This window comes from Somniosus microcephalus, chromosome 15 (assembly GCF_052327205.1).
Source record: "Somniosus microcephalus isolate GS21.2 chromosome 15, FLI_Smic_1.0, whole genome shotgun sequence".
Lineage (NCBI taxonomy): Eukaryota > Metazoa > Chordata > Chondrichthyes > Squaliformes > Somniosidae > Somniosus > Somniosus microcephalus.
In genome coordinates, this window is record NC_141001.1 from 33,463,031 (window position 1) to 34,009,248 (window position 546,218).

The window sequence follows — 546,218 nt, forward strand, 5'->3', positions numbered from 1 at the left end:
CCCAGTTCATGGATAAACTCTCCATTCAAACCTCCCCCACCCCAGTTCATGGATAAACTCTCCATTCAAACCTCCCCCACCCCAGTTCATGGATAAACTCTCCATTCAAACCTCCCCCACCCCAGTTCATGGATACACTCTCCATTCAAACCTCCCCCACCCCAGTTCATGGATAAACTCTCCATTCAAACCTCCCCCACCCCAGTTCATGGATACACTCTCCTTTCAAACCTCCCCCACCCCAGTTCATGGATACACTCTCCTTTCCATCTCCCCTCCCAGTTCATGGATACACTCTCCTTTCCATCTCCCCTCCCAGTTCATGGATAGACTCTCCTTTCCATCTCCCCTCCCAGTTCATGGATACATTCTCCTTTCCATCTCCCACCCCAGTTCATGGATACACTCTCCTTTCCATCTCCCTCCCAGTTCATGGATACACTCTCCTTTCCATCTCCCCTCCCAGTTCATGGATACACTCTCCTTTCCATCTCCCCTCCCAGTTCATGGATACACTCTCCTTTCCATCTCCCTCCCAGTTCATGGATAGACTCTCCTTTCCATCTCCCCTCCCAGTTCATGGATAGACTCTCCTTTCCATCTCCCCTCCCAGTTCATGGATACACTCTCCTTTCCATCTCCCCTCCCAGTTCATGGATACACTCTCCTTTCCATCTCCCTCCCAGTTCATGGATACACTCTCCTTTCCATCTCCCCTCCCAGTTCATGGATACACTCTCCTTTCCATCTCTCCTCCCAGTTCATGGATACACTCTCCTTTCCATCTCCCCTCCCAGTTCATGGATACACTCTCCTTTCCATCTCCCCTCCCAGTTCATGGATACACTCTCCTTTCCATCTCCCCTCCCAGTTCATGGATACACTCTCCTTTCCATCTCCCCTCCCAGTTCATGGATACACTCTCCTTTCCATCTCCCTCCCAGTTCATGGATACACTTTCCTTTCCATCTCCCTCCCAGTTCATGGATACACTCTCCTTTCCATCTCCCCTCCCAGTTCATGGATACACTCTCCTTTCCATCTCCCCTCCCAGTTCATGGATACACTCTCCTTTCCATCTCCCTCCCAGTTCATGGATAGACTCTCCTTTCCATCTCCCCTCCCAGTTCATGGATACACTCTCCTTTCCATCTCCCTCCCAGTTCATGGATACACTCTCCTTTCCATCTCCCTCCCAGTTCATGGATACACTCTCCTTTCCATCTCTCCTCCCAGTTCACGGATACACTCTCCTTTCCATCTCCCTCCCAGTTCATGGATAGACTCTCCTTTCCATCTCTCCTCCCAGTTCATGGATACACTCTCCTTTCCATCTCCCTCCCAGTTCATGGATAGACTCTCCTTTCCATCTCCCCTCCCAGTTCATGGATACATTCTCCTTTCCATCTCCCCTCCCAGTTCATGGATACACTCTCCTTTCCATCTCCCACCCCAGTTCATGGATACACTCTCCTTTCCATCTCTCCTCCCAGTTCATGGATACACTCTCCTTTCCATCTCTCCTCCCAGTTCATGGATACACTCTCCTTTCCATCTCCCTCCCAGTTCATGGATAGACTCTCCTTTCCATCTCCCCTCCCAGTTCATGGATACATTCTCCTTTCCATCTCTCCTCCCAGTTCATGGATACACTCTCCTTTCCATCTCCCCTCCCAGTTCATGGATACACTCTTCTTTCCATCTCTCCTCCCAGTTCATGGAGACACTCTCCTTTCCATCTCCCCTCCCAGTTCATGGAGACACTCTCCTTTCCATCTCCCCTCCCAGTTCATGGATACACTCTCCTTTCCATCTCCCCGCCCAGTTCATGGAGACACTCTCCTTTCCATCTCCCCTCCCAGTTCATGGATACACTCTCCTTTCCATCTCCCACCCCAGTTCATGGATACACTCTCCTTTCCACCTCTCCTCCCAGTTCATGGATACACTCTCCTTTCCATCTCTCCTCCCAGTTCATGGATACACTCTCCTTTCCATCTCCCTCCCAGTTCATGGATAGACTCTCCTTTCCATCTCTCCTCCCAGTTCATGGATAGACTCTCCTTTCCATCTCCCCTCCCAGTTCATGGATACATTCTCCTTTCCATCTCCCCTCCCAGTTCATGGATAGACTCTCCTTTCCATCTCTCCTCCCAGTTCATGGATACACTCTCCTTTCCATCTCCCCTCCCAGTTCATGGATAGACTCTCCTTTCCATCTCTCCTCCCAGTTCATGGAGACACTCTCCTTTCCATCTCCCCTCCCAGTTCATGGAGACACTCTCCTTTCCATCTCCCCTCCCAGTTCATGGATAGACTCTCCTTTCCATCTCTCCTCCCAGTTCATGGAGACACTCTCCTTTCCATCTCCCCTCCCAGTTCATGGAGACACTCTCCTTTCCATCTCCCCTCCCAGTTCATGGATACACTCTCCTTTCCATCTCCCCTCCCAGTTCATGGATAGACTCTCCTTTCCATCTCTCCTCCCAGTTCATGGAGACACTCTCCTTTCCATCTCTCCTCCCAGTTCATGGATACACTCTCCTTTCCATCTCCCACCCCAGTTCATGGATAGACTCTCCTTTCCATCTCTCCTCCCAGTTCATGGATACACTCTCCTTTCCATCTCCCCTCCCAGTTCATCGATAGACTCTCCTTTCCATCTCCCCTCCCAGTTCATGGAGACACTTTTCTCCACCCTGTCAGTTCATCCTTCGGCCCCCCAATTTGTCACTCACCACTACTTCTGACTGTAGCTGATGCTTTTTTTACTTTTATTTGTTCTGAGGATCTGGCAAAGCCAGATTTATTGCCCATCCCTAGTCACCCCAAGAAGGTGGTAGTGGGCCCTCTCCTTTAACGGCTGCAGACTTGGAGCTGATGTTGCTTCCACGAGAATCTTAGGTAGGGAATTCCAAGATTTTGACCCTATGATGATGAATGAAAAAGGAGGATGGTGTGTGGCTTGGCAGGAAATCTGGAGCTCAAGGCGGTCCTTTGGTCTTGCTGCGCTTGTCCTTTTCGGTGGTAGAGATCAGAGAGCTGTTGAAGTAGGCTCGCTACTGCTTTGCTTGTGGATCTAGCTCTGCTGCACACTGTAGGCAGGGAATCCTAATCACGCAAAAACTTTCTCAAGATCAGCATTTCCTGCCTACATCCTTCCCCCTCTCTCATCAGCATCAGGGCTCAACAACGTTTGTTTAACATTTAGTACAGGCAGATAGGCCAGTTTTGTTTGACCTCGCTCACAGTCGCCATCTTTGGTTCCTATGAAGCTATCGTATAACATCCGGTACGGAGAGGAGACGAAGGAGCAGTCTGTGCGCCCTTCCCAATTCCACACCGCGATCTCCCACCACGGTGCACTAGTTGATTACTTGGCTTCTACTAGCACCATCAGTGAACTTCCTTTCACTGCCATGATTACAATGCCAAAACATGGGACACCACACCCTGCACCATCCAGGTAACACCACTGCCCATACACATCTGGGCAGCATTTAAGCTGCCGCTGGAACGGCTTTAAGTCGTGCAGCAACTCGAATTTAACGTGCGAAGAAAATGGCAAAAAACACGAGGACGTTCAGTATCACCTACAAGCGAGGAAAACCGGTCTATTTTTAGTTGATTTGGCTGGACTGTTCAGTTACAGTTGGGATGTCGCTGCGAAGCAACCAGTGGACAAACATTTTTTCATTTATTCATTCACGGGACGTGGGTGTGGGTAAAGTAACACAGTGGTTATGTTAAGTAACATCAGTTATGACATCATCTATTTTGGTGTGAAAGTGGAAGAAATGGGAAAAACCATCCGTTTGATTCATCAGGCCTCCGCTTTACAATAACCCAATACATTTAATCTCATCAATTTATCTTTTGACCTTGAAAACATAGATATCGGCCATGCATTTCTTAGCTGCTTGACACAGCGTTAAAAGTTTTGGTGCAAGTTGCCAAACAGTTTATCTGGGAGGTGGGGGAGGGAGGAAGGGAAGAGGAAAGAAGTATAGCTTTATGGACAGGATGCAGCGATCATTAATAAACATGGCACATTCTTGTCAACCCACAAATGGCTACATATCCCAAGACAGATTACAAAATAATTAACTGCACGAGTTATAAATGCAGCGATACAGAAAAAGCTATCCTGCTGATATGAACATTCCCTCCCCTTTGGAATTCCTTTCAGCTCTCTGCTGCAGGCATAAGTCAGTGTCAGTGTATATGGCAAAGCTCGTTTCATAATCGGGCATTCGGAGTTGATTTGATAAAGCCTTCTGGACCCCTTCACAATCTACGCTCTACCTCGAACCCTGCTGACTGGCATATAAATTCTAAAAAGGACATCGGTAAAAATCTAAGAACAGGCCTGGGATATCCTACCATTTGTCACCAAGGTGCCAACTTTGCACTTGACTCACTGTTCTGTAATTATACAATAGCCTGCGTAAACTGATAGCAAGTTGAAACAATAGCTAAGAGTATGAATTGTTCCACTCATTCAGCAGCTGGTGACAAAACAGAAAACTGTTTACGGGCACATGGAAGACTAACAAACACTGCCTCCCTTCTCAATAAAGGGACTGCAAATGCTATACAGGACCTTTCTTTCCCTTCCAAGAGACAGGGTTGCCCTTTAAACGTCTGAAATGATACCGTTGGAAAACCTTTGAACCCAAATTGCAATCCAAGGCTTAACCAGAGAGGTTGGTGGATATTAAATGTTGCTTTATTGTAAAGGAATTTACTTGTGGTATGAAAAAGGTTGAGATATTAAACCAAGGCCCTGTCTGCCCTTTCAGGTGGACGTAAGAGCAGGAGAGTTGTCCCTGGTGTACGGGCCAATATTCATCTCCCACCCAACATCACTAAAACAGATTATCTGGTCATTATCTCATTGCTGTTTGTGAGGCCTTGCTGTTCGTAAATTGGCTGCTATATTTCCTACATTACAACAGTGGCTACACTTCAACAAGTACTTCATTGGCTGCACAGCATTTAGGGATGTCCTGAGGTCGTGAAAGGTGCTATATAAATGCAAGTCTTTCTTTCAATGAAAGTTCAATCATTACCTTGAGCAGTCAGCCCTTTATCAAAAATTCTATGCATCAACTCAACAGGTCTCTTTCAACCTTTACTGGGCTGAAAAACAAAGCCTCACTGGCTTGCCTGCAGTCCCATGTGTCTCTCCCTCCGTAGTTCATCAATCCACCCTTCGACGTTTCTTCCTCAACTTTCCAATCCAGTCCGAGATGATGCACGTCTTCAGATCTCACTCCCTGCCCAACTCCCAGCCAGTATATAAAAAAAGTTGCTGAAGAAAAGTTTATTTATTCCCCTTTAGTGTTCCTTGAAATTCAATCAAATTAATACAGTCAGAAAAAATCTACATTAAAAACAAACGCACAGAGAGTGGCTTTTTAGAAGCGGTTTGAGACACCAATACATGATGCCACAGTATGTATGTGGGGGGGTGGGCAACATGCTTGATTGCATAGAACTACATAGAATGTACAGCAAAGAAACAGGCCTTTCGGCCCAACTGGTCTATGCCGGTGTTTATGCTCCACACAAGCTTCCTCCCACCCCTCTTCATCTAACCCAATCAGCATAATCTTCTATTCCTTTCTCCCTCATGCACTTATCTAGCTTCCCTTTAAATTAGTGGTGGGCAAAATATGGCCCGTGGGCCGTATCTGGCCCGCCAAGTCATTCCATCCAGCCACTGGACGGGTCGGAAATGGAACATGAACAGGAGCTTGAGCTGCACATTAGTCTATCCACTTTAACTTCTCGTGGGCTAGAGATGGACCAGAACTGCAGTCAGGGAATACACATTAATGCTTAATTTAATTTATCAATTCGCAAAAGTGATTCTCCCCGGCTCGACCTTAAAAGGATCCGTTCCACGATTCTGGGCCCCAGTGGCGGATGGCCATACCCAGAATGCACTGCGTACTTGAATATACCCTGACCATTTTAGAGTCGAGTCATGGCTGCTCATCTCGATGACTCTTTTACCGAAGGCTGCATCCTTCCTCTCCCAGTACCTAGAGTATGATGGCGGGGGCGGGGGGGGGGTTCTCATCGCCATCTTAGACACGGGAGTGGATTCCGGAGCACAAGAACTCCAGGTAATGGCACGCGATTGTAGTTCAGGCCTTGCGAAGCCTCGGACTCCCGTAATTCGCACACTAACAGAGAACACCTCTCGCGTCGGAGGCCCCACAGACTCGAGCCGCTCTGCCAAACACCTACGTAGGCTTTCAGTACAACATATAATTGATCGATCAATCACTTCATTCATTTAGTAACCAAAGATTTTACTATTTTACACTACATTTTGTGTATTTAAGATAATATGTGACTATTATCTAAATTTATAAATTATTGGGAGGGTGGAAATGGGATTGATGATCAAGACAACGAGTTGGCCTGTTTCAAATTTACCAATTTAACACTTTGCTCTCACCACTGACTGTTAGTGGGGTTATTCAATCTTGCGCAATTATTCACTCGTTTTAATATTATCCCACTTAATTAGCATAGTGGAGGCATAACTAAATGGACCTGGGTATGTTGGAGATTGCACTCACTGTTTTTAATTTAAGCCCTTTTTCCCCATACCATGAACAATTTAAGTTTATTATCATGATTGGAAGAGGGTTGTAGAGATTTATGTCGTTGGTCAGTCCCAGTAATAAATAGCACTCGGGAAGAAATGTGTATTATAATGGTGCATTACCTGTGCCCATTCTCCAGTGAAAGACCGCAACCTCTATCAGCGCCTTGGCTTTTCTCAGGAGTGATAGCACATTGACACTGAACAGGCCAATTTGATGGCTGATCTGGGGTGCAATTTGTGTATAAATCATTTTCTGAGTCACCTAATTATTTCTTAGCGAGGTTTCAAAAGCATCAAAGTAGCCCTTACATGTGCAATTTTTAAAGGTTGTATAAATGATTTTATTTTTGATTGTGCCTTATACCTTGGGGGAAAAATTCAGTATCGCCCCGTTTGGGGCGCCATTATCGGCCCGGTGCAAAGTTTAGCGCCTGGCGCTAATTATTGCCTCCGACGGCAAACTTGGCTTTTATCACCCCTGGAGGTGATTGGAGCGCTAAATCAGGCGCTTCACACCTGTCTTAAGGCACTAACGCCGAGGAGCGAGGCGCTACCTCAGAGCGCTGGCGAAGCTCATGTGATGTCAGTCAGCAATGGAACACAGACACAATGGCGCCGGCCAGTTCTTAAAGGGGAGGGTCGATCTTGCTCTCCATCCACATCCTGCTCATTGCAGCCTTGAATCTCGGCCTGGAGAGACCTGTACATCAAATCTGCTGGAAAGAACAATGGAGAGGCCCAGGGAAAGAGCTCAGAATGCAGCCCCCACAGTCTCTTCTAAATCTATACATGGAAGGGCAAATCAAAATGAACCTGCAAAGTGCTGCTCAGTACTCAAAACTCCTTCGCACAACGTTGAATCTCCCCAGAAGTCTCTCTCTCTCTCTCTCAGAATTTGTGGTGCAAAAATGTCACCAGCAAAAAATGGCAGGAAGTAGTCGCCTTTAAATAGCGCTCCCCCAGGCCCTTCCTGACTGCAAAATGCTCCCCTCAACCTGTCGTTGCTAGCGGCAGGCGGTAAGACAGGGGGTGCCACTCAATATCCGGTCCAGGGCACTACCGGGGTGTTGCGCACTCGACTGACGTCACGATCTGCCGGCGCAGGAGATCGTGGCGGTAGTGTTTAGCGCTGCAGCAAAATGTCTAGTTCATTTCGTGAGCGGCGCAAACATCGCCGCACCCAGGCGCTAGTTGCTTTGCGCCCCATTAGCGCCCTCTTAAGACGCTAATGGGAGGCGCAAGCCAACTGAATATATCCCCCCTTATTTATAATTGCCAGTGGAAGCAGTCGATCTCTCATTTTCCACTATAAGAATGAATTTAGACCATTTGGAATAAACAGACAGTGCACTTTTCAATGTGACTCGTAAACCTGTATCATGTTCGTTAGCATGTTAATAAGTATTGTTATTTTTATTAAGTGTGAAAACGACATGAAGGGTTCTTTATACAATAAATGCCATAACAAATTTTAATGGTAACTGTTGTTAATACAATTCATTTTATGTGTGCGGCAATGTTCCCTCTAATTTTTTTTCGTGCGCGGTCCCTTTAAATATGTGCGCGGCCGTGCATGTGCGCACCTTAGGGAGAACAGCTCACCAAAACTTGTTACGTGGCCCTCCAGCCCAAATAATTGCCCACCCCTGCCTTAAATGCATCTAGGCTAGTCGCCTCAACTATTCCTTGTGGTAGCAAGTTCCAAATTCTAACCACTCTCTGAGTAAAGAAGTTTCTCCTGAATTCCCTATTGGATTTATTAGTGATTATCTTATATTTATGGCTACTAGCTTTTGTCTCCCCCACGAGTAGAAACATCTTCTCCACGTCTCTCCTATTAAACCCTTTCATAATCTTAAAGACCTCTATCAGGTCTTCTCTTTTCCAGAGAATAGAGCCCCAGCCTGTTCAATCTTTCCTGATACGTGTGATCTCTCAGTTCTGGTATCAACCTTGTAAATATTTTTTGCACCTTCTCCAGTGCCTCAATATCTTTTTTATAATATGGAGACCAGAACTGTTCACAGTAATCCAAGTGTGGCCCAACCAAGGTTCGATACAAGTTTAACATAACGTTGCTTTCCAATTCTATTCCTCTAGAAGTGAACCCCAGTACTGTGTTTGTTTTTTTATGGCCTTATTAGCCGTGCTGTTGAACTCCTGTCTACAGCCGAGGTGCTGTGACTGAGATGGCGGTCGGGGGTCTTCTCCTCAAGTCAGGGGAGGGTGGGGGGAACAATTATCCAGTGCCATCCTCTTCACCAGGCGGAATAGTCTACAGACGGAGTTAAATTTGCTCTTTTGTCCAAAAGGTGATGGTTTTGAACTTGCTGGGGAGAGACATATTTCCAAAGCAACAGATATCCAATATTAGAATTGTAATTAGTTACAAAATTTCAGCCACAGAAAGGTAAGAATCTGTTATTTTAGTGCAGGACTGCGCCCACATTAGACTTTTTTCATTAACAGGCTGGTCTTAGTTACTTACCAATCAATTTCTAATTTTCAGTTTAATGATTGCATCATTAATATATTCATCTGATGAAAATGAATCTGAGGTGTGCAGACATAAAATTCAGCATGAAGGAATTTCTGTTGATATGATTTTAATGCATTGAAAGTTAACCATTTCATTGGCTTCTAAAATACTTGGTTTGCACCACACTGAATTTAATACTATCTCTAATCAGCCAATAAATGTGGCCAAGTACCTATATTTTTGGAAGAGCATAGTAGAAAAGCAGTTCCAAGCATCTCAGTTGCATTCCTGTAGTCAGTTGCTTATCTAAAGCATTGGTTGCTTTTTTAGAAAGAAAGACTTACATTTATATAGCGCCTTTCAGGATCGCCGGACATCTCAAAGCGCTTTACAACCAATGAAGTACGTTTTGAAGTGGAGTCACTGTTGTAATGTGAGAAACACAGCAGCCAATTTGCGCACAGCAAGCTCCCACAAACAGCAATGTGATAATGACCAGATAATCTGTTTTTGTTATGTTGATTGAGGGATAAATATTGGACAGGACACTGGGGATAACTCCCCTACTCTTCTTCGAAATAGTGCCATGGGATCTTTTACGTCCACCTGCGAAAGCAGACGGGGCCTTGGTTTAACGTCTCATCCAAAAGACGGCACCTCCGACAGTGCGGCACTCCCTCAGCACTGCACTGGAGTGTCGGCCTAGATTTATGTGCTCACACCTTCTGGCTCAGAGGCAAGTGTGCTACCCACTGAGCCACAGCTGACACATGATTTTATAACAATGATTCTGTGCATTCAGTAGGGCCCAAACAAAGAACAGCTAGATTACTGCGTAAATTTCTCTCCTGGGTGTTTGTGCTTTGTAAACCACATGCTAATAACTAGCCTAGACTTTCCTCTGGGGTGGGGGGAGGGGGTCAGTGTTAGGAGTCTCGGCAATCTGTTCTGGGACAAGAGAATGGAAAGCTATCCAAGGGCGCTTTCTTAACATAGCATGGAAAAGGGCATGGCAAAGAAATGAGACAGAATGAAAAAATGATTAAATAAAGAGCTTGCATTTATAAAGCGGATTATCTCAAAGTGCTTCAGATTACAATTAATTACTTTGAAGTGTAGTGACTTGTTACATAGGCAAATATGACAGCCATTTTGTGCACAGCAAAAGCATGAAGATGAATGACCACTTAATCTGTTTCTGATGGTGTTGGTTGAGGAACAAATGTTTGGCATGGGCATCTGGAGAACTCTGTTGTGCTTTAAATAGTGCTATGGGATCTTTAATGTCCAGCTAAACCACTGAAGCAGGCAAATATTTTGATTTAAAAACAAAAACTGCTGGAGATACTCAGCAGGTCAGGCAGCATCTGTGAAGAGAGAAACAGAGTTAACGTTTCAGGCCGATGACCTTTCGTCAGAACTGGAAAAAAGCAGGAAATGGAACAGATTTTTAAGCAAGTGTAGGGGCTGGGAAGAGGGGAGGGGATGAAAGAACAAAAGGGAAGGTCTGTGATAGGATAGAAGGCAGGAGAGGTTAAGAGACATTGAGAGACATTCAAGGCAAAAGGAGATGGTAATGGGGCAGGTTAAGAAACAAAGGATGGCTCTAGATGAAGTGTAAATTGCGCTGGCAGAATGAAAGACAGCTGCCAGGTGGGAGAGAAGAAAAAAGAAGTGTGGGAAAAAATCTATATATGATAGGGCCAGAGGTTATGGTCTGAAATTGTTGAACTCGATGTTGAGTCCAGAAGGCTGTAAAGTGCCTAATCGAAAGATGAGGTGCTGTTCCTCGAGCTTACGTTGAGCTTCATGGAACAGTGCAAGAAGCCGAGGACGGTGAGGTCTGAGTGGGAGTGGAGCGGTGAATTAAAGTGACAGGCCACCGGAAGCTCGGGGTCACCCTTACGGACTGAACGGAGGTGTTCCGCAAAGCGCTCAACCAATCTGCGTTTGGTCAATTTTGAAAGTAGCAAAATCAAAATATTTTGATTTAATGTTTCATCCAAACAACAGCACCTCTAACAATACAGCACTCCCTCAGTACTGTGGCAAAATGTCAATTAAGGTTAGGTGCTCAAGTCCTGGAGTGGAGCTTGAACCTACAACTGACTCAGACACAAGAGCGCTACCAGTAAACCAAGATGAGAATTCTACTTAAAGTGCAAATTTCCTGCTAATTAACTTTTTTTCCTCCACCTAGTTATTCAAAGTTGATTCAATCTCACATTTTGAACCTACTGCAAAAGTTTGATAAAGGAAGAAAGACTTGCGTTTACATAGTGCCTTTCATGAGCTCAGGGCATCCAAAAACTCGTTACAGCCAATTAAGTACTTTCCAAGTGTAGTCACTGTTGTAATGGAGGAAACACACAGAAACCAATTTACACACAGCAAGGTCCCAACAATCAGCAGAGATAATGACCAGATCATCTGTTTTGGTGATGTTGGTTGAAGGGTAAATATTGGACAGGACACCAGGGAGAATTCCCTGCTCTTCTTCGAAATAGTGCCATGGGATCTTTTATATCCACCTGAGAGGGCAGACGGGGCCTTGGTTTAATGTCACATTTGAAAGCTGGCACCTCCAACAGTGCAGCACTCCTTCAGTACTGCACTGGAATGTCCAGCCTAGATTATGTGCTCAGGTCCTGGAGTGGGACTTGAACCGACGACCTTTTGACTCAGGGGTGAGAGTGCTACCAGCTGACACCTTTGTATCGGGCTCTGCTACTTCCAAAATTGAAACTGATTTGGTTATTGATCCATTGTTCAGGAAATAAATCACAACCATATTTGTTATACTTCTACCGAAGGAGGTCGACAGCAAGTTGTCTGCAGCCACACACTCTAATAAAAGGGAATAAAACACACAAAACAATCCAGCAATAAATGTCTGGCTGGCAGTGGTTCAAAATTGTGACTACGTAAATATTCCAAATCAACTTAAGCATCAGTCTCATGATTTGTGAAATCAGAAGCACGTAGCTAAATAACTGCCTTATAACTCAGTGTTCACTGTTACACTCAGTTTAAACAGCAACGTTCACTTATGTAACCCTCCTCACACCCAACATTTCAGAGTGCTCAACAAGGAAGTGGAAAAAGAACACCAAGCATGGAAAGAAGAAGAATTTGGAACTGGGAAGACCAATGGCACAGTCGAAGAGAAAAGGGGTGAATTTCCACTTGGGTTCTCCTGAACTCCTGCTGTAACTTCAGTGGAAGATCAGTGGAACACACCACCCTCCCTGGAGAAATGGCGTAAGCAGCCATTTATGTTGCCTCCCTGGGAGTACCACCGAGCTCTCACCCAAGATATGGCAAGAGATCAAGAGAACCCCAGGAAAAATTCCAGGTGGAGGTGCTAAGGAGGATGTTTTGGTTGATTAAGTTTCTGTGAAATGCCATGGGATCTTTTTTTATATTGAAGGTGCTATGCAACAGCAAATTGTTGTTTTGAAAGCAGGGTGGGAGGGTGCAAGGCTGGGTATTCTGGTTGATTCACCTCCTGGCTCCCCAAAGACTTTCCACCACCTAAAAGGCACAAGTCAGGAGTCTGATGGAATACTTTCCACTTGCCTGGATGAGTGCAGCTCCAACAACACTCAAGAAGCTCGACACCATCCAAGACAAAGCAGTCCACTTGATTGGCACCCCATCCACCACCTTAAACATTCACTCCCTCCACCACCGACATACCGTGGCTGCAGTGTGTACCATCTACAAGATGCACTGCAGCCACTCGCCAAGGCTTCTTCGCTAACACCTCCCAAACCTGTGGCCTCTTCCACCTAGAAGGACAAGGGCAGCAGGTGCATGGGAACACCACCACCTCCAAGTTCCCCTCCAAGTCACACACCATCCTGACTTGGAAATATATCGCTATTCCTTCATCTTCGCTGGGTCAAAATCCTGGAACTCCCTCCCTAACAGCACTGTGGGAGTGCCTTCACCACACGGACTGCAGCGGTTCAAGAAGGCGGCTCACCACCACCTTCTCAAGGGCAATTAGGGATGGGCAATAAAAGTTGGCCTTGCCAGCGACGCCCACATCCCATGAATGAATAAAAGAAAACATTTTGTTTGTGTTGCAAATTATTGTCCACAAATCAATACAGTCACCACTAACAGTGTATTAAGCACGCCTGCTATTTAGGGGAGTTACAGGTGTTCAGTGAGCAATTCGCATCTCGTTAGAGCGCAATTACCTGTTAAACTTAATCCCATCTAAATGTTGTCGGCTGCAAATTAGGATCTTCACCATGTTCTCTTTATATATTGGTTAGTGAATTAGGAGTTACCAGATACATAACACACCAGCACTTCCACAAATCTTTTCCTGACCATGGAATCAGTTCAGGATTTTGAGTTTAAATACATCGCAGCAGAGCATTAGCCATGAATGTATCTGATTTGATTAATTTCAATAAATTGGTCTGAACATTTCAACACTAATCAAAATACATTTGTTTCTAATTCATTATGGCTTTAAAAAGTGCAAGTTTGTAGGATGCCAGTAAGATTCATGTAAACCATCCAACACATATAGCGGGCAAATCACGTGAGCACCCGCACACCCGCTATAAGCAGTGGGGAATGCACTTTAATCTAAAGAAATGTCCTCGCAGGACAAATGGTTATGGCTCTTTTTGCAGGCATCGTTACCTTCCCCCCATAAGTTTGTTATCAAATTTGAAAAATCCAACAGACCTAGCCCTTTAAGTTGCTGCAAGGACTTTAAATCCTGCAGCAGCAAACAAATTCCTGCCCACCAGTGGGCAATCTCCCAATCACACTCACTGTAGCCACCAGACCGAGTTGGGCGCAAGCATGTGCATATAAAAGCACAACATATTTACATCTCTGCATCAATGCAAAGTGCGGTAAAATCTGAGTGTGAAATAAGCCAAAGGGTTTGCGCAAGCGATGCAACAGCAGTCTCCCACCATTCTGGATTTGCAACTGTTATAGATGTAATAGTATAGAGTTTCTTGATTGGGTGTTAAGCCTGACCAGAAGTGGTGTGGGGTGCGAATCGTACCGACTCGAGCCATAATGCACTGATCCACTGGAGTCAGCCTAATTTTAATGTCATGGGCCAATTCCAGGCAGGGAAACCGTGGACTCCCAGATTGTGCGGCAGGTAATGGAAACAGTGCTACATCAGAGGAAGTGACGGAAATAGCGTGCGCAGCCTTGTGATGTCATTTTGACCGTATTTATATAGATTCACACACAAACTGACGGCTGCTTCTGTTAGCCATTATAATTTCCATTGCAGAATCAAATGCAATAAAAAACACGGATCTCCAGCCAATTATCCGACTGGCAGTGCCCACTTTACACCTGAAAATCGGCTACTACCGATCGGAAAATTTGCCCTACTACAACTGGTGTGAAGCAAACATTAAATAGTTCCAGGCAGTCAGTACTTAACCCTTCAAATGTCCATGCAAGCTCATTTTTCCTGCCTAGAGAGCACTGCGGAGCCAGCACTATAACTCAAGATTACAAGTCACATGTCGCTGTAAGGTCTCAAACTGCTACCTGTAGTATAAAGTTCTTTCCAGTTACTTTCTCACTGCTGATCTGGTACTGATTTTACACACGCCGCCACAACATTTGCTGAGACCAGATCCTGAATCCCATTAGAACTACTAAACATGGCAAATATATTAAAGGGCTTTGGAGAAGAGCAGGAGCAAAGGATTATAGTAGATAGTTCCACAGTGGCGTTAACATGAGCACGGTATGATGGGCCAAATGGCCTTCTTCTGTGCTGAAATGGCAATGATTCTGTATAATCTCTCCTGCATGCAGCATCAACAGCAATTAGGAACTATTCATAAGCACTCCAATTTACCATATATGGGACACGGTAAACAAAATCAGTTACATCATTTAAGAAATTGCCAGTAAACTATCCATGCAGCAATAAAATGGTTACAATAGAAATACATATCCTTTAACTTGACAAAGGTGTACCAAAGAAAGCTACTGTTTATGCAGTAAGAAGTTGTGGGCCGCAATTTCCCCTACCTCGGCGGGTCTATGGGAGACGACGTCGGTGGCGGGTCATGACCCTGCTCCCGGCTCCAGCCCACTCTGTAGAATGATTTTACGTTGATTGGGCTTGTTAAGCCTGCCAAGCGCATTTTCCAGCCAATTGAAGGAAGCGGGTCTGATGACATCATTTGATGATGTGTCATCAGCCGGTTTCCTTAAAGGGACCATGCGCAAATTGATTTTGACAGTTGGGCTGTCCGTGTTCAACAGCATTGAAGTGCTGCTAACAGTGACATGCACTGCACAAAGGCACAGGGCTGCGCCCAGGCTCTCCCATGACTCCTTCCATCTGCTTATGGGGGGAGTCACAGCACCCAGGGAGGTTCTCTTACCTTCAAATGGGTGGAAGAGACCTCCCAAGGAGATCAACACAGCCTGGTTGTACATTGCACAGGAGGACACAAGCAGAGATGTCATCAGGAGGACCAGGCTGCAGTGGCGCAAACCTTTCAATGATCTCAGTAGATCACGAAACGTTAGTACAAAGCCACATTAAGCCTCTTCTTGCTGTGCCACTCATCACATCCCCATCACTCTGCCTTCCCTACCCTACTCCTGCACATCCTTACTCACACCAACTTAGCTTGCACCTCCACCCATCCCTCTCTAACTACATTATCACTTCCCCATCTCACTAGCCACCCCTCACACTCACCCTCGTCCTGGTCCAATCACACCAACTAACAACACACAAGGGTAAGCACTTGGGTGGTTTATGCAATGTTCATGTAAAGTTTCTGTTAATGTGCTGTCAAATATTGAAACCTTTATTTTCAACACTTTGCATTCTTGGACAGATTTGTGTGCCCCTTTGGAAGTGGCTCAGTGAGTTGCAATGAATGGGGAGACATAACGGTACCACCCCCCTCTGCAATGGTCATAAGTGTGAAAAGAATGGTTTGGGAATTATAGGGATGCTTTATGATGTTGGTGTGGGGCGGTGCCAACCTGACGCATTGTATGGCAGCCAGGGTGTACAGCGTCAAGTGAAGGTTGCTGTTGCTGTTGGTGCTGTTGATGTGCCTGGTGCTGCTGGTGTTGGGGCTGATCGTGATGGGATTCTGAGGACCAATGTAAGATAGTTTCAAGGGCACCGATGCTGATGTAACAGATGGCAGGTGAACTTGTGATGACAGAAGCAATCTGTCAATGGTGAGAGAGGTTGTGACAATGAGATGACACTGGATAGAGAATTTGCTCCAAACACTTTGCAACCTGCATAAAGCTCAATCTCTTTTCCAAATGCAGTAAGCAACAGCTTCTGAGCTTGGAAAGTGAAGAGCTGTGTGATGGGAGCTTTTATAGCACATTTGCAGCTGTCAAGTAATGAGATGATCCCATGGTCATACAACTCCAGATATCCTTACCTGACGTGGTCCCCGAGCAGTGTGGACCCCGTGAGCGACCTCCTAAAATGGTACGGTGAGCTCAAATTACAGGAAACATTTTTTTATCTGGCATGGACGGGACCGACGTGGTGCCGGTTCATCAAAAATTCCGGATAACTGAACGCTATAGTAAAAGATACGGAGCTGAGAGCTCTGTATAAAGCAACAAACCCTGTGCTTCAGAACAATGGGCACAAGTTGCAAGCGTCTCTGTAGCTTAGCAACAGCTGCAGCCACACCCTTGCACAGTAACAAATGGAGTAAAAAAAGTAATAAAAGTTACCTGAACCTACTCCTGAATTTTGCCGGTTAACCGAGATTTCCAGTTATTTAGGTGCCGGTAAATCGAAAGTTTCCTGTACTGTTTAATGGACTGTTAACAAGTTCATAATGACCTAAATTTCCTCCCCCTGCTGCTGCGTGTCAGGTCTGTTCAGCCCTAACAGACCCGATATCTGGGAAAGTCGTGTGGTGGCAAGTTGACAGCGGGTTTCCAACCTGCTGTCAAATTTTTTTTTCCCCACCTGACCTGCCACTTAACGCGCCCGCTGACCACCCAAAAAATTCCCCCCAATGTGTGTAAACAGTGTATAAAAATACCAACATGTTGTAACTGCTACATCGCACCAGTGGTTTTAAACTTCTGTATGAGGCACCCCAGCAGATATTAACATAATCCCAGGGGCTCTCCCCTACCAGATATTAGCATAATCCTAGTGACATGTCCTGCAGATAGTAACACAATTCCAGGGACCACTGCACCCCTGCCCCCCACCAGATTATAGCATAATCCCAGTAACTGCCCCAACAAATAGTAACACAAACCCCAGCAAATATTGACACACTTCTGAATGGCAGTGTCAGTTACCCAAAGGAAAGCAGTGCTACTTTATGTTCAATAGTTTACAGCAATATAAATAACATGCCATTAACTCAGCAAGTAAAGAAACCCGATGGCCCAGAACTTGCGGCCAAAATAATGACGAATTTAATGCACACGCTGTTATAAATGTATAAATCGTCCAGCAACTTGAGGAGATGCCTCATGAATTGTGAATCGCCACAAGTTGCGGGATAATTTGTGGCATTTGCCTTGCAAAAATGACAGCTCACCCTTAACCTCCCCATGAGTTTCATGAAGTTGTACATCAATTGTCCATTAAACTCACCAGAGAAAGTTAAGTCTAGAATTAATAGCGCAAGTACACTTTTAATGACATGATAATAGTTAATGATTGCCAATCAACCTCTCTGGCCCAGAAATGTGAACAATTTTATCTCTTATTCCTTCAGGTAGTGAATTGTTGTTGGAGATTTTGAAAATGTCAAATATTTATTTTTTTTCCTTTCTGTCTCTTTCTTCTCTCTCTTAATCTGATCTTTCTTTCCCTCTCTTTATTTCTCTTTCTGTACCCAATTTGGCATTGAGTTCACCCACTCTAATTCACCCTCCTTCTCAGTCTTTCCTCTGTTTATTTCTCAATCCTTAAATCTCAATGGCTAAGGAGATGCACTGTTGGTCCCGTTGTTCACTAAGGTCCCAGATGAGCTGTTACCCTTGCCACATCATTATCAGTTTGTATGTCCAGCAACTTAAAGTGCAAAACATTTTTGAGCTGGAGGGTGCAGGGAAAAGTCTAGCTAACCAGGCACGCCATGCAATGCCCTGCTCCAGCAAGTTCCAGCCCCATGAGAAATGAGACAGAAAGCTGATGACCTGTTAGACCCTCTCTATTCTCTTGCAGACTCCCTAGGGGCAAAGGACCAGGTTTTGACAGTCTATACATTATAGTGCCAGCAAAGTGTGCAAGGGTTTCCACCACAATAAAAGGGGTAAAAATCTATAATAAGATAAATGTTTTAACGGTACATCATCTATCATTTATACTTGTATTCATGTGGTGACTTACCGCATTAGTATAATGATGCAAAGCACTTCAAACACAATCAAGTGCTTTTGAAGCTCCACAACTTTTATTATGTAGACAATGCAGCAATACACCAATAACATCCCACAAACAGCAATGAGAAGAATCATAAGTTAGTCTGGGGTATTGGTTGAGAGAGGAATGTTAGCCAGGCGACTGAAAGAACTTTGTGCTATTTTCATTTGTTTGATTTTATTTACAGAAATGATTTATTAAATAAAGAACCTGCATTTCTATAGTGCCTTTCACAAGCCTCAGAACATCCCAAAGTGCTTCACAGCCAATGAAGTACTTTTGAAGTATAATCGTTGTTGTAAAGTAGGGAAACATGGCAGCCAATTTGTGCACAGCAAAGTCCCACAAATGCAATGGTATCACCAGGTAATCTGTTTTAGTGGCATTGGGTGAGAAATACATTTTGGCCAGGACAACTCCCTGTTTTTCTTTGAATAGTGCCATGGGAGGGCAGAGTGGGCCTTTGTTTAACACCTTACCTGAAAGAACACCTCTGGCAGCAAATTATTAACTCAAGACTCAGGAGTGGGACTTGAACCCACAGCCTTCTGACTCAGAGGCACAAGTGCTACCACTGGGCCAAAGCTGGCACCCATTAATTAGTACAATCTTTTTATTTTAGTTGGTGAGATATTAAGGTTGATTTTCAATTTAAAAAATACATTTACAACAGTATTTCATTATATATATTGCAAAAGTTATTTTTAAAATTATAAAATTGCTGAGAATCACAGGTAATTTTATCCCTAAAACAACAATTAAGAAATCACCACTCCTTTGAAAACCCATCACGTAATAAGTTAGAGTTTGTTTCCAGTATGGGATAAATTATCTGTGTGAGGAAAGTGATATTAGTGAGTGAAATATGTTGGCTCCCTGTCTGCTATTTTAAAATAATGGACAGAAGAATGTTAAAAAATTTTGACAGAGGCATGTCATACAAATACTTTAAATGATTGCTCATTACCAAGAGTCTTTTCTGTTCCATTGAGGCCAGCTACAAGAAGCATTAGGTAAATAAGCAATATAGGAACCAGAAATTGGGATTGTGGCTTTACTCCAATGTATACTTGAATGGTTTAGATGTTGCAAACATAAATCTCATCACTTGACCTTCTTTCCGATCTGAAAAAAAGGATTATTTTGAGGCTTTAGAGAAGTTTTTTTAAAGGTTGAATGAGGTGGAGAGGCAAAAGGATTTAATGAAGGAGTTCCAGAGATGTGGGCTGAGGCAGCTGAAGGCTCAGTCACCAATGGAGGATCAAAGGGAGGGGGGTGGGGGGGGGGGGATGCATAGAAGGCTTCAGAAGACCAGGATGTCTGGGTGGAGGCATAGGGCTGATAGAGATTATAAGGATGAGAATTTTTTAAATGATGCATTGGGGAATAGTGTAGACCAATGAGCAGGACAAGATGGGAGAGGGGTGAAATAGTTGAGTCTGGAGGTGGTAAAGTCATGTGTAAGGGTTTCAGCAGAGATGGAGTTACAGTAGGGACAGAGGCAGAGGTGGAAATAAGTGTCATTGTGATGGATAGGTTGTGGGCTTTGAAGCACATTTCAGGATCGAACAGAACAATAAGTTGCTCATGGTCTGATTCAGCCTGAGTGACTGTTTGGCAAGTGGGATAGAGTCGATGGAAAGGATACGCAGTTTGTGGCAGGGTCCGCAGACTTTGGTCTTCCCTACATTGAGCTGGGGGAAGTTGCAACTCATTCCATGATTGGATGTCAGACAAACAGTCTGAGAGCACTGAGGCAGTTAAGGATGTCCAGGGAAAGAGTGGCAAGGTGGAGCTAGGTATCATCAATGTACACGTGGAAGCTGACCCCTGTGCCTGTAGACGATATCACCAAAGGTCAAAATGTATATAAGAGGAGGGACCCAAGAATAGGTCCTCGAGGGACTTGAAGTGGCAGTGCAGGAGTGGAAAATAAGCCATATTGGATAGGTAGGAATGGAACCATGTAAAGACAGTCCCAATGAGCTGGACGATGGAGGGGGTTGGAGCTCCACTTATGTGGTATCAATACAGCACATTTTCTTGACTTTTCTCTTAAGAAAATGCACTTTGCAGCAATCCATACTATGCAAACATACCTTAGAAGTAAAAAGAACTTCCATTTATATAATAGCAAAATACTGCGGATGTTGGAAATCCGAAATAACAACAGAAAATGCTGGAAAAACTCAGCAGGTCAGGCAACATCCGTGGACAGAAATTTGAGTTGACGTTTCGGGTCGAACCCTTCTTCAAAATGGGTTTTGAAGAAGGGTTCGACCCGAAACGTCAACTCAAATTTCTGTCCACGGATGTGGCCTGACCTGCTGAGTTTTTCCAGCATTTTCTGTTGTAATTTCCATTTATATAACACCTCACATACAATGAATAACTTTAATGTGACTGATACTATAGAACAAACTCCCACACAACAACAGTAACTGCACTACAAAAGTATTTACTGCCTATAAATCACTTTGGAATGTTCTGAGGACATGGTTACATGCTTGGTGAATATAAGTTCTTTCTTATGCAAGAAAACACAGTAAGAGCCCACAAACAACCAATTAATCTTTTATTGGTAGCATTGGTTGAGAGTGGAGTGTTGGCCATGAGGCCTCCCTGCTCTTTTACAAATATTGCTAATGGAACAGAAAAATAGATCTTCAGTTTAACATTTCATCTGAAGTTTAGCATGTCCAATATTGCAGCACACTATCAGTACTGCACTAGAGTATCAACCTAAATTGTGTGCTCAAGTCCTGAATTTGTCAGTGATGGCTCAAGTGGATTCAAGTCCCACTCCAGAGACTTGAGCACATAATCTAGGTTGGCACGTCAGTGCAGTACTGAGGGAGTGCTGCACTGTCAAAGGTGCCATCTTTCAGATGAGACATTAAACCAAGGCCCCATCTGCCCTCTAGGACAAACGTAAAAAAGATCCCATGGCACTATTTTGAAAAAGAGCAGTGGAATTCTCCCTAGTGTTCTGGCCAATATTTATCCTTCAACCAAAATCACTAAAACAGATTATCTGGGCAATATCTCATTGATGCTTGTGGGACCTTGCTGTGCCCTAATTAGCTTCAGCATTTCCTAAATTACAACAGTGATTACACTTCAAAAGTACTTCATTGGATGCAAATTGCTTTGATACATCCTGAGGTTATGAAAGGCGCGATATAAATGCAAGTCTTTCTTTTCTTTTTTGGATGTTATTAGCAGAGCCAAACTGATAACGAGGAGAACCTCCCTTATTCAGGCTTGTTCAGTGACAGTCACAATTAATAATCAAAGCACGGGGTAGTTTATTTAAAATGGATTGGCAAAAACATATATAACTGCTTCAGTTTACATCATCTTAAACTCTAAAAATAAAGTTAACAAACTTTGCTTGTAGCAAATGGCTCAATATATCTTCTGGCTTCATGTGTATGCCAGAAGTCCATAAATTATTCAAACTGTAAAAGATTGATGCCTTCTTGGCTCAGGGCTACTAAATAGTTCCCATTTCCGATTGAAGTCTAGTGACTCCCTCCTGGAATGTGTACACGTGGGACATCAAGCAAGGATAGGATAGGGCACACTACAGTGCTCTCAGTGGTCAAATAGCCTACTGAGCTGACACGTGCCATCTTGGCCCAAAGATAAGGAATGGCTACTTGGGTAAGGTATACTTCTACTTTTATAATATCGCCAGTCTCTACCCTTGCCTCAGCCCATCTGCTGCTGAAACCCTCAGCCATGCTTTTATTACCTCCAGTCCCGAATATTCCAATGCTGTCCTGGCTGGTTTCCCATCTCCCACCGTCCATAAACTTCAGCTCATCCAAAACTCTGCTGCCCGTATCCTGACTCACACCAAGTCCTGTTCACCCATCAGCCCTGTGCTCGCTGGCCTACATTGGGTATGCTTAGAGTGGACAATCGCCTGATCCAGATGGCTTGCATCACAGATTGCTAAAGGAATTGGGGGAGGAAATAGCGGAAGGGCTTGCCATAATTTTCCAATCTTCCCTAGATGAGGGGGAGGTGCCTGAGGATTGAAAGTGGCAAATGTGACACCATTGTTCAAGAAAGGGTGTAAGGACAATCCTAGTAACTACATGCCGGTCAGTTTAACATCAGTGGTGGGTAAAGTTTTAGAAACAATAATCAAGGAAAAAATTAACGGGCACTTGGAGAGGTTTAAGCTAATTAAGGAGAGCCAACACGGATTTGTAAAAGGCAGATTGTGTTTGACTAATCTAATTAGGTTGGAGAAGCTGGATTTGTTTTCATTAGAGCAAAGGAGGTTTAGGGGTGATTTGATAGAGGTGTACAAGATTATGACGGGTTTGGATAGGCTAGACAGGGAAAGGCTGTTCCCACGAGTTGATGGTACAAGGACTAGGGGACATAGATTTAAGGTTTTGGGCAAGGGATACAGGGGGGACGTAAGGAAAAGCTTTTTAACGCAGTGAGTGGTGAGGACCTGGAATTCGCTGCCGACGGAAGTGGTGGAAGTGGAGACACTCAATGTTTTCAAGGGGAGACTGGATAGGCACTTGAGGGAAATAAACTTGCAGGGCTACGGGGACAGAGCGGGGGAATGGGACTGACTGGATTGCTCTACAGAGAGCCAGCTTGGACTCGATGGGTCGAATGGCCTTCTTCTGTGCCGTATGACTCTATGGCCTAGAAATTCAGTGTAGTCCCAAACGGGGCGCCAAGCTCGCCTGGGCGCCGGAATTACCGCTGCGATCGGAGCCGTTGTGCCCGCCGGAAATTCAGCTTGAGCGCCCCAAAAGGGACGCGGGGCGCTGCTTGAGGAGCCCCGCGTCCCTCTTGGGGCGCTGAAACTGAATATCGCAGTGCAACGTGCCGCAGTGCCACATGCTGCGGCACGGTGCACTGCGGTACTGCAGGCCTTCCTCCCCTTCTTAAGGGGGAGGGGCCTGCACGAGCGCGATGACCGATCGCGAGTGCCAGCAAAAGAGCCCGGCACCGAGGAGAAATGCCGGGCTCTCGGGACACAGCCGGCACTGCTGGGGGGGTGATCAGGAGGCCGGGGACGGAGGTGCTGGCAGGCGGCCACCGAAAAAAATGGCCGCCCCGCACCTCCACATTAATTTGCGCCACTACCGCCACAGGTAGGCCCCGTGAAACGGCGCAATTTGTGAGCGGCATTACAGAGGTGGGCACTACCAAATATCGCGTTTGGGGCGGTAGCGGGGCGCTGCGCACACCGATGATGTCATCGGTGGCGGCGCAGCGCTACAGGCTAACGCCGCCATTAGCGCCCCGCTAAATATCGCGGGAGGCGTGGCCAGTGGCGCTAAAGCCACTGAGTGCCCTCTTTAGGTGCTAACTGGTGGCACAGCCCACCGAATTTCTAGGCCTTTGGCTCTATGGCTCTCAGTACAGCAATGCCTCTAATTTAATATTCTTATCCTTGTGCTCAAATACCTCCATGGCCTTGCCCTTCCATATTTCTGTAACCTCCTACAGTCCTTCAAGGTATTCAGAGGGTTTTGGGGTGTCCTTGTAATCGAATCGCAGGTACAGCAAGCAATTTTGGAAGGCAAATGGTATGTTAGCCTTTATTGCAAGGGGGTTGGAGTATAAGAGTAAGGAAGACTTGCTGCAATTATATAGGGCTTTGGTGATACCATACCTGGAATATTGTGTACAGTTTTGTTCTCCTTACCTAAGAAAGGATACATTTTCCTTAGAGGGGGTTCAACGACGGTTCACTAGCTTGATTCCTGGGATGAGAGAGCTGTCTTATGAGGAGAGATTGAGTAGAATGGGCCTATATTCTCTGGAGTTTAGAAGAATGAGAGGTAATCTCATAAGAACATAAGAAATAGGAGCAGGAGTACGCCATTCGGCCCTTCGAGCCTGCTCTGCCATTCAATATGATCATGGCTGATCTTCTACATCAGCTCCACCTTCCTGCATATCCCCATATCCTTTGATTCCCTTAGTATCCAAAACTCTATCGACCTCTGCCTTGAATATATGCAATGAATATATTTCATTGAAACGTTTAAAATTCTTAGAGGGCTTGACAGATTAGATACTGAGAGGCTGTTTCCCCTGGTTGGAGAGTCTACAATTAGGGGTCATAGTCACAGGATAAGGGGTCAGCCATTTAGGACTGAGATGAGCAGACATTGCTTCACTTAGAGGGTTGTGAATCTTTGAAATTCTCTACCTGAGAGAGCTATGGATGCTCAGTCGCTGAATATATTCAAGAATGAGATCAATAGATTTTTGGCCAAAAATAAAGACTTGCATTTATATAGCGCCTTTCATGACCACCGGACGTCCAAAGCACTTCACAGCCAATGAAATACTTTTGAAGCGTAGTCACTGTTGGAATGTGGGAAACGCTGCAGCCAATTTGCGCACAGCAAGCTCCCACAAACAGCAATGTGATAATGATCAGATAATCTGTTTTAGTGATGTTGATTGAGGAATAAATATTGGCCAGGTCACTGGGGAGAACTCCCCTGCTCTTCTTCGAAATGGTGCCTTGGGATCTTTTATGTCCACCTGCGAGAGCAGATGGGGCCTTGGTTTAACGTCACATCTGAAAGACAGCACCTCCGACAGTGCAGCACTCCCTCAGCATTGCACTGGGAGTGTCTGCCTAGATTCATGTGTTCCAAGTCCCTGGAGTGGGACTTGAACCCATAACCTTCTGACTCAGAGGCGAGAGTGCTACTGACTGAGCCACAAAGGGCACTAATGAAGTCAAAGCATATGGGGATAGGTGGGAAAGTGGAGTTGATGTAAAGGTTCAGCCATGATCTTATTGAATGGTGGAGCAGACTCAAGGGGCCATATGGCCTACTCATGCTCCTATTTTTTATGTTCTTAACCCTCCGAAAACTCTGCGTTCCTCCAACTCTGGCCTCTTGTACATCCCCAATATTTTTTTGCCCCACCATTGGCAGCTGTGCCATCAGCTCTCTAGGCCCTAAGCTCTGGAATCTAGAATTCCCTCCCCAAACCTCTTCTCCTCTCCACCCCTCTCTCCTCCTTTAATACCCTCCTTAAAACCTACCTCTTTGACCAAGCATTTGGTTACCTCTCCTAATATCTCCTTCTTTGGCTCGGTGTCAATCGCTTTATCTGATTACATTCCTGTGAAGTACCTTGTGACATTTTACTACATGAAAAGGCACTATATAAATGCAAATTGTCGTTGTTGTAAGGCAACAGAGAACTTCAGACAAAGAGGAGAACATAGAATTTACAGCACAGAAACACACCATTCGGCTCAACTAGCCTATGCTCCACACGAGCCTCCTCCAACCCTATTTTATCTAACCCTATCGGTGTAACCTTCTATTCCTTTCTCCCTCACGTACTTAACTAGTTTACCCTTAAATGCTATTCACCTCAATTATTCCATGTGGTAGCGAGTTCCACATTCTCACCACTCTCTGGGTAAAGAAGTTTCTCTTGAATTTTTTATTGGATTTATTAGTGCCTATCTTGTATTTATGACAAATTAGTGGCAAAAGTGATTTTGTACTTGCCACTTATAGAAAAAAAATTACAGAAGTGTAAAAAATTACTGCCTGTGTATGCGCTGGTATGTTCAGTTTACCACGCACAGACAGCTGTTAGTCTATGATTTTATTGCAAGACTGGGCAAGAGTTCCACTTCTGCAGTTCTTGCCACGTGCATTGTTCTGTGTGTTACATGGGGTAACAAGGAAGGCCCTCAGTGCCTAGTCTCTGCAAATTGATCATTTGAGTCAAGGAGCCCCCAAGTAAGTGTTGCGCACCTGTTAATTTTGATTATTTTCTTAACTTCTGCCCACTTGGCAACAGCTTTGCCAATTGGGTCTGTTTTACCATGGTCTTTCCCGAATCCCACTTGCCTTTTTCTCCATGACCTCACCGTTCATCAAGCTCAGCAATTTTATTTTATTTTTTGCCACTTTTGGCAATCTTTCCAGGTTTTTTCCTAGTCTCTCCAGCTTTTTTGTATTCTAAACCGATCTGCACCCGCTCTGGAAATAGTGTGTTCAGTGCCAGCTCTATCTAATTTGAGGCTTAGTTCGTCAGAGACACATCTGGTTTTATTCTCCTATCTACCAGTGAAGGATTTGTTTTTATATTTTTCTTTAATCAACTGCATTGAGTTTTTTTAAATTTAGTTTACATAGATGTATTTTTTCCAAACAAACTTAAAAACTTTCAAACTCTTCTCCACATTCCTTCCACAATAGCTAAGCAGGCTCCTGAACTGGGTGGGCGAGGGGAGACAGAGAAGTTGCCTGTCAACTGGTTGAATGCTCACTCTGGGTAGCTGTGTAGAACTGTAGAACTACAATCAACACATTCAACACTCGTTCTCTTGCTCTACGACGTCTCTGCAATCTTTCTATTCCTCTCTTTCTCTTTACCTATCTAACTCTTTCTCTCTCATATCTAACTCGTTCTCCATTCTTTTGCGCCCATGTGCTGCTTGGCTGTAAGTTACTGGTGAGGTTAATAAATTGGTGTTTTCTACCTGTTCAAAAAGTTCATTTCCACAGCAATCTTGTGTTCTTTTTATATTGCTGGTGCTTGAAGTCAGTGTGAATATATCCGCTTATGGATCGATCCATTGCAGCTTGCGGAACTTGTATCTTTTTCGTTGACTTTTATTCATTATGGCTATTTCTTCCAAAATGATCTTTATTTATTCATTTAACAACCCATGCTAATAAAAGCACTTTGAACATAGTGGAACATCCCAAGGCACTCCCCAGGGGATGTGAAAATCAGATAGCGAGCAGGAATTGGGAGATGATTTAGGGTAGGTGACCAAAGGAATAGGTTTTGAGGAATCTTTAGAAGATGGCGAAAAATTAAGCCATTAGGAGCTTGAGAAGAGATTTCAAGTGAGCAAGTCACAATAGCTTAAGACTGGCAGTGAAGCATAGGAGATGGGGCTATTTAGTAGTCAGGCTCAGAAGAGTTTGAGCAGTGATGTAGAGCTGGGTGAGGTTTCAGAGGTAGGATGGAATGAGGCCACAGAGGGAAATGTAAACAAGGATGAGAATTTTGAAGCCAATGTTTAGAGGTTGGAGAGCCAGTGAGGACAGGGATGAGAAGTCAGCAGAACATAGAACAGGATGGAATACAGACAATGAAATTATGAATGAGTTGGGAGTTTATGTAGGGTAAAACCTGCTAGGTGGGCAAAAATGGAATTGTAGAAATCAGGCCTGGATATGACAAAGACATGAAAGTTCCCGTTCCACTGAGTGGGTGAAGTAGGGGTGGAGGTGGAATAGGCAATCTTCATGATGGACTGAATGCAGGTTTTCAAGTTCGGCTAAGGGTCAAACAGGGCAACCAATTCAAATTAGGGAAAAGTTACAGGGCGGGACCAAAGGTTAATGCAGCAGGGTCAGATGTTATGGGGGCAGGGTCAAAGATTATGCATGGTAGGTGTTGAATAACCAGCGGATTGAACAATTCTAGATCTTATCCACTGCTCCCATTTTTAGGACATCAGGTGGCAATAATGGCACCAGAGCCAGTGGGAATGGAGGAGGTGTGGGCTGGTGCTTGGGGTGGGGATCCTCCATCGGTACACGGCCGGCAGGGTGGTCCACATCCCTGGGGTCTACTTGCCATTTTTGCACCACATTCCCGGGCCACGGTGGCCTTCTGCTCTTTGCTACAGTTCCGTGCTTTCCTCCCCCTCTGTTATTCTGCTGTAACCATTTACACCTCTTTTGGAACCAGCTTTTGTTTCTGTACTTAACTGTATCACCTCCTTTTGCCTTGCACCATCATCACTTTCGCCATTTAATCACTCTTGTCACCCACCCCATTAGACATGTTCCTTTAGTTCTTTCCCTGGCTCTGTCCTTGCTTAAAAGCTGTTCATAAGAACATAAAAAACAGGAGCAGGCCAATCGGCCCCTCCAGCTGATCCAATCTTGGCCTCAGCACTCTCCCACTCTCTCCCCATACCCCTTGACTCTCTTGTAGTTCAAATGTCTGTCAATCTCCGCCTTGAATATATTCAATGACTCCGCCTCCACAGCTCTGGGGTAGAGAATTCCAAAGATTCCCGACCCTCTGAGAGAAGAAATTCCTCCTCATCTCCGTCTTAAATGGGCGGCCCCTTATTCTGAATCTACGCCCCTAGTTCTAGATACCCCCACTAGAGGATTCATCTCTAAATAATATTTTAGTTCTGATGAAAAGATTATTGGCCTAAACCGTTAACTTTGTTTTCTCTCTCTCCACAGATGCTGTCTGGTCTGCTGAGTGTTTTCAGCATTTTCTGCTTTTATTTCACTTCGACGGTTACAAAAACATCCCCATTCCTAACCGAGCAAACCTACCACCAAACAAAGCAGTGCCAATCCCATCACAAATTAAAATCTTTAAACAATGTCTCTCTGAAATACAATATGCATCAAGAATAATAATAAAAAAAGAGGCTTCCTCTATTTTAAGAGATCTTGTTCCCTTTCCGGATCTCCTATGCTAACCCCACCCGTAAGCAAAAGCTCAGCTGGTGAACCTGTTCCCGGGTCTCTCGCAGTGCTGCTCTGTGACTGCTGGTTAGGAGGTGTTGCTTTCAACCTGTGTTGAAGAGGCGAGATCAGCTCTTGGGGCGGGTGCACCCGCTCTCTGTGCAAACAGCAAGGCACCTGATGTCAGCTCAGCTCTTTCCAGAGGCTGACAGACAAGCTCCTTATTTTCAGTATTTTCTGATGTTTCAAATTTTCAGCTGTTTCAGTTGCAATTATTTCTCTTGTTTAATACATCGGTTGCTTTGGATGCATGGCTGTTATTCTCAGCAATGCTCTTTAATGTGTTGATGTCCAATTCATAGCAGGTAGACATATATCACCCACCTACTCCATGACATGGCGCCTTGATGCTGGAAGTGCTTCGTCCGGGACAGCGGGAATCAACATAGAATCATAGAATGGTTACAGCACAGAAGGAGGCCATTCGGCCCGTGGAGCCCCTGCCGGCTCTCTGGAACAGCACTTTAGCTCGTCCCACTCCCCCGCCCTTTCCGCGTAGCCCTGCATTTTTTTCCCTTCAGATACCTATCCAACTCCTTTTTGAAAGCTACGATTAACGTCAAATAGGGCAATATAGGGGGTGCTACAACCGCCTTCTTGCCCTTAAATTAGGGAGAGAGAAACATTAGCAAGGGGTTCTCCTCCTAGTCGCTGTCTAGTGGCTCCGAGTGGAGCCTTTGAGACCTGTCTATTGCTGAAAACTACACATGCTGGGTGAGAATCGGATTTGCATCGACTGTGATGGTTCTCACAGTCAAAGAGCAAGTCGAAACTCGCTGACAAGCCTCACGTGGGAATTATAAGCACTTTGGGCCGATGACCAAGGGGGCAAGGAGTCAATACCTTCGGTCCCGCTCAGTGGCAGGGAAATCCCCTGTGCTCCTACATATTCCTGACTTGACCTGGAATAAAATGGTTATTCTCAGCCAGTTCCTCAAATACTTTTCCGATCAAAGTCATAATATACATCAAAAGCATCACTTAGAACACGCTCACGTTCATATTAGTTATGTGGACAGTTTTCTTGTTTGAAAAAAGACGTTTTGTTTTTAAAAAGTGTCAGGACATTCACCGTGTTTATGGTTGTATTGGAACCCCAAAGGGGACAGATTTCCTTCGCACACTTTGTCTAACAAGATAATAAATCAGTTTATAAAGAACGGGTATGTGGTGTCGTGCGCGGAGATGTTACTGTAATAGGCTCGAGTGTGTTATAACACGTGTCAGGGTTAAGAGCTCTCATAGACTCCCACCTTGCCTTACAACACTCTGCGGTTTATGGGGGTCTCTTGTATAACACATGCACACAGGTAGATCAATATCGTTCCTATTTCTGGCAAGTTTCCTCTTGCCCCGCGACAGGTGTCGAGGCGGACAGAGCTAGCTCTCGCAATTTCAACTGAAATGGGATTATAGCGCCAGTTAATATTGGGTTTCAGTTCACCATGTTATGGGGGAGAGGCATATATTGTATCACATTCCTAAGTTTGTGTGCATGCATTACATATTTATATATAACTATCATAAAAGCTTTGTAGTTTTAAAAATCGAGGCTATTGCAAAGTAGACTGGTTAAAGAGTTCGTGGGTGCGTTGGGCGTAGCAGCAAGGGATCAAACTGACTGCACTGTATGGTAATATTACATAGAATCCACAGCACCGGAACTGGCCATTCGGCCCAACTGGTCTATGCCGGTGTTTATGCTTCACAAGAGCCTCCTGCCACCCTACTTCATCTCACCCTATCAGCATAGCCTTCCATTCCTTTCTCCCTCGTGTACCTATCGAGCTTCCCCTGAAATGCTGTTCGCCTCAACTATTCCATGTGGTAGCAAGTTTCATATTCTAAACACTTTCTGTTTCTCTTGAATTCTTTATTGGATTTGTTGCTAACTATCTTATATTTATGACCCCTAGTTTTGGATTCCCCCACAAGTAGAAACATTTTCTCCATGTCTATCCTTCATAATTTTAAAGACATTTATTAGGTCAGTCCTCAGCCTTTTCTTTTTCTAGAGAAAAGACCCCAGCCTGTTCAGTCTTTCTTGATAGTATCTTTCTAAAAAGGCAAGAGACTCGTCCCAGGTAACACAAGTAATACAACTTCAAACATATACTAAATATCTCGTTAGTCATTCTGCTACACCTGCCTTGATAGTGTTTTACATACACTGAGTGGCAACTGCTGCCTTTATATGTACAAGAAACGATGCTACCCGATTGATGAGGTGCAGTGTGATACTAAATGTCCCATTACATTATCTGCTGCATGTACCGCACCGATACCTTGGAACAATAGCTTGCACGGTCGGTACTTGTGTGCAATTCATCACCGTTATTATCGCCAATGAGCATTTGTGAAGGAATGCCCCCTCCCCACATTAATTTATCAATTTTAAAAATACATCTGCAATTTGATCAAACTTTTTATTCAAGTTTTCGCTTCCTCATCTAGCCGATCTCCCGCCCCCAATTCAGCCCTGCGCGCAGAGGTGAAACCATCTAGAACAGCAAAATAACCAAGATTAAAATGAATCAGAAACAGAAATGGGAAGAACCAAGGTTTCTCACTATAACAACCTGAAAGGACTGCCTGAAAGGGTGGTGGAAGCAGATTTAATAGTAACTGTCAAAAGGGAAATGGATAAATACTTGAAGGGGAAAACATTACAGGGGTACGGGGGAAGAGCGGGAGAGTGGATCTCATTGGATAGCTCGTTCAAAGAGGGCCGAATGTCCTCCTGTGTTGTATGATTCTGTGAACTTAAAGGAATGGGGCTAAATTCAATAAAAACAGATGCTTCAAGTTTTTATTCGCTTCCCCCCTTCATTATTAAAGTTCAGAGTAAAGCATATTTTTAAGATGCATCGCGCCACTTACATATATTACTCATAAAAATAATAAAGTGTAGATAGGAAACCTTTGAGAACACAGATGGACGCACTGGGAAGGATGAGGGACAGCAAGTCTTGCTCACACTTTTTCCAGCAGAACTGGGACCCCCTGTTTGTCAAATCATTTCTAAATCTCATTTAATAAACGCCATGGTCCTGTTTACATCATTCAGGGCAATTGCCAGGTCAAACATAAATAAAATAGACCCTTTATAGTCCAAATAAAGTCAATTAACGACGCCGCAAACTACTTTCAACCACACGTGTGCGTTCTCCGTTCACAGAACAAGTCAGACTCCAATTGTTCAGTGTCTCCCACATTTCTCATCCTTTTCTAACATGTCGCCCTGCGCTGGGACCAGCTTTAACGCCTGTGTAAATGTATGGGAAGTTCACAGAAGGAGAATGAAATATTTAAATATTGGTATCTTAACATGGTGCAGTAAGTCGAAGAGCTGAGGTCTTTAGGGAAAAGGGGAAGGGGAGTGGTGACCGATTCTGGGAGAAGTCCCATCGAAACACGGTGCTGGACTGCAGGAACTGTCAAACAATATTTAAACAACCCTCTCCCTCTCCCGTCTTCTTTAAACTTATACACAATAAAACTTCAAAACATATCTTAAATATTGAATTTGCCATTCAAAGAACGACGAGGAAATAGGTGAGAGCGTAAAATGATCGGAAAGTCACATTCTATCGCTGAGCTGATAGGTTTCCAGAGCTTTTCATTGTACTGTACTTTGCTAAGACAACGGTAGATTGTACTTACACTGTGAAGTGGTAGATAAAACATTTCCAGCCGGTGGGCCGTTCTAAGAAGTTGTAAGTTCTCCCTTGGATATTGACCTTGGAGAAGGGTTTCCGGCCGCTGTACAGCGACGCACGGGGTGACAGGGCAATAGCTTTAGGAGGGATGTCGGGGTTGATGATCACCTCAGCCCGGCTGTCGGTGGCTCGGCTCTCCGGGTTCTTGTCCGTGGTGCTGTCGGGGCTGTTGCTCCTCTGGAGGGGCAGCGGGACGGGCTCGTAGTGCCGACTGGCCGCGTTCTCAGACATCTCCAACATGGTCGGTTTGCAGGCCGTGCCGCTCTTCTGGGAACCGGAGCCACTCCATCGCGACTTGACTTCCGAGGACATCGGTGTGGGAGGGAGACGCAAGCAGGCGTGTTGGAGCTTCTGGTCTTCAGACCGAGCGCAACTGAGAGAGGGAAAGAGAAGGGGAGAAGGACAATGAGGAGAGTGGCGACATGGGCACGGGGAGGTTCAAGGTATGGACATGAACAGTCAGGACCTCGAGAGACTCAGATCGAGTCCAGAGAGGGAGGAGGGACCGCGTAAAGTTAGGACATCAGCTTTGAGATCTCTGATCGAGACAGGTGTGTGCCTGTGAGGGGCGTGGAGGGCACAACGAAGAGTCAGTGCCAGGAGAGATTTAAGATATGGACATGAATAGTCAGGACCTTGAGAGACTTCAGATCAATTACAACAGAGAGACAGGAAGGGCAACGAGGAGTTGGGGCATCAGCACAGAGATCTGTGATCGAGACAGGTGTGCGCCTGTGAGGGGAGTGGCGGGCACAACGAAGAGTCAGTGCCAGGAGAGATTTAAGATATGGATATTGAGGGCATCTGAGAGACCTCGGATCGAGTTCAGAGAGCGAGGGAAAGCGCGTGCAGACGTGTAAAATATAAATAACAGGCAGTCCTGCGATGAAGCGCACCGCCGACACAAGCAGACCGGGCAGGAAGAGTCTGAAAGAAGCATCGCAACATCGAACCACTCTTTCCTTAAACACCTGGTCCAACATTACAGTCCCTTTAGCAATGGAATTATACATACCCATTTAGGAGCCAAGTTGATTTAAACTAAAGTAAAACCGAAACTTAAAACCAATATTGTACGGTTAGACCATTCCTGGTTTTCTGGATTGTATGGGGAGGGAGATTTGAATTTACTGATTTTTTTTGTTGGAATATTTGGAATGATTAGGCACTTGCTGGCGAATTAAGCAACCTTGACAATAGATACACACGAGGGTCTAACTCCCAGATCGAAAGAGCAGCTGTACGAGCCTAAAGCTGGTTTGCCCAGCTCTCGGTTTGTCTAACAGTCGCAGGCTGACTGACTGCACCAAGGCGAGTGACAGGTCCGAGGTTGTGGGCACACACTTGATGCCGCGTCGGTGGCAGTGCCAGGGTCAAGAGAAGTCTCTGGCCTTTTTTTGTTGTTGTTGTTGGTTTATGTAAGAGGTTTTTTTTTTAGAAGAGTTTGAGCGGAGCTCTGCTGCTCTCCCAGAGTCTGTCTCCCTCTCACACACACACACTCCTGCCCTGAGCGCACCACCAGCTGCACTGAGAACGCGTCTCTCAAGGACAGGCACCGTTCGGCGGCTTCACCTCCCCAGCGGCAGGGGAGGAAGAGCATCAAGAACTTACAAACCACAAGTAACACTCACCAAAAGCAAAGCGGCCGGTGACTGGGTGCTGGTGGCGGGGTTGGGTCTCTTTTCCCCCCACTCCCACCCCCCCGCCCCCCAAACAAATCTCCACTTGTCTTAAAGCGACAACAGCCACGAACGACCCGGCCGCACTTCGTGGCCTTTCTTCATGTCTCCGATGGGGAAAAAAATAAATAAAAGTGCCAGGGAGAGAGAGAGAGAGAGAGAGAGAAGTGGGCACTGGAACTGGGCCGAAGCAGATAGCGATTAGCTGCTGGGATTCACTGATGCCAATAGCCGGGGGTTCCGCACTCGCAGAGCCGCAGTAATCCGAACGCACTCAGGGTGAAGAGCGTCTCTTTAAATGGGACTTGCGAAAGTCTCAGGGCGTGATCGCTAACACTTCACGCTCCGAGTTTGCGCCTTGCCCCCTTCTGCTCACCTGAAACAAAAGCTAAAAGGGAGGCGACTTGCGAAATTCTTTACAATGTTATCGGGACATCTTGAGCGCGAGGAATTCAAAACATTGTTTGAGGCAACAGCAACAGAAGTCCATTTGAAATTGCGATATTTAAATGAGACCGCCGCCACAGCCGCAGCTAAATTGTCTTGTTGCGGTGCATTTATTTACACAGATAACGTTTAGAATGCATTTCGCCAGTGATTCGGTAAGACCCATGTCCTCATCTCCTCCCTCCGCACAGCTCTACATCTCTCCCTTTGTATCTTTACTCCTTTGACTTTGACCTTTTTCCCCACTGGTACTAAAAATAGTCTTAAGGTGACACTTCTAAAGGGCAACATTCCTCTTTCAAGGAAAGATTGGAGAATGTCTGCGTTTTCCCTGTAATTAAGTGACATGAGTGGGATTCCGTGCCTCTGAAAGGTCCAATTGCTGAGAATCTGGTTTCCTTGGCGGCTCATTAATTACACAGAATAAGAGGAGCTCTCCTTTTTTTTAAAAAAGAGGAATTTCGGTCTGGTACCTGGCCAATAGTTATATCTCCAGAGAGACTAAAGTCACGGAGTCAGAGAATAAAACGGTAGTCTGCCATTTTAAATTGATCTCATTGAAAGGAGCAGTACCCTTAAAGTTTAACCTACCTCCTGCAGATATTTATTTTAATCTTATATTTTTAACATTTCTATGTGTATGTTCCGTGAGGTATTCTCAGTGTTGGGGCGTGAAATACTTTGCTGTTTGGATTAGCCAGTTTCCACATCAAGCTCTCCCAGGTCAGGTTCAACATGGTTCGGCCCTTGATATCTCATTCATTTTACAAACTTGCGTTCAATGGCACGAATAGAAAGAAAGACTTGCATTTATATAGCACCTTTCATAACTTCAGGATGTCCCAAAGCGCTTTACAGGCATTGAAGTGCTTTTGAAGTGTAGTTACTGCTGTAATGTAGAAAACACAGCACAGCAAGGTCCCACAAACAGCAATATGGTAATGACCAGAAATCATTTTATTTTATTAGTTTATGGGATGTGGGCATCGCTGGCAAGGCCAGCATTTATTGCCCATCCCCAATTACAATTACAATTACAATTACAGTTCAATTTTATTTGTCATATATGCAGCAGACGTGTGTACTACACAATGAAATGTTGATTTTTACGAGTCCTCCCAACATTGGAATAAATATGGCATAACAATGATAAAAAGACTAATAGAAATACAGTAATAATAAATAAAACAACAGTAATAAATTATAAATTATACGTTCATGAGTCTTATGGCCTGGGGGTAGAAGCTGTTTCGAAACCTGCTGGTACAAGACCGTATGCTTCGGTGTCTCTTACTGGACGGGAGCAGGGCGAAGAGGTTGTGGCTGGGGTGGCTCGTGTCTTTAATGATTCTCAGGGCCTTCCCCCGGCACCTCTCAGTGTAGATATCCTGGACAGCAGGTAGTTTAATTCCTATAGTATGTTGTGCAGCTTTCACCACCATCTGTAGAGCCTTGCGGTCTGTGGCGGTGCAGTTGCCATACCAGGTAGTGATGCAGCCGGACAGGATACTCTCGATGGTGCACCGGTAGAAGTTGGTGAGAATCTGGGGGGCCATTCCAAATTTCTTCAGTCTCCTGAGGAAGAACAGGCGTTGGCATGCCTTCTTCATTATGACGTCGATGTGATGTGACCACATTAAGTCCTCCGTAATGAATACACCCAGGAATTTGAAGCTGCTGACCCTCTCCACCTCAGCCCCTTCGATGTAGATTGGGGTGTGTCCCTCCCCCTGCCGCTTCCTGTAGTCCACGATCATCTCCTTTGTTTTGCTGATGTTGAGGGAGAGGTTGTTGTACTTGCACCATTCTGCTAGAGCTCTTACCTCCCTGTAGCCTGTCTCGTCGCCATCTGTGATCAGGCCTACAACGGTAGTGTCATCAGCAAACTTGATGATGGAGTTGGAGTTGTGCATGGCCACGCAATCATGAGTAGACAGGGAGTACAGAAGGGGGCTGAGCACACAACCCTGGGGAGCTCCCGTGTTCAGGATCAGTGTTGAGGAGGTGTTACTGCCTATTTTCACCACCTGGGGTCTGCCCGTCAGGAAGTCCAGGATCCAGTTGCATAGGGAGGTGTTAAGTCCTAGCTCACTGAGCTTGTTGACAAGCTTGGAGGGGATAATGGTATTGAATGCTGAACTATAATCAATATAGTTGCCCTTGAGAAGGTGGTGGTGAACCACTGCAGTCCGTGTGACGAAGGTACTCCCACAGTGTTGTTAGGGAGGGAGTTCCAGGATTTTGACCCAGTGACTATGAAGAAACGGCATTGTATAGCCAAGTCAGGATGGTGTGGGACTTGGAGGGGAACTTGGAGGTGATGGTGTTCCCATGCGCCTGCTGCCCTTGTCCTTCTAGGTGGTAGAGGTTGCAGGTTTGGGAGGTGCCTTCGAAGAAGCCTTGGCGAGTTGCTGCAGTGCATCTTGTACGTCGGTGGTGGAGGGAGTCAATATTTAAGGTGGTGGATGAGGTGCCAATCAAGCGGGCTGCTTTATCCTGGATGGTGTCAGGCGTCTTCATTGTTGTTGGAGCTGCACTCATCCAGGCAAATGGAAAGTATACCATCACACTCCTGACTTGTGCCTTGTAGATGGTGAGGAGGTGAGCCACTCGCTGCAGAATACCCAGCCTCTGACCTGCTCTTGTACCACAGTATTTATGTGGCTGGTCCAGTTAAGTTTCTGGTCAATGGTAACCACCCCCGCAGGATGTTGATAGTGGAGGATTCGACGATGGTAATGCCACTGAATGTCAAGGGGAGGTGGCTAGACTCTCCCTTGTTGGAGATGGTCATTGCCTGGCACTGTGTGGCACGAATAGTACTTGCCACTTATCAGCCCATGTCTAAATGTCATCCAGGTCTTGCTGCAGGTGGGCATGGACTGCTTCATTATCTGAGGAGTTGCGAATGGAACTGAACACTGTGCAATCATCAGCGAACATCCCTACTTCTGACCCTCTGATGGAGGGAAGGTCATTGATGATGCAGCTGAAGATGGTTGGACCTAGGACACTGCCCTGAGGAACTCCTGCAACGATGTCCTGGGCTGTGATGATTGGCCTCCAACAACCACAACATCTTCCTTTGTGCTAAGTATGACTCCAGCCAATGGCTCCTTGATGTCACACTCGGTCAAATGCAGCCTTGATGTCAAGGGCAGTCGTTCTCACCTCACCTGTGGAATTCAGCTCTTTTGTCCATGTTTGGACCAAGGCTGTAATGAGGTCTGGAGCTGAGTGGTGTCAGTGGAACTCAAATTGGGCATTGGCGAACAAGCTATAGATGAGTAAGTGCCGCTTGATAGCAATGTCGACAACACCTTCCATCACTTTGTTGATGATTGAGAGTAGACTGATGGGGCAATAATTGGCCGGATTGGATTTATCCTGCTTTTTGTGGACAAGACATACCTGAGCAATTTTCCACATTATTGGGTAGATGCCAGTGTTGTAGCTGTACTAGAACAGCTTGGCTAGAGGCGTGGCTAGTTCTGGAGCACAAATCTTCAGCACGACAGTCGGGATGTTATTGGAGCCTATAGTTTTTGCTGTATTCAGTGTGCTCAGCCATTTCTTGATATCACATGCAGTGAATTGAAATGGCTGAAGACTGGCTTCTGTGATGGTGGGGACCTCAGGAGGAGGCCGAGATGGATCATCCACTCTGCACTTCTGGCTGATGATGGTTGCAAACGCTTCAGCCTTGTGTTTTGCACTCACATGCTGGACTCCGCCATCATTGACGATGGGGATGTTCATGGATCCTTTTCCTCCCAATAGTTGTTTAATTCTCCACCACCATTCCTGACTGGATGTGGCAGGACTGCAGAGCTTTGATCTGATCCGTTGATTGTGGAATCGTTTAGCTCTGTCTATAGCATGCTGTTCCTGCTGTTTAGCATGTATGTAGTCCTGTGTTGTGGCTGCACCAGGTTGGCACTTCATTTTTGGTACACCTGGTGCTGCTCCTCATTGAACCAAGGTTGGTCCCCTGCCTTGATGGTAATGGTAGAGTGAGGGATATGCCTGGCCATGATTTTGCAGATTGTGGTGGAATACAATTCTGCTGCTGCTGATGGCCCTCAGTGCCTCATGGATGCCCATTTTGAACTGCTAGATCTGTTCCGAATCTATCCCATTTAGCATGGTGGTAGTGCCACACAACATGATGGAGGGTGTCCTCAGTGTGAAGATGGGACTTTGTCTCCACAAGGACTGTGCCGTGGTCAGTCCTACCAATACTGTCATGGACAGATGCATCTGCAATATGTAGAACATAAGATCAAAAGAAATAGGAGCAGGCTATTTGGCCCTTCGAGCCTGCTCCGCCACTCAATGAGACCATGGCTGATCTTCTGTCTCAAGTCCATTCACCGGCCTTATCAACATATCCCTTGATGACCTTACTAGTCAGAAATCTATCGACTTCTGTTTTGAATATACCCAATGACTGAGCCTCCACAGCCCTCTGGGGTAGAGAATTCCAAAGATTCACCACCCTCTGTGTGAAGAAATTTCTTCTCATCTCAGTCCTGAATGGCCTACCCTTTATCCTGAGGCTGTGGCCCCTGGTTCTAGACTCCCCAGCCAAGGGAAACATTCTCCCAGCATCCACCCTATCAAGCCCTGTAATAATTTTGTATGCTTCAATGAGATCCCCTCTCATTCTTCTGAATTCAAGAGAATACAGGCCTAGTTTACTCAATTTCTTCTCATACGATAGTCCCGCCATCCCAGGAATCAATCTCGTGAACCTTTGTTGCACTCCCTCTATGGCAAATATATCCTTCCTTAGGTAAGGAGACCAAAATTGTACACAGTACTCCAGGTGTGGTCTCACCAAGGCCCTATATAATTGGTGTAAGACTTCTTTACTCCTGTACTCAAATCCTCTTGTAATGAAGGCCAGCATACCATTTGCCTTCCTAATGGCTTGCTGCACCTGTACACTCACTTTCAGTGACTCATGTACAAGGACACCCAGGTCCCTTTGAGCATCTGAATTCTCCAATCTTTCACCATTTAAGAAATACTCTGTCTTTCTGTTTCTTCTACCAAAGTGGATAACTTCACATTTATCCACATTATAATCCATCTGCCATGTTCTCGCCCGCTCACTGAGCCTGTCGAGATCCCCTTGAAGCCTCTTCGCATCCTCTTCACAACTGCCACTGCCACCTAGTTTTGTGTCATCAGCAAATTTGGAAATGTTACATTTAGTCCCCTCATCCAAATCATTGATATAGATTGTGAATAGCTGGGGCCCAAGCACCAATCCTTGCGGTACCCCACTAGTCACAGCCTGCCATCCTGAAAAAGACCCGTTTATCCCTACTCTTTGTTTTCTGTCTGTTAACCAATTCTCAATCCATGCTAGTATATTACCCCCAATTCCATGTGCCCTAATTTTGCTCACCAACCTCTTGTGTGGAACCTTATCGAAGGCCTTCTGAAAATCCAGATACACCACGTCTACCGGTTCCCCTTTGTCTACTTCACTAGTTACATCCTCAAAGAACTCCAATAGGTTTGTCAAACAGGATTTCCCTTTCATAAATCCATGTTGACTCTGCCCAATCTTACTATTAGTTTCTAAGTGCCCAGTTATTGCATCCTTTATAATAGATTCCAGCATTTTCCCAACTACTGATGTGAGGCTAACAGGTCTGTAGTTCCCTATTTTCTCTCTTCCTCCTTTCTTAAATAGCGGGGTTACATTTGCTATCCTCCAATCTGCAGGAACCGTTCCAGAATCTAGAATTTTGGAAGATGACGACCAACGCATCCACTATCCCAATGGCCACCTCTTTCAAAACCCTAGGATGTGGGTCATCCAGTCCTTGAGATTTATCAACTTTTGGTCCCATTAATTTTGCTAGTACTGCTTTTTTACTATTAATAATTTCTTTAAGTTCCTCATTCTCACCACACCCTTAGTTTTCTCATATTTCTGGGAGGTTTTTTGTGTCTTCCTCGTGAAGACAGAAACAAAGTATTTATTTAATTTTTCGGTCATTTCCTCATTCCCCATTATAAATTCTTGGTGAGAACAAGGTCAAGTAGATTTTTCCCTCATTTTGGTTCTCTCACCACCTGCCACAAGCCCAATCCGGCAGGTATATCCTTCAGGACTCGGCCAGCAGTGGTGCTGCTAAGCCACTCCTGGTGATTGACATTGAAGTCCCCCAGCCAGCGTAAAGTCTGTGCCATTGCGTCTTCTAATTGGTGTTCAATATGGAGGAGTACTGATTCATAGCTGAGGGAGGGCGGTAGGTGGTAATCAGCAGGAGGTTTCATTGCCTATGTTTGACCTGATGCCATGAGACTTGAGTCAATGTTGAGGACTTCCAGGGCCTCTCCCTCCTGTACACCACTGTGCTGCCACCCCGGGTGATGGAGGAGTCTAGGATGTTGGCTGATCATATGATTCTCTGAATGTGACTATGTCTGTCTGTTGCTTGACTAGTCTGTGGGTCGGCTCTCCCAATTTTGGCACAAGCCCCCAGATGTTAGTGAGGAGGCCTTTGCAAGGTCGACTGGGCTGGGTGTCATGTCCAGTATCTAGGTCAATGCCGGGTGGTCCGTCTGGTTTTATTTTTGTATACTTCTTTGTAACGGTTTGGTACAGCTACGTATCAGAGGACGGTTAAGAATCAACCACATTGCAGTGGGTCTGGAGTCACATATAGGCCAGGCCAGGTAAGGACAGCAGATTTCCTTCCCTAAAGGACATTAGTGAACCAGGGCTTTTACAACAATCACATAGTTTCATGGTCACCATTACTTATACTAGCTTTTTATTCTAGATTTATTTAATTAACTGAATTTAAATTTGGCAGCTCCCGTAGTGGGATTTGAACTCATGTTTGCTGGATCATTAGGTCAGGCCTGAGGGATTACTAGTCCAGTAACATAACCACTGGGCTACCGTAATCATGTGTTAGTGATGATGCTTGAAAGATAAATACTGACCAGGACACAGGGGCGAACTGCCTTGTTCTTCAAAATAGTGTCATGGGGTCTTTTACGTCCACCTGAGAGAGCTGACAGGCCTCGGATTAATGTCTCAACTGAAAAACAGCACCTCCGACAGTGCAGCACTCCATCAATACTACACAGGTGTGTCAGCATAGCTTTTGTGTTCATGTCTTTGAAGTGGGACTTGAGCCCACAATCTTCTGATGCAGAGGTAAGTGCGCTGCCAACTGAGTCACAGCTGACACAAACAGCAACCCGCATGCTGTCAGAGGTACCAAGACATCCCTTCAGGAGGGGGTGTCACTTAAAAAAAAAATTGTTCTCAGGATGTGGGCAAGGCAACAAGGCTGTATTTTTTGTCTATCCCTAGAAGATGATGGTGACCCTTTTCCTTGAATCGCTGTAGTCCTTGCTACAATGGTGCTCCCACAATGATGTTAGGTAGGGAATTCCGGGATATTGACCCAATTGCTATAAAGAAATGGAGATTCTTGTCTATGTCAGAATGGTGTGTGACTTGTAAGAGAACTTGGAGATGATGGTGGTTCCACAACATTGCTGCTCTTGCCCTTAGTGTTAGAAGTCACAGGGTAGGGAGGTTCTGTCAAACTAATCTTGCTGAATTACTGCTGTGCATCCTATTGATCATACATACTGTAGCCATGGTATGCCAATGATAGAAGGGGAAGATACTGAGCCTGGTGACAGGGCATCTATCAAGCAAATTGCTCTGTCCTAATGTTAGGTAGGAAGTTCCAGGATATTGAACCAATAGCTATGAAGAAATGAAAATTCATGTCTATGTTTGGATGGTGTTGAGCTCTTCAATGTTATTGCAGCTGCACCCACCCAGACAAGTAGTGAGTATTCTGTCATATTCCTGATCTTAGATGGTGGAGAGACTTTGAATGATCAGGGGTGAGCCACTTGTTGCAGATTACCCAGCCTCGCCCTGCTCTTGTAGGCACCCTGTTGATATGGCTGGACCAGTTAAGCTGCTGGTCAGTGGTGTCTCCACCCCGCACCCCCCCCCCCCCACCCCACAAGATGTGATATTGATGGTGTGGCACTCAGCAATGGTGGTGCTGTTGAGGGTCAAAGTGAGATGACTGGGCTTGTGCGAGACGGTTATTACCTGGAACTTATGTGGTGCAAATGTTACCTGCCATTTGTCAACTCAAGCCTGGATGTTGTCCAGGTCCTGCTGTAGGCTGGCATGGGCTTCGTCGTTATCAAAGAAGTTGTGAACGGAGCAAAACACTGTGGAATAATCAGTGAACAGCCTCACTCCTAATCTTATGGTAGAAGGAAGGTCTTTGATGAAATGGCTAGCGAAGGTTGTGCTGAGGATGCATCCCTGAGGAACTCCTGGAGTGATGTCCTGGCGCTGCAATGACTGGCCACAGACAACAACCATCTTCTTTTGGGTCAGGTATGACTCCAGCCACTGGAGAGTTTTCCCTTTGGCCCCATACATGACCAAATGCTGTCTTGGTGAGGCAGGAGCCGAGTGATTCTGGCAGTAAGTATAAACATTGGCTGTCGGCAACAGTTAAGTTGCATCTGCCATTTCTGGTTTGGCCAGTGGTTCATAATAGGCAGTAATGTGATTTTGGAGTCAATATTGGAGGAGGCTCTTGCTCCCAAGCTTGAGTTAGGTCCTGGCCAGATTGTCAAAGTTGAGAATGTGACTTTTTACTAACTGCAGTTCCATTAAAATCATATTTGCTACACGAAGAACAGTTGAGGTATCAGAGAGTGACTAATGGTTGTGGAACTATATCCAGCAGTTGACAAAATAAGGCGATAACTGGGTAGATTTTTCCGCCTTTAATTAACTCAGGAATTGTTTTTTGAATTGTAAAACATACTGGGGATGATTTACAGAAAATCGTTGAATACAATATGCAATTTCTCCCCTGACATTTCCAAAACTGGGGTTGATTATTATACGCAGACATTAAAATGTAACTAAAATATTCAAACTTTTCCTAACATGTAGGGTGTATTATACTCTTGGGCGAATTATACTCACGGAGTTACAGTACTGTGTGTGTTGTGTGTCGCAAAATCTTAATTGCATTTATAAAAAGCAAACGTACAATTTTGCCACACTTAGTTCACAGAGGAGATCTTCCCACACTGTTTCTTCTAAATATACTTTACATAAAATATGTACAAAAGCACCACTACGCAATTCGTGACAGGCAATAGATCAGGTGTGCTATTAATACGAATGTGTCGGAAAATCATGTTCTGGCGCATTTTTGGATGGTGCCCAGGTGGAATGCAAGTTTATTTGAAAGAGCATCTCTGGAAAGCAGCAATAGTTGAATGGTGTAAGTGGCATCATCAGTTAGGACTCTGCAAGAACAGTGAAGGCCGAGCTTATGATGTTAGGCGAGTGAGATTGACAGCGGAACAAATGACCTGAAATCCTTACAAATCAAAGTCACAAGTTCCAGCAGTTCAAATATTATTGCTGTCATTGCAATTTTGTTTTCAGAGGAAGGGCTTTTATCTTGGGACCTTCGATCCTTAGCAGAGAAGGAGACGACAGACAATTGTGAATTTTAGAAACAACGTTTCCAGCTTTCGTTTGAGTACTTTTTGCAACTCGATGGTTCTGTCTAACTAAATTTTCACTTTATTCTTATGCAAGCTTGATTGAGCAATGAGATGGTTATCACCGACTGCTCTGTTTTGGGAAATGGAAACGCCTAAGAGGAGATGGAGGTGGGAGGGGATTCTCCTTTTTGTCATTACCTCAGTTTTCTCCCCTCCACCTAAACTAGGTAAACACCCATGGGCATTGGCAACCCACTGATAGAAACATAGAAGATAGGAGCAGGAGTAGGCCATTCGGCCCTTCGAGCCTGCTCCGCCATTCAATATGATCATGGCTGATCATCCAAACCCTAGCACCCGGTCCCTACACCGACAGCCATCCCACACAAGCCCTATCCCCGTAACACCACGTATTTAATCCCCCCTAACACTAAGGGCCAATTTTTATCATGGCCAATCAACCTAACCCGCACATCTTTGGACTGTGGGAGGAAACCGGAGCACCCGGAGAAAACCCACGCAAACATGGGGAGAATGTGCAAACTCCACACAGACAGTCACCCGAGGCCGGATTTGAACCCGGGTCCCTGGCGCTGTGAGGCAACAGTGCTAACCACTATGCCACCGTGCGCCCAGTCTTCACCTTTGGGCTTATAAAGGAAGTGTCAGCAGGCCATTCTGCAGTTGGGGGTATTATAATTATGCCACATATTGTCCTCACCCAAAGTCCACACACATTCCTGCCAGCAAGATTCATGGGAGAATCTTCTCAATCCCAAAGATAGCGATGCCAAAGGTAGTGCCTCTACTGCCACCCAGACTAAGGTCAGCAGAAACAAGAATTCAAACTGGGGACATCCCTAATGTATAAGGCTCAATTGGCACACCATATAATTGTAGAATCATACAGCACAGAAGAAGGCCATTTGGTCCATTCATGCCTATGCCTGCCCTTTGAAAGAGCTATCCAATTAGTCCCACTTTGCCACTCTTTCCCCATAGCCCTGCAAATTTTTCCTTTTCAAGTATTTATCCTTTTGAAAGTTACCATTGAATCTGCTTCCACCACCCTTTCAGGCAGTGCTTTCCAGATCATAACAATTCGCTGCGTAAAAATAATTTCTCCTGGTTCTTTTGCCAATTATCACCAAACTTATATTTATCCATGAAGCCCTCATGAGAACCTTGCTTACTTGTTTTATGTCTTGTTTAATATGCCAAAGGTATTGGGGCTCCCAGAGGCTGAAGTTAGTTCCTCAGAATTCAACTTTGGAGGCAGTGAACTGTGTGGATTGAAATAAAATGAAGGTATGATGTCTACATTGAAGTAATGGGTGAGGGATGATGTGTTTGTGCAGGATGGCAGAAAAAATGGAAAAGGAATTCTGTTGTTGTAGGATAGTGATGTTTATTTGAAAAAAGAAACAATATAGAGAATAGTTTCATAACTCATCACATTAATTGTGAAGGTTGGTAAATTGGAGAGGTTGTTGAAATAAAGAGTTTCTCGCTAATTTGTGAAATAGGAAACTAAAAGGACTATGGTGGGTAAATGTTTTGAATTTTGAAATATTTACTAAATAAAAAGGGGGAAATAAACTTAAAAGGGGGATATATCTCATGAAAGAATGAACTATTTCATGTTTTAGCCCCATGATTCCCAATTAAGAGACTGAACTCTTTTGGTGTATCTGGTGAACCATTGAAATGGATATGCAACTTCCTCCAAAGCATGTTTGCCATCTAATTGCACGTTCCATGCACAGGTTCCCCAGGGCCTTGATTCCTTCTTTATCAACAAGTTGATGAAGGAGGTGTTTTTGTTGACACCACCACCCTCTACAGAATGGCTGACTCTTGATATGAAGAATAAGCAGCAACAATATCATTATAAGCAGACCACAGAATTGGACAGCGGGGTAACAAGTGACTCATTATTTACTGGGCTGGACCAATGAAGACCATAACTCTGTTAAAAAGCCCTGACCATGTTATTGAGGATAGACACCAAGACAGACTGGTCGGGCCGAATGGCCTGCTTCTGTGTTGTAGTTTCTATCTAACTCGCCACCCAATCAAATTGACTTCAGTTGCAAATATTCAGTTTGGGATTAGTAACCCCACTGATGATAACAGATGGAAAAGATGGCTGGAAAAGCTGGTTGAAGAGCAGGTGCTGTCTAGAAAACTTGAGCACACTTGTTACAATTGGCTGTGCCAACATTAAAGGTGCCTATACCTGTCTAGTGATTGAATATTGTAAACCTCAGTGAAAGACAATGGAGTAAGTCCATCTCTTTTTCCTGATGCCTGTACAGTCCACAGCCAATAAGATCAATGGACTGGATGAAACTGGCCTACTACATATTGGAGTTCGTCTTCTGTAACATTAATGAACTATAGCTGGACTAGTAGTCCTTCGCAAGACTGTGACTGCAGCTGCACCACAAATGTTGTTGGTGTTTAAGTTTGCCTTCTCATTTATTGAGTGTCAGCTTCGCTCATTTGGTTGCCCTCTTGCCTCTAAGTCAGAAGGTTGTAGGTCTTCATTATGGACTTGAGTCATAATCTAGGTTGGTATTTCAGTGCAGTACTAAGGGAATGCTGTATTAGTGGAGGGATGGTAAGCCGAGGACTCAGTTACCCTCTTAGGTGGATGTAAAAGATCCCATGGCACTATCTGAAGAAGAGCAGGCAGTTCTCTCACTCTCCTCAACAGCAGCACCAAAAATAGATGATCTGGTCATTTATTCATTTGCTGTTTGGGGGGCCTTTCTGTGTGCAATTGGCTGCCATATTTGCTTACATTGCAACAGTGACTGCACTTCAAAAGCCTGAAAAGGGATATTAAAGCAAGAACTTGGGGGAACACTGTGACCTCACTTTCCTTTACTGTCTCCATGCTCATGTATACAAGGATGTCCAGGGTGGCCTCCTGCAAGAGGCTTGTGATTTCAGTGCCTTTCTCTAGTTCGAATCTATTTCCATGTACTGTATTACGCAGAGTGACAAGTATTCTTGAGATGTTGTAGGTTAAAAAGTACCTGCACGTTAATAGACATCTATCAGCCTGCAGCCCATCTTGCGTATCAGTAAGTGATAATACATCACATAGCTAGATTATGTTACAATGATTTGGTATGTGAAGCCTTTGGAAAATGTCAGTGTAACATAGGTCTCAATTGTAAGTTTCTGCTTAAATGTATGTCCCGCTGAGATATAGATCTGTATGAGATGTAATCAAAAAGCTGTAGTGATGCGTGAGGGCTTGGCTTGGTGAGCAGTAAGCATTTAACAGTTTGACAGGGAACATGTTACAGCATGTAATCGTGGGCTAGCTATATGGTACATGGTACTGATGGGTAGTCTTACCTTGCCTAGTTTCTTAAAGTACGCACATTTCCTCATATCTGTTCCCAGATACCACACACAGCATCGAACATGGCTGTCAACTTCTGCCAAGCATGGTGCATTACTGCCTTCTGAAGAGGGTGCTAGAGTGTCAAGTCGAGGAACCTTCCTCACACCCACCTCATTCAGTATCATGCCCATAAATCAGAGATGAAACAGATGGTCAGATGTTGGCTTGCTCTGAAACTTGCCGATCACAGATTCCATTTCATGGTTCTGCATTGAATTTGCCTGTTACTTGCCTTTGGAAAGACTGACAAATATTTAAAAACTAAAGACCGATAGAAATCCCTACCCCATCCACCCACCCCCTCTCCACCTCTCCCCCCACCCACCCCCCCCAATCCCACCACCCCGTGTCCACCCACCACCCATCTCCCCGCTGCATGTGGCCACTTACATTTCAGGCCAGCTGGGTCACACTGGATATCCCATCCATGCATCAATTCTGTGCTTGGGCCAATGTGCACATCATGTGCCTTCAAATGCGCTGATGAGCATACCTGAACAGACTAGTTTGTTTTGCTCAGTGTACAGGGTGAGCACGATTCAGCATGTCATTACTAGGAACAACAGGTCCTGTAGAGTAGTCTATCTTGCAGATAGAAACTTTTCTTTATTCATCCTGGGGATGTGGGTGTCACTAGCAAGGTTGGCATTTATTACCCATCCCTAGTTGCCCTGGATACAACTGAGTGGGTAAAGACCTATAGTATAACAACACATTACAACAGTGATTACACTCAAAAGTACTTCATTGGCTGTAAAGCGCTTTGAGACGTCAGGTGGTTGTGAAAGGCGCTATATAAATGCATGTCTTTCTTTTCTTTTTCTTTTCATTAAAGCAAATTACATTGATGAAGAACAGTACAGAAACACCTTACAGGGCAGCACCTGAATATATGATCGTTGAAGATAGTAAATAGTAAATAGTAAATAGAATATTCTAACAATCTGTCGTGTGAGCTGCAAATCAAGAAATCAGCATGCATGTAAAACATATCATAAACAGCTCGTTCACAATCATCGGCTATCAAATCAGGAGTTCATAGAATCATAGAAATTTACAGCACAGAAGGAGGCTGTTCAGCCCATCATGTCTGTGCCGGCCGAAAAAGAGCTATCCAGCGTAATCCCTCTTTCGAGCTCTTGGTCCGTAGGTGGCGGGGGTGGGGGGGGGGGTGGGTGGGGGTGCGGCGGCGGAGGTGGGGAGGGATTTCTATCAGCCTTTAATTTTTAAATATTTGTCAGTCTTTCCAAAGGCAAGCAACAGGCAAATTCAAAGCAGAATCATGAAATGGAATTTGTGGTTGGCAAGTGGCAGAGCAAGCCAACATTTGACCATCTGTTTCAAGTACATATCCAAGTACTTTTAAAATGTGATGAGGGTTTCTGCCTCTACCACCCTTTCAGACAGTGCGTTCCAGACCCCCACCATCCTTTGGGTGAAAAAATTTCTCCTCAACTCCCCTCTAATCCTTCTACCAATTACTTTAAATCTGTGTCCCCTGGTTATTGTCCTCTCTGCTGAGGGAAATAGGTCCTTCCTATCCACTCTATCTCAGCCCCTCATAATTTTATACACCTCAATTAAATCTCCCCTCAATCTCCACTGTTCAAGGAAAACAAACACAGCCTAGCCAATCTTTCCTCATAATTAAAATGATCCTGTCCTGGCAACATCCTCGTAAATCTCCTCTGTACCCTCTCTCGTGCAGTCACAACTTTCCTATAATGTGGTGACCAGAAATGTATGCAATACTCCAGCTGTGGCCTAACGAGTGTTTCATACAGTTCTAGCAGAACCTCCCTGCTCTTATATTCTATAACTGGGCTAATAAAGGAAAGTATCCTGTACGTCTTCTTAACCACAGAGTTAACTCTGAGGCACCCAAGATCACAAAAGGCTCAATGTAGTTTCTTAGAAAAGCTGTTTTGTATTGTGAAAACAAATCTTTGAACTCAGCAAATGCATTTTAAAGACATTTATATGGTGCGACAAAACTATATTGGGTGGGGTTATCAATGGTCTCCCGACAATAAGCAGATCACATATTGTCCCGGGCAATTAGTGTCCCTCAAACTTTACATAACAATAAGCGGCTTGGTATCTGAAGGAGAAGTGCACATACAGTACATCCTTTTCAGGAATAGAAGCCAGCTACTCAAATTTCTCTCAGGAGTACAAATGTGGACTATATTTGAGGCAGCAGGTTCAAGATGAATAAACACAATTGTCATAAAATTCTATAGATATTCAAATGGAGACCAAGGTCCCTAGGGCTAGACTGGTACTTCACCAGATCGCAAGCTCAGTCATTTACAGCCCTAACGTTATAGTGCCTTTCACTCACACACATTATATTTTGAATGATTTTGGAAGTTTCCACTTGTGAGGAAGAGCAAAACTAGAGACCATCAATATAAGATAGTCACCAAGAAATTAAATCGGGAATTCAGAAGAAACTTCTTTACCCAGAGAGTGGTGAGAATGTGGAACTCGCTACCACAGGGTACAGGGTTGAGGCAAAGAGTATAGATGCATTTAACGGGAAACTAGATAAGCATATGAGGGAGAAGGGAATAGAAGGTTATGCTGATAGTTAGATGAGGAAGGATGGGAGGAGGCTCGAGTGGAGCGCTGGCATGGCCTGGTTGGGCCGAATGGCCTGTTTCAGTTCTGTATATTCTATGTGAAGATTAGTGGTAAATGAGGCCATTTACCAAAATTCGTATTTCAAGGGCACTCCTGATGTTTGAGTTGACAAAGGCGATGAATGACAAAGCCATACAGACAAGAAAGTCCCAGGTTCAATTCCCATATTATGCTGGGTTAGCTGATCTCAGCTTGGGAGACAGTAGAGGTGCAAAAATTGGCCTCAGTGCACCTAGGTTAGGTGGGAGGAAACTCGGCCAGGGTTTGCTATTTGGTGAATATTGCTGGAAAGTGAGCATATGTGGGAACCAGATTGGACTCAGCTGTGATGCCCCGTATAGTAGAATTGTCTTCAGCACTAAAGCTGGGAATGTTTTTGTTGGAGCTGCTCCTGCTCCGCCACCGGAGATGCGGCAGAACCCCTGTTTACACGAGATTTCCGGCAAAGTTATGGCGGTGGTGCAGGAGCAGCTCCGAAGAAATTCCTAGCCTAGACTCACATATGTTAAAAATGGTAAATTGGGTGATGTACTGGAGTGTGACTGCAGCCATAGAACCATGCCCCATGGTGGGACTCAACCCTCCAGAGGATGAGCACGGGAGAAAACTGTCACAAACAAAATTGTATTTCAAATATTTAAAAATATTGTATGAATGATTAAACTCATTAACCATTTAGTTGATTTAAATATGACACTAGCTTCCATTCTGTGGTTCCAGTTTCCAGCTCTGTGATCCAGTCATACCCAGAGTCAGTTTAGCAGTAATTGTAAATAAAACACAGGACTGAGACGTTCCAGCTCATCTATAACACTTTTGAATTTACGATTGATTGAATGAGAAACAGAAAGTTTGCCGGTATTTGAAGCTAGGGAATAACCTTACATTACAGCACAGCTTTACGTTATTCACCATGTTTGAAAGCTACCAATATCAGACACGGGTGGATCGGGTGGATGCGGTGAGGATGTTTCCACTGATGGGTGAGACTAGAACTAGGGGGCATAATCTTAGAATAAGGGGCTGCCCTTTCAAAACTGAGATGAGGAGAAACTTCTTCACTCAGAGGGTAGTAAATCTATGGAATTTGCTACCTCAGAGAGCTGTGGAAGCTGCAACATTAAATAAATTTAAAACGGAGATAGACAGTTTCCTAGTTGATAAGGGAATTAGGGGTTACGGGGAGCGGGCAGGGAAGTGGACATGAGTCTAGGTTCGGATCAGCCATGATCCTATTGAATGGCGGAGCAGGCCCGAGGGGCCATATGGCCTGCTCCTGCTCCTACTTCTTATGTTCTTATGTTCTTATGTAGACACGTGAACTCACACTCAAATTTTAAAAAATTATTTCTCAGGTTGGGGGCATCGCTGGCAAGGCTGGAATTTATTGCTCGTCCCTAGTTGTCCTGAGAAAGCCGTGGTGGGCCTTCTTCTGGAACCACTGTCCAGTTTTATTCTTGTCATTCTTTATAGCGGATTGATACAACTGAGCGGGTCACTAGGCCACTTCAAAGGGCAGTTAAGAGTCAACCACATTGGTGAGGGACTGGAGTCACATTTAGGCCAGACCGAGTAAGGACGACAGGTTTCCTTCCCTAGAAACATAGAAACATAGAAGATAGGAGCAGGAGTAGGCCATTCGGCCCCTCGAGCCTGCTCCGCCATTCAATGAGATCATGGCTGATCATCCAAATTCAGTACCCTGTCCCTGCCTTCTCCCCATATCCCTTGATCCCTTTAGCCTTAAGAAATATATCCAACTCTTTCTTGAATATATTTAATGAACTGGTCTCCACCGCCCTCTGTGGCAGAGAATTCCACAGGTTCACCGCTCTCTGGGTGAAGAAATTCCTCCTCATTTCAGTCCTAAATGTCCTACCCCTTATCCTTAGACTATGACCCCTGGTTCTGGACTCCCCGACCATCGGGAACATCCTTCCAGCATCTAGTCTGTCCAGGCCTGACAGAATTTTATAGGTTTCGATGAGATCCCCTCTCAATCTTCTAAACTCCAGTGAATATAAGCCCAATCGACACAATCTCTCCTCATATGTCATTCCTGCCATCCCAGGTATCAGTCTGGTGAATCTTCGCTGCACTCCTTCCATGGCAAGAACGTCCTTCCTCAGATAAGGTAGGCATTCAAATAACCCAAAGGTTTAGGATGGACAGTTTTAAAACTAATTCCGGTAGCTGTGCACCCGCGGAAGTGCGCTTTACTCCAGTTTTTAAAGGCGCACTGTGCTGGCCTCCTGCCAGTGGGTGGCATGTTGGAATTCTCAAATGAATACATTAATGAAGCTTGTGCCGCAGAGCAGTGCAGGCCTCCTACACCCCCAGCGCAGTCCCATTGGAAATCTTGGGGCCAGTGTTAGCCGTGGCTCAACTTTGAGTCAGTAGGTCGTGGTTTCAAGTTCCACCCCAGAGACTTGAGTGCAAATTCTAGGCTGACACCCCAATGCAGTCCTGAGGCCATTCTGCACTGTCAGACTTGCGGATGAGACGTTAAACCAACTGCCCACTCAGGTGAACCTATAAGATCCCATAGCACTATTTTGAAGAAGAGCAGGGGTGTTCTCTCCAGTGTACCGGCCAATATTAACCAACATCACTAAAACAGGTTATCTGGTCCTTATCACATTGCTGTTTGTGGGACCATGCTTGTGCAAATTGGCTGCTGCATTTCCTACATTATAACAGTGACTACATTACAAAAGTACTTCATTGGTTGTAAAGTGCTTTGGGACGTCCCGAGGTCATGAAAGGCGCTATATAAATGCAAGTTCTTTCTTTCCTTTCTTTTTTTCTCTCACAAGTTGACACAAAATGAGTGATAAGGCCAAAGATCCCGGAGTTCTACGTCCAGCATGTGCCTATGCCACCGGCACACGGGTGGAATTCCAGCTCCAAAGTAAATGGAGGAGTTCTTGCCCCACAATGTCAAAGGGAGTTGACTTCATCCTAATCAGTGCTTCTGCACTTTTGTCAGATTAAATTTTTTTCCATAGGAAAAAAGTCCATAGATGTTTCTCTAAGCACGCAACCTGATTAAATAACATGAGAGGGAAGAGTGCAAGGTCTCTATCTGGAGTGACAACACCTCTCATTCGCGGCTGATGTTTCTTCACTGTCAACATACCAGTATCGAGCTCATTCCTTCTTTTAGGACTGATGGACATTTGTGCTATCAGCAACTATCCCACAGTAAAAAGAGTGACAACAGGATCTTATTTTGGAGACGTGTTATCAGTGATTTTATTTTTCCCCGATTAATTTAATTCTGGAGGTTTAACACTGGGCTGGTACAACAGTGTGCTGATCAGGTTTGTACAGATAAACTTTCGTATGACGTGCCAATTAACATTTGGTTACAGTAAAACTCAAAATGAGCTTGTTTAACTAAAATTAAAGGGCTCGGTTTGGCCAGCATTGCTCAGTGGCCTGGGGGTAAGTGGTCAAAGGCTTGAAATGTTGCTGCAACTGTCGAACTACAAGAAGTTCCTGTGCTGTCAAATTATTTATTGTTGGCTACGAATATTGTATTCTGAATCTAGTAACACCTGTAGTCACATCCAGGAGTAAGTCGATGGGTTTGCTTAGTGATTTAGGAAAGAGGTTACAAGTTTCATTGCTTCCATTGTAGTGACATGGCTACCATAGGAACAGGAATAGACCATTCAACCCCCCCAGCCTGCTCTGCCATTCAATTAGATTATGGCTGATCGGCACCGGAGCTTCATTTACCCGCCTTTGCTCCATATCCCTTGATACGCTTACCTAATAAAAATCTATCAATCGCAATCTTCAAAGCTCCAAATCTCTCAGCAGCCACAGCCTTTTGGGAAAGAGAGCTCCAGATTTTTATTACCCTATGTGTGAAAAAATGGAGTACCCATTTTTTGAGATTGGCCACTGTCCTCCATATTATGAGGCCTTTCCTGTGTGTCGTACATCTTTGCCCCCATCCTCATGAAGGCAAACAGACTGAGAAAAAAGTCTGGGAATACTCAAACTGTTTCTGTACTCTTGTGCATAGAGGATTTTTTAAATCCCAAATTATATTTTTGTACTTTTTTTTCGTTGTGTCACTTCTCAGCCTCTCTGCTTCGCCTCTTTCTCCTTGCTGCTGTTTCCCTTTGCTTTATCTCCTCCTTTGCTTCCTTGCTTTCATTCAAAAGAATCAAAATACAAAGATTAAATCAGCCTTAACATCATACTTAACTTTGCCTTTTTAAGCACATATATCGAAGCCTTATCTGAAGACTTTGTTATTTTTTCTTCTGACTCTCCAGGTAACCCTGATAGGCTCACTAATGTAATTATTTGGCATGGGAGGTGAAACTGACCTGTTGGATTTTGATAGAAACTGATATTGCCAGGAATGTGACTGGTGGATATGGAACAGGGCCTTTAGGGTTGAATTACACCCACTTTAAACCGATACAACTGGAGGAGATGTGGAAGTTCCATTTAAGAAAGAAGATCTTGCATTTGCATAGCACCTTTCATGACCACAGTCAATGTAGTACATTTGAAGTATAGTCACTGTTGTTATGCAAGGAAAGCAGACAATTGGTGCACAGCAAGATCCCACAAACAGAAATGAGATAAATGATCTATTTTGGTGGTATTGATTGCGGGATAAAAGTTGGCCAGGACACTGGGTGAAGTTCCCTTCTTTTCTTCGAATAATGCCATGGAATCTTTTACATCCAGCTGAACAGGCAGGCAGTTTAAAATCTCAACCAAAGAATAGTACCTCCGGCAATTCAGCACTCCCTCAGTACTGCTCTTAATTATCCAGAACTAGATTATACACTCGAGCCTCTTGAAGCTTCTGATTTAGAGGTGAGATTGCTGCCACTGAGTCAGGAGGATACATAAGGGCAGAAGAGATAATGAGACCAGGAATTTTGATAGATAACAAAGGACTGAAGATGGAACCATCAAAGTTAAGACACAATAGATATTGCAAGAGACATGAAGAAACTGCATGCTTGAAGAACTTAAAAAAAAATCATTTTCAGGATGTGGTTGTTGCTGAGAAGGCTGCCATTTATTGCCCATCCTTAGTTGCCCTTAGAAGGTGTCGCTACAACTGAGGGCAGAGTCAAACACATTAGTGCGAGACTGGAGTCACCTATAGGCCAGACCAGGTAAGGACAGCAGGTTTCCTTCCCTAAAGGGCGTTAGTGATCTATGTGGGCTTTTACAACAATCCGAAAGCTGTATGGGTACTTTTACTTTATTTCCAGATTTTTTAAAAAGCCGCCATGGTGGGATTTGATCTCACATTATCTAGCTTATTAGTTCAGGTTCTTTGGATTACACTGTCTCGAAACATAACCACTAGGCTATCGTACCTGCTGAACTGAAAGCAACAGGATTTTCATTGTCTCATTGAAGGCCTGGAGGAAATCTAGCTGTAATGACCCACCCACTGCAACCAACAGTTGTGAGCACTGAGAGAATACACTCTAAAGAAAGTTGATGAATATAGAGGGGAATCACCAGGGAAAGAATAGCTAGGGTTGTTGAGACCTCATTGGTGTGACCACCACGTGTCCGTCACCCTTACCCATTACAGTGCCAACTGTGCCCAATACCTTTATAAAATACAATTACATGTAATGGCATTACTTATGGCCCTAGTGGTCGTAAAATCTTGTTCAATCTTCCCTTTGCCCCCCTCCTCACTGCACCATAAGTTGTCAGCCTTGACTCAGTGGTAGCACTCTCGCCTGAGGTTGTGAAAGATGCTACATAAACGCAAGTTCTTTCTTTCCATGATGCTGTCGTGGTCATCCTCTGCTATGTCAACAAGGACACCATGTGACGTTACCTCAAGAAATTGAGAAATAGACTTTCTCATCCTAAAATCTAAGTATTCAAATTTCAATTATAAAATACGAAAGGCGCACTCTATTGCTATCCTTGTAATAGTGTGAGCTCCATTGCATTCCTCTATGCTTGGATGTCAGAATCTGGCAATCAAACCACAGTTGCATAACTACTATCATCTGAGAAGAAGAAGAATATCAGTAAAATGCAGGAGATGAGTGTCGGCACTCACAGAGGCATTAACATAATGGGCCCTCACTTGGAAACCAGTCATCATTAAGCGCTCTTTCTAAAACAAAACTCTCCTTAACAAGGATGAGGTAATTGTGACTGGAATTATCATACATAACAATGGTGATATTTTTGGTGTCCATGGTGGTATTCTTGGTGTCCATGGTGATATTCTTGGTGTCCATGGTGATATTCTTGGTGTCCATGATGGTATTCTTGGTGTCCATGGTGGTGTTCTTGGTGTCCATGGTGATATTCTTGGTGTCCATGGTGATATTCTTGGTGTCCATGGTGATATTCTTGGTGTCCATGATGGTATTCTTGGTGTCCATGGTGATATTCTTGGTGTCCATGATGGTATTCTTGGTGTCCATGGTGGTATTCTTGGTGTCCATGATGGTATTCTTGGTGTTAGATATCACCTATCTATGAACAAAACCATTTCAAATTAAGAAAATTACATATTTTTGAAACCATATATGGATTGGAGCATGAATTCAATGGATAGGATCTGGAATATTGGGAAAGACAGATGCAGCAAAGAATGCTTCATTGGTTCTCTGTTGCTGTAGTTGGCACATTGGGAATCTGATACAGTTTCCTCCTGAGCAAAATAACTTCAATTTCAGAAAAAAGCCTGGACACTGCTGAACTACTTGAATTGTTGCTGAACTGTTTGTGAGGCGCAGGCTGAATAGGGCCTTCTTAGCGGGGTCTTTGAGTGCTCCAGCGTTAATTTTCCTGCGACATTGTTTCTGTTGCTGCCGCTGTTTTGGAGCTACATTGATGGCGATGACAGAGCAGATTAGGCGGTGGTCTGTCCAGCAGTCATCAGCTCCTGTCATGGCGTGGGTGATGCGGACGTCCTTGTGGTCCCTTGCTCGGATGATGACGTAGTCCAGCAGATGCCAGTGCTTGGAGTGAGGGTGCTGCCATGAAGCCTTGTACTTGTCTCTCTGACGGAACAAGGTGTTGGTTATTACAAGGCCATGTTCTAAGCATTTCGACAGGAGGAGGGTACCATTGGAGTTGGCTTTCCCTACCCCCTCTCTGCCGATCACACCTCCCCAGAAGTCTGTGTCTTTTCCAACTCTGGTGTTAAAGTCACCAATGAGGATCAGCTTGTCACCCATTGGGGCTCGGGACAGGGATTGTTCGAGGCTGGAGTAGAATTCCTCTTTGGTCTCGTCTGTGGCTTGCAGTGTTGGGGCGTACGCACTGATGACCATAGCGCACTGGTTCTGGGCTAGGGTGAGCCGAAGAGTCATGAGGCGCTCGTTTATACTGCTAGGAGAGTCTCTGAGATGCCCAACCAGTTCACTTTTTATGGCGAAGCCTACCCCATGGAGGCGGCGTTCTTCTTCAGTTTTGCCTTTCCAGAAGAAGGCGTAGCCACCACCTTGCTCCTTGAGCTGGCCTTCCCCTGCCCGCCAGGTCTCACTTAGGGTGGCGATGTCAATGTCGAAACGTCTGAGCTCGCGGGCAACGATAGCAGTACGGCATTCCGGTCTGTCACTGTTGGGGTTGTCCACGAGGGTCCTGATGTTCCAGGTCCCAAACTTCATTTTAAAGGGCAGAAGATGCCTGTGCGTGAACTCTTTTAACGTGGGGTGGCCGTTGCACACCAGCTACCACATGGGCTTGACAGAGCAAGGTCTTGGTCCAATGGCAAGGGGATCCAAGACGATTGGAGACCAGGCTCTGCTACCTCGGCCTAGCACACACACGCACATACTCCTACTGTCCTCCTCCCTCCTTCTTGCAGGTCCTCTTTGCCTGGGTTTCATAGGATGCATTGTGGTCCTCCCGACCTCGCTGTTGGCCCGTGCCGCACCTTCCCTGGGCCCCGACCCCACTGCTGGTCCACGCTGCGCCACTCCTGGGCTTTGACCTCGCTGCTGGGCTCGTCCTTGCTCCTGGGTCCCGGCCTCAGACATGAATGATGTTGTCTCTCACAGGATCAAATTAGCACTGATATTCTCGCGATCCCTGGCCACGAGCTCCACTCCCGATCCACTAGTCACTAGATCACTTGTCCAGTGGAGAAGCGTAGTCTTGAAGGCAGAGAGGTCTGGGAATTTGGGAGCCAAGTTTAAGTGAAGAGCCAGTGCTCACTGAGGAGTGCCTGAGGAGTGCCTGGTCTGCACTCAAGGCCTCCATAATCAGCACCTGTGAAGAGACGCTTGGTCACTCGACCAGGAAACACCAAGACTGGTTCGAGAACAACCAGGAGATCCAGGAGCTAATAAGCCACATGCGCAAGGCATTCCTGATCTGGAAACAGCAACAGAACTCGAGAGCAAGAAAGCAGCTCTACAGACGCCTGAAGGCCGAGGTCCAACAAAAATCTCGCGACCTAAAGAACAGATGGTGGGTGGAGAAATCGCAGGAGATCCTGCAGCTAGCCGACAACCACGGCGTGCGTGGATTCTTTAGCGCAGTCAAGACCATCTACGGCCCAAGCACCCAAGGTCCTACCTCACTGCGGGCAAAGAACGGAGAGGTACTCATTAAGGACAGAGAGGCAGTCAGTGCCTGCTGGAAGGAGCACTTCAAAGATCTCCTTAACCGAGACTCTGTCTTCGGCGTGAGTGTCTTCAACTCCATCCCGCAGCATGCTACCCGCCATCATCTCAGCACAACCACAGCCCGGCATGAGGTTGAAAAGGCCATCCAACAACTGAAGAACAACAAGTCCTCAGGAGCAGATGGAATCCCCGCCGAGGCACTAAAGCATAGCGGAGAAGCACTACTGGTGCGAATTCATGAACTCACTTCTCTTATCTGGAAGGAGGAGAGCATGCCAGGGGATCTCAGAGATGCCATAATTGTGACCATCTTCAAGAAAGGTGACAAGTCCGATTGCGGTAATTACAGAGGAGTTTCCCTGCTGTCTGCCACAGGGAAAGTCATCGCAAGAATCCTCCTCAATCGCCTTCTCCCAGTGGCCGAAGAGCTCCTCCCAGAGTTACAATGCTGATTCTGCCCACTAAGGGGCACAATGGACATAATCTTCACTGCACGTCAATTACAAGAGAAATGCAGGGAACAGCACCAACCGCTGTACATGACCTTCTTTGATCTCACAAAGGCCTTCGACACTGTCAACCGTGAGGGATTATGGAGTGTCCTCCTCAAATTCGGCTGCACTCAAAAGTTTGTCACCATCCTCCGCCTGCTTCACGACGACATGCAAGCCGTGATCCTGACCAACGGTTCCACCACAGACCCAATTCATGTACGAACCGGGGTCAAGCAAGGCTGTGTCATCGCACCAACGCTCTTCTCGATCTTCCTTGCTGCAGTGCTCTATCTCACTTTCGGTAAGCTCCCCACTGGAGTGGAGCTAATTTACAGAACAAACAGGAAACTGTTCAACCTCCGTTTCCTCCAGTCCAGATCCAAGGTCGTCCCATCCTCTGTCGCCGAATTACAGTATGCAGACAACGCTTGCGTCTGTGCTCACTCGGAGGTCGAACTCCAAACCATCATCAACACCGTCACCGAAATATACGAGAGCATGGGCCTTACACTAAACATCCATAAGACAAAGGTCCTCTACCAACCTGCCCCCGCCACACTGTACTGCCCCCCGATTATCAAAATCCACGACAAGGCCTTGGACAACGTGGACCACTTTCCATACCTCAGGAGCCTACAGTCAACAAGGGCAGACATCGATGACGAAGTCCAACACCACCTTCAGTGTGCCAGTGCAGCCTTCGGTTGCCTGAGGAAGAGAGTGTTTGAAGACCAGAACCTCAAACCCGGCACTAAGCTCATGGTCTACAGAGCAGCAGTGATACCTGCCCTGCTGTATGCCTCAGAGACATGGACCATTTGCAGCAGGCACCTCAAAGCACTGGAGAGGTACCACCAATGCTGCCTCCGCAAGATCCTGCAAATCCATTGGCAGGATAAGTGCACCAACGTCAGTGTTCTTGCTCAGGCCAACATCCCCAGCATCGAAGCTTTGACCATGCTCTATCAGCTCCGATGGACGGGTCACATTGTCCGCATGCCCGATACGAGACTCCCGAAACAAACGCTCTACACGGAGCTCTGGCACGGCAAGAGAGCCCCAGGTTGGCAGAGGAAACACTTCAAGGACACCCTCAAAGCCTCCTTGAAAAAGTGTTACATCCTCACTGACACCTGGGAATCCCTGGCCCAAGACCACACAAAGTGGAGGAGAAGCATCTGGGAAGGCACCGAACACCTCGAGTCTCTTTGCCGGGAGCAAGGGAAGCCAAGCGCAGGCAGCGCAAGGAGCGCACGTCAACCCAAGCACCCCACCCACCCGCCCCTTCAACCACTGTCTGCCCCACCTGTGACAGAAACTGTAGGTCCCGCATTGGACTCATCAGTCACCTGCGAACTCATTTTTAATGTGGAAGCAAGTCATCCTCAGTTCTGAGGGACTGCCTAAGAGAGAGAGACTTGATACTAACAATTGCTCCAGCAGGAATCCAGCAAGGCTGTGTCATCGCACCAAGGCTCTTCTCGATCTTCCTTGCTGCAATGCTCAATTGCATCTGAGGGACTGCCTAAGAGGGAGAGACTTGATACTAACAATTGCTCCAGCAGGAATCCAGCAAGGCTATCTGTGCCTGTAGCATTGAGAACAAATGCTATAACCACAATAACGGTACCAGTAGTGGGGTGATTGGGAGCATTACACCCCAAATCCCTCTTTAAATGCAGGTCATGGATTATTTACTTCTGGAACCTAAATCTCAGTAAACAGTGCGTGCCAGACCTGTCTAGGGACACCTATAAACCCTGAGGGACAGCATTGTTCCACGGCATCAAGACAATGGTACCACTGGTATATGTATATATATATATGTATAATAATAATAATTCTGCTCTTTGTTTTTTTTTTGTCTGAATTGCCATCCATTAATACCAAGCACTATTTTACACTATTACAAATAATACGCACAGTACTGTAGAATAGTGAGAAGTTGCACCTCACAATTTCCCAATACGATTGCAATATCATCTGTTCTGCCCGCTGATGCGTTTGCACTTTAATGTAATGCATGGTTACACAACATCCAGGCTGCTCCACAGCACGTCTCTAAGGGGCAATTTCAACTTAACCCACCCACTGGGTGACTGACGGGATCGGGTGCATCGTCGCTTTTACACCCGCCCGATTTTACTCGCCATTGAAGTCGATACAGAATAATATTGGGTGTGGTGTAAAACCGACGTTCCACCCGATCCCGTGGCTTTCCCGTCCAGTGAGTTAGGTTAAAACTATCCCCATGGAATTTGGGACATTGCAAAAAAATACTGAGCGCTGCAGTGATCGCTGAGATAGCCACAGAGAGCAAATAGCAACAGAGCATAAGGAAAGAGAATGTATTCCCTGCACTACTTTCTTCAATGCTTGAATCAGCTCTCTCTTCCTGTTGTGCAGTGATGCTTTGAAAGACAAAGGGCAAGCAATTCGGCATCTGTAGCGCCTGATTTTTCAGTGCTACAGGTACCGTTCTGTGCCGAAAATGGCATCCGCGCGCGCACATTTCTGGTGTGTGGCGCGCTGGACGCCATCTTGGTGAGAGCGGTAGGTCGGACATTAGGAGCGTGCGCCAGAAGTATATTGAGTGGGCAGATCGTGATGTCAGTCAGCATGCAATGCTGATTTGATGCCAGCACTGCCATTTTCGTCCTCAATGCTGGAACTAACGGCGTGTCTTAACCTTGCACAGCTGAACATGTGTTCAGCAGCAGCAAGGACCCACCACCAGCGATATTTAAAGGGATCAGCAACCAATCTAAGGTCAGTTGCTGATTCATTTCTGTTGGCTTTGTGTAAGTTTGTGGAAGTGTTTGGAGCTTTTATAGAGTTGTTTAAAGTTGGTGAGGTGACAGGGAGTGGTGCTGTAAGTGGAGAAGGCCTTAGTGCTGACTTCAAGGGTGCTGTAGTGGTTCATGTAGATCGCCACTAAATAAGAGAGTTTGACTTCGACGAACTATAAATAAGTTGTTTATTTACAGGAACAGGCTAATTACAGCAGGTAAGATAGCAGGTAAGATGGCTGACTGTAGGAGCACCGTGGTGTAGGTCTTGTCCCAGCGGGGACTCCACAAGGACTGAGTTTGCAGTCCTGTGGGGAGCGTGATGACGTCATCGCGTTTGTGTTGTGACGTCATCACGTTGTTCGCGTTTTCCACGCTTAGGGCGTTACGTGATGCGCGTCGTTGCGTCGCTGGCCGGGCTGTGCCGGTGCTTGCCGCGGGAGCGGAAGATCGCGTCGCTCCCGTCGGCTGGCCGTTGAGGCCGAAGACGCTAGGCCGGGCTGTGCCGGCGCACGCACATCACGTCGTACGTGACGTGACGTCAGCGCGCTAGGGCGCGTCTTAAAGGGGCAATGGCCCCAACAGGTAAGTTAAAAGGGCAACGGCCCCAAAAGGTAAGTTAAAAGGAATTATGTGTCTTTATGTAAGGTACAACCGGTGGTACCGCCACAGTGCTCTAGTTGTCATGCCCCTTGGCCAGCAGCATGACAGGGAGATGAAGCAGAGGCAGCAAAGAAGAGGACAAGCTGCACGCAGAGGGAGGAGGAGGGGGAAGGAGGTCTCTCAGCAGGAGGCCTTACCCACCTAGGATCTTCCGAGAGCAATTCTCCTACCTCAGCCTGAGCCAGGAGCAGTGTGTGAGGTGTCTGCGCTTTACAAAGGAGGTGCTCACAGAACTCTGCCACCTCTTGCAACCAGACCTGCAACTTCACACCAGGGCAATAACAGTGCTGCCAGTGGCTGTGAAGGTGACTGTGGCCCTGAATTTCTTTGCGTCGGGATCCTTCCAGGCTGGAGCAGAAGACATCTGTAACATCTCCCTGTTCGCCATCCACTGCTGCAAAGAGAGGTGACAAATGCTCTTTATGCCAGGAGAGGGGAGTTCATCGTCTTCTCTCTGACCAGAGAGAAGCAGGCAGAGCATGCATGGGGCATTGCCAGGATAGCCAACAACAGTCCCACATCTTACCTTCCCTCTGTTACTGACCATCACAGCATCCTCTTGGCCAAAATGCTGAAATAAAAGTCACCACAAAGGAAACATTTCATCCAACTTTTTACATCAATCCATCCAATTTTACATAACAATGCCAACTAATCACCCTTGTGGATTCCCTTAGTGCCTATCTTCAGTGTGACATTGACTGTTCTACTGCTCCTACAAAGTGCTACCCCAGTGGCTGCAGCATGGCTAGTGGGAAAAGAAAAGAAAGACTTCCATTTATATAGCACCTTTCATGACCACCGGACGTCCCAAAGCACTTTACAGTCAATGAAGTACTTTTTGAAGTGTAGTCACTGTTGTAATGTAGGAAAGCTGCTGACTTTCAATGGGAGAGTCTGTAGATGGCTTTGCAGGACGACCTCAAGCAGCCCTGGGACTGGAAGGCCCAGCTGTGGACTGCACCACCTCGGCATTGGCAGAAGCAGTCTGAGCAGGCTGGTTGACAGGCAACAGCAAGGGCACTGGCAGAGGACAAATGCTGTCATCCTGAGAGAGGACAGCAGATTCTCTGCTCCATGGAGTCACTGCCACTCCCCCATGGTGGTGCCTCAGTAATCCTAGTAATCTGTTGGAAGATAGATTGCTGGACTGCTGTGACACCCTGCAAGCCCATTTCCACACTGGTAAACCCAGCCATGATGGCAGCAGTCTGAGCTTGCATGGCAGCATTCCTTTGAACGGGCGCAGGGTGATCACGCATCGCAATCCCTGCGCTCGTTTTCAGGGGCAAACAAATTTCTAGGCCATATAGTTGATGGCTGTAGTAGAAGACAAATCCCTACAGAAAAGCCTGGTGCTGGCATTAGCCTCAGCAGCAATTCAAAATGGAGGAAGACAGCCAGCGGAAGCCTGAACTTTATTGTACAAATGACAATCCCCTGTTTGGTAGGTTAATGATATTAACCCAGCTAAAATAAATGGGTTCATGAAAATAGTGTATGGAAGAATATCATAAGACCAAATGAGGAGTTGTCCACTGAGAAAGAATACACTTGCATTTTGATACCCCCTTTCAATACCTCAGGACGTCCCAAAATGCTTCACAGCCAGTAACTAAGGCCGCAATTTTGCCAGCGGGTTTGGAGGCGGGTCATAGGTTAAAATTGTTTTGCTTGACGACGGGTTCCGATCCCGCCATTGACCCACCTCCAAACAGCTTTCCCAAGTGTCGGGTCCCGGATTTGCGAATGGACCCGAGACCTAGCGGTGGGAAGCCTATTAACAGGTACTTGCCAGTAGTTGTCAGCCTATTTTTGAATTTTGCCGCTTCTGGCTCGGGTTTCCCGACGTCCGGACACTATGCTAGATAAGTGTGGCGTGTTCCTGTAATGTTTCTGGATTGATGACAGCTGCAGAAGTGGTGTGAAGGATCCAATGTTGCACATAGTCTCAGAGGAAAGAAAATGTTGGGTACTGCATTTTTAATACATTTTCAGGCTTCTTTAGCTTACAATTTTTTTAATCCATGTCCAGTGCCACCTCATTGGGAGAACCTCTCTCACCAGTGACAGATCGCTTCTGTCACCTCACCTGCAGCTGCCATCTATTCCAGCCTATGGAGGGAGTCATTGGAGAGCCTGGGTGCAAGAGGTCACCTTTGTGCAGTGATTATCAGTGTTTTCAGCACCTCAATGCTGTCAAACACTGAGAAATCAACAGTGAAAATAAAATTGTGCGTGGTCCCTTTAAGAAAACTGGCAGATGACGTATCATCAAATGACGTCATCTGACCCGCTTCCTGTTAATTGGCCGGCAAGCCCGCAGGGACAGTCAAGGCAAAATCACGTCCGTGGAGCGGATGCAGCTGGGGCGGGACTGAAAGCCGGAAACCACCTGAGCTGCGCCCAACCCGCCTCCATTAATAAAATTGCGGCATTAGTGTGGGCACTGTTGTTTTGTAGGTAAATACGTCAGCCCATTTGTGCGCAGTAAGGTCCCACAGACAGCTATGCTGATGATTGAGAGAATGATTGTTGACCAGAACACCAGGAGAACTCCCTCCCCCTCTTTACAAGATCACATGAGAACAAGCAACACGGCCTCGGTGTAATGTGTAATCCAAAAGACGGCATCTCCGACAGTGCAGCACTTGCTCAGTACTGCACTGCCTAGACAGTGACTACACTTCAAAAGTACTTCATTGGCTGTAAAGCACTTTGAGACGTCCAGTGGTCGTGAAAGGCGCTATATAAATCCAAGTCTTTCTTTTAGACTATGTGCGCAGGTCCTGAAGTGAGGCTTGAACCCATGACCTTCTGACACAGGTATGAATTGAGTGTCATTAGTGTCACAAACATTAATTTCTAAACTTAAAATAAGTAGCCCAGTCCTGGTGTGTTGCTTAAAACTAATTTTGGTTAGACATCTGAATTCTTTTGGCCTGTCCTGGCCTTTCATAGAATGGATATTATAGTGTAGTGGTTATGTTGCTGGGCTAGTAATCCAGTAAGCCTTGACTAATAATCTAGAGACTGTGAGTTCAAATCCCATCCATGGCTGTTTGAGAATGAATTAAGTTTAAAAAAAATCTGGAAATATTAAAAAAAATCTGGAAATATTAAGCTGTTACCATGAAACTGTCAGATTGTTGTATAAAACTCAACTGGTTCACAAATGCTCTTTAGGGGAGGAAACCTGCTGTCCTTACCTGGGCTGGCCTATATGTGACCTGTGGTTGACTCCTAATTGCTCTCTGAAGTTGCCTGGAAAGCCGTTCAGTTGTACTAGGGATGGGCAATAAATGCTGGTTTTGTCAGTAACGCCCACATCCCTGAGAATGAATAATTAAAAAAAAAAGAAAAACAGGGAGTCATAGATGACTAGGAGCGCATTACTGGTTTGGGGACCAGGTCTTCTGATAGCTGTATAAATTACCTCAGCTTAGCCCTTTACTGTTGTAAGATCAGAAAGCCTTGATTGTGTTACAGCTCTGTAACATGTTCCCAGGCATCTGCTATTTCAATATTAAGATCTCCAGCGCAAAGACACAAGCCACAAATTACAGAGTGCTGCACTCATTAAAAAAAGCACCTGTTCTTCTGCTGCGGGTTTCAACTGTAATGAGTGAAGTGCTAATCAGATGCAAAAGCTCCTCTAACTTTCAAAGAGAACGTGTTCAGCACCCAATCTGTGCAGAAATCTTAGAAACTAACGCAATACATCTGCAGGACAGTGTGTGTAAAAACAGACAATATTGGACGATATTGCTGCCCATTATGTACCTGCCCGACATCACCCGTTTTACACCATCGCCAACATGTCAAATGACCCCCGTACTGTTTGCTATCAGTGATTAATTCATCACAAATGTTCTGTAGTCCCCCAAACAGAAATAACTGGTCATTTTGCTTTTCATTTTGTTTTCACAGCCAATTTGTAGACTCCTTGCTGTAGGGGTCAGCTGCCTGTCAGTACCTTTAGTACCCACTGAGCTGAGATTCTGAGAGTTGGCAGATTATTTTGCCGTAGGGTGCCTGACAGCCGAGCTCGACCCACGTAGTCCCCTGAAGTCCATGCGTACACTTCCCAGCAGTGCTCGGGAGTGGAAACACGGGCCAATGTTATTCTCACTGCTCCAGGGCGCTGAGGCTAATTTTTGGCACGCTTACTGTCGCCCTGGCTGCGCTCAACTAAGTCTGCACAGACTTGGAATTGAAACTGGTTTGGATGGCTCACGGCTCCTCCAGGCGGTACCTTTACCTACTCACAAGGCTAGTTCGACCAGAGGTCCACTCACCAAACAATATTAGTGACACTAGAGTCTGAAGCCCCCAAACAAATTCAATGGCGCGGTGGGGGGAGGGCTGCTCTGGGTAATATTAGCAACAATGCATTGACCTGTATGATCGCATAGATGCATTTAAGGGGAATCTAGATAAGACCATGAGGGAGAAAGGAATAGAAGGATATGTTGATGGGGTGCGATGAAGAGGGGTGGAGGAGGCTCGTGTGGAGCATAAGCACTAGCATAGACCTGTTGGGCCGAATGGCCTGTTCTGTAAATACTTTGTTTGCTATTAACACCCTGCCCACACTATAAATCCAAAAGTCTGCTATTAAGGTAACTAAATTCTGCTTAGTCATTTCAACAATGTCAGATTTTAGAATGATATTAGCTTAGAGTTTCTGTGAGCCTGTTCAGGATGGCAGCAATGCACTGAAGTGGGACTTATGGTAGCTGCTTTGCCCACAGTGTGACCCCATCGCAATCATAGGGAAAGGGTCATTTGAATAATTGGCCGCCCACGTCTGTAGAGGCAGAACAGAGGGCACCCACCTTGGTGCGTTGTCAGGAAGGAGCCTGAGGCCCTGATCAGGCTGTAAGTTCAGGTAACATTTATTCTTGTGGGGCCAGGAGGAGCGGAAGTTGCTCCACGAGGCCTCACAAAGAAAGTTTGGGCTGCTGCTCTCTCTTGGTGCCCTCCTGAACCCCTCCTCTGTCGACTTACCTGACCCACAGCCGTGTGGCCTCCTGGCTGCCCAATATTGCGCCAGCTGAAACCCAGCAAATTACCGCTGGACAGTTGTTTTGGGTCAGCAGCTCATCAGCTGCGTCCTTGCAAACTATCGCCCCATCTTCAACCTCCTTTTCCTCTCCAAAGTTCTTGAACATGTTGTCGTCTCCCAAATCCGTGCCCATCTTTCCCAGAACTCCTTGTTTGAATCTCTCCAATCAGGCTTCCGCCCCTGCCACAGTACTGAAACTGCTCTTACCAAAGTCACAAATGACATTCTAATTGACTGTGACAAAAGTAATCTATCCCTTCTCATCCTTCTGGACCTGATTGCAGCCTTTGACACAGTTGACCACAAAATTCTGCTCCAACGCCTCTCCAATATCGTCCAGCTGGATGGGACTGCACTCCCCTGGTTTCATTCTGATCTTTCCAGCCGTAACCATAGGATCACCTGCAATGGCTTTTCTTCCCAATTACTGTCACCTTTGGTGTCCCCCAAGGATCTATCCTTGGCCCCCTCCTATTTCTCATCTACATGCTGCCCCTCGGTGACATCATCCGGCAACACAACGTGAGTTTTCACATGTACTCTGACGATACCCAGCTCTACCTCTCCCCCACCTCTCTCGAACCCTCCACTGTCTCTATACTCTCAGACTGCTTGTCTGACATCCAGCACTGAAGGAGTAGAAATTTCCTCCAATTAAATATCGGGAAGACCGAAGCCACTGTCTTCAGTTCACACCACAAGCTCCATTCCCTTTCCACTGATTCGATCTCTCTCCCCAGCAAATGTCTAAGATTGACCAAGTCTGTTCACGAATTGATCACGGATTGAGCTTCCAACCTCATATCCATTCTATCACTAAGACTGCCCATTTCCACCATCGTAATATTGTCAGTCTCCACCCGTACCTCAACTTATCTGCTGCTGAAACCCTCATCCATCCCTTTATCACCTCTAGACTTGACTATTCCAATGCACTCTTGGCCAGCCTCCCTAGTTCTACCCTCCATAAGCTTGAGGTCATCCAAAACTCTGCCGCCTGTGTGCTAACTCGCACCAAGTCCCGTTCACCCATCTCCCCTGTGCTTGCTGACCTACATTGGCTCCCAGTTAAGCAACACCTTGATTTTAAAATTCTCATCCTTGTTTTCAAATCCCTCCATGGCCTCGCCCCTCCTTATCTGTGTAATCTCCTCCAGCCCTATAATCCCCCTAGACCTCTGCGCTCCACCTATTATGGCCTTTCGAACATCCCCAATTTTAAATGCTCCACTATTGGCAGTCGTGCCTTCAGCTGCCTAGGTCCTAAGCGTTGGAATTCCCTCCCGAAATCTCTCCACCTCTCCACTTCTGTTTCCTCTTTTAAGATGCTCCTTAAAACCTACCTCTTCGACCAACCTTTTGGTCATCTGCCCTAACATCTCCTTATATGGCTCAGTGTCAATTTTTTAATATATTTAACGCTCATGTGAAGCGCCTTGGGAGGTTTTATTATGTTAAAGGCGCTATATTAATATATGTTGTTGTTGCATTTAAATGAGGCCCGGCTGTTAAAATAGACTGGATTTCCTGCGACACAACCCAGATCGTCTGCCCACGTGTTTCCCCCCTTAAGATTTCAAACTTAAATGTTTCCCTCGGGCGCACCTTTATCCTCATCCTTCACGCTCATGTTTCTTCTTAAGGCAGTGGGGTGGGACACTTCAGCCTTGTGGACATCTGTGGCTGCCTTCAATGGTGCTGCCTTCACAGACGTATCAATCACATACGACACTGTCTGGCATGAAGGACTGCTACTGGAGCTTTCAATAATCATCCAATGCCGCAAGATTCTCAGGCTTATCAATACCCTAATTAGCAACAATAAGATACGCTTCTATCTTGGTGACAAGACCAGCTGAACATGGACACTCAACAACAGTCTGCCATAGGGGTTGGTGCTCACGCCGGCCTTTTTTAACATCTACATGGCGGACATGCCCTGCACCAAATCCTGGAAGTTTGCCTATGCCGATTGATGTAAGAAACCTACTAGGCACTTGGTCTAAGCATTAAACAAAGCTTTAATCAACTGTTTTACAACATGGAGGTCTAGTTGTGTCCTTCACTAGTTCCTGTTAAGAATGTCCTGCGCAAGCTGGGCCCGTGCCCGAGTATTTATACTCTCCCTGGACAGCGCCACCCATAGGCCACACAGTATTATTTCATAAGTCTTTCTTTCATGAATGACTGATTCATGTCACCGATGACATAGCACTGCTGACGCAGGCATCAACACTAGAGGCAGCAAGTAGGATGCTCACAAGTGACCTGGACCGATTGAAATGCTACTTTAGGACCTGGCGCCTCCGCCCCAATCCAGCGAAGACAGTTGTGTTAGCGCACCATCAGAACAACAATGGCGCCTGGAAAGAACTCAATGTTTCCTTCTGTGGAAGGCGACTTACCCATGAACCGCACCTAAAATACCTGGACGTCACCCTGGACAGGACTCTCACCTATTGGCCTCATCTCACCAACACCGGCCAAAAAGTAAAAACCAGGGTGAACCTGGTCCGAAAAATCACTGGAATGTCATGGAAGAAGCACAGCCAGAACACTTTGCCCCATAACAGTGGCCCGAGTCTACTCTGCTGCAGAATACTGCTCTGCCTCATGGCCCTGCAGCCGCCACGCAAAGATCGTGGATGTGCAGCTAAACGCCACCATGAGGATGGTGTCAGGGACGCTTAAGGCCACTCCAACAGAGTGGCTCCCGGTGCTGTCCCACATTGGCTTGCCTGCCATTCACCGTGACACCACCGTGCTCTGTGAGATGGAAAAAGCATTGAGCAACAATGACTTTTCCATTCACCAAGACTTGAAAATCCCACTGCAAAAACGCTTAAAATTGCGCAGTCAGTCAATATTCACGCAGCTGGTATCCAGATGGACGGAATCGTGGGATGCATGCAACATAAAGATCCAACACCTCATCACTGACACAACAGCAGAGGCCCCTGGCTTCGACCTCCCTCGAAGACGGTGGACAGGCTCAACCCAATCCACACAAGGCACGGATGATGCGGTCACCTGCTCCACAAGTAGAAGATGAGGGCTGACCAGAAGTGCGACTGTGGTCACGAGTCCCAGACCATGGCACACATCACATCAACCTGCCCACTAAGATCTGTTATGGGAAGCACCTCATTTCTCCACGTGGCATCTCAGGAGGCCATCGAATGGATAGCCAAACTAGACATCCCATTATAAGCTTTTCCCGTCATACAAAAGTAGCAGTAGTATGGTGCTCTAAGAAGCACGGAGAGGCCACATTTCCTGCAAGGGGACAAGGCAACAAATCTAAAATGGTTCAAATTGGTTCTTGGTTACATTTTCTACAAATGCACAGTCTGAGCAGACCCCCACCCCCACATCCTCTTGAAAACCACTGAAACAGAACATCAGTGAATGGTGCACATTATTAGCTCTTCTGAGTATCATAACTTGGGAAGACAGTTGGACACATTTATTATTTCTGAAGTATTATCCTTGTTCCTTCCAAAATGGTTCAGCTGAACAATTTCTGATTACTGTACAGCATTTTATTTGGGCCTAGAAAAGGCACATTTTTGCTTGCAGTTGATTTCGCCCAGTGTTTTGACTCAAATTTAGGAGAGAGTAAAACCTCAAGATCAGAACGACTTATATTTATACCGCACCCCAGGCAATAGCTGAGAATCTCCTAATCACTTATTCCTGAAGTCAGCATTGAAATTCCTTTATATCTGTAATGTATATACCTTTAAGGGGGGAACTACTTTTTACAGCTCATGTATACTGTAGTACCGGCAGTGACCACACCTGTATATAGCACTGAGTAGTAATCTGTACAGTTCAGTTCCAGAGTGAGCCACGTTGAGTAAACACCTGTTGTACCGTTCTCCTGCAGTCTGTGTCTTACTACTGACGGACACAACATTGGCGACGAGGCAAATTCGATCCTACCTGCAACTCTGCATCACCTCCCAGGGATTCATTCCTGGAGACCAGTAGATTGGAGGTCAAGGCCAGAGACACGGGCGTCGACCACGGGCAACCGCCCAGTCATCCAGCAGAGACTCGAGAATTGTGGGGGAGGCTGTTGAGAGCCAGGCTTGGCTTTCCAGTCACGGTGGTCCAGCAAAACGGGCTGGCAACAGGTAGTGCGCAGACCCTTCCCAGACAGCGGCGGGCTAGAGCCCGACCGAGCGGCACAGCAAAGGGCCGAGCAGCGTCGACAGGAGAGAGAGAGAGAGAGAGAGGGCAGAGTGCATAGGGCACAGCCGGTGTTCAGGGGCCGAGCAGCGTCGAGGAGAGGGAGAGAGACGCGCAGAAACCCGCGAGGCGCCACCATTGCCACGAGGACTGCCGAGAGCGGCGTTGGCAGCAGCGCAGGAGAAGCGCGCGAAACCTACAGGGCGCCGCCATTGCCACGAGGACCGCCGAGAGCGGCGTTGGCAGCAGCGGGGGAGGAAGGAAAGCGCGGGAGACGCCATTTTAAGCCATTTTAAACCACACCCAAAATGCCGAAGAGTGGCAGTATCACCGCATTTGACAATGAAGTCGAAGATTGGACTACATATGTCGAACGAATAGAGGTATACTGCAAGGCAAATGAGGTGTCAGATGACAAGAAAGTGCCGGTATTGTTTAATGGGTGCAAAGACGTATGGTTTATTACGAAATCTAGTAACCCCAGCGAAGCCAGTGGAAAAGAGTTTTAGAGACATAGTGACGATACTACAGGAACATTTAAACCCCACACCGCTGCTGATAGCAGAAAGATTCAAGCTTCACAAACGGAACCAGCATAAGGATGAAAGCAATGCTGAATATTTAACAGAACTGCGCAAACTATCAAAACACTGCCAGTTTGGAATGGGACTGGCAGATACCTTAAGGGACAAATTTGTGTGTGGGCTTCAAAGTGAAGGAACCCAGAAACGGCTTTTATCTGAAAAGGACCTTACGCTGGTCAAGGCTTTCAGCATTGCAGTATCATATGAAGCAGCAGCACGGGGCGCTGCAGAGATACAACAGAGACCGCAAGAATATGGCACAAACGAAATGTCATACAGAACAGAGAAGTGCTATCGCTGCGGCAGAACAACACATGACCACAATGATTGCTGGTTCAAAGACAAAGTGTGCAGACAGTGTGGAAAAGTAGGACACATAGCATGAGTCTGCAGGTCGGGAAAGAAAACCAGCAATAAGAAATCTCCAAAAGAAAAGTACAAGAAGGTACATAAGGTGACGGAGAATAGTTCAGACGAACAAAAGAGTGATACTGACTCCGAAAACATGGAGCTGAGTTGTCTGAAACTACATAATGTGATCAAAATGGAGGATCACCGAACCATTTGGGTCACTCTCAAGATAGCAGGAGTCCAGGTAAAAATGGAATTGGACACAGGATCAGCCCTAACAGTCATAAACCGACGGGACTATGAGCGGCTATTCTCACACATACCCTTGAGAGACACAAAAATTATTTTGAAGACGTACACGGGGCAAAAAGTCTACCCCAAAGGAAAAATAAGGGTGACCGTTATATATAACGGTAAGGAAACACCAAAACTAGACCTGTATGTATTGCAAGATGGAGGACCACCATTACTGGGATGTGAATGGATCCGGAAAATACAGCTGGATTGGCATTCCATACAAGCACTGACTGTGGCTGCCAAAAAGGATGACGACGTCACACCTGGGCGACTGTCAAAGGTCCTAACCGATGCGCAAGAAGTGTTCCAGCAAGGACTCGGAACACTGAAAGGCATGACAGCAACAATTAAAATCGAAGAAAACGCAAGCCCAAAATTTTTTAAGGCCAGACCGGTACCTTATGCGATCCGCCCAGCTGTCGAAGCAGAGCTGGAGAGTTTGGAACGTTCAGGAGTACTGTCCAAGGTAGACTGGAGTGAGTGGGCTACACCCATCGTCCCTGTGATGAAAAAGTCGTTGAGCAGCACGCCTGGGGAACCAAGGAAGGTTCGCATCTGTGGGGACTTTAAGGTAACAGTGAACCCAGTCCTTCACACCGTGCAATATCCACTTCCACGGATTGAAGATATTTTCGCCTCGCTATCTGGAGGGAAATGCTTCACTAAGATTGATCTGGCCCAGGCGTATCTGCAAATGGAGGTAGAAGAAGCATCAAAAAAGTACCTCTACCAATACAACCGGCTGGTATTCGGGGTAGCATCAGCTCCGGCTATTTGGCAAAGGGCAATGGAACAAGTCCTGCAAGGGATCCCAGGGACCCAGTGTTATTTGGACGACATCCTGGTCACGGGCGAAAATGACAGTGATCACCTCGCCAACCTGGAGCAGGTGCTCACTAGATTGAAGGAATATGGGCTCCGAGCTAACCGTCCCAAATGCGAGTTTTTAAAAAAAACAGATCTCGTATTGTGGCCACGTTATTGATAAAGAGGGGTTACATAAGTCCCCAGCAAAGATTGAGGCAGTAGTCAAGGCTCCAGCACCGGAAAACTTGTCACAACTGAGGTCGTTCCTCAGGCTGGTAAACTACTACCATAAGTTCTTGCCAAATTTGTCTACAATACTACATAGACTGAACACCCTACTGCAAACTGGAGTGCCATGGAAGTGGAGTGACGAATGTAAGCGAGCTTTCCAGAAGAGCAAAACACTAATCACATCGAAAGAGGTATTGCCCATTTCAACCCAGCACTACCAATTCGGTTGGCGTGTGATGCGTCACCCTACGGCATTGGAGCGGCGCTGTCGCACAAATTCTCGGACGGCTCAGAGAGGCCAATAGCCTTTGCGTCACGATCACTAACCTCAGCCGAACGTAACTACGCCCAAATTGACAGGGAGGCCCTCAGCCTAGTGTGGGGAGTGAAAAAGTTCAATCACTATCTGCACGGGCAGAAATTCACCTTGCTGACTGACCACCAGCCTCTTGTCTCCATTTTTAATCCGAAGAAGGGCGTTCCGGTGATGACTGCGCAATGACTACAAAGATGGTCACTCTTTCTAGGGGCGCACCACTATGAGATTGAATATAAGGGCACGAAACAGCATGGAAATGCTGATGGGCTATCACGCCTGCCACTGCCTACTGCGGAGGAAGCACCAGCAGTGGATCCTGTCGAAATATTTCATTCGACTATAGTTGAATACCTACCAGTAACTAACGCTCGTATAGAAAAGGAGACCCGAAATGACCCGACACTGTCTCGGGTATATGATTTGACGGTGAAGGGATGGCCAGCACATGGCGACTCACTGTTGCCAGCATTCTCGACAAGAAGAGAACAGCTGTCAGTGTGCCGGGGGACCTTGATGTGTGAATCCCGAGTGGTAATTCCACCCAAGTTAAGGGATAGAGTGCTCAATGAGCTTCATGAGGGTCATCTGGGAGGGGTAAAAATGAAAAGCCTTGCCAGGGCTTATGTGTGGTGGCCGGGAATCGATAAAGAAATCGAGGACCTGACCAAGAGCTGCTCAGGATGCCAGAAAGTCCAAAATGCACCACCACATGCCCCTCTACACCCATGGGAGTGGCCCTCATCTCCATGGCAACGGGTACATATTGATTTTGCTGGTCCATTCACGGACTCAATGTTTTTAGTAGCCGTGGATGCGCACTCGAAATGGCCTGAGGCCATCAAAATGTCCTCCACCACCACGGAGAAAACTATTGCAGTCCTATGGACCATTTTTGCCAGGAACGGCTTGCCAGAACAGATTTGCTCCGATAACGGACCACAGTTTGTGTCCGAAGAGTTCCGGAGGTTTATGCAGAAGAATGGGGTAAGGCATTACACATCCGCCCCGTATCATCCAGCCACAAATGGATTGGCTAAGAGGTTCGTACAAACCTTTAAGAAGGCAATAAAGGCTATGTACAATGACAACATTCCGCTGCAGCATAAGGTGGACAATTTCCTGTTCGCCTACCGGAATGCGACACATGCAGTCACCAACCAGGCCCCGGCCATGATGTTCTTTAACCGAAGGTTAAGATCTCGCCTGGATTTGCTCAGACCAAATGTACGAAGAGATGTTGAGAGTAAGCAATTCTAGCACATCCATGAGAAGCCAACAAGGAGCTTCAATGTAGGGCAACCAGTCTTGGCCCGCGACTACCGAACAGAAAAATGGCAGCCAGGAACGATATGCACACGGCAGGGCCCACTAATGTACACAGTGGACGTTGGGGAGAACATCGTGAGACACCATGCTGACCAGATCCTAGAGTCACAGGAACAAGTCAACCCCATGCCTCGCCCATACGTACCTGGTGAGGAACCCGACGTACAGGTCGCATCTACCCCAGAAACAGTAGCATCGGAAGCTGATGACCCAAACGACGACAGGGTGCCAGAATCGCCTCCGCACCAAGAGCGAGACACTCGGGAAAGGCGCTATCCAGAAAGGATCAGAAAGCCTCCCCAAAGACTGAATATATAAAGGGACTATTTTCAGCTAACGTTGTATGTTAAAAGTGTTAATTGTAATTAGTTTGATATTTAATTGTTAAATGAGTGTTATGGTACTGTTAATCTAAAAGGGGAGGAATTGTAATGTATATACCTTTAAGGGGGGAACTACTTTTTACAGCTCATGTATACTGTAGCACCAGCAGTGACCACACCTGTATATAGCACTGAGTAGTAATCTGTACAGTTCAGTTCCAGAGTGAGCCACGTTGAGTAAACACCTGTTGTACCGTTCTCCTGCAGTCTGTGTCTTACTACTGACGGACACAACAATATCTATATCAATATCTCGCGGGAATTAACCACAGCAGCCCCTCACAGACTCACCACCAATTACAGCTTTCAATTTTAAAATAAACAACATTTATTTTCATAATCTCTTGGCAGTGCTTTATGCACACAAATATTTCATGGTGAATCTGCTCGGCTGTAACGAAATGTTTAGGGCACTAAGAAACGTTTTCTTTTTAACTGGATGAATTGAACGTTTATTAAGATAAAAGATGTCAGCTCTCAGGAATTAAATACATTTCTGCTTTTGGCATCCTACATCAGCATCAAGTTCTCACAGGTTAGAGTAAAGGTCCCTTTGCTGTGCCTCATGATGTGCCTTAACCTCAATCTCATGGGCCTGCTACTTGCCAGTATGCAGGCTAAACTGAGATATCTGCTATTGATCAGTGTACAGGTTCACCGTGGAGCTGTTTGTTATGTTTTTTTTTCTTGGGTTCAATGTTTCTGACCACTCCCATAGACAAGCCTGCATTCCCCATCACCTTTATCTCAATGATTTGTAATGAGTCAGAGATTGAAAAGAAAATCCTGATTAGTCTATTTCAACTTACTGATTATATATTTTAAATCAGAAATGGGTAGAATAAACACTTCAATAGACTGTGGCATAGACTATAAACTGTTAAACAGAGTTAATAAACAGTAAATGGATAAGTGAACAGAAGCAATGACATGCAGAGGGCCTAGACTTGCAACAGGATTAACTAACCCTTGAAGGAAGATAGATAATATCAAGCAGTTACATCTGCTACACTAAGCTGCAAAGTGTACTGGACCTGACACAAGGGGCTGGACTTTGTCAGTGTGGGCGGGCTGGGGCGTGTCAGGTGGTTTCCCTGTCAGGACCCCGACTCCGATGTGATGTAGAAAAGAAGTGTGATTTTCCCCTAATTGGGCACTTGAGTTCCAGCGTCTGGGAACCCCTGGCCCAATTAGTCTTTCCATCCAGAAAGTTGCCTCCGATGACGTCATCGGTGCTGCTGCTTTTAAGGCCTGCAAGCAGCCTTGCTTCTTCTGGAGACTGCAATCTTTATGCTGATTGTACTGAGGAATTTATTGTACGAATATGTCCACCAGCAGGCAAAAATGCATTTCATGATTTGATGAGCCCTCCCTCCAAGCTCTGGTGCAGGGAGCAAGATCTAATAAGGAGGTGCTCTTCCCTTCCTCAGGGAGAAAAAAGCCACCATAACAAACTAAAGCTGTGTGGCTGCAAGTGGCCCGGGAGGTCAATGCCATCTCTATGTTCCGCAGAACCTGGCTGCAGTGCAGGAAGAGGTTTCATGACCTCTGCACTGGAAAAGTGAGTATGACTTTCTCATCACCCTCAATCTCATCCCCATCGCCTCTCCTCACCAGCACTCTGCTTTGCCAACCTCTTCCTCCACATCCCACTTGACACTGACATCCCTGCACCCTTACCCATTCCCTCTCTCTCTATGGTCACATTCACTTAACTATTTGACCATGCAGCCCTCACACTCTCTATCACTGTGATACAATGACAACAACTTACAACACACAGGGAGGGCCCTTGGTATCCTTCTAAGCATCTATACTATGGATTCTCTTCACTCACTCCTTCATTCTCACTCAAACTCCACTTCTGTCCCTCATTGCAGGAAAAGAGAGCCCGCAATAAGAGGGAAAGAGCGAGGACAGGAGGAGGGCCACCCTCAGTTTCCCAGCTCACCATTTCGGAGGAGGCGGCCCTGGAAATTGCCGGAATCGAGGAGGATTCCCAAGTGGGGGATGGACAGGTGGGCGCATCACAGCAAGCTGGTGACAGAATAGTTTGGCATCTCTCTCATTGACATTGCATGAGTCACTGATAATGAATCTAATGCTCTAACACATTGACTTATGATCATCTGCACTATTCAATGTGCATGTAACCTTGACCTCACAGCTCTAACTCTGTCCCTTACTCCTCCACAGGACCATTGAGAGCCCCCATCCCCACTATCCATGAGGAAGAGTCTGAGCTTCCAGACTCCTCAGAGGAAGCTGCAACCTTTGAGGGCACTCCGTCACCAGAATTAAGAGCACACATCACCAGCGCAGACACTCACACCTCGGTGGGACCTTCGGGACATAGAGTAGTGTCACCTGGTGTATCACAGCTCACAAGTGAGCATCAGCAGATGGTGGAGACAAGGACAGCAGTGGAGAGTCCTCGTCGGAGGGCGCAGAACTCTGCCAGCTTGGCTCAGCTGCATGTCGACCCTATGCCTCCGGGTCCATCCAGAAGGAGAGCAGTGCTGGAACCCCAGGACCAGGTGCAGGAGTCTCTGTCAGGTTTTGTCTCCAGGGTTGCTGCGAGTGTCAAGCGAATGGAGGAGTCCAGCGCGAACATGAGCAGAGCCTTATTGGAGGCATTGGCGCATGAACGCATCACCACGGAAAGGATGGCAGCCTCCGTGGAAAGGGTGGCTATAGTAGAGGAGAGGATGACTACAGCCATGGAGGAGCTAAGTCGCCAGAGTGTAGAAAACATGGTCATTGTTCAGAATAGACTGGCATCTCTTGAGGAGCGATGGTCAGCTATTGAGCATAGAAACCAGACCTTCATGGAAGTCCTCTGGAATTGGACTTCCAGTGCAGAAACGGATCCTCATGGCCCCCCTGCTGTGCAGCAAGGTGCTGTCCAGCCACTTGCTAGCTCTGAAGTGGGGCTGACCCATGAGAGGGATGTTGGTGGCAGACAACAAGGAAGTGGGGGCTCCTCTCCAAGCGCTCACACGACCATGCCACTGCAGAGCCCTCGGTCAGAGCCCCACCAGAGTCCCCACCCAACTGAGATCGGCGTCTCAACCCCTGCACAGCCGCAGGAGCAGCCGACTGTTGCCGAGCCCGGAGGACGCCCACCAAAGGTGTCGAAGCAGGAGCAGCAAGAGAGTGAGCAAGGGGCCTCCACATCTGCTGATGCCAGAGGAGAAGCACCACGTAGGAGCACGCATAAGAGGAAGATAATGCACAAGTAGTCACAAGGGTAGTCACTTGGGTGTAATGTGTTTAATTTTGAAAAGGCATCAGGTGCTTATTGTCATAAAAAATTCTGATGGCAAACTGTTGCATTTGTGGCGTGTGTCATTTCGCTAATGGGACTTCCACATTGAGGGCTTAGGGTGACTTGCAATTGTCAGTATGGTTGTCAGAGTGATAGGAAACTGCAGTTTCATGGCCATTGTCGATGCTCTGGTAAGAGGCTGCAAGGCAAAAGTGTTTGATTGGCTAGGCTAAACAAATCTGGCCAAGATGAGTGCGTCCCTTGCATCCCAGTGATGCGCTATCAATTACTCAAAAGACTGAGGTTAAGCGAGTAACTAACAGGCTTTTATTAACAAGAGAATGAAGGTGTGCCTCGAGTGGTCGACCAGTCCAGAATACAGAGGGACTGTGGAGCAGTCACCTTTATACCTGGACTCGTGGGAGGAGTCAGCCGAGGCATGTACAGACATGTACACATGGAATACAAACACTCATACAGGCAGGTATAACAGTGGTTTACCACATTCACCCCTTGTTTAAAAGTGAGTCCGGCGGGGTGAAGTGTATTAAAAGTTTGTGTATTGGAGTCTCTCCGGAGGTCTTGTCTGCCGCTGTGATCGACGTGGCGACGGCAGGGGTAGTGAAGCTTCCGGTGTCGAGTCCCGCGTAGGCTGGGGCACTGGTGTGTAGTCCTCGTGGGTGTCGAGCGGGTCGCGGGGCCCAGGCGTGCCGTCTGCTGGGGTTGGATATTGGATCGTGGGGGGTGGTGGTAGTGGGTAGTGGGTTACTGGGGCCCCCGAGGGTGCGAGGTCTCGTATGGAGACTGTGTCCTCCCGCCCGTCCGGGTACGCAATGTAAGCGTACTGGGGGTTGGCGTGGAGGAGGTCGACCCTCTCGACCAGGGGGTCCATTTTATGGGTCCTCACGTGTCTTCTCAGTAGGACCGGCCCTGGGGACGTCAGCCATGGCGGTAGCGATGTCCCCGATGTGGACTTCTTTGGGAAGACAAACATTTTCTCATGAGGGGTGGCGTTAGTGGCAGTGCAGAGCAGTGACCGAATAGAGTGGAGCGCATCGGGGAGCACATCCTGCCAGCGGGAGGTCGGAAGGCCCCTGGACTTTAAGGCTAGCAGGGCGGCCTTCCAAACTGTCGCATTCTCTCTTTCCACCTGCCCGTTCCCCCGGGGGTTGTAACTGGTGGTCCTGCTTGTGGCAATACCCCTAGCGAGCAGGTACTGGCGGAGTTCGTCGCTCATAAACGATGAACCCCGGTCGCTATGGATATAGCTGGGGAAACCGAACAGGGTGAAGAGGTCGTTTAGACATTTAATGACCGTGGCACTGGTCATGTCCGGGCAGGGGATGGCGAACGGGAAACGGGAGTACTCATCAATAATGTTGAGGAAGTACACATTACGGTCGGAGGAGGGGAGAGGCCCTTTAAAATCAACGCTCAGGCGCTCAAAGGAGCGAGTGGCTTTTATCAGGTGAGCCCTGTCTGGTCTATAAAAGTGCAGTTTGCACTCAGCGCAGACTTGGCAGTTCCTGGTCATGGTCCTGACCTCCTCAATGGAGTAAGGCAGGTTGCGGGCCTTGATGAAGTGGAAGAACCTGGTGACCCCCGGGTGGCAGAGGTCATTGTGGAGGGCCCGCAGTCTATCGATCTGCACACTGGCGCAGGTGCCACGCGATAGAGCATCCGGGGGTTCATTGAGCTTCCCGGGCCGGTACAAGATCTCGTAATTGTAGGTGGAAAGTTCGATTCTCCACCTCAAGATCTTGTCGTTTTTGATTTTGCCCCTCTGCTTGTTGTTAAACATAAAAGCAACTGAACGCTGGTCAGTGAGCAGGGTAAATCGTTTTCCGGCCAGGTAGTGCCTCCAATGACGCACAGCCTCCACAATAGCCTGGGCCTCCTTCTCAACAGCGGAGTGTCTGGTCTCCGGGCCCTGGAGGGTTCGTGAAAAGAAGGCCACGGGTCTCCCCGCCTGATTAAGGGTAGCGGCCAGGGCAAAGTCGGACGCGTCGCTTTCCACCTGGAAGGGGATGGATTCGTCCACTGCGTGCATGGTGGCTTTGGCAATGTCTTACGGTGGAAGGCTAAGCGGGCCTCTGCCGTCAAGGGAAAAGAGGTGGACTTGATCAGCGGACGGGCCTTGTCCGCATAGTAGGGGACCCACTGGGCGTAATAGGAGAAAAACCCTAGGCACCACTTCAGGGCCTTGAGGCAGTGGGGCAGTGGGAGTTCCATAAGGGGACGCATCCGGTCGGGGTCGGGACCGATGACTCCGTGTTCCACAACACAGCCAAGGATGGTGAGGCGGGTTGTGCGGAATATGCACTTCTCCTTGTTATACGTCAGGTTCAGGAGTTGGGCGGTGCAGAGGAATTTTTCGAGGTTTGCGTCATGGTCCTGCAAGTCATGGCCGCAGATGGTCACATTGTCCAGATATGGGAAAGTGGCCTGCAACGCATTTTGATCGACCATCCGGTCCATCTCCCTTTGGAAGACGGAGACCCCGTTGGTGACGCCAAAGGGAACCCTAAGGAAGTGATAGAGGCGGCCGTTTGCCTCAAAGGCAGTATACTGGCGGTCCTCAGGGCGGATAGGGAGCTGGTGGTACGCTGATTTCAGGTCAATGGTCGAGAAGACACGGTACTGCGCGATCTGGTTGACCATATCAGCTATGCGGGGGAGTGGGTAAGCGTCCAGCAGGGTGTAGCGATTTATTGTCTGGCTGTAGTCGATGACCAGGCGCTGCTTCTCGCCGGTCTTAACGACCACAACCTGGGCTCGCCAGGGGCTGGTGCTGCCCTCAATAATCCCCTCCTTCAGGAGCCGCTCCACTTCGGTTTTAATGAACACCCTGTCCCCGGCACTGTATCGCCTGCTCTTTGTGGCGATGGGCTTACAGTCGGGGGTGAGGTTAGCAAACAGTGGGGGGGGGGTGACTCTGAGTGTGGAGAGGTTGCACCTGGTGCGCGGCGGGCAATTTGGAAGCTGCTGGCTGCGGACTGTGAGTGGGGGGAGGGGTCCACCGTACGCCATCGCAACACTTTTAAGGTGGCCCTGGAAATCTAACCCCAGTAGGACGGCAGTGCAGAGGTGGGGCAGGACCAGAAGTTTAAAATTATCGTACACAGTCCCGTCTACTAAGAGTGTCACCACGCAGTAGCCGCCAATGTCCGCCGACTGGGACTCGGAGGCCATAGAAATCCGCTGGTGCGCAGGCAGGACTGGGAGAGAGCAACGCCGCACCGTGTCAGGGTGGATGAAGCTCTCCGTGCTCCCAGAGTCAAAAAGGCAGATTGTTTCGTGACCATTAATGTCCATTGTGGACCGGGCCAGTTGGTGCGGTCTCGCTTGGTCCAGCGTAACGGAGGCCAGCGTAGGGGTCAGTGTGTCGTTGCGGGTATCAGATGAGGCGGTGTTGGGGGCCAAGATGGCGGCTGGCGTCCAAGATGGCGGCGTCCATGATCCCCATGTGGCTGGAGGCGTCCAAAATGGCTGCTGTTCCGGTGGTTCGCACATGGCTGGGGAGGCCCAAGATGGCGGCCCGCACGGCCCAAACGCGGTGCTGCTGGGGTTCGGAGTGGCTTTGGCCCTGCAGACGCTGGCGTAGTGTCCCTTCTTCCCGCAGCCCGAGCAGATCGCATTTTTCGCCGGGCAGCGCGCTCTGGGGTGTTTGGCCTGGCCACAGAAGTAGCATTTCTGGCCTTGGGACACTGCTGCGGTAGTTGGGCCGTTGCTGGGATGTGGCTGGGGTGGCACGGCGCTATGAGACGGTCCTACCGTGTCCCAGGCTGTCATTCCCCGCGGCATCCACGGTGCAGAGGAGTAGGCATCCATGCCCCGGTAGGCTGCGTCCAATGATAGTGCGAGTTCAGAGGCCTTGTTGAGGTCGAGGTCACTCTGCTCCAACAGTCGCTGTCGGGTGTAATTGGACCTGTGGCCCGCCACAAAAGCGTCCCGGATAAGTTCCTCTGTGTACACGGCGGCCTTTACATCCTTACAACCACAGGCCCGGCCAAGCACAGACAGTGCCTGAAGGTATTCCTCGGTCGATTCCCCAGGTTGTTGTTTACGACTCCCCAGGAGGTGCCTGGCGTACACCTCTTTCACTGGGCACGTGTACTGGTCCTTGAGGAGCTTGAGAGCAGCCGTGTACGAGGTCGCGTCCTGGATGACCGAGTACGCTCGGTGGTTCACTTTGGAGATCAGGACATCCAGTTTGTCCTCATCCGATTTGACCGTTGCAGCGGAGGCGATCAGGAATTTTTCAAAGCACTTAAGCCAGTGAGCAAACTTGATGGATGCATCCGCCTCCCGCTGGCCTAAGTCCAGGCATGCTGGTGTGAGGATCTTCTCCATTATAAAAAATCTTGTTAATAAAATTGATGCGCTATCAATTACTCAAAAGACTGAGGTTAAGCGAGTAACTAACAGGCTTTTATTAACAAGAGAATGAAGGTGTGCCTCGAGTGGTCGACCAGTCCAGAATACAGAGGGACTGTGGAGCAGTCACCTTTATACCTGGACTCGTGGGAGGAGTCAGCCGAGGCATGTACAGACATGTACACATGGAATACAAACACTCATACAGGCAGGTATAACAGTGGTTTACCACACCCAGCCAGCAATGTGCTCGCATGCTGCTCATGCTGGTTGATGCACCTCTGCAAGCTGTTCATTGTCGCTCTCCTCCTCCTCCTCATCTGAGGAGGCTATGTGATGCGCCACTTGTTCCTCAGGCATCTGCAGGCCACGATGCTGTGCTATGTTGTGAAGTGCACAGCAAACCATGACCAATCTGGAGACCCTGGCTGCTGAGTACTGCAGGGCTCCACCTGATCTATCAAGACATCTGAAGCGCATCTTCAGCAAGCCGATGGTTTGTTCGATTATGGATCTGGTGGAAATGTGGCTGGAGTTGTAGCGCTCCTCAGCTTCGTTGGATGGGCTCCTCAACGGCGTCATTAGCCACGTCTTCAGGGGATAGCCCTTGACTCCAAGTAGCCATCCGAAAAGTTGGTCTGGTGGACTGAAGAGCGGAGGCACACTAGACTGGCGCAGGATGAAGGAGTCATGGCAACTGCCAGGGTACTTGGCGCAAACATGCAAAATTTCCTTCTTGTGGTCACACAGCAGCTGTACGTTGAGGGAGTGGGAGCCCTTGCAGTTTACAAAAATACCTGGATTGTGATGGGGTGTCTTAAGGGCCACATGTGTGCAGTCAACGATGCCCTGCACCCTTGGAAAGCCTGCCAGATTGTCAAACCCAACCGCACGCGCAGTTACACTGGCTTGACCTTGGAGAAATTGATGTAACTGTGAGAGATGGCAAAGAGGGCATCGGTTACCTGCGTGATGCAAGTGTGTGCGGCCGCCTGGGAGATGCCGCTGATGTCTGCTGCTGATCCCTGGAATGAGCTTGAAGCAAAAAAGTTGAGTGTGGTGGTGACTTTGACGGCCATTGGTAAGGGGTTGTAAGAGCCGCAAAATTAATATTGTACTATAAGAGTCCTTTGGCAGAAGAGGCCTTGATTTAAAAAAAGACTGTTTTAAAAGAAGCCCAGAAAAAGGGGCATATAAAATGGCCACCAGAACCCGTGACCGACTTATTGGGACATTTTAAAATGGTTCCTGCAGTCCCCAGACAGCCTTTGTGGATTCAACCCACGGTAAGTTCTGGAAGCCGTTTCTGAGAAAATGAAACCAGACATTAACACATACATAAAGATTGGATGCAGATCCAGTCAGATCGGCCTGTAGATAAAGGCCATCTAAATGTTTACCCAGACAAAGGGAAACAGTTTCTTATTCATAAGGGGAGCATCAAAGACCCATTAAAGACATTAAGAAGGCATTCGAAACAATGTAGGGTCATTCCAGACCAGAGATGGCCATCACCGGCCATCCCGAAAGCAGTTTAAATATAATAACTACCCCGCTGTGCAACAAGCCCGCCAAAAGTTAAACAAAGACTAACCTTGATTTGGCGGGAGATAAAGGCTTCTCCTGAGAAGTATAATTGGAGACACCCGGGATAGCCATCGAAAACCAGGGGGAGCCATCGTAGCCATCAGAGCCATCACAGGGCGATTAGCCATCAGAGAGAGATCAGCGATTAACCGTGGAAGAAGATGAAGCAGCCATCAAGAAGGCAATTCGAGCCTGCATCCCGCCCCGGGGTAACTATCGGGAGATCATCGGCAAACCCCGTGCCGTTGACGAGACAAGAGGGCAGCAGCTTCTACAGAGAAAACCTATGTGAAAATGGTAACTGGCTAGAAGAGACCTCTTGAAAATGGTCAAACAGTCGACCTTCCCTCATATCGACGTCCAGGCCTGCTGAGGTCCAGCCTGTCCGTGACCTTCACCTCGAGGAAGAGAAGGTGTGTCGCAGCCCGCAGCGTTGACCACGAGGAGACAGGACGCCTGAAAGGATCAAAACACAGACCTGTTTCAAAACCTTACAATTCCTAGCTGGATTGGTGAGCATGTTTCTGGCCCTTCATAATCGGATCTAGATAGGTTGAAGGGGGTGGGCATTTTGGGTATAATTAACATGAGTTGTTGTCCCTCGATGTTCCGTGTGTTTCCCCATTTCATGATGACTTTTGTAAAGTATGGTATACCTGTATCTATTTTAGCTAGTACTGTATTGTTATGATTTGTTTTTCCCTCCCATGTACCCTCTTTGCTTGCATTTGATTTGTTTTTCCTTATGCAATAACATTTCATTTTGTTTCATTAAACTTGGTCTATAAGAGTATTCTCTGCATTGTAGTTCCTGCACCTAAGGCCAGTGTCTAGAACCTAAGGGGTGAGTGGGTCGAACCACTCAAGGTTTTACTGTGCAAAAGAGAGAGAAAGGCCTCTGGCGAGAGAAACCTCTGCGACCTCGGAGAGAGAAAACCCCTTACAGGGTGTCCACCTGCTCCTCTGGGCTCAAGGTCTTGCTGCAGCATTGCGCAGATGTCACCCACTACCTCGCGTGAAAGTCGGAGCCTCCTTTGGCACTGCTGCTTAGTCATGTTGAGGTAGCTCATCCTCTGTCTGTAGACCCTGTTTTGGGGGTATCTTCTGCACTGTCGTGCTTCCATGCGCTGGCGCCTTCTAGCCTGTACAGCTTCAGGTGGGTGAGCAGCAGCTTGGAGCTCTTGCTGTTGCTCCTGCAGTTGGTGCTGCTGTTGGTCATGGTTCTGCTGCTGCTGCGGCTGGTCTTCATCCGAATCTGATGTCCAGGAGGAAAGGAAATAAATGGTTCCCATGCTTCTGGTATACACCTCAGTTGAGGAAGGGCTCATTCAAGGTGGGGAGAGGGGTTTCCCAGGAGGTCACACTAGAGATGGGTGTCAGGCTCCAAACTTCCAGAACAATGAGTAGGCCTGCTAAAAGTTTCCCCAGACCTGAGACAACAAAGTTCTGCCACCTGCAAATGATGATTGCTGAAATCTACTTTTTAATGGTGGAGCTGCAGCTGTTAGTAAGCAATCCACCTGTGATGCCGCCAGGATTCACTGGCATGTTCCAGAGGAGACATGCAGCACATGGGAAAAGTGTTAAAATCAGAAAGGCCTCTCAAAATGGAATAATAGAGGCAATTAAGTGGTTGTTAAGAGCCTTAAGGTCCTATCCCGCCTCTTGGAGGTGGGATGGAAATGGGGTCAGAAAACACGCATGTGGGAAAATTGCTCGGAGGTGGGATGGAGGCGGGACCAGGCCCGCTCGCCATTTTTGGTGATTTTAACAACTCACACGCCTCCAATCCCGCCTCCTCGGGCCTGGCAAAATCGAGCCCAGTGTCTCTTAATATTAATCTGTACATGATGGCTATTGCTGACCATCAGAACCCTTATCTTTCTTTCTATGATGGTTTCAGACAAACTGTTGAATTTCAACAAGACAGGCTGAGAAATATTTTTCAAATACAAATGACCAGGACAAATAAAAATTAAATATGTCTCTTATACTCAAAAATGAGTTGCCAATCAAACAAAACCCAGAAGTTGATTGTATTTGAATTAAATGGTTTGACTCCTTCCTTGAATACTTGGAACAGATATAACGACTATATTTCTGGGATAATGTATGTCAAAACAAACTGAGCCATTTTCTGTGAGTGAACTTGATTTTTAACCACATACTTAGTATGACAGAATGAAAAAAGAAAATGCCATGATACATCAGACAAAAATGCATCATTTTTGTCACACTGCTATTCATTAGTATACAGATTAACCACGGGACTGTTAGTGCACATGCTAAGCATGGGACTGCTGTTTGTTAAGTAACACGTATTTCTTTAAGTACACACTTCCTGTGGCAGCTAGATACGTCTTTTGCTTTACATTTTCTGTCAGGTATTTCAATAATTTAATTAAAAAAATATAGTGCTTCTATTGTAAAACAGAAGCAACTGGCTGTCAGCTATTGATTTTGTATACGATCTTCCATAAGAAATAGTTCATTCTAGTGTTAAGCAATCCATAAGCATCATCTGGTTAAAACCTTGCATTAGAAGAGACTCAGCCCTTCCTAATAGTTTCATGTAGCTCTCTGTTTCTCAGCCACTTCTGTTTTTCATGGTACAGGTATGTGAAAGGCACTCTACAGTTCAAGAAACTGGCAGATACAACGCACTGGGCAAAAGGTAACAGTTCTGTATCTGTCACAGTGCTAGTCAGAATGGGCATTCAAAGTCTGCTCTGCAGTATTAGAAACAATGAGATATTGAGCTTCTTACTGTGTGGATTAGTTAATATGTAAGCAAAGCTGTTACATCTCACTACACGCGTAAGCAAGTTGCACCACTTAGAATCAATATCCAAATTGGACTAATGAAACACTAAAATATAGACTCAGGTAAGTGTTACTATATACATCTTTAATCTAGCTTTGCCCTCTTCAAATGTCGATAAACATGCATTTTCTGTTTTTATTTCAAATTTCCAGCATTTGCAAGTTTTTCAAATTTGCGAATGCTGGGAATATTCAAATTTCCAGGATATTTAAATAAAGACATGTGCAAGCAGTATATAATGCCTGCTGATAATTTTACATATTATTGGGCGGTTTTATTCATTTTGGACTTAATTTTTATGTTGTTCCCTCAACAAACAGCACTAAAACAGATTATCTGGTGATTTATCTCATTTTTTAAAATATCCGTTTATGGGATGTGGGCGCCGCTGGCAAGGCCAGCATTTATTGCCCATCCCTAATTGCCCTTGAGAAGGTGGTGGTGAGCCGCCTTCTTGAACTGCTGCGTGTGGTGAAGGTACTCCCACAGTGCTGTTAGGGAGGGAGTTCCAGGATTTTGACCCAGCGACGATGAAGGATCGGCAATATTGCTGTTTATAGGACCTTGCTGTGCACAAATTGGCTGCCGCATTTCCTACATTATAAGAGAAAATTGCTTCCTCAATTCCTTTCCTAGAATCTGGTTATAAACAAGATGGCATTCATTCTTTCTGTTACCCCCCATTCAGCTGCATTACTGTTTAGAGGGAGAGGAGGTCCCACCACTCCAAGAAGGATCACTCTACTCAATGACACTTCCTACAGCAGGACATCCAATGCTGCTTCCAGAGAAGGGGGCAGGGTACCAGTCGTCAACCTAGTCATGGTGCAGCCATTTCTACTCTTCACCAGCAGTACAGCTTTAAGGCGACCAGTAGCTTGGTGCACAGTGTGCCAGGAATGCTGTGATAATATGCAAAGCAGATGGCCTTGCTTTATAGTGCAAAGTCAGCTCATAGCACTAGGGGAGAAACGTTAACAATTGGCGATAGTGTAAAAGGTGCGCTATCGGATCGGCCGCTATTATACACCTCTCCTGATTTTCGTTTCCATTAATTCAATGCCACAGTGGTAGGACCACATTATCAGCCCCCACATGCATTGCCTTCTATTAGGTTATGGAACCTGCGATGTTGTCCAATATTTATTAATTGCTGACACATCAAAAAAGCAAGTTGAGCATTCCAGTGATTCAAACAGTGGGGGTGATTTTCGTGTCCACAACAATAGGGCGGTAACGGGACCAAAGTAGCATACGATCGGGCGAAGTGCCGACTCACCGCTTCACTGCCACCCGCTCCCACAGCTCCCTGATGTAGGCACCGGGAGCCTAGTGAATAGATGTTAATCAGAGTCAGATGACGTAATTAAGACTTTTGGCGCCATTTCTGTTGGATTGCTGCCTTTGCCTGCTCCCGTCCACCAAGCATGGATGGTAGAAGTTAGGGGGCAGCCATTTTGGGTAGCCATTGATGGGATCCTCAGCTACAGTCAGGTAAAGCTGGAAGTAGATTTGGCACACTTTCATATCCTTGTGAATTCTGAAGCTTCAAGGATTCCACATTTAATGTTCTTGAGTTGTAAGTGCTGCAGAACATTATGCCTGCTGCTTAAAACTCATGCTTCCTTTCACTCCCGATGTTCTACCCCTCTCCTTTAATGTGCTGCTGCAGGCCCTTCAAAATGGTCCTCCCTCCAGATTTCCTGACCCACATTAGCAAGTACCTACAGGGAATTTGTTTCGCGTTGGCAGCTCACAGAATGAATGTAAATGAGGCCTGGGCACAAAAAAGGCATGGGCCCCATGCCCACTCCTTCGGGCAAGTGCAGTACACGCCCTGTTCATCAGCTACCCAATATACTCTCAAACCAAATATCGCCTCCAGTGAGTCTGGAGATGGCATGGAATCAACCAAGTATTAAACTCGAGATGTAAAATACTGTAGCCATCTCCGCCCTGTTCTACTGTTGTGAAATACGAATTTTTAGAAAGAAAGACTTGCATTTATATAGCACCTTTTACGACCACCGGACGTCTCAAAGCGCTTTACAGCCAAAGAATTATTTTTTTTGAAGTGGAGTCACTGTTGTAATGTGGGAAATGCAGCAGTCAATTTGTGCACAGCAAGGTCCCACAAACAGCAATGCGATAATGACCAGATAATCTGTTTTTGTTATGTTGGTTGAGGGATAAATATTGGCCAGGACACTGGGGATAACTATTAATGACACCACATCCGAGAACTGGAAGCGCTTCATCTGTGGCACCTTCTTTCCATTGTGAAGACAAGATGACAGGATAAAATCTCAGACACCAAGGCATTCGCTTGAGTATGAGTTCATGGTATTGTGATCAAGGCAAAAATTAGATGGACTGGCCATTTGGTCAGGATGGGTGAAGATAGACTAACAAAACAAGCTCTCTGTGAAGTGTAGCTTTTGAACTAAGGGTGAAGACATTTGAGCAATGGCACATTTAGAAATTAGAAGTAAACATCAACAATCCAGCAAGAGAATTTCACATGTGACATATGCAGAAGTAACTGCCTACAGCCTATTGGTCTTTGGAGTCGTATATCAAAACATCTCCAACAACCAAGAAGGAGAACTCTTGTATTCCCAGTCAACTTTGAAAAAAGGACGACCGACATGTTTTCTCCTAAAACTGACAGAGTCCTAAGGTAGATTAGTCTAAATGTTCATGTTGCCTATAAAGTGAATAGGATGCTACTTAGCAGGCAGACAGGAAGTATATATATGGTATATACGAGATATATACACGAGATGAATGATAAAGATAGCGCACAGTTTGGGGAGCTGTGCTGAAGACAAAGTCAGCTTTCAAGTGCCATTGGTTCTACGTATGGGAGCCTGATAACTGTCCACCACAGCTGGGGCTCAGCATTAAAAAGGTTAATGCCATAGGTAACCGAGTGCTTTGGGTTTCTCCCCAAATAATATTCTTCTTCTCGCTACGTGTAAAATGGAGGGCAGACTTTTAGCCATTAGGTTTAAAATTCTATTTTGGTAAGAACTGGCCTACAAACACAAACCAATGAAAATATTAATAATGAACCTCCCTGACCTCAATGACATTGTGAGTTGACCTCTCTAATAATGTCATGAAGTGGGATATACAAAAAGCTGCAGGCAACAGTCCCAATTCACAAAATGTCTGTTCTCAGGTTGTCACCAACAGTTTTAAGCCATAAAGCACGGAAACAAGGGAGGAGAGTGAGCATTAAATGTACCAGGATATCGCTTCATAACATTCATCCACTCCCTCCACCACCGGCACATTGTGACTGCAGTGTGGATCATCTAAAGGGTGCACTGCAGTAACTCGCCAAGGCTTTTTCGACAGCACCTCCCAATCCCATGACCTTTACCACCTAAAGCACAAGGGCAGCTGGCATATGGGAACACCATCACCACCAGGTTCCCCTCCAAGTCACACACTACCCTGATTTGGACATATATCAACGTTCATTCATTTTCGCTGGGTCAAAACCCTGGAGCTCCTTACCGAGCAGCACTGCAGGAGTGCTTTCACCACACAGACTGCAGTGGTTAAAGAAGGCTGCTAACCACCACCTTCTATGGGGCAACTAGGGAGGAGCAATAAATTCTGACTTGCTAGCAACATCCGCATACCAAGAATGAAGACATTTTTTTAATGTAGGATTAGGTGGCAAATCCACGGATTATTATTCTCCTTTAAGAAACCTACTCATAACAAAATCAGCATTGCTGTTATGAAGAGCTCCCCTTTCCACCATTGGCTCAAAATAAGACCTGATTTAACTCCGTGATTTTGTTAAAAGTAACTTTTAAATGTGTGCACTAACCTCAGGCAAAAACTAAACAAGTACTATCAAGTAGGCAACAGATGAACTCCGTCTCGACTGTGTTGTTCCATTTTAAAATGTTCCAGGTTCCAGCTGCTTTACAGTTGTAAAATCTACTTTATGTGCACTCATTAGTTCATGAGCCCCACTGCACAAAAATCTAGTTTAACAATTAATCTTTATTTATTAACCAATGAGGCAGATTAATTTAAGTAAAGCAGAACATGGTGGCCTGTAATATCCGATAGGAGGCTTCCTGCGTGCGGAGGCCTCCTATCGGGAAAAAAACTATGCCCTTACCTGAGGGCAACCGAGGTCCGGCCATTTCTGATCCTGGGCCTCTCCACGACGAAATACGCAGGGCCCACGTATCCCAGGGGCGCATGCGGTTCGCAAGCGTCCCTGGGATTACGTGGGCCATGGGGAGCCAATGGGAGAAGAGAATCTCCCTTAATACTTTTGACAGATAGACCCATCAAAAGTATAAATGGAGATCACTGAAAAAAGACACTAAAACATTAAATAAATTTTTAAAAAACCATCATGTTTTTAAATGAGTTAAAATTACATTAAATTAAATATTTTAAACAAAAATTAAATGTTTTGAAAAAAGTAATTAAAGTTTTTTACAGGGCTAAAAATAAACTTACCTTTTTTTAAAGTATTTTTTTTAAATTATAAATGAGTGAAAAAAAAATATTTTTTTCACTTTTTTAAACTCTTGTGCTGGTAAAAGCAGGCATAAGATTTTTAAATGATTTCACGGGCAGAGGTTCTGCAGAAAGCGGAACTCTCCACCTGCAGAGACCCTTCTCCAGGGCAGGCGCTCGATCTGTCAAGAGGACTCTTGACAGATTGGAAATGCCAGTTTTCAGCGCATGCGCTTTGCATGCCTGAAACCAGCATTTGCGAGGCTGTGTACCCACCCGTAGGGATCGGAAAATACAGGCCATTGAAATGCGTAGCAAGTCAATCATGTATCTGAAACGGGCTATGAATGATAAAGTGTCTCACCCAAAACAACAGACGAGATTTATCTTTCAGATGCTAACTGACCTGCTGTGTCTTTCAATTGCTATTTCAGATTTTTAGCATTTCCGGTTTTCGTTTTGATCATGAATCAGAACAAAAGATGCCTTCAGCCATCTCGGCCCTAAACTCTAGAATTCCTTCCCTAAACGTCTCCAACTCCTTTGAGATGCTCCTTAAAACTTACTGCTGTCACCCTTCCTGTCTCCTTCTTTGGCTCAGTATCTTTTGTCTGCTCACACTCCTGTGAAGTGCTTTGGGGCATTTTACTGTGTCAAAGGCGCTATATGTGTGCAAGTTGTGGTAGGGTGAGATTTTTGAATCCCTTTGCCACTGCTGGTACCTTGCGCATTGCAGGCGGATTATCGGATCATTCCGGGAGCACACCGCATGTGATTTGCCATCTATTGAATTCGATGGGTGGAAAGCAGACAGCACACGTGTGATTTCTCAACAAGGCATGTGCTACGCGCGAGGCCCTACTGATCATAGAATTGAACAGCACAGAAGGAGGCCTTTCGGCCCATCATGCCTGTGCTGGGTCTTTGAACGAGCTATCCAATTAGTCCCACTCTCTCGCTCTTTCCATATAGCCCTGCAATTTTTTTCATTTCCAAGTATATATCCAACTCCCTTTTGAAAGTTACTATCGAATCTGCTTCCACCACCTTTCAGGCAGCACATTCACTATGGAGAATGGATTTAACAGTGTAAACCCTGGCTAATGAACGCTGCCTCCACTCCCCCTTCCCTTTCCCTTTCCCCTTCTCCTTTCCCACCCCTTCCGCTCCTCCTTCCCTTCCCCCTTTCCTTTGGCTTCTCCCCCCCCATCTCCTTCTATCTCTCAGTCCCCCTTCTCCTCTCTTCTCCTCTGCCCCTCCTTCCCTCCCTCCCCTCCTCGCTTGAAGGCACATGTTAGGGTCTGGTTCTACAAGCTCCAGCAGCCATCCTGTATTGCACCTGTGGTGTATGTGCCTTTAAGAGCAATTATGGTGTATGTGCCTTTAAGAGCCCTAGGTGTGCGTAATGCCGGTAATTGCCACTTGGGCTATATAAGCCTGTGTATTGTGTATATCCTTTAGAAACCCCCCCCCCAGACTTGCTTAGTAAATACCTATGAACCAACTCCTGTCTTCAGTGTCTTTATCTACACACGGACACTACAGTGGCAACGAAGTGGAAACGGACTTACCTGCAATTCGGCAGCACCTCAAGGACATCGATTCCTCCAGCGTCCAGAAGACTCAAGGAAGTAAGAGAAACTGTGGTTTCACCAGCTGGCCAAGCTGGTGACAGGTACTGCGCTAATCCTTCCTGGGCGTCAGGCTGGAGCTCCAGCGGCGGGCTCTACAGCTGAGACAGGCAGCGAAATCGGAGGCAAGCAATAACGGACTGGGAGGGTGCACTCGAGAGACGGCCGGCGCGGCAAGCAGGTCAGCGTTTAGACCTCCGTCGGGAACGAGTCTCCAACAGTGAATAAACGGAAACCACAGTAAAACAGCGTTGTTATCGGTAGCAGCGGCGGGAAAGCGCGGGAAGCGCCATATCGTTGCTACAGAGAGAGAAAAAAAAAGGAAGAAAAAAAAGCGCGGGAAGCGCCATATCTTTTCTGAAATGCCTAAATCTGGTAATATTGAGGCTTTTGATGGCGAAATAGAAGATTGGACCACATACGTGGAAAGAGTAGAGGTTTATTGCACTGCAAATGGAATAACAGATGAAAAAAAAGCTTCAGTACTTCTGAACTTAATGGGCGCGAAGACATACGGGCTGTTACGAAATTTAATCACTCCAGCCAAACCAAAGGACAAGACTTTTAAAGAAATTGTTGATACCCTGCAGGAGCATTTAAACCCAACACCGCTGCTGATAGCGGAACGATTCAAGTTCTTCAAGAGAAATCAACACAAGAATGAAAGTAACGCTGATTACCTAACCGAATTAAGAAAGCTATCAAAGTACTGCCAATTCAGAGCAGGACTATCGGATTATCTTCGAGACAAATTTGTTTGCGGTCTCTTAAGTGAAGGAACACAAGAAAAACTGCTTTCTGAAAAAGATTTAACATTGGACAAAGCTTTTAGTATGGCTGTATCATACGAAGCAGCAGCAAAAGGAGCTGCAGAGATACAACAAGAGACACAGGACTTTGGCACCCATAAAATGACACAGGAGTTCGGAAGATGTTATCGCTGTGGCAGATCCACCCATAACCAGAGGGACTGCTGGTTCAAGGGCAAAGCATGCAGGCAATGTGGTAAGATTGGACACATTGCACGGGTATGCCAATCTGGACAAAATAAATCCACTGACAGAAAACAAAAAAATCAATAATGAAAAGTACAGGAAGGTACAAATGATGACGGACAATAGCTCCGAAGACCAGAATAGCGATAGCGACTCCGGAAACAAGAGACTAAGCTGTCTCAAATTACATAATGTACTTGCCAAAGAGGATTACCAAACCATTTGGGTTACCCTCACAATAGCAGGGTCCCCAGTTAAAATGGAGCTAGATACAGGATCAGCTCTAACCGTAATAAATCGACGAGATTACGAGAGGCTATTTTCGCATATACCTCTAAAAGACACATCCATTATCTTAAAAACATATACGGGGCAGAAAGTCTACCCCAAAGGAAAAATAAGGGTGCCTGTGGTATACAACGGCAAAGAAATACAAAAGTTGTATTTATACATTCTACAAGATGGTGGTCCACCGTTGTTGGGACGTGAATGGATAAGGAAGATACGTTTAGACTGGCACTCCATTCAGGCACTGACGGTGATCAGTAAGGAAAAAAACAATGATGACATCATACCTGAACGATTAAAAGACATCTTGGCCAACGCCAAAGAAGTGTTTCAAGAGAAACTAGGAACCTTGAAAGGCATCACCGCCTCAATAAAAGTGGAAGATACAGCAATTCCAAAATTTTTTAAGGCAAGACCGGTGCCATACGCAATACGTCCGGCAGTCGAGGCAGAGCTGAAGAATTTGGAAAAGGCAGCCGTATTATCCAAAATAGATTGGAGCGAATGGGCAACGCCCATCGTTCCAGTCATGAAAAAAACATTGAAAAATAACTCTGAGGAACAGAAAAAAAATTTGCATCTGTGGGGACTTTAAGGTGACTGTAAACCCGGTCTTTCACACGGTACAGTATCCTCTTCCGAGGATAGAAGATATTTTCGCCTCACTATCCGGAGGGAAACGTTTCACAAAAATTGACTTGGCACAGGCATATCTACAGATGGAGGTTGAGGAGACCGCTAAAAAGTATCTCACAATAAACACACACAAAGGCCTGTACCGGTACAATTGACTGGTTTTTGGAATAGCATCAGCTCCAGCTATCTGGCAAAGAGCTATGGAGCAAGTCCTGCAAGGGATTCCGGGGACTCAATGCTACCTAGACGACATCCTTATAACAGGAGAAAATGACAACGAGCACCTTGCCAATTTGGAGCAGGTGCTCACTAGGCTGAAAGAACGAGGCCTACGAGCAAATCGCCCCAAGTGCGAATTTTTCCAAAATCAGATATCATATTGTGGCCACATAATTAATAAGGAAGGGTTGCATAAGTCACCTGAAAAAATTGAAGCAGTTATAAAAGCCCCAGCACCTGAAAATGTTTCACAATTAAGGTCATTCCTGGGATTAATAAATTACTATCATAAATTTTTACCGAACTTATCAACTATTCTACACCCTCTTAATGATCTTCTACAGACAGGAGTGATTTGGAAATGGAACGAAGACTGTAAACGTGCCTTCCATAAATGTAAAGACTTAATCACATCCGAGAAAATTTTGGCTCATTACAACCCATCACTACCAATCAGACTGGTGTGCGATGCATCCCCTTACGGCATAGGAGCGGTATTGTCCCATAGATTCCCTGATGGCTCGGAACGGCCGATAGCTTTTGCGTCACGCTCATTGAACTCAGCTGAGCGTAACTATGCCCAGATAGACAGGGAAGCACTCAGCCTGGTATGGGGAGTAAAGAAATTCAACCATTACCTACACGGACAAAAATTTACCTTGCTGACTGACCATCAACCCCTCATCTCCATATTCAACCCTAAAAAAGGTGTCCCCATTATGACGGCACAAAGACTACAGAGGTGGTCCCTTTTTCTAGGGGCACACCAATACAACATTGAATACAAAGGGTCAAAACAGCATGGGAATGCTGACGGTTTATCACGCCTACCGTTGCCAACGATAGAAGAGGCACCTACAGTAGACCCAGTAGAGATATTCCACTCTACCATAGTGGAATGTCTACCGGTGACAAATTCTGCCATTGAAAGGGAGACAAGAAATGACCCTACTCTCTCACGGGTCTACGATTTAACAGTGAAGGGATGGCCAGCACATGGCGAACCACTGTTGCCAGCATTCTCGCAAAGAAGAGAACAGCTGTCAGTGTGCCGAGGAACCTTGATGTGTGCATCCAGAGTGGTGATTCCACCTAAACTCCAGGATAAAGTGCTAAAGGAGCTTCACGAGGGGCATCTGGGTGGAGTGAAAATGAAGAACCTAGCTAGGGCGTTTGTATGGTGGCCAGGTATCGATGGAGACATCGAAGACATGACCAAGAGCTGCCTAGGATGCCAGAAGGTCCAAAATGCTCCGCCACAGGCCCCTCTACATCCATGGGAGTGGCCCTCATCTCCCTGGCAAAGGGTGCACATCGACTTTGCTGGTCCATTTATCGACTCAATGTTCTTAATCGCAGTTGATGCACACTCCAAGTGGCCGGAGGTAATAAAGATGTCCTCCACCACCACGGAAAAAACCATCACAGTATTAAGGACCATATTTGCCAGGAATGGGCTGCCGGAGCAGGTATGTTCTGATAATGGACCGCAATTTGTGTCCGAAGAATTCAGAAAGTTCTTAAAGAACAATGGGGTAAAGCACTACACGTCCGCCCCATACCATCCCGCCACCAATGGATTGGCTGAAAGGTTTGTCCAGACCTTCAAGAAGGCCATCAAGGCCATGGGTAATGAAGACATAAAACTTCAGCACAAGGTGGATAACTTCTTATTTGCATATAGGAATGCAACGCATATGGTTACTAACCAAACTCCCGCCATGATGTTCTACAATAGAAACCTAAGATGCCGGCTGGATTTGGTCAAGCCCAACATCCGAAGGGACGTGGAGAACCGGCAGTTTCAGGGCATGAATGAAAGGCCAACTAGGGCCTTCCAGATAGGCCAACCGGTTTTGGCCCGGGACTACCGTACCGAGAAATGGCAGCCTGGAACTATCTGCACACGATTAGGACCACTGATGTATACCGTGGACATCGGAGACAGCATAATAAGACGCCATGCTGACCAAATCATCAAGTCATCCGAAAAGGGACAACCTACACCACCACTCTATACATCTAACGATGAAGTAGAGATACCCATATCTACCTCCGATCCGGTGATACTGGAGCCCGATGAACCCGACACTGGCCTTCAAGCCGAATCAGCCTTGCCAGAAGAACCTACTACACCACCAGAAACTACTACACCCCCGAGGCGTTATCCGGACCGAGTCAGGAAGCCTCCTGAGAGACTAACTTATAATTAATTAATACAGCAATGTATATTTTGCATATAACATGCAATTAATAATTACTTAAAATATGATGTACTAGTTAGCTAGAAGGGGAGGAATTGTGGTGTATGTGCCTTTAAGAGCAATTATGGTGTATGTGCCTTTAAGAGCCCCAGGTGTGCGTAATGCCGGTAATTGCCACTTGGGCTATATAAGCCTGTGTATTGTGTATATCCTTTAGAAACCCCCCCCCCCAGACTTGTTTAGTAAATACCTATGAACCAACTCCTGTCTTCAGTGTCTTTATCTACACACGGACACTACAGCACCTAATTATTGATCCTCTGCATGTGAGCCTAAATGGTGAGTGCCAGCTTGTTGTTTGACCATGGAAGGCATTGCAGCCAAGCTTATTCCTCTTCTCAACATAAAATCCACACATGCATGCCTACCAGCTGGGACCACTTGATAGACATCAGGACCAGGAACCCTGGCTGATTTTTACCTTCCTTAACCTGATGGCACCAAGCCCAATTGCAGCGCCCATATCACTGCCTTGAATGAGGTCAGGTAACTCGATGAGAAACAAAATACTGCAGATGCAGGAAATCTGAAAATAAGAACAGAAAAAGCTGGCAATACTCCAGGTCAGGCAGCATTCCTGGATGAACAGAAATCAATGTTTCAGCTCCAGATCCTCCCTTGGGACTGGCCTGAGGAAGTTGCTCAGCCTGAAACGCTGACTTCTGTTTTTCAGGTAACACAACACAGATCAGAAAGGGAGCCTGCCTTGTACGAGCCAGGAGACGCTGCAAGTGTATCTAGGTGCTGAGACATAAGCCACTTCTTTGACAGCTGAACCAAAAATAAGTAGAAAAGTGCAAAGCTGAAATGATAAAAACAGCTGAACAAGCAGAATTCAACAAAGTTTACATTGAAAAGGAAACATTTATACCAGGTAGATGCACCTTACACTGATTTTAAACCGATATTTAACTAGGGGCCTGTGGAGCAAGTATTCATGCCAGATTTAGACTGTTTCATACACACACACGCGGATACGCATGGGTACACACACACACACACATGCGGATACGCATGGGTACACACACGGATACGCATGGGTACACACATGTGGATACGCATGGGTACACACACACACAGATACGCATGGTTACGCACACACACGCGGATACGCATGGGTACACACATACACGCACGTGGATACGCATGGGTACACACGTGGATACGCATAGAAACACACGTGGATACGCATGGGTACCCACACACACACACACGCGGATACGCATGAGTACACACACACATGTGGATACGCATGGGTACACACGCGGATACGCATGGGTACACACACACACGTGGATACGCATGGGTACACACACGCGGATACGCATGGGTACACACATACACGTGGATACGCATGGGTACACACACGTGGATACGCATGGGTATGCACACGCGCGGATACGCATAGGTACACACACACACGTGGATAGACATGGGTACACACACAAATACACGTGGATACGCATGGGTACACACACGTGGTTACGCATGGGTACACACACGAATACGCATAGGTACACATGCGTGGATACGCATAGGTACACACACACGGATACACATGGGTACACACACACACAGACACGCATGGGTACACACACGCACGGATATGCATGGGTACACACGCGCGGATACGCATGGGTACACACGCGGATACGCATGGGTACACACATGCGGATACACATGGGTACGCACACACGCGGATACGCATGGGTACACACATGCGGATACACATGGGTACGCAAACACACGCAGATACGCATGGGTACACACGCGGATACGCATGGGTACACACGCGGATACGCATGGGTACACACACGTGGATACGCATAGGTACACAAACACACACACGTGGATACACATGGGTACACACACACACACGTGGATACGCATAGGTACACACACATACGTGGATACGCATAGGTAGGTACACACACAGACGTGGATACGCATGGGTACACACGCGCGGATACACATGAGTACACACACGCGGATACACATGGGTACACACGCACACATGCGGATACGCATGGGTACACACACATGCACACACACGCGGATACGCATGGGTACACACGCACACGCGGAAATGCATGGGTACACACACGGATACGCATGGGTACACACGCACACACGCGGATACGCATGGGTACACACACATGCGGATATGCATGGGTACACACACATGCAGATGCGCATGGGTACACACACACACACGTGGATATGCATGGGTACACACACACACGTGGATACGCATGGGTACACACACACATACGCATGGGTACACACACGTGGATACGCATGGGTACACACACACAAACACGCAGATACGCATGGGTACACACGCGGATACGCATGGGTACACACACAAACACACGGACACGCATGGGCACACACACACATGTGCACGCAGATACGCATGGGCATACACACACACAAACACATGGATACGCATGGGCACACACACACACATGCATGCAGATACGCATGGGTACACACGCGGATATGCATGGGTACACACATACACGCAGATACGCATGAGCACACACACACGCGGATACGCATGGGTACACACGCGCGGATACGCATAGGTACACACACACATAGGCTCTCATATATATCTTAGAGTTGTTAAGCGATTAAACCTTTTAATCTCAGTTAATCTTGTTTTTAATTGCATATTTAATTGAAACCGTTGTATTTACAGGTCAGTTTTGCGATTAATGTTTCTGGTTGCCCTGTTGGTTATATTGGTGTCTGTTTTAGAGTCATAGAGTTATACAGCACAGAAAGAGGCCCTTTGGCCCATCGCGTCCACGCCGGCCATCAAGCCCTGTCTAATCTAATCCCATTTTCCAGCATTTGGTCCATAGCCTTGTATGCTATGGCATTTCAAGTGCTCGTCTAAATGCTTCTTGGATGTTGTGAGGGTTCCTGCCTCTACCACCCTTTCAGGCAGTGAGTTCCAGATTCCAACCACCCTCTGGGTGAAAAAGTTTTTCCTCAAATCCCCTCTAAACCTCCTGCCCCTTACCTTGAATCTATGCCCCCTTGTTATTAACCCCTCTACTAAGGGGAAAAGTTCCTTTCTATCCACCCTTTCTATGTCCCTCATAATTTTGTACACCTCAATCAGGTCCCCCCTCAGCCTTCTCTGCTCCAAGTAAAACAACCCCAGCCTGTCCAGTCCCTCTTCATAGCTGAAGCGCTCCAGCCCAGGTAACATCCTGGTAAATCTCCTCTGCACCCTCTCCAAAGCAATCACATCCTTCCTATAGTGTGGTGACCAGAACTGCACACAGTACTCCAGCTGTGGCCTTACCAGCATTTTGTACAGCTCCATCATAACCTCCCTGCTCTTATATTCTATGCCTCGGCTAATGAAGGCAAGTATCCCATATGCCTTTTAACCACCTTATCCACCTGTTCTGCTGCCTTCAGGGATCTATGTACATGCACACCAAGGTCCCTCTGATCCTCTGTCTTTCCTAGGGTCTTACCATTCATTGTGTATTCCCTTGCCTTGTTAGCCCGTCCAAAATGCATCACCTCACACTTTTCAGGGTTAAATTCCATTTGCCACTGTTCCGCCCATCTGACCAACCCATCTATATTGTCCTGTAGCCTGAGGCTTCCCGCCTCGCTATTTACCACCCCACCAATTTTCGTGTCATCTGCGAACTTACTGACCATACCTTTTACATTCACATCTAAATCATTAATATTGGCCTGTGTGCCAATATATCAGCCTTGTCTTCACTGTTAGCGGGGGGGGGGGGGGGCGGTGATTTGTCTGCCAGGACCATGGTGGATTGTAAACAGGATAAATTAGCACAAGGAGCATTGGTGGTTATACATGTTAGAATTAACAACATAATACAGAGACAGTCAGAGTTACTCAAAAATCACTTACCTGAAAACTAATGGAAAAGTAATGGAAAGTTACTTTTCAAGTCATTCCCAGTCTTTGAGAAAGGTAAGGAGTTGCTGAGTAGAATGTTTGGTATAACTGAGTGGATGACAGCCTGTTTGACCCTGAACATTGCTGCCAAATAGCTCAGGCTTTCCTGCTCCCACCCTCGCCCTGCTGCCTCCTTTCTCAAGCTTTGCCTCTCCATATCTCATTTGCCTTTATATTTACATTTTACAACCGATTGCCTTATCCCAGTGGCATTTTTGTGAGTTATGATTCGGCTGTCAAGATAATGGAGTTAGTGTAGCCATATGGTAGCAGGGAGCTGGTGCACGGATATCACTGCAGAACTACAGAAGTGCCAAATATAACGGTGCCGTTACGTGGGGACCTTGGTGCCCGTGGGTCACATATAGGATCTAATGATTAACCTGCATACATCTTGAGCAGTCACTATGAATGGATCTTGATTTTCTCCTGTAGGATTTAGCCACTAAGCAGGAAACAGTGCCAAGTGAGAGAAGCACAATTACCAACTGAGCAGCTGGTGCTTCATGGGATACAGTTCCTGGTCTCCTGGGCTGCACTAGATAGAGCGAGGGCACGTGGGCAGCACAGGATACAGAGCGAGGGCACGTGGGCAGCACAGGATACAGAGCGAGGGCATGTGGGCTGCACTAGATACAGAGCGAGGGCACGTGGGCAGCACAGGATACAGAGCGAGGGCACGTGGGCAGCACAGGATACAGAGCGAGGGCTCGTGGGCAGCACAGGATACAGAGCGAGGGCACGTGGGCAGCACAGGATACAGAGCGAGGGCTCGTGGGCAGCACAGGATACAGAGCGAGGGCACGTGGGCAGCACAGGATACAGAGCGAGGGCTTGTGGGCAGCACAGGATACAGAGCGAGGGCTTGTGGGCAGCACAGGATACAGAACGAGGGCACGTGGGCAGCACAGGACACAGAGCGAGGGCTCGTGGGCTGCACTAGATACAGAGCGAGGGCTTGTGGGCAGCACAGGATACAGAGCGAGGGCTCGTGGGCTGCACAGGATACAGAGCGAGGGCTTGTGGGCTGCAAAGGATACAGAGCGAGGGCTCGTGGGCTGCACAGGATACAGAGCGAGGGCTCGTGGGCTGCACAGGATACAGAGCGAGGGCTCGTGGGCAGCACAGGATACAGAGCGAGGGCTCGTGGGCAGCACAGGATACAGAGTGAGGGCTCGTGGGCAGCACAGGATACAGAACGAGGGCACGTGGGCAGCACAGGATACAGAACGAGGGCACGTGGGCTGTACAGGATACAGAGCGAGGGCACGTGGGCTGTACAGGATACAGAGCGAGGGCCCGTGTGCTGCACAGGATACAGAGCGAGGGCTCGTGGGCAGCACAGGATACAGAGCGAGGGCACGTGGGCAGCACAAGATACAGAGCGAGGGCTCGTGGGCAGCACAGGATACAGAGCGAGGGCTTGTGGGCAGCACAGGATACAGAACGAGGGCACGTGGGCAGCACAGGACACAGAGCGAGGGCTCGTGGGCTGCACTAGATACAGAGCGAGGGCTCGTGGGCAGCACAGGATACAGAGCGAGGGCTCGTGGGCTGCACAGGATACAGAGCGAGGGCTTGTGGGCTGCAAAGGATACAGAGCGAGGGCTCGTGGGCTGCACAGGATACAGAGCGAGGGCTCGTGGGCTGCACAGGATACAGAGCGAGGGCTCGTGGGCAGCACAGGATACAGAGCGAGGGCTCGTGGGCAGCACAGGATACAGAGCGAGGGCTCGTGGGCAGCACAGGATACAGAACGAGGGCACGTGGGCAGCACAGGATACAGAACGAGGGCACGTGGGCAGCACAGGATACAGAGCGAGGGCACGTGGGCTGTACAGGATACAGAGCGAGGGCCCGTGGGCTGCACAGGATACAGAGCGAGGGCTCGTGGGCAGCACAGGATACAGAGCGAGGGCACGTGGGCAGCACAGGATACAGAGCGAGGGCTCGTGGGCAGCACAGGATACAGAGCGAGGGCTTGTGGGCAGCACAGGATACAGAACGAGGGCACGTGGGCAGCACAGGACACAGAGCGAGGGCTCGTGGGCAGCACAGGACACAGAGCGAGGGCTCGTGGGCTGCACTAGATACAGAGCGAGGGCTCGTGGGCAGCACAGGATACAGAGCGAGGGCTCGTGGGCTGCACAGGATACAGAGCGAGGGCTTGTGGGCTGCAAAGGATACAGAGCGAGGGCTCGTGGGCTGCACAGGATACAGAGCGAGGGCTCGTGGGCTGCACAGGATACAGAGCGAGGGCTCGTGGGCAGCACAGGATACAGAGCGAGGGCTCGTGGGCAGCACAGGATACAGAGCGAGGGCTCGTGGGCAGCACAGGATACAGAACGAGGGCACGTGGGCAGCACAGGATACAGAACGAGGGCACGTGGGCAGCACAGGATACAGAGCGAGGGCACGTGGGCTGTACAGGATACAGAGCGAGGGCCCGTGGGCTGCACAGGATACAGAGCGAGGGCTCGTGGGCAGCACAGGATACAGAGCGAGGGCACGTGGGCAGCACAGGATACAGAGCGAGGGCTCGTGGGCAGCACAGGATACAGAGCGAGGGCTTGTGGGCAGCACAGGATACAGAACGAGGGCACGTGGGCAGCACAGGACACAGAGCGAGGGCTCGTGGGCAGCACAGGACACAGAGCGAGGGCTCGTGGGCTGCACTAGATACAGAGCGAGGGCCCGTGGGCAGCACAGGATACAGAGCGAGGGCTCGTGGGCAGCACAGGATACAGAGCGAGGGCCCGTGGGCAGCACAGGATACAGAGCGAGGGCTCGTGGGCTGCACAGGATACAGAGCGAGGGCTCGTGGGCTGCACAGGATACAGAGCGAGGGCCCGTGGGCAGCACAGGATACAGAGCGAGGGCTCGTGGGCAGCACAGGATACAGAGCGAGGGCTCATGGGCTGCACAGGATACAGAGTGAGGGCCCGTGGGCAGCACAGGATACAGAGCGAGGGCCCGTGGGCAGCACAGGATACAGAGCGAGGGCCCGTGGGCTGCACAGGATACAGAGCGAGGGCCCGTGGGCTACACAGGATACATCGCGAGGGCCCATGTGCTGCACAGGATACAGAGCGAGGGCCCGTGGGCAGCACAGGATACAGAGCGAGGGCCCGTGGGCTGCACAGGATACAGAGCGAGGGCTCGTGTGCTGCACAGGATACAGAGCGAGGGCCCGTGGGCAGCACAGGATACAGAGCGAGGGCCCGTGGGCTACACAGGATACAGAGCAAGGGCCCGTGGGCAGCACAGGATACAGAGCGAGGGCCCGTGGGCTGCACAGGATACAGAGCGAGGGCCCGTGGGCTACACAGGATACAGAGCGAGGGCCCGTGGGCAGCACAGGATACAGAGCGAGGGCCCGTGGGCAGCACAGGATACAGAGCAAGGGCTCGTGTGCTGCACAGGATACAGAGCGAGGGCCCGTGGGCAGCACAGGATACAGAGCGAGGGCCCGTGGGCTACACAGGATACAGAGCGAGGGCCCGTGGGCAGCACAGGATACAGAGCGAGGGCCCGTGGGCTGCACAGGATACAGAGCGAGGGCTCGTGGGCTGCACAGGACACAGAGCGAGGTGCAATTGAAGTGAGATATTTCAGCGGCTTATTCCCACCTTGTTGAGATACTTTGCTTTTCTCCTGGGATCGGTGGTCATTAGTGTGTGATTAAAGGGGCAGACAGCAGGTCAAAGGCTACCTTATGCACTTTAAAAAAAAACTGTTTTGAAAGGGAAAACAAAAGCTTGCTGTCACCAGCAACTCAGTCCTATATAAAATGAATGAAAAAGGCCACACACGGAACATTCTATTACTCTTGCGTCTGAAGTGCATTCGACTTACTGGAATCAATGCTGATAAATGCTGAAATACTCGCCTCCCTACAGTCTTGCCTACAGTAGTAGGAACAGCTCTATCATCTCTTATCAGGCATGACCATATGGAAAATGTCACTGAAGTCAGGCTAATTACAATCACGGTGCTTATTAAAAGGATGATTCAGTGATGAGTAGAGCTAGTTCTTGTGATGTTTATTTGTGGTACTCTTAAAGGGTGCAAAGTATTTTAGGAATTTCTCATGCAGAAGCACCGTTAGACATGTTGATATTCACGACATGAACTTGGCACCAGCTCGCGTTGAGTGAGTGACCTTTAAAGAGAACAGCCAGATGGATTTATCTTTTTGGCTTTTTCCTTTTTACTGCTATCAAGCATCTACGACAGACTTCTTACAAAGTTCTACAAAGTATTTCAGGCCACTCAATGGTAATACACGGGTGAGTCGCTCAATTGTCAGGAGAGACCAACCCCCTCCTCTCACAAACTGCGTCGGGACGACTCTCGATCCAGTGCTCCCAGCAGTGCGCCCGGCCTAGGATTTTGTGCCCGTTGATATGAACGGACAGGAATTCACAGGCTATAAAGACAAAAGAAAGAAAGAACCTGCATTTATATAAGCGCATTTCATGACCTCAGGATTTCCTAAAGCACTTTACAGTACTTTTGAAGTCACTGTTGTAATGTAGGAAATGTAATATACAGCTAGGATTTCCCAAGTTGCACCATCTGCAGGGTGCTTGCAAAATCACCCGTTAAATTGCAATTCAAATGTATGAATCCAGAACTCAGCTCGGCAGAAAGGGCGCTACAACTGGTCTCAGTGTCCCTCAGGTAGGAAGGGGAGGAGTGGGGAGGGTGGAAACAGATTGTGGAGGGGTTCCTACTCCTGGTCGCTATCCAGTGATTCCTACTGGAAAGTGGTCGCGTGTGAACGCCGGGTGAGCATCACGATTGGGTCGGCTGTGGCGTCCCCACGGTCGAATAGCCTTCTGGCAGTCAACGCAAAGAATGGCCCTTTGAGTGAGGTCGCGGAGGACTGCTGACACCAGTGGAACTGCATGCAGCCCCTCAGCATTCAACACCTTTAGGAGAGCAGAAGAAAAAAAAAGAAAGAAAAGTAGTTTAAAGGTTAAAAAACTCATTGCCTTTGCTTGTTATTAGATAATGTCAATGTACCCATATCAAATTCCTCTCTCTGCTATTTTAATGGAAGCGTTAATCCTGTTAAAATAAAAGAAGCTAGTGCCTCTGTTAAAATAGTGGAGAGAGGAATTTGATACGAGGGCATTCAGTATTCGTACAGTAACACCCCTCACAGTTATTTTTGGGACTGTAGTTTTAACCCCACAGATGCATGTGAAACTGGATTTTATTGCACTGATAACCCAGTGTCGGGCAACCTTTCCCGTCAAATAGGGAAGACAAATATTCCAGCCATACTAATGTATATAAACTGGTCCGGCTGTGAATATACAGGACTCCTTGGGTTTACAACTAGACTGGGTGCTGAGGAGTGGCCTGACTGCATTGTTATTGACATAGTATTCAGTACCTGGCCTGAATTTATTGGATTAGTGTTGATATATAGCTAGAAAACCACACATAGAGAAAATAGAGGGAATCTTACCCTCCAATTAATTGATTTAGATCAAAATGGAAAGTTGCAATACCTCAGAAAGTAAACAGAATTTCAGTCATAAAATCAGCAGAAGTTCCTCACTCTTAACGTGACTTTATTTATCAATGTAACAGTATTCAGTCTAGAATGTGCCATGTGTCTGTAGCATCTTAAATTATCTGTTGCACTTTGATACTTGGCTCAGGGAGGGGAGGAACTTGTATTAATATAACGCCTTTCACAACCTCAGGGTGTCCCAAAGCGTTTCACAGCCAATGAAGTACTTTTGAAGTTTAGCCACTGTTGCAATATAGGAAATAACTTTTTTTAAAGTAACCTCTATCCGTTTAATTAACTATGCTTATTTGCTGAAATATCTGATTACCACGCTGGCGGCGATTTTCCCATTGGAGGCGGGTTGGGATCGGATTTGGGGCTGGGCGGGTGCCGAACCCGCCTCCACCGTCAGGTGGGAAAAGGTTGGGATTTTCCCCTAAGTGCCCAATTAACTCCGGGCGTGTGGATTCCCCTGGGCCAATTACTCTTTTTGGACTGAAACTCGCCTCTGCTGACGCTATTTATGCAGCTTCATTTGAGAGCTGCTTGCTTCCTGGGCTCATTTCACTGCTGTTTTGTGGATGCTGCACACTTTGCTGAGAAGAGATGGCCAACTCGAGAGCCAAGGCCTCCCCGAGGTTCTCAGACGAGTCTCTGAGTATTTTGGTTGAGGGGGTGAGAGCTAGCAAGGAGGTGCTCTTCCCCTCATCTGGGAGGAAGAAGCCTCCCACACAAACCAAGGCTGTGTGGGTGCAGCTGGCACGGGATGTAACCTCCAGGTCTGTGTGCCACAAGAGGTTCAATGACCTTGTAAGGTCAGCCAAAGTGAGCATACATCAGCTTGACCCTCATTCTGCTCCCCTTCTCCTCTCATCACCAGCACTCTGCATTGTCAACCTCCTCCTACACATCCCACTTTACCCTTACAACTCTTGCACCCTTCACCATCCCTCTCACTCTATGAACACAATCACTTCACTATTCGACTATGTTGCCCTCACACTCCCTGCCAATGTTATGCAATGACAACAACTAACAACACACAGGGAGGGCCCTTGGAAATGGAACCTCACTCCATCTTTGTCTCCTAAGCATCTATGCTCTGGACTCTCTACACTCACTCCATCATTCTGACTCAAAATCCACTTGTTTTCCTCATTGCAGGAAAAGAGAGCCCACAATAAAAGGGAAAGGGCGAGGACTGGAGGAGGGCCACCTTCCCTCGCCCATTTGACCAATGCTGAAGAGGCGGCCCTGGAAATCATTGGTGCTGAGGTGGAGGTGGAGGTGGGGGACAGACAGACGGGTGCAGCAGAGCAAGCTGATGACAGAATAGTTTTGCATCTCTCTCTTTGACATTGCAGGAGTCACTAAAATGGCCGCGAATGTACATTTATAGAATGGCAATTGATCATCTGCACTATTGCATGTGCATACCACACTACCGTAACATCTCTAACTCATTCCTTTACTCCCCACAGGACCAACGATAGCCCCCCTCCCTACTGTCTAGTAGGAAGAGCCTGAGGTGGAACACTCCTCAGAGGAACCTGCTACCTCTGAGGGTGCAGCGTCAGCAGATGTAAGCGCACCCAGCACCAGCGCAGATACGCACACCTCGGTGGGACCTTCGGGACATAGAGCAGTGTTGTCACCTGGTGTATCACAGTTCACAAGTGAGCATCAGCAGATGGTGGAGACAGGGACAGCAGTGGAGAGTCCTCGTCGGAGGTCGCAGGACTCTCCTAGCTCTGCTCAGCTGCATGTGGACCCTGTGCCTCCGGGTCCATCCAGAAGGAGAGCGGTGCTGGAACTCCAGGAACAGGTGCAAGAGTCTCTGGCAGGTTTTGTCTGCAGTGTGGAGAGGATTGAAGAGTCCAACTCGAATATGAGCAGAGAATTTGTGGTGTCATTGGCGCATGAGCGCATCTCCTCGGAAAGGTTGGCTGCCTCCGTGGAAGCGATGTCGACCACCGTGGTATCGACGGCTGCATCTCTGCAGACGTTGGCCAAGGCCATGGAGGAGATAAGTCGCCAGAGTGTTGAAAACATGGTCAGTGTTCAGAATAGACTGACATCTCTGGAGGAGCGATGGCCAGCTATTGATCAGAGAGACCATAGCTTCATGGAAGTCCTCAGGTACTTAAGGACGTGGCCCTAGAAATAATAGATGCATTGCTGGTCATCTTCCAAATTTCTATGGACTCTGGAACAGTTCCCATGGATTTGAGGGTAGCTAATGTAACCCCACTATTCAAAAAAGGTGGTAGAGAGAAAACGGGGAATTATAGACCGGTAAGCCTGACATCGGTAGTGGGGAAAATGCTAGAGTCTATTATAAAAGATGTAATAGCAGAGCACTTGGAAAACAGTGACAGGATCGGACAAAGTCAACATGGATTTACAAAAGGTAAATCGTGCTTGACTAATCGACTGGAATTTTTTGAGGATGTAACTGGTAGAATAGATAAGGGAGAACCAGTGGATGTGGTGTATTTGGACTTTCAGAAGGCTTTCGATATGGTCCCGCATAAGAGATTAGCGTGTAAAGTTAAAGCACAAGGGATTGGGGGTAAGGTACTGACTTGGATAGAGAACTGGTTGGCAGACAGGAAGCAAAGAGTTGGAATAAACGGATCTTTTTCTGAGTGGCCAGCAGTGATTAGTGGGGTACCGCAGGGATCGGTGCTAGGACCCCAGCTATTCACAATATATATTAATGATCTAGACGAGAGAACTAGATGTAATATCTCCAAGTTTGCAGATGACATAAAGCTGGGTGGGCGTGTGTGCTGTGAGGAGGATGCCGAGAAACTCCAGTATGATTTGGACAGGTTGGGTGATTGGGCAGATGCATGGCAGATGCAGTATAATGTGGATAAATGCGAGGTTATCCACTTTGGTGGCAAAAACAGGAAGGCAGATTATTATCTGAACGGCAATAGATTGGGAAAAAGGGAAATGCAACGAGACCTGGGTGTCCTTGTGCACCAGTTGCTGAAGGTAAACATGCAGGTGCAGCAGGCGGTTAAGAAGGTAAATGGTATGTTGGCCTTCATAGCGAGAAGATTCGAGTACAGGAGCAAAAATGTCTTGCTGCAGTTGTACAGGGCCTTGGTGAGACCACACCTTGAGTATTGTGTGCAGTTTTGGTCGCCTTATTTGTGGAAGGATGTTCTTGCCATGGAGGGAGTGCAGTGAAGATTCACCAGGTTGATACCTGGGATGGCAGGAATGACGTATGAAGAGAGATTGGGTCGATTGGGCTTGTATTCGCTAGAGTTTAGAAGAATGAAAGGGGATCTCATTGAAACTTATAAAATTCTAACATGACTAGAGAGACTAGATGCAGGAAGGATGTTCCCGATGGCGGGGGAGTCCAGAACCAGGGGTCACAGTCTAAGGATAAGGGGTAAGCCATTTAGGACTGAGATGAGGAGGAATTTCTTCACCCAGAGAGTGGTGAACCTGTGGAATTCTCTACCACAGAAGGCAGTTGAGGCCAATTCATTAAATATATTCAAGAAGGAGTTAGATATATTTCTTATTTCTTAAGGCTAAAGGGATCAAGGGATATGGGGAGAAAGCAGGGACAGGGTACTGAATTTGGATGATCAGTCATGATCTCATTAAATGGTGGAACAGGCTCGAGGGGCCGAATGGCCTACTCCTGCTCCTATCTTCTATGTTTCAGCAGTACAGAGCAGAGACGGGTCCTCATGGCCCCCCCCCTAATGTGCAGCAAGGTGCTCTCAAGCGCTGAGGTGGGGCTGAGAGGGATCTTGGTGGCAGAGAACAAGGAAGTGGGGTCTTCTCTCCAAGTGCTTGCACTCCCATGCCACTGCGTTGCCCTCGGTCAGAGCCCCACAAGATTCCTCACCCAACTCAGATGGGCATCTCAGCCCCTGCACACCCGCAGGAGGAGCAGACTTTTGGCAAGCCCTCACAGGCTCGCACACCCAGAGGATGCCCGCCAAAGGTGTTGAAGCAGGAGCAGCATGAAAGTGAGCAAGGGACCTCCACTTCTGCTGAAGCCACAGGGGAAGCACCATGTAGGAGCACGCATAAGAGAAAGATAAAGCACAATTAGTCACACGGGCAGTCACTTGGGTGTTTTTTGTCTTTAATGATTAAATGCCATCCCTTTGTCAATGTATTAAACTCTGGTGATGGCAAACTGTTGACGTTATGGTCTCTGTGATTTCAGTTTTGGAAGTTCCACATTGTGGCCTCAGCGAGACTTCCTTGCTCAGGTTGGTGGTCAGAGTGAGAGGAAGCCAGAGAGTCATGCCCATTGTCTATCTTCAACTAAGAAGGAGCCAAGTACATGTGCTAGAATGGGCAACCTAAGCAAATCTGGCCAAGATGAGTGCATCCCTTGCATTCTGGGCAGCAATGTGCTCGCGTGCTGCTGCTGCTGCTGCTGCTGGTTGATGCGCCTTCACTTGGTCATCATTCTCCTCCTCCTCCTCCTCCTCCTCTTCATCTGAGGAGGCTATGTACTGAGCCGTTTGCTCCTCAGGAAGCTGCAAGCCATGATGCAGCGCACAGCAGACCACGATCATTCTGGAGACCCTGGCTGCTGAGTACTGCAGGGCTCCACCTGATCAGTCAAGGCATCTGAATCGCATCTTCAGCAAGCCGATGGTTTGTTCAATGATGGACCTGGTTGAAATGTGGCTCGCATTGTAGCGCTCTTCAGCTTCGTTCGCTGGCCTCCTGAACGGCGTCATTAGCCACGTCTTCGGGGGTAACCCTTGCCTCCAAGTAGCCATCTGCAAATTTGGTTTGGTGGATGAACGAGTCATGGCAATTGCCACAGTACTTGGCTCAAACATGCATAATCTTCTTTTAGTTACACACCAGCTTTATGTTGAGGGAGTGGAAGCCCTTGCGGTTGACAAAAATAGCTGGGTTGTGATGGGGTGCCCTAAGGGCCACAGGTGTGCAGTCTATGAGGCCCTGCACCATTGGCAAGCCTGCCATATTTGCGAATCCAATTGCACGCACGGTTATACTTGCTTCATTAGTTGAAAAGTTGATGTAATTTTGCGCCTTTGTGAAGAGGGCATCGGTAAACTGCGTGATGCAACTGTGGGCGGCTGACTGGGAGATGACGCTGATGTCTGCTGATGATCCCTGGAAGGAGCCTGAAGCAAAAAAGTTGAGTGCGGTTGTGACTTTGACAGCCACTGGTAAGGGGTGTCGACCGGATCCTCTGGGCTCCAGATGTTGGTGCAGCAGATGTCTCCGACAACCTCTCGCGAAAGTCTCAGCCTCTTTTGGAACTGCTGCTCACTCATGTTGAGGAAGCTCATCCTCTGTCTGTAAACCCTGAGATGAGGGTCTCTCCTGTGGCGACGTGCTGCCATGCGCAGGCGCCTTCTGTCCTGTGCAGCATCAGGTGGGTGAGCAGGAGGTTGGCGCTCCTGCTGCTGTTGCTGCTGTTCTGCCTGGTTCTGCTGCTGCCGTGGCTGCTCCTCGTTCGAATCTGAGGTCCAGGATGAAAGGAAATAAATATTTCCCATGCTGCTGGTAGATACCTCCGTTGGGGAAGCGCTCAGTCCAAGTGGGGAGAGGGTTTTCCCAGGAGGTCCCAAAGTAGATAGATCTCAGCTGCACCACCTCCGACTTCAGTAGGCCTGGAAAAAGTGCTCAAAGATGTGTGCAACAAAAGTTCTGCCACCTCCAACTGATCCCTGTTGAAAGCTCCGTTTTTATGGTGGAGCTGCAGCTGTGAGGAGGCCAGCCACTTGTCAACCCGCCAGGATTAGCTGGCGTGGTTTAGGAGCGGCGTGCAACACGCTGTAAATGTGGCAAAATAACAAAGGCCTGACAAAATAGGATTACAGAGGCCCTTAAGCGCTTGTTAAACAAAAAAGGCAGCTGTCCTTGGAAAATATCTTTCACCTTTGACCCCAAACACTCGGGATGCTCTGCAATCCATTATCCATGAGTCTTCTGGGAAATCCTGTTGTCGCAGATGACTGCGTCCCCTTTGGGATGTGCGCCCATCCATAACTCAACGTAGGGTTTCTCTTGTTCAATGACTACCGAGTGATCATCACTTGAAATGAGCTTTGCCTACTGAAGCCCGCCTCCAGCAAAGTTGCGCGGAGGCGGGTTGGAGGCGGGTTCCGAACCCGCACTCACTTTTTGCAATTTTACCAACAGTCCCGCCTCCAAATCCGCCTCCTCAGGGCTGGGAAAATCGCCCCCAAAATTAACCTCTCAGATGCTTCAAGTGCCTTTTTTGGTATGGAAATGGTTTCCTTCCACTGTAAGGGGTAGATCTTGACTTTGTGCAATAGTGTGAAACAGGTGATGGTGAATTGGCAGCCTGTTTTACATCTCTCTCCATTTTTAGTTCCATTAATGTCAGTGGAAATAAAAGAATGATGTAAAACGGGCTGCCGATTCGCTATCACCTGTTTTACACTATTGCATAAAGTCAAAATCTACCCCTTAGTCTATTCATTTTAAAGAAAGATCATGAAAACCCTTTTAAAAATCAAATATTCTGAAGAATAATAGACCTCCTTTCGTTCTGTTCATTGCAGTTGATGTCTTGAATACTTTGGCTTAAACAGATAGTGCTGATGATGCGATTGGATCTTGGAAGGGTTACTGAGCCTGACACTCAGTGAGTGCTCAGTTATTTCTAGTGTTATGCCCATATCTGTAGTAATTTTCATTTTCACCTCATTTCACAATCAGGCTCAACAGCTTGTTTAAGATGGTTTAAAAACAGAAAAATAAAGAAAGACTTGCATTTATATAGCGCCTTTCACGACCACTGAACGTCTTAAAGCGCTTTACAGCCAATGAAGTACTTTTGGAGTGTAGTCACTGTTGTAATGTGGGAAAAAGGACAGAAAAGGGTCGGAATAAAATAAAATGGTTGTCAACAGACATCATAATTCTCCATAACAGGTTGGGAGGGTCTTGATGGCAAGAGGGGTTTTAAACTTTCTTTGACAGCACCTCCCAAACCTGCAACCTCTACCACCTAGATGGACAAGAGCAGCAGGCACATGGAAATGCCACCATCTCCAGGTTTCCCTCCAAGTCACACACCATCCTGAGCTGGACATATATTGCCGTTCCTTCATCGTCGGTGGATCAAAATCCTGGAACTCCCTACCTAACAGCACTGGGGGAGTACCTTCACCACACCGACTGCAGCGGTTCAAGAAGGCGGCCCACAACCACCTTCTCAAGGGCATTAAATGCTGGCCTTGCTAGTGACGCTCAGATCCCGAGAACGAGTTTAAAAAAAGACTTTCTATTTCAAGAAATTCTTTTCTGCAAAGTCAATGTGCTGAAGGTCAAGCAGACATTTGATTTTCTTTTATTAATCTTGTTTGCTTCACTTACTGGAAGCAAAATGGCAGACCTTCCCAACTGTTCTCAATCTGATCCAATCAAGGTTCAAGAGGTGATGGGATGCTACAATGTGGGACCCAGTATATTACTGGATGATTTCAAAATGCAGTGTCCATTACAGTGCTATGGTCATAATACTGCTCATATTTAGGAATCACTTCATTAAGTAAAAGTTAACAGCTGATTCCATGTTACTACTCATTGATTAATAAACAGATAGGACTACTGCACTGTGCCTTTGAGGCTAAGGGCATATTAATGCCTAGAAAGTGTGAAAGGTGGTGCTGTTGGGGGTGCTGTTCTGAGCTTGATGCTGAGGCACGTTGGAGGGCATTCTCGGTTTACTAATTTTAGCACAATTGTGGACTCAGGTATAAAATCATTGCTTTATACTTGGTGATTGATGTAAAAAGACTACTGAGCACTTGGTTTGAGTGTAAAACAAGGCTTTAATCAACTGTTTCAAAACCATGAGATTTCTCGTTACATCACTAGTTCCTGGTTACAGAAACAGCCTGAGCAAGCTGGGCCCATGCCCGAGTATTTATACTCCTTGGGCGGTGCCACCAGCTGGCCTCCCAGTGTTACTTCATGAGTCATGATAAGATTCATGACAGTGATATTTTCACTAAAATTAGCAAGTGGAGGAAAAGAATAGCTCATTATTGGGCTCTACACTTTATCTAAATTGTGTCTGACACTGGCAGTCGAGGATTTGAAAGGCCGAAAGTTCTAGGCATGACATTCCCCACAATGTAATGTCCGACATATCAGTAATGGTGCTTTAAGAATTCTCTGGGATCGTTATATCATGTGTATGGGTACATAATTAATCTACCGGCTTAACTGAAATATATAATCAGTATGAACAAGATAAAACCAGTGGCGGAGGGAATGCCGAACAGGATGGAGTAAAAACATTCAGTTTCCATAATTTTCAGCTTTTCTTATTTACTAATACATCTCTGAAAAAAATACATGTCTATAGAGAAACTACACTGACCAAAGAAATTCACCAAGAAGTTAAAGAGTTTGTCAGCCTTGGCTCAATTATTAGCACTCTCGCTTCTGAGCCAGAGGTTGTAAGTTCCAGCCACAGACCAGAGACTTCAGCACCTAACCTAGGCTGACACTGCAGTACAGTACTGAGGGAGTGCTGCACTGTTGGAGGAGCCACCTTGTGGATGAGATGTTAAAAGGAGGCCTCGTCTGCCCTCTCAGGTGAAAGTAACAGATCCCACAGCACTATTTGAAGAAGAGTAGTGGAGTTCTCCCATTGTCCGTGTCAACATTTATCCCTCAACCAATACCTAAAAAAATATAGATGATCTGGTCACATATCTCATTGCTGTGTGCAAAGGGCTGCTGTGTTTACTACAACAGTGATTACATTGCACAAGTATTTCAGTGGCTGTGAAGAATTTTGGGATGTCCTGAGAACGTGAAAGGCACTATATAAATGCAAATTCTTTCTTTCTATCTTCTTAACAGACCATGCGTTTACTAATTCACGCAGCCTGGGTCATTGGTTAATCTTCTTGCTTTCTCTCACTTGCCATTGTTTGTCTATAAGAGCACATGGGCAAACACATTATAATACAGATAATGTAACAGTTTTACACATAGCTTATCAGCAATGTGACTTCACCTTCCCTTGTTTGTGTTAACAACGTCTGTGTTCATTGTTCAAGGTGCCTTGTTCAAACTTTTGGATCCTATACGGCTGTGACAATCTCTAAGTGGAACAGTCTGCACAATTAAGAGTTTAACTCTCAAACCCAAGAGCTACTTGTACTCCCTGCTCTGACTCTCTGTAATACAAAATTAATAACGGAATCCCAAAACCACTCTGCTACGAGATGCCTTGAGCACACTTTGTAAATGCAGTATTATTCTATGTAAGTGATGCAATAGAGAAAGTGTGGTACAATCCCAAGGGGTAATAGATCACATGATCAATGACCCACTCTGCTGAGCCTCTGACCTCAGCTGTGGCAATGTGGAGGCTTGGGGCCTACTTACTTACCTGGCTTCTCAACCACCAAAGGCGTATGAACCAGGAGGGGGAGAAGATGGAGAAAATGTACTTTTTAAAAAGTAGATTGATCTTTGATTGATAAAAAGAAACTACAAACTATTAAAACAGTGAGTAGATCCCATGGTACTGAATAAACTGGAGCTCCATGCTAGTTCAGAATAAGTAATCCTTACCCTGCTGAACAAACAGAGACTTTGTATGCACACAGTGAATGCTTAGAGCGTCCCACTGGAGCTATGATTTGCTGTGCTGATGAATGGTATGGCAGAGATTTATGTCCCCCTCTGATTCCCCTCACAGTGAGTTCCTGATCTCAGCCATGCTGTGGTACGAAGGGCAGGATGGCAGAAAGTATTCCTGCACACCTTGTAACAGTTAGAGAGTAGAAGTGATAGACATCTGGCAGCAGGTCCCAATCCCATTCATTGAATGGCAGAAAATGCACAGCGCAGGGCTGGGTCTATAAAGAAAAAAGGGAAGGCTAAAAAAACAAATGTAGTAGTGACTTAAGAAGTGTTTTAGCATATGTAAAGCAGGAGGAAATAGATGCTATGCCAAGCATGTTAAACATACAGCTTCAGGCTCTGTTGTTGAGAACCCATGTGTTAAAATAATATATTGTATAATACTGAATAGATTATTGAGTCTTGTGACATACATAATAGGCTCCTCAGATTACAGGAACTAATTTAAATTACACTCTGCCACTTCTGTAACCCTTAAGGAAAATTCCTAGCATAATTACTGGGCGAATGAGATAGTTCAGTCTCGAAGGTCATATGGCAAAACAGGTGTAACTGGTAAAATACCATCTTGTACTTTTACGTCTTAAACATATTTTAAATGTTTTATTATGATAATTCCAATATCCAGTCCTAACACTTCAATTTGCATGAACAGACCTGAAATACAATTCCACCCATGCAACTCATTGTTTCTTCAATCTTACAAAAGCAATGACAGCCCTACCACACTTCACCAAAACGGCCAGCCTTCATGGTGAACCTCGTCAGTGAATGTCAACGCTCAACCTTTGGGACTTCGTAGTCAGGCCTGATCCTGTTCTCATCCATGAACCACACATAGTGTGGTATCTTGAGGTGGCCATAGATGGAGACAGACACAGGTTAACTCCTTAACATGGTTTAATCAACACTTGCACATAAAAGCTTCTGCCATGAGGCAGCAAAAACAAAGAGTACAACCAGTACAGATCAGACTTAACTCAGGAGAGCAATTGCCACAGCACCACCTGGTGGATCAGGTTACTCATAACCTCCCAGATTACTACACTCCTCCCCCCTTAAGATTGCCGTATGCAATTCTTAAACAATAACCCTTACTAGGTACTATGTTTTAATTAACCAGTATGCTCTAACTATGGTTAACCCCTGACTAATTTAACAGGTTTGTATAAGTCTTTCTGGTTGCTTGCGAATCCTTTGTGAACGTCTTAATTCCACTTGTGGTGGATTCTCAGATTCATTCGCACTTGAGATTGGAGTAGTCTCTGATGTTGGTTTTACTCTGTCCCGCTGTGGCCTGGCAGTACCAGTGTCCACTGGCACCTTATAAGCCGTGCTGGGTCCTGGAACAGCCTCCTCTACTGCCCTTTGTTCCATCTGAGGCAGTTCCCCCTGCTGCCGGCTGAAAAGCTGATCCACATGCCGACAAACCCCTCGACCATCCCCTAGTAACATGGAGTACGACACAGGTCCTGTAATGTCCTGGATTAGTCCTGGTATCCATTTCGGTCCATAACCGAAGTTCCGGGTGTACACAGAGTCCCCTATGGCGAAATGGCGAGCTTTAGTATGTTTGTCATGGTATGCTTTTTGGTTTGTTTGTTTTGTCTCAACCTTGCTTTTGAGATCTGGGTGTATCAGGTCTAACGTGCACCGCAACTTTCTCCCCATCATCAACTCAGCTGGAGAAAGCCCCGTGGTAGCTTGGGGTGTTATACGATAACTAAACAAGGCTCTATTGAGCTTGGTCTCCAGGGTGTCACCTGAGCTCTTCCTCATGAGCTCCTTAAAAGCCTGCATAGCTCGCTCAGCTAACCCATTTGAGGCTGGGTGATATGGAGCCGAGGTGACATGTGTGATTCCATTCCTTACCATGAATTCTTTGTTCCCTTCACTAACAAAACACTGTGCATTGTCGGATACAATCATTTCTGGAATACCATGCGTGCTGAAGCTGTTCCTGAGACAATTCAGTGTGGCATCAGTCGTTGCAGAGCTCACTGGATAAACGTCGATCCACTTTGAGTGAACGTCAACCAGCACCAAAAACATTTTGCCCATAAAAGGTCCCGCATAGTCTATGTGAATTCTCCTCCAGGGTTTGCTGGGCCACTCCCAGGGATGGAGTGGTGCCCCGGCAGGTGCTTTCCTCTGTTCCTGACATATAGTGCATGACTTTACCTTTGACTCAATTTCAGCATCCAAGTTAGGCCACCACAGGTAGCTCCTAGCCAGTCCTTTCATTCAAGTCATTCCTGGGTGCGATTGATGCAACTGTTCCATCAAAGTAGAGCGTCCCCGCTCTGGGACTATCATGCGTGCTCCCCATAGCACACATCCATCTTGGACACTGAGCTCGTGCTGTCTCTGTCTGTACGGCGCGAACTCCGGTCCCTCACGGTGATCTGGCCAGCCTTTCAACACATACTCACGGACCCTTGACAGAACGGGGTCCTTGGCTGTCCAGCCCTGGATTTGCGCTGAAGTCATCAGGGGACTGATCTCCTGATCCAGCATCAGGACGTGCTCCTCAGGGGAAGTACTGCGAGGAGATTTTGAGAGGGGCAGGCGGCTGAGAGCATCCGCGTTCCCGTTTTCCTTGCCGGCTCTGTACGTGATCACATATTCATAGGCTCTTAGTATTACTGCCCATCTCATTATTCTCTGTGATGCCATTTGAGGCACCGCTTTCATCTCATTCAGTAAGCTAATAAGAGGCTTGTGGTCAGTACTGATTACAAGCTTCCTCCCATATATGTACTTATGGAATTTCTTTACTCCAAATATAATGGCCAACCCCTCATTATCAAGCTGTGAATAGTTCTTTTCCGTAGCTGTGAGCGTGCGTGAAACAAACCCGATGGGCCTTTCCGCTCCATCTGGTATGCGGTGGGCCAACACTGCCCCCACTCCATAGGGTGATGCGTCGCAGGACATTATCAGCTCCTTCTTCTCATCGTAATGCACTAACACCCTGCTGGACTGAAGTAGCTCCTTTGACTGCTGAAACGCTTTCGCTTGCTCTGGCCCCCAACGCCATGGCTCCTCCTTTCTCAGCAGTTTGTGCAGGGGTGCCAGCAGCATCGATAAGTTTGGAAGAAACCGGTTAAAGTAATTCAGGAGCCCTAGATAGGCTTTCAGTTCAGTCACTGAGGTGGGTGCCGGTGCATCCTGCACTGCCCGCACTTTCCCTGGTAATGGATGGAGGCCTGTGGCATCCACCCGATGTCCCAGGAATGTAACTTCCTTCTCCATGAAACTACACTTACTCCGTTTCAGGCGTAGCCCCACCTCTTCCAGCCGCTGTAGCACTTTGTCCAGTGTTTTTAAGTGATCCTGATCGTCACTTCCTGTTAGCAGAATATCATCTAAGTACACGGCCACCTTTGGAATGCCCTGCAGAATGCCCTCCATAGTCCGTTGGAATATTGCTGGGCTAGAACTGACACCAAATGGTAACCTGGCATACGTGAACAGCCCCTTGTGCGTGTTCACCGTGACAAACTTTTTTGATTCTTCATCTAGCAATATCTGCTGATACGCATGACTCATGTCCAGTTTGCTGAATCTTTCTCCCCCAGCGAGTGATGTTAACATGTCCTCCATTCTCGGAATGGGGTACTGTTCCAGTGATGATACTCTGTTCACTGTTAACTTATAGTCACCACACACGCTTACGTTACCGTCGGGCTTCAATACCGGGACTATTGGTGCTGCCCAGTCTGAAAATTTCACTGGTTCTATTACTTTGTCCTTTAGCAGGCGATCTAGTTCCGCCTCAACCTTGGTTTTCATTGCAAAAGGTACCGACCTTGGTTTAAAGAAACAAGGCGTGGCATCACTGGCTACATGAATCTTGGCTGTGGCTCCCCTTAAGGTGCCCAGTTCGTCCTTGAACACTAACTCATGCTTCATCAGCACTTCTTGCAGTGCCTCTGTACTGTCCTCCATTTTATTCATTGCCTGCCAGTCCACACTCAACTCACTGATCCACCCTCGCCCTAACAGGTTTGGCCCTGACCCTGCTACCACTACCACCGTAAGCTCTTTGGTGACTCCTTTGTGTTCCACTTGTACTTCGGCCACCCCCAAAATGTCCACCTTCTGTCCTGTGTAGGCTTTGAGACTAATGGGGCATGTACCTAGCTCTGGTACTTTTGCTTCCCCCCATAGCTTGGCGTACTCAGTCTGCAACATTATGGTTACACTACATCCGGTGTCAATCTCAAACTTTACTTGACCTCCGTTCACTATCAAATACTGAGTGAGAGGGGGTACGTTGGGCCTTGAAGTGTCTATACTGTATATAGTGAAAACCTCCTCACTAGACTCACTAGACTCTTCCTCCTCTTGTATGTAATTTGCCCGCTTTGTGTACTTCTCCCTCCCCCCTTTAGCATGCTTTGCCCCTTTAGCACTGCTTCTCTCACTCACTGCCCTTTTACATTCTTTCTTTTAGTGCCCTATTTTTCCACAATTGTGGCACTTTGTCTTTGCAAACCTGCAGTCCTTTGCATAATGGCTCGTCCCGCCACATCGGTAGCAATCCCCAACCCTGACTGGTGGACTTTTCGTGCCAGCTTCCATCTTGAAAACAGCTCCTCCCACTGGTTTACTCCATTTCTCCTTGCTCATACTGTTTAAGTCCTTAATGTCCTTGTTAGCCGTCTCCATGGCTTGTGCTTTTTTAAGTGCCGTCTCAAACGTTAATCCTTCTTCTGACAGCAACATTTGCTGTATACTGTCGTCGTTAACTCCGCATACTAGTCTGTCCCTTAACATGACTGTGAGCGCATTTCCAAAATTACAGTCCTGTGCGAGCTTCCGAAGCTCCTCCACATACTCAGTAACGCTTTCTTCCGGCCTCCTAATCCTCGAATTGAATTTCCATCTCTGTACTATTTCACTAGGTTTCGGATTGAAATGATTCTTTAGTAGACTCACCAACTCGTCAAAAGATTTTTCTCCTGGCCGCTCCGGGCTCAGCAGATTCCTCATCCGTGTATAGGTTTGCGCTCCCACACAACTCAGTAAAATGGCCCTTTTCTTTTCAGCACTGTCCACCTTGTTTGCCATAAAGAAATGGCCCAGTATTTCACAATACTCCTCCCAAGACTGCGACTTGCTGTCAAAAGGTGCCACGGAGCCTACCGTTCCTGCCATCCTTGGAGTCCGGTCACTTCAGCCAAAAAATCAAACTCCGTTTCGACTCCCGCAGCCTAGCCTCGTGCTTTTCCGACTAGTTTGCTAACCAACCCGAGCACCTCTTCCGAATACTCCAAAACTCTTCCGTCCTTTATTCTCGTCGCCATATGTGGTATCTTGAGGTGGCCATAGATGGAGTCAGACACAGGTTAACTCCTTAACATGGTTTAATCAACACTTGCACATAAAAGCTTCTGCCATGAGGCAGCAAAAACAAAGAGTACAACCAGTACAGATCAGACTTAACTCAGGAGAGCAATTGCCACAGCACCACCTGGTGGATCAGGTTACTCATAACCTCCCAGGTTATTACACATAGGAACAGGAATAGGCCATTCAGCCCCTTGGGCCTGTTCCACCATTTACTTAGATCATGGTTGATCTGTACCTCAACCCCATTTACCCGCCTTTGCTCCATATCCCTTGATATCCTTACCTGACAAAAATCTGTTGACCTCAGTCTTGATCCATGTCCATATGCATATATGAGCTGGAGTCACTGAATAACAAACGGGAGTGGGGACCAAGATGATTTTTTTTTCTCCATTATTTCAAGGATGCTGAGGCCAACTAAAGCTCCACTTACTGTTGCCCCAGCTGAGATCAGCTAACTCAGTGTATGAACATAACCAATGTTCCCTTTAAGCTGCGCACCCACGCAGCCACGCAGCCGGACAATGCTCCAGGGTTCTGCGCAGCCAGTGAGCGGCTTTTAAATGGGAAAGAACCAAGCCTGCGTGGACTTCTGAATGGGCCGCGTGGCACATTAAAGGGGCCGTGCAGCCCAAAAAAAAATTATGGGAAACATTGAACATAACATGGAATTCTTTATCAGTGTACACAAGCGAGATGTCTGTGTGCTGGCAGGGCAGGGCATGGTGGTGTTGGTGGTTTGTGGTTCATACATTTTTATTGTATCAGAGGCAGGTGTCAATAGTGGAATGCACCCATGATTAAATATTGTGCTTCAAACTGAGGTGATAGTGTATTTTATTTTACTGCATATTACAAGGAAATTGATATTCTATATGCAAACTTCAAATTAGATTTGGTCCAGTGTCATTCCCAGTGAGAATTTGCATCTTTATCAGATTAACCAGCTCATTAAAATTTTATTTGGAATAGCAAAACAAAACAGTGTCAGTCCAACCTGTTGACTGATATCAACTAGATCCCAAGACCTATTTCCTGGTTCATCAGTTGAAATCTCTGTGGGGGCTGCATCTTCAGGGTAACATCTGAACAAAGAAATAACAAAAATAATCTAAAGTTAGGTTTTATAAAATGGACCAAACATTTGAAATAAAAGGGAACACTCCACAGCAACATGGAAATATAAAGGACTGGAAAGGACTATTTCAGTTCAGCTGGTCAATCACAGGGTTACAAGATAATTGCAAATGAATGAGTTCATTTGGCCCATCATTTTCTTTATTTGTGTCTCTGGGCTGGATTTTGTGAATGGAGGCGAGTTGGAGGCAGGACAGCTGTTTGTCATGCTGTGATGAAATAACTCTGTGTTCTGGCATTTGTATTGTTGTTGTTGTTGTTGTACTTGTTAATGTCTGGAATGTTCCACCGGTGTAACCACTAATGCTCCTCCCTAGCCCCGCCCCTCTTCTGGAATGTTCTACCAAGGGCTGGGTCGGTGATGAATGATGGCTGTCCTGTGTTAACTTGATGCCATGTTCTTACTTAATAAAACCCTTTAGTTTTAAGCTTTAACCTCATGGATTCAGGCAGTTATTTGGCACATCAATTTTATTAAGTAACAACTTTAGGAAGATGGATTGATTTTTGAAACCAGAGCGTCTGGATATCGATCCCCATTCGGCAGACGTGTCAAAGAAATTTACGCATTGGCTTTGATGTTTTGAACACTTCATCGCATCGGTCGATTCGACGGTTAACAAGTTGGGTCTTCTAACCAACTTGGTAAGTCATCAAACTTACTCGATAATTGAAGATATTACTACATATGAAGAGGCCCTCACAGCCCTTAAGGCCCAGTACCTTAAGTCAGTTAACGAAGTATACGCCAGGTATCTTTTGTCTACTCGCAGGCAATTACCCGAGGAAGCTCTGGACGATTTCCTGCAGGACCTTAAGGCTTTGGCTAAGGATTGCAACTACAAGGCTGTCTCTGCCATAGTGTATCAGGAAGAAGCCATCTGCGATTCTTTCATATCTGGCCTCCGATCTAATTATATTAGACAGAGACTCCTCGAGAACGACTCGTTAGTTTTAAAAACGGTCGTCGCTACTGCTCGATCGTTAGATGTAGCCCAGAAGAATTTAGAAGTGTATGCATCAGCCCATACGTCTCTCTCAGCCTCGTGTGTTCTGAGTATGGAGGCATCCATAACACCAATGGAACCTCCACTTAATCCTATTGTTGCGGCTGTACCCCATGTGTCTAAGTGTTATTTTTGTGGCCAGTCTAAACACCCCAGGCAAAGATGCCCAGCCAGAGAGGCTACCTGTTTTAAATGTAAGAAACGGGGACATTTTAGTAAAGTGTGTAAGGGTAATCCTGTACCCGATGTCTTCTTTGCTGCCGCCTATCGTTTTACTCTAGCCTCGGCTACGGTTGACCAGACCATACCGTGTTCCTTGTCGAAATCTATGATGGACATCAAGATTAATGGTCATCCTACTGGGTGTTTGATAGACTGTGGCAGTACTGAAAGTTTTATACACCCCAACCTTGTTAACTCCTGTTCATTGAAGGTGTATCCTACTCGAAGTGAAATTGTGATGGCGTCCAAGTCCCTTACTTCGGAGGTAACTGGATATTGTAAAGTCACATTGACCGTTAAGGATACGGAGTATAAGGACTTTAAACTCCTCATATTACCTCAGTTGTGTGTGAACTTAATTTTAGGCTTGGACTTCCAGTGTCAGCATGAGAGCGTTACCCTTAAATATGGCGGATCTCAGCCTCCACTCACAGTCTGCGGCCTTTCTACTTTAAAAGTAAGTCCGCCTTCTTTGTTCGCGAACCTTGCTCCTAATTGTAGACCTATAGCGACTAAGAGTCGAAGGTATAGTTCAGAAGATAAAACATTTAAAGAAGAGGAAGTGGAAAGGCTTCAACGGGAGGGAATCATCGAACACAGTAATAGCCCGTGGCGTGCCCAGGTGGTGGTGGTTAAAACTAATGAAAAGAAAAGACTTGTGGTCGATTATAGCCAGACTATAAACTTGTATACCCAATTAGACGCCAATCCTTTGCCTCGTATTTCTGAGATGGTGAACCAGATAGCTCAGTACCGCGTGTTCTCCACCATTGATTTAAAGTCTGCCTACCATCAACTCCCCATTAAAATAGAAGACCGACCTTATACGGCCTTTGAAGCTAATGGGCGCCTGTACCAATTCCTTAGGGTGCCCTTTGGAGTGACGAATGGGGTATCCGTCTTCCAACGGGAGATGGATCGTATGGTGGATGAATACGCGTTGGAAGCAACATTCCTGTACCTGGACAATGTTACTATCTGTGGGAGCGAGCATGATCAAAATCTCGCGAAGTTCCTAGAGACTGCAAAGAGGTTAAACCTCACCTACAACGAAAACAAGTGTACCTTCAATACTACACGTTTGTGTATTCTTGGTTGCGTTGTGGAGAATGGGGTAATCGGGCCAGATCCTGAAAGATTACGCCCACTTAAGGAATTACCTTTACCTCACACTGTAAAAGCTTTAAGGTGTCTGGGATTCTTCTCGTACTATGCCCAGTGGGTGGCTAACTACTCAGATAAAGTCCGACCTCTTATTAAGTCGACGTCTTTTCTGCTATCGGCGGAAGCTCAGGAGGCTTTCCTTAATATCAAACGGGACATTGAGAAGGCAATGGTATGTGCCGTGGATGAGAAGATCCCTTTTCAAGTGGAAAGTGATGCATCTGATTTTGCGTTGGCAGCAACTCTTAACCAAGCTAGTAGACCAGTAGCTTTCTTCTCTCGTACATTGCAAGGACCAGAAGTTTGACATTCTTCAGTGGAAAAGGAGGCACAGGCGATTATCGAAGCAGTCAGGTATTGGAGACATTATCTCGCTGGCCAACGTTTTACGCTCATTACTGACCAGCGATCCATGGCCTTTATGTTCAACACTAAGCAGAGAGGCAAGATCAAAAATGATAAGATTTTAAGATGGCAAATAGAACTGTCAACATATGACTATGATATTCAGTACAGGCCTGGAGTATTTAATGAGCCATCGGATGCTTTGTCACGAGGAGTATGTGCTAGTCTAGGTATAGATAAGCTTCAAAGTCTCCACGATGCACTCTGCCACCCTGGGGTTACCAGAATGAACCACTTCATTAAGTCCCACAATCTACCCTACTCTATTGAGGAGGTCTGGACAATGACCAGAACCTGTCGTGTTTGTGCTGAATGCAAACCCCGCTTCTATAAGCCATCCAAGCCAGCTCATCTTATTAAAGCAACTCGACCATTTGAGCATTTGAGTCTCGATTTTAAAGGTCCCCTTCCATCGAGCGACCATAATGTCTATTTTCTTAATATTGTAGACGAGTACTCGCGGTTCCCTTTTGTTATCCCATGTCCGGATGTGACTAGTGCTGTGGTAATTAAATGCCTCTGCCAACTGTTTTCTTTGTTTGGCATGCCTAACTATATACATAGTGATAGGGGTTCTTCCTTTATGAGCGAAGAATTGCGACAGTTTTTGCTATCGAAAGGGATTGCAACGAGTACAACTACCAGCTATAACCCTCGTGGTAATGGGCAGGTCGAGAAAGAAAATGCGACAGTGTGGAAGGCTATCGTACTGTCTCTGTAGTTGCGAGGCCTGCCGACCTCTCGCTGGCAGGATGTCCTGCCAGACGTGCTGCATTCCATAAGGTCTCTTTTGTGTACAGCGACGAATGCCACCCCTCATGAAAGGATGTTTAGTTTTCCAAGAAAAGCTACTAATGGAGTAATGTTACCCACATGGTTGATGACCACGGGCCCTGTGTTGTTGCGCAGACATGTGAGAGGCCACAAGACTGATCCACTGGTGGAGGAAGTACAACTCTTCCATGCTAATCCCCAGTATGCGTATATTCAATATCCGGATGGGCGAGAGGATACAGTCTCTATTAAAGATCTTGCACCTGCTGGAGCTTGAAAAGAGTTTGACTCTGAGAGTAGAGTTTTCAATTGTGGCATTGGACCTGCAGAGACACAAACCCTCAGTGTGGAAAATACTGATGATTCTGGGAATTCGAATGAACCAGAGTTAGTACTCCGGGAGGAGCCTCACCAAGAGTTACGTCGTTCCCAGAGGATTATCAGACCTCCTGACAGACTGAATCTATAGCAGGGGGTGAATGTGATGAAATAACTCTGTGTTCTGGCATTTGTATTGTTGTTGTTGTACTTGTTAATGTCTGGAATGTTCCACCAGTGTAACCACTAATGCTCCTCCCTAGCCCCGCCCCTCTTCTGGAATGTTCTACCAAGGGCTGGGTCGGTGATGAATGATGGTTGCCCTGTGTTAACTTGATGCCATGTTCTTACTTAATAAAAGCCTTTAGTTTTAAGCTTTAACCTCATGGATTCAGGCAGTTATTTGGCACATCACATGCCTCCCGCCTCCATCCTCGCCTGACCAACCAAAGGGATTTTACCCTGATTGAGCTTGTTAAGCCCGCCCTGCGGGCTCAGCAGGCCAATTAGGGAGGAAGTCACTGACAGAGCACGTCAACGTCAGACGTGCTATCTGTCAAGACTTCTTGAAAGAAGAAATGTCAGCGTTTGACAGCTCTGTGAAGCTGTCAAACACTGACATTCTCTTTAGTTTGATGAGTCCTTGTGTTCAGGACTCATCAAACATTTCAAATTTGTAAATTTCGCATGGTTGTTGGTACGGAGGTTCCAACAGCCAATCTGTGAAATTGACAAGGAGGATGTCGGCTCTCCCGATCCACCACGGCTGAAGGCTGAAGAAAGAAAACAAGGTAAGTGAACACTTTTTAAAACTTATCACTCACCTTGCATACTTACCACTCCACACTTGCACCCATCACTCACCTCTACACCAGGTGCCTCCGACCGCCGCAGACCTCCTCCAAGTCTCCTCTTTGCCATCCGCCCCCACTTTCTCCAAATTTACCAGCTGTCCCGCCTCCATGCCTGCCTCCTCGGGGCTTGGAATGTCCAGCCCTCTAAAACCGAAGGTTGTGGGTTTAAATTCCACTTCAGAGTCTTGAGCACAAAATCCAGGCTGACACTCCAGTGCAGTACTAAGGGAGTGCGGCACTGTCGAAGGTGCCGTTTATCAGATGAGACGTTAAACCGAGGCGTCATCTGCCCTCTCAGGTGGATGTAAAAGATCCCACACCACTATTCGAAGATGAGCAGGGGAGTTCTCCCCGGTGTCCTGGCCAACATTTATCCCTTAACCAACATCACTAAAAAACAGATTATCTGGTCATTATCACATTGCCATTTGTGGGACCTTGCAAGTGCGCAAATTGGCTGCCGCATTCCCTACATTACAACAGTGACTACACTTCAAAAGCGCTTAATTGGCTGTAAAGCACTTTGGGATGTCCTGAGGTTGTGAAGGGTACTATATAAATGCAAGTCTTCCCTTTTTTTCTGTATGTGGGTAATGCTAGCAAGGCTGTGTTTATTGCCCATCCCTAGTTGTGCTGAGATGATAGTCATGGAACCTCTCCTTGAACTGCTGATGGTGCTTCCCACAATGGCGTTAGGGAGGGAGTTGCAGTAGAGGACAAATGGAACACTTTTAAAGGAATAAAACACGCAGGATAAATATATACCTATAATCCATGAACTTAGACTAAACAAATGTGCCCAAAGATGGATTAAAAGTGAAATAAAAAGGAAAAATAAGAGGAACAGGGAAGGGGGGTCACTGAGATGAGGTCATACAGAAAAGTTAAAATGGTGATCAGAGGGCCAAAGAAAAACCTAGGATAAACAAAGTTCCAGAGGTAAAACATAAAAATTGTTGTTCAGTTCTATTATAGTAGAAGGCCAGTCAGAAAAGAGGTAAGAATCATAAAAGATGAAAGTGGGCTTGAAACTGAGGATGAGCACAAAACAGTTAAAAATATGATAACTCCTTCCTCCAAGTTTTCATGAGGGGAGATGTGTGCAACATGACCCCTTCAAACAAAGGTAACCAAGGCAAAATCAATAAGCGATAGAAGTAAGATAGAAGTTAGACAGGTTTAAAGGGCTCAAAACAAGTATGGATTGGTAGTATTACATGTCAGAATTCTCAGCGAGACTAGAGAGAAGAGTTGTGAGGTACTGGCAATCATTGAGGGAGTCAATGGACACTGGGTAACACTAGATTGGAAACAGGCTAATCTCGTGGCAATATTCAAAAAAGGGGACTAATCAGACATAAGTAACTGCAGACCCATTAATCTTATTTCCATTCCATGTAAGTAATGGACTGAATTATCAGAAGTAAACTGTACGACAATGACCTAGTAAATAGTAGTTAATACGGATTTAGAAGAGGCAACGATGCCTGGCCAAGCTCCTCAATTTCTTTGGATAAAGTAACAACCCAAGAGGACTGTGGAAAACCATGTGACATGATGTATTTAGAGTTCCAAAAGACACTTGATCCAGTTCCAGACAAAAGAGATGAATTAAGCTCAAAAAAAGTGGAGATTCAGGATAAAACTTGGGAATGAATAAGGAATTGACTGGCAGATAGAAAGCAATGAGTACTCATTGGAGGAGTCATTTTGGAGTGGGGAGGGAAGTACTAAGTGGTGTACCCAGGGTTCAGTGATGGGACCACCACTGTTTCTAATTTACATTAATGTCTTGGATTCAGGAACTCAATGCAAATTGGCCTAATTTAGAGAGGCTACCAAACTAGGAGGGGCAGTGAAATTGATTGAGTCGGACAAAATGTGTAAGGGGCCAGAACAATAGCGGACGAAAATGAAGGCAGACAAGTGCAAAGTACTCCATATCAGAAGGAAAAATGAGCACCATACATACTCCTTGAATGGCACTGAAATAGCCAAGAATGAGGTTGAAAAAGACATAGGCCCTGAAATTGGGCTACTTACCGCCACGTGTTACCGCTGCAATCCTGGAAAAATAGGCAGCCGCCACTCTAACGCCCTTCTCTGGCGCGGGACTCAGTGGCCGCCATTTTGGTGAGGGCCTTACAGCATCTGCTCACAGAGGGAAGAGGAAGACGCAGAAGAGGAAGACGCAGAAGAGGGAGATGCAGAAGAGGAGGAAGCAGAAGGAAGGATACAACCAAGACAGCCCCTTTCTGGCTAGGATTTCCGGGATGGAATCATCTGCCTCCACCCCAATTCCCCTTTCAACATTAGTCCCACACCTTACCTTCCCTCTGTTACTGACCATCACTGCGCCCTCTTGGCCACAATGCTGAAATTAAAGCCACCACAAAGCAAACTTTCCAACCCAACTTTATACATTCAATATGACATCAAGAAATCAACTAATCAAACTTATGAATTCCCTTAGTGAATGTCTTGTCTGTGATTTGCCTATCCTACTGATGTTGTGCAGTGCTACTCCAGTGACTTTCAGTGGGGGACACTGCAAATGGCCTTGTTGGTTGACCATGAGGAGCTGGTGGCTGGGAGTGCCAAATCAAGTGACACAATGGGCTCGATTTTGCCATTGGGGTCCTGCTGGGGTGTGTCAGGTGGTTTTCGTGTCAGGACCCCGACTCCAATGTGAAGTGGGAAAAAAGTGCGATTTTCCCCTAATTGGAAACTTGATTTCCAGCGTGTGGGAACCCCTGGCCCAATTAGTCTATCCATCCTGAAAGTCGCCTCCGATGACATCATCAATGCTGCTGGATTCAAGGCCTGCAATCAGCCTTGCTTCTTCTGGAGACTAGAAATGCTTTGGACATTGTATGAAGGACTTCATTTACCGACCATGTCCACCAGCAAGCAAAAGTGTGCACCTCGCTTTGATGAGCCCTCCTGCCTAGCTCTGGTGCAGGAAGCAAGATCTAATAAGGAGGTGCTCTTCCCTTCCTCAGGGAGGAAAAAGCCACCACAACAGACTAAAGCTATGTGGCTGCAAGTGGCCCAGGAGGTCAATGCCATCTCTATGTGCCACAGAACCTGGCTGCAGTGCAGGAAGAGGTTTCATGACCTTCTCTGTACAAGAAAAGTGAATATGACTTTCTCATCACCCTCAATCTCATCCCCATCGCCTCTGCTTTGCCAACCTCTTCTTCCACATTCCACTTGACACTGACATCCCTGCACCCTTACCCATTGCCTCTCTCTCTCTATGGTCACATTCACTTAACTATTCGACCATGCAACCCTCACATTCCCTATCACTGTGATGCAATGACAACAACTTACAACACACAGGGAGGGCCCTTTGTCTTCTTCTAAGTGTAACATTTGCATATTGATTTATCATTGGCCCGCAGACATCTGTAAGGAATACCTATTATATTCACATGTGATCACATGCTGAGTTGTCATTGGCCTGCAGGCATCTGTAAGGACTGCTATTGTTTAGAGGACCCAGGGTCCGGTCTCCATCTTGTCCACACGGTACTGTACTGCTGTGAGAAAGCTTACAGACCTGATGCTTCATTAAAAGAGTTTAAACTGTAATACTCCGTTGTCCTGCAATTTATTATTTTTGTACAAAGTGTGCAAAACAAGACATGGTGTCAGAACAGGGATTTGAAATGGACATCGTTGGAACTCCCTTATCTCGAATGAATTGGGAATCTTTGAACTTACATAGAGAATGGTGCAAGTTCAAGCAACACGTGGAGTTAATGTTCTCGGGTCCGTTGAAAAGAAAAGGAGAGGAAGAAAAATGCAGCTATCTACTCCTGTGGATCGAAGAAAAAGGGAGAGACATTTTTAACACATGGTCTCTCACCGCGGATGAAGCAAAGGTACTGAAAAGTTATTTTGACCGTTTTGAAGCATATGTGATGCCCAAGACAAATACAATATTCACTAGGTACAAGTTTCAGGAGAAAGTACAAGGAGCTAGTGAGTCGTTTGAACAGTTCGTGACTGAGTTAAAACTGCTGGTAAAAGACTGTGTATATGCAGATAACGATGAGATGGTCAGAGACCGCATCGTGTTTGGAATACATTCAGCTAAAGTGAGAGAGAAACTTTTGAATGTTGGGTCCGGGCTAACGCTGGACAAAGCTATAGACATAGCTAGATCGCACGAGATAGCCCAAGCACAGTTGAAAACCATAACCGACGCCACGAGCAGCTCGAGTGAACAGACAGTGCACGCAGTTAATAGATACACACCAAAGAACACTGCCCAGAGAGCGTGTTTCAGAACAGAAAAAACAGCGAGAGTTCTAAAAATGAGCGACACAGACATAAAACGCTTCAAAAACTGTGGATATTGTGGAAACAACTGGCATGGAGAAAAGGAGTACTGCCCTGCCAAAGGAAGGCAATGTACTAAATGTGGTAAATGGAACCACTTTGCTAAAGTTTGCAAGACTGTTTTTGGAAAAGCAGTACACACAGTGAGTGACAGCCAAATGCCAGATAGAGAGCCAAATGCAGAGGAACTGTTTATTGATTCTGTGTCACAGAAAAAACAGATTTCAGAGACTGAGCAAGCCTTTGCAGATATTGAGATAGGAAAACAGGGCACAGAGCTTAAGTTTAAACTAGATACTGGATCTCAGGTTAATGTAATTCCTCTGAGTGAGTATCACAGCTTGAAGGATGAGTGTGAGCTACAGCCCACCTCATGCAGACTGACCGGCTATGGGGGTGAGCAGCTCATTGTAAAAGGCACATGCGTGATGAAATGCAAGTACAAAGAAAGCGACATGATGCTGGACTTTTACATTATTGACACTCAAGCACCTCCAGTGCTAGGTCTAAAGGCATGTTTAGACATGGACCTCGTCAAGCTAGTACTATTGTTGACAGCACCAGTTGATAAGCAGACAGTCATGGAGGAGTTTGCTGACGTTTTCAAAGGAATCGGACTATTCCCAGGTGAATGCACTATTCACCTTGACCCAGCAGCAACCCCTGTGGTTTGCCCACTGAGAAGGATACCCCTTGCTCTACGTAGTCGCCTGAAGGAGGAGCTGCAGAGCATGGAGAATACAGAAATCATCGTCCGGGAAACAGAACCGACAGAGTGGGTCAAAGCGTTAGTAGTGGTTAAGAAACCACGTACAGGCAAGCTCAGAGTCTGTCTCGACCCCAGAGATTTGAACAAGGCTATCAAGCGCCCTCACTACCCTCTACCAACGCTAGATGACATCACACCCAAGCTAGTGGGAGCACGTTACTTCAGTGTAATGGACGCACGATCAGGATACTGGACTATCAAGCTCACGGAAGAGTCATCTAAGCTAACAACATTCAACACACCATTTGGACGCTACCGATTTCTGCGTTTACCATTTGGTCTTATCTCAGCTCAGGATGAATTCCAGCGGAAGATTGACGAAACCTATGAAGGCCTCGATGGAGTAGTCGCAATCGTAGACGACATCCTCATCTATGGCAGGAATAGAGAGGAACATGACAGGAACCTCCGTGCGATGCTACAAAGATCACGGGAGAAAGGTATCCAGCTCAACCCCGAGAAAAGCATAATCAGATCCACCGAGATCAGTTATTTCGGGCATTGCCTCTCAACTGATGGCATTAAGCTGGATCCAGAGAAAATCTCCGCCATCAAGAAGATGGAGCCGCCGAAGAACCGCGCAGAGCTGGAGACAGTACTAGGCATGGTTAACTACTTAGCCAAGTTTGCCCCGAGCCTCTCCGAAATCAACGCACCCATGCGTCAGTTGCTCAAACAATCCAATGAGTTCCTGTGGGACAAACAACACGACACAGCATTTCAGAAAATGAAAGACCTAATCACCAGAGAACCAGGACCAGTTCTTGCCTACTTCGACCCCAACAAAGAGCTCAGACTACAAGTGGACGCATCAAAGTACGGACTAGGTGCAGTATTACTGCAAGAAGGAAAGCCCATCGGCTACGCTTCCAGATCTCTCTCAGACAGTGAAATCAACTATGCTCAAATCGAGAAAGAGCTATATGCAATTCTGTTCGGATGTAAGCATTTCCACCAGTATGTCTATGGCTGACAAGTCATTGTGGAATCTGACCACAATCCCCTCGAGTCAATCATGAGGAAACCACTAGCCGCAGCCCCACCAAGGCTACAGAGAATGATCCTTCAGCTACAGAAGTACGACTTCACAATCATTCACCGTCCAGGCAAAGACATTCCTGTCGCAGACACGCTCTCCAGAAAGTCTCTTAGCTACCAGGACAGCAGCCTCAGTGAAGGCATGGATGTGCAGGTGCACATGGTGTACAACAGCTTACCTGTGAGTGACTCAAAACTGAAGGAGATCCGAGCAGGGACAGAGAAAGATGCACAACTCACACTGCTGAGAAAATTCATACATGAAGGATGGCCTGAGGAAAGGAGGAAATGCCCTCAGAGCATATCTGAATTCTGGAACCACAGAGACGAACTGTCACAAATCAACGGAATCGTCTTCAAAGGGGAGAAAATCATCATTCCTACCAGTCTCAGAGAAGAGATGTTGACAAAAATTCATGCTGGACATATGGGCATGGAAAAGTGCAAACAAAGAGCACGTGACATTATGTTTTGGCCCGGAATGTGCAAACACATTGAGGACATTGTCGGAAAATGTTCCATTTGTCTAGAACGCCGCCCATCAAATGTCAAAGAGCCCATGATACCTCACCGTATCCCAGACAGGCCCTGGCAGGTCGTCAGCCGCAAGCAAGTGCATGCAAAACGTGTACAGAGACAGCAACACCAAAAGAGATACTATGACATGTCAGCTAGACTACTGCCGCTGCTGCACAATGGAGAATCCATCAGAATCCAGGAGCATGACTACTGGAAGCCAGCAGTCGTCATCCAGCCAGCTGACACTGAGCGATCGTATCACGTCCGCACCCCAGAAGGACAGGTGTACCACCGCAATCGCAGGCACCTCCTGAACACCAAGGAACAACACCATCATTCCGACGAGAGGTCAAGCCTAGAGTTATCCTTAACTTGTGAACTGTCAAAGGGTGTAGGCGGATCACTGCCCTAAAAAAAAACTGTACATCGTTATTGAAACGTTGAGATGTTTTCATTGCTAGTTAAATGTTGAGTTTACTTATATGTTGATGCTACTGAGAACATTATGTAGAAGAAAGGTTCAAAAGTAATGCATAACATTTTTCTTTTAAAAGAAAGGGGATTAACATTTGCATATTGATTTATCATTGGCCCGCAGGCATCAGTAAGGAATACCTATTATATTCACATGCGATCACATGCTGAGTTGTCATTGGCCTGCAGGCATCTGTAAGGACTGCTATTGTTTAGAGGACCCAAGGTCCAGACTCCATCTTGTCCACACGGTGCTGTACTGCTGTGAGAAAGCTTACAGACCTGATGCTTCATTAAAAGAGTTTAAACTGTAATACTCCATTGTCCTGCAATTTATTATTTTTGTACAAAGTGTGCAAAACAAGACACTAAGGCCTAGAAATTCAGTATAGCCACTTTTGGGGCGCTAAAGTCGGGCGGCCGCTAAAGTTTGCGCTTGGCGCAAAGTCGCGCCCCCTTCGCCGATACTCAGTCGCATCGCCCCAAGAGGTTGCTGCTGCGCTAAAACAGGCGATGCACAACTATCTTTAGGCGCTAAGCCGGCGGTGCTGAGCGATAGCCCCGAGGCCGGGCGCAGCGCCGGTGCGGCGAGTTCTTGATTGACGGCAGACACTCTGGCGCTGGTCAGCTCTTAAAGGGGGAGGGTCGATTTGTTTGCCTGCCACGCCCTGCACACTGCAGCCCTCAACCTAGGCCTGACCACTTCAGCTTCACCTGCACAATGCCCAGGGCTATGGAGAAGGCCAGGGAGAGAGCGCAGCGCTTCAGCGACGGTGACCTGAGGTTGCTGGTTGGCGGAGTGGAGCGCAGGCGCCATGTTCTGTTTCCAGAAGGTGGCAAGAGGCCGCTGCCCAGTGCCTACCGGAAAGCCTGGAGGGAGGTCTCCAACAGGGTGTCTTCCAACAGCGTGGTTGCCAGGACTCCTGTGCAATGCCTCCTCATCCTTGCATGTGCACCTCACTTTATGGGCAAAGGGACCTGAAAGCCCTAATGGCCAGCCCTCATCCAGCAGCTATGGGACTGGCATGAAAATCACTTGCACATTCAGCACTTTACACACTGTACAAGCTCTTCGACCATGGGAGGCATTGCAGACAAGATCAGGGCTACACACTGTACAAGCTATTCGACCATGGGAGGCAGTGCAGACAAGATCAGGGCTACACACTGTACAAGCTATTCGACCATGGAAGGCAGTGCAGACAAGATCAGGGCTTCACACTGTACTTAGAGGCCGTCCTTTCTCTTGCAGGCCAAGGTGGCGCACAACCGGCGCAACCAAACTGAGACCGGGGGAGGCCGTCCTGACCTCAAAGAGCTCTCTGACCTCGACCAGCGTGTGGAGCGCATTATGGCAGGCCGGCTGATTGGCCCCGCCAGTGGAGATGCCGACCCTGTTCTGGGCACCAATGGTAAGGGCATCACCTTTTGGACCTCTCTCGTTCCACTTGCGCATGAGATCACCATCCTTTGCCACTGTCCGACCAATGCGGTGAATGGCAGCAATCATGCCTCCCTCGCTGCCGCCCTGTCCTCACTCTAAAGCTACTCTTGTGCCTTCCTGCTTTCAGATGGTGAATCGCCAGGTGAGGAGGCGGGCCCCCAAGCTGCCACTGTCAGCCCTTCGGAAGACGAGGAGGAGGAAGAGGAAGCCGGCCCATCAGTGCCACCCTCAGCCGCGCCAGCCCATGGCGATGTAGGGGACACGTCTTCCCTGGAGGGGAGCCGGGGGGAAGGGTCGGAGGAGAGTGAAGCTCCGGGGCCCAGCGGCCTGCAGCAACATGGGAGGGGTGGGGAAGCTCGGCGGACTTCTCCCCAGAGGGTGAGTGCGGCCTCCAGTCCTGCGACGGTCAGCGCAGAGGAGGTGCGCCTCCTAGAGGAAATGGCCGTCCAGGCTGAGCGCAGGCACACTGAGCTCATGGCTGCAGTGGCAAGGATGCCTGACTCCATAGAATCTCTGTCAAGGAGTGTGCAGCAATTCGGAGCAGCACAGTCCAGGAGTCTGCAACAATTCAGTGCAGCACAGGCCAGGAGTCTGGAACAATTCAGTGCAGCACAGGCCAGGAGTCTGCAGGACTTCGCAGCAGCACAGTCGGCTTCTAGCCAAGTGCTCAGTCGTGCCGTCCATTCACTGGCTGGTGTCATGCGGACACAGACCAGGGCCACACGGGCACTAACTGCTGCCACCCTCGCTGGATCAGCCAGGCATCGCCATGGCACCCGCCGCACAGCAGCAGCCCAGCAGTCTGTCCTTCAGCTGTTTGCTGCGCATGCTGCAGTGCTGGCCCGTGCGAGTGCCACTGTATCAGGCGACCAGCGAGCACCTGCGATCTGCCAGGTTGGCACCATTCCTGCAGCCGACACTGCCACTCCGCCATTGCAGCTGCCACGAGCCGCTGGACAGACTGCTGCCGCCCAGCCAGAGTTGGAGCAGTCAGCAGCCGGCCACTCCAAGGCCAGAGCTGGTGCAGGCCGACCCCCAAGGGCATCTGCCGTCACGCCATCTGCCCCTCAGCAGCCTTCCCCCAGCCTTGCTGCAGCCACTGGGCTCCCATTGAGGAGCTGCAGGGCGGGCAGGGGCCAGGCAAGGATGCGAAAGACATCGCCCTTGCAGGGCAAAAAGTAGAAGGTATGCTCAAATGCCTGTTGTGTTTTTGTAAGGCCGAGACTGGTGTCTTTCTTTCTTTTTGTAAGGCCGAGACTGGTGCAGTTGTGTTTTTGTAAGGCCGAGACTGGTGTCTTTCTTTCTTTTTGTAAGGCCGAGACTGGTAGTTTTGTGTTTTTGGAGGGGGCTTCTCCACATGAGCATGTAATGTGGGAAGGGCAGAGGTTTTCAATAAATTATTGTTGTTAAATTGCACTATGCATGGTTTTTTGGTTAAGTCCTGGTTGCCCTGCTCGGCTGAGGGCTTGTGGAGCGGCTACATTCATCTGCTGACATTGGCACAAGCCATTGCCTGAGAGGGGGCCTAGAACCGACGTTCAATAAGCCGGCGACGGGCGGCCCTTGCACTTTCTGCCTCCCTCCTGTGCTGGTCCTCCTCCTCCTCCTCCTCCTCCTGAGGTGGTCCACCAATCTCTGGTGGCAGTGGCTGAGTCCTGCGGATAGCCAGGTTGTGCAGCATGCAGCAAACGACCACGAAATGGGAGACTCGCTCCGGCGAATATTGTAGGGCTCCACCGGAACGATCCAGACAGCGGAACCATTGCTTCAGGACGCCGATTGTTTGTTCGATGATGTTCCTGGTCGCTTGATGGCTCTCGTTGTATCCCTCTTCAGCAGGTGTGCTGGGCGCACGGAGCGGGGTCATCAGCCAGGTACACAAAGGATAGCCTTTGTCCCCGATAAGCCATCCTCGTGGGTGAGGCTGTGCCTGGAACATGTCTGCCACAGAAGTCTGTCGCAGGATGAAGGCATCGTGGCTGCTGCCTGGAAAGCGGGCATTGACAGCTAGGATGAGCTGCCTGTGGTCACACACCAGCTGGACGTTCAGCGAATGGTAGCCCTTCCGGTTGCGGTAATCCTCGGCATTCTCCAGAGGTGCCCGCAAAGCCACATGCATGCAGTCAATGGCGCCCTGCACCATGGGGAAGCCCGCGAATGCTGCAAAGCCCATTGCACACTGTTGCTGCTTGGCAAGGGCCATGGAGAAGGAGATGAACTGACGTCTCCTTTTGAAAAGGGCATTGGCCACCTGGTGGATGCAGCAATGCACGGTGAACTGGGAGATGTTGGCAATGTCCCCAGTAGCGGATTGGAAGGAGCCGGTGGCATAGAAGTTGAGAGCCACCGTCACCTTCACTGCCACCGACAGAGACGTCCTGCACCTCAGCTGTGGCTGCAGATCACCGCCAAGCAGCTGGCAGATCTCTGTGACCACGTCCCTTCTGAATCGCAGCCTCCGAACACACTGCTCCTCAGACATGTTGAGATAGGAGAACTGCTGGCGGTATACCCTGGGTGGGTAAGGCCTCCTTTGCCGACGCCTGTTGCCCCCTCTCCGTCTAGCCAGGGCTGCCACTCTCTCACGGCGTCTGTGAGCCCTTTGGATGTAATTGAGAAAGCCAGCGTTGACACCCATTGCAGCCCCCATAATATGCTGGCAAACAATGAGATGTCAATGAAGGCAAAGACTAGTGGAAAGCTGTGGCCTGAAGCCAGAAGTACCTGTCCGAGTGTTGGGCCAAAGCAGAAAGCTATCTACCTTGGTCTCTCTCCAAAGATCCGTTTCTCAAGAAGGAGTGCTGCGAAATGGCAGCCTTTTATAGTGCAGGAGGAGTGCCCTTTAATTTGCGCCCCCCGCGCCCCGCATCGGCTGAGCACCGTTCCACTCTAACAGTCGCTAGGGGCGCCAGGCGCACAATGGGGCATTGCCACTGAAGTTCCGGTTCGGGGTGCACAAAGGGCGTTGCACGAGGAAATGACGTCATGATCTGCGCGCGCAGCTGAGCGCGCGCAAAGACTTTGCGCCGCCGCTAAATCTCTAGTGAAGTTGGGGCGAGGCGCAGATCGCGCTGCGCCCGGGCTCTAGCCACCTAGCGCCCGACATCTACTCCTCCTAAGGCGCTAACGGCTGGCGCAACCAACTGAATTTCTAGGCCTAAGCATCTATGCTATGGATTCTCTGCACTCACTCCTTCATTCTCACTCAAATTCCACTTGTGTCCCTCATTGCAGGAAAAGAGAGCCCACAATAAGAGGGAAAGAGTGAGGACAGGAGGAGGACCACCCTCAGTAGGCCAGCTCACCACCTCGGAGGAGGCGGCCCTGGAAATTGCCAGGATCGAGGAGGATTCCCAAGTGGGGGACGGACAGGCGGGCGCACCACAGCAAGCTGGTGACAGAATAGTTTGGCATCTCTCGCATTGACATTGCATGAGTGACTGATAATGATTCTGATGCTCTAACAGATTGACTTATGATCATCTGCACAATTCAATGTGCATGCAACCTTTACCTCACATCTCTAACTCTTTCCTTTACTCCCCCACAGTGTTATGTTCATAAATAAATAAATGTTTTCATTATGAACAGCTAGCTTGAGCTAGTCACTTTATTCATGCCATGTGGACTTGTACAGCATCCATCTTGACTACTGCCTTCTGGGTAGCCTAGTGCATCGTGGGTAGTCCACTCTTATATATACAGCTAAACATACAGCAACATACAGCTCCACCTAGTGTACCATTCTAGAATGACATGTTACTGATCATTACACACAGGACCACCGAGAGCCCACATCCCCACTGTCCAGGAGGAAGAGCCTGAGCTTCCAGACTCCTCCGTCAGCAGAATTAAGCGCACCCTGCACCAGCGCAGACACTCACACCTCTGTGGGACCTTCGGGACATAGAGTAGAGTTGTCACCTGGTGTATCACAGCTCACAAGTGAGTATCAGCAGATGGTGGAGACAGGGACATAAGTGGAGAGTCCTCGTCGCAGTGGAGAGGATGCTCCCAGCTCGGCTTTGCTGCATGTCGACCCTGTGCCTCCGGGTCCATCCAGAAGGAGAGCGGTACTGGAACTCCAGGAACAGGTGCAGGAGTCTCTGGCTGGTTTTGTCTCCAGGGTCACTGCGAGTGTGTAGCAAATGGAGGAGTCCATCGCTAACATGAGCAGAGCCTTTGTGGAGGCGTTGGCGCATGAACGCATCACCACAGAAAGGATGGCAACCTCCTTGGAAAGGATGGCTACCTCCATGGCAAGGCTGGCTACCTCCATGGTAAGGCTGTCTACTGTAGTCACTTGGGTTTAATGTGTTTAATTTTGAAAAGCCATCAGTTGCTTATTGTCACAAAAAATTCTGATAGCAAACTGTTGAAGTTGTGGCATGTGTCATTTCGCTAATGGGACTTCCACATTGAGGGCTCAGGGCAACTTGCAATTGTCAGTATGGTGGTCAGAGTGATAGGAATCCGCAGGTTCTTGGCCATTGTCGATGGTCTGATAAGAAGGTGCGGGTTTGGAGGCGTGTGAGGTGTTAAAATCGCAAAAAATGGCAGACAGATCCGATCCCGCCTCTGAGCAATTTTCCCAAAATCGGGGTTTCAGACCCTGTTTCCATCCTGCCTCCAAGAGGCGGGATAGGCCCTTAAGGCCCTTAACAACCAGTTAAGTGCCTCTATAATCCCATTTTGAGAGGCCTTTCTGAATTTAGCACATTTCCCCTGTGCTGCACGTCTCCTCTGGAACACACCAGTTAATCTTGGCGGGCTCACAAGTGGATGGCTTACTAACAGCTGCAGCTCCACCATTAAAAAGGACTTTTCAGCAATGGTCATTTGCAAGTGGCAGAACTTTGTTGTCTCAGGTCTGGGAGAACTTTTAGCAGGCCTACTCATTATTGTGGAAGTTTGAAGCCTGAAACCCATCTCCAGTCTGACCTCCTGGGAAACCCCTCTCCCCACCTTGACTGAGCGCTTCCTCAACTGAGGTATATACCAGAAGCATGGGAACCATTTATTTCCTTTCCTCCTGGACATCAGATTCAGACGAAGACCAGCCGCGGCAGCAGCAGCACCTGGAGCAACAGAAGCACCAACAGCAGGAGCAACAACAGGAGTAACAACAGGAGCATCAAGCTCACCCACCTGAAGCTGCACAGGCCAGAAGGCGCCAGTGCATAGAAGCACGTCGCCACAGGAGATACCCCCAAAACAGGGTTTACAGACAGAGGATGAGCTACCTCAACATGACTGAGCAGCAGTGCCAAAGGAGGTTCAGACTTTCGCAAGAGGTAGTGGATGACATCTGCGCAATGCTGCAGCAAGATCTGGAGCCCAGAGGAACGGGTGGACACCCCTTACCAGTGGCCGTCAAAGTCACCAACGCATTAAAATTTTTTGCTTCAGGCTCATTCCAGGGATCAACAGCAGACATCAGCGGCGTCTCCCTGGCGGCTGCACACATTTGTATCATGCAGGTAACCGATGCCCTCTTTGCCATCGCGCACAATTACATCAACTTCTCCAAGGATCAAGCAAGTGTAACTGCGCATGCGGTTAGATTTGCTAATCTGGCAGACTTTCCAAGGATGCAGGACATCATTGACTGCACACATGTGGCCCTTAAGGCACCCCATCGCAATCCAGGTATTTTTCTCAACTGCAAGGGCTTCCACCCCCTCAACGTGCAACTGGTGTGTAACCACAAGAAGGAAATTTTATATGTTTGCACCAAGTTCCCTGGCAGTTGCCATGACTCCTTCATCCTGTGGCAGTCTAGTGTGCCTCCGCTATTCAGTCCGCCAGACCAACTTAATGGATGGCTACTTGGAGACAAGGGCTATCCCCTGAAGACGTGGCTAATGACGCCATTGAGGAGCCCATCCAACGAAGCTGAGTAGTGCTACAACTCCAGCCACATTTTCACCAGGTCCATAATCGAGCAAACCATCGGCTTGTCTTGATAGATCAGGTGGAGCCCTGCAGTACTCAGCAGCCAGGGTCTCCAGAAACATCGTGGCCTGCTGTGCACTTCACAACATGGCACAGCATCGTAGCTTGCAGCTGCCTGAGGTACAAGTGGCTCATCACATAGCCTCCTCAGATGAGGAGGAGGAGGAGAGTGGCAACGACCAGCTTGCAGAGGCGCATCAACCAACTGCAGTAGCACGTGAGCACATTGCTGCCCGGGATGCAAGGGACGCACTCATAAGAACATAAGAAGTAGGAGCAGGAGTAGGCCATACGGCCCCTCGGGCCTGCTCCGCCATTCAATAGGATCATGGCTGATCCGAACCTAGACTCACGTCCACTTCCCTGCCCACTCCCCGTAACCCCTAATTCCCTTATCTGCTAGGAAAATGTCTATCTCCATTTTAAATTTATTTAATGTTACAGCTTCCACAGCTCTCTGGGGTAGCAAATTCCATAGATTTACTACCCTCTGAGTGAAGAAGTTTCTCCTCATCTCAGTTTTGAAAGAGCAGCCCCTTATTCTAAGATTATGCCCCCTAGTTCTAGTCTCACCCATCAGTGGAAACATCCTCACCGCATCCACCCGATCAAGCCCCCTCACAATCTTATATGTTTCGATAAGATCGCCTCTCATTCTTCTGAACTCCAATGAGTAGAGTCCCAACCTACTCAACCTTTTCTCATACGTCAACCCCCTCATCTCTGGAATCAACCGAGTGAACCTTCTCTGAACCGTCTCGAGAGCAAGTATATCTTTTCTTAAATATGGAAACCAAAACTGCATGCAGTATTCCAGGTGTGGCCTCACCAATACCCTGTATAACTGCAGCAAGACTTCCCTGTTTTTATACTCCATTCCCCTTGCAATAAAAGCCAAGATTCCATTGGCCTTCCTGATCACCTGCTGCACCTGCATACTAACTTTTTGTGTTTCATGCACCAGGACCCCCAGATCCATTTGTACTGTAGCACTTTGCAGTTTCTCTCCATTTAGATAATAACTTGATCTTTGATTTTTTCTGCCAAAGTGCATAACCTCACACTTTCCAACATTATATTGCATCTGCCAAATCTCTGCCCACTCACTTAGCCTGTCTATGTCCTTTTGCAGGTTTTTTATGTCCTCCTCACTCACTGCTTTCCCTCCCATCTTTGTATCATCGGCAAACTTGGATATGTTGCACTTGGTCCCTTCCTCCAAATCGTTAATATAGATTGTAAAGAGTTGGGGTCCCAGCACTGACCCCTGCGGCACACCACTAGTTACTGATTGCCAGCCCGAGAACAAACCATTTATCCCAACTCTTTGTTTTCTGTTAGATAGCCAATCTTCCACCCATGCCAGTATATTACCCCCAATCCCGTGATTTTTTATCTTGATCAGTAATCTTTTGTGTGGAACCTTGTCAAATGCCTTTTGGAAGTCCAAATACACTACATCCACTGGTTCCCCTTTATCCACCCTGTATGTTACATCCTCAAAGAATTCGAGCAAATTTGTCAAACATGACTTCCCCTTCGTAAAACCATGCTGACTCTGTCCTATTAAATTATGTTTATCCAAATGCTCTGTTACTGTTTCCTTAATAATGGACTCCAACATTTTGCCAACCACAGATGTTAGGCTAACTGGTCTATAGTTTCCAGCTTTTTGTCTACTTCCCTTCTTAAATAAGGGTGTTACATTAGCAGTTTTCCAATCTGCCGGGACCTTTCCTGAGTCCAGGGAGTTCTGGAAAATGATCACCAATGCATCCACAATCCCTACTGTTGTGTATGTAACCGTTTACCTTTAAGGGAACTATAGAATGTAACCGTTCGCCTTTAAGAGCACTACTTTAGGGTGGCACTATCTATTGGCTCATGTATACTGTAATACCGATAGTGACCACACCAGTATATAAGGGTTGTGATACGTTAACTAGGGCAGAAATCGCCCAGACCTCTGAATAGTAAAGACCTGTTTTGTTTGTACTTCTAAAGTCTCTGAAGTTATTTACTGCACAACCTACAGACTTTACAGTGGCGACGAGTCCGATCGTACCCTGCGGCAAGACTAACCAGTAGCAGAGAGCTTCAAAAAGAAAACACGAGGCTCCGTCTACTAAAAGTATAGTACTTACTGGAAGCTGGAAGATTAACAGCAAAGCTGCAGCAGCAACAGGCACAGATTACCCTGCTACCACATCTTGAGCAAGCCAATCAGCCTAAAACAAGGCGGCCGAAGAGACTGTGAGTAGTTAAAACAAATAATTTTTTTTTAAAAACGGGGTAGAAGTATTTGGAGGAGAAGGGCAAAGCATTCGGGTCCAACGGCGTCGGGTGACAGCCGGACCGCGGGCAATGTGAGAAGCCGTGCAGCAACCGCTGCCACGAAGCGCTGAGCCTGCGAGTAGGCGCGGGAGTGTCAGAGCCGAGAGCCGCACGAGCGGGGGAGCCAGAGCCGAGCGGGAGGCGTTGCAAGCCAGCGATCGCATCTCCAGATAAGGGCCGAGAGCCGCGAGAGCGATCGGATCTACAGATAAGGGCCGGCAGCCGCTTCGCGATCCAGCGATCGCATTATAGATAAGGGCCGCACTCGGGCTGACAGACGGCGTCGGGGGACCGGGTGAAGACCGCCAAGCGCGGGAAAACCGCCATTGAAGTGGGCGGGGAGAGCGAGAAGCGCGGGAAAGCCGCCATTTTTCGGGGAAAACCGCTGAAGAAGAAGGAAGAAGCGGGAAACCGCCATCTTGGAAATTATTAAGAATTTCAGAAAAGTAATAAGATTTTTCAGAAAGGCTGGTGTGTTCTCAAGAAGAGAGAAGAAAATTAATAATAAGTAAAGTAATACTTGTACTGTTCTCAAAAAGAGAAGAAGATGCCTAAGCGAGGAAATATTAATGACTTTAATGCAGAAATAGAAGACTGGGCCACGTATGTGGAACGCATAGAAATATATTGCGTAGCCAACGAAATTGAGGATGACAACAAGGCAATAACTTTGTTAAATTCGATGGGAGCAAAAACATACGGGCTTTTGAAACATCTAATAGCACCAGTTAAACCAGTGGACCAGACCTTCGAAGAGATCGTAACAGTGTTGAAGGATCACTTGAACCCCACACCGTTGATGCTGGCTGAACGATTTAAATTTTACGCCAGAACCCAGAGGCAAGATGAAAGCAATGCGGAATACTTAGTCGAACTGCGTAAGCTAGCGAAATACTGCCAGTTTGGAGGGAATTTGACAGAGGCGCTGCGGGACAAGTTCGTATGCGGCTTGGCCAAAGAAGGAACGCAGAAGCGACTTCTGGAGGAAAACGACCTCACACTGGACAGGGCTGTCCTCATAGCTTCATCGCACGAAGCCGCAGTGAAAGGAACGGCGGAAATGCAGCTAAAGGCGGCGGCACTCGGGGTGGACCAAATGACTGCAAGCATTTCCAAATGCTACCGTTGTGGAAAGACAACGCACGACCAGAATCAGTGCTGGTTTAAGAATCAAGAGTGCAAGAAATGTGGCAAACTGGGTCACATCGCGAAGGTATGCAGGTCCAGAAAGAAGACCAACAAACAAAGGAAGCCACCACCACAAGAAAAGTACAACAAGGTGCATCAGGTGGCTGAAAAGAGTTCAGACGAACAAAATTCAGACTCAGACCCAAACAGCCAGGAGTTGGATAGTCTGAGAATCCACAATGTGGGTAAAGTAACTGATCTACAGACGATCTGGGTCACACTAAAAATAGCTGGAGTCCAAGTACGAATGGAGCTGGACACGGGATCAGCTGTATCAGTCATCAACCAAAAGGACTACCACCGACTATTCTCTCACATACCCTTAAGAAATACCAAGTTCGTATTACAGACATACACGGGGCATCGCGTATACCCCATGGGGAAAATAAGAGTCAAGGTGAGAGATAGAGGTAAAGTACACCCAAGAATGAATTTGTACGTACTACCTGAGGGAGGACCACCACTTCTAGGACGGGAGTGGATCAAGAAAATAGACATGGAATGGCACTACCGACAAGCAATGACGAGTGAGGACTCGGTGCAGACAAGCAGCTCAGACTCTGAGCCGGAAGATGATAAGTCCAGCTTATGTATGAAAAACAAGGTTAACATTAACTCACAGACTAAGGTTGGAAAATCGATGGCGTGCATAAAGACAGAGAATTCTGAGTCTGTTCAAGCTACAGACATATGCATTACGGAGGAACACCGGGCTCGAACTCAACGCTATTTCAAAGTACAACAACAATTAGAACAATTAAGTTACCGCCTCGTACAAGAGATGAAAACAATGAAAAAGTTCTATGACACCGAATGGGAGAGTCTGGAAAGACAACAGAACCTACTGGCTCAAGCAGAGAGCGACCATAGAGCCATCGTGACCAATTACCGATCACATCTCCCTGATGATGTTCAGGGGTTAGAATATTTGCATGATCTAGAGATACAGCAGAAGGGCAAATCACGCTGCACTGAGGATTTTGTTCTGCAATTAGAGACGGAGCTAGTGCAGGCAAAGTTAAGAGAAGTTGAATCACAGGGTGCTCTTAAGGAGATGCAGAAACAAATCTTGGACATGGAAAAGAGAAACGCTTCTTTACCTGATGAGAATAATGTGGCCATGTTGCAAGAGGAGCTTATAGGGGCGAAACTGAAAGAAGCTAAGCAAAGGATGTTGGAACTTGAAACGCAGAACCAAATCAGCGGTAATCAGCTATGTCAAGCAGAGAAGGAGTGCAAGGGTCTACATGAGAAGGTGCAATATCTCTCAGCCCAAAATAAGGGACTACTCACTCAGTTAAATGAAAGTAAACGGGAAATGGCTGAGATGGACTGCAAGAATAAAGAAGAGTTGATGGCAGTGAGACTTCGAGAGGCAGATAGCATAGCAGCCTTGGCTGAACTCCAACAGGAAATTGCGAAAGAAACAAATGAAGAGGAATCTTCAGGAAGCCAGGATTTTATTCCAGTTCTTCTCTACGACTCCTTACAAGCAGAGTGCGAGAAGTTGAAAAAACAGTATGAACAGGCCCAGACTACAATTCTGGAGGGGGTTAACTCAGCAACCTCCGAAAAGCTAGTTTCGTTGGAAGTATATGAGCAACTAAAGGTTGAACATGAGCAAGAAGTCCAAAGGCTGCAGGAAATTCTTGAGGAGCTCAGGGCCAAGACAGACTCATCGGTAGAAGTTCCATACATAGATGAGGATGTAGAGGTGAAAGACATGGCAGAACTCATAAAAATATGGAAGGAAGCCCAAGACAAATATGAGGCGGCAATTACCGAGGTTGACCGACTTGAAGAACAGTTTCAACTGGGAATGGGCCCTGAACATGAGCTAGAGAGCATCGAGGCGCAACTTCTCCAAGCACTGGAAGCCAAAGTACAAGAGGAAGAGAAGATGAAAGCATTGGAGAAAATGATGGATGAAATGGAGGAGTACGCTGAATTACGTCCAGGGGAACAGGAGAATGGGGAAACAGCTACTTCAGTAGAAGGATTAAATAGCCTGATAACGAAATCCCTGAAGGAAGGGAAAGGATTGAACGCACAAATGAGGCCAGGAGGGAAGGAAGGGCAGACATCCGAGGAAGAGCAGGATGAATATGATTGCTTGAAGAAGGGTTTTGACCTGTTGAGTGACACCGAATGTTATGAGGATGTGGTCTGCCCAAATTGTGATGGGAACTCCCAAAGTGCTGAAATCCTGAGGAAGCACTTAAGGTCTAAGGAACATAGAGAGTTGGTGGCGCTACAGATGGCAGCCGGGAAAAGAGCTCAGAGAGTTTCAAAAAGGCAGAAAAGAAAAAGAAGAAGCAGAAAATAATAACTGTTTAAAATATTATTACTTCTACTACCTCCGTCCGAACACTACGAAAGGTGCTAAATTTGTAAAAAAAATCCAGGGACATTATCAAGACAGCCAGTGGGTTGTATAAGTCCGCACTGCTGGTTCAACAGGACGAAAGTACAAGCTGTTAAAAACAAAGGCTATGGAGGATGCTGTCTGGAACGAATTAATACCAGAGACTGAATTTATGAACTGTTCCCACAGAGACTGAACCTGTAAACTGATTCCACTGAGAGTATGTTTGTAAACTGTTATATGACGTTGACTCCATTGAGAGTATATCTGTAAATTGTTATATGACGTTGACTCCATCGAGAGTATATCTGCAAACTGTTTATATAAAGTTGAAGATTGTATGTTTAACGGGATTCTGTAAGTAATAAGCTAGGAAGGGAGGAGTGTTGTGTATGTAACCGTTTACCTTTAAGGGAACTATAGAATGTAACCGTTCGCCTTTAAGAGCACTACTTTAGGGTGGCACTATCTATTGGCTCATGTATACTGTAATACCGATAGTGACCACACCAGTATATAAGGGTTGTGATACGTTAACTAGGGCAGAAATCGCCCAGACCTCTGAATAGTAAAGACCTGTTTTGTTTGTACTTCTAAAGTCTCTGAAGTTATTTACTGCACAACCTACAGACTTTACACCTACCGCCACTTCTCTCAAGACCCTAGGATGTAGGCCATCAGGTCCGGGGGATTTATCCGCCTTAAGTCCCATTATTTTACTGAGTACCATCTCCTTAGTGATTTTAATCGTGTTTAGCTCCTCCCCCCCATTGCCCCCTGTTTGTCCAGTGTTGGGATATTTTTAGTGTCCTCTACTGTAAAGACTGATACAAAATATTTGTTCAGCGTCTTTGCCATCTCCATGTTCCCCACCACTAGTTTCCCGGTCCCATCCTCTAAGGGACCAATGTTCACTTTAGCCACCCTTTTTCTTTTTATATAGCTGTAGAAACTCTTGCTATCTGTTTTTATATTTTTTGCTAGTTTACTTTCATAATCTATCTTCCCTTTCTTAATTAATCTTTTAGTTATTGTTTGCTGGCTTTTAAATGCTTCCCAATCTTCTATCCTCCCACTAGATTTGGCTACTTTATATGCCCTTGTTTTCAGTCGGATACTATCCTTTATTACTTTACTAAGCCACGGATGGCTGTCTTTTCTTTTACTCCCCTTTTTCCTCAGTGGAATATATTTATCTTGAAAGATGTGAAATATCTCCTTGAATGTAGACCACTGCTCTTGTACCGTCTTACACTTTAATCTGTTTTCCCAGGCCACTTTAGTGAATTCTACTCTCATACCTTCATAGTCTCCTTTATTTAAGCTTAGTATGCTGGTTTGAGATCCAACTCTCTCACCCTCAAACTGAATTTGGAATTCAACCATATTATGGTCACTCATTCTAAGGGGATCCTTTATTAGGACATTTTTTATTAATCCTGTCTCATTACACAGGACCAGATCTAAGATTGCCTGTCCCCTGGTTAGTTCAGTTACATACTGCTCAAGGAACCCGTCCCTAATACACTCTATGAACTCTTCCTCAATGCTGCCATACCCAATTTGATTAGTCCAGTCAATATGAAAGTTAAAATCCCCCATGATTATAGCTGTTCCCTTATTACAAGCCCCAACTATTTCCTGATTTATACTCCGACCAACAGAGTTGCAACTGTTAGGAGGCCTATAGGCTACGCCCACTAGTGACTTTTTCCCCTTATTATTCCTTATCTCCACCCAAACTGTTTCACTATCCTGATCCTTTGACCCAATATCATTTCTGACTATTGCAGTGATTCCATCCTTGATTAACATAGCAACCCCACCTCCCTTTCCTTCCTGTATGTCCTTCCTAATTGTCAAATACCCTTGTATGTTTAGTTCCCAGTCATGATTATCTTGCAGCCATGTTTCCGTAATGGCCACCAGATCATACCCATGTGTAGTTATTTGCACCATCAACTCATCAATTTTGTTACGAATGCTGCGTGCATTCAGATAAAGAACTTTCAAATATGTTTTCTGACAATTTATTCCTGCTTTTACCCCTTTTACTACTTTACCTTTATCATTATACATTCTGTCCCTTCCTGACACACTCTGGTTTTTAATTCCCCCAGATTTGCTTAGCCTGCCCAATCAAACACTTTTGCCTCGCACCATCTTACCAGAGCATCGACAATGGCCAAGAGCCTGCGGATTTCTATCACTCTGACCACCATACTGACAATTGCAAGTCGCCCTAAGCCCTCAATGTGGAAGTCCCATTTGCAAAATGACACAGGCCACAACTTCAACAGTTTGCCATCAAGTTTTTTTATCACATCAATTCACGGATGGCTTTTCAAAAATAAACACAACAGAACACCCAAATGACTACCCTTGTGACTACTTGTGCATTATCTTCCTCTTATGCGGGCTCCTATGTGGTGCTTCCCCTGTGGCTTCAGCAGACGTGGAGGACCCTTGCTCACTTTTTTGCTGCTCCTGCCTCGACACCTTTGGCAGGCGTTCTCTGGGGTTGTGAGCCTGTGAAGGCTCGGCAAAAGTCTGCTGCTGTGCAGGGGCTGAGACGCCCATCTCAGTTGGGTGAGGACTCTGGTGGGGCTCTGACCGAGGGTTCTGCAGTGGCATGGTTGTGTGAGCGCTTGGAGAGGAGCCCCCACTTCCTTGTTGTCTGCCACCAACATCCCTCTCATGGGTCAGCCCCACTTCAGAGCTAGCAAGTGGCTTGACAGCACCTTGCTGCACTTCAGGGGGGCCATGAGGACCTGTTTCTGCACTGGAAGTCCTACTCCAGAGGATTTCCATGAAGGCCTGGTTTCTCTGCTCAATAGCTGACCATCGCTCCTCAAGAGATGTCAGTCTATTCTGAACAATGACCATGTTTTAAGACCCTGGCGACTAAGTTCCTCCATGTCCGTAGCCATCCTCTCCTCTACCATAGCCATCCTCTCCTCTACGGTAGCCAGCCTTACCACGGAGGTAGCCATCCTTTCCGCGGAGGTTGCCATCCTTTCCGTGGTGATGTGTTCATGCGCCAACGCCTCCATAAAGGCCCTGCTCATGTTAGCGATGGACTCCTCCATTCGCTCCACACTCGCAGCAACCCTGGAGACAAAACCTGCCAGAGACTCCTGCACCTGTTCCTGGAGTTCCAGCACCACTCTCCTGGATGGACCCGGAGGCACAGGGTCGACATGCTGCTGAGCCGAGCTGGCAGTGTCCTGCGCCCTCTGACGAGGACTCTCCACTGCTGTCCCTGTCTCCACCATCTGCTGATGCTCACTTGTGAGCTGTGATACACCAGGTGACAACTCTACTCTATCTCTCGAAGGTCCCAACGAGGTGTGGGTGTCTGCGCTGGTGCTGGGTGAGCTTAATTCTGCTGACATTGCACCCTCAGAGGTTGCAGCTTTCTCTGAGTAGTCTGGGGGCTCAGGCTGTTTCTCCTGGACAGTGGGGAGGGGGGCTGTCAATGGTCCTGTGGGGGAGTAAAGGAAAGAGTTAGAAATGTGAGATAAACTTTGCATGCACATTGAATTGTGCAGATTATCATAAGTCAAACTGTTAGAACATCAGAATCAATATCAGTCACTCATGCTATGTCAATGAGAGAGATGAAAATCTATTCTGTCACCAGCTTGCTCTGATGCGCCTGTCTGTCCGTACCCCACTTGCGCATCCTCCTCCACTCCCACGATCTCCAGGGCCGCCTCCTCTGCAGTGGCGAGCTGGGCTATTGAGGGTGGTCCTCCTCCTGTCCTCGCCCTCTCCCTCTTATTGTTCGCTTTTGGTCTCTCCCTCTTATTGTGGGCTCTCTTTTCCTGCAATGAGGGACACAAGTGGAGTTTGAGTGAGAATGAAAGAGTGAGTGTAGCGAATCCATAGCATAGATGCTTAGAAGAACACAAAGATGGAGTGAGGTGCCAAAACCAAGGGCCCTCCCTGTGTGTTGTAAGTTGTTGTCATTGCATCACAGTGATAGGGTGTGTGAGGGCTGCATAGTCGAATAGTTAAGTGAATGTGAACATACAGAGAGAGGGAATGGTTAAGGGTGTAGGGATGTAAGAGTCAAATGGGATGTGGAGTAGGAGGTTGACAAAGCAGAGTGCTGGTGATGAGATGCGATGGAGATCAGATTGAGGGTCATGGGGATGGAATACTCACTTTTCCTGTGCGGAGAAGGTCATGAAACCTCTTTCTGCACTGCAGCCAGGTTCTGCTGCACATTGAAATGGCATTCACTTCCTGTGCCACTTGCAGCCACACAGCTTCGGTCTGTTGTCGAGGCTTTTTCCTCCCTGAAGAAGGAAACAGCACTTCCTTATTTGCTCTTGCTCCCTCCACCAGAGCTTGGAGGGAGTTCTCATCGAAGCGGGGTGCACACTTTGGTCTGGTGCCTGACATGGTTTCTGCACGAATCCCTCAGAAGTAAATAGCAAACGTTGTAAGGCAGAAAAAGATCCAAGGCTGCCTGCAGGCCTTAAATGCAGCTGCATAGATGACGTCATCAAAGGCGAGTTTCAGGACCAAAAGACTCATTGACCCAGCGGTTCCCACACGCTGAAAATCAAGTGCCCAATTAGGGCAAAATGGCTCAATTGTCCCGCCTCACATCAGAGGTGGGATCCGGACCCACCGACCACCTGACCAGCTCCCAACCCGCCTCCACTGACAAAATCCAGCCCATAGAGTCATAACGGCACAGAAGGAGGTCATTCAGCCCATCCAGTCCGTGCTGGCTCTCTGTAGAGCAATCCAGTCAGTCCCATTCTCCCGCTCTATCCCCGTAGCCCTGCAAGTTTATTTCCCTCAAGTGCCTATCCAGTCTCCCCTTGAAAACATTGAGTGTCTTCGCTTCCACCACTTCCGTCGGCAGCGAATTCCAGGTCCTCACCAATCACTGCGTAAAAAAGCTTTTCCTCACATCCCCCCTGTATCGCTTGCCCAAATCCTTAAATCTGTGTCCCCTAGTCCTTGTACCACCAACTAGCCTTTCCCCGCCTAGCCTATCCAAACCCATCGTAATCTTGTGAGTTGAGCACTGGGCTAAATTTAATTAGCAACCAGCACGAGTATCCCAGTCCTGCCAGCGCCATCAATTTCAACAGTCGTTAACTCCGGCCTGCAGCCACACCAGCAGGTATTTAGCGATCTCGAATTTCTAGGCCCGAGAGTCTTAGTAGACTCAATGCTCAACATATCCAACCAACGAAGCAGCAATGAATAATGCCAACAGAATGTTGAACTGCTTAGCTCAAACAGTAGATTATGGGTCAGAGGAGGTTATAACCAAACTGCACAGTGCTCTGGTCAGATCTCAACTCAAGTAGTATGTCCATTTCTGGTCCCCGAGGGGCAAAGGTGATATTCAAGCACTGGAGTCAATTCAGAGAACAGCCATAATGCTGATCCTCGTGTCAAAGTTCTGAGCTCTATAAAAAAAAGTCTGGAGAAACTTGGACATTTCAGCCTGGAAAGGAGGCATCAGAGAAGTGGCATTATATAGATATGTAAGATAGTTAAGAGAATGAAAATGTAAATCCAGAATATTCCTTTAAATTATACTGTCAATGTAGGTCAAAAGGTGACATGCTCAAACTACTAAAATTTAAGACTGATAGCAGGTAGTTCCTTTTCACAGAAGAGTGATTGACACTCATGGAACGGACTCCCTGATAGAGAAGTGGAGACAAGGATCCTGAAATCATTTAAGAAATAATTAGATGCTGCTGAGGGGGCAGGCTGTAGGGCCTTTCTGGATGAATGAATTAGGATGGGCCGAATGGCCTTCCATCATCTATAACTACCATGTGACCTTGCACTACTTTGAACATGAAATGCTGCATTTGGTGTGCTTTAGTAAAACAACATCCATTATTGTAATTTGACTTGCCAACCAGCACGAGAGCTTGTAGCTTTCAGTTAGGTGTTTTGTCACTCTCTGCAATACAGTGAAATTTTGTATTGTGACAGAACCTTTTCAAGTGCCCTCTTTTTAAACACATTTCAATTTTAAGTTCTGCTGAATGCTTCAATTACAGTCAGATTTAGAATGATTTTGCAGACAATAACTCAATTTTGTTTCTACCTAAATGGGGAAAGTGTTGGGAAATAAGATTAGAGTGGTTAGCTCCAGTTAAAGAGCTAGCACCAGGACATGCATAATCTGTGGAGAGAGAAACAGAGTTAATGTTTCAGGTCAATGACCCTTTGTCAGAACTCTGTTTCTCTCTCCACAGATGCTGCCTGATCTGCTGAGTATTTCCAGCATTTTCTGTTTTTATTTCAGATTTCCAGCATCCGCAGTATTTTGCTTTTGTACCAGGACATGCATGATGGGCTGAATGGCCTCCTTCTGTGGTGTAAGTTCCATAATTCTATGATAGATATTCCTCACATGTTCTGATATTCAGATTTTAAAAAAGCCAGCATCAAATAGAAAAAGTAAAATTAAAAGTACATACAGAAATGTCTCCCTCTTTATAAGAACTCCATTGTGTATGGAGCTTCCCTTTTTACCCAATGCAGATAGGTGAGCATAGTATGCAGTGCGCTCCTAAATGGAGGGGAGATCATGGCTAAGGGACATACATTATAATATTATTAAAATGAAGATCTTGCACAGAATATGTATGAGCACTCTAGGCCAGCGTAAAATATTGTGCACTGAAGTAATTGGACAATGATCAGTGAAAGGAATGAATCCCTGTCTGATTTCGCAGATAGAAATTAATAGGTTTGATCTAATAGCCATAACGGAGACATGGTTGCAAAGTGACCAAGGTTGGGAACTAAATATTCCAGGATATTTAACTTTTAGAAGAGATAGGCAAAATGGAAAAGGAGGAGGGGTAGCGCTGGTAATAAAGGATGGGATAAAGACCGTAGAGAGAAAGGATCTTAGCTCTGAAAATCAAGAAGTAGTTTGGGTGGAGCTATGAAACAGCAAGGGGCACAAAACATTGGTGGGAGTTGTTTATAGGCCCCCAAACAGTAGCTGTAATGTAAGGCAGAGTATAAATCAGGAAATTAGAGGCGCATGTAACAAGGGTAATATAGCAATCATGGGGGACTTTAATCTACATATAGACTGGGCAAACCAAATTTGCAGTAATAGTGTGGAGGACGAATTCATGCAATGTATACAAGATAGTTTTCTATATCAGTATGATGAGCAACCAACTAGAGAACAGGCAATTTTAGATCTAGTATTGTGCAATGCGAAAGGGTTAATTAATAACCTTGTAGTAAAGGGGCCTTTAGGGAAGAGTGACCATTATTTTATATTAAGTTTGAAAGTGATTTAGTTAAATCCGAAACTGGGGTCTTAAATCTAAACAAAGCAAACTACATAGGTATGAGGGGTGAGTTGGCTAAGGTAGATTGGGAAACTACCTTAAAAGGTATGACGGTAGACAAATAATGGTTAGCATTTAAAGAATTAATACATAATTTACAACAAATATACATTCCTTTAAGGCACAAAAACCCTAGAGGAAAAGTGGTCCAACCGTGGCTAACAAGAGAAGTTAAAGATAGTATTAGATCAAAGGAAGATGCTTATAATGTTGTCAAAAAGAGCAGTAAGCCTGAGGATTGGGAGGATTTTGGAATTCAGCAAAGGTGGACCAAGAAATTGATAAAGAAAGGGAAAATAGAATATGAGAGTAAACTAGCAAGAGACATAAATACAGACTGTAAAAGCTTCTATAGGTAGGTAAAAAGGAAAAGATTAGCAAAAGTAAATGTGGGTCCCTTACAGGCTGAGACAGGAGAAATTATAATGGGGAATAAGGAAATGGCAGAGAAATTTAAAAAATACTTTGGGCTGGATTTTCCCAGTGGAGGTGGGTTTGCAGCAGGAGAGCTAGTTGGTGGGTTCCAGTCTCGCTCTTGGCTTCAGCCGCTCTCTGTAAACAATTTTGCGCTGATTGGGCTTGTTAAGCCCGCCGTGCGTGAGACCCAGCCCAATTACAGGGTGCGGGTCTGTTGAGGTTCTCTGATGACGCATTCGTTGTCAGACTACTTAAGGGGGTCATGTCCTCATTTGCTCTCGATTCTGATTTGATGCTCCTGAGTGCTGCTTCTTTGAGAAATGACTGCAGAGACCAAAGGTTGTTCCACACTTCAACGATGACTCCCTCCATGTTCTTGTGGAGGAAGTCAGAGGATGTAGACAGGGTCTATTCCCTGGGGATGGAAGGAGGAAACGTCTTCAGCAGACAAAGGCAGTCTGGCTGCAAATAGCTGAGGAGGTGAATGCAAGGTGTATGTTTACTTGCACCTGGGTCCAATGTAGGAAGAAGTTCAATGATCTCCTGCATTCAGGAAAAGTATAAAAGCACATTTACCTTCATTCTACTGTGCCTGTCATCACATCCCCATCAATCTGCATTGCCAACCCTACTCCTGCACATCTTAACTCACCCCAATATCCCTTGCACCATCACCCATCCCTCACTCCCTATATACAGATCACATCCCCATCTTACTATGCACCCCTCACACTCACCCTCAATGTTATGCAATGACAACAACTAAGAACTCAAAAGGAGGCAACTTGGTATTGACACCCCACTCCATCATAGTCTCCCTCTAAACATCTATCCTATCCATTCTTTACACTTATTCCATCACTCTCACTAAAACTGCACTTCTTTCTCTCATTGCAGGAAAAGAGAGCCCACAATAAGAGGGAGAGGAAGAGAACAGGAGGAGGACCACCATTGTTGGCTCAGCTCACCCACGCTGAGGAGGCAGCTCTGGACATTGTTGGAGCTGTTGACCAGCTTGAAGTGGGGATGGAGAGAGGGGCGCAGTAGAACAACCTGGTGACAGAATTATTTTAAATTCCATCTTATTTGGCATTCATGAGTGACTCATGTGGAATCTGATGCCAATAGAATTTGAATGCTCATCATGTGCATAATGGGAAGTGTCTGCAATCTACATATCACATGTCTAACTCATGTCTTTACACCCCCACAGGACCATCAAGAGCCCCCCTCCCTACTGTCGAGGAGCGAGAGCAGGAGGACTCCTCAGAGGATCCTCCAGCCTTTGAGGGAGCAGCGTCAGCAGAAATGAGCGCACCCAGCATCAGTGCAGAGACGCACACTTCAGTGGGTCCTATGCGAGGTAGAGTAATGTTGTCAACTGGTGTATCACAAGTCACAAGTGAGCAAGAACAGATGGTGGAGACAGGGACAGCAGTGGAGAGTCTTCGTTGGAGGCTGCAGGATGCTCCTAGCTCTGCTCAGCTGCATGTAGACACTGAGCCTCGTGGGCCATCCAGGAAGAGGGCTGTCCTAGAGCTTCAGAAACAATTGCAGGAGGCTCTGACTGGGTTAGCAACCACGGTGACTGCAAGTGTGCAGAGAATGGAGGAGTCCATCTCAAATATGAGCAAAGCCATGGCGCATGCACTGACAATTGTAGGTACTGCCATGGAAAGGATGGCAACCTCCATGGAGGACATAAATCGCCAGACTCAGGACAACTTGGCAACACTTCTAAATAGATGGCCAGCTATGGAGGATAGATGGGCATCTATCGAGGAGAGAAACTAAAGGTTCATGGACGTCCTTGTTATGAGGAATGTCAGTGCAGACATGGGTCCTCATGGCCCCACTGATGTGCAGCAAGGTGCTCTCCAGCTACTTGCTAGCAGGTAAGTGCGGGTGGCCCATGAGAGGGATGATGGTTGGAGGGGACATGGAAGTGGGGGCTCCTCTCCAAGTGCTCAAACTACCACCCCCTTGCCAACCCCTCGGTCAGAGCCCCAGAAACCCCCCCGGACAGCGATGGCTGAGTCTGCCCCTGCACAGACGTAGGAAGAGCAGACTTTGGTGGGGCCCTCACAGGTTCCAAAACCCAGAGGACAACCGCCAAAGGCATCTAAGCAGGTGCAGTAGGGAAGTGAGCAGGCCGTCTCTACATCTGCTGAAGCCACAGGGGTAGCACCACGTAGAAGCATGCGTAAAAGAAAGCTCCCACATAAATAGTCACAAGGGTAGTCACTTAGGTGTTTTGCTCTAAATGAATGTTAAGTTTCTGTTCTTTTATTTTGTTGTAATAAAGTAACCTTTTGTGAATGTTTGAATTCGTTGCTCGCAATTTGAAGTGGCTCAGTGAAGGGTAAGGGTACCTTTTAACATAAGAAATAGGAGCAGGAGTCGGCCATTTGGCCCTTCCAGTCTGCTCTGTCATTCAATAAGATCATGGCTGATCTTCTATCTCAACTCTACTTTCCTGCACTATCCCCATATCCCTTGATACCCTTAATATTCAAAAATCTATCGATCTCTGTCTTGAATATACTCAATGACTGAGCCTCCACAGCCCTCTGGGGTAGAGAATTCCAAAGATTCACCACACTCTGAGTGAAGAAATTTCTCCTCACCTCAGTCCTAAATGGCTGACCCCTTATTCTGAGACTCTGACCCGTGGTTCTAGACTTCCCAGTCAGGGGAAACATCCTCCTTGCATCTACCCTGTCAAGTCCTATAAGAATTTTGTATGTTCAATGAGATCACCTCTCTTTCTTCTAAACTCTGGAGGATGTAGGCCTAGTCAACTCAATCTCTCCTCATAGGACAATCCCCCCATCCCATGAATCAGTCTGGTGAACCTTTGTTGCACTCCCTCCTTTTATGTCCAGCAATGGTGGTGACAGTGCAAGGAATGCACAGTTAATTGTAGAGATGCTCTATGGTGTTGAAGTGGGATCATGCCAACCTTCATGTGCATGTGGTAGCCACATGTCTGTGCTGCATAAAGTTAGGTGAATCTGGCATTGATTAGGCCATCCCTGGCAGCAGTGTGCTCGCATGCTGGTCACACTGGGTCAGCCGCCTCCTCCAGGTCTTCCTCATCTGGAACCTCATTCTGCTTCTCCTCCTCCCCCTCCTCCTCCTCAGAAGAGGTTGTGCGCTTTGCGCCTTGTTCCACATCCAGCGATAGTCCTCGCTGCAGTGCGATGTTGCGCAGGGCACAGCAGACAACAACGATTCTCAAGACCATGTCTGGTGCATACTGAAGGGCTCCACCAGATCTGTCCAGGTATCTGAAGCGCATTTTGAGCAACCCTATTGTTTGCTCTATGACACTTCTGTTGGAAATATGTGTGGTGTATGTGCCTTTAAGAGCCCCTGTGTACTGTAATGCCGGTAATGGCCACTCGGGCTATATAAGCCTGTATAGTGTCTTGTATCTGTTAGTTCACCTCCAGACTTTGTCCAGTAAACACCTGTAAACCAACTCCTGCATTCCGTGTCTTCATTAACACATGGATACAACAGTGGCGACGAATTGGAAACGGACTTACCTACAATTTGGCAGCACCTCAAGGAGATCGATTCCTCAGACGAAGGAAGAAGAAAAAAAGAAAAAAAACTGTGGTTTCACCAGCTAGCCGGGCTGGTGGCAGATACTGCAATAATCCTTCCTGGGCGGCGGGCTGGGGCTCGATCGGCTGGCTCTACAGCGGGGCCAAACAGTGAAGGCGCAGGCAAACAAAGACGAGGGGTGGAACACTCGGGAGACGGCCAGCTCTGCAAAGCAGGTCGGCGTTCGGACCACGCAGAGGGTGGGGAATGTCCCAGAGAGTCCGGCGGGAACAAGTCTCCGACTATTAAAAATATTTGTATAAATAAAAACCGCGGAGAACAGCGTTGTCAGCAGCAACAGCGGCGGGAAAGCGCGGGAGGCGCCATTTTTTTTTCAGCAAGGAAGAAAGGAAAGCGCAGGAGGCGCCATTTTTTTTCAGGATGCCTAAGACTGGCAATATTACTGTTTTCGATAATGATGTAGAGGATTGGACCACATATGTGGAAAGAGTGGAGGTATATTGCACAGCAAATGAAATAGAGGATGATAAAAAGGCATCGATACTCCTAAATCTAATGGGCGCAAAGACATACAGGCTGTTACGAAACTTAATCACTCCAGCCAAACTGATGGACAAGAATTTTAAGGAAATTGTTGATACCCTACAGGAGCACTTAAACCCAACACCGCTGCTGATAGCGGAACGGTTAAAATTCTTCAGGAGGAATCAGCACAAGAATGAAAGTAACGCTGATTACCTCACCGAATTAAGGAAGCTATCAAAGCACTGCCAATTCGGAGCAGGACTGGCAGATTCTCTTCGAGACAAATTCTTCTGCGGTCTCCTAAGTGAAGGAACACAGAAAAGGCTACTTTCTGAGAAAGATTTAACACTGGACAAGGCTTTCAGTATGGCTGTATCATACGAAGCAGCAGCGAGAGGAGCTGCAGAGATACAGCAAAAGCCACAGGATTTCGGCACCCATGAAATGACACAGGGTTTCGAGAGATGTTATTGCTGCGGCAGATCCACCCATGACCAAAGGGACTGCTGGTTCAAGGACAAAGCATGCAGGCAATGCGGAAAGATGGGACACATTGCACGTGTATGCCGATCTGGAAACAAAAAATCCACTGACAAAAAAAAAATCAATAAAGAAAAGTACAAAAAGGTACAAATGATGAAGGACAGTAGCTCCGAAGACCAGAAGAGCGATAGCGACTCCGGAAACAAGAGACTAAGCTGTCTCAAATTACATAATGTAATTGCCAAAGAAGATTACCAGACCATTTGGGTTACCCTCACGATAGCAGGGTCCCCAGTTAAAATGGAGCTAGATACAGGATCAGCTCTGACCGTCATAAGTCGACGGGATTACGAGCGGCTGTTTCCGCATATACCCTTGAAAGACACATCCATTATCTTAAAAACATATACGGGGCAGAAAGTATACCCCAGAGGGAAAATAAGGGTGCCTGTTGTATACAACGGCAAGGAAATACAGAAGTTGTATTTATACGTTCTGCAAAATGGTGGTCCACCGCTGTTGGGACGTGAATGGATCAGAAAGATACGTTTAGACTGGCACACCATTCAGGCACTGACGGTGACCAGTAAGAAAAAAAGTGATGATGACCTCATACCTGAACGATTGAAAGACATCTTGGCCAACGCCAAAGAAGTGTTCCAACAGGAACTAGGGACCTTGAAAGGCGTCACCGCCTCAATAAAGGTGGAAGATGCGGCAATTCCCAAGTTTTTTAAGGCAAGGCCAGTGCCATACGCAATTCGTCCAGCAGTCGAGGCAGAGCTGGAGAATTTGGAAAAGACAGGCGTGTTATCCAAGAGAGATTGGAGCGAGTGGGCAACACCCATCATCCCAGTCATGAAGAAAACTTTGAATAATGATAAATCTGAAGAGCAGAGAAAAATTCGCATCTGTGGGGACTTCAAGGTGACTGTAAACCCGGTCCTTCACACAGTGCAGTATCCTCTTCCGAGGATAGAAGATATTTTCGCCTCACTATCCGGAGGGAAACGTTTCACAAAAATTGACTTAGCACAGGCATATCTACAGATGGAGGTTGAGGAGACCTCTAAAAAGTATCTCACAATAAACACACACAAAGGCCTGTACCAGTACAATCGACTGGTTTTCAGAGTAGCATCAGCTCCAGCTATCTGGCAAAGAGCTATGGAACAAGTCCTGCAAGGGATTCCTAGGACTCAATGCTATCTAGACGACATCCTTGTAACAGGAGAAACGACAACGAGCATCTTGCCAATTTGGAGCAGGTGCTCACTAGGCTGAGAGAACGGGGCCTACGAGCAAACCGCCCCAAGTGTGAATTTTTCCAGAAACAAATATCATATTGTGGCCACATAATTAACGAAGAAGGGTTGCATAAGTCCCCTGAAAAAATTGAAGCAGTCATAAAAGCCCCAGCACCTGAAAATGTCTCACAATTAAGGTCGTTCCTGGGATTGATAAACTACTATCATAAATTTTTACCGAACTTGTCAACTGTTCTGCACCCTCTTAACGAACTGCTACAAATGGGAGTAATTTGGGAATGCTGCGAGGACTGTAAACGTGCCTTCCATAAATGTAAAGGCTTGATCATGTCCAAGGAAGTTTTGGCTCATTACAACCCATCACTGCCAATCACACTGGCGTGCGATGCATCCCCTTACGGCATAGGAGCGGTATTATCGCATAGATTTCCTGATGGCTCGGAGCGGCCGATAGCTTTTGCTTCACGCTCATTGAACTCAGCTGAGCGTAACTATGCCCAGATCGACAGGGAAGCACTCAGCCTGGTATGGGGAGTGAAGAAATTCAACCATTACCTACACGGACAAAAATTTACCTTGTTGACTGACCATCAACCCCTCGTCTCCATATTGAACCCTAAAAAGGGCGTTCCCATTATGACAGCACAAAGGCTACAGAGGTGGTCCCTTTTCCTAGGGGCACACCGATATGACATAGAGTACAAAGGATCAAAACAGCATGGAAATGCTGACCGTTTATCGCGCCTACCGTTGCCAATGGTAGAAGAGGCACCTACAGTGGACCCAGTGGAGATGTTCCACTCAACCATAGTGGAATGTCTACCAGTAACAAATTCTACCATTGAAAAGGAAACGAGAAATGACCCGACTCTCTCTCTCTCGAGTCTACGATTTAACGGTGAAGGGATGGCCAGCACATGGCGAACCACTGTTGCCAGCATTCTCGCAAAGAAGAGAACAGCTGTCAGTGTGCCGAGGAACCTTGATGTGTGGATCCAGAGTGGTGATTCCACCCAAACTCCAGGATAAAGTGCTAAAGGAGCTTCACGAGGGGCATCTGGGTGGAGTGAAAATGAAGAACCTAGCCAGAGCGTTTGTGTGGTGGCCAGGTATCGATGGAGACATCGAAGAAATGACCAAGAGCTGTCTAGGATGCCAGAAGGTCCAAAACGCCCCACCACAAGCCCCTCTACATCCATGGGAGTGGCCCTCATCTCCATGGCAAAGGGTACACATCGACTTTGCTGGTTCATTTATGGACTCAATGTTCTTAATCGCGGTTGATGCACACTCCAAGTGGCCGGAGGTAATAAAGATGTCCTCCACCACCACGGAAAAAACCATCACAGTATTAAGGACCATATTTGCCAGGAATGGGCTGCCTGAACAGATCTGTTCTGATAATGGACCGCAATTTGTGTCCGAAGAATTCAGAAAGTTCTTAAAAAACAATGGGGTTAAGCACTACACATCCGCCCCATACCATCCCGCCACCAATGGATTGGCTGAAAGGTTTGTCCAGACCTTCAAGAAGGCCATAAAGGCTATGGGTAATGAAGGCATTAATCTACAGCATAAGGTAGATAACTTCTTGTTTGCCTATCGGAATGCAACACATATGGTTACAAACCAAACTCCCGCCATGATGTTTTTCAATAGAAGACTAAGATGCCGGCTGGACGTAGAAGGGACGTAGAGAACCGGCAATTTCAAGGCATGAATGAAAGGCCAACTAGAACCTTCCAGATAGGTCAACAAGTTTTGGCCCGGGACTACCGTACCGAGAAATGGCAGCCTGGAACTATTTGCACACGACTAGGACCACTGATGTATACCGTGGACATTGGAGAAAGCATAATAAGGCGCCATGCTGACCAGATCATAGAGTCATCCGAAAAGGGACAACCTACACCACCACTCTATATGCCTAATGATGAAGTAGAGATACCCATCGTATCTACCTCCGATCCGGTGATACTGGAACCAGATGAACCCGACACTGGCATTCAAGCCGAATCGACCTTGCCAAAAGAACCTACTACACCACCGAAAACGACTACACCACCGAAAACTACTACACCACCGAGGCGTTATCCGGACCGAGTCAGGAAGCCTCCAGAGAGACTGACTTATAATTGATTAACTGCAGCAAATGTTTAGATTATTGTTCTTGTACACATGTTAATAACAATTACTTAAAATGTTATGTACTGGTTATCTAAAAGGGGAGGAATTGTGGTGTATGTGCCTTTAAGAGCCCCTGTGTACTGTAATGCCGGTTGATATACCTATCAATTCGTCCAATGAAAAGCGACGAGTTAAGAAAGTAACTATAGGTTTTTATTGACTAAATAACAGAGCCCACCCTCGTGGGTGATCGGATCCAAGAAGGAGGAATACCAGCCAGTCGACCACCTTTATACCCGGGCAGGTAGGTGGAGCCATGGGCGGAGTCGGCAGTGGTCAGCCCAGGTATAGCAGCATGACAAGAGGCGACCTCGTACAGTGATACAACAATGTGAACAGTGATAACTATAGGGAAACGATCTAACAGTGATAACTATAGTGTAACGATAGTAAACGGTAAAAGTGGTTTACCACACCGGTAATGGCCACTCGGGCTATATAAGCCTGTATAGTGTCTTGTATCTGTTAGTTCACCTCCAGAATTTGTCCAGGAAACACCTGTAAACCAACTCCTGCATACCATGTCTTCATTAACACATGGATACAACAATATGGTTTTGATTGTAGTGCTCCTCAGACACGTTTGATGACCTCCTCAACAGTGTCATTAGCCACGTATTCAGGGGATAGCCCTTGTCCCCAAGGAGCCAGCCGGAAAGTTAGTTTGGCGGTACGAAGAGCTGAGGGACAGTGGACTGGCGCAGGATGTAAGAGTCATGGCAGCTGCCAGGGAACTTGGCGCACACATGCCTGATGCTCTTCCTATGGTTTCACACCAGCTGCACATTAACGGAGTGGAAGCCATTACGGTTGATAAATACTGCTGGGATCTAATGGGGTGCCCTGATGGCCACATGTGTAAGATTCGCAAAATTCCCACATTCCCACAAGGTTATTAATGAAAGGGACCCTGCATGGACATTTAAAAAAAAGGGTACCTAAAAGATGGCGTCCGCACCTCGTGACCAAAAGCCTGCAAGATTTTTAAAGCTTGGACTCTATGACAGCACAAGCAGTTTTGGGAAATCGAAACCTAAAATGCAGTTTCTGTGAAAAAGGACTTTGTATTTTGGAAAGCAGACACAGAACTTTGAATATGCATTACGCCAGATCGTAGACAGATCAAAACCAGTTAGGCCCATACTTGAGGCCATCAAGCTGGCTGCATAAATAATCAGAAACAGCTTAAGGAAGCCATCGAGGCTGGACAGGCCGATTAAGATGTATTAATAACAATACAGCTCGGGCATCAGGCCATGAGGTACGATAAACAGCCATCTAAAAACAGTTAGTTTAGATTGCTACAATTATTTAAACTAGCCCGCCAAAATTGGAACAATGAACTAACCTGATTTGGCACGCAGATAAGGAGGAAAACAACGGGTATAACTGTAGGCCCTGGATAGCAATCTCCCTCTTGCTCGGCTCCCTTGCGCTTGGCCCTCGCTCTTGGTCCTTGGCTCACTCGTGCCCTGGCCTCGTGGCGGGTCTCTCCTCGCTCCCCGCGGTGAGATTTTCAGCAGCAAAAGACACCATACCAACTACCAGGGAGGGGAACGAGACCCGAGTCCCTAGTCATCCGGGACACCCAGGCCGCAAAAAGGGGCGAGACGAAATTGAGCAGATAGCCCAGGACTTGTATAGTAGTCCGACGTGACGAGACGAATCGAGACGAAGAGTAAGGTAGTCCCAACGAAGAGCAGAGAAGGGCAGCAGAAGACGTATTAATTAAAACCGAGCGCCGAGTTATAAGCTGATGCTCGGGGAAGAAAGTCCTTGAGGACAGTGAAGATGAACATCTTGTTGAACACTGCGATAACGCAGGTGTCTACGCCATAATGAATATATTGGCGTTTGACGCATGGGTAGCAAAATCTGTTAACTGATAAAAATAACGTTACCGCCGACGACCGCCCGAGGGAGAAGAAGAGGAGAACCCATCGAGACGAGACGACGACGGTAGCTGAAGAGAAGAAGGTGTGTTGCAGTAGCAGCTCCAGCACCGCGCCCTGAGACCACGTGGCAACGGGGTACCTAGAAGGACCAAAGACCAAACCTCAAAACCTGCATTCGTCAAACAGTTGGCTTTGCTTTGTATTGGGGAGCATGAATTCTGGCCCCTCATAGCTTAATCTAGTTAGGTATAGGGGGTGGGATAAGGATAAGGGGATTGTTAATATAGTTTGTTTTCCCTCGATGTGCCGTGTGTTCCCCATTCCCTGTATAAGTATAGTTATTTTGTTCATGCCTGTAATTGTTTACCAGTGAACTTCTCATAAGACTGTTTTATTTTCTGTTTTAATAAAATCTTGGTTTTCTTACATCCAAACCGCCTGCCTACTCGAGTTTTCTGTATCGCCGCCTGTACCTAAGTCCGGTGTCTAGAACCCAGGGGCGTGGGAACGATTCGAACCGCTCACCAACAGTCAGGGGCATAACTGACTGGGTGCACGCGCTACACCCGCCACCCCCTACACATGTGTGCAGTCGATGACGCCCTGCACCCGTGGGAAGCCAACCAGATTGACAAAGCCCAGTGCCCGTCAGTAACACTTGCTTCAGCAGTGGAAAAGTGGATGTAATTGGCGAACTTGGCAAAGAGGGCATCGGTAAGCTGCATGATGCATCTGTGGGCGGCCGACTGGGAGATGCCGCTGATATCTGCTACTGATCCCTGGAAGGACCCTGATGCAAAGAAGTTGAGAGTGGTGGTGTCTTTGACAGTCACTGGTAAGGCGAGTCTACCCACTCCTCTGGGCTGCAGGTCTTGGCCGAGCATTGTGCAAATGTCTGCAACTACCTCTCGCAAAAGTCTCACCCTCCTTTGGCACTGCTGCTCAGTCATGTTGAGGAAGTCCATCCTCTGCCTGTAAACCCTGTATTGGGGTATCTCCTGCGGCGCGGTGCAGCCCTGCGCTGATGGCCTCTGCCCTGTGCAGCATCAGGTGGTTGAGGAGAAGGTTGGCGCTCTTGTTGTTGGTGCTGCTGCTGTGCCTGTTTCTGCTGCGGATGATCATCTTTTGATTCTCAGGACCAGGGTGAGAGAGTATAAATCATTCCCATTCTGCTGTTATATATAGTTGTGGAAATAGAGGTAAACAAGTATGATTTGATTGGGATTACAGAAACGTGGCTGCAGGGTGGGCAAGGCTGGGAACTTAACATCCAGGGATATACAATATTTAGGAAGGATCGGCAAAAAGGTAGGGGAGGTGGGGTAGCATTGCTGGTAAAGGAGGGGATTAATGCAATGGAAAGGAAGGATATTAACTCGGATGAAACGGAATCTGTATGGGTAGAAATGAGAAATAGCAAGGGGAGGAAAACGTTAGTGGGTGTGATATATAGGCCTCCAAATAGTAATATGGAGGTGAGGGAAGGCATAAAAAGGGAAATTAGAGAAGCGTGCGATAAGAGCACAGCTGTCATCATGGGTGACTTTAATTTACATATTGATTGGACTACCCAAATTAGTAAAAATTCTGAGGAGGAGGAATTCCTGGAATGTTTTCGGGACGGTTATCTGGACCAATATGTCGAGGAGCCGACTCGAGATCAGGCCATTTTAGACTGGGTATTGTGCAATGAGAAGGGACTTATCAGCAATCTTCTTGTATGAGGCCCCTTGGGTCAGAGCGATCATAATATGATCGAGCTCTCAGTCGAGATGGAGAGTGAGGAAATTGAATCAGAGACTAAGGTCCAGAACTTAAATAAAGGGAATTACGAGGGTATGAGACGGGAATTGGGTAAGATTGATTGGGTGGTGTTTCTGGGGGGATTGACAGTGGATAGACAATGGCAAGCATTCAAAGATAGAATGGAAGAATTCCAGAACATGTTTATACCGGTTTGGCATAAAAATAAACCTAAAAAGGTGACTCAACCGTGGATAACGAGGGAAATTAGGGACAGCATAAAATCAAAAAAAAGGGCATATCAACTGGCAAAAAAAAGCACCAGACCGGAAGATTGGGGGCAGTACAGGATACAGCAAAAGAGGACAAAGGGATTAATCAGGAAGGGGAAAATAGAATACGAAAGTAAACTTGCAGCAAACATAAAGACAGACTGCAAAAGCTTTTATCGGTATATCAGGAGGAAAAGACTGGTAAAATCCCAAGTCGGTCCCTTGCAGTCCGATTCGGGAGAATATATAATGGAGAATAAGGAAATGGCAGACCAATTAAACTCATACTTTGGTTCTGTATTCACAAAGGAGGACACAAATAACCTCCCAGGAATATCGGCAAACATAGGGACTAATGAGAGGGAGGAGCTGACAGAAATTAGTATCTCTAGGGATATGGTGTTGGGTAAGTTGAGGGGACTGAAGGCCGACAAATCCCCGGGGCCTGATAAACTACATCCTAGGGTACTTAAGGAGGTGGCCCTGGAGATAGCAGATGCTCTAAGGATCATCTTCCGGAACTCCATTGACTCGGGAACAGTACCCGTGGATTGGAGGGTAGCTAATGTTACCCCAATATTTAAAAAGGGGGGTAGAGAGAAAGCAGGGAATTATAGACCAGTAAGCCTTACATCGGTTGTGGGCAAAATGCTAGAGTCCATTATTAAGGATAAAATAGCGGAGCACTTGACAAATGGGGAAAGGATCGGACAGAGTCAACATGGATTTACAAAGGGTAAATCGTGTTTGACTAATCTGCTGGAATTTTTTGAGGAAGTAACTGGTAAAATAGATGGGGGAGAGCCAGTGGATGTGGTGTACCTTGACTTCCAGAAAGCCTTCGATAAGGTTCCACACAAAAGATTATCATGCAAAATTAAGGCTCATGGGATTGGGGGCAAAGTATTAACGTGGATAGAGAACTGGCTGGCGGATAGAAAACAGAGAGTTGGAATAAACGGCTCGTTTTCGGAGTGGCAGGCAGTGACCAGTGGGGTGCCGCAAGGATCTGTCCTGGGACCCCAGCTGTTCACAATATATATAAATGATCTGGATCAGGGAATTGGATGCAATATTTCCAAATTCGCTGACGACACTAAACTAGGAGGAGGGGTGGGCTCTGATGAGGATGTCAGGAGGCTACAGTGCGATTTGGACAGGTTGGGGGAATGGGCGGATACGTGGCAGATGCACTATAATGTGGATAAATGCGAGGTTATCCACTTTGGGGGTAAAAACAGGAGGGTAGATTATTATCTAAATGGCAATAGATTGGGAGATGGGGAAGTGCAGAGGGACCTGGGTGTTCTTGTGCACCAGTCACTGAAGGAGAGCATGCAGGTGCAACAGGCGATTAAGAAGGCAAATGGTATGTTGGCCTTCATATCAAGGGGGTTCGAGTATAGGAATAGGGATACCTTACTACAGCTGTACAAGGTGCTGGTGAGACCGCATCTGGAGTATTGTGTACAGTTTTGGTCGCCCCATCTGCGGAAGGATGTTCTTGCCATGGAAAGAGTGCAACGGCGATTCACCAGGCTGATACCTGGAATGGCGGGAATGACCTACGAAGAGAGATTAAATAGTTTGGGCTTGTACTCACTGGAGTTTAGAAGATTGAGAGGGGATCTCATCGAAACATATAAAATTATGGCAGGCCTGGACAGGCTGAATTCAGAGAGAATGTTTCCAATGGCCGGGGAGCACAGAACCAGGGGCCACAGTCTAAAAATAGCGGGCAAATCATTTAAAACAGAGATGAGGAAGAATTTCTTCACTCAAAGAGTGGTGAGCCTGTGGAATTCCCTGCCACAGAGGGCTGTGAAGGCTAATTCAATAAATATTTTCAAGAGAGAATTGGATATATTTCTGAAGGCTAAGGGGATTAAGGGTTACGGAGAAAAGGCGGGGACGGGGTACTGAACTGGTAAGATCAGCTATGATCTCAGACGAAGATCAGCCATGATCTCATTGAATGGCGGAGCAGGCTCGAAGGGCCGAATGGCCTACTCCTGTTCCTATCTCTATGTTTCTATGTTTCTATGTCAGTTCGGGATGAAATGTTAGAAGCAGTCAGTCAATGGGGAGAGAGGTTATTCCAAGAAGGTAACAGTGCATATAGAGTTTACAACACACACTTACAGCCTCAATACAGATCAAATGTGTCTTCTAAATCCTGACATCAGCAACAATTGACATTTGAAAGTGAACAGATGTGCGAGGTTAGCTTTTATACTGCAGTTGCAGCTGTGAACTATTCAGCTCGTTGGTACTCCCGCCATACTTACCTGACCTGATCTCCGAATGACGGGAAACCCGTTGAACATGTGGGAAAATAGATAAAGGCTGGCAAAATAGTAGTTAACAAGCATTTAACAAGCAGTTAACTATCTGAAATCCCTCAGCCGCCGCTTGGTGTCGGGTCTGTTGTGAAATCGCAGACCCGATACTTTGGAAACTTACATGGAGGCGGGTTTGCAGCGGGCTCCTAACCTGCCATCAATCATTTCAAATTTAACAGCTGACCTGCCTCCGAGCCCGCCCTCTGAGCACCGGCAAAATCGTAGCCTTTGTGTCTGTCTTCACAGAAGAAGATGCAAAAAACCTGAAAGAAATTAGTATTTGTAAAAAATAGTACTGGAGAAGTTAATGGGATTGAAAGCCAATAAATCCGCTGGACCTGATGGCCTACATCCTAGGGTTTTGAAAGAGGTGGCTATAGAGATAGTGGATGCATTGGTTGTCATTTTCCAAAATTCCATAGATTCTAGAATGGTTCCCGTGGATTGGAAGGTAGCAAATGTAACCCCACTATTTAAGAAAGGAGGGAGAGAGAAAATGGGGAAAGACAGACCAGTTAGCCTGACATCAGTAGTAGGGAAAATGCTAGAATCTATTATTAAGGATGTGGTAACAGGGCACTTAGAAAATAATAATAGGATTGGGCAGAGTCAACACAGATTTATGAAAGGGAAATCGTGTTTGACAAATCTGTTAGAGTTTTTTGAGGTTGTAACTAGCAGAATAGATAAGGGGGAACCAGTGGATGTGGTGTTTTGGATTTTCAGAAGGCATTCGATAAGGTGCCACACAAGAGGTTATTAAACAAAATTAGGGCTCATGGGATTGGGGGTAATATACTAGCATGGATTGAGGATTGTTAACGGACAGAAAACAGAGAGTAGGATTAATAGGTTATTTTCGGGTTGTCAGGCTGTAACTAGTGGGGTACTGCAAGGATCAGTGCTTAGGCCTCAGCTATTCACCATCTATATCAATGATTTGGATGAGGGGGCCAAATGTAATATATCCAAGTTTGCTGATGATCCAAAGTTAGGTGGGAATGTGAGTTGTGAGGAGGATGAAAAGAGGCTTCAAGGGGATATAGACAAGCTAAGTGAGTGGGCAAGAACATGGCAAATGGAATATAATGTGGAGAAATGTGAAGTTATCCACTTTGGTAGGAAAAATAGAAAAGCAGAGTATTTTTTAAATGGTGAGAGATTGGGAAATGTTGGTGTTCAGAGGGACCTGGGTGTCCTTGTACATGAATCACTGAAAGTTAACATGCAGGTACAGTAAGCAATTAGGAAAGCAAATGGTATGTTGGCCTTTATTACAAGAGGATTTGAGTATAAGAGTAAAGGGCCTAGAAATTCATTAAGGTGCTGCCAGCTTTGCGGCCAGTTACCGCCTAAAGAGGGCTTCTGCGCCAAAAAGGAGTTTGCGCTGATATTCAGCGCAGCGGTATTGGCGGCGGTAGCCGTTAGCGCTGCGCCGGCACCGATGACATCATCGGTGTGCGCAGTGCCCCGGTTCCGCCCCGAAACCGGCCCGATCCCCATATTTAGTTGCGGCCGCCTCCTCCGCAGCGGCCGCAAACAGCGACCAGAAAACGGGGCCGTACTGTAGCCTTAGTGGGGCGCTTTAAGGTGGAGGTGCGGCCGGCCGCTTTTTCGGCGGCCGCCTGCCCGCACCTCCTTCCCCGGCCTCCTCCACCTCCCCCCCCCCGCGGCATTGCCAGCTGCTTTCCGCGAACCCGGCACTTCTCCGTGGTGCCGGGCTCATTTGCCAGCACTATCCAGCGGCGATCTCCCCATTGCAGGCAGCTCCCCCTTAAGAGAAGGAGGAGGCCTGCAGTACCGCAGCCTGCCGCTCCGCAGCGGCTGGCGCAGCGGCGCCAAGAGCGCTGAAATTCAGTGTCAGCGCCCCAAGCGGAGGCGGGCACACCCTGGAATAGCGCCCGGTTCCGAATTGGGGCGCAAAAACTGAATATCTGACGATGGCTAATGGCTCCCCGCCCAGCGCTAACTTTTGGGTGCTAGCCAGCTGGCGGGGCCATAGTGAATTTCTAGGCCAAGATGTCTTACTGCAATTGTATAGGGCCCTGGTGAGACCACACCTGGAGTATTGTGTACAGTTTTGATCTCCTTACCTAAGGAAAAATATACTTGCCAAAGAGGGAGTGCAACAAAGGTTCACCAGACTGATTCCTGGGATGCGGGATTGTCCTATGAGGAGAGATTGAGTAGACTAGGCCTATATTCTCTAGAGTTTAGAAGAATGAGAGGTGATCTCATTGAAACATACAAAATTGTTGCAGGGCTTGACAGGGTAGATGCAGGGAGGATGTTTCCCCTGGCTGGGAAGTCTAGAACCAGGTGTCACAGTCTCAGAATAAGGGGTCAGCCATTTAGGACTGAAATGAGGAGAAATTTCTTCACTCAGAGGGTGGTGAATCTTTGGAATTCTCTACCCCAGAGGGCTGTGGAGGCTCAGTCGTTGAGTATATTCAAGACAGAGATCGATAGATTATTGGATATTAAGGGAATCAAGGGATATGGGGATATTGCAAGAAAGTGGAGTTGAGGTAGAAGTTCAGCCATGATCTTATTGAATGGCGGAGCAGGCTCGAGGGGCCGAATGGTCCGCTGCTGCTCCTATTTCTTATGTTCTTATGTTCCTGGCTTTTGCAAGAATATTTCATGTTGGTGGGAGCAATCCCACTGACCCATTGAAAACCTAGGGCTAGATTTTCAGTTGCTTGCGCCAGCAGTTAGCGCCTTAAGAGAAGTGATTTCCGGGCGCTATGCGTGTAGCGCCCGGGCGCAGCGCAGTTTGCGCCCCGCCCCAAATTAAGTTGCCCGTTAGTGCCGGCGCAAAGTTTAGCGCCCGCCCGGATGCGCGCGCAGAAAATGACGTCACATCCTCGTGCAACGCCCTTTGGCCGCCCCGATTGCAAACTTCAGTCGGACCGCCCCATTGTGCGGCGGGCGGCCGGAGCGTTTGGAAAAAGGAACGCAACACAACCAGCGCGGGCCCCGGGGGGCGCTAATTAAAGGGAACGTCCTCTCCAGTATAAAGGCCATCCATTATTTCAGAAAACAGTCTTGTGCAACGCATTTCTGGAGACACAACAAGGAGGATAGCTAACTGGTTTCAAGCAGCAAGAGCCAGGTATTTTTGGACTCAGGCAACAGCGCTGCAAGTGGCCATTTGGAAATTAGAGTGTTTGCCAGGATTTGATGGGGGTTGCATGGGGTGCCAACGCGGAGCTGCAGCTCCATGTCCGTAGGGCTCGCAGACGCATTGTGAGAGGGGCAGCCCTGGCTAGAGGCAGAGGGGGCTACAGGCGTCGGCCACGTAGGCCTTACCCAGTCAGGCTATACCGCCAGCAGCGCTCCTACCTAAACATGAGTGCCGCGCGATGTGTTAAAAGGCTCCGATTCCGGAAGGGGGTGATTGCAGAGATCTGCCACCTGCTTCGCCGAGATCTGCGGCCAAAGCTCAGGTGCAGGACGTCTCTGTCGGTGGAAGTGAAGGTGACAGTGGCATTGAACTTCTATGCCACCGGCTCCTTCCAATACGCTGCTGGGGACATAGCAAACATCTCCCAGTACGGCGCGCATCGCTGCATCCGCCAGGTGACCGAAGCACTGTTCAGAAGGAGAAGCCAATTCATCTCCTTCCCCATGGCCCTGGAGAGCCAGCATCAGCGCGCATTGGGATTTTCCAGACTCGGGGAATTCCCCTTGGTGCAGGGCGCCATTGACTGTACGCATGTGGCTTTGCGGGCCCCTCTGGAGCATGGCGAGCAGTATCGCAACAGGAAGGGCTACCATTCTCTGAATGTGCAGCTGGTCTGTGACCACAAGCAGCGCATCATGGCAGTCAATGCCAGCTTCCCAGGCAGCAGCCACGATGCCTTTATCCTGCGGCAGAGTACTGTGCATGACATGTTCCAGGCACAGCCTCCCCCAAGAGGATGGCTACTCGGGGACAAAGGCTATCCTTTGTGCACCTGGCTCATGACCCCGCTCCGCGCGCCCAGGACCGCTGCTGAAGAGGCCTACAACGAGAGCCATCAAACCACCCGCAACATCATCGAGCTAACTATTGGGGTCCTCAAGCAGCGGTTCCGCTGCCTTGATCGCTCCGGAGGAGCTCTCCAGTATTCGCCGGACCGGGTCTCCCAATTTGTGGTGGTTTGCTGCATGCTACACAACCTGGCTATCCGCAGGACTCAGGCACTGCCACCTGACGTTGGACCAGCACCTCAGGAGGAGGAGCAGGAGGAGCATGAGGAGGAGGAGGAGGAGGAGGAGGAGGAGCAGGAGTACGTTCCCAGGAGGGAGCGACCAGGGCCAAGGGCCGCACGACGCCACCTTATTACATGGTACTTCTAAGCCCCCTGTCAGGGAATGGCCAGGGGCCATGAGGGAAGATGAATGCAGCCGCTCCGCAAGCCCTCAGCCGGCGAAGCCAACAAACACTAAGAAGAACAACCATGGAGACTGCATGAATAAAGATAATTTTTTATTAAACAAAAATGAAAAGCCCTTCCCACATGAATCCCCAAAAACAATAAACGGGCCCCACAAAAAGCCCAACAAACGACTCACTCCCACAAACTGGGGAGGAGCCACTCCACCTTTATTGAAACCGGGCCTCAACGTCGGCCTAACGCAAAAAAAAAGCCCTCCAAAAGCACAACCATGGGCAAAATAAAGATGGCCACCGCCATATTAAAGGAAAGCTGGCCACACCCTCTACTGAGTGGCCCGCGAGGGCGAGACCTTGGCCAGCATTTTGCCTCCCCTGCCCTGCCTGCTGCTCCTTCGCAAGCTCTGCCCAGTGGCTGCTGCGAGGCTGGGGGAAGGCGCCTGAGGCTCAGATGCCCTTCCGCCAGATGCCGCTGGGGGGCGGCCTACACGGCGTTTGGGCCTCGAGGGGCCGTCTCCTGAGTGGCGCACCTGAGCCTGGCCACCATCAGCTGCAGCCGCTTGCCCTTGACGGCCCAGAGGGGGAATGGCGGCGACGGATGGCGCAATGTGGGCCAGCAGGCGTCTGGGATGCGCTGGCTGGTGCTGTGGCGCGGTGGCACTCGGCCGGGCCCGCACTGCAGGATCCGCAGCAATCAGCCGACGGCCGGCTTGCTGGGATGGTCCAGCGCGGCGCCTGCCCTGGCGATGCCTGCCTGAGACAGCGCGTGTGGCAGCAGTGAGTGGCCCTGTGGTCCTGGTGTGCGCGCGCATCACATCCGCCAGGGTCTTGACGGCATCAGTTAGCATGCGGCCAGTCGCGGCAGTTGCTGCCCCGAACTCGCGCACACTGGTCGCCAGCGACTCGATGGCCTCAGGCATGCGCCCCACCACGCTCATGAGCTCCGTGTGGCGCCGGTCCGAGTCGTCGGCCATCTGATCGAGCTTCCGCACCTCCTCCGAAGTGAAGGTGTCCGGACTGGAGTCGCGACTCTCCCGCTGGGGAGGAGGGGGCCGAACTAGGGGACCCTTGCCGCGTTGGTGACGGCGAGTGTGCCGAGCAGCAGCACTCCCCTCTGATCCTTCCCCCCTTTGGGGGGAAGGCCGCGGGCCACGCGCACGGCTGCTGGGTGGCTGGACGCCACTGGTCCCAGAAGCTGCATTGCCCTGCGACAGTTCCTCCAGGCACTCGTCCAGTGAGGAGGTGTCGAGCATTTCCTCCTCTCCTGCGGGACGTGACTGTTCCCCCGAAGGTCCGGCTTGCTCCTCCTCCTCCTCCTGGTTGGAGGTGCTGTCACTGGCAGCCTCAGGGTCCTGGTCGTCACCAGCTGAAAGCAGGAATGCACAAGAGTAGCTTCAGAGTGAGGAGACGGCGTCAGCGAGGGAGTTAGGACTGGTGGGATTCAGCGCATTGGTGGGACAGTGGCAAAGGAGGTAGCTCGGATGGGCCAGTGCGACGCGAGAGGGCCAAAAGGCGAGGTCCTTACCATTGCCGGGCAGTGGAGGGTCGGATACACCGCACGCTGTGGGGACAATCACACGTGCTCCCATGAGCACACACACGCGCTCCTCCAGCCGAGTGAGCTTCTGCAGCTTGGCGCGGCCACCCCTGGCACGGGCCTGGCGATTAAACGCTACTTTAGCCTGCAAGAGAAAGGACGGGCTGTAAGTGCGCAGTGAAGCCCTGATGTAGTGTGCACTGCCTCCCATGGTGGAATAGCTTGGACAGAGTGAAGCCCTGATGTAGTGAGCACTGCCTCCCATGGTGGAATAGCTTGGACAGAGTGAAGCCCTGATGTAGTGTGCACTGCCTCCCATGGTGGAATAGCTTGGACAGAGTGAAGCCCTGATGTAGTGTGCACTGCCTCCCATGGTGGAATAGCTTGGCCAAAGTGTAGAGTGCCGAATGGCCATTTGATGCTCATGACTGTCCCAATGCTGCTGGCTGAGGGCTGGCCAAAAGGACTTTCAGGTCCCTTTGCCCATCATGTCAGGTGTACATGCAAGAATGAGGAGGAGACTGGAAAGGCTACTCACCCTCACAATCCTGGTCAGATCGTTGTACTTCTTACGGCATTGTGTGTGGGTCCTGGGGGCCTCGCCGGTGAACGTCACCCTCTGGGCGATCTGCTTCCAGGCTTTGGTGTAGTCGTGGTGGGTTGGATTCCTCCCACTGTCTGGAAACAAGATCTTGCGCCTCACCTCCAGAGCTGTGAGCATGATGTCCAGATCACCCTCTGAGAAGCGCAGGGCACGCTGACGGGCCTTCTCTGGCGTTGCCATGACTCCCTGGGGCTGAGCAGTAGTGTTGAGGCCTCTTTGCAAGGCTGCAGTGTGCAGGGCGTGGCAGCAGACCAATTCGTCCCTTCCCCCTTTAAGAGCTGGTCGGCACCACGGGGTCTGCTGTCAGTGCAAAAATGACCGCACCCGTGCTGCGCCCCGCCTGGGCGCTATCCCTCTGGACCGCCGGCTTAGCGCCTAAAGAGAGTAGTGGAACGCCTCTTTTAGCGCTCCACCAACCTCTTAGGGCGAAGCCACTGAATTCCCGGCAACGGGGCGCTACTTTGGGGCGGGCGCTAACTTCGGGCGGGCGCTAAGGTTAGCGCCCCAAAACTGCCTATACTGAAAATCTAGCCCCTACTCTTTAATCCTTCATTACCCATCACCCCTGTGCTCACTGTGTTACATTGGCTCCCATTCTCTTCTCCTTCAAGACATTCCTTAGAACCTACCCCTTTAACCAAGCTTTTGCTCACCTGTCCTAATATCTCCTTATGTGACTCGGTGTCACGCTTTGTCTGGTAACACTCCTGTGAGGCGCCTTGGGACATTTTACTACGTAAAAGCGCTAGATAAATGCAAGTTGCTGTTCATTATTATTATGAGAAAAATAATATGAACGTTGTGGAAGTGCTGCTTCGAACTAATTCACAGCACAAGATGGTGGCAGTATTTACCCACGATCCTTAGTGTAGGTGAATCAAGAGGGTTGATTTTCAGTTGTATGCCTTAGTTATAACTTTTGATATTGGGCTTGGGACTGAGCGTTCTGAATTTTATGGGGTAAAAATTGGGGGTGCTACTTTCACCGGGGCGCTAATTTTAGCACCCCGAAAATGTTTGCGCCCCCATGGCCGATATTCCCAGGTAGCACCCCGAGAGGGAAGAGGGGTGCTACTTGAAGCGCCCCACGTCCCTCTTGGGGCGCTGCGAGCCAATATCGTGGCGCTATGTGACACTGCGGCACGTCGCGCTGCGGTACAGCAGGCCTTCCTCCCCTTATTATTAGCACCGTCTCTAACCTCCCGCTGAATTTCACGGGAGGCGTTAGCGGCACCACGCCCAGGCGCTAGTTGATTTGTGCCCCGTTAGCGGCCTAACCCTAACCCTAATCCTCTTAGGGCGCTAATGGGAGGCGCAAATAAACCGAATTTAGCCCCCTATATCTTTGGAGCTCAACGCAAATCCCAAGTGGAAAGAAAACTATTATCAGCACTGATGTACATATATCCTATCACATGACTTAGGAAAGTTGACGCAGTTCTGCCAGTCAATCAGAAGCTTCTCTCCATGATGAGCCTTCTGTCACTTCTGGCGGGGTTAGCACTTTATGAAACCAAACTCAGAGGTAAGACTCCACCATTAACACAAGGCAATGTATTGATGGTTCTCTTGTGCCCCTCTCAGGAGTCAAGTGGGGTTGCAATCAGTTGCAATTAAATTCACCCAAGAGATCAAAACAAAATGTACTCAATATATTTTCTCATTCTATTGAGAATTATAGTATTAAAAAAGATCTGAACAAGTTCTTGGCCTAGAACAAGCACACACACATGTATAAAGAGAGGACAAATGTCAAGAAGTCACAAGTCAGACAGTAACAAAGCCTTTTTAAATCCTGACATTTTTTGTTTCATATTGTAGTGATGCAAAACTTTCCAAGATAAAGAATTAACTGCTCCTATCCAGTAAACAGTTTTGTTTCATAACTAAAGAGTTCATATGACCCACTATAAATAGCACTGCTGATGTCGATTCTAATCCTCACAGCTACTGAAAATTCCCCTATGTATGGGTGCGAGTGTGTGAGGGAATCCTTTCCATGCAGGGAACTCTCCATGTTTTCACCAAAGCTCTAGGCTACCCGTATCCCTGCTGATTCCTGTAATTCCCTCATGCCTGCCTCATCATCATCAGAGGTTCAAATAATTTACATAATCAGGAAAAAGCAATTTAAGAAGTATGGTCACAAAATACTTAATAATAATTCCACAAGTAGGCATTTAGACCCTAGATAGTGGATATGAATGTGTAATTAGTGCAAGTCAAATTTAAGCTAGTAAATAGCTAAAACATCCATCTAGATGATCCTTAATTTTATCTTGAACTGATATATTTGATGTTCAGCAAATCACTACTATGTAGAGCCTGTAGCTGCCAGCCTTGGCTCAGTAGTTACTACTCTTACCTCTGAACTAGAAGGTCATGGATTCAAGTCCACTCCTGAGATTTGAGCACATAGTCTAAGGTGATACTTCAATGAAGTACTGAGGGAATGTTGCACTGTCAGAGGTGGCATTTTTTGAATGAGGCATTAAACCATCTGTCTTTTCAGATGGACATAAAAGATCCTGGGGCACTATTTGTAGAAGAGCTGGGGAGTTCTCCCAATATCTTGGTCAATATTTGACACTCAACCAACACCCACCAAAAAGAGATTATCTGGTCATTCATCTCATTGCTGTTTGTGGGACCTTGCTGTGCGCAAATTGGCTACTGCTTTTTTCTACATTACAACAGTGACTACACTTCAAAAAGTACTTCATTGGCTGTAAAGTACTTTGGGACATCCTGAGGACATGAAAAATTTTATAGAAATACAAATTCTTTCAATTGCTGCCATCAGCTTACGGGCACTGTTGTTCTTGGTGATAGATCATTTTCAACGTTGTTTAGTTCCCTTTGAAAATGGATCCTTAGGGAATATTTAACAATTTGTCGCCTGTCACTAATTAAACTAATAGAAAATGCTTCATAAAATTAACTGAACTCAAATTGTTTTACAATCACTTTCTGATCAAATATAACTGATACACAAGAAACCCTGTTCAACTAACTAGAGTCAGTCGATTTCATGTTCTATTAGGTCTGATGCAAGAGGGTTAGATGTCGATACAAAGACCCGAGGTTCAAATATCAGACTTGATTATCATTGATCCATTGACAGAGCACCACATACCCATATAGAAGCTTGAGTTCCAATCCCAGGCACAGCTCCAGGGTTAGATGTATGGACTCCCACTCAAGAAGGATGGAATTCTATTCCTACGTCTGAACATAAGAACATAGGACACCCCAGCCAGGGGAAACATCCTCCCTGCATCTACCCTGTCAAGTCCTGTAAGAATTTTGTATGTTCAATGAGATCACCTCTCTTTCTTCTAAACTCTAGAGAATGTAGGCCTAGTCAACTCAATCTCTCCTCATAGGACAATCACCCCATCCCAGGAACCAGTCTGGTGAACCTTCGTTGCACTCCCTCTATGGCAAGTATAACCTTCCTTAGGTAAGGAGACCAAAACTGTACATAAAACTCCAGGTGTGATCTCACCAGGGCCCTATATAATTGCAGTAAGACATCTTTACACTTATACTCAAATCCTCTTGTAATAAAGGCCAACATACCATTTACTTTCCTAATTGCTTGCTGTACCTGCATGTTAACTTTCAGTGATTCGTATACAAGGGCACCCAGGTCCCTCTGAACACCAACATTTCCCAATCTCTCACCATTTAAAAAACATTCTGCTTTTCTATTTTTCCTACCAAAGTGGATAACTTCACATTTCTCCACATTATATTCCATTTGCCATGTTCTTGCCCACTCACTTAGCCTGTTTAGATCCCCTTGAAGCCTGCTTGCATCCTCCTCACAACTTACATTCCCACCCAGCTTTGCATCATCAGCAAACTTGGATATATTACATTTGGTCCCCTCATCCAAATCATTGATATAGATTGTGAATAGCTAAGGCCCAAGCACTGAACCTTGCGGTACCCCAGTACTTACAACCTGCCAACCCAAAAATGACCCGTTTATTCCTACTCTCTGTTTTCTGTCCGTTAACCAATCCTGAATTCATGCTAGTACATTACCCCCAATCCCATGAGCCCTAATTTGGTTTAATAACTTCTTGTGTGGCACCTTATCGAATGCCTTCTGAAAATCCAAATACACCACATCCACTGGTTCCCCCTTATCTATTCTGCTGGTTACCACCTTAAAAAACTCTAACAGATTTGTCAAACACGATTTCCCTTTCATAAATCCGTGTTGACTCTGCCCAATCCTATTATTATTTTCTAAGTGCTCTACTATATGGAGAGATTTGACTTTATTGCATCCAGCCTCATCGAAATGTGCTGCCCAGGATTCATGCTAGGGTATTATAGTAATAAGTTATTCTAGTTTCTAGACCTGTATGGATAGGGTAACATTTGGATGGGGCAGCATTTGGAAGGAATGTTTGGTACCAATGATGCTAATTCCCAGTTTGTGCTGCAACTTCTGATCTACAGCAGCGCATTTGGCCTCAGATTCCCACCCACCCAGGGCTAGGAAAGGGAAAATGAATCAGGATTCATGCTCCTATACTGACCTCTGCTAGAAAATGTTCATGTGCAGATGTCATATGAGGACAAGATCCAGCTCACCAGCAACTTCACCTACGCTTGGTGTTCACTAAGTTCATGTACAAAGAAAGACCATTTGGTGAAGTACCAGAGGGTGCCTGGTGCGTGGGGATCCGCCCACCATCCCACCTCCCCCGCACCCGCCGCCCCACTCTGCCCCCGTCCCCCGCCCCCCGACCCCAGTAAGGAGTCAACTTCAGAGAGCAGAGGAGGGAGAAATCAGTGAGAGAATAAAAATCAAATCTTGATAACAACTGCTTTAAAGTATATTACAGAATATGCCTTCACCACAATAGCAAATCAGAAACATCTTTTACAAATGCTAGACCTCTTCAATCTGTACTGGGTAGTTATTAGTAACAATTTCCAATAAGAACATGTATCTTACTGTTGTGTACTGAATTATCTATAAGCAGTTTCTTATAAAAAGCAATTATTACACTCCCACTTAAAATGGGCCTGAATATCCCCTTTTTGACTTGTGGAATGGAACGCATTTGAAGCCATATTGTGCCTTAGTTATTGGATTAATTGGTTGTCATCTAGTTGGAGATATTTAGTATTGATACCTATTATCTTCCATTTCTCAAAATGAAATGCCATTTGCCTCTCATCTCCCTACTACATAATGGTCTGAATAATTCTTTGAATGATACTCTCCTCTGAACATTTTGCTTCATCAAACAACATGGTGTAATCTACAATCTCAGTCAAACGTGGCGCTTGCACTACCCCGATTGGGATTAATAACAGCGAGCATCGATCCACTGATCACATCTGTGCAACTGGAACTGCCTGCTGTTAAAACAATTACCTTCCATTTCCTGTTGCCAACTCAAATTTAAATCACATCTTCATCAGGATTCCATGAACTTTCAGTGTGTCCACGAGATCCTGTGAGGAAACTCGATTTTTTTCTCAAAGTCAAGACATATAACATGTACTCCTCGAAGAATGGCAATAAAATTGTTAGCTATAATTTGACCATCATGAACCGTGCTGTCTTGAGTTTATTGTAACCTTTCCCACACAGTAAATGCCCTTGAAATGTTTCCTTTATAAAAAGCTCCAGTATTTTTGCCACTATAGATGGCATGTTAACAGGTCTAGAATTCCCGTGATAATAATTCTGAATGTTTTTTAAAGATTGGAACCATATCTTCCAGTCTTTTATTATCAACCCACGCCCAACAACCTTTGGAAAATGTTTGTCACTGCACCACCTACTTCTACCCTTGTTCCTTTCAGTGATTGTTGATGTGTTCAACCTCTGGCCCTGGTGTTTTTATGAAACGTAAAGTCGTTCAGTTTCTTTTTGACAAAGGTTTTCCCCATAATTTTCTATGTATCTCTCACCACTTCGGTTAACAATATCTCCCAATAAATATGAGTTTTTCTTCTTCGTTTTCATAATGTGACTGTTGACTTCCAATTTTTTTAAAATTCATTTTATGGGATGTGGGCGTCACTGGCGCGGTCAGCATTTATTGCCCAACCTTAATTGCCCTTGAGAAGGTGGTGGTGAGCCACCTTCTTGAATCACTGCAGTCCATGTAGTGAAGTCTCTCCCACAGTGCTGTTAGGTAGGGAGTTCAAGGATTTTGACCTAGCAACGATGAAAGATCAGCGATATACTTCTAAGTAAGGATGGTGTGTGACTTGGAGGAGAACGTGGAGGTGGTGGTGTTCACATGCGCCTGCTGCCCTTGTCCTTCTAGGTGGAAGAGGTTGTGGGTTTGGGAGGTGCTGCCGAAGAAGCCTTGGTGAGTTGCTACAGTGCAACTTGTAATTGGGACAAACTGCAGCCACGGTACGCCGGTGGGGGAGGGAGTGAATGTTTATGGTGGTGGATGGGGTACCAATCAAGCGGGCTGCTTTGTCCTGGATGGTATCGAGCTTCTTGAGTGTTGCTGGAGCTGCACTCTTCCAGGCAAGTGGAGAGTATTCCATCACACTTTTTACTTGTGCGTTGTAGATAGTGGAAAGGCTTTGGGGAGTCAGGAGGTGAAACATAGAAACATAGACATAGAAGATAGGAGCAGGAGTAGGCCTTTCGGCCCCTCGAGCCTGCTCCGCCATTCAATAAGATCATGGCTAATCACCCAAACTCAGTACCCTGTCCCTGTCTTCTCTCCATATCCCTTGATCCCTTTAGCCTTAAGAAATATATCTAACTCCTTCTTGAATATATTTAATGAAATGGCCTCAACAACCTTCTGTGGTAGAGAATTCCACAGGTTCACCACTCTCTGGGTGAAGAAATTCTTCCTCATCTCTGTCCTAAATGGCTTACCCCTTATTTTTAGACTGTGACCCCTGGTTCTGGACTCCCCTGCCATCGGGAACATCCTTCCTGCATCTAGTCTGTCCAGTCCTGTTAGAATTTTATAAGTTTCAATGAGATCTCCTCTCATTCTTCTAAACTCCAGTGAGTACAAGCCCAATCGACCCAATCTCTCCTCATAAGTCATTCCTGCCATCCCAGGTATCAGTCTGGTGAATCTTCGCTCCACTCCCACCATGGCAAGAACATCGTTCTTCAGATAAGGCGACCAAAGCTGCACACAATACTCAAGGTGTGGTTTCAACAAGGCCCTGTACAACTGCAGCAAGACATCCTTGTTCCTGTACTCAAATCCTCTCGCTACGAAGGCCAACATACCATTTGCCTTCTTACCTGCCTGCTGCACCTGCCTGCTTACCTTCAGCGAATGGTGCACAAGGACACCCAGGTCTCGTTGCACTTCCCCTTCTCCCAATCTATTGCCATTCAGATAATAACCTGCCTTCCTGTTTTTGCCACCAAAGTGGATAACCTCGCATTTATCCACATTATACTGCATCTGCCATGCATCTGCCCAATCACCCAACCTGTCCAAATCATACTGGAGTTTCTCGGCATCCTCCTCACAGTACACACGCCCACCCAGCTTTGTGTCATCTGCAAACTTGGAGATATTACATTTGTTCCCTCGTCTAGATCATTAATATATATTGTGAATAGCTGGGGTCCTAGCACCGATCCCTGCGGTACCCCACAAGTCATTGCCTGCCACTCGGAAAAAGACCCGTTTATTCCAACTCTTTGCTTCCTGTCTGCCAACCAGTTCTCTATCCAAGTCAGTACCTTACCCCCAATCCCTTGTGCTTTAACTTTACATGCTAATCTCTTATGCGGGACCTTATCGAAAGTCTTCTGAAAGTCCAAATATACCACATCCACTGGTTCTCCCTTATCCTACTAGTTACATCCTCAAAAAATTCCAGTAGATTAGGCAAGCACGATTTACCTTTTGTAAATCCATGTTGACTTTGTCCGATCCTGTCACTGTTTTCCAAGTGCTCTGCTATTACATCTTTTATATTGGACTCTAGCATTTTCCCCACTACCGATGGCAGGCTTACCAGTCTATAATTCCCCGTTTTCTCTCTACCACCTTTTTTGAATAGTGGGGTAACATTAGCTACACTTCAATCCATGGGAACTGTTCCAGAGTCTATAGAATTATGGAAGATGACCAGCAATGCATCTATTATTTCTAGGGCCACTTCCTTAAGTACCCTAGGATGTAGATTATCAGGCCCTGGGGATTTATCCACCTTCAATCCCGTCAATTTCCCTAACACCATTTCCCTACAAATACTGATTTCTTTCAGTTCCTCCCTCTCATTAGACCCTATGTTCCCTGACATCTCTGGGAGGTTATTTGAGTCCTCCTTTGTGAAGACAGAACCAAAGTATGTATTAATTGGTCTGCCATTTCTTTGTTCCCCATTATAAATTCCACTGATTCTGATTGCAAGGGACCTACGCTTGACTTCACCAATCTTTTTCTCTTCACTATAGAAGCTTTTACAGTCAGTGTTTTATGTTCCCTGCAAGCTTACTCTGATACTCTATTTTCCCCCTCTAAATTAATCCCTTTGTCCTCCTTTGCTGAATCCTAAACTGCTCCCAATCCTCAGGTTTGCTGCTTTTTCTGGCCAATTTATATGTCCTCTCCTTGGATCTTATGCTATCCCTAATTTCCCTTGTTAGCCACGGTTGAGTCACCTTTTTTGTTTTATTTTTATGCCAAACAGGGATGAACAAATTCTGTAGTTCATCCATGCGATCTTTAAATGTTTGCCATTGCCTATCCACCGTCAACCCTTTAAGTAACATTCCCCAATCCATCCTACCCAACTCGCGCCTCATACCATTGTAGTTTCCTTTATTTAAATTCAGGACCCTAGTCTCTGTGTCAAATATTTCACTCTCCATCTTAATGAAGAATTCTATCATATTATGATTGCTCCGCCCCAAGGGGCCCCACACAACAAGATTGCTAATTAATCCTTTCTCATTACATAATACCCAGTCTAAGATGGCCTGATCTCCAGTTGATTCCTCGACATATTGGTCCACGAATCCATCCCGTATACACTCCAGGAATTCCTCCTCCACAGTATTATTACTAATTTTGTTAGCCGCATCTATATGTAGATTAAAGTCACCCATGATAACTGCTGTGCCCTTATTGCACGCGTCTCTAATTTCCTGTTTAATGCCATCCCCAGCCTTAGCATTACTGTTTGGGGGTCTGAATACAACTCCCACTAATGTTTTCTGCCCCTTGGTATTTCTCAGCTCTACCCATACAGATTCCACATCATCAGAGCTAATATCCTTCCTTACTATTGTGTTAATCTCCTCTTTAACCAGCAATGCTACCCCACCTCCTTTTCCCTTTTGCCTGTCTTTCCTGGATGTTGAGTTCCCAGCCTTGGTCACCCTAGAGCCATGTTTCCATAATCCCAAGCATATCATATCTGTTTACCTCTATTTGCGCAGCTAATTCATCCACCTTATTATGAATGCTCCTCGCATTAAGACACAAAGCCTTCAGGCTTGTTTTTTTAACACTCTTAGACCTTTTAGAATTATTATTTACTGTGGCCATGTTTAATTTAAACCCTTGATTTCTCTGACTGCTTTTCTCCTTCCTGTCTTTTGCTTCTATCCTTGTTTCTCTTTCCTCTGTCTTCCTGCACAGGTTCCCAACACCCTGCCATTTTAGTTTAAACCCTCCCCAACAGCATTAGCAAACACTCCCCCAATGACATTGGTCCCGGTCCTGCCCAGGTGCAGACCGTCCAGTTTGTACTGGTCCCACCTCCCCCAGAACCGGTTCCAATTTCCCAGGAATTTGAATCCTTCCCCCTTGCACCATTCCTCTAGCCACGTATTCAGCTGAAATATCCTTCTATTTCTACTCTGACTAGCACGTGGCACTGATAGCAATCCTGAGATTACTACCTTTGAGGTCCTATTTTTTAATTTACCTCCTAGCTCCCTATATTCAGCTTTTAGGACTTCATCCCGGTTTTTACCTATATGCACCATGACAACTGGCTGTTCACCCTCCCTCCCCCCCCAGAATGCCCTGCAGCCTCTCCGAGACATCCTTGACCCTTGCATCAGGGAGGCAACATACCATCCTGGAGTCTCATTTGCGGCCGCGGAAATGCCTATCTATTCCCCTTACAATAGAATCCCCTATTACTATAGCTCTCCCACTCTTTTTCCTCCCGTCCTGTGCAGCAGAACCACCCATGGTGCCAGGAAGTTGGCTGCTGCTGCCTACCCCCGATGAACCATCTCCCTCAACAATATCTAAAGTAGTATATCTGTTTGAGAGGGGGGTGGCCACAGGGGACCCCTGCACTACCTGCCTGTGCCCACTACTCTGCTTGGCGGTCACCCATTCCCTTCCTGCCTGTGCAGCCTTTACCTGCGGTGTGACCAACTGATTAAACGTGATATCCATGACATCCTCAGCATCGTGAACGCTCCTGTATGTATCCATTCGCAGCTCCAGCACTGCAATGCGGTCTGTCAGTAGCTGCAGCTGGACACACTTCCTGCACACATGGTCGTCAGGGACATAGGAACTGTCCCTGATTTCCCACATAGTGCAGGAGGAGCATGCCATGGGGCCAAGCTGTCCTGCCATGACTTACCCTTTAATTAATTCAAATTAAATTAAATCAAATCAATACCACTAATTACAATACAATTAAATGATATACTCAAGGGCCCTTGTTTCCTAGCACTCCCCGCTACACAACAGAGACCTTAGCAACTATAAACCACAAAATTAAGACCTTTTAAACTTTATAAACTATTAACCTTAACTGTGATACTATAGAGTAGCATAAATACTCACCTGGCCATATTCACCTAATCAGCTGCTTCCCCTGCGCCAGCATCACTTTCTGTACTGTGACGTCACTCTCGAATTCTGCCGCCGCTCCCGCTGCCGCTGCTCGACTGGGCCTGAAAATCACCAACCTTTATTTTCACCCACAGCCACTGCTCCCTCGCAGGTCCGCTGCTGCCGCTGCTCGACTGGGCCTGAAAATCACCGACCTTTATTTTCACCCACAGCCGCTGCTCCCTCGCAGGTCTGCCGCTCCCACTGCTGCCGCTGCTCAGAGACACTCGCCACAGAATACCTAGCCTCGGACCTACTCTTGGTGCCACAGTGTTTATGTGGCTGTTCCAGTTAAGTTTCTGGTCGATGGTGACCCCCAGGATGTTGATGGCGGGGGATTCGGCGATGGTAATGCTGTTGAATGTCAAGGGGAGGTGGTTAGACTCTCACTTGTTGGAGATGGTCATTGCCTGGCGCTTCTGTGGTGCAAATGTTACCTGCCACTTATCAGCCCAAGCCTGAACGTCATCCAGGTCTTGTTGCATGGACTGCTTTATTATCTGAGGAGTTGTGAATGGCACTGAAAACTGTGCAGTCATCAGCGAACATCCCCATTTCTGACCTTATGTTGGAGGGAAGGTCATTGATGAAGCAACTGAAGATGGTTGGGCCTAGGACACTGCCCTGAGGAATTCCTGCAGTGATGTCCTGGGGCTGTGGTGATTGACCAATAACTGATACTTGTTATTTATTCCAGATTTTTTTAATTAACTGAATTTGAATTCCCCAGCTGCCGTGATGGGATTTGAACTCATGTCTCTGGATCATTGGAGTGGGTCAGGAATCCGCCATCATCCCGCCCCACATGCCTTTCCCTCAGGCGCGTTTGCCTGTGCGGCAGCGACCCGAACAGCAGAGGCGGGCGAGCTAATTCAAATCATTATAAGGGTTGTCAGACGCTTAAACACCTTTTTTAGCCTCCTTTCAAATTTTCCCTGGCTGCCCACGGGATTCACACAGATCGGGAAACATGTCTGTCAACCTGAGACGGGAGTTGAGTGGCCATTGCTCCAGCTGATTAGTTGACAGCATAAAATGTAGTATAAAAGCGCCCACCTCACAGCTGATCATTTTCCTCAGGCAGAAGCTGTTGCTGACTGCATTCCCAGCACAGATTTAGCTTTCTACAGGCTGCAAGAGTTTGCAGCAAAGTCGCCATCCAGTCTCACCTCATTGGTAGAACCTATCACACCATTGAACGATTGCTTCTCTCATCTCTACTTGACCTGCCATCTATTCCTTCAGAATGGGTGTAATTTATACTGCCTCACCTCGGTCCTCAGAATCGGACCACGATGAGCCCCAACACCAGCAGCACCAGGCACACCATCAGCACCTGCAACAACACTACCAACATTATCCTCAACTACCTGCTGCTGCACAGGACAGAGGGCATCAGTGCAGGGCTGCTCTGTGCTGGAGGCGATACCCCCAACACAGGGTATACAGGCAGAGGATGAGCTTCCTCAACATGACAGAGCAGCAGTGCCAAAGAAGGCTCAGGCTATCGCGCCAGGTCATCGCAGACATTTGCACATTGCTCGAGCAAGACCGATAAGTCCAGTAAAAGGGGTGAACATGCCTTACCAGTGGCTGTCAAAGTTACCAGCGCCCTCAACTTCTTCGCCTCAGGCTCCTTCCAGGGGTCTGCAGCAAACATTTGCGGCATCTCGCAGTCAGCCGCTCACAGATGCATCACACAGGTCACCAATTCCCTGTTTGACAAGTCAGCCAATTATATTAACTTTGCCACTGATGAAGCCAGTGTTACTGAGCGGGCGCTCGGCTTTGCCACTCTGGCTGGCTTCCCACGGGTGCAGGGCATCAGCGACTGCACACATGTGGCCATCAGGGCACCCCATCATCACCCAGTCAACTGCAAGGGCTTCCACTCCCTCAATGTGTAGCTGGTCTGCAAACATAGGAAGATCATCATGCATGTGTGTGCCAAATTCTCTGGTAGTTGCCATGAATCTTTCATCCTGCACCAGTCCAGCCTCCCTCAGCTCTTCACTCCTCCAAACAGACTTTCCGTCTGGCTGCTTGGAGACAAGGGCTATCCACTGAAGACGTGGCTCATGACACCCTTGAGGAAACCAAGTACTGAGGCCCAGGAAAGATATAATGAAAGCCACATTTCCACCAGATGTGTCATAGAGCAGACAATAGGCATGCTCAAAATGCACCTCAGATGCCTTGACAGATCTGGAGGAGCCCTTCAGTCAGCACCAGCCAGGGTCTCCAGAATCATCATGGTCTGCTGCGCCCTGCACAAGATAGTGCAACAGCGAAGATTAGCACTGCATGAGGAGCAAGGCACTGAGCGCACAGCCTTTCCAGAGGAGGAGGAGCAGGAGGAGGAGCAGGAGCATCAGCTGGAAGATGAGTAGGAGGAGGAGCTGGAGGAACCTGCGGCCCAGATCCCACCAGCACCCGAGCACATTGCTTCCCAGGAGGCCAGGGATGGCCTCATCATGGCCAGATTTGCTTAACTTTACGCAGTACACCCATATGGCTGCCATATACAGTGCCAGGTTGGCACCACCTCACAGCAACACCATAAAGCATCCCTACAATGACCAAGCCATTCCTTTCACACTGACCACCATTGCTGGATGTACCGTTATGTCTCACCATTCACTGCAACTCACTAACGCCACTTCCAAAGGTGCACACAAATTTGTCTAAGACCGGAAAGTGGCGAAAATAAAGATTTTTATGTTTGACATCATATTAACGGAAACTTGACATTAACATTGACTAAAACACCCAAGTGACTACCCTTGTGAATCTACTTGTGTGTCATCTTTCTCTTACGTGTGCTTCTATGAGTTGCTACCCCTGTGGCTTCAGCAGATGTAGAGGCAGCCTGCTCACTTCCCTGCTGCAACTGCTTAGACACTCTTGGCGGACGTCCTCTGGGTTTTGGAGCCTGTGATGGCCCTGCCAAAGTCTGCTCCTCCTGCAACTGTGCAGGGGCAGACGGCCATCGCTGTCCGAGGAGATATCTGGGGCTCTGACTGAGGGGGTGGCAACAGGGAAGACGTGAGCTTTTTGATAGGAGCCCACACTTCCATGTCCCCTCTTACTATCATCCCTCTCATGGGCCACCCGCTGCACATCAGTGGGGCCACAAGGACCCACGTCTACGCTGGCATTCCTCCTAGACAGGAGGTCTATGAGCATCTGCCATCTATTCTCCATAGATAGCCATCTATTCTCCATGGAGACCATGGGCTCCTGTGAGTGGCGTATTAGCTGCTCCATGCAGGTGGCCATCCTATCCATGGAAGAGTCTACAGTCGCCATCGCCTGCAACACGGTGCTGCTCATGTTGGAGATGGAATACTCCATTCTCTGAGCATTTGCAGACATCGCGGTCGCAAATCCTGTCAGAGCCTCCTGCACTTCTTGCTGCACCTCCAGGATCGCCCTCTTTCTGAATGGCCCCTGAGGCTCAGCATCTGCATGCAGCTGAGCAGAGCTGTGCCCTCCGGCGATGAGGCTCCACTGCTGTCCCTGTCTCCACCATCTCCTCTTGCTCACTTGTGACTTATGACAGACCAGGTGACAACACTACTCTATCTCGCATGGGACCCACCCAGAGGTGTGCGTATCTGCGCTGGTGCTGGGTGCGCTCATGTCTGGTGGTGCTGCGCCCTCAGAGGCTGGAGGCTCCTCTGAGGAGTTGTCTTCCTCTTCCTCCTCGACAGTGGTTGGGGGGGGGTGGTGGTGGGAGGCTCTTTATGGACCTGTGGGAGGGTAAAGAGATGAGTTAGATATGTCATATGAAGAATGGGTACTGATACCATTCTGCACATGATGACCATTCACTGGCTGCTGACATCAGTCCCCATATGAGTGACTGCTGTATGCCATGTGATTGTATGATATGTAATTCTGTCACCAGTTTGCAGAGATGTCCCCCTCTCTCCGTCTCCCACCTCCAGCTGCTCGGCCACTCCTGATACTTCTAACACAGCCTCCTCTGCTATTGTGAGGTTGGGAAATGATGGAGGCCCACCTCCAGTTCTCCCCCTCTTCCTCTTATTGTGGGCTTTCTTTTCCTGCAAGGAGGGAAAGAAGAGAAGGTTGAATGAGAATGATGGAATGAGTGTAAGGAATGGATGGGTTACATCTTTAGAGGGAGACTATGATGGATTGGGATGGCAATACCCAGTGGCCTCCTTGCGTGTTGTTAGTTGGTATGATTGCATTCGGATGAGGGTGAGTGTGAGGGGTGGCTAGTAAGATGGGGATGTGATAATGTAGATAGAGAGGGATGGGTGGGCGTGCAAGGTATGTTGGTGTGAGTAAAGATGTGCAGGAGTAGGTTTGGGAAGGCAGAGTTATGGGGATGTGATGAGAGGCACAGCAGGATGAAGTTGAGTGTGGCTTTGTACTCACCTTTCCTGATCTAATGAGATCATCAAAACATTTCCAGTACTGCCCCCAGGTCCTCCTGAACACATCCCTGCTGTTCACCTCCTTTGCAATTTGGAGCCAGGCTCTTTTGGTCTGCTGGGGAGGTCCCTCCCGCCCCATTCGAAGGGAAGAGGACCTCCCTGCGTGCTCTGACTCCCTCCACAAGCATATGGAGGGAGTCATCGGAGAACCTGGGTGCAGCCCTCTGCCTCTATGCAGTCATGTCTCCAAGTTTTTGGAGAAATCGACACCTCCAGTGCAGTGATGGCATACTCCCAGCTGAACCTTCAAATGCAATGTGGCCATGGCTCCTTTAAATGGCTGAAAACACATCATAGAGAATGTAACCTTTGTTGGTTTTTTTCATCGTGTCTCTCTACAAATTATGATGGAAAGCTTAAAAGATCGTTATAGGGCTCTAGTCACACACAGCCATCCCTTAAAAGGAGTTGTTTTTTTCAATTCCCTAACTGATCTGTTGATTATTGTCTGGTTTTTTTGTGATATAGTCTGCCCTCTTATCTGGGAGACCACTGCCCCACTGATCCTTTATTCAGCATTCCTTGCTAACAAAAGACCTCTCCTTGCTGACAAAGCTTTTTTCTTGCTAAATGTCATCCATGTCCTGAAGAATTCTGGGAATAAGTAACTTGGCCATTTTATTATTTCTAGCTACACTGCAAGTCTACAAGCTATTTATAAGTGAAAAGAAAGCAAAAACCTAATCATATGAGGTTAAAACAAATCCTAATCCTCCGTATATATGTATATAAGAATTGGGTATCTTACACTCCCTCCTCCTAATGTTTGAATTTGTGGACAGCCATCCCTCAATTAAGCAATTGAAAAGTTTGAGTATGTTTTATTTCTTGTTAATATACGAGTAACGATCACTTGGAAGATGACTGATGTTTGTCAACAGCTTTAGGGGGAAAGGGAGAGGAGAAAATTGGAGTAAAAATATAAAAAGGCTTTTTTTCTTATTCCCTTAAAGAATGGTCACCACAAACTGCTTAAGGGAAGAGCTACTAAAATGTTTTCAACATACTTGGCATCCACTAAAGCATTTGTGTTTTCTGCCTCCCTCAGTGTCTGGTTTATATTGCAAGGTCTGCAGGGGAGTCACATCTGGGCACCATTTCTGGATTAATCAAGGATCCAGTCTCAACGGGAATATTTTGAAAGTGCCAACATGGTGACACTAGGGTTTGCCCAGTGCCTACCATGAAAAATACATTCTACAAGTGCCCAGGAGGAGGGCACCGCTAATATGATTGCTCAAACAAGTTAAATAGCATTGTGGTGTTAAATAAGAATCTGATTGTCACCATCAATTATGGAACCAGTATACAGTGGTGCCCACTGGTTGCAAAAGGCTATACAGTCAGGCTGGCACGCATAAGTCCTTGAAAAAGGGGCAAGCAGTTGGAGTGACTGTCCTGGCAGATCCTATGCATCCGTTACCTGTGGATGGCGTGGTTTTAGGGATTGGGGTGGGGGGGACGGGGTTGGGGGGGTGGTAGGTAGAGGGGCAACCGTTCCTAACAGATCCATTTTAAATACTAGCATCTGGATTCATTTAGACTCTTCCAATGCCTGTTAGGGCTGAGCTTTGAGGTTCTCTTTGACCACCTGGTCATCACATGATAGCAACTCATCGGGTTCCTGTTGTTCTCTATCTGTATCTAAGTGCTTGGGAGGGAGGAGGAAATTGTCTCACCAGACCCAAGGAATTAAATGGCTTCTGCTTAACATTTCCATTCAACAGTAAAAGAAAGAACTTGCATTTATATAGCACCTTTCACAACCTCAGGACGTCCCAAAGCGCCTTACAGGCAATGAAGTACTTTTGAAGTGTAGCCACTGTTATAATGTAGGAAATATGGCAGCCAATTTGCACACAGCAAGGTCCCAGAAACAGTAATGTGATAATGACCAGATGAACTGTTTTTTAGTGATACTGGTTGAGGGATAAATATTGGCCAGGACACCGGGGAGGACTCCCCCGCTCTTCTTCGAAATAGTGTCATGATCTTTTACATCCATCTGAGAGGGCCGATGGGGCCTTGGTTTAACATCTCATCCGAAATTCGGCACCTCTGACAGTGCAGCACTCCCTCAGTGCTGCCCTGCAGTGTCAGCCTAGCTTATGTACAGTTAAGATTAGGATCGCAGCACACAGAGAATTGTGGGCATGTACTCACATTTTACCACTGAATGCTCCAAGCTACTGTGCTACAAATGTCTAACCTCTACCACTGTGGCATCTCAATCATAACTTTATATTTTCAATATTAAGTTTATGAGAAATGACAAACTGCATGTTGTTGCTGTTAATATTATTTATTATTATTAGTAGGTCCTTATCCTGATTCAGGATTATCAACATCTGGATCAACTCCAAGAGAGCGTTTAAATGTTGTCCGCTAAATTGAGTCTTTCTTTCATGGCACCAGCATTCTCCAGCTTCTTAAGTAACAGAGTTCCTGGCAAATTTGACATATTTGCTATTGCAATAGAAGAAACAATACTGCCCTCCTGAGGAACAGACAAGTGTTCCAGCTTGTGTATTATGTACTGATGGTACTAGCACTCAAAGAAAACATTCTCACATCTCTTCACATACATAAGATGAGCTGTTTTTTGTTGATTTTTGTTGGGTAAGGGTATCAAGGGATATGGAGTTAAAGCAGGGAAATAGAGTTGAGGTACAGATCAGCCATGATCTAATTGAATGGTGGAGCAGGCCCAAGGGGCTGAATGGCCTACTCCTGTTCCTAGGTTTTGACCTGCAGTGAATGCTTTTATGTAGCCATACCACAGTATAATCCCACAAACAGATGAATAACCAGTTTTGTTTTGGATTAGTTGGTTGAGAGAGGTATGTTTGGTCTTGAACATAAGAATTAGGAGCAGGAGTCGGCCATTCGGCCCCTCGAGCCTGCTCCGCCATTCAATAAGATTATGGCTGATCTTTGACCTTAACTCCACTTTTCTGCGCTATCTCCATATCCCTTGATTCCTCTAGAGTCCAAAAATACTCAACGACTGAGCATCAACAGCTCTTTGGGACAGAAAATTCCAAAATTCACAACCTTCTGAGTGAAGAAATTCCTCCTCATCTCAGTCTTAAATGGCCAACTCCTTATCCTGAGACTATGCCCCCTAGTTTTAGACTCTCCAGCCAGGGGAAACAACCTCTCAGCATCTACCCTGTCAGTTCCCCTCAGAATTTTATATGTTTCAAATAAATCACCTCTCATTCTTTTAAACTCCAGAGGGTATAGGCCCAATCTACTCATTTTGCTTGTCTTCAAATAGTGCAGTGGGATCTTTAATATCTACTTGAACAGGAAAACAGGGCCTCGGTTTAACACCTCATTCACAGGACAGCAGCCTCGACAATGCAGCACTGCCTTAGTGCTGCACTGAAATGCCAGCCTGGATTTTGTGTCCAAATCTCTGGAGTGGTGCTGTGAACCAACGAGCTTCTAACTCCAGAGGCAGGAGCACTATCAACTGAGCCAAGCTATCACTTAAAACTCAGAAGTAAATATAAACATAACATATTAAAAATGTTAAGAAGCCACAAATTAGACATTGTAATAATGATAGTTTAATGTTTAGATTATTGTGGTGATGCAAAACTTTACAAGATAAAGAATTCACTGCTTCCATCCGGTAAACAGTTTTTTTTCGAAGAATTTGTGTGATCCACTATAAATAGCACTGCGGATGTAAATGTAAATCCTCACAGCCGCTGAAAATTTTCATATTTATTGTGTGAGCCCTGATTATAGCCCTGATGTTGTGTCACTAAACAAATTGGAGCTTTGCTCATCTTTGTTTGAGGGCATGCTTGTGCCAGCATTGGGGAGAGGGCTTGCTTTGCCAAATTTTGTGAGGCAAAAGGCAAACCTCTCCCCTTAAATTCCAGGTCTGCAGTACGATTAGCCAGGAGGTGCGTACTTGAACAAGGCAACAGCTCTTAAAGGGCTGCAGCTTGGAATTGGTGAGTGTCTCACCTCCTGACTCCCCAAAGCCATTCCACCATCTACAAGGCACAAGTCAGGAGTGTGATGGAATACTCTCCACTTGCCTGGATGAGTGCAGCTCCAACAGCACTCAAGAAGCTCAACACCATCAGGACAAAGCAGCCCACTTGATTGGCACCCCACCTTAAATATTCACTCCCTCCACCACCAGTGCACCATGTCTGCAGTGTGTACCACCTACAAGATGCACTACATCAACTCGCAAGGCTTCTTCGGCAGCACCTCCCAAACCCACAACCTCTACCACCTAGGAAAAGGGCAGCAGGCGCATGGGAACATCACCATCTCCAAGTTCCCCTCCAAGTCACACACCATCCTGACTTGGAAATATATCACCGTTCCTTCACCATCGCTGGGTCATAATCCTGGAACTCCCTACCTAACAGCACTGTGGGAATATCTTCACCACATGGACTGCAGCGACTCAAGAAGGTGGCTCAACATCACCTTCTGAAGGGCAATTAGGGATGGGCAATAAATGCTGGCCTTGCCAGCAACCTCCACATCCCATGAATGAATAAAAATGAAAAAATAAATTAAAGGAAACTGTACTGATTTGCCAATTAACCTGAAAGAGTGTCATTGCTTTGAGAAAATGTGAAATGAGGACAATAAAGAAGACTCCACCCTTTTCATTTGACTGATTGCAGGCACTGCTGCAGGAGGTTCAATAAAGAAAGGTGGTCCCCCTTGGAGCCAAAGGCCACTTGACTATAATTCCATTAAACTGCAGGTCCAAGCTACCTATGTGGAGATTGTGAAAAGTGAGTTATTGCAATCTCCCGGGCCCATTGAACCTGGTCGCAAATATAGAAGAAGTTCATGGCACCAAAAGTGCCAAGGTAAGATGTACCTGCCTTTCTATACCTGCTTAGTATTTCCACTGGTGGTGAGACCAATAGGTCCAATAGGGAATTCAGGAGAAACTTCTTTAAAGTGGATAGAATGTGGCACTCTCTACCATAAGGAGTAGTTGAGGCGAATAGCATTTAAGGGGAAGCTAGATAAACACATGAGGGAGAAAGGAATCGAAGGTTATGGTGATAGGGTTAGATGCAGAGGGGTGGGAGAAGGCTCATGTGAAGCATAAACACTGACATAGACCAGTGATGTACATTCTATGTAATTCTATGTAACCATAAAAGTCACAGCACAAATCAAAATGTTCAGCTGCTGAATCTTAATCGAGATAGCATGGAAATAACCTTTGTCTCTTTTCTTTCACAAAAGTTGTGGGGCACAATGGAGTAGGGCATACAAGAACCTTCCACGTAACAAGTTCATAACTCAGCTCTGAGTCTACCTCTAGTGTGAAACGCCTACTTTGGAATGGGCACCAGGGTCATGTTTGTAGTTCTCATGCAATTGCTAAACTGTTCATTATTTTTGTATGCTTCCAGGCCAAGGCAACAGATGATGGCAAAGAGAGGAAGATGATATGCAGTGGACCAACCGTGTTGAAATAGCTATTGCAGTTTGAGGAGATGGGCCTGGTCCCTTTTTGGCCATGAGTCTGTGGAGGATATTGGCAGGTGTTATAGAGGTTTGGTGCCACCACTCAGCTAGTATCTTTCATTTATTATTATTCTTCCTACACTAACTCACAATCTTAATCATCAGAGCACGTACAAACTTTGCTCTGCAGGTGCATATCTTACGATCATACTTTCTGTGAAGGCATTGAATTGAGGACGCATTCTTTGTTTTCTCTTGTTGCAGATTCTGTGCAAGTGGCACCATAGATGCGGACACACCGCAGCTCCCCCAAGCACCAGCACAGATCCCAGCAACCCGAAGAATAGTGAGTTTGAGGAGGGAGTTGAATCACAACCCACAAGTGAGGAGGAGCAAGTGAAGATGGTAGGAGAGGGGCAACAAAGAGCAGGTCAGTCAGGATTGGTATCCTTCTGGGCCCGCCATCAGATGGAAGTTAGTACAGGAGCAGAAGACCTTTATGAAATCCTTTGAGTCCACCATGAGCAGTCTGCAGAACCTGTCCAGTGGTGTACCTCCAATGTAAATGCAGTCACGTGTGAAGGATTTATTCCCATGCAGAGTACCATGGAGTGAGTGACATGATCACGGTCCTCTGTAAGGAAGCCTTCAAGTAGTGAGGGGACAAGCACAGGTCAACTTTCTCTCATGGACACTTCCAGATTTGACAGACTGGGTTATCCCTTAGATAGAGCAATGACAATGAGCTTTACCCAGATGGAGATGTCATACGGACTACTTTCACACAGATTGCTGGCCATCCAACTGGGGTGCCTTGCACCTGGAATGCAGAAAGTACAGGGGGCAGATGTGGTGGCTTTCTTTCTAGTTGTGCTTGAAACCACCCACTCTACCAGGCCCTTGAAAGGATTGCTGAATTGCCAGAAAGTGGGCAGGTTCTAGGAGTCACTGCACCCTCACCTGTTGCAGGGCTATCTTACAACTCTGCATACAGAGCCACAAGGCCAGCACCATCTGTACAGGGTCGAAACACCTAACAGCAGCCGGTCAATACCAATGCTTCATCCACTCAAGGGAGCATTCAGATACAGTCTAAGTTGTAATAAGGAGAACATTTGGCACTTCATAGGGACGGGACACAATTTTCTTGGCAAAAACAAAGTTGGTCAGTTGCAAGATTTGTTAGTCACAGAATACTGCACCAATCTCCCTCCCTGTGCATCAGCTCCATGCAACTGATCTTCTCTCTTCCTTATCTTCTTACTGTGGCTCTGCAACCCCATTACTTCCTCATCATCCCACTGCCTGCTCACACCTCCATGTACGGCAGAATGATGTGGCAGACAGTGCTGATTCCTTGCCTGGAATGTAGAGCAGTATCCTTCCAGAGTGGTCCAAACTATGAAACTATTATTTTATCGTGCAACAACTTGCATTTATATAGCGCCTTTAATGTAGAAAATGTCCCAAGGTGCTCGAGGGGCCGAATGGCCTACTCCTGCTCCTATCTTCTATGCTTCTATGTTTCTATGTTTCACAGAGGCACAATCAGACACAAATGGACACTGCGCTAAAGAAGTACTGTTGGGGAGGGTGGGGGAGGGATGGTAACCAAAAGCTTAGCCAAAGAGGTGGGTATTAAGGAGGGTCTTAAAGGAGGAGAGGGAGACAGAGGTTGGAGGGGTTTAGGGAGATAATTCCAAAGCATGGGTCCTAGGCAGCTGAAGACACAGTTGCAAATGGTGGGCAGTGGGGCGGGGCGATGTACAAGAGGCCAGACTTGGAGTTATGGGGGAGGGGGTTGTAAGAGGTTAGAGAAGTAGGGAAGGGCAAGATCATGTAGGGATTTAGACATGAGAATGATAATTTTAAATGGGATGCCTCAAGGGACCGGGCACCAATGTAGGGCAGCAAAGATAGGGGTGATAGGTGAGCAGGACTCGGTGCGAGATAGGATAGAGGCAGCAGAGTTTTGGATGAGCTGAAGTGCGCAAAATGGGAGACTGGCCAGTAGAGCATTGACGTAGTCAAGTCTGGAGGTGACAAAGGAATGGATGAGGGATTCAACAGCAGATGAGCTGAGGGGCAGAATCATGAACTGTTGCAGAATAAAAGCATCATGAATAATTGGCATTGACATGCAGGACTCTTGGGAAGCCCGTCAGCCAGTAGAAGTTCTGTGCCCTCTGCAGCTGGTGTCTTCTTTTTAAAGTGTTTACTCTGGCAAATCCAACATCAGTCATTTGTTTTGCACAACTATGAACTGCAGACTTCAGCATCTGGCAAACCGTTCTCTGCAATGAAAGAACTTGAATCTATATCGTGCCTTTCACGTTCTCAGAATGTCCCAAAGCACTTTACAGTAAGTGAAGTACTTTTGAAATGCAGCCACGGTTGCTATGTGGGCAACAGTAACATCAAACTTGCACTTAATCAGCAATGAGATAAATGATCATTTAATATATTTTTGGGGGTATTCATTGAGGGATAAATGTTAGTTATGACATCAGGAGGACTCTCCTGCTCTTCTTCAAGCAGCATCATGGATCTTTTAGGCCTACATAAGCAGGCAGGTTTAACAATGCCGCACTTCCTCAGCCAAGTGTTTAAGTGCAGCTTGAACTCACAACCTCTCTCAGAGGCAAGAGCACTACCACTGAGCCAAGCTGACACTCATAGTGCAAAGGCTTTAATCGTCTCTGCAAAGGATTGAACCGTCAGTATATGGCATTGCTACACCTTGGCTATAGTCTGTCTGTACAGCAAAAGTATCACGTTACCTATTTTTAATCAAAAATCATGCTGCCCCTCAGCCATCTCTCAATAGTTACATTATTGTAACTATTGAATTAAAGCTGTACAGACATTTCTACAGACTTTGCTTTTGTGGCTGTAAATATGTTTCTTTCTATGAGTGGGAGAGAGTCTGCCTGCAACAGCTGATTGTCCTGTTACTATAACAAAGGAGCTAATCTTTATATACTTCAAAATAAAGAAAGAATTTGCATTTATAAAAAAATAAAGACTTGCATTTACATAGCGCCTTTCACAACCTCAGGACGTCCCAAAGTGACTTACAGTAAATGAAGTACTTTTGAAATGTAATCACTGTTGTAATGTAGGAAATACGGCAGCCAATTTGCGCACAGCAAGGTCCCATAATCAGCAATGAGATAATGACCATGAAACCTGTTTTAGTCATGTTGCTTGAGGGGTAAATATTGGCCAGGACACCGGGGAGAACTCCCCTGCTCTTCTTCGAAGAGTGCCATGGGAATTTTTACGTCCACCTGAGAGGGCAGACGGGGCCTCGGTTTAACATCTCACCCAAAAGGCGGCACCTCCGACAGTGCAGCGCTCCTTCAGTACTGCACTGAAGTGTCAGCCGAGATTAGGCGCTCAAGTCACTGGAGTGGGTCTTGAATCCACAACCTTCTGACTCAGAGGCGAGTGTGCTATTGCTTTCCTGAATAGAATTTTAAAAGAAACTGTCAAAATGACCCAACTAGATGAAGGATCTAGTTCATCCTTCCACAGAAACCTACAATTCCCCCATCACAGCACCTTACTGTTTCTTGAATGATTTCAAAGGTTCTGCCTCATGATCTTACCAGAAGACCATTACTATGACTTTGTGTGAAGAAGTGTTTCCCCACTTCAGCATTCAATATGTCTTTTACCAGTCTGTATCATGTCCCCTTGACCTGCGGTCACGGATTAATTTGAAATAGTGATTAAGATTAACCTTTCCTATTCTACTTAGTATTTATCTCTATAAGGTTCCGTCCCATTCACCTCCTTTCAAAAGAGTCTGAAGTTTTCTAACCTTACCTCATAAGTCAGTCCTCTGATGCTAGGGATCAACCTCCTGGCCTCTTATTGTACTGACTTCAGGACTTGGATACTTCCCTTGTGCTTTGGTGTCCATTATTAAAGGCATGGCCTGACCAGATCTCTATACAGCTTCAGCGTGATGCCCTCAGACTTTCCTGTTCTCCAACCCCAGCAACTCCCGTGACAGAACACTGCCAGACGCAGCATGCGTGAAGTGCCCTGTACCAGTTCAGACCAAGCTGTGCCCGATTTTGGTGAAACAAGCCATTAACATGGCGTGGTCACACGCCCAGCAGATCCCCTGCCCCCATCTCCGTGCAGCAGGGCCTTGCACGGAAAAACAGAGGTGGAAAAAGGAACAGGTCTGTCCACCAGCTTTGGGGCCTTCTGGCTACTGTTGGAGAACAGCAGCCAAAAGGCCTCCAGACCAGCAAATTGGCCTGGAAGTTCCAAACAAAATGCCATCTGCTGCCGGGCCTGCCTTCCACTTGCTGACAGGCTCCCTCAGACCCTTCAAAATGAGGAGGGTCCTGGGGCAGACCCTCACTGTCAGCATCATGTGGCATCCCTGCAGCTGGGAACCCCCCTCCCCCCCACGCATCATACACATGAAGTTGAGGTGGGAGGACCGGGAACTTCCCCTCTGGCCTCATTTGCATGGATTCATTAGGATTTCTCCAATCCTTGGGGCAAGCCCTGGGAATCCTTGTATAACCTAAAGTAGGCAGAGATCCAGTGAAACAGACACTTGCCAGGGGCAAAGGTCAGGACAATCAGCTTTATGCTCCATTGATTTGCCAATATAGTTTAGCATTTTGTTTGCTTTCTGATTGTTTCTCTACGGTGACTGGAAATGATAAATATTGAGTCTGCTATTCCAGAACACCTTCATCCTTTTTCCACACCAGTCCAACACCATTCATTAAGTAAGTATTTTTCTCATTTTGTATTCCAATGGGTAGCACCGTGTACTTGTTTGTATTGAATTCCATCTCACACAATTTTGTCCATTTGAAAATGTTTGTCCAGGTCCTTCTATAGTTCCTCGGCTTCTTCACCAAATTTGAATGCTCCCTCCCCGCCCCCCCCCCCCCCATTCACTCCCCTAACCAATACCTGCTGCTTCCTGCCTTTCATCCAAGTCCTTGTCCACTTCTAGGCTTTGCCAAGGATACCTGCTGCTTTATTCTGTGTAGCAGCCTTTCCTGTGGAACTTTATCAAAGGCTTTCTGAAACACTCGGTACACCATCGCACACAGCTTTTCAACATCCATTAGAATGTCACTATCTAAAATAGTCAAGGATGTGTGAGTATGCAGAATCTGCCCCTTCTGAAACTGTGTTGGTCCATTTACATTTACTTTCTAATAGGTATTCCTCAAGTTTGTTGCTAATTATTTGACCAATTATTAATGTAAGACTAATGAGTCTGTAATTCCTCGGATTTGTTGTGTAACCTGCTGCCTTGTTTCCATTCCAATGGGCCCTCCATTGTATTTGTTGTCTCCTTCTTGATGACTCCTTCAGCACTTTGTAGATTTTATCCCTCATCTCTCTTAGTACCTTTCGGCATGTACAATCCATCCCTGGGGATTCATTGGTTTTTATCCCTTTGAGCCAGTCTAGGACATCCATGCAAGTTTTTTTTAATTCATTCAAGGGATGTGGGCATCACTGGCAAGACCAGCATTTATTGCCCATCCCTAGATGCCCTTGAGAAGGTGGTAATGAGCCACCTTCTTGAACCGCTGCAGTCCGTGTGGTGAAGGTACTCCCACAGTGCTGTTAGGGAGGGAGTTCCAGACAGTTCTAAGTGATATTAAAGACTTAACTTTAGTTGGCGAACTCCTCTGGTGAATATACTGTTAGGGAATATTTCCAGGAAATTATCATTTAATATGATTTCTAGGGTATATTTTTCTTACTTATTTCAATTTGTTCTGTTCTGTCAATCGATAACAGGGTCACGTTGGGTTAGTATGCACTTATTGCTTCTTTCTATTTATTTATCCTTGCAGTATATAATTAAAGAAATTCCATTTGTTGTCACCTGAGGTTTTCTTATTTATTTCTCCCAAGTCCATTTAATTAAGCTTTTTCCTCATTATTTAAATCAACATTAAGTTCTTGTGGTTGTCAAGAAAACACAGGGGTGCTGGAATGGCAAGGATTCAAGGTTTGTATCACTTCACTGCTAGAATTATATTGGCACTGTGCCAACCTCTGAAGGATACATTTTCCAGCGTTATGAGATTAGCTGAGGATTATGCTTCAGGGTCATGTCAGAACTCGTACAACTGCCTGGTAGAATCCACAGTGCACCTAACAATGGATCCATAGTCTAAATGTAACATTAGTATATATTGTATTAAGCAAAAGGAGCTGTTGCCAGCTCAATTGCTGCAACATGAAGGTTAGTGCAATACTTGACAATCGGTTAGGATAATGTGTGTTGCCTTGTTTGACAAGTAGAACACATCTGGATGTGTTTCACAGAATCACAGAATCACAGAAACCCCACAGTGCAGATAGAGGCCATTTCGGCCCATCGAGCCTGCACCGACACATATCCCACCCTATCCCCGTAACCCCACGTATTTTAATCCCCCTAACACTAAGGGTCAATTTATCATAGCCAATCAACCTAACCCGCACATCTTTGGACTGTGGGAGTTTCCTGTGTGAACATTAAAGTGTTGTCTCAAAGCTTGAGTTATTGTCAGCTAAAGATTAGTGCAAGACTCATGTTTGTTTGGCCCATAATGGTGTACATACAGATTGTGACTCTCTTCTTTAGTCTGTAAGTATGAGAACCAGCTTGGTGTTTATAAACAGCATTATGATTATATGCCATGTAGAACCGTAATTTTCTTGAAATGTTAGCTTGGCAGGGAGATGGGCACCAGCATAAAGGAGTAGAAAAGAGGAATAAGGTGCATGAAAGAGTGAGTGTGTTGCATAGTACGAGAGAAGAAAGTAGTACTCGAGGTGGAAGTAGTACCATATTAGATAGGAGCAGACTAAGAAAGACTACAAAAAATTCAAAAATGGGTTTAGAATGCATGTACGTAAATGCACAAAGTGTGGTGAATAAGGTTGGTGAGCTACAAGCACAATTAGCCGTGTGGCAATATGATGTTGTGACAATAACGGAAGGGTACAAGGTATTTAGAAAAGATAGGGAAGGAAAAAAGGGAGGTGGGGTGGCAGTGCTGATTAAGGAAGACATTGTAATGTTGGAAAGGGAGGATGCTCTTGAGGGGACAAGGACAGAATCCATTTGGTTAGAGTTGAGGAGCAAAAAGAATATGATCGCGCTATTGGGGATATTCTATAGGCCTCCAAATAGTGAGAGGGAGGTAGAGGAGTAAATCTGCAGGGAAATCGCAGAGATATGCAAGAGCTATAGAGTGGTGGTGTTGGGGGACTTTAATTACCCAAATATCGATTGGGATAATGCTAAGGTAAAGGGAAAGGAGGGGGAGGAATTTCTGAAATGTGTTCAGGAGAATTTCCTTGACCAGTATGTTCTTGGCCCAACTAGGAAAGAGGCATTGCTGGATCTGGTGCTGGGAAATGAGGTGGGCCAGGTCGACCAAGTGTCTGTAGGTGAACACTTGGGTACGAGTGATCATCGTATCATAAGATTTAGATTAGCAATGGAGAGGAGAGGAGCAAGGAACAATCTAGAGTGGAACTTCCAAACTGGAATAAGGCTAACTTCAGTGGGATGCAAAAGGATCTAGCCAGGGTAAAATGGAACCAAAGACTGACAGGAAAAACAAAAAAACAGACAAAAATCTTCGGGTAAGCATTCTCCAAGGTGGCCTTCGAGACACACGACAACGCAAAATCGTCGAGCAGAAACTGATAGCCAAGTTCCGCACCCATGAGGACGGCCTTAACCGAGATCTTGGGTTCATGTCACGCTACATGTAACCCCACCTGATGCAGGGTCATCCAGACTCGAGTCGACATTGGCTTGTTCTCTCTACACAGATGCGGCTGGACCTGCTGTGATTTCCAGCCAAAAAAAATGTTTTTTGTCTGTTTTTTTGTTTTTCATACAGACCCCAGCATCTGCAATATTTGACCCCTTGTGACCCCACCTCATTGTTCTTTGATGTAATGTTTCCCTGACTGACCTGTTTGGACACCATTCACACCTTTGACTGCTGTGATTATCTCTCTGCCGAGGTGCGATAAATGGCAGTTGGAAAGGTTACCTGTAAACATCTGACACGATTCTCTGACTATATAAGTTGTGTCTTTATGCATTTCTCCACTTCACCTGAAGAAGGAGCAGCGCTCCGAAAGCTTGTGATTTCAAATAAAGCTGTTGGACTATAACCTGGTGTTGTGTGATTTCTTACATTTGTCCACCCCAGTCCAACTCCGGCATCTCCACACCATAGCATGTAAACAGTAAGCGGGTATTAAGAGGCGAGGTGGGGCCTATTAGTGACAAAGAAGGTGTTATATGCTTAGAGGCGCAGGGCAAGGCTAGAATACTCAATGAGTACTTTGTATCGGTGTTTACTAAGGAGGTGGTTGCTGACAAAATATCGGTAGCAGTGGAAAAGGTAGAAGCAATGGAAGGGGTGAAAATTGATGGACAGGATGTACTAGAAAGGCTGGGTATGCTTAGAGTGGATAAGTTGCCTGGTCCAGGTGGCTTGCATCCCAGAATGCTAAGGGAATTGGGGGAGGAGATAGCAGAAGGGCTTGCCATAATTTTCCAATCTTCCCTAGATGCGGGGGAGGTGCCTGAGTATTGAAAGTGGCAACGGTGACACTATTGTTCAAGAAAGGGTGTAAGGACAATCCTAGTAACTACAGGCCGGTCAGTTTACCATCAATGGTGGGTAAAGTTTTAGAAACAATAATCAAGGAAAAAATTAACGGGCACTTGGAGAGGTTTAAGCTAATTAAGGAGAACCAACATGGATTTGTAAAAGGCAGATCATGTTTGACTAATCTAATTGAATTTTTTGTTGAAGTAACAGGGAGGATCGATGAAGGGAATGCAATGGATGTTGTCTACATGGGATTTCGGAAGGCATTTGACAAAGTACCACATAGAAGGCTGGTTAACAAAATTGAGGCTCATGGAATAAGTGGGTCAGTGGCAGCTTGGATAAGGAATTGGCTTAAGGACAGAAAACAACGAGTTGTGGTAAATGGCTGTTTTTCAGACTGGAGGATAGTAGACAGTGGTGTTCCCCAAGGGTCAGTGCTGGGGCCACTGCTTTTTTTGATATATATATATATATAAATAAATGACCTGGATATTGGAATACAAAGGAGAATTTCTAAATTTGCCGATGACACCAAACTTGGGGGTGTGGCAAACAGTGAGGATGATATCAATCGACTGCAACAGGACATAGAAAGGCTAGCAGAATGGGCAGACAAGTGGCAGATGGAATTTAATACAAAGAAGTGTGAGGCAATGCATTTTGTCAGAAGGAACAGGGAGAGGCAATATACACTTAATGGCACAGTTTTAAAGACGGTGCAGGGACAGAGGGACCTGGGAGTTAATGTGCATAGGTCCCTGAAGGTGGCAGGACATATTGAGAGTGGTTAGTAAAGCATAGTGATCTTGGCTTCATCAATAGAGGTGTTGAGTACAAAAGTAGAGAAGTTATGCTGAACCTTTATAAAGCGCTGGTTAGGCCACAACTGGAGTATTGTCTCCAGTTATGGTCACCACACTTTAGGAAAGATGTGAAGGCCCTTGAGAGGGTGCAGAGGAGATTTACCAGAATGGTTCCGGGGATGGGGGATCTTAGCTACAAGGACAGGTTGGAGAAGCTGGATTTGTTTTCATTAGAGCAAAGGAGGTTGAGGGGTGATTTGACAGAGGTGTACAAGATTATGACGGATTTGGATAGGCTAGACAGGGAAAGGCTGTTTCCACTAGTTGATGGTACAAGGATTAGGGGACACAGATTTAAGGTTTTGGGCAAGAGATACAGGGGGGACGTGAGGGAACACTTTTTTACACAGTGAGTGGGAGAATCAAAGAGATAGTCCTAAGGAGACTCAGAAAAATAGCATCAGTGAAAGAGAAAGATATAGGCAGAGAGAGAGAAAAGGCACTTTTCTGTTACGCTAGTGCTACTAAGTTTGCTAACGCAGATATAGAAGGCCAGATGCAAACTGCTGGGGTTTCCTAAGATCAGCTGATCTTAGGAAACCCCAGCAGTTTGCATCTGGCCTTCTATATAGGCCCACGATAAACATTACGGCTTGCAGCCAGCTGCTTGAGAACTGCACTTGAGGAACCCAGTGGTACTAACATGTGTCTTGTGCAGCATACAAGCACCGACAGATAATGGGAGTCAAGGATGGACAGTAGGAGACAGATTGGCGAGCAAGTATCTAATCCCTGCCTACCTGCCATCCATGCTAATTGGATAGTATACACCAGCCGTTTAACTATCTATCGTGTTACCCGCCTTTCTATTTTCAAGTATTTATATAACTCTAAGGGGGAGAAATTCAGTAACGCCCCGGTTGGGGTGCAATTATTGGCCGGGCGCAAACTTTAGCGCCTGCCGCTAATTATCGCCTCTGACTGCAAATTTGGCTTCTATCGCTCCTGGAGGTGATTGGAGCACTAAATCAGGCATTACACACCTCTCTTAAGGTGTTAACTCCGAGGAGCAAGGCGCTACCTCAGAGCGCTGGCGAAGCTCATGTGATGTCAGTCAGCAATGGAACACAGACACACTGGCACCGGCCAGTTCTTAAAGGGGAGGGTCAGTCTTGCTCTCCATCCACACCCTGCTCATTGCAGCCTTGAATCTCGGCCTGGAGAGACCTGTACATCAATTCTGCTGGAAAGAACAATGGAGAGACCCAGGGAAAGAGCTCAGAGTGCAGCCCCCATAGTCTCTTCTCAATTGATGCAAGGAAGGGCAAATCAAAATGAACCTGCAAAGTGCTGCTAAGTACCCAAAACTCCTTCACACAGCATTGAATCTCTCCAGAAGTCTCTCTCTCTCAGAATGCGTGGTGCAAAAATGTCGCTGATAAAGAAAGGCAGGAAGCGGTTGCCTTTAAATAGTGCTCCCCAGTCCCGTCCCAACTGCAAAACGCTCCCCTCAAACTGTCGTTGCTAGCGGCAGGCGGTAAGGCAGGGGGCGCCACTCAATATCTACCGGGGCATTGCATGCTCGACTGACGTCACGATCTGCCGGCACAGGAGATCCTGGCGGTAGTGTTTAGCACCGCTGCAAAATGTCTGGTCAATTTCACGAGCAGCGCAAACATCGCCGCGCCCGGGCACTAGTTGCTTTGCGCCCCATTAGTGTCCTCTTAGGGAGGTGTGAAGCAACCGAATTTTTCCCCCTAAGTTTCTAAGTCACAAAGGTAATGATCAATTGTCACAGTCTGAATGAGAATCAGAGCTGCAGTGCCCATATTCACTATAAACTACTTTTAGCCAGCCCTTTTCAGACCATTGCAGATAACATTGGAAGACGGCTCCAGAAAGACAATCAGATTAGAAGTGAAATATTGACAATAAATTAAAAATCTTGCATTTCTACAGCACGTTTCACTGCCTCAGGATGCCCCAAAGCGCTTTACAGCCAATGAAGTACTTTTGAAGTGCAGTCACTGTTGTAATGTAGGAAACGCAGCAACCAATTTGCGCTCAGCAAGGCCCCACAAACCGCAAAGTGATAATGACCAGATAATCTGTTTTAGCGATGTTGGTTGAGAGATAAAGATTGGCCAGAGCACCGGGGAGAACTCCCTTGCTCTTCTTTGAAATAGTGCTGTGATCTTTTACGTCCATCTGAGAGGGCAGACGGGGCCTCAACAACAACAACTTGTAACTACAGACCTGTCACCTTAACATCAGTTATGGGGAAGTTACTGGAACTATCATCAGAGGCAGAGTAAAGAGAGTCGACATGGATTTGTGACGGGTAGGTCATGTCTAAATAATCCAGTTGAATTTTTTGAGGAGGTCACTAATATGGTGGATAAGGGAGTATCTATGAATGCTCTTTATATGGACTTCCAGAAGGCATTTGATAAGGTTCCACACAAGAGATTATTAACAAAATTAAAACACACGGAATTGAAGGTAACCTTGTGACATGGATTGGTAATTAATTGTGAGTAGTAGACAGCGATAAAGGGAACGTTCTCTGGTTGGTGGGATGTGACAAGTGGTGTTCCCCAGGGATCTGTACTGAGGCCTCAGCTTTTCGCCATAGATATTAATGACTTGGATGAAGGAATAGCGAGTTATATATCCAATTTTCAGATTACACTAAGTTAAGAGGCACAGATGGGTGCAGGAAGTTACAAAGGGACACAGGCAGACTCATGAGTGAAAAAACTATGGCAGATAGAGTTCAACGTGGGAAGTGAATGGTCATCCATTTTGGGTGCAAGAAAGACAAATCGGAATATTTTCTTATGGTGAGAGACTAGGGGCTAAAAATTGAGTAGCGTCCCATTTGGGGCGCTAACTTCTTAAAGGGGAGGGGCCTTGCGCAGCACGACCCGGGGCCCAGCTGGGCCCCCGGGGATCGAGAGTACCGGCAAAAGAGCCTGGCACTCAAGAGAAGTGCCGGGCTCTTGGAGCGCAGCCGGCACGCAGGGGGTGGGGGGGGGGGGCATTCAGGAGGCTGGGGACGGGAGCGCAGGCAGGTACTGGCAGGTGGCCAGCAACAAAAATGGCCGCCCCGCACCTCGCCTTTAAATTGCTCCTCCCCGGTCACAGGTAGGCCCCCCTGACGCCATCGGACATAGCGTCCGGCGGTAAGTTAGGGGGCGCTCCCGAAGATCACAGCCGGGGCGCTGCGCACGGTGATGACGTCATCGCCGGTGGCTCAGCGCCACCGTTCACCTCCCGTTGAATTTTGTGGGAGACGTGGGTGGCGCCGCGCCCAGGCTCTAGTTGCTTTGCGCCCCATTAGCAACCCAATTTTTCCCCCTAGGAGCTGTGGAGGAGCAAAGGGATTTAGGTGTCCATGCGCATAGATCACTAAATGCTAGGCCACAGGTACAAAAGGTAAGCAAAAAGGCTAATGGAATGTAGGCCTTTATCTCAAGGAGTTTGGAATACAAAGGGGAAAAAGTTATGCTTCAGTTGTTCAGAGCCTTGGTCAGACTCCATCTGGAGCACTGCATTCAGTTCTGGGCACCGCACCTCAGGACGGATATGGGAGTACAACGCAGATTCAACAGAATGATGCCAGGGCTTAAAAGGTTAAATTCTGATGACAGATTGTATGAACTTGGCTTGTATTCCTCTTAGTTTAGAAGCTTGAGGTGTGATCTATTTGAGGTGTTTCAATGATAAAGGGATTTGATAGGGTAGATACAGGATAGATACAGAGGGGGCAAATTTGATAGGGTAGATACAGAGGGGCGAAATTCCCCCCATTAGCGCCTCCGGTGGGAGGTGCTAACGGGGTGCAAATGGCTTTTCACCCCCGAGGTGATAACCGCACCTCCTGCGAGAGGCTAGCGGTGGTGCTACCGGGTATGCACTTCCTCACGGCTTGTAGAAAATATCAGGGCATAAGGGAGAATTTCTACCCAAAATTCACAAAAATATGCCCTGAATTCAGAAATTTGAATGACGATCAAAAACTCCCATACCTACTAGGGGAACAGAGAAATTGTGTAACCTTAGCGGCACACTATGTTACAGCTTGCCATAAACAGAGGGACAACCATTAAATCTAAGAAAAGAGTATATACAAATTATATGAATGTATATTTATACACTCAGGGATATATCTGTTTATACACTGTATGGATAGACCTGCGTTTATGTGTTCAACCATAAATGTTTTTCGATGCTTTGGCAACATAAGATGTACCTTGTCATGCCAATAAAGCGATTTGAATTGAATATTGCCGTGATCTTCTGCGCCCAGCGATCATTACCTCATCTCCGGGCGCAGCGCCCCAGTAGAAAAATTCCCCCTCGCGCTCCGCAACAGCGTCGGGCGATGTTACTGACGCTACAGGGGCCGCGAACAGTGAGGCCGACCGCTCGCGGGGCGCAACTTAAAGGCGCAATGGGCGGCTGGCCAAAAAAACAGACGCTTTTTAAAAAATTTATTTTCGGCCACCGGTCACGGCATCCGTGCCGCGATCACTCAGCCTGCTTGAGTGCCGGCCTGATTGCGCGGCACTCCCGCTCTCCGGTGGCCCAGAAATCTACAATGAAACCTGCAGAGCTCGCAGCGTGGGGCCCTTCCCTTTAATGCAGGGAAGAGCCCCTGCAGCGTGGCAGCGCCACATGTGGCCACGCATGGCGCTGCTGAGCACATCGCCCCGGCTCGGGACATTCCCCGCCTCTCGTGCGCCAAGAGGCAAGTGGAGCGCTTGATTTAGCACTCCACTTCCTTCTTGGAGCAAAAAGAGGGAATTTAACAAATGTTTGAAAAGGTTAGTGCCTGGCACTAACTTTCCAAACATTTTCACTTAGCTCCCATCGGGGAATTTCTCCCCCAGAGAAATGATTTCCTCCGGTGGGGGAATCCAGAACAACAGGGCATGATTTTAAAATGAGAACTAAATCCTTTAGAAGAAATCAGGCAGCACTTTTTCACATAAAGGGTGGTGGGAATCTAAAACTTTCTTCCCCAAAAGGCTGTGGATGTTGGGTCCATTAAAATTTTCACGACTGATCAATAGATCTTTGTTAGGTAAGTGTATCAAAGACAGACAAATAGAGTTGGGGTACACATTAGCCATGAACTAACTGATTGACAGAATAGGCTCGAGAGACTGAATGGCCTACTCCTGTGATTTTATGCTGTGATTATTTGCACAAACACCTTTGCGGCCTTCTGCGTATACGCACGGTATACTGGAGCCACACATGCGCAGTTCCCAATGGTGCTGCTGTGGCCTGCACTATGGGCCACACTTTCCTCGGCTCCGTGCGGTGAATGTCAGGGGCTTCATTGGTGACTAGGGGGGTGGGGGGTGGTGGTGGGGGTGAGAGGAAGATCGACGATCGAAGGGGGGAGAGAGGGAAAGAATCAGAGGGGTAAGAGAGAGAGGAGATCGGAGGGGGAGAGAGAAAGGAGATCGGAGAGAGAGATCGGAGGGGGTGAGGGAGAGGAGATCAGAGGGGGGAGAGGAGGCCAGAGAGAGAGAGGATTTCAGAGGGGTGAGAGCGAGATCGGAGGGGGGGAGAGAGGAGATTGGAGGGGGGAGAGAGAGGAGATCGGAGTGGGGAGAGAAAGAGGAGATCGGAGAGAGAGAGGTTCGGAGGGGGTAGAGAGGAAATTGGGGGGGAGGAGATTGGAGAGAGGGAGGATTGGAGGTGAGGAGAGAGAGGATCAGAGGGGTGAGAGGAGATCGGAAGGGGGAGAGAGGAGGTCAGAGGGAGAGAGAGGAGATCGGGGGGAGAGAGAGAGGATCAGAGGGAGGGAGAGAGAGATGATCGGGGGAGAGAGAGAGGAGATTGGAAGGGGAGGTAGGGAGAGGATCGGAGGGAGGGAGAGAGAGGAGATGGAAGGGGAAGAGGAGAGGAGAGCGGAGGGGGGAGACGAGGTCAGGATTTCAGGGGGAGAGAAGGTCAGGAGCTCGGAGGGTGGTAAAGAGCACGGAGAGCACAGAGGGGATGGGGGAAGAATGTGATCCAGGTCTAAAGGGGGGTGAGAGCGAGAACGTGATCCAGATGGGAAGATGGATTATGTTCTGCCAACCCCACCCCCACCCCCTTTACACCCGCACCACATTCTCCTTCTCCTCCCCCTAGACCTGGTTGATTTCTTGGAAAGCTCAGTGCGTGTGTGGCAAGTGACATCATTGGACTCGACGAAATCCGGAAGTTATGACACTGTCACTATTCACTTCATACCTAATAAACCTGCGGAGGGAGGTCTGGAACTTGTTGGGGGTAGAAGGTCAGGAATCCGGGGGGTGAGAAGGTCAGGAACCTGGGCAAGGGGAGAAGGTCAGGAGCTTGCGGGGGTGGGGGGAGAAGGTCAGGAACCCTGGGGGTGAGAAGGTCAGGAACCTGGGCAGAGGGAGAAGGTCAGGAACCCTGGGGGAGGAGGAGTAGAGAGGAAGGTCAGGAACTTGAGTAGGGGGAGAGGGTCAAGACCCCAGAGTGGGGGGGAGAGGAACTTGGGCAGGGGGAGGTCAGGAACTTGGGCGGGGGGAGAAGGTCAGGAAATAGTTGGGGAGGGAAAAGGTCAGAAACTCAGGGTTGCGGGGAAGGTTAGGAACTTGTTGGGAGGGGCAGGAGCTTGTTTGGGGGAGAAGGTCCTAACATGCGAGGGTGAGCCCTGTCTGTTCTCTATTAGCTCTGTCTGGCAGTCAGAATGCATGGCTCGAATTACACATTGCAAAGTACTTGTTTGCTTAGACAGGCATGATCTAATTTCACATTCCAGATAAACTGCTGGTGTGTCTTGTCCTCCAAGGGGACCAATCAGAAATCTGGTCTTGTCCTCCAAGGGGACCAATCAGAAATCTGGTGTTGCAAATAGACGCGACCATGCTTTTATATAACATAAATGACTAAGAAGAAGAACCCAAATATGGAACCTCTCAACTACCCTGTCTATCTTGACTGCAATCTAATTTACCTACCCTCTCCCTGATTAAATCCCATTCCCAACCAACTCCATACTTTCTCCATCATCTCCCCTATTCCACCAGTGCTCAATTAACTTAGATGTCCATGAATCCGACCATCTCTCCCTCAGTCCCCTTCCATCCCAGCTCTTGACCACCTATCTTCCGCTCAATCCAAATCTCACCAGGGTTGTCATCGTGGGCGAAAAATTCAGCTCTGTAGCGCCCGATTTTTCATCGCTACGGGTGCCATTTTGTGAAAAAATGGCGTCCGCGCGTGCACATTACTGGTGCATGCCGTGCCGGATGCCATCTTGGTGAGGGTGTTCGAGTCAGCATTGGGAATGTGCGCTAGAAGTATGTTGAGTGGGTAGATCGTGCCATCATTGACACCAGTGCAACCATTTTCGTCCTCAATGCTGGAGCTAACGCCCCGTGTTAACCTCACACAACTGAACATGTGTTCAGCAGAAGCAAGGACACCCCTACCAGCAACATTTAAAGGGATCATCACCTACTTACAGGTTAGTTGATAATTGACTTCTATTGGCTCTGTGTAAGTTTGTGGAATTGTTTGTTGCTTTCTAGAGCTGTTTAAAGTCAGTGAGGTGACAGGGGGTGGTGCTGCAAGTGGAGAAGGCCTTGGTTCTGACTTCAAGCATTCTGGTCAGACCACTTGCTCCCAGTCACGTGTGCTTTAGTTATCATTCCCCCTTGGCCTGCAGCATCTCAATTTCATTGAAACGTATAAAATTCTGACAGGGCTAGACAGACTCGATGCAGGGAGGATGTTTCCCCTGGCTGGGGGCTCTAGAACGAGGGGTCACAGTCTCAGGTTATGGGGTAGGACATTTAGGACTGAGATGAGTAGAAGTTTCTTCACTCAGAGGGTGGTGAACCTGTGGAATTCTCTACCATAGAAGGCTGTGGATGCCAAGATACTGAATATATTTAAGAAGGAGATAGATAGATTTCTAGACACAAAAGACATCAAGGGGTATGGGTCAGAGCAGGAATATGGTATTGAGATAGAGGGTCAGTCATGATCATATTGAATGGCAGAGCAGGCTCGAAGGGCTGAATGGCCTAGTCCTGCTCCTATTTTTCTATGTTTCTATGTTTTAGCATGACAGAGAGATGGAGCAGAGGCAGCAAAGAAGAGGCTAAGCTGCTCACATAGGGAGAAGGAGGAGGGGGAGAATGGCTCTCAGCAGGAGGCCTTACCCACCTAGGGTCTTCCGAGAGTAATTCTCTTACCTCAGTCTGAACCAGAAGCAATGTGTGAGGTGTCTGTGCTTTACAAAGGAGGTGCTCACGGAACGCTGCCACCTCTCGGAACCAGACCTGCAGCTTTACTCCAGGGCAAGGACAGCGCTGCCAGTGGCTGTGAAGGTGACCGTGGTCCTGAGTTCCTTGAGTTGGGATCCTTCCAGGCTGGAGCAGGCGACATCTGTAACATCTCCCAGTTCACCATCCACTGCTGCATAAGAGAGGTGACAGACGCTCTTTATGCCAGGAGAGGGGACTTCATTTTCTACTCTCTGACCAGAGAGAAGCAGGCAGAGCGTGCATGTGGCTTTGCCAGGATAGCAGGCTTCCCCATAGTTCAGGGCGTCATTGACTGCATGCATGTGGCTTTGGAAGGGCGCCACATCTAAATGCTGAAAGGTACTGCAACCGCAAAGTTTATTACTCACTGAATGTGTAATTGGTGTGCGACCATACTCAGCAAATCATGATGGTGAATGCCCGGTATCCTGGCAGCAGTCATGATGCTTTTATTCTGTGCCAGTCAGCTGTTCCATCAGTCTTTGAGCCACAAAGACAAACCAGAGGGTGGCTACTGGGTAAAAAGGGCTATCCGCTGACCACCTGGCTCATGACGCCGCTCCGCAACCTAACCACATGTAGGCAGCATGCGTACAATGAGAGCCATGCTGCCACACAGAATCTGATAGAGCAGACATTGGCATCCTTAAACAATGATTCCGCTGCCCAGACCGACCTGCAGTACTCACCAGAATGTGTCTCAAGATTCGTCGTGGTCTGCTGCATGCTCCACAACCTCGCCATCAGGAGGGCACAGCCCTTGCCACCAGACATACAGCAACCAGCTGAGGAGGAGAAGGAGTAGGAAGAGAAGAAGGAGGAGGAACAGGAGGAGAAAGAGGAGGAGGAGGAAGTGGAAGAGGAGGAGAAGAGGAAGAGGAGGAAGCAGAAGAGGAGGAAGTGGAAGGGAAGAGGCAATCCAGATATCCCCTTTCTGCCTGGGCTGTCCATGATCGACTCATCCGACTGTGGTACCAGTGAACGCAACCCCAATTCCCCATTCAACAATAGTCCCACACCTTACCTTCCCTCTATTATTGACCATCACAGTGTCCTCTTGGCCACAAGGCTGAAATAAAAGCCACCACAAAAGAAACATTCCAATCCAACTTTATACATCAATCCATCCTATATTACATAACAAAGTCAACCAATCACCCTTATGCATTTCCTTAGTGCTTGTCTTCCGTGTACCTTTGCCTGTCCTAATGCTCCTATAAAGTGCTACCCCAGTGGCTGCAGCATGGCTGGTGGAAGGCTGCTGACTTTCAGTGAGGGAGACTGCAGATGGCCTTGGAGGGTGACCTCGAGGAGCTCTGGGCCTAGAAGGCCCGGCTGTAGACCTCACCACCTCAGCATGGGCGGCAGCAGTCTGGGCTGGCTGGCTGACAGGCAACAGCAAGGGCACTGGCGGAGTGGCAGTGGTGGAAGGACGAATGCTGTCATCCTGAGAGAGGACAGCATGTTCTTGCTCCACAGAGCCATTACCACTCCCCCAGGATGGCGCCTCAGCATTCCTAGCCATCTGTTGGAGGACAGATTGCTGGACTGCTGTGACACCCTGCAAGCCCCTTTCCACACTGGTAAACATAGTCACAATGGCAGCAGTCTGATCTTGCGTGGCAGCAAGCTGAGCCTGTATGAGAGCAGTTTGAGCTTGCGCGACAGAAGCCTGAGCTTCCACTGCAGCACCCAGATATTGGGTGGCTTCTGCTTGTGCACTAATGGAAGCTGAGACATTGGCCATCAGACGCTGCATGATGGTTGGGTCCACAAGTGCGCTAATGGAGTTGCCCACCCTTTCCATGCTGGAAATCATGGGTTCCAAGCTCTGCGCAAAGCCCTGTGCAAGGTTGGTGCTGGACTCTTGCATGTTCCTTGACATTGCACTCAGGCTCTCTGGCAGGCCTGTCAATGCACCAAGCATTTTGTTGTGCATACCCATCAGCCTTCTGCTGTAGGCCGCCCCATCGAAGTCCTCATCTGAGGCCTCTGCAGCAGGCACCTGCGCTACCCTTTTCCCCTTGCCCTGGCTGCAGCTCACTCATGCCCGGTGACTCACCACGTGCAGATCCCGCCTCTAAGCTACCCTCTAAACTGCACGCAGTATCAGTATCTGAGCTGGTGGCTGCAAGTGTCAGATTGAGTGACGGTGTTTCTTCTTCATCACCAATCTCCTCCCCCTCTTGTTCTTGCACCACTGGCTGGGCAGGTTGGATTTCTTGGGTCTCTGAAATTAGAAAGGCACAAGGGTAGGGTTTTGGTGAGGTGAGGGGGGGAAACAAGAGGTGCAAGCTTGTAAATCAGAAGAGATTGCGGGATGAGGGGAAAGTGGGATGTGACAAGGAGGATAACATATGAGGATACCAGAATCTTATATTCTTTGAGCCCCGCCGCTGGCCACAGGCTCAGCGATGCCGCTCCCAAGAATGGTCAGCACCGTCTCCTCAATGGGGGTCAGGTTCTGCAGCCACACCTGTCCCCTTCTGGTTAGGTCTTACTGGTGCCAGTTATAAGCCACTTTTTCCTGCAAGAGAAAGGGAAGTGTGTCAGTAAGTGTGGTTCACTGTGTTTGGGTGATATGCCTGTCATGGTTGAATAGCTGGCAGTGTATGCAAGCTGTGAGATGTGCGTATGAGGCTTGCAGCAGTGGTAATTGTGTGAGGGTGAGGTGAAGCTATGAGTGTGAGGTATGAGTCATACTTGGTAGAGGTTGTTGGTACTTGAATGATGGGGGGGGGGGTGGTGCTTTGAGCCGTGTGTGAGGCTGGTGGTGCAGATGGTGGGATATGGCATTTGAAGATGAATTCACTGATCTTGACCACTCGTGTGAGGTCATTAAACTTCTTCCTGCACTGCGTTCACGTCCTCTGGGCTACACTGCTGGCATTCACCACAGTGCACTTTGCACTGTTGCCTGGAGAGTCTCCTGGCCCCCTGTGGAAAGAGGACCTCTCTCCTTCTATTCACCTCCTGCACCAAGGCTTCCAGTGCTGCATCTGAAAACCTTGGTGCATGCTTTCTGCCCTGTTGTGCCATCATTAGTTGTTTTTCACTGTGTTCCCCAGCCAGTTCAAGGAACTGCGGCAGGCAGAATGCACCTCCCCTTTAAGAGGTGCAGACTGCTTTTAAGTAGTGCAGACTAGCTTTAAGTGGTGCTACCCCCCACACACTTGGGCCCCCTGCTGAGCATTCAGCCACTCAGCTAGGCAGCCTTCAAAACAGCTGTTATTTACCCCCTCCTTAAAAAAAACACCCTGAACACCTCATTACACTCCAATTACCACCCAGCTCCAACCTTCCCTTTCTTTCCAAAGTTCTGGAACATATTATTTCCTTGCCACCATGCTCCTAACTCTCCACCACTTCCTATTTGATACCCTCCGATCGAGCCTCCACCGCCTCGCCTCCACCCCCCAGCCACATCCCACATCATTGTGACTGCACTGGTCAAAGTCACAAATAGCACTCAGTGCAACTGTGATTGTAGCTCATTGGCTCTGCCTTCGACGTGGTGAAGCACTGCATCTTCCTCCAACATCTGTAATCTGCAATCGACCTCTTTTGCACCGCGCTCTCTCATGGTTTTACTCATATCTATCACAATAAAGACAGTACATCCCACTCTTCCTGTGCTTGTACAGTCACCCCGCCATAACTAGGGATCCCATCCTTAGTCCCTTTCTCGTTGTCACTTACAATGTCAACCATGGCTCAGTGGTAGCACTCCTGCTTCTGAGTCAGAAGGATTTTGGGTTCAAATCCCACTCCAGAGACTTTGAGCACAAAATCTAGGCTGGGACTTTAGTGCTGCACTGTCGTTCGGATGAGATGATAAACCACAGCCCTGTCTGCCCTCTCAGGTGGCTGTAAATGATCCCATTTATTTCAAAGAAGAGCAGGGGAGTTCTCCCTGGTGTCCTGGGCAATATTTATCCCTCAACCAATATCACTAAAACTGATTATCTGGTCATTATCACATTGCTGTTTGTGGGAGCTTGCTGTGCATAAATTGGCTGCTGTGTTTCCTACATTACAACAGTGACTACACTTCAAAAGTACTTAATTACACCTTTCTCCAGTTTCTCTCCGATCTCCCCTCATGACCTCTCCGTGCTCATCTTGTCCATGAGACCCAATTCCTGCTCCTCGACTCTATACCCACCAAACTGCTGACCACCCAACTTCTTTTTCAGGCTCCCATGTTAGCTGACATTGTTAACAGTTCTCTTTCCTCAATTATTGTTCCCCTCTCCCTCAAATTTGCCATCATCACCCCTCTCCTCAAAAAACCAACCCTTGAACTCCCATCCTTGCAAACTACTGCCCCATCTCCAACCTCCCTGTCCTCTCCAAAGTCCTTGAACGTGTTGTCACCTCCCAAATCTGTGCCCATCTTTCCCACAAATCCATGTTTGAATCCCTCCAATCAGGTTTCTGCCCCCGCCACAGTACCGAAACAGCTCTCATCAAAGTCACAAATGACATCCTTTGTGACTGTGACAAAGGTAAACTATCCCTCCTTGTCCTTCTTGACTTGTCTGCAGCCTTTGACACAGTTGACCACTCCATCCTTCTCCAACGGCTCTCCACCGTCGTCCAGCTGGGTGGGACTGCACTCATCTGGCTCCACTCTTATCTATCTAATCATATCCAGAGAATCACCTGAAATGGCTTCCCTTCCTGCTCCCACATCGTTACCTCTGGTGTTCCCCAAGGATCTATCTTTGGCCCCCTCCTATTTCTCATCTGCATGTTGCCCCTTGGCGACATCATCTGAAAACACAGCGTCAGTTTCCATATGTGCAGGAAGTGTCTCCAGCTGCAGCTACTCGAAATCCGCGTTTTGGAGCTGGAGCTGCGGCTGGCGTCACTGTGGAGCATCCGCGAAGCTGAGATCTTCATGGATAGCACGTTTAACGAGGTGGTCACACCGCAGGTAAAGAGTGCACAGGCAGACAGGGAATGGGCGACCACCAGACAGAGTAAAAGAACTAGGAAGGTAGTGCAGGAGTCCCATGGGTCCATCTCCCTCACCGACAGTTTTTCCATTTTGGATACTGCTGGGGTAGATGCCTTCTCAGGGGAATGCAGCAAGAGTCAAGTCCGTAGCACTACGAGTGGCTCAGCTGCACAGGAGGGGAGGAAAAAGAGTGGGAGAGCAATAGTGATAGGGGATTCTATCGTAAGGGGAACAGATAGACGTTTCTGTGGCCGTAGACGTGACTCCAAGATGGTATGTTGCCTCCCTGGTGCCAGGGTCAAGGATGTCACTGAACGGCTGCAGGGCATTCTGAAGGGGGAGGGCGAACAGTCAGAGGTCGTGGTTCACATTGGTACCAACGACATAGGTAGAAAGAGGGATGAGGTCCTACAACAAGAATTTAGGGAGCTAGGTGGCAGATTAAAAAGCAGGACCTCAAAGGTTGTAATCTCTGGATTACTCCTGGTGCCACGTGCTAGTGAGTATAGGAATAGGAGGATAGAGCAGATGAATGCGTGGCTAAAGAGTTGGTGCAGGAGGGAGGGCTTTAGTTTCCTGGATCACTGGGTCTGCTTCTGGGGAAGGCGGGACCTGTACAAGTCGGACGGGTTGCACCTGAACCGGAACGAGATCAACATCCTTGTGGGGAGGTTTGCTGGTACTGTTGATGGGGGGGGGGGGTTTAAACTAACTTGGCAGGGGGATGGGATACGGAGTGGAGCTATAGTAGGGGGTAACGCACAGCCAAATATAGAGGAAAAAACAAGTCAGCCTGGAAGGCAGAGCAAATATGTAATGGCAGAAGGGAGTATGGCAAGGCTGGATGGCATTTATTTTAATGCAAGGAGTCTTGCGAGTAAGGCAGCTGAATTGAAGGTGTTGATGAAAACATGGGAGTATGATATTGTTGCTATCACAGAGACATGGTTGAGGGAGGGGCAGGACTGGCAGCTCAATATTCCGGGGTATAGAATCTTCAGGCGAGACAGAGGGGGGTGTAAAAGAGGAGGGGGTGTCGCAATATTAATCAAGGAGTCAATTACTGCTGTAAGGAGGGATGATATCTTAGTAGGTTCCTCTAATGAGGCCATATGGGTAGAACTTAAAAGCAAAAAGGGGGCAAGCACTTTGCTGGGAGAGTACTATAGGCCCCCAAACAGTCAGGGGGAGATAGAGGAACAGATATGTAGGCAAATCTCAGAGAAGTGTAGAAATAATAGGGTAATAATAGTAGGGGATTTCAACTTCCCCAATATTAACAGGGATAGTCAGAGTGTGAAAGGTTTAAAGGGTGCGGAATTCTTAAAGTGCATCCAGAAGAGCTTTTTGAGCCAGCATGTAGAAAGTCCTACAAGAGAGGGGGAGGTACTGGACCTAATTCTAGGGAATTTAGCAGGGCAAGTGGTAGAAATGTCAGTAGGAGAGCATTTTGGTGACAGTGACCATAATTCGGTGAGATTTAAGGTAGTCATGGAAAAGGACAAAGATGGACCAGAAATAAAGGTTCTAAATTGGGGGAAGGCCGATTTTAATACGATAAGGCAGGATCTGGCCAAAGTGGATTGGGATAAGCTACTTGTAGGAAAATCCACATCAGAGCAGTGGGAGTCTTTCAGAAAGGAAATAGAGAGAGTACAACGCCAACATGTTCCCGTAAAGGTCAAGGGTGGGACCAACAAGCCCAGGGAACCCTGGATGTTAAGGGATAAACAAGAATGGATTAGGAAAAAAAGGGAGTTTTTGGCAGATACAAAGGACTAAAAACAGTGGAATCCCTAGAGGAGTATAGAAAGTGCAGGGGGGTACTTAAAAAAGAAATTAGGATAGCGAAGAGGGGGCATGAAAAAACACTGGCGGGCAAAATAAAGGAAAATCCCAAGGTGTTTTATAAGTATATTAAGGGCAAGAGGATAACCAGGGAAAGAGTAGGGCCCATTAGGGACCAAAGTGGCAACCTGTGTGTAGAGCCGAAAGATGTGGATGAGGTTTTAAATGAATATTTTGTATCTGTGTTCACTATGGAGAAGGACGATGTAGGCATAGAAATCAGGCAGGGGGATTGTGATATACTTGAACAAATTAGTATTGAGAGGGAAGAGGTACTAGCGGTTTTAGCGGGCTTAAAAGTGGATAAATCCCCAGGCCCAGATGAGATGTATCCCAGGCTGCTGAGGCAAGGGAGGAGATTGCAGGGGCTCTGACACAAATTTTCAGAACCTCTCTGGCCACAGGGGAGGTGCCAGAGGACTGGAGGACAGCTAACATAGTACCATTATTCAAGAAGGGTAGTAGGGATAAACCAGCGAATTACAGGCCAGTGAGCCTAACATCAGTGGTAGGGAAATTATTGGAAAAAATTCTGAGGGACAGAATTAGTCTCCACTTGGAGAGGCAAGGATTAATCAAGAATGGTCAGCATGGCTTTGTCAGGGGGAGATCATGTCCAACCAATTTGATTGAATTTTTCAAGGGGGTGACATAGAAACACAGAAGATAGGAGCAGGAGTAGGCCATTCGGCCCCTCGAGCCTGCTCCACCATTCAATGTGATCATGGTTGATCATCCAAATTCAGTACCCGGTCCCTGATTTCTCCCCATACCCCTTGATCCCTTTAGCCTTAAGAAATATATCCAACTCCTTCTTGAATATATTTAATGTATTGGCCTCTACTGCCTTCTGTGGTAGAGAATTCCACAGGTTCACCACTCTCTGGGTGAAGAAATTCCTCCTCATCTCTGTCCTAAATGGCTTACCCCCTATCCTTAGACTGTGACCCCTGGTTCTGGACTCCCCGGCCATCGGGAACATCCTTCCTGCATCTAGTCTGTCTAGTCCTGTTAGAATTTTATAAGTTTCAATGAGATCCCCTCTCCTTCTTCTAAACTCCAGCGAGTATAAGTCCAATTGACCCAATCTCTCCTCATACGTCATTCCTGCCATCCCAGGTATCAGTCGGGTGAATCTTCGCTGCACTCCCACCATGGCAAGAACATCCTTCCTCAGATAAGGCGACCAAAACTGCACACAATCCTCAAGATGTGGTCTCACCAAGGCCCTGTACAACTGTAGCAAGACATCCTTGTTCCTGTACTCGAACCCTCTCGCTACGAAGGCCAACATACCATTTGCCTTCTTAACTGCCTGCTGCACCTGCATGCTTACCTTCAGCGACTGGTGCACAAGGACACCCAGGTCTCGTTGCACTTCCCCTTCTCCCAATCTATTGCCATTTAGGTAATAATCTGCCTTCCTGTTTTTGCCACCGAAGTGGATAACCTCGCATTTATCCACATTATACTGCATCTGCCATGCTTCTGCCCAATCACCCAACCTGTCCAAATCATACTGGAGTTTCTCGGCATCCTCCTCACAGCACACACGCCCACCCAGCTTTGTGTCATCTGCAAACTTGGAGATATAACATCTAGTTCCCTCATCTAGATCATTTATATATATTGTGAATAGCTGGGGTCCTAGGACCGATCCCTGCGGTACCCCACTAGTCACTGTCTGCCACTCGGAAAAAGACCTGTTTATTCCAACTCTTTGCTTCCTGTCTGCCAACCAGTTCTCTATCCAAGTCAGTACCTTGCCCCCAATCCCATGTGCCTTAACTTTACACGCTAATCTCTTATGCGGGACCTTATCGAAAGCCTTCTGAATGTCCAAATACACCACATCCACTGGTTCTCCCTTATCTGTTCTACCAGTTACATCCTCAAAAAATTCCAGTAGATTAGTCAAGCACGATTTACCTTTTGTAAATCCATGTTGATTTTGTCTGATCCTGTCACTGTTTTCCAAGTGCTCTGCTATTACATCTTTTAAAGTGGACTCTAGCATTTTCCCACTACCGATGTCAGGCTTACCGGTCTATAATTCCCCGTTTTCTCTCTGCCACCTTTTTTGAATAGTGGGGTAACATTAGCTACCCTCCAATCCATGGGAACTGTTCCCAAGTCTATCGAATTTTGGAAGATGACCAGCAATGCATCTACTATTTCTAGGGCCACTTCCTTAAGTACCCTAGGATGTAGATTATCAGGCCCTGGGGATTTATCGGCCTTCAATCCCATCAATTTCCCTAACACCATTTCCCTACAAATACTGATTTCTTTCAGTTCCTCCCCCTCATTAGACCCTATGATCCCCAACATCTTTGGGAGGTTATTTGTGTCCTCCTTTGTGAAGACAGAACCAAAATATGTATTTAATTGGTCTGCCATTTCTTTGTTCCCCATTATAAATTCCCCTGATTCTGACTGCAAGGGACCTACGCTTGACTTCACCAATCTTTTTCTCTTCACATATCTATAAAAGCTTTTACAGTCAGTTTTTATGTTCCCTACAAGCTTACTCTCATACTCTATTTTCCCCCCTCTTAATTAATCCCTTTGTCCTCCTTTGCTGAATCCTAAACTGCTCCCAATCCTCAAGTTTACTGCTTTTTCTGGCCAATTTGTATGTCCTCTCCTTGGATCTTATGCTATCTCTAATTTCCCTTGTTAGCCACGGTTGAGTCACCTTTTTTGTTTTATTTTTATGCCAAACAGGGATGAACAAATTCTGTAGTTCATCCATGCGATCTTTGAATGTTTGCCATTGCCTATCCACTGTCAACCCTTTGAGTAACATTCCCCAATCAATCCTACCCAACTCGCGCCTCATACCATTGTAGTTTCCTTTATTTAAATTCAGGACCCTAGTCTCTGAGTCAACTACTTCACTCTCCATCTTAATGAAGAATTCTATCATATTATGATCGCTCCGACCCAAGGGGCCTCACACAACAAGATTGCTAATTAATCCTTTCTCATTACATAATACCGAGTCTAAGATGGCCTGATCTCGAGTTGGTTCCTCGACATATTGGTCCAGGAAACCATCCCGTATACACTCCAGGAATTCTTCCTCCACAGTATTGTTACTAATTTGGTTAGCCCAATCTATAAGTAGATTAAAGTCACCCATGATAACTGCTGTGCCCTTATTGCATGCGTCTCTAATTTCCCATTTAATGCCATCCCCAACCTCAGCATTACTGTTTGGGGTCTGTATACCACTCCCACTAACGTTTTCTGCCCCTTGGTATTTCTCAGTCTACGCATACAGGCCTAGAAATTCAGGAGGCTTTGCGCCCAGTTTTCGCCCAAAGAGGGCTTCTGCGCCACTTGATGAGGTTGCGCCGATATTCAGCGCTGCGGTAAAGGCGGCGTTAGCCAGTAGCGCTGCGCCGCCACCGATGACGTCATCGGTGTGCGCAGTGCCCCGCTACCGCCCCGATACCAGCCCGACCGCCATATTGAGTAGCGGCCGCCTCTTCCGTAGCGGCCGCAAACAACGTTCAGAGACCGGGGCCGTACTGCAGCCTTAGTGGGGCGAGTTAAGGTGGAGGTGCGGCCGGCCGCTTTTTCAGCGGCTGCCTGCCCGCACCTGCTTCCCCGGCCTCCTCCACCCCCCCCCCCCCCGCGGCATTGCCGGCTGTTTTCCGGGAGCCCGGCACTTCTCCGTGGTGCCGGGCTCATTTGCCGGCACTAGCGAGCGGCGATCTCGCTGTTGCAGGCACCTCCCCCTTAAGAGAGGGAGGAAGGCCTGCAGTACCGCAGCCTGCCGCTCCGCAGCGGGTGGCGCTGCGACAACTAGCGCGCCGAAATTCAGTTTCAGCGCCCCAAGCGGGGGCGGCCACACCCTTGAACAGCGGCCATCTTCGACTTGGGGCGCTGAAACTGAATATCCGACGGGCGCGAGTGGCTCCGCGCCCAGCGGTAACTTCTGGGCGCAAGCGAGCTGGCGGGGCCTAACTGAATTTCTAGGCCACAGATTCCACATCATCAGAGCTAATATCCTTCCTTTCAATTTTGTTAATCCCCTCTTTAACCAGCAATGCTACCCCACCTCCTTTTCACTTTTGCCTATCTTTCCTGAATATTGAATACCCCTGGATGTTGAGTTCCAAGCCTTCATCACCCTGGAGCCATGTTTCCGTAATCCCAATCATATCATATCCGTTTACCTCTATTTGCGCAGCTAATTCATCCACCTTATTACGAATGCTCCTCACATTAAGACACAAGGCCTTCAGGCTTGTTTTTTTTAACACTCTTACACCTTTTAGAATTATTATTTACTGTGACCATGTTTGATTTAAACACTTGATTTCTCTGACTGCCACCTTTGTTTTTCTCCTTCCTGTCTTTTGCTTCTATCCTTGTTTCCCTTTCCTCTGTCTCCCTGCTCAGGTTCCCAACCCCCTGCCATTTTAGTTTAAACCCTCTCCCAGAGCACTAGCAAACACTCCCCCTAGGACATTGGTCCCGGTCCTGCCCAGGTGCAAACCGTCCGGTTTGTACTGGTCCCACCTCCCCCAGAACCGGTTCCAATGTCCCAGGAATTTGAATCCCTCCCCCTTGCACCATTCCTCTAGCCACGTATTCATCTGAAATATCCTTCTATTTCTACTCTGACTAGTATGTGGCACTGGCAGCCATCCTGAGATTACTACCTTTGAGGTCCTATTTTTTAATTTACCTCCTAACTCCCTATATTCAGCTTTTAGGACCTCATCCCATTTTTTACCTATATGCACCACGACAACTGGCTGTTCACCCTCCCCTTCCAAAATGTTCTGCAGCCACTCTGAGACATCCCTGACCCTTGCACCAGGGAGGCAACATACCATCCTGGAGTCACGTTTGCTGCCGCAGAAAGGCCTATCTATTCCCTTTAGAATAGGATCCCTTATTACTATAGCTCTACCCCTCTTTTTCCTCCCGTCCTGTGCAGCAGAACCACCCATGGTGCCAGGAAGTTGGCTGCTGCTGCTTTCCCCCAGTAAGCCATCCTCCCCAACAATATCCAAAGCGGTATATCTGTCTGAGTGGGGGATGGCCACAGCGGACCCCTGCACTACCTGCCTGCACCTACCACTCTGTCTGGTGGTCACCCATTCCCTTCCTGCCTGTGCAACCTTTACCTGCGGTCTGACCAACTCATTAAACGTGCTATCCACGGCATCCTCAGCATCGCAAATGCTCCAGTATGTATCCATTCGCAGCTCCAGCACTGCAATGCGGTCTGCCAGTAGCTGCAGCTGGATACACTTCCCGCACACATGGTCGTCAGGGACACAGGAAGTGTCCCTGATTTCCCACATAGTGCAGGAGGAGCATACTATGGCGCCGAGCTGTCCTGCCATGACTCACCCTTTAATTAATTCAAATTAAATTAAATCAATCCCACCAATTACACTACAATTAAATGATATACTGAAGGGCCCTTGTTTACCAGCAGTCCCTGCTACACCACAGACACCCTGTAAACTATAAACCACAAACTAGGTGTATGGATGAGGGTAGTGCAGTTGATGTAGTCTACATGGACTTCAGTAAGACTTTTGACAAAGTCCCGAATGGGAGACTGGTCAAGAAGGTAAGAGCCCATGGGATCCAGGGCAATTTGGTACGTTGGATCCAAAATTGGCTTAGTGGCAGGAGGCAGAGGGTGATGGTCGAAGGTTGTTTTTGTGACTGGAAGCCTGTGTCCAATGGTGTACCACAGGGATCGGTGCTGGGTCCTTTGCTGTTTGTAGTGCATATTAATGATTTAGATATGAATGTAGGAGGTATGATCAGTAAGTTCGCAGATGACACGAAAATTGGTGGGGTGGTAAATAGCGAGGAGGGAAGCCTCAGGCTACAGGACGATATTGGTCAGATGGGCAGAACAGTGGCAAATGGAATTTAACCCTGAAAAGTGTGAGGTGATACATTTTGGGAGGACTAACAAGGCAAGAGAATACACCATGAATGGTAGGACCCTAGGAAGGACAGAGGATCAGAGGGACCTTGGTGTGCATGTACATAGATCCCTGAAGGCAGCAGGACAGGTAGATAAGGTGGTTAAAAAGGCATATGGGATACTTGCCTTCATTAGCCAAGGCATAGAATATAAGAGCAGGGAGGTTATGATGGAGCTGTACAAAACGCTAGTTAGGCCACAGCTGGAATACTGCGTGCAGTTCTGGTCACCACACTATAGGAAGGATGTAATTGCACTGGAGAGGGTGCAGAGGAGATTCACCAGGATGTTACCTGGGCTGGAGCGCTTCAGCTATGAAGAGAGGCTGGACAGGCTGAGGTTGATTTCCTTAGAGCAGAGAAGGCTGAGGTGGGACCTGATTGAGGTGTACAAAATTATGAGGGGCATAGATAGGGTGGATAGAAAGGAACTTTTCCCCTTAGTAGAGGGGTCAATAACCAAGGGGCATAGTTTCAAGGTAAGGGGCAGGAGGTTTAGAGGGGATTTGAGGAAAAACCGTTTTCACCCAGAGGGTGGTTGGAATCTGGAACTCACTGCCTGAAAGGGTGGTAGAGGCAGGAACCCTCACAACATTCAAGAAGCAGTTAGATGAGCACTTGAAATGCCATAGCATACAAGGCTACGGACTAAGTGCTGGAAAATGGGATTAGAATAGATAGGGCTTGATGGCCAGCGCGGACACGATGGGCCGAAGGGCCTCTTCCTGTGCTGTATAAATCTATGACTCTACCTATGACTCTATCCCTGATTATAATCACTCAACCATTGATGGCTGTGCCTTCCGTTGTCTAGACCCTAAGCTCTGGAATTCCCTGCCTAAACCTCTCTGCCTCCCTACCTCTCTTTCCTCCTTTAAGATGCTCCTTAAAACCTACCTCTTTGACCAAGCCTTTGCTCATCTGTCCTAATATCTTCTTATGTGGCTTGGTGTCAATTTTTTTTTGTCTTATAACACTCCTGTGAAGCGCCTTGGGACGTTTAACTACGTTAAAAGTGCTATATAAATACAAGTTGTTGTTGTAAATTGGCTGTAAAGCACTTTGAAACGTCCTGAGGTCGTGAAAGACGTTATATAAATGGAAGTCTATCTTTTCTGTTACCCCTTCAGTAACCTGATCATAGAAGCATGGATTCAACTTCCCGACATTATGGTTTGCCTATTCATCCGAAAGCTGCTGTCACTCTCAGTTCTCCATCAGATAATGAGAGCTGGAGGCGTCAAACTTTCCCCTGAAACATTCGAACAGGAAGCGGCATGAAACGCGCCCAGTGCACGCTGGCGGTCAGAAGCTTGCTGCTGAGCCTGGCCCCGGGGGAGGGCTCTGAACATCACTCAAAAGGCGGCTCTGGGTGAACAAGTCAAAAGACTGGCTGACCTGAATAGGGTGGGGAGAGAAATTGCTGAAGAATCGAGATGGCCGGCACCGAGCAACTGCAGCAGGTGAGAAACTTTAGCCATGTCTAATTCCATTTTTTTTTAAAGTGCCATCCTTTCAAAGGATGAGAGGAACATGAATGATAGAGAACCTGTAACAGAGACAGTATATTACAGGCACAGGACAGCATTGTATGAGATCCAGGACACTGTGACGAAGATATGCAGTGGTACCTAGTTGAAATTTCCATCATAAACAGAAGGACTCCCGATGTACTCAACAAGTGGCAGCCGCCAGTTAAGTCCCTTTACATTGGGAGCGGTTCTGTAGTTGTTGCCGGGTCCCTTGCTGTCGATTTCTGCAGTGGAATGGTATATAGATACGGCTGGGGTACTCCCACACCGATTAAAAACACACTTTGTACCCTGGAAGCGCCAGACTTTCTGTGTATTGGCAGAGAAGGTGCGGGTTTGACTTTTCATCGGCTTTATTACTGATGATCAATGAACAGACCCAAGCCCCAATGTAAAGCGACACTTGTCTTTCTCACAAGAGTGTCATTCCCTCTGTCACTGCGCTGGGAAAAGCCTTTGCATAAAAGTTCCATCTGTGTGATACAATAAACAGTCCTTTATTTCAAATGGGTTAACGCAGGAATTTCACCTGAAGGCTCGTAAAGGAAAATCATTCCCTTTTTTGCTGTAGTGAATATCTGAAGAAAGAAAGACTTGCATTTATATAGCACCTTTCACGACCACCGGACGTCTCAAATCACTTTACAGCCAATGAAGTACTTTTTTGGAGTGTAGTCACTGTTGTAATGTGAGAAACGCAGCAGCCAATTAGCACACAGCAAGCTCCCACAAACAGCAATGTGAAAATGACCAGATAATCTGTTTTAGTGATGTTGGTTGAGGGATAAGTATTGGCCAGGACCCCAGGGCTAACTCCCCTACTCTTCTTCGAAATAGTGGCATGGGATCTTTAACATCCACATAAGAGAGCAGACGAGACCTTGGTTTAACATCTCATCTGAAAGACAGCACCTCTGACAGTGCAGCGCACCCTCAGTACTGGAGTGTCAGCCTAGATTTTTGTGCTCAAGGCTCTGGAGTGGGACTTGAACCCACAACCTTCTGACTCCGAGGCGAGTGTGCTACCCACTGAGCCACAGCTGAAGTTTTCCATAAAGAGTGTGCTCCTATAGCATTTCTTAACCAACTATTTATATGTTTAGCAGAAGTCACGAGGGGTAAAATTCCTGCAGCTCAAAACTTTGCTGAAGAAGTTATCCTGTACTCATGTTTCCAGTAAAATTATCCATAGGAGCAATTTCACTTCCATATAACATATTGGCCCAATATGGAAAAATAATGACACCCGCCATTATTAGTGCCTAAAACCCCCAGCAATTTGTGGTGAGGAACCCTGCTTACATCTGCCACAATCGTCCCGAGACAAACAAAGCAAAAGAGGACTTTTTGGGGTCAAAAGTACAGGCAAACCCATTTTTGGGCGTGTGTGGGTGCATGCCCTGCGCTTGAAGAGTGAGGCTGGAGGCACTACCAGGGTTCAGGGGTGGAGGAGGAAGGATCACAGGCCAGGGACCGGGCTCAGAGCCCGGGGGGTGGTGGAGGGGGATTAGGATCAGAGGCCTGGTGGGAGGGTTGGGATCGGAGGCTGTAGGGGTGGGGTGGATAGGAGGCTGGGGGGAGGAAAGCAAATTTGAAAAGCTTTCCTTTTTGGTAGCAGGCAGTCCCGTGGTCTGGTTTTACTGAGTGCAGATGGCATTGGCACCAGCTGCCTCAGGGCGAACCTATCTTGTAATAGGGGCCTCAAACAGGCATTGCCCCCTTATTTGCATATGCAAAGGGACCAATCCCTGTTTCAGGCGTGCACCCTGGATGCCGATTTCATTTCCTCCCCAATATGATGGGTGAAAATACACGCGTGCTTCCTGTCTGCCGTATTGGGAGCTTAGTGGGCCAGTTTGCACCTGAAAAATGGGCGCTGTGTGACCAGATTTATAAGCCTTTGTACTATCCCCAAATTTTCTTTCTCCTCCCCTGCTAAGGCCATGCCTCTTGCAAGAGGGTATAGTACAGATGGTTTTATAGTCATGAACTAATTCTTACTGATCAAAATACCATTAATATCTGCTGATTTGCACTGAGCTGAACCTGTCCTTTCTTTCTGAAAAACATTCTTACCTTGGGGAAAGATAAAGAGAACTGAAAACCCAGCCCTTGTTAAAGTGCACTTGTGCAATCTCCCTATTCAGATTCCATTATCAAGAGGGACTGGTTGCATATTTCACAATCCCTATAGCACCTCATTCAACATATAGGTTACTGGTGTGATAAATTTGACATTTAGCGTGCAGCCATGGGATGGAGTCAAGGTTCCACCTGAGTTTAGGACAAATCCACATACACAGGTCATATTCTGCCAGAACATTTCACACCTAATCTGAGCTGTCTTTTGTCTCCACTAGTCCTATCACCACCTCGTCTCGTTTTGAATACCTCTTAATGTCTCTTCACTTCTTTTGTTCTGTCCCAGCCCTGCCTTTCGATCTATTTTATTTCCTTTCCAGTTTTGAAAAAGGGTTCACCCGAAACGTCGACTCTAATTTCTCTCCACGGATGTTGCCTGGCCTGCTGAGTTTTTCCAGCATTTTCTGTTGTTATTTCGGATTTCCAGCATCTGCAGTATTTTGCTATCGTACACAGGCCATAGGTTTATTTTAGACTGACTTAGGTGCCTGGAGGACTTGTAGAGTTTGATTTACTTTAAGAAGTAAATTGCCCTGTTCTTTATAATGAGGAGAGTGGCTATGGCTATTCAGTTTGTTTCGTGGTGTCTTGTTTCGTAGTGTCTGGGTGGTATAACAGCATCTTGTATTTACCATAAACAAAAGTCTGAAGGTGTTTCACAGATAAGCAACAGAGTTTTAGAAAGGTTGGAGGGTGGCGATTATGAAGTTGGCAAGGAGAGCATTGGAATAGTTGAGTGTGGAGGTGACAAAGACGTGGATGAGGTTTTCACCAGTGGAGGGGCTGTGGTAGGGTGGAGATGGGTAGTACTGCAGAGGTGGACGTTAGCAGGGGCTCAAACAGAATACTGAGGTTCTGAACTGTCTGCTTCAGCCTGAGGAGATAGAAACATAGGAGCAGGAGTAGGCCATTCGGCCCTTTGAGCCTGCTCCGCCATTCAATATGATCATGGCTGATTCTCTATCTCAATACCATATTCCCACTCTCTCCCCATTCCACTTGATGCCTTTTGTGCCTAGAAATCTATCTATCTCCTTCTTAAATATATTCAGTGACTTGGCCTCCGCAGCCTTCCGTGGTAGAGAATTCCACAGGTTCACCACCCTCTGAGTGAAGAAATTTCTCCTCATCTCAGTCCTAAATGTCCTACCCCATATCCTGAGACTGTGACCCCTCGTTCTAGACCCCCCAGCCAGGGGAAACATCCTCCCTGCATCCAGTCTGTCTAGCCCTGTCAGAATTTTATACGTTTCAATGAAATCCCCTCTCGTTCTTCTAAACTCTAGTGAATACAGGCCCAGTCGACCCAATCTCTCCTCAAACGACAGTCCTGCCATCCCAGGAATCAGTCTGGTGAACCTTCGTTGCACTCCCTCTATGACAAGTATATCCTTTCTTAGGTAAGGAGACCAAAACTGCACACAGTACTCCAGGTGTGGTCTCACCAAGACCCTGTACAACTGTAGTAAGACATCCTTGCTCCTGTACTCAAATCCTCTTGCAATGACGGCCAACGTATCATTTGCCTTCCTAACTGCTTGCTGCACCTGCATGTTTGCTTTCAGTGACTGGTGTACAAGGACACCCAGGTCCCTCTGTACATCAACATTTCCCAATCTAGCACCATTTAAATAATACTCTGCCTTTCTGTTTTTCCTACCGAAGTGGATAACTTCACATTTATCCATGTTATACTACATCTGCCATGTATTTGCCCACTCACTCAACTTGTCTAAATCGCCTTGAAGCCTCTTTGCATCCTCCTCACAACTCTCAATCCCACTTAGTTTTGTGTCGTCAGCAAACTTGGAAATATTACATTTGGTTCCCTCATCCAAATCATTGATATATACAGTATTGTGAATAGCTGGGGCCCAAGCACTGATCCCTGTGGTACCCCACTAGTCACCGCCTGCCACCCTGAAAAATATCCATTTATTCCTACTCTCTGTTGCCTGTCTGTTAACCAATTTTCAATCCATGACACTATATTACCCCCAATCCCATGTGCTTTAATTTTGCACACTAACCTCTTATGTGGGACTTTATCAAAGGCCTTCTGAAAATCCAAATACACCACATCCACTGGTTCTCCAGGGAAAGAAAGGAGTCAATAGCAAGGGAGTGGATTCATGTTGATCTGAGTTTTCTCTAATGCATGAATGCCCCTTATAAAGATAACATACATATTGGCCCAGATTTTGCATTGAGAATAATGGTGAGGCTTTCAGCGCTCACTGTTATTATGGAGAAAATTGCACAACAGCTTGCGGCATCTGCACATGCGCATTTAAACACAGAAATCCGGAATTTGCGGTCCAATATACCCCACTCTTCCACAGGATGTGCTGTAACCGTTTTCGCCAGTAGACTCAGCACTGAAATCAATGCAATGGCAGGAACTTGAAGTACTTGCCCATTAGTTCCCACTAAAGATGCCATAAAATGTTTGGCCTGGTGCATTCAGAAGTAAGTGAATCTTTAATGGTGTGATAATTGATAATTACTGCCAAACAACTTCTCTGGCCCTGAAACTTAATTTAGCAAGTGTGGAGTCTCATTTCTTCAGAGGTGTTGGAGTTTAAAAAAAAGTTAAAATTAAAAATAATTTTAAAAAAAAATTTCTGCCTAACTCTTTTACCTCACTCTCTTAATCTCATCTGTCTTTTCCAATTTTTATTCCACTTTTTGTACATCATTTAAATCTAATTTATACTTCCTGCTTTATGCTTCCTGGTTTAGACTCTGCATGTCTCTGAGGATTCTTCAATTTGATTGGTTGAAGAGCCTCGCTGTTTCTTTCTTTGCTCACACATGCCACAGATGCCCTGTAGAGGGCGCCACGCTGGATCAGACGCCCAATTAGAGCAAGTCTCCGCTCCAAAACTCGTGAAAACTTTGTGGGCAGCTGCCAATGAGATGAACGGCGAGCGACATTCCTTCGCTACTAACCGCAAAATCTGGGCCATCATTTTAGAGATATGGTCTTACCAGTCACTTGTAATCATATAACCTCAGGATGCATCAAGGAATTGATTCACTTTTGAGATGTTCTCATCTCACCATCCTGTGATGTTCTCCATATAGCTGTAGCTCATCTGTTCCCCCATATGTTGCTAGCTGGTACTGTTAACATCCAATGCTTAAGGTGTCACCCTTGCCTCAGTGGTTCAACTCTTGCCTGAGTCAGAAGAATGTGGGTTCAAGTCTTGCTCCAGAGACTTTGAGCATAAAAATCTAGGCTGACACTCCAGTGCAGTACTGAGGGAGTGCTCCACTGTCAGAGGTGCTGAACTTTGGCTGAGAGGTTAAACAGAGGCCCCGTCAGCCCTCTTAGGTGCACATAAAAGATCCCACGGCACTATTTTGAAGAAGAGCAGGGGAGTTCTCCCCGGTGTCCTGGCCAATATTTATCCCTCAACTAACATCACTAAAACAGATTATCTGGTCATTATCTTGTTGCTGGTTGTGGGAGCTTGCTGTGCGCATTTGCTGCTGCATTTCCTACATTAAAACAGTGATTACCATAGTGCGCTGTGAGAGTAGATGACCTTGCTGTGTCTGGGTGGATTACTTTGTGTCAAGGTGGATTACCTTGCTGTGTGAGGGTGGATTACCTTGCTGTGTGAGGGTGGATTACCTTGTGTGAGGGTGGATTACCTTGTGTCAAGGTGGATTACCTTGCTGTGTGAGGGTGGATTACCTTGCTGTGTGAGGGTGGATTACCTTGTGTGAGGGTGGATTACCTTGTGTGAGGGTGGATTACCTTGTGTGAGGGTGGATTACCTTGCTGTGTGAGGGTGGATTACCTTGTGTGAGGGTGGATTACCTTGCTGTGAGGGTGGATTACCTTGCTGTGAGGGTGGATTACCTAGTGTGAGGGTGGATTACCTAGTGTGAGGGTGGATTACCTAGTGTGAGGGTGGATTACCTTGCTGTGAGGGTGGATTACCTAGTGTGAGGGTGGATTACCTAGTGTGAGGGTGGATTGCCGTGTGTGAGGGTGGATTGCCGTGTGTGAGGGTGGATTACCGTGTGTGAGGGTGGATTACCGTGTGTGAGGGTGGATTACCTTGTGTGAGGGTGGATTACCTTGTGTGAGGGTGGATTACCTTGTGTGAGGGTGGATTACCTTGTGTGAAGGTGGATTACCTTGTGTGAGGGTGGATTACCTTGTGTGAGGGTGGATTACCTTGTGTGAGGGTGGATTACCTTGTGTGAAGGTGGATTACCTTGTGTGAGGGTGGATTACCTTGTGTGAGGGTGGATTACCTTGTGTGAGGGTGGATTACCTTGTGTGAAGGTGGATTACCTTGTGTGAGGGTGGATTACCTTGTGTGAGGGTGGATTACCTTGTGTGAAGGTGGTTTACCTTGTGTGAAGGTGGTTTACCTTGTGTGAGGGTGGATTACCTTGTGTGAGGATGGATTACCTTGTGTGAGGGTGGATTACCTTGTGTGAAGGCGGATTACCTTGTGTGAGGGCGGATTGCCTTGTGTGAGGGCGGATTGCCTTGTGTGAGGGCGGATTGCCTTGTGTGAGGGCGGATTGCCTTGTGTGAGGGCGGATTGCCTTGTGTGAGGGCGGATTGCCTTGTGTGAGGGCGGATTGCCTTGTGTGAGGGCGGATTGCCTTGTGTGAGGGCGGATTGCCTTGTGTGAGGGCGGATTGCCTTGTGTGTCAGGGCGGATTGCCTTGTGTGTCAGGGCGGATTGCCTTGTGTGTCAGGGCGGATTGCCTTGTGTGTCAGGGCGGATTGCCTTGTGTGTCAGGGCGGATTGCCTTGTGTGTCAGGGCGGATTGCCTTGTGTGTCAGGGCGGATTGCCTTGTGTGTCAGGGCGGATTGCCTTGTGTGTCAGGGCGGATTGCCTTGTGTGTCAGGGCGGATTGCCTTGTGTGTCAGGGCGGATTGCCTTGTGTGTGAAGGCGGATTACCTTGTGTGTGAAGGCGGATTGCCTTGTGTGTCAGGGCGGATTGCCTTGTGTGTGAAGGCGGATTACCTTGTGTGTCAGGGCGGATTGCCTTGTGTGTGAAGGCGGATTGCCTTGTGTGTCAGGGCGGATTGCCTTGTGTGTGAAGGCGGATTACCTTGTGTGTGAGGGCGGATTACCTTGTGTGTCAGGGCGGATTACCTTGTGTGTCAGGGCGGATTACCTTGTGTGTGAAGGCGGATTGCCTTGTGTGTCAGGGCGGATTGCCTTGTGTGTCAGGGCGGATTGCCTTGTGTGTCAGGGCGGATTGCCTTGTGTGTCAGGGCGGATTGCCTTGTGTGTCAGGGCGGATTGCCTTGTGTGTCAGGGCGGATTGCCTTGTGTGTCAGGGCGGATTGCCTTGTGTGTCAGGGCGGATTGCCTTGTGTGTCAGGGCGGATTGCCTTGTGTGTCAGGGCGGATTGCCTTGTGTGTCAGGGCGGATTGCCTTGTGTGTCAGGGCGGATTGCCTTGTGTGTCAGGGCGGATTGCCTTGTGTGTCAGGGCGGATTGCCTTGTGTGTCAGGGCGGATTGCCTTGTGTGTCAGGGCGGATTGCCTTGTGTGTCAGGGCGGATTGCCTTGTGTGTCAGGGCGGATTGCCTTGTGTGTCAGGGCGGATTGCCTTGTGTGTCAGGGCGGATTACCTTGTGTGTCAGGGCGGATTACCTTGTGTGTGAAGGCGGATTACCTTGTGTGTGAGGGCGGATTACCTTGTGTGTCAGGGCGGATTACCTTGTGTGTCAGGGCGGATTACCTTGTGTGTCAGGGCGGATTACCTTGTGTGTGAGGGCGGATTACCTTGTGTGAGGGCGGATTACCTTGTGTGAGGGTGGATTACCTTGTGTCAGGGTGGATTACCTTGCTGCCATGTTAAACCCCAGCTGGTAGAAGTTCATAAAACACTGGCTAGCATGTACAGAGCTTGTGCATTTTCAAATTTGCTTGAAAAATTCCAACGTGTCTAAATGACAAAACACCGAACCCACACTTACCAAAGGTATATTTCCGCGCACTCTCAATCTTTTAGAACAGAGAATATTACTGAAAGGAACATATTTTCATCTTGGTTTGAGGTCAGCGTCAGCTGAAAGGGTGCTTGGGAGCAGGGGAATTAAATTAAGATTGGAAAACATTTCAGGAAAGAGACCTTCCTTAGCAGCTGGCCAGTCCGTTAGTCGGTTCTAAACTCTGGTGAAATTATGTAGATCAGTGACATATATGAACTCCACTGTAGAGAGTGTTTGAGTATATTGGACTCCATTTTAGTTTTGGTTTATTGTATGTGTAAACACCTTGGAATGTTAAAGGCGATATATATACGCAAATTGTTGTTGTGTATAACAGCACCTGAGAGACTCACAGACCTAGTGAACAGGCACCGAGTGCAATTCTTATCTGATGGTGATGCTGCAGTCTGTTCATGTCAATGAATGCAAATTCAATTCGTTATTTGCTTAGACCAGAATTGACATGAACACTGTCAAAATCGAGGAAGAATTAGCATTATTCAAATACAGGAACCCGGATAAAAACAGCATAACTAAACAAGTGAAAAGCAAAATACTGCAGATGTCGAAATCTGAAACAAAAACAGCAAAGGCTGGAAACAGTCAGCCGGTCAGTCTGCCTCTGTGGAGATAACAGACAATCGATGCTGCGAGTGTGGACCCTTTCGAGAGACAGGCAGACATATTAATATTAAAAGAAGAAAATATATATAAAACAAACAGGGAAACAAACACAGAGAGGGATCATCAATGTCAAAGGCCTAGGCACCCTATAACCCTATGGTCTGAACACTCACTGCCATAACTTCAGACGTTAGCCATATCCTCACTTTCAATTGGTTTAATTTCATATCTAAACCGCAGGTTTTCCAATCGCATGACATGTGACACTAGGGTCGTATTCCTGGAAATTTCATCACATGACCTCCAGCCTCCAACCATCCTGCCCGGTCAAACAGCATTTCCACCCCCCCCCGCCAACCATCTCCAATATTCTTATAATTAAGAAACGAAAGTGTTCAGAAAAATGATTTTTCTCTCAGGCTGCTCACAGTAGTTTTCAGGAGATTAGTCTTTAGTTCTTAGAGACTCCGGGCAATCCTGAAGGGTTGGCAAACCTATGTAACACCTGTTCATTCATCTCCTCCCACACCACTGTCTAGGGCCCTTTTAATATTAATATTCCTCAGGTGAGAAAGGAATTTGTGTGTACTTCCTGCAACTTAGTATACTATATTCACTGCTCATAGTGCAGTCTCCCCTACAATGGGAGGACCATTCAGTCCACACACGCGGCTCTAAGCTCCCTGTCGCGCGCCTCTGGTGCAAGTCCTCTTTGCTAAGCTTCATAAGGAGAAACGTACCTGACAGTACCTCTCCTGGCAGGTATTTGTGGGAGTTGGAGTCGGTTCACCAGCCAGTGTTTCAGGCCATAGCCACCGTCAGCTGCCAGCCATCCCTAAACATTCACGTCACACTCAAAACACCCGGCACTGCAAAGTTGGATGGAATGACTGAAAAATGGTTGGATCCTGAATAAGCGGCTAATATAGTCCCATGGCTGTGGAAATGGAAGGATGGAATGGGAGGTAAAAAGGGAGGGAGGATGTAGATGTCAAAACCAAAAATTAAATTGCATTAGATGTGGAGCGACTGAAATTCCATGGGGATTCCACCAGCTTCCTGCCAAATAGGAGACCAGTGGAAGTTTAGGAATTTCAGCCTCGGAAGCTCTCATTGTGTCAGCTCCTGCTACTACATTAGGATTAGGAGTAGGCTATAATTTGGGACATGTCACATTGTTACTGTGAAACTTAGATAACTCCCAAATAACCCACTTGTCATATGTTACATGTCTGTTTTTGGAACATTCATTTAATGTCTAGCATGGAGTGTCCATGAAGGCATCAAAAACTTAGCCCGACCAGTAAGAGTTGAATTGGGACCCTACCTCCCCAGTCAGCTGAATATACATAGTTCTACTTATCTGCCATTAACGTTGCTGCATTTTACTTGTAACACAAGACACTTACACACAATAGACATAGACTGTTTATTCATCCACAGTGTGATAAGGCATGTGTCCCAGATGTCAAAGAGTCATAACGGCACAGAATGAGGCCATTCGGCCCATCGAATCCGTGCCAGATCTCTGTAGAGCAATCCAGTCAGTCCCATTCCCCCGCTCTATCCCCGTAGCCCTGCAAGTTTATTTCCCTCAAGTGCCTATCCAGTCTCCACTTGAAAACATTGAGTGTCTCTGCTTCCATCACGTCCGTCGGCAGCGAATTCCAGGTCATCACCACTCGCTGTGTAACAATGTTTTTCCTCACATCCCCCTATATCTCTTGCCCAAAACCTTAAATCTGTGTCCCCTAGTACTTGTGCCATCAACTAGTGGGAACAGCCTTTCCCCGTCTAGCCTATCCAAACCCGTCATAATCTTGTACACCTCTATCAAATCACCCCTCAACCTCCTTTGCTCTAATGAAAACAAATCCAGCTTCTCCAGCCTGTCCTTGTAGCTAAGATCCCCCATCCCCGGAGCCATTCTGGTAAATCTCCTCTACACCCTCTCAAGGGCCTTCACATCCTTCCTAAAGTGTGGTGACCAGAACTGGATGCAATACTCCACTTGTGGCCTAACCAGCGCTTTATAAAGATTCAGCATAACTTCTCTACTTTTACACTCAATACCTCTATTTATGAAGCCCAAGATCCCATATGCTTTGTTAACCACTTTCTCAATGGCCCTGAAATTAGGATCGGGAGCTTGCCGCGCGTGCAAGCCCCCAATGTGCACTCACCCTGCGCGCCGACATCTGAAGCCCGGGCCTGCTCGCATTTCCTGTCACTGGCCCGGTTCAGATGTCGGCGCGATGTGCTTACCTGATCCAGCGGCGTAGTTAGTGCGATGTGCCGACTGGGATCAGGTGAGCACTGCAGCCATTCAGGGGAGGGGAAACTCATTCATGAGTTTGAGAGTAAGAACTGTCAAACTCATGAAAAGTATGGGCTGCCAAAACACTACTTAAACTTTAAATAACATTTTAAAAAACATCCCACTGATTATATTAACTATAAATAAGTTTTTAAAAATGTTTTAAACAATTAATCAATTTTTTGAAAAAAATAAATTTAAAAAAAATAGGGTCTAAAACTAAACTTACCTTACTGTAAATTCTTTAAAAATAATAAACCTGTGGAAAAAAAATGTCTAAACTGTACTAAAAGCCCACTTACCTGTAAAACTAAGTACTTGCGTCTGGTTTTTCCACACATAAAAACCGGAGGCCTTTACACTCGGGCAACTCTGGGGGAAAAAAAAAAGGAATTTCACTGCGCACGCGCTGCCTGCGCAGTCGCACGCGTTCTGCCTCTTAACCCCTTGGGTCAGAGGACAGGAAATGCCGGTTTTCAGCGCATGTGCTGTGCATGCTGAAAACCGGCAATTCCTCCGGTCACACGCGTGAGTACCCCCTCCGTACTCACGCGTTGTGACAGGAATTACTGGGCGATTATGTCCTGCCACCTTCAGGGACTTACGCGCATTAATTCCCAGGTCCCTCTGTCCCTGCACACTCTTTAAAACTGTGCCATTAAGTTTATATTGCCTCTCCCTGTTCCTTCTGCCAAAATGCATCACCTCACACTTCCATCTGCCACTTGTCTGCCCATTCTGCTGTTGAGAAACAAACCCCAAGCCACATCCTGGTACTTATATAATTAGATTGATTGTAGGCATGCTCCCAGTTAAAGGATTAGGCCTCATACTACCCAAATACACTTCAAGATCTGGAGTTTCCTCCAAAGGCGCAACCCGGAAGTTCAATCTGAAATGTGCCCATTCCCGCGCCTATTCAAGTTGCGCTCAAGTTTCAGGATTGACTTGCGCCCAAAATCTTTTAGGCCACCTATTTGATTTGCTTCCTGATTGCACGTGTCTCTGGGTGCAAATTACACAGCAATTTCCAGGCCCAGATTGATTCAGTCAGCTGATCTGAATGGGTCCGGAAAATATTTTAACCGTTGCCCTGACGTTTTTATTCACTGTGCATGGTTGCTTTAATGTCAAGAAACCAGGGCAAGAAATAATGAAGGATTAAAGGGAAAGGCATCAACCTGACAGTGGTCCTTGCAAGCCGGCACTTTTTTAAAATTTTCTCGGTTCACCAAAGCCGGAAGCTAACTTGCCCAGGTTAGGTGACAAGTAGAATTGTCCAGGATTGGTTTCTTGCCTGAGCCTAGTTAGCAAGTACAATTTTCTGGTTCTTATGGGTAATCCATTCAATGTGCCTGATTGCTGCCGTGAGGTCTCGGGTCTTCACTGTACCACAATTTTTCTTTCTCTTCACAGAGCACGCGTGCTAATAAAGAAGAGTGCATTACATGTGAGGAGAGCTTAGGGTCACAACTCAACAGAAAGTAAGTACAGGACGGCATTTGCTTTAGCACTGTTGTTGGCCTATGCCAAAAGATATGGAAATTATGCAAACATGTTGTCACTGTTGAGCGCGTTGCCTAGCTACCATTACTGCCACTGTTCCTTCCTTATTCAGTGGAATGTAGCAGCTGCTGGCTTCAAGAGAAATAAAACTGAAGGTAAGAGTGAAGGGTTAAAGAAGGATGGTGATGATAAAACATGCCTAAACCATTTTGAACTAGTGCAACAACTTTTGCAGTAGTGTTATGGGAATTCAACGCGAAGCGCACAGCTAATTTATTGCCGTGTGACTACACTAACATCACCCTATACAATCATGTTCTGTCTGCTTGAATGATGTAACCCATGTATTCCCCTTGACGGTGACGACTGTTAAGCAATACCACGGTGGGATCCATCACTAAAATGCCAAAAGCTTCAAAATTTACAAAACAACCAGATTTATTTAAGATTTATCGGCCTAGAAATTGGGTTGGGGCGCCAAAGTGGCGCAAAAGTTGCCTGAGCACAGGATTTAGCGCAGCAATCGGAGTAATTCCGATCGCCAGAAATTCAGTTTCCGTACCGCTCGAGGGACACGGGGCGAGGCTCAAGGCGCTCCATGTCCCTCTTAGGGCGCTGAAACTGATTATCGCAGCGCAACGTGCCGCAGCGCCACACGCTGCGGCACGGCACGCTGCGGTACTGCAGGCCTTCCTCCCACTGTTAAGGGGGAGGTGCCTGCAACAGCGCGATCCCCGATCGCGAGTGCCGGCAAATGAGCCCGGCACCAAGGAGAAGTGCCGGGCTCTCAGGAAACAGCCGGCAATGCCGCGGGGGGGGGGTGGTTAGGAGGCCGGGGACGGAGGTGCTGGCAGGCGGCCGCCGAAAAAGCGGCCGCCCCGCACCTCCACCTTAATTTGCGCCGCTGCCGGCACAGTAAGGCCCCGTGAACCGGGCGCGGGTAGCGAGCGGCGCAACTGCGGCGTTTGCTACCAAATATCGCGAATGGGGCACTGCGCACACCGATGACGTCATCGGTGGCGGCGCAGCGCAAAAGCCTAACGCCACCATTAGCGCCCCTACTGAATATCGCGGGAGACGCAGCCAGTGGCGCTACAGCCACTGACTGCCTCTTTAGGCGCTAACAGGTGGCGCTACTCACCCAATTTCTCCCCCATCGTGGCTCCTTTCTCCAAGTCTGAAACTGTCCGTAAAACTGCCACCTCTTCCCTCTCTCCTGCCAACACCCTCCCCTCACAGGAGTTTGCATACTTTCCTTGCTCTTCTATTGAAACTACGATGGGTATTAAAAATGTCATGATATTCTTCCCCAACAATATGTGTAAGTGAAGTGTTGGACTCGGCACCTAAATATTTTTAATCAGATGCTGCAGTATAGATAAATCCAACCCCTGTTTCAATGTGAGCCATATTTGCTTCTACTTGTTCCAGGTAGCACCATGCTAAGCAATCCTTTGGAAGAACCAGCTTGCCTTCACAGACCCCCAGAGAAGGTCAACAGTGGTCTAGAAACACCCCAAGTAACAACAACACTATCAACCTGGAAAGGGCCTATTTCTCCCTGAAAATCCCTCAGGGCCCATTAACCCTCTGTCTAGTATGATGCAATGGGAAATTCCAGATCACGAGCAATGTATCAATCATTTAGGCCAGCTCCTGAACAAGTGTCAAATTCTACCCTTCCCAATGGTTGGAAGACACATTCCACCTCACTAAAAAGGAAGATCAGCAGAACTAGGTCTGGACTAGAGGGAGATGCTCCTGTAATACGGTGTCTGCAATTGAGACTGGCAACATTCATAATATCGCACGTGACAGACTGTCAATCTATCTCCACATATACACCATAAAGAATGCCACTTCATCTAGCTTTGGGTCTGTATGTAACATAGCACAGGTATAAGAGGGTGGGGTATGTTTGAGGTGTATTAATCACCCTGGTTAATCACTAATGACTTGTGAAAACAAATAGTTACTCAGGCTTTGTAACTTAAGTATACACAACATTCCTTCACTTGTAGGGGAGGGTTATATTTGGTGGTGCTTTTCTGTGGGGGGGGGGAGGAGAAGTTTAGAACATTTTGAAATTTTACATCGAAAGTGATGCATTAAAAAAAAAATCATTTTCTGGGTGTGGGTGTCACTGGCAAGGCCAACATTTATTACCCATTGTTAGTTGCCAGTTTGATACAACTGATTGGCTTGCTCAACCATTTCAGAGGGCAGTTAAGTCAACCACTTTGGTGTGAGATTGGAGTCGCATATAGGCCAGACTGGGTAAGGGTGGCATTAGTGAACCAGTTGGATTTTTACGACAGTTCAGCAGCTTCCATCTTCTACCGATGCCAGCTATTTAATTCCAGATTTTTAAAATTGAATTCCATTCTCAATCTGCTGTGGTGGGTTTATGAACTCATGTTCTCTGGATTACCAGTTCAGTAACAAAACCACTGCGCTATCTTACCATTGTGCCACTCTTCTTCCTCCCAGTTCAATCTGGTACTGTTCTCCCTCTCCAACGCATTTCAAGCTGGCATTCCTCTTCCACCAGTTCATGTTGTTACTCTTTTTCCACCCTTCTCCCCAGTAAACACTGGCACTCCCACACCCAAAGCACTGCTCCCAGCTCCTACCTCTTCCCTTTCCCCTTCATTTTCCACCTTCCCTCTCCCCTTAATTGCTATCTTTCTCTCCTTGCCTGTTATTGCTATTTCCCCTTCCCTTTCTCTTTTTCCCTCTCCCCTCAGTTCCTCGCCTACCTGAGCCCAGCCGCTGATGCACAGGAGTTGGGATCATCACCCCTCAATGGGATCCCTGGTGCTCCTAATGAAAGGGATCCATTGCATACATGAGAGAATTCCTGCCTACAGTACACAGCAACTGGGGATCCTTTCCATAAGCATTAAAAGTAGCATTGAGGGGTAGGACCCAGACTAGTCCAATTCATTGACAGCAGGACTCAGGACTGAGGGGAAAGGGGTCCAATCCACACTGATTTTTGAAAGTACAGGTCGACACAGCGACCAGCCCCATAAACCTCGGACGTGAAATGTGTTGCACGTGTGGATATAAATCTGTCATACACACACAAGCAGGCCTTTTGGCCCATCGTACCTGTGCCCGCAGTCTGAAAGTGCTTACCACTTGGTCCTGTCCCTCCATCTCTGTTTCTGGTAGGGTATTTTATGTCAATAACCCTCTGTGTAAAAAAAAATCTTTTAACCATTCCCTTTGTTCTTTTGGTGATGTTTTTATGCCCTTTATTTATGAAAATACTTTTCTCCTATTTACCTTAACAAAACACCTCATCACTGAATGCTTTTATCAGATCTCCTTTGTTCTAATGTAAATCGACGCCAGCTTGTCAATACTCATAACTAAAGCCTCTCATCTCTTTTATCCTCTTTAGTGAGTCTCTTCTGTATCGACTCCATGGTCCTGACTTCTTTCCTAAAGTAAAGCGCCCAAAACTAAGTATTCTAATTGCAGCCAATGATTTGTATTGCCTCCATGCTTTTGTACTGAAATCCACTATTTAATAAAGCCGAGGATTCTTTATGGTAAATGGAATTACACTGAATCCAGCAAGACTACAAATCTGGTGACCTTTACTGTCACAGCACCATGGAAAGTGAGTGATGGAGGTCAAACTAGAATGATGCAAATTTATTTCCTTTGGCAGTGCTACACCTGTCTGATTTACCAGAGTTGCACAGTACAATGCAAATCCTATGGTACTTTTTGCATCTTATGTATATAGATTCATTTTCCAGATCCTGTACAACAATGAGGACCTGTTGCTTTTGATCGACAGATCCTATGATAGTGCAGATCCTATTTTTCGTATGATGTGTGCACGCGTATGCCTTGAGTACTGTGTACAGTTTTGGTCTCCTTATTTAAGGAAGGATGTACTTGCATTGGAGGCAGTTCAGAGACGATTCACTAGGTTAATTCCAGAGATGAGGGGTTTGACTTATGAGGAAAGGTTGTGCAGGCTGGGCCTATACTCATTGGAATTTAGAAGAATGAGAGGTGATCTTATCGAAACATATAAGATACTGAGGGGACTCGATAGGGTAGATGCAGAGAGGATGTTTCCCCTCATGGGGAATTCTAGAACTCGGGGGCACAGTCTCAGAATAAAGGGTCGCCTGTTTAGAACTGAGATGAGGAGGAACTTCTTTTCTCAGAGGGTCGTAAATTTGTGGAATTCTCTGCCCCAGAGAGCTGTGGAGGCTGGGTCATTAAATACATTTAAGGTGGAGATAGACAAATTTTTGCAAGATAAGGGAGTGAAGGGTTATGGGGAGCGGGCAAGGAAGTGGCTTTGAGCCCAAGATTAGCCATGATCTTATTGAATGGCGGAGCAGGCTCGAGGACCAAGTGGCCTATTCCTGCTCCTATGTCTTATGTTCTTATCCGTGTGTGAGAGCGCAACTGTGCGATGGCTCGTGTATGTGCGCACGAGAGCTCGTGTGTGTATGTGAGTGCATGAATGTATGTGTGTGAGCGCACGTGTGTGTGAGCGCACATGTACGTGTGAGCGTGCGTGTGTGTGAGAGCGCACATGATGTTCCCCAGTCTATGGATGATGCTACACTGCAGATTGCAGTAAATGAATAACTCAGGAGGAATGGTATGGACTCCCGAAGTGCACTGCCATTACGTCAAGTAACTATACATACTTCCACTCGGGGTAAAAACAACAACAATGCTACTAATTTCAGAGAGTACTATTAACAGAATAATTTAAAAGGATTTTGGGAAAGGGATGGGATCACACAGATTATAGAGAGCTGGTACAGGCCCAGGGGGCCAAATGACCTCTTTCTCTGCTGTAATCTTTTATGATTCTAATTGGCTTTTGAGCATGGATAGATGGATAGATTTTTATAGAGCCAGAAATAAACTTGTAAGTGTAATGATCAGTAACATGTCATTCTAGAATGGTACACTAGGTGGAGCTGTATGTTTAGTGGTGGGCTACCCACAAGGCAGTAGTCAAGATAGATGCCTGTACACTAGTCCACATGGCTGAATAAATGACTAGCTCAAGCTAGCTGTTCATAATGAAAACGTCTATTTATTTATGAACATAACATGGTACCAGGATTGGTAATATCTGCTGAATATTGTGAAACGTGACATGGAGAATTTGAAGCCACCGGAGGGTTTGAAACTCACGGGGAATGTCGACTGCAATTGGCGGACTTTCAAACAACAATTCGAACTCTACATTGCTGCCATCGGGTTCGGTACAAAGCCAGACGCAAGGAAAATAGTGTTACTGCTCACGGTTGCAGGCCCGCAGGCGATAGAGGTATTTAATACGTTTGTATTCGATCAAGAGGAGGACGGAGAAAAAATGGACGATGTGCGAAAGAAGTTTGATACACATTGTTCTCCAAAAAAGAACGAGACCTATGAGAGGTACGTGTTCCGTTCACGGACACAGCAGCAAAATGAGACTTTTGATAGCTTTGTGACCAATCTGAAACTGAAAGCACAGACATGTAATTTCTCTGAACTGAAATCATCCATGATTCGTGACCAGATTGTGTTTGGTATTCATGATAAAAAAGTCAGGGAACGTTTGTTGAAAGAAACTGAACTAACATTGGAGGATGCTGTGAAAATATGCCATGCCAGTGAGCTAGCTCAACAGCACGCAAAGACTTTCAGTGAAATGAATAATAATGCAACTGTAATGAGTGACTGTGCTGCTGTCGATGCTGTGTCCTACAAGGGGATGAAACGTGGGCAGAACAGAAATGCAAAGCAATCGGAGGATGGAATTTTTAATTGTAAACGCTGTGGTTACCAGCACCAGTCAAGACAATGCCCAGCATTTGACAAAATGTGCACAAAATGTAATGGAAACAATCACTTTGCCAAACAATGCTTTTTAAAAGTAAAAACAAAGAAAGGGCAACAAGTCAATGTGATTGGGGACACTGATTTAAGTGAGACATTTTTTGTAGGAATGGTGTCATGTGACAATATAGAAAAGGATACAGAAAATGTGCAGCCCTCAGGAATGGACAATGCTGAACATAAAGTTAATGCAGTAAAAGAGGACAAATGGATAATGCCACTGCAGGTAAATGGAGCATTAGTTACATTGAAACTAGACACTGGGGCAAAAGCAAACTTAATCAGTATGAGTGACATTAAAAATATGAAAGAAAAGCCCAAAATACAGAAAAAGTCAGTACTACTGAAGGACTATAATGGACAGAAAATAGATAGCTTAGGTGTATGCAGACTTAAAGTGACAGTCAAAGACAAAGTGCATCATCTCATGTTTTCTGTTGTGGCTGAAGGACTTGATTCACTACTAGGTGACAAAGCTTGTGAGGACTTAGAACTGGTCAAGAGAGTCTACCGTATAAACTGTGCCATAAGCAGACCAGATGACTCAGTGGATTCTGTAGTGAGTAATTTCCAGGATGTGTTCAAAGGATTTGGAGTTCTACCATTCACTTACAAGATCCAGCTAAAGGAGGATGCTCAGCCAGTGGTACATGCTCCACGGAGAGTTCCAGCACCCCTGCGTGACTGGCTCAAGAAAGAACTGGGAGAATGACCACACTAGGAGTCATCAGGAAAGTCGAAGAGCCAACAGACTGGGTTAACTCCATGGTATGTGTAAAGAAAAAGAACAATGATCTAAGAGTATGCATGGATCCAAAGGACTTAAATGCAAACATAAAACGTGAACACTACCAGATTCCCAAGCAAGAAGAAATCACCAGTGAAATGTCAGGTGCCAGATACTTCACAAAGCTCGATGCCTCACAAGGATTTTGGCAACTAAAACTAGATGAAGAGAGCACCAAATACTGTACCTTCAACACACCATTTGGCAGGTATTGTTTCCTCAGAATGCTTTTCAGGATAATATCTGCATCTGAAATCTTTCATAGAGCAATGGAACACATAATTGAAGGTCTGGAAGGAGTTCGGGTCTATGTTGATGACATCATCATCTGGGGCTCCACACTGAAAGAACACAATGAGAGACTGACTAAAGTGCTACAGAGCATACGCCGGAATGGACTGAAGCTCAACAAAGCCAAGTGTCAGTTTGGCATCCAGGAAGTCACTTTCCTAGGAGATAATCTATCTAGTAAAGGAATAGAGCCAGATATGGAAAAAGTAAACGCCATACTCAAAATGCCCCGACCCACTGACAAAAAAGGAGTGCTACGCATCATGGGGATGATAAACTTCATTGGAAAGTTCATTCCTAACTTGTCAGCCAAGACAGCCTGTCTGCGAGACCTGCTACATAAAACAAATGAGTTCGCATGGACGGAAAGACATGAACAAGAGTGGATGAACCTCAAAACAGTGCTGACAACCACACCTGCACTCACCTTCTTTGACCCAACAAAGAGAATCAAAGTGTCAACGGATGCATCAAAAGATGGCCTAGGCGCGCGGTCTTGCTACAAGCAGAGGGTGAAGATTGGAAGCCTGTTGCCCATGCCTCCAGGTCTATGACTGATTCTGAGTGTCGATATGCCCAGATTGAAAAGGAATGTCTAGGCTTGGTAGTTGGACTAGAAAAGTTCCATGGCTACATATATGGACTTCCCACCTTCACAGTTGAGACAGATCACTGCCCACTGGTTGCCATCATAAAGAAAAATCTGAATGAGATGTCTCCAAGGATTCAATGACTCATGATGAAGCTGCAAAGATATGACTTTGAACTGATCTACACACCAGGCAAACACATAGTGTTAGCAGATGCACTATCCCGAGCACCCACAATGAGTCATGTGAGCTCTACTGAAGAAGACGTGGATGTTCATGTGAGTATGGTCACTGCTGCACTGCCCGTGTCAGACACAAAATCAAAGCAAATAGCAGAAGAAACAGTAAACAAACAGTGTTACAAACAGTAATAGAGAACATTCATCATGGTTGGCCAAAAGGTTCCTGTCCAAAGCATTTTCACATCAGGTCAGAATTGAGTGTCGCAAGTGGACTATTACTAAAACAGAACAGAATAGTCATCCCACAGGCTCTACGTCAAGACATGCTCAAAAGGATTCATGAGGGACACCTTGGAATTGAAAAATGCAAAAGGAGAGCAAGAGACACTGTTTATTGGCCTGGCATAAATAAGGACATTGAGAACATGATAGGCGAATGTGAGACATGTCAGAAACACCAAAACAAACAAGCAAAGAAATCAATGATAGTAGCTGACTTACCAACAGCACCATGGCAAAAGGTTGGTATGGACCTTTTTCATTTGAATGGTAAAGACTATCTATTAGTGATTGACTACTATTCTAACTATCCTGAGATGGCGCTGCTCTCAAGCACATCAGCAAGCAGTGTCATAATGCATGTTAAATCCATCTTCGCCAGACATGGAATTCCCAGGATTGCCGTTAGCGACAATGGTCCGTGCTTCAACTGTAAGGAGTGGCAACAGTTTGCAGCACATTATGACTTTCAACACATCACATCCAGTCCTCTGTATGCTCAGTCGAATGGTAAGGCAGAGAAAGGTGTTGAAGTTCTCAAACAGCTACTGAAGAAAGCAACAGAAAGCAAGTCTGATCCTTATCTCGCCCTGCTGAGCTACCGAGCCTCCCCTTTAGACTGTGGTTCTTCACCTGCTGAACTCCTAATGGGTCGCAAGTTGCACACCACGCTACCCTGCTGTGCAAAAGAAAAGCAGAGTAAGGAACTGAGACAGAGACTTCAACTGTTAAAGCTGAAACAGAAATCACACTATGACAAGTCATCCAAAACTCTGAAACCATTGACAAGGGATGATGTTGTCAGGATTGAGGATACAGATGCATGGAACAGGAAAGCTACAGTTCTTGAGGAAGTAGAACCAAGGTCATACACTGTTAGAACTGAGGAAGGACAGATTCTCAGGAGGAACCGCCATTCCCTCCTGAAAACACAAGAAACTATCCAAGAGCAAATCGATGACAATGCCGCAACTGAATATTGATTTTGTTTAACCTCTAAGGAAGGGGGATGTAATGATCAGTAACATGTCATTCTAGAATGGTACACTAGGTGGAGCTGTATGTTTAGTGGTGGGCTACCCACAAGGCAGTAGTCAAGATGGATGCCTGTACACTAGTCCACATGGCTGAATAAATGACTAGCTCAAGCTAGCTGTTCATAATGAAAACGTTTATTTATTTATGAACATAACAGTAAGTTCAGAACAAAGCCGACTGTCTGATACCTGAGCCAGGCAGGTCTGTAGGACTCCAGGGCACTGTGCCTGAATGACTAGGAACCTAGAGAATAGACCCATCATTGGAGGCTGGGATTCTTTCCACTTCGTTCCAGATAACCCTCTTAAGACAATGCCTTACTGGCATTGACAGTCTGTTCCTAGCTGAGCAAATAGTGGGAAGTTTTTGGTTTGTACACTCTCATACATGGTGATAGGACTCCATGCACGTCAGACACCTAACTGACCAAATCCAAAAAAATTAATGGTTCCAGGCTAAAAACTAAAAGCAGACTTCAAAATCTGTCTCATTTAGGTCTAGATCAGTGTGTGATTTATAAGCTCTCTCTAGTATGTGATCTCAGCTTTGCTTCATGATAACGATATTTCCAATTTAAAGTAAATGACAAAATGAAGTAAACCGACTCAGGTACAAAGGTTAGACTTCGGGCAGTTTTCTGAGGATGTATTGTAATGTCTACACTCTAGAGTGGAACAGACAGAGGGTGCAGGACACGAACTGACAACAAGAGAGAACAAATACAATGGCCGCAATGTTGAAGAGCCCATTAGAAAAGAATCCATCTACAATTTTGGAGAAATTGAGTTTTTCGGATTTGGCAAGAAACATGGCAAGGTACGAATCTTCTGCTTTATTCCAAGAAAATTCCAGAATGGAGACTGTTTCAGGTAATCCAGATCTTTCAAAACCACGTCGGACTGCTCCTATTAGCTATAAGTCTGTCATTTAAAGTAAACGGGTTAACGCCTGCCTAAAAGAGTGCACGAAGGGATGTAATCTGAGTGTGCTAAGCATTCATACCTGAACTCCACTGGTCGAAACCTAATATACCATTATGTCCCAATGCATAAGATTTCTTCAGTGGCCTATTTGAGACAAGATGTCACATGATTTTTGGTCACCCGGTTCCTTGAGCAATAATATTGCTTTGCGGGAAAAAGACAGGGTGAGATGAGTAAAGATAATGAATGCTTCATTGCATGTTCTGTTTGGTCAATCAGCTACTAACTGGCCAAATCACCCTACTAAGGTTTATCTGTTTCAATAGGATCTAGTATCTGAATGATGGGCAGTCCTGAGTTTAACTGGCCCAGGAGAATTGCACCGTCAGTCAACACATTTTTCACACCTACAATCTTTGTTTAATTTTGTGTATGTATAAGGAAAATATTTGTCAAACTGATGAGATTTAGTGACCTGGTTTCCCTGATCTACTCATATCATTTTCCAGCTTCAGGACAGAGCTCTGCGATCCTCCAGTTCTGGCCTCTTGAGCATCCTCAATTTCCACCACCCCACCATTGGTGGCCGTGCCTTCTGTTGCCTAGGCCATAAGTTCTGTAATTCCCTCGCTAAATCTCCCCGCCTCTCTACCTCTCTCCCCTCCTTTAAATCGCTCCTTAAAACCTACCACTGCCCTCACTCTACCCTTCAATGTCATTCAGGCTTGGGCTGATAAGTGGCAGGTAACATTCGCGCCACAGAAGTGCCAGGCAATGACTATCTCCAACAAGCGAGAGTCAAACCACCACCCCTTGACATTCAACGGCATTACCATCGCTGAATCCCCCACCATCAACATCCTGGGGTCATCATTGACCAGAAACTTAACTGGACCAGCCACATAAACACTGCGGTGCCACGTGCTAGTAAGTATAGGAATAGGAAGATAGAACAGATGAATGCGTGGCTAAAGGGATGGTGCAGGGGGGAGGGCTTTAGTTTCCTGGATCACTGGGTCTGCTTCTGGGAAAGGTGGGACTTGTACAAGTCGGACGGTTTACACCTGAACCAGAGGGGAACCAATATCCTTGCGGGGAGGTTTGCTAGCACTGCTGGGGGGGGTTTAAACTAACTTGGCAGGGGGATGGGGTACAGAGTGGAGCTATAGTAGGGGGTGATTTACAGCCAAATACAGAGGGAAAAACAAGTCAGCTGGGAAGGCAAAGCAAATATGTGAAGGCAAAAGAGAATATGGCAGGGCTGGAAGGCATTTATTTTAATGCAAGGAGTCTTGCAAATAAGGTGGATGAACTGAAGTTGTTGTTGAACACATGGGAGTACGATATTGTTGCTATCACGGAGACATGGTTGAGGGAGGGTCAGGACTGGCAGCTCAATAGTCCGGGGTATAGAATCTTCAGGCGAGACAGAGGGGGGTGTAAAAGGGGAGGGGGTGTTGCAATATTAATTAAGGAGTCAATTACTGCTGTAAGGAGGGATGATATATTAGCGGGTTCCTCTAATGAGGCCATATGGGTAGAACTTAAAAACAAAAAGGGGGCAAGCACTTTGCTGGGAGTGTACTATAGGCCGCCAAACAGTCAGGGGGAGATAGAGGAACAGATATGTAGGCAAATCTCAGAAAAGTGCAAAAATAATAGGGTAATAATAGTGGGGGATTTCAACTTCCCCAATATAAATTGGGATAGTCAGAGTGTGAAAGGCTTAGAGGGTGCAGAATTCTTAAAGTGCATCCAGGAGAGCTTTTTGAGCCAACATGTAGAAAGTCCTACAAGAGAGGGGGCGGTACTGGACCTAATTCTGGGGAATGTAGCCGGGCAAGTGGTGGAAGTGTTAGTAGGAGAGCATTTTGGCGACAGTGACCACAATTCGGTGAGATTTAAGGTGGTCATGGAAAAAGACAAAGACGGCCCGGAAATCAGGGTTCTAAATTGGGGGAAGGCCGATTTTAATATGATAAGGCAGGATCTGGCCAAATTGGACTGGGAGCAGCTACTTATAGGAAAATCCGCATCAAAACAGTGGGAGACTTTCAGAAGGGAAATAGAGAGAGTACAACGCCAACATGTTCCTGTAAAGGTCAAGGGTGGGACCAACAAGCAAAGGGAACCTTGGATGACAAGGGATATACAAAAATGCATTAGAAATAAAAGGGGGGCTTTTGGCAGTTACAAAAGACTAAAGACGGAAGAAGCCCTAGAGGAGTATAAAAAGTGCAGGGGCATACTTAAAAAAGAAATTAGGAGGGCGAGGAGGGGCCATGAAATAACACTGGCGAGCAAAATAAAGGAAAATCCTAAGATGTTTTATAAGTATATTAAGGGCAAGAGGATAACCAGGGAAAGGGTAGGGCCCATTAGGGACCAAAGTGGCAATCTGTGTGTAGAGCCAGATGATGTAGGTGGGGTTTTAAATGAATTTTTTGCATCTGTGTTCACTATGGAGAAAGACGATGCAGACATAGAAATCGGGCAAGGGGGCTGTGACATACTTGAACATATTAGCATCGAGAGGGAGGAGGTGCTAGCGGTTTTAGCAGGCCAAAAAGTGGATAAATCCCCAGGCCCGGACGAGATGTATCCCAGGCTGCTGTGGGAGGCAAAGGAGGAGATTGCAGGGGCTCTGACACAAATTTTCAGAACCTCTCTGGCCACAGGGGATGTACCAGAGGACTGGAGAACAGCTAACGTAGTACCATTATTCAAGAAGGGTAGCAGGGATAAACCAGGGAATTACAGGCCAGTGAGCCTAACATCTGTGGTAGGGAAATTATTGGAAAAAATTCTGAGGGACAAAATTAGTCTCCACTTGGAGAGGCAAGGATTAATTGGGGATAGTCAGCATGGCTTTGTCAAGGGTAAATCATGTCTGACAAATCTGATTGAATTTTTCGAGGGGGTGACTAGGGGGGTGGATGAGGGAAATGCTGTGGATGTGGTTTACATGGACTTCAGTAAAGCTTTTGACAAAGTCCCGCATAGGAGACTGGTCAAGAAGGTAAGAGCCCATGGGATCCAGGGTGCCTTGGCGCGTTGGATCCTAAACTGGCTGAGTGGCAGGAGGCAGAGGGTGATGGTCGAAGGTTGCTTTTGTGACTGGAAGCCTGTGTCCAGTGGGGTACCTCAGGGATCGGTGCTGGGTCCCTTGTTGTTTGTGATCTACATAAATGATTTGGATGAGAATGTAAAAGGTATGATCAGTAAGTTCGCAGATGACACGAAAATTGGTGGGGTGGTAAATTGTGAGGAGGAAAGCCTCAGGCTACAGGACGATATAAACGGGTTGGTCAGATGGGCGGAAAAGTGGCAAATGGAATTTAACCCTGAAAAGTGCGAGGTGATGCATTTTGGACGGACAAATAAGGCAAGGGAATACACAATGAGTGGTAGGACCCTAGGAAGTACAGAGGGTCAGAGGGACCTTGGTGTACATGTACATAGATCCCTGAAGACAGCGGAACAGGTAGATAAGGTGGTTAAAAAGGCATATGGGATACTTGCCTTCATTAGCCGAGGCATAGAATATAAGAGCAGGGGGGTTATGATGGAGCTGTACAAAACGCTGGTGAGGCCACAGCTGGAGTACTGTGTGCAGTTCTGGTCGCCTCACTATAGGAAGGATGTGATTGCTTTGGAGAGGGTGCAGAGAAGATTCACCAGGATGTTACCTGGGATGGAGCGCCTCAGCTATGAAGAGAGGCTGGACAGGCTGGGGTTGTTTTCCTTGGAGCAAAGAAGGCTGAGGGGGGACCTGATTGAGGTGTACAAAATGATGAGGGGCATAGATAGGGTAGATAAAGAGGAACTTTTCCCCTTAGTAGGGGGGTCAATAACAAGGGGGCATAGATTCAGGGTAAGGGGCAGGAGATTTAGAGGGGATTTGAGGAGGAACTTTTTCACCCAGAGAGTGGTTGGAATGTGGAACTCAATGCCTGAAAGGGTGGTAGAGGCAGGAACCCTCACAACATTCAAGAAGCATTTGGATGAGCACTTGAAATGCCATTGCATACAAGGCTATGGACCAAATGCTGGAAAATGGGATTAGACTGGACAGGGATGGATGGGCGGCGCAGACACGATGGGCCGAAGGGCCTCTTTCTGTGCTGTAAAACTCTATGACTCTATGACTCTAAGAGCAGGTCAGAGGCTGGGTATTCTGCGGTGAGTGGCTCACCTCCTGACCCCCCAAAGCCTTTCCACCATCTACAAGGCACAAGTAAGGAGTGTGATGGGATACTCTCCACTTGCCTGGATGAGTACAGCTCCAACAACACTCACGAACACTCTTAAGGCTAAAGGGATCAAGGGATATGAGGAGAAAGCAGGGACAGGGTACTGAATTTGGATGATCAGCCATGATCTCATTAAATGGCGGAGCAGGCTTGAGGGGCCGAATGGCCTACTCCTGCTCCTATCTTCTATGTTTCTATGTTTCTAAGAAGCTCGACACCATCCAGGAAAAAACAGCCCGTTTGATTGGCACCCCATCCACCACCTTAAACATTCACTCCCTCCACCACCGGCGTACCGTGGCTGCAGTGTATACCATCTACAAGATGCACTGCAGCAAGTCGCCAAGGCTTCTTCGGCAGCACCTCCCAAACCCGCGACCTCTTCCACCTAGAAGGACAAGGGCAGCAGGCGCATGGGAACACCATCACCTCCAAGTCACACACCATCCTGAGTCAGAAATATATTGCCGTTCCTTCATCGTCGCTGGGTCAAAATCCTGGAACTCCCTACCTAACAACACTGTGGGAGTACCTTCACCACAAGGACTGCAGCAGTTCAAGAAGGCGGCTCACCACCACCTTCTCAAGGGCAATTAGGGATGGGCAATAAATGCTGGCCTTGCCAGCGACGGCCACATCCCAGAAACAAATTAAAAAAAAAAAACATTTGTCCAAGCTTGTGGTCACCTGTCCTAATATTTCTTTATGTGGCTCAGTGTCATTTTGTCGGATTACACGCCTTGGGACATTTTATTACGTTAAAGGCGCTATATAAATGCAAGTTGATGTCGTTGATTTGTTTTGGCACTTCTGCTCTTTTAATGATTGGGATTTTATTACAGTTTGTGCAAGTGTCCTGTAACACTCCCCCAGCTGCTATATTTGAGTTGCTGACTGGAGAATGGAATGTGCCAGTCCCAAACTTAGTTGTATCGATTGTTGGAGGAGAGGAAAATGTCCTGCTGAAACCATGGCTTCGGGACACTATCCGGAAAGATCTGGTGAAAGCCGCTCAAAGCACAGGTAAATTTACTCCCATATTCCTAAAATGTGTACAGGAGAACTTTCTTAATCAGTATGTTTCTAGCCCGACGAGGAATGAAGCAGTGCTGGATCTATGGCAAGTGGACTCTGTTTCACATCTGGGTAACCGTGATCATAATATAATTAGGTTTAAAGTAGTTATGGAAAGGGACAAAGAAAAATCAAAGGTGAAAATACTCAACAGGTGGACAGGAAAAAAAGATTGGTCAGGAAAACAGTAAATGAGCAATGGCAGACCTTCAAGGCGGGGATAGTTTGGGTATAAACCAAGTATAATCACATAGGAGGAAAGGTAGGATACTTCCTAAAGGGGGTGCATGAAGAGAGAGACCTGGGGGTATATGTGCATAAATCGTTGAAGGTGGCAGGGCAGGTTGAGAAAGCAGTTAAAAAAACATACAGGATACTGGGCTTCATCATAAATATAGGCATAGAGTACAAAAGCAAGGAAGTTATGATGAACCTTTATAAAACGCTGGTTTGGCCTCAACTGGAGTATTGTGTCCAATTCTGGGCACCACATTTTAGGAAGGATGTGAAGGCCTTAGCGAGGGTGCAGAAAAGATTTACTAGAATGGTTCCAGGGATGAGGAACTTCAGTTACGTGAATAGACTGGAGAAGCTGGGGTTGTTCTACTTGGAGCAGAGAAGGTTGAGGGGAGATTTGATAGAAATGTTCAAAATCATGAGGGGTCTAGATAGAGAGAAACTGTTCCCATTGGTGGAAGGGTCGAGAACCAGAGGACATAGATTTAAGGTGATTGGCAGAAGAACCAAAGGCGACATGAGGAAAAACTTTTTTACGCAGCGAGTGGTTAGGATCTAGAATGCACTGCCTGAAAGGGTGGTGGAGGCAGATTCAATCGTGGCTTCCAAAAGGGAATTGGATAAGTACCTGAAAGAAAAAAATTTGCAGGGCAGGACGATGCAAAACTTGGCAACGTAGTAACTAGTGAGCATGAAAGTAGCAGACTTCAGGAGGACATAGATGGGTGAAATGGGCTGACACATGGCAGATGCAACTTAATGTGGATAAGTGTGAAGTGATGCAGTTTGGGAGAAACATCATGGTGAGGCAGTATAATCTAAATGGTACTATTTTGACTGGGGTGCAAGAACAGCGGGACTGGGGGGGTGCATATTCACAAATCTTTGAAGGTGGCAGGGCAAGTTGTGAGGGCATTTAAGAAAGCATATAAAAGAAAAGAAAGACTTGCATTTATATTGGCCCAGAAATTCGGGTTGGAGGCTTCCCGCGGGTGCAAGCCTCCGACCTGCACTTACCTAGCACGCCAGCCGTTGAGCTGTGGGCCCGCGTGGGATTCCGATCCTGGGCCTGCTCCAACTGCCGGCGCGCTGTGCTTGCGTATCCCAGGGGTACAGTTAGTTCGATGCGTCCCCTGGGATCACGTGGGCCATGGAGAGCCAATGGTAGCAGGGAAATGCCCAGTCATAAAATTGACAGGAAGAGCTGTCAAAACTATAAATAATATAAGCCCCAAAACATCACTAAAACTTCAAATACATTTTTTAAAAATCACATTTTTAAAATAACTATAAATTACATAAAATAACTATTTTAAACAATAATTTAAATTTTTGAAAAATTTAATTACATTTTCTAACAGGGCTAAAAATAAACTTACCTTTCTTTAAAGTATTTAAAAATAATAAACCTGTGGAAAAAATGTTTTAATTTTAATTAATTCACCACTTACCTTGTTAAAAGCAGGCCTTGTGCCTGCTTTTTACATGTGTAACTTCTGGAGACTTACCCTCCCGGAGAACCCTTCAAAAAAAACATAAGTTCCATGCGTACGCGCTGCCTCTCTGGTGCACGCGTTCGACCTCTGAACCCCTTCCTTTAAGGGAACGGAAGTTCCGGTTTCCCGCGCATGCGCAGTGCATGCACGAAACCAGCACTTCCGTTGGGCCTACGGGTGAGTACCCCGTGCGTACTCACCCGTGGAGACCCAAATTTCTGGGCCATAGCGCCTTTCACGACCACCGGACGTCTCAAAGTGCTTTACAGCCAATTAAGTACTTTTTGAAGTGGAGTCACTGTTGTAATGTGGGAAACGCAGCAGCCGATTTGCGTACAGCAAGCTCCCACAAACAGCAATGTGATAATGACCAGATAATCTGTTTTAGTGATGTTGGTTGAGGGACATCGGGGAGAAGTCCCCTGCTCTTCTTCAAAATAGTGCCATGGGATCTTTTATGTCCACCTGAAGAGAGCAGATGGGGCCTCGGTTTAACGCCTCATCCGAAAGATGGCACCTCCGACAGTGCAGCGCTCCCTCAGCCTAGAGTGTCAGCCTAGATTTATGTGCTCAAGTCCCTGGAGTGGATATTGGATACTTGACTTTGTAAATAGGGGCATTGAATATAAAAACAAGGAAGTCATGCTTGTCACATTAACAAATCTCTGGTTAGGCCTCAGCTGGAGTATTGTGTACAATTCTGGGCACCACACTTTAGGAAGGATGTCAAGGCCCTGGAGAGAGTGCAGAGGAGGTTTACCAGGATGATACCAGGGAGTTCAGTTTATGTGGAGAGATTGGAGAAGCTGGGATTGTTCTCCTTAGAGCAGAGAAGATTAAGGGGGGGACCAATGTTCCCCCTAATTTTTCTTTTGGCTGCACGGCCCATTCACAGGTTTGTGTGCGAAACTTATCCTTGGAAAAACCAGTCCCGGGCTGTGCGGGACCGGCAAATAGTTGCGTGGCTGCACAGCTGCGCAACTTAGAGGGAAGGTTGGGGAGACCTAATAGATGTATTCAATATTATGAGGGGTTTGACAGAGCAAGTACTGTAGTGAGAAACAATTTCCTCTGGCAAGTAACCAGAGGTCATAGATTTAAAATAATTGGCAAAAGAACTAGGGGGGAAATTAGGAGAAATTTCTTCACACAGAGAGTTGTTAAGACCTGGAACGCACCACCTGAAAGCACAGTGGAATCAGATTCCATAGTAATTTTCAGAAGGCAATTGGATATGTACTAATTTGGACTAATTTGAAGGGTTATGGGGAAAAAGCTGGGATGTGAGACTAAATTTGACAGCTCTTTCAAAGAGCCGGCACAGGCACGACGGGCCTCCTCTGTGCTGTAAGATTCTATGATTCTATAATTCTCTTCCTTGATGTGAACCTCATGGTCAATGATCTCAAAAGTGGGGGCAGTGGGTGGGGGCAGTGGGTGGTTAAAATGCAGGGAAAAGCAGATTTTTAAAATAAATTCTACCAATTGTCAGCCAAAAGGTTAAGGGGGTTATATAATAGATAGAATTAGAGTTTGTTTGCTGCTTGAAATTAAAATATCATTTTTTCCCCCCAATTTCCATACAGGAGCCTGGATCATTACAAGTGGTCTGCGGGCTGGAATCACCAAGCTCATAGGAGAAGCGGTCCGTGATCATGCCTTGGCCAGTACTTCATCTAAAATCAAAGTCTTTGCAATAGGAATATCGCCATGGGGAATTATTTCTGACCGTGAAGCCTTAGTCAATGTTAAGGTTAATTATTCAAATGATTTACAACTACCTCCCTCTTTTTACACCTCTCCAGCTTTAAAGGGAGGTGTGTCCTATTGTGAAAGATATGTACAGTGGACATGCATTTTCATGGATCTTCCACCATAAGTCAGGAAGGGGTGCGGCAGAAGGCCTGGAAAATAGGTTGGGTACTGCATATGCCACGTCCTGGTCTTCACTGCCACTTTCCACAGGGCCTTGTTTGGGGGCAGAATCTCTCCCTGCCCTAAACAGCGTGGCCTACATCAGAGGGGGAGTGGCTAAGGGAGGTGAATCCCAGGCTGGGAGCTTTCTCAGACTGGTACCCACCAGGTGACCTGCATGCCGGGCAAGCAAAGACATTCTGACCTGTTGGGTGGCCGAAGTAGAGGCCACCAGGTGGTCCAGGCCTGGGACTCAGCTTGGATCCTGAAGAAGGAATTGGATTTATTTACAAGGCCCCAATCAAAAGGTAGCTGGGCCTGGGGCTTGCAGGGCACTCTGTAATGTTGGGCCTCCCACCATTATTTATAAACTCCCCCCCATGTTATAATATAGGAAACACAGCAGCCGATCTGCACACAGCAAGGTCCCACAAACAGCAATGAGATAATGACCAAATAATCAGTTTTAGTGATGTTGGTTGAGGTGTAAATATTGGCCAGGATACCAGTGAGAGAGCTCTTCTTCTAAGTAGTGTCATGGAATCTTTTCCATCCACCTGAGAGGGACATGTGGGGCCTCAGTTTAACATCACATCCAAAAGACGGCACCTCTGACAGTGCAGCACTCGCTCAGTACTGCATGCAGTGTCAGCCTAGATTTTTGTGCTCAAGTCTCTGGAGTTGGGCTTGAACCCACAACCTTCTGACTGGGAGGCGAGAGTGCTACCCACTGAGCCACAGCGGACAGCCAATTTATCTGCAACAAGTAATGTTTTGGGGTATTTTATTGTTAACTTTGACCATCTGACTTTCTATATATTAATTTTTGCAAACCTTTAATTAGAAGCACAGTCCAGCAATCTACCGGGTTGAGGAGACAACACATGGTCCTCCTTATTCCTTGGACAACAACCATTCCCATTTCATACTGGTGGACGATGAGACTCCCAACGGCACCACCGAGCTTTGGCTGAAATTACTGAAGCATATTTCTCAGCAGCGGACAGGCTACGCAGGTAAACATGATAATGGGAATCCCCAATGCTACACGGGGGTGGTGAACAGAAACCTTTGCACGCCCCAAGGAGGCAACTGGAAACTGTCATGAGATGGTGTGTGTGAGTCGAGGTCCGTATGCTGAGTGCAAATCACGCTCTCTCCTTGTTACAGGAATCCATTTTCAGTTTGCTTAAAGCAGTTGAGTGATAAAACATGAGGCAATAGTTTGCCTTGTTGGTGTACAATGAATATGAGCACTTTAAGGTTCACTGATCAGTTGGGCAAACTAAAGGGCAGTGAGGGGTGGGCTTGATGAAAGCATCTGTAAGTCTGCTTGAAAACTCCAGTGTTAACATTTTTTTTGCTGTCTTGAAGAAAAATGTTTGGTGTATTTGTAGCACCAAGTCAGCAGCATTGAATCACAAGAACACAGGGATAAATCACACTTATCTCATTTATCTGAAAGACTCCAATTAGTTGTCTGCAATCTTATTTTGGTATGTATTTTCACTCACCAAGGGATTTCTAACTCTTGCAGCCAGGCGGTAGATTTTCAACTTTCCGTCCAAAATAAAACTGGTGTTGCAGAGATCTGCTGCGTGTTACAGAAACGGCCCGATTTTCATTTGTCAGTCAAAGTGTCGGCCGTGGCTCAGTTGGCAGCACTCTTGCCTGAGCCAGAAGGTCGTGGGTTCAAGTCCAGCTCCAGAGACTTGAGCACAAAATCTAGGCTGACACCCCAGTGCAGTACTGAGGGAGTGCTGCACTGTCGGAAGTGTTGTCTTTCGGATGAAATGTTAAACTGAGGCTCCGTCTGCCCTTTCAGGTGGATGTAAAAGATCCCATGGCATTATTTCGAAGAAGTGCAGGAGAGTTCTCCTCGGTATCCTGATCAATATTTATCCCTCAACCAACATCACTATAACAATTATCCAGTCATTATCACATTGCTGTTTGTGGGAGCTTGCTGTGAGTAAATTGGCTACTGCGTTCCCATACATTAAAAAAAAATTCATTTATGGGATGTGGGTGTCGCTGGCAAGGCCAGCATTTATTGCCCATCCCTAATTGCCCTTGAGAAGGTGGTGGTGAGCTGCCTTCTTGAACCGTTGCAGTCCATGTGGTGAAGATACTCCCACAGTGCTGTTAGCTAGGGAGTTCCAGGATTTTGACCCAGCGACGATGAAGGAACAGTGATATATTTCCAAGTCAAGATGGTGTGTGACTTGGAGGGAATCTTGGAGGTGGTGGTGTTCCCATGCGCTGATGCCCTTGTCCTTCTAGGCAGAAGAGGTCGCGGGTTTGGGAGGTGCTGTGGAAGAAGTCTTAGCGAGTTGCTGCAGATCATCTTGTAGATGGTACACACTGCAGCCATGGTACGCCGGTGGTGGATGGAGTGAATGTTTAAGATGGTGGAGGCTTTCTCTCTCTCTCTCCTTTCTTTCTTTCTTTTTCTCTCTTTCTTTCTCTCTTTCTTTCTCTTTTTCTTTCTTTCTCTTTCTTTCTCTCTTTTTCTTTCTATCTTTCTTTTTTTTTTTCTTTCTCTCTTTCTCTCTCTCTCACAGATGGCCATTTCCCAATGCCAGCTTTAGTGCCCGGACAGAGAGTTGAAACGTAGCCTCTGGTGTCTGGAAAGTGTTTCCACATCAAGTTCAACTCAGAGTAAAATGATATTTCTGTTTCCTCCACCAGTCATCCTTGTGGCCTCTGTCAATTTAATTGCAGATCAGGGCAAATGATGGGCAGTTGTGTGGACTTACGTCAACTAAAAGCTCAGTCAAAACAAGCCAAAGCTCCTTTCATACAGGATTCTTAACAGCAGGCAGAGAGGAGACGTTGGTCTGAGCGGTCTGTGACAATCTTCTTATCCAGTTCCTAATACACATACAAATTGCAATACAAAAGATACAATAACAGATTTTTGAATTGTTGCACAACCTCTAAAGCTGTGTCAACCTAGGTCTAAAAAATAACAAAAGTGGACACTTTTTCCAAGCATTGGATGGAAGGGTGCGGTTATTATTACCTAAAAGGCACTGTGTCATTAATCCTTTTGAAGATATTCGGTTAGTCTATTATAAATGTCCTCCCGCTCCGTGAAAACACAGCATTGAGACACGTACAGTGTGCTTTAAACTCTGCTTTTGTCTTTTGCAGGAACAGGCAGTATTGAAATTCCTGTGCTCTGTGTTCTTATACATGGCCATCCAGAACTGTTGCAGGTAACAACCTTCTTGTTTGACAAGCTAGTATACAGAATACTGGTTGTGTAACACACAAGCATTTCAACTCTTTTACTGAGGGAATGGCACAAAGAACGGCTTTCATTAAATTCTTTTTAAGAGCACACCAATCAATTCAAACCACCAATTTGGCCATAATTTTGTGTGTCATGAGTTGATCATGTTATTCACCTGCACTGCCATGTTACCGGTCTTTGTGACTCATTCATCTTCTCCATACATTGGGATTGGCCTCTTGTCCAATGGGGAAATAATCTCAGGACGGTTAACCTTAAAGAGCTGTCGCCTTGTAGAACCCACATGATCACCATCCACAGTATTGTGCCGGGTAAAATTCTTGACCTGGAAAAAAGTTAACATATTAAAGGAGAAGCCTACTGAAAGAGGAAGTGCTTCAACGCAAAGGACTTTCTCCTTTATCCCATGTTTCAAAAAACTGAGCCCATTGGAAGAAATATTTGAAACCAGCATTATCCCTACCCCCGACCTGTCAAGGAAACTGGCATATTGAATCAGAGGGAGGCCGAATTGCCTCAGCTGACATCAGGGCTAAGGAACAGGTGTAAGAGATAGAGGGGGTTATTTTGGCCAAAGGCTGAAAACAGGTGCTAAATGGGTGCAGTGCTAATAAGACTAGCCAGTTTTAAAGTCTGGGTTTAGCACACAGTTTTTGTCCTAATTGCTGATTATCATATTTTTAACTTGCCCAGAGGTACTAATCTCAAGTGCTGATTAGACACAATTTTTGTGGAGCAGTCTATGTGGGCTCCTGGCACCCACTTCCACTGAAGTTGTGGAGTGCGCTGGCTGGCACACAGCAGTATGTTTCAGGATGGCTCAGGGACCAAGGGAGAGGGTTCACAGGTTCTCGTATGTAACACTGGAGGTCCTGGCGGGGGAGGTCCAGAGGAGGAGAGATGTCCTGTACCCGCAAGGGCGGGGGGGGGGAAGGACGCCACCTCACCCTCCTGTCACTCTCTCTTGCAGCAGCTGGTGCTGCTCTGCCTGGCCTCTCATCCTCCTCCCATTCTTCATCCAGACCAAAGGGGGACCCCTAGCAAGATGTCCATGACCAAGCACTCCCTTTCTCCTGGTGACTCCTATAAGTTGTCCAATAAGGTGGAGTAGCTCGAGTGTTAGTGAAGTCTCGACAAAGTATCCCAGAAAGTCTCCTGGTGTGTATCAGAGGTCCTCTTCGCAGCTCTAGCAGAATTAACATGAAATGGTGAGTATCCCTTTAAGTAGCGTTTTAAAATGACATCAATGCCGTGATTACCCCCAAACACTTGGGCGCTGTTAGGAGAGGGCATTAGTAGAAGCCACCGAAATGCCATGCAGCCTCTTTAATGAGCACTAGTAGGGATTTTAAGTGGCAATCAGCTGTTTAATGAGCCTCCGGGCGGCCGTTCCTAGCGCTGGTTTCAACTCCTTTACCAAGATGGCGTCTTGCGCTAAAAATGGACTATACCAGCGTTTCAGCTCACGACCACATATTGGCCACCTTGGAGGCACTTTAGCGCCTAAAATATCTGGTGAAAATTGCCCCCAGTTGGCTTCCTTTATTTTTCAAGATGGCAGTCCAGGAGCACATTGATTCCCTATCTTGTACCAGCTGAGAATTGCTCTGTACCTAAATGAGAGTCAGCATACATCAACTTTTCTGGAATGTCGTCCTTTTGTCAGAACTGGAAACTGGAAGATCAGTGAACTCTTTAATGGAATTGTTCTATAAAAATGTATCTTCCATTTTCCAAATCTGATGAGCAATCCTACTCCTGAAATATGAACCTCTCGTGTCAGATGTTAAGAGACATATGCACAGCATTTTCTGTTTTTATTTCAGCTGAATCACACAGATCAGGAAAATCCCAGGTTTGTGGTGAGGCAAGTGAACTCAGCTGGGCCATTGGTAAGAGCACTACCATAGGCCTCAGCTTCCCTGTGCTAGTGAGGGAAAAATCACCCAGTCTTGTTGCTCCTGGTTACTATCCAGTGACTCAAGATGGCCATTTGGCCCATTTTAGCTTGTCCATCTAGAATAAAGGACTTCCCGCTTTCCACCGCCCCCCCCCCCCCCCTGCCAACCCAACTCCACACCACACACACACACATCATTTAACTGACTTTTGAATGATTGAAAGTGGTTGCCTCCATTACCCTACATGGCTAAAAGGGCTAAATTATGAGGACAGGTTACATAGATTAGGCTTGTATTCCCTGAATATTGAAGATTAAGGGGTGATCTAATTGTGGGGGGCGATTTTCCCAGCCCTGAGGAGGCAGGTTTGGAGGCGGGACAGCTGGTAAAATAGAAAAAAGTGAGTGCGGGTTTGGAACCCCACTCCAACCTGCCTCCGCGCAATTTTGCCGGAGGCGAGCTTCAGGAGTGCGATTCGGTCCTGCCTCCAAGAGGCAGGATAGGCAGTTAAGACCCTTAACAAGCACTTAAGGGCCTCTGTAATCCTTTTTTGCCAGGCCTTTGTTATTTCCCCACATTTTTAGCATGTTGCACGGTGCTCCTAAACCACACCAGCTAATCCTGGCGGGTTGACAAGTGGCTGGCCTCCTCACAGCTGCAGCTCCACCATAAAAACGGAGCTTTCAACAGGGATCAGTTGGAGGTGGCAGAACTTTTGTTCCACACATGTTTGAGCACTTTTTCCAGGCCTACTGAAATTGGAGGTGGTGCAGCTGCGATCTATCAACTTTGGGACCACCTGGGAAAACCCTCTTCCCACTTGGACTGAGCGCTTCCCCAACAGAGGTATCTACCAGCAGCATGGGAAATATTTATTTCCTTTCATCATGGACCTCAGATTCAGAGGAAAAGCAGCCACGGCAGCAGCAGAACCAGGATCAACAGCAGCAGCAACAACAGGAGCGCCAACCTTCTGCTCACCCACCTGATGCTGCACAGGGCAGAAGGCACCAGCGCATGGCAGCATGTCGCCGCAGGAGATACCCTCATCTCAGGTTTTACAGACAGAGGATGAGCTTCCTCAACATGAGTGAGCAGCAGTTCCAAATGAGGCTGAGACTTTTGTGAGAGGTTGTCGGAGACACCTGTGCAATGCTGCACCAACACCTGGAGCCCAGAGGATCCGGTGGACACCCCTTACCAGTGGCTGTCAAAGTCACCACCGTACTCAACTTTTATGCTTCAGGTTCCTTCCAGGGATCATCAGCGTCATCTCCCAGTCAGCCGCCCACAGTTGCATCACGCAGTTTACCGATGCCCTCTTCGCAAAGGCGCACAATTACATCAACTTTTCAACTGATGAAGCAAGTATAACCGCGCGTGCGTTTGGATTCGCAAATATGGCAGGCTTGCCAATGGTGCAGGGCCTCATAGACTGCACACATGTGGCCCTTAGGTACCCCATCACAACCCAGCTATTTTTGTCAACCGCAAGGGCTTCCACTCCCTCAAAGTACAGCTGGTGTGTAACCACAAGAAGATTTTGCATGTTTGCACCAAGTACTGTGGCAATTGCCATGACTCACTCATCCTGCGGCAGTCTAGTGTGCCTCTGCTCTTCTATCGGCCAAACCAACTGAACGGATGGCTACTTGGAGACAAGGGTTACCCCCTGACGATGTGGCAAATGACGCCGTTCAGGAGGCCAGCGAACGAAGCTGAGTAGCGCTACAATGCGAGCCACATTTTGACCAGGTCCATCATCGAACAAACAATCGGCTTGCTGAAGATGCGATTCAGATGCCTTGACAAATCAGGTGGAGCCCTGCAGTACTCAGCAGCCAGGGTCTCCAGAATGGTCATGGTCTGCTGTGCGCTGCACAACATCGTACAGCATTGTGGCTTGCAGCTTCCTGAGGAGCAAGTGGCTCAGTACATAGCCTCCTCAGATGAAGAGGAGGAGGAGGAGGAGGAGGAGAATGTGGAGGCGCATCAACCAGCAGCAGCACTTTGCTGCCCAGAATGCAAGGGATGCACTCATCTTGGCCAGATTTGCTTAGTTTGCCCATTCTAGCACATGTGCTTGGCTCCTTCTTAGCACAAGATCGACAATGGACATGACTCGCTGGCTTCCTCTCACTCTTGACCACCAACCTGACCAAGCAAGTTTCGCTGAAGCCGCAATGTGGAACTTCCAAAATCGAAATCACAGAGGCCATAACGTCAACAGTTTGCCATCAGCAGAGTTTAATACATTGACAAAGGGATGGCATTTAATCATTAAACACAAAAAAACACCCAAGTGACTGCCCGTGTGTCTACTTGAGCTTTATCTTCCTCTTATGCATGCTCCTATGTGGTGCTTCCCCTGTGGCTTCAGCAGAAGTGGAGGCCCCTTGCTCACTTTCATGCTGCTCCTGCTGCGACACCTTTGGCGGGCGTCCTTTGCGTTTGCGAGCCTGTGAGGGCTTGCCAAAAGTCTGCTCCTTCTGTGGCTGTGCAGGGGCTGAGACCCCCATCTCAATTGGGTGAGGACTCTGGTGGGGCTCTGACTGAGGGCACACAGTGGCATGGCAGTGTGAGCGCTTGGAGAGGAGCGCCACTTCCTTGTTCTCTGCCACCAACATCCCTCTCGTGGGTCAGCCCCACCTCAGCGCTAACAAGTGGCTTGAGAGCACCTTGCTGCACATCAGGGGGGCCATGAGGACCCGTCTCTGCACTGGCAGTCCTACTGCTGAGGACTTCCATGAAGCTCTGGTGTCTCTGATCAATAGCTGCCCATCGCTCCTCCAGAGATGTCAGTCTATTCTGAACATTGACCATGTTTTCAACACTCTGGCGACTTATCTCCTCCATGGCCATGGCCATTTTCTGCAGAGATGCAGCCATCGATATCACAGAGGTAGACATCGCTTTCACGGAGGTAGCCAACCTTTCCGAGGAGATGCGCTCATGCGCCAATGACTCCACAACGGCTCTGCTCATATTCAAGTTGGATTCCTCAATCCTCTCCACACATGCAGTGACCCTGGAGACAAAACCTGCCAGAGACTCCTGCACCTGTTCCTGGAGTTCCAACACCGCTCTCCTTCTGGATGGACCCAGAGGCAGAGGGTCGACATGCAGCTGAGCCGAGCTGGGAGCGCTCTGCGACCTCCAACGAGGATTCTCCACTGCTGTCCCTGTCTCCACCATCTGCTGATGGTCACTTGTGAGCTGTGATACACCAGGTGACAACACTACTCTCTCTCCCAAAGGTCCCACCGAGGTGTGCGTATCTGCGCTGGTGCTGGGTGTGCCTATATCTGCTGACGCGTCCTCAGAAGTTGCAGGTTCCTCTGAGGAGTCTTCTGCCTCAGGCTCTTCCTCCTGGGCAGTGGGGAGGGCGTCTGTCGATGGTCCTGTGGGGAGTAATGGAATGAGTTAGAGATGTTATGGTAGTGTGGCATGCACATGCAATAGTGCAGATGATCAAATGCCATTCTATAAATGTACATTCGCAGCCATTTTAGTGACTCCTGCAATGTCAAAGAGAGAGATGCAAAACTATTCTGTCACCAGCTTGCTCTGCTGTGCCCATCTGTCCGTGCCCCACTTCCACCTCCACCTCAGCGCCAACGATTTCCAGGGCCGCCTCTTCAGCATTGGTCAAATGGGCGAGGGAAGGTGGCCCTCCTCCAATCTTCACCCTTTCCCTTTTATTGTGGGCTCTCTTTTCCTGCAATGAGGAAGACAAGTGGAGTTTGAGTGAGAATGATGGAGTGAGTGTAGAGAGTCCAGAACATAGATGCTTAGAAGGAGACAAAGATGGATTGAGGTTCCATTTCCAAGGGCCCTCCCTGTGTGCTGTTAGTCGTTGTCATTGCATAACATTGGCAGGGAGTGTGAGGGCAACATAGTCGAATAGTGAAGTGATTGTGTTCATAGAGTGAGAGGGATGGTTAAGGGTACAAGGGTTGTAAGGGTAAAGTGGGATGTGTAGGAGGAGGTTGACAATGCAGAGTGCTGGTGATGAGAGGAGAAGGGGAGCAGAATGAGGGTCAAGCTGATGTATGCTCACTTTGGCTGACCTTACAAGGTCAATGAACCTCTTGTGGCACACAGACCTGGAGGTTACATCCCGTGCCAGCTGCACCCACACAGCCTTGGTTTGTGTGGGAGGCTTCTTCCTCCCAGATGAGGGGAAGAGCACCTCCTTGCTAGCTCTCACCCCCTCAACCAAAATACTCAGAGACTCGTCTGAGAACCTCGGGGAGGCCTTGGCTCTCGAGTTGGCCATCTCTTCTCAGCAAAGTGTTCAGCATCCACAAAACAGCAGTGAAATGAGCCCAGGAAGCAAGCGGCCCTTAAATGAAGCTGCATAAATAGCGTCAGCAGAGGCGAGTTTCAATCCAAAAAGAGTAATTGGCCCAGGGGAATCCACACGCCCGGAGTTAATTGGGCAATTAGGGGAAAATCCAAACTTTTCCCACCTGACGGTGGAGGCGGGTTTGGCACCCGCCCAGCCCCAAACCCGATCCTAACCCGCCTCCAATGGGAAAATCGCCCCCCGCGTGTTTAAAATGATTAAAGCATTCAATAGGGTAGCTAGGGAGAAACTATTTCCTGTAGTAGGGGGAAACCAGAACAAGGGGGGGCATAACCTTAAAATTAGAGCACGGCCATTCAGGAGTGATGTCAAAAAGCCTTTCTTCACACAAAGGCTAGTGGAAATCTGGAACTCTCTCCCCCATAAAGCTGGAGGCTAGGGTCAATTGAAAATTTCAAAACTGAGATTGCTAGATTTTTGTTAGGTAAGGTTATTAAGGGTTACAGAACCAAGACAGGTAGATGGAGTTAAGATACAGAGCAGCTGTGATCTAATTGAATGGTGGAACAGGCTTGAGGGGCTGAATGGCCTACTCCTGTTCCTATATTTCTATGGAAGACGATTCCAAATGTTGATCACTCGTTCAAGTTCTTCCTGACATCTATCCTAAACTTTCCTTTCATCAGCTTGAAGAGTACTCCACCAAACTTGTGTGGATGTTGAGTGATGGCAAGACCAGGCTGAGGTGTGATTCCTCCACAGTAGAATAGCCTGCTGGCGATCAGTGTCGTGACTCTTGCGTGAACAGTAGGCAAGTAGGTGAGGTACTGGAGGTTGCCTGGTCCCTATGGAACTGTATTCTAGTGAGGAGACAAAGCTTTCAGGAAAGGAGGGTTGGTGTAGAAGAATTGATGAAGAAAATTAATAAAGAAAGCAAGCAAAGGAGCATTAACTCTCTGTATGACTGAGTTTATGTCACAACACAGCAGCACGTTCTATTATGTTTTACCTGTTTCCTTAAGGAGTTGGGTAGCTGATAATTTTTTTGAGGCCTTGGAACGATAGTTAAAGATTCTATGATTGCTGTTAATACTGTAGATCAAAAAACAAAGTCTTGATAAGTGTACTTTAATTTGTATTACAGAAAGTGCACCAAGGGATGGAAAACTCTGTTCCATGGCTGGTCCTGGCAGGATCTGGAGGCATTGCTGATGTTATTGCCTCATTGATGCATGGACCTGTGGTTCCAGAGACTGTAGAAGAGCAGCTCCAAGAAAAATTCCCCAGAGAAAACTTTTCTAGGGAGAATATTCTCGAATGGACCAAACTGGTAAGATTGACATTGTCACCAATGCATTAAACACTACTTACCTGTGCTCAGGAAGACCACACACCTTGTTTGCCCGCATTATGTCAATTGGTGTTGAATTATGGTTAGGAATTGAAGTAGGCCATTCAGTCCTTCAAGCCTGCTATGCCATTCCGTTAGATCATGACTAATCTTAACTCCATTTACATGCCTTTGCTCTCTATCCCTTGATACCCTTACCTAACAAAAATCTATCTATTAGTCTTGAAAGCTCCATTTGGCCTAGCAATAACAGACTTTTGGGGGAGAGAGTTCCAGATTTCCACTACCTTTAATATGGAAAAAGTTCTTCCTGATTTCTCTCCTGAATGGACTAACTTTAATTTGAAGATTGTGTCCCCTTGGTCTTGATTACCGCACCAGAGGATTTAATTTCTCCATATCTAGCCTATCAAATCCTTTTAACATTTTACATACCTCAAACAGATCACCCCCTCAAACGTCTAACTTAAGGGAATACAAGCTAGGTTTCTGCAACCTGTCCTCATAAGTTAACCCTCTAAGCCCTGGTATCATTGTCATTTGTGCCAAGATGCACAGTTGAACTGTAGACCTCCAGTTACCTATATCAGATACCATGGAAGTAGTCAATTATGTTTATGCGTGAAAGGTGTGCTTGCACAGGATTCAGTGGGCTAGTTACAATATCACTGGAAATATCAGCTGAGGCTCAGTTGGTAGCACTCTCTAGGTGGGAGGGGCTAGGAGTGAGCCAGGTGTTACTGGTTGCCTGATTGCAGCTGGGAGTTGGAGGGAGTTTTGTAAAAAGTTGTTGGTGGGTTTTGGGGTTTTGTTTTCAGGCCTTTTTGGCCCACAAAAACAGCCAGATGGCTGCTGAGGGGTCCAGAGTGCCGGGCCCCTCAGAGGACAATGTTCCTGAGAGGAATTTAATTAGGGAAGAAACTGTGGTGGGAAAGGGGAAAAAAAGGCCCAAAGATTTGGGCCGGGACCTCAGGAGGTTTGGTGAAGAAAACACGGTGGTGGTACAGTGTGAGGATAAGAAAATTCGAGCTTGGGATATTATCCAGGCGGTTCATGAGGACTGTGGCGAGGGAAGCTGCTTTGCTTGCCGACCAAAGCCAAATGTGGGGTTCGAGGTGACGGTCAGTGGTCGTGAGGAGGTGGAAAGACTGTTACTCAGTCTGAAAGTTGGTGAGAAATTCTTGGAGGTGACTCTGCTATATTCAGAGGAGGTGGTGGTTTCATTTTTAAACTTGCCAGTTTACATTGAGGACAAAGTGCTAAGCAAGAAGTTGGAGTCGTGGGACATTAAAATCTATTCTGCAATAAAAAGGAGGTACTACCCGGGAACACGGGTAGCAGACGGAACCCAGTATGTAAAGGTACGGTTCCCAGCGGGGGTGAGGTCATTGCCGTACAGTATGAAGTTCGAGACACTGGAAGGAGTGCAGTACTTTCGTGTGCTGCATGATAACCAAGTAAAGGTGTGCTATTATTGTCTTGGACATAATTAAGGAGTCTATTACTGCTGTAAGGAGGGATGATATATTAGCGGGTTCCTCTAATGAGGCCATATGGGTAGAACTTAAAAACAAAAAGGGGTCAAGCACCTTGCTGGGAGTGTACTATAGGCCCCCAAACAGTCAGGGGGAGATAGAGGAACAGATATGCAGGCAGATATCAGAAAAGTGTGAAAATAATAGGGTAGTAATAGTGGGGGATTTCAACTTCCCCAATATAAATTGGGATAGTCAGAGTGTGAAAGGCTTGGAGGGAGCAGAATTCCTAAAGTGCATCCAGGAAAGCTTTTTGAGCCAACATGTAGAAAGTCCTACAAGAGAGGGGGCGGTACTGGACCTAATTCTAGGGAATGTAGCCGGGCAGGTGGTGGAAGTGTCTGTAGGAGAGCATTTTGGCGATAGTGACCACAATTCGGTGAGATTTAAGGTGGTCATGGAAAAAGACAAAGACGGCCCGGAAATCAGGGTTCTAAATTGGGGGAAGGCCGATTTTAATAAGATAAGACAGGATCTGGCAAAAGTGGACTGGGAGCAGCTACTTATAGGAAAATCCACATCAAAACAGTGGGAGGCTTTCAGAAGGGAAATAGAGAGAATACAACACCAACATGTTCCTGTAAAGGTCAAGGGTGGGACCAACAAGCAAAGGGAACCTTGGATGACAAAGGATATACAAAAATGCATTAGGAAAAAAAGGGGGGCTTTTGGCAGTTACAAAAGACAAAAGACGGTGGAAGCCCTAGAGGAGTATAGAAGGTGCAGGGGCATACTTAAAAAGGAAATTAGGAGGGCGAGGAGGGGCCATGAAATAACACTGGCGAGCAAAATAAAGGAAAATCCTAAGATGTTTTATAAGTATATTAAGGGCAAGAGGATAACCAGGGAAAGGGTAGGGCCCATTAGGGACCAAAGTGGCAAGCTGTGTGTAGAGCCAGATGAAGTAGGTGGGGTTTTAAATGAATTTTTTGCCTCAGTGTTCACTATGGAGAAAGACGATGTAGATATAGAAGTCGGGCAAGGGGACTGTGACATACTTGAACATATTAGCATCGAGAGGGAGGAGGTACTAGCGGTTTTAGCAGGCCAAAAAGTGGATAAATCCCCAGGCCCGGACGAGATGTATCCCAGGCTGTTGTGTGAGGCAAAGGAGGAGATTGCAGGGGCTCTGACACAAATTTTCAGAACCTCTCTGGCCACAGGGGATGTACCAGAGGACTGGAGAACAGCTAATGTAGTACCATTATTCAAGAAGGGTAGCAGGGATAAACCAGGGAATTACAGGCCAGTGAGCCTAACATCTGTGGTAGGGAAATTATTGGAAAAAATTCTGAGGGACAAAATTAGTCTCCACTTGGAGAGGCAAGGATTAATCGGGGATAGTCAGCATGGCTTTGTCAAGGGTAAATCATGTCTGACCAATCTGATTGAATTTTTCGAGGGGGTGACTAGGTGTGTGGATGAGGGAAATGCTGTGGATGTGGTTTACATGGACTTCAGTAAAGCTTTTGACAAGGTCCCGCATAGGAGACTGGTCAAGAAGGTAAGAGCCCATGGGATCCAGGGTGCCTTGGCGCGTTGGATCCTAAACTGGCTGAGTGGCAGGAGGCAGAGGGTGATGGTCGAAGGTTGCTTTTGTGACTGGAAGCCTGTGTCCAGTGGGGTACCTCAGGGATCGGTGCTGGGTCCCTTGCTGTTTGTGATCTACATTAATGATTTGGATGAGAATGTAAAGGGTATGATCAGTAAGTTCGCGGATGACACGAAAATTGGTGGGGTGGTAAATTGCGAGGAGGAAAGCCTCAGGCTACAGGACAATATTAACGGGTTGGTCAGATGGGCGGAAAAGTGGCAAATGGAATTTAACCCGGAAAAGTGCGAGGTGATGCATTTTGGACGGACAAATAAGGCAAGGGAATACACAATGAGTGGTAGGACCCTAGGAAGTACAGAGGGTCAGAGGGACCTTGGTGTACATGTACATAATTCCCTGAAGGCAGCGGAACAGGTAGATAAGGTGGTTAAAAAGGCTTATGGGATACTTGCCTTCATTAGCAGAGACATAGAATATAAGAGCAGGGAGGTTATGATGGAGCTGTACAAAACGCTGGTGAGGCCACAGCTGGAGTACTGTGTGCAGTTCTGGTCGCCTCACTATAGGAAGGATGTGATTGCTTTGGAGAGGGTGCAGAGAAGATTCACCAGGATGTTACCTGGGATGGAGCGCCTCAGCTATGAAGAGAGACTGGACAGGCTGGGGTTGTTTTCCTTGGAGCAAAGAAGGCTGAGGGGGGACCTGATTGAGGTGTACAAAATGATGAGGGGCATAGATAGGGTAGATAAAGAGGAACTTTTCCCCTTAGTAGGGGGGTCAATAACAAGGGGGCACAGATTCAGGGTAAGGGGCAGGAGATTTAGGGGGGATTTGAGGAGGAACTTTTTCACCCAGAGGGTGGTTGGAAGCTGAAACTCACTGCCTGAAAGGGTGGTAGAGGCAGGAACCCTCACAACATTCAAGAAGCATTTGGATGAGCACTTGAAATGCCATTGCATACAAGGCTATGGACCAAATGCTGGAAAATGGGATTAGACTGGACAGGGAGGGATGGGCGGCGCAGACACGATGGGCCGAAGGGCCTCTTTCTGTGCTGTAAAACTCTATGACTCTATGACTCCATGACCATCTCGTAAGAAATTGTCCAGGCCTGTATTGTTACAATTGCAGTGAGTCGGGACACATTGCTCGGAGCTGCAAGGCGGAGAGCTGTGGGGTGTGTCGCAAAGGCCCCACCCGCTGTGAGTGTGTGGCAGAAGGGAGCGATATGAGTGATGAGATGGGAGAAGGAGCAGGAGATGAGAATGGAACGGCCAGAGGAGCGGTGCAGTCAGAGGACACAGCCGGTAAAATGAAGGAGAAAGGAGCACAGGAAGAGGCAGAGGATGGCGGAGCGGAGAACGGGATGGAAATGGTGGAAAACACGTCGAGTGCTGTGGAGGGGAACAAAGACAGCAGCGGACAGCGAGGGTCGAGTGCAGACTCGAGCCTTAGTGCGGTTTGGCTCCCTCTGGGGAGTCTGGTGTCTGCGGGGGGAGAGGTGGCGGGAGCGGGGTGTGTGTTGGATGTGGGTGCTTCGGGGAGAGGCGGGGAGTCAGATATCTTGGTGAGCGGGAAGGGGCAGGACGGGGAGAGGGTGCAAGAGGCAGGAGCCTTAAAGGGACAGCAGGATGGGATCGTCGAGATAGAGACGTCAGAAGGGAACAATTTAGGTGCGCCATTGTCCCATGGAGCGAGGGAACAAGGTGCAAGGGTCAGAGGTGGAGATGTGGTCGAAGGGAGCGGCACAGTGGGAGAAACTGCGATAGCAGGAAGACTCTCTATGGGAGATGAAGTATCTGATGGGGAACAGGATTATGTATCTGACGGGGAGCAGGCACAGGGGGTTGCAGAAAAGCTTGAGTGTGAGGAATTAGAGGGGAACAGAGACATGGAAGTCGGGGGTGGGGTGGCATCATGTGGAAAGGGAAAGGTTAGTGAGGGGCAGAAGGAGGGAGAAAGGGCAGCTCCTGGGCCCAAACTTAATGCAAGGAAGAGGCTGAAACAGCAGGGAGGGGTCAAACAGGAGGTGAAAAAGAGCCGGAGGCTGCAGGAAAAAGCAACAGCTGCCCGAAAAGTTGAGAAGGAGCATGAGAGGAGGGAAGAGCCAGAGATTAAATGATGGGGAGATTATCAGGCATACTTCCCTTCTTTGGAGCCATGATTACATTGGTCTCGATTAATGTGAACGGACTGAGGGGTGAGAAGAAATTACAGCAGGTGTTGCAGGGTTTTAAAGGTTCGGACTTGTTGTGTCTGCAAGAAACCTTTTGGGATGAGGATATTCTAGAAAGAGTTCAGAAGGTTTGGAAGGGAGAGGTGTTTGCAAGTTGTGCAAACAATAACCGTAGAGGGGTGGCTGTTTTGGTGAGTCCGTCCATAAAAGAGAACGTTGCCTTGGTGGACAAGGACACTGAGGGGAGATTTTTACGGCTAAGGGTAAAAATGGAGGGGTTTAATTGCGATCTCTTTAATATCTATGCACCGAACGACCATTGCAAGCGTCGCGAGTTTTTTCAGGGGTTATTCACTGAAGCGGCAGAGGTGGAAAATCCTTGTATAGTGGGGGATTTTAATGTATTTTTATCTCGGATGGACATTTCAGCCCAGATGACCTTTAAGGATGATAACTCCAGAGGGATGATTGTAAAAATGATGGCAAATCTAAATTTGAGAGACTTATGGAGGGACCAGAACCCCATAAAAAGGGAGTTCTCCAGAGCAGGGTGGGTGGGTGGTTTTAAAACAGAGCCGAATAGATTTTGTGTTAATGCGGGAAGGGTTTCGTTCGGAGGCAATGGGGATTTATTATAAAAAAGTATTTTTTAGTGATCACTCGGCTTTGGTTCTTAGAATTAGGAACAGCAGAGTTAAGATCGGTTCAGGGGTGTGGATTTTAAACAATTAATACCTGAAAGAAATTGCTTATAAAGAAGGGATTATAAATATAATAAAGAATGCTCGGAAGGAACCTTTGTTCTTGAAAGAAAGAAGAGATTGGTGGGACAATTTCAAATATGAGGTAAAAGTTTTTTTGGTACGTTATGGGAAAAAGAGGGCGGCAGCTAACCGGCATCGAGAAGAGAATATAAACAAAAGGTTTACGGATGTCTGTAAAACAGTTGACGGAGGGGATAAGGGAGCTGAGACTAAGTTCCGGGTGCTAAAGGAAGAGTGGGAATTATTGCAAGCTGAAAAATGCAAGGGGGCCATTCTCCGTGCAAAGGCTAGAGATGCATTGGAGGGCGAAAGTTGCACTAGATATTTTCTAGAGCAAGAGAAGCTGCGACAGAGATTATCGTTAATTGAAGAGTTGAAGGTTGGGGAGAAGATCATTCATGAAAGTGGGGAGATTTGAGAGGCGGCTAGCAGCTTTTATCAAGAGTTATATACAAAAGAAGACATTTCCAAATTGGCGATGGAGAAGGTTACTGCTTTTATTGAAGAGGGTTTAAAGGAGGATGAGAGAAGCATGTGTGACAAAGAAGTAAGATTAGCGGAAATAAAAGTAGCAATAAGTGGAATGAAGGGGGGGAACAGCCCAGGGTCCGATGGACTAGTGCAGAATTTTATAAAGAATTTTTTGAGATTTTAAGTCCATTGCTCTTAGAAGTTTTTAAGGAAATTAAAATTGAGGGAAGCCTGGCCCCATCTGTGAGGAGAGGGATCATAAGCTTAGCTTATAAAAATAAAGGGGATAGACGGGATCTGAAGAATTGGAGGCCCATCACATTATTAAATGTGGATTATAAGATCTTGGCGAGGGTTATGGCAAATCGTTTGGAGGAGGTGTTACCGGAGATAGTTTGGCCCTCTCAGTCCTATGGAGTCATAGGCCGGGACATCGCAGACTCTGTGGTCTCAATCTGAAATGCGATAGAGCTCATGGAAGAGCGTGGGAGGGAGGCTTATGTATTAAAGATAGATCAAGAGAAAGCCTTTGATAGGGTCTCTCATGAGTTTTTATTGAAGGTTTTGGAAGCATTTGGTTTCAAGGAAAATTTCATTCAGTGGATAAGGATTTTTTATTCAAACATATTTAGCTGCGTTAAATGTAATGGTTTTTTATCCAAGTATTTTCCGCTACAGAGATCAGTGAGACAGGGTTGTCCCCTGTCCCCATTATTGTACACATTGGTAGCAGAACCATTAGGTTACATGATGCGAAAGAAACAAGGTGTAGTTGGGATTGTGGTCCCCAGTTCTGGGCTAGTGTCGGTGATACACCAATATGCAGATGACACAACCTTAACATTGAGAAATGGGGAGCCAGTGAGGAAAGCTATGGATGTAGTGGAGGAATATTGTAGAGCTTCAGGAGCCAGAGTGAATTATAGTAAGTTCCAATGCCTGGTTGCAGGGAGGGGTAGGGGGGAATGGTTGGGGGAATGTCCTTTTAAGGTGGTGGAGGTTTTGGAAGTTCTGGGGGTGCATATGGGGTGCAAGAAAGACAGGGATGAAGTGGATCGATTAAATTGGGAACCGAATGTTATGAAAATTAAAAAGATTTTGGGAAGATGGGAAAGAAGGTGGTTGAAAGTGCAAGGAAGAGCGACAGTGGTGTCTGCTCTCCTGCTATCTAAGCTATGGTACTTGTTGACGGTGGAGGATATTCCTGAGTGGGCAGAAAAGTCCATCCAAAAGGCTTGTGTGAGGTTTTTATGGGAAGGGAAACCAGCCTTGGTGGCATACAATACCATCATTGGACGGAGAAATCAGGGAGGACTCAATTTTCCAGATATTGATTTGAAGAAGAAATCCTTTAGAATCAAATGGGTGAAGAGATTTCTTCAGAAGTCAAATAGAAGTTTTTGGAAGATTTGTTTTGAGCATTTTTAAAAATGAAGTGGGATAGGAGGGCAGGGGATATTGTATATGGAATACAATAATATGTTTTTGAAATCGATTAAACTTCTCCCCAGGTTTTATAAGGGGGTTGTAGAGACTTGGGCCCAATTTTTAAAGAGTGTGCAGTTTATGCCCAAGGGGACTGAGGAATTTTTAGAACAGCCCTTATATTTGAACAGGTGGGTCAACATCGAAGGAGAGGTTTTATTTAATCAAGCTTTTATAAAAGCTGGGATTATATCTGTGAAAGATGTATTATACGAGGTAATTCCAGGTTGGTTGCCGGAAGCGATAGTGAGGGACACGGTGTGGGAGGAGGATCAGGAGGTAGAAGGAAAAGCAATAGGAATCATGTATGAGAAGATTGTGAGGGCAATGCCACAAGATTGGATGGAAGAAATAAATGCGGAAATCTCCAAAGGAAGTAAAATGCGTCCTGCTTTTCCAAGCTTTGTACTGGAGAAAGGGGGAGAGTTGGTCCAATTTGACAACTGTAATACTCGAGCTTTCTATGAGGTATTCAAGACACCTGCTGGTCAGGAGTTTTGGCAGAGTATATACCCACAGCTGGACTTCAACAGGATTTAGAAGGGAGTGTGGGCGAATTTTAAAGGCCCAGAATGGATTGAACTGGATTTCAAATTGGCTCATAACCAGATTTTTACCATGACGGTCTTGTGCAAGATTGGACGAGTGGAGGCGGCAACTTGCCCAATGTGTGGGACACGGGATGAGACTCTGTCCCATTTACTGGTGTTATGTCCGCAGTTAAATGACTAAGTACTATGTTCGACAGTTGTGTGAAGCTTTTTTGCTGGGTGGGGACCGAAGAGCGAGAATGGGAATCCCGTGGGACTCAATTTTGAGATGGGGATTGCAGGAGAGTCTGCCCGAGTCTAGTGGAGCGGCAATTAATTTAATGTTCAGTTTGGCTAGATTCGTGATTATGCAAAGAAGGAATGCTCTGTTTTTTAAGGGGAGGAGAATCAATCTAAAAGAGTATTTTAAATATAAGCTAAAAGATCATTATAAGGCTCTGTGGATGTTTTATTCAGAAAGGAATTTAAGGACAGTATTTTACAACCAATTTTTAAAGTACAATCGATTAATATATGTTACAGGAGACAAATTAAACTTCAGGTTTTGATGTTAAAATGTGGTGGCGGAATGGCTGTGTAGAGCGGTGGAATTGATTTGTATCATACAATGTAATGATCACGATGTTGTAAATGTTCTTAATGTTCAATAAAGTATAATATTAAAAAAAAGTTGGTAGCACACTCGCCTCTGAGTCAGAGGGTTGTGGGTTCAAGTCCCACTCCAGGGACCTGAGCACAGAATCTAGGCTGACACTCCAGTGCAGTGCTAAGGGAGTGCTGCCCTGTCTGAGGTGCCGTCTTTTGGATGAGATGTTAAACTGAGGCCCTGTCTGCTCTATCAGGTAGACGTAAAAGATCCCATGGCACTATTTCGAAGAAGAGCAGGGGAGTTATCCCCGGTGTCCTGGCTAATATTTATCCCTCAACCAACATAACAAAAACAGATTATCTGGTCATTATTGTTAGATCCGTGTATCTTGATGTTGTGTCCTTCAATAACTAGACACGAGACTGCAGGGAACAATCAACAGGTGTTTACTGGATGAGGGTTACTCTAAAACTAAACGTACAGATCCCTACTCAGGGTTTATATACAGGTGTGGTCACTGCCGGTACTACAGTATACAGGAGCTGTAAAAAGTAGTTCTCCCCTTAAAGGTACATACACTACAATTCCTCCCCTTTTAGATTAACAGTACCATAACATTCATTTAACCATTAACACTTTTAACATGCACATTAACTGAAAATAGTCCATTTATAAATTCAGTCTTTGGGGCGGCTTCCTGATCCTTTCTGGATAGCGCCTTTCCTGAGTGTCTTGCTCTTGGTGCGGAGGCCCCCTGTCGTCAGTTGGTTCATCAGCTTCCGATGCTACTGTTTCTGGGGTAGAAGCTACCTGTATGTCGGGTTCATCACCAGGTGCGCGAGACATGGGGTTGACTCGTTCCTGTGACTCTAGGATCTGGTCAACATGGCGTCTCACAATGTTCTCCCCAACATCCACTGTGTACATTAGTGGCTCCTGCCGTGTGCATATCGTTCCTGGTTGCCATTTCTCTGTTCGGTAGTCGCGGGCCAAGACTGGTTGCCCTACATTGAAGCTCCTTGTCGGCTTCTCATTGATGTGCTGGAATTGCTTATTCTCAACATCTCTTCGTACATTTGGTCTGAGCAAATACAGACGAGATCTCAACCTTCGGTTAAAGAACATCATGGCCGGGGTCTGGTCGGTGACTGCATGTGTCGCATTTCTGTAGGCTAACAGGAAATTGTCCACCTTATGCTGCAGTGGAATGTCGTCATCGCACATGGCCCTTACTGCTTTCTTAAAGGTTTGTACGAACCTCTCAGCCAATCCATTTGTGGCTGGATGATACGGGGCGGATGTGTAATGCCTTACCCCATTCCTTTTCATGAATCTTCGAAACTCTTCGGACACAAACTGTGGTCCGTTATCAGAGCAAATCTGCTCTGGCAAGCCGTTCCTGGCAAATATGGTCCGTAGGACTGCAATAGTTTTCTCCGTGGTGGTGGACGACATTTTGATCACCTCAGGCCATTTCGAGTGCGCATCCACGGCTATTAAAAACATTGAGTCCATGAATGGACTAGCAAAATCAATATGCACCCGTTGCCATGGAGATGAGGGTTACTCCCATGGGTGTAGAGGGGCATGTGGTGGTGCATTTTGGACCTTCTGGCATCCTGAGCAGCTCTTTGTCAGGTCCTCAATTTGCGGATCGATCCCCGGCCACCACACATAAGCCCTAGCAAGGCTTTTCATTTTCACCCCTCCCAGATGGCCTTCGTGAAGCTCATTTAGCACTCTCTCCCTTAACTTGGGTGGAATTACCACTCGGGATCCACACATTAAGGTCCCCTGGCATACTGACAGCTGTTCTCTTCTGGATGAGAATGCTGGCAACAGTGAGTCACCATGTGTTGGTCATCTCTTCACCGTCAAGTCATATACCCGAGACAGTGTCGGGTCATTTCGGGTCTCCTTCTCTATATCAGCGTTAGTTACTGGCAAGCGTTCAATTATAGTCGAATAAAATATTTCGACAGGGTCCACTGCTGGTGCTTCCTCCGCAGTAGGCAGTGGCAGGCGTGATAGCCCATCAGCGTTTCCATGCTGTTTCGTGCCCTTATACTCGATTTCATATTGGTTCGCCCCTAGAAAAAGGGACCATCTTTGTAGCCGTTGCGCAGTCATCACCGGAACGCCCTTCTTTGGATTAAAGATGGAGACAAGTGGTTTGTGGTCAGTCAGCAAGGTGAACTTCTGCCCGTGCAGATAGTGGTTGAACTTTTTCACTCCCCACACTAGGCTGAGGGCCTCCCTGTCAATCTGGGCATAGTTACGCTCGGCTGAGGTTAGTGACCGAGACGCAAAGGCTACCGGCCTCTCCGAGCCATCCGGGAACTTGTGCGACAGCACTGCTCCAATGCCATAGGGTGATGCATCACACGCCAACCGAATTGGTAGTGCTGGGTTGAAATGAGCCAACACCTCTTTTGATGTGATCAATTCTTTGCGCTTCTGGAAAGCTCGTTTACATTCGTCATTCCACTTCCATGGTACCCCCGTTTGCAGTAGGGTGTTCAGTGGGTGTAGTACTGTAGACAAATTCGGCAAGAACTTATGGTAGTAGTTTACCAGCCCGAGGAACGACCTCAGTTCTGACACATTTTCCGGTGCTGGAGCCTTGACTACTGCCTCAATCTTTTCTGGGGACTTATGTAACCCCTCTTCATCAATAACGTGGCCACAATACGAGATCTGCTTCTGGAAAAACTCGCATTTGTGGCGATTTGCTCGGAGCCCATATTCCTTCAATCTAGTGAGCACCTGCTCCAGGTTGGCAAGGTGATCACTGTCATTTTCGCCCGTGACCAGGATGTCCTCCAAATAACACTGGGTCCCTGGAATCCCTTGCAGGACTTGATCCATTGCCCTTTGCCAAATAGCCGGAGCTGATGCTACCCTGAACACCAGCCGGCTGTATTGGTAGAGATCTTTGAGTGTTGATCGTGAGGTACTGTTTCGAGGCTTCTTCTACCTCCATTTGCAGGCACGCCTGGGCCAGATCAATCTTAGTGAAGCGTTTCCCTCCAGATAGCAAGGCGAAAATATCTCCAATCCGCGGAAGCAGATATTGTACCGTGTGAAGGACTGGGTTCACTGTCACCTTAAAGTCCCCACAGATGCGAACCTTCTTTGGTTCCCCAGGCGTATTACTCAACGACCTCTTCATTACAGAAACAATGGGTATAGTCCACTCACTCCAGTCCACTTTGGACAGGAGTCCTGAACGTTCCAAACCTTCCAGCTCTGCTTCGACGGCTGGGCGGATCGCATAAGGCACCGTTCTGGCCGTAAAAAACTTTGGGCTTGCATTTTCCTCTATTTTGATCATCGCTGTTATGCCTTCTAGTGTTCTAAGTCCCTCCTGGAACACTTCTTGTGCGTCAGTTAGCATTTTTGACAGTCGTCCAGGTGTGGCGTCGTCATCCTTTTTGGCATCTACAGTCAGTGCTTGTATGGAATGGCAATCTAGCTGTATCTTCCGGATCCATTCACGTCCTAGTAGTGGTGGTCCTCCAACTGGCAATACATATAGGTCCATTTTTGGTGTTTCCTTGCCATTATATATAACGTTCACCCTTATCTTTCCTTTGGGGTAGACTTTTTGCCCCGTGTACGTGTTCAAGACAATCTCTGTATCTCTCAAGGGTATATGTGAGAATAGCCGCTTGTAGTCCCTTCGGTTTATGAGTGTTAGGGCTGATCCTGTGTCCAATTCCATTTTCACTTGGACTCCAGCTATCTTGAGCGTGACCCAGATAGTTTGGTGATCCTCCGTTTTGATCACCTTATGTAGTTTCAGACAACCCAGCTCCTTGCTTCCAGAGTCTGTATCACTTTTCTGTTCGTCTGAACTACTCTCCGTCACCTTATGTACCTTCTTGTACTTCTCCTGTGGAGATTTCTTGCTGCTGGTTTTCTTTCCCGAACTGCAGACTCTTGCTATGTGTCCTACTTTTCCACACTGCACACTTTGTCGTTGAACCAGCAATCATTATGGTCGTGTGTTGTTCTGCCGCAGCGATAGCACTTCACTGTTCCGTATGACATTTCATTTGTGCCATATTCTTGCGGTCTCCATTGTATCTCTGCAGCGCCCCGTGCGGCTGCTTCATGTGATACTGCCATGCTGAAAGCCTTGTCCAGCGTAAGATCCTTTTCTGATCGAAGCCGTTTCTGGGTTCCTTCACTTTGAAGCCCACACACAAACTTGTCCCTTAAAGTATCTGCTAGTCCCGTTCCAAACTGGCAGTGTTTCGATAGCTTGCGCAGTTCCGTTAAACACTCAGCATTACTTTTATCTTTTTATGCTGGTTCCTTTTGTGAAACTTAAATCTTTCTGCTATCAGCAGCGGTGTGGGGTTTAAGTGGTTCTGTAGGATTGACACTATGTTTCCAAAATCCTTTTCCACTGGCTTCTCTGGGGTTACTAGATTTCGCAGTAAGCCATACGTTTTTGCACCCATTGAATTCAACAATACCAGCGCTTTCCTCTCATCTGGCACTTCATTTGCCTTGCAGTACACTTCTATGCGTTCAACATATGTCGTCCAATCTTCGACTTCATTGTCGAACGCTGTGATACTGCCACTCTTCGGCATCCCTGGATGTGGTTAGACTGGCTAAAAATGGCATTTTCCCGCGCTCTCCCTTCTTCTCCGCTGCGGCTCAAAATGGCGTTTTCCCGCGCTCTTCCTTCTCCGCTGCGGCTCAAAATGGCGTCTCCCACGCTTTCCTTTCTTCCCCGCTGACGCTGCTCGGCCCTTGAACACCGGCTGCGCTCTGCGCGTTTTCCTTTCTTCCCCGCTGACGCTGCTCGTCCCTTGAACACCGGCTGCGTTCTGCGCGTTTTCCTGCACGCCTCTCTTTCTCGTTGACGCTGCTCGGTCCTGAACACCGGCTGCGCCCTGTGCGCTCTACCCTCTCTTCTCCCGTCGACGCCGCTCGGTCCTGAACACCAGCTGCGCCCTGTGCGCTCTACCCTCTCTCTTCTCCCGTCGATGCTGCTCGGCCTTTTTCTGTGCCGTCGGTCGTCTCTAGCCGCCGCTGTCTGGGAAGGGTCTGCGCCGTACCTGTTGCCAGCCCATTTCGCTGGACCACCGTGACTGGAGAACCAAGCCCAGCTCTCAACAGCCTCCCTTGCGATGCTCAAGTCTCCGCCGGATGGTCGACGCCCGTGCTTCTAGACTCGGCCTTCTTCTTTCGCTTTTCTCCAGGAGCGAATCCCTGGGAGGTGATGCAGAGTTGCAGGTAGGTTTGAACCCTCTCGTCGCCAATGTTAGATCCGTGTATCTTGATGTTGTGTCTTTCAATAACTAGACACGAGACTGCAGGGAACAATCAACAGGTGTTTACTGGATGAAGGTTACTCTAAAACTAAACGTACAGATCCCTACTCAGGGTTTATATACAGGTGTGGTCACTGCCGATACTACAGTATACAGGAGCTGTAAAAAGTAGTTCTCCCCTTAAAGGTACATACACTACAATTATCACATTGCTGTTTGTGGGAGCTTGCTGTGTGCAAATTGGCTGCTGTGTTTCCCACATTACAACAGTGACTACACTCCAAAAAAAGTACTTCATTGGCTGTAAAGCGCTTTGCTCCTCAGTTATTCTCTTGTTCCTCAGTTATTCAACTAATTGTTCAGCAGCTGTATTTATTTGATTTCTCAAATATTAAATATCATAAATTACATAACTTATGTGAGCATAAGTTGAATCAGCTGGATGACATGACTCAACTTTGCCTTAACTTTTCTATGCCCCATGCTCCCTCCTAAACCCCTCTGCCTCTCCACCTCCCCCTCCTCCTTTAAAACCCTCTTTATTACAAAATATTTACAGCACAGAAACAGGCCATTTGGCCCAACAGGTACATATCGGTGTTTATGCTCCACACGAGCCTCCTCCCACCCTTCTTCATCTAACCCCATCAACATATCCTTCTATTCCTTTCTCCCTTATGTGCTTATCAGCTTTCCCTTAAATGCACCTATGTTATTCTCCGCAACTACTCCTTGTGGTAGCGAGTTCCACATTCTCACCACTCTCTGGGTAAAAAAGTTTCTGCTGAATTCCCTATTGGATTTATTAGTGACTATCTTACAGTGACAGCCCCTAGTTCTAGTCTCACCCGCAAGTGGAAGCACCTTTTCTATGTTTACCCAATCAACCCTTTCATGATCTTAAAGGCCTCTCTCAAGTCACCCCTCAGCCTTCTCTTTTCTAGAGAATAGAGCTCCAGCCTGTTCAATCTTTCCCGATAGGTATAACCTCTCAGTTCTAGTATAATTCTAGTAAATCTTTTTTGCACCTTCTCCAGTGTTTCTCTGTCATTTTTGTAATATGGAGACCAGAACTGTTCACAGTACTCCAAGTGTGGTCTAACCAAAGTTCTATACGTTTAACATAACTTCTCTGCTTTTCAATTCTATCCATCTAGCAATTAACCCCACTGCTTTGTTTTATGGCTTTATTAACCTGCATTGCTACTTTTAGTGATTTGTGTATTAGTACCCCAGATCTCTCTGTTCCTCTACTCCATTTAGATACTTATTTTCCAAAGAGTACGTGGCCTCCTTAGTCTTCCTACCATAATGTACTACCTCACATTTATCTATATTGAAGTTCATTTGTCAATTACAGGCCCATTCTGTAAGTTTATTAATGTCTTCCTGTATTTTATCGCAGTCCTCCTCTGTATTAACTACATCAATTCGGTGTCATTCGCAAATTTTAAAATTGTACTTCTGTTTCCCAAGTCCAAATCATTTATGTAAATTGTGAATAACAGTGGTCCCAGCACCGATCCTTGTGGAACACCACTTCCCACTATTTGCCAATCTGAGTAACTAACTTTAACCCCTATTTTCTGTTTTGTAGCCAGTTTGCTATCCATTCTGCTACTTGTCCCCTGACTCCACATGTTCTGACCTTAGTCATGAGTCTACTGTGCGCTACCCTATCGAAGGCTTTTTGGAAATCCAAATATATTCTGTCTACTGCATTATCCTTATCTACCCTTTCTGTTACTTCCTCAAATAATTCAATAAGGTTGGTCAAGCATGACCTTCCCTTTTGGAATCCGTGCTGACTACTCTTTATTATATTTTCAATTTCTAGATGTTTTTCTATTACATCTTTGAGTAAGGATTTCATTATCTTTCCTACCACTGACATTAATCTAATTGGTCTATAGTTCCTTGGACTTGCTCTATCTCCCTTTTTATATATAGGAATCACATTAGCTGTCCGCCAGTCCTCTGGCATTATTCCCTTTTCCAATGAAGTGTTATATATATATATGTACAGTAATAGTGCCTCTGCTATCTCTTCCATAACTACTTCTAATATGTGCGGATGCAGTCCATCAAACCAAGGTTTTTCCTCTTTTCGTTTGATTAGTTTATCAATTATCTTCTCCCTTTCGCTCCTAAGTGTCTTTATATCTTTTTTGATCTCCTCTTCTAATGCCATGTCTATTATTTTAGTCCCCTTCATAAATACCAAGGCAATCTAATTATTCAATACTTCAATTTCAATTTTATTGGTCACATAACTAAATACAAGAAGTGTAATCTAGTCGGTGAAATGCTTTTTTCTTGACGAGTCGAGAGCACCAAGCAGCAAGAACACTTAGCTGCCTGGTACGCACGGAGCTCGCAAGGACGGCAGCCATCTTCATCGGCGCCATCACAAAAAAACACATCCCGACATATACACGCATACATACTTTAAATATAAAGTAGACATAAAATAAATAAAAGACATAAAAAAGACAGCACATAAAATGAACAAGCAATAATGTAAAAAAAGTAATTTCTACAGTAATTACATTGATATTTCTACCCAGGCTTCTAGAATAACCTTTGGCTACAGGGTGGCCGCACTGGGAGAGCATCGTGAGGAACTCACAACTTATAATTAAATAAATTTAATTAATTCATTAATTCATTAATTAAATAAAATAAATAAAGTGCCCCCTCAGTCTTTCTCGATGTTTCCATCTTGGTCTCTCTCGATGTTTCCCCTCTCTCTTTCTCTCTCGATGTTTCCACTGTCTTTCTCGATGTTTCCTCTCAGTTTTTCTCGATGTTTCCCCTTGGTTTCTTCCACACACCTGGCCTGCACATTACCCCTGGCTGTCCAACTTGGCATCCTGGTAACCGGGTTCCGCTCCAGCTCTCGTCCTTCAAACTGACCGCTCCAGCTCTTGTCCTTCAAACTGTCTCTTCAGCTCTCGTCCTTCAAACTGTCTCTCCAGCTCTCATCCTTCAAACTGTCACTCCAGCTCTCGTCCTTCAAACTGTCTCTCCAGCTCTCGTCCTTCTGCCATACTTGTGAGTTTATCACATTTATCCCTTAGTGGTCTTAATCCTATCCTGATTTTTCTTATGTTATGTGTCTCAATCCCCTCAAAATCATTTTTTTCTTCCAATTTATTACTTTGGTCTTTGTCTTACTTATATTGTTCTCAATCTTTATCTTAAACCTTATTATGTTGTGATCGCTATTGCCTAGATGTTCCCCTACAACTACTCTTATCTATTTTAGTTCATTTCAGAATTTAAAACCCATCTTTCACCAAGCCTTTGGTCACCCTACTTAGTATCTCTGTGATGGGCATTGGGAAATTTTCTATGACACTATATAAATGCAAGTTGTTGTTGCTAGTTATTGTAATCTCTCATAGATGTAGAGGGAAATTACAGGATAAAAACAAGGTAGTATATTGGACCAGCCAGTGACTTCAAATTATCAGGAATAGACTGTAGTTCATTATATCTGTAGAAGGGACACGAACCCTGTTGGACAATGCTTCAATTATTTAGCAATAAACTAATAACAAAGCTATTCTCTTAGTATTTCATCTCTGCAGGAATTCTCCTTTCACTCATCAGCAAAGCTTTCCATTATCTGCAGTTTATGACCTCAGTCTTGTACACTGTCTGTTCTTCATGAAGTTTATTTTATTCTGAATTCAAAGGAGGGATATATTATTAATTCAACAATGAGACATTGTATAAGCTGCTGAATGTTCATAAATATCAGTGATCTCTAATGTGATATACTTAAAACTTGACTTGCATGATTTAATAATCTTGGGTATCTTAATCTTAAATATATTCTTATCAAATAATAAAAATGACAGAAACTTTTGGATTATTTTTAGATTCAAAACATTATGGCCAAAGGCCACATTTTAACTGTACATGACTCAGAGCAGGAGAGCTCCGAGGACTTGGACACTATTATCCTGAAAGCCCTTGTCAAAGGTAGGGAGATATTTACTATGTTTACAGTGACCACATTCTGGCACCAACATGAAGAAATAATGCTAAATGTTCCATATGGTAAATACAAACAATACTTGTCTTTCCCCCTCCTGTAGCCTGTAAAAGTCAAACTCAAGAAGCCCAGGAGTATCTGGATGAACTAAAACTTGCCGTAGCCTGGAACAGGATAGATATTGCCAAGAGTGAGATCTTCAATGGCGATGTGGAGTGGAAGGTAAGACATTTAAGTTTTTTCATTCGGCCCTTTATCAAGCTGGAAGAGGAAAGCATGAGGGGGCTAGATCTTTCTGTTAGCGTTAGTAACTGGGTGGGTTCAATATCTGTGGTACTGCAGTCTTTAGGATGGTAACTATGCCGATGGCAAGTTTATATCCGGTTGCACTTTCCATTTGGGTCATAAACCAGCGCCGGTGCATCAAACAAGTGTGATTCGAGACATAAAAAGACAAACTGAATGCTGGCGATCTGAAAAACAAAATCAAAGTGCTGGAATTATCTGGAAAGAGAAAAAACAGGTGAGCACTTCAGGTAAAGACATTTTGCCAGAATTTGTGCGATTGGAAAGCTTATTGAGATCCTAATGAGATGGTAGAGTATTAGAAACACTGCTTCCATTGAATTTCCCCTGATCAATTCCTGAATTACTGAAGAAAAAAGAGAGACTTGCATTTATATAGCACCTTTCACAATCTCAGGAGGTCCCAAAGTGCTTTACAACCAATGATGTAACTTTGAAGTGTAGTCACAGTTGTGATGCCTTCTGCATCTCAGTACATGCACTCCCTTCCCAGCTGGAGCCATGTCATCTCCTGGGAGAGGCAAAAACAAATGATAAACCCAGGCCAATTAGGAAAAGAAATTCTGGAAAATTCCTCTCCGACCCCTTTAAGTAATCCAAACTAGCCCAGGAGATCCTGATTTGTATTATAGGATACCTGCCTCTTGTACCAGGTCATCTCCGCCCCAGTCAGAAACAGGTCCAGCTCTCTTGAAAGAATACATTGAATCAGTGTTGACCGCACCAGCTGGCAACCTGTTCCAGAAGCACCGCCTAATATCCAAGCTAGTCCTGCCCTTACATAACTTGTAAGCATGACCCCTGGCCCTCCCTGACCTATTCAGTTGAAATAATTGACCCACATAAACACAGTCTAGTTGCTTTATTATTTTATAAACCTCGAGAAAATCACCCTACGTCTATGTTTTTCTAAAGTATACAGACCCAGCTCTTTGAGCCTATCTGGGTAATTAAGGTGTTTAAAACTGGGAATTAATCTTGTGGCCGTCCTCTGCACCCTTTCCAAAGCCTTAATATTCCCCTCCTTGTAAGGAGACCAAAACTCAACCTAACCCACTCCAGAGACTTGAGCACAAATTCTAGGCTAACATTCCAGTGTAGTACTGAGGGAATGCTGCATTATCGGAATTGCCATCATTCAGATGAGACGTTAAATCTGCTCTCTCAGGTGGACGTAAAAGATCCCATGGCACTATTTCGAAGAAGAGCAGGTGAGTTATCCCCGGTGACCTGGCAAATATTTATCCCTCAATCAACATCACTAAGAACAGATTATCTGGTCGTTATCACATTCCTGTTTGTAGGAGCTTGCTGTGCGCAGATTGGCTGCCACGTTTCCTACATTACAACAGTGACTACATTTTAAAAGCTCTTCATCAGCTGTAAAGCACTTTGGGACGTCCTGAGGTTGTGAAAATCACTAAAAATGCAAGTCTTTCTTTTTCTTTTCTTTAATATTCTATCTAAGGTCTTGTACAAGGACAATATTATGTGTGTTGTTTTGCAGTCTTGTGACCTGGAAGAAGTCATGATGGATGCCTTGGTGAATGACAAGCCCAAGTTTGTCCGGCTGTTCATTGATAATGGGATGAATATGTATGACTTCCTTACCTATGGCCGGCTCCAGCAACTCTACTGTTCTATCCCGCAGAAGTGCCTCCTCTATGAGCTCTTACTGAAAAAACTAGAGGAACACAGGCTTACTATAACGGGCATGAAAACCACTTTGCAGCGTGAGTCCCTGGAGAAGAGGCCCAAGTTTACCCTGTATGAAGTGTCTAAGGTGCTAAAGGATTTCCTACATGATGCATGCAAGGGAATTTTCCAGGAATCCAACCCGTCTCGCAAGCACTTGGGTGTTAAAAAATCAATAACAGTAAGTACTGGGCCAAATAGTCAGGAATCTATTTCTATTTTTTAGAAATTCACTCTAGGGATGTCGGTGTCGCTGGCAAGGTCGGCATTTATTGCCCATCCCTAGATGCCCTGAGAAAGTTTGATACAACTAAGTGGTTTGCTAGGACACTTCAGAGGGCAGTTGAAAATCAAGTGGGACTGGAGTCACGTATAGGCCACACCGAGCAAGGACGGCAGGTTTCCTTCCCTAAAGGACATTAGTGAACCAGTTGGGGTTTTTTATGATAATCCGACAACTTTCACGGTCACTTTTACTGATATCAGCTTTTTATTTCCTGATTTTTTAAAAACTGAATTCCAATTCTCAAACAGCGGTGGTGGGATTTGAACTCTTGTTCTGCTAGGTTATTAGTCCAGGCCTTTGGATTACTAGTTCAGTAACACAGCCACTACACTACTGTGTGGTGGTGGTGGGGGGGGGGGGGTGGAGTGGGGGACCAGGAGAGAGGCTAATACGGGAAGGGAAAGAAAGGAAGAGACTTGCTTTGGAAAATGCATAAAGTAAAAACAAAAGAGTAGCTAGTGTCCTACCTACAAGGGTAGTTTATCTTTGATGGGACTGCCAGTTGGTTTTGTGTTCAGATTGTCAATGAAATACACTCTTTCAGGAATTGAACAGCAAATTACGTGGTCAGAGGTTATTTGTGATGCCTGATTTAAGCCAGAAGTTTGAAAATCCCTGGCGGGACCTCTTTTTGTGGGCAATACTACAGAACCGACAGGAAATGGCTAACTACTTCTGGGAAATGGTGAGCAGCTTTTCAGTGGAATCTAGACCTTACTGTATTTCAAGCCATTCCATTCAAGAAGAGATAGAGATGGTTTATTATTATTAACTTTCGTGGTGCAAAATTTACATATTAAAATTTTGCATATGCATGCACTTTATGTCAACAAACCTTGTTTTCTGTTGTCAATGTTTCACATTACTATGTCCACATTTATAATGGGAATTGCTTGTGTATACTTGTCATGTAATAATTACATCCTCCTGCCCGTTCAGCACTGTAGCGCCTCCAGTTCTGAACCTCCCAGCTCCTCGGCCTACATTACACTGCAGAGAAACCCTTATGCGCCAACCAGCTCTACTTCCCAAATGAGCGTAGATTTTTCTATTTAACTATAAGTTAATAATTACTGTACAAAGCTAGTCAATCTCCCATGACATTGCACACAGGGAACCAAGACCAAGGGAGTGAATTTCCTTGGAGCTCCTCTCACTCCATTGCATGTAAGTGTGGCAGACACCCCATTTATGCGCGCGGGAGAATGAGTGTGCGCGCGGGAGAATGAGTGTGCGCGCGGGAGAATGAGTGTGCGCGAGCTAATGAATGTTTGTGGAGAATGAGTGTGTGTGAGTGAATGAATGTGTGTGAGAGAATGTGTTTGTGTGTGACTATATATTATGCATACATGTGTATTAGTGCCTGAGCATGAGAATGTGTGTGTGTATCCATATCAAAATATTACTCCGGGCAATTCAAAATTCAAAATTAAGCAAAGCTTCTGGCATACCACACCACTATATGTATCCCTACATGTTGGTGATCATGTTGGCAAGGACACCAGGAGAACTTCCTGCTGCTCTTCGAATATTGCCATGGGATCCTTTACATCCACCGGAGAGGGTAAATTCAACACCTCATCTGAAAGATGGTATTCTAGAGAATGTTGTGGAGTGGGTTTGAACCCACAATCGAGTGACTCGGAGATGAGAATGCTCCCACTGAGCCAAGGCTGACATGCTCTTGGTAGATAACCATTCAACTCTTGGCAACTTGCACATTATTAAAATCTGGGTTTGTTGGAGCAGTTGTACAAGGAAGTAAGGGGGAGAAATTGGGTATAGCCCCGTTTGGGGCGCTAGTTCTGGCGAAGCGCAAAGCCTACGCCAGTTGCGATTTAGCGCCACCTGGCGCGATATTGGGTTGCAGCGCCCCTAAAGGTGATTGCGGCGCTAAATCAGGCGCTGCATGCTACTCTTAAGGCGCTAACACGGCGGCGCAACCCAATTTCGCGGCGGCGGGGCGCAGCGAGAGTGCTGTCAATAATCACTTTCCCTGAGACACACTGGCGCCGGCCAGCTCTTAAAGGGGCAGGTCAATTGGCATCACCAGACACACTCACTGCCTTGTAGGTCTTCAAAGCGGTGGGAGCCTACCTGTGGCGCACCAGCCTAGCAAGACATGGAAAGGGTGAGGCAGAGGGCGGAACGACTCACTGATGGGGCATTGGATGCTTTGGTTGGTGCAGTGGAATCAAGGCCAAGGAAGATGGTCAGAATGTGATTTATGTTTTGGACAGTCTCCCGGGTGTGAGAGGCAGTTATGTGTCAGTGTATTAGTTTTGCTTTCTGTTGCCATAGCTTTCTCATGTTTGAAGGCACCACATTTTGTTTAATGAAACACTTTCTTCATTTACAATGGCCATGCCTGCTATTTACATGCATCTTGCCCTTCACAGGCTTGGGGGTATCAAACCGGTTCCATTCCTGTTCTTGGAATGGCAGCAAGCATTCCGTGAGAGGGGCCTAGAAGCTACTTCTGATCAGCCTCTGACGCGCAGCCTGAGAAGAGCTGCTCGCGTAGAAGTTCAGGCCAGCAGGCATCTTCTCAGCCGCTGACAGAGATGTCCTGCACCTTATCTGAGGCTGCAGATCTGGCTGAAGCAGCTGGCACAGCTCAGTCACCACCTCTTTTCTAAATCACAGCCTTCTGACACACTGCTCCTCCGGCATGTTCATGTAGGAAAACTGCTGTCGGAAAACCCTGCCAGCATAAGGTCTGCTGTGGCGATGTCTGTTGGCCCTCCTCCGTCTGGCCATGCCCGCCCCCCTCTCCCAGCGTCTCAGTGCCCTTTCCAGATGATTCAGCAGCAGGACGTTCCCCTCCAATGCAGCCCCCATAATAAGTGCCCACAGGAAGGTTCCCCATTGTCAAGGCTCACCAACAGCAAGGTGATGGTCAGAAGGCTGAAGATCGTCTGCCTGCGCTGGCTCAGTGGTCAAATGGCTCTCAGTGTGCAGCTCAGCAACTCTTTGTAGCTCTCGAGGAAGTTGTGCTCCAAAAGTGGCTGCCGCTTTTAAACCACACCAGTCCCCTTTAAATAACGCTCCTCCAGCCCGAGAGTGACTTGGTAAGGTCCAGGTAAGCTGTCACTATTAGCGCCAGGCGCTATGGAGGGGGGCGCCACTGAATTTCCGGTCCGGGGCGCCCAAAAGGCGTTGCACACTCAAATGACGTCATAATCAGCCTGCGCCCATGAGCGGGCGCTAAGATTTAGCGCCGGCGCTAAATGCATGCTCAATATGGGGCTAGGCGCCTTGCGCCCGCCCGGATATTGGCTAGCGCCCCACTTCTCGGCCTCTTTAGGCGTTAATCGGTGGCGCTAACAACCAAATTTCTCCCCCTAAGTGATTAACCTTATGTTTAACTATTCATTAATTAACTGGTACCATCAGCTAAATGAAGACATATCTTGGAATTCAACCAGTTAAACTGAGGTAGCAATCAGAACCAAAATAAAAATGATAACAAGAAAGCAGTGTTTCAGAGAAAATTATGAACACAAAGAGATCTCTGGTTCTATGCATTTCTCTGTGCTCAGGAATATTCAGCTGTAGAAATTTTATACTATTTATTTTAGTACCTGTCATACAATGGGAAACGTTCCTGTTCAGAGTGCTGCACTGCTTCTGGGAGTGGGAGAGGAAGGGGGAGATTAAAGTATTCAGTCCTCGCAGGGTTAATATCACCTTTGTGGTGTTGCATTCAGTTATCACAGGAAAACTGTGCTCCAATTAATAGACTCTGCTTACTTGTTATTGTGTTAATAATGTACCCTATTCAGACAGCAGACATTTATCTTCAAGCTCGTATCGCATCCTGTACTAATTCTCCCACTCTCATTGCACCTGTCTTCACTGACCTGCACAGGCTCCTCATCCCACAGTGCATTTATTTCAAAATCCTCATCCTTGCATCCCTTTGTGCCCCACTGTGCTCCACACCCAACCTCCTCCTTCATCTCTATGTCCGAGCTCACACTCCGGGCTTGAATTTCCCTGGGCCGTGGAGGCGGGAATGGAGGCGTGTGGGGTGTTAAAATTGCAGAATCGGGGGGCACGAACCCTTCCCGCCTCCATGCCCATTTCCCAGGAGGCGGGTACCCGACCTGTGCTGGGAGCCGCCTCCCTGAAGCGGGAAGGGGATTAGTGCCAATTAACTGCCTGTTAACAAGTAGTTAACAGGCAGTTTTTGGCCTAATCCCTATTTTTATCCCTGAAGTGTGGGCTTCCCGACGGCTCCAAACCACGCCAAGTTAGCGAGGTGGGCCGTCGGGCTGAAGGGCGTGGAGGGTTCGAGATGCCCGGTGTTCAGGTGAGTGATGGGTGCATGAGTTCAGAGGTAAGTGTGTTTGGTGTGTGTAAAGTGTTTAAATAAGTTTTACTTACCTTTACTTACTAATGCAGGCTTCCTTCCTTCAGGTCTTGGGAGTCCCTCATCTCACCGGCACAGAAAGCAGAATGGCTGCGAGCTGTCAAAATCTGCAGCATTCTGTTTTCTGTTCTGGAGAGATCTCTAAATCAGCCTGAGAGGAAGGAATTAACTTAGAGTACAGATTGTCAGTGTTTGACAGCTTCAAAGAGCTGTCAAACACTGATATTTCATCTGTCAAAAGCGCTTGATAGATGAAATGTCAATCTGTGACGTCACCTGTTGCCGGGTGGCCCTTAATTGGCCTGCTGAGCCTGCTGGGCAGGCTCAACAAGGTCAATCAAGGGAATATCGAGTGGGTTGGCCACAAATCGATGGAGGCGGGACTACAACCCCAAAAGTGGGAGTCCCGCCTCCTACTCGCCTCCTACTCGCCTCCATTGATAAAATCCAGCCCACAGAGTCTCCACTACTGAGCTCTTTCTCCCTTTGATTTTCCATCACAGACGGACCCTTTAGCCACCAGCCATTTTGAATTCTCTTCCTAAACCCCTCCATCTTGCTTCACCCTTAAAATCTTCCCCCTTAAAACCCTCTGCCATGCCTTCAGTCACCTCTTCCAAACCCTTCTCCCAATTCCTGCTCGCCGTCTGATTTCTCTGCCCGATTTCCTACCTTGCCAAGTTATGTTAGAGACGCTGCATAAATGTAATGTGTTGGTAATTTCTGCCTGTATTTAGCAAGCTGTGTTTCCAGTTTAATGTGCACCTATGTTTAGTGAGATAAGCTTTAAACTCACAGGGTTAATACGTGGCCGAGTCTTTCCCTTATTAATCTCTAAACATGCAAATAACTGATTGCCATTCCTGGCCGGCTCTCCCTTTCAGGGTCCGGAAGCAGTGCCTGCAGCACTGGCAGCATGCAGGATTTTGAAAGAAATGGCTCGTCTGGAATCTGACACAGAGACGGCTCGGAGCATGAAGGAGGCGAAATACGGGCAACTGGCACTAGGTACCGTGAAATGTAAAATCAAGGGAAAGGCCTGCGCAACATTCCTTCCAACACCACTGGTACATTGATCGTGGCCCTGATCACAAGATACTTACAGAGGAGGAAGGCCATTCGGCCCATTTCAATCTGGAATAGCCTTCGATCACCCCGGGTGCAGCATCCAATTGGTTCTTAAGTGGGTTTTCACCTCTGGTGCTCTATTTGGAAATCCATTCCATGTGTTGATCCCTCTTTGTGTGAAGAAGAATTTCCTAATGCCAGTCCTAAATTTGCCTTTTTTAGTTTGAACCTGTGACCCCACCCACTCCACCCTGACCTACCCCTGCCATTTAATTTAAAGTAATTTTCTGGATATACCATTTCCATGCTGTTTACTATTGTATATTTCTATAGGAGCACTCTCCGACACCTCCTTTCAAGACTGAAAAGCCCAAGGGGGAGAAATTGAGTCGCGCCCCCTTTGGGGCGCTAACTTCACCGGGACGCTACTTTTAGTGCCCCCGTGGCTGAAATTGAGTGGTAGTGCCCCAAGAGGGAAGCGGGGCGCTACTGGAAGCACCCCGCCTCCCTCTTGGGACGCTGCGAGCGAATATCATGGCCGCGGTACTGCAGCCTTCCTCCCCTTCTTAAAGGGGAGGGGCCTTGTGCAGTGTGACCCGGGGCCCAGCTGGGCCACCGGGGATCGGAGTGCCGGCAAAAGAGCCCGGCACTCAAAAGAAGTGCCGGGCTTATGGAGCGCAGCCGGCACTCCGCGGGGGGGGGGGGGGTGGGGGTTAGGGGTTAGGAGATCGGGGACAAGAGGTGCTGGCAGGCAGCCAGCAACATAAATGGCCGCCCGGCACCTCGCCTTTAAATAGCGCCGCCCCGGCCGCAGGTAGGCCACCCTGACCCCGTTGGACATAGCGTCCGGTGGTAAGTCAGGGGGCGCTACCGAAGATCGCGGCCGGGGCGCTGCACATGGCGATGACGTCATCGCCGGCAGCGCAGCACCGCGGGGCGCTAATGGTTACCGCCGCCGCTAACCTCCCGCGGAATTTCACGGGAAGCATTGGCGGCACCGCGCCCGGGCGCTAGTTGCTTTGCGCCCTCTTAGGGCACTAACGGGAGGCGCAAAGCAACCAAATTTTTAGGCCCAAGTCTCTCCGGTGTGACGGCCTGTCCGTTTATAATGCAGTAGTATCATGTAATAATTTAAAGTGGTGTGTTATTTTCTCCGGTTCAGATCTGTTCGGCGAGTGTTACACTAACAGTGAAGACAGAGCCTTTTACTTGCTGATTCGCAAGACCAAGTACTGGAGCAAGACCACATGCTTGCAGTTAGCTACAGAAGCAGATGCCAAATCCTTCTTTGCACATGATGGTGTTCAGGTACAGATTTGAGGCATTTCCAAACTTTTCTTTTCCTCTTATTATGTCTATAATTTTAACAAAATAAATCTGCCTCACTCTCTCTAGCAAAGCAACTGGTAGTCATTAAGGTTGTGTTGTGTTGTTTGTTTTTTTGTTATAAGCATTTTGCCACCTCCCCCCTCCCCATAAAACTTCATTTTGCATAAGCGTAGTGTGTTTGCCACGTAATGTGACATTCTCTGTGACTGTGGCCGTGGTGCATTCTCCTCCTCGACTTTCCTGCAGTTTTTGATATGGTGGAGCATGCCATCCTCCTCCATCACATCACCTCTGTTGTCCAGCTCCGTCACTGCCCCATTTCTTTCTATCTCGATGCAGCGAGCGCAGCTCCTGCAATGGCTTCTTTTTCCACCTCTTCATGGTCACCTCCAAAGTCCTATAAAATTCTGCCCTTGGCCCCTTTTGAAGTGCTGCCCCCTATTAGCAACATCACCCACCAGCACAGAATCGGCTTGAATGTGTACACTGTTGAAACCCAGCCCTACCTCTCCAGTATCTCTCTCAACTCCACGACAACCTCAGTGCTGTCAGATTTTTAAAAGATCATTCATGGGATGTGGGCATCGCTGGCAAGGCTAGCATTTATTGCCCATCCCTAATTGCCCTTGAGAAGGTGGTGGTGAGCCGCCTTCTTGAACCGCTGCAGTCCGTGTGGTGAAGGTACTCCCACAGTGCTGTTGGGAAGGGAGTTCCAGGACCCAGCGATGACGAAGGAATGGCGATATATTTCCAAGTCAGGTCCAAGCCCGCAGGTCCAACATCAAGTCATGGACGAGTCATAACAAGGGAGACCAAAGCCATTGGGGTAGACTTTCAACTTGCCTCATGGGCGTAAAACTGGCATTGTGGATCGGCTGCCCATTATAGAAACTGCCCGATTTTCATTTCCACGGATTTCTGGTCTGAATAGCCAACTGAACCTTGGGGGAGCTCCTAGCCTTTTCATTTTTGTTGCTTTGGTTGCTGAGTGGCATTGGCCTGTGCAGTTGGAGTCTTGTCCTGCTGAGACTCAGCCTGCCTAAACTCCAAGAGGCGGTCACGGGCCTGCACAGACAGTACAGTGACAGTGACCCTCCTCTAAAACCTCATCTCCATTGGCAGTCACACCCACTGCCGGGAAAATCGCAAGGCAAATCCTTTACTTCAGTATAATTCAGATTGTAGATGTTACTTACTGTAATACTGTATGTACAGTTGGGTGTATTTCCTTTAACCACTGTAGATGCTGCTCCAGTGGCTCAGCTGGTTACAGCAGTGAGTTACTGAGCCATGCGGATGTGGAGGATCCAGGTTCCGCCCCCAGTCTTTGGTGACTTAACTGATCTCAGTCAGGGCAGTAATGTGGGCACTAAACTTGTTCTCAGAGCCTCTGGAACAGGGAACAACAACAACTTGCATTTATATAGCAACTTTAACGCAGAAAAACATCCCAAGAAAGGAAAATCAGACAGACTTCCCACTCCTGCTTGCTGTCTAGAGGCCCTTGCTAAAAGTACGCATTCAAACTGGCAAGAACGTCACAACTATAATCCTAATCTGTTTTACTGCAGTTTGTTTTAAGTTGTGTCTGCTGGTAAACTGCTGACAAGAGTCAGGGAGAAACCAAATGGAAGCATGTGGGTTAAATGGGTTACAGTGTTATTGATTGGATGATGTCATGGTCAATTGGAGACTGCATGGAGTTGGTGGTATATAAAGAACTGCCTTAAGGGGGAAGGGCAGAACAGGAACGACAGACAGACAGACCAACAAGACAAGACAAGACAAGACAAGACCGACCGACCGATCGACAAGACCGACCGACAAGCCCGACCGACAAGACAAGACCGACCGACAAGACCGACCGACAAGGCAAGATCGACTGACCGACAAGACCGACCGACAAGACCGACTGACAAGACCGACCTACCGACCCACCGACCCACCATATTAGTTGTCTTGCCGAACTGATCTACACAACTGAGCCTGCTCGTGTGCTCATTCACATTCACACGTGTGCACTTTCCAGCAGGAATCACTGGATAGCAACTAAGAGTGCTTGATTTTTTTTCCGCTCTCCTTATCCCGGGAATGTGGAGGCCTCTCCCTGTGAGCCTGAGTGATGGGATCAGCCCAATTCAACAGAAACCGGGAATCCGACCTGTGTCTTTCCCGGTCTGTATAACTCAGTACAACGCCAGGTGGTGCGTTAACCCACTGAGCCATCCGTATACAAAATACTTTAAAAAAAATATAGGTTCACGTCGAAGTAATTTCAAGGCAGTAATCTCATCTTGGATATAACGTTGTTTTCTGTATTTTAGGCACTGTTGACTAAAATCTGGTGGGGTGATATGTCAACTGATACTCCAATCTGGAAGCTGCTGTGTGGGTTCTTGTGCCCACCTCTGATATTTACTAACTTTATCACCTTCAGGTAATAATCAGTGAGCAAACATTCCAACGGTATAATATTTGCATTTATATTGCATCTCATCAAGTCATGATATCTCAAAGTGCTTCACATTATAAATTACTTGTGAAGAGCTGTGACTAATATATAGGTAAACATTTCACTTTCTTCAAATAGCAGTAAGATTAATGACCAGTTAATCTACTTTTAGGTGGTACTGGCGGAGGGTGGAATGTTTGTCCTGAACACCAGAAAGTACTTGCCTGCCTTTCTTCATGGTGTCATGGGATCTTTATTGCCCACCCGAATCATTGAAACGAGGCATCGGTTTATCTTCTTATCTGAAGAATAGAGCCCCTTGTAATGCAACACTCCCTTGGTATTGTACCACAGTGTCCGCCTTGATTATCAGCTCAAACCCAGATCCTCTGACCTAGAGGCGAGAGTTCTACCAACCAAGTTCCGCAACAAGTACATTTAGTAGCTGGCCGCCGCCAAGGTGCCGTGACAATGACCAATGCCATGACAACAACATCCATAAGCAATCATAAATAACTTGGGATGAGAGATAATTTGGTCATTCTTTTTCTATTGAGGAAACCTTGGTGAAGGGGCAAAGCCCACAGTGCGGGGTTAGAAATGCTTGTGAGGTGACACCATAAGTTTTTAAGCCTGGAGATTGAGGGAGGTCAGGAGTTCCAGGGTTTTCAAGCCTGGAGATTGAGGGAGGTCAGGAGTTCCAGAGTCTTAAGGTCCTGGGGAAGAAGAAATCAGAATAAGAGACTCTATGATGACTCTTGGCCTCAACATAGGGAGGAGAAAAATCTATAGGATGACGTACTTTAGTAAACACAAGACACAAGAGTCCAGAGGAGCAATGATCATAGTAATAATATCGATAAAATAGCAGTAGCACAACCATCAACAAAATGATGCTCTGGATACAGCAAGCCTTGCCCACAAACGTGAAGAGAATAAAATAGTGACTCCATGTGGCTAGTATGACTACTGTTAATCTTGTTCTAATTACTTTAAATTTAGTTTATTTTAATGTCCAGGCATTAACAGGCTGTGAAGGGTAGGTTGAGTACAGCTATGAGGAGGTACTTCTTTACACAGAGGGTGGTCAATAGTTGCTAGTGAACTGAGTCAGTAGTTGATTAACGTTCGAGTACTAAGAGCTCTAAGCTCATTCACTGCAGGAGTTCTGGTTATAGGAACCTTGAGTAATAATATGTCGTGGGCTAACATCTATTGGTGGATGAACTAAACAGCCCAGGTGCAATCATTGCTGATGAGTTCAGAGAATTCAAAGAGCACCTTGAGCTGTGCAACATAATTAGTGTTTTATTTTTAAAGACTTGTCCATTACACACCCTCCAATTATCCTACTGATAGTTTCACAGAAGCATGTTTGAATTGGATCGTAAACCTGCCCCAAATCCTGGCCCTCTTAAAAAGGAAGAACTTTCATTTATATAGCGCCTTTCATGACCTCAGGATGTCCCAAAGCGCTTTTGTCCAATTAAGTACTTTTAAAACGATAGCAAAATACTGCAGATGCTGGAAATCCGAAATAACAACAGAAATTGCTGGAAAAACTCAGCAGGTCAGGCAACATCCGTGGAGAGAAATTTGAGTTGACGTTTCGGGTTGAAACCCTTCTTCAAAACTGGAAAGAAAAGAAAATAGATCGAAGGCAGCGCTGCGATCGAACAAAGGAAGTAAAAGAGACAATAAAAGGTTTTCGAAACCAGACGAGATGGTAATAGGCCAGTGGAGACAAAAGACAGCTGAGATTAGGTGTGAAGTGTACTGGCAGGATAGGAGACAGCTGCCATGTGGGAGAGAAACAAAAGGAAAGGGGGGTGGGGGTGGGAAAGGAAGACCCAAAACAAAAGGGTGGAAAAAATTATAAGTAAAAAAGTAATAGGGGCCGAGGTTATGATCTGAAATTGTTGAACTCGATATTTAGTCCAGAAGGCTGCAAAGTGCCTAATCGGAAGATGAGGTGCTGTTCCTCAAGTTTACGTTGAGCTTCCGTGGAACAATACAAGAGGCCAAGGATGGTGAGGTCCGAGTGGGAATGGAGCGGTGAATTAAAATGACAGGCGACCGGAAGCTCTGGGTCACCCTTACGGACTGAACGGAGGTGTTCCGCAAAGCGGTCACCCAATCTACGTTTGGTCTCCCCAATGTAGAGGAGACTGCATCATGAGCAGCGAATACAGTATACTAAATTGCGAGAAGTACAAGTAAATCGCTGTTTCACCTTGAAGGGGTGTTTGGGGCCCTGGACAGTGGGAAGGGGGGAGGTATAGGGGCAGGTGTTACATCTCCTGCGCTTGCATGGGAAGGTGCCAGGCGAAGGGGAAGGGCTGTTTGGGGTGATAGAGGAGTGGACTAGGGTGTCTCGGAGGGAGCGGTCCCTACGGAATGCTGAAAGGGGAGGGGAGGGGAAGATGCGTTTGGTGGTGGGATCACTTTGGAGGTAGCGAAATGGCGGAGGATGATCCGTTGAATGTGGAGGCTGGTGGGGTGAAAGGTGAGGACAAGGGGAACCCTATCGTTGTTCCGGGATGGAGGGGCAGGGGTGAGGGCAGAAGTGTGGGAGATAGAATGGACACGGTCGAGGGCCGTGTCAACCACGGTAGAGGGGAATCCTCGGTTGCGGAAAAAAGAAGACATGTCGGAAGCACTGGTGTGGAAGGTGGCATCGTCGGAGCAGATATGGCGGAGACGGAGAAACTGGGAGAATGGAATAGAGTCCTTACAGGAGGCGGGGTGGGAGGAAGTGTAGTCCAGGTAGCTGTGGGAGTCAGTGGGCTTGTAGTGAATATTGGTCGATAACCTATCCCCAGAGATGGAGATGGAGAAGTCGAGGAAGGGAAGGGAAGAGTCAGAGATGGACCATGTGAAGGTGAGGGAAGGGTGGAAATTGGAGGCAAAGTGAATGAAATTGTCTAGTTCGGGGCGAGAGCAGGAAACGGCACCGATACAGTCATCAATGTATCAGAAAAGGAGGAGGTAGCGGACCTGAGTAGGACTGGAACAAAGATTGTTCCACATATCCCACGAAAAGGCAGGCATAGCTAGGACCCATGCGGGTACCCATAGCAACACCTTTGATTTGGAGGAAATGAGTGGAGTTAAAGGAGAAGTTGTTCAATGTGAGAACAAGTTCAGCCAGGCGGAGGAGGGTGGTGGTGGATGGGGACTGGTCGGGCCTCTGTTCAAGGAAGAAGTGGAGCGCCCTCAGGCCATCCTGGTGGGGGATGGAGGTATAGAGGGATTGTACGTCCATGGTGAAAAGGAAGCGGTTGGGGCCAGGAAACTGCAAACTGTTAAAGTGGCGGAGGGCGTCCGAAGAGTCGCGGATGTAGGTGGGAAGAGACTGGACAAGGGGAGAAAAGATAGAGTCGAGATAGGAAGAGATAAGTTCCGTGGGGCAAGAACAGGCTGAAACGATGGGTCTACCAGGGCAGTCCTGTTTGTGGATCTTGGGAAGGAGGTAGAAGCGGGCTGTGCGGGGTTGGGGAACTATGAGGTTGGTGGCAGCGGAGGGAAGATCTCCAGAGCAGGTGAGGTCTGTGACAGTCTTGGAAACGGTGGTTTGATGTTCGGTAGTGGGGTCATGGTCCAGGTGGAGGTAGGAGGAGGTGTCGGAGAGTACTTTTAAAATGTAGTCACGGTTGTAATGTAGGATTCGCAGCATCCAATTTGCGCACAGCAAAACCCCACAAACAGCAATGAGATAAATGACCATATATTCCTCTTAAAGTTTCTGTTTTGTTTCCTTTCAGTGTACATGATTACCCGTCCATACGAGAATCTGACCAAATGAAAGAACCGGAGAGCTTGAACACAGAAAATGCTTTGCTGCTCCATGATGAGGCGAACAGGTTTGTCTACCCAACACCTTCATAGGACAGAAGGTTTAAAAGTGGGACAGGGCTATACGGACATACAAAATTGACGGAGGGTAGATAGAGAGGAAATGTTTCCGCTGGTGGGGGAGTCTAGGACAAGGGGACATAACCTTAAAATCAGAGCCAGGCCATTCAGGAGAGAAGTTAGGAAACACTTCTTCAGGCAAAGGGTGGTCGAAGTGTGGGACCCTCTCCCACAAAAAGCAGTAGATGCTCGCTCAATTCATAATTTCAAATCTGAGATCGATAGATTTTTGCTAGACAAGGGTATAAAAGGATATGGAGCCAAGGCAGGTGGATGGAGTTAAGATACAAATCAGCCACGATCTCATTGAATGACGGAACAGGCTCGAAGGGCTAAATGGCCTACTCATGTTCCTCATGATACCTGTGAGAAACCCCACCAATGAGGCACAATAGCTCTACTACGAGAGCCACGTGACCACCTTGTGTGTCATCAAGCAAGCATCGGCACGTTGAAGATGCGCTTCAGGCACTTGGATAGGTCTGGAGGTGCCCTTCTGTGCCAGCGAAGATGTCCAGAATAATAGTGGTTTGCTGTGTCCTGCACAACATTGCACAGTAGGGAGGATTAGAGGTGGAAGACGACCATGGCGCTCATTGTGCATCTTCTGATGTTAACATTAAAGAGGATGACTAGCAATATGAAGATGGAGCACCCATCGCTAGACCAGCCGCGTACATTGCTGCCTAGAAAGCCAGGGATGCTCCAATAGCTCGATGGTTCAGCTAGTGATTCGCACTTTATTAAGCACCCATGTGCATACCCTTGGTGAATTACAATAATTTTCTCTTGCACTTCCTACTGCTTCTATGTGGTGCATCCCCTGTGGCTTCAGCAGAGCTAGCGACAGGCTGCTCAGACCCCTGCTGTGACTGCTGAGATGGTTTTGGCTAACGACCGCTGGGTTTTGGAGCCCCTGAGGGCCACTCCAAAGACTGCTCCACCTGCACCTGTGCGGGGGCAGACTCAGCCATTGAGAGACGAGGCAGCATGTGGGTTACTGACTGGAGGACGTGGACAACAGTGGAGAGTGGAGTTCCCACTTTCATGTCCCCTTTTATCATCATCCTTCTCCTGGGCCAACGCCACATCACTCCTATTACTCTGCTGCAGACCAGCTTGGTGCAAATCAGTGATACATTGTAAGGCCACAGATAAGGCATCTGTTATCCTGTTTAAGGTGGCAGACATCTCCTGCACGGCCATGGTTATGGCCTGCATAGACTCGTTTGAGAGCCGTGTTTGGAGGCGGCCACTCTCTCCATAGCAGACATTCTCGCAATTACCTATGACACCAATCCACTACTATTGGGACTGGACTCCGCCCTCTCTGTTATTGGGACTGGACTCCGCCCTCTCTGTTATTGGGTCCGGACTCCGCCCTCTCTGTTATTGGGACTGGACTCCGCCCTCTCTGTTATTGGGACTGGACTCCGCCCTCTCTGTTATTGGGACTGGACTCCGCCCTCTCTGTTATTGGGACTGGACTCCGCCCTCTCTGTTATTGGGACTGGACTCCGCCCTCTCTGTTATTGGGACTGGACTCCGCCCTCTCTGTTATTGGGACTGGACTCTGCCCTCTCTGTTATTGGGACTGGACTCCGCCCTCTCTGTTATTGGGACTGGACTCCGCCCTCTCTGTTATTGGGACTGGACTCCGCCCTCTCTGTTATTGGGACTGGACTCCGCCCTCCCTGTTATTGGGACTGGACTCCGCCCTCTCTGTTATTGGGACTGGACTCCGCCCTCTCTGTTATTGGGACTGGACTCTGTCCTCTCTGTTATTGGGACCGGACTCCGCCCTCTCTGTTATTGGGACTGGACTCTGCCCTCTCGAACATTCCGACCAGCTAAATTTTCCTCCGGGTTTCACGCAGGCAATGCCCCCGCTCCCCGCCACTGCTCGGAAACGCCTTTGCATTAATACCAGGGCCACTGTTACGTAGGCAAGCATTCCTAACAGTGTTCCCTGAACTTCTTTCATGCCACGAGCAGGAGGGAGTTATGCTATATTGTGGAGGACCACATCGAATGGGAGGGCAACAATGGAGAAAACTCAGATGTACCATTTTGGGGGGGGTGGGGAGCTGGTTGACATTCTATTAGAAAAACACTGCAATCACTCCAGGTGTCTCCCAACATCATCTGGGTGCCCGGGGCATCAGGTGCTCGTGGTACGGAGCCCTCAAACCTTTGGGCATACTGTCAGGATACACTGGACGCTTTGCGGCCTTGGGCAATGCCGATTAAACTAAGTTGGTATTGACATTGATCTCCAGAATTCAGATACAAATGCAATATCCGTGCTCTTGGTGAGATATAAAAGTGCTTCAATTTGTAGAGTGGGGTGGGGGAAAGTGTGTGAATATCATTCCACAGCAGCTGTTCTCCTGATCCACCTCAGACATTGCTTGAACTCTGGCTGAGAATATAGCAAAGAAAAATAGAGAACAAAGAACACTATTTACTTCCTGCCCCAACTCTTGAACGCCATTATTGCAATACTGGGTAAAGAAATGAAACTGAGACAGCGGGAGCTCTGAAGGACAATGTAGACGAACAACTAAAAATGGATAGGAAAAAAATGTGAATCGATTTGCATAGAAATATTCAAATTAGGTTTTTGATTTCACCAGTTGGTACATTTGTGATCTAGTCTTGTAGCACGTCAGAATTACGCTGCAAGGCAGTTATGAGTGCTGATATTGGTTAATAACAATACAGTAAATACTGTCAATGAATGAACTAAAATTAAGTTGTCAATGATGGGCCCCAAGTGTATGAGACAATCTCTTCCACAATTCCACAGCCTGCACTGTGGTTATCAGACATTAATGAGTTCAGATAACACATTAAACTAGGAGGGATAAGAAAGATGCTGTATTAATATCCTGAGTTGTATTATGTTCATGAAACACATTGAATTTGGAACCTTTTTATATTTGCTGGTATTCATGCTGGACAATGACAATTGACTAGCTCTCTTGATTCATTAGTACAGCTTTAAACTGTCTTCTTCTTAGGCAGTCCCTCGGAACCGAGGATGACTTGCTTCCACATTAAAAATGAGTTCTCAGGTGACTGATGAGTCCAATGCGGGACCTACAGTCTCTGTCACAGGTGGGGCAGACGGTGGTTGAAGGGGCGGGTGGGTGGGGTGCTTGGGTTGACGTGCGCTCCTTGCGCTGCCTGCGCTTGGCTTCCACTTGCTCCCGGTGAAGAGACTCGAGGTGTTCGGCGCCTTTCCGGATGTTTCTCCTCCACTTTGTGCGGTCTTGGGCCAGGGATTCCCAGGTGTCGGTGGGGACGTTACACTTTTTCAAGGAGGCTTTGAGGGTGTCCTTGAAGCGTTTCCTCTGCCCACCTGGGGCTCTCTTGCCGTGCCGGAGCTCCGAGTAGAGCGCTTGTTTTGGGAGTCTCGTATCAGGCATGTGGACAATGTGACCCGTCCATCAGAGCTGATTGAGCGTGGTCAAAGCTTCGATGCTGGGGATGTTGGCCTGAGCAAGAACACTGACGTTGGTGCGCCTATCCTGCCAATGGATTTGCAGGATCTTGCAGAGGCAGCGTTGGTGGTACCTCTCCAGTGCTTTGAGGTGCCTGCTGTACATGGTCCATGTCTGTGAGGCATACAGCAGGGCAGGTATCACTGCTGCCCTGTAGACCATGAGCTTAGTGCCAGGTTTGAGGTCCTGGTCTTCAAACATTCTCTTCCTTGGGCGACCGAAGGCTGCACTGGCACACTGAAGGCGGTGTTGGACTTCGTCGTTGACGTCTGCCCTTGTTGACAGTAGGCTCCCGAGGTATGGAAAGTGGTCCACGTTGTCCAAGGCCTTGTCATGGATTTTGATAATCGGGGGTCTGCACTGTGTGGCGGGGGCAGGTTGGTAGAGGACCTTTGTCTTACGGATGTTTAGTGTAAGGCCCATGCTCTCGTACGCTTCGGTGAAGGTGTTGACGATGGTTTTGCGTTCGACCTCCGAGTGAGCGGAGTACAGCTTTAAACTGTGACAGTCTTTTTAACAGCAATGAAATAGTATGGACTGTATAATGGACAAATATTGGGAATTTCTTCAGAGTTGCTACTGCTCTGCCACCGTAACTTTGCTGGAAGTGCGTTGGAACCCCCTCTTCATGCGTAAACCTGAGTTTCCACCGCACTCCTGGCGAAGTTACGGCGATGGAGCGGGAGGAAATTCCTAGCCTTTAGACTATTTCCCACCAGCATTAAACCTGCTTCCACCTTTCGGGGAGGGGATAATCAACCCCAATGTTGGGTGCGCTGGTGAGATATTTATTTGGAGTCCCCTCGTGCGTATCTTTTTTGAAATAGTCCATTGTAAAGTAGGTTTTTTGGGAGCTGCTGTTACACCGGTGTTGGTTTACGTTGGAGTCTGGGTGCTCCTAGTCTACGATAAACCGCATCTACGGTTCGGCCGCTGGGTAAAGGGTGCCAGATTCAGCAGCGTAGATGGCAAGAGTTGGCTCATGGACAAAAGTCTCCTGGAACCCTAACTAAGCAGCACCAGTTCTAAAAGCAGCTCTTGTTCCTATTTCACTTGTGTTTAAAATATAACAACTTGTTATTATATTGCCTGACAGTGATCATGACAAGAAGGATAAAAAATTACCTTGTGGAGGGAACCAAAGTAGGAAATTTATTATAAGAAGATGGAAGAAATTCTGGGGTGCTCCAGTCACTGTATTCCTGGGGAATGTCATCCTGTATTTTGCATTCCTGTCGCTTTTCGCATACGTTTTGCTGGTGGATTTCAAGCCTCCGCCTCCTATTGGTCCTTCTGTGGCGGAGATAATGCTGTACTTCTGGGTTTTCACCTTGGCCTTGGAGGAGCTTAGACAGGTGAGGAGACCAGCCGTGTGTTTTTAACCACATAATTATATATCTGGGGCCGGGGGGGGAGAACGGGGCTGCAAGTCGCCTGGCGTGAATAGAATGAGTACTAAGTGTAATGACATATACGTACACACATGCAGGGCTGTAATGGGAGGGAAGCTTCAAGGAATTATTGCCCTATCCGACAAAAACACTCCACACTGCTCTCCCCACAAAAACAGCAAGTATTGTGAGCAGGAAATGCAATATTAAGTGATTAAAATGAAGACTCATGCTGGTGACTGTGTGGTGCAGTGATTCACCTCTGATGCCTCGGTTCCCCATCCATCCCAGACTGTTGGCATGAAAGTCAGCTCCAGCTGCTGACTGTAGGGGCCCTGTATATCGATCCAGTTTTAGTGGGCAAGGGCACAAAACACACAAAGCTGCCGCTAATTTGGCTCTAATTGGCATTAACTTGGCAATCTCAACCAGACGAAGAAAAGCAGAATGACTGATTTAGCAAATGGAAAAATGTCTCACTGGTGCAATAAGAAGTGCTCTTCTCAGGTTGGGACTGAAACATATTGTCGGGAAGTGCAGAGGGACCATTAGTCTGTAAATAATTGTTCCGAGCAAACTGACACCCAGTACACTGAACTTGCAGAGCAGACTTCATTGTATCAATACAACCACACCAACTCATTCATCGTATGAATACATGCTGTGTCAGCAAAATGGAACAGTATACAAGCCAGTGTAAAATGTGGAAAAAGATCAAGTATAATTTAAATGACTTAGAAATAAAAGTATTTATAATATGGGATTTTCTGCAGGTTAGTTACTTGGGAACTCTGATAACTGAAATATAGTAAGTAGAATCCAGAGTACACCAAACACGTGAAGTATACTCCAGGCTTCCTACTGATTTACATATTGGTCCTGTCGCTGTTCATTTTGCTTACACCAGACAAGTGATACAATGTTGATGATTTCAATCAAACTCAACAGCATCAAGTGCAGGAAAGTGCAACTGCTGTACCCACAACCACCACAAGATGGAGTCTGCCACTCATTTTTAAAGTTAACAGTTTTAAAACCCTTTTGTTTGTGGATGTAGTTTTTAGCACACACTGCACAACTAATACAAGTGTATGGAAAAGGGGCCATCTCGGGCCTATAAATCACTGTTATGCCCAGCGTCACTCAATAATGCATTTTCAATACACCATGACTACCTAATACATATCCTCTAATTTTCTAAAATAACAACAGAGAATGCTGGAAAAACTCAGCAGGTCAGGCAACATCCGTGGAGAGAAATTTGAGTTGACGTTTCGGGTTGAAACCCTTCTTCAAAATTTTCTCATGACTTGCCATTGATTTAAAAGGAGTTAATTGATACAGCACTAACTACTTTTGGTGGCGTCTATTTGCACTGTGTATTTGCTTTAGATGAGTCCACAGTGATCTGGTCACAATATCCCAACCACTTCACATCTTGTGATCAGTTGCTTTCTGTTCTCCCCAGAGTTTTTTCACTGAAGGAAACACTAACATAATGAAGAAATTTAAACTGTATGTGGAGGATTCATGGAACAAGTGTGACATGGTGGCCTTGGTGCTGTTCATAGCGGGAGTGACGTGCAGGTCAGTACTGGGGTCTCTGAAACACCACCCCCCCCCCCCCCCGATTTCTTCAATCGCAGCGTGCTCTTTTCAAGGTAATATCCCAAACCTCTTGCAGCATTCTGCCCTGCAGGGAAGCAGAATCCACAATAGTTTTTAACATGAATGTGGAAAAATAGTTGACAAAGAAATATTTAAAAGGGTGTGGGGAAAGGGACCAGTTTCGATTGAGCCAGAACAGGCATGAAGGGCTAAATTACCCAGAGAGTGGTGAGAATGTGGAACTCGCTACCACAGGGAGTGGTTGAAGCGAATAGTATAGATGCATTTAAGGGGAGGCTAGATAAGCATGAGGGAGAAGGGAATGAGGGAGAAGGGAATAGAGGGTTATGCTGATAGATTTAGATGAGGAAAGACGGGAGGAGGCTCGAGTGGAGCATAAACCGGCATGGACTGGGAATGGCCTGTTTCTGTGCCGTATATCCGATGTAATTCTATGTAAATGGCCTCCAGTGTTGTCACATTCTATCGGAGACTCTCCTCTATTTGTACTCACTCAGCACTCCCCCCTCCTGGCCTTTTGCTACATTACATATAATTAACTTATATTTAACTGAATAACCCTACATCCCCTCTCCAGGAAATATTTTAATAAATGTTTCCACTTCTCAAGACTAGTTATAGGTCCAGATTTTTGGGGGGAATATAGATAGTCTCCCAGATTTTATATTCGTACTTCTCTGATTCTGTACCTCAGGACTCGAAAGTGGTCTCTGGCCCAGGTCCAGAGAGAGCTTTTTGTCTTCTCTGCTTTGGTTATCAGCGTCTCCCAGATTACTAGGTTATGCGTCCCCGGGTGTCGTTCTTCCTGTTGCTTTGCGGATGAGAACAAGGTGGAGTTGGATTCTTCTTGCAGAACCACTGGATGTTCGAACATATTTGGTCGAGACTTCTTGTTACACTTGTGCTTCTTTGTCCCTGTTCCTTTCGTCTGTCACCCCAGACTTTGGTTACTGCCTCACGCTGTTTGAGTTATAATTTTCCACCTGATGGAGTTTGGACTCTTCTTTATTTCTCTGAACTTGGCTACTTGTGGCCATTGAGGAACAAAATCTGCTGGCAACGTTTTCAAGATAGCTCCCAGCCATCTTCCCATTAGTAATTCTGCTAAACTATAGCTGTTTGCCAATTCAGTTTTGTGATAAATTAACATATGGGCCTTGTGATTCCTTTAGTAGATACTTTCACAGTTTCACCCCTCGCTCTATTTCCTGTTACTCTGTGGGTATTTGGGACTACTTGTAAAGGTGATTGTTACAATCGGGCGCTCACCAGATACAATTTTCTCATTCCCAGTGTAAGACAACACTTCACGGATAAGCCATCACTTCCTATGAACTAAAACACAGTACTTTACACAAAGTAATCTGGGAGGTCGCACACCCCAGTTAAACAGCAAACTTGCTTATTGTCAACTTGTACGCTGGGAACAATATGGATTACCACCATATGCTTCTGATCTCTCTGACTGAAGATGGCTAACATTCTAATAGGCCATAAATTTCAGGCTACAAACTTGAATCGAGTTTCTTAAGAAGTAAAATTAAATGGAAGAAAGGGATTACATTAAAAGAATCCTTGATTTCTCCATAGAAATTTAAACCCATTTCAAAAATAATAAACATCTTTAGACTTTGATAATCTTCATAACTTGGAACACGTGTCTATGAGGAAAAGCGTTTACATGACTGACATGAATCAGTCATTCATGAAAGAAAGACTTATTAAATAATACTGAGCGGCCTACGGGTGGCACTGTCCAGGGAGAGTATAAATACTTGGGCACGGGCCCAGCTTGCGCAGGACATTCTTTAACAGGAACTAGTGAAGGACACAACTAGACCGCCATGTTGTAAAACAGTTGATTAAAGCTTTGTTTAACACTTAGACCAAGTGCCTAGTAGTTTTCTTACGTCACTGACGTTGGATCTTCACTGAGCATTTCCATTAGCCCCGCCTTGTTCATTTGCCAGGCAAAGCAGCTGTTCACTAAGAAAGCCTTTCTACATAACAACAGTTATAACAGTTTTCAACTTTGATCTGAGAATAAGGAATATCAAAGTATTTTTCGGGTTTAGTCAAAAACTGTGACAGAAGAAATAGACAGGTATAGCTCAAAGCTGACCCACTGTAAGGCACTCGCTGGAGTGACAGACCATCAATCAAGCTAGATTTCACAGGTAGCACAGCAGCTGCTCAGGTGCCAATCCCAGGTCATTCACCACCTTCAAACAGAACACAACCTGTCTGGTATTCAACTCCCCCCCCCCCCCCCCCTTTACTGATATGCACACAAAATAGAATGTAAATCTGGGAGGATCGTAGCTTGGTAATCAGATTAATTTTTTCTGTCTCCCGGGTGGGCTGCGAGTCTTTCACTTGTTGACAAGAAAGAAAGAGCTTATATTTCTATCGCACCTTTCACGACCTCACTACGTCTCGAAGCACTTTACAGCCAATTAAAGTACTTTTGAAGTGTAGCCACTGTTGTGATGCAGTCCACCTAAACTGGTCATCAGACAGGTTTTGTTTTAATAGTCCATCTTGACACCTCATTCCCCTGCTATGGTCCAATATGGTAGCATTGTGCTCTCCAGCTTTGATTTTCTGTCTTCTCCTGTATACAGTATATTATTCTACGATCAGCCTACAGATCTGATCTTCCTGAAGCTTGTTCCTTAACTCCTGTCGCTGATTTGCTGTATTTGCAAAATGGTACCCACATATGAATTTGTCTCCGTTTGGAAGCTTCAGTCTGCTCCTACCCGCCCCCAATATTCAAGCTTGTGCAAAGTATCTGCTGATGGCGTGTTTTTCCCTGAGAAAATATAAACAAAAATCCCACATAGATGAAAACTTTGTATTCTAGGTGGCAATTCATTAATATTTTTATGACCCAGTAGAAGTATTGATGGTTGGTCTTGATATGGAAAGATTGTCCAGTAAGGTCTCTCACACCCCAAAAATTAGCAAGTTTCTTTCTCTATTTGGGTGTATCTTCCATTTGTTGTACTTGACGGGCATGAGGTAGGTATCTTCTTCAAGACCATGTGATATTAGTGTGGGTGAGATACTTTTTCCACAGGAGGACCCTCCAAGGTATAGTTTTCTTTGCCGTGTGGAGAAAATGTCCAAAACTATTCCAGGAAGTGTTGAATCTCATTGATACTTATGGGTGGAGACATCATAAGAACGCAAGAATTAGGAGCAGAAGTAGGCCATTTGGCCCTTTGAGCCTGCTCTACCATTCAATAAGATCATGGCTGATCTTCAACCTCAACTCCACTTTCCTGTCCCATCCCCATATCCCTTGATTCCCCTAGAGTCCAAAAATCTTTCTATCTCAGCCTTCAATATTCTCAATGACTCAGCATTCACAGCCCTCTGGAGCAGAGAATTCCAAAGATTCACAACCTTCTGAGTGAAGAAATTCCTCCTCATCTCAGTCTTAAAAGGCCGACCCCTTATCCTGAGACTATGCCCCCTAGTTTTAGACTCTCCAGCCAGGGGAAACAACCTCTCAGCATCTACCCTGTCAATTCCACTCAGAATCTTACATGTTTCAATGAGATCACCTCTCATTCTTCTAAATTCCTGAGAGTATAGGCCCATTCTACACAATCTCTCCTCATAGGACAACCCTCTCATCCCAGGAAATCAATCTAGTGAATTTTCATTGGACCACGCAAGTATATCCTTCCTTAGATAAAGGAGACCAAAACTGTGCACAGGTGTGGTCTCACCAGAGCCCTGTACAATTGTAGCAAGACTTCCTCACTCTTGTACTCCAACCCTCGAGCAATAAAGGCCAATGTGCCATTTGCCTTCCTAATTGCTTGCTGTACCTGCATACTAACTCTCCGTGTTTCTTGTACTAGGACACCTAAATCTCTCTGGTGGGCTCACTTTATCTCCTGTGGAATGTTGTCACATGTCCCAGAAATTTGATTCTGTAGAATCCACAATTTATAATTCCTTCCCCCTTGCATCCCGGACTTTGACCAGTCTCTCTCTAAGTACTAGAACGCCATCCATCTGCCACTTCTAGGAGCACTAATATATTCTTCTGGAAATGCTATGTTAAAGCCGATTGAAATGGCGAGGGTAAAACATTTGACCTTCCCCAGCTGTGCAACTGAGGGCATCATACGCTTTTCCTGGCATATGCTCTCATTTAACTTGACCAAGTCAACACAAATTCGAACCGTTGAATTTGGGACTATGACTATTCCTGTGCACCAGCCTTTATGTTCTTCAGCTCTTAATATTGCACCCATTGACCCCATCCTGGTCAACTCTTCTTGCAATTTCAGCAACAGTACAATAGCAATTTGTCTAGGATAAAGAAAAAGGCTTGCATCAGCTTGAGTGATATTCACCTGAACATTTATCCAGGCCTTTGGAAAATCCATGTCTATTTTTATTGTTTGCACACAGGATAACAATCCAAGAGCTTGTACAGTAGGATATGAGTTCATGCCACGTTCTTGTACTACATACAATGCTTGCTGCACTTCTTTTTCCTAAGGACAGGAAACCTCACAACTACCATGTACATCTGGAGCATTGTATGGTTGATTCAGAATTTTATTTGGCTGTCTGAGTGGTCCCACCTCCTTGTCATTATACCGGGAATTGGCTATTGCAGGGCTATCTGCCCCTGTCCCCCTGCCCATTTTAAAGTCAACTGAGACTGTCCATTGGGCTTCCTCCTTTTCTATTATGCCCAGAAAAGTACATTGGCATCATTGGAAAAGAAAATTGTGCAGGGTATAAAGCGGGCTGCTAATTCACTACCGCCCAAGACCAATTTCATCCCCATTGTATTTTTCCTCCACTGAAATGCGAACAGTCACCTTTTCTTTGCAATGCACCCCTGGAGATGTCATTCACTAATGATTACAGCACTTTTTAGTCGGGTAGAAGTGTGTGTGATGTATTACGAATCTCCCACGTCCCACACATGTTGCTCTGTTTCTCCTGTACCTTCTCGAAGTCTCTATAATTCTCTGGGATATTTTTTCCCCAGTCTGTCAGGATCTTGCCCCCTTTTCCATCGATCTGTATTTGCCCACCCCCACTGCTGCTTGGTTACGTTTTGTTAATTGATTTGCTTTGCTTCACGAGTTCATGCTGGATTCACAGTTCATTTGAAGTCCAACGGTACTTTCTCATTTTATACCACCACTACATACAATCACAAATAAGTTTGTCATGCACCGTCATAAAACTATAGAACTGTAGTAAAACTACAGTAAATCTACAGCGCAGGAGATGCAACACCTGCCCTTTTACCCCCTCCCTTCCCACTGTCCAGGGCCCCAAACACTCCTTCCAGGTGAAACAGCGATTTACTTGTGCTTCTTGCAATCTAGTATACTGTATTTGCTGCTCATAATGTGGTCTTCTCTACATTGGGAAGCCCAAATGCAGATTGGGTGACCCCTTTGCGGAACACCTCCGTTCAGTCCATAAGCATGACTCCGAGCTTCCGGTTGCCTGTCACTTTAATTCTCCACTCCACTCCAACTCTGACCTCTCTGTCCTCGGCCTCTTACACTGTTCCAGCGAAGCTCAGCGCAAGCTCGAGGAACGGCACCTCATCTTTTGATTAGGCACTTTACAGCCTTCTGGACTCAACATTGAGTTCAGCAATTTCAGACCATAACCTCTGCCCCTGTGTTTTCACATGGCAGCTGTTGATGATTCCGCCATTCCCATTTACACCTCTTCTAGACTCACCTTTTTTTTCCTTTACTTGTCCCATTACCATCTCCTTTTGCTTTGTACTATCATATCTTTTGTCATTTAATCTCTCCTGCCCTCCATCCTATCACAGACCTTCCTTTATCCTTTCGCTGCCCCTGCACTTGCTTAAAACCTGTTACATCTCTGACCTTTTCCAGTTCTGACGAAAGGTCATCGACCTGAAACGTTAACTCTGTTTCTCTCCCCACAGATGCTGCCTGGCCTGCTGAATATTCCCAGCATTTTCTGTTTTTATTTATTGTAGTAAAACTGTCTATGGGAAACCTGTTTTCCTGAATTCTTTGGTTGTATTTAAAAAATCTACCGCAAATGCTTTCCTAGTCTAGCCAGTACTATTTTATCATTTTTCCATTCATTCTCAGAGATTAAAAGGGCATAAATATCTTCAGCTTCCTTGGCCATCGAATTCATCAACATGTTAAACTGATTCTTTCTAAGCTAAATTCAAAGCAAACCTAAATCTTTCAAATCATTTCACCCAGCGTGGCCACCCTCCTGGCAAGCTGAAAATGAATTAACTGGTGGGCCAATGCAAACAGAAGCTATTTATCTGTATTTTTTTCATACTGCGTCTCTACCCCTTTGATATACCTATCAATTCATCCAATGAAAAGCGACGAGTTAAGATAGTAACTATAGGTTTTTATTGGCTAAATAACAGAGCCCACCCTCGTGGGTGATCGGGTCCAACAAGGAGGAATACCAGCCAGTCGACCACCTTTATACCTGTGCAAGCAGGCGGAGTCATGGGCGAAGTCAGCTGTGGTCAGCCCAGGTATAACAGCGTGACAAGAGGTGACCTTGTGTAGTGATACAACAGTGTAAACAGTGATAACCATAGTGTAACGATATAAACAGTGATAACCATAGTGTAACGATAGTGAACGATAAAAGTGGTTTACCACATTCACCCCTTGTTTAGATTTGAGTCCGGCAGGGTGAAGTGTACTACCAGTTCGGGTATGTCAGTCTGTCCGGAGGCCTCGTAAGTCTCTCTGATCGGCGCGGCGGCGGTGATGCAGTATCCGATGTTAATGCTGGTGTCTGCGTGGTCGGCGAAGGCTCGTGGGGTTCCGGCATGCCGTCTACCTGGGGTGGATTTGGGGGGGCGGTGGGGGGTAACGGTGGTGTCTCAGGGGTGCCCGAGGGTGCAAGGTCTCGTAAGGAGACTGTGTCCTCCCGCCCGTCTGGGTATGCCACATAGGCGTACTGGGGGTTGGCGTGCAGGAGGTCCACCCTCTCGACCAGGGGGTCCGTTTTATGGGCCCTCACGTGCTTTCGCAGCAAGACGGGCCCCGGAGAAGTCAGCCATGTTGGTAGCGAGGTTCCCGTAGTCGACTTCCTGGGGAAAACAAACATTCGTTCATGGGGGGTGGCGTTAATGGCCGTGCAAAGCAGTGACCGGATGGAATGCAGCGCTGCCGGGAGGACTTCCTGCCAGCGAGAGGTTGGCAGGCCCTTAGACTTTAAGGCTAAGAGAACGGCCTTCCAGACAGTCGCGTTCGCTCTTTCCACCTGGCCGTTCCCTCGGGGGTTGTAGCTGGTGGTCCTGCTTGCAGCAATGCCTCTCGCTAGTAGGAACTGGCGAAGTTCCTCGCTCATGAAGGATGAGCCCCGGTCGCTATGTATATAGTTCGGGAACCCGAACAAGGCGAAGAGGTCGTTCAGGCATTTGATGACCGTGGTACTGGTCATGTCTGGGCAGGGGAAGGCAAAGGGGAAACGGGAGTACTCATCAATGATGTTGACGAAGTACACATTACGGTCAGAGGACGGGAGGGGCCCCTTAAAATCGATGCTCAAGCGCTCGAAGGGGCGGGTGGCCTTGATCAGGCTTGCTCTGTCCAGCCTAAAGAAATGCGGTTTGCATTCGGCGCAGGTTTGGCAGTTCCTGGTCATGGTCCTGACCTCCTCGATGGAGTAGGGCAGGTTGCGGGCCTTAATGAAGTGGTAAAGTCTGGTGACCCCGGGGTGGCAGAGGTCGTTGTGGAGGGTCTGCAGTCTATCAATTTGCGCGTTGGCGCATGTACTTCGTGATAGAGCATCTGGGGGTTCGTTCAGTTTACCAGGCCGGTACAAGATATCATAATCATAGGTGGAGAGCTCGATTCTCCACCTCAAGATCTTGTCATTCTTGATTTTGCCCCTCAGCTTGTTATTAAACATAAAAGCGACCGAACGCTGGTCGGTGAGGAGGGTAAATCGTTTGCCTGCCAGGTAATGCCTCCAGCGTCGTACTGCCTCCACGATCGCCTGGGCCTCCTTCTCGACCGAAGAGTGTCGGATCTCAGGGCCCTGGAGGGTCCTTGAGAAGAAGGCCACAGGTCTCCCCGCCTGGTTAAGGGTTGCTGCTAGGGCGAAGTCGGATGCATCGCTCTCCACTTGGAAAGGGATAGACTCATCCACCGCGTGCATCGTGGCCTTAGCAATGTCTCCCTTTATGAGGGAGAAGGCTGCGCACGCTTCTGCCGTCAGGGGGAAGGAGGTGGACTTCATGAGGGGTCTGGCTTTGTCCGCATAATTCGGCACCCATTGGGCATAGTAGGCGAAGAGCCCCAGGGTTCTCTTCAGCGCCTTTGGACAGTGGGGGAGGGGTAGCTCCATGAGGGGGCGCATTCTTTCGGGGTCAGGGCCGATGACCCCGTTCTCTACTACGCAGCCGAGGATGGCGAGACGCGAGGTGTTAAACACACATTTCTCCTTATTGTAAGTGAGGTTCAGCCGTTCGGCCGTACGGAGGAATTTCTCCAGATTAACATCGTGGTCCTGCCGGTCGCGGCCGCAGATGGTGACGTTATCTAGATAAGGGAACGTGGCCTGCAGCCCGTTCTGGTCAACCATCCGGTCCATCTCCCTTTGGAAGACCGAAACCCGGTTGGTGACGCCGAAGGGAACCCTAAGGAAGTGGTAGAGGCGGCCATTCGCCTCGAAGGCGGTATACTGGCGGTCCTCAGGGCGGATAGGGAGTTGGTGATAGGCCGACTTAAGGTCGATGGTGGAGAATACCCGGTACTGTGCAATCTGATTGACCATATCAGATATGCGGGGAAGGGGGCATGCGTCCAGCTGGGTGTACCGGTTTATGGTTTGGCTGTAGTCGATGACCAGGCGGTTTTTATTGCCGGTCTTAACGACTACGACCTGGGCACGCCAGGGGCTGTTGCTCCTCTCGATGATGCCCTCCTTCAGGAGACGCTGCACCTCAGAGCTAATAAAAGCTCTGTCCCCGGCGCTGTACCGCCTGCTCTTGGTGGCGACGGGTTTACAGTCGCGGGTGAGGTTAGCGAACAGGGAGGGGGGCGGGACCTTGAGGGTGGATAGGCCGCAGGTGGTATGCGGTGGGCGGTTTAAAGGCTGCTGGTTGTCGACTGTGAGTGGGGGGAGGGGTCCACCGTATGCCAAAGTGACACTTTGAAGGTGGGATTGGAAGTCCAGCCCTAGTAGGACGGCAGCGCAGAGCTGGGGCAGGACGAGGAGTTTAAAATTTTTATACTCCGTGCCCCTAACCGACAGGGTCACAACACAGTAGCCGCTGATGTCTGTAGAATGGGACCTCGACGCCATCGAGATCCGGTTGCGCGTTGGCCGGACAGTGAGGGAGTAGTGGCTCACCGTGTCTGGATGGATGAAACTCTCCGTGCTTCCGCTGTCGAACAGGCAGGTCGTGGCGTGGCCGTTTACTTTGATGTCCATCATGGACTTGGACAGGTGATGCGGGCGAGCTTGGTCCAGTGTGACGGAGGCTAGTGTATGGCTGAGCGAGCTGCTGTAGTCTGCGGGTGAGGCGGTGGTCGGGTCTGGAGGCAAGGTGGCGGTCAAGTGTGGTGGACAAAATGGTGGCGCCCACGAGGTTGAATAAAATGGCGGAGGAGATGGCCGCCCCCACAACTCACATGAGGCACTGCTGGCGTCGGTGGCCTTGATCAAAGATGGCCGCCCCCACGGCTCACACGAGGGGATACTGGCATCTGTGGCCTTGATGAAAGATGGCCGCCCCCACAACTCGCATGAGGCACTGTTGGCGTCTGTGGCTCTCCCCCTGCAGGCCTTAGCGAAGTGGCCTTTCTTGTGGCAATCGGAGCAAGTCGCGTTTCTTGCAGGGCAGCGCGTCCTCGGGTGTTTCGCCTGGCCACAGAAGAAGCAGCCGGCGGCCCGATCGCGGGGCTCCGATGTTGCAGCCGGTACCGGGGGTGGCGGTCCCGATCGGTTCTGGGACGCCGACGCTGAGGTAGGTCCCAGAGGCGGCGGTGCGAGGGGTATTGCGGCTGGGGTCGGGCCGGAGTCCCAGGGTCGCGCAGCACAGTACCTGGAATACGCCTCGAGGTCCCGATGGGCCACTTCCAGAGAGCGAGCGAGGGCTGCAGTTGTATTCAGGTCGAAGTCCTTTGATTCGAGCAGTCTTTGCCGTGAGTAGTCGGACCGAAGGCCTTTCACGAAGGCATCGCGGATATTCCCTTCAGTATTTTCTGCAGCCGTTACAGCTTTAAAGTCACAGTCCCTGCCGAGTGTTTGTAGCGCCCGTAAAAATTCATCTACAGACTCTCCTGGCTGTTGCGAGCGGGATCTTAGGAGATGTCTGGCATACATAGAGTTTACCGGGCTCCGGTACTGCTCTTTCAGCAGGTTGAGGGCGTCCTCGTATGTAGTAAGGTCCTGGACGAGTGCAAATACTTTAGGGCTCACTTGGGCGGTCAGAACTCTTAGTTTGGATCCCGGAGGCACGCCGGATTCTCCCAGGTAGGATTCGAAACAGCTCAGCCAGTGTTTGAAGTCGAGGGCTGAGTTCGCTGCCTGTGGGTTTAGATCCAGGTACAGCGGTCGGAGGGCTCGCAGCCAGGCCGGCTGCTGTGGCTGTTGTAGCTGGCCGTTTGGCTGGTCGTTTGGCTGCTCCGATCCACTCATTTCAAAATTTTGCCAATAAAATTGATATACCTATCAATTCATCCAATGAAAAGCGACGAGTTAAGATAGTAACTATAGGTTTTTATTGGCTAAATAACAGAGCCCACCCTCGTGGGTGATCGGGTCCAACAAGGAGGAATACCAGCCAGTCGACCACCTTTATACCTGGGCAAGCAGGCGGAGTCATGGGCGGAGTCAGCTGTGGTCAGCCCAGGTATAACAGCGTGACAAGAGGTGACCTTGTGTAGTGATACAACAGTGTAAACAGTGATAACCATAGTGTAATGATATAAACAGTGATAACCATAGTGTAACGATAGTGAACGATAAAAGTGGTTTACCACACCCTTACCGACCTGTGGGCCTTTATTTGTCCGCGTGTGTTTTTCAAAGCAGTGACGTGTTCCTTTTCTCTTACAGAATGTTATCGGTCACATATAATGCAGGCCGCACAACTCTGTGCCTCGATTTCATGGTGTTTGCTCTGAGACTGATCCACATCTTTGCCATTCATAAACAGTTGGGACCGAAGATTATCATTGTGGAACGAATGGTAGGTGTCTGTGACAGTGACAGCAGTTTACAACCAGAATTGGTATCACAACACTAAAACATTGCCATTTCCTTTTCATTGAGGGTTTATAATGATTGTATTTAGCGATGTATGAGAGCTCAGGTGCAGTACGTACATTCAACATAATGTGGTACTACGCCATCCAGACCAGGAAAGCCCCAGGCTTGATCTCTGCTTGGGGCTAAGCTAAATGATCTCAGCTGGAGTAGCTCCACAAAATGGCCTCTGGTTTAGAAGCGCCAACATTTGCCTCCTTGACCTCCGCTGGAAAGTACGTGTGTGACTGTTGAATGAAGGCAGGATTGGGCTCGGATGCTAGTCCACACCCCGCCCCCACCCCCCCCCCCAAAGTTAAATAGCCCACCAATACTCACTTTCCAGGCTCACGCATGAAGAACGGCCACTTGGAGGACTGCTCACACCTTTGGAACCGTGCCCCAAGCATGAATCCAGTACAGGAAACTTTGTTATATCCGGCACCAACGGGACTGAGCTGTTGCCGATCTATCAAAACTGCCGGACAAACCAGCGTTAATGTTGAAGCATACGGAGATTTGCAGCTCCGTATCTGGCAACAAACACTGTTGCTTAGCAACAGCTTCTAAACAGTCGGCCGTACCTTAGAAGCGTCTCTCTGAAGCTGTTGCTAAGCTACAGAGACTTTGCAGAGCCTGACTGTTGAAAAAAAAGTTACGAGAAGAAAAAAAACCTAACAAAACAGCTCCTGATTTCTGCCGGTAGATCGAGGTTTCTGGACATACAACCTCCGGATAAACCAAAGTTTCCTGTACCTTCAAGAGGAAGGGAGTAGATGGAAGAATATTAGGCGGTGCAGTTGGCAATGGGTAAGAATGTGGTGAAATGCCTTGAATGAAGTCATATGAGGTTATTGAGTTTTGTCCAATTTAGATAGTTCGTTTGGGTTGAAGAAAAAGTACAGAACTCACGTTAGATAGTGACAAAAGATGGCATAAACTGCCAAAGTACTTATCCTGCCACGAGTTTCCATTTATCACAGCAGATAGTGGGCGAGCAGCTACCAGATCTGACTCTCCATCCTGGTGCTGATTGGTATACCTGGGAACTGGAATCTGGCCAGGTTCCATACCTACCATCTCAGGAGGTGGTATTTGAGGGAGGACAAGGGGTGCCATCTTTTCAAGCAGCTCCAATAGTTGCATCAAGCTGTAAAATGGCACATCTCCAGTACAGTTCATGCACAGAATACACCTTGCATACAAGTACAACAACAACAACTTATATAGCACCTTTAACATAGTAAAACGTCCCAAGGTGCTTCACAGGAGCATTATCAAACAAAATTTGACACTGAGCCACGTAAAGAGATATTGGGGCAGATGACCAAAAGCTTGGTCAGAGGTAGGTTTTAAGGAGCGTCTTAAATAAGGAAAGTGAGGTAGAGAGGTTTAGGGAGGGAATTCCAGAGCCTAGGGCCTCGGCACCTGAAAGCACGGCCGCCAACTGTGAAGCAATTAAAATCGGGGATGCTCAAGAGCCCAGAATTGGAGGAGCGCAGAGATCTCGGGGGGTTGTGGGGCTGGAGGAGATTACAGAGATAGGGAGGGGCAAGGTCATCGAGGGATTTGAAAACAAGGATGAGAATTTTAAAATCGAGTCGTTGCTTAACTGGGAGCCAATGTAGACCAGCTAGCACAGGGGTGATGGGTGAACGGGACTTGGTGCGAGTTAGGACATGGGCAGCAGAGTTTTTGATGACCTTAAGTTTATGTACAGTGGAACATGGGAGGCCGGCCAGGAGTGCGTTGGAACAAAGGCAAGGATGAGTATTTTAGCAGCAGATGAGCTGAGATAGGAGCGGAGTCGAGCGATGTCAGAGTTGCAAATAGGCGGTCTTAATGGATGTCGGACAGGCAGTCAGACAATTTAGACACTAGTACTAGTGCTGGCATTCACTGGCAGATTTTTAAAAACAGAAACCTTTTTGACCTTTCCTCTCCTCTAGGTGCTGCTCTTGCTGAGATGCTATCTGGTGCCTCACCCATAACTCTTTATAATTGTGTACGAAGTTAGAGAGAGGAATAGATTTTGTACTATTTTGTAAAATCAGTAAGCACCACACTTGATGACAAAGGCTTCACCAGTTCTTTGGCCCATTGGATAATCGACCTTAATGCGTGTGACAGGCTATTCAAACATGTGGGTTATCACAGCTGAGCTCAATCATGTTCTCATGTGATGTTCACACATGCACTTTCCAGTAGCAGTCTGCCTAGCGATCAGAAGCTGAAACCCTGTTTGATTTTTTTTTTTTCTTTGCTTAGTCTGGGGCATTGTGGTCAATTTTAGCACCCCTCTCGTCACCTGCACTGAGGTCAGTTAATTCAACAATGATTGGGGAATGAATGTGGGACCTTCCTGGTCCGTTTGGCTTAGTTCCACAGTGCCAATAACACTGAGCTGCACAAACCATGGGGGAGCTCGCAGGAAAATTCTTTGACAGGATCCACGACCTTCTCCCCGAGCCAAAGATCTTCAGTATTTACTAGCTGATCTTTGAGCATTTATAGTGTTGAGGGCCGAGTAGGGGCAGGCTGACATTTGGCTCTCTCACTTTTGTTATCTCCTCCACCAGATGAAAGATGTCTTCTTCTTCCTATTTTTCCTGAGTGTTTGGCTCATTGCTTATGGCGTGGCCACTCAGGCTCTCCAACATCCCAACGAGACTCGCGTGGACTGGATCTTCAGGCACGTTCTCTATAGACCTTACCTTCAGATATTTGGCCAGATTCCATTGGACGAAATAGATGGTATGTTTTTTTTAAATTTGTTTATGGGATCAGGGCATCGCTGGCAAGGCCAGCATTTATTGCCCATCCCTAGTTGCCCTTGAGAAGGTGGTGGTGAGCCGCCTTCTTGAACTGCTGCAGTCCATGTGGCGATGGTACTCCCACAGTGCTGTTAGGTAGGGAGTTCCAGGATTTTGACCCAGCGACGATGAAGGATCGGCAATATACTTCTAAGTCAGGATGGTGTATGACTCGGAGGGGAACTTGGAGGCGGTGGTGTTCCCATGCACCTGCTGCCCTTGTCCTTCTAGGTGGAAGAGGTTGCGGGTTTGGGAGGTGTGCTGAAGAAGCCTTGGCGAGTTGCTGCAGTGCATCTTGTAGATGGTACACACTGCAGCCACAGTATGCCGGTGGTGGATGGGGTACCAATCAAGTGGGCTGCATTGTCCTGAATGGTGTCGAGCTTCTTGAGTGTTGTTGGAGCTGCAGTCATCCAGGCAAGTGGATAGTATTCCATCACACTCCTTACTTGTGCCTTGTAGATGGTGGCAAGGCTTTGGGGAGTCAGGAAGTGAGACTCACCGCAGAATACCCAGCCTCTGACCTGCTCTTGTTGCCACAGTATTTATGTGGCTGGTCCAGTTAAGTTTCTGGTTAATGGTGACCCCCACAGGATGTTGATAGTGGGGGATTCGGCGATGGTAATGCCATTGAATGTCAAGGGGATGTGGTTAGACTCTTGCTGGTTGGAGATAGTCATTGCCTGGCACTTCTGTGGTGTGAATCTTACCTGCCACTTATCAGCCCAAGCCTGAACGTTGTCCAGGTCTTGTTGCATGCGGGCATGGATTGCTTCATTATCTGTGGAGTTGCGAATGGCGCTGAACACTGTGCAGTCATCAGCGAACATCCCCATTTCTGACCTTATGTTGGCGGAAAGGTTATTGATGAAGCAGCTGAAGATGGTTGGGCCTAGGACACTAACTAGCTTAAGTTGTACCCGTATAGCCCAGTGAAGTCCATATATCTAATCTGAATGTACTGCCTGAAAAGGGTGGTGGAAGCAGATTCAATAGAATCAGAGAGTCATAACGGCACAGAAGGAGGCCATTCAGCCCATCAAGTCTGTGCCGGCTCTCTGTAGAGCCATCCAGTCAGTCCCATTCCCCTGCTCTATCGCTGTAGCCCTGCAAGTGCCTATCCAGTCTCCCCTTGAAAATATTGAGTGTCTCCGCTTCCACCACGTCCATAGGCAGCGAATTCCAGGTCATCACCACTTGCTGCGTAAAAAAGTTTTTCCTCACGTCCCCCCTGTATTTCTTGCCCAAAACCTTAAATCTGTGTCCCCTAGTCCTTGTACCATCAACTAGTGGGAACAGCCTTTCTCTGTCTAGCCTATCCAAACCCGTCATAATCTTGTACACCTCTATCAAATCACCCCTCAACCTCCTTTGCTCTAATGAAAACAAATCCAGCTTCTCCAACCTGTCCTTGTAGCTAAGATCCCCCACCCACGAAACCATTCTGGTAAATCTCCTCTGCACCCTCTCAAGGGCCTTCACATCGTTCCTAAAGTGTGGTGACCAGAACTGGATGCAATACTCCAGGTGTGGCCTAACCAGTGCTTTATAAAGGTTCAGCATAACTTCTCTACTTTTGTACTCAATATCTCTATTTATGAAGCCCAAGATCCCATATGCTTTGTTAACCACTCTCTCAATATGTCCTGTCACCTTCAGGGACTTATGCACATTAATTCCCAGGTCCTCTGTCCCTGCACACTCTTTAAAACTGTAGTAACTTTCAAAACGGGAATTGGATTTAAAGTTGAAAAGGAATCATTTACAGGGCTATAGGGAAAGAGCAGGGTAGTGGGAGTAATTGGATAGCTCTTTCAAAGAGCTGGCACAGGCACGAAGGGCCGAATGGCCACCTCATGTGATTTATGATTGTCCAGTTTTGGAGTGGGCTGTACGGAACATTTTAAAATATGTGCTGAGCTGCAGAAATCTGCTTTTAAAAATAGAAATTCTGTGTTTTATTGTTACTTCTTGTGTTGTCAAAGCATAAATTAGGAAGGTTTTCAATGAATTCATGTCAGCAGCAAACTTAGCCTGCCTCTCCCGTAATCCACTCCAATTTTAGTTTTGGACATGACAGTACTGAAGGTGGTTTCTATGTAATTCTAGAGGTTCGGATGGTTAATCGATCCTGCTTCACTAACGATGGCAACATGACAAATGAAGATAACTTACCATACTGCATTAGTCGTTATGCAAATTGGCTGGTCATCGTGCTTCTGGTCATCTTCCTGCTGGTCACTAACGTACTGCTGTTGAATCTTCTGATCGCCATGTTCAGGTGATGTATAAAACATTTACAGCTGAAATTGCATGGGGCTTCTCCCGATCTGGTTCCGTAACTTCCTAGGAAGATTGGTGGAACGATGTCAACGATCAGCGTTTCTGCCAAAATTACGGCTGGAGATTGGGAGAATGGGAGAATGATGCACTATCAACAACACCAAAGACTACGAGTTGAACTTATACGAAGTAGGCTTTTATTGACTAAGAACTGGAGCATGCCTCTGCTAGTGGATCCATCCTAAGAACTCCCGGGGGAAGGGTGGTGAGTCACCTTTATACCCGGGCTTAGGGGTGGAGCCAGCTGCGGAGACATGCCCGGACCTGTACAGAGTTAACAGTGGTTTACCACACAGACATGTACAGAGTTAGCAGTGGTTTACCACAGAGAACCCCTGCGGAAATTGTTCCCCATAGGGTAGAGGTGTCCACCCTTTAGCACAACTAGTGAATGAGCCATGTCTGACTAAATCACTTGTGAGTCAGGTGGAATCACAATTAAGTACATCCAACTCTATAGCCGGAATTTGAATTTGAAGGCAGACAGGGAGTGGGGGCGGGGGGCGGGAGACTGGAAAGCGGTTGGGAAACCCGGGAGAATGGGTTTCCCTCAGGCCCTGCTGATTAACGTTTTGATTCTCTGTTTCCCGAGGCAAAGGCGAGGCTGGCTGGCTGACGGGCGGGAAGAGGTGCGGCACCAGGCCACAGAGAGAAGGAGGTGGGGAGGGATCGGGGGGTCGGAAGGCCGGGGATCGTCAGCGAGGTCGGGGGCTGCAGAGCGTTGAGGGGGGAGGGGGTTGGATTGTTGGAGGGGGGTCGGATTGTTGGAGGGGGGGGTCGGATTGTTGGGGGGGTTGGAGGGGGGGTCGGGGGTTGGATTGTTGGAGGGGGGGTTGGGGGTCGGATTGTTGGAGGGGGGGTTGGGGGTCGGATTGTTGGAGGGGGGGTCGGGGGTTGGATTGTTAGAGGGGGGTCGGGGGTCAGAGATTGTTGGGGTCGGATTGTTGGAGGGGGGTCGGGGGTCGGAGATTGTTGGGGTCGGGGGTCGGAAGGCCGGGGATCGTCGGCGAGGTCAGGGGCTGCAGAGCGTTGAGGGGGGAGGTCGGGGCAGGATTGTTGGGGGGGGTTGGATTGTTGGAGGGGGGAGGGGGTTGGATTGGAGGGGGGAGGGATTGTTGGAGGGGGGTCGGGGGTTGGAGGGGGGGTCGGGGGTTGGATTGTTGGAGGGGGGTTGGGGGTCGGATTGTTGGAGGGGGGGTCGGATTGTTGGGGGGGGTCGGGGGTCGGATTGTTGGGGGGGTCGGATTGTTGGAGGGGGGGTCGGGGGTCGGATTGTTGGGGGGGTCGGGGGTTGGATTGTTGGAGGGAGGGTCGGGGGTCGGATTGTTGGGGGGGGTCGGGGGTTGGATTGTTGGGGGGGTCGGGGGTTGGATTGTTGCGGGGGATTGGGGGGTTGGATTGTTGGAGGTGGGGTCGGGGGATTCAGACAGTTGGAGTGGAGGTCGGGGGCTGCAGATCTTTCGAGAGGCTGGAGGTTGGGGGGGGGGGGTCGGGGATTGTCAGAAGGCCGGAGGCCTCATGGATGGGGTGTGGTGGGGGGCACGGGGGGTGGGATGTTGGTGGGAAATCAGAAGGGCCGGGGGTGGTGTCCAATCGCAGGGTGTTGGTGAAGTAGGAATGCTGGATCCAGCAGATAAGTGGAAAGGCACTTACCTCCTGGATCCAGCATTCCTCGCCTTCCTTTAACTGGCGGGTTCCCCAAGGCCTGGGAAATCCGGCCAGCCAGAGTTAAATTTAAGATGGTACTTCCAAATGAGGCATGGAGCCTCATTATATTTGATGTGCCAAACCGCTTTACTGTGAATGGGTTGGCTGCCTTGCCCCCCGTCCCACCTCCATTAAACCTGGAAGTAGGCGAGCTGGGGGTCAGGATTCAGATTTTTAACTTTAACCTCCCACCTGACCCCAACCCACCTGGTTTTGGGGATTAAATTTCTTGGAATCCTTGGATCACACCATTTACATCTGCATTTCTGCTGATCAGTCTGTCTTCCTTTGCTTGTTAGATTGACATTCATCTTTCATTTCTGATTTCTGTTCCTGTCCTCTTCTTCTGTCTTTCCTCCTTCACTTCCTATTCTCTTTTGTTCCTGTCTGTCTTTCCCTTCTGACTGTACATCTCTTTCTCTCTTATTTGATTTGATCTCGAGCTGTGGGTGATGCTGGCTAAGGCTGCATTTATTTCCCATACCTCGTTACCATGAGAAGGTGGTGCTGAGCCTTCTCCTTGACCCACTGCAGTCCTTGTGGTGATGGTGCTCCAACAATGGTGTTAGGTAGGGAATTGCATGATATTGACCTAGCAACGATGATAGACCGGTGATGTATGCCCAACTCAGGCTGATGCATGACCTGGAGGGGAACTTGGAGGTGATGGTGTTCCTGTAACATTAGTGCTGTTGTCCTTCTTGGTCATAGAGGTCTCAGGGAAAGGAGATGCTAGTGAAATAACAGTGGTGAGTTGCTGCATTGCAGCCTGTACATCATGCATACTACAGCTAGAGAAGGGAGTGGATATTGGAGGGGCCAATCAAGCAAACTACTCTGGGCCTGGGATGGTGTTGAGTTTCATGGATGTCGATGAAGCTGCACCCATTCAGGGTGCATGATGAGTATTCCATCCCACTCCTGACATCGCTCGACTCCGACCCTGCCTCAGCTCATCTGCTGCTGAAACCCTCATTCATGCCTTTGTCTCCAGACTTAACTATTCCAATGCTCTCCTGGCCGGCTTTCCATCTTCCACCCTACATAAACTTGCACTCTTCCAAAACTCTGCTGCCCATATCTTAACTCAAACCAAGTCCTGTTCACTCATCACCAATATTCCTTGAGGATGTAACTGGTAGAATAGATAAGGGAGAACAAGTGGATGTGGTGTATTTGGACTTTCAGAAGGCTTTCGATAAGGTCCCGCATAAGAGATTAGCGTGTAAAGTTAAAGCACATGGGATTGGGGTCAAGGTATTGACTTGGATAGAGAACTGGTTGGCAGACAGGAAGCAAAGAATTGGAATAAATGGGTCTTTTTCTGAGTGGCAGGCAGTGACTAGTGGGGTACCGCAGGGATCGGTGCTAGGACCCCAGCTATTCACAATATATATTAATGATCTAGACGAGGGAACTAGATGTAATATCTCCAAGTTTGCAGATGACACAAAGCTGGGTGGGCGTGTGTGCTGTGAGGAGGATGCCAAGAAACTCCAGTATGATTTGGACAGGGTGGGTGATTGGGCAGATGCAGTATAATGTGGATAAATGCGAAGTTATCCACTTTGGTGGCAAAAACAGGAAGGCAGATTATCTGAATGGCAATAGATTGGGAGAAGGGGAAGTGCAACAAGACCTGGGTGTCCTTGTGCACCAGTCACTGAAGGCAAGCATGCAGGTGCAGCAGGCGGTTAAGAAGGCAAATGGTATGTTGGCCTTCGTAGCGAGAGGATTCGAGTGCAGGAACAAAGATGTCTTGCTACAGTTGTACAGGGCCTTAGTGAGACCACACCTTGAGTATTGTGCGCCTTATCTGAGGAAGGATGTTCTTGCCATGGAGGGAGTGCAGCGAAGATTCACCAGACTGATACCTGGGATGGCAGGAATGACGTATGAGGAGAGATTGGGTTGATTGGGCTTATACTCACTGGAGTTTAGAAGAATGAGAGGGGATCTCATTGAAACTTATAAAATTCTAACAGGACTAGACAGACTAGATGCAGGAAGGATGTTCCCGCTGGCAGGGGAGTCCAGAACCAGGGGTCACAGTCTAAGGATAAGGAGTAAGTCATTTAGGACTGAGATGAGGAGGAATTTCTTCACCCAGAGAGTGGTGAACTTGTGGAATTCTCTACTACACAAGACAGTTGATGCCAATTCATTAAATATATTCAAGAAGGAGTTAGATATATTTCTTAAGGCTAAAGGGATCAAGGAATATGGGGAGAAAGCAGGGACAGGGTACTGAATTTGGATGATCAGCCATGATCTCACTAAATGGCAGAACAGGCCGAATGGCCTACTCCTGCTCCTATCTTCTATGTTTCTATGTATGGAGGCAAGTGGGTGCCAGATGTGCGTCTTATGTGGTGCTTGCACATGGCTGCCCCGTGCTAATGATGTGCCCTCCCACTGACCTGGCGAACTCCGACAGGGTTCAGCGCTGGAGGACACTAATGGATGCAATCCTGTAGTAACTGCCAGGATCAGAATCCAAGCAAATTCACAGCTCTTGTGTTGGGTGCAGCTTTGCAGATGATTTCAGTTTAAATGCCTTTCTTTCTATTTTCCTTCCAGTTATACCTTCCAGGTCGTGCAGGGAAACACAGACATATTCTGGAAATTCCAACGCTACAATCTGATCGTTGAGTACCATAGCCGGCCCGCTCTGGCCCCACCCTTCATCATCATCAGCCACTTGAGCCTTTTCATTCGAGGAATTATTAAGGAACCGCAGCACAAGCAGGAGCACTTTGGTAAGTAGCCCTCCTACTGGTTGGTGTGTGTACTACAGGTAAGAAAACCCATGTACCAAGATACCCACCTAATTTGCCCTAGTGTCAGTTTTTACAGTGAGACGTTGCTGTATGTGAGAGATTTAGTGGAGGAGTGATACTTAGACCCACAATCTGCCAATGGAAGAGCAACAGATCTTTCAGAGTTAAGTGGAATCTGCCGAGAGACAGGCTTAATCTTGATAAGTAGTGGAAGAAGTGAGATGTCTTTTCCCACAGTGGATATTTGTGCAGGTGGACGGAGAAGTTTGCTGTTTTTGGTGGGGAGGAGTGGATATAGAAGTGTACGTGTTGCAGGCCAAGCCTCAGATCTGCTGTTCAGTCGGGGTGGCATTATGGTATTAAGCAATACTGTAAACAGGCTTTTGAAATGAGATATGCCATAAATATGATCCAGCTCCTTCCCCATAGTTTTTCCTTTCATCTTCAGAAAGCAGTGACTCATGTCGAGGCACAGTGCCACTCCTGCAACCCTCTAGACAGTGAAAGTTGGTAAAAGGCATCATGGTCGAGTCCCATTTGGTGCCCACACACATGGCTGTCCAGCAAACATCACCGGATAACAGTGAGGAATGGGAATTCTGGCCCCTTTTACTTCCTTAATCCAAGGCCATTGAGGATAATTGTAAACCCCCCACCATTGAGTTGGCTGAAATCAATATAGACAAGGAATTGAATTTGTAACCTCCTGGTCTATATGGCTCAGTACCACACCACATAATGCCTTTAACTGCTGAATCATCAGGCACTGTTCACTAAGGTCTATCTAACTGAGGGAATGCCTACCCTTAACATTTTCCATCAGCCATTTTATAAAATAAAAACATAGATAGCACTAATACAGTAAATGCATATTTAGGTGCTATAGCTGCTTGGAGCCTTTTCTGCAAAGTAAAGAGAGCAGGTAAATAAAACTTTTTTTTAATATTAAAAAAAAGCACTGGTCAAGATTGTTCAACACAGGAGGAGGCCATTTGATCCACCATGCCTTTGCCGGCTCTTTGAAAGAGCTGTCCAATTAGTTCCGTATATATTCGGCAGAACTAACCAGTGATGGGCACAACAGCCTTCAAGCAGAAACATTTGCAGCAGTAATCAGGAATGAAATACCGAGATATTCGGGTGGGTTGAAAACAAAAAAAAAAAGCATTCAACAGTTCATAAAACAAGAGGTTCTGTCAGTGCTCACGATTTAGGAGGAGATCTCTCGGAAGTTTTAGAACTTTCTGAAACCACCTGCAAGGTTCAATTCCAGAAACCAGCTAACGTTGGATCAAACCAAAACATAACCGCCAATGAGAAGGTCTCTTTCCCCCCACGCTCTGCAATATTCTGTAGGAACTAGAACACGCATGTCAGCTGTGGCTCAGTGGGTAGCACACTCGCCTCTAAGTCAGGAGGTTGTGGGTTCAAAACCCACTCCAGATACTTGAGCATATAAATCTAGGCTGACACTGATGTGCAGTACTGAGGGAGGTGCCATCTTTCCGACGAGATATTAAACCGAGACCCTGTCTGCCCCCTCGGGTGTTTCCACCACCCTATCGGGCAGTGCATTCCAAATCCTAACCACCCATTGCGTCAAAAGTTTTTCCTTATGTCGCCTTTGGTTCTTTTGCCAATCACCTTAAATTTGCGCCCTCTGGTTATCGACCCTTCAGCCACTGGAAACAGTTTCTCTTTATTTACTCTATCTAAATCCTTCATGATTTTAAACACCTCTAACAAATCTCTTAGCTTTCTTTGCTCTAAGGAGAACAACCCCAGCTTCTCCAGTCTATCCATGTAACTGTAATCCTTCATCCCTGGAACCATTCCAGTAAATCTCCTCTTCCCCTCTCCAAGCCTTCAGGTCCTTCCAAAAATGTGGTGCCCAAAATTGGACACAATACTCCAGCTGGGGCCAAATTCATGTTTTATAAAGGATTAGCATAATTTCCTGGCTTTTTGTGCTCTATGCCTCTATTTATAAAGCCCAGGATCGCTACCTTCTCACGATGGAAGTAGGAAGCCCACTCACCCTTGGACAGGTTGCTGCCGAAACTCTTGACTGGAATTGGGTTCAAGTAGTTTGTTTGAGCCAATCATCTTGGTTACCAAAATCCAAAGCGTTTGAATTAGAATTTAATGACACTTTCCTTCCCCCGCCACTTTTGAGAACCACTGTTGCCCAAGAGATAAAGTTGTCTCTCTTGGTTTCCCCACCAACAGTCAGTTTCCATATTGCATCTCTTTCTCTGCTCACTCTGTCCACAGACAACACCAAATGTCGACTCTTGCCTTCCAACAGTCTTTTCACTTGATACAGGCCAGCAGCAAACCTGCTCGCTGACCTGCACTGGCTCCCCGTCTGGCAACCTCTCAAATTTAAAATTCTCATCCTCGTTTTCAAATCCCTCCACAGCCTCGCCCCTCCCTATCTCCGTAATGTCCTCCAGCCCTACAACCCTCCGAGATCTCTGCGCTCCTCCAATTCTGGCCTCGAGCATCCCCGATTTTAATCACTCAACCATTCGGGCCGTGCCTTCAGCTGCCTGGGCCCGAAGCTCTGGAATTCCCTCCCTAAACCTCTCCTCTATTAAGTCACTCCTTAAAACCTACCTCTTTGACCAAGCTTTTGGTCCCCAGCATAATATCTTCATGTGGCTCGGTGTCAAATTTTGTTTGATAACACTCCTGTGAAGAGTCTTGGGGCGTTTTACTATGTTAAAGGCGCTTTATAATTGCAAGTTGCTGTTTCAGCTCAATATGTAATCTTGTTAATCTCGGTTGAGCTACTCTGGGCTGGATAGTTTTCTCAAAGGCTCTGATCTCACTGACTGCCTGGTGATTTGCATTGGGGAGACTGCCAGTGAATTAATCAATTAGACCCTTTATGCTCAGTTCTGCCATGTTCATTAAATTGAGCCATTTGATCGCAATGGGATCCTTGGGGTCTGTAAAAGTTTTAATAGTTTACAGCTTGAGCACCAGGCAATAGATACCAAGTAAAGTAATTCAGGAGAACAAGACATTTTTATACTTAAAAAAAACAAAAAAAAATGCTGACGTATATCGAACAGTAATGTCAATTGTACCAACACAACACAATTGACACACGAGGTGCCAACTCTGGTTGGACGTATTCCTGGGGCGGTCATCACATGACCACCTGCCTCCAACCGCCCCGCCCCCAACGCTCCTGCCATTGGTCGGCCGACACGTCCATCATCTCGGGTGCCTATCCAGTCTCCCCTTGAAAACATTGAGTGCCACCACTTCCATCGGCAGCGAATTCCAGGTCATCACCATCATGCGTTGATGCGCTATCAATTACTCATAAAAGACAGAGTTAAGAGAGTAACTAAAGGCTTTTATTAACAAAAGAATGAAGGTCTGCCTCGAGTGGTCGACCGGTCCAGAAATACAAAGGGCTGGGGAGCAGTCACCTTTATACTAGGACTTCTGGGAGGAGTCAGCCGAGGCATGTCCAGGCATGTACACAGTGGAATACAAACAGTGGTTTACCACATTCACCCCTTGTTTAAAATTGAGTCCGGCGGGGTGAAGTGTATTAAAAGTTAGTGTATTGGAGTCTCTCCGGAGGTCTTGTCTGGCGCTGTGATCGGCGTGGCGACGGCAGGGGTAGTGGAGCTTCCGGCGTTGAGTCCTGCGTGGGCTGTGGCACAGGCGTGTCGTCCTCGTCGATGTCGAGCGGGTCGCGGGGCCCAGGCCTGCCGTCTGCTGGGGCTGGATATCGGATCGTGTTGGGGGGGGGGGGGGGAGGGGGGGGGGGGAGGGGGGGGGGGAGGGGGGGGGGGGGGGGGAGGGGGGGGGGGAGGGGGGGGGGGGGGGGGGGAGGGGGGGAGGGGGGGGGGGGGGGGGGAGGGGGGGGGGGAGGGGGGGGGGGAGGGGGGGGGGGGGGGGGGGGGGGGAGGGGGGGGAGGGGGGGGGGGGGGGGGGGGGGGGGGGGGGGGGGGGGGGGGGGGGGAAGAGAGAAAGAGTGGTAGTGGGTTACTGCGGCCCCCGAGGGTGCAAGGTCTCTTATGGAGACTGTGTCCTCCCGCCCGTCCGGGTATGCAATGTAAGCATACTGGGGGTTGGCGTGGAGGAGGTCGACCCTCTCGACCAGGGGGTCCGTTTTATGGGTCCTCACGTGCCTTCTCAGTAGGACCGGCCCTGGGGACGTCAGCCATGGCGGTAGCGATGTCCCCGATGTGGACTTCCTTGGGAAGACAAACATTTTCTCATGAGGGGTGGCGTTAGTGGCAGTGCAGAGCAGTGACCGAATAGAGTGGAGCGCATCGGGGAGCACATCCTGCCAGCGGGAGGTTGGAAGGCCCCTAGACTTTAAGGCTAGCAGGGCGGTCTTCCAAACTGTCGCATTTTCTCTTTCCACCTGTCCGTTCCCCCGGGGGTTGTAACTGGTGGTCCTGCTTGTGGCAATACCCCTAGTTAGCAGGTACTGACGGAATTCGTCGCTCATAAACGATGAGCCCCGGTCGCTATGGATATAGCTGGGGAAACCGAACAGGGTGAAGAGGTCGTTCAGACATTTAATGACCGTGGCACTGGTCATGTCCGGGCAGGGGATGGCGAACGGGAAACGGGAGTACTCATCAATAATATTGAGGAAGTACACATTGCGGTCGGAGGAGGGGAGAGGCCCTTTAAAATCAACGCTCAGGCGCTCGAAGGGGCGAGTGGCTTTTATCAGGTGGGCCCTGTCTGGTCTATAAAAGTGCGGTTTGCACTCAGCGCAGACTTGGCAGTTCCTGGTCATGGTCCTGACCTCCTCAATAGAGTAAGGCAGGTTGCGGGCCTTGATGAAGTGGAAGAACCTGGTGACCCCCGGGTGGCAGAGGTCATTGTGGAGGGCCCGCAGTCTATCGATCTGCGCGCTGGCGCAGGTGCCACGCGATAGCGCATCCGGGGGTTCATTGAGCTTCCCGGGCCGGTACAAGATCTCGTAATTGTAGGTGGAAAGTTCGATTCTCCACCTCAAGATCTTGTCATTTTTGATTTTGCCCCTCTGCTTGTTGTTAAACATGAAAGCAACTGAACGTTGGTCAGTGAGCAGGGTAAATCGTTTTCCGGCCAGGTAGTGCCTCCAATGACGCACAGCCTCCACAATCGCCTGGGCCTCCTTCTCAACAGCGGAGTGTCTGGTCTCCGGGCCTTGGAGGGTTCATGAAAAGAAGGCCACGGGTCTCCCCGCCTGATTGAGGGTAGCGGCCAGGGCAAAGTCAGACGCGTCGCTTTCCACCTGGAAGGGGATGGATTCGTCCACTGCGTGCATGGTGGCTTTGGCAATGTCTTCCTTGATACGGTGGAAGGCTAAGCGGGCCTCTGCTGTCAAGGGAAAAGAGGTGGACTTGATCAGCGGATGGGCCTTGTCCGCATAGTAGGGGACCCACTGGGCGTAATAGGAGAAAAACCCTAGGCACCTCTTCAGCGCCTTGAGGCAGTGGGGCAGTGGGAGTTCCATAAGGGGACGCATCCGGTCGGGGTCGGGGCCGATGACTCCGTGTTCCACAACACAGACAAGGATGGCGAGGCGGTTTGTGTGGAATATGCACTTCTCCTTGTTATATGTCAGGTTCAGGAGTTGGGCGGTGCGGAGGAATTTTTCGAGGTTTGCGTCATGGTCCTGCAAGTCACGGCCGCAGATGGTCACATTGTCCAGATATGGGAAAGTGGCCTGCAACGCATTTTGATCTACCATCCGGTCCATCTCCCTTTGGAAGACGGAGACCCCGTTGGTGACGCCAAAGGGAACCCTAAGGAAGTGGTAGAGGCGGCCGTTTGCCTCAAAGGCAGTATACTGGCGGTCCTCAGGGCGGATAGGGAGCTGGTGGTACGCTGATTTCAGGTCAATGGTCGAGAAGACGCGGTACTGCGCGATCTGGTTGACCATATCAGCTATGCGGGGGAGTGGGTAGGCGTCCAGCAGGGTGTAGCGATTTATTGTCTGGCTGTAGTCGATGACCAGGCGCTGCTTCTCGCCGGTCTTAACGACCACAACCTGGGCTCGCCAGGGACTGGTGCTGCCCTCAATAATCCCTTCCTTCAGAAGCCGCTCCACTTCGGTTTTAATGAAAACCCTGTCCCCGGCACTGTATCGCCTGCTCTTTGTGGCGATGGGCTTACAGTCGGGGGTGAGGTTAGCAAACAGTTGGGGGGGGGGGGGGGGGGGGGTGACTCTGAGTGTGGAGAGGTTGCACCTGGTGCGCGGCGGGCAATTTGGGAGCTGCTGGCTGCGGACTGTGAGTGGGGGTAGGGGTCCACTGTACGCCATCGTAACACTTTTAAGGTGGCACTGAAAATCTAACCCCAGCAGGAGGTCGGGCAGGACCAGAAGTTTAAAATGATCGTACACGGTCCCGTCTACTATGAGTGTCACTACGCAGTAGCCGCCGATGTCCGCCGACTGGGACTCGGAGGCCATAGAAATCCGCTGGTGCGCAGGCAGGACTGGGAGAGAGCAACGCCGCACCGTGTCGGGGTGGATGAAGCTCTCCGTGCTCCCAGTCAAAAAGGCAGATTGTATCGTGGCCATTTACCTTAATGTCCATTGTGGAACTGGCCAGCTGGTGCGGTCTCGCTTGGTCCAGTGTAACGGATGCCAGCGTAGGGGTCGGTGTGTCGCTGCGGGTATCAGATGAGGCGGTGTTGGGGGCCTGCTGCGTTCCGGCTGTCGTCCAAGATGGCGGTGTCCATGATCCCCATGTGGCTGGAGGCGTCCAAAATGGCTGCTGTACCGGTGGTTTGCACATGGCCGGGGAGGCCCAAGATGGCGGCCCGCATGGCCCACATGCGGCGCTGCTGGGGTTCGGGGTGGCTTTGGCCCTGCAGACGTTAGCGTAGTGTCCCTTCTTCCCGCAGCCCGAGCAGATCGCGTTTTTCGCCGGGCAGCGCGCTCTGGGGTGTTTTGCCTGGCCACAGAAGTAGCATTTCTGGCCTTGGGACACTGCTGCGGTAGTTGGGCCGTTGCTGGGGTGTGGCACGGCGCTATGAGGCGGTCCTACCGTGTCCCAGGCTGTCATTCCCAGCGGCGTCCACGGTGCAGAGGAGTAGGCATCCATGCCCCGGTAGGCTGCATCCAGTGATAGTGCGAGTTCAGAGGCCTTGTTGAGGTCGAGGTCACTCTGCTCCAACAGTCGCTGTCTGGTGTAATTGGATCTGTGGCCCGCTACAAAAGCATCCCGGATAAGTTCCTCTGTGTACACGGCGGCCTTTACATCCTTACAACCACAGGCCCGGCCAAGCACAGACAGTGCCTGAAGGTATTCCACGGTCGATTCCCCAGGTTGTTGTTTACGACTCCCCAGAAGGTGCCTGGCGTACACTTCGTTCACTGGGCGCGTGTACTGGTCCTTGAGGAGCTTGATAGCGTCCGCGTACGAGGTCGCGTCTTGGATGACCGAGTACACTCGGTGGTTCACTTTGGAGGTCAGGACATCCAGTTTGTCCTCGTCCGATTTGATTGCTGCGGAGGCGGTCAGGAATTTTTCGAAACACTTAAGCCAGTGAGTAAACTTGGTGGATGAGTCCGCCTCCCGATGATCTAAGTCCAGGCATGCTGGTGTGAGGATCTTCTCCATTATAAAAATTTTGTTAATAAAATTGATGCGCTATCAATTACTCATAAAAGACAGAGTTAAGAGAGTAACTAAAGGCTTTTATTAACAAAAGAATGAAGGTCTGCCTCGAGTGGTCAACCGGTCCAGAAATACAAAGGGCTGGGGAGCAGTCACCTTTATACTAGGACTTGTGGGAGGAGTCAGCCGAGGCATGTCCAGGCATGTACACAGTGGAATACAAACAGTGGTTTACCACATGCGTAAAAAAGTTTTCCCTCACATCCCCCTGCATCTCTTGCCCAAAACCTTAAATCTGTATCCCTAGTCCTTGTACCATCAACTAGTGGGAACAGCCATTCCCTGTCTAGCCCATCCAAACCAGTCATAATCTTGTACACCTCTATTAAATCACCCCTCAACCTCCTTTGCTCTAATGAAAACAAATCCAGCTTCGCCAACCTGTCCTTGTAGCTAAGATCCCCCATCCCTGGAAATATTCTGGTAAATCTCCTCTGCACCCTCTCAAGGGCCTTCACATCCTTCCTAAAGTGTGGTGACCAGAACTGGATGCAATACTCCAGTTGTGGTCTAACCAATGCTTTATAAAGGTTCAGCATAACTTCTCCACTTTTGTACTCAATATCTCTATTTATGAAGCCCAAGATCCCATATGCTTTGTTAACCACTCTCAATATGTCCTGCCACCTTCAGAGACCTATGCACATTAACTCTCAGGTCCCTCTGTCCCTGCACACTCTTAAACTGTGCCATCAAATGTATATAGCCTCTCCCTGTTCCTTCTGCCAAAATGCATCACCTCACACTGTATTAAATTCCATCTGGCACATGTCTGCCCATTCTGCTAGCCTTTCTATGCCCTGTTGCAGTTGATTGGTATCATCATCACGGTTTGCCACACCCCAAGTTTGGTGTCATCTGCAAATTTAGAAATTCTACTGTATTCCAATATCCAGGTCATATATAGCTCAAAAAAAGCAGTGGCCCCAGCACTGACCCTTGGGAAACACCACTGTCTACCATCCTCCAGTCTGAAAAACAACCATTTACCACAACTCGCTGTTTTCTGTCCTTAAGCCAATTCCTTATCCAAGCTGCCACTGACCCACCTATTTCATTAGCCTCAATTTTGTTAACCAGCCTATGTGGTAATTTGTCAAATGCCTTCTGAAAATCCATGTAGACAACATCCACTGCATTCCCTTCATCAATCCTGTTACTTCATCAAAAAATTCAATTTGATTAGTCAAACACAATCTGCCTTTTACAAATCCGTGTTGGCTCTCCTTAATTAGCTTAAACCTCTAAGTGCCCATTAATTTTTTCCTTGATTACTGCTTCTAAAACTTTACCCACCACTGATGTTAAACTGACTGGCCTGTAGTTACTAGGATTGTCCTTATACCCTTTCTCGAACAAGTGTCACATTTGCCACTTTCGAATCCTCAGGCACCTACCCCGCATCTAGGGAAGATTCGAAAATTATGGCAAGCCCTTCTGTATCTCCTCCCCCAATTCCCTTAGCAACATGGGACGTAAGCCATCTGAACCAGGTGACTTATCCACTCTAAGCATACCCAGCCTTTCTAGTACATCCCGTCTACCAATTTTCACCCCTTCCATTGCTTCTACCTTTTCCACTTCTACCGTTATTTTGTCAGCATCCACCTCCTTAGTAAACACCGATACAAAGTACTCATTGAGTATTCTAGCCTTGCCCTGTGCCTCTAAAGCATATAACACCTTCTTTGTCTCTAATAGGCCCCACCCAACCTCTTACTACATGCTTACTGTTTACATGCCAGATTATTTTTTTTGGGTTCCCTTTTATGTTAACTGCCATTCTACTCTCATATTCTCTCTTTGCCAATCGTATTTTCATCTTCACATCCCCTCTCAACTTGTTGTATTTGGTCTGGTTCTCCCTTGAAGAATTCACCTGACATGCATCATACATCCTCTTTAATCCCTGGGGAGAAGAGAATGGAAATTAGACAGAAAATTGGAGTTTGAATGTTACTATTAGCATAGAAATTATTATAGAACTCCCCTTTAAAGGGATTGTTTCTTGTATTTCTTCTAGAGAAGCACTTACCAGAGGCCTTGGACCAGAAACTCAGGACCTGGGAATCTGTGCAGAAAGAGAATTATCTAGCCAGTTTGGAAAAGGGGAAGAGAGAAAGCAGCACCGAAAGATTGAAGAAAACATCCACCAAGTAAGTGTATTTAGAATGAAAACTTGGCTCAACACTAGAAGCAGTGTCCATACAGTGAGAGTGCAATCTCTTCCTGGCTTAGATATATAATGCTGTTTCTTCAGCATTGCTGGGTCTTGGAACTCCCTATCGAACACCATCACGGGACCATCAACAGTACAGGAAACTTTGTGATATCCGGCACTGACGGGACCGGCGTGTTGCCGATCTATCAAAACTGCCGGACATACAAAGTTAATGTTGAAGCATACGGAGGTTTTCATCTCCATATCTGACAACAAACACTGTTGCTTAGCAACAGCTTCTAAAGAGTCGGCTGCAGCTGCAAGCGTCTGTAGCTGAAGCTGTTGCTATAGCTACAGACCTTGCAGTGGCTGACTGGGGGGAAAAAAAAGAACGAGATCTAAAAAAACTTACAGAAAACGGCTCCTGATTTTTGCCATTAGATCGAGTATTCCGGACATACAACCTCCGGATAAACCAAAGTTTCCTGTACAAAGACTGCAGCAGTTCAAGGATGGACAGTAAATGCAGCCATACCAGCATCACCCACATCCTTGGAACAAATTTAAAACAAAATGTGCTCTCCAACAATAAAAAAAACTGGTAGAACTCAATTCCATCGCAGTACTCGGAGGGAACAGGGTCAAAAAAATCTTAGCATTGTGGAAGCAAGAACCTTCCAATAATGTGCAAATAGATTGCTACGGCTTTTTCTTTTGAAGTATTTACAGCTCTGGAAACTGTTTGCCCTAATATTTAATATTCTTTAAGTCACACATTACTATTAATCCTACCCCAAATAGATTCTTCTGCCAGGTGACTGGTGATACCTGGTGGAAAGAGTTATAAGATCACAAGGTAAATGAGGAAGGCCACTCAGTCCAGCTTGGCTAATCTATCCAGTCCCCTCGTGACAGCATCCAACAGTCTCTTAAATTAGTCCAAGGTTCTTCGCTACCCTATCCAGAATCTAGTCCAATCTTGATGTTTCTTTGTATCAAGAAGCTTCCTGACTGCAATACGTCAGTTTGAACATGTGCCGCCTCGTTCTATTGTCAAGGTTTATGAAGTACCTCAACGCTTGGCATTGCTATATTACTGAATATATTACTAATGGATCTCACACAGCCTAGCTCTCTCAGTCTGGAGTCTAGAGCAGTTGTGATTTTTAGCTAAGAGGAAGGTGTGTTTAACTAAGCTGGTCCCTTTAAGGCCATTGCTCATATTACTTGTGGAGAACAGGTCTAAATAGACAAATGCAGGAACTTGTAGCAATTTGTGAACTCTAGGTCAATTAGAGGGAAGTTTTAGCGGTTTGTGAATTTCTGGCTAGAGGTCAGAAGGACCCAGCGTGAAGTGACTGACTTTCTTTCTCTTCATTGCACAATATTACAAAAGGGAGACATCTGGAGTATGAGGGAAGTACTAGACGCAAGACCCTTATAATATAATATAGCAAGCCAATGTCTCGTTGGGGGGTCAAGATCAGGTGTAATCTCCGGATGACATGGGTTAGTATGTGTGTTTGTGGTGGGGAGGGGGATGTGGCTGGTGGGTTAACTAAGCTAGGGTGTGCAGATGTAATTCAGTCCCCAATTTATCTCATCATATCTTCAGGCCTTATTTTTATACTTCCATTATAAATTAGAGGCAAAAATTCCGGTCCCTACAGGTGGGTACGCGCTGTGTACTCACCCGTAGTGTCAACGGAAATGCCGGTTTTAGGCATGCGCTGGAAACCAACATTTCCGATCTGTCAAGAAAACACTTACAATTCTTGAGCCTGGTAAATGCAGGCGCAAGGCCTGCTTTTACCAGGATAAGAGTTGAAAAAAGTAAAAAAAAAAAAATTCCACTGATTTATCATTTAAAAAATACTTTAAAGGTAAGTTTATTTTTAACCCTGTTAACTTTTTTTTTTCAAAAAATAAAATTTTTGTTCAAAATAGTTAATTTATGTAATTTATAGTCATTTAAAAAATTTATTTGAAGTTTAACTATGTTTTGGGGGTCTTCCTGTCAAATCTATGAATGGAGATTCCCTTCTCTGATTGGCTCCCCATGGCCCACGTGATCCCAGGGACGCTGCGAACTACCTGCGCCTCTGGGATACGTGTGCCCAGCAACGGTCCAAGTGCAGATTTTTCCACATCGCAGCCCTCCGCACGAAATTTCTGGGCCAAACTTATGTTCACATTTATAATGGAAATGTGATATTTCATGTATTTGGAAATGGGATATTGCAATCCAGTCAGTAAATGTCATATATAATGCATTTGGAGATAATGGGACTGAAAATCTACAGCCTTTCCGGTCCACCGTACATGCACTGGAAGCGCAGCAGAAAGGCCAGGAACCATATGTTCCCGGTCCTGGCTTTCCCTACTAGTTTCTGTGAGGTCTTATTTGGAGCAGGATGCCCAGTGAAAGGGGCACTTCAAGAGTGCAAATGGGGCTCACCTGGGGGTTCAGCCCTGGAATTCCGTCTGGACGGCTCAAAGATTTGCAACCACTGCCTAAAACTGGCAGACTCCCATTGTGTGCAGGTATCCTACAGGTTTATTTAAATGAGGGAACCATCCCCTGACCCTGAAAAGTCGAGCAGGGTAAGGAATGGAGGTTCCTTACACCAGAATGAAAGACCACTGATTTGCGGCCAAATTAGACAGATGGATCCACCCCGACAAAGTCTCTTTTCATCCGCCTTACAAAGTATTTACAGCACAGAAACAGGCCATTCGGCCCAAGCCGGTGTTAATGCTCCACATGAGTCTCCTCGCATCCCTCTTCATCTCACCCCATCAACATATCCTTCTATTTCTTTCTCCCTCATGAATGCATCTATGCTATTAACCTCAACTACTCCCTGTGGTAGCAAGTTCACATTCTAAGTACACTCTGGGTAAAGATGAATTCCCTATTGGATTTAATAGTAACTATCTTGTATTATGGCTCCTAATTCTGGTCTCACTCGCAAGTGGAAACATCATCTCTACGTCGACCCCATTAAACCCTTTTAATGAAGCTCCTATCCCCGGCACTGTAACACTGCAACCCCTTGAAAACCTCCATCAGGCCACCCCTCAATCTTCTCTCTTCTAGAGGAAAAAAAGAGCCCCAACCTGTTCAATAATTTCTGATAGATATAACCCCTTAGCTCTGGTATCATTCTAGTAAATCTTTTTTGTACCTCTATCCTTTTTATAATACTGTACACAGTACCCAAAGTGTGGTCTAACCAAGGTTCTATACAAATTTAACATAACTTCTCTGCTTTTCAATTCTATCCCTATAGAAATGAACCCCAGTGCTTTGTTTGCTTTTCTTATGGCCTTATTAACCTGCATCACTACTTTTAATGATCTGTGTATCTGTCCCCCCAGATCCCTCTGTTCCTCTACTGCATTTAGACATTTATTTTCCAAGCCCTATGTGGCCTCCTTATTCTTCCTACCAAAATGTATTAGTGCACACTTATCTATAACCGAGTTAATTTGCCAATTACATGCCCATTCTGCAAGTTTTTCAATGTCTTCCTGTATTTTGCCGCAGTCCTCTTCTGTATTAAAATCCCCCAATTTGGGGTCACCCGCAAATTTTGAAATTGTTCTTCCGATTCCCGAGTCCAAATCGTTTATGTAAATATGAACAACAGTGGTTCTAGCACCGATCCCTGTGGAACATCACTTCCCACCATTCGCTGATCTGAGTAACTGCCTTTGACCTTGCCTGTGTCTCCGTTTTCTCTTTAGTAGCCAGCTTGCTATCCATTCTGCTACTGGTCCCCGGCTCCACATAGTAGACTCGTGACATACGTCAGACCATGTGGTATCTTATCAAAGGCTTTTTGGAAATCAAAGTATATTACATCATCTACATTACCCTTATCTACCCTATCTGTTACATCTTCAAATAATTCAATAAGGTTGGTCAAGCATGACCTTCCCTTTTGGAATCCATGCTGACTATTATATTTTTAGTTTCTAATGTTTTTCTATTGTATCTTTTCTATCACTGATGAGCCAATTGGGCGATAGGTTCCTAGGCTTGTGATTCCTATATATAAAAGGGAAATTGAATATTAGCTGTCCACCAGTCCTCTGGCAGGACACTCTTTCTAGTGATTTGATAAATATATGTAATAGTGCCTCTGCTAGCTCTTCCCTAACCACTTTAAATATGCGCAGATGCAATCATTCTGAACCAATGGATTTATCCTATCTAGGTTTATTATAGTTTATCAATTATCTCCCCCTTTCTATCTTAATGTATTTATATCCTTTTTGATCTCTTCTATGTCATGTTCACCATGTTAGTTTGCCTGGTAAATACCAAGGCAAAGTAATTATTTAATATTTCTGCCATTTCGTTGTCATTACCTGCGAGTTTATCATGTGTAGTCCTATCCCTATCCTGATTTTTCTTGTTATTTTTGTCTGTAGAATACTTTATTTCTTTTTATATTCCTCGATAATTTAATTTTGTAGTTTCTTTGTCTTCCTAATTGTTTGTTTTTTTACTTCTTTCCAAACCTTTTCATATTCCATTTTGTCATCCTCTCCTTTGTTTTCTATGTACTTAGTATATGCCTTTTTCTTCAGTTTCAGTATTGTCCTTATTTCTTTATTCATCTACATGTGTCATTGCTGGCTACTTTGTTTGTCAGTAAATTTTTAGTTTATTTTCCCTAGTTCCATTCTCATCCCCTTAAAATCAGCTTTTTTCCAATTTATTACTTCGGTCTTTATCTTACTTACATTCTTCTCAATCTTTATCTTAAACCTTTCAAAGCTGGAGTCCAAGTTTCTGCAGTGTTTCCCCACAACTCAATCCACTGACATGAATCAGCTTCAATCAGCAGTGGCCTGTTACAGTTCAATATTATTTTACACAGGTGAAAAGTTGACTATGCTTAAGTAGCATCATTACTCATTGCTCCTCCGCACCTTCCTTTCGTTCCTTCTTGCTGCATTATCTGTCCGGATTTTGTGGTCAGCGGCAAATGAACGGCACATGCCATTCATTACGCTTACAGCTGCCCACATATTTTTAGTGGGCTTTTGCGCAGCAACTTCCGGTAATTAGAGAGCCATTTCAGTATCCTCGACAGGGGATCTGGGACCTGTGTCAGCAGGGCAAGCAACGGCGTATCTCTTCAATCAATAAGATTGAAGAATCCTTACTGAAACATGCAGAGTCTAAATCAGGAAGTACAAGTTAGAATATTTAATTCAATATAAATCATGTACTGAAAGCAAAATAGAGGGGAGGGGGAAGAAAGGTGGGATTAAGAGACAAAAAGTTTTTAAAAATTCAAGTTTTTAAAAATGTCCAACAATAATTAAAATCTGAAGGATCGAGACTTTTAAGTTAATTTTCAGTGCCAGAGAGGTTATTTGTGATGCGCCATCAATTACTCAAAAGACTGAGGTTAAGCGGGTAACAACCAGGCTTTTATTAACTAAAGAATGAAGGTCTAGTCTCGAGTGGTCGACCCGTCCAGAATACTAAGGGACTGGGAGGTAGTCACTTATATACCTGTAATAGTGGGAGGAGTCAGCTGAGGCATGTCCAGACCTGTACCTAGTGGAATACACATACAGACAGGTATAACAGTGGTTTACCACATTCGCCCCTTGTTTAAAAATGAGTCCGGTCGGGTTGAAGTGTATTTAAAAGTTCGTGTATTGGAGTCTCTCCGGAGGTCTTGTCTGCCGCTGTGATCGACGTGGCGACGGCAGGGGTGGTGGAGCTTCCGGCGTCGCGTCCCGTGTAGGCTGGGGCACTGGAGTGTAGTCCTCGTGGGTGACGGTCCAAGGCGAGCCGGCTGCTGGGGTTGGATATTGGGTCGTGGGGGGTGGTAATGGGTAGTGGGTTACAGCGGTCCCCGAGGGTGCGAGGTCTCGTATGGAGACTGTGTCCTCCCGCCCGTCCGGGTACGCAATGTAAGCGTACTGGGGGTTGGCGTGGAGGTCGACCCTCTCGACCAGGGGGTCCGTTTTATTGGTCCTCACGTGTCTTCTCAGTAGTACCGGCCCTGGGGACGTCAGCCATGGCGGTAACGCTGTCCCCGATGTGGACTTCCTTGGGAAGACAAACATTTTCTTGTGAGGGGTGGCATTGGTGGCAGTGCAGAGCAGTGACCGAATCGAGTGGAGCGCATCGGGGAGCACCTCCTGCCAGCGGGAGGTCGGAAGGCCCCTAGACTTTAAGGCTAGTAGGGCGGCCTTCCAAACTGTTGCATTCTCTCTTTCCACCTGTCCGTTCCCCCGGGGGTTGTAACTGGTGGTCCTGCTTGTGGCTATACCCCTAGCGAGCAGGTACTGGCGGAGTTCGTCGCTCATAAACGATGAGCCCCGGTCGCTATGGATATAGCTGGGGAAACCGAACAGGGTGAAGAGGCTGTTCAGACATTTAATGACCGTGGCACTGGTCATGTCCGGGCAGGGGATAGCGAACGGGAAACGGGAGTACTCGTCAATGATGTTGAGGAAGTACACATTGCGGTCGGAGGAGGGGAGAGGCCCTTTAAAATAGACGCTCAGGCGTTCGAAAGGGCGAGTGGCTTTTATCAGGTGGGCTCTGTCTGGTCTATAAAAGTGCGGTTTGCACTCAGCGCAGACTTGGCAGTTCTTGGTCATGGTCCTGACCTCCTCAATGGAGTAAGGCAGGTTGCGGGCCTTGATGAAGTGGAAGAACCTGGTGACCCCCAGGTGGCAGAGGTCATTGTGGAGGGCCCTCAGCCTATCGATCTGCGCGCTGGCGCAGGTGCCACGCGATAGGGCATCTGGGGGTTCATTGAGCTTCCCAGGCCGGTACAAGATCTCGTAATTGTAGGTGGAATGTTCGATTCTCCACCTCAAGATCTTGTCATTTTTGATTTTGCCCCTCTGCTTGTTGTTGAACATAAAAGCAACTGAACGCTGGTCAGTGAGCAGGGTAAATCGTTTTCCGGCCAGGTAGTGCCTCCAATGACGCACAGCCTCCACAATAGCCTGGGCCTCCTTCTCGACCGCGGAGTGTCTGGTCTCCGGGCCCTGGAGGGTTCGTGAGAAGAATGCCACAGGTCTCCCCGCCTGATTAAGGGTGGCGGCCAGAGCGAAGTCGGACGCATCGCTTTCCACCTGGAAGGGGATGGATTCGTCCACTGCGTGCATGGTGGCTTTGGCAATGTCCTCCTTGATACGGTGGAAGGCCAAGCGGGCCTCTGCCATCAGGGGAAGAGGTGGATTTGATCAGCGGACGGGCTTTGTCTGCATAGTAGGGGACCCACTGGGCGTAGTAGGAAAAAAACCCTAGGCACCTCTTCAGAGCTTTTAGGCAGTGGGGCAGTGGGAGTTCCATAAGGGGACGCATCCGGTCCGGGTCGGTACCGATGACCCCGTGTTCCACAACACAGCCAAGGATGGCGAGGCGGTCTGTGCGAAATATGCACTTCTCCTTGTTATATGTCAGGTTCAGGAGTTGGGCGGTGCGGAGGAATTTCTCGAGGTTTGCGTCATGGTCCTGCAAGTCATGGCCGCAGATGGTCACATTGTCTAGGTAAGGGAAAGTGGCCTGCAGCGCATTTTGATCGACCATCCGGTCCATCTCCCTTTGGAAGACGGAGACCCCGTTGGTAACGCCAAAGGGAACCCTAAGGAAGTGATAGAGGCGGCCGTTTGCCTCAAAAGCAGTATACTGGCGGTCTTCGGGGCGGATGGGGAGCTGGTGGTACGCTGATTTCAGGTCAATGGTCGAAAAGACGCGGTACTGCGCGATCTGGTTGACCATGTCAGCTATGCGGGGGAGTGGGTAGGTGTCCAGCAGGGTGTAGCGGTTTATTGTTTGGCTGTAGTCGATGACCAGGCGTTGTTTCTCGCCGGTCTTAATGACCACAACCTGGGCTCGCCAGGGGCCGGAGCTGCCCTCAATAATCCCCTCCTTCAGGAGCCGCTCCACTTCAGTTTTGATGAAAACCCTGTCCCCGGCACTGTATCGCCTGCTCTTTGTGGCGATGGGCTTACAGTCAGGGGTGAGGTTAGCAAACAGCGGGGGGGGGTGGGACTCTGAGTGTGGAGAGGTTGCATCTGGTGCGCGGCGGGCAATTTGGAGGCTGCTGGCTGCGGACTGTGAGTGGGGGGAGGGGGCCACCGTACGCCATCGTGACGCTTTTGAGGTGGCACTGGAAATCCAACCCCAGTAGAACGGCAGCGCAAAGTTGGGGCAGGACCAGGAGTTTAAAATTATTGAACACAGTCCCGTCTACTACTAGTGTCACCATGCAGTAGCCGCCAATGTCCGCTGACTGGGACTCGCCGGCCATAGAAATCCGCTGGTGCGCAGGCAGGACTGGGAGAGAGCAACGCCGCACCGTGTCGGGGTGGATGAAGCTCTCTGTGCTCCCAGAGTCAAAAAGGCAGTTTATTGCATGGCCGTTTACCTTAACGTCCATTTTGGACCGAGCTAGTTGGTGCGGTCTCGTTTGGTCCAGCGTAACAGAGGCCAGCGTAGGGGTCGGTGTGTCGCTGCGGGTATCAGATGGGGGGGGGGGGGGGGTTGGCGGCCTGCTGCGTCCCGGCTGGTGTCCAAGATGGCGGCGTCCATGATTCCCATGTGGCTGGAGTCGTCCAAGATGGCTGCTGCTGCGGTGGTTCGCACATGGCTGGGGAGGCCCAAGGTAGTGGCCCGCACGCGGCGCTGTTGGGGGCCCAAGATGGCGGCTCGCACGGCCCACACGCGGCGCTGCTGGCGTTCGGGGTGGCTTTGGCCTTGCAGACGCTAGCGTAGTGTCCCTTTTTCCCCGCAGCCTGAGTAGGTCGCATTCTTCGCTGGGCAGCGCGCTCTGGGGTGTTTGGCCTGGCCACAGAAGTAGCATTTCTGGCCTTGGGATACTGCTGTCTGGCTTTGGGACACTGCTGCGGTGGTTGGGCCGTTGTTGGGCTGTGGCGGCACGGTGCTATCCTACCGTGTCCCAGGTTGTCGTTCCCCGCGGCGTCCACGGTGCAGAGGAGTAGGCATCCATGCCCCAGTAGGCTGCGTCCAGCGTTAGTGCGATTTCGGAGGCTTTGTCGAGGGTGAGGTCACCCTGCTCCAGCAGTCGCTGTCGGGTGTAGTTGGACCTGTGGCCCGCTACGAAGGCATCCCGGATCAGTTCCTCCGTGTACTTAGTGGGCGTTACCGCCTTACACCCACAGGCCCGGCCCAAGCACGGACAGTGCTTGGAGGTATTCCTCAGTCAATTCCCCAGGTTGTTGCTTGCGACTCCCCAGGAGGTGCCTGGCGTAAACTTCGTTCACAGGGCGCGTGTACTGGGTCTTGAGGAGCTGGAGGGCGGCTGTGTACGAGGTCGCGTCCCGGATAACTGAGTACACTCGGTGGTTCACCTTGGAGATCAGGACAGACAGTTTGTTCGCATCCGTTACGACCGCAGTGGAGGCAGTCAGGAATGCCTCGAAGCACATGAGCCAGTGAGCAAACTTGGTGGAAGCGTCCGCTTCCCGACTGTCCAGGTCCAGGCATGCTGGTGTGAGGATCTTCTCCATTATAAAAAATTTAGTTAATAAAATTGATGCGCCATCAATTACTCAAAAGACTGAGGTTAAGCGGGTAACAACCAGGCTTTTATTAACTAAAGAATGAAGGTCTAGTCTCGAGTGGTCGACCCGTCCAGAATACTAAGGGACTGGGAGGTAGTCACTTATATACCTGTAATAGTGGGAGGAGTCAGCCGAGGCATGTCCAGACCTGTACCTAGTGGAATACACATACACATACAGACAGGTATAACAGTGGTTTACCACAATTTGGTAGTAATGAAAACTTACCACACCGTTAAAAATTCATTTATCCTTGAATGGGCAAGCCTTAACTTTTTCTGACGTGTTTAGTGGGTATCTAGTAAGTAAGTGCCGCAACTTCACACCCTTCATGTATTTTAATACACAATCTCTCGGCAAGGTGCCGGTGTAGTGAAGCTCGTGGGAGGAGCAGGGCAACTCAAACGGCAACTTCCTGATTTCCACGTTTAACTGCACGTGTGGGCACCGGAAGTTGCTGTTCGATTTACTCTTTAATAATGGTGAACGCTGACAGCCTCACCATTATACTTACCACAACATCCAGGCCATTATGTTGAAATTAATATTCATCTAGGTTTGTTATTGTAACCTATTCTTTCCCAGGACATCAATATAGTGGAACATCCTTACCAGTTTGTCTTTCCTCTTACAATCTACAGACTTTTAAAATCATCCAACCAATACTACCTGATTTGCCTCACCTTCTGTCGTCCTCATTTGAACCTTGGTGACGTGCTGCAAAAGGGCCTGAGCCTGTACCTAGATTTTCAACAGTTAAAAGGCAAAACAGAAAAGACAAACTTTGAACCAGTGCAATGAAGAAAATCTGAGTAATGTGCAAAGTTATTGCATGTGTGCATACCTTGTAGCACGTGTAAGGCTACATGAACATGTAGCATGGATACCCACAGCTCATGCCAGTCTGCATGTAACAAGGTGCAGCTGATGTGAATCTGAGTGCACGTCCAATTAATAATAATAAATACCTGTTTGATCAATATGTTGCCATAGCAACTTGAACTTTCAGGTTCCAAAACATTCTATAGCCTACAGGGAATGCATTGCTCAACCAACCATTTGATCAGTTTGAACTAACGTTTGACGACAAATGGAAACAACTTTAATGAGATAGGTGGCAAGCACTACATCTTCAAATTGATTTACAGGATCTGAAATCTGTTCAAACTCTATTCTGCATTAGGACACAGCTTGCTAGAGACACGTGAATGTTCCGTTCCCTGAACTGGCCTGGGTGCCAGTGTGGGGCTAACTACATCTGGCCTCAACTCAAATGGTGTGTCCTCAATCATAACAGAAATCAAATCCAATATTATAATGGCACTGTTTGTTCCTTTTAGGGTAGATTCACTATTGAAATCAATGAGCGGGCTTCAAGAACAGGAAAAACGCCTCATAACCCTCGAGTCAAGGGTAAGTCAAAAATTGTCCTAACCAATGGTATGTCTTTCCAATGCTTTATTTGTAGTCATTTTAATATTTTAATATGTCAGCTTTACAATCTATATGAATGACCTAGATGAAGGGACCGAGTGTAATGTATCCAAGTTTGCTGATGATACAAAGCTAGATGGGACAGTAAGCTGTGAGGAGAACAGAGTCTGCAGAGAGATATAGATAGACTAAGGGAGTGGGCAATAAGATGGCAGATGGAGTATAATGTAGGGAAATGTGAGGTTATTCAACTTTGGTAGGAAGAATAGAAAAACAGAAGATTTTTTAAATGGTGAGAAACTTTCAAATATTGGTGTTCAGAGAGATTTGGGTATCCTCGTGCAAGAAACACAGAAAGCTAGCATGCAAGTACAGCAAGCAATAAGGAAGGCAAATGGCATGCTGGCCTTTATTGCACGGGGGTTGCAGTATAAGAGTAAGGAAGTCTTGCTACAATTGTACAGGGCCTTGGTGAGACCACACCTGGAGTACTGTGCACAGGTTTGGTCTCCTTATCTAAGGAAGGATATACTTGCTTTAGAGGTGGTGCAACAAAAGTTCACTCGATTGATTCCTGGGATGAGAGGGCTGTCCTATGAGGAGAGATTGTGTAGAATGGGCCTATACTCTCTGGAGTTTAGAAGAATGAGAGGTGATCTCATTGAAACATACAAGATTCTGAAGGGGATCGACAGGGTAGATGCTCAGAGGTTGTTTCCCCTGGCTGGAGTGTCTAGAACTAGGGGGCATAGTCTCAGGATAAGGGGTCGGCCATTTAAGACCGAGATGAGGAGGGTTGTGAATCTTTGGAATTCTCTGCTCCAGAGGGCTGTGGATGCTGAGTCTTTGAGTATATTTAAGGCTGAGATAGATTGATTTTTGGACTCTAGGGGAATCAAGGGATATGGAGATCGGGCAGGAAAGTGGAGTTGAGGTCGATGATCAGCCATGATCTTATTGAATGGCGGAGCAGGCTCGAGGGGCCGTATGGCCTACTCCTGCTCTTATTTTTTATGTTATGACCTTACTGGGAGACGGGAAGAAAATGTTACTTGTAATCCCCCAACACAGTGGCATAATTATTTTGCCTATGATAGTCACCCACCTAATTGAACAAACAAAAAAAATACACAAGCTCATCAAACATTTACCTGTTTTGAAAATGTGAAAAGCATTAAGTGAAGCAATTGACTAGTATAGCAAAAGTATTAAATTGATACAAAGTCTGGTTCTGCTGTATGCTGGAACTGGTATTGTACCAAGTCTGTGCCACAACAGATAATATACCAGTTCTGTACTGGCACTAGACTGAATAGAATGCCAGAGCCAATATTATGCCAGTCAGCATATACCAGCTCTAATTGGGTGCTAGCTCTATATTCAGAGGCAACTATATTAAGTGGCCACTATGACATCAACTAAGTTGACCAGGACATACTGGAGCTGTGACTAGTATTCAGTACATCAGTTTGAAAGTGTTTTGTGGTTGCAATTCCTTAATCAAAATCCCAAGTGAAATACTCCTAATAATTTCATTTTGGTAGTTGCACTGTTTTACATTTTTAAATACAACTTAAATAAGGAAGCTGCATTTCCCAAGTTCAGTTCTTGCTGTGTTTGCAGATGAAATACTGCAGTGATGTTCTATCCTGGATGATTGACTCCTTTACTCAACACAACCTGCACTGCAACAGACCTCCTCCAACATATACAGGTACTGTCATTTTACTCAGCTTGTCAATCAGCCAATGCAGTCAGAGAGAGAGAATGTGACAAGACTTTCAATAATTTTCTGTTATAGTTAGAACATAAGAACCCCCCCCCCCCCCAAACACACACACACAGGGTAAGAGACGTAAGAAACAGGAGCAGGAGTAGGCCATTCAGCCCCTCGAGCCTGCTCCACCATTCACTAAGATCATGGCTGATCTTCTACCTCAACTCCACTTTCCTGCACTATCCCCATATCCCTTGATTCCCTTAATATCCAAAAATCTATTGTTCTGTCTTGAATATACTCGATGACTGAGCCTCCACAGCCCTCTGCGATAGAGAATTCCAAAGATTCACCACCCTGAGTGAAGAAATTTCTCATCTCAGTCCTAAATGGCCACCCCCTTATTCCGAGACTGTGACCCTGGTTCTAGACTCCCCAGCCAGGGGAAAACATTCTCCCTGCATCTACCCGGTCAAGTCCTGTAAGAATTTTGTATGTTTCAATGAGATCACCTCTCCTTCTAAACTCCAGAGAATATAGGCCGAGTCTACTCAATCTCTCCTCATAGGACAATCCCCCCTCCCCCCCCATCCCTGGAATCAGTCTAGTGAACCTTCATTGCACTCCCTCTATGGTAAGTATATCCTTCCTTAGGCAAGACGACCAAAACTGTACACAATACTCCAGGTGTGGTCTCACCAGGGCCCTATATAATTGCAGTAAGATGTCTTTACTCTTATACTCAAATCCTCTTGTAATAAAGGCCAACATACCATTTGCTTTCCTAATTGTTTGCTGTACCTGCATGTTAACTTTCAGTGATTTGTGTACAAGGACACCCAGGTCCCTCTGAACACCAACATTTCCCAATCTCTCACCATTTAAAAAATACTCTGCTTTTGTTATTCCTACCTAAGTGGATAACTTTACATTTCTCCACATTATATTCCATTTGCCATGTTCTTGCCCACTCACTTAGCCTGTCTATATCCCCTTGAAGCCTCCTTGCATCCTCCTCAACTTACATTCCCATCTAGCTTTGTATCATCAGCAAACTTGGATATATTACATTTGGTCCCCTCATCCAAATCATTGATGTAGATTGTGAATAGCTGAGGCCCAAGCACTGATCCTTGTGGTACCCCACTAGCTACAGCCTGACAACCCGAAAATGACCCATTTATTCCTACTCTCGGTTTTCTGTCCGTTAACCAATCCTCAGCCTATGCTAGTATATTACCTCCAATCCCATGAGCACCTTATCTAATGCCTTCTGAAAAACCAAATACACCACATCCCTTATCTATTGTTAGTTACAACCTCAAAAAACAGATTTGTCAAAAATGATTTCCCTTTCATAAATCAGTGTTGACTGCCCAATCTTATTATTTTCTAAGTGCCCTGTTACCATGTCCTTAATAATAGATTCTAGCATTTTCCCCACTACTGATGTCAGGCTAACTGGTCTATAGTAGTAGCCTATATTGTCGGTGATTAAAATTGATCAGTTTATATGCAAAACTATTCCCATATGGGTTATTTTGTATACTTAATAGTTTCTGTATTATGTTCTTGTCCATTTATTATAGTCACACAATTGTGACTGACATTTTTACCTACTGTGCCGAGTGCTCAAGGCAACAGCAAAGAGCCGCTGGTACTTATCCCATCTAGTACTGCCTGAATTTGCCCCCCCACCACACCTGCTCCAGCAACAATGGCTGGGGATCTACTGGGGAAGCAGGTGGCAAGAAGAGCAGTAAGGCTGATTTAACAGTATCTGCAAATGGTAAACACAATCTTGTGCAAGGAATAAGAGGAAAGACCTGGATCCAGGCCTTGCCCTAACATGGCCAGCAGGAGCATGTGGCAATGGAACCAAACAGACCAGCCCTTGGGACCAGCAGGGAAACAGATCAGGGGAGTTCACTGGCAGCAGCAGCAGCAAAGTCCTGCAATTTGCAGAAACCATTTTGATTACCACAATTCAAATAGGAACTTCAAACACAAGGGAAGATTGAGGGGAGAGGGAAATAAGGCCTCCACCCTTACTGCTTATTAAATCAAATATTCTTGGTCTCTCTACCTTCTCTGACCAGAAATGATACACCCAGATCTCCTTCACTGCTGAAGCTGCCATCGGGAAGCTCGGTTTCCTCTTTCATAACCCTTTATTTCCCCTTCACCTTTCTTTAATCTCTGTAATGAACTGAGTTCCATTTGTGAGCTGCTCAGAGGCCTCCAATATTGCTCTCATATCTGCAGAAGCTCTTAACACCTACCTCAAGAGGATACCATAAAAGCTGATATCTGATAGGCAGCTCACCTCTAGTCTCTATTGTGTCTCAGTTGCAGTCTTTCTCCTCTCTCATTGGTACCGCCATGGTTAATGCTCCCCTGAACATTCCTCTTCAAATATACCTCACACACATGCTCCTCCCAACATCCTGTGTGGAAATGCAAAACAGATCTCGCTCTCGTACTTTTGTTTCCCCCTCTGAACCCCAAATCTGTGAAACTCCTCACCTCCCTTAGGTCCTCTTAGTTTTCACGTTCAAAACCCAAGTTTGGTGTCACCTACTTATGACCTTCTTGATTTAACAAGTTAAATCTAAGAATGATAGGAAGCACATAATTCAGCAGCAAGTAACACAAGGTAAATAACAGTCAACCTCAAGGCATTTTAAATGTTCTTCAGTCAGTGCCATTGCAACTTTGTGGGATCTTAGCCACCTTGTCCAACATGACTGCAGGTGTCTATTTGGCTTCGTGCCAACAAGCTATAAAATGCAGTGTACATCTCAATTGTTTTGGATTTTGAAGCAGTCCCATGTAGCGACAAGACTGGTCATCATAACTGAAAAGTATCCAAGCACAATCTGCAGCTGCAGAAGTCCCGTTCTTGGGCAGATCAGGATTCCTGAGTGTGCTGTGCAGAGTGCAAATTGCACCATCGTGTTGCGATCACTTTCACATGCGTCTTTGTCTGGTTGTAGCTTCTGAATTTGTTGCGTGTCCTGTTCGACCCAAAATAATTTCAGACCCTATATCCTCTCCTCCACAAACAACTTACTTCCACCTCTAACATTGCCTGCTTCAGCCTCTTCAATGCTGAAGCCCTCATACATGGCCTCGTCACCTCGAGTCAATTGCTCCAACCCTCTCCCTGCTGGCCTCCCTTCCGCCACCCTCCATACACTCCAATGTGTGCAGATTTCTGCTACAGCCATCCTGGCCCACACCAAGTACCACTTATCCACCACCCTCTACCTTATAATGACTACACTTCAAAAAGTACTTCATTGGTTGTAAAGCGCTTTAGGAAGTCCTGAAATGTGCTATATAAAAGCAAATCTTTCTTCCACCTATACCCATTATTATGGCTCCCTGTTCGCTAAATTAAATTTTAAATCCGTCTTTCAATTTCTTCATGGCCTTGCCAGCACCCTCGCCTATTTTTGCAATTTCTTCCAGCCCTATATCTCGTGTCTCCCCCCCACCCCACCCCACATACTCCATTCTTTTGACATGGTCCTTTTTGTGCATACCCCCACTAGCGGTCTAGTCTTTGGCTGCCAGGTCCTACCTTCCACCTTATCTCATCCTTTAAGCCTCCTTCCTCTCGCCTTGTAAAAAAAAAAAAAACAGCCTTCTCCCCCTTACTGTTTTCCTTATGCCGGTCTGTGAAGCACCTTGGGATGTTCAATTTGTTGTTGGGATGCAGGCGACACTGGCAAGGCAGTATTAATTACCCAGCCCTAGTTGCCCAGAGTCAACCACATGGTGTGGAACTAGTCGCATGTAAGCTAGATAGGTAGGAAGGTGTGTGAGGTCCATTCCCTGAAGGACAGTAGTGACCCAGTTGGTTATTTCTGATGCCATTCCACAAATATCCAGAATTTGCAATGAGCTCCAGGTTGCTACTCCAATAACAATGACCACTTTTGTTAAGATTCTATACAAATACAAGTTGTTGATAATTCACTTCATAGGACTGCAATTCCCTGCACGCTCATGCATAAATAAAACACAAACTAGACTGCCTGAAATTCAAAGAGGAGAAGCTGAAATGAAAAAGGTTAATTTTCAAATGTCACCCATCATCGCTATTTCAATGCTCCGGCCAAATTCATTTGAAGGTGAACTGCCACCTCAAAGTGGAGGATTCAAGAGGTATGTCAGAAATCAACCAAAACACAGAAATCTGCAGATTACAGACTAGTGACTCTGTTCAGAGGAACTGTAAACAAGGCATATTTAATGTATCCATGACTCAAGAGCTCCATTTACAGTCTGCACATAGCTGAGACAAGGTAGAGTTCAAACAGAAGTAATCTCAGCTGGTGTCATTCTTACTAGATCACATGGATCCTGACATGGCTACTGATTTGCCACTAATTTTCACCAAGAATGTGCAGCTAAACGGTGTCGATATAAAAGATTCAGCTTCCAATAGTGGCCATTCAGCAACAGCATGCCATTATATAATTGTGTTGCCTGAAGACATAATAAGAACATATGAATTGCTAGACGAAGAGACCAAGGTCCATCTAGTTCACCATCTACCTGGTAGTCGCCTGATACAAGATAATGGAGTTGCTGACTAATTGTAGTAATCACTCTCGATCAATTAGTCTACAACAGACCCAGACATGACGCGAGGGAAAGCCCAGTGGTGGAGAGTTTTGGTAACTTTAGGTTCAAAGTCAAATGTTCCTACCAGTCATGCTGCACTTACCATATGTTGCATCTCAAAGTACTCATATTGTATCCCAAAATGTTATTTGCTAAAAGAAATCTAATTTGCATTTGAATGAATCAGTACTCACTGCTTCCATCCTCTCCCTAGCCAGGTGACACTCATTGTCAAAGGCCAACATTTAACAATTTGACATGGCAGCAGAAGGGGCCTAGTGCTCCTTTATCTTATCGCAGCAGAGGCAGAATGAGGAAAAAAAAAGCTTTAAAAAAAAAATCATCGAATCAGAATTGTTTGCAGATTTACTTTTCATATACAATAAGAAAAATAATTTGAAATTTCCTTTAAAAATGATTCTTAATTCACCCCTGCTCAAAACTACTAAAGCGCAACAGATTGGACTTGATCTCCAGCTCTGTCGGATACTGAACTAAAAAACTGTTTTTGCAAACACCGATGTCCCTGTGTTTTTGGTATGTACCTCAAATGCTGATTGAGTTTGGATGGCCTTGCAGACATAAGATCACACTGGTTCCAATGTGCACTATTCCAGATTGCATTATTTATTTTACCCACAGTATCTAGAATATATCCAACATGCTGCATCTCTGATGCCATGTAGTTCAGTTATGTATATGAATTTGAATTGAATGGTTTCTATAGTGGGCAAGCAGTTCTACACTAACCTGGCAAACCATCCATTTTGAGTATATTAACTAATTCATTTAAAACCAGTATCATCTTCCTGTCTGTACAAAGTTGTGTCATACTGCACGACAGTGACTACAGTAAATAGATGAAAATGTTTTATAGATTAACAACTTTATCTCCCCCCTCCCCTTATAGGTTCTCCAGCTCCAGTCTACAAAAAGCAGCCACCGAATGCATTACCAGCAGATGTCACTGACTGTCCAGGTGACACTGCTGCAACGGGCATGCAGTACATAGATGACTAGCTTCAACAGGGCAGACTACATTACACTCCAGTACAGAGCAAAATAATGGAGAAGTTTCACTGGCATGCATCTTTCTATGCTCTGTGCCAACATCTGTGGTGAAAATGAGAGCTCTGCACAAGAACTTAATGTTTTAACTTGAATTTTAATTCCAGGGGAACTAGTTTGTAGCATTTATTTTAATGGGGGAGAAAGAAAAGAGCAAAACAGTCTTACCTTACTGCAATGATTTGTACATAAACCAGCAGAACATTGACAACTTTAAGAGTAAAGGTCCAATCTCACTGATGTAGAATGCAAGCTGAATTACTAAACTAGATACAAACACAAAAAAATGAAATTGAAAATAAACTTTCACTAGCTCAGCAATTAGTGTAGTATTTCTTTTAAACATGGTTTATTTTGTATTAAACTGTCTGACAATCTGCAAAGATTTACATACAAAGCCAACCTCCAACCAATAGGTAATCAAAGAGAAATTTTGCTTACAGTGCATTTCTTTGACAGCATTTTAAACATGTACACAACAGTGACCTATTGATTACCCCAAGTGTCAGTTTAGCTCAGCTTGTAGCACTCTCCTGAGTCAGATGTTGTGGGCTCGCCCCACTGTAGGATTTGAGCACCTAATCTAGGCTGACACTCCAGTGTAGTACTGAGGGAGTGCTGTGTTGGCCGAGTTCCATCCTGAAGATGAGATGTTAAACACAAGTTCATTAAAGATCCGAGATAGCTCTCGAGGTGTCGGCACAGCACACCTCCATCAGCCAACCAAATTGATCATTAATCTCAGGGCTATTTGTGGGATCTTGCTGTGCAGAATTATACGTGTCATATTTGACTACATAAATAAGTGATTGCACTTCAAATCATTGAGAAGCACTTTGAGATGAAAATCAGGCAGGGCGGATTGCCCGCCCTTTATAGAACATGTATAAAGGTCGTGTCATCTGCCATTACCGCCAAAGCAGAGATGGTGAAAATCTACCCTATTCTGTCAAAATGAAAGTCTACCTGTGCAAGTAAATCTGGGATTTGCTTTTTTACATAATGTTCTTTGATGGTATAAGGGCTGTGTTTTAATATTTCACATCAATTAACAACTATTGGACAAGATTACAATATGAACCTTAATTTACTTGCCTGTTTATATAGTGATGCACTCTGTATATTTTGTAGTGCCAGTCACATTCTTCTAGAGCGCTCACTTTGATCAAACCAGTATCCTTTGAACAGGGCAAGACTGTCCATTATCTTTAATGTAATTTTGTTCAGTCCTGCTCCTTTACTGTTAAAATAGCAGTCTAAAACTCCAAGGTGGTGCAATAACAATTATCAACTGTCAAAGGATTATGCACTGCTTTTCTGTTGTACTTAATGGATTAAGGTTTGAGGAGGAGGGGGCAACAGTCCAGGGACACTTGTTCACTATGTGTAGCAAATTAATCAGTTTTGGAGCTATAAAGCAACTGTGTGTTTGGCACTTTTGCAGAGAAAAGCCTAATTAGAAGGCAAAAGCTTGAATGATTGCAATTGTCTTTCAATTAAAGTTTAAGGTGTTCTCAAGTAGGTACCATAGAAATGGCATCTTACATCATTTACACTGTGGCTAATGCCAAATTACATGACAAACCCATTCTGAGGTTGTTAGCTAGGTGCGCCACAATGTTTCCAAGTGTCCTTGCAACATTTGCAATTTGAAGAACAACTACAGGCTTCACAAGAGCAATAAAATGCTAAATAAACCTTAAGGATTGTTTATTATTTTGTTTCAAGGCGGCTCCGATTATACATAGTTCTGGTGTAATATAGCAATACACCAAAGTAAGTCACGGCACTTTTGTGAGCCTGATCCCAGCTTGAAAATGATAAAAGACATGACAGCACTGCTGAAAAAATTTATGCTGACATACCGTCCCCCACCCCCCCCCCTCGCCCCTCTCCATGGCCCCCAGAATCCAATCCTTTCACAACTTCCATTTCCTGAAAACGCACATTTGTGACTAGCCATATTTTCTGTAAGCAAAGCCGCTGTTTGAGAACAGAGAAACGGATGCATCAAATTTTAGCTAACAGTGTCAGACATTGGGGTAAGTGCAGCAAAATAATTTCAGCCTTGGGGAAGGGTGATCTGGGCTGCAAAATATTCCATAAAGCAGCATCAATGCTGCTCAGTGATGTCTCAGCTGAAGCCTAATCGGAACACGCTCGTGTCTGTTCTCGGATGATCCGAGGGTCCACTTTGTTTTTAAAATTATGTGTTAAAATACCATTGGCAATTTGTGATTCAATACATTTCATGGTGCATTGCACCGTCACTTATGAGTGCATACAGCGAACTGATTAAGAAGTGGTAGAGAAAAATGTTGAGCAGATAGCAAGATTCAGGAGAAATGCCATGTCAAAGAAACCAACGGATCTACCATGGATGTAGGATTTAACGTGTTCTGCAGTTTGCTTGATTTGATCTTGAGGGGAGATGGGGAAGGAACGGGTTTAATGGTTTTTTCATTCCATTTCATATATTCTATTTATATCCCAGCTCCTACAGCTAATTAAGATGAGGGCTTCTGATTTTCAGTAAACTGCCACTGCACAGATGTTAGTCTGTGTTTATTTTGATAACGTTACTACAACCATGCAGAAATAAAGGAAAATGGCAAAGTAACAGACAGCATCTTGCAGCAGGAGCTCTCCCATAGGCCACCAGTCTGATTTTAAAGTGAACTCCCATCTACATGGTTGCATCAGTAAACTCCATGGGTGATAGAAAAGATGATTTCTAAATTTTCCTTATTTTACTCACTTTAAAAAAAAATTAAAGATAATGTAAATGATCAATAAAATTCCAGATTTAGTGATAATAGAAAATAGCTGAAAATAAGCACCAAAACCCCCCCCCCACAAAAGTTCAGAATTTTCTGTGAAAAATGATAACCGAATTACTAAAAGGATTACATTACCGAAGTAAGTTTCCACTGTACTTACTCATTTTAACAAATCTTGATGCAGGTTATAGGCCAACAGAAGGAATGCACAACATGCAAAGAATCCACAGGATATTAAAGGCTGCAAAGGAGAAACTACAGATCTAGAAATAATTACCTCAAACAGTATGGCCATGCTGCAATAACTACATTAATCTTTTACTGTGTCATAACAAATTACGTCGAGATTAATGTGATAAACTAACTGGTTATTGCAATTGGTCTCCTTTGCTTAGCACAGAACCAAAAATGGTCTGGATTTGCACAAACCTTCAATCCTTCTATTGTAGCACGCTAAAGCTCTAAAAGCAGAAAAACAAGCATTTCATCTCCAAATATGGTGAATGAAAACTCAGCTGTAGTCTTTAAAAGGATAGCTTGAGAAAAAGAATGAGAAATCTTTGAATGAGGTTTCAGAGTAGCCCCATAAAAAAATGGGAGATCTACTGCAAGAGATTGTGTGTATGTGCACAACGCAATGCACAATGGGAGATCTACTGCAAGAGATTGTGTGTATGTGCACAACGCAATGCACAATGGGAGATCTACTGCAAGAGATTGTGTATGTGCACAACGCAATGCACAATGGGAGATCTACTGCAAGAGATTGTGTATGTGCACAACGCAATGCACAATGGGAGATCTACTGCAAGAGATTGTGTATGTGCACAACGCAATGCACAATGGGAGATCTACTGCAAGAGATTGTGTATATGTGCACAACGCAATGCACAAGATACTTCGCTCCACATGGAGTACATACTGTAATGGTCTTCAAACAAAAATACAAGAGCTATGTCTGAACTGCACTGTATTTAAGTGTTTTATGGCAATGGACCCAGCTTGTGATAGGTTACAACTAGAAAGAAGCCATTTGGCCCAAGCAGTCTGTATCGGCGTTTACCTTCTACGTGAGAAAGGTCCTATTCACGTTTACACACCTCGTTTCCATATCCCTTCATCCACCTTTCCAATCTAAAACCTGAACCTTGACAGAATTCTCTCCCCCAGAGCTGTGGAGGCTGGGTCATTGAATACATTTAAGGTGGAGAGAGACAGATTTTTGAATGGTAAGGGAGTCAAGGGTTATGGGGAGCGGGCAGGGAAGTGGAGTGGAGGCCAAGATCAGATCAACCATGATCTTATTGAATGGTGGAGCAGACTTGAGAGGCCAAATGACCTACTCCTGCTCCTACGTCTTATGTTATGTTCTACCTCATACAGTAACTTTGGAAGTGAATGCCACTGTCTCACAACTCTAAAGGTTTCACCGGCCATCTGTTGTAAATCTTACATTTTATCTTGTATCTGTGACCTCTCATTGAAAGACTCTGCTTCTATCTACCCTGCCTTATCCTTTCATAATATTAAACATTTCTATTAGAACACCCTGTAAGCTGAGTTGTTCTAACGAAAAAGATCTAATTTTTCAAGTCTGCGATGTACTCTCAAGCCTCAATATCCTTCCTATAGTGTGGAGCCCAATACTGTACACATACTCTGCCTTATATAGGATTATTAACTCTTGGCTTTTATATTCTATTCGTGGTGATAAAACCTAAAATGCCATTTAAAAAAAAAACTGCATTAACATGCCTTTAATGCCATGTGAACCTGTACTCCAAAATCCCTCTGCTCTTTAGCCTACTTCCAGAGTATATTTACTGCAGTTATTTTTTTTAACCAAATTGCAACACCTGCTGTAGTGACACCGAGGAACTGAGTCTTCATGATCCGAAAGAATCTTTAAAATCCATAAAAGGTACAGTAAAAACACCTGAAGGATCAGTCAGAGGAACTGCTGCTTAAAGACCTCTCATCATACTTGTCACAGTTCCATGTGGGAACTGCTTTTAAATTGAGACAGTGCCGAGGACTATAGTACAAGGCAAGGTAAACCAGGAAGCAGTGAATACATCATGCCAAGATTTGGTGTTAAAAGCCAAAGGGAGTTAAGGCATTCCGTCATTTGGAGTCCTGGGAAGGAATTTGATAGTACAAAGCTGAAATATTTAAGGTGGTTAAGTATAAACATCATTAACTTTGTTTTGAATTCTTATTCAGTCAAAACAAAAATCAAACTTGTATACATCAATGTGCACAGAATGAGGGGCTTGCCAGGAAAGAGACGACCAGGTATTAATTACCGTCCTGAAAGAAGTCAGAAGCAGCAATAAGTTGGGTAATTTTAGTTGGGTCAAAGCTTTATGAAGGATCTTATTCCTCAACACATTCTTGAAGTTTCAGCAATGCAAAGTGTAAAAAATATAAGCACATAGTTCAAACAAGGTAGGTTTCTGCTCGTGACAAGCTATAAAATAATGTTTTAAAAAATAATTTGGAATTAGCTGAAGTAAAGGCCTCACTAAGATAAAGTACCACACACAGACTGCATAGTGAGCATTAGAATTCAGGTGGACCTTTTCCACAATTCTCAATCTATCTTGAAACCTGCAGAGGAGAATGCACAGGTTCAATTGGCTGGAGTGTTTGACAAGCTTGACTAGCAGAAAAAGGAGCTGCCATTTCACATAATCCATCGCACATAATTTCACACCATGTTTTCAGTTGACAATACAATTCATCTTCCCCCTGGCATTGTAACATGAATAGGCTTTTGATTACATACTGGTTCAAAGTGGTTGACCCCCGTTTCAGCAGAAGTCAGTCACACCCCAAAGCATTAAACTGACCAACCTTTGATGAAACAAATACCCTGATCATTTGGTAATGGAATAGCCAGAGTGTAACTCATGATTGCAGTTCAAGGCTTCAGTGATGTCTCATACTTGGAAGCCGCCCATTTCTAATCTTCAACAGTAACACAATATGCCTCGATTAAAACAAGCCATATTACATTACTGTCAACACAAACAGATTTTAAAATTACACACTAACACACACACTGGGATTTTATATTACTGTTAACATATAAAAAGACTTACTTATGCATATCACCTTTTACAACCTCAGGATGTCCCAAGCACTTACAGCCAATTAAGTATTTTTGGTGTATAGTTACTGAAACACAGCAAGCCAATTTGTGCACAGCAAGCTCCCACAAAAAGCAATAAAATAAATGGCCAGGTCATATTTTAGGCGTTGGTTGAGGGATAAATGTTGGCCAGAATACTGGGGTGGGGAAGTGGGGGAGTGAGTGGGGAGAAGGGGCAGGGAAGTCCTCTGCTCTTCAAATAGTGCCATGGGAACTTTTATGTCCATCTGAGGGGGCAGACGGGGCCTCAGTTTAACATTTCATCTGAAAGACTGCACCTTCAACAGACAATGCAGACCTCCCTCACTCACTACTGTACTTAAGTGCCAGCCTAGATTATCTGCCAAAGTCTTTGTAGGTACTGCTTGAACCCACAACCCATGGTCCAGAGGTGTGAGTGCTACCACTGAGCCGTACACTGAAGCTTTACAGTACAGCCACCAACAGCAATGCATACATATACTGGGGACTCTACAGTACACAGTGACATACACGTTAGGGTTTATAGTACAACCACCAGCAACATGCACTGGAGCTTTGCAATACAGCCAATATGAACTCCCACACATAGGGCTATATAGTATATCCAGTACATTCACACATATGCTGTACAGTCCAGCTGGTATTAACACATTGTACTGTACAACCAATACCTACACACACACACACACACACACGGGCTGTACAGTAGTCAACAGACTAAAATATTTGCAAGAAACAAAAATCAAATCAGCTGTGAAGTAAATCCAATACCTTTTTAAAAACCCATTTGTTTCATTAGCTGGAACGGAAGCAATATTAATCTCATACTTTCCAGTTTATTTAGAACATATTGCCACAATCAATTCCTTAGAAACATGACTGATCGAGAGATGAGCATTACTATGTAAAAATATTCATAAAACTATCCAGGTTCGAAGAGATTATACACTAGCAATAAGGATCTGACAGATTTGAATTAACAGACAATGAGAGAATTAACAAAGGACCAGGATTCCTTTTGTACCTCTCAAATAAAATCCTTTAAAGTATAGTTAGTGTTACAATATAAATCAAATCAGCCCATTAATATTGAAGTTTAGTAAATGGTTAAGATGTACTGATGTGTACATGTACTGTTAACGGTATTGAAAGTGTATCTTAAGGATAAACAGAAGAGGGATAGTGGCTACATTTAGGCACTTTGTCCAGTCTCTGGCATGATTGAATCCCCTGTAACACACATCGTGTTCAGTATTGCTTCACTCACTAATATGGCTCGGACAGAGCAGGTCGTTAACCTTTTGAGGACAGCAGCAGCAGCATTTTTACACCAGTGTACATAATTGCATACGTTGGGTGATTAATGGGGGACAGAAGTGTTCCAGAGGCTTATAATGATGGAGAGAGAGAGAGAGCGCGGGCGCGGCACTGGGTGTTTTATCCACTCAATGCCCATAGTTCCAATAAACCATGCTGGAGTAAGTGGTTGTTGTTGAATGACAAATATTGATTCCAGGAAGTCAGTCTCTTAACTCTCAATAATGCATCCAATTACATTCCTAATTTTGCTTAATCCAATAGGAAATCCAAAGTGTTCCGACTTTGAACACTAACCTGGACATTTCCCTTCTGGAATGAATTAGAACTTTTATCCTCAAAAATGAGCAGATTTCAAAACTATGGACATTCAGTCCTCAAAGGGTTACATTCTGTCCATTTCACTCTCTTCAACTCCCTTGATTTTAACAATCTCCAAGCATATATATCTCACTATATATCTGAAAGAATGGTCCCAAATATTTCTAATTTCCCCCCACCCCCAACCATAAAAATATGATTTTCATAAATTCCCATGCTCAAGAAACCCACCAGCTCTTTGAGGGCTGCAAAGGACAATTTAGTACTAGAAATCAGATTTGTAGTTCACTTAATAGTGAAGAAGGATTTGCACATCTCAAACTCAGTTTGATAATGGGCAGTTAGCAACTCATTGAAAGCCAAGACATTTTCCACTAAGAAATGTTCAGTGCTCAGAATTAACGTAAACACAAATCAAGTTAACTGAACCTAAAATCTAAAGTCCCCTGCATGTAGTAAATGCAAGCACACTAACAATTCAACAGATATGAAAATACGGTCACAAAAGCTTAGAAAAAAACAAGTGGATTTCCTGAGAATCAGAATTGATGTTGGTTACATTCAGGTTCTACTAGCACACCATTCCAAAGTCTGTAAAAGCAAAATAGGCTCAGGGACAGGCTTACTTTACAGCAGGGTGTGCCTCAGGGACAGGCTTACTTTACAGCAGGGCGAGGTGTGCCTCAGGAACAGGCTAACTTTACAGCAGGGCGAGGTGTGCCTCAGGAACAGGCTAACTTTACAGCAGGGCGAGGTGTATAATATCCCTGCCAGACAAGCTAACTTTACAGCAGAGTGAGGTGTACAATACCTCAGGGACAGGCTAACTTTATAGCAGAGTGAGGTGTACAATACTTCAGGAAAAGGCTTACTTCACAGCAGTATTGCTATCTGAAATGAATAACTGCTTTATTGGGACTTTATGTCGGATGGGGGTGGGGGAGAAAATCACTATGATCACTTCAGGAGCAGTTTGCCTTACACCAAGGCAGGGAACACCAGCTAAGGGGCAGGCTTACTTTAGATCATGGCGGTGTGGACAATACTTCAGGAACAGGATTACTTTCCAGCCAGGGAATGGGTAAAACACTGTTTGTAACACTACCTCAGGCATAGGCTTATTTTACAGGTGGGGGAAGGAAGATAGCAGCACCTTAAGGGAGAGGATTATTTTCCAACAATGAAGTGTTACTCTCTACCTCAAAGTCAACTTTATTTTGGGAAAAAAAGGGAAGTAAAGGGAGATGATTAAAAGGATGTCAGCTCTGAATGCGAGCTGATACAGTTAGCAAACCAATACCCTGATGATTAATTTTACAAAGTGCTCATGTAGCAAGCTGATCGCGATGTTGTAGTCTAAACAGGATTCATTTTTTAAAAATGAAAATAGATTCCTATTGCTCTAGAGTGATTAACTTGGGATCCCTTATGAAATTTGGGCACCTATGCTTTGTTTTCAAGCTCGAACTGATTGGACCCACCATGGAAACAAAACACCAGCAGCATGTATGCAGCAAGTGACGCAATCTCCTGTGCACAAAGCACTACTCTAAAGTGAGCATGTCCCAGACTTCATTACACCATATTCTTCTACCCTTACAAGGCATCTTAGCTTATAATACCAAATATGACTTACATAATCTATAGACAAAACACAGCAATCTTAATATTTCAAACACAAAACAGCATTAGTTAACTATATCATTTAAATCTCAATATTTAGCACTGTACATTTTTTTGCTTTGTTCGAACTATACTCTCACCCTAACTTGTACCCAGTATTCAGAGACAAATTTACCAGCTTAAAAAATGGCATAATGAAGCATACAAGAAAAAAAAATCAAGTAATACTATCATTTTATAAATTAACCCCAAGTATAAAAACATCAGTGATTCCAATTCCTGGATGGAAATGACAGTCAGATATGGCTTTAAGAGTTCAAAACCAAGATCACTATTGCTGAAGGATTTGAATACCGTAATTTCATGAAAGCAAAAACTTAATTAAAAAAAAAACTGCCAAAATTCTCAATGCATGATGCGTTATAAGGAAGAACTTTTCTTACAAAACACTGGCCAGCAGTGCTAGATGCAGCCAGGTATCCAAATGCGTAATTGGACACTTATGGATCCAAGGCTAGACAAATTTAACAGCCTGTAATAAAAATAAAAGGTTGGTGTTCCAGTGCAATCCTACCACTAGATGTAACCAGCAACATTCAGCATTACACCAAGTTGCTAAAACATACTAAAGTGATCTAGGGTAGAGTGGTAATGCACCAACATTTTCTGCACTTTGATTTCTAAATATTAGGCATGGAAGCCTGAATGGTCTCCTAGATCCAACAGTGCTGGCCACTTCAAAATTCCCTTAAAGGAATAAGTTAAATCCTTGGCAGGAGATGACCAAGTTAGTAATTAGTTCGTAATCCATGTTAGCATGCGATTTGAGAGCTCAGGATGAACCAATGGGTATTTAGAACCTATCTGTGCAACCATTAGTTGGCAAGTAGTGTCGGAAACACTCATCCAAAGGGATGTACATTGGCATGGTTTAGTTTCATGAAATTATGATAATTTTGTTAGTGCTGCAAAGTCAATACATAAACTAAACACCCAGTGAATGTAACTAAGATTCCTTTTTAGAATATATATACTTCAGCCAACAATTGAAGTAGCACCGGTGATGCCCAATGGAGAAACTGGGCTCTTGCGATGCAGTTAATACTCAAATCATCAATTGGCTTGTTGGTGCATAGTAGTCAGTCTTTTCACTTTGTAACATTCAACATTTCCTCTGTCGGACATCATTGCCGTTAGGTTTGCTTTTTATAAAGGGATTTGCACTGCCATTGCCCACTTTTTCCTTTTCACTGGCGTTCTCCTGTTTTTGCAGTCTCGTTTCCTTCCATCGCAACGTGACATTCCTGTTGGAAACAAAACTGTGTTAAAACTGCTATATAGGCAATTATATCATTCAAAAATGTGTCACATCACATACAAGAGTTTCAATTCTTTCTAGTCCAGGAGCTCTTCCAGAATGATCAGGCTTCAATCCATTAACACCATCAACTCAAACTATGGACTACCTCAGATATTTGAAATCCCGTAAGTTTGCACAAGTCAAAATGACTATAATTTTCTGCTACAATAGTTCCAGTACCACGGAGGTATGTGAAATGTCAGATCAGTTATGCTGGTAGGATTAGCCAAGCCTGCAGTGGTGATGCTTCAGTGTCTTTCAAACTTGCATGATAAATGCACACAACAATTTCACAATGTTTGCTGTTTGGGAACATAGTTTTTGTGACACTATGCATCTCTAGCTGTTGTCCTAGAGTTCAGAGAGCTAGTCCACTGCTCGGCCACCTATTCGGAGGGGAGTTGCTGGAGGCAATTTAAGTGCATAATTTTCAGCTTCAGTGAGACAGAACAAATTTGATGCCAGCGATAACAGCACAATGTTAGCAACAAATTCAGCATTATATGCAGAACATGGAAAGAAGGCTTGCTCTAGAGTACCTTGTATATCACAACATTCAGCATTTGACTCTGAACTAGAAGAATTCTGCATCAAACAACTGGCAACAGGTAACAGAACTTTGTCTACTTCAGTTGGGCTGTTAGACAGGCTGTCCAAAAGGGAAGCTTTTCCTCAAAGTAAAGTTAAAACTGATTGCCCGCCCTACCCACTTGAATCACATTCACTCTCAACTGACCCTTGGAGCAGCACTGATGGTCAATACTGTTCAAACATCCCAGTGGAGGAGAAGAATGAGGAGGGTGATTGCAAGGGACTGTGTCCTTAGTCACCTCACCCTCTTGAGGATGTATGGATATGAAATACAGTGCCAGCAGAGCAGCATTAACAACAGCGTTCCCCTCGTTTAGAGCTCTCCCACCCCCTTCTGACAAGAGTGGATACTAACAAGACTACACAGAATTATATAGCACAGGAACAGGCCATTCAGACCAACAGGTCCATGCCAGTGTTTATGCTCCACGAGCCTCCTCCCACCTTACTTGATCTAACCCTATCAGCACACAATTCTATTCCTTTCTCCCTCATGTACAAGCTTCCCCTTATGATTAAGTCATTAAAATCAACTCTGCCCTGACTGATTTGAGTTTAAAAAGGAGCTGGGTGAATCAGAATGAAAGTGGCTATTACATGGGATGATGCAATGTCAATTTTTTCTTCTTTTTTTAGAAATCAATTCTTGGGATGTGGTGAGGCAGGCATTTATTACCCATCCCTAGTTGCCCTCAGATGGTAGTGGTGGGCCTTTTAGTGGTTTTGATTGACTGAGTGGCTCTCAAGGCCACTTCAGTGGGTAGTTGAGAGTCAATTACATCAGGCTGGAGTCAAATATAGGCCCAGACCAGGATGACAGGTCTCTTTCCCAGAAGGACATTAGTGAGCCAGTTTTCCCAACAATCCGACAGCTTCACGGTCACTTTTACTGGAACCAGCTTTTTATTTCCAGATTGTTTTTTTTTAAACTGTGCTCTGTAGAATACTCTACAATAGTTCCTTTGCTGGGAGGGGATGTTTGTGAGCGGTAGTAGGAAGAGTTTTACTCTCCCATCTTTGAAGGGGGAGTTGAGAGTATTCATATTTAACTCTTCCCTCCCCCACTGGGAGAGTCCATCGTGATTGCGGTGGGCCGTGGAAGCTTGATGGGCTGAATGGCCGCTTTGGGTTTCCTGTCTTGTGTGGTCAGTTCCCGTCTTGACGCTTCATTCCAGGAGCCTTTCCAAATTACAGCCTCAGCTGCCTGGCTTGCAAGAGTTAAAAGCTAGTATTGGCTAGCTCCAACTAAAATTTATTGCCATACTAGTGAGTCTCCTGTGGCATTGCTCATGGCAAGATGAATGATATGCTATTGAATAAGTACAGAGTGGTATGCCATGTTGAATACAATGTGTAATTCTGCTGCTAAAGGGGAACACTGTTCTTTTAAGACTACAAAGTCCAATTGTTAAGTACACACAGGTTCAAGTCAAGAGTTTAATTGTTTGGTTAGGGAACTTTGCAGATTGGAACGTGCTTGTAGGTTTCTGGCTCGAGGTAGATGACTGGCTTTTCTTGTTCTTAAAAAAAGTTTGGCATCTGTAACAAACTTTGATATCTGGAGTGTGATGACCATGTGATATTATCTACTTCAGTCAGTGGCACCTTTTGATTACAATTCAATGCCATTTACTTCAACAGTGAAATGAATTCCCTGGTATTTAAACAGACAAGTAGTGAAAAAAGCAGTTGGAGAGAAAAAGAAAAGCTGTGAATCATAGGAAATCAGTAGAGCACAGAAATTGCTGGCAATATAAAAGTCAGCCTCACCATGACCGTTCTCGAAGGTTTTTCTCTCAGATGGTGATTGGCCAGCTGGGCATTTGCAGCTTTCTTTTTTAAAAAGAGAAGTCAGATTGGATCCACTTTGGCCACCATTAGTGAGAGTTTCAAAAACATTCATGGCCTACATTTTAGCCATGTGGAGTACAGAAAGGCAAACTATTTTGCTCACCCAATGTGGACTGGGAAGGACTACAAACCACATGCCATAAAGCAAATTTTTAGCATTCTAAAACAGCTGCCGTAAAGTCTAATTTCATGCACATTTTGTTGCTATTTTCTAATTAGCATACACAAAAGGTTGAATACGTTTTCAAGCAATTGCACACACTGAAGTTTTTTCTACAATAAATACCTCAAACTGCTGTGCATGGGACAGCACTTCCAGAAAGGGTATGGGTATATTTAACTCTGGGGGAAAAAGAAATGCTCCTCGAGTAGAAGGCAGATTTACCAATACATTTGTAACACAAATACTTCCAAGCTTTTATTTCTCGATTATCTAGTTGCAAGTTCCTATCACCTCATCAAATAAATGAACTGAACACAGGCTACACACGCAGACAATTAAAAACAAATGGGTAAGAATCGGATCATAAACTACCAAAAACAAACATGCAGCACAGGACATGAGCGGCCCTTCATACTCAGTTGCCTCTGATCTGTTAGTTTTGGCCATCCTGCTGTACAACAAACTTAAATCAGAGATGGAAGTTTCGTAAAGCTCTTATTCACCAAAGTCTTTTATGATCTAATTCAACTTTTGAAAGTAGTCAAAGAGAGAAGTGAATGTAATTAGTGACAGAAACTTGCCATGGCTCAAGCAGACATACTGGCGGGTGAATTTTTTTTTTTTTTTTAAAAAGGAAGATTTGAGGCACATGTACAGCCAAACATGCAGGGGCACCACGTTCTTGCCACTGTTAGCTTGAAAAGGAGAAACAAAATACAAGTTGGCCTATCATCACTGTCGAGTCCATCTGACACTGTCCAGTGTCACATGTTGTTTGTGGAGTTAAAATAACAGAACAGCAGCCTGGATTCAGCACTGTATCATTCATGATTGCCACTGAGCCAAGTAATGCAATGTGGCGGGGTGGGGGGGGGATACAGTAGCAACAACCAACTTCAAATACACAGAAATAGGAGTAGACCAAGGAAAAGGTTGTTAAAATACTTACATCTCTGGTAATGGTTGCCAGAGAACAAAAGACTCCCAATTCACACCAGCTATAGGCACGAAGTTATGGTCTTTTGCAAAAGTGAGAATACCCGGAACGCAATGTAACTGGAGAAATTTTGTTCATTTCACAGACGAGACTCCAGACAGAGCTGCAAGTGTATCTGTGCCTCAGTTCCAAGTGTCTCAAGACAATGATGAGATTCCTACATTTGCAAATGTAGATTCAATATTTCACATGTGCATCTTTTACCCACAGTGTCAGCTGTGCCTCAGTTGGTAGCACACTCGCCTGAGTCAGAAGGTTGTGGGTTCAAGTCCCACTCCAGGGACTAGAGCACATAAATCTAGGCCGACACTCCAGTGCAGTGCTGAGGGAATGCTGCACTGTCGGAGGTGCAGTCTTTCGGATGAGACGTTAAACCGAGGCCCCGTCTGCTCTCTCAGGTGGACGTAAAAGATCCCATGGCACTATTTCGAAGAGGAGCAGGGGAGTTATCCCCGGTGTCCTGGCCAATATTTATCCCTCAACCAACATACCAAAAACATTTTCTGGTCAGTATCACATTGCTGTTTGTGGGAGCTTGCTGTGTGCAAATTGGCTGCCGCATGTCCCACATTACAACAGTGACTACACTTTAAATAGTACTTCATTGGCTGTAAAGCGCTTTGAGACGTCCGGTGGTTGTGAAAGGTGCTATGTAAATGCAAGTCTGTCTTTCCTTACAAATGGAAACATATGGCTGGAAGAGGGACGGATCATCTGAAATTATGAACCTGGGTGGCATCAGTTGACCAGATACCCTCTATATAGCCTAGATTACAGATGGGAGACGTATTCTGCAAGTCAAATCCAATCATCTATTCAAGCTTACACTCGATACCAAAATCATCATAAAATTCACATCTTCTGAAAAAGACTAGTCATTACATTTATGGAAGTGAAAAATAACAACACCCCTTTGTTACAAGGCATGCAGTACTACATCTACAACACAACAGATGGGAAATGATGGAGACTGAGCTCACGGCTTCACACAAACAGCAGCTCAGTGAACACAGCTCTGTGCAAATTTCCTCCAGTGGAAGTGTGGAAAATGGAGTGTTTGGAAAGGGGTGTGGGGTGGTGATGGGGGCGGGGGGTGGTGATGGGGGGGGGGGGTGTGGTGGTGGGGTGTGGGGTGGTGGTGATGATGGGGGGGGGGGTGATGGGGGGGGGGGTGTGGTGATGGGGGGGGGTGGTGGGGGTGGTGATGAATGGGGGGGGGTGGTGGGGTGTGGGGTGGTGGTGATGATGGGGGGGTGGTGATGGGGGGGTGGTGGTGGTGATGATTGGGGGGGGGGGGGGGTGATGGGGTGGTGATGATGGGGGGGTGATATGGTGGTGATGATGGGGGGGTGATATGGTGGTGATGATGGGGGGGTGATATGGTGGTGATGATGGGGGGGTGATATGGTGGTGATGATGGGGGGGTGATATGGTGGTGATGATGGGGGGGGGTGATGTGGTGATGGGGAGGTGGTGATGATGGGGGGGTGATGATGGGGGGGGGGGGGGGGGGAAGAGGAGGGGAGGAGCTGAAATAAAAAAGGTCGCACTACCTACCTCACTGAACGTGCACATCCCACTGAAAACAGGGGAAAAAGAAATCAATCAAATGGTGCCAAGTCCAGGTTGCATATTAAACAAGGTATGACGACACCATGGTCACACACAAGACAGCAAACTATCAGCACAATGCTGTAGGTCGTCAGCTTTCAAGATAAATTGCAAGAGCTTTCCATGCATTGAAGAGATTGGACTACAGGGTAGGGCTCCGTTTACACTGCTCAGCACATGAGAGTAGGTTCCTTACAGTATGCATTTGTATTCTTTGTACAACACAAACCTGTTTGAGATGCTATACATGTTGAGATAACATCAATATTCAAACTTCAATTCGAAACATTTAAAAGAATGAAATAATGCTTCAGATTCAGGTGACTGGTCATGCTGCATTGCATCACAGGTAGCAAAACATTCAGTAGTCAGGTTGCAAAACACTCAGTAGTCACACAGCAACAATGCGACATTCAGCAATTATAGAGCAACAATTCAATGGCATGGATAAAAATGTGGTCATTTTAATTGACATTAGCCATATATTAATTTTGACTGTGACTAGCCAGTAAGGGCAAGAGCAGCCAAAGGTCACTGGCCTGCTATTTACCAACCCTAAATCTTTGTGAGGCAATGCTCCTATTTTATTCACTATTCCCTGGCCCCCCACCCCCACACAAACCAACTGAAGTTTCAAAAAGCCACCGCACGTGTGTAAAAGTCAAATTTTTAAAAAGTTAACATGACAAAAAAGCCGTGCCATCTATTTTTCTATAGAATTTGTCCTGCCTCACTAGAACATACTACCAATCGGTGACATCCCAATTTCAACTGCATGTCTTCGGCTGGTTTAGTTCCCAAAAGACAATCATTCTACTGAAAATATCTACCTGTGTCAACACACATAACTCAGTAAGGGTTGCCAACGTAATTACGTTACTCAGACACCTCAGCATGGCATTCAAGGTGTCCAAATATTTATCAGTTTGAAAAAAAAAAGACCTACTCCAGCCAACAGTTGCTAAACTCCTGAATGTTTACCAGCTAAGAAATGTATATAACTATACATTGACTTTCAACATAGGTGGGTGGGTGGGGGTGGGAGCAATTGCAATTAGAAAAACAGACATGCCCCTGGGATAGGTATCAGTAAACAAATCTTTTTCAATTTCACAATTTAATTGAAATGTCAGAATTAAAGAGCAATTAAGAGTTCCTGCAATCACAAGTCACAATGGAGCCAATCTGTGCTACAATAATTTTTAATTTTGTGAGCAAATGACTAGAAAAACAATGTAGTGACTGGTACGTCTGCCAAGAATGGAAATAGGTAGTTCTCCTGATGCCAGAGGTTTCTTTAGAGCACAATTACCATTCAGTAATTTCTGATAATCCAAGAACATAGAACCATTTTACAGCATGGGAGGCCATTCGGCTTGTGCCAGCTCTCTCAAAGATCTATTCAATTAGTCCAACTCACCAGCTCTTTCTCCATTTGCCTGCAACTGTTTGCCTGCCTTGCCTCCAAGTATTTATCCAATTCCCATTTGAAAGTTACTATTGAATCGGTTTCCACCACCCTTTCAGGCAGAGCATTCCAGATCATAACTCGTGTAATTTTGTTTTCTCTATCTCCCCTTTGGTTCTTTTGCTAATTATCTTCAATCTGTGTCCTGCAGTTACTGACCCTCCTGCCAGTGGAAACAGTTGCTCCCTATCAAACCCCCTCAATGTGAACACCTCGATAAAATCTCCACATAACCATTTCTACTCCAAGGAGAACACTCCCAGCTTCTCTAGTCTCTCCACAAAACTAAAGTTCTTCATCCCCGGTATCATTCTGGTAAATCACCTCATGAATCTGCCTCTCCAACATGAATAATCCACCCTTCAAATAACCACTCAACAGTATTTTCACTGTTTTGACATAAAGCATTTTGCAAACTCGTCTTGTCTGCATCCTTTGAAAGTCACGGTAACCTGCATATTCCAGGCTTTCAACTGAGGAAAGGCTAGCACTAATCGCAATATCAAGAGAACAAGACAATGTTACCAAATTAGCCCCCTTAACCCAACAGGTTTTTGGAGCATTAAGCTTATTTGCCGCTGCAAAAACTGTGACAACTTGCACTATACTGTGCCTTTCACGTCGAAAAACTTTCCAAGGCACTTTACAGAGGCACAAGGAAAGACAGATACTGAGCCAAAGGAGGAAAGATTAGGAGTGCTGGCCAAAAATTTGGTCAAAGTGGTACGCCGAGGGGAAAAAGGGAAATGGAGGGGTGAGGGAGCTTAGGGAGGGGATTCCAGTGCATGGAGCCCAATGCAGGAAGGCAACTCCACCAGTGATTGGGCAAAGCTACGAGGAGGTGCACAAAAGCCTGGGGTCAAAGGTGCACAGAGTTCAGTGGGAGGGATGAGGCCATAGAAGGATTTAAACACAGGATGAAATTTTTTAATTTGAGGTGTTGGGACTGGGAGCAAGTGTAGGTCAGTGAGGACTGGGGTGTGGGTGACTGGGACTATGCGCAGGATAGGGCATGGGCTCCTGCATCGTTACCTCAGAGTCCCAAGGCCTTCTCCTATTTCTCATCTACACGTTGCCCCTCAGCAACATCATCCGAAAACACAATGACAGGTTCCACATATACGCAGACGACACCCAGCTCTACCTCACCACCACCTCAACCAATCCAGTTGATGATTTGTCACATTGCTTGTCCAACGACCAGCAGAAATTTCCTCCAACTAAATATCGGGAAGACCGAAGCCATTGTCTTCAGTCCCCGCCATAAAATCTGCTCCCTAGCCACCGATTCCATCCCTATCCCATGTAAATGTCTGAGGCTGAACCAGGCCGTTCGCAAACTTTGTTTCCTATTTGACCCCAAGATGAGTTTCCGACCACATATCTGCTCCAGCACCACCACCTGCAAATTCCCCTCCGAGTCTCACACCAGCCTGACTTGGAAATATATCTCCGTTCCTTCGTCGTCACTGGGGTAAAATCCGGGAACTCCCTCCCTAACAGCACTGTGGGAGTGCCTTCACCATATGGACTGCAGCAGTTCAAGAAGATGGCTCACCACCACCTTCTCAAGGGAAATTAGGGATGGGCAATAAATGCTGGCACTGCCAGCAACGCCCACAACCGGTGAATAAAAAAAGAGTCTGCCTACTTCCACCTCCGTAACAGAGCCCTTCTCCGCCCCGCCTCAGCTCATCTGCTGCTGAACCCTCATCCATGCGTTTGTTACCTCTAGACCCCAATGTTCTCCTGGCCGGCCTCTCATCTCCCAACCTCCATAAACTTGAACTCAGCCAAAACTCTGCTGCCGCTATCCTAACTTGCACCAAGTCTCGTTCACGCCGATCTACATTGGCTCCAGTCCGATAACGCCTCAATTTTAAAATTCTCATCCAGGTTTTCAAATTCCTCTCTATCGCTGTAACCTCCTTCAGCCTGACAACCCTCCAAGTTTTCTGTCTTCCTCCAATTCTGGCCTCTTGCGCATCCATAATTTTAATCGCTCCACCATTGGCAGCCATGCCTTCAGCTACGTGGGCCCTGGAATTCCCTCCCTGAGCCTCTGCGCCTCTCTCTCCTCCTTTAAGATGCTCCTTAAAACCTCCCTCTTTGATCAAGTTTTTGGTCACCTGTCCTAATATCTCATGTGGTTCAGTGCCAAATTTTGTTTGATAACGCTCCTGTGAAGCACATTGCAATGTTTTACGATGTTAAAAGTGCTATATGAATGCAAGTTGCTTTGGTAGCCGAGTTTTGGATGGGCTGTGGCTTACGGAGAGCAGAGAATGGGAGGCTGGCCGGGAGAGCATTGGAATAGTCGAGTCTGAAAGCAAAGGCATGGATGAGAATTCAGTGGCAGATGGGTCGCGGTAAGGACAGTGGTGAGTAATGTTACATTGAGAGAGGGAAGCGGATGCATTCACAACTTTGCCTCAGTGCGGAGTCAAAGGATTTTGCGTTCTTGTGAATGCCTCAAAGTCCCCCACTCAATTCCTGGGGACTTCTGTGTTCTAACAGCAAAATATTTCAAACTGACCACTTGTTTTAGGAACTCTGGCATTTCATTATTTCTACATCTCCCTTCTTGGATCTCATCAGTCTGAGAGGACCCTTTGAATTGATTCGGACATGACCCTGTAAGTACGTGTACACTATTTGGGTGCTTTCTACATGCTTGTCTCAAAGTTCTGAGATGCTCATAAATTTGATTCCAGCTACACATCTCACATATGGTATAAATATTCTCTCCTCCCCACAGTTAGGGTGGAGAAGTTAATTCATCTGAAGCACAAATATAACACCTTTGTGCCAGATAAATTTACAAGCACTACAAAATATAAAGAAAATATATTTATTTATCTATATCTATGCACAGGACAGAATGAATTGTTTATAACATGCATTAAAAATGGAACAAAAGCTCCCTCAATGGCTCAGGACATTGTGTTGTTCACTAAATCATGTCGTGCCAGAAGGTCCCAGGTTATATTCCTAGTTTGTTCTTAAATTATTTGATCTCAACCAGGGCAGCAGTTGGGATGCTAAAAATTGGCCTCAATGTCAAATTAAAGAGGAAAATCACACAGGGTTCCTTCTCCTGATTGGTACTCGGTGATACCTCAGGTGAGGAGAGGAGTGGGCTCTGTTGCAATGGCCTCCAATCAAGTAGCCTTCTGACATTCATGGTCTAGGCTCGCAGATGAATGGTCACTTGGGCGAGGCACTTAAGAGCTCTTAGCTGACAAGCGGAGCCTAGAGTTGCCATCTTTAGGAGAGGAGAAACTGGAACAAAGAGAAAATGGTCCAAGGACAGAGTCAAGTTAGTTCAGTAAACAAGAAATAGGTTTAATGGTGCATGGAGTTCCTTTTAGGTTTTGATCCTTTTGCAGATTGGAGGCAATGCCAGTACCAATTTGGCTATCATTGTGTGATGGAGGTTAGGACTATCTACACATTGAATATTCCCTTCAAACTAAAATTGCTAAAGGAAAAATATTTAATTAGAATGTCCTGTCATCCCTATGAAGTATAAAACACAAATGGAAGGAAAATCACATACTCTCTAATGCTTTCACAAACATGACGGATCTAAACCTCATCAGCACGGAACACAGAAAATACAAAAATAAAAACAGAAAATGCTGGAAATACTCAGGTCAGGCAGCATCGGTAGAGAAAGAAACCGAGTTAACGTTTCAGGTCGATGACCCTTCGTCAGAACAGAACAGAAAATACAATCATCTTTTGCATGACTGAAAAGTATGCCTGGAATTTGAGACCACAGGCAAGATAGTCAGGTTGACAAGGAGATTCTGGTAAAACTAACTACATATTTAAGTAATTTTCCAACACTGCAAAAGTACTTAATTGGCTGTAAAGCACTTTGGGATGTCCGGAGGTCGTGAAAGTTGCTATATAAATTAAAGTCTCTTTCTTTGTTTTAAGTGTGTAAATCGTTTACTTAAAACTAATGGGCAGGTAAATTATTGATCACATTACCTAATAAATCGCACAAAATATATATTGCAAATTCATGAATAAAACCTACCGTATAAAGAAACGCCATATGGTCCAAGTCAGGAGGAGTATAAATCCGAGGATCCAGCACTGGGTGACGTAGAAAGGAATTGGCAGTGTAAGTGTATGTGGGTCATATTTCAGCACAATTAGGAATTCCGTCACTGTGATCGCAGCTACCAACCAAGCCTGCTGGCCAAGCTTTTTATGGAATTTCCTGCACAGAAAGGTGATTAATGCACTGTCATTACCAAAAATTCATAGGGATGACAATTTGATTGAAGCCTGTACTTTGATCAGTATAGCAAACTGGAAAACAATGACTATTCATCAGCTTCACAAATAAGCAATGTAACAGCTGTCTTCACATTTACCCACAATATAAAACTGGGACAGTTTGTGCCACTGTAAACTATTTCAAGGACTTGACCATTACTTTCTGTGCATATCTGACAAGGCTACACTGATTTTCTTTAGACTGTTCCAGATTTTGCAGAAAGCTAATAAAAGGGGCACACTCAGAAAATGTTCACTCGCATCAATGAGCTCTGCAAAATTAGCAAGGGTTAAATATATGGCCTTACATCAGGCTACAAGCAAGTGACTGTTCTGTTCCATCTAGTCAGCATACTTAGCTACATATATTCATTATGGAAGAGAGAACCTAACTTGGATTTGCTCTGTTCTTCTGTAGGAATGAACTTAACTTTAATTCAGAAGGCAACAAGATCTCTTCGGCTATCTTGGATTCTTTTTGGGTGGGAGTGGGTGAGCAGGAAAGAAGGAGTGAGAACAGAATATCAGAGTATACTAAACACTGACCGTTCACACCCCTGGAATATTTCCAGGAAAGCTGAAAGTTGCGAGGGCGGTGCACCTAAATTCTCACTTACACTGAACTTTGGAAACTGGTTCTTCCAGTTTTACTACTGGGCAAATCCATTGGATAAAAATAAATACATAAGAACATAAGAAATAGGAGCAGGAGTAGGCCAATCGGCCCCTCGAGCCTGCTTCGCCATTCAATAAGATCACGGCTGATCTGATCCTAACCGCCAATCTACTATCACAGAACCATCTCCTAAATCTAACAGAATTAGACACACGAAATAGGAGCAGGATCAGGCTACACGGCCCCTGGGCCCGCTCCTCTACCCACAGGGCCATGTCCGATCCGAACCTAGACTCATGTCCAAATTCCTGCCCGCTCCCCGTAACCCTTAATTCCCTTTACTTCTAGGAAACTGTCTATTTCTGTTTTAAATTTATGTAATGATGTAGCTTCTACAGCTTTTTGGGGCAGCATATTCCATGGACCTACCACCCTCTGAGTGAAGTAGTTCCTCCTCATCTCAGTTTTGAAAGAGCAGCCCCTTATTCCAAGACTATGCCCCCTAGTTCGAGTTTCACCCATCATCGGGAACATCCTCCCCGCATCCACCCGATCCAACCCCTTCACAATCTTATATGTTTCAATAAGATCGCCTCTCATTCTTCTGAACTCCAATGAGTAGAGTCCCAATCTACTCAACCTCTCCTCATATGTCCATCCCCTCATCCCCGGGATTAACCGAGTGAACCTTCTGCATGTTTCTGTTCTACCATCAGTGACCCTTCACTATCACTGTAGGGTGCTTTAAGTTTAAAATACACTTACAGTATGAGAGAAACAGCAGAGCTGAAGGAAAAAAAAACTGATGAAGCGAAGATTGCCATTTAAGTGCAAGTTTAGCTGTGCACCTTGGAACTGTCCATGGAATGGCAGCCCACCCTGAAGTGGGTCTTGTTTACTAGGAGCACAATTCTGAAGCGGAGACTGAACACTTTAATGCAGCAATAGGAATTCGGATTTCAGGTTGCTTTGCTATGGTTTCCTACCTCATTTGCTATTAACAAGGAACCGGTGAAATAAGTTTAGGATGTTTCAACAGAGTTTGCAATTGGTACAATGTGGAAAAGTTCCAGTAATGCTCAACCTGAGCCTGATGTGATCACTGGGCGCAAAGGGCAATGTCCTGTCCTTTTTTCAAACACTACCAACTAAGGGGAAAGACAAACCCTAAATGAGACGTGTAGTAAACGACAAATCTACAGGCCAAAATTGCGGTCAGATGCACACCTCCGGAGTACGCCTCCGACCCGAAAAAAAGCACCTGCTGGCTCCCGGGCTTCGGGACCTGGGCTTCCAGGCGTACGCCTGTGTGAAGGCCCACAGATCCCAGGGACGCAGGCGGTTCAGAAACATCCCTGGAATCACGCGGGCCAAGTCAACCAATTAGAACCTGACGAAGTCATCGACCTGAAACGTTAACCGTTTCTCTCTCCACAGGTGCTGCCTGACCTGAGTATTTCCAGCATTTTCTGTTTATTTCAGATTTCTAGCATCCGCAGTATTTTGCTATTCAATTAGAAAGGGGGATGCCATTTACAAATGAAATCCCCATAAGCTTATGAGTGAGAAAGAGAGAAACGAAATTCTGATAAAAATAAATATTTCCAATGTTCAAAATTAATTAAAAGTCCCTTTAATTAAGCATTTAAAATAAAATTGAATTTTTTGAAAAATAATTTTAAACATTTTAATCTGGGCCAAAATTTACATGAACTAATTTAAAATGTTTTTGCTTTAAATTATTTTAAAAATTTTAATTCAACATTTATTTTAACCCTTACGCCAGTAAAAGCAGGCCCTACACCTGCTTTTACCAGGCGTAAGAGTTTCGTGGGTATTTACTGGGCCCAACTCTGCGCCAGCGGAAGTATTTTTGGGGCGCATGTGGACGATCTGTCAAGGCGAACCTTGACAGACTGCAAGTTCCGGGTTTTCGCACATGCAGAAATTCGGAACTTGCGGGCCATTCGGAGGGCTTAAGGCGGCGTACGTTGTCGGCCCTGCAAAATACGGGCCTATATTTTTTGGAAAAATTGGTACATTGGAGAAAGAGATTTCTACCAAATAGTTGAATGTGCACAGCATGTTTTAGAGGTAAAAGCTAGTTTGAAAGCAACATCGTCACAAGGATTAAACACCAGTGATAAACTTCCACAGATCAGACACAGTTCAGGGTCTTAGTTTGCCACTTATCTGAAAGAACCTAATGACATAACTGCTCAACTGGTCCTTCTTTTGCAACAGATACTTACAGGTCATCCATGAAGTCATAAATCTCACGCATTGCTACACCTCCTACATGTACAAAGAAAACTAGACGTAGCAAGACCAGGTAATGTTCAGGGGGCATCCAGAGGACAAACTTCAGGTAAAACGTATTTAACTCCGCAAGCAAGAACTGCAAAACATAGACAAAGGGCTGCTTAGCTCTTGGGAGTATAATTGAAATAGTGAGCAACACATGTGAATAGTCAATGGCACTTTTTTTCAAAAAAATAGCACAACTAAACCATTTTTTCTCTGTTGCTGAAAATACAAATACTACATATTATAGTTTTTATATAATCATTCCAACGGGTCAGTGCCTCTGTGCTTGGACTACAAAGGTCAAGAAAAATGTCCATTTTACCAGTTTTTCTGATAAAGCCAAGCTTGATGTTGACGAACAGAAATGGTTCAAAAGGCAGGGCTTCAAATTTTTATCTCCGTACTTGAGGGGTGTGCCACGTCAGATTTTGGAGGAGGGGGAAAAGTCGAGATTGGGGCAATGTTTCATTCCCTGACCACATTACCAGTGCAAGAATTACACCTGTTTTCTGGTCAATTATAAACCTACATTAACAGGAGACATGGGGGAAACCAGCCAGCCAGTGGCAAGTTTCTCATGGCCACCGATTGTCCTATCCCGTGGAGTATGGATAAACAAAATAATTGGAGGGGAAAAAGGTGCCGTGTTGGCAGTACTATTAAACAATTCCTGAAATTTGCAGCAGTGAATGAAGCATTAAACTACTCCCATTTCTAACCTCTCAAATAATGAATGTGTTGAAAAAATACAAAATATTTTGAAATAATTTTTGAGATGAATTTTCACATCCAATTGCAACACAATATATCCAATACCTTACCATGAAAATAATTCCACAAACTGCCAGCCACCTGCGAAGGTTCGAGGCTGGTTTCCATTCAAACTTCACCCAGCTGTATGGCGTAAATTGGAAAGCAATGCGCTTGATTTTTCCTCTGAAGGAGAAGCAGAATCGTATCAGATAAAGATCAAGAATTTTCTCACTGACCATCTTGACTAAATACCTGCTTACACAGACAGTTAAGTATTTTTTAAAAAAATACTTCAACATAATGTGTTACTCAGACATCAATGGGAATGCTTCATCTTAATGGTGAGGAGGACAACAGAAAAGGAAAAAGTACTAAGCAAGTTATTTAGTGGGTTATGGGGCTCAATTTTCTGTCACCTTACATCAGAGACTATTTTACTTTGAAGGAATGCCATCGACAGAAGATATGCAATATTCCCACTGCCAGTGACACTCGGGCATGAATAACCCACAATTACTTGGGCCTCATGAGCTGCCATTAGTTAAAACTAAGACCACAAAGCTGAATTTCCTCCCATTTAGCAATGAGAATCTCAGACCCCCATCTTTCATTTGGAGCAGCAGGTTACTAAACAATGCTCCCCAGGACCACATTTACAATGTAGAAAATGCCATTAGGACATTTAATTGTGCATCAGAAATGTTGTGCAAGTCACCTTTTTACAGTAGCAAATTGATGCTGCAGTATACTATAATCCACACTGGAACCTGAAGCTACCTCCGTAAACATTAATATGAGTAGAATATCTTACTGATTTTAGTCCTGTAGTGTGCTGAATATTGGTGAGTAATGCACTGAATTATTGCTAAAGACAGCACTTCTAAATATTTCATATGTTATGTGACTCATCACATGATGTACATACATGCATGCATAATAATGGGAACTTTTCAATTATCCACCTGGGTACCAACTATAAACACTGGACTCTAGCTTTCTACTGTACACATTCTGTTCCATACACTAGTGCAACTTAGTGCAGGACACCTGTGTTTCTTTAAATATATTTTTGTGCTCAAAACTAAGGTGGTTAGTGCTGTGGGATGAAACTCTTCCCTATTTCAGACACTCTTAGGGAGCAATGGTACAGCCAGAAACAGGGGAGAGCTCTCTACTCTGCCAATGTTTCTCAGGGCCAACCTCAAAGTGCTCAATATTGAACCAGTATGACTCGCTTTCCCCCTTGCCCCCACTCTCTAAACCCCATTTCCCATAAAAGTCATCCTGTGGCTAAGGCAATAGTTCGCAGGGTTACCTGGAACTGAATGAGAATGAGAAGAATGGCAGCCACAGGGAGATCTATCCCTCGACATCCCATTAGTTGACCTGGTCGGCTAGTCAATCATCAACAATGCCTTGGAGTATAGCCAACATCATTAAAACAGATTATCTGTCATTTATCTCATTGCTGTTAGTGTGATCTTGCTGAGCACAAATTGGCTGCCATGTTTCCTACATTTCAACAGTGACACCACTTCAAAAGGTACATAATTAGCTGTGGGATATCCTGAGGCCGTGAAAGGCACTATATAAATGCAAGTCTTTGTTATAGCAGATCTGCCCAGATCAGTCCTGGATAACCTAGTCTGCCGCTGAAGCACAGAGGTGCAAAGGTTCAGCAGCATCGGTTTCCCGTTCTGCAACTTTATCACATTAGGTACCAAATACTGGATGTATGAATATGTTCTCATACACTGATGCAGGTAACAGCATTCCAAGTCTCAGTTTCCTCATCAGCTATATGGGCATCTACCTTCAGAATGGTGGAAGGACCTACACAGGACAGCTTGAAATATTCCATCTACCTTGATGTCCATGCCAGGGTCCTATCTCGCATGCCATGCTTACTCGTCACTAACTGCTTCATCCAGGCAAATGTGAGGAGCATTGGCGAAGAGACTTGAGACTGACACCCCCTCCAAAATACTTTGTGCCAGGCTGTTGTAGGCCAGAGTCCTCCCTTGCTCCCAGAATCATCTTCCCGTGTCACAAATCAATCTCAGCTTGATCCTGTACCCACACATTGGCGACAAACAGCCCTTCTCTTGCATTCTAGGAGATCTGAACAATGAAGAACTGTTTGGACACATCTTACCTGCCACAACATGTTATTGAAGTCAAGAAAGATCGACAGACGCTTGAACACACACTGACGATGTGTACCTAGAATGAAGTCAGCATTCACCAGGACCTCCAGATGACACTATAAATCAATAATCAGGGCAATTGCTCCTTGCATCTTCCAATCAATATCTTCAATATTCCCTCGAGCCATGTAAAGCCATAATACCACAGCTGGGGCTCCCACCAACTCATCCATTGTTTAACATATTGGTCAAGATGTTGAGTAGACCTCACTGTACCCTCCAGATGAGGCAATCAACACAATGCCTGCAAAAAAAAGTGCTGCAATTCTTAGAAATGGCACACTGAGGCCTTCCCTTATGAAGCCAACGCATCATTGCCGAAGACACTGAATAAGATACTGACAGTGGACAATCTTGCCTCACCTTTCTTTCCAGAGAGATTGATTCATGGCCCGGCATATCCCTCACTCTACCATTACCATCACGCCAGGGGACCAACCCTGGTTCAATAAGGAGTGTAGAAGAGCATGCCAGGAACAGCACCAGGCGTACCTGATGATGAGGTGCCAACCTGGGGAAGCTGGAACACAGGACTATACGCATACTAAAAAGCAGAAGCAGCATGCTATCGACAGGGCTAAGAGATCCCACAATCAACGGATCAGATCAAAGCTCTGCAGTCCCGCCACATCCAGTCGTGAATGGTGGTGGACCATTAAACAACCAATAGGAGGCGGCTCCATGAATATCCCCATCCTCAATGATGTTGGAGCCCAGCACGTGAGTGCAAAAGACAAGGCTGAAGCGTTTACAAACATCTTTAGCCAGAAGTGCAGAGTGGATGACCCATATCAGCCTCCTCCTGAGGTCCCCATCTTCATAAAAGCCAGTCTGATTCACTCCATGTGATATCAAGAAACGGCAGAGCACACTGGATACGGCAAAGCCTATGGGCCCTGACAACATCCCGGCTGTTGTGCTGAAGACTTGTGCTCCAGAACTAGCTGCGCCTCTAGCTAAGCTGTTCCAGTACAGCTACAACACTGTACCACAATGTGGAAAACTGCCCAGGTATGTCCTGTCCACAAAAAGCAGGACAAATCCAATTCGGCTAATTACTGCCACATCAGTCTACTCTCAATCATCAGCAAATTGATGGAAGGTGTCATGGACAGTGTTATCAAGCGGCACTTACTCACCAATAACCTGCTCACTGATGCCCAGTTTGGGTTCCACCAAGACCACTCGGCTCCCGATCTCATTATAGCCTTGGTCCAAACATGGACAAAGGAGCTGAATTCCAGAGGTGAGGTGAGAGTGACTGTCCTTGACATCAAGGCAGCATTTGACAGAGTGTGGCATCAAGGATCCCTAGTAAAACTGAAGTCAATGGGAATCGGGGGGGGGGGAAACTCTCTCTGGCTGAATTCGTACCTAACACAAAGGAAGATGATTGTGGTGGTTGAAGGTCAATCATCACAGCCCCAGGACATCGCTGCAGGAGTTCCTCAGGGCAGTGTCCTAGGCCCAACCATCTTCAGCTGCTTCATCAATGACCTTCCCTCCAACATAAGGTCACAAGCGGGGATGTTCGCTGATGACTGCACAGTGTTCAGCGCCATTCACAACTCCTCAGATAATGAAGCAGTCCATGCCCGCATGCAACAAGACCTGGACGACATCCAGGCTTGGGCTGATAAGTGGCAGGTAACATTCGCACCACAGAAGTTCCAGGCAATGATTATCTCCAACAAGTAAGAGTCTAACCACCGCCCCATGACATTCAACGGCATTACCATCGCCGAATCCCCCATCAATATCCTGGCGGGGGGGGGGGGGGGGGGGGGGGGGCGGTCACCATTGACCAGAAACTTAACTGGACCAGCCACATAAATACTGTGGCAACAAGAGCAGGTCAGAGGCTGGGTATTCTGCGGTGAGTGCCTCACCTCCTGACTCCCCAAAGCCTTTCCACCATCAGCAAGGCACAAGTAAGGAGTGTGATGGAATACTCAGTAAGGAGTGTGATGGAATGCTCTCCACTTGCCTGGATGAGTGCAGCTCCAACAACACTCAAGAATCTAGGACAAAGCAGCCCGCTGGATTGAAATTCCCTCCACCACCGGCAGACTGTGGCTGCAGTGTGTACCATCTACAAGATGCACTGCAGCAACTCGCTAAGGTTTCTTCGGCAGCATCTCCCAAACCCGCGACCTCTTCCATCTAGAAGGACAAGGGCAGCAGGCGCATGGGAACACCATCACCTCCAAGTTACACACCATCCTGACTTAGAAGTATATCGCTGATCCTTCGTCGTCGCTGGGTCAAAATCGTGGAACTCCCTACCTAACTGCACTGTGGGAGTACCTTCACCACATGGACTGCAGCGGTTCAAGGCAGCAGCTCACCACCACCTGCTCAAGAGCAATTAGGGATGGGCAATAAATGCTGGCCTTGCCACAGCCCATAAACGAATAAAAAAAAACTGGCATCACCAGCCTTTTACCGAGTACACTGGAGATGGTGCCAGCCTTACAGTGGGCCTATCTCTGCCAACCTCCCTCATGAGGCTATGGATTAAGCAGTTAATGATGAGTAAACCTGGTATGTGACAGGGAACTTTGGAAGTTGTAAAGAGTTCATCAGTTTCAGGCCAGAAGCACTCAGCATCAAGTAACTGGCTTTTCTTCCCCCTCGCCTATTTTTTTTTTTAACCTCACACTAGAATCTTATGCCATCAGTAGAAATTTGAAACGTTGAATTAGGAATTAGCTCCAATCCCACAGTCAAAAAGCTGTAGTTAACGGATGTAGCTCATCTTGGAGACCTGTTACTAGTGGTGTCTCTCAGGGATTGGGCCTAGGCCTGCTACTTTCATAGTCTTTATTAATGACCTGAACAGCAGTGTTGGGAGCATGGCAATTAAGTTTGCAGATGACACCAAAATCTGTGTACGGGTCAAGACGGCAGAGGAGTGGAATCAAATCCAAAAAGATTTAATTGTGTTTGGTGAGTGGGCCACACATTTGACTAAATGAGATGCTATTTGCCAATGTAGTGTCATGCATGTTGGTAGAGCCAACATAGAAAACACACATCATTTGCAGGGAACAATACTGAAAGAGGTTGAGCGAGAAAAAAATCTTGGTGTTATTGTGCACAGATCACTAAAGGCTCATAACCAACAAGGTATTGGGTTGTATTAATAGAACCACTCAGTATAAATCAAAGGACACCATTTTGACACTGTACAGGTTGCAGGTCAGACCGCATCAAGAATACTGTGCCCAGTTTTGGTCCTCTCACATGGTGGGCGATAGTGGGCTTGGAAAAGGCCCAGAGAGCTACAAGAATGATTCTTAGCTTAAAGATCCACACCATACAGCGATATTCTCAAGGGCATTGGTCTATTTACTTTAGAGAAGTGTAGACTTAGAGGTAGCGTGATAGAGACCTATAAAATAATTAAAGGGCTTGACAGATTATTTTCGTTTAACTGATTGGGGAGGGCCAGAGGACACAAGTTAAAACTATTTACGAGTAGAAATAGACCATGTTAGGCAGTAGTTCCTTTCCCAGAGAATTGAGTGCCTCTGGAATACACTGCCGGTTAGTGTGGCATGTAATGACTCTCTGCCTGTCTTCAAGAGAGAGCTGGACCGGTTCCTGACTGGGGCAGAGATCGCATCATATAGAAGGCAAGTGTCTTTAAAAGGTAATAATTGGTCTGTGAGATCTCGAGGGGGTCGGCGAGGAATTTTACAGAGTATTTTTCCCCTTTACTGGCCCTATTTTTTTGCCTCTCCCAGGAGATTACATGGCTGTGAAGGCTGGTGTGAGGCCGGGGGAGGTTAGAGGTCGAGGGGAGGGAAGAAGTGTTTAGTCATGATGCACCATGGTGTGGGGCAGGCATGGTGAACCAGCTGGTTTTTTCCTGCCCGTTAATTTTGTATGTTTGTAAATAAAGTTTAATTTGCAAGTGTGATGACAAACTATTTTTAAATTAAATATCTATCTACGGTATATCGAAAGTCTTGCAGTAAACACACACCTTCAATGTCATTTCTAATCATCGGCAAATTTATTCAACCACACCTGACTGGGTCATTTTTACCATTTGGCTGACACTCAATTCAACAGCTCCAAGTTAGGTGTACGTGTACAACTTTTTAAACAAATGGTTCTAATAAATTATGATAATTTACACTCTCTACCTACTGCATTGGCTCTTTCTCACAGATGCAAAGCAATCTTAAAATGCTGTGAATTTCAGCTCCTTCGCTCCAACAACATACTGGTTCCACACGGTCTCCAACTTGTTAATTGACTTGTCATTCACTCAAACCCAGGGCTCTCATCTGCAACCTGATCTGTAAATGAATCCATCGTTCATTTCAAAAATGTAACTACATCTTAAAAAGGAGCACAGACATGCATTCAACTTCACATGGTGCTGTGACCATGTCCTTAGGAAGTAGCACATCCTCGAACTCTGAACAGTGGAGTGGGAGATTCACGAAATACACATTGTAGAATATATGCACTTGCATTCTAAAAAACCTTAATATTCAAAATGTGTTAGAATTTAATGTAGTGTGCTCTGGCTGATTAGACAAATGTATCCTCAATGCAACTTCGGCAAATGCGTCCTCAATGCAATAGAAGCTGATTGGAATAGAGTTATGAAATTTCCATTTGCAAAATTTTCAATTTCCTGTGCATTCTTGCAGTTCAACTCGTAATAAACATCACTGTCTAATCAAGCCAATTTCTTCACAATTCAGCACCTCCTGTGCCCAATTCCTTTTAACTTAGATCTGCTACAAATTTTACCACTGCATACACGAAAATGTACAAGAAAAGCTCACTGCTGAAGGACCCCTTGCAGTCCTGACAATTAACTTTAGGAACTTTTACACCTGCTGCCTTTTTTGATCCTGTTTCAGATCCTACTGTGGGAAAGGTACATTGCATCATTCGGTCCTCTTTATACCAGGTATACCCAATACTACGTCACTTTTATTGAAGTAGCCAACAGTTAGCAGCAAGGGTGATATAGAAATCACCAAAAGGGGGTGAGAATACAGAAGGTATGAGCATTATTTTCTACATGGAAATGACCTCTACCCTCAACATTTTGATTTGACACCCGATTCTGTAAAATTTTGGAGCCTACTGTAATTGAATGTGAATCTCTTTTTTTTTTAGATAAGTAAAACATATCATCACTCCCACCCCACTGCCCATTTTTATTTCCCAACCCCCACCCCACCGCCCATTTTTATTTCCCAACCATGGCACTTCCACAAGTACATGCCAGAAATTGCATGTAAAATAAAGTCAACTAAATAAACACCTGCATGTAAGACAACAGACAGGCATGCCCCAGAAATCTCCTTTGAAGAAAATATAAAGTTTTTGGAAGCTGCATTTTTGTAGTGGATTTGTTACATATAATTTTTCTGGAAGCAACCACTAAATAAACACATCTATAACTGAGACTCTCAAAGCAACAGGTCGTTTAATTTTTTTCTGCCGCGTGTGTAACAATCAATGGGAGAAAGTACCATCTGATTGATCTGGACAGCTCCAGTCCCACCATCCAAATGATCTGAGTGCTTGAGTGTCAACCGTAGCTCAGTGGGTAGCACCCTCGCCGGAGTCAGAAGGTTGTGGGTTCAAGTCCCACTCCAGGGACTTGAGCACAAAAATCTAGGCCGACACTCCAGTGCAGTGCTGAGGGAGTCGGAGTGCCGTCTTTCGGATGAGAAGTTAAACCAAGACCCTGTTTGCTCGCTCAGGTGGATGCAAAAAATCCCATGACACTATTTCGAAGAAGAGCAGGGGAGTTATCCCTGGCCTGGCCAATATTTATCCCTCAATCAACATCACTAAAAGCATTGCTGTTTGTGGGAGCTTGCTGTGCGCAAATTGGTTGCCACGTTTCCTACATTACAACAGTGACTACACTTCAAAAAGTACTTCATTGGCTGTAAAGCGCTTTGGGGTGCTGGTGGTCATGAAAGGCACTATATAAATGCAAGTTCTTTTTTGATACCAACAACCCCCAATCCTTGTAAAAAGATCTCCTTGTAAAACGCTGACAAGCAGACACTGGGTTGAAATGCCGACCGTAAGCTTAAAAAGTTAATGGTTGGCATGTATGCATGCTGAGTCTGCTCCCAGCATTTACTTTATTGAAAGCAGCAGCCTCAACATGATGGAACATTCCCAAACCCATACTTTTCTGGATCAACAATGCTGCCAGTTCCTCAAACTAGTTGGAGCATATACAATATGGAGGGCAGCCATAGCACAAGAACAATAAGTAACAATGGTTGCACTCCTGTAGAATAAAGGCACCTTCACTGGAGTGTAAAGGATGCCTGCACACCTGTGTAGGTGCTTTTAGTCTACAGGAGGTGCAGTTAAAATTCCTAAAATAATTCTCACTAAGAAAGGTTTGTTCCTTCCTGGATATACTTATGAAAAATTAGCATTTATTGTGTATAGGGTAATGAGAGGATACATGTGCACCAAACTGGCCCTACCCCCTGTGCCTTGGCACCAGATTCACTTACTTGTAAGTGTGAATATTCCAGAGTCCTTGCCAGTGATACGGTTTCATGGAAAGCCACTCCAGTGTCTTCATTGCACAATAGATTCCAAATCCATTGCATAGAAAGACATCCATTATCCACTGTAAACAAAAGCAGTTTTACTAACCTTCTACAATGGCAGGGTAGGGAAGAAAGCACATCTTGTTCTAGGCGGAGAGGGTGCTCGTTTGCAAATGTACAGACTCATAGTAATTTAACTCAAATTTCACTGTAAGCTACTTTTAGAAAGTTTAAAATAACATTTTCAAGCAACAAAGTTACGACAAGCATACTACTACATTAGTCCAGTAAGAAAGCTAATAACATGGCCATTATTTCAAATCTTTAAAGTAGAAATGCTTCAATAAATTTCTTTTTTTACTGCCAAAATTCTCAGCTATACAGCTCCCATTCTTGTCAATGGGTTGTGATTTGTGACGCGTAGCCTTTCTAGTCATGTGCTACACATGAACCTTTCCTAAAGTTTCAGGCTGCAAATATAACTTAAAAACTTGGCAAATCCCTCAACCTAACCCTCCCATTCAACTGCTCCATTTACACACATGGCCACCTTCTCAATGTCATCTTCACACATGGTGTTGCAACATCCAAGGTCTCCACATCAACAGGGCTGTCACCAACCACTTTCTCATCGTTCTTCAATACATCCCCTGCCCATCCCAAACTCTTCCATTGCCACTTTCCACCCTGGAAAAAACGAATGCGCCCCACTCCAACGTGCCCAAATCAAAGTTTCCCCTCCCCTGCTCCACAGCCTGCTACCTGTGTTGACGTCAATATCGCAATTGATCATCTCCACAACTGTTGTTTCTACCATCGACATCCTTTGTATTTCAGATCCTGGATGGTCTCGTACCCCAATCACTACTTTGATACAACAGCTGCCTCCATTGGTCAGCGTCAGCCCTGGCTCAGAGGTAACGCTCTCGCTTCTGAGTCAGAAGATTGTGGGTTCAAGTCCCACTCCAGAGACCTGGCCATATAATCCAGGTTGACACTCCAGTGTAGTACCGAGGGAGTGCTGCACTGTCGGAGATGCTGTCTTTCAACAACAACAACTTGCATTTATATAGCGCCTTTAACGTAGTAAAACATCCCAAGGCGCTGCACAGGAGTATTTTAAGACAACAAATTTGACACCAATCCACAAGGATAAATTAGGGCAGGTGAGCAAAAGCTTGGTTAAACAGGTAAGTTTTAAGGAGCGTCTTAAAGGAGGAAAGAGAGGTAGAGAGGTTTAGGGAGGGAATTCCAGAACTTAGAAACATAGAAAAATAGGTTCAGGAGTAGGCCATTTGGCCTTTGAGCCTGCACCGCCATTCAATATGATAGCTGATCCTCTATCTCAATACCATATTCCCGCTCTTGCCCCGTACCCCTTGATGGCTTTTGTGTCTAGAAATCTATCCATCTCCTTCTTAAATATATTCAGTGACTTGGCCTCCACAGCCTTCTTTCTGTGGTAGAGAATTCCACAGGTTCACCACCCTGATTGACAAAATTTCTCATCTCAGTCCTAAATGTCCTACCCCATATCCTGAGACTGTGACCCCTCGTTCTAGACCCCCCCCCAGCCAGGGGAAACATCCTCCCTGCATCCAGTCTGTCTAGCCCTGTCAGAATTTTATACATTTCAATGAGATCCCCTCTCATTCTTCTAAACTCTAGTGAATACAGGCCTAGTCGACCCAATCTCTCCTCATACAACAGTCCTGCCATCCCAGGAATCAGTCTGGTGAACCTTCGCTGCACTCCCTCTATGGCAAGTATATCCTTTCTGAGGTAAGGAGACCAAAACTGCACACAGTACTCCAGGTGCGGTCTCACCAAGGCCCTGTACAACTGAAGTAAGACATCCTTGCTCCTGTACTCAAATCCTCTTGCAATGAAGGCCAACATACCATTTGCCTTCCTAACTGCATGCTGCACCTGCATGTTTGCTTTCAGTGACTGGTGTACAAGGACACCCATGTCCCTTTGTACATCAGCATTTCCCAATCTATCACCATTTAAATAATACTCTACCTTTCTGTTTTTCCTACCGAAGTGGATAACTTCACATTTATCCACATTATACTGCATCCGCCATGTATTTGCCCACTCACTCAACTTGTCTAAATCACCTTGAAGCCTCCTTGCATCCTCCTCACAACCTCACCTAGTTTTGTCTCGTCAGCAAAGTTGGAAATATTACATTTGGTTCCCTCATCCAAATCATTGATATATATTGTGATTAGCTGGGGCCCAAGCACTGATCCCTGCGGTACCCCACTAGTCACCGCCTGCCACCCCGAAAAAGACCCATTTATTTCTACTCTTTGTTTCCGGTCTGTTAACCAATTTTCAACCCATGCCAGTATATTACCCCCAATCCCATGTGCTTTAATTTTGCACACTAACCTCTTATGTGGGACTTTATCAAAGGCCTTCTGAAAATCCAAATACACCACATCCACTGGTTCTCCCTTATCTATTCTACCAGTTACATCCTCAAAAAACTCCAGTAGGTTTGTCAAACACTATTTCCCTTTCATAAATCCATGTTGACTTTGTCTAATCCCGTTGATATTTTCTAAGTGTCCTGTTATAACATCCGTTATAATGGACTCTAGCATTTTCCCTACTACTGATGTTAGGCTAACTACTACTGATGTAGATCCCGGTTTTCTCTCTCCCTCCTTTTTTAAATAGTGGGGTTATATTTGCCACCCTCCAATCTGCCGGAACTGTTCCATAATCTATAGAATTTTGGAAGATGACAACCAATGCATCCACTTTTTCCATGGCTGCCTCTTTTAGTACTCTGGGATGCAGATTATCAGGCCCTGGGGATTTATCAGCTTTCAGTCCCATTAATTTCTCCAGCACTATTTTTTTACTAATACTAATATCCTTTAATTCCTCCTTCTCACTAGGCCCTTGGTTCCCTCGCATTTCTGGGAAGTTATTTGTGTCCTCTTCCGCGAAGACAGAACCAAAGTATTTTTTTAAATTGCTCTGCCATTTCCTTGTTCCCCATTATAAATTCTCCCGTTTCTAACTAAGGGACCTACATTTGTCTTCACTAATCTTTTTCTTTTTACATACTTGTAGAAGCTTTTACAGTCCACTTTTATGTTCCTTGCACATTTACTCTCATACTCTATTTTTCCCCTCTTAATCAATCTCTTGGTCCTTTTTTGCTGAACTCTAAACTGCTCTCAATCCTCAGGCTTGCTACTTTTTCTGGCAACTTTATATGACTCCTCTTTGGATCTAATACTATCCTTAATTTCTTTTGTTAGCCATGGTTGGGCCGCTTTTTCTTTTGTGTTTTTGCGCCAGAAAGGAATGTATAACTGTTACAATTCATGCATTCGTTCCTTAAATGCTAGCCATTGCCTGTCCACCGTCATGCCTTTTAATGAAGCGCCCCAATCTATCATAGCCAACTCACTCCTCATACCATCATAGTTTCGTTTGTTTAGGTTTAGGACCCCAGTTTCGGATTGGACTTCTTCGCTTTCCATCTTAATGAAGAATTCTATCATGTTATGGTCACTCTTCCGTAAAGGAGCCCACACAAGATTAATTAACCCCTTCTCATTGCACAATACCCAATCTAGGATAGCCTGTTCCCTCAACATGCTGGTCTAAAAAACGTACACACTCCAGGAATTCATTCTACACAGTATTATTGCTAATTTGGTTTGGCCAGCTTAGGGCCTAGGCAACAGAAGGCACGACCACCAAAGGTTGAGCGATTATAATCAGGGATGCTCAAGAGGGCAGAATTAGAGGAGCATAGACATCTGGGGGGGGGGGGGGGGGGGTGCTGAAGGAGATTACAGAGATAGGAAAGGGAGAGGCCATGGAGGGATTTGAAAACAAGGATGAGAATTTTGAAATCGAGGCGCTGCTTAACCGGGAGCCCAATGTAGGTCAGCGAGCACAGGGGTGATGGGCGAACGGGACTTGGTGTAGGTCAGGACACAGGAAGCCGAGTTTTGGATGACCTCAAGTTTATGTCGGGTAGAATGTGGGAGGCCAGCCAGGAGTGCATTGGAATAGTCAAGTCTCGAGGTAAGAAAGGCATGGGTGAGGGCTTCAGGTGATACGTTAAACTGAGGCCCCGTCTTCCATCTCAGATGGACGTAAAAGATCCCATGGCACTATATTGAAGAGGAGCAGGGGAACTTGAGTGGGTTGCAGTAGTTTTTTTCCGGGCGGAAAGTAGCAATGGAGGGGTTTGGGATGGGCAGAGGATATATAGAAGAATGATGAAGTAGTTGGTGACAGGGTGTTGGCCAATATTTATCTCTCAACCAACATCACAAACAGATTACCTGGTCATTCTCTCATTGCTTTTTGTGGGAACTTGAGCAAATTGACTGCTGCATTACAACAGTGACTATACTTCAAAAGTACTTAATTGGTTGTAAAGCCTTTGGCACATCCTGCAAGTCTGTCTTTCTTTTATAAGCTCAAAATGCACTTGATCAACTGGCTTCACTGTTTACGACCAGATCTGACCGGATCATCTCAAATATAACTGCCACTTCCTCTCCTTGAGCAGAGCTCTTATAGGATTGTAGGGCTGGAGGATGTAAGAGATAGGATAACAAGAATTTTAAATTCCAAGCACTGGGGGGGCCACAAGTCAAAATAGATCAGCAATCACAGGGGTGATGGATGAGTGGGACTTCGGTGCAAGATAGTATACTGGCAGCGGGAGTTTTAGATGAGCTACAGTTTACAGAGTGCAGTGGATGGGAGGCTGGCTTGGAGAGCATTGGAACAGTCGAGTGTGGAAGTTACCAAGGTATGGATGAGTGTTTCAGCAGCGGACGCATTGAGGTAAAGGCGGAGGCAAGAATGTTGCGGAGGTGCAAGTAGACGGACTTTGTGATGGAGAGAATATGGGATTGAAAACTCAGTTCAGTGTCGAATAGGGCACAAAGGTCACAAACAGCCTGGTTCAACCAGAGACAATGGCCGGGGAGAGGAATGGAATAGGTGGCAAGGGTACGGAGTTTGTGGCAGAGCCAGAAGATGATGGCTTTGGTTTTCCCAATGTTACCTGGAGGAAATTGCAGCTCATCCAAGACTGCATATTGGGAAGCAATCGGAGAACTCAGAAGCAGAGGAACGAGGTGGTCAAGGGTTCGAGCTGCATGTTGTCAGTACACATATGGAAACTGATCCCCATATTTTCAGATGATGTTGCCAAGGGGCAGCATGTAGATGAGGAAGAGGAGACTGAGGATAGATTCACAGGGAACTCCAGGTCATAATGTAGGCACATCATATCCTTCAGTTCTCTTCCTCTACATACATGATCAGACTCCACTCTGGATCAATGTTCCCCCTAATTTTAAATTTGGGTGCGCGGTCCCTTTAACGGGCCGCGTGGCCCATTCAAAGTTCCACGCATGCGTGAAATTTCACATTGTAAAAGCTGCTCCGGCGTAGACAGCCGCGCAGCTCAGAGGGAACGTTGCTCTGGATCCCTTCACATTTACAAGCTTTACTAGGCAACATCAGCCAGAAGAACGGGGTCAGCTTCCACATATATGGTAATGACAATCCGCTCACTCTGCCTCCGCCATCCACCCAAAGGCTGCTGCTATACTCTCAAATTGCCTGCCAATATCAAGGCGTGGATAAGCCTAAATTTTCTCCAGCTTAATGACTGCAAAACTAAAGCCATTTGTATGCTCCCACCGATACCCGTGTCTCTGAACTTGACTCCCATCAAGTTCCCCAGATGCCAATTCAGGTTGAGTTAGGAAGTGTGGAACCTTGGTCTACTGCTCAACCCAAAGCTCAGCCTCTTTCCTCACATCATCTTTGTTAATACTCCTCATTTGAAACACTCCAATATGGGATCTGTCCCACCCCACAGCACTAGGATAACACTGGTCAAGTCACAGATGACGTCCTGTGCAACTGTGACTTTCTTGCACCTCCACAACATTGCCTGCCTCCACCCCTACCTACCATCACTGAAACAGCAGTACACGCCTTCACTGATTCGAGACTTGATTCTCCAGCATTCTCCTAGTTGGCCTTCCGGCTTTAAACTGCACCCCCCCCCCTCCCACCCACAAGCTTGAACTCCAAAACGCTACAATCCATGTCCTTACCGGCACAATCATTCTCTCAAAGCTCCATTAGCTCCCTGCACTCCAATGACTTGACTTCAAAATTCTCACCCTGTCCTCCTGCCTTACCCCCAACGCTCCACTAATACCGCGCTGCTTCTTGACCCATGTGCCCTCTGCTCCAGAACCAGCACTTATTCAGCCATTATGCTGCTGCCCTTTGAATCTCCCTGCCTAGTTCCCGGCTTTAAAAACATTCAAAACCTCGCTCTTGTCTTTGGTCCCCACCCTAACCCGCCCCATTTTCCCCCTTCACCTTCCTGCTCAGCGTCCGCTTTTTCTTTTCCTCCTCAATGTAAAGGGCTTTGAGACGTCTTCCTGCAGGCGAGCAGCACTACAGAAATAAAAGTTCCTACGCACATGCAAGGCAAACGCTGTTGAGAGTTTACCTTCAAGAGTAACAGGGTAAAGACAGGTTTCTTCATAGTTTAACTATCAAACCTTCTATTTTATTATAAATCCTTTAGAAAACATTCTTTTGTAATGAAAGAAACCTTTGTTTAACAGAGAGCACAAATATAATATTGCATTCAAGCAGTTTACATCAAGTTACACAGTCAGCATGGGGCAAGAAGGTATTTGTACAGATACATACATGGTCCCACCAGCATTCACTGAAATTAGGCAGCTGATGCTCCAGACTGTACTCCAGGAACTCAAACATCACACTGATTATCATACACATCCACCAGTCTCGAATCATTAGTGTCTAGACAGAAGGGGGGTGGGGAAAGAGAGAGAGAGATAATTAGCTGGTGCTTGTTGTTAAAAAGGGCTAATTAGTGAACTATATTCGTACAGAATAAGTTCTCCATTACTTTCACAGGGCCCGAAGAATGAGGTTGCAAGGTGAGATATTGGATGATTGCACAATGAACAAGGTGGTTATGGGTTTAGGACACCAAATCTTTTAGGTAGCCGAGAGCAATTACCATACAGGGTTTGCTGTTTATTTTCCAGGCAGGTCACCGAAAGGATATATTGGCCTAGGAAGGAGTGCAGCGGATTTACCAGGGCTGCAAGGGTTAGATTGTGAGGAGATTTTACATAAACTAGACTTGTATTTCCTGGAATATAGAAGGTTAAGGGGTGATTTGATTGAGGATTTTTAAAAACATTTTTTTTAAGGAATTGATAGGGTAGAGAGAAATGTTTTCCACTGGTGGTGAGTCTAGGACAAGGGGACAGAACCTTAAAATCAGAACCAGACCATACAGGAGAGAAGTTAGGAAACACTTCTTCACACAAAGTGTGGTAGAGTGTGGAACTCTCTTCTGCAAACAGCAATTGATGCTAGGTAAATTGTTAATTTTAAATCTGAGATTGCTAGATATTTGTTAGCCAAAGGTATTAAGGGATATGGGGCAAAGGAGGGTATATGGAGTTAGGTCACAGATCAGCCATGATCTCCCTGAATGACGGAACAAACTCGAGGTGCTAAATGGCCTATTTCTGTTCCTATGTTTATGATCTGGAATGCACTGCCTGAAATAGTGGTGAAAGCAGATTGAATAACTTTAAAAAGGGAATTGGATAAATACTTGAAGGGGGGAAATTTGTAGGGCGATGGGGAAAGAGCAGGGGAGTGGGATTAATTGGATAACTCTTTCAAGGAGCCAGCACAGGCATGATGGGCCAAATGGCCTCCTTCTGTGCTGTATCTGTATGCCATGCAGGGCTACCCGTTTAAGGCTGTGGAGCGAGGGCAGTAGTTCATGAAATATTGGAGGTCCACCACCACAGTTGAAAAAAACTAGAAATGCAATACATATCCTATGCATGGGTTGATGCTGCACCATTTAGTATTTTTCTGCATTTTTACATATGTTTGTAACTAGTTGAGTACATCCCTATAGCAACTGTGCTTCCAAAAAATAAAAACCAGGACAAAATTTGCCAGTCCATCGCCTTAATGTTCAACCTACTCTTCTGACAGCATACCTACCAGGCAGGCAGGGCTCCAACATATTTCTGCAACACAACTGATAACCAGAACACTGTGGGGCTTTACTAGTAACAAGTAAAACAGTCATGAAGGAAAGGTGATCCAGTTCTCATCTTACCTTAAGGTACCAGCCCAGGAAATGGGCCGGGACAAATCCATCCAATTTATCCTAAAATATAACCGAAACAGCAAACTTTAGATCTGAGCGAAAAACTTTTAATTTCAGATTTCAATTTTTTTTTAAAAATACAAAGTACTTGCCCCTTCACCAATTATCGGACAAAATTATATTTTACCCTTTGCTTGCAATAGTCTCAATGTGCCTTTTTATAAAGCTACTTTACCTCACTGATCGATCTCTGGGGAGAAAAAAAAAAATATAAAGCTCGACAGGTGACCATCTAACTTTACTGCTTACGATTACATAAATATATTTAAAAAACTGCACTACAAGCATTTCAACCAAAGTAACACATTGGCAACAACACAGTACAACATGGACTGAGTGGAAGAAAGCATTGGCTTCAGATTCCCTGTAGAGCCAATCTCAGATCACAGACAAGCTATTCGAGAGGGGCACTCTCATGGGGGAAGGAGAAGAGATTAAAATGGTTACAAGGCCGCACTTGAAGCCTTCAAGGTAGTCTATCTGCCTTTTAATTTGGAAATGGTTCATCATTTTGGGGGAAGGAGGAGAAAAGTAGGTAAAAACACAAAAATAAAAATCAGAGCGTTTCCCACCCCCGCTTGGACACAGCTTTGCTAACTGCTCATTAAATTTTAAAAATCTGACAGAAAAACTAAATACAGCATACAAGTAATAAATGGAGCTTCAGCCCCCATTAGCAGATGTTGAAAATTAAACCATGTCATTTCCCTCCCTAGTGAAGCTTCAAAGCCATCCTTCCTGTTATGAACTCAAATGGACTGATCAGAGCTTTGATGCTTTGTTAGTGTTAATCAAATAAGCCAATGTCCTCAGGCCACATTTACTGAGTAAAAAGCTGGTATACAGAAAGGTTAATGATGCACACTGGGTTGGGAGACCAAACCCAATTCATATCAAATGCAGACATGCAACAGGTCGCAAAAACAGAGGCCAGCTGTCCAGTGGAAGGTGACTGCGCATGCCTGACACATGCAAGGATTTAAAAGTAGTATTCTGATAAACAGCAGCTTCCTACTGTGATAGTGTGTCAATTACATAAATTATACACTGAAATTATATCACTGAAATAGATCCAACAGGTGATATAAGGCAAGGCTATAAGTAGTTAACTACGCCTCTATATACAATGTAATATTTTGGTGGTAGCTTTCTCCCCTCCAAAATACATTTACTCTCCGCTGGGGGAATTGTTCCAAAGGCACTGGCTGCCCTCCGCTATTTCACCAAAGTGGCCATATTACATGTCGCAGTTTTGACGCTAAGTGTTGGCAGGCTATTCTACAGGGTAGGGGATGAATAGGACTCAGTCAAGCCCAATTAGGTCCTCACCTGATGTCCCCATATCCATACCTCCAGCTGGGGTTTCTGGATATCAATCAGGAGCAGCAATCCTGGCCAATTTTTCCCTCCCTAATCCAAAGGTGCAGAGGTCAAATGCTGTGCCGCTAATGCTGCTCCAGTAGAAATAACCTAATTCAGCACAGAATCAGCCCCAAGGCCTTTCTAACCACCTGCAGTGTTGATAACCCCTTCGACATATTAACTTTAACTGGTAGCTCTGCGAGCCAACCCTCAAGGAGAGGCCAAACGCCAAACCTCTGACTTCCTCACTCACTGGAAGAGGGCAGTCTGCAGAGTTATTTTGGGAGCTGGGAATAGAGAGCAAAGCCTCCTTTATGACCAGTCAGCAATACTGCTTTGTGCTTTACTGTTTACAAAGTGAACAAAAATATATTTTTGCCCTAAAAGCATGTGGTATAAAGGGAATATTTTGCAGCCTTCATAATCCAATAGAGAATAGTTGTGGTATTGAATGCAATACACAGGGATATAGTGTTCAGGAAAGATAAGACTAGACAGAAAAGGAGGTGAAGTAGCCCAAAGGCAGGGACATCTGGGAGATTAAAGAAGTGAATCCTTTGAGAGGTGGAAAGTTACATAAGAAGTTAGTCTGGTTGGGCATCTTTAACTTGAAAAGAATAAAGCTCAAACTATGCTAAAAACACAAGTAGTAAGTTCTTTTGACGTATGAAATGATCAGATGCGAAAACTGGAAGGTTAGCTTATTTTAATGGGGGAATCTCAGTTAACCAGATATTAATTGGGAATATTCCAGTAGAGTTAATGAACATAGTTCATGGCTGTTTCACGACTAAGTGCATCAGAGAAACTACTAAAGGCAGTACACATCCAGACTTGGTAATGGAAAATAATGCAGATAGCATACAGGAAATGAAACTATGGCACCCTTGGGAGATAACAATTACAGAATGATCATAGAAATTACAACACAGAAACAGGCCATGTGACCTAACTAGTCAATGTTGGTGTTAATCCTCCACACGAGCAGTCGTCCTAATCCCATGTGTCCATCCAGTTCCCATATCCTTGTATCCACCTTTCCTTTAGCCACATAGCTAACCTATTCTTAAATGCTGGCACGGTCTCTGCTTCAATTACTAACTCTGGTAGTGCATTCCACAGCCTCTCGACCAGCTGTGATTTTAAATTTTAAAGGGAATATAAGTAAACTGGATCAGATGAGATGTCCAATGTAAACACAAGTTCTCGGTTGTGTGCAACAGACTACCTAGGGAGGCAGTGGAAGCAAGGGATGCTTTAAATGATATATTCCAAGAAAGTAATGGAGATATTTTTGGCAGACGATGCTATTTGAAGAGGCGACAGAAAGCAGAGCTAGGAAGTCTGTAAGCGTTGGGAACCGCCCAATGGCGAGCACTAATGGGCCTCGACAGCCTTTCCTTACGCTTCTTTTCATATACAAAATACCAGAAACCTTCATTTCTTTGCAGATGCCGATGGACCTGCTGTGTATTTCCAACATTTCTATTCTTATTTCAGACTTCCAGCATTTGTAGTTTTATTTGCCTCAAGGCTGTACTTTACATACACCACATTGCAATTTTATTTTAGAAAACTTCAAAAAAAGCACTCAAAATAGCTCCACTTTCTTATAGTAGGATGTGATATTTAATAGCAAAGCTTAGTTACAGATAATGCGTGCACAGCATATATATGGTATGATGAAGCAGGGATGACACTAGGGCCACATGTAACCTGAGTCTAGTACTCGATCCTTGAAGGCCAAGCAACTCAGTCTACTTGTGCTCAAGCTTTGGCTCCCTCCTATTTCTCATCTACATGCTGCCCCTCGGCGTCATCATCTGAAAACACGTCAGGTTCCACATGTACGCTGACGACACCCCTCACCACCACCTCTCTTGACCCCTCCACTGCCTCTGATTTGTCACGCTATTTGTCCAACATCCAGTATTGGATGAATAGAAATTTCCTCCAATTAAATATTGGATAGACCCAAGTCATTGCCCTCAGTCCCGCCACAAACTCCGTTCCCTACCCACCAACTACATCCCTCTCCCTGGTCACTGAGGCTGAACCAGACCGTTAAGAGTTCTATTTAACCCTGAGATCAACTTCTGACCCCATATCCTCTCCATCATTAAGACCGCCTACTTCCACCTCCATAACATCGCCCTCTCCGCATCTGACTCAGCTCATCTGCTACTGAAACCCTCACCCATGCCTTTGTTATCTCTAGGCTCGACTATTTCAATGCACTCCTGGCTGACATCCCACCTTGCACCCTCCGTAAACTCAAGCTCGTCCAAAACTCTGCTGCTTGTAGCCTAACTCGCTCCAAATCCCGTTCAGACATCACCCCTGTGCTCGCTGGCTTACATTGGCTCAGGGTCTGGAAAAGCCTCGATTTTAAAATTCTCATCATTTTCAAATCCCTCCACGGCCTCACCACTCCCTATCTCTCTAAACTCCTCTAGCCCTACAACCCTCCGAGATCACTGCGCTCCTCCAATTCGAGCATCTTGCACATACCGGATTTTCTTTGCTCTACCGTTGGTGGCCATGCCTTCAGCAGCCTAGGCCCCAAGCTCTGAAATTCTGCCGCCCTACCACCCCCCCCCCATTTTAAGCAGCTCCTTAAAACCTACCCCTTTGACCAAGCACTTGGTTACCTGTTCTAATATCTCATGTGGCTTGGTCAAATTTTGTTTGATAATCACTCCAGTGAAGAGCCATGGGACATTTTACTACGTTAATGGTGCTATACAAATGCAATTTGCTGGTTTATCGTATTTGACTTTTGTGGGTCTGGAAGTTTGGAAAGAGCTATTTTTAGCACTGTTGCCCCATTGGTGGACAATACCTCGATCCGAACACTGAAATCTGTTGGAGCTCCCTCCACCTACCCTTTGGGCAACGACAGCATTAGCTGTGCTGCAACACTGCCTATCGCCATGGTCGAACCAGCTGTCTCAGTTCATGCAAGAATAACCACTTGGGTGAACTATCAGAGGGCCACAAGCACTCATCAAACCAAACTGAACAGGGGTCGAATTTCAACAGCGGAAAGACAGTGGGTGGGGGAGTGGGAAAAGAAAGTGTTGACAATATTCTAAAAAGTTGCAATGGTGGCACTCCCAAGTGTTTAAGTGTAACTGGATTCCATCCACTGTATACAATTTCCACTGGGGCGTTAGGGGAAGGAATACAGTAGTTTAGAAATGCAAATCAATCTCACCCAGATGTTGTGATACGGATCAGTCTTATTTCCTGGGTCAAAGATAAGACAGTTCCCACCATAGTCCCTCTCTGGCAAAGGGACACCCAGTTTTGGATCTATGAATTTCATGAATTGACGACCATCCTGAACAGTCTGTGGAAACAAAAACCAAACATCGAGTAATAGTGTCGAAACACATCAGTAAAGGTTAATGATCCTAGATGTGTGATTAAGTGATAATATGCGTGCCATTTTATCTGACTGAATAAGCCGGGAGACAAAAGCTTGATGACATAAAACATACGTCTATTAAGTATTCAAACCATTCTAACCCCTGCAGTTGAAATTTATAAATGTTTTGTAATATTGTCTCTTTCTCCTCCTGCCAACTAACCCATGATTGAAGTAGTTACATCAATGCTCCCTTTATACTACACTTTCCTCTAATTGCACTGGCAGTAATGTTGCAGCATAAATAACGCAGTACGCTTGCTGACGGGCAGTGAAATCCTCCAGGAATGGGGTTTTCAATCGCCCAAACTGCTAGAGGTTGAAAAATAAAAAGCAAGTGCCAGCATTTTTTAAATATTCATTCATGGAATGTGGGCGTCGCTGACAAGGCCAGCATTTATTGCCCATCCCTAGTTGCCCTCGAGAAGGTGGAGGTGAGCTGTCTTCTTGAACCGCTACAGTCCGTGTGGTGAAGGCAGGAAGTTCCAGGATTTTGACTCAGCGACGATGAAGAAATGGCAATATACTTCCAAGTCAGGATGGTGCGAGACTTGGAGGTGGTGGTGTTCCTATGCGCCTACTGCCCTTGTCCTTCTAGGTGGAAGAGGTCGCAGGTTTGGGAGGTGCTGCCGAAGAAGCCTTGGCGAGTTACTGCAGTGCATCTTGTAGATGGTACACACTGCAGTCACGGTCTGCCGGTGGTGGAGGGAGTGAATGTTTAAGGTGGTGGATGGGGTGCCAAGCAAGCGGGCTGCTTTGACTTGGATAGTGTCGAGCTTATTGAGTGTTGTTGGAGCTGCACTCATCCAGGCAAGTGGAGTGTATTCCATCACACTCTTGACTTGTGCCTTGTAGATGGTGGAAAGGCTTTGGGAAGTCAGGAGGTGAGACACGCCACAGAATACCCAGCCTCTGATCTGCTCTTGTTGCCACAGAATGTGTGTGGCTGGTCCAGTTAAGTTTCTGGTCAAGGGTGACCCCCAGGATATTAATGGTGGTGGATTCGGCGATGGTAATGCCGTTGAATGTCATGGGGTGGTGGTTGGATGCTCACTTGTTGGAGATAGTCATTGCCTGGCACTTATGTGGCGCGAATGTTACTTGCCACTTTCAGCTCAAGCCTGAATGTCGTCCAGCTCTTGCTGCATGAAGCATGGATGGCTTCATTATCTGAGGAGTTGCGAATGGCACTGAACACTGTGCAGTCATCAGCAAACATCCCCACTTCTGACCTTATGATGGAGGGAAGGTCATTGGTGAAGCAGCTGAAGATGGTTGGGTCTAGGACACATGTAGGTTGGGTTCTCCAGTTTGGGTCAGAATATTTGCAGGCTGCGCTGTCGGCCTATTTTCTGAGGTCAGCAAGGAACTTTTACAATACAGAACCCACATGTCCAGACTGGCAGAGTCGCAGGTGCAATTCTGCACCATCTGTGCACAGATGAGATAACGCATGTGCACAGTGCAGTGCCACTAAAGTCAAGCAGGCTGTGTGTTTTCAAGCCCCTTTCTAAGAATTAAGCATACAGTCTAATACAGTTCAGAGGGAGTGCTGCATTGTGTTGTGCTGTCTTTCAGATGAGACGTTAAATAGATTTTGACTGTTCCAGAGAAAGAACACCTGTTCAAATCTCATGCATGTACATTTCACCATTGTCTTCCATTCCATGCTGTCGTATAAATGGGGAAGCATTGGCATAAACAGAAACGAGCCCAATAACTACTATGGGAAGTGGCTCATTCAACCAAAAGCTCAAGTCAAGCTCAACTGAAGTTAATTATACCTACAGTTTTGGCTTTCAGATGTTGCGACACCAGTAGCAGTTTTGCTAGTGGTCTACTGTGCGGGCAGGGCTACTCCCAGGCTGTGGAACAGGTGCCTACATGCAGCACTACACCTGCTAGAATCCATCATTCAGGCAATGAGATTCTCCTCAGCTCCTGCATGCAGTAGTACATCTAATAGCCCAGCAAAAAAACTAAAATTATACAACACAAAGCTTCCAATTCCATCCTTTCCAGTTTTGAAAAAGGGTTATACCCGAAACGTCAACTCTAATTTCTCGCCACGGATGTTGCCTGGCCTGCTGAGTTTTTCCAGCATTTTCTGTTGTTACTTCCGATTCAAATGTTGGTTGAGTTTTTGATTCAGAACCAGCCCCCTGACTGCAGCTTAATTCTCTACCACAATTGCAAACTACTCTAAAACAAGGCCTTAGTTTTGAGTTAGCAGTAGCCCAGCTAGACAAGGACAAAATACAGCAGTAGCAATAAAACACATTTTCACTCTCCCATGTGGCAGCTGTCTTTCATTCTGTCAGTGCCATTTACACTTCATCTAGAGCCATCTTTTGTTTTTAAACTTGTCCCATTACCATCTCCTTTTGCCTTGCACCATCTCTTTAATCTCACTTAATGGGGCAGAAATTCCTCCCCAAACGCGTGAGTACGGAAGGGGTACTCACGCGTCTGGCCGGAGGAAATGCCGGTTTTCAGCATGCACAGCGCATGCGCTGAAAACCGGCATTGCCTCTCCTCCAACCCAAGAGTTGAAGAGGCTAGCGTGTGCGCTGTAGGGGGCAGCGCGTGCGTCTTGGATTTCCTGTGTTTTGGGGGATTTGAGCATGTGTAAAGGCCTCCGGTCTTTACGCTTGTAAAAAGCACATGTAAGTATTTATTTTTACAGGTAAGTGGTGTTTTAGTGTAATTTAGAAAAAAAATTCCCACAGGTTTATTATTTTAAAGAATCTACAATAAGGTAAGTTTAGTTTTAGACCCTTTTTATTAAAAATTTATTTTTTTCAACAAAAAAAAATTGTTTAAATTATTTTTTTTAAACTTATTTATACTTAATTTAATGATTGGCATGTTTTTTAAATTTTTATTTAAAGTTTAAATAGTGTTTTGGGCCCCCGTAGTTTTCATGAGTTTGACAGTTCTTACTCTCAAACTCATGAATGAACCTTCCCCTCCCCTGATTGGTTGTACAGTGCTCACCTGATCCCAGCCGGCACATCGCACTAACTACGCCGCTGGATCAGGTAAGCACTGCGCGCTGACATCTGAACCGGGCCTGTGACAGGAAATGCAAGCAGGCCCGGGCTTCAGATGTCAGCGCGCAGGGTGAGTGCAGATCGGGGGCTTGCACCCGCGGGAAGCCCCCGACCCGAATTTTTGGCCCAATGTCTCTTAATTGTCGGGAGCAGCGACTCTGAGAATTTAAACTCACTTACGCGGGCTTTTTTTTTTTTTTATATACAGAGGCTTACCAATCTCGCAGACCGGCGGCAGCATTTAGAGCCACGTCACGATTCAAAACGTGACGCAGGCAGGAGGAAGCAGCTGATTGGGTGAGTACTTACACTACTCTGTAGTTTGACAGTTAAGGTTCATAGTTTATAAAGTTTAGAAGATCTTAATTTTGTGGTTATAGTTTCTAAGGTGTCTGTTCTGTAGCGGGGAGTGCTAGGAAACAAGGGCCCTCAAGTACATCATTTAATAGTATAATTGGTGGTATTGATTTAATTTAAATTAAAGGGTAAGTCATGGCAGCACAGCTTGGCCCCATGGCATGCTCCTCCTGCACTATGTGGGAAAGCAGGGACACTTCCTGTGTCCCTGACAGCCATGTGTGCGGGAAGTGTATCCAGCTGCAGCTACTGACAGACCACATTGCGGCGCTGGAGCTGTGAATGGATACATACTGGAGCATTTGCGATGCTGAGGACGTCTAGGATATCACGTTTAATCAGTTGGTCACACCGCAGGTAAAAGCTGCACAGGCAGGAAGGGAATGGGTGACCGCCAGGCAGAGTAGTAGGCGCAGCCAGGTAGTGCAGGGGTCCCCTGTGGCCATCCCCCTCTCAAACAGATATACTGCTTTGGATACTGTTGGGGAGGATGGCTTATCGGGGGAAGGCAGCAGCAACCAACTTTCTGGCACCATGGGTGGTTCTGCTGCACGGGACGGGAGGAAAAAGAGCAAGAGAGCTTAGTGATAGGGGATTCTATTGTAAGGGGAATAGATAGGTGTTTCTGCGGCCGCAAATGCGACTCCAGGATGGTATGTTGCCTCCCTGGTGCAAGGGTCAAGGATGTCTCAAAGCGGCTGCAGGGCATTCTGGAGGGGGAGGGTGAAAAGCCAGTTGTCGTGGTGCATATAGGTACCAACGATATAGGTAAAAAATGGGATAAGGTCCTAAAAGCTGAATATAGGGAGTTAGGAGGTAAATTAAAAAATAGGACCTCAAAGGTAGTAATCTCAGGATTGCTACCAGTGCCACATGCTAGTCAGAGTAGAAATAGAAGGATATTTCAGCTGAATATGCGGCTAGAAGAATGGTGCAAGGGGGAGGGATTCAAATTCCTGGGACATTGGAACCGGTTCTGGGGGAGGTGGGACCAGTACAAACTGGACGGTTTGCACCTGAGCAGGACCGGGACCGATGTCCTAGGGGGAGTGTTTGCTAGTGCTGTTGGTGAGGGTTTAAACTAAAATGGCAGGGGGTTGGGAACCTGTGCAGGGAGACAGAGGAAAGGGAAGCAAGGATAGAAGCAAAAGACAGGAAGGAGAAAAGCAAAAGTGGAAGTCAGAGAAATCAAGGGTGTCGCAGTAAACAATAATTCTAAAAGGTCTAAGAGTGTTAAAAAAACAAGCCTGAAGGCTTTGTGTCTTAATGCAAGGAGCATTCGTAATAAGGTGGGTGAATTTGCTGTGCAAATTGATGTAAACGGATATGATATAATTGGGATTACGGAGACATGGCTCCAGGGTGACCAAGGCTGGGAATTCAACATCCAGGGGTATTCAATATTCAGGAAGGACAGGCAAAAAGGAAAAGGTGGTGGGGTAGCATTGCTGGTTAAAGAGATTAACACAATAGTAAGGAAGGATATTAGCTCTGAAGATGTGGAATCTGTATGGGTAGAGCTGAGAAATACCAAGGGGCAGAAAACATTAGTGGGAGTTGTATACAGACCCCCAAACAGTAATGCTGAAGTTGGGGATGGCATTAAACGGGAAATTAGAGATGCATGCAATAAGGGCACAGCAGTTATCATGGGTGACTTTAATTTACATATAGATTGGTCTAACCAAATTAGTAACAATACTGTGGAAGAGGAATTCCTAGAGTGTATACAGGATGGTTTCTTGGACCAATATGTTGAGGAACCAACTAGAGATCAGGCCATCTTAGACTGGGTATTATGTAATGAGAAAGGATTAATTAGCAATCTTGTTGTGCAAGGCCCCTTGGGGAGGAGCGATCATAATATGTAAGAATTCTTCATTAAGATGGAGAGTGAAGTAGTTGATTCAGAGACTTGGGTACTGAAATTAAATAAAGGAAACTACGATGGTATCAGGCACGAGTTGGCTAGGATGGATTGGGGAATGTTACTGAAAGGGTGGACGGTGAATAGGCAATGGCAAACATTTAAAGATCGCATGGAAGAACTACAGAATTTGTTCATCCCGGTTTGGCATAAAAATAAAACAAAAAAGGTGACTCAACATTGGCTAACGAGGGAAATTAGGGATGGCATAAGATCCAAGGAGAGGACATATAAATTGGCCAGAAAAAGTAGCAAATCTAAGGATGAGAGCAGTTTAGGATTCAGCAAAGGAGGACAAAGGGATTAATTAAGAGGGGGACAATAGAGTATGAGAGTAAGCTTGCAGGGAACATAAAAACTGACTGTAAAAGCTTCTATAGATATGTGAAGAGAAAAAGATTGGTAAAGTCAAGCGTAGGTCCCTTGCAGTCAGAATCAGGGGAATTTATAATGGGGAACAAAGACATGGCAGACCAATTAAATACATACTTTGGTTCTGTCTTCACAAAGGAGGACACAAATAAACTCCCAGATTTGTCGGGGAACATAGGGTCTAATGAGAGGGAGGAACTGAATGAAAGCAGTTTTGTAGGGAAATAGCGTTAGGGAAATTGACGGGATTGAAGGCCGATAAATCCCCAGGGCCTGATAATCTACATCCTAGGGTCCTTAAGGAAGTGGCCCTGGAAATAGTAGATGCATTGCTGGTCATCTTCCAAAATTCTAGAGACTCTGGAACAGTTCCCATGGATTGGAGGGTAGCTAATGTAACCCCACTATTTAAAAAAGGTGGTAGAGAAAAAACAGGGAATTATAGACCAGTAAGCCTGACAGCGGTAGTGGGGAAAATGCTAGAGTCCATGATAAAAGATCTAATAGCAGAGCACTGGGAAAACAGTGACAGGATCACACAAAGTCAACATGGATTTACAAAAGGTAAATCATGCTCGACTAATCTACTGGAATTTTTTGAGGATGTAACTGGTAGAATAGATAAGGGAGAACCAGTGGATGTGGTGTATTTGGACTTTCAGAAGGATTTCAATAAGGTCCCGTATAAGAGACTAGCGTGCAACGTTAAAGCACATGGGATTGGGGGTAAGGTACTGACTTGGATAGAAAACTGGTTGGCAGGCAGGAAGCAAAGAGTTGGAATAAACGGGTCTTTTTCCGAGTGGAAGGCAGTGACTAGTGGGGTACCACAGGGATCGGTGCTAGGACCCCAGTTATTCACAATATATCTTAATGATCTAGACGAGGGAACTAGATGTAATATCTCCAAGTTTGCAGATGACACAAAGCTGGGTGGGCGTGTGTGCTGTGAGGAGGATGCAGAGAAACTCCAGTATGATTTGGACAGGTTGGGCGATTGGGCAGATGCTGTATAATGTGGATAAATGCGAGGTTATCCACTTTGGTGGCAAAAACAGGAAGGCAGGTTATCTGAACGGCAACAGATTGGGAAAAGGGGAAGTGCAACGAGACCTGGGTGCCCTTGTGCACCAGTCGTTGAAGGTAAGCATGCAGGTGCAGCAGGCGGTTAAGAAGGCAAATGGTATGCTGGCCTTCATAGCGAGAGGATTAGAGTTCAGGAGCAAGGATATCTTGCTACAGGTGTACAGGGCCTTGGTGAGACCACACCTTGAGTATTGTGTGCAGTTTTGGTCGCCTTATCTGAGGAAGGATGTTCTTGCCATGGAGGGAGTGCAGCGAAGATTCACCAGACTGATACCTGGGATGGCAGGAATGACGTATGGAGAGAGATTGGCTCGATTAGGCTTATATTCGCTAGAGTTTAGAAGAATGAGAGGGGATCTCATTGAAACTTATAAAATTCTAACAGGACTAGACAGACTAGATGCAGGAAGGCAGGATGTTCCCAATGGCGGGGGAGACCAGAACCAGGGGTCACAGTCTAAGGATAAGGGGTAAGCCATTCAGGACAGAGATGAGGAGGAATTTCTTCACCCAGAAAGTGGTGAACCTGTGGAATTCTCTACCACAGAAGGCAGTTGAGGCCAATTCATTAAATATATTCAAGAAGGAGTTAGATATATTTCTTAAGGCTAAGGGGATCAAGGGATATGGGGAGAAAGCAGGGTCAGGGTAGTGAATTTGGATAATCAGCCATGATCGCATTGAATGGCGGAGCAGGCTCAAGGGGCCGAATGACCTACTCCTGCTCCTATCTTCTATGTTTCTATGTTAATCTCTCCTGCCTTCCATCCTATCACAGACCTTCCCTTTTGTTCTTTCCTCCCCTCCCACCTTTCCCTGCTTCTGCACTTGTTTAAAAACCTGTTCCATCTCCAGCTTTTTCCAATTCTGACAAAGGGTCATCGACCTGAAACGTTAACTCTGTTTCTCTCTCCACAGTTGCTGCCTGGCCTGCTGAGTATTTCCAGCATTTTCTGTTTTTGTAGCAATAAATATTGAATTGTCATATTACTGACAGCTCTAGGATCACTTCCAGAAGGATTTCAACCAGTGGCACCAGAGTCATTGCTGACGTCCCTCACTTTGAGTCTTGAAGCCGACAAGAAAATGAGATTGCCCCTAAAAAGAAATACTCTGCAATTTCACCAAAATCATTTGTGGGGGGCAGGGGATAGAGAGGAGCGTTTACATTGATATTACTGTGGGACGTGTACTTTTTCCTTTTATCAACTTCAGATCATTGTTTAATGCATCACCCTACTTTATGTTACCGAGTAACATTGCCCATTAATTTCAAGATTTGTACTGTGGATTCACTAACACTTAAAAAAAAAAAGTTGATTACTCCAAAATTATTAATTTCACATAACAGCAGAGAGGAGACTCACAAACCATTGATTTGAGCTAGCTGCAACCTAAGGTTCCAGAGGAAAGGGGTGTTCTTAACAAGTGCATCCATCAAACTTACTTTTTGCTGAATATACTGTGGAAACCCCCAAGTATCTCTGCTTTTCTAAACACAAAATGTCAATGACCATCAACCTTAGGGTGATGAGTAAATTCTGATAAACGCCTAATTTAATTTGCCCACAGATTTACTTGTGGATCCAGTGCAGATAAAAATAGGCATTTTGCCTGTTTCAGCTCATTTAAATCGCTGATCAATTTAAAACCAAAAAACAAGTTAAAAAATTACATGAAGCAACGACTTCCAAAATGGCAGTGGTGTCTTGGCTCATCTAGCAGTGGATTGAATATATTTACAAAGTGGGTAAATTATGTTAAAGCAAATAAATTTTAACAGCACTGCATATTATTCTTCCCCATATTAAAAAGCAGTTCATCCTATCATCTGCTTGTGAGGGTTTAATACTGCCCAAACATAAGAATCAGATTGTAGTGTTCTCTTCATTAAGCATGGGGCATGTTTTCTTCACAGGCCAATAGATCATTGTCTTTTCTGCAAAAACCTGCTGTGTTGTATTTTAACCTTCAGTTTGTTGAAATCCTAATATTCCATCTGAATACACATTTTTAAGCCACAAGTAGCTGGATACAGGTGGATCTGTAAATCCCCATTTAAAAATCAGGTCAGCAGGGAATAAGGCTTACCACTTGAGTACAACAGTTAACTGCCACAGCTAATCAAATCTGGTCATAGAATATTAAAGCACAGAAAGTGGCTATTTGGCCCATCATGCCTGTGCCGGCCCTCTGAAAGAGCTTTCCAATTAGTCCTACTCCTCTGCTCTTTCCTCATAGCTTTAAAAAAAAAATTCCTTTTCAAGTATATAACCAATTCTCTTTTGAAAATTACTATTGAATCTGCTTCCATCACCTTTTCAGGCAGTGTTTGTGGACTACAACTCAATAAAAAATCTCCCCCCTCCCCCCCCCCCACGGTTCTTTTGCCAATTATTTTAAATCTGCATCCTCTGGCTGCTAACCCTCCTGCCAGTGGAAACAGTTTCTCCTATCTACCCTTCATATAATTTTGAACACCTCTATTAAATCTGCCGTCAACCTTCTCTGCACCAAGGAGAACAATCCCAGCTTCTCCAGTCTCTCCACATAATTGAAGACCTTAATCTCTGGAACCATTCTAGTAAATTAACTCTGCACCTTCTCCAAGGGTAGTAACAGGCAGAGAATAATCTCATGTCTTTCTGCTATCGAAACAGATAGTTACCAAAAGGAAACAGTGTGATATGGGTTAGCTGGGGAGGTATGGGTGAAGTACATTATTAAAAAGAAATATGGAAAGGCTGGAGTAAAATTAAGATTTGAGGTAGGCTCACTGCACCAACTACTGTAAGCTTTTTATTCTCCCCAAATTTATACATTTTTATAGAAGTCACCCCACTTCACCACCACCCAAGGTTATCTTTAAGACTAAATCCAATGGGGGCACCACAGGATCATGCCCTGAATGCTGATGAAATCTCAATTCAAAAAGCTTAATTATGTGATGGATGAGAGATATGCTATTTGATTAGAAGTCTTTAATATAACGTGAGAGTTTGCTCAAGATCACTTTAATTTGGTCCCTGAGCTACTTAAGCACAGGCTGGCCAACTGAAATACGTACATCTGTGATGCACAGCAATGCACATAATGTGTCTTTAATGTCAATTATAACAAACAGACAGGTTTCCTACAAAAGCACTTAATTGGCTGTAAAGTGCTTTGGGACCTCCTGAGGTCGTGAAAGGCGCTATTGCAAATGCAAGTCTTTCTTTTCTAAAATGGATGTTTTTAAATCAACAAGCGAGGGAAGACTCAAAATTCACCCAGGCAGAAGTAATTAACGCAGATCACCAGGGCTCTCTGTTCCGCAGATTTACAATCCTGCTACTGCATCAGGTCTTTATTCAGCCAGTGGTTACAACGGCTGAATCAGTAAGGAGCTCTCAGGATTGCTTTGTCCTGGTAATTGTAGAACAACAACATTTTACAGCACAGGATTCAGCCATCAGTCCATTGTGCCTGCACCAGATCCTAGAGGGCTAGACGCTTAAAGAACTTACATTTATATAGCGCCTTTCTGGACGTCCCAAAGTGCTTTGCAGCCAATTAAGTACTTGTGTAGTCCTTTCCTCGTATCTTTTTTAAAAACTTTAAAAAATATTTATCCAATTTCCTTTTAAACCGATTATGGATTCTGCTTCCACCACTGTTTCTGGTAGAGCACTCTGTCCTAATCGCCCTCTGTGGAGAAAATGATTTCCCCTCACTTCGCCCTTTGTTTCTTTGATGACCTTAAATTTATACCCATTACTTACTGACAAATCAACCAGCAACAAGTATTTATATAGCGCCTTTAACGTAGTAAAACGTTCCAAGGCGCTGCCCAGGAGTATTATAAGACAAAAGCATTTGACACCAAGCTACATAAGGAGAAATTAGGGCAGGTGACCAAAATCTTGGTCAAAGAGGTAGGTTTTAAGGAGCGTCTTAAAGGAGGAAAGAGAGGTGGAGAGTCGGAGAGGTTTAGGCAGGGAATTCCAGAGCCCAGGGCCTAGGCAACAGAAGGCACGGCCACCAAAGGTTGAGTGATTATCATCAGGGATCCTCAGAGGACAGAATTAGAGGAGCGCAGATATCTCGGAGGGTTGTGGGGCTGAAGGAGATTACAGAGATAGGAAGGGGCGAGGCCAGGGAGGGATTTGAAAACAAGGATGAGAACTTTGAAATGGAGGCATTGCTTAACCGGGAGCCAACGTAGGTCAGCGAGCACAGGGGTGATGGGTGAACGGGACTTGGTGAGAGTTAGGACACAGACAGCCGAGGTTTGGATCACCTCAAGCTTACGTGATGTAGAATGTGGTACGCCAGTCAGGAATGCGTTGGAATAGTCAAGTCTAGAGGTAAAAAAGACATGGATGAGCGTTTCAGCAGCGATGAGCTGAGGCAAGGGCAGAGAAGGGCGATGTTACGGAGGTGGAAATATGCGGTCTTATTTATGCTGTGGATATGTGATCGGAAGCTCATTTCAGGGTCAAATATGACACCAAGGTTGCAAACATTGTGGTTCAGCCTCAGACATATTAATGAGAGGGTTGTAATCAGTGGCAGGAACAAAAAACAATGGCTTCAGTCTTCCCAATATTTAATTGGAGAAAATTTCTGCTCATCCAAAACTGGATGTCGGACAAGCAGTCTGACAATTTAGAGACTGTGGAGGGGTCGAGAGAAGTGGTTGTGAGGTAGAGCTGGGTGTCAGCAGCACACGTGGAAACTGACGCTGCGTTTTCGGATGATGTCGCTAAGGGGCAGCATGTAGATGAGAAATAGGAGGGGGCCAAGGATAGATCCTTGGGGGACACCAGAGGCAACGATGCGGGAGCAGGAAAAGAAGCTGTTGCAGGTGATTCTCTGGCTACGATTAGATAGACAAGAATGGAATCAGGCAAATGCAATCCCATCCAGCTGGACGACGGTGGAAGATGGGGTGGTCAACCGTGTCAAAGGCTGCAGACAAGTCAAGGAGGACAAGGAGGACCAGTTTACCTTTGTCACAGTCACAAAGGATGTCATTTGTGACTTTGATGAAAGCCGTTTCGGTTCTGTGGCAGGAGCGGAAACCTGATTGAAGGGATTCAAACAGAGTTGCGGGAAAGATGGGCATGGATTTGGGAGGCGACAACACGTTCAAGGACTTTGGAAAGGAAAGGAAGGTTGGAGATGGGGCGGTAGTTTGCAAGAACAGAGGGGTCAAGGGTTGGTTTTTTGAGTGGAAATAGTTTCTCTCAGTTTAGCTTATCAAAACACTCCATAATTTCAACAGCTTTAGCAGATGATCTCTTAAACTTATAGAATCTTATTACAGCACAGAAGGAGGCCATTCGGCCCATCGTGCCTATGCTGGTTCTTTGAAAGAGCTATCCAATTAGTCCCACTCCCCTGCTCTTTCCCTATAGCCCTGTAATTTTCTCATCTTCAAGTATTTATCCAATTCGCTTTTGAAAGTTACTGCTGAATCTGCTTCCAGCACCCAGGCAGTGCATTCCAGATCATCGTAACTTGCGGCATAAAATATTTTCTCATCTCACTTGAGGCTCTTTTGCCAATTACCTTCAACCTGTGTCCTCTGGGTACCAGCCCTTCTGCCACTGGAAACAGTTCCTCCTTATTTACTCGATCAAACCGCTTCATAATTTTGAATACCTCTATTAAATCTCCCCTTAGCCTTCTCTGCTCTAAGGAGAACAATCCCAGCTCCTCCAGTCTCTTCATGTAACTGATGTCCCGCATCCTTGATACGATTCCAGTAAATCTCCTCCGCACCCTCTCCATGGCCTTGAGATCCTTCTTAAAGTCTATGCCCAGAATTGGACACAATCCTCCAGCTGAGGCCTAACCAGTGATTTATAAAAGGTTTAGAATAACTTGCTTTTGTACTCTATGCCTCTATTTATAAAGCCAAGGATCCCGTATGCTTTTTTAACAGTCTTATTTACTTGTGCTGCCACCATCAAATGTCTGCTGTAATGAAAAGGGCACCAGTTTATTTAGTTCCTCCTCAGAACTAAAGCCTCTCATCAGAGACAATCTTATTAAAACTCTTGAGTTGAGGAGCAAAAAGGGTATGATCACACTATTGGGGGTATTCTATAGGCCTCCAAACAGTGAGGGGGAGGTAGAGGAGCAAATCTACAGGGAAATCGCAGAGATATACAAGAGCTATAGAGTGGTGATATTTGGGGGGCTTTAATTAAAGAAAGACTTATATATTTATATAGCGCCTTTCACGGCAACCAGACGTCTCAAAGTGCTTTACAGTCAATGAAGTACTTTTGAAGTGGAGTCACTGTTATAATGTGGGAAACGCGGCAGCCAATTTGCACAGCAAGCTCCCACAAACAGAAATGTGATAATGACCAGACCATCTGTTTGTTTTGTTATGTTGGTTGAGGGATAAGTATTGACCAGGACACCGGGGATAACTCCCCCGCTCTTCTTCGAAATAGTGCCATGGGATCTTTTACGTCCACCCAAGAGAGCAGATGGGGCCTCGGTTTAACGTCTCATCCGAAAGACGACACCTCCGACAATGCAGCGCTCCCTCAGCACTGCAGTGGAGCGTCAGCCGAGCTTTATGTGCTCAAATCCCTGGAATTTCTGAAAGATGTTCAGGAGAATTTCCTTGACCAGTATGTTCTTGGCACAACTAGGAAGAAAGCATTGCTGGATCTGGTGCTGGGGAATGCGGTGGGACAGGTCGACCATGTGTCTGTGGGAAAACACTTGGGTACAAGTGATTATCGTATCATAAGATTTAGATTAGCAATGGAGAGGAGCAAGGAAAAATCTAGAGTGGAACTTCTAAACTGGATTAGGGCTAAATTCAATGGGGTATGAAAGGATCTAGCCAGGGTAAAATGGAACCAAAGACTGACAGGAAAAACTAACGGAATAGGTGATCTTTAAAGGAGGAGATGTTCCAAGTACAGGCTAGGTACATTCCAACAAGAGGGAAGGGTAAGGGAACCAAAGCAAGGGCTCCTTGGATGATGAGGGAGATAGAGAAGATGAAACAAAAAAAAAGGTGTATAAAATGCATGTCAGCTGAATTCTTCAAGGGAGAACCAGACCAAATACAATAATTTGAGAGGGGAAGTGAAGATGAAAATAAGATTGGCAAAGAGAGAATGAGAGTAAAATGGCAGTTAACATAAAAGGGAACCCAAAAATCTTCTACCGGCATGTAAATAGTAAGCGGGTAGTAAGAGGCAGGGTGGGGCCTATTAGGGACAAAGGTGGTGTTATATGCTTAAAGGCGCAGGGCAAGGCTAGAATACTCAATCAGTACTTTGTATCGGTGTTTACTGGCAAAATATCAGTAGAAGTGGAAAAGGTAGAAGCAATGGAAGGGGTGAAAATGAATAGACAGGGTGTACTAGAAAGGCTGGGTATGCTTAGAGTGGATAAGTCGCCTGGTCCAGATGGCTTGCATCCGAGGTTGCTAAGGGAATTGAGGGAGGAAATAGCAGAAGGGCTTGCCATAATTTTCCAATTTTCCCTAGATGCGGAGGAGGTGCCCGAGGATTGGAAAGCGGTAAATGTGACACCATTGTTCAAAAAAGGGTGCAAGGACAATCCTAGTAACTACTGGCCAGTCAGTTTAACATCAGTGGTGGGTAAAGTTTTAGATTCAATGGCCCAGAAATTCGGGTCTCCACGGATGAGTACGCACGGGGTACTCACCCGTAGGCCCGATGGAAGTGCCGGTTTCTTGCAGCATGGGAAACCGGCACTTCCGTTCCTCTGAACCAAGAGGTTCAGAGGTCGAACACGTGCGCAGGGGAGGCTACGCGTGCGCATGGAACTTCGTTATTTTTTTTATTTTTTTTAATACAGGTTTTTCCCGTGAGGGCAAGTCTGCAGAATTTAGAAATGTAAAAAGCAGGTGTAAGGCCTGCTTTTTCAAGGTAAGTGGTGAATTAATTAAAATTAAAACATTTTTTCCACAGGTTTATTATTTTTAAATACTTTAAAGCAAGGTAAGTTTATTTTTAGCCCCGTTAGAATATAAAATTAATTTTTTCAAAAATTTAAATTATTGTTTAAAATAGTTATTTCATGTAATTTATAGTTTATTTAAAAAATGTGATTTTTTAAAATATTTATTTGAAGGTTTAGTACTATTTTGGGGCCGTAGTATTTATAAGTCTTGACAGGTCTTCCTGTCAGACTTATGAATGGAGCATTCCCTGTTCTGATTAGCTGCCCATGGCCCACGTGATCCCAGGGGACGCATCAAACTAACTGCGTCCCTGGGATACGCAAGCACTGCGCGCCGGCAGCTGGACCAGGCTCCGGATCGGAATTCCACGGGGCCCTACAGCTAAACTGCCGGCGCGCAAGGTAAGTGCAGGTCGGGGGCTTACACCCGCGGGAAGCCCCCGACCTGAATTTCTGGGCCATTAATCAAGGAAAAAATTAACGGGCACTTGGAGAGGTTTAAGCTAATTAAGGAGAGCCAACGCAAATTTGTAAAAGGCAGATCATGTTTGACTAATCTAATTGAATTTTTTGATGAAGTAACAGGGAGCATTGATGATGGGAATGCAATGGATGTTGTCTACATGGATTTTAGGAAGGTGTTTGATAAAGAACCACATAGAAGGCTGGTTAACAAAATTGAGGCTCATGGAATAGGTGGATCAGTGGCAGCTTGGATAAGGAATTAGCTTAAGGATAAAAAACAGCGAGTTGTGGTAAATGGCTGTTTTTCAGACTGGAGGATGGTAGACAGTGGTGTTCCCAAAGGGTCAGTGCTGGGGCCACTGCTTTTTGTGATATATGACCTGGATATTGGAATACAGAGTAGAATTTCTAAATTTGCCAATGACACCAAACTTGGGGGTGTGGCAAACAGTGAGGATACCAATCGACTACAACAGGACATAGAAAGGCTAGCAGAATGGGCAGACAAGTGGCAGATGGAATTTAATACAGAGAAGTGCGAGGTGATGCATTTTGTCAGAAGGAACAGGGAGAGGCAATATACACTTAATGGCACAGTTTTATAGAGTGTGCAGGGACAGAAGGACCTGGGAGTTAATGTGCATAGGTCCCTGAAGGTGGCAGGACATAGTGAGAGTGGTTAACAAAACATATGGGATCTTGGGCTTCATAAATAGAGGTATTGAGTACAAAAGTAGAGAAGTTATGCTGAACCTTTATAAAGCGCTGGTTAGACCACAACTGGAGTATTGCGTCCAGTTCTGGTCACCACACTTTAGGAAGGATGTGAAGGCCCTTGAGAGGGTGCAGAGGAGATTTATCAGAATGGTTTCGGGGATGGGGGATCTTAGCTACAAGGATCGGTTGGAGAAGCTGGATTTGTTTTCATTAGAGCAAAGGAGGTTGAGGGGTGATTCAATAGAGGTGTACAAGATGATGACAGGTTTGGATAGGCTAGAAAGAGATAGGCTGCTCCCACTAGTTGATGATACAAGGACTAGGGGACACATATTTAAGGTTTTGGGCAAGAGATACAGGGGGGATGCGGGGGAAAACTTTTTTACGCAGCAAGTGGTGAGGACCTGGAACTCGCTGCCGACAGACACAATGTTTTCAAGGGGAGACTGGATAGGCACTTGAGGGAAATAAACTTGCAGGGCTACGGGGATAGAGCGGGGGAAATGGGACGGACCGGATTGCTCTACAGAGAGCCAGCACGGACTTGATGGGCCGAATGGCCTCCTTCTGTGCCAGTATGACTATGACTCTTCTGCACCCTCCTCATTGCCTTGCCATTCATGGACACAACATTTTAATGTGTCCTAGCCATGATTTGTACAGGTTTTCTTCATTACCGCTTTGCTTTTGTAATCTATACCCCTATTTATAAAACCTAGGATTCCGGAAAAAAAGCTTTATAATTTCACTTTTAAAAGATTTGTGTATCTGAACCCTGAAGACTGTTTCTCTACTCCATTTAAAGTGTTACCACTTAGCATATGTGGTCTCTTTATTCTTTCTCCCAAAATGTGTCACCACACACTTCTCCATTAAATTTCATGACATTCATCTGCTCAATTTATTAACCCATGTGCCCCTGAAATTGTTTACAGTACTCTTCATAGTAAATCACATTCCACATTTTGTGTCTGCAAATTTTGATAAGTGTCCCACATACCCTATATATATTAAGAGCAATAGTACCAACAGACCCTTGAGGGACACCACTATTTACATCCCTCCAGACTGAAAAACATTAACCCCTGCTCTGCTTTCTCCTCTAACCAGCTCCCTATCTATACTGCCACATTCTCTGGAGTACCTTAATTTTATCAACAAGCCCCCTATGTGGCAACTTATCAAACTGCCTTTTGCAAATCCATATACACAACACCCTTTCCACTTCCTTTATCAATACACTCCACTATTTTCTCAAATAACTATTACATTTCACAGACACAACTTGCCTTTTATAAATCCATGCTGGCTACCCGTAATTAACCCTCATCTCTCTAGGTAAGCATTAACTTTATCCTGTATTATTAAAGTCTCTAGAAACTTAGCAGATGTTAGGCTAGGCTAGGCTAAAACAGATAACCGATCATTATATTGCTGTCTGCGCACAAATTGGCTGCCGTGTTTCCTACATTACAACAGTGACTACACTTCAAAAGTACTTAATTGGCTGTAAAGCACTTTGGGACTTGCAGAGGTCATGAAAGGCACGATATAAATGCAAACCTTTCTTTTTAAGCTATTGGAATGAAGGGCTGGAGACAAGTTTCTGAAGGTACCTTTAAAAGTCTGTTTTTGGTGGATAGAGCCAAAAGCTGCCTACTCTGGGTGGCATGTTTTGCCACTTCACTACTTCCTCTCTTTTCACTGTATTGCCATTCGGTGGAGGCAAACAGAGGGCTCTCTTTGATGTAAAGATGCTGAATCGAGATTGCAAGTTGTTTAAAGCACTGCAGAGATAGGATACCCAACAGTTACTGTTTTCATAGAGATACAGGTTACGAGGCAATAATGATAGCTGCTGCATTTACACTTGCTTCTGTTTAATTTCTTTTTAAAACTGATTAGTAGTTTACAGACTGAGATACAATCTGTTGTTTGGCAGCCCAAAGAGAATCAGAATTTGAGGCAGTTTACACTTTCAGGTGAGCTGATCAGCAATACAAAGAATTTAGTGCTCACCGCGGGTATGATGGGTGTCATTACTTCGCGTGCAAGGTCAAGTTTTATTTCATTGGAAGCATGTGCTTGCCTGTGAAAACAATCTTTAGCACTGGGCTGAGAAAATGCACCTGAGAGAGACCAAAACGCAACAAGGATCATGTCCCAAATGTACAACTAATAGTAGATAGTTAATATATAACGATATACATGAAAAAGGTAGGTTAGCTAGGTTGGACTAGAAGGAAGGATGACTGCTTTTTTGTGGATGATTGCGTTCTGTTATTCTGTACCTCTGGCACAGAGACAGTGTCCAGTCTGGACAAAGCATTCAAGGGGCCACACTTGACTCAATACATGGGTTAGGCACTCTGTTGTCGGTGTTAATTAAATGGTGCATGGCCAATACAGGAGAGACTAGGATGACATGGAAACACCTACCCATAAGCATCCTATTCAATAGTTTGCACCGTTATGTCTTTAACCAAGTATGATAAAAAAAAATTTGGGCATTGGCAGCCTTAAATATGGGACAATTCTCATATCTTTGCTTGTTCGAGATCTGAACTCTGGAGTAGACATTTGTGTCACCCATAGGCAACATCACAGCGTGCCAGTATACGGCTTTCATTTAAAGTGCCGTAATTTATCAAACTGAGCAAATAATGCATTCTAAAAAGGGTGGACTGATTAAGTCTTTGTATTGTACTCAATACCTTGCGTCTTTCAGCTCTTCTAAAATCAATTTATACAGGACTCTCCTTTGCTTGTCCCATTAATGTTGATGACACTGTGTATGTTCCCCTGCCCAACCGGTCTTGTGGATTGTACATATATTTTCTAGATCCAAGTTTTCTGGGTGGAGGCAGGTGGAAAAGATAAAAGGGTTCTTTTGATTCAGGTGAGCTTGGTCATTTTGGTGAGAAAGTAAATAAGAGGGGGTAGGGGCTGAAGATGATGATGATTAAGGCACATGAGATTGGGGGCAAGGTATTGACTTGGATATTGAACTGGTTGGCAGACAGAAAGCAAAGAGTTGGAATAAATGGCTCTTTTTCCAAGTGGCAGGCAGTGACTAGTGGGGTACTGCAGGGATCAGTCCTTGGACCCCAGCTATTCACAATATATATTAATGATCTGGACGAGGGAGCTAGATGTAATATCTCCAAGTTTGCAGACGACACAAAGCTGGGTGGGCGCGTGTGCTATGAGAAGGATGTCGAGAAACTCCAGTATGATTTGGACAGGTTGGGTGATTGGGCAGATGCAATATAACGTGGATAAATGCGAGGTTATCCACTTTGGTGTCAAAAACAGGAAGGCAGATTATTATCTGAATGGCAATAGATTGGGAGAAGGGGATGTGCAACGAGACCTGGGCGTCCTTGTGCACCAGTCGCTGAAGGTAAGCATGCAGGTGCAGCAGGCGGTTAAGAAGGCAAATGGTATATTGGCCTTCGTAGCGAGAGGGTTTGAGTACAGGAACAAGGATGTCTTGCTGCAGTTGTACAGGGCCTTGGTGAGACCACACCTTGAGTATTGCGTGCAGTTTTGGTCGCCTTATCTGAGGAAGGATGTTCTTGTCATGGAAGGAGTGCAGCGAAGATTCACCAGGCTGATACCTGGGATGGCAGGAATGACGTATAAAGATAGATTGGGTCGATTGGGCTTGTACTCGCTGGAGTTTAGAAGAATGAGAGGGGATCTCCTTGAAACTTATAAAATTCTAACAGGACTAGACAGACTAGATGCAGGAAGGCTGTTCCCGGTGGTTGGGAAGTCCAGAACCAGGGGTCACAGTCTAAGGATAAGCGGTAAGCCATTTAGGACTGAGATGAGGAGGAATTTCTTCACCCAGAGAGTGGTGAACCTGTGGAATTCTCTACCAAAGGCAGCAATAGAGGCCAATTCATTAAATATATTCAAGGAGTTAGATATATTTCTTACGGCTAAAGGGATCAAGGGATATGGGGAGAAGGCAGGGGCAGGGTACTGAATTTGGATGATCAGCCATGATCTCATTGAATGGCGGAGCAGGCTCGAGGGGCCGAATGGCCTACTCCTGCTCCTATCTTCTATGTTTCTATGATCACTCATTTTTGCTACCTTTCTCCATGTTGCTCAAAGAATATTCATTGTGTCATTAAAGCAGAGCATTTAAATTTTATTGCAGGGACTTCATCCCAATTTCCTGGCCACTGAGGAAGAACCACTGTTCGAAATCTTGGCGTCCTATTTGAACCGGAGCTGAGCTTCAGACCCCATATCCTTTCCATCATTAAGACCATGTACTTCCACCTCCGTAACATCACACTTCTCCGCCCCGCCCCAGCTCATCTGCTGCTGAAACCCTCAATGCCTTGGTTACCTCCATACTCGACTATTCCAATGCTCTCCTGGCCAGCCCCCCCCACCTTTCACCCACCATAAACTTGCTCATCCAAAGCTCTGCTGCTCGTATCCCAACTCGCACCAAGTCCAATTCACACATCACGGTGCTCGCTGACCTGCACACGTTCCTGGTCCGAATTTTAAAATTCTTATCCTCGTTTTCAAATGCTGTCATGGCCTCACCCCTCCCTATCTCAGTAACCTCCTCCAGCCCTACAACCCTCAGAGATCTCGGCGTCCTCTAATTCTGGCCTCTTCTTACGCAGCCCTGATTTTCTTCGCTCCATCATTGACGGCTGTGACTTCAGCTGCCAAGGCCCTACGCGTTGCAGTTCCTTCCCTAAACCTCTCTCCTCCTTTAAGACGCTCCTTAAAACTTCTCTCTTTGACCAAGATTTTGGTCACCTGGTCAAATCAATAAAGCTAACAATATTATGTTGCCAAATCCATATGTACAAATCTGTGGTGGTTATGCCGAAACTGTACATTGCTCTGTTCAGAGTACTGCTTAGTTCTAGTCACTGAAACACAACAGAAACATCCAAGGCCCTGGAGACAATGCAGAGAACAGATCCCTTATGCCACAGAATATTAATTATAGGGTAAGTCTGACTATCCAACCTTAAAAGAATGACAGTAGACCATATAAAAGGAAACAAAATATTAAGTGTATATATACAAGATAGTATGTGGACTAGAAAAGGGTAAATCCAGAGCATTACTTTAAGTTAAACCTCAACTGCAAGACAAGGTGACACAGGTACAAACTGGTTACAGGCACGCTTAGGAGAGGAGTCAGGAAGCACTTCAAGTAGATTGATTAAATACCTAGAATGGCCTTCTGGGAAAGGTAGAAAAGGCAAAAACTTTTGAATGACTTGGGAGACAGTTAGATGCTATAATGTGGAGGAAGAGGAGAATGCTAGGGTTTCTATGGATGGATGAGCTAGCTGGGGTGAACTGCCTCCCCTATATGTATTTATCTGTGATCACAAGTATCCTATGTTTTGAATGCAGTGTTTTGACTCATACATTGGAGTCTTGACAGGTGTGTCACAAAATACTGAGTATAAGTTAAAGATATAAATGCAGCAGCACTGGTGAGTTAGGGAAAAGGATGAAGGCAACGGTGTTTACCCATTTGTTCATATCCATGCAGATTTCTGAGACACTACACATGCAGCTGTGATGAAGACCTCCCTGTGTCTCTGAAGCACCACAAACACAGGAGCTAAAGAATGGTGAATTTTGCAGCTGACCCAAGGCTGTTGTCCCAGTTTTCTTCCATTCTCTCCTGAAGACACCAAGTCATGCTGGATGTGCTTCTGATACAACCCAGGATCGAACCCAACCACCCCTTTAAAGTGGCTCTCAATTAGTCCGGTGTCAATTTGGAGGAACCACTCAGAAGTTATTTTTAGCAGAAGAGGGAGCCCGATTTGTCCCCAATCAAGTTTCAATACCACTAATGGGATCAAAATGTTGCTGCATCAAATAATTATCATGCTATATAGTCTGGCTGTGGATCAGGCTTTGAGATTCACCATTGTATTAATGGTCAAGCTGCTTTCAGCTGCAACTTTTGATTCGGAATTGATTTACAGACTCTGGTTAATCAGATTTTATTAACGGATTTTACTTCATTAAAAATTACTTATTTATTTAACTTAACACAACTGAAAAAGGAAAATATTTCTAGAACGTTCTACTCCTCTGGAAAGATCTGGACCTTTATCGCCTGGTATAAAGGTCAGTCCAACCACCAGTTCCAGCTCAGTAAACAGTTTTGAGGAACTAAGGCTCTTCAGTACCATGTTGCAATCAATTGGTCAAATCAACATGAATCATAAGGCTTTCCCTTACTACAATGCACTATTTATCCAGCTTCTAAATAACCAACTCAACCCTGGAGCAGATTGGGCTTGATTTATTTTTCATAGAAAACTGCAGAAGTTGGAGAAATCAGTAAATGAACACAAATACTGACGATATGAAAAAGGGTAAAGGATGCACCAACAAAATGGATAAAGCTTTACAAAGCGCTCTATTTGAATCAATACTCACGGTAAACAAGGGCGTCAGTGGGAACACAACACTCGGCTCCTTTCCAGCATCCAATGTCAAGCACTCTCGGGTCAGATGCAGCACAAATGACCAGATATATAAAGTGACAGGGGACCAATACATTTAATTGCCAATACTTCCTCCACTAAACCGAGCTAACACACAGAATCATCATCTTCAGTCTTTTAATACTGCCTATAATAGATTATACATTAGTTGTAGATTAGTGGCTTTGTCCGCAATCAGTTTTGTAGCCCTACTTTGAGGAGGCTTCTACCATGAAGGGGAATTTGAAATAATCCAAATCACCAAGGATAGCTTAGGCATGTGAACCCACTGCTTACAAACTGGCTGAATACATTCAGCAATAAGTCACTATGCAAGACATATGAAAATGTTTTGGACCATCCCATTCTCTGGGTTAACCTTGGTAAGATCAGTCATATAACCAATCGTTTACACCAAGACTGAATCTGTAACTTGGACTCTGCATATAAATATATAGATGAATTTAACAGCATTGGCCGGTTTACACACCGCTGCTCAGTTTAAAAAAATCTCTAGTATATGGATACACTATGAAGATGCTTGCATATGCAATATTTTGCTTGTACAAATTAAGCAGATGGGAATCATGATTTGAATGGGGGTGAAATGAATGAAGATTTCCACAAAACAGATCGTGGCATGTTGCATATAGCTGAAAAATCTTTAATTTCACTTTTAATATGCCACACATAAGCTGCAGCTAATTTTGAGGGAGGGACCCACGTACGCAGGTACCCCCACACACAAAGATTCCAACCCCCCCCTCTACACAGGGTAAGAGACATAAGAAATAGGAGCAGGAGTAGGCCATTTGGCCCTTCGAGCCTGCTCCGCCATTCAATAAGATCATGGCTGATCTTCCATCTCTTCTCCACTTTCCTACACTATCCCCATAATATTCAAAAATCTATCCCCCCCAACACACACACATACACTGAGACAGAGCAAGGGAGGCAACAGCAAGAGAGAGGGAGAGGGAGACACAGAGGGGGAGACGGAGAGAGAGAGAGAGCAACAGACAGACAAACGAGGGGGGAGACAGAGAGACACGGAGCGACACAAAAGGAAAAAGAGTGGTGCAAAAACTTAGTGAATCACTACATACAAAATGTGGAATTCAAAAGTAGAACAGAGATGAAACAAAGTACAAATTCTAACTCAGCCAAATGTTGCATTGCATATTCAACTACAACCTTGGCTACAGTACCAGGCTTCTTGGAAGCATTTTAGTATTTAATAAATGATTAAGTAGAGCAGTTGAAGTCATGTAGAATACATCTGCATTTGCAACAATCAGCAACCAGATTGGTTCTGGTGTTCAGAAATGTGGGTGCAGTGCAAGTCAGCATTTAGTTCAAAGCAGCACTTGTATTTCACAGCACAACACAAACATTGGTAATGTCAACAGGAACAATGGGCCCCGACAAAAAACATTATGGAGCTTAACCAGAGATGTTATCAACACCAGTGTTTACCATGGCTGGGGAGAACAAAGCTGTACTGGTGTAAATCTACTGCACAAATATATGGGTCCTGAAGCTGTTTTATGCGGAATGCTTAGACATTTGAGTGAAGAACCAGGACTATTCCCTTACCTGAAAAAGTATGAAGATGAGGAACAGCTCGTACACAACACTGACACATAACCAGAATCTCCAGTAAGCTGCAAGAGAGAATGTCCAATTATTACAGAATATATAACAATCATTAATTTAACCGATGACTTAAATTCAGAAAGACATACTGCCTTGCCTATGAACTGGCAACCAACTGTAATCGAACCAAACCAGAGCAGCCACAGTCCTCCTCCATACCACAGAATTAAGAGTAACTGCCCCACCTTCTAGCGATGAAACACTCTTCATTTTTTAAAATCTTTGAGAAGCCTGGTGAACAGTGTGTTGATGCACCAATACAGTGGGTGATATGATACAGTTTGTACCAGTGTTTGGCAATTATTTGGGCTGGAGGGCCACTTAACAAGTCTTGGTGATCTACGGAGGGCTGCACACCAATGTTCCCCCTAAAGTGTGCGGCCGCACATCGCGCATCCATCGCGAGATCCCGCTCAGCAGCTCCTGCCACTGGACGAGATACCATGCAGCAAATTTAACAGGCAATTAGGGATGGACAACAAATGCTGGCCTCGCCAGCGATGCCCACATCCCATGAATGAAGCCCTGGCAATATAGCTCTACAACCCCAAACAACTAAATCCCATGTGGGCGTATATTATTCTGTGGGTCTGGTCGATTGAAAAGGGCATTGGTTTTTAGCACTGTTGTTTCATTGGTGGATAAATCTTCAATCCAAACCCAAGATCTTTTAAAGAAATAAAAACTTGCATTTGTTTAGCTCCTTTCACGACCACCGGACGTCCCAAAGCGCTTTACAGCCAATTAAGTACTTTTTGAAGTGTAGTCACTGTTGCAATGTAGGAAACAAGGCAGCCAATTTGCACACAGCAAGCTCCCACAAACAGCAATGTGATAATGACCAGATAATCTGTTTTTGTGATGTTGATTGAGGTATAAATATTGGCCAAGACACCAGGATAACTCCTCTGCTGTTCTTCAAAATAGTGCCATGGGATCTTTTACATCCGCGAGAGCAGACAGGGCCTTGGTTTAACGTCACATCTGAAAGACGGAGTGGGACTTGAACCCACAACCTTCTGACTCAGAAGCGAGAGTGCTACCCACTGAGTCACGGCTTCAGTATCAACACCTTAAAATATGTACAAATTAAAGGCAACATGGGGGGGAAAGAAAATATTACTGGTGACCTCTGAGGCTCGGTTTGCACCCGTGCAGCCCATAAAAACAAAACATTTGTTGGAAGCTTTCACGATGGCTTGGAGGCAAGGTCTAAGGTCTTGAGCTCAATCCCTGATCTATGCCGTTAAGTGATCTTAGCCAGGATGCTACAACTGGCTACAGGATCTTGGGGAGCCAGGGGGTGGAGGGGAAAGAAAAGAGATGGGGTTAACAAAGTCAGAGTTCCCACTTGCTGTAGAGCAACTTCTACTGAAAGTAAACATGGGTGTGGACAGGTTGCACTTAGCTGTGGCATCCGTGACAGTCAGACACTCTACCGACACTCAGTCACATCATAGGAAGTAATGTACAATATCAAAATGCCCCTTATTTCATCCTGCCCCCACAGGTTGAATCAAGAAGGAAAAAATGATGGGTTGTCAAGGTGGATTTATGCAACATTTAAAAGAAACTCCTGTGTTTCTATGGAGGGCACTGCACAAGTAAGTGATAAATTTCCCAACCTGAAAGATGAGGTTAAGTAAATTACTTCAAATCTTTTACAAACTGTATCTCTCTCTAAACCAACTAATAAGATTATAATGTGAGAGAACTGGACTTTGAAACTGTAACGAGGGGGAAAAAAAAGTGCGCGCGCTTGCTGAGCTGTACTGGCTCCCAGTCCAGCAAAACCTCGAATTTAATATTCTCATTCCCACCATGGTCTCGTCCATCCCCATCTCTAACCTCCTCCAGCCCTACAACCCTCCAAGATCTCTACACTCCTCCAATTCTGGCCTCTTGCGCACTCAATTTCCATCGCCCCCACCATTGGCGGACGTGCCTCCAGCTGGCTCAAGCTCTGGAATTCTCTCCCTAAACCTCTTTCCTCCTATAAAACACGTTCCATAAAACCTATGCCTTTGGTCAAGCTTTTGGTCATCTATCCTCGGTGCCAAATTTTGTTTGCTATCACTGCTATGAAGCGTCTTACTGTGTTAAAGGAGCTATATAAATGCAAGTTTTTGTTGTAAAAACACGTTAGGAGCCAGAACCAATGCACACCCCTTCTCCCTCCCCACACAAAGCATTGCCAACATGTGCATCAGCTGTAGTCAAGTGTAAGCCAACTTTTCTTCATGTTTCCTTACAGGAATGATGGACACCTCCAATTGCCAATGGTCTGCACTCATACAGCACCAATCTATATTTTAGTAGAGCATAGTTATACAGTGTGGCAATTGTGCATTAACTATTCCAGAAAGAGCTTTAAAAATTCCCCTCTCATTTAATCTCAGGAACAAGACTGTTGTCACCCCACGCCTTTGCACAAGACAAATGGAACCATGAACTAAACTGTCTTTTAAAAAAAAAAATACAAGTAATGTTTTTGAAGCATGCATATTCTTTTGGAAATCAGCAATTCTGTTAAAATAATGCGTGTGCAAGAGCATGTCTCTGTAGAACAAAACACAGATAAACCCTGTCTTGGCATAAATCCCATCTACTGATTAAAGTCTCATCTGTTTAAACTTATTAAAGCTGTGGCTACTTCAGCAAGATCACACGCTGCTGTAGCAATGTGCTTTGACTTGAAATGTCTTTATTGCATACATCAACTATGAGTTTAAGTAGAATGCTTCTCAGAGTTATTTATATATATATGGAAATCAGCCATGGTAATTGTGACATTATTCATCATGTGACCTGCAAATGGGCTTTCAACTTTTATACAGCAGAATCAACTCTGGGTGCCATTCAAAACAAAGCTTATTAATAAATGCTACATTTCAAGAGGCCATTATATAATATGCATTATTCATAGTGTGAGAGTAGGATGCTACCTTGACTATAATAGACTACTTTGACAATTAACAAACTATTACTGTGCACTCTCAGGACATGGCAGCAAGGTCAAGGAGCGAGGTTGAGAAAGAGAGAAAGTCAGAGGGAGAGTCACCAAGGCATTTATGAGTGACTGATGAATTTGTGTCCACATCTGCATTATTAATTTCTCTGTCCTCTCAATTGATAGACAACCCTGCTGAGTGTTTCCAGGATTGTCTATATTGGTTTTAGATTTCCAATGTCTGTTTGTTTCACTTTTTCTTTATCTATTAGTCGCCGCCATTTACAAAGGCCTGGGAGGAGGTCATGTGCTCATCCTTTTGACCAAGGTACTACGCAACCCTTAGAAATTTTACAAGATTTTTATAATTTAAAAAAAGGAAAAAGTTTAATGATGGGGGCGAGTGCTCTCGGTTCTAATATTCATTTTGGATATTTTTCAATATATGGTTCAAATACATTTGATAATTCAAACTTCAACTTGCATTAAAAGAAAAGTCTGTACAACCATCTGCCAACTTTAAAAGAGATCAGCACAGGCCCATTCCACCAAAATTGTTTAGAGATTCTAGATTTCTCTTCCTGGCTTACAAAGGACAGAGTGCAGCAATTACCTTCCGTCATCAACAATAAATCACCATATGTAAATTACTACATCACCCTCACTTTTGTATTTTCTAACTTTCCACTCACTAGCCCCTGAATAGATAGTGCGGCAATAGTGCAATGTGCTAATCCCTGTTGCTCGTTACTGCATTTGGCAATATTCCTGTAGCTAAAACTCTCGTAGAGCTTGTGATGTAACCTTCACCTTCTGTAGCTCTTGAATTAGAATAGAGGTGGTTCTGTGTAATTATCGTATCCTACAGGATGGAAATGGATCCCAAGCATATCCCAAATTGCTATAAAAACCACACATATAGCAGTTGTTGTAGATTGTGCAGCACTTTGGCACACAGACAAAATTAATCTGAACCCCAGTTTTGTACGAGATGTTTTAAACAGGGCAATGAGGAAACTCCTGCATCAAAATTGGTCTATGATTGATGTCTATTGTACTGTGATTTCTGAGTTACTCTGGTGAATTGCCGAAATTGTAATTACTGAAGCTTTGAGTTATCTGGCCAGCAATAGATCATTAGTATAAGCACAGATAGAGATGATTGAATGGTCGAAGAATGGTTCCCAAGCTGCTGGAACCATGGAGCCATCATGTCGAGGAAAGAACCTGATCGTGGGAGATAAGGATAGCTGTTCTGGAGTCTAGTGTGAATTTGCTTTGGGAATAGAAAGAAACTTTACAAAACCTCAGTTTGGGGGTCAGTTTCCATTCTTTAGGATATTAACTGGGTTTGGTGGAGCCGATGGAGTGAATTGCACGTAGTCTGCAATTCAAAATGGGTTTGGTAGGCCAAATTGTCTTTTCCTAATCCGCCTAATTATGCTCAAACCCTCACGAAAAGGTGATAAACGCCCATAACAGCTTACCCTGGCAAGCTCCCTGCAAAGCATCTAAATCAGATGCATGAACATTTGGTTCCAATTATTTGACTGGGTATCTATATTCCCTCGAAGGTGCACAGGTGATCCGTAAGCTCCCGTGCACTTAAATTCACTGGACAGCTGGAGCGGAATGACAGGGACCCAATACTGAACTAGCGGGGAAAAGTCACATCACTGAGAGAATGGCCTGAAAACCTCACAGAGGCTATCCGAATTGGATCGCCGTTCGGTAAGAGCCCTGGAACCCAGCAAGCGTCGTCTCAGACGGCTGTTGACCCCACAATTTTCTGTGCCCCGGCAACTGCTCATTCCACCGCGCGGACTTCCCCGCTGACTGCGCATGCTCCTCAGGGCTGTGGTACATTCAAAAGAGAGAAATAGTCGGACTCAGTGGAACCAGGCGGCGCTGGAGCTGCGATTAAATGGCGCTGGGCCCGGTGGCTCTGATTCAGGGCCTGAGACGCGCACTCATTGACTTCTTGCTGAGACCTGCGCTCGTTCCCGTTCAGCTTTCAGGACCTGCTCCTCGTAGGAAGGCAGTCTCCGGCCACACTGGATCAGGACACCACGGGAGACTGACCGATAACAACAACATAAGTCACCAGTTCTTCAGGTATGCAAGTTGTGCGCTGACTTATTTTGATGAATGCTCTTTTTTAGGCTTATCAAAGTGATGTTGAAGATTGTATTCAGGTTCCTGATAAGGGTCTCAGTGTCACACTCATGTTACTGCATTGCCTTTCCACCTCTGGGAGTTGGGTTTGAATCCATTGCAGAGAGAGATGAAAGGAAAGTCCCTGGTCTTCTGTTTTGAAAGGCCAGGGCAGTATTACTGAATCACATAACTTTCCATGAGTTGTGGAATCATTCTGAAGGCTGAAATTTCAGAAAAGTAAACAGTTTACACAATGAAGCATTACAGCTAGCTTAGGAGTAATGATAGAGATTCTGGATTTTGGTCTCTCGTGCAATGAAACATGGAAAGAGGTTTAAATTTGACTCCGTGTAGTTTCCAAAGGACGTAAGTCCTCAGGCAGAAGACTACTCAGTGAAGTGAAGGCAGGAAAGTGAAGTTATATAGTCCTGACTAATCTCCACTATTAGCATATCCTAATCAGACAATGACCCTGAAATGTTATGATTAACTTTGCTGGGGCACTCGACAGAGCAAATTCTAACTCGAGACACATGTAATATAGTTTTCCAAAGAGTTGTAACCTGTTAGAGATTAAATAAAGCCACTAATGACATTTATAAACCAAAAACCAACTGATTTCATGATTTTTAAGAGTTGGTCTGATTGTCTCATGATTTGAGAAGGTGGGGTGGCAATATGGCATTACTGTCAATTTGCTTTTAATTGGTTGCTGTAAAATTTGCTCATGAACAAAAAAAAAACAAAAAAAAAATCGCACTCAAAGGAGCTTGTGGTCCGCTCAGTACAAAAAAAAATTAGAGGGAACCATTGCTGATATTCAAATTTGAACTGTCCAATACGACATCCTGTTTTTCATACTGGCTGCCAGGTTAAGCTGTTACTGGGTATAAAGACTAGTCTGTAACCCATTACTTTGCTACAATCCTTAACCAAGCCTTTCGATAGAGGAGCAATTCATCTCATTATGAAAGCTGCCTAACACGCTGGAACTGCTAAACAAGATTCTTGCTCGAGTCATACTGTACCTAAATACACATGCATACCAGTAATTCCATTGGGCCCATTAAGAGGATTGGCTTCTTCTGAAGCGAGTCCTGTAGAGGCTGTACAAGTATGAACACGTAAATGCTTGTACATCGCAGTGAAACAATGGATAGGGCAAGTGATTTGGCACAAGATATCCTACAAATGTCTGCACTTAGTGTACATACTGAAACTTGCTGTCTCATTACTGCAATTTTGCATGAGGTAGTGAAAATACTGTTTGAGTTGACCTGAGTGGTACCAAATCTATGAGTAAATTGATATGGAACGGTAGTGTAATATAGGGTACTAAACTAGGCAGTCACTGACTGAAGCAATAAAATATTTCTTTTACATGGTCCCTCCCAAATGATTTCTGGATTGTGGGACAGGGCGCATTGCACAAGTTAATTGCCTCGAACATAGCTTTAAAATATGAGACAGAGTCTGAAGAGGACTGGCAGAGCCATTATGAAATCACAGTACTATACCTGGGTGAGGTCTGGAAAATGGTCCATCTTTTGCTTGAGTGACTCCAAAACATAAAAACACAAGAATGCTGGCAACAATCCCTCTGCAAATCAAACAGTAAAATGAGAAACATCTCGTGTTCATAGAAGCGGTTGATCATAACTCAAGCCTCTGCTTAAGCATTAAACATTTTTTCAAACATTCAAGATTCATAAATTAAATACATCTTGAAGGGAAAATACTTGTTTAAAGTCCTCATCAAATAAAATTCTAAGCTTTAAAAAAAAGTATTAACTTTTCTGTCGCAAGATATAACTACTAAGTCAGTCTGGCAATGTCTAGTAAGGTGAGTGCCCCCATGCATATTGGAGCGGTTCCTCTGTAAGCAGCAGGGGGGGGGGGGGGGGGGGGGGGGCAAGATAAACAAGTCCGAGGACTACTTCGAAGCCACCAGATAGCAGGGTGGGAAATTTGGATTCCTAGCCTGTAGTGTGGTTTCCCTGGGTTGAGCAGCGCCAGAGTGTTCCTCAAACCAGTTTAAAATCTCCACCCTCCACTGCTGCAATAGAGCAAGGACACTCCCAAGCTGATCAGTGGAGCAGCCAGAAGGGAGAGATATCCTATTCAAATGTCTCCATGGCAGCAGGGAAATTGGTGCTTTTTAAATCATGGCCCAGAAATTCGGGTCTCCACGGGTGAGTACGCACGGGGTACTCACCCGTAGGCAGTACCGGTTTCCTGCATGCACTGCGCATGCGCGGGAAACCGGCACTTCCGTTCCTCTGAAAGCAGGGGTTCAGAGGTCAAACACGTGCACGGGAGAGGCTGCACGTGCGCATCAAACTTAGTTTTTTTTTCCCCACAGGTTTTTCCGTGAGGGTAAGTCTGCAGAATTTACACACATAAAAAGCAGGCGTAAGGCCTGCTTTTTACAAGGTAAGTGGTGAATTAATTAAAATTAAAACATTTTTTCCACAGGTTTATTATTTTTAAATACTTTAAAGCAAGGTAAGTTTATTTTTAGCCCCGTTAGAATATAAAATTACTTTTTTCAAAAATTTAAATTGTTTAAAATAGTTATTTCATGTAATTTATAGTTTATTTAAAAAGTGATTTAAAAAAAAAATTATTTGAAGGTTTAGTGCTATTTTGGGGCCGTAGTATTTATAAGTCTTGACAGCACTTCCTGTCAAGACTTATGAATGGAGCATTCCCTGCTCCGATTGGCTGCCCATGGCCCACGTGATCCCAGGGGACGCATCGAACTAACTGCGCCCCTGGGATACACAAGCACTGCGCGCCGGCAGCTGGACCAGGCCCCGGATCGGAATTCCATGGGGCCCTACAGCTCAACGGCCGGCGCGCAAGGTAAGTGCAGGTCGGGGGCTTACACCCGCGGGAAGCCCCCGACCCGAATTTCTGTACCAATATATTAAATATATATATATATATATATATATATATATATATATATATATATATATAAAAACTTTGTACAAACAGTAGACTTCCCTTCTCCATTAAACATCAAAATTGTGCTAAGATAGGAGCCAATTTTCCCACCTACAGTGCTCATACATAAAATGATACCCCACTTGTCGGCCAGTGACCCACGCAAGTTATGTGTGTCAAATCCCATCACAATGAACTCCGGCCTGATCTGTAGCGTGTAAAGGGTTCTGCTGCACTTCGGCACAATGAGAATTCTGGAAAGCCTCCGATGCTCATTTCTATCCACATGGCCACTCTGGCTGAGTTTAAAATCTGCAGCTACTGTTCAGACAGTACGTCGCCACATGCTAAAAAGTTCACAATGAAAACAGGATTTTTAATTCTAGACAATTTAAAGCCCCTTTTTTATTCCTAGCTCGAGTACTAAAGTACTTAATCAATGTTTTCTGTTCAAGTCTGATACCGTTGTAATGAAATGTCATTTTTGCTTAATGGGTATGATAGGTAAAACCACCACTGGACTATTCCATGTGTGAAACTGAAACTTGACTTCACACTTGAATTAACAACTTGCAAGTGTGCAGCTGAACCAGAGTTAACTCGGGAAATCGATTACTCTTGGAATCTCCCAGCTGATTTGGGACAGCTCCACAAATCAGAAAACACCAAAACAATTCTTGCACAAGCCCCTAACATCTACTGTCATTGTCGGTTCCTTCCACTGACACAGAAACATTAAAAGGAAAAGATAAAAACAACAAAAATCGCTACCTGTGCACACTCTTGTACAATTTTGAATGCTTTATTTTTCTTTAAATTAAGTGTCAGAAGCAACCTCCACAGAGCTGATAGGTGGAGACAGGGAAAAGTGGTGAAAGATAAACCAGAAGAGCGAGAGAGGTGGGAGAATCGACAGGAAACCATCTGCCACCTTAGACAGTGAGGCCTCGACATATCTCTGAATGGAACCTCCCTTCCCCATCAAGGTGACCCAGATGCCAATTTGGGCACAGTAGCAGAACACATCTGGATCTCAAGTAGTCCATATTCCTTTCCCTATTGTAAAATGAGGTACAGGTAGACTATCCTTTATCCGAAAACCTCGGGACCAGCCGAGTTTCGGATAAAGGAGAATTTCGGATTTCGGAAGGTGGGTCGGCGGGGGTCGGCGGGGGGTCGTGCGCACGGCTTACGCTGACGCTCAGCGTAAGTCAGTCGGGGTCGGCGGGGGTCGGGGCCGGCGGGGTCGGCGGTTGTCGGGGCCGGCGGGGTCCGCGGGGGGGTCGGCGGTTGTCGGGGCCGGCGGGGTCCGCGGCGGGGGTCGGCGGTTGTCGGGGCCGGCGGGGGGGTCGGCGGTTGTCGGGGCCGGCGGGGTCCGCGGGGGGGTCGGCAGTTGGCGGGGTCCGCGGGGGGGGGGGGGGGGTCGGCGGTTGTCGGGGCTGGCGGGGTCGGCGGTTGTCGGGGCCCGCGGGGGGGTCGTGCGCACGACTTACCCTTTATCCGAACTTCCAAAACTGGAACCCTCTAAAAACCGAAGGTTCTTTCGTTCGTACGCACGACTTACGCTGAACGAAAAAACCTTCGGTTTTTAGAGGGTTTCGGTTTTCGGAAGTCCGGATAAAGGGTAGTCTACCTGTACTACAATTAAAAGCAATATTGGTGGAGCTCAAGAGTTCATTTAAAGACATGTTTAGGACTTTACAGAAATATAATTGAGTACTATCCACAAATATTTGATTGTGTTCACCTCTTTCAATGAATTTTTTTAAAAATTGATCCAAAAAAGGTTAAAAAAAAATACCTACACAGGTTAGCTCTACTTCAACCTCAATGTGTAGTACAGGAAACTTTGTGATACCCGGCACCGGCGGGACCGAGCTGTTGCCGTTCCCTCAAAACTGCCGGACACACCAGCGTTAATGTTGAAACATACGGAGCTTTTCATCTCCGTATCGGACAACAAACACTGTTGCTTAGCAACTGCTTGTAAACAGTCGGCCCGTACCTTGGCAGCGTCTCTGTAGCTTAGCAACAGCTTCAGAGAGACTTTCCAGAGTCCGACTGTTGAAAACAAAGCCACGAAAAGAAAAAAACCCTAACAAAACGGCTCCTGATTTCTGCCGGTAGATCGAGGTTTCCGGACATACAACCTCCGGATAAACCAAAGTTTCCTGTACTGCAGACTGTTTATGCCCAAGTGTCTGGTTACAAGTTATTAATATTTTAAGTTTTGGTTCATAGAATAAGAATGGAGAACTCTGGAGCAGGATTATACAAATCAGAAACCAATATTTTGGGATCACATCTACGAGAAGATATATACAGGAAACTTTGTGTTATCCGGAGGCTAAGTGTCCGGCAAGCTCGAGCCACCGGCAAAAATCAGGAGCCGTTTTGTTAGGTTTTTTTTCTTCTCGTGGCTTTTTTTTTCTTCTCGTGGCTTTTTTTTCTTCTCGTGGCTTTTTCTTCTTCTCGTGGCTTTTTTTTTTCCAACAGTCAGGCTCTGGAAAGTCTCTCTGAAGCTGTTGCTAAGCAACAGTGTTTGTTGTCAGATACGGAGATGAAAAGCTCCGTATGCTTCAACATTAACGCTGGTTTGTCCGGCAGTTTTGAGGGAACGGCAACAGCTCGGTCCCGTCGGTGCCGGATAGCACAAAGTTTCCTGTACACAGATTTGCTACACTGCTGGCATGAACAGAAGAATTTCGGAGTACAGATGATTTCCAGGAATTCACACCTATGGAAGTAACTGTCAACTCAGCGGCCCTGATGAAATACCATCTATTTAATAGGTTGGCTGAAGTAGAAACTTCCATTTTGCAGAACCATCCTCAAATACAGCAACTTGCATTTATATAGCACCTTTAACATTGGCAAACATCCCAAGGCGCTTCACATGAGCATTATCAGATACAAATTGATGCAGAGCCAAAGGAGGAGATATTAGGACAGGTGGCTAAAAGCTAATTCAAAGAGGTAGGTTTTAATGTGTGTCTTAAAAGGAGAGGGGTGGAGAGGTCGAGATACCAATGAAAAGTGCAAAGCTCCTTGGAGGAAAGGACGCCCCGTGCTTACAGCCTCTGCTCTATTTACTGCAGTAATCTGATTAATACTGTCCTTGCTGAATAATCCCGCATTAATGTTCTTATCACGTCAACGGAAGGTAACATTTTAATGCCACCAAGTTGCTAATGTACGTTTTAAAAGACAAGTAGTTTACATTATTGGTGACCCTTTTTGTGCACTAAAAGGCTTTAAGGCAATCGGAGGTGGGGACTCTCATACAAATCAGCTCTCGCCAGCTGCATGCCATGCCACAAAGTCAGACCTTTAGTAGCATAGTTTCGCTGTGCACTAGTGGACTGAAGGTATGGAAGAATAAATCAGTTTCCCTCCAGAGTGAGGGTCTTGTCATTCAACGAGCAGCCACAGGCCAAAGTGAACCGTCTTCGAGGGCAACAGAAGGGAAACTAAATCGCAGTCGTTCATTCTGGGACTTAAGAGCTATAATCAGTGCCTGCGTTTTAATTAACAACCTTCTTTATATATTATTGAACCAGTTTCATAAACTAAGGTGTTAACATAAAAATCCAGCCACCAATGCCGCTACATTCCCACAAAACATTCCTCCTCTCAGTTTATCGACTCCATTGCCAACACATTAAGTGCCACCTTTGCATTAAAACTATCCCAAGCCCTCACACCCTATGATGATCTTATAGACCAAATCAGCAGCATTTATTTAGAACATCAGGGCCCCAGTTTTGTTGCTCCATTGATAAATGCAAATCGGTGTACCAGTCACACAAATGCATGTTAGGGAAGGGTGTGGTTTTGGAATTGCACAAGCAAAGCATTTGCAACTAGAACAAAAAGAGCAAGTGTAGTTCGAGGTTGCACAGCTGAATTGTTGCACAAAAATAAATGCAAACCACTGTTTACACCTAGGAACAAAATGAGCAACAGTAAGCAAAGGCAAGAAAGGCAGAAACATCCCAGGAATGGGTGATTCATTAATAAAGGTTGAAATATTTTACATGACAGAGAATTTTTTTTTTTTTTTTTTTTTTTTATAAACCATGCCATAAGCATACATGGAGGCAGAAATGTTCTGCCACATGCAACTTCAATAAATCAGCGTATGGGCACCAGGCTTCATTTTTTTGACAAGTTACTCCCATCAAAAGATAGCAGTGTTGATGCGTGCTCCTTAGTATAGTTAAAAATGCTGAACCAATAGTAGACTTTGTATTCACATTTCAGCAAGACCAGCGTTCAATGTGAACCCACTCGGATGAATGACTCCTGCTCAAAGAAACGTTTAGAAGCATAGTTTCGCTGTGCACTAGTGGACTGAAGGTATGGAAGAATAATTCAGTTTCCCTCCAGAGTGAAGGTCTTGTCATTCAATGAGCAGCCACAAGCCAAAGTGAACCGTCTTCGAGGGCAACAGAAGGGAAACTAAATCGCAGTAGTTCATTCTGGGACTTGGAACTATAATCAGTGCCTGCGTTTTAATTAACAACCTTCTTTATATAGTGGTGGGCCTCCACAAGGTTGCTTTTCCACATGCACAAAGAGGAATCCAAGGAAGTAAAATATTTCTGTTTTCTCTTTATTTTAAAAAAAGCATACAAGGAAGAGAAGTATGCCAAGCTGAGAAATAATACTTATAGTAATTCTGTTTCGCCCTGATCAACTTTCTGTCTGCCCTGCAACTACACAAAAGGAATCTACTATTTTTGCTCAGGGACAGACTGCTGCGACCTAGTTATACCTCCCACACTCAAGATACAGCTAAATCAGCTATTATTTAATTGCTCACAACAATCAGAAGACATAATTGCAGGAGGAGGTGTGCAAGCTTGTTGCTTACACTATTAATTAAATGCATTCAATGAGGCAGAAAAACGATTGAGCACAATGACTGCACAAATTCACTTGGCAAGGGGGGCCGCAGGAAATGACCACAACGCAAAAATATGCGCACGCGGCATGTGTGGAATGTGCAGCCCAAGGGAAAATGAAACGCAAAAACATTTTTATACAGTGACTTCAAAACAGAATTGTTTATATCCAATTTTATTTATTCACAACTCAATTCAATAATTTTGACACTGCTGAGTTTCAATACACCCTGGATTGATATATTTTGAGTAACTGAGTGGGATTACCTTAAATTTACGGTGTTGTCAACCTTTCGTCCTTCAGTATAGATGCCATTACATACTAATGACATGAAGTGCATAACCAATTGCTCATCGTTACACCCATGGCAGCAAAACAAAGAAGAAACTGGAATAAAACTTGCCTCAATAACTCAACCTTATTTTAAAAGATAGATGAAAGTGGTCTGAAAACAATACCCTCATTGAGGCACATGACCATAAACAGATTAAGCTTGGCTCTTGAAGTTTATTGTATCAGCTATATCGCGAAGCAAGATGCTTGCCTTGTACATGTTCCCTGCATAAACTTCAAAACAACGCATCTTTACTGCAACTATTTAAAATTATGGGAGAATATAATTATCCATCACCTGATCAGTTACTACAGTTCAAGATGCAGTGACAGGCTTCAGCCGCCAAATGTAGCACACACTTGTCCACGAGCAAGAGGAATGCAGGTCGTCAAAAGGTCAAGAACGAGCCAGGTTTATTTACTGCACAGGAAAAACTGCACCAGTTCTTTAACCAGGCCTGAAGGTTCATCAACTTCCTCAACAACTGCTTTCGGAGCAAGTTTCTAAACTTCAACCCTTCTCCAAACTCAACTCTTTAAAAGCCCTAACTTCATTATCAAACTTGCTCAAAATTCTTCCAGGGAAAAATTGTTACTGGGTCAGAACAGCAAACAAAGTTACAGAACGTAGCTGCTGCAGTTACAAGCCTGCCGGCTTCATCAACATACGGAAAGGTGACAGAATGTGCTTTGCAAGCTCATCAGGCTGTCTCTACATAGAAGTTGTCTACACAAAGAGAGGAATCAAACATCTGCCTTGTGACACTCAACATTAACACACCCAATTTACTGCACAAACCTCCCAATTCATTATACAGGAAACTTTCTGGTATCCGGCACTGACGGGACCGAGTTGGTGCCGTCCCATCAAAACTGCCGTATAAACCAGCACTAATGTTAAAACATTGGGAGGACTCGTAAAAATCAACATTTCATTGTGCAGTACACACATCTGCTGCATATATGAAAAATAAAAATTGAATTGAATTGAATTCAAAACAGTCAGCCGCAGCTTAAAAGCGTCTCTGTAGCTAAGCAACAGCTTCAGCTAGACGCTGGGAGCCACGACTGGAAAAAAAAAAAGCAACGAGAAGTAAAAAAACTTATAGGAAACGGCTCCTGAATTTTGCCGGTAGAGCGAGCTTTCTGGACATTTAACCGGTCCGGTTAAACAAAAGTTTCCTGTACCCTTATTTTCTCAGTTTAGTGCATTAAATATAGTTCCTTTAAGACCACCACCTTAACACCAGCTCCAAAGACTGATTTGTGTTACAAGCTACCCAAGAAATAATTATGGTTCGAAACAAAGATCATCGTAATGGACAGAATTATTCCTGTAGCAAATTGAGTAATTTAAAATCATGCTGAATAAACACCAATAGTGGAGGGTTCAATTGTTTGTACTGCATACCGAGGATAAGGACCCAGTGGAGTGAATGATAGAAAAACAAGTTAGGGAAGCGCATAATCCACTGGATTAAGAAACAACTGACTCAACCACATCCATTCGGAGTTACACCCTTGCAGTTGTTGACCAATATAGGATGCTGCTACTTCCTGCCAATATACAGCAAGATAATTACTGTGCTCTTTATAGATCAAATTAATGGACCAACAACAGAGTTTACTGTACTAGCTTTATAATTTTACTGACATTTTCTTATAGGGTAAAGTCCTTTCTGGCCCTTGCTGCGTGGAATTAATGGAATGTTCCACTTGTGGGGGACTACGGTCTCCCGCGTAAAGAAATAGGCAACACAGCGAGCTACAAGAAATAGGTCTTTACTCCAACTCTCACAATACAGTACTGAATTCGTGAAGCTCGCGAACCTGTGATGACTCACGGATTGGTCACCTGCTGAAACCTGATTGGTTTTCCTTCTCTCCGCAGCAGGCAAGTCTGAACATGCCTTATTCCTCTCAGCTTGCAACTGTCTTGCGGGGGGGGGGGGGGGGGGGAGGGGAATACAGCAGTTAAAAGGGGATTATACAGGTTTATCTACATACACAGTGTTTCCCCAATGTGGCAACGCCACATACGCCCCCCCAGAATCCTCGTTAACTGTAAAAGTCACTCTGCGGAGGTTTGACCAAGCGGCCGTAGCGGCTGTAGTAGCCATCTGGCGTGTGAGGAGGGCTGTCTGGGAGGTCGGCCGGTTGGTTCGTCGGCTGGTCAGCCGGCGAAGGTGGGGCGGTGGCCGGGAAGTAAGGTTCTGGCATGTCTTGGTCCTCTTGTGGGGCCGCCGCCAACGCGGGAGGTCTGCCCCGCCGTGGGGGAAGAGCCGGCCGAAACGGGACGCTGAGGCGGTCTACTGAAATAAGGTCCGGCTTCCCGCCGACGTCGATAAGAAAAGCTTTGTCCGTCTCCAATACTGGAAAGGGGCGGGTGTATGGTGCCTGCAGCGGGCCTCTGTGCGCGTCCCGGCGCACGAAGACGAACTCCGCATGTCGTAAGTCTCGAGGCACGTAGGACGGCTGCGGGTCGTGTTGCGAAGTGGGCACTGGACGGAATTGCTGGGCCGCGTCCTGGTGCAAGGAAAGCTGTCTGGCGGCCGACCACGGCTCCGTTGTCAGGGGGAGGAAGTCGCCTGGTACTCTGAGCGGTTGGCCGTAGACCATCTCGGCCGCGGAGGTCCTCTTTGGGCGCGGTGCGCAATCCCAGGAGGACCCAGGGTAGTTTGTCGGTCCAGCTGGTGTCGGCCAGGCTGGCGCGGAGGGAGGCTTTCAAGGAACGATGAAAGCGCTCGCAGAGCCCGTTGGCCTGCGGGTGGTAGGCTGTTGTCCTGTGCAACTTGGTGCAGAGGCCGGCGGTGATGGCATTCCACAAATGGGAGGTGAACTGGGGGCCTCTGTCTGAGGATATGTCGGTCGGCACGCCGAACCGGGCCACCCATGTCGAGACAAATGCTCGCGCGACGTCGGTCGTGGTGGTGGAGGCGAGGGGAATCGCCTCGGGCCATCTGGTGGTGCGGTCGACGATCGTGAGCAAGTGTGTGAAACCGTGCGACGGCGGCAAGGGGCCTACCAGATCGACGTGGACGTGGTCGAAACGCCTCTCGGGCACCGGGAAACACTCCAATGGCGCCTTGGTGTGCTGCTGGACCTTAGCGCGCTGACATGCCACGCATGTGTTGGTCCAGTCTCTCACATCCTTGTGGAGTCCAGGCCAGACAAACTTGGCGGACATGAGTTTCTGAGACGCACGCATCCCTGGATGTGAGAGGCCGTGGATGATGTCGAAAACTCGCTTGCGCCAGGCGGATGGGACGACCGGCCTAGGCGAAGGGACTGAGACGTCGCACAGGAGGGTTGTGCCTGCTGCGTGGAAGTGGATGTCGGCCAGAGTGAGGCTGGTGGTTGACGTCCTGAGGGCCTGGATCTCCGCGTCGGCGGCCTGGTCTCTCGCCATGCTGGCGTAGTCGACGCCCAGGTGCACTGCATGGAGCGAGGGTCTTGAGAGGCAGTCGGCCATCAAATTGTCCTTGCCGGCGACGTGGCGGATGTCCATGGTGAACTCCGAGATGAAGTTGAGTTGGCGCGCGGACCAGGGTTCGGTTACTTTGGCCATGGCGAAAGTGAGCGGCTTGTGGTCCACAAATGCAGTGAACGGCCGGCCTTCCAGAAGGAAACGGAAGTGCCGGATTGCCAGGAACAGGGCCAGGAGCTCTCTGTCGAACGTGCTGTAGGCCTGCTCGTTCTTGCGCAGCTGTCGGCTGAAAAATGCCAGTGGCTGCCACGCGCCATCGACCCACTGTTGCTGGACGGCGCAATCCAAGGCGTCCATGGTAAGGGCTGTCTTGGCACCCGGGATGGGGTGGGCCAGTAGTGTGGCGTTGGCCAAGGCGCTTTTGGTCTGGTGGAAGGCTGTCGCCATCTCGCTGGACCAGGTGAGTTGCTCTTTGCCCGTTTTGCCCCTGGTGGCTTCGTAGAGGGGGCGCATGAGTGAGGCGGCCTTGGGCACGAAACGGTGATAGAAATTGACCATCCCCAAAAATTCCTGCAGCGCCTTGACCAAGGTGGGCTGGGGAAAATCCGCCACCGCCTGCACCTTGGAAGGTAGGGGAATGGCTCCCCTTGGCGAGATTCTGTGGCCGAGAAAGTCAATTTGGGCTGCTCCGAACTGGCATTTGGCCGGGTTGACGATTAGCCCGTGTTGGCTGAGGCGCTGGAAAAGAGCGCAAATGCGCGTGTGCTCGGCCTTGCTGGTACTAGCCACGAGGATATCATCCAGATAGACGAACAGGAAGCTCGGGTCCCGTAGGACGGAGTCCATGAGCCGTTGGAAGGCCTGTGCGGCGTTCTTGAGCCCGAAGGGCATGCGCAGGAACTCGAACAGTCCGAAGGGGGTGATGACCGCCGTCTTCTGGACGTCTGCGTGGTGGACGGGGACCTGATGGTAGCCGCGAATCAGGTCGACCTTGGAAAAGACCGACTTTCCTGCTAGGTGTGCCGAGAAGTCTTGGATGTGCGGAATGGGGTATCTATCGGGCGTGGTGGCGTCGTTGAGCCGTCTGTAGTCGCCGCAGGGGCGCCAGCCACCGCCCGGCTTGGGCACAATGTGGAGGGGGGACGACCAGGGGCTGTTCGAGCGGCGGATGATGCCCAGTTTCTCCATCGTGGCGAATTCTTCCTTGGCCACCGCCATCTTGGCTGGGTCCAGGCGTCTGGCTCGGGCGAACACTGGTGGTCCCGTAGTGGCGATGTGGTGCTCGACACCATGCTTGACTGCCGCGGCTGAGAAGGTCGGTTGTGTGAGCCTCGGGAAATCTGCGAGTAGGCGGGCGTAGTCGTCATGCGCCGGGGCGGAGCAGGACCCGACGAGGGCCGGGCTGTTGCTCTGCTGGCAGGCCAGTGAAGCGAAAGTTGCTGCGTCGACCAGGAGTCTGTGGGCGCAAAGAAAATCGGCGCCCAGCAAGGGATGTGCCACCGAGGCCGTCACGAAATCCCACGTAAATCGCTGGCCATTGAAACAAACCTCGGCCCGTTGCTTTCCGAAAGTAGCGATGGCTGCGCCATTTGCCGCCACGAGAGGTGGGCCGCTGCGGCCTGCCTGGATGTCGAGCTGGGAGGCAGGAATTATGCTGCATTGGGCTCCAGTGTCGCAAAGGAATCTGCGCCCTGAAAGGGAGTCAGTTATGTACAGCAGTTTACCTGCGGTGCCGATGGCCACCGTGGCGGGGGGGGGTGCGGTCGAGCGGGCCTAGGCGGCGGCACGGGGCTGGTGCGTTGGGCCGGGCGGCCATCTTGGTTTGATCGAAAGAGCAGGGTGCTCTGCAGTGTTGGGCCTTGCGGCCGAAACGCGCGTGGTAGTAGCATAGTTCTGTGGCCTGGCGTGGCGGCGCGCGCTCGGTGGTGTCGGGGAGCCTCGCGGCTGCAGAGCCGAGTTGGGCGACGGCGAAGACTTTGTCCGCGGCAGCTGCCAATTGTACGCAGTCCATGATCGGGGACCCCGCGAGGGCAGTCTGTTCCTGCTGATGAAGCAGGCTGAGGAAAAGGGGCCGAAACAAGAAGCACTGCGGTTCCGAGCCCAGGAGCACAAGCATCCGGCTCATCAACTGGGTCGGGGTAGAGTCGCCAAGGCCTGGTAGTGAGAGAAGCCTGCGGGCCCTCTCCTCACTGGACAGGCCGTAAGCCTGCAGCAAGCGGCCCTTAATGGTCGAGTACTTGCCGGTCTGTGGTGGGTTCCCCAGCAGGTCGAGAATTTCGGCGGTGGTGGAGCTTGCTAGTGCTGAGACTACGTGGAGGTACCTTTCTTCGTCGTCTTGAACCCTGCGAAGGGTGAATTGGGCCTCCGTGTGCGCGAACCAAGCTGGTGCTTGGTGTTCCCAGAAGGTGGGGAGCTTCAAGGACACGGCGCCGGCCGACATCGGGCTGCTGCTGGTTGCCGTCGGGTCGTTGCTGGCCTCTGTAGGGCTGCGTGAGTCGGGGGCTTCGGCCGCCGACATTCGGGGTCACCAATGTGGGGGACTACGGTCTCCCGCGTAAAGAAATAGGCAACACAGCGAGCTACAAGAAATAGGTCTTTACTCCAACTCTCACAATACAGTACTGAATTCGTGAAGCCCGCGAACCTGTGATGACTCACGGATTGGTCACCTGCTGAAACCTGATTGGTTTTCCTTCTCTCCGCAGCAGGCAAGTCTGAACATGCCTTATTCCTCTCAGCTTGCAACTGTCTTGCGGGGGGAGGGGAATACAGCAGTTAAAAGGGGATTATACAGGTTTATCTACATACACACAGTGTTTCCCCAATGTGGCAACCCACACACTGATCTCGTTGTGCTTTCTGTTCATACAACAGCATTTTGTAACAAACAAAAATACATTTGAGAAACTATCAGCATTCCGTAGCATCATGGAAGCACCCCAAATCAAATCAAATCAAATCAACTTTTGTCATTGTTAGTGCACAAGTGCAGTACAACGAAATGTAGGCTTGCGGCTCCCGAGAGTGTACAATTTGGATTGGACACTTAAACATTTCAACATACATTTGTACATATATATTAGCATAAATATGACCATAATAAAGTGCATCGGCAGATGTGCAGGCTTTAGTGTTTATTTGTGGAGTTCAGTAGGATGACAGCCCTGGGAAAGAAGCTGTTCCTAAATCTGGTCGTACGGGTGCGAATGCATCTGTAGCGTCTTCCAGATGGTTTTACATAGAAATTACAGCACAGAAACAGGCCACTCAGTCCAATTGGTCGATGCCGGTGTTCATGCTCCACAGCCTCCTCCCACCCTAATCACATACCCTTCTATTTCTTTCTCCCTCATGTACTTAACTAGCTTCCCCTTAAATGCATCTATGCTATTTGCCTCAGCAAGTTCCACATTCTAATCACTCTCTGGGTAAAGACGTTTCTCCTGCAATCAGACTTTGATGATCTGTCTGCCCTCTACTCGGCCCGTAAGCTTGATGTTGTATAGTTGGGTATCACAGAAATGGAGCAGTATCTGCAGCTTCCAGAGACCGAGCAGGATTTCTAATGGGATGTTCAAGTAAAAGGAGACAACAGTTTGTAGCTTCAGATGTGGAACCCACCCAAACTGGAAGACGGAGACTGCTGCCCTCCTAAAAACTCCACTTGAACTGTACTAACACTCAGCAAACCACACGAGGGTACTCCCCACTACAAGCTGCAACTACCAGAAAATCCCCATACCCCCGTGATCCCGATAGGTGTAAACTTTCCAAGTTCCAATTCATAGAAACATAGAAGATAGGAGCAGGAGTAGGCCATTCGGCCCCTCGAGCCTGCTCCGCCATTCAATGAGATCATGGCCGATCATCCACACTCAGTACCCTGTCCCTGCCTTCTCCCCATGTCCCTTGATCCCTTTAGCCTTAAGAAATATATCCAACTCCTTCTTGAATATATTTAATGAATTGGCCTCTACTGCCTTCTGTGGTAGAGAATTCCACAGGTTCACCACTCTCTGGGTGAAGAAATTCCTCCTCATCTCAGTCCTAAATGGCCTACCCCTTATCCTTAGACTGTGACCCCTGGTTCTGGACTCCCCCACCACCGGGAACATCCTTCCTGCATCTAGTCTGTCTAGTCCTGTTAGAAAGCTTAATACATACATCAGGAACTTGCATTTGTGCGGTGTCTTTAACATAGAAAAATGCCTCACGGTGCTACACAGAGCTATAAGGAAGATGGACAGCAAGCCAAAGGAGTATTGATTAGGAGGTGTGACCAAAAGCTTGGGTTTTAAGAAGGATCTCACAAGGAGGCAAGAAAGGTGGAGGCACAGAGGAGTTTATTTCTGATTAGTGGGACCTACACGGCTGAAGATACAGTCGCCAAGGGTGAGACAACGGGAGGGGGTTAAATACAGAGAAACAGAGTTTTTTTTTTGGGGGTGGGGGGGTTGGTGGTTGTAGGGCTTGAGGAGTCTACGGAGATAGAGAAGAGCAAGTCTATAGAAGGATTAAACACAAGGGTGAGAACTTCAAATTTGAGGCCGTTGAGGACCAAGAACCAATGTGGGTCAGCAAGGATAGGGGTGATGGGCAAGTGGAACTTGATGTGCGATTGGATACAGGCAGCATTTTAGGTGACACTTTAGTTTATTCCCGGGCATCTCGGCCACCTAAAATCGTAGGCTCCACCAATGAATTTTCTTGTTTCCCAAGCACTGCCCTCCACTAGCATTTGATGACTTTCAAAGTACTTGGTTGTAGGTTCTAGATCCAGGTTTTAGGACAGCACTGCCAAACCAGCCTCTCTGCACTGCTATCCTGTGTCTCCAATCTCCTGTTGACCCTCTGGAGCCCAACTCAAATGCACAGAAGACAGGCTTGCCATTTTCCAAACTAACCTCCAAAGGGCCTACAGGAAACCGGAGCCACAGATCAGTTTAAATTATTCAATTTAAATTTTCCCCTCTTCCCATTGCGTGAAGGGTGAAGTACAGGAAACTTTTTTTTAATCCGGGACCGACGTGGTGCCGGTTCATCAAAAATTCCGGATAACCGAAAGCTATAGTAAAAGATACGGAGCCGAGAGCTCCGTATAAAGCAACAAACCCTGTTGCTTAGCAACAGGTTCAGAACAATGGCCACAAGTTCCAAGCATCTCTGTAGCTTAGCAACAGCTGCAGCCACACCCTTGTACAGCAACAGATCAAGGAAGGCAAGTAATAAAACTTACCTGAACATACTCCTGAATTTTGCCGGTTAACCGAGATTTCCGGTTATTTAGGTGCCGGTGAATCGAAAGTTTCTTGTATACAGTTTTGCAGAGGGGCTTTACCAGATACAGTAAATTCTTTCTTATCCGGCACCTATGGGACCAGGATGGTGCCGGTTGGTGAAAAATTCTGGATAACGAGAGGTATACCTACCAAGGCAATTTTTAACAAACAAAAATAAAAACCACTGACTAACTCGACCACCGTGGGAGACTCTGACTCGGCAAAACGAGTGCTGGATGGATTCAGTAAGATTACCAGTTATCTATTTTGCTGGTTATTAAAGTATTCCAGATGATTACGCACTGTTTAAACAAGAGTTTACTGTACATAAAGCTGTGGACTGAATGTACTATCTGCAACTCAGAGGTGGAACAGGGCTTGTGGACTGCCACGTGTAACTTCTGTCACCAGACTTGCTAAATCAGAGATTAGCACAGGACAGCCCAGCATCCTGGAGTGATTTGAAAGGGGCAAGATATGGAAAACTGAAAGTAAATTTTGTAATTGTATTGGACTTTAGCAATGAAAGTAGAGCATTACACGAGCTGCTTGCACGAAGCCTCGACTTACCTCTTAATATTATAGGCTGTGTCCTGAGGGGTTTCTTCCAACAGAGTAACATAAACCAGTGCACAAGTCAGGATGAATAACACAGTCAAGGTGTGAGCTCTCCTGCGAATACAAATAAAATTACTGGCTCGCAATACCGTCACACAGCTGAACTAACCCAACAGATAATACCCATACGCAAGTATAACAACTGGGAAATATTTCTAAAACTATTTTTTTTTTTTTTTTTTTTTTAAAAAGTCCAGTTCAGAACAGTGTCTAGTTCAATTTCAAAAGGTAGATACATTTCAAATCAATTACTTTTGCTACAAAACCCACTTACCAGCAAATTAATGCAGAAAAATGGAGAAAGCGACATCTATCATCTGCACTGATAGCAGCTTATTTTTTAAACCTTTTCTTGGCAATTGACTCCTTGTGTCCCAGTGACCAGAAATAATGCAGTCTGGTCAGAGCACTACATAGATTTAGCTCCAACTATTGCTCCACTATCCAGCATTCCATTTGTTTTACAGATTGCTGCTCAACAGTGACTGAACAAGTTAGCCACCGAGTCTGATAACATCCCTAGAAAGAGCTCAAATTCACCTTTAGCTATTTCAGCATCATATGCTGCTCATTTTTCTTCCAATGTGCTCACTTATTTCAACTAAATAAATTTCATCAGCATTGAATCTAATCTGCCACCATTACACCCATTACAGATTTTACCTAGTTCATGTTGTACATCCTTGACTGCTTCCCTAGGCTGATCCCCCCTCAGTTTAGTGCGAATTTGATTCATTTGTATTACGTTTAGAAACAGTATGGGTCCCCAATACCAAAACCCTCAGCAATCCAGTTAGTACTATCTTCTCCTTTCCTATTCCCCCCCCCACCACCCCCCCAGCTTTCAACGTTTCAGCCAATTTATTTACCTTGAATGAATCTGCCCACTTTTAAACCTTCGAATAAGTTGGCGAGACAAGATGATCAAACTGAGCTGCTAAGGAAGTGAGCTGTAAGGATCTGAAGCTGGTCCCCTGACACGTGCCAGTCAAAGCACTGCATTCAGCCTAATGCTACAGTAAGTAATATTAACCAAGAAATATGCTGCAGGGAAAAGTCTCAAACCTTCTCCTCAGCCAGTCCAAACTGACCAATTTTTCTCACTAGAAGCCAAAGAATCCTGATGAAGAATCCCACAAAAGCATTAACTTAAACCATCTCTTCAGGTGCCTTTTCTAATAAACCAATGAGGAGACACTGGCGTCAAACAAAAGTGACCCTTTTTAGAGAGGCACAACTAATAAGATACTAAACCAAAGGAAACTTATAATATTAAAGAATATTATTTCCAGTGTCCGCTACACACTCTAGTCCCTGTGGTGCCCACTGGTCACGGAAGGTCTCAAATATTACCAGCAGCCGTGTCTTGCTATGTATTTCCAGCATTTTCTGTTTTTATTACCATTAAGAGAGACTAAAAGCCTCAACATAAATCGAACTGAAACACATTGTCTTGGCACTGTAAACAGGCACATACTATGCCCAGCCAGCTAATAGTCCTCAAAACAGACTCCTATTTAACATTTACAAGCTATTTTTGTCACAACTGAAGCAAACAGGCCTTGCCTTATAGCAAAGTGGTTATATCAAGTAATAATCTCGGGAGGGCCAACTGAAGGGACATAATAGATCTATTGCTTTTTTAAAAAAAATCCACTTCACTATGGCAACAGAGCACAAAAGCACCTACATGCTCCACCAGGCAAGACAGCCGCTCCCTCTAGATACAGCAAGTCCAGGCTAGAATTAGGAAAGAGATTTAACTGCATGATTTCAGCATATTTTTTAATTTAAATGGAGAGTGGGGATAAGAATATCTCTCATATTTCATATTCAAAAATGATTTAATAATAGTGTGCAACAAGTGACTCAAGGATGGAAAAACTAAAAATCAGAACATAGATTAAAATAAATACTTCACACCATTTTAACTACTGAAATACAGCAAAACACAAATCCCAATGGGCAGAAACAGTTTATTTCACCTGTATTATCAGATAGCAGGCGATACAGAAAGTATGCACTGGCTGCGATGATGAAATGCAGCAATAAATGTGTCAGTATTCAAGTATATCTAGCCACATTTCAGGTGCGACTAGTCATAATGGGCATTTAGTTCAGAACAAGAGTAGCTTATCAAACACAGTGCAATATTCCCTGTATATTAGACATTAGGCCTGAGACAGAATCCATATTCTACTAGTTCTGCAAATACAGCAAACGAGAAATATGAGCAAGCTTAACATAAATCCCTCCCCGCCCCCCCCTCACGAAACTGCTGACCAAGGCGGCTGTGGAAATCCTTCACAAAGTAGATATGTCAAGAGAAGCATGAAGATGGGGCAGTAAACTAAGAGGGCAGGTTTAACAGAAAATGGGTGTGTAGTGCAAAATATTATTGCTTTGCTCTTTATGGCACGAGTACAATGTTAAAAAAAAAGAAACCGAAAGCAGAAGAGTTTTCTTGAAAAAACTATTAGTGTTAGCATCACACCCACTATTTTATTAGAAAATGTATGGTTCTGCAGTGATGTTTAATACTTTATGTAGAACACTTCGCATAACTAGTCAGACCTGAAGTAGGGATCCCGCTAGTTATACTTGAATACTAATTTAAACATATGTGCAGAACTCTGCTGACGCCACAGGCTGCAAAATATCCTAGAGATTTATTCTCAAACATGGTTCTGCAGATTGTAACCATTTATACCTCTGACCAAACTTTGCATTTGCTTTATAAAGAAATATTAATTAACACTCAGATCGTACATACCCTCAATATACATCGAGATCCATGTATATCATATAACTTTGATTAAAAAGTCACCAGATTGGCCCCATTTTAATCTCAACGACATGTCTGGCAAGCTTCACCTGGCTTAACTACTTCTACTTGAACAGGTTGAGATCGGAAAAGATACCAAAAACTGCACTAGCAAATCCAAGAAATACAAATTCAGGCCACATTCTGAGATTCAAAGATACCTGCTGTTAACTTTTGCATATAATCTACATAAAAACCCATGAACTCTACCACCCAGAAGGACATGGGTGGTGGGCACCTGTGAACACCATCACCTGCAAGTTCTCCTCCAAGTTATACACCATCCTGACTTAGAAACATAAAGCCGTTCCTTCAGTGTCGCTGGGTCAAAATCCTGGAACTCCCTACCTAACAGCACTAGAGGAGTACCTTCACCACACAGACTGCAGCGGTTCAAGGCGGCTCACCACCATCTTCTGAAGGGTGGTTAGGGATGGGCAATAAATGCTGGCTTTGCCAGCGATGCTCACATCCCATAAACGAATAAAAAGAGACATAGATTCTGTCTTTCTGCCAAAGATACCACTGAATGTGGCTAAAAGTTAAATTATGGAGGACAGGTAGCATAGAATAGACTTGCATTCCCTGGAGTATAGAAGGTTAAGGGGTGATCTAATTAAGGTTTAAGATGATTAAAAGAATTGATAGGGTAGATGAGAGAAACTATTTCCTCTAGTGGGAGGAAGCCCAGAACAAGGTAGCACAAACTTAAAATTAGAACTATGCCATTCAGTGATGTCAGGAAGCACTTTTACAAAGGCTAGTGGAAATCTGGAACACCCCCCCACCAAAAAACTGTTGAGGCTTTTTGTCCAGCAGCTGCAAGCCACACTTTTGACTTCACCAGAGTGATTGCTACAAATGTTTCCCTCCATCCAGGATGCGGTTGGATGCCGCTTGCCCTTTACCATCACGTGCCCTGTTAGAGCCGCTCGTTATTGGTCGGTTTCCTTTCTTCTGATGGCCTGGAGCGGTGCTTGGCAGTGGTGTGGGTGGTCTTAATGTCCTACTCCAGCACAGAGTACTGGAAGAGGTTCATTAAATCCTGTCATACTTAAAGTAACCAGGTATCATCTCTTCAATTTCACTTCATCTTGGCTTCACCCCAGAACATAATCGCTCATTTAGACAGGTGATGCTGGCAAACGTTATGCAGTGACAATAAAAACCTGACAAGCGCTTTTAAAAATTGTCAAAAATGTCAATCTAATCGTGTAAACATATTGGGCCAGACGGAGGTAGAAGTAACTGTGAGGCGATCAGTGCTCACCGTTATTCACGTGGAACGCAACTGCTGGTGACCGCACATCCACAATTCAAACGCAGAGATCAGGAAGTTGCTGTGTGAGATGCAACATTCCGCCAGAAGCTTCCCGAAAACAGCATCTCGCCGTCTGACTCACAATTCAAATACATTGTACAGTATGAAGTTGCTGTACTTACCTCAGATACGGACTAAACTCACCAGAAAAGTTAGGGCTTGTCCATTCCAGTGCAAGTACAGGAAACTCTTTTTTTATCCGGCACCGACGTGGTGCCGGTTTATCAAAAAGTCCGGATTACCGAGAGTTATAGTTAAAAGGTATGAGAGCTCCGTACACAGCAACAAATCCAAGCTTCCCTGTTGCTTAGCAACAGCTGCAAGAACCCCGGCCACAGACCAAGCGTCCCTGTTGCTTAGCAACAAGTGCAGAAACCCCCGATTACACAGCCAAGAATCAAGAAACGGCCACTATTAAGAAAAACTTAACTGAACCTACTCCTGAATTTTGCCGGTTAACCGAGATTTCCGGTCGTTTGGGTGTCGGTAAATCGAGAGTTTCCTGTACCCTTTTAACAGTGGTTAAGTCTTAATTACTACCAAACAACCTCTCTGGCACTGAAAATTAACTGTTGCAAGTGTGGAGTCTCATTCCTTCAGAATTTAATTATAGTTGGAGATTTAAAAAATTGAAATGTTGTTTTTACTTTTTCTTTGTCTCTTATCTCTCTCAATCCAATCTTTCTTTCCTTCTCCTTCACTTGCTGTACCTGATTTGACATTGAATTCAATATTCTAACTGACAGTTCCTGGTTCAAATTCTGCACTGCTCATTAACAATTCTTCAATCCAATTGGTTAAGGAGATATATAGTTGCTTGCTCTGTTCAGACAGGTCCCAGATGCCCTGTAGAGGGTGCCGTACTTTTTGGATGGTTTGCCGACAGGAACTTCCAGTGCAAAAGCTATGGGCAAGTGAAAGTCTAATGAACGGCCGCCGCTCAAAGAAAAATCCGGTCCATTAAAACCTGATGAGATTTATCTTACTGGGAAGGCTAACCCTGGCTTTCCTGATTGAGAAAAATTAACAATGGATGTGCAGTATCCAATAAACTGCGATTGAACAATATAAAGTATCTTTAGAACACAAGAACATAAGAAATAAGAGCATGAGTAGGCCATACTCATACTAAGTCTGCTCTGCCATTCAATAAGATCATGGCTGATCTTTGACCTCAACTCCACTTTCCCACCTGATCCCCATATCCCTCAATTCCCTTAGAGTCCAAAAATCTATTGATCTCAGCCTTGAATATTTTTTTTTTTTCGTTCCTGGGATGTGGGAATCACTGGCAAGGCCAGCATTTATTGCCCACTCCTAATTGCCCTTGAGAAGGCACCTTCTTGAACTGCTGCAGTCCATGTGGTGAAGGTACTCCCACAGTGCTGTTAGGGAGGGAGCTCCAGGATTTTGACCCAGCGACAATGAAGGAATGGCAATACATTTCCAAGTCGAGATGGTGTCTAACTTGGAGGGGAACTTGGGTGTCCACAGGTGCCTGCTGCCCTTGTCCTTCCAGATGGTAGAGGTCACGGGTTTGGGAGTTGCTGCAGTGCATCTTGTAGATGGTACACAGTGCAGCCACGATGTGCCGGTGGTGGAGGGAGTGAAATGTTTAAGGTGGTGGATGGAGTGCCGACCAAGCGGGCTGCTTTGTCCTGGATGGTGTCGAGCTTCTTGAGTGCTGTTGGAGCTGCACTCATCCAGGCAAGTGCAGAGTATTCCATCACACTCCTGACTTGTGCCTTGTAAATGGTGGAAAGGCTTTGGGGAGTCAGGAGGTGAGACACTCGCTGCAGAATACCCAGCCTCTGACCTGCTCTTGTAGCCACAATATTTGTGTGGCTGGTCCAGTTAAGTTTCTGATCGATGGTGACCCCCAGGATGTTGATGGTGGGGGATTCGGCAATGGTAATGCCATTGAATGTCATGGGGTGGTGGTTAGACGCTCTCTCGTTGGAGATAGTCATTGCCTGGCACTTGTGTAGCATGAATGTTATTTGCCACTTATCAGCCCAAGCCTGAATGTTGCCCAGGTCTTGCTGCATGCGTGCATGGATGGCTTCATTATCTGGGGAATTGCGAATGGAACTGAACACTGTGCAATCATCAGCGAATATCCCCACTTCCGACTTTCTGATGGAGGGAAGGTCATTGATGAAGCAGCTGAAGATGGTTGGGTCTAGGACACTGCCCTGAAGAACTCCTGCAGCAATGTCCTGGGGTTTAGATAATTGACCTCCAACAACCATCATATTAAGGGACCAGAGTCGCAAGCTGTGTGTAGAGCCAGATGATGTAGGTGGGGTTTTAAATGAATTTTTTGCATCTGTTTTCACCATGGAGAAGGACGATGTGGACATAGAAATCGGGCAGGGGGACTGTGATATACTTGAACATATTAGCATCGAGAGGGAGGAAGTACTCGTGGTTTTAGCAGGCTTACAAGTGGATAAATCCCCAGGACCGGACGAGATGTATCCCAGGCTACTATGTGAGGCAAAGGAGGAGATTGCAGGAGCTCTGACACAAGGATTAATTAGGGATAGCCAGCATGGCTTTGTCAAGGGAAGATCATGTCTGACCAATTTGATTGAATTTTTGAGAGGGGGTGACTAGGTGTGTGGATGAGGGTAGTGCAGTGGATATGGTTTACATGGATTTCAGTAAGGCTTTTGATAAAGTCCCGCATAGGAGACTGGTCAGGAAGGTAAGAGCCCATGGGATCCAGGGTGCCTTGGCACATTGGATCCAAAACTGGCTTAGTGGCAGAAGGCAGAGGGTGATGGTGGAAGGTTGTTTTTGTGACTGGAAGCCTGTGTCCAGTGGGGTACCGCAGGGATCGGTGCTGGGTCCCTTGCTGTTTGTGGTCTACATTAATGATTTGGATGTGAATGTAAAAGGTATGATCAGTAAGTTCACAGATGACACGAAAATTGGTGGGGTGGTAAATAGCGAGGCAGGAAGCCTCAGGCTACAGGACGATATAGATGGGTTGGTCAGATGGGCGGAACAGTGGCAAATGGAATTTAACCCTGAAAAGTGTGAGGTGATGCATTTTGGACGGACTAACAAGGCAAGGGAATACACAATGAATGGTAAGACCCTAGGAAAGACAGAGGATCAGAGGGACCTTGGTGTGCATGTACATAGATCCCTGAAGGCAGCAGAACAGGTGGATAAGGTGGTTAAAAAAGCATATGGGATACTTGCCTTCATTAGCAGAGGCATAGAATATAAGAGCAGGGAGGTTATGATGGAGCTCTACAAAACGCTGGTAAGGCCACAGCTGGAGTACTGTGTGCAGTTCTGGTCGCCACACTATAGGAAGGATGTGATTGCTTTGGAGAGGGTGCAGAGGAGATTCACCAGGATGTTGCCTGGGCTGGAGCGCTTCAGCTATGAAGAAAGACTGGACAGGCTGGGGTTGTTTTCCTTGGAGCAGAGAAGGCTGAGGGGGGACCTGATTGAGGTGTACAAAATTATGAGGGGCATAGATAGGGTAGATAGAAAGGAACTTTTCCCCTTAGTAGAGGGGTCAATAACAAGGGGGCATAGATTCAAGGTAAGGGGCAGGAGGTTTAGAGGGGATTTGAGGAAGAACTTTTTCACCCAGAGGGTGGTTGGAATCTGGAACTCACTGCCTGAAAGGGTGGTAGAGGCAGGAACCCTCACAACATTCAAGCAGCATTTGGATGAGCACTTGAAATGCCATAGCATACAAGGCTACGGACCAAATGCTGGAAAATGGGATTAGATTAGACAGGGTTTGATGGCCGGCGCAGACGCGATGGGCCGAAGGGCCTCTTACTGTGCTGTAAAACTCTATGACTAACCACAACCATCTTCCTTTGTGCTAGGTATGACTCCAACCAGTGGAGGCTTTTCCCCCTGATTCCCATTGACTTCAGTTTTATTAGGGTTCCTTGATGCCACACTCAGTCAAATGCTGCCTTGATGTCAAGGGCAGTCACTCTCACCTCACCTCGGGAATTCAGCTCTGTTGTCCATGCTTGGACCAAGGTGGTAATGAGGTCTGGAGCTGAGTGGTCCTGGCGGAACCCAAACTGAGCATCAATGAGCAGGTTATTGGTGAGCAAATGCCGCTCGATAGCCCTGTCCATCACTCTGCTGATAAGAGTAGACTGATGGGGCGGTAACTGGCCGGATTGGATTTGCCCTGCTTTTTGTGGACAGGACATACCTGGGCAGTTTTCCACATTGTCGGGTAGATGCCAGTGTTGTAGGTGTACTGGAACAGCTTGGCTCGAGGTGCAGCTAGTTCTGGAGTGCAAGTCTTCAACACGACAGCTGGGATGTTGTCATGGCCCTTTAACCTTTGCTGTATCCAGTGTGCTCAGCCATTTCTTGATATCACGTGGAGTGAATCAAATTGGCTGAAGACTGGCTTCTGTGATGGTAGGGACATCAGGAGGAAGCCGATTTGGCTCATCCTCTCGGCACTTCTGGCTGAAGATGGTTGCAAACGCTTCAGCGATGAGTGAACATCCACAGCCCTCTGACGTAGATAATTCCAAAGATTCACAACCCTTTGAGTGAAGAAATGTCTCATCTCAGTCCTAACTGGCCACCCACTAATCCTGAGACTATGCCCCCTAGTTCGAGAGTCTCCAGCCAGGGGAAAGAACCTCTCAGTATCTACCCTGTCAAGTGCTCTCAGAATCTTATACGTTTCTATGAGAAACATTTAGTTAAGTTCCTCCAAATTGGAATATATGCATTGTGATTTGAAGTTATTGACGTGACAGAAGAGTACATCAAATTGACTGCGGGTTTGTTTGAAAAGGGGTCCATTGCTGGTGTACTGCATACTTCACACAGATTACAGAGAATAATGAATATCTGGCAGTGATTTTAAGAGTGTGATCTAATCAAAGACTTCAGATGTCAACTCACAAGAGCAAAGCTCAACTGATACATAACCATCAGCTGAATCTGTCAATTAGATGACAGACTTATAATCACTCCCTGGTATTTAAAAATAAAAATTAATTATATGGGAAATGGAGTGGTTGGAGAGAAGATAAAAGGGAATAAAGTTTGCAGTCTGCAATGTGTCAGCACCAGCCATCATAGCTTACTCCGGATAAGCAATCTACTCTATGACCTCGACGCAGAATAGTATTCATAGATTAATGTGCAGTCACCGTACATTTGTGTGATGATACAGATTACTAGAAAATTCTGTGTCCAATATAGTTTATATAACTATGTTGAAATTATAGCTATTTAACATTCATTTCCTATGTAATAACGGAATCCGGAAAATATTTAACGGTGACTTCAATTATCCTAAGGGGACTTCCATTCCCCTACTATAGACTGGGATAGTGATAGTGTAAGTGTAAAGGGCAGAGAGGAGGAAGAATTTCTGAAGCGTGTTCAGGAGAACTTTCTTGACCAGTACTTTTCCGGCCAAACGAAGGAGGAGGCATTGCTGGATCTGGTTCTACATAAGAAATAGGAGCAGGAGATTCGGCCCCTCGAGCCTGCTCCGCCATTTAATGAGATCGTGGCTGATCCGATTTTGGCCTCAACTCCACTATCCTGCCTGCTCCCCATAACCCTTGACTCAAAAATCTGTCTATCTCAGCCTTGAATATATTCAATGACTCAGCTTCCACAGCTCTCTGGGGTAAGAAATTCCAAAGATTCTGGGGAATGCGGTGGGTCAGGTGAATCAAGTGTCAGTAGGGGAACATTTAGGGAACAGTGATCATAGTATCATAAGGTTTAGATTAGCAATGGAAAAGGACAAGGAGCAATCTAGAGTTAAAATATTTAATTGATGAAGGAGGGCCAGTTTCAGTGAGTTGAGAACGGACCTGGCCCGGGTAAATTGGAATCAAAGATTGGCAGGCAAAACTGTAATTGAACAATGGGCTGCCTTTAAAGAGGAGCTGGTTCGTGTACAGTCGAGGTACGTTCCCATGAGGGGGAAAGGTAGAGCAACCAAACCCAGAGCTCCCTGGATGATAAAAGAGAGCAAGATGAAGTAGAAAAAGGGGGCATATGACTGATGTCAGGTTGAGATTACAAGTGAGAACCAGGTTGAATATAGAAAGTTCAGAGGGGAAGTGAAAAAGGAAGTAAGAGGGGCAAAGAAAGAGTATGAGAATAGACTGACAGCTAACATAAAAGGGAATTCAAAAGTCTTCTATAGGCATATAAATAGTAAAAGGGCAGTAAGGGGAGGGGTGGGGCCGATTAGGGACCAAAAAGACCTTCGCATGGAGGCAGAGGGCATAGCGGAGGTACTAAATGAGTACTTTGCATCTGTCTTTACCAAGGAAGATGCTGCCAAAGACATAATGAAAGAGGAGAGGTAGTTGAAATACTGGATGGGCTAAAAAGGGATAAAGAGGTATTAGAAAGACTGACTGTACTTAAAGTAGATAAGTCACCAGGAGCGGATGGGATGCATCCTAGGATGCTGAGGGAAGTAAAGGTGGAAATTGCGGAGGTACTGAACCTAATCTTCCAATCCTCCTTAGATATGGGGATGGTGCCAGAGGACTGGAGAATTGCAAATGTTACAGCCTTGTTCAAAAAAGGGTGCAAGGATAAACCCAGCAACTACAGGCCAGTCAGTTTAACCGTGGTGGTGGGGAATCTTTTAGAAACGATAATCCGAGACAAAATTAACAGTCACTTGAACAAGTGTGGATTAATTAAGGCAAGCCAGCACGGATTTGTTAAAGGCAAATCATGTTTAACTAACTTGATTGAGTTTTTTGATGAGGTAACAGAGAGGGTTGATGAGGGTAATGCAGTTGTTGTGGTGTACATGGACTTCCAAAAGGCATTTGATAAAGTGCCACATAATAGGCTTGCCAGCAAAGTTGAAGCCCATGGAATAAAAGCAACAGTGGCAGCATGGATATGAAATTGGCTAAGTAACAGAAAACAGAGAGTAGTGGTGAACGGTTGTTTTTCGGACTGGAGAAAGGTATAGTGGTGTTCCCCAGGGGTCGGTACTAGGGCCACTGCTTTTCTTGATATATATTATTGACTTGAACTTCGGTGTACAGGGCACAATTTCAAAATCTACAGATGACACAAAACTTGGAAGTATAGTGAACAGTGAGGAGGAGAGTGCTGGACTTCAAGAGGACATAGACAGGCTGGTGGAATGGGCAGACACGTGAATTTAACGCAGAAAAGTGCAAAGTGATACATTTTGGTAGGAAGAACGAGGAGAGGCAATATAAACTAAAGGGTACAATTCTAAAGGGGGTGCATGAACAGAGAGACCTGGGGGTATATGTGCACAAATCGTTGAAGGTGGCAGGGCAGGTTGAGAAAGCGGTTAAAAAAGCATACGGGATCCTGGGCTTTATAAATAGAGGTATAGAGTACAAAAGCAAGGAAATTATGATGAACCTTTATAAAACACTGGTTCAGCCTCCACTGGAGTACTGTGTCCAATTCTGGGCACTGCACTTTAGGAAGGCTGTGAAGGTCCAAGAGAGGGTGCAGAAAAGATTTACAAGAATGGTTCCAGGGATGAGGGACTTCAGTTACATGAATAGACTGGAGAAGCTGGGGTTGTTCTCCTTAAAGAGAAGGTTGAGAGGAGATTTGATAGAGGTGTTCAAAATCATGAGGGGTCTGGACAAAGTAGAAGGGTCGAGAACAAGAGGACACAGATTTAAGGTGACTGGCAGAACCAAAGGCAACATGAGGAAAAACTTTTTATGCAGCGAGTGGTTATGATCTGGAATGCACTGCCTGAAAGGGTGGTGGAGGCAGATTTAATCGTGGCTTTCAAAAGGGAATTGGATAAGTACCTGAAGGAAAAAAAATTGCAGGGCTACGGGGAAAGGGCGGGAGAGTGGGACTAGCTGAAGTGCTCTTGCAGAGAGCCGGCCTGGGCTCGATGGGCTGAATGACCTCCTGCTGTGCTGTAACCATTCTAGGATTCTGTGTCATCCTTAAATGCCACATGACAGTCACCCGTGAGTGGGGAGTGTCTGATCAAAAGAAACATATGCTATTAATATCATGGCTCTTACTGATTTTATATAATTTTAACTTCTTAAGAGTAAAATTACTCTCCAATGGCTCGGTGCAAAGCAGCAGTGAGACAGACCAAGAAGGTCTTGCATTTGATTCAGTCTCCGAGTTAACCGATCTGTCGGAGCATCAGCAGGAGCACCATAAGTGATTTCAGCATTCCTGGTCTATGGGGAAATAGTAACCAGCAAAGCTTCCACTGATCACAATCCAGTGATCCTTGCTAACAGGAAAGACTGAACTGGTTGGGTTCTTTTCTCTAGAAAATAGAAAGCTGATTATAGAGGTCTTTAAAATTATGAAGGGGTTTGATGGGATAGATGTAGGGAAGGTGTTTCCACTTGTGGGGAAAACCAAAACCAGGACACAAATATAAGATAGTCACTAATATATCCAATAAGGAATTCAGGAGAATCTTCTTTACCCAGTAGTTAGAATGTGAGACTTGCTCCCACATGGAGTAGTTGAAGCGAGTAACATCAATGCATTTGTGGAGCTAGTTAAAGTACAAGAGGAAGAAAGGAATAGAAGGATTAGATGAAGTAGGATGGGAAGAGGCCTGTGTGGAGCATAAACACCGGTATAGATCAGTTGGGCCGAATGGCCTGTTTCTGAGCTGTAATTTCTATGTAATTGAACCTAAATCAGGAAATAATACAGTTTGAACCAGTCGAGACAATATCACAGATAGTTTTAAGACTGGTTCAGGTTTATTTTTCCATAATGTTATAGATGGAACTTTCATTTCTGTGATATTACTCTCAGCTTAATGAAAATCTCACACAGATGGCACTTCCTGCAGTTTTAAGTTAGCCTGATGTATCAACAGCGCCAGTGCTCACAAAGGTGGCACGGAAAAGATGCAGCTACAAGGACGATACAAGAGTAACACAGCAGTCAGGTTCAGAGATATACAAACAAGATTGTAAAAAAAAGGTGCTGGAGATCTGAAAAATATACATTTCCAGAATTTACTGTTTTATCACAAAGAATCCCCAAGTTCTCATTACTATTACACTCTGTCTCCCTCTCTTTCGCAATCTCTCTGGATTGTTCCATACTTTCTCTCGTCTCCGCTCAAGTGTCTCATTCTCTCTCCTCGGAGTCTGTCCATTTTACTACCAACTCTTTGCCATGTCTCCCACTCTGTGCATGCCTGCAATAGTCTGTGCGTCTTTCTCTCCCCCCTGTATATCCGCATGCCCATACTTTCTTCGGTGTATTTTTAATGACTTGTTTGAATTAATTTTGCTGAACTTTTCCTTGCTTTTGTTCTTTTGACTCACTATTTCCGTGTAAATCCATTGCTAAATTGTTATTTACGGTCACTGTCCGTGGCTAATTTTAAAGCCGCCCGTGTGCATTTGGCGACGAAGGGGGAAGGGCTAAGCGAGCCAAGACCTGTGAGCGGCCACTCTCAGAGGGGAGATTTGGGTCAGAGGGCGCAAAGGGGCTGAGAATTTTGGGAGCAGGTCACACAGGAGAAAAGTGAAGAATGCTAAAAAAGGGAAATATAGGTGGAGTATTTTTTTTTTTTTTTTAAATGGCTGCCTTGTGTGTACTTGTGGAATTGCTGGGGTGTAATTTTTTTTAATTCATTCTTGAGATATGACTGGATTTATTGCCAATCCTTAGTTGCCCTAAGGTGTCGGTGAGCCACCTTTAGGAATCACTGCAGTCCACGAGGTGAAGGTGCTCCCACAGTGCTGTTAAGTAGGGAGTTCCAGCATTTTAATCCAGCGACAATGAAGGAACGGCGATACATGTCCAAGCCAGGATTGGTGTGTGACTTGGAAGGGATGGTAATCCTGTGCGTCTGCTGCCCTGACCCTTCTAGGTGGCAGAGGTCACAGGCTTGGGAGGTGCTGTCAAAGAACAATTGGTCCATGTGCAGTCACGACAGATCAATCGACACTGGGCGGGCACTACAATATCACATGCTGACAGACACACAAAACCTTTAATACAGAAAAACAAAATACGGCAAATCCTCAAAATCTGAAATAAAAAGCAGACAATTCTGCAAACACAGGTGTTCACACCTGAAGAGAGGAAAACATATCAATGTTCCAACGATAGGTCGACATCCAAAACATGAAGCTGGCTTTTCTGTATTATGATGAAGGACCTGCTGCATATTTCCAGTAAACAATGTAGATTGTCAGATTCCAATTAAGAAATTTTACTTTACGGATTTAGAACGAGAGGCCACCATTTGGTCACCCAGTTGGCTCCGTTATAATTCCGACTTTTCAATACTGTAAATTGTATCAGACAGTTTATTGTCACCACTCTTTCTGCTTCCAATCCAGAATCCTCAGCTAATGTAATATTGAATTTTTAAGACATTACATATCTATTCATCTTCTATCCTAGCTCTCAGTTACTATTACTCCATCCCTTAAGGAATCAGAAATCTGTGAAACTATTTTGAGAGATGAAATCTGTTTTATGCTTTCAACATGCTGGACGACGATCTACTCATACCTCAACTACCCTCTGCCGGATCAAATTTCACTGCAGTTCCAATACCTGGCAACAAAGTGATCAAACTGCACTCCCATTAACTACTCGAAAAAAAATAGCACAGCAGTTTTGCGAGTGAAAGCTACAGGCTCCATAACTGAAGTGCTTTGCTCGCAGGGGACTAGGCAAAGAGCAAGTAGCTAATCTGTTCTAAAGATGATTAGACTACAAGTTCAACATTTACATTGCAGACAGATAACCAGAAGCATGTGTACGTACGGATCTAAGGAGCTGTTCTCCTGCCGATCACAGATCAGAGTGAAACATGGCAAATCATATTTCCACTTCATTGCGATTATTGAAACATGAACACCTTCAAAACTTGTCACGGTACAAACCTTAATTCTTTTCCTATAGGTAAAATTACCCCGTTGAGGAAATCATGGCTCAAACTAACTTTAATGAGATTTCTACATCAGCATTCGAATAACTCAGGCACTGAAACTCAGCTTTCAAATAAGCCAAGGTGACTTTTACATGGCACTCCAAGTAGGTTCTGGAATAATCCACTTCCAACCTATCTGAGATTTAATATTGACTTTAAGTTCCATGTGTTTCATAGATTAATAATACCCCTTCCAGTATCCACTGGCCCAAAAAGTAGACACCAAATGGCTGAATAAAGTTCTTGTTAGCTCTGGAGTTTAGGTGGCCAGAAACCACATTAAATATAATGTAGTGGGGACACGAATGTCTGCTGCTGGAATCTGATGCTGGCTTTAGAATAGCAGGATACTGAGTAACTGGCTATTTCCAAGAAGTCGGGAGAGTTCTATCTGCCACTATTTATAACAAAAACAAAAAGCTGCAATAAACTTGTGGCAGTATTGCTTACTCCCATCTCACTGCACCCGCACCGCATTCTTAGCCTTTTCGTCTTGGAGAATTGGCTCTTTCCAGCGGCTCAGAAACTGGTCACTATGCAAAGACCTTCAAATCACAACCTCCACAAGAAGGGCAGGTAATCTGATTCTCAAAGCGGACAACAGGTACAGTAAAGACAGCTCCACCCCCCCGCAAACAATGTAACACCTCCCTCTTGATAAGCGCAGCCCCGGGGCAATCTAGCTCCTCGAGTTCTGTCTTTACCCAGAGTAATCAAAGCAACCCCCAGTCACTGCCCCTACCACCCCCCCACCCACCCACCCAGTCACTGCCCATACCACCCCCCCAACCCAGTCACTGCCCCTACACCCCCCCCAACCCAGTCACTGCCCCTACACCCCCCCCAACCCAGTCACTGCCCCTACACCCCCCCCCAACCCAGTCACTGCCCCTACACCCCACCCCCAACCCAGTCACTGCCCCTACACCCCACCCCCAACCCAGTCACTGCCCCTACACCCCACCCCCAACCCAGTCACTGCCCCTACACCCCACCCCCAACCCAGTCACTGCCCCTACCCCCCCAACCCAGTCACTGCCCCTACCCCCCCAACCCAGTCACTGCCCCTACCACCCCTACCCCCAACCCAGTCACTGCCCCTACCACCCCCCCCAACCCAGTCACTGCCCCTACCACCCCCCCCCAACCCAGTCACTGCCCCTACCACCCCCCCCCAACCCAGTCACTGCCCCTACCACCCCCCCCCAACCCAGTCACTGCCCCTACCACCCCCCCCACACAGTCACTGGGCAGTCACTGCCCCCCAGTCACTGGGCAGTCACTGCCCCTACCACCCCCAGTCACTGGGCAGTCACTGCCCCGACCCCAGTCACTGGGCAGTCACTGCCCCTACCACCCCCCCTCAGTCACTGGGCAGTCACTGCCCCTACCCCAGTCACTGGGCAGTCACTGCCCCTTTGCCCCTCCACAAACTCACCAGAAGAAAGTGACGGTGCCGTCGTCAAACACCTCGGACTCGGTGCTGCGCCGGGCCTGCTCCTCCTGCCTGCCGCCGCTCTTCCTGGCCGGCTCCCCCTGCTGCTGCTGCTGGGCTCCAGGCTCCGGGCCGCTCAGCAAGCCGTTCGGCTCAGCCGCAGGCGGCTTTCGAAGTGCACCGCGGTCGGTGCTGGCCCCGCGGATCATAGGTCGGTGCGGCGGGACCCCCCCGAGCACAGAGTTGCCGGGCTGATGGCGGGCGGGATCTCTCTGTGGCGGCTCCCGATCCCAATCACCAGCCGGCACTCCGCCGCATCACTACGCATGTGCGGACCGCCACCGGAAACCGGCCAGACCCCGGCTGGGGGCGTCGCTTCCGGTCGCAGAGCTCAGGTGCACTGGCTGTGGCCAGACTGAGGCTCAGGTGCTTGCAGTGCCCAAGCCAGGTTCAGCTGCACCTCCTGGCTGCACAACACCGGGAACCAAAGTTTCCTTTAATGTTTTAAGTTTAGTTACAGTTTATTTGGTTATGTGTGCATCAAAAGAGAAAAACAGCAGGCAGCATTCTTCAGTCACAAATTTATTTAGATGTAAATAACAAACCTTGTATATTTTTTTTAAATGCAAGTTGGCAGCATCCTACGATTTATTGGCATGTTTACACAATAGGGATGTCTGTACATTTGCCAACGTTAACATTATCCTTTTTGCAGCTATAAACCATTCCTGGAAAGGGAGGGCAGGGAGAGATCCAGTTGTCGTGGCCCATGTCGGGTGGAACGACATAGGAAAGAACAGGGAGGATATCCTGTTGAGGGATTACCAGGGCATAGGAGCTCAAATAAAAGGCAGAACCTCGAGGGTAATCAAGCCACGTGCGAATTGGCACAGAGAAGATCAGATTAGGAAAGTTAATACGTGGCTAAAGGATTGGTGTGGGAAAGAGGGTTTCTATTTCATGGGACACTGGTACCACTACTGGGAAAGGAAGGGGCTGTACCGCTGGGATGGGCTTCACCAGAACCGGGCTGGGACCAAGGTCCAAGCTGAAAGGATCAACAGGGCCATAGAAAGTACTTTAACATTCGTGCCACAGAAGTGCCAGGCAATGACTATTTCAAACAAGCGACAGTTTATCCACCGCCCCTTGACATTCAACAGTTTTACCATCGCTGAAACCCCAACCATCAATATCCTGGGGATCACCATTGACCAGAAACTTAACTGGACCAGCCACATAAATACTGTGGCAACAAGAGCAGGTCAGAGGCTAGGTATTCTGTGGCGAGTGTCTCACCTCCTGACTCCCCAAAGCCTTTCCACCATCTAATAACAATAATAATTCAACTTTATTGTCATTGCACAAGTACATGAACAACAAAATGTGATCTTGCAAGCTCCCATGACTGGGAGAAGCAAAGCCACTGCGTCGGTGCACGCCACCATTCCATTTCCACCATTCCTCCTGTCCGACAATCTTCAGCCCACCGCCTGGGCCTGCTCACCAGCCACTCCTCCCGTGACCTTCTCACCAACCATCCCTCCTTGGGGCTCCTTCTGTGACCTTCTGCACCTGGTCTTCCCTGATGGTCACCCCTCCAGGTACTAAACCAGGCCTGGCTCTACTTAGTTTCCAAGTCTTGCCAGTGACCCTGTCCCTCGTCCCAGGAACAGGTACAAGTAAGGAGTGTGATGGAATACTCTCCACTTGCCTGGATGAGTGCAGCTCCAACAACACTCAAGAAGCTCGACACCATCCAGGACAAAGCAGCCCGCTTGATTGGCACCCCATCTACCACCTTAAACATTCATCCTCCACCACCAGTGTACCATGGCTGCAGTGTGTTCCATCTACAAGATGCACTGCAGCAACTTGCCAAGGCTTCTTCGGCAGTGCCTTCCAAACCCGCGACCTCTTTCACTTAGAAGGACAAGGGCAGCAGGGGCATAGGAACACCACCACCTCCAAGTTCCCCTCCAAGTCACACACCATCTTGACTTAGAAGTATATCGCCGATCCTTCATCATTGCTGGTCAAAATCCAAGTCTAGACATAACAGAGGCATGGATGAGGGTTTCAGCAGCAGATGAGCTGAGGCAGGGGCAGAGTCGAGTGATGTTATGGAGGTGGAAGTAGGTGATCTTAGTGATGCCACAGATATGTGGTCAGAAGCTCATCTCAGGGTCATATACGACACCAATGTTGCGAACAGTCTGGTTCAGCCTCAGACAGTTGCCAGGGAGAGGGATGGAGTCGGTGGCTAGGTAACGGAGTTTGTGGCAGGGACCAAAGACAATGGCTTCGGTCTTCCCAATATTTAGCTGGAGAAAACTCCAGTATGATTTGGACAGGTTGGGTGATTGGGCAGATGTATGGCAGATGCAGTATAATGTGGATAAATGTGAGGTTATCCACTTCGGTGGCAAAAACAGGAAGGCAGATTATTATCTGAACGGCAATAGATTGGGAGAAGGGGAAGTGCAACGAGACCTGGGTGTCCTTGTGCACCAGTCGCTGAAGGTAAGCATAAGAACATAAGAAGTAGGAGCAGGAGTAGGCCTGATCCGAACCTAGACTCACGTCCACTTCCCTGCCCGCTCCCCGTAACCCCTAATTCCCTTATCAGCATGCAGGTGCAGCAGGCGGTTAAGAAGGCAAATGGTATGTTGGCCTTTGTAGTGAGAGGATTCGAGTACAGGAACAAGGATGTCTTGCTGCAGTTGTACAGGGCCTTGGTGAGACCACACCTTGAGTATTGTGTGCAGTTTTGGTCGCCTTATCTGAGGAAGGATGTTCTTGCCATGGAGGGAGTGCAGCGAAGATTCACCAGACTGATACCTGGGATGGCAGGAATGACGTATGAAGAGAGATTGGGTCGATTGGGCTTATACTCGCTGGAGTTTAGAAGAATGAGAGGGGATCTCATTGAAACTTATAACATTCTAACAGGACTAGACAGACTAGATGCAGGAAGGATGTTCCCGATGGCGGGCGAGTCCAGAACCAGGGGTCACAGTCTAAAGATAAGGGGTAAGCCATTCAGGACAGAGATGAGGAGGAATGTCTTCACCCAGAGAGTGGTGAACCTGTGGAATTCTTTACCACAGAAGGCAGTTGAGGCCAATTCATTAAATATATTCAAGAAGGAGTTAGATATATTTCTTAAGGCTAAAGGGATCAAGGGATATGGGGAGAAGGCAGGGACAGGGTACTGAGTTTGGATGATCAGCCATGATCTCATTGAATGGTGGAGCAGGCTCGAGGGGCCAAATGGCCTGCTCCTGCTCCTATCTTCTATGTTTCTATGAAATTTCTGCTCACCCAGTACTGGATGTTGGACAAGTAGTCTGACAATTTAGAGACTGAGTCAAGTTTAGAAAAAATACAGGAAATGATAACAAAATAATTGATCGAAATACAACAGTTGACATCCCGTGGACTGGAAGAGATATAAAGTACAGTGAAAGGATACAAAGAAAGCGGTACGAGCTGCAAAAAAGGGAATACGAGAAAAAGCTTGCGAAGGATATCAAGGACAACACTAAAGCTTTTTACAAATATATTAAGAGAAGATGGCTAAGAGTAATGTGGGCTCCTTAATGACAGACACAGGTGATATTATAATTGGAAATCAGGAAATATCAGTCTTCACAGTAGAGGATGAGGATAAAATACAAGAGATACAAGGAAAAGTAAAAATAAATCAAGGGGAGGAACTAACTAGATTAAATATAAGATAAAAGAATGGTGATGGAGATTAAAGGTACACAAACCCCCAGGACTTGATGGTTTCTGTAGTGTCCGAGGATCAATAATACTCAGACTGCAGGAGAACAATAAAACAGGTATTTACTGAACAGAGAGTAATTCAAGACTGACGTACAGAAGCCTGCTATGGCTTTATATACAGGGGTGGTCACTGCCGGTACTGCAGTATAGAATCAGTTCTTCTCTTAAAGGCACATACACAACAATTCCTCCCCTTTTAGATAAACAGTACATAACATTCATTTAACAACGAAGTAATAACTAATTACAATTACAATTTTCTCTGTACTATATACATCAACTGAAATAATCATTTATAAGTTCAGTCTTTGAGGAGGCTTCCTGATCCTGACTGGATAGCGCCTTTCTCGAGTATCCTGTTCTTGCGGCGGAGTTGATTCTGGCTCATTGTCATTGGTTGGTTCGTCAGCTTCCAATACCACTGCTTCTGAGGTAGACGCAATCTGTACTTCGGGTTGATTACCAGGTGCACCTGCTCGTGGTATGGGTTTGGCTTGTTCCTGTGACTCTAGAATCTGGTCAGCATGGCGTCTCACGATGCTCTCTCCAACGTCCACTGTGTACATTAGTGGTCCCTGCTGTGTGCATATCGTTCCTGGCTGCCATTTTTCTGTTCGGTAGTCGCGGGCCAAGACTGGTTGCCCTATCTTGAAGCTCCTGGTTGGCTTCTCATTTATGTGCTGGAATTGCTTATCCTCAACATCTCGTCTTATGTTTGGTTTGAGCAAATCCAGGCGACATCTTAGCCTTCGGTTGAAGAACATTATGGCTGGAGCTTGGTTGGTGACTGCATGTGTCGCATTCCGGTAAGCAAACAAGAAATTATCCACCTTGTGTTGCAGTGGTATGTCGTCATTATGCATTGCCTTTATGGCCTTTTTAAAGATCTGAACAAACCTCTCAGCCAATCCATTTGTGGCTGGATGATATGGGGCAGATGTGTAACGCTTCACCCCATTATTCCTCAGAAACCTCCGGAAATCCTCTGACACAAACTGTGGCCCATTGTCAGAGCAAATCTGTTCTGGCAAGCCATTCCTGGCGAAGATGGTCCGTAGGACTGCAATAGTTTTCTCCGTGGTGGTGGAGGACATTTTGATGACCTCTGGCCATTTCGAATGGGCGTCCACAGCGATTAGGAACATTGAGTCCATAAATGGACCAGCAAAATCAATGTGTACCCGTTGCCATGGAGATGAGGGCCACTCCCATGGATGTAGCGGGGCCTGTGGTGGAGCGTTTTGGACCTTCTGGCATCCTGTGCATCTCTTGGTCATATCCTCGATTTCTTTATCAATTCCCGGCCACCACACAAACGCCCTGGCTAGGCTCTTCATTTTTACCCCTTCCAGATGACCCTTATGAAGCTCATTGAGCACTCTATCTCTCAACTTGGGTGGAATTACCACTCGGGATCCACACATCAAGGTCCCCCGGCACACTGACAGCTGTTTTTTCCTAGGTGAGAATGCTGGCAACAGTGAGTCGCCATGTGCTGGCCATCCCTTCACCGTCAAATCATAGACCCGAGAGAGTGTCGGGTCATTTCAGGTTTCCTTCTCTATACTTGAGTTTGTAACAGGTAGACATTCGACTATGGTTGCATGGAATATCTCAACAGGGTCCACTGCAGGTGCTTCCTCTACCGTAGGCAACGGTAGGCGCAACAGCCCATCAGCGTTTCCATGCTGTTTCGTACCCTTGTACTCTATGTCGTACTGATGTGCCCCTAGAAAAAGTGATCATCTTTGCAGCCGTTGCGCCGTCATCACCGGAACGCCCTTCTTTGGGTTGAAAATGGAGATCAGGGGCTGATGATCAGTCAGTAGGGTGAATTTCTGCCCGTGTAGATAGTGATTGAACTTCTTCACCCCCCACACCAGGCTGAGGGCCTCCCTGTCAATCTGGGCGTAGTTACGCTCGGCTGAGGTTAACGAGCGCGACGCAAAGGCTATTGGCCTCTCTGAACCGTCAAGGAATTTGTGTGACAGCACCGCTCCGATGCCGTAGGGAGACGCATCACATGCTAACCGAATCGGTAGTGTTGGATTGTAGTGGGCCAATACTTCTTTTGAAGTGATTAGGCATTTACATTTCTGAAAGGCACGCTTACACTCATCACTCCATCTCCATGTTACTTCAGTTTGCAGTAGGGCATTCAGTGGGTGCAGAATTGTAGATAAATTCGGCAAAAACTTATGGTAGTAGTTCACCAACCCGAGGAACGACCTCAGTTGCGACACATTTTCCGGTGCTGGAGCCTTGACTACAGCCTCAATCTTGTCCGGCGACTTATGCAACCCTTCCTCATCAATCATGTGGCCACAATACGAGATTTGTCTCCTGAAGAACCCGCATTTGGGTCGGTTGGCTCGTAGCCCATATTCCTGTAATCTCGTGAGCACCTGCTCCAGGTTGGCAAGGTGTTCACTGTCATTTTCGCCCGTAACCAGGATGTCGTCCAAATAACACTGGGTCCCTGGGATCCCTTGCAGGACTTGTTCCATCGCCCTCTGCCAAATAGCTGGGGCTGATGCTACCCCGAATACCAGTCGATTGTACTGGTAAAGGCCTTTGTGAGTGTTTATCGTGAGGTATTTCCTAGACGCTTCTTCCGCCTCCATTTGTAGATACGCTTGGGCCAGATCAATCTTTGTAAAGCGTTTCCCTCCAGATAGTGAGGCAAAAATATCTTCTATCCGGGGAAGTGGATATTGTACTATGTGCAGGACTGGGTTCACAGTTACCTTGAAGTCCCCACAGATGCGAACCTTCTTCGGTTCCCCAGGCGTGCTGCTCAATGATTTCTTCATTACAGGAACGATGGGTGTGGCCCACTCGCTCCAGTCCACCTTGGACAGCATACCCGAACGCTCCAGACTCTCCAGCTCTGCTTCAACGGCTGGGTGGATTGCGTCTGGCCTTAAAAAAATTTGGGTTTGCGTTATCTTCGATTTTTATTGTTGCCGTTACTCCTTTTAGAGTCCCAAGTCCTTGTTGGAACACCTCTTTCGCGTCAGTTAGAATTTTTGACAGTCGTCCAGGTGTGACGTCATCATCCTTTTTATCAGTCACAGTTAGCGCCTGAATGGAATGCCAATCCAATTGTATTTTTCGGATCCATTCACGTCCCAATAATGGTGGTCCTCCATCTTGTAGTATATATAGATACAGTTTCTGTGTTTCCTTGCTGTTGTATTCAACTGGCACCCTTATTTTTCCTCTGGGGTAGACTTTTTGCCCCGTGTATGTCTTCAATACAATGGATGTGCCCTTCAAGGGTATGTGTGAGAATAGCCGCTCATAGTCTCGTCGATTCATGACAGTTAGGGCTGATCCTGTGTCCAATTCCATCTTTACTGGGGACCCTGCTATCATGAGGCTGACCCAAATGGTTCGGTGATCCTCCTTTGCAATCACGTTGTGTAACTTTAGACAACTTAGTCTCCTGCTCCCGGAGTCCTTATCACTCTCCTGATCTCCCGAACTACTGTCTGTCAATTTCTTTACTTTCTTGTCCTTTTCCTTAGTAGTTCTTGTAGTGTTGGTTTTCTTTCCCGACCTGCAGACTCTTGCTTTGTGTCCCCTTTTCCCACATTGCCTGCATACTTTGTCCTTAACCCAGCAGTCCTTCTGATCATGGGTTGTTCTGCCGCAGCGATAGCACTTTTCTGCTCCATACGCCATTTCGTTAGCGCTGTATTCCTGTGGTTTCTGTTGTATTTCCGCAGCTCCCTGTGCTGCTGCTTCGTAGGATACTGCCACGCTGAAAGCCTGTTCTAGCGTCAGGTCCTTTTCCGAAAGTAGTCGTTTCTGGGTTCCTTCCCTCCGGAGCCCGCAGACAAACTTATCCCGCAAGGTGTCTGCCAGTCCTGCTCCGAACTGGCAGTGCTTCGATAACTTGCGTAGCTCCGTAAGGTAGTCAGCATTGTTCTCATCTTTGTGCTGGTTTATTTTATGGAACTTGAATCTTTCTGCTATCAGCAACGGTGTCGGGTTTAGGTGCTCCTGTAAGATATTAACAATCTCTTCAAAACATTTCTCCATTGGTTTAGCTGGGGTAATTAAATTCCACAATAGGCCATACGTTCTCGCGCCCATCAAATTTAATAATACCGACGCCTTCTTTCCATTGGCCACCTCATTGGCATTGCAGTACACTTCAATTCTTTCCACATACGTGGTCCAGTCTTCTACCTCGTTGTCGAAAGCAGTGATACTGCCACTCTTCGGCATCTTGGGTGATTTAAAATGGCGCCTCCAGCGCTTTTTCTTCTTCCCCAATGTAATAAAATGGCGCCTCCCGCGCTTTTCTTTCTTCCCCAATGGAATAAAATGGCGCCTCCCACGCTTTTCCTTCTTCCCCTTGCTGCCACGCTGCTCCTAGCGTTCTACAGGGTAATGGCGGCGACCCACGGCTTCGGCGCGTCTCACTTTTCCTTCCCCGCGTTCTATCCTCTCCACGCTGCCGTGTTCTTGAGCACCGACCGCGCCCTGTGCGCTCCACCATCTCTCTCTCTCTCTTCCTCCCGACGACACTGCACGGCCCCTTTGCAGAGCCGCTCGATCGAGCCCGAGCCCGCCGCAGTCCAGAAGGGTCAGCGCACTACCTGCTACCAGCACGACTTGCTGGAACACCTCGACTGGGGAGCCAGGCCCAGCTCTCCACAGCCTCCCCTGCAACTCTCCGATGGATCCCTGGGCGGTTGCCCACGGTCGACGCCCGCCGTTCTGACTTCGACCTCCAAGAAGCTTCTCTTCAGGGAAAAGATCCCCGTGAGGTGATGCAGTACTGCAGGTGAGTTCGAACCTGCCCGTCGCCAGTGTAGTGTCCGAGCATCAATAATACTCAGACTGCAGGAGAACAATAAAACAGGTATTTACTGAACAGAGAGTAATTCAAGACTGACGTACAGAAGCCTGCTATGGCTTTATATACAGGGGTGGTCACTGCCGGTACTGCAGTATAGAATCAGTTCTTCTCTTAAAGGCACATCCACAACAGTTTCCACTCTAGGGTATTAAAAGAAATAGGTGAGGAAATTGTTGATGCGTTAGTCATGATCTTCCAAAACTCTCCTGATTCAGGAATTGTCCCCCAGATTGGAAAATTGCCAATGTGACACCACAATTTAAGAAGGGCAAGTGAGATTAATAGAAAATTTATAAGTCTATTAGTCTAACATCAGTTGTGGGGATGTTATGAGAATCAGTTATTAGGGACAGAGTGACTGAGCATTTGGACACATATGAGCTGATCAGAGAAGCCAGCATGGATTTGTAATGCCTAACAAACATTGTTGAATTTTTTGAGGAGGTAACTAAAGTGGTAGATAAGGGAGTGTCTATACATGTTATTTATATGGACTTACAGAAGGCATTCAACAAGATTCCACATAAGAGACTGTTAGGTGGTGCATTAAATAGTGCAGGTGGGAGCAGAAAGTTTGCTATCGTAAGTTGCAAAGGGATATTGATAGATTAAGTGGGTGGACAAAACTGTGGCAGAGGGGAAAGTTTGAAGTCATCCACTTTGGATCTAAGAAAGATAGGTCAGAGTATTTTCTAAATGGCAAGAACCTAGGAACGGTGGATGAACAGAGATGTTTAAGGGTCCAAGTACAGAAATCATGAAAAGCTAATGGACAGGTATAAAAAAAATAATTAAAAAGGCTAATGGAATGTTGGCCGTTATCTCAAGAGGGCTGGAATACAAATGGGTGGAAGTTACATTATATCTGTAAAGAGCTCTGGTGAGACCCCATCTGGAGTATGCATTCAGTTCTGGGCACCGCACCTTGGGAACGATATATTGGCCTTGGGTTAAATTATGAGGTTAAGTTGCTGAGACTAGGCTTGTATTCCCTTGAATATAGAAGATTAAGGGGTGATCTAATTAAGGTGTTTAAGTTGATTAAAGGATTTGATAAAATAGAGGGAAACTATTTCCACTGGTGGGAGAGTCCAGAACAAGGGGGCGTAGCATTAAAATTGGGGTTAGGCTGTTTGGGTGATGTCAGAAAGTACTTCTTTACACCAAGGGTGGTGGAAATTTGGAACGCTCTCCCCCAAAAAGCTGTTGAGACTAGGCCAGTCGAAAATTTCAAAACTGAGATTGAGATTTTTGTTAGGCATGGGTATTAAGGGTAACGGAACCAAGGCGGGTAGATGGAGTTAAGATACAGATCAGCCATGATGTAATTGAATGGCGGAACAGGCTCGAGGGGCTGAATGGCCTAATCCTGTTCCTATGTTCCTCCCTATGATGAAAGTAGACAGAGAACTCGTACTGCTCCCTGACGCACCACACCAAGTTATTACATAAATTGGGAGCTTCAAATCTGTACCAGGAGAAAATGTTGTTCCATTGTAGTTTCAACACAGAAGGGTCCTCAAAGGAAGAAAGGTCAAACTATAGGCTACTATCATGAAAAAGTAATTTTATTGTACAGCTGCCAAATCACACTTCAAAACTCTCATATTTGTTCTGCACCCTTGGCAGTCTCTACTGGGATTTATAAAGTCTAGAATAAAAAGAAAAAAAACATATTTATATAGCGTCTTTCACAATCTCAAGATATCCCAAAGCTTTTCACAGGCAATTAATTACTTTTGAAGCTCAGTCACTGTTATAATGTAGGCAAACACAGCAGCCAATTTTTGCACTGAAATGTCCCACAAACAGCAATATGATAAATGACCAGTAAATCTCTTTCTTATTGGTGTTGGTTGTGGGATAAATGTTGCACAGGACATAAGAAGCATGCCACTGCTCATGTTCCAATAGTACTACAGGTAATATTCCCTCTAATTTTTTTATCCTGCGCGGGGGCCTTTAAGTTTGCTGTGCCGTATCTCTACATTAGAACAGCTGGAGAGCGGCCTGTGCGGGACCTTGCGATCGGTGCCCGGCAGCGGGGGATCATTGACCGTAGGATATTTTACATTCACTGAAGCAGGCAGACAGGACCTCAGTTTAATGTCTCATCTGAAATACGGCACCTCTAACAATGCAGTACTCCTTCAGTACTGCACTGAAGCGTCAGCCTAGATTATGTGCTCAAATCTCTGAGTGGGATTTGTTTAGTCATGTTTAATCAAATGTATACTTCATACAAACAATTGTCCCCAGGAAATAATTAATTGCTGACCTCAATTATAATTAATTAGAATATTATGTAATGAAGGGAAGTAAACAGCATTTAAAAAAAATCAAAACTGATTTCCCCAAAGAGAAGTAAACAGCACCCTGTACTCCATTGTTTGCTACTTTACCATCCAGTAAGAAAATGTCATGTAACCTCATATCTTCTTAGGCAGTCCCTCGGAGCCGAGGATGACTTGCTTCCACATTAAAAATGAGTTCTCAGGTGACTGATGAGTCCAATGTGGGGCCTACAGTCTCTGTCACAGGTGGGGCAGACGGTGGTTGAAGGGGCGGGTGGGTTGGGTGCTTGGGTTGACGTGCGCTCCTTGCGCTGCCTGTGCTTAGCTTCTGCTTGCTCCCGGCGAAGAGACTCGAGGTGTTCGGCGCCTTCCCGGATGCTTGTCCTCCACTTTGTGCGGTCTTGGGCCAGGGATTCCCAGGTGTCGATGGGGATGTTACACTTTTTCAAGGAGGCTTTGAGGGTGTCCTTGAAGCGTTTCCTCTGCCCAGCTGGGGCTCTCTTGCCGTGCCGGAGCTCCGAGTAGAGCAAGATGGTTCCTGTGTTAGCAAGATGGCTCCTGTGCTGGCAGCTCCCTAGGGAGCTCCTTTGCCATCCTTGACCATCCGTTGCCATCCTTTGCTCTTTTCCCCCCCAGTCTCCTCTCTTCTGCTGTTTAAGTTCCCCTGGCTCTAACCTCATATAATCTTTCTGTAAGTGAGATAACAGTGACAAAATAGATCAATTTTTTTCATTCGTTCATGGGATGTGGGCATCACTGGCAATGCCTGCATTTATTGCCCATCTCTAATTGCCCTTGAGAAGGCGCCTGTTTGTACCGCAGCAGTCATTGTGGTGAAGGTACTCCCACAGTGCTGTTAGGGAGGGAGTTCCAGGATTTTGACCCAGCGATGATGAAGGAATGGCAATATATTTCAGGTCACTGCAGACACTGTGCGCCGGTGGTGGAGGGAGTGAATGTTTAAGGCGATGGATGGAATGCCAATCAAGCGGGTTGCTTTGTCCTGGATGGTGTCGATCTTATTGAGTGCTGTTGGCATTGTATTCATCCAGGCAAGTGGAGAGTATTCCATCACATTCCTGACTTGTGCCTTGTAAATGGTGGAAAGGATTGGGGGAGTCAGAATGTGAGTCATTCGCCACAGAATACCTAGCCTCTGATCTGCGCTTGCAGCCACAGTATTTATGTGGCTGGTCCAGTTAATTTTCTGGTCAATGGTGACACCCAGGATGTTGATGGTGGGGGTTTTGGTGATGGTAATGCCGTTGAATGTCAAGGGGTGGAGGTTAGACTCTGTCTTGTTGGAGATGGTCATTGCCTGGCACTTGTGTGGCGCAAATGTTACCTGCCACTTTCAGCCCAAGCATGAATGTCATCCATGTCTTGCTGCATGCGGGCATGGACTGCTTTATTATCTGAGGAGTTGCGAATGGAACTGAACACTGTGCAATCATCAGTGAACATCCCCACTTCTGACCCTCTGATGGAGGGAAGGTCATTGATGAAGCAGCTGAAGATGGTTGGGTATAGGACATTGCCCTGAGGAACTCCTGCAGCGATGTTGTCCTGGGCCTGAGATGATTGCCTACAACAACCACAACCATCTTCCTTTGTGCTAGGTATGGCTCCAGCCAGTGGAGAGTTTTCCCCTTGAGTTCAATTTTACTAGGGCTCCTTGATGCCACACTCGGTCAAATGCTGCCTTGATATCAAGGGCAGTCACTCTTACCTCACCTCTGGAATTCAGCTCTTTTGTCCATGTTTGGACCAAGGCTGTAATGAGGTCTGGAGCTGAGTGGCCCTGACAGAAACCAAACTGGGCATCAGTGAGCAGGTTATTGGTGATTAAGTGCCACTTGATAGCACTGTCGACGACATCTTCCATCACTTTGCTGATGATTGAGCGTAGACTGATGGGGCTGTAATTGGCTGGATTGGATTTGTCTTGCTTTTTATGAACAGGATATACCTGGGAAATTTTCCAAATTGTCGGGTAGATGCCAGCATTGGAGCTGTACCGGAACAGCTTGGCTAGAGGCGCGGCTAGTTCAGGAGCACAAGTCTTCAGCACGATAGCTGGGATGTTGTCGGGGCCCATAGCCTTTGCTGTATCCAGTGCGCTCAGCCGTTTCTTGATAGCATGTGGAGTGAATCGAATTGGCTGAAGACTGGCTTCTATGATGGTGGGGACCGCGGGAGGAGGTCGAGATTGATCATCCACTCAGCACTTCTGGCTGAAGATGGTTGCGACTGATTCAGCCTTATCTTTTGCACTCACGTGCTGGGCTCTGCCATCATTGAGAATGGTGATGTTCGTGGAGTCTCCTCCACCCATTAATTGTTTAATGGTCTACCACCATGCATGACTGGATGTGGCGACTGCAGAGCTTTGATCTGATCGTTGGTTGTGGGATTGCTTAGCTCTGTTTAGCATGCATGTCATCCTGAGTTGTAGCTTCACCAGGTTGGCACATCATTTTTAGGTACGCCTGGTGCTGCTCCTGGCATGCTCTTCTACACTCCTCATTGAACCAGGGTTGGTCCCCTGGCTAGATGTTAATGGTAGAGTGAGGGATATGCCAGGCCATGGGGTTACAGATTGTGGTGGAATACAATTCTGCTACTGCTGATGGTTCACAGCACCTCACAGATGCCTATTTTTGAGCTGCTCGACCTGTTCTGAATCTATCCCATTTAGCACGGTGTTAGTGCCACACAACACAATGGAGGGTGTCCTCAGTGTGAAGACGGGACTTTGTCTCCACATGGAGTGTGCAATGGTCACTCCTACCAATACTATCATGGACAGATACATCTGTGATAGGGAGATTGGTGAAGACGAGGTCAAGTAGGTTTTTCCCTCATGTAGGTTCTCTCACCACCTGCCTCAGGCCCAACCTGGCACCTATGACTTTCAGAACTCTGCCAGCTTGCTCAGAAGTGGTGCTACCGAGCCACTTGGTGATGGACATTGAAGTCCCCCACCCAGAGTGTGTTCTGAGCCCTTGATCAGTACTTCTTCCAAGTGGTGTTCAACATGGAGGAGTACTGATTCATCAGTTGAGGGAGGGCAGTAGGTGGTTTGCTTACCCATATTTGACCTGATGCCATGCGACTTCATGGGGTCCAGAATCAATGTTGAGGACTCCCAGGGCCACTCCCTCCCATCTGTATACCACTGTGCCACCACCTCTAGTGGGTCTGTCCTGCCGGTGGGACAGGACATACCCAGGGATGGTGATGGAGGAGTTTGGGACATTGGCTGAAAGGTATGATTCTGAGAGTATGACTATGTCAGGCTGTTGCTTGAGTCCCCAGATGTTAGTGAGGAGGACTTTGCAGGGTCAACTGGGCTGGGTGAGCCTTTGACGTGTCCGGTGCCGAGGTCGATGCCAGGTGGTCCGTCCAGTTTTCTTCTTAGTATAGTTCTTTGCAGCGGCTTGGTACAACTGAGTGGCTTGCTGGGTCATTTCAGAGGGCAGTTAAGAGTCAACCACATTGCTGTGGGTCTGGAGTCACATATAGGCCAGACCAGGTAATGACGGCAGATTTCCTTCCCTAAAGGACATTAGTGAACCAGATGGGTTTTTATGACAATCCGGTAGTTTCATGGTCACCATTACTGATACTGGCCCAGAAACTTGGGTCGGGGGCTTCCCGCGGGTGCAAGCCCCCGACCTGCACTTACCTTGTGCGCCGGCCGTTGAGCTATGGGCCCCCGTGGAATTGCGATCCTGGGCCTCCTCCAACTGCCGGCGCGCAGTGCTTGCGTATCCCAGGGGCGCAGTTAGTTCGACGCGTTCCCTGGGATCACGTGGGCCATGGGGAGCCAATTGGAGCAGGGAATGCTTCATTCATAAGTTTGACAGGAAGGGCTGTCAAACTTATAAATACTATAAGCCCCAAAACATCACTAAATCTTCAAATAATTTTTTTTTTAAATCACATTTTTAAAATAATAAACTATAAATTACATGAAATAACTATTTTAAACAATAATTTAAATTTTGAATTTTTTTTTTTCTCTAACGGGGCTAAAAATAAACTTACCTTTCTTTAAAGTATTTTAAAATAATAAACTTGTGGAAAAAAAGTTTTAATTTAAATTAATTCACCACTTACCTTGCAAAAAACAGACCTTGTGACTGCTTTTTATATGTGTAACTTCTGGAGACTTACCCTCCCGGGAAAACCTGCAAAAAAAACGTAAGTGCGCGCATCCTCTCCTGCGCACGCGTTCGACCTCTGAACCCCTTTCAGGGGAACGGAAGTGCCGGTTTCCCGCGCACGCACAGTGCATGCAGGAAACCGGCACTTCCATTGGGCTTACGGGTGAGTACCCCGTGCGTACTCACCCGTGGAGACCTGAATTTCTGGGCCATTATCTTTTTATTCCAGATTTATTTAATTAACTGAATTTAAATTCCCCAGCTGCCGTGGTGGGGAACTCATGTCTCCAGATCATTAGTCCAGGCCTCTGGATTACTAGTCCAGTAACATAACCACTATTCTACCGTGACGATAGCAAAATACTGCAGATGTTGGAAATCCGAAATAACAACAGAAAATGCTGGAAAAACTCAGCAGGCCAGGCAACATCCGTGGAGAGAAATTAGAATCGACGTTTCGGGTCTAACCCTTTTTCAAAACTGGAAAGGAATTGAAATAGATTGAAAGGCAGGGCTGGGGAGGGAACAAAAGAAGTGAATAGACATTAAGAGGTATTCAAAACGAGACGAGATGGTGATAGGACTAGTAAAGAGACAAAAGACAGCTCAGATTAGGTGTGAAACGTACTGGCAGAATGAGAGACAGCTGCCATGTAAAAAAAAGAGGAGGTGGGGGGGGGCGGGGGAGGGAAAACTCAAAACAAAGGGGTAGGGAAAAAAAAAATTTAAGTAAAAATGTGATAGGGGCCGAGGTTATGATCTGAAATTGTTGAACTCGATATTGAGTCCGGAAGGCTGCAAAGTGCCTAATCGGAAGATGAGGTGCTGTTCCTCGAGTTTACGTTGAGCTTCCGTGGAACAATGCAAGAGGCCAAGGACGGTGAGGTCAGAGTGGGAATGGAGCGGTGAATTAAAATGACAGGCGACCGGAAGCTCGGGGTCACCCTTACGGACTGAACGGAGGTGTTCTGCAAAGCGGTCACCCAATCTGCGTTTGGTCTCCCCAATGTAGAGGAGACCGCATCGTGAGCAGCGAATACAGTATACTAGATTGCAAGAAGTACAAGTAAATCGCTGTTTTACCTGGAAGGGGTGTTTGGGGCCCTGGACAGTGGGAAGGGGGGAGGCATAGGGGCAGGTGTTACATCTCCTGCGCTTGCACGGGAAGGTGCCAGGCAAAGGGGAAGGGGTGCTGGGGGTGATAGAGGAGTGGACTAGGGTGTCTCGGAGGGAGTGGTCCCTACGGAATGCTGAAAGGGGAGGGGAGGGGAAGATGCGTTTGGTGGTGGGATCACTTTGGAGGTAGCGGAAATGGCGGAGGATGATCCGTTGAATGTGGAGGCTGGTGGGGTGAAAGGTGAGGACAAGGGGAACCCTATCGTGGTTACAGGAGGGAGGGGCAGAAGTGCGGGAGATAGAACGGACCCGGTCGAGGGCCATGTCAACCACGGTAGAGGGGAATCCTCGGTTGAGGAAAAAGGAAGACATGTTGGAAGCACTGGTGTGGAAGGTGGCATCATCAGAGCAGATGCGGCGGAGGCAGAGAAACTGGGAGAATGGAATAGAGTCCTGACAGGAGGTGGGTTGGGAGGAAGTATAGTCCAGGTAGCTGTGGGAGTCAGTGGGCTTGTAGTGAATATTGGTCAATAACCTATCCCCAGAGATGGAGATGGAGAAGTCGAGGAAGGGAAGGGAAGAGTCAGAGATGGACCATGTGAAGGTGAGGGAAGGGTGGAAATTGGAGGCAAAGTGAATGAAATTGTCTAGTTCGGGGCGCGAGCAGGAAATGGCACCGATACAGTCATCAATGTATCGGAAAAAGAGGTGAGGTGGGGGACCTGAGTAGGACTGGAACAAAGAGTGTTCCACATATCCCACGAAAAGGCAGGCATAGCTAGGACCCATGTGGCTACCCATAGCAACACCTTTGATTTGGAGGAAATGAGTGGAGTTAAAGGAGAAGTTGTTCAATGTGAGAACAAGTTCAGCCAGGCAGAGGAGGGTAGTGGTGGATGGGGACTGGTCGGGCCTCTGTTCAAGGAAGAAGCGGAGCGCCCTCAGGCCATCCTGGTGGGGGATGGAGGTGTAGAGGGATTGTACGTCCATGGTGAAAAGGAAGCGGTTGGGGCCAGGAAACTGGAAACTGTTAAAGTGGCGGAGGGCGTCCGAAGAGTCGCGGATGTAGGTGGGAAGAGACTGGACAAGGGGAGAAAAGATAGAGTCGAGATAGGAAGAGATAAGTTCCGTGGCGCAGGAACAGGCTGAAACGATGGGTCTACCAGGGCAGTCCTGTTTGTGGATCTTGGGAAGGAGGTAGAAGTGGGCTGTGCGGGGTTGGGGAACTATGAGGTTGGTGGCCGCGGGGGGAAGATCTCCAGAGGAGTTGAGGTCTGTGACAGTCTTGGAAACGGTGGTTTGATGTTCGGTAGTGGGGTCATGGTCCAGGTGGAGGTAGGAGGATGTGTCGGAGAGTTGGCGTTCAGCTTCCGCTAGGTAGAGGTCAGTTCGCCAAACAACAACAGCACCACCCTTGTCAGTAGGTTTAATGACAATGTCAGGGTTGGATCTAAGAGAATGGAGTGCTGCAAGTTCAGAGGGAGGTAGGTTCCAGGTAAAACAGCGATTTACTTGTACTTCTTGCAATCTAGTATACCGTATTTGCTGCTCACGATGCGGTCTCCTCTACATTGGGGAGACCAAACGCAGATTGGGTGACCGCTTTGCGGAACACCTCCGTTCAGTCCGTAAGGGTGACCCCGAGCTTCCGGTCGCCTGTCATTTTAATTCACCGCTCCATTCCCACTCGGACCTCACCGTCCTTGGCCTCTTGTATTGTTCCACGGAAGCTCAACGTAAACTCGAGGAACAGCACCTCATCTTCCGATTAGGCACTTTGCAGCCTTCCGGACTCAATATCGAGTTCAACAATTTCAGATCATAACCTTGGCCCCGATCACATTTTTACTTAAATTTTATTTTTTATTTTTTTTCCACCCCTTTGTTTTGGGTTTTTCCTCCCCCCCCCCCCCACTCCTCTTTTTTTACATGGCAGCTGTCTCTCATTCTGCCAGTGCACTTCACATCTAATCTGAGTCGTCTTTTGTCTCTTTACTAGTCCTATCACCATCTCGTCTCGTTTTGAATACCTCTTAATGTCTATTCACTTCTTTTGTTCCCTCCCCAGCCCTGCCTTTCGATCTATTTCATTTCCTTTCCAGTTTTGAAAAAGGGTTAGACCCGAAACGTCGATTCTAATTTCTCTCCACGGATGTTGCCTGGCCTGCTGAGTATTTCCAGCATTTTCTGTTGTTATTTCGCTATTCTACCGTACCCTGTAAAGTTCACAAAAGACTCTGGTGACTATTTTGGTTCCATCATCTTTGCTTCTGGCCAAGACACAGACTTAGTGTTAATGTTCTTATCTGTCATAGAGTCTGATCCTCCTTCTTTGTGCCAGCAGTTTTACATGTCAAGTACTTCTCCCCTGCTAGTGTTTCAGAATCATTTCTTTCTGGGTTCTTCCTTAGCTCTGCATAGGAATCTTTCTCCATACCCTCCATGGCCATGAGCATTTAGCTGGATGTACTCCGTCCCTAATATGGTATGAGATGAACAGAGGGACAACCAGTAAACTAAGAAAAGAGTATATATAAATAATGCGAATGTATATTTATACACTCAGGGATATACCTGTTTATACACTGTATGAATAGAACTGCGTTTATGTGTTCAACCATAAATGTATTTTGATGCTTTGGCAACATAAGATGTACCTTATCATGCCAATAAAGTGATTTGAATTGAATTGAATTGATTATCTGCATGAGCAAACTCGGGCATTGACTGCAGTTGTTTCTCAACCCTGAAGGCAACATTGCTTAGCTGGTAGATGATAAGGCTTTATTCTATGTTCATTTAACTATACAATAATCGGCTTTATGTCTTCTCTGTATCAACAGCCAATATGTTCTTACAAGTACCTAAAATTAATAGAATTAAAATTTTATAACGGGAACTGTACCATATTTGTGGAATTATGACTTTTGGCTTTGCACAAAACACAAGGAATTTCCAATTCCTACACTCTTATCAGCAATCATGCAGATATTTGTGATTCCTCAGCGCTGGAGCCTGATAGAAACCATGCTCTCCCCAATTTTCTTCCAGGTTAGAGGCTTATACGCTGCTGACTATAATGCTAAATAAGCATTGGCTTTGATTACAGCATTCTCTGTTATTGATTGCTTTGTATTGATTCTGATTGTTCATAATAATTAAAGCCATATTAAGTGCTATATCAGTGCCCACTATTTACAAACAGGGTTAATTATTTCCACACTGAGTTCATTGTCAGTGTGGGATGTATTGGAGTCCAACAATAGGAGACTCAGTTTGCTGCACGAATTATTTTTGTAAATTGATCTTGTTCTACCTGGTAAAATCAAAACAGACAGTCTGAACATCCTGCTACTCTTATCGATAAGTAAACTGCTAACTTACCAGCAGCACAATTAAGAGAGGAACGCCCCTTTTTTCCTCTTGTTGTACACTGGAAGATTTGTATTTTTTGTTGGTATGACAGGAGACAGTACTTCTGTATTCTTTGTCAATAGGATATGAAATCTGGGGGCGGGGAGGGGGTGGGGGGGTGGCGGGGAGGGGGGAGACAATGTGCCAGTTTAGGTGATTTCCCCTTGGCACCAGGTTCTCTCCAATAGGCTTTGAAGGTCTCCTCTCTGAGTCTTGTGCCTCATTGGGAACTATGGGATAGGCTCGGTTAAGGTTTGTTCTGAACAGCGGAACTGCCTTTCTGGGATGGTATGGGAAAGATTTTGCTCAATCTCCTGCAGCATCACCCTCTCTGTTACCATATATTTCAACAACAACAACAATTTATATAGCGCCTTTAACGTAGTAAAATGTCCTAAGGCATTTCACAGGAGCATTATGATAGAACAAATTTGACACTGAGCCACATAAGGAGAAATTAGGGTAGGTGACCAAAAGCTTGGTCAAAGAAAAAGGTTTTAAAGAGTGTCTTAAAGGAGGAAAGAGAGGTAGCGAGGCAGAGAGGTTTAGGCAGGGAATTCCAGAGCTTAAGGCCTAGGCAACAGAAGACGCGGCCACCAATGGTTGAGCGATTACTATCAGGGATGCTCAAGGGGGCAGATTTAGAGGAGCGCAGATATCTTGGAGGTTTGTGGGGCTGAAGGAGATTACAGAGATAGGGAGGGGCAAGGCCATGGAGGAATTTGAAAACAAGGATGAGAATTTTGAAATCGAAGCATTGCTTAATCGGGAGCCAATGTAGGTCAGCGAGCACAGGGGTGATGGGTGAACGGGACTTGGTGCAAGTTAGGACACGGGCAGCCGAGTTTTGGAGGGCCTCAAGTTTACGTAGGGTAGAATGTGGGAGGCTAGCTAGGAGTGCATTGGAATAGTCAAGTCTAGAGGTAACAAAGGCATGGATGAGGGTTTCAGCAGCGGATGAGCTGAGGCAAGGGGAGAGACGGGTGATGTTACGGAGATGGAAATAGGCAGTCTTAGTTATGCTGCAGATATGTGGTCGGAAGTTCATTTCAGGGTCAAATATGACACCAAGGTTGCGAACAGTGTTGTTCAGCCTCAGACAGATGTTCGGGAGAGGGATGGAGTCAGTGGCTAGGACTGAAAACAATGGCTTCGGTCTTCCCAATATTCAATTGGAGAAAATTTCTGCTCATCCAGAACTGGAAGTCGGACAAGCAGTCTGACAATTTAGAGATTGTGGAGGGGTCGAGAGAAGTGGTGGTGAGGTAGCAAAATACTGCAGATGCTGGAAATCCGAAATAACAACAGAAAATGCTGGAAAAACTCAGCAGGCCAGGCAACATCCGTGGAGAGAGAAATAGAGTCAACGTTTTGGGTCAAAACCCTTCTACAGAACTGAGAGAAAAGGCAGGAAATGAAACAAAAGGCAGTTTGGGGGCTGGGAAATGGGGGAGGGGATGAAAGAAGCGACATTAAGAGATATTCAAGGTGAGGCGAGATAGTAATAGGACAGGTAAAGAAACAAACAATGGCTCTAAATGAAGTGTGAAATGCGCTGGCAGAGTGAAAGACAGCTGTCATGTGGGAGAGAGAAAAAAAAAGGAAAAGGCACAAACCAAAAGTGTGGATAAAAAATATAAAAATATAATAGGGGCTGAGGTTATGATCTGAAGTTGTTGAACTCAATATCAATATTATGGTGGTGAGGTAGAGCTGGGTGTCATCGGTGTACATGTGGAAACTGACACTGTGTTTTCGGATGATGTTGCCAAGGGGCAGCATGTAGATGAGGAATAGGATGGGGCCAAGGATAGATCCTTGGGGGACACCAGAGCTAACGATGTGGGAGCGGGAAGAGAAGCCATTGCAGGTGATTCTCTGGCTACGATTAGATAGATAAGAATGGAACCAGGCGAATGCAGTCCCACCCAGCTGGATGACGGTGGAGAGGCGTTGGAGAAGGATGGACTGGTCAACCGTGTCAAAGGCTGCAGACAAGTCAAGAAGGACGAGGAGGGATAATTTACCTTTATCACAGTCACCTTGCTGGTGTGTACTAAACTAATTCAAAGCCAGAAAATGTACCCAGAGTGTCAGTAATCTGTAGCAGTGAGTCCTTTCTAAATTATATTGAGCCATCCTCTGTTCAAGGACAATAGGTGAAGCCCAATCATCCTCTAGACATTTTTTACTTCTTCCATTGTGCTAGAGGTAATCAGCTCAATGGGTCACCAAATCAAGCATTCATATGATGCAGGATTTTTCCCTATTAAAGATATTTAGAAGACCCAGAAAACATCTTTTATTAAACTTGCAGTGTTGAAATATTGGTTTTTGTGCTGTAACATGTATTACTATGCCAATCATACAAGATCAGAATTTATGGGGTCTCAATAATCTAACAAGTTTCATTTTGACGGAGTGGGGGTTCTATTATTGTGGCTAATGGATGTTTTGCCATATCACATTTGCATATTATAGTTCTCCCATCAATCCTACCTAAGAGGAGAGTTTCCTGTTTTCAGTGCTATGAAGACCCTCCTTTTGGGGATCCCTTTTCCCCTAATATGCGTTCTACTGATATCAATTTGTGTTATTGGAGTGGCTCTTTAGTAAGAGAGAGATTCAAAGAGGCAGCTGTGAAAAATAATTGCAGAAATGCCCTGCTTCATGTTATATCTCTAACTATATATATATATTATTAAGGAGATTGTAGCTACCACAGTATTTTGATCACTTTAAATTTGGTGCTGCATGCTGAGAGCGATTGTTTGCTGTCCTTGTGCCCCTGTGTGGATAAGGTGAGAAAATGTTAAAGCACTCACAGAATAATAACATTGATTACTGGGAAAGGTGTCTGGGAAAACAGTGCAACATGAAACCAGTTGAAAGAAGCACAATATTGATCAGTGGGCCAGCAATTGCTTACATTTTTTCATGGGTTTGTAATTGTCCCAACGGGACTTCTGTGAGCAAGTCTCTTTTGGCAAATCCTGAATGGATGTGAATTGCCTTGCTGGTCAGGCTGTCTGTATACCTTTGAAACCTGTTTGTGATTGGCAGCTGTATTTAGTTGTGAAAGATACCCTTTTGATTTTCCTTTGTCTCCGTTCAGACATCAAAGCAAAAAACAAAATTATTGGTCCAGAATTGTCTGCAGCGGGGCATCTCGTGATGTGCGACCGTGAGTTGGATTTTTTTCCTCACCCTTCAGTTCCAATTATTTTTGCAGCGCAAATTGCTGGAAGTGTGAACTGAAAGGTAAACGGAGAATCTGAGACCTTGGTGAACGACTGGACCAATAGTCTATCTGCTTAACCAATGAAATATAAGGATAGAAAATGAATGACAGAGAAGGAAATAGGGTGGATTAGAGTAAGATTAGATACAGAAAGAAAAATAAAGGCCGGAATTTTGCTGGTACTCAGCGGATGAGATGGGTGGCAGGTCAGCTGTTAAATTTAAAATGATTGACAGTGGGTTGGGAAACCACTGTCAAAACACACACACTGGGCTTTCCCAATGTCGGGTCTGAGCAGACCTGACAGGCTGCGGCGGGGAGGCAATTAAAATTATTAGTGGCTTGTTTACAGACATTTATCACTGTTTTTTCCCCCAACTTTTTGGATTTGACAGGTCACCCACTGATTTTCCACTGTGCCTAGACCTCGTCTGTGAAGCTGAGGCGGGAGGTCAGTGGCCATTGAATCAGCTGATGGGTTGACAGATTCAAATGTCAAGTCAAAGCTCCCAGCTGATTGAGACATGTACCCTTAACCACTAGCTTCTCTAAACTGCATTTCCACTACAGATTCAGGATGCTGCAAGTCTTTACACAAATCTCCATCCAGTCTGACCTAATTACCTCTCCCACCATTGACAGATCGCTTCTGTCATTTCTACTTCACCTGCCATCTATTCCATCAGCATGCGCGCCCTTGAAACTCTCTTACCTTGGTCCTCAGATTCGCACCATGATCAGCTCCAACACCAGCAGCACCAACAACAACACCAACATTCTCCGCACAGAGACTAGCGTGTAAAGTTAAGGCACATGGGATTGGGGGCAAGGTATTGACTTGGATAGAGAACTGGTTGGCAGACAGAAAGCAAAGAATTGGAATAAACGGGTCCTTTTCCAAGTGGCAGGCAGTGACTAATGGGGTACCGCAGGGATCGGTCCTTGGACCCCAGCTATTCACAATATATATTAATGATCTAGACAAGGGAACTAGATGTAATATCTCCAAATTTGCAGACGACACAAAGCTGGGTGGGTGGGTGTGCTGTGAGGAGGATGTCGAGAAACTCCAGGATGATTTGGACATGTTGGGTGATTGGGCAGAAACATGGCAGATGCAATATAATGTGGATAAATGTGAGGTTGTCCACTTTGGTGGCAAAAATAGGAAGGCAGATTATTATCTAAATGGCAATAGATTGGGAGAAGGGGAAGTGCAACGAGACCTGGGTGTCCTTGTGCACCAGTCGCTGAAGGTAAGCATGCAGGTGCAGCAGGCGGTTAAGAAGGCAAATGGTATGTTGGCCTTCGTAGTGAGAGGGTTTGAGTACAGGAACAACGATGTCTTGCTGCAGTTGTACAGGGCCTTGGTGAGACCACATCTTGAGTATTGTGTGCAGTTTTGGTCGCCTTATCTGAGGAAGGATGTTCTTGCCATGGAAGGAGTTCAGCGAAGATTCACCAGGCTGATACCTGGGATGGCAGGAATGACGTATGAGGAGAGATTGGGTCGATTGGGATTGTACTCGCTGGAGTTTAGAAGAATGAGAGGTGATCTCATTGAAACTTATAAAATTCTGACAGGACTGGACAGACTAGATGCAGGAAGGATGTTCCCGATGGTCGGGGAGTCCAGAACCAGGGGACACGGTCTAAGGATAAAGGGTAGGCCATTTAGGACAGAAATGAGGAGGAATTTCTTCACCCAGAGCATGGTGAACCTGTGGAACTCTCTACCACAGAAGGCGGTGGAGGCCAGTTCATTAAATATATTCAAGAAGGAGTTGGACATATTTCTTAAAGCTAAAGGGATCAAGGGGTATGGGGAGAAAGCAGGGACCGGGTACTGAATTTGGATGATCAGCCATGATCGCATTGAATGGCGGAGCAGGCTCGAGGGGCCGAATGGCCTACTCCTGCTCCTATCTTCTATGTTTCTAGGACAGAGGGCATCAGCACCCAACCACGTTGCTGCCCAGGAGGCCAGGGATGGCCTCACCATGTCCACATTTACTTCACTTGACACTGTGCACCTAGCTGCCACATGATGCGCCACCACACACCAACAACATAAAGCATCCCTACAATGCCCAAGCCATTCCTTTCACATGCATCAGCATTGCGGGGGGTACCGTTATGTCTCACCATTCACTGCAACTCACTAAGCCACTTCTAAAGGTGCATACAAATCTGTCCAAGAATGCAAAGTGTTGAAAATAAAGATTTCAATGTTTGATAGCACATTAATAGAAACCTTACATGGACATTGGCTAAAACACCCAAGTGCCTACTGTAGTGTATGTGCCTTTAAGAGCCCCAGGTGTGCTGTAATGCCGGTAATTGCCACTCGGGCTATATAAGCCTGTATATTGTGGATATCCGTTAGAACCCCCCCCAGACTTTGCTTAGTAAACACCTATGAACCAACTCCTGTCTTCAATGTCTTTATCAACACACGGACACTACAGTGGCGACGAAGTGGAAACGGACTTACCTGCAATTCGGCAGCACCTCAAGGACATCGATTCCTCGGGCGTCCAGAAGACTCAAGAAAGTGAGAGAAGCTGTGGTTTCACCAGCTGGCCAAGCTGGTGGCAGGTACTGCGCTAATCCTTCCTGGGCGTCAGGCTGGGGCTCCAGCGGCTGGCTCTACAGCTGAGACAGGCAGTGAAATCGGAGGCAAGCAATAACGGACTGGGAGGGAGCACTCGGGAGACGGCTGGCGCGGCAAGCAGGTCAGCGTTCAGACCTAGAGAGAAAGTCCGGCGGGAACGAGTCTCCAACTGTAAATAAAAAAAGAAAAAAAAAGAATGGAAACCGCGGGAAACAGCGTTGTCATCGGCAGCAGCGGCGGGAAAGCGCGGGAAGCGCCATATCTTTGCTGCAGAAAAGAAAGAAAAGCGCGGGAAGCGCCATATCTTTTCTGAAATGCCTAAGTCTGGCAATATTGATGCTTTTGATAGCGAAATAGAGGATTGGACCACATACATGGAAAGAGTAGAGGTATATTGCACTGCAAATGGAATAGAAGATGAAAAAAAAGCTTCAGTACTGCTGAACCTAATGGGCGCAAAGGCATACAGGCTGTTACGAAATGTAATCACTCCAGCCAAACCAAAGGACAAGAATTTTAAAGAAATTGTTGATACCCTGCAGGAGCACTTAAACCCAACACTGCTGCTGATAGCGGAACGATTCAAATTCTTCAAGAGAAATCAACACAAGAATGAAAGTAACGCTGATTACCTAACCGAATTAAGAAAGCTATCAAAGTACTGCCAATTCGGGGCAGGACTATCAGATTATCTTCGAGACAAATTCGTTTGCGATCTCTTAAGTGAAGGAACACAAAAAAGGCTGCTTTCTGAAAAAGATTTAACATTGGACAAAGCTTTCAGTATGGCTGTATCATACGAAGCAGCAGTAAGAGGAGCTGCAGAGATACAACAAAAGACACAGGTCTTCGGCACCCATGAAATGACACAGGGCTTCGAAAGATGTTATCGCTGCGGCAGATCCACCCATAACCAGAGGGACTGCTGGTTCAAGGACAAAGCATGCAGGCAATGTGGAAAGATTGGACACATTGCACGGGTATGCTGATCTGGACAAAATAAATCCACAGACAGAAAAAAAAAAATCAATAAACTAAAGTACAGGAAGGTACAAATGATGACAGACAGTAGCTCCGAAGACCAAAAGAGCGATAGCGACTCCGAAAACAAGAGACTAAGCTGTCTCAAATTACATAATGTACTTGCCAAAGATGATTACCAAACCATTTGGGTTACCCTCACGATAGCAGGGTCCCCAGTTAAAATGGAGCTAGATACAGGATCAGCTCTAACCGTAATAAATCGACGGGATTATGAGAGGCTATTTTCGCATATACCTCTAAAAGACACATCCATTATCTTAAAAACATATACGGGGCAGAAAGTATACCCCAAAGGAAAAATAAGGGTGCCTGTTGTATACAACGGCAAAGAAATACAAAAGTTGTATTTATACATTCTACAAGATGGTGGTCCACCGTTGTTGGGACGTGAATGGATCAGAAAGATACGTTTAGACTGGCACTCCATTCAGGCACTGACGGTGACCAGTAAGAAAAAAACCAATGATGACATTATACCTGAATGATTAAAAGACATCTTGGCCAACGCCAAAGAAGTGTTTCAAGAGAAACTAGGAACCTTGAAAGGCATCACCGCCTCAATAAAAGTGGAAGATGCAGCAATTCCCAAATTTTTTAAGGCAAGACCGGTGCCATACGCAATTCGTCCAGCAGTCGAGGCAGAGCTGGAGAATTTGGAAAAGGCAGGCGTGTTATCCAAAATAGATTGGAGCGAGTGGGCAACACCCATCGTTCCAGTCATGAAAAAAGCATTGAATAATGATAAATCTGAAGAACAGAGAAAAATTCGCATCTGTGGAGACTTCAAGGTGACTGTAAACCCGATCCTTCACACGGTACAGTATCCTCTTCCGAGGATAGAAGATATTTTCGCCTCACTATCCGGAGGGAAACGTTTCACCAAAATTGACTTGGCACAGGCATATCTACAGATGGAGGTTGAGGAGGCCTCTAAAATGTATCTCATGATAAACACACACAAAGGCCTGTACCAGTACAATCGACTGGTTTTTGGAGTAGCATCAGCTCCAGCTATCTGGCAAAGAGCTATGGAGCAAGTCCTGCAAGGGATTCCGGGGACTCAATGCTACCTAGACGACATCCTTGTAACAGGAGAAAACGACAACGAGCACCTTGCCAATTTGGAGCAGGTGCTCACTAGGCTGAAAGAACGGGGCCTACGAGCAAATCGCCCCAAGTGCGAATTTTTCCAAAATCAGATATCATATTGTGGCCACAAAATTAATAATGAAGGGTTGCATAAGTCACCTGAAAAAATTGAAGCGGTCATAAAAGCCCCAGCACCTGAAAATGTTTCACAATTAAGGTCGTTCCTGGGATTAATAAATTACTATCATAAATTTTTACCGAACTTATCAACTCTTCTACACCCTCTTAATGAACTTCTACAAACAGGAGTGATTTGGAAATGGAACGAAGACTGTAAACGTGCCTTCCATAAATGCAAAGACTTAATCACATAATGTGGTAAACCACTGTTGTTCACTGTTGTTCACTTCACTGTTGTTCACTCTTGCCCATTGTTGTACCTGTCTGTGCATGCCTCAGCTGGCTCCGCCCCTGGCTCCACCCATGTGCCCTGGTATAAAGGCGGCTGCTCTGCAGTTCCCCAGGCATTCAGGACCGGTCGACCACTAGAGGCATGCCTTCGTTCTTTAGCTAATAAAAGCCTGTTTGTTACTCTCTTAACTTCCAGCCTTTCACAGTAATTGATAGCGCATCAATTTTATTAGCTGAAACTTTTTTTCGATGGAGCAAATCCTCAAACCAGCACGCCTGGAACTAGGCCCTCAAGAGGCGGATTCATCTGCCAAGTTCGCACGCTGGCTGCGATGCTTCGAATTTTACATAGAAGCCTCCGTCGAAACTGTTCAAAACGATGGCGACAAACTAAAAATTCTGACCTCCAAGGTGAACCACCAAGCTTATTCGCTCATCCAAGATGCGACTACCTGCAAGGGTGCTCTCGACCTCCTTAAAGAACAGTACGCATGCCCGGTAAATGAGGTTTACGCCAGACACCTCCTGGGGTCCCGCAAACAGCAACCCGGGGAATCGATGGAGGTATACCTACGGGCGCTGAAGGTGCTCGGCCGGGCCTGCAAATGTAAAGAGGTGTCGGCCGCGGTGTACACGGAGGAACTTGTCCGGGACGCCTTCGTCGCGGGCCTCAGGTCCAACTACACCCGGCAGAGACTGTTGGAGCAGGACGAACTCGACCTGAAGAAGGCCACGGCCCTCGCACTCTCGCTAGATGTGGCCCACCGGAATATGGACGCCTACTCCCCTGACCGCGCGGCCGCATCGTAGATGGCGCGGGCACCGCCATCCTGGGACACGGTAGGACCGCCACCCTGCACCGCGCCACCCCCGTCACATCCCGCCAATGGCCCAACTTCTGCAGCGATGTCCCGGGGCCCGAAGTGTTACTTCTGTGGCCAAGCCAAACACCCCAGAGCGCGCTGCCCGGCGAGAAACGCTACTTGCTCTGGTTGTGGGAAGAAAGGGCACTACGCCAGCGTCTGCAAGGCTAAACCTACCCCAAACTCCAGCAGTGCCGCGTGTGGGCCGAGCGGGCCGCCATCTTGGACGCCGCCATCTTGGATGCCATCTTGTACGCCTCCAGCCGCGTGTGGATCATGGGCGCCGCCATCTTGGACGCCATCTTGGACGCCTTCGACCGTGGGTGATCCGTTCCGGCCGCCATTTTTGCAACGGGCCCCCGACTCACCCACCGCCTCACCTGATGACTGCAGCGACATGCCTGACCCTACGCTGGCCTCCGTTACACTGGACCAATCTAGACCTCACCAACTAGCCAGGTCCATGATGGACATTAAGGTAAATGGCCGCGCCACAACCTGCCTTTTCGACTGCGGGAGCACGGAGAGCTTTATCCACCCCGACACGGTGCGGCGTTACTCTCTCCCGGTCCTGCCAGCGCGCCACCGGGTCTCTATGGCCTCCAAGTCCCATTCAGCGGACGTCGGCGGCTACTGCGTGGTGACCCTTTCGGTGAGGGGCACAGAGTACAGAAACTTTAAACTGCTTTTCCTGCCCCATCTCTGCGCTGCCGTTCTACTGGGGTTGGATTTTCAGTGCCACCTTAAGAGTGTCACGATGGCGTACGGTGGATCCCTTCCCCCACTCACAGTGTGCAACCAGCAGTTTTCAAATTGCCCGCCGCGCACCTTTTGCAGCCTCTCCACGCTTAAAGTCACCCCCCCCCCCGTTGTTCGCTAACCTCGCCCACGACTGTAAGCCCATCGCCACCAAAAGCAGGCGATACAGCGCTGGTGACAGAGTTTTTATTAAATCTGAGGTGGAGCGGCTCCTGAAGGAGGGGATTATTGAAGCTAGCACCAGCCCCTGGCGAGCCCAGGTTGTGGTCATCAAGACTGGCGAGAAGCAGCGCTTGGTCATTGACTACAGCCAAACAATTAATCGATATACCCAACTGGACGCATACCCCCTCCCCCGCATATCTGATACGGTCAATCAGATCGCACAATACCGCATATTCTCCACCATTGACCTTAAGTCAGCATATCACCAACTCCCTATCCGCTATGAGGACTGCCAGTATACTGCCTTCGAGGCAAACGGCCGCCTCTACCACTTCCTTCGGGTTTCCTTCGGCGTCACCAACGGGGTCTCCGTTTTCCAAAGGGAGATGGACCGGATGGTCGACCAGAATGCGTTGCAGGCCACTTTTCCCTACCTGGACAATGTGACCATCTGCGGCCATGACCTGCAGGACCATGACGCCAACCTCGACAAATTCCTCCGCACTGCCCAACTCCTAAACCTTACGTATAACAAGGAGAAGTGCATATTCCGCACAACCCGCCTCGCTATCCTTGGCTGTGTTGTGGAACACGGAGTCATCGGCCCCGACCCCGACCGGATGCGTCCCCTTATGGACCTCCCCCTGCCCCACTGCCTCAAGGCCCTGAAGAGATGCCTGGGGTTTTTCTCCTACTACGCCCAGTGGGTCCCTAATTATGCGGACAAAGCCTGTCCACTTATCAAGTCCACCTCTTTTCCCCTGGCGGCAGAGGCCTGCTTAGCCTTCCACCGTATCAAAGAGGACATTGCTAAAGCCACCATGCACGCGGTGGACGAGTCCATCCCCTTCCAGGTGGAGAGCGATGCGTCCGACTTTGCCCTGGCCGCTACCCTTAACCAGGCGGGAAGGCCCGTGGCCTTCTTTTCACGAACCCTCCAAGGCTCCGAAATCAGACACTCCTCTGTCGAAAAGGAGGCCCAGGCCATTGTGGAAGCTGTGCGACATTGGAGGCATTACCTGGCCGGAAAACGATTCACCCTACTCACTGACCAGCGTTCAGTTGCTTTTATGTTTAATAACAAGCAGAGGGGCAAAATCAAAAACGACAAGATTTTGAGGTGGAGAATTGAACTTTCCACGTACAATTACGATATCTTGTACCGGCCCGGGAAACTCAATGAGCCCCCGGATGCTCTATCGCGAGGTACATGTGCCAACGCACAGGTTGATAGACTGCGGGCCCTCCACAATGACCTCTGCCACCCGGGGGTCACCAGGTTCTTCCATTTCATCAAGGCCCGCAACCTGCCTTACTCCATCGAGGAGGTCAGGACCATGACCAGGAACTGCCAAGTCTGTGCCGAGTGCAAACCGCACTTTTATAGGCCAGACAGAGCACACCTGATAAAAGCCACTCGCCCCTTTGAGCGCCTGAGCGTCGATTTTAAAGGGCCCCTCCCCTCCTCTGACCGCAACGCGTACTTCCTCACTATCATCGACGAGTACTCCCGTTTTCCGTTTGCCATCCCCTGCCCAGACATGACCAGTGCTACGGTCATTAAATGCCTGAACGACCTCTTCGCCTTGTTCGGTTTCCCCAGCTATATCCATAGCGACCGGGGCTCATCATTTATGAGCGACGAACTCCGCCAGTACCTGCTCGTGAGAGGTATTGCCAGGAGCAGGACCACCAGCTACAACCCCCGGGGGAACGGACAGGTAGAAAGAGAGAACGCGACAGATTGGAAGGCCGCCCTGCTAGCCTTAAAATCTAAGGGCCTTCCAACCTCCCGCTGGCAGGATGTCCTCCCCGATGCGCTCCACTCCATTCGGTCACTGCTCTGTACTATCACTAACGCCACCCCTCACGAAAAAATGTTCGTCTTCCCTAGGAAGTCCACATCGGGGACCTCGCTACCACCATGGCTGATGTCTCCAGGGCCCGTCCTACTTCGGAAGCACGTGAGGACCGATAAAATGGCCCCCCTGGTTGAGAGGGTCAACCTCCTCCACGCCAACCCTCAGTATGCCTACGTTGTGTACCCGGACGGGCGGGAGGACACAGTCTCCATACGAGACCTCGCACCCCCGGGGGCCCCTGAAACCAACATCACCCACTACCCACTACCATTGCCCTTCACCGCTACCCACAATGCACCGGCGGCAACGGACCCATACCTAACCCCTGTAGACGGCACGCCATGGCCCCGTGACCCGCCATTGATCACCAACCAACTCAACACCCATGAGGACGACACGCCAGTGCTCCGGCCCACGCGGGACTCGGCGTCGGAAGCTGCACCACCTCAGCCGTCGCCACGACGATCACGACGGGATACAAGACCCCCAGAAAGACTTAATTATACGAACTTTTAATACACTTCACCCCGTCGGACTCATTTTTTAAGCAAGGGGTGAATGTGGTAAACCACTGTTGTTCACTGTTGTTCACTTCACTGTTGTTCACTCTTGCCCATTGTTGTACCTGTCTGTGCATGCCTCAGCTGGCTCCGCCCCTGGCTCCACCCATATGCCCTGGTATAAAGGCGGCTGCTCTGCAGTTCCCCAGGCATTCAGGACCGGTCGACCACTAGAGGCATGCCTTCGTTCTTTAGCTAATAAAAGCCTGTTTGTTACTCTCTTAACTTCCAGTCTTTCTCAGTAATTGATAGCGCATCACATCCGAAGAAGTTTTGGCTCATTACAACCCATCACTGCCAATCAGACTGGCGTGCGATGCATCCCCTTACGGCATAGGAGCAGTATTATCCCATAAATTCCCTGATGGCTCAGAACGGCCGATAGCTTTTGCGTCACGCTCATTAAACTCAGCTGAGTGTAACTATGCCCAAATCGACAGGGAAGCTCTCAGCCTGGTATGGGGAGTGAAGAAATTCAACCATTACCTACACGGACAAAAATTTACCTTGTTGACTGACCATCAACCCCTCATCTCCATATTCAACCCTAAAAAGGGTGTTCCCATTATGACAGCGCAAAGGCTACAGAGGTGGTCCCTTTTTCTAGGGGCACACCAATACAACATAGAATACAAAGGATCAAAGCAGCATGGGAATGCTGACGGTTTATCGTGCCTACCATTGCCGATGGTAGAAGAGGCACCTACAGTAGACCCAGTAGAGATGTTCCACTCTACCATAGTGGAATGTCTACCAGTAACAAATTCTGCCATTGAAAGGGAGACGAGAAATGACCCGACTCTCTCACGGGTCTACGATTTAACAGTGAAGCGATGGCCAGCACATGGCGAACCACTGTTGCCAGCATTCTCGCAAAGAAGAGAACAGCTGTCAGTGTGCCGAGTGTGGTGTATGTAACCTGTTCCACCTTAAGAGAACTTAAGCCTGTTCCACCTTAAGAGATGTACTACTTTCTCTGGCTGCTGTATACGTAATACCGGTGGTGACCACACCGGTATATAAGCACTGTGTAGTAATATTGTATTCAGTATAGTCCCTACCTCCAACCAGTAAAGACCTGTTGAATTTACTCTTGTAGTCTGTGTAGTAATTATCACTATAACACACAGACTTAACAGTCAGGTTGCGGGCCCTCCACAATGACCTCTGCCACCCGGGGGTCACCAGGTTCTTCCATTTCATCAAGGCCCGCAACCTGCCTTACTCCATCGAGGAGGTCAGGACCATGACCAGGAACTGCCAAGTCTGTGCCGAGTGCAAACCGCACTTTTATAGGCCAGACAGAGCACACCTGATAAAAGCCACTCGCCCCTTTGAGCGCCTGAGCGTCGATTTTAAAGGGCCCCTCCCCTCCTCTGACCGCAACGCGTACTTCCTCACTATCATCGACGAGTACTCCCGTTTTCCGTTTGCCATCCCCTGCCCAGACATGACCAGTGCTACGGTCATTAAATGCCTGAACGACCTCTTCGCCTTGTTCGGTTTCCCCAGCTATATCCATAGCGACCGGGGCTCATCATTTATGAGCGACGAACTCCGCCAGTACCTGCTCGTGAGAGGTATTGCCAGGAGCAGGACCACCAGCTACAACCCCCGGGGGAACGGACAGGTAGAAAGAGAGAACGCGACAGATTGGAAGGCCGCCCTGCTAGCCTTAAAATCTAAGGGCCTTCCAACCTCCCGCTGGCAGGATGTCCTCCCCGATGCGCTCCACTCCATTCGGTCACTGCTCTGTACTATCACTAACGCCACCCCTCACGAAAAAATGTTCGTCTTCCCTAGGAAGTCCACATCGGGGACCTCGCTACCACCATGGCTGATGTCTCCAGGGCCCGTCCTACTTCGGAAGCACGTGAGGACCGATAAAATGGCCCCCCTGGTTGAGAGGGTCAACCTCCTCCACGCCAACCCTCAGTATGCCTACGTTGTGTACCCGGACGGGCGGGAGGACACAGTCTCCATACGAGACCTCGCACCCCCGGGGGCCCCTGAAACCAACATCACCCACTACCCACTACCATTGCCCTTCACCGCTACCCACAATGCACCGGCGGCAACGGACCCATACCTAACCCCTGTAGACGGCACGCCATGGCCCCGTGACCCGCCATTGATCACCAACCAACTCAACACCCATGAGGACGACACGCCAGTGCTCCGGCCCACGCGGGACTCGGCGTCGGAAGCTGCACCACCTCAGCCGTCGCCACGACGATCACGACGGGATACAAGACCCCCAGAAAGACTTAATTATACGAACTTTTAATACACTTCACCCCGTCGGACTCATTTTTTAAGCAAGGGGTGAATGTGGTAAACCACTGTTGTTCACTGTTGTTCACTTCACTGTTGTTCACTCTTGCCCATTGTTGTACCTGTCTGTGCATGCCTCAGCTGGCTCCGCCCCTGGCTCCACCCATATGCCCTGGTATAAAGGCGGCTGCTCTGCAGTTCCCCAGGCATTCAGGACCGGTCGACCACTAGAGGCATGCCTTCGTTCTTTAGCTAATAAAAGCCTGTTTGTTACTCTCTTAACTTCCAGTCTTTCTCAGTAATTGATAGCGCATCACATCCGAAGAAGTTTTGGCTCATTACAACCCATCACTGCCAATCAGACTGGCGTGCGATGCATCCCCTTACGGCATAGGAGCAGTATTATCCCATAAATTCCCTGATGGCTCAGAACGGCCGATAGCTTTTGCGTCACGCTCATTAAACTCAGCTGAGTGTAACTATGCCCAAATCGACAGGGAAGCTCTCAGCCTGGTATGGGGAGTGAAGAAATTCAACCATTACCTACACGGACAAAAATTTACCTTGTTGACTGACCATCAACCCCTCATCTCCATATTCAACCCTAAAAAGGGTGTTCCCATTATGACAGCGCAAAGGCTACAGAGGTGGTCCCTTTTTCTAGGGGCACACCAATACAACATAGAATACAAAGGATCAAAGCAGCATGGGAATGCTGACGGTTTATCGTGCCTACCATTGCCGATGGTAGAAGAGGCACCTACAGTAGACCCAGTAGAGATGTTCCACTCTACCATAGTGGAATGTCTACCAGTAACAAATTCTGCCATTGAAAGGGAGACGAGAAATGACCCGACTCTCTCACGGGTCTACGATTTAACAGTGAAGCGATGGCCAGCACATGGCGAACCACTGTTGCCAGCATTCTCGCAAAGAAGAGAACAGCTGTCAGTGTGCCGAGTGTGGTGTATGTAACCTGTTCCACCTTAAGAGAACTTAAGCCTGTTCCACCTTAAGAGATGTACTACTTTCTCTGGCTGCTGTATACGTAATACCGGTGGTGACCACACCGGTATATAAGCACTGTGTAGTAATATTGTATTCAGTATAGTCCCTACCTCCAACCAGTAAAGACCTGTTGAATTTACTCTTGTAGTCTGTGTAGTAATTATCACTATAACACACAGACTTAACAGTGGCGACGAGTCCGATTCTTACCCTGCGGCAGTTATTTCTACGGCGGCTTCGTCCACAGACAGGACGTCGAAGAGAGGTTTCCACCCTCATCACCCTACTGGAAGACACGTCGAGCGGCAGGCATCGAGAAACCGGAGTGCAGAAGACATCCTGACCTCGAAGCCTCCATCAGCGACTGTCAGCTTTCTTCTTTCTAACTCGGTGGTGGGTAAGCCGGGCAGCGATGCGACAGAAAGTCAACCGCGTTGGCTGTGCAGACGGGGCTGGGAAGACGGAGGAATAAGGGCGGTGAGATCGATCGCGACCGGAGATAAGGGCCGGGCCGCTTTCGAGCGAGAGGCGCAGCGCGGGGACATCGATCGCGACCGGAGATAAGGGCCGCATTCGGGCTAAAAGGCGCAGCGTCTGGGGAAACTGAAGGCGCGAGAGCCGCGGTGAAGCGGAGACAACGTCGGGGGACGGTTGAAGACCGCCAAGCGCGGGAAAACCGCCATTTTGTGGGCGGAGGACGACGACAAGAGCGGGAAGCTGCCATCTTGGATAACATAAAAATACAATAAATTGCAACGATGCCTAAACATGGGAACATTAATACCTTTGATAGTGACATCGAAGATTGGGCCATGTATGTAGAACGCATACAAAATTATTGTAAGGCAAATAAAATTCCTGATGCAGATAAAGCACTAACATTATTAAATTTAATGGGTGCGAAGACATACGGGCAATTGAAACACCTGTTATCACCAGATGAACCGGCGGATAAGACGTTCGATGAGATTGTTACTGTCCTGAAAAATCATCTAAACCCCACGCCGCTGATGCTAGCAGAACGATTTAAATTTTACGACAGAAGGCAGCTGCAGAATGAAAGCAATGCTGAATATTTGATGGAATTACGTAAGCTAGCAAAATATTGTCAGTTTGGAATGGGACTGACAGAGGCACTACGAGATAAATTTGTGTGTGGTTTATTTAAACAGGATACACAAAAGCGACTGCTCGAGGAGAATGAGCTGATGCTTGAGAAGGCGGTCACTATGGCAGCAGCACACGAAGCCGCAGCGAGAGGCACGGCAGTAATGCAGCTACGGTCACCGGAACTCGGTACAAACAAATTGGGTTTGAGTTCTGTCAAATGTTATCGTTGTGGAAAGACAACGCACGATCAGAACCAGTGTTGGTTTAAAAACCAAGAATGCAGAACGTGTGGCAGGCTTGGCCACATAGCTAAAGTATGCCGGTCAGGAAAGAAGACCAGCAACAAAAAGTCACCGCAAGGAAAATATGCAAAGGTACACAAGGTGACAAAGAACAGTTTGACCGAACAGAAGCCAGATTCAGACGCTAGCAGTAATGAACTGGATAGCTTAAGAGTACACAACGTTGGTAAGGATGCAGATCTCCAGACAATTTGGGTCACTCTTCAGATAGCAGGAGTCCAAGTAAAAATGGAATTGGACACTGGATCGGCATTGACGGTCATGAATAAGAAAGATTACAGAAGGTTATTCCAACATATTCCCCTACAGGATACGGAGATTATATTGAAAACATACACGGGGCAAAGAGTGTACCCCATCGGAAAGATAGAGGTAGAAGTGGTCCACAAGGGCGAAGAAAGCCAAGTAATGGACTTATATGTGCTACCTGAAGGAGGTCCACCACTACTAGGGCGGGAGTGGATTAGGAAAATGAATATGGACTGGCACTCCTTGAAGGCACTAACGGTAGATTCCGGGGAAACAGATGTCAAACCTAAACGATTGTCCAGAATATTGGATGATGCTAAAGAGGTGTTCCAGCAGGGACTGGGAACACTGAGAGGAATTACGGCAAACATCAAGATTGATGAACATGCACAACCAAAATTTTTTAAAGCCAGACCGGTACCCTATGCAATACGACCTACTGTAGAAGCGGAACTGGAAGCACTAGAACGTTCAGGTGTACTGTCTAAGGTAGATTGGAGTGAGTGGGCTACGCCCATTGTTCCCATTATGAAACATCCTGCGAGCAACAAGCCAGGAGATCCAGGGAAGGTTCGCATCTGTGGAGATTTCAAAATCACCGCTAATCCGGTGCTTCACACGGTGCAGTATCCGCTTCCATGGATTGAGGATATTTTCGCTTCTTTGTCTGGCGGGAAACACTTCACCAAGATAGACCTGGTGCAGGCGTACTTGCAGATGGAGGTTGAGGAAGAGTCACGCCAATACCTCACGATCAACACGCATCGAGGTTTGTACCGGTACAATAGGCTGGTTTTTGGAGTGGCATCGGCTCCAGCAATTTGGCAGAGGGCCATGGAGCAGGTATTACAGGGAATTCCAGGCACACAATGTTACCTGGACGATATTCTGATCACAGGTGATGGTGATGAACAACATCTCGCAAACTTGGAACTGGTGCTCAACAGACTGAAAGAGTATGGACTTAGAGTAAATCGACAGAAATGTGAGTTCTTCCAGAAGCGGATCTCGTACTGTGGCCATGTCATTGACCGGGAGGGGCTTCATAAGTCTCCTGACAAGATTGAGGCAGTTGTAAAGGCTCCCGCTCTGGAGAATGTCTCTCAGTTGAGGTCGTTTCTAGGATTAATTAACTATTACCATAAATTTCTGCCAAATCTATCCACGGTACTGCACCCTTTAAACGCTCTTTTACAGAAAGGGGTACCATGGGAATGGGGCGAAAACTGTAAGAAGGCATTTCGCAAAAGCAAAGAATTGATCACCTCAGAGGAAGTGTTGGCTCACTTCAACCCGACACTGCCTATTCGGTTGGCTTGTGATGCTTCTCCATATGGTATTGGGGCAGTACTCTCACACAAGTTGCCAAATGGCACGGAAAGGCCAGTCGCGTTTGCATCCAGATCATTGACCTCTGCTGAGCGCAACTATGCGCAGATCGATAGGGAGGCTCTTAGCCTTGTATGGGGATTGAAGAAGTTTAATCATTACCTGCAGGGCCAAAAATTCACACTTCTGACAGACCATCAACCGTTGGTATCCATTTTTAACCCTAAGAAGGGTGTTTCGGTGATGACAGCGCAGCGTCTCCAGAGATGGTCTCTTTTCCTAGGGGCACATCAATATCAAATAGAATTCAAAGGTACGAAACAGCATGGCAATGCTGATGGGCTGTCGCGCCTGCCACTACCTGAAGAAGAAGACACGACGAAAGTTGACCCTGTTGAGTTATTTCATTCGACCATCATCGAGTGTTTACCAGTCACCAATGCAAGTATTGAAAGAGAAACCAGGAACGACCCGACACTGTCCAGAGTCTACGAGGTGACAGTGAAAGGATGGCCAACACGGGATGATCCTCTGTTACCGGCATTTTCGGCAAGGCGACCAGCTGTCCGTCTGCCATGGTACCTTGATGTACGGGACAAGAGTGATTATTCCTCCCAAGTTAAGGGAAAGAGTTTTAAACGAACTGCATGAAGGTCATCTGGGGGGAGTTAAAATGAAAAGTCTTGCTAGGGCTTATGTATGGTGGCCGGGTATTGACCAACAGATTGAGGAGTTAACGAAAAGCTGCGCTGGGTGCCAAAAAGTGCAAAATGCACCTCCGATAGCACCGCTACACCCATGGGAATGGCCTTCAGCCCCATGGCAATGCGTACACATTGACTTTGCTGGTCCATTCATGGACTCCATGTTCCTAATCGCGGTGGACGCACATTCCAAATGGCCAGAAGTGATCAAGATGAATACCACTACTTCAGAAAAGACAATTGCGGTGTTAAGAACAATATTCGCAAGGAACGGATTGCCAGAACAGATCTGTTCGGACAACGGACCACAGTTTGTATCGGAAGAATTCCGACAATTCTTAAAGAAGAATGGAGTAAAACATTATACCTCTGCCCCATATCATCCGGCGACAAACGGGTTGGCTGAAAGATTTGTCCAGACATTCAAAAAGGCAATTAAGGCCATGAACGATGATCAGATTCCGCTGCAACACAAGGTCGACAAGTTCCTGATGTCCTATCGAAACGCCGATCATGCAGTGACTAACCAAAGTCCTGCCATGATGTTTTATAACAGGAGGTTGCGGTCCAAGTTGGACTTGTTAAAACCAAATGTGCGGAGGGAAGTGGAAAACAAACAGTTTCGGCATATTAACAACAAGACCACTCGAACTTTCGACGTAGGACAACCAGTGTTGGCAAGGGGCTATGGAAACGAAAAATGGCAGTCCGGAACAATTCGGGCCAGACAAGGACCTCTGATGTACACAGTAGATATTGGTCATAATGTGATAAGGCGTCATGCGGATCAACTGGTAGAGTCGAGAGCAAGGGTCGAACCCATGGTTGTGACAGAGACAACTGTGGACGACGTTAATGAACCTGAAGCATCTACCTCGGCAGGGAATGTACTTGATGATGATGACACCCAATACATTGGAAACCAAATAGAGGAGGCACCTCAACAACAAGAATCAGAGACTACTGAGAGGCGTTATCCAAGCCGCATCAGAAAGCCTCCTGAGAGACTGAACCTTTGAACTGTTATACCTGAAGTTATATATGTATATATGTTATTATGTTATGTTAAATGGGGATATGACTGTTAAGCTAAAAAGGGAGGATTATGGTGTATGTAACCTGTTCCACCTTAAGAGAACTTAAGCCTGTTCCACCTTAAGAGATGTACGACTTTCTCTGGCTGCTGTATACGTAATACCGGTGGTGACCACACCGGTATATAAGCACTGTGTAGTAATATTGTATTCAGTATAGTCCCTACCTCCAACCAGTAAAGACCTGTTGAATTTACTCTTGTAGTCTGTGTAGTAATTATCACTATAACACACAGACTTAACACCGAGGAACCTTGATGTGTGGATCCAGAGTGGTGATTCCACCCAAACTCCAGGATAAAGTGCTAAAGGAGCTTCACGAGGGGCATCTGGGTGGAGTGAAAATGAAGAGCCTAGCTAGGGCATTTGTATGGTGGCCAGGTATCGATGGAGACATCGAAGAAATGACCAAGAGCTGCCGAGGATGCCAGAAGGTCCAAAACGCTCCACCACAAGCCCCTCTACATCCATGGGAGTGGCCCTCATCTCCCTGGCAAAGGGTGCACATCGACTTTGCTGGTCCATTTATGGACTCAATGTTCTTAATCGCGGTTGATGCACACTCCAAGTGGCCGGAGGTAATAAAGATGTCCTCCACCACCACGGAAAAAAAATCATCACAGTATTAAGGACCATATTTGCCAGGAATGGGCTGCCAGAACAGATATGTTCTGATAATGGACCGCAGTTTGTGTCTGAAGAATTCAGAAAGTTCTTAAAAAACAATGGGGTTAAGCACTACACGTCCGCCCCATACCATCCCGCCACCAATGGATTGGCTGAAAGATTTATCCAGACCTTCAAGAAGGCCATAAAGGCCATGGGTAATGAAGACATAAATCTTCAGCACAAGGTGGATAACTTCTTATTCGCATACAGGAATGCAACACATATGGTTACCAACCAAACTCCCGCCATGATGTTCTTCAATAGAAACCTAAGATGCCGGCTGGATTTGGTCAAACCCAACATCAGAAGGGACGTGGAGAACCAACAGTTTCAAAGCATGAATGAAAGGCCAACTAGAACCTTCCAGATAGGTCAACAAGTTTTGGTCCGGGACTACTGTACCGTGAAATGGCAGCCTGGAACTATCTGCACACGACCAGGACCACTGATGTATACCGTGGACATCGGAGAAAGCATAATAAGGCGCCATGCTGACCAAATCATAAAGTCATCCGAAAAGGGACAACCTACACCACAACTCTATACATCTAACGATGAAGTAGAGATACCCATATCTACCTCCGATCCGGTGATACTGGAACCCGATGAACCCGACACTGGCATTCAAGCCGAATCAGCCTTGCCAAAAGAACCTACTACACCACCAGAAACTACTACACCCCCGAGGCATTATCCGGACCGAGTCAGGAAGCCTCCTGAGAGACTGACTTATAATTAATTAACTACAGCAATGTGTATATTATTTTTCTTATAACATGTAATTAATAATTACTTAAAACATGATGTACTGGTTAGCTAAAAGGGGAGGAATTGTAGTGTATGTGCCTTTAAGAGCCCCAGGTGTGCTGTAATGCCGGTAATTGCCACTCGGGCTATATAAGCCTGTATATTGTGTATATCCGTTAGAACCCCCCCCAGACTTTGCTTAGTAAACACCTATGAACCAACTCCTGTCTTCAGTGTCTTTATCAACACACGGACACTACACCTACCCTTGTGTGTCATTAGTTGGTATGATTGGACTAGGATGAGGGTGAGTGTGAGGGGTGGCTAGTGAGGTGGGGATGTGATAATATAGATAGAGAGGGATGGGTGGAGGTACAGGGTTGTGCAGGAGTAGAGTAGGGAAGGCAGAGTGATGGGGATGTGATGAGTGGCACAGCAGGATGAGGTTGAGTGTGGCTTGACAGTAACGTTTTGTGATCTACTGAGATCATTGAAAGGTTTGCGCCACTGCAGCCTGGTCCTCTTGATGACATCCCTGCTTGTGTCCTCCTCTACAATATGCAACTAGGCTGCCTTGGTCTCCTGGGGAGTCTCTTCCGCCCATGGGAAGGGTAGAGGATCTCCCTGCGTGCTGTGACTGACTCCATAAGCATATGGAGGGAACCATAGGAGAACCTGGGTGCAGCCGTGCACCTTTGTGCAGTGATTGTCAGTATTTGCAGCACCTGAATGCTGTAGAACACTGACAGCACAAATGTCAAACTAAAGGGCCTGGTCCCTTTAAGGAAACCATTTGATGACGCGTCATAAATAACATCATCAATTGGCTGGGAAACTCACTGAGCGGGCTTAACAAGCCCAATCATTGGAAAGTAATTTCGGAGGCCAGGCTGGAGCTGGCAGCGGGGTCGGGACTGTAGTGTATGTGCTTTAAGTCAGAACTACTTTTTACAGCTCCCGTATACTGTAGTACCGGCAGTGACCACACCGGTATATAAGCTGTGCGCATGCCACTGTACCCCAGTCTAGAGATTACCCTCCTCCAGTAAAGACCTGTTATTTGTTTATGTACAGCATCCGTGTAATTATTTATCCACTGAACCACGGATCTAACAGTGGCGACTGTTAAGTCTGTGTGTTCTAGTTATTGTTAATAAGAATCACTGCACACAGACCACAAGAGTAAATTCAACAGGTCTTTACTAGTCGGAGGTCAGGCTGAACTGCCCAATAAATCATTACACAGCACTTATATACCGGTGTGGTCACCACCGGTATTACAGTATACAGCAGCCAAGATAAAGTAGTGCATCTGTTAAAATAGTTCTCTTAAAGGTGGAACGGTTACATACACCACAATCCTCCCTTTTTAGCTTAACAGTATATATTCCCCATTAAACATAACATAATAACATATATACACAACTTCATGTAAAAACAGTTCACAGATTCAGTCTCTGAGGAGGCCTCCTGATCCGAGACGGATAACGCCTTTCAGGGGTCTCTGGTTCTCGTTGCTGGGGTGACTCATCTAGTTGATCCCCTATGGATAGGACATCATCATCAGGTATATTCACTTCTGAGGTAGATGCTTCAGGTTCACTAACTTCCTCCACGGTTGTCTCTGTCGTAACCATGGGCTCGACCCTTGTTCTCGATCCCACCAGTTGGTCAGTGATACACTATCAATTACTCATAAAAGACTGAGAGTTAAGAGAGTAACTAAAGGCTTTTATTAGCAAAGAACAGAGCATGCCTCTCATGGTTGACTGGGTTCCAAGAAGGCAGGGGGCTGCAGGTCAATCACCTTTATACCTGGGCCTGTGTGGGTGGAGCCAGCCGAGACATGTTGAGGCATGCATAGGTACAACAGTGTGTAACAACAACAACAACAACAACAGTGGTTTACCACATTCACCCCTTGTTTAAAATTGAGTCCGGCGGGGTGAAGTGTACTAAAGGTTCGTGTAAGTAAGTCTATCAGGTGGCCTTGTATGCTGTCCTGATCGTCGTGGTGGCGGCGGTGATGGTGATTCACCCCTTGTTTAAAGTTGAGTCCGGCGGGGTGAAGTGTACTAAAGTTTCGTGTAAGTAAGTCTATCAGGTGGCCTTGTATGCCGTCCTGATCATCGTGGTGGCGGCGGTGATGGTGCAGCATCCAACGTTGAGTCTGGTGTCTCATTGAGTGGTTGGGTGGTCAATGATGGGTCCTGGGGCTGCGGCATGCCGTCTAGCGGGGCTGGGTTGTGGGTAGTGGTGGATGGCAATGGTAGTGTTTCAGGGGCACCCAAAGGTGCGAGATCTCGTGTGGGGGCTGTGTCCTCCCGCCCGTCTGGGTACGCTACGTAAGCGTACTGGGGGTAGGCGTGGGTAGTGGTGGATGGCGAGGGGGGTGTTTCGGGAGCACCCGAAGGTGCGAGGTCTCGTATGGAGACTGTGTCCTCCCGCCCGTCCGGGTACACCACGTAAGCATACTGAGGGTTGGCATGGAGGAGGCTCACCCTCTCGACCAGGGGGTCCGTCTTATGGGACCTCACGTGCTTCCGCAGTAGGACGGGTCCTGGAGAAGTCAGCCATGTCGGTAACGAGATCCCCGATGTGGACTTCCTGGGGAAGGAGAACATTCTCTCGTGAGGGGTAGCATTGGTGGCTGTACAGAGCAGTGACCGAATGGAATGGAGCGCCGCAGGGAGGACTTCCTGCCAGCGAGAGGTCGGAAGGCCCTTAGATTTCAAGTTTAAAAGGACTGCCTTCCAGACCGTCGCATTCTCCCTTTCCACCTGGCCATTCCCCCGGGGGTTGTAGCTGGTGGTCCTGCTTGTAGCGATACCTCTCGGGAGCAGGTACTGCCGGAGTTCGTTGCTCATAAAGGATGAGCCCCTGTCGCTATGAATATAGCTAGGGAAACCGAACAAGGTGAAGAGGTCATTCAGACATTTAATGACCGTGGTACTGGTCATGTCTGAGCAAGGGATGGCAAACGGGAAATGGGAGTACTCATCAATTATGTTGAGGAAGTACACATTGCGGTCGGAGGAGGGGAGGGGCCCTTTAAAATCGACGCTCAGCTGTTCAAAGGGGCGCGTGGCTTTGATCAGGCTTGCTTTGTCTGGCCTATAAAAATGCGGTTTGCACTCGGCACAGATTTGGCAGTTCCTGGTCATGGTCCTGACCTCCTCGATGGAGTAGGGCAGGTTACGGGATTTGATGAAGTGAAAAAACCTGGTGACCCCCGGGTGGCAGAGGTCATTGTGGAGGGTCTTCAGTCTATCGACCTGCGCGTTGGCGCATGTACCACGTGATAGGGCATCTGGGGGCTCATTGAGTTTCCCGGGCCGGTACAAGATATCGTAACTGTAGGTGGAGAGTTCGATTCTCCACCTCAAGATCTTGTCATTCTTGATTTTGCCCCTCTGCTTATTATTAAACATAAAAGCTACTGAACGCTGGTCAGTGAGCAGGGTAAATCATTTTCCGGCCAGGTAATGCCTCCAATGTCGCACAGCTTCCACAATGGCCTGGGCCTCCTTTTCGACAGAGGAGTGTCGAATCTCGGGGCCCTGGAGGGTCCTTGAGAAAAAGGCTACGGGTCTCCCCGCCTGGTTAAGGGTTGCAGCTAGGGCAAAGTCGGATGCGTCGCTCTCCACTTGGAAAGGGATGGACTCATCCACTGCGTGCATTGTGGCCTTCGCAATATCTCCTTTTATGAGAGTGAAGGCTGCACAGGCCTCTGCTGTCAGGGGGAAGGAGGTGGACTTGATGAGGGGTCTGGCTTTGTCCGCATAGTTGGGCACCCACTGAGCATAGTACGAGAAAAACCCTAGGCATCTCTTCAGTGCTTTTTGGCAGTGGGGGAGGGGGAGCTCCATAAGGGGGCGCATCCTGTCGGGGTCGGGGCCGATGACTCCGTTCTCCACTACACAGCCAAGAATGGCAAGGCGTTTGGTACGAAACATACGTTTGTCCTTGTTGTATGTTAGGTTCAGCTGCTGGGCCGTACGGAGGAATTTCTCTAGATTAACATCATGGTCCTGCTGGTCGCGGCCGCAGATGGTGACGTTGTCTAGATAGGGGAAAGTGGCCTGGAGCGCGTTCTGGTCAACCATCCGGTCCATCTCCCGTTGGAAGACTGAAACCCCGTTGGTGACGCCGAAGGGAACTCTGAGGAAGTGGTAGAGACGACCGTCAGCTTCAAAAGCTGTGTACTGATGGGGAGCTGGTGGTATGCCGACTTCAGATCAATCGTCGAGAACACCCGGTATTGTGCTATCTGATTGACCATGTCAGATATGCGGGGGAGTGGGTATGCATCTAGCTGGGTGTAGCGATTGATCGTCTGGCTGTAGTCAATAACTAGGCGCTGTTTTTCGCCAGTCTTCACTACCACCACTTGTGCTCACCATGGGCTGGTGCTACTTTCAATAATCCCTTCCTTCAGGAGTCTTGCTACCTCGGATTTAATGAAGCTCCTATCCCCGGCACTGTAACGCCTGCTTTTGGTAGCGATGGGCTTACAGTCGCGGGTGAGGTTAGCGAACAAGGGGGGGGGGGGGGACTTTAAGGGTGGAGAGGCTGCAAATGGTGCGCGGCGGGCGATTTAAAAGCGGCTGGCTGCAGACTGTGAGTGGGGGGAGGGGTCCGTCGTACGCTAATGTGACACTCTTAAGGTTGCACTGAAAATCCAACCCCAGTAGAACGGCAGCGCAAAGATGGGGCAGGACCAGGAGTTTAAAATTTTTGTATTCTGTGCCCCTTACTGAAAGGGTCACTACACAGTAGCCACCGACGTCCGCTGACTGGGCTTTGGAAGCCAAAGAGATCCGATGTCGCGTCGGCAGGAGCGGGAGAGAGTAACTCCGCACCGTGTCGGGGTGGATAAAGCTTTCCGTGCTCCCGCTGTCAAAAATGCAGGTAGTGGCGCGGCCGTTTACCTTAATGTCCATCATGGACCTGGACAGTTGATGAGGGAGAGATTGGTCCAGCGTCACGGAGGCCAGCGTATGGTCGAGCGAGTCGATGTGGTCGTCAGATGAGGCGGTGGTTGAGTCCGGGTCCCCCGTGGTTGAAGTTGGAGACGTCCGAGATGGCGGACAAAATGGCGGCGCCCATGGTCCCGATCCCCACGCGGCTGGGGGAGTCCAAGATGGTGGACAAGATGGCTGCCCCCACGGTTCGCACGCGGCGCTGCTGGCGTTAGCGGTTTTACCTTTGCAGGCGCTGACATAGTGTCCTTTCTTCCCGCAGCCGGAGCAGGTAGCGTTTCTCGCCGGGCAGCGTGCTCTGGGGTGTTTTGCCTGGCCACAAAAATAACATTTCTGTGCCTTGGACATCGCAGCAGCAGTTGAAGGTGGCGGTCCCATGACCCAAGGTTGTGGCGTCCACGTTGCGGAGCGGTTAGGGGAGAAGGCATCCATATTCCTGTGGGCCGCGTCGAGCGAGAGCGCGAGGGACACTGCCTTTCTCAGGTCCATTTCTCCCTTTTCCAACAGTCTCTGCCGGGAGTAGTCGGACCTTAGACCCGCAACGAAAGCATCTCGGATCAGTCCCTCCGTGTGTGCTGCGGCTGATGCTTCTTTGCAATCGCAGTCTCGGCCGAGTATCCGTAGTGCCCGTAGGAAGGCCTCCACCAATTCCCCGGGCTGCTGTCTGCGGGATCTTAAGAGGTGCCGGGCATAGACCGTATTTACCGGGCGTGCGTATTGCCCTTTTAGCAGACCGATAGCCGCCGCGTAGTTCGTCGCGTCCTGGATTATTGTATAAACTTGGTGGCTCACCTTTGAGGTCAGGATTTCCAACTTGTTTTCGTCCAGGGTCACAGTTGAGGCTTGCAGGTAGGCCTCGAAGCAACGCAGCCAATGCGCGAATTTGGTAGCCGAACCCGCTTCTTGGGGGTCTAGGTCCAGGCATGTTGGTCTGAGGGCTCGCAGCAGCTCCTGTTGCTCAGCATTTGGTGCAGCAGCCTGCTGTTCAGCGTTTGGTGCAGCAGCCTGCTGTTCAGCAAATGTCGACATTTTGTTTTTGCTAATAAAATTGATACGCTATCAATTACTCATAAAAGACTGAGAGTTAAGAGAGTAACTAAAGGCTTTTATTAGCAAAGAACAGAGCATGCCTCTCGTGGTTGACTGTGTTCCAAGAAGGCAGGGGGCTGCAGGTCAATCACCTTTACACCTGGGCCTGTGTGGGTGGAGCCAGCCGAGACATGTTGAGGCATGCATAGGTACAACAGTGTGTAACAACAACAACAACAACAACAACAACAACAGTGGTTTACCACAGTCAGCATGACGTCGCATTACATTTTCACCAACATCTACCGTGTACATCAGGGGTCCTTGTCTGGCCCGAATTGTTCCAGATTGCCATTTCTCGTTTTTATAGTCCCTGGCTAACACCGGTTGTCCTATTTCAAAACTCCGAGTGGGCTTGTTATTGATATGCTGGAACTGTTTGTTTTCGACTTCCCTCCGCACATTTGGTTTTAACAAGTCCAACCTGGACCGCAACCTCCTGTTATAGAATATCATGGCAGGACTTTGGTTTGTTGTTGCATGGGTGGCGTTTCGATATGCCAGTAGGAAATTGTCCAACTTGTGTTGCAGTGGAATCTGATCTTCGCTCATGGCCTTTATTGCCTTTTTGAACGTCTGTACAAACCTCTCGGCCAGCCCATTCGTAGCTGGATGATATGGGGCAGAGGTATAATGTTTCACCCCATTCTTCTTCAGGAATTTCTGGAATTCCTCTGACACGAACTGTGGTCCGTTGTCTGAACATATTTGCTCTGGCAATCCATTTCTTGCAAATATCGTTCTTAGCACCGCGATCGTCTTCTCCGAGGTAGTGGTAGTCATTTTAATCACTTCTGGCCATTTAGAATGTGCGTTCACCGCAATTAAAAACATGGAATCCATGAATGGACCAGCAAAGTCAATATGTACACGTTGCCATGGGGTTGAAGGCCATTCCCATGGATGCAGCGGTGCAATTGGAGGTGCATTTTGGACTTTTTGGCACCCTGAGCAGCTTTTCGTCAGATCCTCTATCTGTTGGTCGATACCCGGCCACCACACATAAGCCCTAGCAAGGCTTTTCATCTTGACTCCCCCCAGATGACCTTCATGTAGTTCTTTTAGAACTCTCTCTCTTAACTTAGGAGGGATAATCACCCTTGTTCCATACATCAATGTTCCCTGACAGATGGACAGCTGTTCTCGTCTTGCTGAGAATGCCGGTAACAGTGGATCACCATGGGCTGGCCATCCCTTTACTGTCAATTCGTAGACCCGGGACAGTGTCAGGTCATTCCTAGTCTCCCTTTCAATATTTGCATTGGTGACAGGTAAACATTCGATGATGGTCGAGTGAAATAACTCCACCGGGTCAACCGTCGGTGCCTCCTCCTCAGTAGGTAGTGGCAGGCGCGACAGCCCATCAGCATTACCATGCTGCTTTGTACCTTTGAATTCTATCTGATATTGATGTGCCCCTAGGAAAAAGGACCATCTCTGGAGCCTCTGTGCTGTCATCACCGAAACACCCTTCTTAGGGTTAAAAATGGATACCAACGGCTGGTGGTCTGTCAGCAGTGTAAACTTCTGGCCCTGCAGGTAATGATTAAACTTCTTTACTCCCCACACAAGGCTGAGGGCCTCCCTATCTATCTGAGCATAGTTGCGCTCAGCGGAGGTCAATGATCTGGATGTAAATGCGACTGGCCTTTCCAAGCCATTTGGCAACTTGTGTGAGAGTACTGCTCCAATACCATAAGGAGAAGCATCACAAGCTAAACGAATAGGTAGCGTTGTGTTGAAGTGAGCCAACACTTCCTCTGAGGTGATCAATGCCTTGCTTTTGCGAAAGGCCTTCTTACAGTCCTCGCTCCACTTCCATGGTGCTTCTTTCTGCAAAAGAGCGTTCAGTGGGTGCAGCACCGTGGATAGATTTGGCAGAAACTTATGGTAATAGTTAATCAACCCTAGGAACGACCTCAACTGGGATACATTTTCCGGAGCGGGAGCCTTCACAACAGCTTCGATCTTGTCAGGTGACTTGTGCAGCCCCTCCTGGTCAATGACATGACCACAGTACGAGATCCGTTTCTGAAACAACTCACATTTCTGGCGATTAACTCGAAGTCCATATTCCTTCAATCTGGTGAGCACCAGTTTCAAATTTGCAAGGTGTTCCTCATCGTCATCTCCTGTAATCAGGATATCGTCCAAGTAACATTGAGTGCTTGGAATTCCCTGTAATACCTGCTCCATGGCCCTCTGCCAAATTGCTGGAGCCGAAGCCACTCCGAAAACCAGTCTATTATATCGATACAAGCCTCTGTGCGTGTTGATTGTGAGATACTGGCGCGACTCTTCCTCAACTTCCATCTGTAAGTACGCTTGCGCCAGGTCTATCTTGGTGAAGTGTTTCCCACCAGACAATGAAGCAAAGATATCCTCAATCCACGGAAGCGGATATTGCACCGCGTGAAGCACCGGATTAACCGTGATCTTGAAGTCTCCACAGATGCGGACCTTCCCCGGTTCCCCTGGCTTGTTACTCGATGAACGCTTCATGACGGGAACAATGGGCGTGGCCCACTCACTCCAGTCCACCTTAGACAGTACTCCTGAACATTCAAGCCCTTCCAGCTCAGCTTCCACAGCAGGTCGTATCGCATAAGGTACCGGTCTGGCTTTGAAAAATTTTGGGTTTGCATGTTCTGCAATCTTGATTTTTGCCGTAATTCCTCTCAGTGTTCCCAGTCCCTGTTGGAACATCTCTTTAACCTCATCCAATATTCTGGACAATCGTTCAGGTTTGACATCTTTTTTTCCGGAATCTACCGTTATTGCTTTTAGGGAGTGCCAGTCCATATTTATTTTCCTGATCCACTCCCGTCCCAGAAGTGGTGGCCCTCCCTCAGGTAGTACATATAAGTCCATTCCTTGGTGTTCTTTGCCCTTGTGTACCACCTTGACTTTTATCTTTCCGATGGGGTATACTCTTTGCCCCGTGTATGTCTGCAATACTATCTCCGTATCCCGTAGGGGAATATGTGTGAATAACCTTTTGTAATCTTGCTTATTCATGACCGTCAATGCCGATCCGGTGTCCAATTCCATCTTCACTTCGACTCCTGCTATCTGAAGTGTGACCCAGATAGTTTGTAGGTCAGCTTCCTTACTCACATTGTGAATTCTCAGACTACCCAGTTCCTTGCTGTTGGAGTCTGAATCCGAATTCTGTTCATCTGAACTCTTCTCAGCCACCTTATGTACCTTTCTGCACTTTTCCTGCGGTGACTTTTTGTTGCTGGTCTTCTTTCCTGACCGGCATACTTTAGCTATGTGACCAAGCTTGCCACATTTTCTACATTCCTGATTTTTAAACCAGCATTGGTTCTGATCGTGTGTTGTCTTCCCACAACGATAACATTTCGCTGTACCCAAAGCCATTTGATCTACGCTGAGTACCGCTGCCTTCAGCTGCATTTCCGCAGTGCCTCTCGCTGCGGCTTCGTGCGATGCTGCAATAGTGACAGCCTTATCAAGTGTAAGATCATTCTCTTCAAGCAGCCGCTTTTGTGTTCCTTCTTTCGACAATCCACACACGAATTTGTCTCTCAGTGCCTCTGTCAGTCTTTCCCCAAACTGACAGTATTTCGCTAGCTTACGCAGTTCAATTAAATACTCCGCGTTGCTTTCCTCTTTCAGTTGCGTTCTCGCATAAAATTTAAATCGTTCCGCTAACATCAGCGGTGTGGGGTTCAAATGATTTCTCAGGACAGCAACAATATTAGCGAAAGCCTGATCCGCCGGTTTAGCTGGTGATAGAAGGTGCTTCAATAGCCCGTATGTCTTCGCACCCATTGAGTTTAGTAAGGTTAGTGCTTTATCTTCATCTGATATTTTATTTGCCTTACAATAAATCTCTATGCGTTCTACATACGTGGCCCAATCTTCAACATCGGGATCGAAATCGTTGATGTTACCACGCTTAGGCATCCTCGCAATCTTCTTGAGAAACAAAAAGAATTTTTTTTTTTCAAAATGGCGGTTTCCCGCGCTTGTCTTCTTCCCCCGCCTACGAAAATGGCGGCTTCCCGCGTTTGCCTTTCTCCCCCGCTGGCTGTAATGGCGATTGCCGTATTGCTGCGTTCGCCCTCCCCAGCGGTTCTCAAATCGTGCCTCCCAGCCCCTCTTGCAGTCCGGTCCTTTCCCCCGGCTGCAGCTGAGTTCTCCGCGTTTTTTAAATTTTTTTTTATCCTGCGCCTCGCGGCCTCGGTAGCTGCCCGGCCTTTTTCCCCGGTCGCGGTCGAGCTCTCTCTCGACGCTGTTGCGTCTCCCAGCCCGCTTGCAGCCCGGTCTTTTACACCGGCTGCGTTTGCATTCACCACGGCTCCCGTCCCTTACGCTGCCCCAGTCTCAGCGCCTCTGGCCCCGACTTCTGTCTGGCTCTTTTCCCCGGCCGTGGTCGAGTTCTCCGCCCTTATATCCTCCGTTTTTCCCTCCCCTACTTCACAGCCAACGTGGCCGACTTGCTGCTCGTCGCTGATCGGCTTACCCACCACCGTGATAAAGGGATGATCACTGCCTGTTGCTGATGGAAGGCTTCGTGTCAGGATTCTTCCTTGCTCATCAGACCCGAGTCTTTTCTCAGCAGGATGATGAGGGCGGATGCCTCTTCTCGACGCCCGTTAAACTGCCTTGGATATATCTCTGCCGCAGGGTAAGATCGTCATCGTCGCCACTGTTAAGTCTGTGTGTTCTAGTTATTGTTAATAAGAATCACTGCACACAGACCACAAGAGTAAATTCAACAGGTCTTTACTAGTCGGAGGTCAGGCTGAACTGCCCAATAAATCATTACACAGCACTTATATACCGGTGTGGTCACCACTGGTATTACAGTATACAGCAGCCAAGATAAAGTAGTGCATCTCTTAAAATAGTTCTCTTAAAGGTGGAACGGTTACATACACCACAGCGACGAGTGTCAATGCGAATCTACCTGCAACATAAAACAAGCAACAAAAAAAAATAGTCGAGTCCAGGAACACGGGCGTTGACCACGAGCAACCGCCCAGCAGTCAGGCAGAGATCCAACTTCGCTGGGGAGGCTGTGGAGAGCCGGGCTTGGTTCCCCAGCCACAACGAGCAGTAAGAGACCGACGACAGGTCCAGAGCAGACCCTTCCCGAGCAGCGGCGGCTGGAGCCGACCGATGGCAGAGAGAGAGAGCCGAGCAGCGTCGACGGGGTAAGAAAGAGGGTGAAGAGAGCAGGGCGCAGCCGGGGGTTGATCACCGAGCGGCGTCGAGGAAAAATACTGCAAACCGGAGAGAGGGTAAGAAACAGCCGGGTTCTAGACTGAGCGGCGTCGACAAATATCAAGAGAAGAACGCGCAGAGCACAGCCAGGGATCACGGGCTGATCAGGGTCCACGGGGCGAAGCAAGGGGAGACGCCATTGAGCTGCGGAGAAGCAGGGAGAGCGCGGGAGACACCATTGAGCCGCGGAGAAGCAGGGAGAGCGCGGGAGGTGCCATTGAGCCGCGGAGAAGGAAGAGCGCGGGAGGCGCCATTTTGCGAAGCTGCAGCGGAGAAGACGGGCGAGCGCGGGAAGGAAGGAAAGCGCGGGAGACGCCATTTTGTGCCAGCGGAGAAGAAGGGGAAGCGCGGGAGGCGCCATTGGTGATAGTTAATGCACAACCAAGAATGCCGAAGAGTGGCAGTATCTCTACGTTCGACAATGAAGTCGAAGGTTGGGCGACATATGTGGAACGTATTGAGGTGTACTGCAGGGCGAATGAAGTACCAGATGCTAATAAAGCACTGGTTCTGTTAAATTCCATGGGTGCAAAAACTTATGGGTTACTGCGAAATCTAATAACCCCAGAGAAGCCGGTAAACAAGAATTTTGAAAGCATAGTAGAAATCCTACAGGACCACTTAAACCCCACACGGCTGCTGATAGCAGAACGATTTAAGTTCCATAAAAGGAACCAACACAAAGACGAAAGCAATGCTGAGTACCTAACGGAACTGCGCAAGCTATCGAAATACTGCCAGTTTGGAGCGGGACTAGCAGGCACGTTAAGGGACAAGTTTGTGTGTGGGCTACAAAGTGAAGGAACCCAGAAACGGCTTCTATCAGAAAAGGACCTTACGCTGGACAAAGCTTTCAGTATGGCAGTATCACACGAAGCAGCCGCAAGGGGCGCTGCAGAGATACAACGGAGATCGCAAGAATATGGCACCAACGAAATGACCTATGGAACAGGGAAGTGCTATCGCTGCGGCAGAATAACACATGACCAGAAAGATTGTTGGTTCAAGGACCAAGTGTGCAGACAGTGTGGGAAAGCAGGACACATAGCAAGAGTCTGCAAGTCTGGGAAGAAAACCAACAGTAAGAAATCTCCACAGGAGAAGTACAAAAAGGTACACCAGGTGATGGACAGTGGTTCAGACGAACAGAAAAGTGACACAGACTCCGGAAGCAAGGAGCTGGGTTGTCTGAAACTACATAATGTAACCGAAATGGAGGATCACCAGACTATCTGGGTTACACTCAAGATAGACGGAGTCCAAGTGGAAATGGAATTGGACACAGGGTCAGCTCTAACAGTCATAAATCAAAGAGACTACAAGCGGCTATTTTCACACATACCCTTGAAAGCTACAGAGATTGTCTTGAAGACGTATACGGGGCAAAAAGTCTACCCCAAAGGAAAAATAAGGGTGAAAGTGACATATAAAGGTCAGGAAATACCTAAAATGGATATATATGTATTGCCAAATGGAGGACCACCACTGCTAGGACGTGAATGGATCCGGAAGATACATTTAGATTGGCATTCCATACAGGCACTGAAGGTGGAGGCCAAAAAGGATGACGCGTCACACCTGGATGACTGTCAAAAATGCTAACTGATGCAAAAGAAGTGTTCCAGGAGGGACTAGGAACACTCAAAGGAATAACAGCAACAATTAAAATAGAGGATAATGCAAGCCCAAAGTTTCTGAAGGCCAGACCAGTGCCTTATGCGATCCGACCAGCGGTTGAAGCAGAGCTGGAAGGGTTGGAACGTTCAGGAGTACTGTCCAAAGTGGACTGGAGCGAGTGGGCTACACCCATTGTTCCTGTAATGAAGAGGTCGTTGAGTAATACGCCTGGGGAACCAAAGAAGGTCCGCATCTGTGGGGATTTTAAGGTGACAGTGAACCCAGTCCTTCACGTGGTGCAATGTCCGCTTCCACGAATTGAGGATATTTTCGCCTCGCTATCTAGTGGTAAACGCTTCACCAAAATTGATCTAGCCCAGGCGTACTTGCAAATGGAGGTAGAAGAAGCTTCGAAATATTACCTTACGATCAACACCCATAAAGGTCTCTATCAATACAACCAGCTGGTGTTTGGAGCAGCCTCGGCTCCGGCTATCTGGCAAAGGGCGATGGATCAGGTCCTGCAAGGGATTCCAGGGACCCAGTGTTATTTGGACGACATCTTGGTCACGGGCGAAAATGACGGTGATCACCTCGCTAACTTGGAGAAGGTGCTCGCCAGATTAAAGGAATATGGGCTACGAGCTAATCGCCACAAGTGCGAGTTTTTCCAGAAACAGATCTCATATTGCGGCCACATCATCGATGAAGAGGGGTTACATAAGTCCCCTGACAAGATAGAGGCAGCAGTCGAGGCTCCAGCACCGGAAAATGTGTCACAACTGAGGTCGTTCCTCGGGCTGGTAAACTATTACCACAAGTTCTTACCAAATTTGTCTACGGTATTACACCCGCTGAACACCCTACTGCAAACAGGGGTACCATGGAAGTGGGATGATGAACGTAGACGAGCTTTCCAGTAGTGTAAAGAACTGATCACATCAAAAGAGGTGTTTGTTAAGTCTGTGTGTTATATTGAGAATTAATACACAGACCACAAGAGTAAAAATTAACAGGTCTTTACTAGTCGAAGGTCAGGGCGGAACTGCCCAATAGGTCATTACACAGCACTTATATACCGGTGTGGTCACCACTGGTATTACAGTATACAGCAGCCAAGATAAAGTAGTGCAACCCTTAAAATAGTTCTCTTAAAGGTGGAACGGTTACATACACTACAATCCTCCCTTTTTAGCTTAACTGTATATATTCCCCATTAAACATAACATCATAACATATATACACAACTTCGTGTAAAAACAGTTTACAGATTCAGTCTCTCTGGAGGCTTCCTGACTCGGTCTGGATAACGTCTCGGTGGTGTAGTAGTTTTCGGTGGTGTAGTAGGTTCTTTTGGCAAGGTCGATTCGGCTTGAATGCCAGTGTCGGGTTCATCTGATTCCAGTATTACCGGATCGGAGGTAGATCCTATGGGTATCTCTGCTTCATCATTAGGCATATAGAGTTGTGGAGTAGGTTGGCCCTTTTCGGATGACTCTATGATCTGGTCAACATGGCACCTTATTATGCTTTCACCAATGTCCACGGTATACATCAGTGGTCCTAGTCGTTTGCAAATATTTCCAGGCTGCCATTTCTCGGTACGGTAGTCCCAGGCCAAAACTTGTTGACCTATCTGGAAGGTTCTAGTTGGCCTTTCATTCATGCCTTGAAATTGCCGGTTCTCTACGTCCCTTCTGATGTTTGGCTTGATCAAATCCAGCCGGCATCTTAGTCTTCTATTGAAAAACATCATGGCGGGAGTTTGGTTTGTGACCGCATGTGTTGCATTCCTGTACGCCAACAAGAAGTTATCTACCTTATGTTGTAGATTTATGTCTTCATTACCCATGGCCTTTATGGCCTTCTTGAAGGTCTGGACAAACCTTTCAGCTAATCCATTGGTGGCGGGATGGTATGGGGCAGACGTGTAGTGTTTAACCCCATTGTTTTTTAAGAACTTCCTGAATTCTTCGGACACAAATTGCGGTCCATTATCAGAACAGATCTGTTCCGGCAGCCCATTCCTGGCAAATATGGTCCTTAATACTGTGATGGTTTTTTCCGTGGTGGTGGAGGACATCTTTATTACCTCCGGCCACTTGGAGTGTGCATCCACCGCGATTAAGAACATTGAGTCCATAAATGGACCAGCAAAGTCGATATGTACCCTTTGCCATGGAGATGAGGGCCACTCCCATGGATGTAGAGGAGCTTGTGGTGGGGCGTTTTGGACCTTCTGGCATCCTAGACAGCTCTTGGTCATTTCTTCGATGTCTCCATCGATACCTGGCCACCACACACACGCTCTGGCTAGGTTCTTCATTTTCACTCCACCCAGATGCCCTTCGTGAAGCTCCTTTAGCACTTTATGCTGGAGTTTGGGTGGAATCACCACTCTGGATCCACACATCAAAGTTCCTCGGCACACTGACAGCTGTTCTCTTCTTTGCGAAAATGCTGGCAACAGTGGTTCGCCATGTGCTGGCCATCCCTTCACCGTTAAATCGTAGACTCGTGAGAGAGTCGGGTCATTTCTTGTTTCCTTTTCGATCGTAGAATTTGTTACTGGTAGACATTCCACTATGGTTGAGTGGAACATCTCCACTGGGTCCACTGTAGGCACCTCTTCTACCGTTGGCAACGGTAGGCGCGATAAACCGTCAGCATTCCCATGCTGTTTTGATCCTTTGTATTCTATGTCATATTGGTGTGCCCCTAGGAAAAGGGACCACCTCTGTAGCCTTTGCGCTGTCATAATGGAAACGCCCTTTTTAGGGTTGAATATGGAGACCAACGGCTGGTGGTCTGTCAGCAGTGTAAACTTCTTGCCCTGCAGGTAATGATTGAATTTCTTTACTCCCCACACAAGGCTGAGCGCCTCCCTATCTATCTGAGCATAGTTGCGCTCAGCGGAGGTCAATGATCTGGATGCAAATGCGACTGGCCTTTCCGAGCCATTTGGCAACTTGTGTGAGAGTACTGCTCCAATACCATAAGGGGAAGCATCACAAGCTAGACGAATAGGTAGCGTTGGGTTGAAGTGAGCCAACACTTCCTCTGAGGTGATCAATGCCTTGCTTTTGCGAAAGGCCTTCTTACAGTCCTCGCTCCACTTCCATGGTACTTCTTTCTGCAACAGAGCATTCAGCGGGTGCAGCACCGTGGATAGATTTGGCAGAAACTTATGGTAATAGTTAATCAACCCTAGGAACGACCTCAACTGGGATACATTTTCCGGAGCGGGAGCCTTCACAACAGCTTCGATCTTGTCAGGTGACTTGTGCAGCCCCTCCTGGTCAATGACATGACCACAGTATGAGATCCGTTTCTGAAAGAACTCACATTTCTGGCGATTAACTCGAAGGCCATATTCCTTCAACCTGGTGAGCACCAGTTTCAAATTTGCAAGGTGTTCCTCATCGTCCTCTCCTGTAATCAGGATATCGTCCAAGTAACATTGAGTGCTTGGAATTCCCTGTAATACCTGCTCCATGGCCCTCTGCCAAATTGCTGGAGCCGAAGCCACTCCAAAAACCAGTCTATTATATCGATACAAGCCTCTGTGCGTGTTGATTGTGAGATACTGGCGCGACTCTTCCTCAACTTCCATCTGTAAGTACGCTTGCGCCAGGTCTATCTTGGTGAAGTGTTTCCCGCCAGACAATGAAGCAAAGATATCTTCAATCCGCGGAAGCGGATATTGCACCGTGTGAAGCACCGGATTAACTGTGATCTTGAAGTCTCCACAGATGCGGACCTTCCCCGGTTCCCCTGGCTTGTTACTCGATGAACGCTTCATGACGGGAACAATGGGCGTGGCCCACTCACTCCAGTCCACCTTAGACAGTACTCCTGAACGTTCAAGCCCTTCCAGTTCAGCTTCCACAGCAGGTCGTATCGCATAAGGTACCGGTCTGGCTTTGAAAAATTTTGGGTTTGCATGTTCTGCAATCTTGATTTTTGCCTTAATGCCTCTCAGTGTTCCCAGTCCCTGTTGGAACACCTCTTTAGCCTCATCCAATATTCTGGACAATCGTTCAGGTTTGACATCTTTCTTTCCGGAATCTACCGTTATTGCTTTTAGGGAGTGCCAGTCCATATTTATTTTCCTGATCCACTCCCGTCCCAGAAGTGGTGGACCTCCCTCAGGTAATACATATATGTCCATTCCTTGGTGTTCTTTGCCCTTGTGTATCACCTTGACTTTTATCTTCCCGATGGGGTATACTTTTTGCCCCGTGTATGTCTGCAATACTATCTCCGTATCCCGTAGGGGAATATGTGTGAATAACCTTTTGTAATCTTGCTTATTCATGACCGTCAATGCCGATCGCCTAGATGGGTCGGAGAGGAATTTCCCAGATTTTTTTCTCCCAAATTGGCCATTGGGTCTTGATCTGGTTTTTCGCCTCTCCCGGGAGATCACATGGGTTCGGGTGGATGCAGAGTGATAGAAGATTTGAGGTTAGGATCAGATCAGCCATGATCTTATTGAATGGTGGAGCAGGCTCGAGGGGCCGATTGGCCTACTCCTGCTCCTATTTCTTATGTTCTTATGTTCTTATGATCCGGTGTCCAATTCCATCTTCACATGGACTCCTGCTATCTGCAGTGTGACCCAGATAGTTTGTCGGTCAGCTTCCTTACTCACATTGTGAATTCTCAGACTACCCAGTTCCTTGCTGTTGGAGTCTGAATCTGAATTCTGTTCATCCGAACTCTTCTCAGCCACCTTATGTACCTTTCTGCACTTTCCCTGCGGTGACTTTTTGTTGCTGGTCTTCTTTCCTGGCCGGCATACTTTAGCTATGTGACCAAGCTTGCCACATTTTCTACATTCCTGGTTTTCAAACCAGCATTGGTTCTGATCGTGTGTTGTCTTCCCACAACGATAACATTTCGTTGTACCCGAAGCCATTTGATCTACGCTGAGTACCGCTGCCTTCAGCTGCATTTCCGCAGTGCCTCTTGCTGTGGCTTCGTGCGATGCTGCAATAGTGACAGCCTTATCAAGTGTAAGATCATTCTCTTCAAGTAGCCGCTTTTGTGTTCCTTCTTTCGACAATCCGCACACGAATTTGTCTCTCAGTGCCTCTGTCAGACTTTCCCCAAACTGACAGTATTTCGCTAGCTTACGCAGTTCAATTAAGTACTCCGCGTTGCTTTCCTCTTTCAGTTGCGTTCTCGCATAAAATTTAAATCGTTCCGCTAACATCAGCGGTGTGGGGTTCAAATGATCCTTCAGGACAGCAACAATATTAGCGAAAGTCTGATCCGCCGGTTTAGCTGGTGATAGAAGATGCTTCAATAGCCCGTATGTCTTTGCACGCATTGAGTTTAGTAAGGTTAGTGCTTTATCTTCATTTGATATTTTATTTGCCTTACAATATATCTCTATGCGTTCTACATACGTGGCCCAATCTTCAACATCGGGATCGAAATCGTTGATGTTACCACGCTTAGGCATCCTCGCAATCTTCTTGAGAAAACACAAAGAAATTTTTCTTTAACTTTTTTTTTAAATGTCGGTTTCCCGCGCTTGTCTTCTTCCCCGCCTACTTCAAAATGGCGGTTTCCCGCGCTTGCCTTTCTCGCTCGGTCTCGTTCTCCCTCACTCGCTCGGTCTCCCTCGCTCGCACGGTCTCCCCCGTTCGCTCGGTCTCGTTCCCCCTCGCTCGCTCGGTCTCGTTCTCCCTCGCTCGCTCGGTCTCGTTCTCTCGCTCGGGCTCTGTCTCTCCCGCTCGCTCGGGCTCTGTCTCTCCCGCTCGCTCGGGCTCTGTCTCTCCCGCTGGCTGTAACGGCAATTGCCGTATTGCTGCGTTCGCCCTCCCCAGCGGTTTTCAATCGTGCCTCCCAGCCCCTCTTGCAGTCCGGTCCTTTCCCCCCCCAGCTGCGGCTGAGTTCTCCGCGGTTTTTATTTTTTTTATTTTCTCCCGCGCCTTGCTGTCCTGGTCGCTGCGCCTTGCGGCCTCGGTAGCTGCCCGGCCTGTTTCACCGGTCGCGGTCGAGCTTGCTCTCGACGCTGTTGCGTCTCCCAGCCCTCTTGCAGCCCGGTCTCTCACACCGGCTGCGTTTGCATGCACCGCGGCTTCCGTGCCTTACGCTGCCCCAGTCTCAGCGCCTCTGGCCCCGACTTCTGTCCGGCTCTTTTCCCCGGCCGTGGTCGAGTTCTCCGCCCTTATATCCTCCGATCTTCCCTCCCCTATTTCACAGCCAACGTGGCCGACTCGCTGTTCGTCGCTGATCGGCTTACCCACCACCGTGATAGAAGGGATGATCCTGCCTGTTGCTGATGGAAGGCTTCGTGTTAGAATTCTTCCTTTGCTCTGCAGACCCGAGTCTTCTCTCAGCAGAATGATGAGGGCGGATGCCTCTTCTCGACGCCCGTTAAACTGCCTTGGATGTATCTCTGCCGCAGGGTAAGATCGTACTCGTCGCCACTGTTAAGTCTGTGTGTTATATTGAGAATTAATACACAGACCACAAGAGTAAAAATTAACAGGTCTTTACTAGTCGAAGGTCAGGGCGGAACTGCCCAATAGATCATTACACAGCACTTATATACCGGTGTGGTCACCACCGGTATTACAGTATACAGCAGCCAAGATAAAGTAGTGCAACCCTTAAAATAGTTCTCTTAAAGGTGGAACGGTTACATACACTACAGTGTTGGCCCATTTCAACCCAGCACTACCAATTCGTTTGGCATGTGATGCATCACCCTACGGCATTGGAGCGGTGCTGTCGCACAAATTCCCAGACGGGTTGGAGAGGCCAGTAGCCTTTGCGTCTCGGTCACTAACCTCAGCCGAGTTCAACTACGCCCAGATTGACAGGGAGGCCCTCAGCCTAGTATGGGGAGTAAAAAAATTCAACCACTATCTGCATGGACAGAAGTTCACCTTGCTGACTGACCACCAACCACTTGTCTCCATCTTTAATCCTAAGAAGGGCGTGCCAGTAATGACTGCACAGCGGTTACAAAGATGGTCCCTGTTTCTAGGGGCGAATCAGTATGAAATAGAATAGGAAGGCACGAGACAGCATGGGAACGCTGATGGGCTATCGCGCCTGCCACTGCCTACTGTGGAGGAAGCACCAGCAGTGGACCCTATCGAGATATTTTATTCATCGATAATTGAACGATTGCCAGTAACAAACGCGGATATAGAGAAGGAGACCCGCAATGATCCGATGCTGTCATGGATATATGAATTGACGGTGAGGGGATGGCCAACACATGGCGACTCACTGTTGCCAGCATTCTCATCCAGAAGAGAACAGCTGTCAGTATGCCAGGGGACAGTGATGTGTGGATCCAGAGTGGTGATTCCACCCAAGTTAAGGGAGAGAGTGCTAAATGAGCTACATGAAGGTCATCTGGGGGGAGTGAAAATGAAAAGCCTAGCTAGGGCTTATGTGTGGTGGCCGGGAATCGATCAACAAATCGAAGACCTAACTAAGAGCTGCTTAGGATGCCAGAATGTCCAAAATGCACCACCACATGCCCCTCTACACCCATGGGAGTGGCCCTCCTCTCCATGGCAACAGGTGCACATTGATTTCGCTGGTCCATTCATGGACTCCATGTTCTTAATAGCAGTGGATGCTCATTCAAAGTGGCCTGAGGTGATAAAGATGTCTTCAACCACTACAGAGAAAATGATTGCAGTCCTACGGACCATATTTGCCAGAAACGGTTTGCCAGAGCAGATCTGCTCTGATAATGGACCACAGGTTGTGTCCGACGAGTTCCAAAAATTCATGAAAAGGAATGGGGCAAGGCATTACACATCCGCCCCGTATCATCCAGCCACCAATGGATTGGCTGAGAGGTTCGTACAAACCTTTAAGAAGGCGATAAAGGCCATGTGCGATGACGAAATTCCACTACAGCATAAGATGGACAATTTCTTATTAGCCTACCGAAACGCGACACATGCAGTTACCAACCAGACCCTGGCCATGATGTTCTTTAACTGAAGGTTGAGATCTTGTCTGGACTTGCTCAGACCAAATGTGCGAAGAAATGTTGAGGACAAACAATTCCAGCACATCAACGAGAAGCCGACAAAGAGCTTTAATGTAGGGCAACCAGTCTTGGCCCGGGACTATCGAACAGAGAAGTGGCAACCCGAACGATATGTACAAGGCAGGGGCCATTATTGTACACAGTGGATGTCGGGGATAACATTGTGAGACGCCACGTCGATCAGATCTTAGCATCACAGGAATGCGTCAACCCCATGTCTCGAGTACCTGGGGATGAACCCGACATACCGGTAGCATCTACTTCAGACCCAGTAGCAGTGGAACCCGATGAACTACCCGATGAAAGGGGGTCAGAATCGCCTCTGCACCAAGAACAAGAACCTCCGGAAAGGTGCTATCCCGAAAGGGTCAGGAAGCCGCCCCAAAGACTGAATCTATAAATGGACTTCTGTTATTGAATGTACATGTAAAAATGTAATTGTTATTTGAATATTAAGGGGGTATTATTAATCTAAAAAGGGAGGAATTGTAGTGTATGTGCTTTAAGTCAGAACTAATTTTTACAGCTCCTGTATACTGTAGTACCGGCAGTGACCACACCGGTATATAAGCTGTGCGCATGCCTCTGTACCCAAGTCTAGAGATTACCCTCCTCCAGTAAAGACCTGTTATTTGTTTATGTACAGCATCCGTGTAATTATTTATCCACTGAACCACGGATCTAACAGGGACCCGCCACCGACCTGCCTGCTTTGGACTCGCCAAGGTTCGTAAAATCACGGCCAAAGAGAGGGAAGGAAAAACTGAATTAAGCGAGAGAGAAAAAAGAGACAGAAAGGACTAAGGATGAGTGGCATTGCAGGAACATAAATCACCCTATTAATAGTCACGCCCTGAAATAGCAGAGATAACTTTCTGCAGTGAGTTTCATTTGTGTTTATGGTGCAAATGCACCAATATCTTGACACTCACGGGGAGGTTGACAGCGAGCTCACGTTTTTGCAAGGCTAATGGTGGAGCAGCGCAAATCACCCAGCAATTCGTGGCATTTCTCAACTGATGGCGTGTCTCTTCCTCGCTACAACTTGCTGAGTTTCTTGCGCACTAATAACTGTTTCCAGCAATTTCTGGGCCAATATCCACTCAGGGCATAACATCTGGAGAAAGCCCGAATGGCAACAATAGATCTTACTGTGTGTGCTCACACGCTTGTGTATGTAATGAAGACTATTGAAATCTGATCAATGTTCCAGTGTCCATGGACATAAATTTAATTGAAAAAATGTTAAAGCACTAAATAAGACCAAAAGAAATAGGGACATAGAAGGGCTTTGTTTTAATATGTGTTGAGTTTACAGTTGCATCACAAGCCAGGTTATGCCACACTTTGGGAAAAATGGAGAGAATGCAGCAGCACTGGATTCCTACTGAGAGGAGGACCTTACTCACACACCTTTAGAGCGACTGGCTGCGTATATTTTATTCTCCCACTGTCTTTCCTATCTTCCCTTCTTGCTGAGCTTGCCTCCTACCTCTCTGCATTTTTGTTTCTTATCTGTTTTATGAGATTAGATCTAGACTGTACAGCAAGTACTGAACAAAATGTGCATTCATATTGTGAGAAAAAGAAATGAAGAAAATCAAATATCTTTAAAAAAAAAATCAACTTCCATTGCAAAGTGTGTCATGATACCCTGGCACCCGAGAATCATAGAATCATACAGCACAGAAGGAGGCCATTTGGTCCATCGTGCCTATGCCAGCTCTTTGAAAGAGCTATCCAATTAGTCCCGCTCCCCCACTCTTTTTCCACAGCACTGCAAATCTTTTCCTTTTCAAGTATATACCCAACTATTGAACCTGCTTCCATCGCACTTTCAGGCAGTGCATTCCAGATGATAACAACTTGCTGCATAGAAACATTTCTCCTCATCTCCCGACTGGTTTTTGGCTTTTAACAAGGTTCCATGTGGCAGACTGGTCAAAAAAGTAAAAGCCCATGGGATACAAGGGAAAGTGGCAAGTTGGATCCAAAATTGGCTCAGTGGCAGAAAGCAAAGGGTAATGGTCAACGGGTGCTTTTGTGACTAGAAGGCTGCTTCCAGTGGGGTTCTGCAGGGCTCATAACTAGGTCCCTTGCTTTATTATGTGGTATAATATATCAATGAGTTAGACTTCAATGTAGGGGGTAAGATTGAGAAGTTTGCAGAGGATACAAACATTGGCCGTGTAGTTGATAGTGAGGAAGAAATCTGTAGACTGCAGGAAGATACCAATGGACTGGTCAGTTGGGCAGAAAAGTGTCAAATGGAATTCAATACGGAGAAGTGTGAGGTAATGCATTTGGGGAGGGCTAACAAGGCAAGGGAATACACAAGAAGTGTAGAGGAACTGAGGGTCCTTGGAGTGCACGTCCACAAATCCCTGAAGGTAGCAGGACAGGTAGATAAAGTGGTTAAGAAGGCATTCAGGATACTTGCCATTATCAGCCAAGGCAAAAGTATAAGAGCAGGGAGGTTATGCTAGAACTGTATAAAAAAAAGAAAGACTTGCATTTATATAGCGCCTTTCACGACCACCGAACATCCCAAAGTGCTTTACAGCCAATGAAGTAATTTTGAAGAGTGTAGTCACTGTTGTAATGTAGGAAACAAGGCAGCCAATTTGTGCATAGCAAGATCCCACAAACAGCAATGTGATAATAAAACACTAATTAGGCCACAGCTAGAGTACTGTGTACAGTTCTGGTCACCACATTGCAGGAAAGATGTGATTGCACTAGAAATGGTACAGAGGAGATTTACGAAGATGTTGCCAGGATTGGAGAATTTTAGCTATGAGGAAAGATTGGATAGGCTGGGGTTTTTTTCTTTGGAACAGAGGAGGCTGAGGGGAGACTTAATTGAGGTGTATAAAATTATGAGGGGCCTAGATAGAGCGGATAGGAAGGACCTATTTCCCTTAGCAGAGAGGTCAACAACCAGCGGGCATAGATTTAAAGTAATTGGTAGAAGGATTAGAGGGGAGTTGAGGAGAATTTCTTTCACCCAGAGGGTGGTGGGGGTCTGGAACACACTGCCTGAAAGGGTGGTAGAGGCAGAAACGCTCATCACATTTAAAAAGTACTTGGATCTGCACTTGAAGTGTCGTAACCTACAGGGCTACGGACCAAGTGCTGGAAAGTGGGATTTGGCTGGATAGTGCTTTATCAGCCAGCTCAGACACGATGGGCCAAATGGCTTTCTTCCATGCCGTAAGCTTCTATGATTCTACGGTTATTTTGCCAATTATCTCAAAATTGGTAAGTTTGAATATGATTGTGATATGGCTTTGGAAGCTGATTATTATGTAAATTCCTGTCACTGGAAGTCTGCAGGCTCTATGACATCACAAAGCACGAGGTTCTAACTGAACGTATCTGTGTTCTAGCAACATAACTTGGGAACAACACTTGTTTGAATACAACCCAACTATGTTCCACAGTCTTCTTAACTGAAAACTGGCCGAGAGGGATGACTCAGGCGCTACCCTAGCAGAACCTGACGATTTATTGCCATTATCGTGCATGTTTTTTTTTGGTTATATACCTGAACAAAAGTGATTTATTAAAAACATTTGGCTATGAGTTTTTTTATTCATCAAAATGGAAATTATTTTCAAAACTATTTGGCAGTCCTCAGAATTTGAGAGAGGTGAAGTCGAGGAAACCTGGCTGTATCCTGAGACCCAACAAATAGCACATGTGGAGTCCGAAGAAACTCTGGCTGTTTTAAACTGGTAGTGGACCTTTTTGGGGGGAAACGCAATTAATAAAGTGTATTATTCTTATGCAAATCATGAATAATAATTAATTGGCAGGTTCTATGTCTCTCACTTTTTTAATGATAATTTAATTGTTCTCAACGAGGGAGCAAAATACAGGGTTCCACTCACCCTCATTGCCAAGAACCAGTGGCATCTCAAAGTCAATCTATGATGGAAGATTTAGTTAACTGAGAGCTCCAAAGATCTGCCTAATGGCGGAGCTGAATCTCTTTCTAAGTTTATTTCTAAGACAATTAAAAACAATTCCTAGGACAATTTTAAAAAATGATGGTATATCTGAAGGATACCTCTAACATTTGTATCCTCTTGTTTAACAGGCTGAACAACTATACTGTTGGCTCTACTGCCGACCCCTTGGACATCATGTGGGTTGGGTTGAAGCGAACTTATGGGTGCTTAGATATTTCAATTAAAAGTACTACAGATAATGCCAGAAAGGAAAGTCAAGAGGTAAGTAGAGCTTAGTGGGGGTTGCAGTCCTTGGTACAGTGTCAGAATAATGTAATAATGAAAATGTCTAGTCACTTTGACCTTTCTAGAGCTTAATTTGCCAATGACCTCTTTGGTCCCTCTTTTTGATCCTTTTCAATCCTCCTTACCTCTTCTGCGTCTTCCTCTTTCTCTTGTGAAGCATCTCTCCTGAGATTTTCTTCCGTGTGAAGAATGCTGCAAAAATGAAAGCTGTTCTTGTGGTATAAAGCCCCTTTTATTTTAAAGTGTCGTTTATTCACAGCGATACAACAATATTTTGAATGAGCCTGTATTTAGGTTGTTTTTGACTGTGCAACACCCACACACTGAAAACCGATTGTATTATCTTGAAAAGTACAATATAAAAATGGCTTATACCCAGGACATCATATAATTTTTAACCAATACCTGCATAACCTGGAGGTGTTGGCATACCAGATGATGGGCCTACAGTTTCTCAGTCTATGTTGAAATATTAATTGAGAATATTTGACAGTACTTTGACCCTTTTTGCCATTTTTTCTTAGTATGACTGTGAAGACATTGAAGCATCAGTAGATAGCATACGACGCAAAGCAGTTGCTGTAAGGGAAAACTCCTCCCTGCTAGAGGTAAGCACTTTACATCCAATGAAGTACTGTTGGCGTGTAGTCATTGTTGTAAAGTAAGAAATGCGGCAGCCAATTTACACGCAGCAAGCTCCCAAAAGCAGCAATGAGATAATGACCAGACAATCTGTTTTTAGTGATGTTGGTTGAGGGATAAATATTGACCAGGGCACCAGGGAGAACTCCCCTGCTCTTCTGCAAAATACTGTACTGGTTTAACGTCTAATCCGAAAGATGGCTCCTCCGACTGTGCATCGCTCCTGCAGTACTGCACTGGAGTGTCAGCCTGGAATAGGTGCTCAAGTCCCTGGAATGGGACTTGATCGGTGGCATAGTGGTTAGCACTGTTGCCTCACAGCGCCAGGGACCCGAGTTCGAATCCGGCCTCGGGCGACTGTCTGTGTGGAGTTTGCACATTCTCCCCGTGTTTGCGTGGGTTTCCTCTGGGTGCTCCGGTTTCCTCCCACAGTCCAAAGATGTGCGGGTTAGGTTGATTGGCTATCATAATTTGACCCTTAGTGTTAGGGGGATTAAATACGTGGGGTTACGGGGATAGGGTGGGATATGTGTTGGTGTAGGGGTTACGTGGATCGGGTGGGATATGTGTCGGTGCAGGCTCGATGGGCCGAAATGGCCTCTATCTGCACTGTGGCGTTTCTGTGATTCTGTGAATCTTCTGACTCGGAAGCGAGAGTGCTACTAACAGAGGCATGGCTGATATCTAACATGTTTAACTGCATGTAAAAGAAATCTTGACTATTGCCTTTTGCCTTACTTCCTTACTTACTTCCATTTGCCACCCCGGTAAAGAAAAAAGGAAAGAACTTGCATTTATGTAGCACCTTACCACATACACAAGAAGTCCCAAAGTGCTTTACAACTATTGGATTTTTGAAGCCATCACAGTTGTTATTTAGGCAAACCGCAGCCGATCCAGTAATGGATCAGTTGGAACTTTTCCTAAGAATCCTGCCCATAATGCAACATCTCCAAATCCAACAGATTTTCCATTAGAATATAAGTGAAATAAGCCATGTGTTTGATGCAGGGTTTCCTTCATAACTGGATGCTGCGTAGAAGTAAAAATAGAAAATGCTGGAGATACTCAGCAGGTCAGGCAGCATCTGTGAAGAGAGAAACAGAGTTAACATTTCAGGTCGATGACCTTTCATCAGAACATCGTCATCGACCTGAAACGTTAACTCAGTTTCTCTCTTCACAGATGCTGCCTGACCTGCTGCGTATCTCCTGCATTTTCTGTTTTTATTTCAGATTTCCAGCATCTGCAGTATTTTCTTTTTGTATTGCTGTGTAGCAGTGTTAGCTGCGTGTGTATCATTGCTATAGTGCATGACAGTGTTCGGAATATCTCAGAGAAAGGCCCACCACACTCTGTACCCTTTCTCCCATGCCAGCTCAAATTGCGACAGCTCTGCAAACAGATCAAGGAGGATACCATGATGAAACACAAGAAGATTAAAGTCGATTTGGGCAAGAAACTCAGAAAGAAAAGCCTGACCGACGAGATTGGCTCGCCAAGCTATCACAACCCTAATGAAAGTTTATGCCAGACGCTTGAATACGTTGTTGCCACTATGTCCGACTTGGAGGTGATGATGACAGACATGATAAATACCATTGAGGAGCCTCCCAATACAGACAGAATGCCAGAGAAGAACCCCACGACATCCAGAAAAGAGTCCGAAACTAGAAACATACCACACCAGCCCAAATCTTTATCATCGGTGTTAGAGGAAGTCAGGTAACCCCATAGCAGGAACATATTTCTGATATTGATAGGACTGTTAGCGTTACATAGAATTACATACGATTTACGGCACAGAAACGGGCCATTCGACCCAACTAGTCCATGCTGATGTTTAAGCTCCACACAAGTCTCCTCCCACCCTACATCATCTCACTCTATCAACATATCATTCTATTCCTTTCTCCCTCATGTACTTATCTAGTTTCCCCTTAAATGTACTTATGCTATTCGCCTCAACTACCCCATGTGTTAGTAAGTTCCACATTCGAACCACATTCTGGGTAAAGGCATTTCTCCTGAATTCCTTACTGGATTTATTAGTGACTATCTTAATATTTATGACCAATGTTCCATCTAATTTTTTTTTGAAGTACGATCCCTTTAAATTCGCTACGCGGCCGTGCGTGCGCGGTATCTTTTTCAGTGGCAGGAGCTGGTGAGCAGCCTGTGCGGGACCTCACGATGGGGACCACGGCCGAGGGGGAAAATTATTTATGACCCCTAGTTTTGGATTCCCCCATAAGCAGAAATATTTTACTTCTACCTTATCAAACTCCTTCATAATTTTAAAAGATCTGTATCAGGTCACCCCTCAGCCTTCTCTTTTCTGGAGAGAAGAGCCCCAGCCTATTCAGTCTTTCCTGATAGCTATAACCTCTCAATTCTGGAATTATCCTTGTTAATCATTTTTGCACCTTCTCCAGTGGCTCTATGTTCTTTCTGTAATATGGAGACCAGAACTGTGTGCAGTGCTTCAAGTGTAGACCAACCCAGGTTCTATACAACTTTAACATAACTTCTCTGCTTTACTGTTAAGTTCCTCAATTGACAGAGCAGAACCACTGGATCGGAGTACTGGATCAGAGAGCAGTCAAGGAATGTAGAAATTGGGCATTCTTGTATATTTTTACCAGCTGAAGTGCCCGGCGGTGCCGAGGGATTTTTGAGGGCATGTTGTTGTTGGAAGAGAGAGAGAGAGAGAGTGACTGGGGGGAAGAGAGAGCGCGACTGGGGGGAAGAGAGAGAGTGACTGGGGGGAAGGGGGGGAAGGTGGGGGGGAAGGGGGGGAAAGGGGAGCGGGGGGGAAAGGGGAGGGGAGGGGGGAAAGGGGGGGGGGAAAGGGAAGGGGGGAAAGGGGGAAGGGGAGGGGGGAAAGGGGAGGGGAGGGGGGAAAGGGGGGGAGGAGGGGAGGGGAGGAGGGGAGAGGGAAGGGAGGGGGGAGGAAGGGGAGGGAGGGGGAGGAAGGGGAGGGAGGGGGGAGGGGGGAGGAAGGGGAGGGGGGAGGGGGAAGGAGGGGGGGCGAGGAAGGGGGGGAGGAGGGGGGAGGAAGGGGAGGGGGGAGGGGGAGGGGGGAGGAGGGGGGGAGGAAGGGGAGGGGGGAGGGGGAGGGGGGAGGGGGGAAGGGAAGGGGAGGGGGAGGGGGGAGAGGGGGAGAGGGGGGAGGAGAGGGGGAGAGGGAGGGGGAGAGGGGAGAGGGGGAGGGGGAGAGGGAGGGAGGGGAGGGGAGGGGGAGGGGAGGGGGAGGGGGGAGGGGAGGGGGAGAGGAGGGGAGGGGAGGGAGAGGAGGGGAGGGGAGGGGGAGGGGAGGGGGAGAGGGGGGAGGGGAGGGGGAGAGGGGGGAAGGGAGGGGAGGGAGAGGAGGCGAGGGGAGGGGGAGGGGAGGGGGAGAGGAGGCGGAGGGGAGAGGAGGGGGAGAGAGGGGAGGGGGAGAGGGGGGAGGGGAGGGGAGGGAGAGGAGGGGAGGGGAGGGGGAGGGGAGGGGGAGAGGAGGGGGAGGGGAGAGGAGGGAAAGGGAGGGGAGGGGGAGAGGGGGGAGGAGAGGGGAGAGAGGGGGGGAGAGGGGGGAGGAGAGGGGGAGAGGGAGGGGGAGAGGGGGAGGGGGAGAGGGAGGGAGAGGGGGAGGGGGAGAGGGAGGGAGGGGAGGGGAGGGGGAGAGGGGGGAGGGGAGGGGGAGAGGGGGGGAGGGGGAGGGGGAGAGGGGGGAGGGGAGGGAGAGGAGGGGAGGGGAGGGGGAGGGGAGGGGGAGAGGAGGGGGAGGGGAGAGGAGGGGAGGGGAGGGGGAGAGGAGGGGGAGAGGAGGTGGAGGGGAGGGGGAGGGGAGGGGAAAGAGGGGGGGAGAGGAGGGGAGGGGTGGGGGAGGTGGGGGAAGGAGGGGGGAGAAAGGGAGGGGGGAGCCGGCAGACCCTCTCCCCTCTGCCGGCGATGGCTCCGCTGAGCTCCGTGCCGCCCCACGCACTGACATGCCGAGCGCAGCGCCCCGGTCAGCCTGAGCCCCGCCCTCCCGAGGCCGGGCTTGAGGCGGCTTGAGACGGCCGATTGCGGCTGGCCGGGCCCGGTTGCCTTGGTAACCCTCCTCCCCTCTCCACCTCCCGATCTCCGGGACCGGGCCTGGGCCTGAGCGGCTTGAGACGGCCGATTGCGGCTGGCAAGCCCGGTTGCCTGGGTAACCCTCTCCGCTCCCCCTCCCCTCCTGAGCCCCGGCCAGCCCCCCCGCTAACCTGCTCGCTTCCCTCTGGCCGCGCTCTGTGTGGAGGTCCGCGTGCGCCGTGCAGCGCAAGCGCGAGGAGCTTGCAGTGAGCCCAGCCAGCCTTTACCAAGATGGCTGGCCGCTGGTTCGGAATCGGGCCCAGCGGGGGGGTGGGGGGAGCTTGCCACAAAACAATTGCCTAGGGTCCAGCATGGCTGGGAACAGACGCCCAGGCTTCGAGGCCTACCTGCAAAAATGGGGAAAGGTAGGAAAATTAATGAGATTAGATAAAAGATTTAGAAACTAATTAACTTTTTTTTAAAACAATTTATGTTTTAAAAGGAACTTTTTTTTTAAAGACGCAGAAAGTGGGAAAAAGAAATGAAAAGTTTGGAATCAAGATGGCAGCGACTCACCTCGGTTCAGAATGATAAGGCCCGCCCGCACAGGCACCGATTGGTCGACCGTCAGGTCACCGAAGCGTCGGATTGGTCAATCGTCCCGTCACTCGACTCTAGGAGGGCCCGCCCGCACGCGCCAGGAACCCGCCACCGCCACGCAGCGATTGGTCGACCGTCGGGTCGCTCGACCATACGATTGGTCGACCTCGACGTCACTCAATGCTAATGAGCAGATAATGAGCGGAATTTTGAACGTTTTTTGGATACCGTAGGCACAATTTTTGTCTCACCGAAACGTAAATATGCTTACGACCGTTCTGGAATCGTAAGCTTTCTTTTGATGTAACACACGTGTAGGTACGCTCTATAACTTTTGATTGTATAGCCGGACAGAGAGACAGAAAGACAGAGAGAGAGACATACCGTTTTATATA

The 546,218-nt window shown here is 46.5% G+C and overlaps 5 protein-coding genes across 10 annotated transcripts in view; 2 read left to right on the forward strand and 3 right to left on the reverse strand.

Moving 5' to 3' along the window:
* LOC147106616 (potassium voltage-gated channel subfamily KQT member 1) overlaps positions 1–34,719 on the reverse strand; it is a 932,501-nt gene extending 897,782 nt beyond the window's left edge. For both annotated transcript variants that reach the window (XM_086007627.1, XM_086007626.1), the window contains exons 1-2: positions 34,396–34,719; positions 32,709–33,137 (exon numbers count right to left, since the gene is read on the reverse strand). In XM_086007627.1, coding sequence (XP_085863753.1) covers positions 32,709–33,076 — 368 coding nt within the window. In that variant the 5' untranslated portion in view covers positions 33,077–33,137; positions 34,396–34,719. The remainder of the gene's footprint in view (positions 1–32,708; positions 33,138–34,395) is intronic.
* A 196,469-nt stretch (positions 34,720–231,188) lies between these two features.
* Positions 231,189–365,027, forward strand: trpm5 (transient receptor potential cation channel, subfamily M, member 5). Its single transcript, XM_086007635.1, has 26 exons — positions 231,189–231,383; positions 243,933–244,000; positions 253,735–253,882; positions 259,085–259,265; positions 262,636–262,802; positions 263,808–263,979; positions 266,120–266,184; positions 273,577–273,762; positions 292,088–292,190; positions 292,307–292,425; positions 294,017–294,385; positions 295,035–295,175; positions 299,750–299,873; positions 301,096–301,241; positions 303,587–303,699; positions 307,479–307,577; positions 312,232–312,490; positions 313,995–314,113; positions 325,244–325,376; positions 328,012–328,186; positions 330,355–330,526; positions 334,876–335,054; positions 344,757–344,889; positions 355,811–355,883; positions 357,528–357,618; positions 363,167–365,027. Exons 1-26 carry the CDS (start codon positions 231,357–231,359, stop codon positions 363,274–363,276), a joined length of 3,672 nt encoding a protein of 1,223 aa, XP_085863761.1. The 5' UTR covers positions 231,189–231,356; the 3' UTR covers positions 363,277–365,027.
* On the reverse strand, positions 337,666–342,676 carry LOC147106619 (uncharacterized). The gene is made up of 2 exons (XM_086007634.1): positions 341,636–342,676; positions 337,666–338,822 (listed from the first exon to the last, which is right to left on the reverse strand). The coding sequence occupies exons 1-2, from the start codon at positions 342,674–342,676 to the stop codon at positions 338,529–338,531; spliced, it is 1,335 nt and encodes a 444-aa protein (XP_085863760.1). The 3' UTR covers positions 337,666–338,528.
* Positions 363,646–473,925, reverse strand: ptdss2 (phosphatidylserine synthase 2). 5 transcript variants are annotated; one of them, XM_086007632.1, is made up of 14 exons: positions 473,557–473,924; positions 456,978–457,079; positions 441,029–441,111; positions 434,345–434,412; positions 410,115–410,249; positions 405,711–405,725; positions 405,485–405,535; positions 404,017–404,130; positions 397,240–397,358; positions 388,580–388,694; positions 387,704–387,849; positions 384,591–384,776; positions 379,021–379,042; positions 363,646–373,805 (listed from the first exon to the last, which is right to left on the reverse strand). In XM_086007632.1, the coding sequence occupies exons 1-14, from the start codon at positions 473,760–473,762 to the stop codon at positions 373,749–373,751; spliced, it is 1,419 nt and encodes a 472-aa protein (XP_085863758.1). In that variant the 5' UTR covers positions 473,763–473,924; the 3' UTR covers positions 363,646–373,748. The 5 variants fall into 5 exon arrangements, with proteins under 5 accessions (XP_085863758.1, XP_085863756.1, XP_085863754.1 ...); XM_086007630.1 differs by lacking the exon at positions 379,021–379,042 and having other exon boundaries at positions 410,115–410,240; positions 473,557–473,925; XM_086007628.1 differs by lacking the exon at positions 379,021–379,042 and having other exon boundaries at positions 473,557–473,923.
* Positions 473,926–539,704: 65,779 nt separating this feature from the next.
* Positions 539,705–546,218, forward strand: part of LOC147106621 (testis-specific serine kinase substrate-like) — a 57,205-nt gene continuing 50,691 nt past the window's right edge. The window contains exons 1-4 of the mRNA XM_086008463.1: positions 539,705–540,021; positions 540,387–540,519; positions 541,068–541,151; positions 542,564–542,910. Coding sequence (XP_085864589.1) covers positions 539,888–540,021; positions 540,387–540,519; positions 541,068–541,151; positions 542,564–542,910 — 698 coding nt within the window. The 5' untranslated portion in view covers positions 539,705–539,887. The remainder of the gene's footprint in view (positions 540,022–540,386; positions 540,520–541,067; positions 541,152–542,563; positions 542,911–546,218) is intronic.

Bases quoted from the DNA above. Each gene is read 5' to 3' on its own strand.
- trpm5 (XM_086007635.1), top strand. From the start codon at position 231,357: ATGGCCGGCACCGAGCAACTGCAGCAG. The intron at 314,114-325,243 runs GTCAGTACTGGG...TTTCTCTTACAG, and splicing joins ATAGCGGGAGTGACGTGCAG to AATGTTATCGGTCACATATA. The intron at 335,055-344,756 runs GTAAGTAGCCCT...TATTTCTTCTAG, and splicing joins GCACAAGCAGGAGCACTTTG to AGAAGCACTTACCAGAGGCC.
- LOC147106619 (XM_086007634.1), bottom strand. From the start codon at position 342,676: ATGGAGAAGATCCTCACACCAGCATGCCTGGACTTAGATCATCGGGAG. The intron at 338,823-341,635 runs GTAAATGGCCAC...TCCGATATCCAG, and splicing joins GTTCCACAATGGACATTAAG to CCCCAGCAGACGGCAGGCCT.
- ptdss2 (XM_086007628.1), bottom strand. From the start codon at position 473,762: ATGATCCGCGGGGCCAGCACCGACCGCGGTGCACTTCGAAAGCCGCCT. The intron at 441,112-456,977 runs GTAAGTCGAGGC...TTTGATTTGCAG, and splicing joins ACAGCCTATAATATTAAGAG to AGGGATTGTTGCCAGCATTC. The intron at 434,413-441,028 runs GTATAGTACTGT...TCTCTCTTGCAG, and splicing joins ATTTTCCAGACCTCACCCAG to CTTACTGGAGATTCTGGTTA.